Here is a 576716-nt window from a genome sequence, read left to right as displayed (position 1 = left end):
AATCAATGTTAAAGCTTACTCTGTAGCTACAGCAGTGAAGATAATACTGGTGGAAAGAGGTCAGTGGAACAGAATAGAGAAGCCAGAAATGGACTCATACAAATCTGACCAAATTATTATTATTATTATTTAAATGTTTATTTTTGAGAGAGCACAAGCAGAGGAGGGGCACATAGAAGGGGGACAGAGGATCCAAAGTGGGCTCTGCACTGACAGCAACAGGCCCGATGTGGGGCTCAAACTCAGGAACTTCAAGATCATGACCTGAGCCGAAGTCAGATGCTCAACCAGGTGAGTCACCCAGGCGCCCCCGACCAAATTGTTTTTGACAAAATTTCAAAAGTAGTTTAAAGGAGGAGAGACAGCCTTCTCAAAGAATGCTGCTGGAGTAAATGGACATCCATAAGCAAAAAAAAAAAAAAAAAAACCCTAAACCTCACATCATATACGAAAAGTAATTCAAAATCAAAACTGATTTAATAACAAAACAAACTACAAAACTTTTAGAAAAACATATGGAAGAAAATCCTCAAAACCTGGGCTGGGTGAAGAATTCTTAAACTTGACACCAAAAGGCATTATCTATAAAAGGAAAAATTGATACATTCAACTTTGTGAAATTACAAAACTTTTGCTCTATGAAAGCCTATGTAAAAGAGTATGAAAACACAAGCTACAGACTGGAAGAAAATACTTCCAAACCACAAATTTGGTAAAGGAATAGTATCTAGAATACATTAAGTGCTCTCAAAACTAGCATATGTAAAGAATACTCCAAACTCAACAGTAAAATTACAAATAATCCAATTAGAAAATAGACAAAAGACATGCACACACATTTCACTGGAAAGGATATTCAGGTGGCTAATAAGCATTATGAAACAATGTTCAACATCACTTAGCTATTAGGGAAAGGTAAATTCAAAATACAATGAGATACACACTCATATCAGAATGGCTAAAATAAAAAACAGTGACAACACCAGATGCTGACAAGGATGCAGAGAAACTAGATCACTCACATACTAATGGTGAGAATGTAAAATGATACAAGCACTGTGGCAAGGAATAGGGCAGTTTATTTTTTTTTAAACTTTTTTAGTGTTTATTTATTTTTGAGACAGAGAGAGAGCATGAACGGGGGAGGGGCAGAGAGAGAGGGAGACACAGAATCGGAAGCAGGCTCCAGGCTCTGAGCCATCAGCCCAGAGCCTGACGCGGGGCTCGAACTCACAGACCGCGAGATCGTGACCTGAGCTGAAGTCAGACGCTCAACCGACTGAGCCACTCAGGCGCCCCAGGGCAGTTTAAATCAAAGTAAACATGTACTTACCATACAACCCAGCAAGTGCAGTCTTGGGCATTTGCCTCAGAGAAATGAAAACTTAGGTTCACATAAAAACCTGTACACAAATGTTCCTAACAGCTTTATTCCTAAAAGTTCCAAACTGGAAACCACTGAGCAGTGCCTGGGTGGCTCAGTCGGTTAAGTGCCTCACTCTTGATTTCCTCAGGTCATGATCCCATAGTTCATTGAGTTTGAGCACTGAGTTGGGCTCTTGCGCTGACAATTAGGAGCCTGCTTGGAGATTCAGTCCCTCCTCTCTCTCCCCCCCAAAATAAATAAACATTAAAATAAAAGTGAAATTAAAGATACCCATGTCCTGTGACCCTGCAAACTGAACTCTGGATCCAAATGATCTGAATTCAAATCCTGACCCTCCCTGCTACTGACTAGATGTGTGACCTTTGAGAAGTTGTTCGACCTCTCTGTGCCTTGGTTTCCTCACTTGTAGAAGAAGGATGAAAACATGGGGCTGTTGTGAGGATTGAGTCTACATATGCAAAGCATTTAGCACATAATAAGAGTGCTTAGCACATAATAAGTGTTATATAGATATTTGTTGAATAAATTCCACTTCTCAGTATCTACCTAGGGAAACACATGTGCAGCAAAAGCGTATTTAGGGATATTCATCTACAGCATTGTTTAGAGAAGTAGAAAAATGATAGAAACCACCTAAATAGCCATCAATAAAACAAGGGTGAAACAAAGTAAGTTATAGTGGCACTAAGGGATACTATGAAGCAGGTAAAGAAAATGAAGTAGATCTCTATGTGCTAGCATGAAAAGATCTGTGAGAGGGCTGGTTATGTAAGAAAAAGCTAGATTCAGAATGATACATATAGGATGAGCCTATCTAAACAAAACAAAACATACAATATTGTGTGTGTGTGTGTGTGTGTGTGTGTGTGTGTGTGTGTGTGTGAGTGTATGTAGAAAAAGATCTAGAAAGATACACTTCAAATAGATGTTGTTAGAGTTATCGGTAGGGAGTGTTGGGGAAAGCATGATTGGATTAAAAGTGGTCAAAATGATTTTATATTTTACAAGGTGAATGTATTTATCTGTGACTTAAGTGATTAGAAAGAATGTGTTTTTTAAAGTGTATTTATTTATCTATCTATTTATTTATTTATTTATTGAGACAGAGCACGCACATGTGAGTGGGGGAGGGACAGAGAGGTAGAGAAAGAATTCCAAGCAGGCTCCACGCTCTGCACTGAGCCCTACACAGGGCTCTCTATCTCACAATAGTGATTTTTGACCTGAGCCAACAAGCCACCCTGGTGTCCCAAGAATTTTTTTTTTTTAAGTTTGGTGAGGAAGTAGCCAGAAGTGACCAAAGGGAATTATCTTTTCAACAAGTTCTGAAACAGTTGGATATCCATAAGCAATTAACAAAATGGATCATAAACTGAAATGTAAAACCTAAAAATATTAAATTTCTAGAAGAAATCATAGGAGAAAATCTGATTTTTGGTTAGACAAAGATTTCTTAGATACAATACCAAAGCACAATCTGTGCAAGAAAAAACAATTGATAGGGTGCCTGGGTGGCTCAGTTGGTCAGCATCTGACTCAGTTTCAGCTCAGGTCAGGATTTCACAGTTGGTGGGATCAAGCCCCTCTTTGGGATTCTCTCTCTCTCTCTCAAAATAAATAAACTGAGAAAAAAGAAAAGAAAAAACCATTGTTAAACTGGACTTCATTGTAATTAAGTTCTTGTGTTTTTTTAAAGACACTGTTTAAAAAATGAAAAGACAAATCAACCACAGACTTGAAGAAAATATTTGCAAATCACATATCTGATAAAGAATTTTTCATCCAGAATATATAAAGAACACTTAAATACGGTAAGAAAATAAACAACTCATGTGTGGAAAATAGGCAAGACATTTGACCAGATATTTCAGCAAAAAAGATAAATGGATGGCAAGATATTGAGCATCATTAGCTATCAGAGAAATGCAAAATAAAGCCACAATGATATACCAGTATACATATGTTAGGATGGAAAAATTAATAAGACTGACCTTGACAGGCAACAAAAGAAAAAACAGATAAATTGTACTTCATCAAAATTAAAAATATTTGTGTATCAAAGGACTCAGGACAATAAAAATACAACCCACAGAATGGGGGAATATATTTGCAAATCACAGGCCTCTAAGTATTCAGAATACATAAGGAACTTTTACAACTCAACAACAACAAAGCAAACAACCCAATTCAAAAATAGGCAAAGCACTTGCATGGATATTTCTCCAAAGAATGTATACAAATGGGCAATAAGCACATGAAAAGATGCTCAACACCACTAATCATTAAGGAAATGCAAATCAAAACCCCCATGAGATACCACTTCTCATCCATTATGATGGCTGGATTTTTTTTAATGGAAAATAATAGGTGTTGGTGAGGACATAGGGAGATTTGGAAACCCTTGCACATTGATGCTGGGAGTGTAAAATGGTGCAGCCACTGTGGAAAACAATTTGGCAATTCCCCAAAAGTCAAGCGGAGAATTACCATATGGTCCAGCAATTCCACTTCTAGGTATAGACCCAAAAGAAATGAAAGAGAGGATTTCAGCAGATACTTGCACACCAATGTTCAGTGCACCAGTATTCACAATAGCCAAAAGATGGAAAAAACACTAGTGTCCATCAACAGATGAATAGATAAACTAACTGTGGTATATGCATGCAATGGAATATTATTCAGAGTTCAAAAAGAATGAAAATATGAGACATACTACAACATGGATGAAACTTGAAAATACTATGCTAAGTAAAATAAGCCAGATAGAAAAGGACAAATGTCCTATGATGCCACTTACATAAGATACCTAGAGTAGGCAAACTCACAGAGAGAGAAAGTTGGATAGAGGTTACCAGGCACTGGGGGCAGAAGGGAAAGAGGAACAATTGTTTAATGTATGGAGTTTCTCTCAGAAAGATGAAAAAATTCTGAAAATGATTAGTGGTGATGGTTGCACAACACTGTGAATGTACTTAATGCCACTTCATTGTACACTTAAAAATGGCCAAAATGGGGACACCTGCGTGGTTCAGTCAGTTAAGAGTCTGCCTCTAGATTTCTGCTCAGGTCATGATCTCACATTTTGTGAGATTTAACCCCAATCGGGATTTGTGATTCTCTCTCTCTCTCTCTCTCTCTTTCTCTCTCCCTCTGCCTTTGACCCTCCCCCATTCATGCACGTGCACTCTCTCTCTCAAAATAAGTAAACTTTTAAAAAGTGACCAAAATGGTAAATTTTATGTTGTATATATTTTCCACAATAGGGAAATTAAATTAAAAAAAAAAAAAGAATGATCTTAATATGTGGAGCAACTAAAACTCTCAAACACTGCTAATGAGAATGTAAAATAATACAACCATCTGGCAATTTTTTTAAGTTTATTTATTTTGAGGGAGATGGGGGGAGGGACAGAGAGAGGGAGAGAGAGAATTCCAAGCAGGCCCCCCACTGTCAGCACAGAGCCCAATATGGGTCTCAAACCCACAAACTGTGAGATCATGAACCAAGCCTAAACCAAGAGCCAGATACTCAATCCACTGAGCCACCCATGCACACCTGGCAATTTTTTTTCAGTTAAATATACATCGGGGCTCCTGGGTGACTCAGTCAGTTGAGCATCTGACTTCGGTTCAGGTCATGATCTCACGGTTCATGAGTTCAAGCCCCACATGGGGCTTGCTGCTGTCAGTGTGGAACCTGCTTTGGATCCTCTATCCCCTGCTCTCTGCCCCTCCCCCACTTGTGCTATCTCTCTCAAAATAAACATTAAAAAATTAAGTTAAATATACATCTACCATATGACTTAGCCATTCCACTCACAGGTATTTGCCAAGAGAAATGAAAATATTTGTCCATAAAGACTTGTACAGAAATGCTTACAGCAGCTTTATTTGTAATCACCCCAAACTGGAAACAACCCAAAGGTCTATCCATAGGTGAATGGATGAGCTTATTGTGGTATATCACACAACAAAGTACTACTAAACAATAAAAAGAATAAACTATTAATACATGTAACAACATGGATGAATCTCAAAATAATTACGCTGAATGAAAGATGCTAGACAAAAAGAGTACATACTTTAAGATTTCTGCTTCTTGAAAATTCTATAAAATGCAAATTAATCAATAGTGACTGAAAGCAGATCAGTAACTGCCTGGGAATGCAGGGAGAGGGGTTGGAGCGAGGTATTAGAAAGGGACATGAGGGGGTGATGAACATGTTCCTTTATCTTAGTTGTGGTGATGGTTTCATTGGGTATACACATTGGTCAAAATTTGTCAAACTGTATACTTTAGAGATGTGTCCTTCATCATACGTCAATTATTCCTCAACAAAGATGCTTAAAAAATAAATTTAAGAAGGGAGTAGCCAGAAGTGGTCAGGAGAGAATTGAAGTACTAATTCACTGATTGAGTCACTACTGTGTTCTATGCACTTGATACACCATCTCTGACCCTTACAACAAACTGAAGAGTAAAAATTGTTATCCCTGTTTTCTGATAAGGAACCTGTGATTCAGAGAAGTGAAGCCACTTGCTCTAGGGCACACAGAGACAGATTCAAATTGTGCCCTTTTCACTCTGCCTCACTATGTCCCATCAATGTGAGAAATGGCGTAGGCCGGGCTGTTGGTTGATTGCTGCAATTAGTTGATCAGGGAATATGAAGCATGAGAGCTACTCTTTAAGACAGGGAGTGAGGGGTTTGGACTGCTCTACTCAGAATGACTTATGACCATGAACCACGCATATGCGTCCCTTCACTCTGGCATTCTGGGACAGGATACTGGGAATGCCTGTCTCTGTGCTCACCATAGACTCCATCTCCCATGCTCATACTTATAGAAATAGAACCACATACTATATATGACTTCATTTAATGCTAACACTGTTCTTACAACACAATAGAAAAGAGAAAGATCATTCAATATATTGTAGCGAGAAAATTGTCTAGCCATTTGTGGAAAAATAGAATTTTTTATTTATTCTATTTATCTTTGTAAACTCCAAGTCAATAATTAAATATATGCTATTAAATAGGATTGAGTATTTAGCAGATCTTTGAACTGCTAACCTTCTAAGCTTTGAACTGACAAGAAATTGCAAGAGAAAAGTTCAATAGATTTAGTTACATAAAATTATGAAAATGTGTACATAGAAAAATATAACCAAAAAGAAAATAACCATCTGGTAAAAATATCTGCCTCAAATATGACAAAAGATAAACTTCTGTGTTTTATAAAACACTCATGCAAACCCATCAGAAAAACATGCCCCCCAAAGATAAATGGGCAGATACTTCACATAAGAGGAAATGGAATGAGTAAGTAAGCATATGGCAAAACGTTCAACCTCACAAGTGATTTTTTTAAGTGCAAATTAAAACAATCACATCAGTAAATGTTAAAAATAAGTAATTACCAGGCTGGCACGAGTATAATTGCAAGGATCTTCTGAGAAATGTTTTTGGCAATACACATACACTACTGCAGTGTTCAGACTCTTAGCATAGTTGCTCCCCCCTCCAACACTTACTGCCAAACCATTCCCATGGACAGATGCACAGATTCTCCCAAATGTGAGTCTCCAGGCCAGATCATACACCTGAGCTCAGACCTGTGTCTATAAGACATCTCCAGTCTGATGTCCCCCCTCCTCACCATGCATCTCACACCAAAAATGCCTTCTCCTTTTTCCCAGCAAATGTACCACTGAGTCACCAAGCCAGAAACCTGGGAGTCATCCTAATTACCTCTTTGTCCCTCACTCCTGCACATTCATCTTTTTCATCAGATTCTGTCAATACTCCCATTTGCATGCACTGTCTTTTGAATCTATCCCCTTTTCCTCCGCCCCTCCCCCCAGTCACAGACATGGGTCTCACTCTTCTGTTTCTTGCTTATATCATTGAAAATAGCCCTAACCCATCTCCTCCAAGCCACTCACACTTCCTTCAAGCCATTCTGTAGGGGGCAGTCAGAGTTATCTTTCTGAAATACAAAGTTGACTCTGTCCTTCAAATCTTTCAACGGTCCCCCATTGTACACCTACAAGCTAAAGTCCAAGATTTAGCAGCCCTCTGTGTTCCAGACTGTCTCACTACGATCTTTTCTCTGATGAGCTTCTCCAGGTTTTCTGTCCCCTCCTCCCAGTTTGCCTCTCTCATTGTAGTGTGAATTCCTTGAGAGCTGGAACTAGATCTTAATCATCCCTGCATCCCAGGTTGGTAATACTGAGCTTGACACAGAGTAGGCACTCAGTAAATGTTGGGTGAAGAAATGGATTTATTCTGAGGATATCATTCGACTGAAGGAAAAAGCTTATGAAGGAAACAGTTCACTATACAGTGGTATTCACAATAAAGAAAAAGTGCAAGAAACGATGTTCAGCCATAGAGAACTTTTATTAATTATGGGACATCCATTTATTGGAATATGATGCAGCTGTTAAAATAATAATTATGAAGATTATGTAGCAACTCAGAAGGTATTTATTATATAATAAAAGCAGAATGCAAAGTGGTCTGTATGCTAGGACTAAAATTACGTAAAAGTATGCATGCACACAAACAGATCGGAATGAGAACAGGAAAAGGAGCAAATGAATACAGATGATGTGTTTAGGGGGTTTGGGGAGGTGCTATTTGTGATTTTCTTAAGCTCTTTCCAAATTCCCTTCATTGTTGTTAGAGTGTCTTTGTGCATAAATACAAATTGACAGAGGGAAAAATAACCTGTATACTGAAAAAGGCACTTTGATTCCCTCAAGTCCTTTGACAAGCTGTGGTACAAAAGCAAACAAACCTGCTGACCTGGGATGCAAGAGACCAGCTCCCCACCCCCACCCCCCACCCCTAACTGGCTGTGTGATATTGATTAAGTAAAATCTGCAGATCTAGGCCTCCCCTCCCCCCCCCCCCCCCCCCCCCCCCCCGTCTCTCCTATCCTCTCTGGCTGCAATTCCTATGGTTATTCTTCACTCCCAAATCAACTCCCATCATTTCTGTTGGCTGCACCCTATCCCCCCAGTATCCTCGGACAGAAAACCTTCCATTTACTGTCTCATCACTTTCCCTCTCTCTAATCCCTACCTCTAATCAACTGCCCCTTCTTTCCAATAATCCTTCATAGCATACTTTACTATGGGCCTAGTTTTAGACAAAGAAGAGTCCCTCCCTTCCTAGTTCACACTGTCTGGTTGAGAAGAGGCAACATTTTTTTTCCCCTCTCGCACCTCTGCAGACTGCTGAGGGGTAGAGTGGAGGGTAGAGCAGAGACATGTAAAATGGGACCTCCTGAGAGTCCAGGCACAGGCTGGAGACTCTCAGGGATAGTATAGTAAGACTTGGCAAGGGGTGCCTGGGTGGCGCAGTCAGTTAAGCGTCTGACTCTTGATTACAGCTTAGGACATGATCTCACAGTTCATGAGTTCGAGCCCCAAATTGGACTCCGCACTGACTGTGCAGAGCCAGCTTGGGATTCTCTCTCTCCCTCTCTGCCTCTCCACTGCTCAAGCATTCTCTCTCTCTCTTTCTCTCTATCTCTCAAAATAAACTAAAAAAAAAAAAAAGACTCAGTACAATGGGTGGTATGTTGACTCAATTTATTCATTCAACAAGTATTTACCAAGTGCTAGACACAGCGCCAAGCTCTCCCTCAGGTGGCAAAGGGCTTGCCCAGATGGATTAGGGCCATCTTTGTTATGGAGATTATGGAGATGCTCAGTCTAATGGAGGACAGACAAGGACACCAGTCATTGCAACCCATTGTGTTAAGTGCTGCCTTTGAGTTTGAACAAAGGGCTCTGGGGTGGAAGAATGTGGGATTGACCCTGCCTGAGGGGGCTCGCAGGCTCATGCAGCCAGAGAGACTTGAGCTGTATATATCCCCAAGGTTGAGGAGTGGGATTAGATTCCTAGAAAGGGGATTGGGCTGTTCCATGGCAGCTCCAAGCTGAGGAATCATCAGGTCCACAGGCAAGAGGCTTGAAAGAGGGAGCTTTCTTTTTTTTAAAATTTTTTTTAACGTTTATTTATTTTTGAGACAGAGAGAGACAGAGCATGAAGGGGGGAGGGGCAGAGAGAGAAGGAGACACAGAATCGGAAGCAGGCTCCAGGCTCTGAGCCATCAGCCCAGAGCCCGACGCGGGGCTCGAACTCAGGGACCGCAAGATCGTGACCTGAGCTGAAGTCGGACGCTCAACCGACTGCGCCACCCAGGCGCCCCAAGAGGGAGCTTTCTGAGAGGAGTATGTTGTTTGGAGTGGCTTAAACTTTGAGGTTTAGGATGGGGGAAGGGAGCAATGGGTGTCCAGGCGCAGTAGGTGGCAGGTAACAGGCAGAGGGACTTGAGAGACCAGGCAGGAGGGCCAAGGGCAGTTTCAAAGTAGGAAAGTAGTACGATAAAATCTAAGTTTTAGTTAGATAATCAGATGGTCTCCGATGTCTCCTCTCTTCCCTTGAGACTTTGTAAGTGCCAAACGTGTGGTACAGGAAGTTAGGAGCAAGGCGCCAAGGTTCAAGCAAGGATCCTACCCTCCTGTCCCCTTCACTCCACCCCTTTGGCCATCTGTGAGAAGCAAGAGGAAATAAAAATGTTGGTTCTTCCCAACTTACAGTATGGGCAGTTTGGCTGGCTCAAAGGTACTCGGGAAAGAGGACAGACAAAATATGCCTAAGAATTAATATTAGGGATGCCTGGGTGGCTCAGTCGGTTGAGAGTTGAACTTCTGCTCAGGTCATGATCTCACGGTTACTAAGTTAACTTAGTATGGGATGAGGCTGCTACAAAGTTAACTTTGTAACAACAGCCCTGGTTGTTACAAAGTTAACTTAATAACAGCCTTGCATGGGGCTCCCTGCTGTCAGCTCAGAGCCGGCTTTGGATCCTCTGTTCCCCCCTCCCTCGCCCCTCTCCCTCTCTCTCTCTCAAAAATAAATAAACATTTTAAAAAAGAATATTAAATCTCTATCAAAATATATTCTGATTATACAATTGTGTGTATGTGGGACTTCAAGTAGCCGTCCTCGAAGTCAAGGGAACACGTCGAGCGCATCTTGTGTTTCCAGCAGCTAACATGGAATCAGAAGAGGCGCTCAGCAAATACTGGTTGGGACCGCGGCAGGAAAAGAGAAAACTGCCCCAGCTTCGAGCTTCGGCCCTATGACCTCCCACCAGCAGGTGGCAAGATAGACTCCCCGGGCGCCCGGAAAGGACGGAACTGGGCGGAGCGTTTTGAGGCTCTGGCGCGCGCAGCCTCCAACCCTCTTTTCTCGCGTACCGGAAAGAGGCGGTCCTCTTTTCGTGCCTAGCGCAGCCATGGTAAGGTGGCTTCCTCGCGAGCTCTTGGGCCCATCAGCTTCCATCCTCCCGGGGCCTGGGCTACGTGGGACTCCAGGGTTCCCGCAGAGGGTGGCCGGATGGAGGGGAAGGGGCTGCAGCCAGCGGGTTGGCCCAGGCGAGCTCGAGGGCGAGGGCGAACGTCGGCCCGGAGGAAGTGGGGCGGGGGTGGGGGGGAGTCGGTGCCACTGGCGGGAAGGCCTCGGTCTCTGGCACGGCCAACGCCCGATCACGGATCCTACGGCCTCGGGAAGAACGGCTTTCTCAGGCCGGAGCCGCGGGTGGACAAGACGGGCACAGATGATGGGCCCGGGGCAGGGCGGGTGGGCGCCAGGAGGAGAAGCGTTTTCTTCGTCCTTGTTTTTTTTGGCATGGCTTGACTTGGCGTAGTGTGGCCGGGTAAGCATCTGTACACAGCGTTGAGAAGCTTCCTCATTCTAAAGTGAAAGCGGCTCTCTGCTTTTGGCCTTAGAGTACGAGGGAGCAGCTGTTGGCACGTGGTTCTGCAGAGGGCAGGTTAATCTCGCATCAGACACACACCAGGCGGTTATGATGGAAAAACTTTTCTATTTGATTAGCAAGTAGAAGCACAGATTGGGTTCTTGTCCATTTCTGTTGCTGGCTGGCTCTGTGCCACAAGATCCAACCCCTGACCATTTCGCCAGAAAGGTTTCTTAGAAGAAACAGCCTCAAGCAGCAGACACTTCTAAGCAGTAATATGAAAATACATAGAACAGTTCTCAAAGATAGTAATTAGTGTTCTCTATACAGTGAGAGGGGTGGGTGCGGTTTATGGAGCCTATAGTATTTGCTAGATAACTATGCATTTACTTCTCTGCCTTCTGGCACGGCCCTACGCTTAACACCACATTTTTCTGAAGGGGGAAACTTAGACTCCATTCTTCCAAGAAGTTATAACTGTTCTTGAAAAAACCTGTAACCATTTTAACAGCATTGAAATCTAAAACCCTGAAATTCTCCTTCAGGCTCGTGGTCCCAAGAAACATCTGAAGCGGGTAGCAGCTCCAAAGCATTGGATGCTGGATAAGCTGACCGGTGTGTTTGTAAGTATCTTAAGGGAGACTTTCTTTTGTCCAGTGTTAAGGGAGATATAGTTGACATGTCCAGAGGACCTATTTTATACTCCTTTATGTACCAGGCATTCCTGATTACTATATCCAGGAGTTATTTGGGGACAGGACTACGGGAAGAGTATTCTTGTCTCCCCGTTTTTGAAGACCTTGTGCTACCTTAATTGCACCCTGCCGCCTCTGTTCCACGTAATGACATAGTACACTCACATGGACTCCTAATTCAAATGTTCTTAATGGGCCTGGTCCTGTAAAGAGGAAACATGCAATAAAGGTTTAAGTTCTGGAATAGTTTTACAAGTTTGGGACACCTCTCGTTTGCCCACACTGGGCGGGGGGGGGGCGGTGATGGATAGTCTGGTGTCTAGTTGATGGTCTCGGGACATAGGAAGTGAGTTTGAGTGAATCCCAACAATAGTTGAAGATCATTTTTTTTGATCATTTTACAGGCCCCTCGTCCATCTACTGGTCCCCATAAGTTGAGAGAGTGTCTCCCTCTCATCATTTTCCTAAGGAACAGACTTAAGTATGCCCTAACAGGAGATGAAGTAAAGAAGATCTGTATGCAGCGTTTTATTAAGATTGATGGCAAGGTCCGAACCGATATAACCTACCCTGCTGGTTTTATGGGTAAGTGATTAAGTGGTGGGCACTTGGTGGTGGCTCCTTTTGCTTGATCTTCCTCTCCAAAGTGGCCGTTGTATTTAATATTGGTGGGCTTTTATCAGTCACAGAAATAAAGCATGCCCTTCCCCTTCAGTTTTTACTAACATAGTGTGGGGCTGCAAAGAATCAGGAATCCTTTCTCAAAACCAAATTTTAGTTAACCTTAAATTTTATATGTCCTAAAGACAGGGTTTTAAAAGATTAGCTAGCCATCATCATTAACCTTAGGAGTTCTTGTTAGTATTTGAAATGGGAAGCATATGGGGAGTTTTTTCTTAGAGTGTTGTGGTTGTTACTCAGCATGGCGTAGTAGGGCTGTATAGTAACCTTAAACTGTTCCAATATCAGATGTCATCAGCATTGACAAGACTGGGGAGAATTTCCGCCTGATCTATGACACCAAGGGTCGCTTTGCTGTTCATCGGATCACACCTGAGGAGGCCAAAGTGAGTGTTCTAAGCAGGCTGGGTCTTCAGTACGAAGTTAGAGCCTGAATTAAGTATATGGTCTGGTCCATTGCAGTGAGGTAGGTGGATTAAGATTGCTTGCGGTCGTATACCTGAAAACAGCCAGTTAACAGGTTGGTGGGGTTCTATTGTATGTGCAATTTTATGTCATGTTAGTAAAAGTCTTACTAATAGCTGTATCACAGTTCATTGCTGGGTACCTACTGATCCCTGTTTGAAGTTAACATTTTTAACAGATTGTCTTTTTTGTGGCAAAAATAAATTCCAGTTTAACTTTGGCTTTAGAGGCAAGGAAAGGGATTTCTAGGAACATTTATTAGTGCTTGAAGTATGGGTTCTTTAAGTATAAGGGACCAGAAAACCAATACTAGTCCAACCTGATTGGCCCTGTGTCATGTCTCCATTTGGTGGGTCTAGCTTTACCCTGCAGAGAGGAAAGGTGTTAATGGAGGAGACTGATAATCCTTGGGGCATTTGTTTGAGATCCAAAAAAAGATTACAGACATTGATTATTTAATCCAGTTTGTTGTAGTGGTTTTATGCAAAGTTTTAAGGCTCCTTAAATTATTGGCTATAAATGAAGGTTAATTCAATTGGGTGATTCAACCCCTAATTTGCTTAGCTGCCTTGTTATCAGCAGGCTGGAGGGCATGTCCAGTGGCATCAAGGTGATTTGATTTACTTTGAGGAGGCCCTGGAGTGAAAATTCAACGTTGAAACCCTTCATGTGAAATATTTGTTGATTAGGTGAACTGGTAATACAATTGCAGTTTGTGAGACAAAGCAATTGTGTTTTGGAAGGAGGCATTAAGAGGCACTTGTTAGGGAGCTGATGAGGGTGAGTTGCAAGAATTCAGGGGGCCTGTGAGGCTTAAGCAGCCTGGGGAAAGGCTGATCAGTCCACTCAGTAGGGAGTCACCCTTGTTGTGGGGCCTTCAGTGCCTTGGACTGTAACCTGGAGTGGTACAAGGAAAACATAACAGGAAAACTGCCCTAGAGAGGGACAGTAAGGAAAATTTATGGTGGGTACGAAGTCAAGATCACCATTCTGCAGTTTGGCAAATGGCCATTCCTATGTAAGGCTGTTGCCTTCCGCTGTCAATTGGCATTTGAAGTTACTGTTTCATGTGGCGCATGTGAACTAGGAAGTTAGAAGTTACTGTTTCATATGTTACTTTTTAATACATTCGCAGAACAAGGTTACTGTTTCATACTGTTTCATACCTTCTGGGCAAAATAGAGGTTACTGTTTCATGTTCTGGGTTGGGTTAGCAGCTATGAGTTTACTGTTTCATAGGTTCTAGAGCTTGGCGCATGTGAACTAAACTAAATGTGGCTAACTCCTGTGTGTTTCCAGTATAAGTTGTGCAAAGTGAGAAAGATCTTTGTGGGAACAAAAGGAATCCCTCATCTGGTGACCCATGATGCTCGCACCATTCGCTATCCTGATCCCCTCATCAAGGTGAATGACACCATTCAGATTGATTTGGAGACTGGAAAGATTACTGATTTCATCAAGTTTGATACTGGTAAGCAGCTTCTGTTATCTGGGCATTCTCTTTAAGCCCAGGTATAAGCACTGTTCTTTGCTTTTCTCTCCCTATAATGGAAGCTTAATAAAGCATTATGACTTGCACCGGGCCTGGGTACAGGGTTTTGTTTTGAACCCTCTTAGGTGATTCTGATAAGCAACCAAGGAGAAAGGTCATTTGATGTAGTAAGGGATTGGGAAGGGGGCAGGGGATGTGTAAAAAACCTTAACTGGAGAACTTCTCCAACACCCAGGTATATAGTATGTTTACTTCCAGAGGCCCAAATGCTCAGAATATTCTGGATGGCTGAGAGGGAGTCTGTTGTAAGGCACATTCTCAGATCTGTAGAGGTCTCAAAAAAGCTCCCCTATCTATGGAAATGGCTTGAGGGCTAGGCAGGAAGATGACTGAATAGCAGCCAGCCTAATTATGATACAGCCCTTAGTAATGCTGTCATCATCCTCAAAGTCTGTCTGTAACTCGCAGAGCATTGGGCTTTGGAGGAACAGTAGCAAGACATGGTGAGGACCTGGCGAGGTGGTTTTGGTGGGGCAAATCTTGGGAGAGCCCTGATAGTCCCTGCTTGGGTAACCTATCCATAGAATAGAAGTAAATTCAAATGGGAAAAAGGACTGATTTTGTTTAGGCCTATCTCTTGCCATCCATCACATTAGGTTATGAGTTTGCATGGTGCCTGGCTCTAAGCAGATTGTTTCTTCCACCTAGGTAATCTGTGTATGGTGACCGGAGGTGCTAATCTGGGAAGAATTGGTGTGATCACCAACAGAGAGAGACACCCTGGTTCTTTTGATGTGGTTCATGTGAAAGATGCCAATGGCAACAGCTTTGCCACCCGGCTTTCCAACATTTTTGTTATTGGCAAGGTAAGTTTGGGTCTCCCTTCCCTAGTCCAGGTAAACTAGTTAAATGCAGGTACTGCTGGGACTGTAGCGCCTGGCTCCTGGCTGGCTCTACTGATCCTGGTGTAAATCCTCTTCTGGGATGGGGATTATACCAAGCAGGGCTGGGGCAAGCCTATGCTTTTTCAGTGTCACAAAATCATCAGGGGACCTGATCACCTTGGTTGAAAACTGGCCAGTAAGGGAATGAATATGCCTTATACTTACATTCTTCAGTTTGTGCCTGTGGAGTTTTTTGGGGGGAAACAAGCAGTCAGCCTTGGTCACTACTTCAGTACTTCTAAGTCCTTAATTACGAAGGATATTATAGTTTACATCTACATGTATGAGCAGTGAGTTTAATAAAGTGGCCTCTGCAGCCCAAGCACTGGGTGTTTCTGATAAACCAGCATCTAAAAAGTGTCTGACTGTTGTTAAATGCTCTCAGGTTTCTGTTTTCTTTAAATGAGATGACAAAGGTAGTGGATGCCAAGCTGCTGATGGAGTTAGTGTGTGGTGGTTTCTGATTCTCCTTGTTTTCTCCTCCAGGGCAATAAACCATGGATTTCTCTTCCCCGTGGAAAGGGCATCCGCCTCACCATTGCTGAAGAGAGAGACAAGAGACTGGCAGCTAAACAGAGCAGTGGGTAAAATGGTCCCTAGGTGATGTGATTGGAAGTCTTTATACATAATTAAAGATTGATACAACATGATAAATTGTCTCTTCGGTGTATGTTGTGGTTTGGTTGTGGACTTTCGTTTTAATTTACAGCTTCCCTATTTTACTTATAAAAAGCAGATTGACTCAGTCAGCCTTAGGCATTCTGTGATGTAGATCTTCCTGTGTCTTTCCTTAGGCTGGGCTAGGGTGGTGGGAGGGAGAACATACCAGACTTGACAAAGAAGGAACAGTAGCTAGCCCAGGAGTGGAGAGAGCCAGGGGGGACGACCCCCACACACCGAGTGTTGGCCAGGAACTCATCTGTCCTATTGACTCTCCCCTTAAAAAAGGGGGGGTGGGCTAAATGGGTAAGGGGCTTAAAGAATCTGCTCCTGAAATCATTGTTGCACCATATGCTAACTTGGATGTAAATTATAAAAAATAAGTTACAGAAGAAAACATAACATGAGGCAGATGAGTAGCGGTTAAGCGGCTGACTTTAGCTCAGGTCATGATCTCATGCTCTTTGAGTTCTAGCCCCACATCTGTGGGCTCTGTGCTGACAGCCTGGAGCCTGCTTTGGATTCTGTGTCTCCCTCTCTGCTCCTCCCCCGCTCACACTCTGTCTCAAAAATAAAGATTTTTTTAAAAAAATTAAAAAATCTCTACCTCCTATTGCTGGGCTTCTCAATTTTAATACTACTAGACCAGGTAACTTGTAGGTGGCTGTCCTGTGTATTGTGGGATGTTGAACAGCATCCCTGGTGTCTGACCACAGCATGTTGGAGCCTGCCTCCCCCTTCTACCCGGTTGCGATTACAAAATGACTCCAGATACAGACAGTCCCTCTTACGGAGCAAAATTGCCTTGTGTTAAGAACCACCAACTACCCTACAGACAACTGCTGAATCTATCACTTTTAACCTCATGTCACATTCAAGCTTACCAAATCCCACTGTGACAGGTTTGGGGGAAAAAACAATTTGGACGTCATCTGAAACCTCATGAGCCTGTGTAAGATCACTGCATGTTTTACTGGGCATGTGTAATGGCCCTCCCTGGTGCCCAGGTCTGTGGTCTGACAAGGAGGCTCACTGAAGATCTGTGGCTTGCAGTACCTCCACCCCTGGCTAGGTCCTGGGCTTGGAGTCAGGAGCTGCAGAAAACTGATCTTGTTGAACTAAGCAAGGTCTGAATCAGCTAAAGGAGGGATGCCCCAGGAATCTACCACGCCAATTTGGCCCCACAGAGCTTGTCTACCGTTCACGTTGCAGACACCAAAGCCACTGGCGGGCTTGAGAGCAGTCCAACATGGGGCCTCAAGATACCTGCTTAAGCAGGAGAAGGAATTTCTGCAAGAATGGGGTCCAAGCAAATCAAGTCGTCCAGATAGGCAGTTCTGATGAGCCAGGCCAAGCCAGGCCAGAAGTAATCTTTTTTTTTTTTAATGTCTATTTGAGAGAGGGAGAGAGAGAGACCAAGCGAGCATGCACAAGTAGGGGAGGTGTGGAGAGAGGGGGGCAGAGGATCCAAAGCAGGCTCCATGCTGACAGCACAGAGCCCTATGTGGAGCTCGAACCCCACGAACCATGAGATCATGACCTGAGCCTAAGCCAATGCTTAACCGACAGCCACTCAGGTGCCCCAGGCCAGAAGTAATCTTAAGGTGCCCCTTGAGAAACAGGCCGGTGAGACAGTGAAAGGCCAGAGAGCAGGAGTCCCTGAATACTGGTGGATTTTCTTGCTGCCACCCTGCTTGCTGCACCCGTGGTTGTTCTTTGTAGGTTTGCTGTAAGCTTCAGCTCAGCAGATGATGGAAATTATTTGGATTTTAGCTAAGGAACCAAGGCAAATGTGGGGAATGAGAGGCCTCCCAGTTGGTTCTTTCCACACGTGCAGTGGTTTCCCAGATGCTAGTTGGGCAGCCATCTTGCACACTGGGGAATTAGTGTATTTGGCTGCAGTCTCCTCACACCACCAGAATTTTTTTTAACACTGTTTTTTAATGCTCCTTCACATAAGTTTATTTAAGTTTTTAATTCCAGTTAGTTAACATACAGAGTTTATTAATTTCAGGTGTACAATATAATGATTCAGCAATGTCATACAGCACATAATTGCAGTCCTTAACTCCCATCATCTATTGAACCCAGCCCCCCACCCACCTCCCTTCTGGTAACCCTCAGTTTGTTCTCTATAGTTAAGAGTCTGTTTCTTGGTTTGTCTCTCTTAGTTTTTCCCTTTGCTCATTTGTTTTGTTTCTTAAATTCCACATATAAGTGAAATCATGGTACTTGTCTTTCTCTTATTTTGCTTAGTATTATACTCTCTGGCTCCATCCGTGTCATTGCAAATGGCAAGATTTCAGTCTTTTTATGACCAGTTGATATTCCCTTTTATATATATGCCACATCTTTACCCATTCATCAATTGGTAGACACTTGGGCTGCTTCCATATCTTGGCCATTGTAAATAATCCTGCTGTAAACATTGGAATGCATGTATCCCTTTGAATCAGTGTTTTTGTATCCTTTGGGTAAATACTTAGTAGTGCAATTGCTGGATCATAGGGCAGTCCTATTTTATTTTATTTTAATTTTTCTTGTATGTTTATTTTTGAAGGAGAGGCAGAAACAGAACGTGAGCAGGGGAGGAGCAGAAAGGGAGACACAGTATCCAAAGTGGGCTCCAGGTTCCAAGCTGTCAGCACAGAGCCCGACATGGGGCTCAAACCCACAAACTGAGATCATGACCTGAGCCGAAGTCGGACGCTTAACCAACTGAGCCACCCAGCCACCCCATTGGCAGTTCTATTTTTAACTTCTTGAGGAACCTCCACACTGTTTTCCACAGTGGCTGCACCAGTTTGCATTCCCACCAACAGCGCACGAGTGTTCCTTTTTCTCCATATCCTCGCCAACACCTGCTGTTTCTCGTGTTGTTGATTTTAGACTTTCTGACAGGTGTGAGGTGATAGCTCATTGCAGTTTTTGATTTACATTTCCCTGACAGTAAGCAAGGATGAGCATCTTTTCAGGTGTCTGTTGGCCATCTGGAAAGATATGTCACTTGTAAATATCTTCCATTCCATAGGTTGCCTTTTAGTTTTGCTGGTTGTTTCCTTCACTGTGCATAAGTGAATATTTTAAATGTGTTTTCTTTTTGTATTTGTTAAACTATCACAGGAATTTTTTTTATTAGCAACTAGCCCTAATGTGGGGAATATTTCCATCCTAACAACCAAGTCATATGAGTGTACTTAGCCAAAGCAGCCTGTAGCCTCAGAATGAGCTATAGTTTTCCAAATAAAATGGCTTGTGTCTTCTTAGGGTTTTTGAAGCTTTCCAGTTTGATTCATAAAGTCTTATAGCTGGAGGGAACCTTAGAGATCATCCCAGCCAGGGAGGCAGACAAATGGTATAGAGATGAAACTGACTGAAGCAAGCTGAACTTTATTAGGTTTGGTTTACTTCCCTGTGCCTTCAGTGGGCTGGGCCTCATGCTCCAGTCAGAGAGCAACACAGCACAGTTTTGAGAACAAGAAGAGTACAAACAGCTAGGATTTATGTAGGAATTTATAGTTTACAAGAGCCTTCTTGATTTTTTAAATTTATTTACTTATTTTGAGAGAAAGAGAGAGCGGGCAAGGGACAGAGAGAGAGAGAATCCCAAGCAGGCTCCTTGATATCACTGCAGAGCCCGACATGGGGCTCAATCTCACAAACCGTGAGATTGTGACTTGAGCCAAAATCAAGAGTCAGATGTTTAACCGACTGAGCTATCCAGGCATCCCTAGCCATCTTGATTTGTTAATATCCAAATCCTGTGTTCTTGCTGCTAAACCAGATGTTACAGAAAGAATGATATCCTCCATACTGCCCCCTGACCCACACCAATCAGTTCTATACACAGTCTTCCCTATCTCAGGTCATGGCAAACTGTCTTACCAATTACACAAGCCAGACACTTTGGACATGTCCTTAATTCATCTCCTTTTCTCACACTCCACATGTAATTTTATGAGAAAACCCAGTTGCTTCTACCTTCAAAATATATCCAGATTGCATATATGGTGATATTTAGAAAGTATTGTTAATTTCTTGTGAGATAATTGTGAAGTTTTTCAGAGGTACACACTGAAGTGTTTGCAGAAGAAATGACAAGCAACCTGGAATTTGCTTTAAAATAATCTGGTGAACGAGGAAGATCAACAAAACAAGATTGACTATATGCTAATAATGTTGAAGCTGGGTGATGGTTACATGGAGTTCATTACACTGGTTGCTCTACTTATGTGTATGTTTGACATTTTTCATAATAAATGTATAAAGGAACAAATAAATAAATAAATAGTATGGTATCTGCCCTCTCCCCCTACCTCAAATAATATTAGACCGTTTCTTTCTTTCTGTTTTTTTGTTTTTTTTTTTTTTGAGAGAGAAAGAGGGTGCAAGTGAGTGAGTGGTAGAGAGAGGGACAGAATCCAACGAAGGGCAGAGAGAGAGAGACAGCGATAGAGAGAAGTGGGACTCATCTGAAGCAGGGCTCATGCTCATGAACCTTAAGATCATGACCTGAGCTGAAGTCATACGCTTAACCAACTGAGCCACCCAGGCACCCCAATGCTGGACCATTTCTTATCACCTGCATTGCTACCACCCTGGTCTGAGGCACCAACAACTCTTCTGTACATTACAGATTATAGCATTAGCCCCTGACTGGTCTCTCACTTCCATCTATCCCCCCTACAGTCTCAACCCAGCAGCCAGAGGGATTCTGTTTAAAGTGTGTAAGTCAGGAGGCACCTGGCTGTCTTACTGGAGCACTAGACTCTTGGTCTCGGGATTGTGAGTTTGAGTCCCACATTGGGTGTGGAAATTACTTAAAAATAAAATCTTTAGGGGCACCTGGATAGTTCAGTCAGTTAAGCGTCTGACTCTTGGTTTTGGCTCTGGTCATGATCTCATGATCTCATGGTTCCTGAGTTTGAGCCCCGCATCAGGCTCTGCACTGGCAGCATGGAGCCTGGAGCCTGCTTGGGATTCTCTGTCTCTCTTTCTCTCTGTCCCTCCCCAGCTCCTGCTCACTCTCTCTCTCAAAATAAATAAACATTAAAAAATAAAATCTTTAAATTTTTTTTTTCAACGTTTATTTATTTTTGGGACAGAGAGAGACAGAGCATGAACGGGGGAGGGGCAGAGAGAGAGGGAGACACAGAATTGGAAACAGGCTCCAGGCTCTGAGCCATCAGCCCAGAGCCTGACGCGGGGCTCGAACTCACGGACCGTGAGATCGTGACCTGGCTGAAGTCGGACGCTTAACCGACTGCGCCACCCAGGCGCCCCAAAGAATAAAATCTTTAAATAGTAATAATAATTGGGGTGCCTGGGTGGCTCAGTTGGTTAAGCGTCCAACTTCAGCTCAGGTTGTGATCTCATGGTTCATGAGTTCGAGCCCCATGTTGGGCTCTGTGGTGACAGCTCCAAGCCTGGGGCCTGCTTTGGATTCTGTGTCTCCCTTTTTCTCTGTTTCTTTCTCTCTCTCTCTCTCAAAAATAAATAAAGATTAAAAATAAATAAATAAATAAATAAATAAATAAATTTAAATAGTAATAATAATTTAAAAAAATAATAAAGTGTGTGAGTCAAGTCAGGTCACTCCTCCAAATGGCTCCCATTCACTCAGACTAAAAGCCACAGTTACGAGGCCCTATGAAGCACCCACAATCTGGCCTCTCACCTCACCTCCTACTACTCTCCTGCTGGCTCAATCTGTTCTACCCACACTGGCCTCTTGCTGTTTCTAGAACATGAAAGTTAATTCTCCTCTCTTAGCATCTCTCATTGACTTCATTTTTTTTTTTTTTTTTTGGTTACTTATTTTTGAGAGAGACAGTGAGCACAAGCCGGGTAGGGGCAGAGAGAGGGAGACACAGAATCTGAAGCAGGCTCCAGACTCTGAGCTGTCAACACAGAGCCTGACGCAGGGCTCGAACTCATGAATGGTGACATCATGACCTGAGCTGAAGTCGGACACTTAACTGACTGAGCCACCTAGGTGTCCCTCACTGACTCCATTTTTATGTATGTGGTTTATATTATGAACATTTTCGAATATACAGAAAAGCCGAAAGAGTAGTACAATGATCGTCCATATAGATACCAGCTAGATTGAATAATTAACATTTTGTCATATTTGCTTTATTTCTATATGTAGGCATACACACAGACACACACATTACTCTGAACCCTTTGAAGGTAAGTTGCAGACATCATGACCTCAGGTTCCTAGTGCCAAGAGATGGCAGGGGCTGGCTCTCAGAGGGCTCCACCAAAGCAGTTAATTTCCATGTTGCCTTGGGTATAAACTAGACACTAAAGAGAGATGTTGTCTTTTCAGATAGAACTTTCCCATGCCAAATCAAGAGAATCCACTTATCTGCCTAGATCGTTGGGCTCAGAAAAGTCCCCAAACCCAAAGATCTAAAGTTCAAAGAGAATGAAAATTAAAAGGTTTGATGTGCTCAGGCTGGAGTTTTTGGGTCGATTTTTTCTCTACCATTTTGGCTTTTGAAAATGTCATACTCTGTAAACAATAAATAATAACAAAGAATGTTCCCAAGAGGCAACAGACATCATTTAGTAATAACAGTAATAATAACAACAGAAAGAAGAAATTTTCCAAAAGCTAACAGCTTTTCAGTTTATCCCTGGGGCTTTCCTAGGGATATACTCGTATTTTTCTTAGCTTTTCTAGCAATGGTGAACACGTGTAATCAGTGGTGTGTTGGTAACTGTTTAATAACCAACTCTCTAAAAAAAATGTGTACCTACAGGCACCTGGATGTCTCAGTTAAGCGTCTGACTCTTGATCTTGACTAGGGTCTTGATCTCAGGGTTGTGGGTTCAGGCCCTGTGTTGGGTTCCACGCTGGGTGTGGAGCCTACTTTAAAAAAAAGTGTACCTATACATGTACATAGGTTTATTATGTTTTACTGATATAAAGGATGTATAACACAATTTACAAATAATAATGAAATAGGCAATACTCTTTATTGTGATTTCCATATATTGCTATAGCCAGTTGGATCTCTCAGGATGCTGTCATTGACTTTTGCCAAATTCTCATATCCATAGCAATCTGTGGTTATGGGGGTGCCTGGCTGACTCAGTCATGACAAAGAGTGTGTGACTATTGCTCTCAGGGTTGTGAGTTCAAGCCCCATTTTGGGTGTAGAGATTACTCAAATAAATAAAACTTTTAAAAAAATCTATGGTTCTGATTGCAGTCAACAAAGAAATGTAGTTCTGACCAAAGTGTTGTTGATATTTGTGTTTGCATTAACAAATAAGACAAAAGTGCAATAACAAATAAGACAAAAGTGAAACAACAAAGTCATACATAAGAACCTCACTCATGTGTCAATGACAGGAGCAGCTTCTTTGTTGAATCAGATAATAGTTTTCGAATACAGAAAGAATATCTCCTTAAATTTTTGTACTAGTCACAATGTATTGGGTATAAGACACAACATACTTCTAAGTTTAATCTGCATGTTAACAATTTCTCTGTTCTGTTCTTAACTCTAGACAATGAACAAGACAGTTAATCAAGTCTTGATTGTAGTGTTTACCAATTTCTGTAGCTGATTTCAGGCAACTACCATTATGTCACCACACAGGGACCTGGGAAGAGATGCATAGTAACACACCATTATATAACATTTCCACCACATCTCTACAATAGGCATAAATGACCTCAAGGACATATAGATAAGAGTAAAATGTGGGGTGCCTGAGTGGCTCAGTCGGTTAAGCACCCTACTCCTGATTTTGGCTCAGGTCACGATCTCACAATTCGTGAGATGGAGCCCCTTGTCGGGCTCTGCGCTGCCAGTGGGGAGCCTGCTTGGGATTCTCTCTCTCTGCCCCTCCCCTGAGCTCTCTAAATAAATAAATAAATAAATAAACAAACATTGAAAAAATAGTAAGGTGTAAAATGATTAGGAAGTAATGAGTGTTTAGTATTCATTATGTTTGCATTTTTTTAGTTTATTTCTTTATTTTAAGAGAGAGAGAAAGAGAGAGAATGCAAGCGTGCAAGGGGCAGAGAAAGGGAGAAACAGAATCCCAAGCAGGCTCTGCACTCTCAGCACAGAGCCCGATGCGGGGCTCGAACCCACAAACCATGAAATCATGACCTGAGCCAAGATCAAGAGTCAGACGCTTAACTGGCTAAGACACCTAGGTACTCCCATTACCTTTGCATTTAATATAATTTACTTCATTGTAAATATGTATATTAACATTTAAATATAATTTTAATATTTATATATTTTTGCATTTCTAATAATAATGGCTGTTTTTAACAAGTGGCTCAGAAAATTCCTAAAAATTTAACAATTGGCTCTTGTGAGCTGGTATGAGCCAGCTCCAGCACACTATGTGGGCTATGCTGTGAGACTCAGCTGCCTGCCCTGGTCCTGTGGAGTGTACCTCCTCACCGTCTTTACATGTGCCCTCCTTCTCCATCCTCTTGGCCACTTGTGCCATGGGTGACTTCCTCTGTTCCCACCCAAATCTCTCTACCATACACCCAATTCCTAGAGCCCAGTTTGAATTGTGTCCCTTTGTCTTCAAAACTTCTTGTTCAGGGACACCTAGGTGAATCAGTGGGTTAAGTGTCTGTGGCTCAGGTCATGGTCTCACAGTTCATGGGTTTAAGCCATGCGTTGGGCTCTATGCTGTCAACACAGAGCCTGGTCTGGATCCTCTGTCCCACTCTCTCTCTCTGCCTTTTCCTCACTCTCTCTCTTTCTCAAAAATAAATAAGCATTAAAAAAAAAAACAACCTCTTAGGGCACCTGGGTGGCTCAGTCAGTTAAGCATCAGACTTTGGCTCAGGTCATGATCTCACAGTTCTTTGGTTCAAGCCCTGGGGTCCGGCTCTGTGCTGACAGCTCAGAGCCTGGAGCCTGCTTCGAATTCTGTCTCCCTCTCTCCCTGCCCCTCCCCCACTCATGCTCTATCTCTCTCTGTCTTTCAAAAATAAATAAACATTAAAAAAAATAACTCTTGGTCAAACACACTGCTTGTAGAATCAGGTCCAAATTCCTTGGGCTTTTTGCAAGCCCTCCTCACTGTGGTCTTAAGCTATTTTCTCAATAGAAGGACAACACAGTAGTTCCCAACTCCCGGGTCTCTAGTCACAACTTCTTTCTTGGACATCAGACCCTCATAGTCACCTGCCACCCGGACATCTCTTAGGTGGTCCCCAAACATCTCAAAATCAGCATGTCCCAAATAGACTCCCACCCTCACAGTGTTTCTATTTCTGTAGTCCCTGCTTTTCTCTCTTAGACCTTCAAATTTACATTGTTCCCATCTCTCTTCCTATTATTTTGATGCTTTTTTCTTCCAGGAACATTTTTCCCCATACTCAGCCATTCTTCAGGTCTCAGCTGAGATATTGCTTCCTCTGGGAAACTTCTGGGAAGGTTAGGAGCCCACAGCACACCGTTTCCCTGTTCTTCCCATTCTAGAATCTACCATGGTGTATTAAAATGGTCTATTTAGGGGTGCCTGGCTGGCTCAGCCACTGGAGCATGCAACTCTTGATCTTGGGGTTGTGAGTTCAAGCCCCACATTGGGTGCATAGTTTACTTTTTTTTTAATTTAATTTTTTTTAATTTACATCCAAATTAGTATATAGTGCAACAATAATTTCAGGAGTAGATTCCTTAATGCCTTTTACCTATTTAGCCCATCCCCCCCAATACCCCCTAGTAACCCTCTGTTTGTTCTCCATATTTATGAGTCTCTTATGTTTTATCCCCCTACTTGTTTCTATATTATTTTTGCTTCCTTTCCCTTATGTTCATCTGTTTTGTCTCTTAAAGTCTTCATGTGACTGAAGTCACATATGTCTTTCTCTGACTAATTTCACTTAGCATAATACCCTCCAGTTCCATCTATGTAGTTGCAAATGGCAAGATTTCATTCTTTTTGATTGCTGAGTAATACTCCAGTGTGTATATATATATATATATACACACACACACACACACACACACACACCACATATTCTTTATCCATTCATCCTTCGATGGACATTTGGGCTCTTTCCATACATTGGCTATTGTTGATAGTGCTGCTATAAACATTGAGGTGGCATGTGTCCCTTCGAAACAGCATACCTGTATCCCTTGGATAAATGCCTAGTAGTGCAACTACTTGGCCATAGGGTAGTTCTATGTTTAGTTTTTTGAGGAACCTCCATACTGTTTTCCAGAGTGGCTGTACCAGCTTGCATTCCCAGGGTGTATAGTTTACTTTTAAAAAATTGTCTATTTAATTGTCTCTTTCCCTTGGGAGTCTGTGAGGTCCATAAGGTTAATCTTGTTCACCACCATAATCCCCACCATCTAGCCCATTCACCGGCATGCTGTGGGTGCTGGATGAATGAATGAATAAGAGGTATATCCTGCAGGACCCCTACAAACCTTTCCCTGTCTTGTTTCCTCACTGTTTCCCCAAGTACACCTTGTCCTTTTTCATTTCCAAAAAAAAAGGAAGCGAAAGTTTTTGCTTATGCTTAAGGGGACAAGGTCAGAAAATGTCACCTTCTGAAATTGGAACTAATAGAATCAACATTGAATAGATGAGAGCAGCCATCTGCAAAATAATCCACTTTAAGGGTTGGTTTGTAAATGTGGTACCAATGAGACAAGAGGGGTTCTCAGGTCTCTATGGTGACCAGCATGTTGCCACAGGCTGGAGATCTGCCAAATATAAAGAAAGCGATAATGTCAATCAGTCGTAACCTGATTGTTAAAGATAATGCTGTATAAGCAGGAGGGCCCTTGTCTACATGGGGTCTTGAAAAGACTTGAGCTAAAGAGCAACACATTTTCTGTGCTCAATCATCATTAAGTGCTACCTGTAGCCCTTTAGAGTTTACAAAGCACCTCCATGTGTTACCTCAGTGAATCTCCATGATGACCCCGTCAAGTGGACCTTATTCGTCATTTTATAGATGATAAAAATGAAATACAGGGAGGTGAATCTACTTGCCCTAAATCCACCCCCCCCACCACCACCACACACACTAACACTCACATCTTCACTAGACCCACAGAGCATGAGATGGTTATAAACCTAAGGAGAGAAATACCTCTCAGGCAGAGGTAGAAAGTTCTTGTAGTGACCAGGTATTCAACCCACTACCTTTGGTTCATTCTGATTCTGTGCTCAGGTTGCAGCTTTTAACTATGAAGAGGTTTGGCTCAGGGCCTTGGACACCCTGAAGGGAGTGTGGGGAGGTGCTGGAAGAGAATTTCTGTCAGGCTGGTTTCTTGTTCATTCAACAAACATTTATGGGACAACGACTATGTGTCCAGAAGTGTTAATAACATGGGATATATGGTGAATAAGACACAGAGCTCCTCACCAAACTGATGGCCTAATTACAAGAGTCTGACAAGTGAATACAATAGTCCCACCTTATTTGTGGGAGATATGTTCCAAGACCTCCCCCCCCCACCAGTGGATGTCTGAAACCGCAGATAGTACTGAACCTTATACATACTGTTTCTTCCTATATGTACCTAGGATAAAGGTAAATTCATAAATAGACACAGCAAGAGATTAACGACAATAATTAGTAAATAGAACAATCATAACAATATTCTGTAATAAATGTTATGCCAGTGTGTTCTCTGTCTCCCATAATATCTTATTGTACTGCACTCATTCTTATGATTATGTGAGATGATAAAATGCTTACGTGATGGGATGAAGAGAGGTGAATGATGCAAGCATTGTTACAGGTTACTTCTGACCTGTTGCTATGTCAGAAGGAGGGCCATCTGCTTTGGACCATGGTTGACCTTGGGTAATTGAAACCACAAAAAGCAAAACTGCACATATACTTAAAAATACAGTATGATAGAAAAAAGGAGCATGGGGTGCTCTGGGGGCCCATCAAAGAGCCATTTACAGTGGTCTCAGGGAGGGTCTGGAAAGGCTTCCTAGAAGAATCAGTGCCTGAGCTGATACTGGAAGGGATTTAGCAAAACAAAAAGAGGTTGGAGGAATCAAGATGGGGAGAGAAAAATTTAACAGGGAGACAGGGTGAGAACACTGGGGGGTGGGAGTGTGTGACAACAAAAGGCTAGGGAAGAGCTATGGGGGGAGGTTGTGAGAAGTGCGGCTGGAGAGATAATCAAAAAGTCAAATTAATACAAGAATGACCTCATAATAATAATGTATAGTACAATTTCCCCAGATCTATGATGTTATTAATCATGATTATTAATCATTCATTGATGAAATCAATGAAAATTTATATGGCTGGTACCAATGACTTTGTAATTCTAAGATCTGACTTGAAGTGAGTGATTAGAGCAACTCAGTGTGAGGCACAGAACTCAGCACACTACATGCACCCTCACAGCAATCCCGCTGTGTGGGATCTGTTATTGTCCTACCGTGCTAGTGAGAGAATTGTAGGTCAGAGAGGTTAAGAGTGCACCCAAAGTCACATTGGCTGTCAGGTGGCTGGTTTGGCATCAGTACTGAGGTTTAATATAGAGTCCAGAGCCCATCCTGGAAAATGGCTTGTTCAATAGCAATCAGATGTGGGGCGCCTGGGTGGCTCAGTCAGTTAAGCATCAGACTCTTGATTTCAGCTCAGGTCCTGATCTCACCGTTCATGAGATCAAGCCCCCATGTTGGGCTCTGTGCTGACAGTGTGGAGCCTACTTGGGATTCTCTCTCTCTCTCTCTCTCTCTCTCTTTCCCTCTCTTTCTGCCCCTCCCATGCTCTCTCTCTCTCTCTCTCAAAATGAATAAAATAAACTTAAAAAATTAGCAATCAGATGTGTATAGGAATCTCACCTTAACCCTAAGAAAAATAAAGTTATCAAAGGGCACCAAGAAGACACCCAGATTTTGTTTTAAAAAACTCACCCTAGTGGGGCACTTGGGTGGCTCAGTCGGTTAAGGGTCTGACTTCAGCTTAGGTCATGATCTCATGGTTCATGGGTTTGAGTCCCACATTGGGCTTTCTGCTGTCAGTGCAGAGCCTGCTTTGGATCCTCTGTCTCCCTCTCTCTCTGCCCCTCCCCTACTCACACTCGCGTGTGCTCTCTCTCTCCCAAAAATAAACGTCAAAAAAATCCTCATGCTGGCTGTGGGTTGAAGGATGGACTGGAAGGGGGAGAATAGAGGCATAAAGGGCAAGGGAAGCCTTTTGCTTTTTACTTCATCTCTCAGATGGTTGTGGCTTGGACTAGGGAGGTAGCGGTGGGGATGAAGAAAAGGGAGTAGATTCACGAGATATATAGGAGGTAACATTGACAGGCCTTTGTGCCTGATGGGATATGGTAAGTGAAGGCAAAGAAAACTTCAGGATGACTCCAAGGGTTCTGGCTTAAACAAATGGATAAATGGCAGAGCCATTCCTCAAGAAGAGGTACATGGAAGGAGGAGGAGAAGGTTCTGAGGAAGAAGACACCCACTGAATTCACACTGCAGGTGGAGTGCAAGGTCCATGAGAGACACAAAGCTGGAGAGATGGTTCTAGAGTTCAGAGAAGAGATCTGGACCAGTCATCAGAATAAAGAAGGTGATTCCAGTCATGGAGGGATGAGGTCTCCTGGGTGTGCGGAATGAGAAAGGCAAGGGGCAGATGCACACTACTGGTTGAGGGAGGATGAGTGAAAAGGCTCTGTGAGGCACTGCAAAGGGTCTGCTTGCTTTTTTTTAATGTTTATTTTATGTATTTATTTTATTTTATTTTTTATTTTAAAAAAATTTTTTAATGTTTATTTATTTTTGGAGAGACAGAGAATGAGCTGGGAAGAGGACAGAGAGAGAGGGGGAGTCACAGACTCTGAAGCAAGCTCCAGGCTCCAAGCTATCAGCACAGAGCCTGACCTGGGGCTCGAGCCCGTGAACCATGAGATCATGACCTGAGCCAAAGTCCTCTGCCTAGCCGACTGAACCTCCCAGGCACCCCTGTATTTATTTATTTTTAATGTTTTATTTATTTTTGACAGAGAGAGTGCACACAGGGGAGGGGCAGAGAGAGAGGGAGACACAGAATCTGAAGAAGGCTTCAGCAGATGATGTCTGAAGCAGGCTCTGAGGTGTCAGCACAGAGCCCACACAGGGTTTGAACCCGTGAACTACGAGATCATGACCTGAGCCAAAATCAGACACTTAACCAACTGAGCCACCCAGGAGCCCATATTTCATTTATTTTTGAGAGAGACAGAGAGAGCGTGAGTGAGGCAGAGAGAGAGAGGGAGACAGAGGATCCGAAGCGGGCTCTGTGTTGACAGCAGTGAGCCCAATATGGAGCTTGAACTCATGAACCACGAGGTCATGACCTGAGCCAAAGTCAGAGGCTCAACTGACTGAGCCACTCAGGTGCCCAGGTCTGCTTGCTCTTATGGGAGAAGAAAGCTGGCAGGCCTGAGACTGAGTTGAGACTTCAATTCTATGAGTAGAAAGGACCTTTGGACTTAAAGATGCCTCCCCAAAGAGGTGCACTGGGCAGCACAATTGTCAGTTTGAACACTCATGTAATTTTCAGTAAGGATGTGGGCTTGGGGTTGCCTCTCTACCCATGGAGAGGGCTGCTGAGAGCCAATCCCACTGTCTCAACCTATGCACATTCCCCTTGGGATACAAGGATCTCACAGGGTTTGATCCAACAGTTTGAAGAGACAGTATAACATAGTGACTAAGCATATGGCCTTGGCAACAAGACTGCCCACTTCCAAAGCCTCCACCGACATTTGGCAGCTGTTTGACATTGGGAAAGTCATTCATTCCCCTGATACTTACCTTTTCCATCTGTAAAAGGGGGGTAATAATTATACCAACCTCACAGAGCTTGTTTTGAGGATAAAATGAACTAGAACATTCCCTGGCAGGTAGTAAACTCTATTGAATGCTAGCTGATCCTGACCAACAAGAATGTTTCTGACCTATTACAGTTTCCAAACCCATATTCTCCAGGGCCCATTTGCTCAATAAAAATGCTTAGAGCATTCAAAAAGCAGGAACAACAACAAAAGTATTTGGGAGAAGAATATGATAGTTGATATTTCAAAGGATTCCATCAAAGTAGTCATCACAGGAAAAATCAGAACTTGGTTGGACTTTCTTCCCCTTTTTACAGTTTGGTATAATTTTTACTCTGAATCATTTAATGATAGTGGTAGAATTGAATATGGAGCCGGAGGTGGGGGTCAGTCCATGTCTTTTCAGTACTTGAAGACTCTGAGTCATAGTCTCAAATAATTCCATTTGAGCCTTTCATCAAGCCTGCAAAGGAGATGTCATTTATATCCTCCTTGGTAGAGGTATAAAATAAGGCTCAGAGATATCAAGAACAGACGTGGGACTGGATCAGAACCCAGGCAGATGATGTCAGAGCCTCCATGAAGTGGGGGATTGATTGGTTCATGGTTCTGGAGTGGGGGGTTCGTTGGCATGGGTCTATTTACCGCATGTAAGAGGAATTTGTGCTTTTGTGCAAGAAGTAAAGCAGTGAGGGGGCCCCACTGGCAGGCCCCAGGCTGGGGCGATTCGGGCCAGAAGGCAAAGATGGTTCTTGAGGACTTTTTGAAAGACCCCTCCTTGGGGGCCATATGTTTGTAATCACTGTATGGCCAGAATTGGGGGACGGGCTGTCTTGGCCGGTGGCCAAGCCAGATGTTTATTGTGTGACTCCACATAGCACAGAGCTCAGTAACCCCTCACCATGCTGGGAATTTGTATGCCATAGTTATGACCAACCTCATCCCATAACTGAGAAGGTTTCAAAGGTCCTCTGGGTCAAAGGCAGAACCAGGGAGGTGGGAGGTTAGCCTCCCATCCCCTCACCCCTTCCCGTTGGGGCCCCTTTCTTTGCACATGATTTTATTTCCTCTACCCTCTCTCCATGCCCAAGTGCTCCCTGTCCTCCTGCAGCCTTCCCCACCCTAGGACATCCACTAAGGCCTGCCTGGCCATTGGCTTCATTTCCCCCTGCTGTTGTGAAGGATGAGCCCTTTTGTCCCCCTACCCATTTTTTTTTTTAAAGTAACTCTACCCTTACGTGGGACTCAAACTCACGGGCCTGAGATCAAGAGTCTACTCTTGATCAAGAGCATGCTCTATTGACTGAGCCAGCCAGATGCCCCAACCCTTTTCCACCTAACAAAACCCCAGTCATCTTTACAATCCCTCATCTTGGCTCTGCTCTGAAGCTTCTCCAACTTCCTCAGAAATGGAAGGACAAGGAGGCAAGTGCTCAGGGAGCACCTACTCTGTGTCAGCGGTGGAACCAGGGGTTTTACATACCTCACCTCATTAAATCTTCACAACAGCCCTGTAAATTTCTACAGGTGAGGGAACCTGGGTCCAGAGATGGCAAACAACTTGTCTAGGGTCACACAGCTGATCAGGGCAGGAGTGTGGCTCAGTTTAACTCAAGTCCCTATGAACTTGAACTCTGTCCAGTTCACACCACAATGCTTGTCCCAAGACATGCTCCCTCTTGATCACCTTCAGCTCCTCTTTTTTCATCCCATCACATGTCCAATCCATCAGCAAATCCCACTGGCTCTACCTTCAAAGTATATCCAGAAGCCATCACTTCTCACCATCTCCACAGGTGCCACCCTGCTCTAAGTTCCCAGGTACTTACTGCAATAGTACCCTATCTGCTCCTTTGCCCCTAGCAGGGCACTTGCTTCACCCTTGCCCCTCACCACACTTCCCACACATGGTCTATTCATTACACAGAAGCCAGAGGGATCCTATTGAAACACATGTTAGGGGTGCCTGGGTGGCTCAGTTGGTTAAGCATTTGACTCTGGATTTCGGCTCAGGTTATGATCTCACAGTTTGTGAGTTCAAGCCCCATGTCCAGCTCCACCCAGACCCTGAACAGCCTGCTTGAGATTCTCTCCTTCTTTCTCTTCCCCCCTTCTGCTCTCTCTCTCTCTCTCTCTCTCTCAAAATAAATAAACTTAAAAAAAAATAAAAACATGTGTCAAATCATGCCATGTCTCCACCTCAAAATCCTGCAATGGCTCTCATTTAATTTGTAGTATCCATCCTTACTTTGGCCTACATGGCCTGTGTGCTCCGTCTGTCCCTCTTTTCTAGCCCTCTCTCCCTTCCTCACTCTGCTCCAGCTATACTGGACTCACTGCTGTTCCTTCAACACACCAAACATGTTCTTGCCTCAGTGCCTTTGTACCTCCTGTTTCTTTTGCCTGGAACATTCTTGGAAATCCATATGGCTTGCTGCCTCACTTCTTTCAAGTCTTCATTCAAATGATATCTTCTCAGCGAGACTTTCGCCATCACCCTGTTTAAATTTGCAACCCCTACCCCACCAACAAACACTTCATATTCCTATGCTCCTGTTTTATTTTTCTCCCTTGCTTGCACTTGTCAGCAACTATAGCCAGGCCTCTCACTTAGCTGTGATGGTCCATTTTATGTGTCAACCTGACCAGGCCACTGGGTGCCCAGGTATTTGGTTAAACATTATCTCCTGGTGTGTCTTCGAGGGTGTTTCTGGATGAGATTGACATTTGAATCTGTAGACGGAGAAAAGCAGATTGCCCTCCGCAGTGTGGGTGGGCTTCACCCAATGCACTGATAGCCTGAATACAATAAAAGATTGAGTAAGAAAGAATTCTTTCTACCTGACTGTCTTGGAGCTGGACATTAGTCTCCTCCTGCCTTCAGACTCAGACTGGAACTATACATACCATTGTCTCCCTCTGCCTCACCCACTGCATATTGTAGACTTCTCAGCCTCCAAAATTTTTTTTTTACAATTTTTTTCTTGTGATGACTAATTTTTTTAATGTTTATTTATTTTTGAGGGAGAGAGAGAGCACATGTGCAAGCGAGCAGGGGAGGGGCAGAGAGAGAGGGAGACTGAGGATCTGAAGCAGGCTCTGTCCTGACAGCAGAAAGCTGGGTGTGGGGCTCGAACTCATGAACCATGAGATCATGAGCTGAAGTGAGCTGAAGTTGCACACTTAACTGACTGAACGACTCAGGTGACCCCAGCCTCCAAAATTCTATTAATTAATTCCTTACAGTAAATGTCATTATGTATGTATACACATCCTATTGGTTCTGTTTCTCTGGAGAACCCAGACAAATACACCAAGTAACAGTATACATTTATTACATTTTTAAAAGTTGTTGTCTCTCTCCACTCCAACTTAAACTTCAGGAGGGCAGGAGTTTTTGTCTGTTTTGTTCACTGCTGTATCCTCTGCAAAATGCCCGGCATATAGTAGGTACTTAATAAACACGTGTTGAATGAATAATGGCCCTTATAATTGTATAATTGTACCTTGTTTGTGTGTCTTGCTTTTTTTCTTTTTCTTTTTCTTTTTCCTTTTTTTTTTTTTTTTTTTTGGTCTCCCAGGAGTCTGTGAGTCACTCCACCACAGGAACTGGCATTTGCATCCCCAATGCCAGGCAAAATGCCCACCACCAAAGTACCCAGTACATACTGAATGAAATGCCTTGATATGATGCATCCAGAAGACCACTGAAGTTACCAGGACCAAACAAGACAGAGCCGTTGCCAGTGCCAAATTCGCGAAGACCACCTCTCTTTTCCCCCACCCTTCCCTCAAACCCCAGCCTTGGCAAGGCGGCTTCCTTCTGCCTGGTGCACCCGCCCTTGTTCTTTCCTCCCTTCCCCCCACCAAACCCTCCTTGCCCGCCTGGGTACAGGCGATTATCTGGGAGTGGTAATTATTGCGAGTAAATTGGAACTTGTTTTGCACAGGGCTGTGTCTCACGCAGGTCGATTTGTATGCTTCCTGGGCACTTGTGACACTCCAGAGATGCCATAGCAACGGCCTCGGCGCCTCCGGGCTCACTAATGGCAAGAGATGAGGCGGGGGAGTGGTGCGCGCCACGGGCACCGAGATGGCGGGCACGGCCAGGGACACAGCGCCACAGGGAGCCGTCACCTCTCTGAGCCTTGGTTTCCCCGTTGGTATCAGGGCAATAACAACCAGCACGGAGGCTGTCGTCGGGCAGAAAAGAGATAATGGCTTGACCAGTTTGTAAAACTGTAAACCGAGGAGTGGCTATCCGTACAATGACTATTCTTTTTCGTGGCATTGTCTTCTTTCCTACTTGTCCCCCGCCTTTCTGCAGCTCCCCCCTGCCCGCTTCGCCCCTCCCTGAGCCAGTGCCTGCCAGATTCCCCCGCCGCAGGAGCGGGGTTCCTGCTGGCCCTCCTTTATTCGCTGCAAAAATCACTGCCTCTGGAACACCTTTTAGCGATGAGGCCCACAGAGACACCGCCAGCTCATCCTGCGGGGGCCGAGCCACTGATTAAATTGTATTCACTCTGCCTTTCGGTCATTCAGATTGGCTGGGGCGAGGCCAGCTGGAATTAGTGACACATTTGAAGCAGAGAATATTGACAAAAGAAGGCCGTTTTATTGCTTGCAATGACACGCGATAATTCAAAGAAGGCTCCCCAGTGTTTCCAAGGAGAGCTTTATTTAGACTTTTTTGCTAATTATTTGGATAGATGCAGACCACAAGTCCTTAAAATCCGTTTTGTTCCCTTCTAGGGGTTGAAAAACAACCCTTCTTTCTCCAATGGCCTCCTCTCTCTTTAAATCTGAGATCCTGACCAGGAGAAGGCTTTGAAAACAAGAAAGTACTACTGAACAATTCATTCCATACAAATATATATATATATATATATATATATATAGTTTGTTTATTTATTTTAAGAGAGAGAGCATGAGCAGTGGAGGGGCAGAGAGAGAGGGGGAGAGAGAGAATCCCAAGCAGGTGGGGAGCCCAACTTGGGGGTGGAACTCACAAACCCTGAGATCATGACCTGAGCTGAAATCAAGAGTCAGAGGCTTAACTGGCTGAGCCACCCAGTCACCCCCCCTTCCAAATATTTTTTAAGCACCTACTATGCATCAGAACTATTGTGGTTATTAAAGATACAGACATGGAACTAATGTTCCTAGAGGAGAAACAAATAATATGGAAGTATATAGAGAAAGGAGATACTTTTCAATAGTAGTAAGGGCTCTAGGGGCACCTGGGTGGCTCAGTCAGTTACGCTTCTGACTCTTGATTTCAGCTCAGGTCATGATCTCACAGTTCGTGAGATAGAGCCCCAAGTCAGGCTCCACGCTAATGGCATAGAACCTGCTTCGGATTCTCTCTCTCCCTATCTTCCCCTCCCCTGCTCATGCTTGTACCTTCTCTCTCTTTCTCTGTCTCTCTCAAAATATATAATAAACATTAAAAAATAGTAAGGGCACTAAAGGACATAAACAGGATGAGGGAGGTGAGGTAGTTACTTTAGAGAAGATGGGTCAGGAAATGTCTCACAAGAGAGATAGTGGAGATATCAATGATAAGAAGGAGCCAGCCATGCTAAGATTTTAGGGGAAAGTGTTCCTGGTAGAAGGAACAGAAAATGCAAAGACCCTGTGGTGGAAATGGGCTTGGTTGTTTGAAGAAGACAAAGAAAGCCAATGTGGTTGGGGTGAAATGAACACACAAAGTGAGATTTGGATGGGTCAGGTCACTAGGGACTTGAGGGCCATGATGAGGAGTTTGGATGGTATTTTCAGTGCATTGTGAACTAATGAAAGTTTCTAAGCAAAGGAGTGATGTGATCTGGTTTCTATTTTTAAAAAAGATTATTGGCTGCTGTTTGAAGAATAAATTAGATTACCTTAATAAGAAAAATGGATTGGGAGACAAGAATGGGAGTAGGGAGGCGAATTAGGTAAATGCCAGGTGGTTTACGCTTGGGTGCTTGCAATCTGGTGGGGTAAAGTGGAGAGATTCAGGATGTATTTTGGAGATAGAGCCTAGATAGGACTTGGTGATGGATTGGGTTTGGGACAGAGAAGAGACAATGTTTCTAGTTTATAGGTTTGGGGCTTGAGCAACTGGATGGATGGTGGTGCCATTTATAGAGATGGAAAAGACTGGAGCAGATCAGGTTTGAGAGTGGGTTGGGAACCCATACTTTTGGATGCTTTCAGTATGAGATGTCAGGGAGCCCTTGATATAGGAGTCTGGGGCTGAAGTGAGAGGTTTGGACCTAAGAAAGACATTTGGGAGTCCTTAATATTCGGTAAAGAGTTCTCAGGATTCTTGGTGACTTGTTCAAAGCCAACCCTACACTAGAACAGATAACTGCCCAGGGGGGCAGGGGGATACCTGCCTCCCTCTCTACCTCCAAAAGGACACCTCTGTTCTCAACTTGACTTGTCTCAGTGAAGACCTATTCTTCAAGGAAATGCAAAATAAAACTTTTTAATAATCAGAAGGGTGAGGATCAAAAGGTTGGAAAACACTGTTACCAAAGGTGTGGGGAAACAGGTATCCTCATATGTTGATAGGAATGTAAATTTGCTCATCCCTGATGAAAGGCAATTTAGCAGCTTCTATCAAAATGAGAGACACATATACTGAGACCCCAACAATTCCACCTTTAGGAAATTATCCTACAGATATACTCACACATTCACAAAAATGCATGTGCCAGGGTATTTACTGCCACAATGTTTGTAATAGCAAAAGACTGGAGGGGTGCCTGGGTGGCTCAGTCAGTTGAACATCTGACACTTGATTTTTGGCTCAGGTCATGATCCCAGGGTTATGGGATCAGGCCCCAAGTCAGGCTCTGTGCAGAGCATGGAGTCTGCTTGAGATTCTCTCTCTCTCTGTTTCTGTCTCTGTCTCTGTCTCTCTCTTCCTCTCCCCCACTTATGCTCTCTCTAAAATAAAAATATAAAATAAAATAAAAGATTTGAAAAATATCCACCAGCAGGAGACAAGCCAAATAAATTAAGGTACACTCTTACAATAGAATATATGCAGCCATTAAAACTAAGGAAGATCTTAATTTTTTTTTTATTTTTTAAATTGAGGTGAAATTCACATAACATTACATTCACTAGTTTAACCATTTTAAAGTGTAAAACTCAGTGTTTATATGTATTGATATGAAACATCCTCTGAGACCTATTGGTAAGTGCCTACCCCCACTCACCTGTCCCACCTGTCTACCTCTGCTGGTGATCCTAGTAGGGACTTTTTTCAATGGGCACCTTTGAAATGTCTCCATGACATAGAAGGCTGAGTCTGTTGCTAGGGAAAGGTGGTGGTAATATTAATCAATGGTTCTCAGAACAGCTGCACATTAGCACCACCAGGGGAGATTTAAAAAATGTCCTTGCCCAGGCCCCACCTCTAGAGATTATGATTTAATTAGAGGTGAGGCCTGGACATGATTTTTTAAATGGAGGCATAATTTACACAAGGTACAATGGCATAGGTCTTAAGCATGTAGTTCAATGAATTCTGGTACTTGTGGGCAGTGTGTAACCACTGCCCCAATAAAAACATAGACCATTTCCACTGTCCCAGTCAATGCCCACACCCTTGACAGAGGAAACCACCTTTCTTATTTCTATCATAGATCCATTTTTGATTGTTCTTGAATTGCGTATAAGTGGAATTGAGTAGAATGTAACATTTTGGGATTGGCTTCTTTCACTTAGCACAATGCCTTTGAGATTCATCCAAATTGTTGCACTGATCAGTAGTTCATCAGTAGTAGTCTCTTCCATTGCTGAATGGTATTCCTTTGTGTGGATACACCAAAGTTTGTTTAGTCATTCACACATCCAGGGACGTTTGGGTTGTCGCAATCTTTCTATAGGGACATGCATTCATTTCTCTTGGGCTGGAATTACTGGATTTATGTAGAACTTTTTTTGAAACCATCTCTTTTCTGAAGTTCTTATACCAATTTACACTCCTACCAACAAAATATGAGAGTTATAGCTGTTCCACATCTTTGACAACACTTTGGATTGTCTGTCTTTTTAATTATAGTGATTCTCACGGGTACATAGTATCTCATTGTGATTTTAAATTGCATTTCCCTAATGACTATGTTGGCCATCTTTTTATTTGCTCATTAATCATTCATATATCCTGTCCAATTCTGTGTCTGTTTGAGTGTTTTGCCCATATTGTAGGTCATTTTATTATTGATTTGTAGGGGCTGTCTATATATTCTGTATACTATATTTTTGCCAGATACATATATTGCAAATACAATTATTGTTTAAAACATCTCCAGTGATTCTAACATGAATCTAGGGTTGAGAGCCCTTGATACTCTAAACTTTTTTTTAATGTTTATTTATTTTTGACAGAGAGAGACAGAGCATGAGCAGGGGAGGGGCAGAGAGAGAGAATCCGAAGCAGGCTCCAGGTTCTGAGCTGTCAGCACAGAGCCTGACGTGGGGCTCGAACTCACAGGCCATGAGATCATGACCTGAGCTGAAGTCAGATGCTCAACTGACTGAGCCACCCAGGTGCCCCGAGAACCCCTGATACCATAATGATCAGCTCCAGAGGGTCCCTGCCTCTATGAGTTCCCAAATATGCCTCCTTGCAACTATGTCTGATGATTGGTTCTTCAATCCATGTGAACGTACATGGCTGTGGGGATTTGGGGAGTTAGGGGTGGCTTGTCAGTCTTCCTCCTATGGATCTGTATGGCTTCTTGGATTGTTCATTCATCTGAACGGTTCTCTTACCCTCTGATGTGAGACTGTAAGTCTTTTACTGTCACCATCCTAAAATTTTCCATGTATGAAACTTGGCCTTATTGCCTGACCCATTCTGACTACCTGGATATTGTGTATGTCAAAGGCCAAAGACATGTTTTCTTCTGGATGGAGCAAGCTATGTCCTTCCTAGGCATAGAAGGAGTGTGACTTTCTGAATCCCCTCACAGCCATTGTCCTCAGGCTGCCTACCTGCTCACTGAAAGGTTGAATCATTTTCTAATAGCCTTGGGAACAATTCACCAAGGGTCTGGAAGTTGATGGCCTGGTCCTGGTCTCTTTGAATCTGCTGTGTACTTGCTGCATGATTTTGTGTAAAGCAGTTAACCAATCTGAGCCTTTGTTCCTGTGACTGGTAGAGCAATTTCTTGCTTGTTGTGGGGAAAGTGCCTGGCATAAAGTAGGTATTCACGGGATGCCTGGGTGGCCCAGTCGGTTAGGTGTCCGACTTTGGCTCAGGTCATGATTTCACAGTTTGTGAATTCAAGCCTCACGTCAGGCTCTGTGCAGATGGCTCAGAGCCTGGAGCCTGCTTCAGATTCTGTGTCTCCCTCTCTTTCTGCCCCTCCCCTGCTCACGCTCTGTCTGTCTGTCTCTCTCTCTCTCAAAAATAAATAAATGTTAAAAAAATTTTTAAAAAGTAGGTGTTCACAAAGCCATCGGTTCCCTCAAAAGGGGAGCTGGGGAGCTTGGCTCTGGGAGCAGTGCAACTGGGCTGTGAGAGGAGCCCTCTGCTTGGGGACTTGCCATGCCCTCAGTGTGCCCTCGTGTCATGTATCTGCCCCTTCCCTCCACACATAGTCTAGGAGGCCTAGACTGGCCAAGTTCCCTCCTACTGTGTTGTCCTCACCCTGCCCTTCTTGGCTAATTTGAACAGAGCATCCAACGAAGGCCCCTAGGCTCTTTAAGCTCACAGCAGATGGCTGGGAAGCCAATTCTCTGGGACATACAGTTCCTGACTCAGATCTGGGCAGGGGGCCAAGGCCTTCCAAGGGCTGTAGAAAAATGTAACCCTTAGCCTCCCCTCAAGAGCTTGTAGTTTCTACTGTCTATCTCTTTTAGTGCCTAAAAGGAAGGGCAAAGGACCACAAAGGTTAAGATTAGGTGCCCACAGGAGTCCCTTCTTGGGCTGGCACCAAGGAGGAGCTTTGACTTTAGCTTTTAGGATAGGTGCTCATGCCATGTAGGAAGGTTTTCTCTGCTGCTGCAGGAAGTAGATTTGGAAGCTGAGGAGGAGGTCATGGGAGCTACCAGAAATGCTCTTGACTTGGGGAACACATATGTATAGGGCATCTGGAGAGTCCACCAACACTGGCAGGAACCCACTCATTTCACAGCAAAACAAGATTTGGAAGAGAATAGAAAGGGAGTATCCTATTCCTCGGTGTAACTCAGATTCTTTTGTGCTATTTCCAAGTCCATTCTGAGGCAGATTTAAGAGGGAGACAGGCACAGTGCTGGCAAGAAGTGTGGCTGGGATGGGTATGCTTGGACCTCCCCTTTTCCTTGGTTCCTGCTCCTCACTATTGTTTTGGATGTATCATTCTTACCCACAGCTTTACTTAGCTCTCCAACACGGTGTCTATTGCTCACCTTTAAGACTAGTAAATTGACAAATCCATCCATCCATCCATCCATCCAACAAATATTTGCTTATAAGCTACTATATGCAGGTACTGTGCTAAGCTCTGTGAAGCTGTAACTGTGAAAAAGCCAGATCTGTCCTTCACAGAGCCCACATGATCATGGGCTGGGTGAGCCAGAGGTAACTGGACAACCACATTCCATGGACTAAATCCAATGATAAAGGCAGGGCGTGTCACACTGTGTCACAGAGGATGAATGCTGGGAAGGATTATGGAAGGTCCCTGGAAGAAGGGAGACTTGAGCTGAGAGCCAAGGAGTGAGTAGGACATAGTGAGACAAAAAAGAAGGGAAGAAAGTCCACGCAGAGGAAATAGCATGTGAGACAAGATTTGAGTGAGTAGAAGTGTTTTAGCTTGAGAAGAGTGATGTGCGTATGTGTATGTATGTGCGTGAGAGTGTGTGCATGCTCATGTCATGGAGAAGTGAGTCATAAGGCAGGAGAAGCAGTCAGGGGCCAGATCAGGAAGGCCTTGAAAGCCATGCTGAGGAGGCAGACTTGATTTTGAGGGGAAGGGGGGGGCTTCAAAGGGTTTAGACAGGGCCATGACATGATCAGATTGGTGTTTTTGAAAGATCACTTTGGTTTCTGGGTGCAGAAACACTGGGGATCAGGCACAAATAAAAGCAGGAAGAAAGCCAGGAAGCTATTGAAGTAAGGCAGGTGAGAGATGACAGTGTGACAGACCAGAATGGTGGCAGAGGAGATGAAGAGAAGTGTTTGGGTTGGAGATATATTTTGGAGGTAGATCCAACAAGATGTATTGGTGAATTGGAAAGATGCCTCCCAGTTTCTGACTTGAACAATTGGGGGGGTTGGAAATGCTGTTCATGGAAGTGAGGAATATTGAGGGAACAGGTCTAGGGGAGGGTGGGACATGAGTTCAGTGCCATGTTGAGGTTGAGCTTCCAGGAAGATATGTCCTGTAGCCAGTTGGCCATCTAGGACTGAAACTCAGGAGAAAGGATGAGGCTAGAGACAAAATTGTGAGGTTTGGGGAGTGGACGAAGTAGCCCAAAGGGAGTGAAGGAGGCCATGTTTTTTGCAGCGGCACTGTCCTGTCAAATGATCCCTACCCTTTGGTGCCTGCCTGCTTCAGCTCAAACCCTAGGAGGCGGGTTTAAGAGGCACTTACCAAAGACTGAAATTTAGTGCAAAGACCCTGTGAATAATCCTAAATCTTGGCTCCCTCTTTCTCCTCAGCTCCTGTCATTTCCACAGTATCTTGGACTGACTTGACTAGCTTCCAGTAAGAATTTATCCTGCGGGTGGGCCAGGCCAGCTGCCATTCTTAGGAAACTGAGTTTCTGGCTCCCCCTGCTGGCAGAACTGGAGATGACTCACAGCTGGGCCGCTGAGCTGGAAAGCACCCTCCTCACCTCAAAAGAGAGGCTGAAGACATCTGCCCCAGTATTCTTCTCCAACTCCCCCCTCCACCCCACCAAATCCCACCCACTTTAGAACTCTTGCTGGAAATAGCTGGATAAAAGCCTAAATCGGTGTCTGGGAATCACAGATTAAATTCTCCCTGTTTCCAAATTACTTCTCTTCTGCCCCAAACTCACTCTTGGCCTCCTTGTCCACGAGGATTCCATTTGGTTATTTCTACCTATCTCCAAAAACACTCTCTTCCATTCTGAGTCCGCATGAGCAGCATTTTGCTGACACCCATTTGACCTCCCTCCTCCTCATATGCAGGAAAGCCATGGTCTGTGCTGGAAAGAGTACTGGGCTGGGAGTCAAGGAACCTAGGTTGAGTCCTGTTTCTGCCACCGGTTCAGGGTGTAGCCCTAGACCAGTCACTTCCTTCTTTCCCAGTGGCAGTTCTCTCACCTGCGACTTTGGACTGGACTCCAAAAAACCCTTCCAACTCTAGCGTCCTAGGCTTTGCTCCAACCACCTTACCCTTTTCAGTTCTTCATGTGCATCAATCTCTCTCCTGCTTCAGGACCTTTGATCGTGCTCTTCCCTCTGCCTGAAATGCTTTTCCCTTCCCTTTTAATTTCTCCTTACCCTTCAGCTCTCAGCTCAGATGTTACTTCCTCAGAAAAACCTCCCCAGCCCTTTCAGACTGGGTCAGGTACCCCATCATATGCTCTCAGATTCCCTGGAACTCTCTTTCTGTGCCCTCATCATGGTTTGTGATTTTCCACATGCTTGCATATTTATTATTTCAAGTCTCCCCCCAAATCCCCAAACTTCAAACTCTTTGATAGCAAGAACCAGTCTGTTATGCTCACCACTGTATCCCAGCACCCAGATGTTTGCCTGGCCATCTTGTAAAGGCTCAACACATATCTATTAAATACATGAAGAAGTAAATGGATGAATGAACATTTATCTTCACCTATCATCTGCTTTCTATATCTAACTAGCATAATGTCTAAGAGCAAAAAGTCAAAAGCCAGAATGCCTGGGTTTGGAGCCCAGCTTTACCACTCACAAGCTGTGTAAGCTGGTAGAAGTTATTCTTTCTGTGCCTCCGATTCCTTATCTATAAAGGGTGGATAATAATAGCATACTCTACCTAACAAGGTTGTTGTGAGGATGAAAAGACTTAATATATGTAAACTGTGTGGAACAAGGCTTGGCACTCAAGTACTATATTAGCAATAGCTATTGTTCTTAGCCTGCCTCATCCATCTCTCCATTTACCTATTCTGAGCTCCCCCACAAGGACTCATTATCTTATTTCCGGTCTTTGAGTACTGGTGACTCAGTGTTATTTGCAGATTAGATAGCAAAGGTTTTTTTTTAAATTTTTATTATGGAAAATTTCGAACAGGCAGAGCAGAGAGAAGAACGATAATGAACCTCTGTAACAAGTTTCAACAATAATCAATATTTTGCCAGTCTATGTTCATCTTTCCCCCTCCTCATCTTTCTGCCTTCTGGAGTATTTTAATACAAACCCCAGATGTCATATAATTTTATCTGAAAACACTCCATTATGCATCTCTAGCAGATAAGGACTTTAAAAAATACAACAATACCATTAGCACACTTTAAAAATTAACAATAATTAGGGAAGGCTTTTGAAACTCCATTCCCCTGGGGGAAGCTGGGGGAATGGGAGCCCTCACTCTGGGGGTAGACATGAAATGAGGAACAGTCAAGAGAATTAATATAAAGTACCGTGAACAGGCTCTGATACATAAATGGGATATAGTAATAACTGTTATTTTGATTCGTTTCCATTTTCTCTACTTATCCACCCTAAATCCTCCCCAACCCCTCTCTTATTTCTGGTCTATGAGCCTGTGTTACCCTTTAGAAAGGAGGACTAGGAGTCCAGGGTGATGAGTTTCCTGGGTCACTTGCACCCCTCGGTGAGAGCTGGGACTCTGGAAGGCACTGAGAAGGGCCCGAAGGTAGTGACTGTGGGACTGAGGGGGAGGGAAAGAGAGCTAGAGGATTTAGTGGGTTTTAAATAAGGGGGAGTCCTGGGGCGCCTGAGTGGCTCAGTCGCTTAAGTGTGAGACTCTTAATTTCAGCTCAGGTCATGATGTCACAGTTTGTGAGTCCCAGCCCCACTTTGGGCTCTGTGCTGATGGTGCGGAACCTGCTTGGGATTCTCTCTCTCTCTCCCTCTGTCTTTGCCCTATCTCTCTTTCAAAATAAATAAATAAACTTTAACAAAAAAGAAGGGGGAGTCCTGTGGCTGTGTGAGAATGGTACTGAAAACAATCCAATAACCTAAGGGCAAGCAAGCAGGAATCCTGGTCCTTTCTTCCCAATATTCAGAGCCTTTGGGGATCATTGAAAGCTGGGAAGCAGGGAGGCCAGAGTCTGGGTCCTGAGGGAATTCCTTCTAGCTTTTCTCCACAGCCCACAGAAAGGCAGCTGCCTGAGACAATAATCAGGGGTTTGCTTTGCTTCATTTTGAGTTCTCAACTGTTCCAAAGGTATGTAAGAGAGATGGTAGATGCTGAGCCAAAGCACAACTGGAGATGGCCTGCCCTAGACTGGCGATGAAGATTTTTGTGCTCCCATCTCTTTTCTCCTTTCTATGAAATTCTCCCCAACCAGCCTTTCTCATCACCCGCCTACTTTGGGTACCCAGAATGCCTGCGCACTCGATTCACCCCAATGCAAACTTGCCTCTAGGGAGAGAAGTGATTCAAACACTTCAACAGAGTAAGCAAGCTCTTTCAAAAACTGGCTTCCAACTACCTCATCTACCTCATTTCCCACTACTCTCCTTTCCGGCAATAGGCAGTGGACACAGTGAAGGAGCATGGATTTTCCATATAGACCTGGTATTAAATTCTGGCTCTGCTATTTCCCAGCTCTGGAACCTTAGGCAAAGTCACTTTATGTTCCCAGCCTCAGTTTTCGTATCTGAAAACGGGGATAGTAGTAGTATACTAAAAGCCCTCCTAACAGAAGGCTTAAAGCCATATGAAAATATGACCTAAAGTCATGTGAACTAGGAAAATATCCCATAGTTTCTTTTTAGAAGATCCCCTTTTAAACTAATGATCTATGGTATTTACAAAAAGCCTAAAATCCTCCGGACTTATGGTGGGCGTGACTGGGTCAATAGGTGAGTTTTCAAACACTGAATGTTAATCAGTGCCTTGAAGAATCACAATGTCCATGTTTTCATCGCTGTATGAACAAGGACAATTTTTGTTGGTCCACAACCTCTAACTGAGGATCATCCAAGCAACTGACTTAAACTCACTGGTTTCCTGCCCCAAGCTCTGAGCTCTGCCTTTGAAAATGATGGCATCCTAGTTGGAGCTTCAAAAGAAATGGTAACCATACGTTACAGCACTACTTTTTTTTTTTTTTTAGCACTACTTATTTAAATGAGAGCTTTGGCTTGGCTCTTGAAGACTCTTCCTCAATGTAAGTCTAAGTCACGGGGACCATGTCTCCCAGCGTGTTTGAATTCAAAGCATGCTCAATGCCAGGCAATGGCGAGCATGGAATGAAGGATATTTGGGGGGAACAGGCTATGGAGAAGGTCTCTAGCGGCCACTAAAGTGACCGAGATCATATCAGGCATTTTACTTCACTCACGAGGATAGCTAGCACACGCACACGCACGAAAGTGCTGAAGCACTGCTTGCACCGAACTGAAAATGGGAGAGATGAGAGGACACAACGCCCTCCCTCTCCGTTGGGCCTGGGACCGCCTCTTAGCTCCAGCGCGTGTAGGCGCAGGCGCGCGGGCGGGCTCCGGCGGTGGCGCGGAAGGGGGCGCTGCCGATTGGCCAGCAGCGAGGCCGACTGTAGGCCTTGCCCCGCCTTCCGGCGCACCACGCATGCGCCGGGCGGGAGCGAGCGAAATTTGATCGCCCGCTGAGATACCTGGAGCCCGAGTTGGGGGTCATGGAGGCGTCCAGAGGGTCTGCGGAAGCCGCGGCCTTAAACCCGGAGCAGGCTGCCCGTTACCTGAGGTATGTCTGGGCCGCTGGGGGGATCTAGCTCGCAGGCTCTGGCCAGCAGTGGGGGTGGGAAGCCCTCGGACCCTCCCGGGGGGCCAGACTGCTGAGGCCCTTGTGAGACGCGCCCTTGTGTTCTCGGAGTAGGGCGTGGGAATCTGCTCAGATTTCTAAAACCTGGGGAACCTCCCGATGCCTCCTTCTTTGGTCAGATAGCTCTCCAGTGCGAACTCCTTAAAAGTCAGAACTTCCACTGATCAAGCCTTTCTTGAGTCTTGCCAGTCTACCAAACACCAGGCCTAGGGGATACAGAGAGGAGTGAAACACTAACCTCGCCCCCTCAATACTGCTTATATTTTGGTAGTGGAAAGGGGTAAGTAAACCAATAATCGCTATAATGTTTGATGAGTGCTGAAAGAGGCATAGAGGATGAGATTGGTCAACTACAAGGGCCGGCCTCACAGAAGGAGATGCTTGTGTTCAATGAGTAAGCGTTCATCTTATGGCTAAGGGTGGGGGACATGGTGATGTGAGGATGAGATTTAAACTTTTTTAAAAAGTTGTGATAAAATAGAAACAATGTAACTTAACCATTCTTAAGTGTACAGTTCAGTGGTGTTAATAACATTAATAACATTAATACTGTTGTGAAAGCAGCACCACCTTCCACCTCCAGAACTCTTCAGCTTGCAAAGCCAAAATTTCCTATTAAAGAACTCCTTCCTCCCATCTCCCCCAACCCCTGGCAGCCATCATTCTACTTTCTGTCCTGGTGCATTTAGCTCCAGGAGCCTCATACAAGTGGCATCATACAGTATTTGTCTTTATGTGATGGGTTTATTTCACGGAGCATACTTTCATCAAAGTTCATCAGTATTGTGTCGTTACAGGATTTCCTTCCTTTTTAGGAGGGGATAATATTCCATCATGTACACATACCACATTTTGTTTATTCATGTATCTGTTGATGGACACTTGGGTTGCTTTCATCTCTTGACTATTGTGAACAGAGCTGGCTTTGAACATGGGTGTGCAAATCTCTCTTTGAGATCCTGCTTTCAATTCTTTTGGATATCTAGCCAGAGGTGGGATTGCTGGATCACAGGGTAATTCTATTATTAATTTTTTGAGGAACTGCCATACGGTCTTTTACTGCAGCTGCATCATTTTACCTTCCCTCCAGCGGTGTACAAGGGTTACATTGTCTCCATATTCTCACCACCACTTGTTATTTTCTGGTTTTGTTGTGATGGTTGTTACTAGCCATCCTAATGATAATGAAGTGGTTGGGATTTTGATCTGCATTTCTCTAATGATTAGTGGTGTTGAGCATCTTTTCATAGGCTTATTGGCCATTTGTATATCTTCTTTGGAGGAATGTCCATTCAACTCCTTTGCCCATTTTTTAGTCAGGTGGGTTGTTTTATCTTCACGTATTTTGGGTATTAACTCCTTATCAAATATGATTTGCAGATCTTTTCTCGCATTCTGTAGGTTGCCTTTTCACTCTGTTGGTAGAGTCCTTTGATGCACAGAAGTTTTAAATTTTGATGTTTTACAAACAAATAAATTGGGCCAGTGTAATAGTTCTGTCTTCCTTTCAAAAAAAGTGTTTTAAGGCTGTTAAAAGCTAAAAGGTCTTACTGAGGAGTAAAATCACATCTTTAGGCTAAGTTACATGATGTCTTTAAGGAAGATTTGGGAAAACAGGGAGCAGTGTGGTGTGGTAGAGTACTAGCTTTGGAGTTGGGCCGTTTGGGGTTCAAAATATGGCTCTGCCGTCTGCTAGCTGGGAAACCTTAAGTAAGTCATTTGACTGTTCTGAGCCTCAATGTTTTCATCTGAAAAATGGGGATAGGAAGGCTTAAGCTATTTAACCCCTTCCCCTCCTTTCCCTGAGCAAGCAAAAATGCCTGGATTTCCCCAACACTGCCTCTTACACAGGCACCTGTCTCTTCCTTGCTCTCGGGTGCTCTTTCCTGAACATTCCCAAACTCCCCTGCTCCCTTCAACGCTCAGCCCTTCTTTCACAGTCAGCATCTTCTGCCCTCACAGTCCCCTGCCTCTCATGACCCCTCAACTCACAATCTTTTTTATTTCTCCTAATCTTTCTCTGTCTCTCCCGTCCTCTTCCAAATCCAACCTACACCGAAGCCCCCTTGCACAAAGCATCACCTTCTCTGCCTTCTTCAGTGCTGCTAGTCCTCCTTGGCACACTCTGCTCACACATATCTGCCTTTCTTCCTCCCTCTCTCCTCTCTCTCCTCTTGCTGTCCCACCTTCTTCATCTCTCTGCCCCTCCTGCCTAACAGCTGAAAGAAAACTTTGAAACTTGCTGTCATACACTCTCTGCACCCATGTTTTCTTTTTTCACACACATCTTCTGTCAGATGAAGTAACTCTGTCGCACGCTTTTGGTACCTGTCATGCTTACCCCCCAGCTCTTCTCTTGCCCACTGTCCTCCTCTCCCTCTTTCTGTCCTGTCTCTTCCTGTTCCCCATTATCTCTTCCTCTGTCACCCACCTTTGTCACTCACTCTCCCTCTCTGGCACTCATATTTTCTTGCTCCTTCTCCCATTCTCTGTCACCCACCACATCCTTCTCTCTGCTGCCCCCATTCTCTCTCCTTCTGTCACCCATCCTGTCGACACTGTCCTCTTCCTGCTCACACTGTCATCCATTCTGTCTCATCCACTTACTCTTCCGTTCCACCCTCTTTCTGTGTCTGTCATCCTCCCCACTGTCGCCCTTCCCCCCTTTCTCTGTCACCCATAACCTCTGTCCCGCACTCTCTACCTCTGTTACTCATTCTCTGTTACCCACTTTGTCATTCACTTTCCTTCTCTGTCACCATTCTTTCATTCTGTCACCTACCCTCTTTTTCCTCTCTGTCACTGTATCTTGGGTCCAGTCAGGAGGTAGAAACCATATAGCATATTAAAACAAGAATTTCAATATAAAGAATTATTAAAATGATAAACGAGTGACTATAAGAAATACGAAAGGGGTGCCTGGGTGGCTCAGTCGGTTAAGCATCTGACTTGAGCTCAGGTCATGATCTCGTGGTTCGTGGGTTCACGCCCTGCGTCAGGCTCTGTGCTGACAGCCCAGAGCCTGGAGCATGCTTTGGATTCTGTGTCTCCCTCTCTTTCTTCTCCCCTGCTCATGCTCTGTCTCTCTCTCAAAAATAAATAAACATTAAAAAAAAAAAGACACGGAAACTCCATATGGTGTCCTTGGGCTAAGGGGGAGTATCCAAGGAAGGACAGACTTGGAAGGGGATCCTCTCCCCAAGGCTGAGGTTCAGGCTTCATTGGAGAAGGTGTAGTTCAGCCCACTGTGTAGCAGAGAAATGCTCTGGCTGGTCTGCATCCCCTGGGCCAACAGGAGGCAAACTTCTGGAGTGCAGGTGGCAAGCAGTCTATCAGCAACTCTTGTCATGTGCACACAGAAGAGGTAGGGGCCCAGGGCACAGGCGAGCTGTTGGGCGAGCTGGTTTCTATGTGAGGGGATGCAAGAAGGTTATTGCCATGCCAGGTGGAGGCTTCAAGGTCATTGAGGGACGGCATGTTCTGGGTTTGTGGTTGTGGGCTATTCTGTTGTCCCCGTGTACTGCAGCAGCCGGCAACTTCAGAAGAGCCCCTTCCTCCTGAAGTGTCCCTCAGGTGCCCTCTACTGAGAAAGAGTAACATCGTGTTCGCTGTAAAGGAGAGATGCTTAAAGGAATTCTGTCCATTATCACAGAACAGGTATTGAGGGGTGAATTTGGAACTGAGAGGCAACAAACGATGACTGGTAGAGTCAGCCACCCTCTGCTTACCTCTGTCACCCACCCTTTCTCTCATGTTGCCTACCTTTTGTCTCTCACTCACTGTCTATGTCACTTGCTCGCCCTGTGTCACCAGTTTGTATGTGTCTATGTTGTCCATACTGTCTTGCTATCACCTGTCTGCTGCTCTCTTTCTCTATTCTCTGTGTCACCCACTTTCTCCTGTCAAACTGCTTTTGTCAAGGTCACTAATGATTTCATAAATCTAAAGGTCACTTTGTAATCCTCATCTTCCTTGACTTACCAGCAGTATTTGACAGTGTTGATCACTTCTCCATGAAACTCTGCATTCATTTGGCTTCCAGGACTCCTCACTGTCCTGATTTTCTTTTTCTTTTTTTTTAAGTTTATTTATTTATTTTGAGAGAGACCAAGAGAATGTGAATGGGGGATGGCAGAGAAAGAGGGACAATCTCAAGCAGGCTCTGTGCTGTCAGCACAGAGCCCATGTGGGGCTCGAATTCATGAAACCATGATAGTCAGACGCCCAACCAATTGAGCCACCCAGGCTCCCCTCTCCTGATTTTTTTTCTAATATAATTTATTGTCAAATTGTCTTCCATGCAACACCTGGTGCTCATCCCAACAAGTGCCCTCCTCAATGCCCATCACACAATTTCCCCTCTCCCCCACTCCCCATCAACCCTCAGTTCTCTATATTTAAGAGTCTTTTATGGTTTGCCTCCTTCCCTCTCTGTTTGTAACTTTTTTTTCCCCTTCCCTTCCCCCATGGTCTTCTGTTAAGTTTCTCAAGATCCACATATGAGTGAAAACACATGGTATCTGTCTTTCTCTGCCTGGCTTATTTCACTTAGCATAATACCCTCCAGTTCCATCCATGTTGCTGCAAATGGCCAGATTTCATTCCTTCTTATTGCCAAGTAGTATTCCATTGTATATATAAACCACATCTTCTTTATCCATTCATCAGTTGATGGACATTTAGGCTCTTTCCATAATATGGCTATTGTTGAAAGTGCTGCTATAGGGGCACCTGGGTGGCTCAATTGGTTGAGTGTCCGACTTCGGCTCAGGTCATGATCTCATAGCTTATGAGTTCGAGCCCCGCACCGGGCTCTGTGGTGACAGCTCAGAGCCTGGAGCCTGCTTCTGCATCTGTGTCTCCCTCTCTCTCTGCCCCTAACCCAGTTGCATTCTGTCTCTGTCTCTCTCAAAATAAATAAATAAATAAATAAACATTAAAAAAAATTTAAAAAATAAAAAAATTAAAAAAAAGTTCTTAACTGGATCTGTTAATATCATTAAAAAAAAAAAAGAAAGTGCTGCTATAAACATTGGGGTACAAGTGCCCCTATGCATCAGCACTCCTGTATCCCTTGGGTAAATTCCTAGCAGGCTATTGCTGGATCATAGGGTAGTTCTATTTTTAATTTTTTGAGGAACCTCTACACTGTTTTCCAGAGCGGCTGCACCAGTTTGCATTCCTACCAACAGTGCAAGAGGGTTCCCGTTTCTCCACATCCTCTCCAGCATCTATGGTCTCCTAATTTGTTCATTTTAGCCACTCTGACTGACGTGAGGTGGTATCTCGCTGTGGCTTTGATTTGTATTTCCCTGATGATGAGTGACATTGAGCATCGTTTTTTGTGTCTGTTGGCCATCTGGGTGTCTTCTTTGGAAAAGTGTCTATTCATGACTTCTACCCATTTCTTCACTGGATTATTTGTTTTTCGGGTGTGGAGTTTGGTGAATTTTTATAGATTTTGGATACCTGCCCTTTATCCGATATGTCATTTGCAAATATCTTTTCCCGTTCCATTGGTTGCCTTTTAGTTTTGTTGATTGTTTCCTTTGCAGTGCAGAAGCTTTTTATCTTGATGAGGTCCCAATAGTTCATTTTTGCTTTTAATTCCCTTGTCTTTGGAGATGTGTCGAGTAAGAAATTGCTGTGGCTGAGGTCAAAGAGGTTTCTTTTTACCTTGCTGATGCTGCTTCTCAGATTCTGCTGATACCTCCTCATATCCTTACTTTTTTTCTTTTTTTCATCTAATGTACTTTAAATTCTCAGACATCATCTAATTTCATCCTTAAATACTTCAGTGCTTCATCTCTTTTTAAAAAGAACACATACTTACAAAACTATTATAATGTATCACCTAACAAAACAAGCTAATTCCTTGATATCAGCTAATACCCAGTCCACATTCACATTTTTCAAGTGGTCTTTAGTCTTTTTATAATTGCTTTGTTTGAATTAGGATCCAAAGAAGGTCCACACACTGCATTTGGTTATATTTCTTAAGTCTCTTAATCTAGGGGCACCTGGGTGGCTCAGTTAAACATCTAACTCTTGATTTTGGCTCAGGTTATGATCTTGGGGTTTGTGGGTTCAAGCCCCACATAGGGCTCCGTGGGATTCCCTCTCTCCTTCTCCCTCTGCCTCTCTCTCTCTCTCTCTCTCTCTCTCAAAAAAGTCTCTTAATATAAAGCAATCCCTCCCCACCCCTGACTTTTATTTCTATGCCAATGATTTGGATTAGTCTGATGGCTTCCTTGTAGTATTTATTAGCTTGTTCTTCTATCTCCTATAATTTAAATTTAAAGGCTTAGATTCAGGGGAAGATGGCAGCGTAGGAGGACGTTGGGCTCACCGCATACTGCTGACCACTTAGATTCCACCCACATCTACCTAAATAACCCAGAAAACCACCAGAAGACTAGCAGAACGGACTCTCCAGAGCTAAGCATAGACAAGAGGCCCACAGAAGAGGGTAGGAAGGGTGGAGAGGCGGTGTGCGCTACACGGACTGGCGGGAGGGAGCCAGGGCGGTGGAGGGGCAGCCAGCCCACCCGGCAAGGCAGAGCCCCCGAGTCTGGCTTGCAAAAGCAGGGGGGCCAGAGGGAGTGTGTTCTGACAGCCAGTGGGACTTAACATCTAGAATGTTACAAGTCAGCAGCTCTGCTTGGAGAGCAGGAGGGCTAAAGGACAATGGGAAGGACAGTTGTTGAGCTCCGGAGGACAGAGCTCAGCTTGGCAGGGAACAAAGGCACTGGGAAGCGCCATCTCCCTCACCCATCCCCCAGCCAAAATCCCAAAGGAACCAGTTCCCGTCATGAACTTGCTTGCACCATGCAAACACCCAATGCTGTGTTTCTGTGGATCCATCCCTTTGAAGGGTCAGCCTCCCTCCCGGTGCCTCCCAAAGCAGACCACTGAAGGCAAAGTGAGCTGAGCCTGCCCCTCCCGCCCCTGTGCACCTTGAGGATCCACCCCGGCTAATACGCCAGATCCCATTGAAGCAGTACCACAAGCCTGGCAGTGTGCAAGTAGCCCAGACAGAGGCCACACCACTCCACAGTGAGTCCTGACCCTGGGAGAGGGGAAGATAAGGTACACACCAGTCTGACTGTGGCCCCACATCAGGTGCGGGCCCGCACCATCTGACTGCGGCCCCGCCCACCAACGCAAGTTACTCCAGACAGCACAGGGTAAGAGTCCTGAAGTTCCCCGCCACTCCAGGGACTATCCAAAATGACGAAATGGAAAAATTTTCCTCAAAAGAAACTCCAGGAAGTAGTGACAGCTAATGAACTGATCAAAAACGATTTAAGCAATGTAACAAAATGAATTTAAAATAATAGTCATAAAATTAATTGCTGGGCTTGAAAAAAGTATAGAGGACAGCATAGAATCTATTACTACAGAGATCAAGGGACTAAGAAACAGAAGGAGCTAAAAAATGCTATAAATGGGCTGCAAAATAAAATGGAGGCGACCACAGCTTGGATTGAAGAGGCAGAGGAGAGAATAGGTGAATTAGAAGATAAAATTATGCAAAAAGAAGAAGCTGAGAAAAAGAGAGATAAAAAAATCCAGGAGTATGAGGGGAGACTTAGAAGTGACATAATTAAATGAAATAATATATGTATAATTGGGATTCCAGAGGAGGAAGAGAGAGAGGGGAAGCTGAGAACTTCCCTGAACTGGGGAAGGAAAAAGGCACTGAAGTCCAAGAGGCACAGAGAACTCCCTTCAGACGTAACTTGAATCGATCTTCTGCACGACATATCATAGTGAAACTGGCAAAATACAAGGATAAAGAGAGAATTCTGAAAGCAGCTAGGGATAAACATGCTCTAACATGTACAGGGAGACCCATAAGACTCGTGATGGCTCTGTCTACTGAAACTTGGCAGGCCAGAAAGAAATTGCAGGAAATCTTCAATGTGATGAACAGAAAAAAAAATGCAGCTGAGAATCCTTTATCCAGCAAGTCTGTCATTTAGAAGGAGAGATAAAGGTCTTCCCAAACAAACAAAAACTGAAGGAATTCATCACCACTAAACCAGCCCTACAAGAGATCCTAAGGGGGATCCTGTGAGACAAAGTACCAGAGACATCACTACAAGAATGAAACCTACAGACATCACAATGACTCTAAACCCATATCTTGCTATAATAACACTGAATGTAAATGGACTAAATGCTCCAACCAAAATACATAGGGTATCAGAATGGATTAAAAAACAAGACCCATCTATTTGCTGTCTACAAGAGACTCATTTTAGACCTGAGGACACCTTCAGATTGAAAGTGAGAGGATGGAGAACTATCTATCATGCTACTGGAAGTCAAAAGAAAGCAGGAGTAGCCACACTTATATCAGACAAACTAGACTTTAAATTAAAGGCTGTAACAAGAGATGAAGAAGGGCATTATATAATACTCACAGGGTCTATCCATCAGGAAGAGCTAACAATTAGAAATGTCTATGCGCCAAATACAGGAGCCCCCAAGTACACAAAACAATTACTCACAAACATAAGCAACCTTATTGATAAGAATGTGGTAATTGCAGGGGACTTTAACACCCCACTTACAACATTGGATAGATCATCTAGACACAGGATCAATAAAGAAACAAGGGCCCTGAATGATACACTGGATCAGATGGACTTGACAGATATATTTAGAACTCTGCATCCCCAAGCAACAGAATATACTTTCTTCTCGAGTGCACATGGAACCTTCTCCAAGATAGATCACATACTGGGTCACAAAACAGCCCTTCATAAGTATACAAGAATTGAGATCATACCATGCATACTTTCAGACCACAATGTGATGAAGCTTGAAATCAACCACAAGAAAAAGTCTGGAAAACCTCCAAAAGCATGGAGGTTAAAGAACACCCTACTAAAGAATGAATGGGTCAACCCAGCAATTAGAGAAGAAATTAAAAAATATATGGAAACAAGCAAAAATGAAAGTACAACAATCCAAACACTTTGGGATGCAGCGAAGGCAGTCCTGAGAAGAAAATACACTGCAATCCAGGCCTATCTCAAGAAACAAGAAAAATCCCAAATACAAAAGCTAACAGCACACCTAAAGGAACTAGAAGCAGAACAGCAAAGACACCCCAAACCCAGCAGAAGAAGAGAAATAATAAAGATCAGAGCAGAAATAAACAATATAGAATCTAAAAAAACTGTAGAGCAGATCAATGAAACCAAGAGTTGGTTTTTTTGAAAAAATAAACAAAATTAATAAACCTCTAGCCAGGCTTCTGAAAAAGAAAAGGGAACTGACCCAAATAGATAAAATCATGAATGAAAATGGAATGATTACAACCAATCCCTCAGAAATACAAGCAATTATCAGGGAATACTAGAAAAAAATATATGCCAACAAACTGGACAACCTGGAAGAAATGGACAAATTTCTAAACACCCACACACTTCAAAACTCAAACAAGAAGAAATATAAAGCTTGAACAGACCCATAACCAGCGAAGAAATTGAATCAGTTATCAAAAACCTCCCAACAAATAAGAGTCCAGGACCAGATGGCTTCCCAGGGGAATTCTACCAGACATTTAAAGCAGAGATAATATATATCCTTCTCAAGCTATTCCAAAAAATAGAAAGGGAAGGAAAACTTCCAGACTGATACTATGAAGGCAGTGTTACTTTGATTCCTAAAGCAGAAAGAGACCCAATAAAAAAAGAGAACTACAGGCCAATATCCCTGATGAACATGGATGCAAAATTTCTCAACAAGATACTAACAAATTGAATTCAACAGCATATAAAAAGAATGATTCACCATGATCAAGTGGGATTCATTCCTGGGCTGCAGGGCTGGTTCCACATTCGCAAATCAATCAACGTGATACGTCACATTAATAAAAGAATAGATAAGAACCATGTGATCTTGTCAATGGATGCAGAAAAAGCATTTGACAAAATTCAGCATCCTTTCTTAATAAAAACCCTCGAGAAAGTCGGGATAGAAAGAACATACTTAAACATCATCAAAGCCATTTATGAAAAGTCCACATCTAATATCATCCTCAATGGGGAAATACTGAAAGCTTTCCCCCTGAGATCAGGAACAAAACAGAGATGTGTACTTTCACCGCTGTTGTTTAACATTAGTGTTGGAAGTTCTAGCATCAGCAATCAGACAACAAAAGGAAATCAAAGGCATCAAAATTGGCAAAGATGAAGTCAAGCTTTTGCTTTTTGCAGATGACATGATATTACATGTAGAAAACCCGGTATACTGCACCAAAAGTCTGCTAGATCTGATAACATGAATTCAGCAAGTCGCAGGATACAAAATGTACAGAAATCAGTTGCATTCTTATACAGTAATAATGAAGCAACAGAAAGACAAATAAAGAAACTGATCCCATTCACAGTTGCACCAAAAAGCATTAAAATACCTAGGAATAAACCTAACCAAAGATGGAAAAGATCTGTATGCTGAAAACTATAGAAAGCTTATGAAGGAAATTGAAGAAGATATAAAGAAATGGAAAAACATTCTGTGCTCATGGATTGGAAGAATAAATATTGTTAAAATGTCAATACTACCCAAAGCTATCTACACATTCAATGCAATCCCAATCAAAATTGCACCAGCATTCTTCTCAAAGCTAGAACAAGCAGTCCTAAAATTTGTATGGAACCACAAAAGGCCCCGAATAGCCACAGTAATTTTGAAGAAGAAGACCAAAGTAGGAGGCATCACAATCCCAGACTTTAGCCTCTACTACAAAGCTGTAATCATCAAGACAGCATGGTATTGGCACAAAAACAGACACATAGACCAATGGAATAGAATAGAAACCCCAGAACTAGAACCACAAAAATATGGCCAACTAATCTTTGACAAAGCAGGAAAGAATATCCAATGGAAAAAAGACAGTCTCTTTAACAAATGGTGCTGCAAGAACTGGACAGCAACATGCAGAAGGATGAAACTAGATCTCTTTCTTACACCATTCACAAAAGCAAACTCAAAATGGGTAAATGACCTGAATGTGAGACAGGAAACCATCAAAACCCTAGAGGAGAAAGCAGGGAAAAACCTCTCTGACCTCAGCTGCAGCAATTTCTTACTTGACACATCCCCAAAGGCAAGGGAATTAAAAGCAAAAATGAAGTATTGGGACCTCATCAAGATAAAAAGCTTCTGCACAGCAAAAGAAACATTCAACAAAACTAAAAGGCTACCAATGGAATGGGAAAAGATATTTGCAAATGACATATCAGACAAAGGGCTAGTATCCAAAATCTATAAAGAACTCACCAAACTCCACACCCGAAAAACAAATAATCCAGTGAAGAAATGGGCAGCAAACATGAATAGACACTTCTCTAAAGAAGACATGCAGATGTCCAACAGGCACATGAAAAGATGCTCAACGTTGCTCCTCATCAGGGAAATACAAATCAAAACCACACTCAGATATCTCCTCACTCCAGTCAGAGTGGCTAAAATGAACAAAACAGGAGACTATAGATGCTGGAGAGGATGTGGAGAAACAGGAATCCTCTTGCACTGTTGGTGGGCATGCAAACTGGTGCAGCCGCTCTGGAAAACAGTGTGGAGGTTCCTCAAAAAATTAAAAATACAACTACCCTATGACCCAGCAATAGCACTGCTAGGAATTTACCCAAGGGATACAGGAGTACTGATACATAGGGGCACTTGTACCCCAATGTTTATAGCAGCATTTTCAACAATAGCCAAATTATGGAAAGAGCCTAAATGTCCATCAACTGATGAATGGGTAAAGAAATTGTGGTTTATATACACAATGGAATACTATGTGGCAATGAGAAAGAATGAAATATGGCTTTTTGTAGCAACATGGATGGCACTGGAGAGTGTTATGCTAAGTGAAATAAGTCATACAGAGAAGGACAGATTCCATGTTTTCACTCTTATGTGGATCCTGAGAAACTTAACAGAAGACCATGGGGGAGAGGAGGGAAAAAAATGGTTAATAGAGGGAGGGAGCCAAAACATAAGAGACTCCTAAAAACTGAGAACAAACTGAGGATTCATGGGGGGTGGGAGGGCGGGGTGGGTGGGTGATGGGTATTGAGGAGGGCACCTGTTGGGATGAGCACTGGGTGTTGTATGGAAACCAATTTGACAATAAATTTCATAATAAAAAAATAAATTTAAAGGCTTGATGGAATGGGTAAAGAAATGTGCTACATGTACACACAATAGAGTATTATTCAGCCATAAAAAAGAATAAAATTTTACCATTTGTGACCACATGGATGGACCTTGAGGGCATTATGCTAAGTGAAATAAGTCAGACAAAAAGACAAATATGTGGAATCTTTTAAATTTTTTTTTTCAATGTTTATTTATTTTTTTGGGACAGAGAGAGACAGAGCATGAACGGGGGAGGGGCAGAGAGAGAGGGAGACACAGAATCGGAAACAGGCTCCAGGCTCTGAGCCGTCAGCCCAGAGCCCGACGCGGGGCTCGAACTCACGGACCGCGAGATCGTGACCTGGCTGAAGTCGGACGCTTAACCGACTGCGCCACCCAGGCGCCCCACAAATATGTGGAATCTTAAAAAAACAAACCCTAAAAAACAAGCTTATAGATACAGAACTGATTGGTGGTTGCCAGAGGTGGGAGGGTGGACAAAATGGGTGAGGAAAGTCAAAAGGTACAAAACTTCCAGTTATAAGATAAATAAGTAATGGGGATGTAATGTACAGCATGGTCATATAGTTAACTATATGACTATAGTTAATAATACTGTATTGCATATTTGAAAGTTGCTAAGAGTAAATTTGAAAAAAGTTCTCATCACAAGTAAAAAAACTATCCATGGTGACAGATGTTAACTAGACCTACTGTGGTGATAACTTCATGATATATACAAATACTGAATCGTTATGTTGTATACCTGAAACTAATACAATGTTATATGTCAATTATACCTTAATAAAAAAATTAAACACTATTCTAGAGCAAAAAAAAACCACAAAGATTAAGGGTCAATATTTGTGGCATGAATATTTTAAAGGTGAGGTTGTGTACTTCTTATTGCATCACATCAGGAAGCATATAATGTCTGATATTCCTACTTGTAGTAATGTTAGGATTGGTCAGTGTGCTCAGGTGGTCACAGGCTGGTCACTCCTTTGCAGAGTTGCATTTCCCCCCTTATGATGAATAAATAATACCTTGGGGATACTTTAGCATCCTGCGAGTACTCCATTCCCCAATGACCTTGCATCCATTTATAATTATTGCCCAACTTAGTTATTTCATTAGGGATTACAAAGTGTTGATTTTCTAACTTTACTACTGTTTTTGTATTCGTTAGCTGGAATTCTGTAAATGTTCTTAATGTTGCACTGTTGGTTTTTGTAACATGGTTTTTGTTTTGTTTTAGTGTTTATTTTGAGAGAGCGCATGTGTGCATGGGCAGGGGAGGAGCAGAGAGAGGGAGAGAAAGAATCCCAAGCAAGCTCCATGCTGTCAGCATAGAGCCCGAGATGTGGGGCTCGATCTCACGAACCATGATATCATGACCTGAGCGAAAATCAAGAGTCAGATGCTTAATTGGCTGAGCTACCCAGGTGCCCCATTTTGTCTTTTTTTTTAATTATACTTCATCCTTTGACAATCTTTTCCAGGCTCTTGGCTTTATTTTTTTTTTAATTTTTTTAACCTTTATTTATTTTTGAGAGAGAGAGACAGAGTGTGAGTGGGGGAGGGATAAAGAGATAGGGAGACACAGAATCTGAAGCAGGCTCCAGGCTGTGAGCTGTCAGCACAGAGACCTATGCAGGGCTTGAACTCATGAACCACGAGAGCATGACCCGAGCTGAAGTCGGACACTTAACTGACTGAGCCACCCATGCACCCCATTGGCTTTATTTTTTTTTAAGTAGGCTCCATGCCCAGCGTGGAGCCCAACATGGGGCTTGAACTCATGACCATGAGATCAAGACCTGAGCTGATGAGATCGAGAGTCAGACACTTAACTGACTGAGCCACACAGGTGCCCTTAGGTTCTTGGCTTTAAGTCACATTTTTATGCTGAAAATTTTCACATTTTGTCTGTAGTCCTGACCTCTTCTGAACTCTAGGCTCATGTATCCAACTGCTTCCCTGACATCTCTACTTCAGAGTAGACCTATCAATCTTATCCAGAGCCAAAGGACAAAGCCATATGTTCTTCTCAATATGTGCAGAAAAAGCCTTTGAGAAATCTAGCACCCTTTAATTATACAAGCTCAACAAACTAGGAATCCAAGGTAACTTCCTCAGTCTAATCAAAGGTGTCTACAGAAACTCAAAGCTAACATTATACTTAATGGTGAAAGACTGAAAGCTTTCCATCATTTTATTAGGAACATGATAATGGTGTCTGCTGTCGCCACTTCTGTTCAATATTATAATTCAACATTATAATACAGGTTCTAGCCATGGCAAATAGGCAAGAAAAAGAACTAAAAGGCATGCAAATTGGAAAGAAGGAAATAAAACTATCTGTATTTGCAGATAAAATGGTGTTTTATGTAGAAAGTCCTAATGAATCCACAAAAAACTATAAGAGCTAATAAAAGAGTTCACCAAAGTTGCAAGATACAAGATCAGTATTCAAAATTGCTTCGTAGGGGCAGCTGGGAGGTTCAGTCGGTTAAGCATCTGACTTTGGCTCAGATCACGATCTTGAGGCTCACAAGTTCAAACCCCATGTTGGGCTCTGTGCTGACAGCTTGGAGGCTGGAACCTGCTTCGGATTCTGTGTCTCCCTCTCTCTGTCCCTCCCCCACCTAATAAACATTAAAAGAATTTTTTTAAATTCAAAATTGCATTGTATTTAGGCAAGTAACATTCTTTTACAACTTTTGTTCTGATATATACATATATATATATATGAAAATGTATAAAACAGGTATTCAGTTTAATGAATTATTATTGCAACCATCACCTAGGTAATGGTTTTTAGATTTTTTTAGAAAATTTTTTAAATGGTTTGTTTATTTATTTATTTAGAGACAGAACATGAGTGGGAGGGGGAAGAGAGAGATGGAGACACAGAATCCAAAGCAGGCTCCAGGCTCTGAGCTGTCAGCACAGAGCCTGACCCCGGGGCTTGAACCCATGAGCTGTGAGATCATGACCCGAGCGAAAGTCGGATGCTTAACCAACTGAGCCACCCAGGTGCCCCAGTGGTTTTTAGATTTTTATTTTCATGTTAATGGAAGGTCTTGTCCACTTCCCCACTAAGGTGGCCTGAAGGTGAATTGAAGGCAATCTTGAGGGTTCAGAACTTCTTTCCAAACAACCCCAGGTTTGTCCCAATCCTGGAATAAGTACTTGCTTGAAGCCCCAGAGTTTTGCACTACAGTGTAGTGGCTAACCAGATAACCTTGGGCTGGCAGATTAGGGGCTGGAAGTACTAAAGGTCTATACCTATTCTAAGAGAACTTAATATTATTCCTGGAGAATTTTTCATTTTTAGTTAGACTTCATTCCAAAGGGCTAGTCAGGATATTGGCCACCAAATACTCTCCCAAATGATGAAACTATTTCCTGCTGAGGCGCTTTGGCTGGTGTGACCCATCTGGGTGCCAACGCACATCTGCTATGCCAGAAAAAGGTAATTTTGGTTTTGACATAATTATTAATTAGCTGTCTTTTCCAGAGTAATTAGCCAGCAAGTTCAGCTGCTTTCTGAGGGCATGTTGTTAACATGTAAGAGGATGCTGTCTTCCTGTTTATTCTGGCAGAGGAACGTTTGCCCGGTTTAACCAAAATTTTCAGGTCGAAGTTACAAAGGAGGGGGACTAGATCCCTACCTGCCTTTACCCACTTTAAGCTAGGGCTTCATCTTCCTGCCTGCTTGAATCTCTTTGCGACAGGGTATAAAGGACCTGGAAGAGCACTAAGAACCTTGGATCTCTTTTGGGCCATATGGTTTGGTCCAGATAGTTCTTAGCTGTGGAGTCCAAAGCCAGTGACACAGATAATGAGTACTATAGAAAGCCTTACACTGTTGTAAGTGATTGGACTTACAGGTGAAACAGAGGACATAGAGGGACAGTGTTAAGCCCCATACCAAAGCTTGACTAGGTTCCTGTCCAGAGAACTACAGGCCTACCATTTTTTTAGGAGCAAACATTTGGAGAGGGGATTCAGCCAACCCAGTGGTGCTTTTTCTAGCTCAGATAAACCAGAGGTCACAGATTGGCAGCCATGAGCCATGTTCATAGGTAAGTTTTGTTTGTTCTTACTAGTATTTTAAAAACTTCTGCATTGGGGTGCCTGGGTGGCTCAGTCGGTTAAGCGTTCGACTTCAGCTCAGGTCATGATCTTGCAGTCCGTGAGTTCGAGCCCTGTGTCGGCCTCTGGGCTGATGGCTCAGAGCCTGGAGCCTGCTTCCGATTCTGTGTCTCCCTCTCTCTCTGCCCCTCTCCTGTTCATGCTCTGTCTGTCTCTGTCTCAAAAATAAATAAACATTAAAAAAAAAAACAAAAAACTTCTGCATTAGTTACCATTTAAATGTTTATTTCGAGAGAGAGAGAACGAGTAGGGGAAGGACAAAGAGAGAGAATCCCCAGCAAGCTCCGCACTGCCAGCTCAGAGCCCAAAGCGGGGGCTTGATCCCATGAACCGTGAGATCATGACCTGAGCTGAAACCAAGAGTTGGACGCTGAACTGACTGAGCCACCCAGATGCCCCATTAGTTACCATTTAAAAATCAGGAGAAATTCCCATAAAAATCAGAGTTTCCAACTGATCTTCAATAGTCAGAAGATCTTGGCAATCCTGGGCTTTTATTCCTGCAACTGTAACTACCATCTGGAGACCAATAGCAGCCTGCCCCCTTTAAATAGGGCACATGTGCCCCAGTGTTACTTTTTACACAGCATTTTCACTCATTGCAGTTACTTGCCTTGTCCCCACAGGTCTTTGCTTTGTGACCACTACACATTGGGTGTATTCAGCAAGGACCAAACCTCAAAAATTAAGATAGAATTCTGTGAGGTTTGAGACCCACTGCTGCTCATCCCCGGATTTCCCTGATGTATGCTTTAACAGCCTTCATGCCATTGTTACAGTTTGTAACTAGTTATGTGATTCGTTGATAAATGTCAGTCCCTGTTACAGGCTGCACAAAGGCAGAGACCTGGCTTGCTCTCCACTGTATCTCCAGTGTTTAGCACAGTGCTTGACACATAGTGAGTGCTTAATTCCTATGTGATGCACAACTGAAGATCTCTTAGCTTATTTCGTTAGTCAGATGTCTCCAAACATAGTGGTTATAATTTCACCAATGGAGGACCTGGAAACATTGGATGATTATTACAGGAGAATGTTCAGAGTGAGAGCTTCCATGGGCATCATGAGGATTGGTGCCTCCATGCTACTTCTGATTGGAGCTAATTCAGGAGCAGTTATTCTTAGGATCTAAGATTTGGCTGGGTTTTATAGCCAAGCTCAAGTTCTTCCATTGAGGTCTCTAGTAGCCCAATGTTTTGGATTTGTTTTTAATTTTTTAATCTTTATTTTTGGGAGAGCGAGAGAGACAACATGGGCAAGGGGAAGAGAGAGAGGGAGATAGAGGATCTGAAGCAGGCTCTGCACTGTCAGAGCTGTGCAGAGCCCAGTGCCAGGCTCGAACTCATGAACCGTGAGATCATAATCTGAGCTGAAGTCAGATGTTCAACCGACTGAGCCACCCAGGCACCCCTGGATTTGTTTTTAAACAGGGCTGCTTATAAAAGCATTTATTTGATTTATTTTAATTTTTTTAAATGTTCTATTTATTTTTGAGAGAGACAGAGTGCGAGAGGGGGGAAGGGCAGAGAGAGAGGGAGACACAGACTCTGAAGCAGGCTCCAGGCTCTGAGCTGTCAGCACAGAGCCTGATGCGGGGCTTGAACCCACAAACAGTGAGATCATGACCTGAGCTGAAGTCAGAAGCTTAACCAATTGAGCCACCCAGGCACCCCTAAATTGTATTAATGTTGAAGTGACTTTCTCAGAATTCTGCTTAATGTGCTGTCTTAAAGGGATTGTTTTTCTTTTTTCCCCCTCAAGAAAGTTTATTTTAGGGGCGCCTGGGTGGCTCAGTTGGTTAAGCAGCCGACTTCAGCTCAGGTCATGATCTCGTGGTCTGTGAGGGCTGTGAGTTCAAGCCCCGCGTCGGGCTCTGTGCTGACAGCTCAGAGCCTGGAGCCTGTTTCAGATTCTGTGTCTCCCTCTCTCTGACCCTCCCCCGTTCATGCTCTGTCTCTCTCTGTCTCAAAAATAAATAAATGTTATAAAAAAAATTTATAAAAAAAAAAGAAAGTTTATTTTAGTTGAAGGCATTGTTTTTCAAACCACACAGGCCAGGTCTTAAGTGACTGGGCAGGTTATAGTCTGCTAGTATGGTTAGTGGAAGAACTTTTAAGGTAGCTTTGATGGGGGATTGCAGACTCTGGAAAGACAAATGATCATATCTGAAAGATGCTTTCTCTAAGCTTTCTGAGTATTCTGATCTCGCCCTTCCATGCCTTCAGCAAACATTAACCAAGTGTCTCCAGTGGATCAACCCACTCTGCTGGTTGCTGAGGATGCAGTGGTGAAAAAGACACACGTATTTATAATCTAGTGGGGAAGAAAGAAAAATGAAGATTTCCATAATAGAAATACAGAGGATATGTCCTTAATCCACAATTCTGGGATAGTGTGTGTGTGTGTGTGTGTGTGTGTGTGTGAGAGAGAGAGAGAGAGGGAGAGGGAGAGGGAGAGGGAGGTTGTCAGAGAGTTGGAGAGGGATTACTGACTTTTAAAGGATGAGTGGGAATTAGCTCAGCAGTGGGAAAGAAGCTGATGCACATGGCATATTAGACAGTTTTGTGAGTAAAGGTTCAGAAGCAAGAGGAAGCATGGCTCCTTCAGAGTAGTGTGGGAGTTTAGTATTGCTGGAGCATGGTAGAAGTAGGAGGATTGAAAGCAGATCTCTGGATCTTGATAGTTGCCTGGGAAATACATGGAGGCAAGGTGAAATGGTGGATAGAACGGTGGCTTTGGATTAAAAAAATTAATGTTTATTCATTTTTGAGAGAGAGAGAGACACAGTGTGAGCGGGGGAGGGACAGAGAGAGAGGGAGACACAGAATCCAAAATGGGCTCTAGGTTCTGAGCTGTCAGCACAGAGCCCCATGTGGGGCTCGAACTAATGAACCGCAAGATCATGACCTGGGCCAAAGTCAGACGCTTAACTGACTGAGCCACTCAGGCACCCATTTCTTCTCTTAACCAAATTATTGTACTCTTCGAGATTGCTCTGCTTCCCACCTACCCACATCCATCCCCTCAGCCCCCTTAAACACATGGCACTTCCTCAGGGTTAAACATAGAATTACCATAGGACCCAGCCATTCCACTCCTAGGTGTATACTCCCAAAGAATTGAAAACAGGGACCCAGACAGATACTTGTACACCGTTGCTCACAGCAGCATTATTTATAAGAGCCAAAAAGTGGAAACAACCCTAGTGTCCACCAGTAAACACAGTGTGTTTTCATGTGGTGGAATATAATTCAGGCTTAGGAAAGAAATTGTGACACATGCTACAATATGGATGCACCTTGAAAACAGTATGCTAAGTGAGATAACCCAGACAGAAGGAAAAATATTGTATGGTTCCACTTGTATAAGATACCTAGATTAGGCAAATTCTCATATAGACAGAAAGTAGAATAGAGGTTACCTGGGGCTTAGCAGATGGGAATGGGGAGCTATTGTTTGATGGGTTTGAGGTGATGAAAATGTTTTAGAAATTGAGAGTGGTGATGGTTGTATGACATTATGAATGAAAATGCCGGTGAAGTCTAAAAATGACTAAAGTGGCAAATTTTCTCTTCTATGGATTTCACCACAGTCAAAAATCTCTCCGTTTTTGGAGGCCAGAAGTCTGAAATCAAGATGTTAGCTTCCTTAATTTCTTCTTGGGGGCTGTGACAGAGAATGTATTCCATGCCTCTCCTAGCTTCTGGTGGCATGGGCAATCCTTGGATTTCCTTGGCTTTGACCTACATTAACTACAGTCTCTGACTCTGTCTTCACATGGCCTTCTCCACTTTGTTTCTGTGTCTGTCTCTTTGTGTCCTAATGTACCCCTTAGAGGACATCAGCCACGTTGGATTAAGTCCCACCTGAATCCAGTACACCCTCACTTTAGCTTGATTATGTCTGCAACGACCCTCTTTCCAAATAAGGTCACATTTCCAGGTTCCAGGTCAACGTGAAATTTTGGAGGGTGCTGTTCAACCCAGTACAAAGCCACTGCCATGGAGAAAACCCTCTAGGGGAAAGTATGTAGAGTCAGAAGTGCAAGGACAACAGATCTTTGGAAATGCCAGCATTTATATGGGAACAGGCAGAGGGAGAGGAATTCAAGATACAGACTGAGAAGGAATGGTTAGAGAAGAAATCCAAAAGAATGTTGTATGCCACTGTACCCAAGGAGGGAAAACTTCATGTGGGAGAATAGTGGTCAGTAGGGTTTTTTTTTAAGTTTATTTATTTTGAGAGTGAGACAGAGTGTGATCAGGGGAGGGGCAGAGAGAGAGAGAGATTATGAATCCCAAGCAAGCTCCACACAGGCAGTGCATAGCCTGATTCGGGGTTTGAACTCACGAACCACAAGATGATGACCTGAGCTGAAACCAAGAATCGGATGCTTAACAGACTGAACCACCCAGGCACCCCAGTGGTCAGTGGTTTTAAATGCAACAGAAAGGTCAAGAAAGATAAAGACCAAGAAGTGGCCACTCGATTTGGTAATATGGAGGTTATTGGTGCTGTTGGTGAAACCAGTTGCATTTGAGTACTTGGTTAAGAACCTGACCGCAGTGTGTTATGACTCCGGGTTATGTGTGCCTTTGAACTGAGGTAATCTATGGGTAGTAATCTATGGGCAAAGCAGTTACTTCCTTTTTTTTTTTTTTTTGATCCACCACCCAGATTCAATTATTAATATTTTACTACACTTACTCCATCACATACCTATTCTACCAATCCATCTTACGTTTTGGATGCATTTCAAAGTAGATTGCAGAGATCAGGATACTTCCTCCTACCGCAGCATACATACCATTAACTAGGCTTTAATATTTTCACTTTTTTTTTCTTTTGAAGTAAAATTTACATACAAAGAAATCACAAATCTTACATGTCCATTTGGTGAGTTTTCATAAATGCATCCATTTGTGTAACCCAAACCCCTGTCAAGGTGTAGAATATTATTGTCACCCCAGAAAGTTCCCTTAGGCCCCTTCCGAGGCTGTCCCCAGTCTCACCTTCCACCTAAAGAGGCAACCACTGCTCTGATGTTTTCCACTACAGATTCGTTTTGCCTGTTCTAAAACTTTGTGTAAGCTGAATCTCACTGCTGCTTTTAGGCCTGGCTTCTGTAGCTCAGCATAATGTTGAGTTTCTTACATGTATGAATTCATACATATAGTAGTTCATTCTTTTCTGTTATTGAGTAGTATTCCATTGTATGAATATGCCACAGATTGTTAACCCAAGTTGGACACTTGAGTTGTTTCCAGTTTCTGGCTGTTAAGAGTAAAGCGATGTAGGGTTGGTTGGGTTTTTTTTTTCCCCTTAGCTGTCCATCTCATTAATGGGGCTAATCAGGGAAAAGCTAATTACCAAATAATCAGTAATACTTGCTGTGTGACTGAAATGCGAACCACATTCTTCTCTAATTTATCCCAGAGGTTGCTGTTTAATAACATTAAGTTAATATTTATAAGTGATTGTGATACATTGTTTTCTACTTTGGTTAACATGATCATCCCTGGAAGTCAGGCCAATAGGTGGCCATCTTTTCAGTCTAGTTTTTCCGTGACTCAGGCTTTAATGGATCGGTTTCCAGTACTGGCATTAAGGCCACCTGTAGTTTTTTTTTTTTTTTTTAAATCAGAATCACATGTTTTATTGATGCTGGTTGACAATCGAAAAGATTTACCAGTTGTGCCTGATGTATCCGCATGCACATTGACAAGGGGACTGGATATGTAGAGGTATGTCAGAGAGCTCCTTATCAGGGAGCTGGATCAGGATAGGGGAACTGAGATCTTTTGGGAAGGATAGTAGTAACTACTCACATGCAGTGAGGTTAGCAGAACCAGGCTCCGGCACCCCTCCCAGAAGCCCAGAGCCTGGTGACTAGGTTAGAAAACAAAGAGCAACTCTGGTTTCTTTGCGTGTGAAACAAAGTTTTATTGGGTCTGGGTCTTTGCATTTGGTTCCATATCCCATCACATTCCAGAAGAATATTATAGGGAATGTTCCAAAGGACCCCTCCAGAACCTAGTGTTTATCTCTATAATTTTTCTATAAGTCCTTTAAAATGATTCTTAAAGTGGGGGGCACCTGGGTGGCTCAGTTGGTTGAGTGTCTCACTTCGGTTCAGGTCATGATCTCATGTTCCTTGAGTTCCAGAGCTAAGCCCGCATCAGGCAGGGTCCCTGCTGTTAGCACAGAGCCTGCTTAGGATCCTCTGTCCCTCTCTCTCTGCCCCTTCCCCACCTGCACTCTCAAAAATAAAACATTTAAAAAATAAATAAAATGATCCTTATAGGGAATCATGTTCTACACATGAAATTTCAGGTACAATCATTAAAATACAAAAATTTTTGTTTTATAGTCCCTTGCTATGGAATTAAAATCTCTCTTCTGGGTTGACAGTTTTGCATCTGAATAGTTCTTTAACATCAGAGCCTCACACGTAAGTGCCTTTTTTTTTTTCTTTTAAATTTTTTTTTTTTAACATTTATTTATTTTTGAGACAGAGAGAGACAGAGCATGAACAGGGGAGGGGCAGAGAGAGAGGGAGACACAGAATCTGAAACAGGCTCCAGGCTCTGAGCTGTCAGCACAGAGCCTGACGCGGGGCTCGAACTCACGGACCGTGAGATCATGACCTGAGCCGAAGTCGGACGCCCAACCGACCAAGCCACCCAGGCGCCCCAGTGCCTTTTAAATAGTTACTAAATTGGTAAATGAGGGGTGCCTGGGTGGCTCAGTACGTTAAGCCTCCGACTCTTGACGTTGGCTCAGGTCATGATCTCACAGTTCTTGAGCCCAAGGTTCTTGAGCTCAAGCCCTGCATCAGGCTCCACTATGGCAGTGCTGAGCCTGCCTGGGATTCTGTGTCTCCTCTCTCTGCCCCTCCCTCCCACCCTCCCTCTCTCTCAAAATAAATAAATACACTGAAAAAAAATAAATTGGTAAATGAAAATAAATCTGACCTTCTCCCATACTTAGCACTGTTTTCCTTCTTGTTCTGCTTGGGAGGAGGTTCTTTCTCCTGAACTGGTTACTCTTCCCTTATCTTCTTGGCTGCCAAGCAGGCCTGGCTTTTCCCCCAGCCATGCCCAAGAAGAATAGGGTAGCAATTTTGGAAAAAACATTTGGACCCATGAAGTGTTACATTCTCTAGATCATTAGGGATCCTATGTGTTTCAGATGGACACATGATTGCATTAGTAGTAAAAATGACATTTTTTTTTCTTTTCCAGCCCTGGAAAATGGAAGTGATTAGAGGTTGAGTGGCTAAATCAAACTGTATTACAGAAAACATTGTGGTCTTGTAAGTAACCAGATATCCAGGATAGTGCTATAATAGGCAGATTTCATTTTTTTCTCTTAACTCCGTTATAAGGAAAGAAGGCCCAACTTCATTGGTGGAGCAGACTGGGTAGAGGGAAGGAGCTGAGATGCAGTATGAGATCTGCTGACTCAGGTGGAGCAGACTGCAAAGCAGCTTGCCTGATAGGGGTTCAACCCAATCAGAAAGTGGTGGTGAGCAAGGAATACTATAAATTCCAGTTGTGGTTCAGGCAGAAGGTTGACAAATGTGGGAGTTCCAGAGGATAGGTAGGACCCAGCAATATGAGTCTTAGACTGGTGGTAAGAAGTCTAAGCAGACAGGGGCACCTGGGTGGCTCAGTCGGTTGAGCGTCCGACTTTGGTTCAGGTCATGATCTCGCAGTTTGTGAGTTTGAGCCCCGCGTCGGGCTCTGTGCTGACAGTTCAGAGCCTGGGGCCTGCTTCAGATTCTGTGTCTCTCTCTCTGCCCCTCCCCCACTCACACTCTGTCTCTCTCTCTCACCTTGAAAAATAAGTAAACATTAAAAAAATTTTAAAAAGATTAAAAAAAAAGTCTAAGCAGACAGTTGCCATTTAAAAGGTTGGTGTATTACAATGCCTGGGTGGCTTGGTTGAGCATCCACCTTCAGTTCAGGTTATGATCTCATGGTTTGTGAGTTTGAGCCCCACATTGAGCTCACTGCTGTCAGTGCAGAGCCTGCTTAGGATCCTCTGTCCCCTTCTTTCTCTGCCCCTTCCCTGCTTGCACTCTCTCTCAAAAATAAACATTTTGTTAGGGAAAAAAGGTGTATGATTCTGGGGAGTGTAACCCAGAGCTAGGGTTCACAGGCAGCACTTTACTTCCTGGAGAGGAGGCCTGCCTGTAGTTAGAAGACCAGGCTTCACAGGGGTTTAGGATACTGGACAGGTTACCAGTTTAGGGATTTGGAAACGATCTAATAGTAATAGAAAATGATATATTTTCTCCTTCAAGCTCTGGGACATAGACCAAGCCAGAAGACCAGTTACCCAGGTGAAGGCACCCTGAGGGTGGGGAGGGTCATGAGGAAAGAGAAAGTGGAGAATGAGTTCAGGGGCTGGCACTAAGGTGGAGGGATCCAGTGGCCATCACTATGCCCTCACGTTCAAGACCAGAGTAAGAGGGAATATAACTTAATTCTACAGCTCAGCAGAGTTTGGGGAAGTGGGCAGCCACAGTAGAACTAGCAGAGTTTTGCAGCAAGCAAGCTCTTTTCTTCCTCCTTTCCTGCTCTTCATCTTTTTTTTTAAAGTTCATTTCTTTATTCTTGAAAGAGACTGAGAGAGAGCACAAGCAGAGGAGGGGCAGAGAGAGAGAAAGAATCCCAAGTAGGCTCCACACTGTCCATGCACAGCCCGACATGGGGATCCATCTCACAAACCATGAGCTCATGACCTGAGCCAAAATCAAGAGTTGGATACCTAACTGACTGAGCCACTCAGGCACCCCTAGTTTTCCTTCGTTTTTACATAAGGTCCTTTTTCTGTTCTTGCATCCTGTCTAGGACATCACATTACATTTTGTCATCTGTCTCTTTAGGTTACTCTTGCCTGTGACATTTTCTTATTTGTTTTTGATAACTTTGACAGTTTTGAGGAGTATTGCTTAGGTGTTTCGTAGAATGTTCTCTCAATTGGGATCTTTCATTGTTTCTGGTGTTTAGATTGGAGGTTTTGGTTTTGGGGGGAAGACTAGAGAGGTAAAGTGTCCTTATCATCAAATTGTATCAAGGGTACATATGTTAATGTGATATATCATTGTTAATGTTGACTGTAATCACCTGGCTGAGGTACTGTTTGCCAGGATTCTCCTCTTTAAAGTTACTTGCGCTTCTCCCCTCCCCCATACCTTTCCACACTGTACTTTTTGGGAGGATGTTAGTATATGCACTCCATATTTAGGTAGAGGGAGTTATGCTCCATTTCCTTGAGGGCAGAGTATCTACATAAATTATTTGATTTTCTCCTGCATGGGAGATTTGTCTCCTCTCCTATATTTGTTCACTCATTTATATCAGTATGGACTCATAGGTATTTATTTTATACATCTAATCCAATTTTACTTTGTTGCTCAAATTGTTCCAGCTGTGCCCATTGGGAGCTCTTTCATTTGGCTCCTGTGTCTTTTTGGCATACTCCCATCATTGTGGGGGGTTGTTTGAGCACTTCCTTATTTTCTGACACTATAGGTTCCTCCAGGCTCGTCTTACACAGTTCCTGCCACAGTCCTAGAATCAGCCATTTTTCCAAGGAGCCCAGGTTCCTTTTATTGGAGAATCGTATTAGAAACCAAGATCTGGGTGCTAGGTGAGCTTTTTGCTACTGGGATTTTCTTGCTTCTAGGCCCTCTCACCTGACCAAGCAAGGAAATATGGGTGTATAATACTCCATGTGTATACACACAACTGTAAATATTCTATGTATAACCACCTGTATCTATGTTAAAAATGGGTTTATATTGATGTCTCCAACTCTAATCCATTACCACATGCATTACCACCGTCTCCTCTTGCTTCGCCATTTGAACAGGTAAGAAACGTGGCTCCCACTATCCACCATTCATTTACTTAATTCTTCAAAAAAATTTTTTTAATGTTTATTTATTTTTGAGAGAGAGAGAGAGAAAAAGAATCTGAAGCAGGCTCCAGGCTCCAAGCTGTCAGCATAGATTCCGACACGGGGCTTGAACTCATGAACCATGAGATCATGACCTGAGCCAAAGTCAGATGCTTAACCGACTGAGCCACCCAGGCACCGCATTTACCTAACTCTTCAATTTTGTTATACATGCATTGTAGCGACAGAATTGTTAGCCCATATGCCAAAAACAACTTTATCCACTAGAGTACAATACTTATATTGTTTCTTTTGTTTTTAGTCGTACAGACTTCCCTCATTTCCTAGGTTATTAGGTCAGCACCTTTTCTCTCTACCCTTTCAGTGAGTTTGTTTCATACATTTGTAATACAGATAGATTGTTTTGTAATGATTTTAATACAATGTGTTAAGTGCACTGATAAGAGATGAACACATGGGGGAGTCCTGAGGTGGAACAGTTGATCCAGCTCTGGGATAGGGTAGGGATAGAAGGCAGCCTAGGGAAACCGCAGGTGAGGCCTGGTGTATACCTCAAAGCAGCTCCTGAAGTATGGTCTCTGGACCACAAGCATTAGTATCACCTGGGAACTTTATAGAAATACAAATTCTTGGGCCTGACTATAGAATCAGATAGTTTGGTGTTGGGGTCTAGCATTCTGTGTTTTAACAAGCCCTCCAGAAGATTATGCATAACATTGAGAGTTACTGTCTTAATGAGTTCTGTGAGTTTCGTTTGATGAAAGGAGAGTGCATTCCAGGAAGAGGAGGGTGGTGTAAGCTTAAATGACACCAAGTAGCATGATGGGCATAAGGGGTTAAAATAAGATGTTTGAGGCAAGAAGTGGTAGGAGTTAAGGCGGAGAGGTTCAGCAGTTCCCGGCTATATCAGGAGGGCTTGGAATGCCAGGCTAAGGAACTTAAACTCTATTATATAGGCCACAGGAAGCCACTGAAGAATTTTCTGTTATTGTTAATAGCTTTATTGAGGTATAGTTCACATACCATACATACATTTCAGCCATGTAAACTATACAGTTTAATAATTTTTAGTATATTCATAGAGTTGTACATTCATCACCTCCAAAAGAAATTCCTTGCCCTTTAGCTGTTACCACCACCAAGTCCCAGAATTCCCCAGCCCTCCCCCCCCCCCCCGGTCCCTGGCAACCACCAATCTACTTTTTCCTCTGTGAATTTGCCTATTCTGGACATTTCATATGAATGGAATAATAAAACGTGCTCTTTTGTGACTGGCTTACTCATGTAGCAAAACATTTTCAAGGTTCATTCATGTTGTAGCACGAATCAGTATTTTATTCCTTTTTATGGCTGCATAATATTCCATCATATGGCTATACCACATTAAAAAAATTTTTTTAATGTTTATTTTTTAGAGAATGAGAGAGAGAGGCAGAGTGTGAGCAGGGGAGGGGCAGAGAGAGAGTGAGACACAGAACCTGAAGCAGGCTCCAGGCTCTGAGCTGTCAGCACGGAGCCTGATGCGGGGCTCGAACTCACAAACTGAGAGATCATGACCTGAGCCAAAGTTGGGCCCTTAACTGACAGAGCCACCCGGGTGCCCCAATATACCGCATTTTTATCCATTTATCAGTTGGTGGATATCTGTGTTATTTCCCTTTTTGGCGTATGAATAATACTGCTATGCACATTCATGTACAAGATTTTCTCTGGACAGATGTTTTCATTTCTCTTGAGTCTGTACCTGATTGTAGAATTCTTGGATCACATAGTAATCCCATGTGTAACTTTTTTTTAATGTTTTTTTTTTTTGAGGGGGTGGGGAGGGGCAGAGAGAGAGGGGACAGAGGATCCAAAGATGCGGGCTCTGCACCGACAGAAGCAGCCCAGTGTGGGGCTTGAACTCACAAATTGTGAGATCATGACCTGAGCTGAGGTGGGATGCTCAACCGGCTGAGCCACCCAGCCACCCCCATGTGTAACTTTTTTGAGGCACTGACAAATTATTTCCAAAGCGGCTGCACCATTTTACATTCCCACCAACAGTGTTATGAGAGTTCCAATTTTTCCACATTGTTGCCAACACTTGGTATTTCCTTGCTTTTTGATTCTAGTCATCCTAATGGGCATAAAGTGGTATCTCATTGTGGTTTTGGTTTGCATTTCCCTGATGACTAATGATGTTGAGCATTATTTCCTGTGCTTACTAGCTATCTATAGATCTTCTTTGGAGAAATCTCTATTCAGATCCTTTTTCCATTTTTAAATTGTGTTGTCTTTTAATTATTGAGTTACAAGATTTCTTTATATATTCTAAGTACAAATCCTTTATCAGATACATGATTTACAAATATTTTCTCCCATTGCTTGGGTTGTCTTTTCACTTTCTTGGTAGTATCCTTGGAAACACAAAAGTTTTTCATTTGGTGAAGCCCAATTTCTTTTTCCTTTGGTTGCTTGTGTGTTTGGCATCATATCTAAGAAACCACTGCCAAATCCAAGGTTACGAAGATTTACGCCTATATTTTCTTCTAAGAGTTTTTAGTTCTTATATTTATGTCTGTGACCCATTTTTAATTAATTTTTGTGTATGGTGTGAGGTAGGGGATCAATTTTATTCTTTTGCATATGATATTCAGTTGAAAAGACTATTCTTTCCTCAGTGAATTGTTTTGGCCTCCTTTCTAAATCAATTGACCGTAAACCACTGGAGAATTTTAAGCAGAGGAATGACCTGATTTCTTTTACATTTTTTTTCTTTTATGTTTTAGGCAGTATCACTGGCTGCTCTGTAGAGAATGTATTGGAGGGGCCAAGAGTGGATGTAAGGAGACCAGTGAGTAGGAAGTTGCCATTACCTGGGCCAGAGGTGATGGTGACTTAAACCACAGTAGTGGTAGTGCAGATGGAGACACAGGTTATACTTGGGAAATAAAGTTAGTAGGGCTTGGGGATTGTCCAGATAGGGGAGAGGGTGATTAAAAGAGGGTAGAGGTCAAGGATGACTCATGTGAATTGGAGTTAAGGATGATCTTCAGATTTCTAGCTTGTATGGCTAAGTTGATAGTAGTGTCATGTACTATCATATGAATGGAGAAACATGTTTTTAGAGGGGGAAATAACGAGTTTAATTTGGGATTAGTTGAATTTGAGGTGCCTGTGAGATTTTTTTTCAAGTGGAGATGTGCAGAAGGCATTTGGAATATGAGTCTAGACTGGAGTTTGGGGGCAAGCCCTGGAATGGAGAGAGTGGTTTCATGAGCACATAGGTGGGGGTGGAAGCTCTGGGAAAGCCAGAGGAGAGAGTAAAAGGAATGAGAAGAGGGCCCAGGAATGAGCCCTATGGAAAGAAGAATAGGATCCCAAGAAAGACACAGAAGAAATGGCCAGTGATGGGTAAGGAAACCAGGAAGAATCTATAGAAATCCAGTGGAAGAAAGAAATTTTAAGGAGGGAGTGATCATTAGTGTCAAATGTATCAGAGGTCCAGAAAAATAAGGTCTGAGAAGTGCCCAGGTATCTTTCCTGTTTCCATGCTCCCACGATATAGGTTGGTTGGTTTGGTTGTTTTTGTTTTTTTTTTTTTAATTTTTTAATGTTTGTTTATTTTTGAGAGACACAGAGAGAGTGAGAGTGGGGGAGGGGCAGCAGAGAGAGATGGAGATGCAGAATCTGAAGCAGACTCCAGGCTCTGAGCTGTCTGCACAGAGCCCAATGCGGGGTTCAAACACACAGGCGGTGAGATCACGACCTGAGTAGAAGTCGGATGCTCAACTGACTGAGCCACCCAGGCATCCCTGGTTGGTTGGTTTTACAAGAAAATATCACTCCATACTTCTTATGGGTGACATTTTAAAAAAATACCGTGGAACCAATAACCTTTGCACATTTCTCACAAATAATGTCTGAAGGTGTTGCTGGCAGTGTCTGGTGGGTATGTGTCTTAAGTAATGCCAGCTTTCATTGGCATCTTCTGTGCTAATCTTTCCCATCCTGAATTGAGGATATTAAAAACCCAACTGCAGTTTAGTTTCCAAAATGGACTCTAACATGTTCTCAGATTGAATGTTCAATCTGTTTCCTTCTTTTCTAATCTTCTCTATCTATATCTATCTGTCTATCTATCTATCTATATATATATATTTTTTTTTTACAGATACGTGAAAGAGGCCAAAGAAGCAACTAAGAATGGAGATCTGGAAGAAGCATTTAAACTTTTTAATTTGGCAAAGGACATTTTTCCCAATGAAAAGGTGATGAGCAGAATCCAAAAATTACAGGAAGCCTTGGAGGAGTTGGCAGAACACGGAGATGATGAATTCACAGATGTGTGCAACTCTGGCCTGCTGCTCTATCAAGAGCTTCACAACCAACTATTTGAGCACCAGAAGGAAGGTGTAGCTTTCCTCTATAGCCTATATAGGGATGGAAGAAAAGGTGGCATCTTGGCAGACGATATGGGATTAGGGAAGACTGTGCAGATCATCGCTTTCCTTTCTGGTATGTTTGATGCCACACTCGTGAATCATGTGCTGCTGATCATGCCAACCAATCTCATTAGCACGTGGATAAAAGAATTTGTTAAGTGGACTCCAGGAATGAGAGTGAAAACCTTTCACGGTCCTAGTAAGAATGAACGTACCAGAAACCTCAATCGGATTCAGCAAAGGAATGGTGTCATTATCACTACATACCAAATGTTAATCAATAATTGGCAACAGCTTTCAAGCTTGAACGGCCAAGAGTTTGTGTGGGACTATGTCATCCTTGATGAAGCACATAAAATAAAAAGCTCATCTACTAAGTCAGCAATATGTGCTCGGGCTATCCCTACCCGTAATCGCATCCTCCTCACAGGAACCCCAATCCAGAATAATTTACAAGAACTATGGTCCCTGTTTGATTTTGCTTGTCAAGGGTCCCTGCTAGGAACATTAAAAACTTTCAAAATGGAGTATGAAAATCCTATTACTAGAGCAAGAGAGAAGGATGCTACCCAAGGGGAAAAAGCCTTGGGATTTAAAATATCTGAAAACTTAATGACAATCATAAAACCCTATTTCCTCAGGAGGACGAAAGAGGAGGTACAAAAGAAAAAGTCAAGCAACCCAGAGGTTAGACTTCGCGAAAAGAATCTAGATGTTGATGCCATTTGTGAAATGCCTTCCCTTTCCAGGAAAAATGATTTTATTATTTGGATACGTCTTGTGCCTTTACAAGAAGAAATATACAGGAAATTTGTGTCTCTAGATCATATCAAGGAGTTGTTGATGGAGACACGCTCACCTTTGGCTGAGCTAGGTGTCTTAAAGAAGCTGTGTGATCATCCTAGGCTGCTATCTGCACGGGCTTGTCTTTTGTTGAATTTAGGGTCTGTGAAATTCTCTGTTCCAGGTGAAAATGAAGGGGAAGATTCCTCAGATGTGGACCAGATTGATCAAATAACTGATGATACACTGATGGCAGAATCTGGAAAAATGCTATTTCTAATAGAGCTGCTTGAGAGATTGCGAGATGAAGGGCATCAGACTCTGGTGTTTTCTCAGTCAAGACAAATTCTAAACATCATCGAATGCCTCTTAAAGAATCGGCACTTTAAGATTTTGCGAATCGATGGAACAATTACTCATCTTGTGGAACGAGAAAAAAGAATTAACTTATTCCAGCAAAATAAAGATTACTCTGTTTTTCTGCTTACCACTCAAATAGGTGGTGTTGGCTTAACATTAACTGCAGCAACTAGAGTGGTCATTTTTGACCCTAGCTGGAATCCTGCAACTGATGCCCAAGCTGTGGATAGAGTTTACCGAATTGGACAAAAAGAAAATGTTGTAGTTTATAGGCTGATCACTTGTGGGACTGTAGAGGAAAAAATCTACAGAAGACAGGTTTTCAAGGACTCCTTAATAAGACAAACTACTGGCGATAAGAACCCTTTCCGTTATTTTACTAAACAAGAATTAAGAGAGCTCTTTACAATTGAGGATTTTCAGAACTCTGCAACCCAGCTGCAGCTTCAGTCTTTGCACGCTGCTCAGAGGAGATCTGATAAGAAACTAGATGAACACATTGCCTACCTGCACTCTTTGGGGATAGCTGGAATCTCAGACCATGATTTGATGTACACACGTGATCTGTCTGTTAAAGAAGAGCTTGATGTGATCGAAGAATCTCACTATATTCAGCAAAGGGTTCAGAAAGCTCAATTCCTTGTTGAATTAGAATCTCAAAATACAGAGCTTTTAGTGGAAAGACAAAGGACTGAAAATGAGGGGATCTGGCAGCGAGAACCTATATTTCCTTCTCAAACAAAGAAGAAATGCCCTGAATCAAGGAAACCGCAGCCTTGGCCTTCACCACTTCTAACCCAGGAAGAAGAAATCCGTTCCCAAATGGCAAGTATAACCATTGATGATCTGCCTGAAGAGCATGGGAATCAAGATCTCTCCAATGTAAAGATGAATGTTACCGTCTTACAAGATGGTAGTCACCCATGCGAAAGCACATTTGATGCTGACTCTGTGGCTACTTTGCCCAAGTGGTGTGGAAATGTGGACGAAATTTGTACTGACCCCATGGGAATGGCTATACAGAAAGAGACATTGCAAGAGGGGCCTACACAGGAGGCACCGCAAGAGGACCCTCTGGGAAATTTTAATTATTCACTTAGCAAATTGGTCAGAGCTGATCTTGGGCCACATCTAGATCAACTGAAGGACAATGAGATTTTACTTCACTGCAGTCCCTGGCCCATGAGTCTCATGACCAGCGCAAATCAAAATACAGAGTCAAGCACATCTGTAATTCAAATAGCTGATGATGACGTGTCAGCATCCCACGGTGCACTACAGGATGCTCAAGGCAGTGAGGCCAAGTTGGAAGAGGAACCTTCAGCATCCTCATCACAGTATGCATGTGATTTCAATCTTTTCTTGGAAGACTCTGCTGCAGACAATGGACAAGATCTTTCCAGGCAGTCTTTGCAGCATGTTGAGAATGAAAATAGCCTGTGCAGTGCTGCAGCTAATTCTGAAGCAGAGGTCGAGCATGGCAAAGCCCATCTCAGTATGGATCTTCCTGAGATAAACGATGGGCCAGAAGAAGTAATAGTTAATGTGAAAGTCAGAAGGAAAGCTAGAAGGATCGTTTCAGATGGTGAAGATGAAGATGATACTTTTAAAGATACTTCAAGCACAGATCCATTCAACACACCTCCCTTTCAGTTGTTATCTGTAAAACAGTTTGATGCTTCCACTCCCAAAAGTGACATCAGTCCGCCAGGAATGTTCTTTTCACTGAAAATGGCTGATAGTATAAATAAGTCTGTAACCTCTAGAAGATCCCTGGCTTCTAGGAGGTCTCTTGTTAATGTGGTTTTAGACCACGTGGAGGATATGGAGGAAAGACTTGACAACAGCAGTGAAGCAGAGGTTGCTGAAGATTACCTGGAGGAAGGAGCCGAGGAAAGCAGTGGTGAAGTCTCAGAGTGGACAGAAGACCCTCCTGGCAAAACGCTGCCTTCAGAAAATAAGTTAATGACACCTGAGCCTCATGCTTTGGCTCAAGAGACCTCTCCTGGCAACCCACGACAGACCTCTTTGTCTGGCAGACAGTTGGTTGATTCTCCCCAGGATGAGGCAGTGGAGGCTGTGAATGACTATGAGACCCTTGTAATTCGTGGAAAAGAACTGAAAGAGTGTGGGAAAATACAGGAGGCCTTAAACTGCTTCGTTAAAGCACTTGACATAAAAAGCGCCGATCCTGAAGTCATGCTCATGACTTTAAGTTTGTATAAGCAGCTTAATAAACCTTAAGACTATAACCTGTTTATTGTTAAAATGAGACACTGAGTATGAATTCGTTCCTGTAACTGGATTCTTTGGGAGCATGAAGCATTTAGGCTTAAGGTGAGAGATCTCAAAAAGCAAGGTTTTGGTTTTAACTATTTTGTAAATTCTGCATTTACTCCCTATTCCTTCCTGTCCCCCTCCCCTGTACATATATTCTGATATTCTGAACACTAGGTTAATACTTCTTTACTTGAATAGGCTTATATTTTTCTTTTAGGCATGCTCTATAAACTTTGTTTTTAGACAGCAAGTGAGGGCGTGAGTCCATGAGAGGGCAGAGGGAGAGAGAGAATCTTAAACAGGCTCCACGCTCAGTGTGGTGGCATGCTCTGTCAACTTAATAGAACTATGTGATTTCTAGAAATGTTTTTGTGAAATTATTCTTGCCACTCTTCATTTCATTCTGGAAATGACCACTTCTGTATATCACACTTCAGGTAAGAAAATAAAGTCACTTTTCTCAGTGTTTTCTTCTCCATTTGCTTTCTTTCACTGAGATGACACTGGCAAATGCATATGGAAGCACATTAGTTTAAGCAGGAGCTTATTGGAATTCTGAATCTGTGACCTGCTTATTAACATGCTATTTTGTGTCCTCAGCTCACTCCAGCAGAAGGCTGGGATAAGGTACCTGGTGCCAGGCTTCTTTATCACTGGCTCCTGACTCCGGAGTCACTTTGTCAACAACTTAGCCATTCTTCACTCACCTCCCACTGCATTCTGATACAGGTCAGCATAGCGGATCTTTGGGTGGTAGACTGAAAAGGAGTTCAGTTGCTTCTCAGAAACAAAGTACAATACAGAACTCTGCACTTGAGAAGTGGAACTAGCTTTTATGAAGTACCTGCTCTGTATTGGGTATTCTGCATAGGTTCCTTGTTTAATCCTTACCATAATCCTTTGAGGTTGAGGGTGGCATTTACTTTATTTTAGTTGAGGAAACTAAGGCTCAATGAGGCTGTGACCTGCCCAAGATCACACAGTAGGGAGTGAAATGGAGTTTTTTAAACCATGTGTTACTTGGTGAAAAGTTACCATAATAAACTGTCTTTGCTTCACTGAATATACTGAGATGTTTTTACTGACAACACTTCTGACCCCAAATGTGCAGAGGTTTTCCACACCAGTCCTCCAGTTTTTGGCAGATATCCATGGAGTGTCCTACAATTCAAGTCAGTTCTGATACTACCTGGAGTTCCAGTCAGACTCCACAGGTTCAAGTGCTCACTCCCATAAAACTGCCCTCACTTCGGTTGACAATTGCTAGTATTGGGCCCCCATGTTATCCACACTTCTGTCCAAATTGGCTACAAATTGAGGATTCCTATGACTGCACCTTCAGGTTCAATAATTAGAACAGCACACAGAACTCAAGAAAATATGAAATATGTATAATTTAAACCTACATATTGTATATAAAACAATTTAAAAAACTACAGGTAGGGGCGCCTAGGTGGCTTAGTTGGTTAAACGGTCCAGTCCGACTCTTTTTTTTTTTTTAATTTTTTTTTTCAACGTTTATTTATTTTTGGGACAGAGAGATACAGAGCATGAACGGGGGAGGGGCAGAGAGAGAGGGAGACACAGCATTGGAAACAGGCTCCAGGCTCTGAGCCATCAGCCCAGAGCCCGACGCGGGGCTCGAACTCACGGACCGCGAGATCATGACCTGGCTGAAGTCGGACGCTTAACCGACTGCGCCACCCAGGCGCCCCCTTGTCCGACTCTTGATCTTGGTTCGATTATGATCTCACAGTTTGTGAGATTGAGCCCTGTGTCAGGCTCTGTGCTGACAGCATGGAGCCTGCTTGGGATTCTCTCTCAAAATAAATAAACTTAAAAAAAATAAAAGCAACTTAGAAGGGATCCATAGACTTGGGCAAACTGCTAAAGGACTCCATGGCACAGAACAGATTAAGACCCCCTGATCTAAGGGTATGAAATAAAGTCTCTAACCTGCCCTGCCCCCAGTTCTGGATTACCATTCCCAAGGACAGTATATATGTACAAGCACAAGTATATGTTTGTATATCTATGTTCTTACCCAAATGATAGTATGTTATATATGCTGTTCTGCACCAGTTTTTAATTTTAACACAGCTGTATGATATTTTATTGAATGGATACACCATCATTTATTGATGGATAGTCTGTTTATTTCCAACTGACACTGTGATGAATAATATCCTTGTACCTTTTACACGTGTATTATATCTATGGGATAAATTCCTAGAAATGGAACTGCTGGGTGCAAGGGTATATTTGTAATTTTTCTTTTTTTTTTCTTTTGGGAGAGAATCTTAAGCAGCCTCTGCACGGTCAGTGTGGGGCCCAATGCGGCACTCAAACTCAAACTGTGAAATCATGACCTGAGCCGAAATCAAGAGTCAGACGCTCAACCGACAGCCACCCAGGCGCCCCTGTATCTATAATATTGATAGGTATTGCCAAATTTTCTCGATAGAGGCTATAATAATGTACATTTCTACCATTAATGGATACCTGTTTCTTCATACCCTTACCAACAACATGTTAAATGTTTTGAACTTTGCCAATCTGATAGGTAAAAAGCAAGATCTCATTTTGGTTTTAATTTGCAGTTATTTTACTCTGAATGAAGTTGGTTCATTAAGCATTGAACTTAATGAAAAAGATGTAATTTCAAAGCAGAATTGAAGGCATGTGCTATAATATGTATAAGTCGGTATAAATCCTTAGTTTTCTCATTTATCAACTCCTTTAGAACCTTAGTTGCCAGTTCAAAGTTAACTTCCCAAAGGGTCGCTTGGTGTCAGAGACCCATTCTTGCTCTGCTTTCTCACAAGGTAGCTACCACTGCTTTCTCTTTCCATGCCACAAGTTAGTTTGCTTTTTATTTTTTATTTTTTTAATGTTTATTTATTTTTGAGACAGCGTGAGCAGGCGGGGGAGGGGGGGCAGAGAGAGAGGGAGACACAGAATGCATAGCAGGCTCCAGGCTCTGAGCTGCCAGCACAGAGTCTGACGTGGGGCTGGAACTCCTAGATTGTGAGATCATGACCTGAGCCAAAGTTAGACGCCTAAACGACTGAGCTACCCAGGCATCTCTAAGTTTGCTTTTCCTACTCCACCTTTCCAGCACGTTTTACTTTGTGGGTGACACCCTGCAAAAGGCATTCAGTCAGTATCCTGGGTAAGCCAATGTCCTGAGCAAATGATGCTAACTAGGTAGTGTCTCATGCATATAAAGCTTTTCAGAATTTTCTTCAAGATTTTCCAAATTTATAGCCCTTATTTAGACACATTGTTTTGAGTGGGGTTTTTAGAAGTTTCATCTTAGGCCTACTATTTCGAACATCTCTCAATACATACTGGCATATCTATGTATCTGAGGGAATGGGGCATCCGTTAGTCTGCTCAGTGGGGAAAATCTGGAGGACTAACCTGCTGAGGATGCCCAGAAACTCCTCTAAAATAAGAAACTTCTATGTCAAATGCAGCTGAGCAAGAACACAGTGTGTTAAAAGAATCACTGTTAAGAATCATGTGGTTATGTTGGCAAAGTTTTATTTTTGAAGCAGTACAGTATTTATAATTCTTTATACATTTTTGTATGTTATAAATATGGGAATGTGAAATAAAAAATGCAGATACACAAAACATTGGCTGCTTAGTCTAGTACAAACAACTGGTAGAAGAACTGAGTGCCTTTTTGCCTGCAATAAATGTTTATTTAAAAAGAAGAGTTCACAAAAAAAAAGAGTTCATGTTGAATGGCCTTTATGTACAGCATATTATATTAAGACACTGGAGCTAATAACTGTCCTGGCAGATCAAAGTTGGCTAACTTACAAAACAAGTGTTGCCTATTGCTTATTTTAGGATTTTCATATGCTAATCCATCTATTTGATGTCCAACTCAATGTGTGAATAGTGTGAACTAGGTATTTGGCTCCCCTAGAAATGATTTTTAAATTAACTTACGGGGTATACTGAGAATCACAGACAGTAGTTCTCAGGGAAAAGAGACTTAAGGTTAAAAGGAGTCTGCTTGACTTCTCTCTTTTTTTTTAATTACGTAAACTTTACACCCAATGTGGGGCTCAAACTCACAATCCCAAGATCAAGAGTTGCATGCTCTACTGACTGAGCCAGCCGGGTGCCCTTGCTTGACTTATCTTTGAGAACAGCTGACTGAATACCCACTATAGTGTGCACACTAACTTTTCCCCACCTCATTTTGTGCCTACAAACCCACAATGACAGAGTTCATAAAATACAAGGATTACTCAACACCTTTTAAAGAAATAAACAGGGGCACCTGGGTGGCTCAGTCGGTTGGGCGTCCGACTTCAGCTCAGGTCAAGATCTCACAGCTCATGAGTTCGAGCCCCACGTCAGGCTCTGTGCCAACAACTCAGAGTCTGGAGCCCGCTTCAGATTCTGTGTCTCCCTCTCTCTCTGCCCCTCCCCTGCTCATGCTCTGTCTCTCTCTGTCTCAGAAATAAATAAAAACATCAACAATTTTTTTAAAAAAAGAAATAAACAGAATTGTATAAAACACTGTCAGTCTTCCATACAATTTTATTTTCTCCCTTCAACCATAATAATATGATATCCAAATTTTGTCTTAACCGGAGGGTCTGTAAACACAGGCTTATCCAGCCCACTTATGGGCAAGGCAAATGCTGCTTCTTGAAATGGTCCCACCATGGTACCTCTGGTCATCCAACCCAAGTCACCCTGAAAAACCCAAAAGATATGTGACGTCAGGTGGCCCTCCAGAGGAAACAGTTCTACAGTAGCTTGAGAATTTCCCAACACAAATGCTAAGGTTCCTAGTTTTATTTGCCTGGGCTGTAAAGAAGTGGGCTTGACAAGGACAAATGGGTGAAAGAGATCCAACCCTGGACTGAACACATAAGCACTCACAATGCTGCCAGGTGTCTCAGCTGTGCGAGTTTGGCCGTGCCTAGTCTTAGACAACAGGTGCCCTGTACGCAACTGTACATTTCTGCTTTTAAGATCTTTAAACCAAGATACGGCTAAAATTAAAGGCAGAACATAGAAATAACCCCTACCACTGTGTGTCCTCCATGGGGGATAAATGAAAACAACACCATACCCCTTGCCTGGCTTTATCTTCACTATACTGTATGGCCACTTCATTGAATCTCATTCCAGACTTCAACTTTTCCATGGCTTCCATGATTTTCCCATGTTTTTCACACAGAATGTGTCTGACCTACAAGGAAAAAGTATGGTCACATAATTTGAGAGACACAAACAATTCCTTTTCTCACAGTACAGCAGTCATGCTGTATTACCCCCAGTAGTGAAAAAATAGATCAGGTTACGGCAACAAAACCCTGAAGTCTGCTCAGTTGGCAATGGCCACAAGCTCGTTTCCCACGTCAAGACACTATCTCAGAACTCTGATTTTTTTTTAAATTAATTTAAAAATTTTTTTTACTAAAAAAATTTTTCAGTGTTTATATTTGAGAGAGAGCGAGTGAGTGCATGTAGGGGAGGGGCAGAGAGAGGGAGACACAGAATCTGAAGCAGGCTCCAGGCTCCGAGCTGTCAGCACAGAGCCCGACACGGGGCTTGAACTCACAAACTGTGAGATCATGACCTGAGGAGAAATCGGACGCTTAACTGACTGAGCTCAGGCACCCCTCAGAAATCTGATTTAGATGGAAAATGGGCACCTGGCTGTGGGAAGCTACCATCTTAACCATGTACTTCAATGATAACAGGAAGAGAAAACAGAATGGTTGAAAGCTTAGGCCCTTGAGTCAAATCCCACCTCTGCTGTACAATTGCAGGCATTTTTTCTTTTTAAAAAATTTTTAACATTTATTTATTTTTGAGAGACAGAGCACAAGTGGGGGAGGGGCAGAAAGAGAGGGAGACACAGAATCCAAAGCAGGTTCTAGGTTCTAGGCCATCAGCACAGAGCCTAATGTGGGGCTTGAACCCACAAACTGTGAGATCATGACCTGAGCGGAAGTTAGACACTTAACTGACTGAACCACCCAGGTGCCCCAATTGTAGGCATTTTCTTAAACCTCTAAGTGTTTCCCCCTTTGTGCACTGAGATAATAATAGTACTTATGTGTTCTCATAGGGTTGTGAAGACTGAGGTGATGCAGTCAGTATTCAATAAAGGTTAGCTGTTATTTCATCAGAGTGGGGATGATATTTAAAAACCCACTAGGAAATATTTTTTATGAGAAAAGGCCCAAGGTATAAAGCCTCCTCACAATTCAACACTTTGAAAAAGTATCGTATGTTGATTAAGAATACTCATTCCTATAGAAGTATTCAAGTTTGACCTATGTTTACATAAAGCCATGTGTTTTTATTAAAATCACTCCATCTTGAAAACTGGTTTTGTCAGGGTAGCCATTTTGCAGGATTTCCAATTTCTCAAACACAATCCATTGTTTCATATTGTAAGTGATACACTGGGATGGGGGCTAAAGGTGTCTCCCTTATAAATGGAGACAAGCAAATCAAGGTTGTCTTCAGGGTTCAACTATTGCAATTGGGGGCAAAGGGATTCTAGGCCCACAGGAATAACTTCCCAATGGAAGAGCTACACAGGAGATAGGAACATAGATAGCAAAGGAAAGAATGTGTCAAAAAGCAGGGCTCAGAGAGGCAAACTTATATAGAATGTACAGGATGTACAGAATGTACTGTCCTGGGCAGACAGGAACAATCTGGACACTAGAGATACATGTTGGGAAACAAGGACAGTTCATCAAGACCTCAAGTTGGCCTGGCCAAAACAGCTCCTAGAATGCCCCCCTCTTTATGCTTCTACACTCACAAAGCAACCTTCTGGTACAATTACTGGGAACTGAATTACAGCATTCATGATCACAGAAAGGGGAGACCACCCAGCACTTTATACATGAATAAACAAGTATTTTGGTCTGGACAGTCTGACACGTTACACATAATGAGTCTGTAGTACCTGTGGGGTTTGCAATGTGACCAAATGGCAACTGTGTAAGACTGGCATCTTAGAAGACAGCCAACCCTGGGGCGCCTGGGTAGCTCAGTTGGTTGAGTGTCCGACTCTTGATTTTGGCTCAGGTCATGATCTCGCTGTTTGTGGGTTTGAGCCCCGCTTCAGGCTCTGCACTGACAGTGCAGAGCCTGCTTGGGATTTTCTCTCTGCCTTTCCTGTGCATTCTCACTCTCTCTTTAAATAAATGAATAAACTTAAAACAAGATAGCCAACCCACAGAGAATTTGGGAGTGATTAGCACAGAGGTAGCAGTTGACACTATGGGAGGTGATGAGATTGCCCAGGGAGGTTACGTAGAATGAGAATAGGAGAAATGTAGGTTAAAGACATCCTTGGAGAACACTGATGTTTAAGCAATAAGCAAGGAAAAAGCTCAATAACCATAATACAAAAAGAAAGGCCAGAAAGGTAGGAAAGGTGTGTTAATAGAAACCAAGCCAAAAGAAAGTTTCAAGGAGGAAATGGTCAACAGGCTTAAATGCGGCAGTGATCAGGTAAAAAGTACAACCAATTTAGTAATGAGTGATTGATGACCTTAGCAAAAGCAGTTTCAGAAGAGTAGAAACTGCAGAAGCCAGATAGTGGAGGGCAGACAGAGGGAGGGATAGGAGGCAGGAAGGAAATCCGTGTGGGGTACTCCCCCAGCTGAGGTAGAAAAAGAGAAAGGGCTCTTATCAGAAGAAAATGGTCACAGACATGTATGTATGTTATTTTTATTTTTTATTGTTTTTTATATTTTATTTGCTTTTTAAAAATTTTTTTAAATGTTTAATTTTGAGAGAGAGAGAGAGGGAGAGAGACAGAGCACAACTGGGGGAGGGCAAAGAGAGAGGGAGACACAGAACCCAAAGCAGGCTCCAGCACAGAGCCCGACGCAGGGCTCGAACTCAAGGACTGTGAGATCATGACCTGAGCCGAAGTCGGACGCTTAACCGACTGAGCCACCCAGGCAGCCCAACATGTACGTATTTTAAAGGTCCCTGGGCAGAGGTCTCAGAATGAAGGGAAAGATGCAGTAAAGAGGGAAAGCTTGAAGACAGAGCAAAGAAACAGGGTGGACATAATGCAGGATAAGGCCTAGTACTCAGAGCCCTGCTTGAAAAACTTATTAGTCTTAAAGAAAGAAAGATGAGAAGACAGAGAAAGGAGATGTGGGTGAAGTGAACTTTGTTGGAGAGGGGGCCAGAAAGCCAATGAGTTCCTCACAATAGATCAGGTTTCCATTTTCTTCTGAAAATTTAACAATATTTAAAAGTTATTATTTGCTAGGCATGTGCTAAGCACTTCTCTCATGAAATCCTCACACCAACCCTGTGACACTGGGTCAGTGTTTGTCAACCCTGGCAGTATTTCAGAATCGTCCTCAGTGCTTTTGAGGGGCACCTGGGTGGCTCAGTAGGTTGAGCATCCGACTTTGGCTCAGGTCATGATCTCATGGCTTTTGAGTTCCAGCCCTGATCAGGCTCTACGCCGACAGCTCAGAGCCTGAAGCCTGCTTCAGATTCTGTGTCTCCCTCTCTCTATGCCCCTCCCTCACTCATGCTCTCTCTCTCTCACTCTCTCTCAAAAATAAATAAACATTAAAAATTTTTTTCAAAAGATAAACAAAAAATCCACCAAGGTCCAGGACATTGGTAGTTTGAGAAGCTATCTAGGCGAATCTGATGTAAAGCAGGATTGAGAAACAATGGACGAAGTTATCTACTGACGGACTGGAGCAGGGTGGTGGATGGCTTGAAGTGAGTGGCAGAGGACTGCTGAGTAGTACTGAGAGCCTAGCTAAGGTTAGAGACCAGGAATTAGTGGTCCCAATTCCCAAGGCTGTGTGACTCTCCAGCAGGGCCCAGCAGTTCTAGGTTTAAATGTAAAGGAAGTAGGGGCGCCTGGGTGGCTTAGTCAGTTAAGTTTCTGGCTTCGGCTCAGGTCATGATTTCACAGTTCATGAGTTCAAGCCCCTCATTGGGCATGCTGCTGTCAGCACAGAGCCTGCTTTGGATTCTCTGTCCGCACCCCCTCCATCCCTCTCCTTGTCTCTCTCTCTCAAAAATAAACAAACATTAAAATTTTAATGTAAAGGAAGTAGACTACTGGATGATCTGGAGTTGGTAGTCTGGCAGGTGGATGCAACAGCTGACCAAAAGGAAGAGTCGGGGCTCCGACATCCAGTGGTCAAGCTCTCTGATCTAATTTCCAGCCTACAGAACATACAGGGCTTGCAAAACAGACACGAAGCCGGGAGACGGTGGGAAGAACAGGCAGGCTCGAGGGCTAGAGGTACATGTGCACAGAAGAACAGAACAAGACTGGGGGAGGCAGTAAGCAAAGGGGAAGGAGGGAAGCTGTGGTTGGCAGGTGGATTTCAGAATCCGGACAGCTCTAGAGACACAGGGCAGGGTGTAGGCTCAGGAGTGGGGTTGAAAGCAGGATGGCAGGATGTGGAAGGAGCCTAGCCCCTAAAAGGCTGGAGGGTTCCAGGGTTCCCTTCCTACTGGGACCTTTCCAAACACCAGAAATAACTCAGATGTCCTCTAGTAGGTGAACAGTTAAACATACTACGGCACACCCATTCTATGGCACACTACTTAGCAATACAAAGGAATAGACTATTGATAGGTGAAATCTCTGGAGAATTATGCCAGTGAAAAAGCCAAAAGGTTACATATTGTGTCATTCCATTCGTGTAACATTCTTGAAATTATAAAATTACAGAAATAGAGAACAGATCAGTTGCTGCCAGGGGTTAAGGACAGAGGGAAGGTGGGGGAGGAAAGTGGGTGTGGCTATAAAACGGCAACAAGAGGGATTCTGGGGGTGATGGAAATGTTCTGTATGTTTACTGGATCAATGTCAACCTCCTGGTTGTGCTGTTGTACTAGAGTTTGATGTAACATGTTATCAGTGGGGGAAACGGGAAACAGCACATGTACCATTTCTTACAAGTGGAATGTGAGTCTCAAATTATCTCAAAAGATGGGGTGCCTGGGTTGATCAGTTGGTTAGGTGTCCAACTCTGGATTTTGGCTCAGGTCATGATCTCACGGTTTGTGGGACTGAGGCACATATCAGCCTCTGTGCTGACAGCTTGGAGCCTGCTTGGGATTCTCTGTCTCCCTCTCTCTCTGCCCTTCCCCTGCTCATGTGCTTGCTCTCTCTCCCAAAATAAAATAAAAATAAAATAAAATAATCTCAAAAGAAAAAGCTTAGCAAGAGAATTTAGTTCTAATCAAATTTCCTATGTGCCACTTCTTTCCACATACCTCATGCACAGCCACACTGAACTCATTTTTTTTCCAGAAAGAGCAAGAATCCTCTTTGAAGCCATGTGCAGCAGAGCAGTCTCTTGTGTTGGGTGCTTGTAAAAGTCAGCATATAAGGTGAAAATTGCATATGGCCAAAATTCCCTACAATATCCCTTATGAAGATACCATACTGGAGACCAACATGTCAGCCCTCATCAAACCCAACACAGCCTATCTCCCCAGACTGCGGCAACAATGACAACTTCTTCAGCTGAACACCAGATGAAGTACTTGGTTTATATTTAGGGACCACGTTTTATGAGAACTTCTCTTTGGATACCAGAATCCCACTTCACATAACTGGATGCTCATACGAGAACAGAGGTCTACTATGGAGAAGCTGATTAATGTCTCCTACCTCATTTTCTCTGGGGCATAGGGTCATTGAGTAGAAAAGTGGGTAGAAAAGCCCACACTATTTCTATGCTCCCTCTCTCTTTTTTTTGGCTGCGTGTGCATGGCTGGGTTTATATGATGCAATCCACTACTCCACTTATTATACAGCAGTGAAATTTATCTTTACCTAACTGCTCCAAGTATACTGTGATAATAGAAACCATCTCTTACCTGCTGGATTTTTTAAAGATTTTTTTAATGTTTACTTATTTATTTATTTATTTTTTATTAAAAAAAATTTTTTTTAAACGTTTTATTTATTTTTGAGACAGGGAGAGACAGAGCATGAACAGGGGAGGGTCAGAGAGAGGGAGACACAGAATCTGAAACATGCTCCAAGCTCTGAGCTGTCAGCACAGAGCCCGACGTGGGGCTCGAACTCACGGACTGCGAGATCATGACCTGAGCTGAAGTCGGCTGCTTAACCGACTGAGCCACCCAGGCGCCCCTAATGTTTATTTATTTTTGAGAGACAGATAGACAGAGTGTGAGCAGGAGAGGGGCAGAGAGAGAGAGACGGAGACAGAGAATCTGAAGCAGGTTTCAGGCTCTGAGCTGTCAGCACAGAGCTCAACGCAGGGCTCAAACTCATGAACCATGAGATTGTGACCTGAGCTGAAATTGAAAGCTCAATTGAATGAGCCACCCTGGTGCCAGTTTTTGTTTTTGTTTTTAAATACAGAAACCATCTCAGTACACTGCTTGGCACAGGGCAGATGTCACTAAATCCTTATTGAATGAATGAACCCAAGTATCGGATCCCATACTCTGAAACAATGAAACTGCCTTGTTACATAGCACTAAGTAGTAAGGTTCTGTTTTCCCAGGGCAGATAACACTCCTCTGTACTAGGTCAAGTATTTCAAATAGTTATTTGTGATTGCCTCCCATCCCAATGTTCATGGTCAGGTCCCTGGATTGTAGCTTACCAATTGGGGGAGCAACATAAAATATTAAATATTATTTCCTTCTGACAAACAGTTCATTCATTTACTGGGAAGATCTAACTTAATACATGTTAAGAAACAATACAAAGTATGAAGAAATTCTGGATGTTTGAGGGAACAGTTGAGAAAATAAATAAAATGGAATTACTTTGTGAGACTGGTCCCTATTTTCCAATTTTATGTTATCTTGATTTCCTATCAGTAGTAGGCTAGCCTCTTTTTTTAAGTTTATTTTGGTGGGGGGGAAGGGGAAGAGAGAGAAAAAGAAAGAGAATCCCAAGCAGGCTCCACACCGTTTCAGTGCAGAGTCCAATGAGGGGCTCGATCACGACTGGTCATCATGACCGTGAGATCGTGACTGGAGCTGAAATGAAGAGTGAGATGCTTAACTGACTGAGCCACCCAGGTGCCCCAGTAGTAAGTAGGCTAGCCTCTTAGAATGTGTTAAGCATACTGTCTTTTCCTTTTCTGGGTACCAAAATAACACATGTATATATATGTTATTTATATTTAACATGAAAGAAAAGGAACTAGTAACTCACCTTTACTGCATTGCCACCACCTTTGGGACCCTGAGCCTTCTTGTCAGAACTGTCACTCCCAGAGGCTGCTCCCCCTTTAGAGAAGAGATCATAGGTACTCATTTAAAATGCATCTTGACATTTACAGAAAGGTCCAATACAAGAGGAGTGGATACTTCTGTCATAGCACCATGCTTCAAAGGGGCACTCTGCCACTTTACTACATGAAGCTACAATTAATCTGTGACTCACCTCTCTTAAAACAAGAAATTCATGCCCACATAAGCCCTTCGTAGAAAACAGATATACAAGTGAGTGTGCTAATGGATGAATGAGAGTGCCAAAAGTCTGGTCCAGATTCTCTGGACCCAATTTGAAATCCTGCTTCTAAGGGCAAATCCCTGAGCTCCTGTAAGATTTTTTTTTTAACATTTATTTATTATTGAGAGACAGAGAGATACAGAGCATGAGCATGGGAGGCGCAGAGAGAGGGGGAGACACAGACTCTGAATCAGGCTCCAGGCTCTGAGCTGTTAGCACAGAACCCGACACAGGGCTCGAACTCACAAACCGTAAGATCCTCACTTGAGCCGAAGTTGGACGTTAACAGACTGAGCGACCCGGGCGCCCCACTCCTGTAAGATTTCTAATAAGCACTGCAACTATGTATTTGAGTACTCACAATTCCAATAAGTAAAATCTCTAAGAATCTATTTTAAATAAAGATCAAATTTTCCACCACCCATATTTGGCTAAAGAACGTATTCATTGTCCAAATTCCTGGAGTCTCCTGCATTGCCTATTGATACCTTACTAAGAAAAGTTGTCGGTATTCAGATTAACCACCACAGGGAGCATCTTACATTTTACTATTATGTCATCTCACCACTACACCAACTTTGGTGTTTGTGGCAGCATACTTACTGTTAGAGGCTGATGTTCCTAAGAACTACTGCTGGATTAAATGTTCAGTTCAATAAACATTTCCTAAATAACTATTAGATACTGGGCATACAAAGATGAACAAGCCATGGTATCTTCCTTCAGGAAATTCATATTCTACGGGGGAAGACAGATATGTAAACAGATCATTTCAGGAGAATGACCTGTGATCTATGGACAGAGGCTGTGGAAGCACTGAGAGCCATTTTAGCCAGTCGGGAAAGGTTTCCTGGATGAACGGAAGCTAAGTGAAGAAAGGACAAGGATGAGGAGACACCCCAGGGTGGTCAAACATCGTGGTGTGTATGAAACTATGGATGAATCCAAGTCTGAGGTGTGAGTGCTGTGAGATAAGTAAGCCCTGGGGAAATGGCTGAAGGTTAGGGCATGAGGGCCTGAGCCCCACTAAGGAACCTACAATAGGGAACCACTGAAAAGTTTTAATCAGGAGATTCCATCTTACTTGTCTTAGTATCTCCAATGCCTAGCACAGTACCTGGCACACAACAGTTGTTCAATAAATGTCCAACTAAACTGAAAACCCAAAATGCTGATCACCAAATGCCTAGGAAAATGTTACTGCCAAAGGAGTTTTATTACACCAAACTCTTAAATGGGTTTGCTGTACATTCACTCTTGAACGATGATGCATTCCTGTTATCCCAGCCTCTCCCCTGCTGGATGCTGCCATCTTCTGACTGCCACCACTTCACTCCCTTTGATTGACTGAGGACTCTGGCAGCAGTTTCAGGCTGCCTTTCCATTCTCACTCTTGCCATCATCTTGGATGACCTCACCACCTAGGCTGAGGAATCACCCAACAACCTAACTTCACACTTCTGGACCTCCCTCCTGCTCAATGTCCATGCCTTCTACTCCAGGCCACCTGCTCCCAAGGGCACAACACGATGGAACTGTGCCACCGAGAACTAACAGTTCAGTCTCTGGCTACAACTTCATGTTCTTCCAGCCTTCTCATGCCTCACTCCCACAACACAGGCTCTTTGACTTCACAGAAATCACTCCCAACTTCGGTACCTTTATCCTGATGTGTTTCCCTGGGCTACCCATTTCTCCTTCCCCTGCCAGTCTGGCCCCCATGCTCGATCATCTGTGTTCCCACTGTCACCCTTAATTCACTTGTTCTGCTATTCTATTCTCATTGTCCAACAAACCCTCAACCTTGGCTCAAGGCTACACCTAGCTCTTCTCAATCTTATATTGTGTCAGTTGCAAGTTACCAGGTAAATCAAGACTGTGCAGATTGTGTCCTCTACAAATTCATGGCCTTCAACCTTAGGCTCTCAGCCTTGAGGGCTGATCCTTTTATTAGTGTTTCCTTCCCTTTCCCATCACCCCCAATGACGACTCCAAACCTTTACCACTCTTAAGAACCTCACTCAGTCCTTGCCCCTCGGTCTTAAAAATTACCCTTGCCTTCCACTTTAACAAGAAATTGAGGCCATGAATCATGATATCCTATAAACACCTCCCCACTGTGGCCCCAATTTTTACAACCACACCCATCCTCGTCTCTTTCCCTATGGCCTCGAGCATAAAGTGTCCTTTCTCCTATTCAAAGGTCAACTTCTCCACCTCTGTCCTAGACCCCATTTTCTCCAACTTCACTCCTTCCGGCCCCTTACCTCTCTAACTCTACCGGATCCTTTACGTCAGCCTCACTCTCAAGTTTTCCCCATTTTGAAGAAACCATCAAAACTTCCTCTTAGTCCTTTGTCTTCCTCTATCTACCATCTAATTCCCCTACGTTTTCAATAAAGGCTTTCCAGAGAAGTCCGCACTGTCTCCAACTTCTCACTTCCGGGTCAATCCTTTAGTCACTGGCCACCCACTGCCCCGTCCCGGGCCCTGGGGGTCGCCGGTCGGCTTCCTCCCCTCGCTCCTCATCCGATCCCACTGTCTCTGGCTGCTTTGGCCGCTCTACCTTTCCCCCCTTTCCCGGAACGGCTTTTTCCCTTGGGCGGCATCTTCGAATCTTAGGGCTGTACTGTCAAAGGCTTCGGTTGCCTGACAAAGCCCCTTCAGGCCCCACGGGCATGTCCGAAACAAATGCCTGAAAACGGCATCGAACTTGACAGTTTTTGCTGTAGCCCTGGAAGCAGGCATAATTTGGGGCAGACCCGGTCCTTGGGCCCGCGGACCAATGGAGCTGAAGATGTCTGACCAATAAGAAGTTCGGTTCTGATAGAGGGGTGGAGCCAATGGCGAAGCAGGGGCGGGAAACCCCGCCTTTGCGTTTTTTTTGTTGTTGCTGTTCCTTCTATCGCACGCCATTATTTGCGCTAGCTCCCATGCTCCTTCACTCCCCTGCCCATCTCCTCCACGCATGCGTAGTGGAAGTGCGGGCCTCTGCAGTCCCTTGGCGCCGGCTCTAGCCAATCCCGCGGGGCCGCCAGACAAAGGGAAAGGAGGAAGAGCCGCGGTGGTTGCCCCCTCCTCCTGCTCTCTCCTACGGATAGGCCTTGCTCTCTCTTGAGGTTTTTCATTTTTAAATTTTATTCTGCAGTTGTAGCTGATTGGATTTAGAAGATAGTTAAAAAAAAAAAAAGCTATCACCCCTCTGCCTCTTGCGGAACTCTGTCATGGAGAAAAATTGGAAGCGGTCTAAATGTTCCTCAGTGGGGTATTGCTTAAATAAATAATGTTTTCAGTCACACAAAAGGATATGCGCCATTTAAAATAATGAGTGTAAAGCTGTCTGAAAAGCTGACACAGGAAATGGACTTAAGGAAGGTTACAGACCAAGCTATAGAATATGATTCATTTTTTAGAAAAAGTATATAGTGTGCTCTATTATATATGCATAAAAGACAGGAAGGCTACCACCTAGCAAAATGTGACCAGTGGTGCTAGTACAGGTTGTTGTATATGTTTCTGTGTATTTTCCAAATTTTCTGTAATGGTGCAGTATAAAATACTTAAAAGCATGGATTCTGGAGCCAGACTGTCTGGCTGCCAGACTGCTCCACCATCTGGCTACGAGCTCTGTGACCTTGAGGAAATTACCTCATCCTTCTTTGGCTCAGTTTTACTATCTGTAAAATGGAGTTGATGATAATAGTACCTACTCACAGGGTGTTAAGAGAATTAAACAAGTTTATATTTGTAAAGCACAGAAACCAACGACTAACTCATAGAATGTTAGAGTAAGATGAATGAGTTTTGAATTTGTGTCCCCACACTTTCTTCCCTTATCTGTAACCCCTCTTCTCCTGATTTGTATATAAGGTCAAACCTTTTTCTTAGGCTCCGTAAGATAGCTGTCCCAGCTTGCCACTACCAGCCAGAACTCCAGTTCAGAGTTTAGTGTTTGGATACAGCCTTGCTGGACTTCGGTGCTTCATGCCCAGACCAAAGGATCAAGCACTTTTGATACTGTGCCCACCCCCAACTCATACATAACAAGCAGCCCCCTCTTGTTGTACTGCTGTGACTTCTGGACATACCACATCTTGGGCACTCTTTGTTTCGGATTGGGAGTGGTAAACTGTAGGAAACACATCCAATGCTGAGGGGATCATTGGTTCTCCGCTTGTGAGGTGGATCCTGCCCATGTACTGACTTTCCAAGTCTGGCTGGGGGGATGGAATTTGACAATGTCAGTATGGCCTCATGTTCATCAGCTCATCCACAGCCAGGAGCCCAGGAGGCACTTTACTTCTGGTTTTTCATAGGGAACAGCCCTTCCTGTGACCACCGACCGTGGAATGAAGAGTGGGAATGAAGCAGAGTTCAGATCCCAGTGAAGAGCCAGTATTAAATGGCAGATGCACCTGACAAATGCTTAGTGCCTGAAATATTGTGAGAGCTCTGTGTGTTCCAGCAGATAACAGCAACAACTATAATAAACAAGTTTGTGTAAGCAGTATCTAGGGGCCAATAGCTCAAAGGAGAAGACATTGGTCTGCTGGGGGGTTTCAAGGTCAAAAGCACTGTAAGGCAGTCAGATTCAGAATCATATACAATCTCAACTATGCAGTATGCATCACAAAAAGGCAGGGAAGGAAATATAAAATCTTAAGTGTTCAGGGTGCCTGGCTGGCTCAGTCGGTGGAACGTGTGACTCTTGATCTCGGGGTTGTGGGTTCAAGGCCTAAGTTGGGTGAAGAGATCACTTAAAAAAAATCAAGTCTTAAAAAAAATCTGAAGTGTTCATTCTGGAATGTGAGTTTGTGACTACCTTTTATTTATTTCTGTTTATATTATATTGTGTTTATATCAATTGGCATGTATTTTTCTTTTATTCAAGAAAAAAGAGCAATAAACATTATTTGTGAAACAAACACCATAAAAGCCAGCTTCTCTACAGGGTTAAGTCGGCACCAGTCTATGGAGACCGACTGTGGAGGAGTCTGTGGAGCAGAGTGACAAATGAACGTAAGAGCAGGCAGGGGGGCAGAGAGGAGAAAACTTCAGCCTTGAAACCATGGTAACGACTGCGGGAGTGTGCACAGTGAGTCAGAGCCAGGAATGGATGCCAGTTGTATTTTCTATTAATTACCTCCTCAGACTGATTCTTTCATGTATTTCTTAAACAAGGAATACTTAGGAAGGGAAGCTGGCAGTCTTTTTCCCAGAAGTCCACAAACCTTGACCGAGACTCACTGTCCTGCCCTACCTGCTGTACAAATAAAAGGCTGCAATTTCTTTCCCATTTGAGACCCTAGCAGAGCTTATTCTGAAAGGGGAGCTTGAAGCAACAGAGCATAGAGATCTAATTGATCCCATTCAGAGGTGGTCAATCCATGGGGAGCTCTGGGCCCCAGCCTCTGCAGATAAGGGTAGGAAAAGGTCACCTTTGAAAATGGAAAGAAAGAAAAATCAGTACACGGTGGATGAGATCAGCCACCTGCAAAAGTAGCCACCCATTATGGCAAATGGATGCAGGTATATTGCCAATGGGATGGATGGGTCTCCTGAGCACAGTGGCCAAAGAACTTTCTAATCCTCTTCATGCCCTTGTAACATGTCTGGCATGAGAGAATGAAGCTTTGAACAACTGTAATTCTTTTTAAAGTGCTTCAGAGAAGAAGATTCCATCTATGTTTGTCTAGCATTGTCTAAGCAAGCAGTTTCTGGAGAACATTAATATTTCAGTATCTAGTGAGGTAGATTTTTTTCAGAGGCGGTGTTCATTTGAGACAGTGGAAAACAACCAACACAAGTGGCATATGTAGCATGAGTCAGATGCTTTCCCTTCAGTATCTCTTTGAGTTTTCACAACAGTTTTTTTAAATGATATTTATTTATTTATTTATTTATTTATTTATTTATTTATTTATACTAAATTTTTTTTGAGAGAGAGTGCACACATGGACACACACATGCATGTGTGAGGAGGGGAGGGGCAGAAGGAGAGGGACAGAGAGAGAGTCTCAAGCAGGCTCTATGCCCAACATGGAGCCCAATGTGGGGCTCTACCCCACAAACTGTGAGATCACAACCTGAACTGAAATCAAGAGTCAGATGCTTAACAGACTGAGCCACACAGACACCCATACGATTTTATTTTATTTATTTTTATTTTTTTTAAGTTTATTTATATTGGGAGGGAGGGGCAGGGAGATCAGGAGAGAGAGAATACCAAGCAGACTCCACAATGACACTGTGGAGCCCAATGGGGGGCTCAAGCTCATGAACTGTGACATCATGACCTGGCTGGAAATCAAGAGTTGGACGCTTAACTGACTGAACCACCCAGGCATCACCCTAAGATTTTACACCCAATGTGGGGCTCGAACTCACAACCCCAAGACCAAGGGCCACATTGCTCTACTGACTGAGCCAGCCAGGCACCCCTATTTTCACAACAGTCTTTGTTTTGCAGATTATCACCATTGCCATTTTAGACCTGAAGAAACAGGCTCAGAGGAATTAAGAAGCATGTTCACGTTTGCACATCTAGGGACTGTGGCAGGGTTGGCCTCTGAACTCAAATCTGACTTCCAAGCTGGTACGTTCTGCATGATGACACTGCCCTACGCTTTGCCATCCCCTATGTGAAATCCAAGAACACCCAGTTCCCTTTGTTTTGAGTGTATATTCAAGTCAGCTTCCCAGGCATCTGAGCCCTTACAAGGGGGCACTCTGCCCAAGAGGTGCCAGGGCCAAGTTATGCCCCCACCTTACAGAAATCAATTCGCCTCTGGTTTATGCATTAATGTGTTCATTCTGAGTAATCTGGAAGGTGATCACCTCTGCCTACTGGACCTCCCAAGCCCAGAAGCACAGAGGCAAGAAGGAACATGGTGTAGGGGGAGGGCAGTGGACAGAGTATTGTGGACAAGGCAGAGGGAGGACAGTGGGGAAGAGGTCTTCTTTGTCCTCATCCTCAGGAAGTGGTCTCCATTTCTAATGAATTCTGCCTTCTAAACAGCTCATCTCCTCTGCTCCTCATCATTGTACAGTGAACAATGAGCACTTTGCTGAGATTCACCAAGCATCTCTTGCCCTTGTCCCGTGCCCTCTTTGCCCCTGCCACAGGATTTTGAACATTCTCTGGACCATTGGAAAAGCCTCCACATGTGGTCTCTTAGCTGTCAGTCTCACGCTTCTCCAAGCTACCCTCCCCAGCGTCTCACAGAGAGCCCTCAGAAACCCAGGTATGACACTCATTCCTTCAGTGGCTCCCTGCAGTCTGAGAGGGTCCTTAGCCTGGAGACCCAAGGGCCTTTGTGCTGACATCTGCAACCTCATCTCTTGCTAGTCCTCACAGGGCTTTAATCACATCGAGTTACCATTTGCATGCCCTCAAATGTATGGTGCTCTCTTAAGACTCCATGCCTTTGAACATGCTGTTCTGTCTACCTGGAGTGCTCTTCTCCCATTTTTTATCTAGTTAACTTATATTTACCTTTCAAGACCAAGCTCCAGTGCTACTTCCTCCTGGAAGTCTTCCCTTACCCTCTTCTCTACTTCTTCCAGGGTGAGCAAGGCACTCCTCTGCACTCCCAAAGCATTCTCTGCTTATCTCTAATATTTGTATGATTTTCAGTAATAATCATAGATGCACCAGTTTGTTTACCCATTCACTCATTGAAAAACATTTGGGTTGTTTCCATTTGGGGGTTATTACCAATACAGTGGCTATATAAACGTTTGTGTACAGGTTTCTATGTGAATACAGGTTTTCATTTCTCTAGGATAATTTGCAAGAGTGTTATTGCTGAGATGTATGGTAAGCGTGTTTAGTTTTGCAAGAGACTGCCATACCCTTTTTCAGAGTGGCTGCACCATTGCACATTCCTACCAGCAATGTTTGGGCGATCCCATTTCTTTGCCTACTCACCAGCATTTTATGTTATCACATCTTTTTTTTTAATTTTAGCCATTTGGATAGGTGTGTACTGATACATCACTGTGGTTTAATATACATTACCTAATGGCTAATGATGTTAAGCATCTTTTCATGTGTTAATTTTCTGTCTGTATATTCTCTTCAGTTTCTCATTGGGTTTTTCTTAATGTTGAGTTTCAGGAGCTCTTTATGTATTCTAAATATGAGTCCTTTGTAAGATATGTGGCTTGCAAATATTTTCTCCCTGTCTCTGAGCTTGTCTTTTCCTCTTCTTAAGAGGTTTTTTTCTAGAGCAAAAGTCCTTAATATATTTTCTTTTATGGATTTATGTTATGACTAAGAACTATTTATCAAGCCCTAGGTCCCAAAGATTTTCTCCTATTTCATTTCTAAAAGTTTTATGGTTTTATGTTTTACACTTAAATCTATGATCCATTTGAGTTAATTTTTGTGCAAAGTGTGAGCTTTAGATCAAAGTCCTTTTTTTGGGGCCTATAGATGCCCAATTGCTCCAGCATCATTCATTGAGAAAGCTATCTTTCATTATTGCTTTTGCACTTCTGTTAAGATTCAGTTGTCTGTACTTGTATGAATTTGTTTTGGATTCTCTATTCCATCAATCTATGTGTCTATCCCTCCCCAATATCACACAATATCATACAGTCTTTTTTAAAGATTTTATTTGAGAGAGAAAGTACATGAGCGGGGGAGAGGGATGGGGAGGAGAGGGGCAGAGACAGAGACAGAGAGAAAATCCTAAGCAGGCTCCATGCCCAGCTCAATCCGATGTGGGGCTTGATCCCACCATCCTGGGATTGTGACCTGAGCTGAAATCAAGAGTCAGACGTTCAACCATCTGAGCCACCCAGGCACCCCTATCATGCAGTCTCAATTTGTGTAGCTACATACTATGTCTTAAAATTGTGTAGAGTAATTCCTCCCACTTTATTCTTTTTCAAAATTGTTTTAGCCTCTCTAGTTCTTTGTAGCTTCCATATACATTTTAGAATAGTCTTGTCTGTATCAAGAAAAAAATGTTGCTAAGATTTTGATAAGAATGGTGTAAAACCTGCAAAACGTTTTGGGGAGAACCGACACCCTTACTGTGTTGAGTCTTGCAATTCAGGAGCACAGTACATCTCTCCCTGTAGTTAAATCTTTGATTTCTTTCATCAGCATTTAGTAGTTTCAGCCTACCATTCTTATATATATTTTCTTAGATTTTTATCTATGTATTTTCTTTGAGTGATTGTGGATGATATTATAATTTTAATTTTGGTTTTCACATGTACATTTCTAGTATTTAGAAATGCAATTGGATTTTGTATGTTGATCTGGTATCCTACAGCCTTGCTGAACTCATTTATTAGTTCTAGGAGGTTGGGGTTTTTTTGTTTGTTTTGTTGTTATTGTTTGTCTTACAGATTTCTAGTGATTTTCTATATAGACCATCATACTGGGGTGCCTGGGTGGCTCAGTTGGTTGAGTGTCTGACTCTTGGTTTCGGCTCAGGTCATGATCCCAGGGTCATGGGATTGAGCCCTGCATTAGGCTCCATGCTGAGCATGGAGGCTGCTTGTGATTCTCTCTCTTTCTCCCTATGCCCCTCCACTGCTCGCACCTTCTCTCTCTAAAAAAAAATAAAATAAATTTTTTAAAAAGGCCGTCATGCCATCTCTCAATAGAGATCGTTTTATTTATTCCTTTCCAATCTATATGCCTTTTATTTCATTTTCTTGTTTTATCACACTGGCTAGGACTTCCAGTACTATGTTGACTAAGAGTGGTGACTGGACATGCTTGCCTTGTTCCTGATCTTATGGAGGAACACATCCAGTCTTTCACCATTTAGTATGTTAGTGTTAGGGTTTTTTACAGATGTTCTTTACTAACTGGAGGAAGTTCTCTTTCCCTTTCTTTCTCTTTCTTTCTTTCTTTCTTTCCTTTTATTTTCTTTTATTTTGAGGAAGTTATCCTCTATTCCTAGTTTTCTGAGGGTTTTAAAAAAATGAATAAGTTTCCACACAAAACATTTGAAGGACCCAAATTTGTAGCAAATTCCATGGCAGTTTTATTTTTTTTTAATTTTTTTTTTCAACGTTTATTTATTTTTGGGACAGAGAGAGACAGAGCATGAACAGGGGAGGGGCAGAGAGAGGGAGACACAGAATCGGAAACAGGCTGCAGGCTCTAAGCCATCAGCCCAGAGCCCGACACGGGGCTCAAACTCACGGACCGTGAGATCATGACCTGGCTGAAGTCGGACGCTTAACCGACTGCACCACCCAGGCGCCCCCCATGGCAGTTTTAAAGTTGAGCTGCTATAGTAAATACACTGGGGATTCTTTTTTTTTTTTTTTTAACGTTTTTTTTTTTTTTTATTTTTTATTTTTGGGACAGAGAGAGACAGAGCAGGAACGGGGGAGGGGCAGAGAGAGAGGGAGACACAGAATCGGAAGCAGGCTCCAGGCTCTGAGCCATCAGCCCAGAGCCCGACGCGGGGCTCGAACTCACGGACGGCGAGATCGTGACCTGGCTGAAGTCGGACACTTAACCGACTGCGCCACCCAGGCGCCCCTACACTGGGGATTCTTGATACTTGAATATGGAATATGTGCACAGGGAAAGGAAATACAACATTGCACTGTATAAGCACTGTATTTTTAACTAGAAAATGCAATGTCTTAAATAAAATAGTACTTAAAAATGGTACCAAAAAAACCCCCAAAAACAAAAAAAAATGAGTAAGTATTGAATTTTGTCAGATGCCTTTTTTGCATGCCTTGATATAATAGAGTGATTTTTATTCTTTTAGTCTGTTAACATGACGGATTACATTGGATTATTTTCAAACTGAACCAGATTTGAACTCTTGGAGTAAAACCTACTTGGTCATGGTGTGTAATTGTTTTTATATATTACTGAATTTTATTTGTTGATATTTTGCTGTGGATTTTACATTTATATTCATGGGGGATATTGATCTGTAGTTTTCTTTTTGTACTGTCTTTGTCTGGTTCTGGTATCAAGCCCACATAAAATGAGTTAGGAAGTTTTCCCTCTTCTATTTTCTGGAAGAGATTGTATAGAATTGGTATTCATTCTTCTTTGGACATTTGGTGGAACTCTCCAAGGAAATCACCAGATCTGAATATTTCTTTTGGAGGAATTTTAAATTACAAATTCAGCTTTCTTCAGAGGAATTGGTTCATTTCATCTAAGTGTCAAATTTATGTGTGTAGAGATGTCCACAAGGTCTGTCTCTGTTTCTTTCCTGATACTGGTTAGTTTTGTCTTCTCTTTTTTTTCTAGTCTTGCTAGAAGTTTGTTAATTTTATTCATCTTTTCAAGCAACAGTATTTTTGTTTCATTGATTATTGTTTTTTTTTTGTTTTCAAATTTTTTGTCTTCAAATTTGTTTTCAATTTTATTTCATTAATTTCTTATCTTTTATTATTTCTTTTTTTTCTGTTTGCTTTGGGTCTGTTTTGCTGGTGTGTTTTTGTTTTTGTTTTATTTTTATTTTGTTTTTTAGTTCTTGAGGGGAGAGTTTAGATTATGGAATGGATTTGAGACCTTGCCTCTTTTCTAATGAAAGCATTTAGTTACATAAATTTCCCTCTCAGAACTGCTATAGCTGTGACCTACATGTTTTGATTTTGTATATATTTTTTTCAATCAGTTCAATGTTCATTTTCTACTTCCTTGAGACTTCCTTTTTGAACCATGGATTATTTAGAGGTATGTTGCTTAGTATCTAAATGTTTGGCAATTTTCTTCCCATTTTTCTGTTATTGACTTCTAACTTGATATCATTGTGGTAAGAGAAGGCCTGCTATATTATTTTAGCGTTTTTAAATTTGTTGATTTTTTTTTAGTGGCCCAGGGTTATATGGTCTCTCTTGGTGAATGTTCTGTGGATAGTCGAAAAGAATATGATATATTCTGCCATTGTTAGGTGGAGTGATCTAGAAATGTAGATTAGGTCCTGTTGGTCATTGGTGTTGTTAATTACTTCTATACTCTTCCTGATTTTTCATCTATTTCTTCTATCAATTGTTGAGTGAAGGTTGTTGAAATCCTCAATATAATTGTGGCTTTGTCTATTACTCCCTCCAATTCTATCAATTCTTGCTTCATATATACTGCAGCTCTATTGTTTGGCATATACACACTTAGAAGTGCTATGTATTCTTGGTAATTTGATCCTTTTATTTTGTAGTATACTTTTTTGATTTCATTTCCTTTTGTTTACACATTTAGATATTTTCTTAGTGGTTACTGTAGTGATTATAATTAACATGCTAAGTTTATAATGATCTAGTATGAATTGATACCAATTTAGCTTTAATAGCATACAAAAAATCTCTTATACAGCTCAGCCCCTCCTTTTATGTTGTTGTTGTAACAAATTATGTTTTTTTTACATTGTGTGACCAATAACATAGATTTATAATTATTTTTTGTGCATTTGTATTTTAAATTATGTAGGAAATAAAAAAAAATTGGAGTTACCAGAAATACAACAATACTCGTTTCTATATTTACCTAGGTAGTTATCTTCATTGGGGACCTTTATTTCTTCATATAGCTTTATATTTGTGTTTAATGTCCTTTCATTTCGACAGATAATGAATTCTCCCAGATTTTGTTTATTTGGGAATGTTGTAATTTGTCCTTCATTTTGGAAGGACAGTTTTGTTAAATATAGAATTCTTGGTTGACAATTTCTTTCAGAACTTTAAATATGTCATCCCACTGTCTCTTGGCCTTCATGATTTCTGGTGAGAAATCAGCTGTAAGTCTTATTGAGGATCCCCTTGTACATGCTGAGTCATTTCTTTTTTGTTGCTTTCAAGATTCTTTATTTGTCAGGGTGCCTGGGTAGCTCAATCGGTTAAGTGTCTGACTTTGGCTCAGGTCATGATCTCATGGTTTGTGGGTTCAAGCCCCACTTGGGCTCTGTGCTGACAGCTCAAAGCCTGGAGCCTGCTTCAGATTCTGTGTCTCCCTCTCTCTCTGCCCCTCCCCCACCTGTGCTCTGTCTCTGTCTCTCAAAAATAAATAAATGTTTAAAAAACTTAAAAAAAAAGATGCTTTCTTTGTCTTTTGATAGTTTGTTTATAATGTGTTTTGGTGTGAATCTTCTAAAATGTATCCTATTTTTGTTGAACTTCTTGTAGATTCATGTCTTTCATCAAATTTGGGTAGTCTGGGGCCATTATGTCTTCATATATTCTTTCTGCACCTTTCTCTCTCTTTTCTCCTTCTGCAGCTACAGAAGGAGCTCCATTATAGGTGTATGTTGGCCTGCTTCCTTTATGCTCTGTTCATATTTCTTCATTCTTTTTTTTTTCTGGCTCCCTAAATTGAGTAATTTTAATTGCCTTATCTTCAAATTTGCTGATTCTTTTTTCTGCCTATTCAGATCTGCTGTTAATCCCCTTTAGTAAATTTTTCATTTCAGTTCCTGTACTTTTCAGCTCTAGAATTCTATTTGTTCCTTTTTATAATTTTTTGATTTCTGTATTGATATTCATATGTTGCTTATACGAAATTTTCCTGGCTTCCTTTAGTTCTTTGTTCATGGTTTCCTTAAGCTCTTTTTTTTTAATTTTTACTTAATTTATTTTTTTAATTTACATCTAAATTAGCATATAATGCAACAATGATTTCAGGAGTAGATTCCTTAATTTCCCTTACCCATTTAGCCCATCCCCCCTCCCACAACCCCTACAGTAACCTTCTGTTTGTTCTCCATATTTAAGAGTCTCATATTTTGTCCCCTTCCCTGTTTTTATATTATTTTTGCTTCCCTTCCCTTATGTTCATCTGTTCTGTGTCTTAAAATCCTCATATGAGTGAAGTCATATGATATTTATCTTTCTCTAATTTCGCTTAGCATAATACCCTCTAGTTCCAACCATGTAGTTGCAAATGGCAAGATTTCATTCTTTTTGATTGCGAGTAATATTCCATTGTATATATATATACCACATCTTCTTTATCCATTCATCCATCAATGGACATTTGGGCTCTTTCCGTACTTTGGCTATTGTTGATAGTGCTCCTTAAGCTCTTAAAATTTTTTTTAAACATCTTTTCATTTTTGAGAGACAGGGCATGAGTTGGGGGGTGCAGAGAGAGAGGGAGAAACAGAATCCAAAGTAGGCTCCAGGCTCTAAGCTGTCAGCACAGAGCCCGATGTGGGGCTTGAACTCACAGAGAGTGAGATCATGACTTGAGCTAAAGTTGGACACTTAACCGACTGAGCTACCCAGGTGCCCTGCTGTCCTTAAGCTCTTTGAACATATTTAAGAGAGTTGTTTCAAAGTCTTTGTCTATTAAGTCCCATGCTTGGATATCCTCAGGCACAATCTTTGCCAATTTATTCTTTTCATGTGAGTGGGCCATACTTTCCTATTTCTTTCTATACCTGTGTTTTTTGGGTTGAAATTGGACGTTCAAATATTATAGTGTGGCAACTCTGGAAATCAGATTCTTGTCCTTCCTCATGGTTTGCTGTTCTTGACTGTTGAAGGCTGCAGTCATACATTCATTTAGCCACTTTTCCAAACTGTTTTTGTAAAGACTGTATTCCTTCTAGTGGGGCCCTGAATTCTCTGTTCTTTCAGCTTGTGTACAGCTAGTATTTTAACATAGGTTTCCTTGACCATCAAGAATGAAAACATGCAATTAACAAACCACTCCTTTCCCAGTATTCGTGGATTGGCTCTGTGTGGGGTCACTCTTTCAATATTTAGCCAGACCATTTACAGCTCTGCTTTAGCCTTCACTTGCTGCTTGCACTGAGTTTTGAGATCACCCAGAGATGAAACATTAGAGTCTTTTCAGATCTTTTCTGAGCATGCATTCTGTTCTGGGCATGCATGTGGCTTTCTAAGTTCTCCAGTACATAGAAGTGCTTTTGAATGTCCTAATGTCCCAAAGAAACTCACCCAGGCTTTAGGTGATCTGTTGTATGTCTCAACTATAATCTTTTGCCCCAGAAAGCTTCAGGCTTTTCTTTTACCTTACAAATTTTCAGGCAATGCTTGCCACCCTTCTTCCCTGAGCAAGTTTTGAGGTAAGTAAAATAGAAACAAGCATTTTCAATCAGTCCTTTAGGTAGTCCCCAGAGAGCTTAGAACAAAATGATTTTCAAATGAAATCTTCTCTGCTCCCTCTGAAACCAGGGACCAGGGACACACAGGTTAGGTAGTCATCTTCAGCACCAACACCCAGCCAGGGAAGGAGTGGGGCAAGTACAAAGCCACAAAGTTTCCCTATTTCAAGTTTCCTCTTTCTTGATTCAGCATTTGCTTAGTTACTGTAAAACCTTGACCATTTTCCAGAGTTCTGACAAAGTTGGTTCTAACAGTTTATTCTTGCTTTTTGAGGTTTCTGTGGAAAGATGCGCATTTGGAATTGCCTAGGTGGCCAATTTGCTGACATCATTTCTGTAACCCTTTTATCGTTATGTAATTTCCCTCTTTGTACTTGCTAATATTGTTTTTGCTCTGAAGTTTACTTTATCTGCTTTCAAGTTCACCAATCTTGCCTTCTGCAGTATCACATCCTCTGTTAGTTTTACCTAGAATATTTTTCATCTCAGTTATTTATAGGACATTTAATCTGGGTATTTAAAATATTATTCATTTCTCTTCTTATTATGCTATTCTTTCCTCTATCTTCTTGAATATATGAAAGATATTTTAATATCAGTTTTAACATCCCTGTCTAGTAAATATATCATCTGATTCTGTTTATATTGATTGATTTTTCTTCTTTTAGGGGTTGTATTGTTTTACATCTTTACATGACTTTATTAGTTTTTTTTAACTACAAATTACTACAAACTTAGCACTTTCAAGCAACAACACTTATTTATAATCTCACAGTTGTGTAGGTCAGAAGTGTGGGTAGGCTTGGCTGGATTCTCTTCTTAGGGTCTCACAAGAATGAAAAACAGGAGTCAGCTGGTCTAGACTCTTATCTGGAGCCTTTGGAAAAGAGTCTGCTTCCAAACTCATTCAGGTGATTTCCTTGTACCTGTAGGATTGAGGTCCCTGTTTTCTTGTTGGCTGACAGCCTCAGGCCACTCTCAGTTTCTCAGGGCCACTTTTATCCCTTTACCCTTGGCTCTCTCCATTTTCAAGTTAGTAATGGTGTTGTTGAATCCTTCTCACATTTGGAATCTTTCTAACTTTATCCTCCACTACCATCCAGAGAAAACACTCCCCTTTTAAGATTTCAGTGATTAGATTAGACCCACCAGCATCTCTTTTGATTAATTCAAAGTCAACTGATTAGTATTCTTTTTTTATTATTTATTTTTACTTTTAAAAAAAATTTTAATGTTTTTTTTTTTTTGAGAAAGAGAGACACATAGCATGAATGGGGGAGGGGAAGAGCGAGAGGGAGACACAGAATCTGAAGCAGGCTCCAGGCTCTGAGCTGTCAGCACAGAGACCAACGCAGGGCTCAAACCCACAAACCACAGATCATGACCTGAGCCAAAGTCGGACGCTTAACCAACTGAGCCACCCAGGCGCCTCAACTGATTAGTATTCTTTTTTTTTTTAATTTTTTTTTAACGTTTATTTATTTTTGAGACAGAGAGAGACAGAGCATGAATGGCGGAGGGTCAGAGAGAGGGAGACACAGAATCCAAAACAGGCTCCAGGCTCTGAGCTGTCAGCACAGAGCCCGATGCGGGGCTCGAACTCACGGACTGTGAGATCATGACCTGAGCCGAAGTCGGCCGCCTAACCGACTGAGCCACCCAGGCGCCCCAGATTAGTATTCTTAATTACATCCCCCAAATAGCTTTTGTCATCAAACTTAACGTAATCATGGGTATACTATTAGACCATATTTCACAGTTCTTGGGATTAGGTCAGGAGGTCTTGGGGAGCCATTTTGTAATTCTGCCTTACACAATGTTTATTATTTGATTGGATAATAGACATTGTGAATTTATGTTTGTGTGTGCTAGATTTTTATATTCCTTTAAGGTTTCTTGAGGTTTTTTTTTCTGGGATGCAATTAAGTTACTTGGAAACAATTCCTTTGAGGCTCATTTTAAAAGCTTTGTTAAGCAAGGCTCAGAATAGCCTTCGGTCTAGATCTAATTTGGCCCCACTACTGAGGCAATAGCCTTCTGAAGATGCTAATCAATTCCCCATGAGTTAGGAGTTTTTCAGCTCTTATTTGGTAGGAACATGAGCTACTTATGGTCCTATGTAGCTCCAGCAATTGCCCCTGTTCCTTTCAGGCAGTTTCCTTCAAACTCATTAGTACTCATCTGAATACTTGAGGAATACTCTCTGCAGATCTCTGAGGGTCTCTCTGTGAAGTGCCCTCCTCTCTGGAATACTGTCCTGCTAAGCTAACTCCAGCTGCTTTGGTCTTCTTGGACTCTCAGCCCCATTTACTCAATTCAGAAAGTCCACTGGGCTCAAACTCGGTTCCCCCTCCCTGAACCATCGCCTGGAGACTCTCACACAGTAGTAAGCCAGTACAATTGTAGGGCTCACCTAGTTTGTTTCTGGTCTCTCAGGGATCACTGAAATTTGCTTTTTTCATTTACTGATGTCCAGTGTGTTGAAAATCATAATCCAAAGTTTCATATATTCTATTTTGTTGTTGTTGTTGTTATTTCAGACAGGAAAATAAATCTGGTCCTTGTTACTTCATCTTGGCCAGAAAGGAAAGTTCTGAACTTCATATAGATGGAGGCATATAGTAGACATTCCTCTGTATTTGACTCCTTTTGTGAGTAGCAGCAGTTTATTTTTAAGTTGCTGGTAGTATTACACTGTATGAATATTTTCTCTTATTTAATGGCTCCATCGAATTTCATTAGATGGAAGTACCATGATTTATCCAACTGGTTTCCAATTGATTTACACTTAGAGATTATTTCTGGTCTCTTGTGACAAACAGTGCTTCAGTACACATCTTAAAGGTATATTTTACACAGATGTGAGATATATGTAGGATAGATTCCCACATATGAAACAGCTGGGACAAAGAATTTTGAATTTTGCATAGTAATTGTCAAACTTTTTTCCAAAGAGAGATCAGCCAATGTTCCCACTGACCATGATTAAGGGTGCCTATTTCTCCACCAACTTGTTATTCTTAAAAGAGCTACTCTGATCATTCAGTTAGCTAACAGTATAGCAAGATCTTCCTATAAAACTTTTTCTCTGTATCCAGGCCATAAGACTGCCTCAGGAAGTGATGTTGCCATCTAGCAAGGGTATCTCATTACTTCAGAAATAAACCTCCTTTGGATTCCATCCAAGGCCTCTGGCCTAATACTAAATTGGCTCTATAGGGAACAGTGCCATGGCAAGGTTCCAATGTGGTAGTCTTTGCTCCACTGAAACGACATTTCTTAAGCAAAGTAAATTAATTACAGGCCTTTGGGGGGCTTATTTCCTTTGAGATTAGTATTACACCTAAAACGTTTCAAGATAGTAGCTGTTTTTAGCAATGTTAGACCTGTTACTCCTCTGTAACCTCAACAAAATGCTTTTTCTAGAAAGAATATTAAGTTCACATGGTCTAGTGGGTCATTTTAGTGTCTCAAAGTGTTTGCCTTTCTAACTTAATGATGTGAAAGTATGCTAGGTTTGCTTTAAGAGGTTAGTGTGAACCAGGTAGTAATCAATGTTAATTGACTTAAAACAACACAAAAAGTGATGTGTGATGTATCTGTATATGTAAGTTTGTAGCAAGTATAGTAAGGGTAGCTCTGGAGCCCAACTGTCTGGGTATGAATCCCAGTTTTATCACCTACCAGCTGTAATATCACAGGTAAGTTACTTAACATTTTTTGATCTCCTGTGTAGAACAGAGTGTTGGGAAGATTAACCAATTAATTTGAATAAAGCATTTAGAACAATGCTTGACACATAGTACCCTCTCAACAAACATAAGCAATTATGTTTGCATGAGCCAGTATTTTTTCTTTTTTTGCAAAATGTATCAATTAACATAATCAAAGCTCTATGAGATGACATCCTGGTGGACGGTGGGGTGTTTTACAGTGTAAGGTGCCTTCTCCTAGCAAAATCTATGAAAATCCTTAGGAGCTATTCCAAAAACAAAGAGAAGCAACAGTTATACACACAGAGACTTGTTTAACAACAAGGAACAGCGGTGCCTGGGTGGTTCAGTCAGTTAAGCATCTGACTCTTGATATTAGCTCAGGTCATAATCTCATGGTATGTGGGATTAAGCCCTCCGTTGAGCTCTGTGCTTGGGATTCTCTCTCTCCTCTCTCTGCCTCTACCCATGCTGGTGCTCTCTCTCTCTCTCTCAAAATAAATAAACATTTTAAACAAACAAACAAACAAACAAACAAAAACCAATAATGAACAAATGTCCGTAAAGACAGTTTATTCAGGAACTCAAAGAAATCACGTATGTGGTGGAAACTCCCCTGTAATCTTTTATTCCAAATATTTGCCATTGGGGCTTATTTATGTTAATTAGGTATGTTAATGGACTAGGTGTAGGGGCAGGGGTAGGGCCACAGCTGGAAGCTAGATGGAACTGATTTGGAAGCATGAAAGCATAAACAAAGTTCACAGATAGACTGAAGAAGACTAGAGGGGACTAGAGAAGAAGTGGATTTTGAGTAAGGTTTACAAATCCATCTCCCTTTAGATTGTGAGCAATGTGAAAGCAGGGCCTTATATATATCACCTCTGTAGGCTGAAGATGATTCTGTAAATATTTGTTGATACAACTGAATGGAATTAAAATTAAACAGTCCAGGAAAGGTGTCAGGGATTTCAAAACGAGCAAGAGCAAACAGGCAGAGTGGATTTCTACAGGGTGTCTGGGAATAGTATCCCTGAATGTAGCAGAGACAGATGGATGCACAGAATTGGCAAAACACCATTAGGAAAAAAATAGTCAACAAAACACTGCCAAAAAATTGGAAAAACTGTCTCCAGTCATATTTCAGTATTAACAACTACTCAACTACTGTCATTTTTGTTTACTCCCTGGTAGTGCTTGTGTTGTGGTTTTTGTCCATATGTGTATTACTTGTCATTCATTAATTTATTCAACATGTGCCAGGCATGTTCTGTACATGGCTGTGCACAGTTGCAATCATAATTGGTATACCATTTTCTATGCCCTTCCACTTGCTATAGCATAAGCCAGCATTTCCCTCAGTGTTTTGCTGAGCACAAGCTGCCCCATGACAAACAGGTTCCATGATCAAGAAAAGAAGGCTTGGGAATACCACACTTGAGAGCCCTTATCTTGGCAGTTTACAACTCAATTTTCTATCTTGGTTGTTCCTTCTCTACTGGATGCCTAAATATTGGACAGCCCCAGGGCTCATCCTAGGTCCTCTTCTCTTCTCTATTTACTTTTTCCCCTTAGGGAAATTCATCCAGTTTCAAGGCTTTAAACCATTAATGTTCCAAGGACTCCCAAATTTCTCTCCAGCCCTGACTACTGCCCTGGACTGCCAATCCACCTGGCATCACCACTTGTATGCCCAATAGGCAGCTCAAATTTAAAATATTTCAAGCATAACCACTCATTCATTTGGCCCTCCTAACCCCTCTCTTTCTCAAATTTTCACCATCCTAATAAATGACACCACCATCCACGCAACTGCTGAAGCCCAAAACCTAGGGATCATTCTGGATTCCTCCTTTCACTTGTCACCCAATTCCAATTCACCAGCCAGTCCAGTTGGCTCAATATTCATGATATAAACCCAAATCCTTCTGCTTCTCTCCATATCTGTGGTCACCACCCTAGCCCAAGCCACTGTCCTCTCTGCCTAGCTTGCTGCAGTAGTCTCCTCGTTGGTCTCCTACCTTCATTCTTACTTTAACCTATTTGCCACAGAACAGAAAGAATTTTTTTATTTTAATGTTTAAGCTTATTTATTTATTGAGAGGGAGGGAGGGAGGAGAGAGAGAGAGAGAACAAGGAAGGGACAGAAAGAGAGGGAGAGAGAGAATTCCAAGCAGGCTCTGTGCTGTCAGCACAAAGCCAGATGTGGGGCCTCATCTTAGGAACCATGAGATTATGTCCTGAACTGAAATCAAGAGTTGGATGTGTAACTGACTGAACCACTCAGGTGCCCTCCAGAATGATTTTTAAAAAATCAAAGCATGGTCACTGATCCTCCAGAAACCCTCCAATGGCTTTCCTTTGCTCTTACAATAGAATCCAAACTCCTTACCATGGTCACTATGCTTCACTCACTATCTCCCAGCCATGCTGTGGTTCTTTCTGTTTCTTGAAAACAGCAAACTCTCTCCCTCCTTGGGGTCTTTGAATTTGCTGTCCCCCTGGCCAGAAGACTCTCCCTTCAGGCCCATTGAGGTCTCAGTTCAAAAGTCATCTCAGAGGAACCTTCTGTAATCAACCCATCTAGGCTAGCCGCCCCCCCCCCCAACATCCCAGTTCCCTCTATCATGTTGCCCTGTTAATTCTGCTGCAGTCTGAGGTGATTTGGGGTATTTATTTGCATTTTGCCTCTGCTGACTGGAATATAAGGTTCATGAGGGCAGGGTTCTTGTCTCTCTGGTTCATTGCTGCATCCCCAACACCTAAGTGTCTGACATACCCAGTAAATACTTGTTGAATAGATGAAAGTGTAATTAAATGCCTGAGAAGTCTAGGGGTAAAGAAACCTTTTAGGGGCGTCTGGGTGGCTCATTCGGTTGAGTGTCCAACTCTTGGTTTCGGCTCAGGTCATGATCTCACAGTTCGTGAGTTCAAGACCCATGTCCGGCTCTGCACTGACAGCAAGGAGCCTGCTTAGGATCTGTCTGTCTGTCTCTCTCCTCCCTCCCCCCACCTCAAAATAAATAAACAAACTGAAAAAAATAAACTTTTAAATATGATATTAAAAAAAACCCTATTAGCCATAACCTGTGTGTTTGGGGGAAAATACTTCAGGAAATGCCAGGAGAAGTTTGTTTTTTTTTTTTCATATTGTAGTGTAATGGAGTAAAAATAACTGAGGTTTATTATTCAGATGGATGTTTACTCAAATCTTTGTTCTGCCACTCACAACTGTGTTAGCTTTGATGAGTTAACTTGCTTCTCTGAGCTTCTCTGAGCTACAGTTTCTCCATATGTAAATGGAAGTAACAATAAAAGACTTTGGAGGTGGTTGCATCAAACTAGATAAAGTAATACACTTATTATAATACAGGTCAAAAAAGTGTCACTCAATAAATGCTAGTTTCCTTCCTTCCCCATTATCATAATTATGATTTTTACTTAGTGGCACTTAAGGTTGCTATTCAATGGTTTACTTGTTGAGGGATACTTGAGTCACTTCCAGACTCATTCATATATCCTTTTCCTTCCTTTGCATAATTTTCCTAGCATAGATTCCCAGAAGCAAGAGTACTGAGTAAAATGGCATGATCGTGTAAAATTTCCTGATGCATATTGCCAGATTTTATTTTAAAGGAATGGTATTTATTCATAGTGTTAGCAGCCAGTAATCATGCATCAATTTGGTACTCTTTCAGCCTGACATATTGTAATTTTTTCCGCCTCCCCTCAATTTTAGCTACTATAATAGGCAAAAAATGGCCATTCAGTTTTTAAAATTTTGTATGTCTTCACTCATTAAGGAAGAGTAGACATTTCCCCATATGTTTGCCTTCTAATACTATTTATTCTCATCTGTTTATGCCTTCGCTCATTTTTCTCTTATGTGATCATATTCCTGTTAGGGCTGTGAGGACACAGGCTGGTGGCTCTGAGCCCCACTCTGATGTGTTCTGCAGAGCAGGGGTGGATAAGACTTGGTGCTTGTTGTTCACTCCGTTTTGGAAATCTGGGAGCTGTTTCTCTTCTCCTGGTTTGCTGCCTGCTGTCTTTTTCCTAGACTCCTTTTCTTTCAGCCCTTCCTGTAAATTTGGCATAACTCACAATTGTATCCTGGGTCTTAAAAAATGTTCTTACTGTAAAATACAACATACATACATTAAGAAAAGTATTTAAAACAAATATATACTTTGTACACTTGTAAAAATGTTTACAAGTGCACACCAGTATGACCATGCCCAGTTCCAGAAATAGAACTTTTCTCATACCCCAGAATCCTTCCCTGTGTCTTCATCAATTACAATGGACCCTTCTACTTTTTTTTTTTTCAATTTGAGGGGAACAAGCAGGGGAGGGGCAGAGGGAGAGAGAAAAAATCTTAAGCAGGGCTCCACGATCAGCACAGAGCCAGCCAGTTGTGTGGCTCCATCCCACGACTCTGGGATCATGACCTGAGTTGAAATCTAGAGTCAGATGCTCAACTGACTGAGACACCCAGGCACCCCTGACCCATTCAATTCTAAGGAGCCACTCTCCTAACATTTATGATAACAATTTCCTTGTTTTCTTTATAGTTTTATCATCTACCTATGCATCCCTAAGTAAGAGTTTAGTTTTGCTTGTTTTGCACTTTATATAAATGGAACCATCCTGTATGTGTTCCTATGCATCTTGCTTCTTTTGCTCAACTTATTTCTGTGCTCCATAATGTTGTTACATGTGCTGTAGTTTAATTGCCTTTGCTGTATAGAATCCTGCAGTCTGCTTGTTCTCCTCTTTTTTTTTTTTTTTTTTAAACCATCTCTTTGGAACTTGGTGTCTTTTTTTTTCAACTTTTTTTTTTTTTTTTTGGGACAGACAGAGACAGAGCATGAACGGGGGAGGGGCAGAGAGAGAGGGAGACACAGAATCGGAAACAGGCTCCAGGCTCCGAGCCATCAGCCCAGAGCCTGACGCGGGGCTCGAACTCACAGACCGTGAGATCGTGACCTGGCTGAAGTCGGACGCTTAACCGACTGCGCCACCCAGGCGCCCCTGCTTGTTCTCCTCTTGATGGACCGTTCGGTTGTTTTCAGTTTGGGCTGCTATGTGCAATGTACTATGAATCTTCTGTATTTCTTTTGGGAAAGATCTACACATTTCTCTGGGTTGTATTGCTAGGAGTGGAATTGCTGGGTCCTGGGGGATGTGTATCTTCAACTTTAATAGGGAAAGACAAACTGTTTTCCAAAGTGGTTGAACCAACCAACCAAAGTGATGCCCACCACAGTGTATCAGAGTTTCTGTTCCTTCACATCTTCCTCAACACTAGTTACTGCTACACTTAAAAATATTTTGCAAGTCTGGTGGATGTGAAATGGTATATCATTGTGTGTGTGCGTGTGTGTGTGTTACAGCTTTATTGAGGTATAACTGATGTACAACAGACTCCACATACTTAGAGTGACAATTTGATGAGTTAACGTCTGTGAAACCAGAACCATTGAGATAATGAACATGGCCATCATGCCCACAAGTTTCTCCCTACCCCGTTGTAATTCATCCTCCCTCATTTCTCATTTCTCTGCTGATAGATTAGACTAAGCACTTTGCTATGCTTATTGGATATTTGGATTTCTTCTATTATCATGAGTCCACATAAGTCTTTTCCCCATTTTTTTATTGAATTCTCTGTTTTTTATTACTACATTGTAGGAGTTCTTTGTGTATTCTGAATACTAGTTCTTTTGTTGGCTATATGTGTTGCAAGTATCTTTTCCTTTTTTGTGGCTTGCATTTTCACTCACTAAATGGTTTCCTAGATTTAAAGCAGTTGAATTTTATCACTTGTCCTTTATGGTTAGTGGTTTTGTGTTTTGTTTAAGAAATCCTTCTTGGGGTGCCTGGGTGGCTCAGTTGGTTAAGCATCCGGACTCTTGGTCTCTGCTCAGGTTATGATCTCACAGTTTGTGGGATCGAGCCCTACATTGGGCGCTGCACTGACAGTGTGGAGCCTGTTTGGGATTCTCTCTCTGTCCCTCCTTCATTTGCTCTCTCTCTCTCTCTCTCTCTCTCTCTCTCAAAAATAAATAAATAAATAAACATTAAAAAAAAGAAATCCTTCTGTACTGTGAGTTCATGAGGATATTCTCCTATATTATCTTCCAAAAGCTTCATATTTTTGCTGTTCATATTTAGGTTTTTATCCAACTGGAACTTCTTTCTTAGTGTGGTATGAGGCTCCCTTTTTATGTGAAATAGTGAAATAGGATGATAGGCTTCCTACAGCCTATTGGGCCCCTACAGCAACAAATCAAACAAGGAATAAAGTGATACAAGAGAAACCTATTTCCTTCTCTTCTCTCCTACAGACATTGCTCCCTAGGGCATTCCCTAATAAACATCTTGCTCACCAAACTCCACCCCAGAGTGCTTCCTGGGGGAACTCAACCCACAACTTCACCTTGATGCAGGGTTCACAGGCTCAAATGCCTTCAGGGGCATAGCAGGTAATATACATGAACGAAGCTGTTTGGGTTTAATATAACAGGGACAGATGAGGAACTAGTTAACTGCAGAGATTGTGCCTACCTAAATTTTTAAAAATTGAAAAACAACTCCAGACAGTGTTTGTACTCCACACAGTGTGTATGAGCTCAATTCAGCCTGCAGGCATCCTGTTTATGACCTATGCTTTGGTTTTTTGTATTTTTTCAAGATTGTATTTTATTTTTTAAGTAATCTCTACACTCAACCTGGGGCTTGAACTCAACAATCCCGAGATCAAGAGTTGCATGCTCCAGTGACTGAGCCAGCTGAGTGCCCCTATGACCTGTGTTTTAAAGGCATATTCTCTCTTTGGTTAATTAATATACCAGACCCTGCCTTTGACATGTCTTTTGTGGGTCTCATCAGTGTGGGTCAGTCCCTAAAAGCTTCTCCAACTTGTGGTATGGTAGAACAAGGAGGCTGTGACCCTGCCAGAGTGACCATTAAACTCTGCACCATAAGGTCCCACTGAGGTACTGCTTGCCATGAGGTCCATCTTGAGCCAGCCTTTATCTGACCTTTATCTTAAATCTTAACACCTGCTATTGTATGAGAGTCGCCTTGGCCCCTCTCCCTTCCCTTGTGAGTTTTCTAGGTTGTTTCCATTTCTGTTGTGTCTTTTTGGAAGAACAACCTGGTATTATCAGAGGACATGAGCTAATGTAAGGCCTGGGAAGACAAGGATGCTGGCTGCAAGGGCCTCAGTCTTACATGCTTGGGCCAGTTGGGAATAGAGAACGAAACTCCTTTTGGATGAGAGTTGACCCTTAAATATAGTTATCACTACCTGCATGGTGGGATCAGACCCTTTTTGAGGGATGGAAGTGATATGGGCCACATCTGGTCTGTTTTTTGTTTTGTTTTTTTTTTTTTTTTTTTTTTTGCGCCCAGCCCAGACTCACTCTGGTCTGCCCTGCTGGATGGCTTCATTGAGCCAGAGAACAAAGAGGGAGTGCATGCCCTGAGCACAGTTGCTACAGCAACCTCCTCCTCTCAGGAGCCTGGCAACTGCTGCCCACTTCACCAGAACCCCGCCTCCTCTGCGGCCCCTTGTTGCTTCCAATAAGCAGTCATACTCAAATCCCTGAGAGAAAGTCCTTGAACACGAATTACCTGACCATGTCCCTTAGGTTCACCATTCTGTGGGCCAGGTTTCTGCAAGACATTGTGTCCTGCATATAGGCTTTGGGCTCTCAGGGGTTTGTGAGAATCAAACCCCATGTGTGTGTGCCCCACACTTGCATGGCTGGTAACACATGCTCATGAACTGGGCTTAGTGTCTGAATAAAGGCATCACTGCTACAATGAAAACCAGAGGGTGAAACAGAAAATGATTTTAACAGAAACAGTTTATTTCGAGAAGACACAAACAGCTCTAGCTATATAAAGAATACAGTTCAATTGCTGGTAGCAAGCCAGTATGGAATGCTTGAATAAAAAAAGAAGAAAGAAAGAAAATAAAGAAAAGAAAAACCCTTTGTAATATCACCCCACAGAGGGCTTCCTTCCATTTTGTGTTGGAATTCTAAAAAGCCTGGGATTATGGTCTCTCCTAATTTCTGCTGCTTCTTGAAATTTTTATCCAGGGACACTTTCTTATCACTGGGGGAATTGCCTTATCTCTGCCTTCTAGTTTAGGATATTGGTCTGTAAATTCCTGTCTCCTTTATTTTTTCTTAAGTGCATTGTTGGCACTCAGTAAGCACCGATTGGTAAGTGCTAATGAAACAAATAAGTCTGTCTCCTGACTATGCATAGTAGGACTAGCCAGTCCTCCTTCCTCATTTTGCTTTTTGTGAGTGTAGGTCTTTTGTTGCCTTAGAGTCCAAGGCATAAACCTGGTTCCCTTCCTAAGTCTGGAAATTTTAAAGCAAAGGCAGAAAGAAACTGTTTCATAGATATTTTCAAATAGGAAAATCCTGAAAGTTACTCATGCCTCTGACTTTTTAAGATTTAGTTTTCAATACGTGGGTAGATCCCTGGGCTCAAATGACAGAAAGGAAGCTTAAAGGTCCTAAGAAGCAATTTGCTTAGATAGGAAAAACTGCAGCCTGGGAGGTATGTCTGAGTGACTGAGTTCATATCAAATTAAAGTCCTTGCTCTTTATATGTCAGCTTGTTTACAATTGTCGCAGTTTCTTCAAATGGCTTCCTGAGGGAAGCCAGCACAAACCAGTAGAAAGAAAGTTTCAAAAGACAAGAAGAGGGAAATTCCTCATGATGATGCCTCATCCCCTTCTTGACCAGCCCCATCAGACCTACATCTGGACCAGAGAACTGATGAAACACTAGATGGAGTGTGTGTGTGTGTGTGTGCGCGCGCGCATGTGTGTGTGCATATGTGTGTGAGAGAGAGAGAGGAGGGGAGAGGGAGAGAGAGAGAGAAGGAGAGAGGGAGAGAGGGAGAGAGAGAAAAGAGAGACAGATACAGTAGTCAATGGGGCCTTCACAGTTCCATTGGAGAAACCAGGCTCACACACACAGGCACACACCTTCTTCACTCATATCTCTCAATGCTTACATGAGAAAAATGTGAAATGTGAATCTGAGCTTTAGACTTCCAGGTAGCATGAGAGGTAGAGATGGCAGCAAGATGTAGGGTTTGAGGAATATTTAAGGAATTCTTTTTCTTTTTTCTTTTTTTTTTTTTTTTTAGGTGAGGTCTAGCCCAACATGGTGCTTGAACTCAAACCTTGAGATCAAGAGTTGTATGCTCTACTGACTGAGCCAGCCAGGTACCCCTAGGGATCCTTTTAAAGGTTCAGAAAACAGGAGGTGGTGGTATGCTGAATGCTTGCTGGTTGTGGTGCTGCACAGGGCATCTCAGGGAGTCCATCCTGGGGCCTGGGGGGCCAAGGAGGCAGGGGGTTTAGACAGGAAAACACTGTGGACACAGAATACCTTCTATACCTCATTGGTTTTCTTGCTGGGGTAAGTCTAGAACAGATCCAAATTACATTATAGAAAATGGACACATGGACATTCTGGGTTTCAAAACCAACTATGGGAATCAAGAGTGCTGGTGATTTCCCTAGGAAATTGCAGACCAAACTGGCATCTCATGGCCTGGGCCAACAGACTTTCCAGAGACAGCCCTAAACTTGTGATGGCAATATAGGGCAGGGCAGGCCAGATGGCCCAGGGCCAGGGTCCCCAGCCAAAGTTCGGGAGACCAATATAGGGACAAAAGAAATAAGAAAACTCAGAAATCCATTCTTCCCGCTCAGTTTACCTCAAACTCAAGGAATAAGAGGCACATTGGATAACCAGGACAGGAGGTCTGGAGAAAAGAATGAGGGTTTCTACACCAAGGTAGTGAGTGAGAGAGTCAATAATGAGTACCCTATCAAAGAATAATGGGTTGGCATATGCAGCCCCTCTGCACCCACTTCTGTGCAGACTGGTCTGACAGTGAAGTAGATAGGAGGGCAGTGAGCCACATCACCCAGTATACAACCCAGTTATCACATGGGGCCCGTCACAGAAATGCCTGTTACAGAACATTGTCTGGACCAGGGGTCAGTAAACTATGACAAGCAGGTCAAATCCAGCCTGGGGCTTTATATGGCCCAAGAGCTAGGAATGGTATCTACATTCTTAAAGTATTGTAAGACAAAGAAACAACAGCGAATAAGAATATGCTACAGAGACCACATGTGCCCCCCCCCCCAACCTAAAATAGTTACTATCTGGCCCTTTACAAAAAAAGTTTGTCAACCCCTGGTCTAGATCCCATCAATCTATGAGCATTCCTGAACATAGAAACCAGAGGAGGTCCAGTGGAAACAAGGGAACAATGGAAATAACTGGAACTACCACTCCATGTAACTAGCATAACCCTAAAGGGACACTGCCTTCAATTCCACAGAATAATAAGGTATGCACGGACCATGGAAGGAAGCCCAAGAATAGCTAAAGAGAAGAGTCACACTAGGCAAAGAATGTTCCAGAAAAGAGAATGCATGCAGAGCACAGTAGTGATTAGGGAATTTTGTTATTTTTTGATAAGATGGAGATAAAGTTTGAGCCCAGGGATTGACATAACATCAAGCTAGGTGAAGTTTCTAGAATACAACTAAATATCTCATGAGCATGTAACAGTCTGATATCTCATAAAGTTTAAGAAGGGAAAGATAAAGTAGATTCTAGGAAAGCCTATATTGGTTTGTCCTACTTTAAATAAACACCAATTACAAAAGTTGAGACTAAAAATAAAGTAGACATTGGGGGACATTGAGAAGAGGATTCTTTGTTTTTCAAAAGAAGTCACCAGATGATTCCCTTAGAAAAGAAGCTTCTCTACTAAAAGGTGGAATTTGATCTATAAAAATTCATTTTTCAAACTTTTTTTAGGGAAAATATATACAAAGTAGGGAACATATACTGAATTTTGAGGGGAAATGAATGTTTCTAAATTGAAAATCAGATTTGTCCTTGGATTCAACTTAAATCTTGAGCAGTTTCCCTTAAAGCAAATATATTAGTTTGTTGAAATACCTGGGAAATCCATGTGTCATAAATGTAGAAGCCAGCTGTGGGTCTTCTATAAATGCAGCCCTTTAAATGAAAAAAACACTGGCCCCAGAGGCAGGAGATCTGGAACTGAGGCCAGGCCCTGCTACTGTGTGTGTGACCTTGTGTAAGTTATTTGACCTTTCTGGGCCTCATGTGTAAAATGAGAGATTGGTCCCTTTCACTTCTAACATTCCATGGCTACAGATAAATATAGAAATAAGATAAATACAACAACCTAGAAATAAGAAATATTCCCCAAAGTAAGTTTTGGAGTCAGTAGAAAAGAGTAGCAATGAAATATCATAAAAAGAATAAAATTGTAACTACTAGCCAGAGTAAATATATCTCATTTAAAAATTAATGAAAAGATTTGTAATTTACAGATTTGATCAGCAGAGGTGAGAACATACATATTGATATTTCTTTACCACCACACATATGGAGGAGAAAATGAGTTTGGGGTGACTTATACAGTGAGCACAATGTTGCATTTGCATGCATAACATTTGGTAAAATTGGACATTAAAAAAAAGCGGAACACCACATAAGGAATAAGTTTCTATAAAGCTTGGCATTGAAAAGAAGCTGAGGGGGGTTAATTGGTTGTTCCAGTTCAGATTTTGTTGGTGTATTTGTTGATTTCAAATTCTACTATGTAGGCAAAATCTTAAAATCAGAGCCCTCCTAGAGAACAGCCACCTTGGTGAAGATAGGTATTTAAGGGTTGGCAATACCAAACATAACACTTTTTTCCTTTTTTCCTATTTGTGAATTAAAAAAATTAAATCCAAAACGGGCCAGACATGCTGGCTAAGTCAAATCAAGAGTTTTGCAGGTTAAGCGAGTAGTTGATTCAATCTGGTAATTTCTTAACACCAAACAAATGTATACCTGACCAACACGACAATATACATCACTTGGCCAGAGACCAATCACTGTGATGACAGCAGAAATGGTGGGAAAGTTTGAAATCATTTGAACAGTTGTGGCTATAGTGATTCAGGGGCTTGGAGAAGTAACATCACTGGAACACACACACACACACACACACACTCCAGGGCTGCTGCTGCTGCTGTTTCTGGGATGACACTTTGAGAACCACTGGCTTTGATTTTGGGCTTTTACTGAACAAATGTATATTCCTATTTCACACAATCCATTACTTATGCAAATTAATTTTTGCTAAACTTATGAAAAGCACCTCAAATATTTGGCTATAACTGTTTACTGCCATATTCCTATATAAATCTGTGTCAGAATATTCTAAAACTTTATTCCATGTCATTGTTTAAATTTTCATTTTTGCTGCTCTTTGACTAAGGCGGCTCTTCCCACTCTTGTTTTAAATCCCTAATACCTTGGTGACTTATAGCTAAAATACGAGCAAAGACTTTGGAGGGACTGGATGCTCTGGTATAGATCTGGTCTCTCTCACACCAAGCTGAAGTGATAGCACAAAACATAAATAAGGGCAGGGGAAGCAGAGGCTTGTGTTTAGTAAAGTTGTACCTCTAGCAAGTTTAATAATTACCACCACCACCAAGAGACCAATATGGATCAGACATTGATCAGACAGTTTCACCTTTCACAAACAGGACACATTTTCACAAATTCTAAGTCCTTGTGTTCTTTTACTAAAATGACTAGTATTAATTCCATTTGTGTAAAAATGTTAATGTACAATATGATCTTGGCCTTCTCAGTGGCTTTCAGTAGCCATTTCTGAGAGTCTCTTGGTAGATGTGGTCCCTTGGTCCCTTGTCCAATAGAACAGCATGGGGTATCAGGACTATTTAATCAACCACCAGCAATTTAATACAATAATTCCAGGAGATTAAGGTATTTTCTATGTTCTGGAGTTAGCTTTCAGGGAATTTGGCCTTTCTGTGGTGAAAAATACACTTTGCAGCTAATCGAGGCCTAGAATTCTACAGGCAGAACTTAAATTCCTTTGGCTTAAGGCTTTTCCCCTGTTATAATGCAAGCGACCTTCAAAAAAGGTAGCATTAAGCCTTATGATGTTAAAGTAAAGGACTTTATCCCTTTCCTGAGAGCAGGTTTTTCTTAGTAAAGAGAACTAGGAGGCACTCAGGAGAGTTGGGGCTGGGAAGCAAGGTCTGGGGAAAATGGAGCAGAAAGAGGAGAATGAAGATCCATCCCAATGGCAGACCTCCAGCCCATTCACTATTGTGCTGAAGGGCTGCCTCCGTCTGCATCCCTACTGAAAATGGGTGCTAACTTGCCACTTGGAGCAGGTTGCTTAGAAATCAACCATGTTTTCTGATAATATTGTCTATTCTTAGATGTATAGGCATACAAAGGCTTATAGCAATGGAAAAAAGAGATGGCAATAAAACATTTGGTGCAACAACAGGGATTTATCAGAGGAACCACACTTATTCACAGGAAGAAGATAAACTGATATTCATAGAGTGCAAAGTGCAGGGCTGAGACGAGGGTAAGGCACTTGTGCGGCCCTGAGAGTGGGCGCTTCGTTCACCTCACTCTCGTCCTGGCCCTGGAAAATCAGATTAAAGTGAAAGCCTACTATTGTGTTACAGACTTGGTGATGATGGAAGGCTGCACTGGTGAGGAACAAGAGCACTGGCCACAAACTCAATTTTTTAAGGAATAGTTTGTTTATCAGGAAGAGGGCAGGTGCATGGACACATCTGCTCAGACAGATAGGTACTGCAGGATCACAATCTGATCCGTGTTGTCTAGAGATTTAAAATGGATGTCCAGTGAAATGCTTGTTGTAAGCCTTTATAGAATCTTCTCTAGTCTTTGCACATTCAAGGTGATGCCTTCAGACCAATTGGTCTATTTGAAGTCATTAGGCTAACACGAACTATTTCGCTGTTTGTGGTCTTGCCTCCTTAAAGGGTAAGCTGTAGGTTAGGGATGCAGTTCACAGGAGTCAGGGCTGAGGGACAAGTTGGGGCCAGGTGGGAAGCTTAGGTGAGAGATGAGGCAAAGGAGAGGAGATACCAGCGAGGCTTCCTGCTCTACCAAGAATGGCTTGCTCTCTACTCTTGACATTTGAACCACAAATACGTAATGAATACCCACCAAGAGTAAATCACTCTTTGCTACCCATTGACCTCTCCTGGGGATGACTCCTTCTACTCATGACTACACTGAGGTTAGTCCAGCAGAGCTACCTGTGGCTATCGGTTGGAATCAGAGCAAACAAAAGGATAGAAACAACTTGAATTGGAAGCTGACCTCCTGTGGCAAACTTCATTTTACTTGAACCCCTTCTGTATTCCATGCTCAAAAATTGTGATCATTATTATTTGCACTAGTAACCGTGGCGGTACTAGGTCTCTGAAAGCCTACGTGGAGGGGCTGTCAGCCTCTCTTCTCTGGTCTTAACAGAGTCGGTACAGAGGGCAGCAAACATTGTGCTATGTGCCTCGGTGGGAGGGTTAGGAGTAGGAAAGATGTTTGGTGTTATAGTCATCAGTGACTAACAAATTCTACAGTTTGGTTGTTTGCCTGGGATTAGGTCCACCTGTTGCAAAATATTAAAGGAATATTTCTTGCCCTCAATGTTACCTCTGACCATAAAATCTCTGCCCCAAATCCTCTTGTGCTAATGGAAACACCACTGGGTATTTGAAGGCCATAGTAATGATGCAGAGGATGTTACAAAAATTCCAGGTATACAGACTATTGTAGAGGAAAGCAAGACTCAAGGTAACGGCAAAACATAAAAGTGTCTGGGCATTCAGCTTTAGAATCTTTTGGGAAAACCACCCAGGGACAGAAAGGTGAAACCCACTAGAAGTAGCAAACAAGAAGCTTCCAGAAAAACCAGTAGAAGTAACACATCCTGTACTATATGAGTCTCTTATTTGGCTTCAGAGCTCAGCTGTTCAAAGTGGTTCCCAATGAGAAGGCCCTGGCAGCCTTTCACTTTTGTTAGGCCAAAGCATGAACACCCCTTCATTTCCCTGCAGAGGAAAAATGTTTCTGTCTTTTGGAATTCTGAGTCTGGGGCAGACAAGTGTGGCATTCAGATATAAATTCAGGCCAGGAATTAATCTATTTTATTTCAGGCAAAACCCCTGAAATTTGATCTGGACCTTCAAACCAAATAGTTTGAATGCTTTCAAAAGCAACTGGGTTCTCACTGTTTATTATTTTAAGTGGCCTCTAAGTCAGGGGGCAGTGCTGATTGCAAAGAAGTTGATGAGCCTGGCCTGCCCTTAGAAGTCTAGAATTCAGACCTGTACCAACCAAGGGCCTAGGCTTAAGACCTCTGAATGAGAGGCCCAAGTCTTCTCAGCTCTCAGTGTAGTTTTTCAGCTGCTCTGTCTGCAGGAGTGTGGGTAGTGGAGCTAAGAGCTTGCTTCTCATTGGTGAGCGATGTGACCTATCAAAATCAAGATCTGCTTGTCTCTGGGGCAGTTTCTGCATCATCCAGGATGTTGGCCAATGAATCTGTTGGGTTGGGGGGGGGGTGTCAGTGAAGGAGGAAGGGGTCCAGGAATCAGGCTACAATTTCATTTGACTTTTCTTTTCCCTTCTCGGGAATGTGGACCATTAACCCTCCATTATTGGTCAGCCAGTTTTTGTTCAATGCGTTGACTGTTTTTCTCCCCCAACCTCCCCAAAACCAGACACATGAAAATCAAATGAATTACTTCTCTTGCTCTGCTTAGAAAATTGAACTGACAAGAATAGTTAGTGCCTATAAGCTTGTGTGGGGGGCAGTCACAATGATTGCTCTGGGGGCTCCGTCAGCATCTCATTTCCCCCGAGTTCCTACACTCTCCCCCAACATAGTTAATGTAAAGTCAGTCACACAGTGGAACATAAATGGCAAAAAGTAGCCCTTTTTGTGTGTGTGTTATGGGCCACAGCCACTTGCAAGGCTGCCTTTTAGGTTTTGGATATATTCTTTTTAGTCCATACATTCTTGGTTTGGGAACAGAGTAAGACTTCCTTTAAACAAAAACAAAAGGAACCACAAACCACAATCTAAACTGAATGGAGGTGGACAAGTTACACTTACTTTCTCTCCTCCTTGAGCCTTTGATGATGCTGTTCCTTCAGCTAATTACTTCCTGTAATGAAGGTTATATGCAAATGAAACGAGAGTTCTTAGAATGCAGCATGAGCTGGGCACTGATTCTAGCTATCATTGTTGACAGACACTTGAAGAATTTCAAGGCGCAATGTACAAGTTACCTTGGATAGATCTGAGTGAACAAATGGCTGCCTCATTTGTTGGCTGAACTTGATTCATCCAAAGCAACCCAGTCCTGACTTTTCCTAGTTGGTGGGGGCGGGGGGGGTCGTCTACATGATTATTGAATGTCATCACCCTGATCTCCGCATAGACAAACTGAAAAAGGTATGAATTTCAAGACAGACTCACATTCATATTTTGAATGACAAAAGCCATCCAATCAACCCCATGCTGAAATAAGTGCACAGCCACAAACCTCTCTGGTGGGGGGAATTTAAGTGTGGATGGAGAGGCACCAGAGTCTTTTTGTTTCTCCACACAGGGCCATCAAGGCCTTGCCAGGAAAGTGAATAATCAGCAATGGCACCCTATGATCCCCAGTTTTGGCAGTCCCCAATCCACTCTCACACTGTGCCCCTCAGTGACAGGAGTCAGGGATGGAGCAGTCTGGCCATTGATTGAAAAGATGGTACATGTGCCCTTGCATCTGAGAATTTCTTCTCAGGGCACAACAGTGGGGGAAGATAAGGAGAAAATCGGTAGTTGGGTAATGGCAAGATTATAAGAATGAAAATGTAAAAGGTCTGAAGATGATTAAAGTGCCTGATGATTTAGTTCTAGATAAAGTGACCTGTCTCCTGCTGTCCAGAGTGTGAGTTAATGTAAAAGAAATGTAGCCTCTTCTGTTATGTCCATGATTACTTTTTAAAACCCTTTCTCTTCCCCTTTGTCTACTCAAGTTTAGTAACTAAACCCTGTTAACTGAACTCGGGACTTAGGTACTGGGGTCATTGGTAGTTTCACAGTCTTTTGAAAATTGTGCAATAATTCTCCGAGCCAGTGGGTTAGTGGTCTTCAGCAGTTCGGCTGCTGAGGGGCGGGACCTTGGAGTTGTCTTGCTTCCCTTCTTCTGTAGCAAGGCCTTGAAATCATCGTTTCTGCCAGCATCTAGGTTGGCACTGCCACTTGACCCCGCAGAAGCAGCTGACTCACTGATTGGAGAATCAGCTGTGTTCTTTATTGGTGAATGGGAGCTTGGTCTGCTGCCGCCAGCAAAGGCCTCACCAGGCTCTTTCCAGCCAAGCAGCTTTCTTTTGGACCTATATAAGAAAAAGTTTGTTTTAAGTGAATTCACGTGGCAGATATTTCTTAAATGCTTCGTATAATTTCATGAATGCCAGTGGCACGATGTGGGGGCTACCATGCAGCAGCCTTGCAAGCAGTTGTACTTACCAGCTTTCTCTCTCTCTCTGCTAAGTCCTCAGAGTCCCTTGTCTGGCTTCCTCTCTCTATACCCCTTTCAATGCCTCCAGCTGGAGTCGCTTGGCCTGTGCCTGCAGGCTCAGTTCTGCCTAGGTTCTGGGACCAAGGAAGCATTTAAGGAGTCTAGGCCAGTAGCTCAGTGACTCTGAATCAAGACAGTCTGAGAGCTGATCCTGTTCTGAACTGGTGCTCCAGCTCTAATGACTGGGCTCTTTCTATTTTTTCTCATCACCAAGTCCTTGCTTTGAAACCCTGTCCAACAACTGGTGCCCGGTCCGGTCCCACTTTGCCTAAGTTCCTGCTTTGATGCTTGGCTTGTTGCCCCATTTCACTTCTTGATAAGATGTTTTTGGTACAAGGAATTCTGTGAAGGGTTAAATGTCTCCGTCTGTAGACAGAGCTGTGAGAGAGCAGATGGAGCCACAATAGGCCTGCGGTTGCTAGGAGACGAGGGGCCTCTCACTCGGCACCTGGTCTTCCCTTCCCTGCCCCTCCTCCACTTCACCCAAAGATGTCAGTGAATTGCATATGCAAGGCTGAGGGCTGCGTTCACATATGTGGGTATCTGAACTTAGGCTCCAGTTGCAATTCTAATGGCTGCTTAGAGGTAGCAGATTTTCTTTTGGTATAAGAAGGGTAGACAATTACAATAGGAATTAAGAAAATTGGTCTACACCTGTGTATCACAGTAAACAAATCTTCAGTTGTGCGTGAAGCCACAAACACGTCATCGTCCTCTTCAGCAATCCATTCGGCTGTTTTATCACTGATTACACTTTTTTCTTCAGTGCTTGCTTCTGTAGAACTCCCTAGGCATAAGAACCAGAAGGAATTAAATACTTCGACCACAATAGTTAGGACAAAGCACATTCTCCTGTGGTACTTCATTTGATGTTCAAAGCAACTCTGGGAGGGCTGCAGGGCAGAGACTCTTTTTTTTTTTTTTTTTTTAATTTTTTTTTTCAATGTTTATTTATTTTTGGGACAGAGAGAGACAGAGCATGAACGGGGGAGGGGCAGAGAGAGAGGGAGACACAGAATCGGAAACAGGCTCCAGGCTCTGAGCCATCAGCCCAGAGCCTGACGCGGGGCTCGAACTCCCGGACCGCGAGATCGTGACCTGGCTGAAGTCGGACGCTTAACCGACTGCGCCACCCAGGCGCCCCAGGGCAGAGACTCTTAATGTCTCTGTTTTGCAGAGGAACACAATGTTCAGAAGGTTAGTGTTTTGGCCAAGGTGGAGTGAGTGGTGAAGATCAGCATGGGTCCCTGTGTTCTCACACCTTTTCCATTACACAACAGGTTGCCTGAGCATTCTCTTGTTTTGAATGCAGTATTTTTAAAAATCAAAAAGCAGAGACTCATCTAAAGCAATGACTCAACCAGTAGGTGGGAGTGGGACCTATCTGAATCTCAGAGGGAGCCTATGGAGTTTGATGATGCATCTTCTAAAAATTACCTGTGGCTGTGATTTGTTTGCTTGTTTTAGCCACTATGATTTAACTTATGTTGGAAGTCCAAATTTGGCCTAAGGAAGGTCATAAGATTTTGATGTTTGGTGTTAAAGGTACAAAAAAAAAGGATGAAAAACATGGATGGATCTGGAGGACAATAGGTTAAGTGAAATAAGATAGTCACCAAAAGACCAATGCTGTATGATTCCACTTACATGAGGTCCCTGGAAGAGTCAAATTCATAGAGACAGAAAATGGAAGAGTGGTTGCCAGCATATGGGGGTGAGGGGACAACGGTGAGTTCTTGTTCAATGGATACAGACTTCAGTTTTGCAAGATGAAGAGAGCTCTGGAGGTGGATGGTGGGAGGTCATAGTTGTACTGCCTTGTGAATGTATTGAGCACTGCTGAACTGTACATTAAAAATGATTAGGATGATAAATTTTATGTTATGTGTATTTTTGCCACAATTAAAACAAAAAAAGAGACATGCAAAAAAGACCCGAAAAATTATGAGGAACATTATCTAGTTTAGTCTTATTGTTTCAGGCTAGCTTTGTTTTGGCTAGCCTCAAAGCATCCAAGAAAGTGAGTTCCCTTTCTTCCAGAAAGCACTAAGAAAGGCTGCTGCTAGAAACATATTCCATTGTTTCAGAAGCTTGCAAGTCTTCCATAGCATTTGAACTCAGCCTGGGAGGGTACTGAGTCCCATGCATGAAACTAAAATCCATGTGGCTAGCGAAGAGTGCTATACCGGGAGGTAGAGAGATAGTTCCTAGGGCAGGGGATGTGTGCCTGACTAGGTAGATGTGCTACTAAGGTCCTAGGGTGCTAAGAACTAGTTTGATTGTAGTATGTCAGTATCAGGGGTTCCAGGTGAGATTGGCCCAAGCTGGATCTTGGAGATCCACCCCTGGGTCATTCCTAATCCCAAGGGCAGTGAGGCCTGTTTAGAATAACCCAAACCCTCAAGAGATGCCTCCTACTGACCTGGTTATCCTGGACTCAGGATCATTATTTGGGGGCATTTGCTTCTGTCTCTGGCACTCCATCCTTACCCTCATCTTTCCTGGGATTCAAAAGAAAAGGCAGCAGAGAGTTTACTAACCTAGAGGACTTGCCTCCCTTTCACCTTCAGTCTCCGGTGTTGAAGTCATCCTTGTACCAGGTGACTGCAGTTGGTCACTGGTGGGAGGACAGCTGGCTTCTTCCTGAAGGGTGATGATGGGGCTGAGAGACAGCCTTGGTTCGGTTCCATACACCTCCATTTGAATTGTGGGTGATGTGAGAGGCAGGTACAGCACACTGGGCTTTTTTGGGACAGGGGGTGGTATCTTGCCTTTCTTTTTCTCTGCTTCTTCCTGGCTCTGGAGGCTAATTCTTTCAGGCAGGGCTCTCACTTTGGGGCCTCCATCCTCCATACTTCCCTGGGGAGGTTGCTGTGTTCCTGAGAAAAAAGCACCAGAGGAACTAGCAAAAGGTGTGAAAACAAGAGTTGAGGCTGCTGTTGACTCCCCTGGGCTTCTGCCCTCAGGGCTGGAGGACTTTGGTTTCCGCACCACTGTGTAGACGTCTGGAGCGAGTGGCCTCGTGTGTTGAATGGAGCTCTTGGGGGTCATAGCCAAGGTAAGCGAAGTTAGCGGGTACTCCTCGGGGACAGATGGTGGCTTGTGGACCAAGCTTGGAGGCCTTCGGGCCACGGGGGGCTTCTCAGCTATGGGAGGTTTTATCTTTCTCTCTGGCAAGGTGAAGACTTCTCCTGCTTCCTCAGTATAGTCAGGGCTCTCGATGTCATCTTCTGGCTCAGACTTGCTGACTGACCTCAGGCGAATGGAACGTAGGTCAGACTGAGTAACCATGGGCATAACTGGCTGGTTGGGGCTCGTTTTCTGGGCCAGCTTGGCCCCAAAATTTGTATCTGAGTGATGCCGGCTCACCTTGGTTTTGCTTCGGATGGAGATACTCATCCCAGACAGATCCAGGTTGGTTGACGAGGTCAGTGGTAGGTCAAACGACAGCCGTGACTTGGACGTTTTCTCCATTGGTGATGTCGGGGGTAGTGATGACTTCCTCTCAGGTACCACTGGACGCACCCGGACACTGCCACTTGGAGGGGGCAAGTGGCCCAGGGTCAAGGACATGGAGACGGTGGGTGTTGGTGTCTCTGACTGGCTGGAGTATCCACTGGAGGGTGACATCAGCCCAGCAGGCCTTCCTGGGGAGGATACTTCCCTGGCCTCCACCTCGATGGAGAGCTGGGAAGGTGTCGTGGCTCTGGACGTGGAAGGGGAGGCAAGAGACTCTGAGCTGCCCTGAACTTGGGTGCACTCAATGACTGTGGTGCCCGTGGCAGTGCTGGAGCTGGACAAGGATTGGTAGGTGTCACCAGACTTCCAGTCAGTAAGATACCAGTGGTGGGAGAATTGTGTGCCTTCTGGATCTTTGAAGGTCGGCACAGCTGGGTGACCCTGAGCATCCTGCTGGGATGAGTGATGTCCTTGGTGTTCCAAGGAGAGGCAAAGGCTCCTGGGCCTCTGGTCCTTGGGTAGGGCTGACCCACCTTCTGGCAAGAGGACTGGCTCATCTTTGACCAGTGAGACACTGCGCATTGGTGGGGAAGGCTTCTTTTTGGCCTTCCTGAGCGAGATACTCTTGGATCTCTGTCTTCTGTGCTGGGTCTCCTGTTGGGCACGAAGGGAGGCAATGTTGTCAGCACTGTGACTGCCCTCAGAACTTGTACTGGCATGAGGCAGGGCACAGGCTTCACCAGCCTTCTGTTCCTCATCATAGTCCACCTCTGCGGTGCCTGAGTCTGTGGGCACAGACAGTGACCGCTCCCGGAACCTGCTGGCCCCACCTGGGCCTGTCTCCATCCTTGAGGTAACACTAGTGAGAAGGCCAATCTTGGAGGGTCGTTCCACTGCCTGCCTTCGTTGAGCAGGGTGCTCAGAGTAGCCAACTGACCCACTGCATCCTGCTGGGTTATCACAAGTAACAAAGAGGGTAGCAGCCTCCTTAGGAACTAGAGGTGGCAGTGTGTGCAGAGACACCCAAACATTCCCAGAGGAAGGATTTTTTCCATTTTCACTGACTTGAGTACTCTGACTGGTGGCACTTGGAGTCATGTAGGTAAAAGTATCTCCCTTCCAGGAAGCAGAGAATGTCGATTCGGTTGGTCCATTGCAAGAACTGGGGATGCTATACACCATTCCTATGCTCTCCATGCTAGGAGGGTGTGCGCCACCACGCACCTGGAGAGTTTCTTCTGGATCACTCAAAGGACTCCTCAGTACCGGTGAGGGGAGATTTGGGAAATGAACTTCCTGACCAACTGCAACTCTTCCATGGACACCTTCTGGGACCGAATGACTGAGCCTGATGTCTGAGGTGGTGGAGCAGGCCACACTGCCTGCTGGGCTATTGCTGTGACCTGGAGAAGGTAAACACAGAAAGTTAGCGATGCAGCCAGGGATCCCCCAGCAGCTGTCTTGAGACAGGAGCACCAAGTTTTTTGCCAAGAAGCATTTGCCAACAGCTTGGTCAGGATGCCTTGGTTCTTCCTTTCCATAAACGAGGATGCTGGGGAAGTTGGGTCCTTGCCCATCACCACACGGTGAGTCACAGGGTGCCTGCCCTTGAATTGTCCAGGAGGCTGCCAAAGACTTGCCAGCTTTGATTATTCCTTTTAGAGCTGAAGCAGCAGGTGGGACTACCTTGGGTTTTTTCCTGAGCTTTCACTCCAGGCTCATGAACCATCACAGACCTCAGTGTTCACCTCTCCTGAGATTAGAGCACGGGCTTTTGAACTGATAAAGGACAGCATTGTGTGACTTTCAGCCCCAGCAATGAATCTGGAGTATGCCACAGCTGGAAAGTTCAGAGTCTGGTTACATTTTTGGCACCTGTCACTTTTTAGCTTTGCAACATGAGAGACTTCAGATGACCTACGCATGTGAGGAAACTATTCACATGTCCAAAATCCCCAAAGATTTTTCTCATATAGAACAATTATTACTACTACTAGTAGTATAATAATTTATAACAGCAGCCACCATTTGTTCAACACCTACTATGTACCAGGCACATGGTAGGTGAATATATGTAATAACTCTAATATGCATGACAATTCTCACAGGTTGGTATTATTAGCCCCAACTTCCAGATAAAGGTGCTGAAGCTCAGAGAGGTTATGTAAGTTGGCCAAGGCCTCATGGTTAATAAGTGGAGAGGCCAGGACTCACATCCATCTCTCTGGTCTGTGCTTTTTGGATGGCTTCCGTTTAGCAGCAGTAGTGGCTCTGTTAGAATGGTGCTTTTAGTGATGATTCCCTCTTTTATCTATTTGCCTAAATTTGACACATTTGGCTATATTCCATTTAGAATGGGAAACAATAACATAGTGAACTTATTAGCCTGGGAGACCTGCGCTCCATATTCAGTTGATGACCTTGACAAAAGGCCCTTGGTTGTCCTTAATTACCACATTGGCTTCTTTTAAGTCATCCAACCGTCCTCCCTCCCCACCCCCACCACCCCACACTCTGAATTATCCCTGGGTGGCAGGACTGGTGGCAATGAACAAGGGGAAGGTTCTGGGGCATCAGCTGTGGTGGGGTCACCTTGGTCTCGCTGGGAAAAGTTAGAGAATCCAATAATGGTCCGCCTCCGCCTCAGGGTGGATTTGGGGTTCACGGCTGTCTCTGTGTTAAACAACGAGTGTCGCAAACTTGCATGTTTATCAAACTGCTGCCCTGTAGGCAAAATAAAGACACTTGGGTGCATCCTGGTTTCTGTTTACAGTACAGTGGTCTGAGGTGGAGAGAAGGGATGATGGCAGGAGCAATGAGCATGGATAGAGTCCAGGCAGGTGGCCCTTCATCCTCCTCCCTCCCAATCTGGCTCTGCATACCCACATCCCCAAGGCGTACATGTTGGCTTTCGTAGGGTCATACTCAGGGTCACTGGTGAGTCTTAGGTGGCTGAGGGCCATGGTTTTCAGCCGTGACTATGTGTGAAAATCAACTGAGCAGCTTTTGAAACTCTAATACCTGAACCCCATCAAGAACACTTAAATCTCTGGCTGTAGGGCCCAAGTAGAAGCATTTTCTTGAACCCCCCAGGTGATTGATTATTCAGAGGTACAGCCTGGGGTAAGAATCACTGGTGTAGAGAGACAGGTTGAGACTAGATGTTGCTTGATTGTAATCTTTTCTCAAAGAAAGTCTTTGTATGGGCCAGTAAGGACAGTGCCTCCAAGAGGCTACCCTGCTGCCCCCCAGCATCCAGGAAGCAGCCTGATAGCCTGTCCTCCAGTCATCTGATCACATTTTATCAACATTCATCTCTGGGTAGTGATTGATATCTATTTCTCTTAAAACACTGGGACAGTCTTTGCTCCAGGGGAATTGCTAGGGCAGGGGTGGGGTGACACCCGCTGCTCCCCCCACTGCCTCTCCTTCAGCAGCTGGCTAACCAAACCCTCCCCTCTCAGCTCCATGGCTACATGTGTCCCCACTCCCCACTGCCCCGACCAAGTTGCTCTGCAGGCAAAATCAGGGCTGGCCTCATTGAGAGTAAGGTGGAAGTTTAAAAACAAAGTGCCCACCTTTACTCTGTGAGTTTCTCTTCTCAGCCCGCACTCCTCTTGGTACGTTTCCCTAGGCTCTAACCTCTATTTCCTGCCTCTAATTTCCTGAGAGGATGCCAGGGGCTCTGAATGGCCCCATATCTAGGGAACGTTGCCACATGTGGCCAGACCTGTCCTCATTGTCTTTATCAGATTTTCCCAGCATACCACTGGCTAGTGCTGGCTCACAGGGTGCCTCTGGTCCCTTTAAGTCAGGAGGTCTTCATTTCATCCAGTCACTGGCCCTACCTTCTTCTGAAATGACTGACCCTCCTCCTCTTCCACTTACAGCTGGTGGAGTGTGGAGCATGAATTAATGATTGGCATGGTATAGGGTGCCACATGTCCCCAAAGTCACAGCCAGCTGAGCCTCATTTGCCTTGGTCTCTTTCTATTACTTCCATTTTCAAACACTTGCCATGTGGGTTGAAGAGGCCCACCTCACTAGAAGACCGGATGTCTACTGAAAGTATCACAAGGCCCTTGCTCTGTGTTCCAGGTATGATCCTCCCTTTTACCACCAGCACTACTGACCTTGCACTTCCACTCTGGCTCCTATCTGTGCACTACAAATCTGGCTTCTGGCACAAGAAGTTTTCTTTCCCCAAACCAAACTGAACTCACAAACTTGAAATTTCCATAGATGTAACCAAAGAGCACACAAGTTCACAATGTTTTGGGGTTTTCTGTTAAGACAGATTTGTTTGCTACCAGATGGGCTCAGTTAGTATGGCAGTGCCAGTAGAGAGTGAAGAAAGAGCAGCCAGAGCCCCCTCTTTTGCATGCCTCCGTTCCTCGGCGAGAGCCATGACCTTGACAGTGCAGGGTGAGCCAGTAGCAAAGAAAGTCTCGCTCCCTCCCCTGGCACCCAGTGCATTTGGAGAGGATGGTCTGTAGTTGGCATGGAGGGAAGCAAATGGAAGCGATACTAAGCAACTCTACCAGAGATATTGATGGGCACAATGTCAGAGTGCGTGGAGCAAGGTTGAGGCCACCGTTTCTCCTCTAGGATGGGCAGAGGGAAGGGGCTATTCCAGGCAGCTTGCTTGTCGGTTGTGGTAGACAGGCTCAGGGAGGCCTCAGGGGCCCTCACACCCTGGGTGGTAGTCTCATCCTCGCTCAGCTGCCGTTTTGTAGGCTGTTGGGAAAGAAGGTGATGGGAAGGGTGTGCTCCCGACGAGATGAGCCATGCCATGGGATGGCTGTCTAGGTAGGGTGATCGGAGGCTTCATCTAGGAGGCAGGAAAGTGTGGACAGGCTACCAGGCCAGACACCTGCTGTGTACAGCCCATCTCAGCAGGGCCTCCGGATAGCTCTGCTGGTGGGCAGAGGTGAGTGGCAGCTCCTGATGGGTAACGTAAACTGCTTGAGGACCCCTGTCAATGAGTGCAGAGAGAGCTCTGTATGCTGGCTCTCACAGGTGGGGGAAGAGGCAACTCACCATCAATACAAACTCCAGACGCCTGCCAGCCTGGGGCCTTGGGCTAAGGGTGGGCTCAGGGGCCTCATCAGCAGAGCGGAAGGTCTGCCCCAGGAGTCTGGCCTCCGAGTACTGTTCCTCATATTCTTCTGAAAAATAGCACAGTGGATACACACTCTAGGGGGCCATGGCCAAGCACTGGGCTGGGAAGGGACCATGAGAGCTGGGGCTCCTGCTCTAGCTGCCAGGCCTGACTTGCATTGTTTCTCTAGGATATTTTCCGGCTTCTGAGCCTCTGGATTCAGAAATGGAAAAAATCCTACTTCCCAGGACTGTGAGCGCCAAGGAGAAAAGAGAGTCAATGAAATGGAGTTGTGCCAGTTCTGAGACCAAGCCTGTGTCTTGATGGCCCCCACCTTAGGTGCTCAACCTAGAGGAGAGGTCCGGAAAGCAGACACCTTTTGCCATTTTAGGCTGCAGGGTCCCCTCTCTGAAACCCTGCACCTCTTCAGGTTTTCTGCAGCCCGACCAGGGAAAGGACCTGCATGAATCACGAAGACATCTGCATTGGAAAGTCCAATGTGGAGTGCTCCCTTGGATGTCAAGAACTCTTATTTGAGCCTCCAAGGGCCTGGTTCCCTGCACCTTGGTCCCACTGTGGGTGGTGTCAGGTCAAGAGGGACTTAGTTGAAGCAGAGGGAAAGCAGAGGTAGTGACATAGAAGGCGGGAGAAGTCGAGGGGCATTGTCAGCGAGTAAGAAGGATGCACAGGATTTGGATGGGCTTCATTTAAGTGATGAATTCAATGAGTAAAGGAGGAACGTGAGAGCAAAGAACCAACAGGTGGGGCTCTATGCACATATGAACAGACTTTAAGACTCCCAGAAACTTGGACTCAGGAGGGGCCTCAAAAGTTCTCTGGTCCAACACCCCACTGTGGGCTCAGAGTTCTTCCTAAGCAGCCCTTCCAGTTGCTTCTTCAGCCTCCACATGCTCCTGCAGAGAAGGGAGGGCAGCCTTCCTCCCAAGGCAGCTCATTCCATCCAAGAACAGTTGGGGCTGTCAGGCGTGTCAGGAAAGCTCTTCCTTATCTTGAGGTGGAATATACCTCCCTCTATATTTCTACCCACCCATCCTAATTCTGCCCATGGTGGCAACATAAAGCACATGGACTCTTTTTCTGCATGATAGCTCCTCTCTTATCTGAACACAAGGCTCATGGTGTCCCTCAGAACCTTGCTTCTCTAAGGTCACTGCTGCCCTGGCAGGGAGGTGGGGGTTTGGGCTGTAGTCCAGTTGGGTGGCCCAGCTGCTGTTTTCTAGTCCCCTTACAAGTTAACCTTTGTTGGTGTGGATAAATGAGAGCCGATAAGGCTTCTTTACACATGTAACATTCACTCAACAAATGTCTACTGAGCCCCTCCTGGAGATCCAGCTCTGTGCCAGGTGCTTCTAGAAAGGCAAGGGTATGAAGAGATAACATTCTTTATGTTGAGACAGTCAGTCTGGTTATATGGACAAACTCTACACCCAGGACTAGTAGATGAATGAGTAAATGAAGGGACAAATGAGAGAAAAAGCAGCTCAGAACTATACAAGACCTCTTGAGCTGGATGGCGTAAGGCAGCTGGCACGAGTGCTTATGCAGGGAAGGATGCAAAGTGCAGAGCGTTAAAGGGGTTTTTGGGTGAGGCAAGAAGAGAGCTTTGAATAAAGTGTGAGGATTGGGGGTTGGGAGAGTGAGGAAGGGCTTCTAGGTTTGGAAAAAAGCCCAAGTGGGACAGCGAGTTCCTGGCATAGGCATGGAGCTTGCGACTACAACTGAGGTTTTATTTGTATTATTTCATGGAGATAGAACTTACCTACAGTAAGGAACGCAAATCTTAAGTGCGCAGCTCAGTGAATTTTGACATACGCATGTCCCTTGTAACCTCCATCCAGAGACTGTAATGCCCCAGTAGCCTCTCGCATAGCACTGAGGTTTAATCCTTTTGCCACTCACATTAGCTAAATCCCTCTGATAAACGAGTATGGTTTTCATATTGCAAAGTCTTATCACGGACTGTACAGTCTTTTCTTTTATGGTAACTTTAGTATCATTCCCAGCCATGCCCTGCGTTCCACAGGACACGTACTGGGAGTTGACGCATCCTATCAGGGTCTCTTCAGCTGCAAGATACTCTTGCCAAGCAGGTTACATACCATTTTTACTTCTCACAAAACTTTGTCATGTGGAATTGGAATCTGATTTGAAAGACGACGGATTGATCTGAAACTCAGGGAGGTTGGGTAATCTGCATAGTGTCTCACAGCTGGTTAGGCATGGGATTCAAATGTGATTCTAGGTCTGTCTGATTTCAAAGTCTGTGTTTTCTCACTCTACCTGGTGCATGCAATCTGACTGCTCTGGTACTACAACTGGGCTGTTTTTCTGGGTCATGTGGACCCAGCTTGGTGTACAGGGTACTCCTCTGTATACTCCAAAGATGCCAGGCTGGGATTTGGGGACGAGGAGAGATCTGGGTGCTGTGTACTGGGCTTCCTTTGATGAGGCAGTAGCTAGCTACCCAGGAACCACACGGACAAGGTTAAGACAAGAGCAGAGTGAGCGAAGTCCTGAGAGGGAGACCCTGCAGATGCCTCCATTGTCTTTGGGTGCGAGGATTCCAAAGACATGGGTGAGATGTGGCAAGAGAGGGTCTAGAAGGTTTGTAAGGCCACGCAGGGGGAGTCTCTCACCCAGCTCTCTTGGTAAATGGCTTGACCATTGCCCTGCTTCTGCCTCTGTCTCCCCCCCCCCCGCCCCCCCATGTACTCCTGAACTGCAAAATAAAGGGGCGAGGGGTGGGTGCGAGTAAACAGCCGTAGAAATCATTAGTCTGGAAGGTAAAGAGATGGGAAATTTATGTTTTGTTTTTCAGTGGGTTTTAAACTGTTCTTTTTCTCTAGCTGGTCCCTGTCCTCTTTCTTCTTCGCCTCCCTCCAGCCGCTGCGCATCTCGCCTGTGGGCTCCGGCCGCAGCCCCCCTCCCTCTCAGTACCTTGCAACAGGCTCTGGAGATTGAGCTGCGCCTCTCGAAGCAGCTCCTCTACACTCGGGGGCCTGCCCGAGGAGAGGAACACGTTCACTGGCTGTCGCCATGACGACCTCGAGTGGGCAGTCGCTGTCGCATTTTCCCGACCCGAGTTAGCTGCAGCTAGGGAAGGAGAGAGTCAGTGAGAGGCGCAGCTGAGGGCGGGGGGGGGGGGGGGGGCGGCGCGCGGTGGCCAGTGGGCGCCCGCGGTTCCCCAAGACCCGCCCTGTCGGGGGTGGGGGGGCGGAGCGAGGCTGCGCTTAAAATGCGGGGACTCGCCAGCCGCAAGATTTTTCCTCGACAGATCCTGCCGCAGGCAGCTCCCTCCCGCTCTACCGGCCTCTGCCCGTGCCGCCGCCGCCTGCCGCCTGCTGCCCGCGTCTTCCCGGCTACCGCCGCCGCCCGCCCTCTCCGATCCCTGGGACGAGGTAAAGCGCCCCGGGCCGAGCCACTGGGCACTCCGCCCGGAGCGCCCGTCCTCCGTGCTCGCCCCAGTGGGTGTGGCTCGGCCTCTCCCGCGCCCCGCCGCGGCACTTTGGTCCCCTCCCCCCGCACCCCACCGCCGCATTTCAGTCTCCCCTCGCGGCCTCCAGCTCCCCACCCCCACCCTCGCCCCCGCCCTCAGACTCAGGGCCCCGGAGCTAATCCTAATGTCCGAGGCCGCAGGAAATCTAAACAGCCTGCGCATGGCGAACGTGGCCCTGCGAGAAGAATTAAATGCCCTTCGCGGGGAGAATGCCAACTTAGGCCTTCAGCTCGGAAGAGCCCTAGCCGAGGTTAATTCCTTGCGGGGCAACGTCTCGAGCTACATCCGCTGGCCAGTGCCGGTGGTGCCCGTCCTGGCCGAGGAGAACTTTGAGTTCCCGCTCAGCGAGATCGACGCAGTTCCCGAGGGAGAGCTGCCTTTCTTGTGCTGGCCTCCCCCTCGCGCGGAGCCCGAGTATGCCTCGGACGAACTGCTGATTAGCGTGATCCAGGATTGCGGTACCTCCGACGCGCCCGTCGACCCTCCCCCGCTGCCCATCCCGCCCCCGCCGGCGCTGCCCCCGCCCCCATCGAAGGAGCAGCCGGCACAGCCTCCTCTGCCGCCGCTGGAGCGGCCTGAGTTAGAGCCCTTCTCAGGCGACCCGGTCTATCTGGCCGAATTCCTGATGCGGCTAGAGACCTTCATAGCTGACCATGAGGATCATTTCCCCGGGGGCGCCGAGCGGGTGGCCTTTCTGATCTCCTTTTTCACTGGTGAAGCCAAGGACTGGGCCATCTCAGTCACCAGGGAAGGAAGCCCCCTGCGTGCCAACTTCCCACGCTTCCTGGATGAGATCCGTAAGGAATTCTGCGGGCCCATCCCCCCAAGTGTGGCTAAAAAGGCCATCCGCAAGCTCAAGCAGGGGGATTGTACTCTAGGCAGCTATGCGGATGCTTTTCAGTTCCTGGCCCAATTCTTGTCTTGGGATGACTGCCGCCTTCAAAACCAATTCCTTAAAGGCCTGTCAGAATTCTTCCGCAAGGAGCTCTTATGGTCAACCGAAATGGCCGACCTGGATGAGCTGATTCTCGAATGTGTGGAGATAGAAAGAAAAGTGCGTGTCCCCAAGCCAATCCCTCTCCCTGGGGTTCGCAACATCTTCTTCCCTTTTGCTAAGGACCCTAATATCGACGACAGTGATGAAGAGTACTACAGTGACGAAGATGAAGAGGCACGCAGGCGCAAGCTTTACGACAGGGACCAGCGAAGGCACGTGAGAGGTATTCAGCAGGAGGCGAAGGAGGAGGAGGAGAAGAGGAAGAAGGAGGAAGAGATGAGGAAGAAGCAGCTGGAGGAGATGAAGCAGAAACAGGAAGTGGAGGAAGAGGACGATGAGGATGAGGAGGTGGATGTGGGTGTGGAGGTGAACATATTCAAGAGGAGCGAGGATGAAGATGAGAATAAGGGTGGGGAGGCAGGTGCAGATGGGGGCCAGGAGCCAGAGCAGGAGCCAGAGCAAGAGCCAGAACAGGAGCAAGAGTCAGAGGATGAGACCCAAGATGATGACCTCGACGAGCTGATGGAGATGGAGCCGACCGTTGCCCACGCTTCATCCCAGACTACTGGCTACTATCATGAAAATTTCCTGGATGCATCGCCTCCCATCATACAGCCCAGCAGGCGGAGGAACCAAAACCGAGTCCCACTTCTGGAGGGCCTGCCGGGTACTAATTCACCATTCTACAGTTCGCCGCCACTGATTCGCCGCGCAGGTCGCTTGGGGCAACGCCAGATTCGAAGACGTCCCCCGGTGCTATTCCGCCTCACTCCGAGACAGGGGGGCCACCGGGCGGCACGTGGCCGAATTCGCGTGTGAGTGCTGGGGCGAGCTGGCCAAGCAGAACACACCCTTCTACTGCGTCCCCTGCCCCTGCTATCGCTGCCACACCTGCCCCTTTTGCTGACCAGTACTTGAGGGAGTTCCAGACCTGCAGAGCCCGAAGAAGACTTCTAGAACGCCAGATCATCTTCCAGCCCTGACCAGCGAGTGCATCCAACCAAGGCCACCTGGGAAAGAAGGGATCAGCGATAGCTGTCCTCTTGGTGTGCACTCTGCTCAGGCTTGCCACAAGTTAGAGAGCAGGTTTCTGGGCCTGTTCCCATAAAAGAACTAACTGGTCACCCTCTTGTATTTCCCCTCTAGTTGTTCCTAACCCTCACCTCTCCTGCGTTTATTCACCCTGCGTTCTATGGTTTTATCCTCTGACTGGATCACCAGGACTTCACCCAATGCCTCACTGATCTGCCCCCACACCAATGAGCAAAAGGACAGGCTACACTGAACTCCTAAAGCCACCGAGGCCACTTACTAGATATAATCAACGGAGAGCAGGATGGTATCAAGAGATGTACCTAGAAACCGACACTTGCTTCAAGCCACACCTCCAGCAGAAGGGCCCCAAAGAGAACTCTACATCTAGCCCAGTGTGCACACACAAAGCCACACATCAGATGGACAACTTGGCTGAGATTTGTTCTTGACTGACTGAGCAAGCTCGTTCCTCCTCCACATAGACTACTGTGGCAGGGCCCTTGGACCAGCTCGCCAAATCTGGGACCCTCTCCTCTTACCACACTGCCTTCCCGGGCATCCCCAGCCATTAGAGTCCGATGTTACAGGCTCTAACCCTTTTCTTGACATTGCCTAAAAGGTAGAGGACGGGGAGGAGGAGAAGGAGGAAGGAGACGGGGAGGAGGAAAAGAAGGAAGCAGCAGCAAGTCAGTTTGACATTGTAAGGAATGACTCTTTCCTTAGGGACAGTGGTCTCTTTCCCTGACCAGGCCTTGGACTGCGGTCCCCAGCCAAAGGTCTTTGCAGGAGACTTGCCTTCCTTGAGATTCCAGAGGAGGCCTAATTGGCTTTTCTTTTCTGGACTGCTAAAAGAGAGAGGGCCCAAGGCCTGCTCTTTAATTTCGACCTAAAGGATTCCTTAGTTCTGAGAGGAGAGAGGAAGGTTCTGTTTACAGAGACTGCATGCACTGCAGCCTTAAGCTGGGATGTCCTCATGTTTCTTATATGGAGGGGGGCAGCCATGGCCTGGTGCTGGACCTCCATTAGACAATGAGGCTTAAGAGTGTGACTGCCTCCTAGTAATCCCTGGGACTTCTGGGTACCAACCTAGGTGCCCTCATAAAGGGTCTTGCTGCTTGTCTTGGGTCTAGAAGACACTGCTTCTGCAGTGAAAAAGTACATACTATGTCACTCTGGCCACAGAATGCCAGCCAGACCTGCTGCTGGCCTGAACTGCCCCCAACACTGAGCCTCCTGCCTAGTGTCTGGCAGCTGGGCACATGTAGCCACAGTGTCTGTGGCCAGAGGGAAGAAAACATAGTGAACTCTGCCTCTGTTCCTCACCGGAGTCTGACAGATAACCTCAGCCCAGCCTTAGGATTTTGAGCCTGGAGGCAAGAGGAAGGAGCTGGAGGAAGAGGAGTCACAGAGAAACCCAGTCCTCTGGCTGGTTTCTGGTGAGGTCTCTATTCATCACTGGGAGGTAAGAAGCCCTTTTGTTTATAACCCACTTCTTAGCCTGGGAATCAGTGGAGCCGGGTTCCTATAACCTGTTGCTACCTCTTAAAAAGGCTCCCTCCTTCTCCAAGGAGAAAAATAATAGATAATCATTATAGAAAAATATGGAAAATAGAGAAAACTATAAGGACAAACACCCCCAAACATTCAGGACCCGACCACACAGATGCAAGTACTATTAACACTTTGTTGCCTTTCTTTCTAGCGTGTTCTCACTCTGTCTCTTCAAAGCTGAGATCATCCTGTAAGCTCTTGATCAGCAGGATTTAAAATGGCTGCCACCGATGCAGTCATGCATACTGAATAATTTATTTAAGCATTCTCCTGATTCGTTGGACATTTCAGTTGCCTGGTTTTCTCCATTCCCACCAGTATGGGAGTCAACAACCTTGTAAAGAAAATTTTGTCTGTTTTTCAGCTATTTCCTCAGGAGAGAGTTCCAGAAGGGGAACTGCTATTCTTCTAGGCTGTGGACCCTGTTTGCTGACAGTCGACACGCTGGCCCTGCTGCCCATGTCCCTGAGTGAGAAGTGCAAAGGACAGGTGCCTTGCACCCCAACCTCCAGGGACCCCTCAGCACAGGCCCTGCCTGTTCCCATGGTGCTTCTCACCCTGAGCCTTGTAGTCTCCACCCGGAAAACAGTGGATGAGCAGTGAGCTGGTTTCTGGCCCTCTGGTGGCAGGGGGCTTGGGCTTCCCCTTGACCCTCTTTCCCTCCCCCTTTTCCCAGATCTTCAATATTTGTTGTGATGTAACAGCCACAAGAGCTGTAAGAGGAACTATGGGCTTTGGGTGCTTTCTTGGGTTGAAAGAGGGGTGGGGGTGGGGGTGGGGAAATGCATGTGAGGGGGGGGTATGAAGGCAGCCCAAGGATTCCCAGAGACTCGGGAGGAAACCCATTTGAGACAAATGTGTTATTGTTATTGTGTTATTGTTGCATTACTGTGTTGTGAAGATAAGAAATCATTCTGTATGCTAAAGCTTTCTCCTCAATAAAAATATAAAGGGTGTGTAAAGATTGTGTCTCTCTGCGTTATTGAGCAAACATAGATGAGTACTCAAGTAGGCATCATTTACCAGGCACCTTGCCTGAATCAACCCTAGCCTGAAGCCCTGTGACCCTTAGATGAGGAAACTAAGGCCCAGTGAGGCTCAAGGGACCTACCTAGAGTCCTATGCATTTGTGGATGGCACTTGTTGGGAGGGAGATAAAAGGATTAGCCATCTTGAAAAATAGCATTAGTTCTCCACTTACTGGGATATAAAGCTATGAGTGGCCCAGTCCTATCATCCTATAACGGCACCCCTCCTGGCCCCCAACACACACACACACAACTGAAGGGGGGGGGGAGGCCCAGGGGCTGGGTGGCGCTGGTGAGTTGGGAGGGCCCTTCCATTTTGTGGCACTAGGTGGTGCTATGGGACACCAGTGAGCTGGTGGCTGAATATTTTTAAATACACATGCCCAGGGCGGTTCACACAGAACCGCTTCCAGCAAGATTTCACTGCTCCTCACAGACTGTAGGGTCAGAAGAAACTGAATCCCATTCTTGGATTTGGTAATGTTTCCCAGCTATGAATTGGAATTTCTCCCCCTGGGACAGTGGGTGGGAATGTTTACTGAGCCCCCTACTAGGTACAAGTACTTTGCTGGGCACTTCACATCTTTATCTCATTTCATCTTATCCTCATCTTACAGATGATTGAACAAAGGCTTAGAGAGGAGAAGTCACTGGCCCAAGGTTTACAGCTGGCAAGTAGCTTTTCCACAGTTCCACGACTGCCCAAGAGTTAGCTCCCGGGACCCTTTGCCCCTTTCTGCCTCCACTCACTGCCCTTACTATCTCCTAGGCCTGCGCACCCACCCTGTCCTTCCCACCCTCCCCCAAGCTTACAGGAGCACAATGAGAAACAAAGCACATTTGCTTTGCCCCTTTAAGAGGTTGGGGGGAAGGAAGGAAGGAAGGAAGAGGGAAGTGGGGAGGGAGGGAGGAAAGGAGGAGAGAGGAAACCAGCATGTTTCTGACCAACTTTCACCAACACCTCATTTCATTCCCACAACAACTCAGTGCAGCAGGTAATGTGTTTCCTTTTAGAGCTGAAGGACCTGAATTTCAGAGACACTAGGTTCCATGGGGGACTTGGGTATTTGTGACTCCCAAACTCATACTCTCTCAACTCTAATACCCCATGCTGATCCCAAGAAAGTCCCTCAATGAGCTCAAGTCTCAACCTGACTGAATTCTGGGTCCTTGCCAAAGCAAGCAGATATGTGCATCAGGTGCACTGTCTCTGGAGGCTCTGGGAGAACCAGCCAGGTGGCCGCTCTGCCCTGCAGGGAAGGACCTGCAGAGTAAGGTGCTGAGTTTAAGGTGATGAGTAGGTGTGTGTGGCTGACTGCCCCTTCTGGGGGAGGGACAGAGCTGTGGTGCTGTGGGCCGCATCAGTGAGCACTGGGGCTTCCGTTTCTGCATCAGGGGGGTCAGACAAGGTCTCTAGCACCCCTAGAGTTTCTCATGCATCACAGGTAGGGATAGGTGAGCCCAGGTTGTGTCATGCCCCATCAGAGCAGGTGGAGGAAAATAAGAGGAAGGTGAGCCTTGCCCCAACCCTGCAGCCAAAGGCCTTGTGAGTATAGGGGAAAGAGCCCTGGATTCCAGTCCAGCCCTGACACTGACTTGATTTGGGACTGTACCTGAGTCCCATTCCTATTCAGACCACAGCTTCCACATCTGTCTAGTCACTGTTGGGTTCCTGGTACCCAGCACAAGGCTGGGTACACAGTAGGATCTCAAACCTAGTTTGGTACATGAATGAAGAAATGAGTGGAATAAATGGACTGCTGGATGGAAATGTCAAGGTGGCCTGCCAAGGGCATCTGCAGATGGCATGAAGTTTGGAGGACTAGAGGATCCCTTTCATAATGGAATCAGGAGCTCCCCCTCCAAATTTCCCTAACCTGGAAGGGTGTGCTGAAATGGCCTTTATAAGGTGCACATGTGAGACCTTGTAGTCGGGTTCAGAAAAACAACCACAGAAGCCTGAGTGGGAGAGATGTGGCTTAGGAGAAATTTGTGGGAAAAAATCAGAGAACTTGAGTTGATGGGGGCTCAGGATGACTCAGCAGATTTATGAGGGTGCCAGAAATGAGAATGCCTTCCTGGGCTGCTACAACAGAGTATGGGATCCAGGAGATGGGCAGACCCCCACCTGGGGTCCTGGCTGCCCAATGGAAGGTAGCTGGGTTGCACCTCACAGAAGCCCTTTTGCATACCAAGAGTAAGGAAATATTGGCATAAAAGAAAGGAAAAAGGAAGCAAAAAGTGGGGGCAATAGAAGGGCAGCAAAGATTGTAAGAGTCATAAAAACCCTGTCCCCAAGATATGGAGGAAGGCAGAGAGCATCTTGCTGCCTGTGAAGTGGGCCCCGCAGTTCCCATTATTCATTCTGTAGGGACCTAGCAGCTCAAGGTCACTTGCTTGAGTTCAACTATGAAATCCAGCAGTTGGCCATCTTTTTTTTTTTTTTTTTTAATTTTTTTTTTCAACGTTTTTATTTATTTTTGGGACAGAGAGAGACAGAGCATGAACGGGGGAGGGGCAGAGACAGAGGGAGACACAGAATCGGAAACAGGCTCCAGGCTCTGAGCCATCAGCCCAGAGCCTGACGCGGGGCTCGAACTTGCGGACCGCGAGATCGTGACCTGGCTGAAGCCGGACGCTTAACCGACTGCGCCACCCAGGCGCCCCTCAGCAGTTGGCCATCTTAACCTCCACCCTCTACTTGCCCATACTGGTAGAATCAGAATCTCCAGGAATTTCTATTTTTGAAAAGCTCCCTAGGCAATTCTAATGCCTAGCCTAATGCAGAATACAGCCTTGGGGACTAACTATCCTGGGTGACATTTAATGGCCAGTTAGGTTTTGAGCCTTCCCATAGAGCTCCCCTGGAGCAAAAACAAGGCTGGAAATCCTGTATTAGCACATAGTAAGTGATGAAGGAATATTTGTGCAACTGTCCCCCAGCATGTGCCAGGGTTGGTTGTGAGCTCACCCCTCCTGGATACCTGCTCAGATTGCACCCTCCTGAAAGAGATGTGCCAAAGGATGGATGCAGAAGTCTGGACCTGAGAAACCAGGTTCATTGGAGCCTAAGCCAGAACTGATTCAAATGGAACCTTGGCCTCTCCCTGGGGGTTAAGGACAGGCATTAACAAGGCAAGAGATTATCCACTAAATGGTGTTGGGAGGCTCCACCTCTGGCTAGCACTTCCTGCATCCTGACCAGCCTAGGGAAAGCTCTGAAGGCCCCTTCTCCCCAGGGACTCAACAGACACAGAAACACAAAGCCAGGGTTCTCAGTTGCTGTGGTAACAGTGGGACCTACTTGGAAGAAAACAGTCTCTTGAAATGCTTAGGAGGATGGATATTTCCTTTGACAGGGCAGGCTCTGGCCTGCTCCTTATGTCCCCTCTTCTCTTCCTGCTTGCCTCACATAGGAGTGTAGCTGGGGCCCCTCCCCCCAGCAACTCCCCTGGGAGAGGGGTGCCAGAAAGTAGGACCCTGGCTTTTGATTTTGCTCTTGCTGTGGGCTGTTAATAAATGGAAAGGGTTAGAATGTGAATTCATGGCAATTATTCTCTGGCCTGAGGAAGCCCTGCTTCATGAGACCCATGTACAAACATGAGGAGGGCAAGTGCCCCCAGCAATTGCGGTCCTACCTCTTCCCCACCACTTACATGGAGACAAAAAACAGAGAGAATTCCAGAAGCTCCAGACTTCTCCCCCACAGTCCAGCTTCTCCTCATCTCTCACCTGGACTACCAAATAGCCTTGCTGCTGGTCTAACCAGTTTCTTGTCTCTACCCCTTCTAATCAATCCACCTTCCTGAGAGCTTGGGGGTGGGCGTGGTCCTTTGAACACACAAATCTGGTCCCATTGCCCCTATTCAAAAACCTTCCAAGAGCTCTCCTTCCTCTATTGGAAGACCTGCAGATCTGATTCTGGCATTCTTCACTATCTGGTCATAAACTACCTGTGCCATCTCGTCTACCCATGCCATCATTCTTCCCTCTTCCATTCAGTCCAAACCCCAGACATCCCAAGTTACTCCCTTCTTTCCTTATCTACCAGGCCCTTTCATGCCTCTGGGCCTTTGCATACCCTCTACCCTCTGCCTTAAGAAGTCATAAGTCACTTCTGGCCCAACTGGCAATCTTATCAGCTCAAAGATCACTTCCTCCACGAAACTGCCTTCACCCCACAGACAAACTCTTGCCTTTCTGAGCCCTCATTTCCTTCCCTGCTTCCGACCCCACTGCTCTGTGAAGCTCAAGTTCCACCTGGGAGCAGAAGCTGGTTCATGACTCCAAACGAGTTTGTTGCTGCAAGGCTGCTTGCTGTTCAGTGTGAGAACATGCACTTGTCCCCTTTGCACGTGGTCTTTGGAAGGAGTACTAGCCTCCTAAGATCTGGCAGAGGGTTCACTGTATGCAAGCACTGCGCCCCCACACTTCCCAGTCAAGTTGGGGGTATGGACAGTAGGAAAAAGTTGGGCAAGAGAAAGCAAGAGTTTGCAGAGCTGGTTGTTCATTCCCAACTGAGCACCCTGTTGATGGCCTCCATCTCTTTGGGGAGCCATCGCTCCCTCTCAGTTGTGGGGCACAAGGTAACATCCAGTGGGCTTGAGAATCACACAGACCTGGCTTTGAACCCTGGCTCTGCCACTTCCTTGTTGGATACTCTTGGGTTGGTTATTTCACCTGTCTAAGCCCCATTTCCTTCTTCTAAAATTGGAGATAATAATAGTGTATATTAGCAAAATAATTGATATGAACCAACAACAATAAAAATATCTACTAGTTATTAGCACTTACTATTTGTTGGGCACTAAGTGCTTTACATTTATTAACTCATTGAATGATTACAACAACCATATGAGGTAGGTAGTGTTATTAGTCCCCATGTTGCAGGTTAAGAAATGGCATGGAAACTTTAACTTGCTCAGTGTCACAGCACTAGTATGCAAGTGCTTTCGAGCCCTCCAAGTAATATAAAGCAAGGTCTGTAGGTCAGAAGTGAGGCCAGTGGAGCAGGAGAGCACCAAGATCCAGGTCAGGGTCTTAATCTCTCTTAGGTCATAGATCCCTCTAGCAGTTTGGTGAAGCCACTGGACCCCCTCTCAGAATAATGTTTTCAGGTGCATAAAATAAAATCCATAGAATTACAGAGGAAAACAATCATATTGAAATAGTTTTAAAATATTTTAAAGAAATTATGATCTAGTTATATTACTACTTTAATAATGCATTAAATCACAAGATTTAGTGGTAAATCTGTAGGTAGAAGTTTTGAAGTGATGATGAACTTTTTTGAAATATAACTGTGATGTGATATGAAAATATTTGTGATTTCTATTAGGGATAAAGTAACAGATACTACTAATACTATTTTGGCTTGTTGCCTACATTATGAACTTGAGGAAATGCTAAATTTCTGTTAGAGATTAGTGGAAAAAAGATCAAATAATTTTCCCATTCCAAGTTCATAGATCCCCTAAATTCTCTCCACATACACCTTCAAAGGTTTATGGAGCTCAAGTTAAGGAGCCCTGCCCTTGGGTGTCAGAGAAAAGACAATGGCTGCACTGTCAGATGTGAGGAGAAGCTGGGGGCTGGCAGAAGGACAAGTGTGTGGTTTCTCTTTCAAGAACTGTTTACAGAAATCATGAAGTCCGGCAGCTCCCTCTTCCTCTTGGTCCTGAGTCAGCAGTCCAGGGTGGGGCTGAGGCTGTCACACTTGGTTTGAGTTTTAAACTCACCACACACCCATCTCTAAGAGTTGATTTCTTGCTACTTCCTTAACCAGTGAAATCTTGGTGGGTTTTACTCCATTTTAAAATTTGGACCTGCTTGCACACACAGATTTCTCATTAGTCTGGAAATAATCTTTAAGTGGATATTTTATTGGCTCTAAGACATTTTCTGAGCTAATGGATTCTTCTACCCTAGCATCCCAGCCAGGCTTTAGGGCTCACAGAGGGAAGGGGAAATATTACTAACTGTGCCATGAATCCCAGAACAATAGTCAGAATTGACACTTTCCCAAAATACCAAATGCTTTTTTCCTGACTTCCTGAATTTGCCACCTGTCAACTGATTCCCTGCCAACCAGGGCAGCACAGTCCTGGGCGCCATGGCCAAGGAGACAAATGGTCAAAACGGCAGTAGGCCTCTGCTTTTCTAACTTGCCTCTATTCCCATTCAAGACTCAAAGAGAGCACTGTTCACAAAATCCAGACCCCAAGCCTACTCACAATGCCTTGCTTGGAGGTCCCAGCTGGCCAGGGTCTGCTGCCTTCTGCTCTTCGCTGGGCCCTGATATTTACCCAGAAATGAGCAACACTTGGCTGATGTCCATGTGCTAAAAAGGCTGCATCTCATTTTCCAAAGTGAGAGGGTACAATTGCGATAGCTTTATGAACTATAGCTATTGGCTAATAAAGAAGCTATTTCAGAATGAATCTACCTCAGTTGGTCAAGGGAACAGAACAGTATGATTTGGGGGCAGGAGGCAGGGTGAGAGCTCCATATGCTGGAATGTGAAGAAGACTTAATTTTATTTACTATAAAAGAAATATATGTATGGGGCGCCTGGGTGGCGCAGTCGGTTAAGCGTCCGACTTCAGCCAGGTCATGATCTCGCGGTCCGGGAGTTCGAGCCCCGCGTCAGGCTCTGGGCTGATGGCTCGGAGCCTGGAGACTGTTTCCGATTCTGTGTCTCCCTCTCTCTCTGCCCCTCCGCCGTTCATGCTCTGTCTCTCTCTGTCCCCCCAAAAAAATAAATAAAATAAAAAACTAAATAAAAAAAAAAAAGAAATATATGTATGTTCTTAGATTGGCCAAGTCTCCCAAACATAGGCAGAAGGAGACTGAGGACCAAATGAAAATACAAAAGAACTTTGGTTAGCTAGATTGACCAAGAATAAAGAAGAGAAGATCCCAGTTACTAAAATGAGAAATGAGAGAGGGGACATTATAATCAAACTGGAAACAAAGGATTATAAAGAATAACTATGAACAATTGTACAAACACATTATGAACTTAGATGAAATGCATACATTTCTAGAAAGACACCAACTATTAAAAATGACTGAGGAAGAAATAGAAACTCCAAATAAACCTATAATAAGTAAAGAGACTGAGTTAGTAATCAAAACTACCCACAAAGAAAAGCCCAGACATATATGGCTTCTTTGGTGAATTATACCAAACATTTAAATTTTTTTAATTTTTAAAATCATTTTTAAAATAATTATTTAAAAACTTAAAAAATTTTTAAATAAGTATTTAAAAATTAATTAATTTTTAAATTAATTCTTAAGTTAATTTAAGAATTAATGTCAATTCTTCACAAACTCTTTCACAGTATAACACTTCTCAACTCATTCTATCAGGTGAGTATTACCCTGATACCAAAAACTAGACAAAAACACAGGAAATGAAAACTATAGACCCATATCTCTTATAAATACAGACACAAAATTCTTCAACAAAATACTAGCAAACCAAATCCAGCAATATATAAAGAGGATCATACACCATGGTCAAGTAGGATTCATCCCAGGAATGCAAACTTGTAACATGTGAAAATCAGTTGATGAAATACACATATCAATACAATAAAAAACAGAGACATAATTACCCTGATAGAGAAAAGGTATTTGACAAAATCCAACACCTCTTCATGATAAAAAACAAACAAACAAACAACAAACCCCCAAACGCTCAACAAACTGGTAATAGAAAGGAACTTCCTCAAACTGACAAAAGGCATCTATGAAAAACCCACAGTAACATCTCAATGGTGAAACACTAGAAGCTTTTCCCAAGATCAGGAACAAGGCAAGAGTATCCACCCTCACCACTTCTACTCAACATTGTACTGGAGGTTATAGCCAGAGCAATTTGATAAGAAAAAGTAAAAGGCATTGGAAAGATTAGAAAGGAAGAAGTAAACTAACTATATGTGAAGATGACATGATCTTGTATATAGAAATCCAAAAGAATCTGCTGAAAGACTATTAGAATTAATAACTAAGTTCAAGTGTTCAGGATATGAAGTCAATATAAAAATTTTTATTGCTATACACTTGCAATGAACAATCTGAAATAAATTAAAACCATTCAATTTATGGTATAATCAAAAGAATGAAACACAAATAAATTAAACAAAAGTGGTACAAGACTTGTACACTGAAAACTTACAAAACATGTTGAAAAAAATTAAAGAAGATTGAAACAAATGGAAAGACATCCTATGTTCATGGATCAAAATACTTAATACTGTTAAGATGGCAATACTCCTCCAAATGATCTATAGATTCAACGCAATCCCTATCAGAAGCCCAGCTCAATTCTTTGTAGAAATGGACAAGCTGATTCTAAAATTTATATGGAAATTCAAGGGGCCCAGAATGTCCAAAACAATCTTGAAAAAGAACCTGGAGAAACCTCACACTTCCTGATTTCAAAACTTTATACAAAGCTACAGTAATCAAAATAGTGTGCTGCTAGCATAAGGATGGACATATAGATCACTGAAATACAATTGAGGGTTCAGAAATAAACTCACACATCTGTGGCCAATTGGCTTTTGACAAAGGTTTCAAGTTCACTCAATGAAGAAAGAACAGTCTTTTCAAAAAGTGGTGCTGGGACAACTGGATTTCCACATGCAAAAGAATGAAGTTGAAATTTATTCTCACATTCATACAAAATTAAACTCAAAATGGATCAAAGACTTACATGTGATAGCTAAAACTATAAAACTTTTTTTTAACGTTTATTTTTGAGACAGAGAGAGACAGAGCATGAACGGGGGAGGGTCAGAGAGAGGGAGACACAGAATCCGAAATAGGCTCCAGGCTCCAAGCTGTCAGCACAGAGCCCGACGTGGGGCTCGAACTCACGGACCGCGAGATCATGACCTGAGCCGAAGTCGGACGCTTAACCGACTGAGCCACCCAGGCACCCCTAAAACTATAAAACTTAAAAGGAAATATAGGTGTAAATCTCTGAAACCCCAAAGTAGGCAATGATTTATTTTTTTTTCATGCTCTTCCTTTTTTAAAAATGAAATTTATTGTCAAATTGGTTTCCATGCAACACCCAGTGCTCACCCCAACAGGTGCCCTCCTCAATGCCCATCACCCAGTTTCCCCTCCCTCCCACCCCCCATCAACCCTCAGTGTTCTAAAATTGTGGTAATGGCTACACAATTCCTTACATATACCAAAACCCATGGAATTGTACATTTTAAGTGGATGGGTTGTATGGTATGTGCACGAATTATGTCTCAATAAAGCTCATTACAGAAAAGAAGCTTGGTAAGTGAGAAATGTACCACAATATCATACTTAAACCTCAAAACAAAGTCTACAATATGAGATCAGGGTAGCTGTGTGATATACTGCATAAATTCTAGTGCATCTTAGAATATTCCATAGTGAACATGTATCAATAGGGAATGCATTCATTGAAAAGTAAACTATTTCCTGGGGTGCATAGAAACACTCTGTAGAGAAAGGCACCATACGAGATCTCAGCAAACCCTTACTGACGTGTCTTTGTTCTAGGTGCCATAGTTTAAAAGAGGAAATTGGTCCTGAGAGCAGCACAAATGGATGGAGCTTCAAGCTTACCACACACCCACCCCAATAATCTGACCTGGATCTTGATCTTGAAGTCAGCTATCCTGGACCTATGCCAGGATTTTATAGCCCAATCAGAAGTCTTCTGGTACAGAGAGATATGTAGGTGGCAAGATGGAGGGAGATACAGACCCTGCTGGCTAGCTGTATTTCACTCCTTTACAGATGGAGATCTAGTTGAAGCTCCCAACAAATGTGGAGACTTGTCCACAGCAGTCAGCAAGGTCTCCCAGCTTCCAAGACCCTGCTGGTTCTCAGCTGGACACTTTCTCCTTTCCTGAGGATGAGTCCATTGCCCAGCCCTCATGCCCAATTCCCAGTGCCCTCTCTGGGGCCAACCATCCTTGGTTGAGATTCCTCAGTTGGACCAGACTCTGGCTCGCATCTCATCCTTTCTAACCCGGAGGCACTTTGTGCTTTGCTCTGATGTAACCTGATGAGCTCACAAGTGCCCTCCTGTCCCTGAGTGGAGATGGAGACCTGGTATGGCAGTCCTGTATCTTGAGTCCTCTAGAGTAGTGTTTACTTCAATTCTGCCCATGGTTATCTCTGATCCAGTACATTTCTTTTGTGCAATTGAATATATTTAACATTTTGATTCCAAAAATGTATCCTATTTAGCCACATTTCACAAGTTTGTGATTAGAGAAAGAAATCCATCCATAATTTTACCTTGTCCATCTACATACATATTTTTGTATACGAACAATCACAGGAAAGGTACAATTTTGCACCGTGTTTGTTTTTTTTTTTTTTTTTTTACTTATAACATCATAGGAACTTTATGATCCAGTATTTTACTTAGAATCACTGTCATTCTAAGGGAGAAGACAGAAGTCCTTGGCTCCATTATTTCCTATAATATATATGGCCCTTACCATGTCCTGGACATTGCTCTAAGCACGTTGCAAATTTAATCCTCACAGCAACTCTAAAAGGCCAGTGCTATTATTTCCCTCATCTAACATACCAAAAACTGACACACTGAGAGGTTAGGTGGTTTGTCCAAAGTCATACAGCTAGTAACCCAGGTGGCCTGGTACTGGAGTTTGTGCCTGTAACTCCTCCAGTGGGTCTCAAACTTTAGTGAAGCATCAGAATTCCCCAGAGGCCTTGTTACAACACAGAGCGCTGGGCCCTGCTCCCAGAGTTTCTTTCTAATCAAGTAGACGTGGGATAGAGTCCAAGATTCCACATTTCTCACAAATTCCCAAGTGATGCTGCCACCGCTGCTGGTGTGAGGATCACATCTGGGAACTGCTGCCCCTATACTGCACTGCCTCCCAACAGCAGCACACAGGTTAGAAATACCTGGACCCCCAAACCAGTCCTTAAAGTGACCAGGAAGGGGGCATCCACTTGCCATCTGCCTCCTCTTCTCCTTCCCTCACCCTTCCCGCTGCACTGGCAGGGCAGCCATGAAGAGGCAGCACATTACAGGAAGGGTGCCTGAGAAAGGTCTCATTCCTGCCAGTCTCAGACTCAATTAGCTAAATGCAATCCCATTCATTAAAAGGACTGATAAATCAGTACCTGTCAGGCTGCCTCGGCCACCGCTGAATTAATGCCTGTGTTGTCACTTGCCTGGTGTCTGCAGCCAATTGATCTCACAGGTTAATAAGAGTAACTCAGCCAAATGGCCTACAGCCTCACAGGTACCCCAAATGGGGGAGGCTCAGGCCTGTCCTTGGTGCAAGAACATTCTGCGTTCTACAAAGAGAGCAGCTTTCCAGTAGAGTCAGGGCCATTTAGTGTGGTATCAACTAAATCAAATTTCACTTCGTGATTTGCAGGATTGAGACTGGTTCATTTGAAAATTGATTGGTGGGCGTGGGGAACAAACTGGTCTAGCATTAATGAGGAGGAAGAGATTTGTCCACTTGACCATGAAACAAACCACTTGAAAGTATGAGCAGCTGTGGCACCAGGACAAAGCGACCTGGAGTTGAACAGAGCTTGCTCTGAGACTGCCTCATCTCAACCGAGCTATATCTCCTCTCTGAACCCAGGTTTCCTTACTAAAAAATTTTTTAAAGTTTATTTATTTTGAGAGAGAGAGACAGAGAGAGAGACAGAGAGAGAGACAGAGAGAGAGAGAGAGAGAGAGAGAGAGAGAGAGAATGAGCGGGGAGAGGCAGAGAGAAAGAGAGAAAATCCCAAGCAGACTCTGATGCAAAGCCTGACACAGAGCTCAATCTCATGAACCCTGAGCCCGTGACCTGAGCTGAAATCAGGAGTCAGATGCTTAACTGACTGAGCCACCCGGGCGCCCCCGCCCCAGGTTTCCTTATTGATAAAATGGGACAGATAATATTTCCACCCTCTCTGCATTCCAGAACAATAAAAGGATCCTAAGAGACAAAGCCTGGAGCAATGTTTTAGATCCTAGGAAACATCTAAACTAGAGGCTGGCCCATCTATGGCCCACAAAGGTCACTGCCTAAGGAGTCAACTCAGGAATGGAGATCAGAGCTCAGAATGATGGAGGGAGCCAGGCCTCTGAGTTCAGAAATGAGGTTTTCCTCTTGCAAAATCCCCCTAATATCTGCCTATAACCTTGTCCTTCATGGAAGTCACCCTTCCAGGCAGTTCCCTTATAGTGGATGCTGTGAGTGGCCACCCAGATAACACCTCATACCTCTGACAACTTACTCTCCTAAGTGTTGGCACAGCTGCCTTAAGACAGCGTTGTGCTGTTAGCCCTCTTTGGTGATTGCCTTGTCCAATGTCACACCTCCTCCCTGGGGTGCCTCCTTCATCCCAACTTAGGACAACTCTGAGGGAATGTCTCAGCACCAGAGCCTCTTGCTTAGACTGACTGAAGCCTTGGTCAGGACTGTGGTACAATTTACAGTATCCCCTCTGTACGATCTTGCTTCCTTACCCACTTTCCACAGTTGTTGATCACAAGAGCCTCCCTAATAACCTTCCTGCATACTAATGTCCGTCTCAGAGTCCACTTTCTGGGACACCCAACCTCCCTTGCCAGAGAGGGCGCTCTGCAGTTTAGAAGGTGCATTGCCTCACATTCCCATCATCTCGGGCACAGATGTGGTGGGCTTCTATCTTTCCCGTTCCTTTTTCTTGCTGATGACTTCCAGGCAACCTCTCTCTTTAAAAAAACAAAAGTCATCTTGGGGTGCATGGGTGACTCAGTCGGTTAGGTGTCCGGCTCTTGGTTTCACCTTGGGTCATGATCTCATGGTTTGTGGGTTCCAACCCTGTGTCGGGCTCTGCACTGACACCATGAAGCCCACCTGGGATCCTCTCCTGCTCCCTCTGTCCCTGCCCCACTTGTGCTGTTTCTGTCTCTCTCAAAATAAATAAATAAACTTTACACAGTCAACTTTAATTTCTTTCTCTTATGCTTTCTGTTTCTTATTACAAAAGCAAAATATGTGTATCACAGTGAAAAACCAGAACATACAGACAAACTGAAAGAAGAAAATAACACACAATCCTACACATCAGAGACAAGCAGTGCTGCTACCTTGGATGTATCTTTCCAAAAACTCTCCTATGCCAAACAAATGTGGGATCATATTGTAATATTGCTTTGTGGTTTGCTTAAACTCTTTCTCAGTCCCACAATAAATATTTTCTGCCAGGCACATTAAGTTACTCTCTGAGAATGGGGAAGTGAACACTCAGAAACCTGTAGGCAACCAAGGACACTAATCCAGCCCCCTCAAATAATAGAGCTGTGGAAACTGAGGCCTAGAAAGAGAAAGAGCTTTTCCTCAGGTCCCGCACTGAATAAGTGTGATAGGGACTCCTCCCCAGCCACCCAAGACCATCCAGATCACCTCCTGACCTGGCCCTGAGCCTGACTTTCCAGGTATCTGAGTTGCCTCACCAGGTTCAAACCAGGAGAAAAGCAGGAAGTGGGATTTTCATAAAAGAAAAGCAAGAAAACAAGGACAGCATGTCAGTGTTTGTGCCTGTGTCTGGGCTACTTTGCAGTTCAGAGGCCAGCCCTCAATCAGGAGGCTGAAGTTCTGCATTTGGTACTTGGTGGACTCAGCAAGCTGTGCACAGAGCACCCATTACTGCCACTGTCATTGCTTCCTCTGGCTCAGTACTTCGCAGCCCTGCCTCCCATCCGTTCCCAGAACATTGGCCAGAGGAATCATTCTCAAAAGTCAGGGATGAGGCAACAGATTCTCAGATATGACACCAGAGGCACAAGCAACAGAAGAAATAGATAAACTGGGCTTCATTTAATTAAAAACTTTTTTTTAAGTTTATTTACTTTGAGAGAGAGAGAGAGAGAGAGAGAGAGAGAGAGAGAGAGCGCTTAAGCAGGGGAGGAGCAGAGAGAGAAGGAGAGAGAGAATCCTAAGCAGGCTCTACACCATCAGCACAGAGCCTGATGCGGGGCTCAAACTCATGAACAGTAAGACCATGACCTGAGCTGAAACCAAGAGTCAGTTGCTTAACTGACTGAACCACCTAGGTGCCCCTAAATTGAAAACTTTTGTGCTCCAAATGACACCATAAACAAAGTGAAAAGAAAACCCACAGAATTGGAGAAAATATTTGCCCATCATACACCTGATAAGGAACTTGTATCTAGAATATGTAAAGAGGTTTTACAGCTCAATAATAAAAAGAAAACCCAATTTAAAAAATGGGTGAAAGATCTGAATAGACATTTCTTCAACGAACATATGCAAATCGCCAATGAACACATGAAAAGATGCTTGACATCTTTTTTTAATGTTTATTTATTTTGAGAAAGAGTAGGAGGGGAGGGGCAGAGAGAGAGAAACAGAGAATCTCAAGCAGGCTCTGCACTGTCAGTGTACAGCTCAAGGTGACAAGGTCCTCAATCTCATGAACCCATGAGACCTCCACCTGAACCGAAATCAAGAGTCGGATGCTTAACCAACTGAGCCACCCAGGCACCCCAAATGCTTAACATCTTTAGTTACCTGGGAAATGCAAGCCAAAACCACAATGAGATCCCACATTGCACCCAACTAGGATGGCTAGAATCAGATGTGGAGTAATTGCAACCCTCATACTCTGCTGGAGGGAATGTCAAATGATGTAGCCACTGTGAAAAACAGGCTGCATCTCCTCCACTAATGAAACATAGAGTTACTACATGACCCAAGAAAACTGAAAACTGAAAACCTTTGTCCACACAAAAACTCGTACATGAATGCTTACAGCAATATATTAGGCATAATAGCCAAAACATGGAAACAACCCAAGTGTCCATCAATGGATGAATGGATAAACAAAATGTGGTATATGTGCACAATGGAACATCATTTAGCAGCAAAAAAGAATGAAGCTCTGCTACATCTTGCAACATGGATGAACCTTGAAAACATTATACTCAGTGAAAAGAACCCAGACACAAAATATATAGTATCACACATTGTATGATTCTATTGATATGACATGTCCAGAATAAGCAAATCCATAGAGACAGAGAGTAGATTAGTGGTTACCAGTGGTTGTGGGTTGGGAAGGATAATGCAAATGTTCTGAAATTAGATAGTGGTGATGGTTGCACATATCTGGGAATATACTAAGAACCATTGAACTGTATGTTTTAAATAGGTGAATTGTACAGCAATTATATCTCAATAAAGCTGCTGTTAAAGAAAAAAGCATATCATATCCCATTGCTCCCCAGCATATCCCCCCATTGCTTCTCATCACACTACACTAAAATGCAAAGTCTTTACCATGATCTAGCCTCTGGCCCTCTCTTTAAAACCCTTTACTGAATCCATACTATATAGTCACGCATTAGGTAAGCCCTGTACATACATTATCTCTAACTCCTACAACAAACGTTCATCTTAAAAATGAGATTGAGTGCCCTGGAAACTGTCCAGGCCACACAGCTAATAAGCAATAGCCTTACTCTTAAATTCTGTTCTCTCTGACAGTTAATTTCTCAGCCCAGCCTGAAGAAGCAGATATGACTTTTGTCACTTCTTTTTTTAATTTTAATTTAATTTATTTTTTTAATTTACACCAAGTTAGTTAGCATATAGTGCAACAATGATTTCAGGAATAGATTCCTTAATTCCCCTTACCCATTTAGCCCATTCCCCCTCCCACAACCCCTCCAGTAGCCCTCTGTTTGTTCCGGATATGATTTTTAAATCACATAACCTCAGTGATTCCAGTGGGCAGTGGGATTGCTAACACTGGGCTCAATATAAATAGTGCTTGGACTGCCAAGGCAGTCGACAGAGTCATATGGCGGTTTTCTGGGTGCTACTTCTGGCCCAGAAAGCAGTGAGGGTTGAGAAAGTCTGTGGTTCTTTTCTTTTCTTTTCTTTTCTTTTCTTTTCTTTTCTTTTCTTTTCTTTTCTTTTCTTTTTTTTCTTTTCTTAAGTTTATTTATTTATTTTGAGAGAGAGAGAGAGAGAGAGAGAGAGAGAGAGAGAAAGCACGAGTTGCGTAGGGGCAGAGAGGGAGAAGAGAGAGAATCCCAAGCAAGTTCTGCACTGCCAGGGCAGAGCCGATGTAGCGTTCGAATTCACAAACCATGAAATCATGATCTGAGCCGAAATCAGAGTTACATGATTGACTGACCTCTGTGGCCACGGATGGGCATGTCACTAACCCGCTGAGAGCCTCTGTTTTTTTTTTTTTTAATCTTCCAGAAAGTGGAAAAAATAGCATCTACCTTACACTGTTGATTAAATGGGAATGGAGATGTTCAAGTGACAGCAAATTTTACTCCCTTACTCAAAACTGCACAAGACCTGATATGTGTATGAAGCGTGGAGAGTCCTCCCTGGGTCTCCTGAGTGCAGATGGACTGGATCCCATTTGTGCTCCTTGGTGAGTGTGCTGGGATGAGGGTGCACCCTGCTGGGTCCTGGGTTGGTGATCTTTCAGGTGGGTGAGTTCTCTTTATTAGGCCCTTCTTATTCAGCTAGGCCTCAGCCACGCTGACAGCTGCCTAACACAAGCAAACTGGCATACAACAGGGTGGCAATAATCTCACAACAGTAGCCTTTTCGGGTCTAGATTAAAAAGAGGGCAAAGGGCTTCAGCGCTATTTATTTTTTTATTTTTTTTTTTTAATATATGAAATTTATTGTCAACTTGGTTTCCATACAACACCCAGTGCTCATCCCAAAAGATGCCCTCTTCAATACCCATCACCCACCCCCCATCAGCCTTCAGTTTGTTCTCATTTTTTAAGAGTCTCTTATGCTTTGGCTCTCTCCCACTCTAACCTCTCTCTCTTTTTTTTCCTTCCCCTCCCCCATGGGTTCCTGTTAAGTTTCTCAGGATCCACGTAAGAGTGAAAACATATGATATCTGTCTTTCTCTGTATGGCTTATTTCACTTAGCATAACACTCTCCAGTTCCGTCCACGTCAGTGCTATTTATTTAATACTAACCGGCAATTTCAAAAGAAGCAACAGATTTTGCTATATATTAAGAAAAACCTAGGGGCCCCTGGGTAGCTCAGTTGGTTAAGCGTCCAACTTCGGCTCAGGTCATGACCTCACAGTTCGTGAGTTCCAGCCCCACATTGGGCTCACTGCTGTCAGCCTGTCAGTGCAGAGCCCCCTTCAGATCCTCTGTCCCCCTCTCTCTGCCCCTCCCCACTCATGCTCTCCCAATAAATAAATAAAAATTATAAAAAGAAAAGAAAAGAAAAAAAGAAAAGAAAAGCCAAGAACTTGGGGAACAATGGTCCAGCATCATGGGACATAGCCTGCTTTTTCCAGTAGGCCCAAGACACCTCACAGCAGCCTCCTAAACTCTGCAACTTCCAAGGTTCACGATGCATTTCCCAGATTTGTAGGGTAGGAAGCAGAAAACCTGACTGAGGCTGGTTTCTCTTCCTCCTCTCCCTTCCTTACTCTTAGAGTATCCACTGCTTTTGCCCCTTTTCTCTGTTGTTTTAAGCCCCTCAACCTCTCTGTCTCCCACTCCAAAGGCCAGCATTTCCTGAGTTTGAGTAGCCCTTCAGAATATCTGAAAGGAAGAGAGAAACTGGAAGGGAGAGCAGAGTCCCTCTGAGGAGTGGAAGATTTGTTGCTCATTCTATCTGGGGCACTTGGGCTCCCCCGCTGCCGGGAATCTTGCCTGGGTTGGTGTGCACCTTATTGCAAGGCTTCTCTTCCACTCCTGCTTGGACTCCTTGAAGGCAAAAAGCAAGTATGGAAGATCCTCAAAAAATTAAAAATAGAACTACCACATGATTCAGCAATTCCACTTCTGGGAATATATCCAAGGGAAACAAAAACATTAAGCAAAGAGATATCTGCACGCCCCCCCCCCCGTTCATAGCAGCATTATTTACAGCAGCTGAGACATGGAAACAACCTAAGTGTCCATCAGTGGATGCATGGGTAAGGAAGTTGTGAGATACATACATGATGGAATATTATCCAGCCGTAGGAAAAAAACCCCAATGAAATCCTACCATTTGTTACAAAACAGATGGACTTTGAGTGTATTATGCTAAGTGAAATATGTGAGACAGAGAAAGACCACTAATATGTAGAATCTAATAACAAAAACAAAAATAAACTCATAGAAACAGAGATGAGAGTTGTTACCAGAGGTGGGGATAGAGGGTGGAAATTGGAGGAAGGTGCTCAAAAGGCACAAACTTATTTACACAAAGTTAGTACTAGGGATGGAACGTACAACATGGTGACTATGGCTACCGCTGCTCTGTGATCTAGAGGACAGTTGTAAAGAGTAAATCCTAAGAGTTCACATCACAAGGAAGATATTTTTCCCCTTTCTTCTTTTCTTCTTTCTTTTCTTTTTATTGTATGTATATGAGAAGATGGATGTTAGCTCAACATACTGTGGTAATCATTTCACAATATATGTAACTCAAACCATCATGTTGTATGCCTTAAACTTATACAGTGAAGGGGGGGGGGGTCGGGGTGGCTCAGTTGATTGAGCATCTGACTCTTGATTTTGGCTCAGGTCATGATCCCAGGGTTGTGGGATCAAGCCCATATCGGGCTCCCTGCCATGTGGAGCCTGCTTGGGATTCTCTCTCTCTCTCTCTCTCTCTCTCTCTCTCTCTCTCTCTCTCCCTCTGTCCCTCTCCCCTACTCGTGCTCTCTCTCTCTCTAAAATAAAAACAAAACACCCACAAAACAAACAACTTACATAGTGTGGTATGTCAATTATTCCTCAATAAAACTAGAAAAAATGTTTCAGAAATGAATGATTTATACCATCGCTGGATAATCAGAATAGGGCATGGTCCTTGTACTCATAAAAAAAGAGGGGGATAAAAAGCAAAAAGCAAGTGTAATATGGCCATGCTTTCCTCAGGGCCTGGCACAGAGTAGGAACTCAGTAAAGGAATTTTAATTAAGTGAGTAAATAAGTGCATGAGTGAGGGCCTAGCTTTGTGTTGCAGCTTAATGGTCCCTTGACTTTGCAGCAGAGACCACAAGTAGAGCATAAGATTCCAATCCCAAGTCCTTACTTACTGTGTGACCTTGGACAAGTCACCCCACTGACCTAAGACTCAGTCTCCCTACTTATAAAATTGAGATAATGACATCCGGCTATTGCCAGTCAAGAGCAGCTATTGTTATTTTCCTTCAATGCTCCCACCTTCTCCTACTGCCAAGAAGTCGGGGCACTCCTCTTGTGGCTGAGTGGGAGGCTCACTTGCATACTCAGTGCTAGATCTCTGGTCAGGACGTCCTCTTCCTGGTTAGCTTCCTTTCCCACATATCAATCATGACCTTGGTCTGCATCACCACAGGCAGGTCCCCTGATGGCCACCCCTAGCCACTCTGCACAGGCCCACCCAGGTGGGATGGGCTGATCCTTAGCTGGCCCTCATCCCCCCTCTCCTTCTCCTTGGCAGAGCCAAGGGTGAGGAGTGAGCTTACAAATTGTTTTCCACTATTCTGAAAGCTCTCAGTCCCCAACATTGCACATAACCTCCTCGGCCAAGTTACTTTCCTAATCCTGGTTGCCATAACAACATGACTTAATGAAGGAGCAGTTTTTTTTTTCTTAAAATAATTCGACCCGTTTCCATATCAACATGGGTTTATTGTGGTTCCACACTCAGTAAGGGCTTGGTAGCCAGCACCTGGCAGCCCCTTCTGCACCTCGGAAGGGACTTAAGTTTCCAGGGGGCCATTTGAGAAGTGGCACAGGGATTGTGGTGGCCACACGTGCTGAAGAGTCCATGCCCTCAGTGAGGTGAACAACAAACAGAGCATGGGTATCTCAGAAGTTCCTCCTTGGGGGCGAGAGGATTGAGGGACAAAGGAAGGGATACGACTGTTCAACATCCTGTCCAAAGTCTAAGGCCTATATAAAGTCTGTTCCTGGGCCTCCCTCATGGGAACACAGGCCAGGAGGGAGTCCCAGGGCTGGACCTCTGAGTTGGGCAGCTTGCAGGAGTGGGTGACAGGAGGGGGCAGAGCTGTGCAACCTGCCTCATAAATGATTCTATCTGCACCTAAGCCAGCTGGATGTGACTAGATTCCTTAACAGATCTACTCATTCAACAGACATTACTGAGTACCCACTGGAAGTGCCTCAGGGAGTCTGGTGAGGAGCCGGAGCAGTCTCAGAGGCTGCCCTCCAAGCCAGTGCTTCTCAATCTTTTTGTGCCAACGAATCCCCTGGGGATCTTGTTAAAATGCAGGTTCAAATCAGTGGGTGAGGAGAGGGGCGTGTGCTGTGATATAGCTTCCAGGTGCTGCTGTTACTGCTGGTTCTCAGACCACACTCTCAATAGCGAGAAGCTGGCGGAGAAATACACTGGGGCCAGAGGGAGGCATTTTGCCTCTCTGTTCCCAGCATCCTCTAGGGGACACTCAATCCTGTGGGTTTCAGTTAAATGTCCCACTGGGGTGGAATGACTTTTTCACTGAGGTAAACTCTGCTTTGCTTTCTGAGGTACTTCTCTAAATCTGTGGGGTTTTAATTAATTAATTAATTTAATTTTTTTAATGTTTATTTTTGAGAGGGGGACAGAGAGAGAGGCAGACAGATTCTGAAGCAGGCTCCAGGCTCTGAGTCAGCACAGAGCCTGATACGGGGTCCGAACTCACAAGCCATGAGATCATGACCTGAGCCAAAGTCAGACGCCTAACCCACTGAACCACACGGGTACCCCTCTGTGGGGTTTTTAACAAATAAGAATGAAGAAGTGGGGCGACCTGGGTAGTTAACCCCAGCAGAGAGTCCACCTGAATGGCTTCAGTTCTTCCTGGGGAAGCCCAAGTCAGCCATCTGAAAGAGTACATGGAAGGATAGAGCCCTAGACATTCTCAATTAAGATCCTGTTTGGATGCACACTGTGGAGCAATGTATTGTAGGGGAGCCAGCATAAATCAGAAGTCAAATCCCGGTGTGACCCTGGGAAAGTCATGTTGCCTTGATGAGCCTCAGTGTCCTCATTTATAAAAAGGTGTAAGAGTGGTGTCTATTTCCCAAGACAATTTGACAATCCAGTGAGTGACTTTGTGGGAAAAGCCCTCTGCCTGGCACATAGTGAGTACTGCCTGAAGCCTTGCTGTACTTATAGCTAAATTCGGGATGGTTGTACTGTGCCAGGGTGTCAGGAGGGAAGCTAGGGAGCTTCTCAAGAAGCCAATTGCCTTAACCTACAGAATGGGAGAAGATAATTTGCAAATGACATATTGGATAAAGGGCTAGTATCCAAAATCTATAAAGAACTTATCAAACTCAACACCCCCAAAACAAACAATCCAGTTAAGAAATGGGCAGAAGACATGAAGACATTTCTCCAAAGAAGACATCCAGATGGCCAACAGACACATGAACAAATGCTCAACATCACTCATCATCAGGGAAATACAAATCAAAACCACAATGAGATACCACCTCACATCTATCAAGAATGGCTAAAAATAACAACTCAGGAAAAAAACAGATGTTGGCAAGGATGTGGAGAAAGGGGAACCCTCTTGCACTGTTGGTGGAGCAGCCACTCAGGAAAACAGTATGGAGGTTCCTCAAAAAGTTAAAAATAGAACTACCCTACAGCCCAGCAATTGCACTACTAGGTATTTACCCAAAGGATATAAAAATACTGATTTGAAAGGGCACATGCACCCCAATGTTGATAGCAGCATTATCAACAATAGCTAAAATATGGAAAGAGCCGAAATGTCCATTGATTGATGAATGGAGAAAGAAGATGTGGTATATGTATACAATGGAATATTATTCACCCATCATAAAGAATCTTGCCATTTGCAATGATGTGGATGGAACTAGGGTGTATTATGCTGAGTGAAGTAAGTCAGAGAACAACAAATAAATGATTTCACTTACATGTAGAATTTAAGAAGCAAAACAGATGAACATAGGGGAAGGGAAGAAAAAATAAAACAAGATTAAACAGAAAAGGAGGCAAACCATAAGAGAATCTTAACTATACAAAACAAACTGAGGGTTGCTGGAGGGGAGGTGGGTGGGGGGATGGGTTAAATGGGTGATGGATATTAAGGAGGGCACTTGTGATGAGCACTGGGGGTTGTATGTAAGTGATGAATCACTAAATTCTCCTGAAAACAATACTACACTATATGTTAACTTGAATTTAAATAAAATATTGGAATGGGGCTCTTGGGCGGCTCAGTTGGTTAAGTGTCTGACTCTTGATTTCAACTCAGGTCATGATCTCACAGTTCATGAGTTTGAGTTCGTGAGTTTGAGCCCCACGTAAGGCTCAGCACTGACAGCACAGAGCTTTCTTGGGATTCTCTCTCTCCCTCCCTCTCTCTCTCTCCCTCCTTCAAAATAAATACACTTTAAAAACAAATAAATTAATTAATTAAATTTTGGGAGAAAAAAATAATTATGAGAGCTCCCCCAACCCCCCAAAGTAGCCAGTTGCCTTGTGGACAGACAGTAGGTTGGCTGTCTTTGGGAGATTGGAGTGTGCTAATGGATGGGCAAGTGCAAATGTCACAGAACCCTGAACAAAGGGCAGCTACTTCTGTGACCAGGATCACAGAGCTCACCAGTGTGTCCTGGTGTGCAGCTGTTCCCACCCATTGTGAAGAATCACAGGACCTGTCAATATGACCTCCTGCATACCTCTTGAATCCATCCCTTCCTCCACTCACTGGCACCTCCCAAAATCAAAGCCCCATTATTTCTCACCTAAACAGTTTTGAGAACCTCCTGCCTGCCTTTCCTGCCTCAGATCTTGCTCTCCACAGGGCCACCAGAGTCATCATGTAGTCATACAAGTCAAATCAGCTCATGCCTCTGCCTCAAAACCTCTAGGATAAAATGCTACTTCCTCAGCTTGGCTGAAAAGTCCTCTTCAATCTGGCCTCCACCCCTCTCTGCTTCACATATGTCACTCATTTCCTTTAGAAGCACCATTCTTTGGCCCCTATTATTCCTTTGCCCCTGCCTTCCTCCACCCCTTGTCTCTTCCTCCACCCCTGCCTTCTTCCACCCAACAGAAGTCTCTCTGCCCTCCTAGAATCTCTGTACTTTTCCCAACTTCTCTTGACCATTATTTGTCGATCCTTCTCCCAAGGCCTCACAGCTCTGTCTTTTTTGTCTGTTGGTACACATGGGTCTGCAATGTCTTGCTTGGGGGGGGGGGGTCCAAGTCCCATACTTGATGGTGATTAGTGAAAGGCAGAGGAGGCAGCCCTGTAAGTAGAGCCATAACATCGTCCATCAACTCAGCCCCAGCATGCAGCGTCGCTGAGTCTTGCACTCATGAACCCTGACATGACAAGGCCCAGGCTAAGGAGAGAGGCAGGCTGAATGAAGCCTGAGGTGAACTGGGGAGCCGCATGCCCACCCACAAGGGGGCAGCACTCCTCAATATTAGCTGCCATGTCCATTGTGGTCAGACCTTCAGATTTTTTTAAAAAGTGAATTGGCAACTAACTTAAATTATTTTTAAAAACTATTTAGAACAATAACAACAACTGGCCTTCAGGCCACACTTGATCTTTTTGGCCTATCATTTTTGCAAACCCAGAGCTTGTTATTTTTTTGTGGAATAAACGAAGGAAGGAAGGAATTTTTCAAGGTTCAAGTTTCCTACAGCTTCACTCAATTTCACGGTTTGGGGAGGGTTTATGCCTGATCAGTTCAGTAGCTTTATTTTGTTTGCTTTTTTGGTATAAGGACATGAAAGTCAAAATAAAAAGTCAAGTTTTTACATTTCTCTCTCTCAGAATGAAGCCCAACCCCCTTTTACTTGGCAGCTCTATCAGTATCACTTCCTGGGGAGCCTGCAGGCCCTGTGAGCAGTGCTCCAAACTCAATTGTGGTGACATCCCTTCTTTGAGATGTGGGTCGCCCCCGAAGGAAGGAAGGGATGGAGAGGCCACAGAACCTATTTCTGTAGTGTTTGGTTTGCTTAGTTTGCTAACCTCTTAAAAACAAACTGCAGGGGCGCCTGGGTGGCGCAGTCGGCTAAGCCTCCGTCTTCAGCCAGGTCACGATCTCGCGGTCCGTGAGTTCGAGCCCCGCGTCGGGCTCTGGGCTGATGGCTCAGAGCCTGGAGCCTGTTTCCGATTCTGTGTCTCCCTCTCTCTGCCCCTCCCCCGTTCATGCTCTCTCTCTCTGTCCCAAAAATAAATAAACGTTGAAAAAACAAACTGCAGAGGATGGCAATGGCTCAGCTCCCTCCAACCCCCCACCCCCACCCTATCCCACCCAGCTTAGCCCCAAATGGAAAATCGTGGAGGAGATACTGAGAACTCTGAATTTCAGGCATCAAGGACTCAAATTCCTTTTAGGCCCTGACTCCCTGTCCCTGGGACTCCTATAACAGGCTGTGGGTTTTCTCAGAGGCCTGCAACAGGGGGCAGCCAGTTGTACTTTCTGCAGGGCTGGAACAACAGACCTTGAGCTGCCTGACACCTCTATTCAGGACCAAGGCACTCATTCCCCCAGCTGCCAGAGGTGTTGGCTAATGGCTCACAGTTGGGTCCCCTCCAAGGTAATACCCCTTCCCTGGAGGGCAGCTTGCATCCAAAGACTAGTCAATAGATGGGAAGGGTGGAGAAGGTTGGGAGGAGAAAGGCCCAGCTGCCTAGACTCAGATGGAGCCATCTGAAAGACCATCCCAACTCAGAGCTCCCCGTGGCATCTGTTGAAGTCTTCACTGCAAGTGTATTTCAGTTCAACTCTTGACTTTGACCAACCCTGCTTCCATTACTCCCTCATAGGTGCTCTTCTAGAAGGCAGTCCCCAACAAACCTGCATGCAAATCTCTGTCTCAGATTCTGTTTCCTGGAGAAGTCAGCCTATGGCAGCCCCTTGCCTTGGCCTCTCTTCTCTCACTGCCCTTTCTCCCTTGGTGACCGCAATCACTCCAAATGCTTCCATGATCATCTTGAAAGATAACCCCCACGTTTTTTCTGTTGCCATGGCCACTTTCCCAGTCTGCCCTCTTGCATTTCCAAGAGGCGGGTGGACAACTTCACCTGGATGTCCATCTTTTTTTAGTCTTAATTTTAATGTTTATTATTTTTTTTAAGTTTATTTATTTTGAGAGAGAAATGGAGTGTACAAGTGGGAGAGGGGCAGAGAGAGAGAGACACAGAATCCCAAGCAGGCTGCCAGGGCAGAGCCCAATACGGGGATTGAACCCATGAACGGTGAGATCATGACCTGAGCAGAAATCAAGAGTCAGATGCTCAACCGACTGAGCCACCCAGATGCCCCCTAATTTTAATATGTTTAAAGCAGAACCCTCTCCCACTACCCTAATCAGCCTTTCCTCCTGATTTCTCTATTTCTATTAATGCCACTTCCATCTCTAGAATCCCTGGCTGGAAACCTCAGCATCACTTGGGCAGCCTCCTGCTTAGAAACCTTTCGCATCCCCTTCATGCCTATGAGCACAAGTCCATGCTGCCTCTTTTTGCATTCCAGGCCTTCCCTGTTGACCCCAATCAGACTGATTTCGTGCCAACTCTAATCCAAGAGTTCTTAACATATTTATAGCTTGGAATCCTTTGGGAGTCTGAGGAGACCTATGGACCCCTTCTTGGAAAGTTTTTGTAAGCATAAAATAAGACACATACGGTTACAAAGGAAGTCAATTATACTTAAAGACAGTTATTAATATGTTTTAAAATTGATAATACTGTAATATATGTTTCATTATTAGCACATAAGTAACATGATCTAGTGGTGGGTCCACTAACTGCCATACTTTTGAAGTAGTCATGAGTGTAATGACACTTCAAGATATCTGCAGCAATGGTAATTAAATACAAAACTTTCTGTGATTCCAATTGGAAACAAAGTCACAGGTACTGGTAATACTACTGTGGTGTGCTGCCTGCATTCATAATGGAAGGAAAGGTGAAATTAATGAAGATATAGTTGTCATTTTTTTCCTATCCAAGTACACAGATTCCTAGTCAAGCATCTTTGTGCTATGGGGAGCCTACACTATAGCTCAATTTGGAGATTTGCCTTTCCCTGAACAACTTTCAGGCATCCTGGTTGACACTGGGAAACTGACACTTGGGCACTGGGCTGAGTTGGCCCCACTCTCCATGTGGACTCTCTGGTCCAGGCTGGCCAGGGCTTGGGGCCCTGAACAGAGTGGCTCACTGCCCACCAGGGGCAGAAACCCCATTTGGTCAGCTCCTGGGGGATGTCTTCCCTGGCTTTTCTTTTCTCAGGCCCCAGACCCTATCCATGTAACTATACATGAGTCTACTGGCCCATCCAGGATTACCCAGGCACCAGGCTCATGGGGTAGCTCATGGCTGTCAAGCCAACACATAGTTATGGAGCCTTAACAGCCAGGACTCATTCAGCTCTCAAGCTGACAGGATGCACCCTACCCTTACCTTGCTGCTAAACATCCTGCAATGTGTGGGACAGACTTGTACAATGAAGAATTGTCCCGCACAAAATGGCAATCATGCCCTCAGTAGGAAACACCGAGTAGGCACTCTATAAATGTTTACTTAGTGTTTCACCATTCTTTGTTGGCCTGGGATGCCACTATCCAAGGCATGACCCATCAATGACCATTTCTCTTGACTCCTCCCATCCCCCTCTGGCCTGCAGTCCCAGTGACCTGTGCAACTAGGGCTGGGATTGAGTAGCAGATATATAGGATGGTGAGAGGGGTCCCTCCTCCTCTGGGCCACTGTGGCTATCAGTTCCAAATTGGAGCTTTGTCAGATCTGAATCTTTTCTGGGTCAAGAGGAGTTGGGCTTAACAGCTGCCACTAGGAAGAAAAAAGGTGACAGGCAGCTGTTTTCAGTTTCTTCCAAGTGCCTGGTGGCTCTGTCTATGGGAAGGAAGACTTACCCCAGGCCATCTCTGCCTTAGAACTTGAGCTGGAGAGTGGGCACTCCCATGCAGGTCAGGAGAAGGTGCCAACTCCTACTGTGCTCTTGTGGGTAAATCATTTCCAGGTAGGAGCTGCCACAAGTCATCCTGCTCCTCACCTCCTTTGCTTTCCACGAACCAGTCTAGTCTTTTAAAAATACCTGGTCCCCATTCCCCAGGCCAAACTGCTCCAGGAAATGCCTGCAGCTGTGACTGGTGGAGAACCAGCTGCTTCTGTTAGTTTGACCTGTATTCTGATGAAAGGGATTAGTCACTTATTGCTAAAATAATATTCTGACTTTCAAATTATATATCTTAAAAATAATGAATACTTATATAGGACTACTTACTACAGTGCTTCATACTTTATAAAGCACTTTATGTATTAGGTTGAACCATATAAAATTGCTGATATTCAGTTGTTTCAGGGCAATTTCATAGTGTTTAACCTAATACATTTTTTTTTGCATTTATTCCTTACCACAATCCCAGATGACATTTTTAGCTGCAGTTTACAGAACAGAGTACTAAATCTTGGACAGGTGAAATGACATAGATAGAAAATAGCAGGACTCTGAGACTTGAACCCAACTGCCATGCTCTTGATCCATGGATTCAGCCCAGAAGACCCTAAAAGCCATAATGTGAGGAGAGGCAAGGTTGTGAGACCACTCTCCCAGCCTATGCTCAGGAATCCCCCAGCTGGTTATACTCATCACCTTTTCTTAGTTAGTGGAGATTAGTGGGAGTCTAAGAGCCTGGAATAAGAAGGCACTGAAGTTATGATATAACAAATTTGAGTTTTGGAGCACTGGGAGTACATGGTACAGCAAAGACAATATATAGAACATGCCAATCCATTCATCCACCCATCCTCTCATCTGCCTGCCCATCCATCCATCCATCCATCCATCCATCCATCCATCCAAGAGAACTCTTTTGGGTAGACCCCACATATGTGTCAGGCTCTGCACTGAGTGCTGAGCTAACAACATTCAAGGAACAGTCCTAATCAGAGTACTTTCACCTTTTGGCCAGCTGGGGGAAAGGGGTAGAGCAGTAGAAGCTGGGGTGAGGCCACCATATGCATATGGGATGTTGATTTGCTGTAAAGCTGCTCTGTCTTTCTAGTCCTTTGCCTCTGGCCCAGGCTCCACTCACTGGGAGGCTCCAGCTTACACAACCAGGCAGAAAGCAGCTGGGTTTTGCCTGGTGTTTCAGGAGTCTGATAACTGCTAAGGGTTTCCAGGCCACAGGCCTGGAGGAGGCAGTGGTAAGAATGAAAGAGAAATGTTGGTGCTCCACCCCTACACAACCAAAGGGAAACTGGGGGTGGGCTGGTAAAGAGGAGCTTCTTCCCAGTGGACCTGAGTCCACTCTGAGCCTTTGGTCCAGCCCACTGCCATGCGTTTGGTTCTTGGGTTCATGGGTGGGAGAATGGTAGGCTGGGGTAGGGCTAGTTTGGAAATCAGTCAGGTGGTGGGCATGGGGCCACCACCTTTGCCCAGGGACAGCATGTTGCCCTTCAGGGGATAATCACATTTCTCAGCTTCCTGCCAACCTATGGTGAGCCCTCAAGCCTGCTGTGGAGTCCAAATGCTTCCCAAACCTGCCCTGGCTCAGGCCAGGCCAGAGATGGCTTCCCTGTTCCTAGTGCTCTCCAGGCACCTGCCTCCTCCCACACTGCCAGCACCCATTCAGGTGCTAACCCCCAATCTCACTCAAACCCCGATGTGAACCCCCTCGTAGTATGCAAGTAGTGTGCCCATGCTCAGCATTCCATGCTCTAGGCTGCACTGCCATGCTGCCACCACTGCCACCAGAGACCATGGCAGCTCTGGGGCCACTGGTTAAGATCTCACAGTTGAGTAAGCCACGATGTGGGTTTCTCCCACCACACCCTCCCCAACCCCAGCACCAGGGCTTTCCTCAGAGTGTCATTGCCACACCACTGTGCTTTTGAAAAAAGGAAATGCGGCATTGGGTCTTGAGCACACTAAGAAGCTGTGAACAGAGGCACCACTGGAGGCAGAGAAAGGGGAACCTGCAACAGGCTCCAGATAATCACCTCCTAAGCACTCAGGGCCCTTTCCTTATCTCTGTGGCCAGCAGAGCTGAAGCCTATGAAGCCTATGATGGGTAGAGCAGTAGGGCATTTTGTACTTGTGTCGGCTATTCTGCCATGTACCAGGCCAGTGTGAAGTGAATTTACAGGGGTCCACACACCAAGGCCCTAAGAGGCCCTAGGAGTTGCCCTGAGTAATGAAGTTGAGGTTTTTGTCCCCAGCTTTTGTCCATCCCCAGCCACCACAGAGGTGGTGACACTTCTGGACTTCTGCCTGCTAGACCTCCACTGTCCAGTACAGTAGCCACCAGTCACGTGGAAATTGGCTAGTCTGAATTGAAATGTGCTCTAAACATAAAGCATATACTAGCAGCACCTGGGTGGTTCAGTCGGTTAATCGTCTGACTTCAGCTTAAGGTTAATGAGTTAAAGCCCCTGCATTGGGCTCTGTGTTGTCAGCGTGGAGCCTGCTTCAGATCATCTGTCTCCCTCTCTTTCTGGACCTCCCCTGCTCTCTCTCTCGCAACAAGAAACAAACATTTAAAAAAATGTGCACCAGATTTTCAATACTTAATATGAAACAAAGAAATGTAACATGTCTCATTGATAATTTTTAATATTGACTTCATGTCGAAACAGAATTTTTGGTATATTGGATTAAATGCAATATGTTATTAAAATTAATTTCATCTCTTTCTTTTGACTTTTTACATGTGACTACTGGCAGTGGAGGATACTGGTGTCAAAATTGGCAAATTGGGGAAAGAAATAAAATACTCCCAAATTCATGTATATATGGCCATTTCTAAATGTATAATGTAGGTGTCCTATACATGTGTAATGTATAATAAAGGTGGCATTTCAAAACCATATGGGCGAATGTGGCTACTGCTAGAAAATTCAATATCTCATTGGTGGCTCACATTTGTGGTTCACATTTTATTTCTATTTCTATTGGATAGTGTTGTGCTGGACTTTCTATTTCACTTAAAAGTCCACCAACAGGGGACGGGTTTCATACACCACAGGGCACCCATATAATGGGATGCCATGTAGCCATTACGAAGAATGAAGTAGATCTCTATGAGCAGAAGTGGGAAACTTCAGAGTGTTATTGTTAAGTTTAAGGAAAAAAAGGAACAAGGAATGGCCAGCATGTACAGTATGATCTCATTTGTGCATACAGAAAGCACACATGGGGTGCCTGGCTGGCTCAGTTAGTAGAGCATGTGACTCTTGATCTCAGGGTCGTGAGATCAAGCCCCACATTGGGTGTGGAGCCTACTTAAAATAAAATAAATAAATAAAATTTAAAAAGAAAGCACACATGTCTTTATATATGCACAGAGCAAGTCTGCAGACATACAAGTAACTATTACCATTGATGGCCTCTTAGGAGGAGGGCTTTGACAGGGAAAGGAAAGGACTCTGGCCTGTACTTTCCACTTTAAATCCTTCAGTACTATTTGAAGTTTTAACAACAAATGTGTTATTTTTACAAAAATAAAACTTTATTGTATTTATTTTAATATTTTACTTTTTAATGTTTTTTAAAGTTTATTTATTTATTTTGAGAGAGACAGAGGCAGCACAACTGGGGAAGGGGCAGAGAGAGGGAGACAGAAAATCTCAAGCAGCCTCCGTGCTGACAGCCCATGGGGCCCAAACTCACAAACTGTGAGATCATGACCTGAGATGAAACCAAGAGCTGGATGCTTAAACGACTAAGCCACCCAGGTGCCCCTAAAGATTTTACTTTTAAGTAATCTCTCTGCCCAGTGTGGGATTCGAAACCACAACCCTGAGATCAAGAGTTGCATGCTCCACCGACTGAGCCAGCCAGGCACTGTTTTGCTTATATTTTATATATTAGAATATAGTTTATTATAATGGTTTATATAATAGTATAAAAGTATGAATAGTTTCTATTCTTTTTTAAAGTTTATTTATTTATTTTGAGACATAAAAAATGAGCAGAGGAAGGGCAGAGAGCAGGAAGGAAAGAGGAGGACAGAGGAGACAGAGGGGGCAGAGGATCTAAAGCAGGCTCCGTGCCGACAGCAGAGAGCCCAATGTGGGGCTCAAACTCTCCAACTGTAAGATCATGACCTGAGCTGAAGTCAGACACTTAACTGACTAAGCCACCCAGGCACCCCTAAAAGTATGAATAGTTTTCCATAAAATATCAGAACTTCTATTATTCTTCTCATATTTTTACTTCTACTTGCAAACACCCCTCTCACCTTCTTCTTTCTCAGTCCCATCCTCACTTTCTCTCTTCTGTCATCTGCAAAGGCCACAAAAATCTGTGAATGGAGAGCCATTCTACTTCTGTACTTCTGTACTGCTGAGGCTTTGGCATCTCCTGCTACCTCTGTCTTCCCACAGAGGAAGAATGTGCCATGCTAGATGATACCCAACCACAGACACCATTATCCACTGCAGAGAGAAAAACCTACCAGGTGGAAATATGCCCTACCATTTCTCCCTAGCAATTCTGCTGCATTCGTGTTAAGGTAAGACTGCTGAGAAAGAGAAAAGTAGTCATTTAGGAAAATGTGCATGTGATTTTTTTCTTTCCTCGTTCAGGGATGGATGGAGGCAGGGTCATACAGTGGGTTTTGGAGAGAAGGTTAGATCCAAGTTTGAGAAACCAATTTAATTTGCCATCTGCAGTTAAAAATCACTAAGAGGGTCAAGTGTTTGAAAAGAGAACTATAGAGGTTGGAGAGAGGAAAAAAGCTCTCCAGCTTCTGGGAAACAGATATAACAAAAGATTTGTTTGCTCCAAGGCAGATGGGAACCTCAGTCCTTAGAGTTTAATTGAGAGAGGAAAAAAGACAAGCGATCTCACTTGATTGTCAATACCTTCTGAAGGGTGGGCCTGTTAGGTTGGAGAAATGAAAGCCCTGTTGATTTGTGTAGGGGACAAGTAGTGTGGGAAAGTACCAAATTTTCTTTTAACCATCGTTCTCAATGAAAATGGAATAAATCACTTCAATAAAGAAGGGCCTGGAATGTCTATTAGAACTTCTTTTCCATGGAGACACTCACTCCTACCCCCCTCAAAACGTGAAGGATCTGGCAATGCAGTAAGTAGCCGAAACACTGGAATGGGAGTCAGGACATGGCTCTGGTCCTGAATTTGCAAAATATGACAATGAATTCTTGGTGTGCAATTCCTTTGAAAACTATAAAGTGTGGTCAAAGATTGTTACAAAATCCAGCCTTGTCTTTGTCCCTTCCTGTCTCCCCATCTGCTTTCTGTGTCTTTTCTAGCCTCTCAGAACAAGAAATACTGAGCCAAAGGTTTGAAGTGAATACAGCTTAAAGAACATATACTGAGGAGATCACCTAGATTGAAGAATTTCAATGTTTGTGATTCTCAGTTGCACTGCTCAGTAAGGGCAGAGCCTCCACACAACATCCTTCAGCAGCCTTGGAACTGTCTTTATGGCTCCAGGGGCCTAAACCCTGGGCACACAATTAGCTAAGATACTTGCTTCCTCCTTGCTCCCAAACATCAGTCTGTCATCAAGTTCCATTGCTTCTGGCTCCAAAATAGATCCAGAATCTGACCATTTATCACCAGCACTGCCATCACTCTAGGCCAGGTTACCATCTCAGGCAGAAGCCCCCTAAAGGGCCTCCAGCTCCATCTGCCAGTCTCCCACTCTATACAACAGCCAGAGTCAACTTTATAAAAAGAGCAACTCTACCTCTTCTCTCCTCTGTGTGAATCTTGGATTGGTGATTCTTTGGCTAATGTTTGCTCAGCCCCCTGGGCTGAAAGCTACATGCTAGCAGGAACCTTGACTGTTTTGCTTACCTCTGAATCCCCAGGCCTGGCCTAATGCCTGGCATGTAGTGGACACCTATTTGTTGAATGAAGGGATGAATTTTATTTTATTTTATTTTATTTTATTTTATTTTATTTTATTTATTTTTTAAAATGTGTATTTACTTATTTTGAGAGAGAGAGGGAGAGAGAGAGAATCCAAACAGGCTCCACATTCAGCACAGAGCTCAAGGTGGGGCTCGATTCCATGACCTTGAGACCATGACCTGAGCCAATACCAAGAGTTGGACACTCAACCAACTGATCTACCCAGGTGCCCCAAAAGAATGAATTTTAACAACTAATATTTGTAGGAGCTTTAAAGATAAATCCTTCATTGGATGCTTGGAATAACCCTGTGTCATGAGTATTATTGTTCTCAATTTACACATGAGGAAATTGAGGCTCAGAGCATTGCCCAAGTTGACAGAGTTAATGCACAGCATGTTGAAACTCTGGTCAGTGAGGGTCAAAACCTATGGATATTTTGATACACCATCCCTGGAGAGCTACAGGGGTGTTGAGGGGCACAGAATCCAGAGGCACTTGGATGTTTCTTGGCTGTTTAATTAAGAGGCCAGTTTGCTTAAGCCTTTGGGACCTGGGGGGCAGGCCCTGTGGGGGTTCCCTGCCAACTAGCGAGGGCAGAGTGAATTCTAAGGCACCCTTTCCTGGATGACTTCTAGAGCTACCTACTATAACCACAGTGGCCTTATTTTCTGAATCTCAAAGCAGGAATCTTAGTCTAACAAACACAACCAAATACTTGAAACTAGGACTTTTCTGGAAAATCCAGGACAGAGTTACTGTACTTGTAACATATGGCAGCTACATAATGGGTACTTCTTAGCTAATTCTGACCCAGCCACCTCAGTCTATGACATCTCAAGAAGATTCTTTAAAAAAAAAACAAAACAAACCTGTTTTCTGGGCCTCCTGTTTGGTGGAAAGGGCACCAAATCCTTTCCACCCACACTTTTTGTTTCTTTAATGACTTCCCTAGTCTCTCTTATCTTTTCTGTTAACCACTTTCTTCCTGGTCTGCCTCAAAGAGTTCCTCCATCCTGCTTGCTAATGGCTGCCATAAATGATTGAAAGAAATAATAATAAGCAAAAGTGCTTGGGGACCATGGCAACAGGGGCCATGGCAACAGGCCCAAGCACTGAGAACAGCCCTTCCTACCCCTCCTAGTTTCTGTTTTAGACCAAGAGCTGCTGATAAGGCCTGATGGTCCCATTGTGTCACTTAATCAAGGCAATGCTGGCCAGAGACATCGTGGTTCCAGAAAAAGCTTTGCAATGCTGCTGCTTTGTGTTGCAATGGTGGGTTCATGATAAAGGCTGTTGCCAAATCAGAACTAGATCTGACATTTGCCCCATGCACTCATCAAACTTGGTTCAAGTACACCCAGAATCCCCAGACAGCCAGGCAGGCACTAGCATTAGGGTGACGGTAGCAAAAATTAAGCGGTCATCTTCTTGGGCCTGGAAGCCAAGAATCATAAATCCAAGGATTTGTACCAGAATCTGGGAAAGAAGGGGATTCTCAGTGAATTGGGATGCAAGGTCTCTTCCCACAGAGGTGATAGGTCTCTCCGATGTACTGGGTGCCCCTGGACAAAAGGGTGGGCTCCAAGAGGTGCTGGGCTGCAAACCCGTCTGAGCCTCAGTTTCCTCATCTGCAAAAAAAGAGCAGCAGGAACCTCTGCACTCCTTTTCTTTTCTTCTTCTTTTTTTTGATGGAGGACTATTTCAAGCATGCAGAAAAGTATTAGGCATGAAAACATTTCCCTACACTTGCTCCAGAATATTTTTCTTAAAGAAATAAAATATTACAGGTTCAGTTGGGGCCCCTTGTGTACTCCTCAGCCACATTCTCTTTCCCCAAAGAGATAGCCATCCTCCTGAATCAGGTATCTATGATTCTCATGCATGTTTTTTAAAAATTTTTAATGTTTATTTATTTTTGAGAGACAGAGAGATAGAGCATGAGCTAGAGAGGGGCAAAGAGAGAGGGAGACACAGAATCCGAAGCAGGTTCCAGGCTCTGAGCTGTCAGCATAGAGCCCGACGCAGGGCTCCAACTCACAAACTGAGAGATCATGACCTGAGCCAAAGTCAGATGCTCAACTGACTGAGCTATCCAGGTAACCCTCCTATGCACGTTTTAAATGCACTATGTATATGCTCATAAAAATATACAATATATAGAACTATTTTGCATATTCTTAAACTTTGTATAAATTCTATAGAACTGTACATATCCTTCTGTGGTGTGCTTTCTTTGCTCACCATTGGGTTTCTGAGAAATATTCACATAGATACAGGTAGCTCTGGTTCAGGCATTTTCATGCTGCGTAGTATTCCATTGTTCGGATGTACAATAATTTTGTTTATTTACTCTCCTGCTGTTTCTCACCTTTAGTGCTCTGAACATTCATGATATACGTGCCATTGTTCACCTGTATGAGAGTTTCTCTAGGATATGTACCTAGGAATATAGTCGTCGAGATAAAAGGTGGAAGTGTAAATTTTTAAGCCTTTTCAAGGGCCGTATTCTGGTATTTATCCAAAGTAACTGTTCATACACCATTTGCTCAGTGACTGCACTTTCATAAAGCTTTACTAGGGGAATAGTTATACATGTACACACAGACATATGAAACAAGAATACTCATTGCTACACTGTTAGTAATAGGGTAAAGCTGGAAACCTTGTCTTTTTTGCTCACCTCTGTATCCCTAGGCCTGGCCTCAGGCCTGGCTGGCAGTGGACACTTATTTGTTGAGTGAAGGAATGAATTTTGACAACTAAATTTCAACACCTATCAACAGAGAGATGAATAACCTGTGGAACACCCACCCTAGAGAATACCATAGACTCTGGAAGGAAGCAGTGTTAAGCAGACCCTTCCCCGGGAGGTGACTTGTAACCTGTGTGTTAGACAGAGATACCCTCACTACTGCCACGTGGGGTCCTGGCCAGCGTCCCACATCTGCAGGGAAGGTGCTTTTTCTAGCAATTGATTCCAATAAAAATAGGGAAATAGTCCAGGGAAGAAATTAGAACTCAGGTTGGGTAACTATCAGAGAGAGGCAGAATTTGTAAGTATTTGAAAGGAATGTTGGCAAACCGATGAGATGGCTTGCCTTGTCTCAAAGCTAAATGACCAGCAGAAAGAAAAGAAAGAAAAAGCTTTTTCCCCTTTGGTAATGAACATCAATAGCAGGAAGTGTTTGAGGTGACTGGTGGCATTTGACTTGAGAAATTCAGATTCATCTCTAGAAATGCAAGCATGCTCTCAATTACTGGGAGCTTAGTGGATAAAGCCAGAAGGTTTAACTTAAAGAAAAAATGACTTTAATAATCACAAGAGTTACTACCTCTCAAACACCTTTTTGTAACTAGGCACTGTAGTGGGCACTTTCCATTCTCTGTCTACACTAGTTTTCCCAACAATACCACAAGGTAGATATTAAAAAACCTGTTTTACTGGTAAGGACATAGAGAGGGCAAGAAACCTGTCCAAAGCTGCATAGTTAGTGACCATCAGCATTTGAACTTAGGTCTGTCTGTTGACAAGCCTGCACTCTTCTCCATATAACATGTTGCCCCTCTACATTTAGAGACAGAAGTATATCATAAACCCAGGGAATTAATTTGCTAAAATTGGTTTTAGCCCAATATATTAGAAAGGACTCCTACAGGGCTCTGTGTGTCTGCCTTACCCACAGCCCCCTTGCGAGCAAAGTGAACAGAAGTGACTCCTTGATTCTGGATTACTACTTACTCATTCAATAAATCTTATGTTGAGTGACTATTCTGTGCCAGGCACTGTGCTTTTGATCACAACTGAATGGACTAGGGGGCCTGTGCCTGAGTCAATGGTAACCATCTTCGGCTGGGTCTGAGAATGCCTAGTGGCCTATGAATGTTCTGTAGTGAGGGCCCAGACTTACAGGGATGTTCCAGACTTCAGAGTAACCAACTGACCCAATGAGAGTCCTTTCCTGGGGAACATGATGTGACATATTACATATGGAGGAGCACATGCAGTGTTGTGGCCCAGAAGCCAGGAGATATGTAGGGAGATAGCAGTAGGCAGAAGCCATGGTGAGTGGGCAAAGGAAGGCCACAGGGAGCATCAGGGGAGGTTGTGACAGAGAGAAGTTGAGTGGTAGAAGTGGCAGACATGGGGCGCCTGGGTGGTCAGTCGGTTAAGCATCTGACCTTGGCTCAGGTCATGATCTCACAGCTTGTGAGTTCAACCCCCACATCGGGCTCTCTGCTGTCAGCACAGAGCCCGCTTTGGATGGCTTTGGATCCTCTGTTTCCCTTTCTCTGCCCCTCCCCTGCTACCACGCATGCATGCACTCCCTCCCTCCCTCCTTTCTCTATCAAAAATAAATAAACCTTAAAAAAAAGAATTGGCAGACACTTTGCTTGTCTTGTACAGCACTCCTGAGGCATCAGTTGTGAAAGTTAGTGGCTTCCAGAGATGATTTCCTGTCTTTCACTTACTTATGAATCCTTACTCTCATGCCCTGCCACCCAAGGAAACTTAAGCACCAACTTGTTCTTGCAACTGGAAAAAGGCCAACTAACCTACAGTTTCTGGGAACCCAGACCACACAGGAGCTGCTCATCACAAGGCCTGGGCTTGCACTTCTGACCCTGGGTCCTTATTTCTATATTCGATCCTCTTGGTGTGTGCATGTGAATGTGGGGACAATGAGTGAAAATACATTTCATTGGAGGCCCAGTCTCCAGCAAAATACCATCCAGGCTTCCCAGTCCTGGCTGGTGATGCACATAAGGAGGTCCAGAAGAGGTTCTATGTGAAGCTGGAAGAGGATGGCAAGAAACAAAAGAAACTCCTTGGCAGTTGAGGACCTGCACTCGGTGGGTTTGTGGATCATGAGTAATTCCTGGGTGCCACTAGATACCTAAGGTCTTGGGGACAAAATGTTTGTGAAGTTACATCCACTATCGGGCTGTTATGAGAGTCTCAACCATACTTGTGGGGAACAACTGGGCAATCTCTGCCTTCCTTAACTACATTCCCATACAACCACCTCAAGTTTCCATCTTGTTCCCCAGTCGGATGAAAGGCTTTATTACATGCCATGATAGGGAGAGAGCGTATGGAGCAGCAGGCACTCTCATACATGGTTAGTAGGAGGGTCAAGTGGAACAACTTCCTTGGAGGGCAATTTGGCTTTATCTGTCAAAAGTTTAAATGCACATTCCTTTTTACCCATCAGTGCCACTTCTAAGAATTCACACGAGAGATAGAGTGCACAAGAAGATACATGAACAAAGATATGCACTGTAGTACTACCTGTAATGACTACCTACAGGAAATAACCCCTTTCAATAGAAGGTAGGTTAGATATATTGCATCTTGGCCACACACAATACTCTGCAGCCATTAAGAAGAATCATGTAGTGGGGCGCCTGGGTGGCGCAGTCGGTTAAGCGTCCGACTTCAGCCAGGTCACGATCTCGCGGTCCGTGAGTTCGAGCCCCGCGTCGGGCTCTGGGCTGATGGCTCGGAGCCTGGAGCCTGTTTCCGATTCTGTGTCTCCCTCTCTCTGTGCCCCTCCCCCGTTCATGCTCTGTCTCTCTCTGTCCCAAAAATAAATAAACTTAAAAAAAAAAAAGAATCATGTAGAGGGGCACCTGGATGTCTCAGTCAAGTGTCGACTCGATTTTGGCTCAGATCATGATCTCACGGTTAGTGGGATTGAGTCCCACATCAGGCTCTGTGCTGATGGCATGGAGCCTGCTTGGGAGTCTTTCTCTCTCTCTCTCTCTCTCTCTCTCTCCCTCTGTCTCTGGCCCTCCCCCACTTGTCCTCCCTCTCTCTCTCAAAAATAAATGAATAAACATAAAAAGGAAGAATCATGTAGATACAATATGTGCTTATATGAAATGTTCTCTCTTTCTCTGCCTCTCCCTCCATCTCCACATACATGCACATACTTTCACACACACACACACACTTGCATACGCATAGATAATTTATGGAAAGACACACAGGAAACTGGTAACTGTGGATGCCTCTTGAGAGGGGGGAGCTGTTAAAGTGGGGTGGGGAGTTAGGGACAGGCAGGAGAATTACTTTTTTCACTAAACACTCTCTTATACTGTTTCATGTCTCTTGCTACATGCATTTATTACTTTAAAGACATAAAAGTAAACAAGAAAAAGCAAAATTAATTGCAGAAGTCCTCATCAATAGGGGATTGATTAACTAAATCATGGTATATTCTTACTAAGGAATGCTATATAGCCTTTCAAAAGGAGATATCCTGCCATAGAAAGATGTCCATGGACAGATTAAGTTAAAAAGAAAAACCATCAAAGCTCTGTACAAAATGTATAATAGAATCTCATTTATGTAAAAAGATATGTATATATACACACACACAAAGTAGGCGTATTAATAGAAAAAGATCTGGAATGAGTCACAACATGCTGATAACAGGTGAAGTCCTTGAAGGACACCGGAATTGGCTGGGGATGGGGAGGGGCGAGTTAGAGGTGGACTTTCATTTTTGATTCTAAATACTCGTTGGCTTACATTTGATTTTTTTTGGGTATCATGAGTCTGTATTTTATTTTGCAAGACAAACATATAAATGATAAATAAATTATGAGGAAGACAAGAAGTGCGATCTTAGAAGAATCTGCCCTCTAAAGCTTGGTTTCCTCACATGCTCTTCCATTCAAGAGCCAGTGACTTCTCTCAGCCAGCCTGAGCCAAGCATTGGCGGCCTCCACCTTCTGGGTGTGCCTTGCATTTCCCCACTGCCATTTCACACTTCCCTCTGTGCAGCTCAGTTAGCCTCCTCACCAGCTCCAAGCAGGTACCCATCTTTCTTCCCTTATTCAGTTGGCTTCCCTCATGCTCCACATCTAGATAGGCCACCCCTCCTCACTCCCAGCCTTTACAGAACTTCCACTTATGCTTCATGACCCATCTCAAGCAAGCTTTCTGGAATCCTGCCACCCGTTAGTGAGTGCCACAGGGACAAATTTGGAGCTTGGGAAACTGCCTTGTGACATTCTTTATTTGGCCATCTTGTATTATTTAATATTCGTGGAATCATTTGGCTAAAATGTGGATATCATTTTCTTATTTAGAAAACACACAACTATCGTTTCTTTTTTTTTGAATTTTTTTAACGTTTATTTATTTTTGAGACAGAGAGAGACAGAGCATGAACGGGGGAGGGTCAGAGAGAGGAAGACACAGAATCTGAAACAGGCTCCAGGCTCTGAGCTGTCAGCACAGAGCCCGACAAGAAGCTTGAACTCACTGACCGCGAGATCATGACCTGAGCCGAAGTCGGCTGCTTAACCAACTGAGCCACCCAGGTGCCCCCACAACTATCGTTTCAATGGAGCCTCCTCTCTGTTTTATGAGGGAGGCAAAGCAGGTACTATCATTATTATTGTCATTTCATTGGTGAGGAAACTAAGGGGTAGGCAGGCTTCTTGTTCAAGGTAACATACGTAGAAAGTGGCCTAAAGGGAGTTAGGTTTGCCTGCCTCACCAAGAATACCTGCTTTTGTTCCCCCAACCAGAGTATAAGTCCCTGGAGGACTGGGAGTACATTTTCAATGTTTCTGTGCACACTAAAGGGACAAAAGGAAAGCCATCAGTGTTTTGATGAGCTTACCAAAGAAGATGGGACACTGAATCAAGCAAAGGGTATGTGGTGGGGACATGTCAACTGCTTAGGTCAGTGGTGCATGCCAGAGATGCCAAAGCCATGGTACCTGTCTTCAAGGAGCTTATAGTCTTCAATTAAGGCCAAACATACCAAACAATTAGGACACAATCAAGCAGGAAATAATTGTGATTTCAGGTGATACACAGATAAACTTTTTTTCTTTAATTTTTTTTAAAAAGTAGGCTTCATGTCCAGCACAGAGAACAACATGGGGCCTGAACTCATGACCTGGAGATTGAGACCTGAGCTGAGATCAAAAGTCAGATGCTTAGGGATGCCTGGCTCAGTTGATTGAGCGTCCGACTTTGGTTTTAGCTTAGGTCATGGTCTCACGTTTTGTGAGGTCGAGCCCCATGTCAGGCTGTGAAGCCTGCTTGGGATTCTCTTTGCCTCCTCTCTCTCTGCCCTTCCCCTGCTCAAGCTCTCTCTCTCTCAAAATAAATGAACTTGAAAACAAAGAGTCAGATGCTTAACTAACTGAGCCACTTAGGAGCCCAATAAAAGCTTTTCTTTAAATAGCACATCTGGGGCACCTGGGTGGCTAAGTCGGTTGGATGTCTGACTTTGGCTCAGGTTATGATCTCGCGGTCTGGTCCATGAGTTTGAGCCCTGTGTCGGGCTCTGTGCTGACAACTCGGAACCTGGAGCCTGCTTTGGATTCTGTGTCTCCCTCTCTCTCTGCATCAACTCCACTCATGCTCTGTCTCTGAAAAATGAATAAACATTAAAAAAAATTAAAAAAGGAGGCACCTGGGTGGCTCAGTCGGTTGAGTGTCCGACTTCAGCTCAGGTCATGATCTCACAGTCTGTGAGTTCAAGCTCCACATCGGGCTCTGTGCTGACAGCTCAGAGCCTGGAGCCTGCTTCAGATTCTGTGTCTCCCTCTCTCTCTGCCCCTCCCCTGCTCATGCTCTGTCTCTCTGTGTCTCAAAAATAAATAAAAACATTTAAAAAATTAAAAAAAATAAATAGCACATCAAACCTGCAGCTTTGGGCAAGTAAAACCTTTTTTGAAAGAGTAGAGTTTTTTAAATTAGTAAATAGTACAGACAGTAAACAGCATTTGTGACAGTGGTACATGGATGATTGAAATTTGGGAAACTGCCAATAGGCCCAATAGAATAAGAGATGGCCAGGTACAAAAAGATGGAGTATCTGCTTAAATAAAGGTCTGAGTCACAGCAAGGAGTTGGGAGAGAACAACCTGGTGGGGCTGAGTGTGATGAGAAGTCTCCTTTGCAAATCTCTATCCAGGCTAGATTCCAGAGGCTTCTGTGAGCCAGTCTGAGAAGTGTGGGCTAGATCAGGAGTCATTTCAATTCTGTGTGTGGGAGGAACACAATGAAAGTAGTGCTTTGAAGGATTGGTCTGGCGGTGATGTGCAATTACAGACTAATGTGGGACTGACAAGTGACCCAGGACTACACTTGCTTGCTGCCACACAGAAGATGCCACCAAGATGTAAATGCCACATGAGAGTCAGGCTTTGAAGTTAAAGTTAAGGTTCTTTCATGGAGACTCACATGGGAGTGTGGTTTGTCATGTATTATTTGAGGTGTTAAAAAATGATCTAAAACTTGACAGCAAGGCAAAATAGATTGCTGAGCACTCTTTCAAGAACATATGAGAGTATCGTCAGTGAGGTTGCTTGACTATTCACTATTTTTTAAAAAGTTTATTTATTTATTTATTTATTTACAGAGAGAGAGACAGACAGACAGAGACAGAGATGGAGACAGAGGGAGAGAGAACATAAACAGGGCGGGGGGACAGAGAGAGAGGGAGAGAGAATTTCAAGCAGGCTCCAAACTGTCAGCGCAGAGCCCAATGCAGGGCTCAATCAAGAGTTGGATGCTCAACTGACTGAGCCACCCAGATGCCCCGACTATTCATTATTGATTAAGGTTCACTCCATAAAATTAAAAGTTAACTTGTAGAACATTGGCAAGTTGTGAATGATTCTTGTCTGGTAGAAATGAAAGTTATTTCTGTCCAGTAGGAAAGATAGGACTAAAGGTTACAGTTGTATTATCCTCTAGACATACCCAGTTTTGTATCTAACTTTTTGATCTGATTCCATCATTCTTTCAAAGTCTCTCACCTCTTTTGGTCTCTCATGTCTTTTTTCAAACTATTTTTTATTGTGGTAAGATAGACATAACATAAAACTCACCATTTTAGCCATTTTAAGTGTACAATTCAGTGGTATTAACGATATCCACACTGTATCCATTTCCAAAATTTGTCATTACCCCAAATAGAAACATGAAGCACTAATTTTCCCTTCCTCCTGTCCTCCTAGCCCTTGGTAACTTCCAGTCTACTTTCTGTAGAATTTGTCTATTCTAGATATTTCACAGTAGTGGAATCATGCAGTATTTGTTCTTTTGTGTCTGGTTTATTTCACTTAGCATAATGTCTTCAAGGTTTATCCATAGTGTTGCATGGATTAGAACTTCACTCCCTTTCATGGCTGAATAATATTCTATTATATGGATATACCACATTTTGTTTATTCATTCATCCATTGATGGACATTTGGGTTGTTTTGGTCTTTTGGCTATCGTGAACAATGCTGCTATGAACATTCATGTACAAGTATCTGTTTGGGTCCTTGTTTTCAATTCTTTTGGATCTACACCTAGAAGTGGAATTGCTGGGTCATGTGACTATTCTATGTTTAACTTCTTGAGAAACTGCCAAACTCTTGTTATCTTTTTAAAAATCTGCTTTACCACAATGCTGGCTCCCTCAGCAGTGAGTTAAATGAATCTTTGATATGTGATCACTCTATATGTCAATTACAGTCATGGTTTTAACTCTTTGAACACTACACCTTAATAAAGGCAACTTATTTACCTTGCTAATCTTTAAAGCATAAAGCTGACCCCTGCACCCCACTTTGGCCCCCACTGCTTATTGCAAGCTCTCTACAGGGGAGTCAAGGAAATGAGTAGAAATGAGGATTCCCTTGTTTAATCCATGAGGGCAGCATGGTATTTGGGTAGTTATAAAGAGAGAGGAAATTTGAATTATAGTCTTGTGTTAGTGTTGGCAAATGAAGTCATGCTAAGCATGGACGAGGGTGTGTACATCTTTATTCTAGCAGGGAACATATGGAGACTTTTCTCCTCTGGAACACAGAGCAATTGTTGGTTTTCTACAGTGTGATAGTTTCTGCCAGGGAAACTCTAGAGAAAAGCTTTGCTCTGGGTGACCTCTGGGACCAGACAGACCGCAATGGAACTCATTGGGAGATTTAATAGAATTCTTTTTGTACAGCCTCAAAACATGCCAACACGGACATTTGACGGGAAATCTTTTAGGTGGGAATAAAGAGAAGGAAAAGACTGGGCCTGGAGTTTGAGGAGGAAGGTGGGCACAAAAGTGGGGAGAGGGTACAGGGTGGGGCAAGGAGCAGCTGCCCCACTCAAGACCCAGCTCCTCAAAGGAGATTTTTAGTTGCCTCTAAGTGGCCTGTTATTCAGCCTATATAACCCCGCCTCCCCAATCTCTCCTGGATTATTAATCACACATAAAATCAGAGATATTCTTGGCTTCATACATTTTAATGTTTCAAATCAATAAAGTTTTGCCTTTTTGAGTGAGGCTGAAATGAAAAGAGGAAAAAAAAAATTTCCCCTCTCACAGCTCAGAAGGAACTGGATTTTGATCACAATTTTCTCACTTTTGAGGCAAGATATGGAAGAACAGATGAGTGTAATGAGAGATTTTCACAGGTGGTTGAGAATGTGTAGGAAAAAAGAAAGTCAGGATAAAAAAGAATGTCACTGTTATAAATATGATCAGAATATATCTATTTCTGAAAGCATACCAGGTGGGTTAAGAAAATAAAGGTAAAAAGCTATTTTCTTCTGACACTCTAATTGTACTCCCTCACAGGGCTATGACAAGATGAAATAGATGTGGTAAGCACTTTGCAAAGTGCAAAGGGCTGCACATGGCTTTGAGAAGGGCTGGGCAGTGTAGGGGAGAGGGCATGAGCTATGAAGCCTGACTGTTCAGGGCACCAGCCTGGCTTGGGGGCTCGGACCGGCAATGACTTCTAAAGAAAAATCCCTGGATCTCAGTTTTCACATGTGCAGAGTGAGGACAGTAATTCTGGCCTTAGAGGGTTGCGAGAAGGTTCCCTACGGTAAGGCCTCCAAGAGAAGGAAGAACAAAGTGGCTTAGTACACATTGTAGCACTTACCGCCTTGTTTTGGAATAGTGCCTCTACGTATCTGTTATGCCAATTATACCAGAAGTTCCCTGTGACTTGTTCATCTCTGTGTCCTCCTCACCTCTAAACACAGTGCCTAGAACATCCTACTCAGCCATTTATTCTTTTGACAAATGTTTACTAGGCTCTTCCAGTCACTAACTCTTGACAGCCACACTCTGCCCTCCAAGTCACTGTTCTCTTCTCCATGCCTCCCCAGCACTGAAGCCTCAGGGCAGGGGTGCTGACGATGTTCCTGTGGTAGACACGGTGATGCCCCTCCAGGTACCCCCAGGACCAAGTGCTGCTGGCTGATAGTCCTTTTTGGGCCTTGCCCAGCCACCTCCCGAGAGGAAGGGGTTGCTTTGCTCAAGGCCACGCTCCCTCCCTGGAGGCAGCCTGTGTCTAATGACTGGTCCATGTGCCATGGTATTTATACCTGGTCCCCTCACCCTGACTCAGAACAACTCTGAAGGGCCAACCCAGTTCCAGAATTTCTTGTAGGGTCAGCTGAGGTTTTCATTAAGACAGTGTCACAGCCAACTTCCCCCTTGAATCAGTACTACCTCCTTCCTTTAGATCCTAGGTGTTGATCCCAAAGGCACCCCAATACATGTGACCTGCAACAGCCCCCCAGCAGCAGTCCCCAGATAGGCTTTGTGGCCTGTGTAAGCTCTGATTTGGCATCTGGAAAGCCTCAATTCCAAGTGATTCCAGGAGCTGTGACAGTCCCCAGGGCCCAATCACTGTGCATGGGCCTCACTCAGAGTTACATTTTTATTCCCTCTCCTACCCTTTCTCTTTCTCTTTCTGTAAGTTTTTCTTATAAAATGCATTTGGAATCAATATGGTAGAAGATATTGGCCTATAAGCAAATAATTATAGCCATGGGAGAGACATTATAATAGAGAAATAAATGAACCTAGTGCTTAGCTGAAGGACAGCTTCCTAAAGGAGGTACCATTTATTTTTTTTAAGTGTATTTATTTTTTTTTCAACGTTTATTTTTGGGACAGAGAGAGACAGAGCATGAACGGGCGAGGGGCAGTGAGAGAGGGAGACACAGAATCGGAAACAGGCTCCAGGCTCTGAGCCATCAGCCCAGAGCCCGACGCGGGGCTCAAACTCCCGGACCGAGAGATCGTGACCTGGCTGAAGTCGGACACTTAACCGACTGCGCCACCCAGGTGCCCCAAGTGTATTTATTTTTGAGAGAGAGAGTGTGCACATGAAAGTGGGGGTTTTGGGGGTGGGTAGAGAGAGGGAGAGAGAATCCCAAGCTGGCTGTGCACTGTCAGCCCAGAGCCTGATGCGGGGCTTAATCTCATGACCTGTGAGATCATGACCCGAGCTGAAATCAAGAGTCCGATGGTCAACCAACTAAGCCACCCAGGTGCCCTGAGGAGGTACCATTTAAACTGAGTCTTGAAGAATAAATTTGTGTGAGATGGGTAGACAAGACATGTGCGAGGGACATTGCAGAGGGCACAGCATGCTCAAAGGCTAGCAGGCATGGAAGAGTATAGTGTGGGGGAGGGAGGAGAGTAAAGGACAATGAAGTCTAGGGCACTAGTAGGAGTAGACCATGCAGGGCCTTATAGGCCATGCCGAGGAACTTGGTCCTGATCAAATGCCATGGCATTCCTGTGTCAACTCAATGCCGACAATTCCAATGTTGCCCAGGCTTCAGCCATTTAGGTATCACTTGGGTGAGCTTTGCCATATCTGGGCACCACTGGTTCTATTTCCTATTCATTTAATCTTTCTTCTCGAAATAATGTTTTTTGCTTAGATAAATTTATATTAAAAGAAATTTTATTTGGCAACCGAAAACCAAAACAAAACGAGTTTCACTTGCCACAAAGAGAAAGTAGCTGTAAAAATAAACACAATGAAAACAGAGTAATTAAATCTTATGTAGATATCATTGTTTCTCAGTGTCTTTGAGCCTGAGGCCCACTCTAGCTCTGTTCCAAAAGAAGATTAGCAAGCATTACAGAGGCTGAAGAATAGCACCACACTGAGACCTTCTCTTTGATGTAATCAGAAAGCCATAAAGAGAAGGGAGAAAGGATCATTTTCTCCCCATGTAATTCAATGTTCCATAAAGCTGTACTGTGTTCCATTAAGATCACCTTGGAGTTCCCTTCCCTACTACTCTGCTGACTGTGGAACCAGTTGGCAAACAATAAAGTGCCCTACAAATGTGGTTGTTATTACCACTCTATTGCTTTGTCCATTAGCTCTGGGGCAGTCATTTTGCTGTAGCTGCCCCTTTGTTGGCCCAGTGAAGGTTTCCAAACCAGTGCCTGTGGTGACTCTCATTCCCCACACTGTGGAGGACAAAGCGGTGAGGGTGGGGCTGAGACAGCGGCAGGAGCCTGGGTGTCCAGGTGAAGACACAGTGAAAAGGATAGTATGGCTCATTGTTTAAGGTGACTGTGTCCAGTAGCTGCTATCTGCAAGGCAGAAGAGAACAGTGTATGGAAGCAGAGGTGGGAAGAAGTCGGCCCATCAGGACAGAGCTCAGGGGAACCATCGAAAAACAACATCCGTGGGGCTGGGCTGCACAGCTAAGGGCAGAGCTTGAGGTGGGCCTGGGGGTCTGGGTGGTGGGCAATATGGAAAGAGCCTGCAGGGGTCTCAAGCATTTGTAAAAGACAGTCAAGGAAGTCATGGAGATTAGTACATTAGAATTGCTCCAAAAGGCAGGGCCAACTCAGCCAGGGAGATCTTGGGACTGTGTAAAGCAACTGGGCTTTGGAGTTTGACAGGCCTGGACTCAATCTTGGTTCTGTCGCTTTCTTTCTTTCTTTTTTTTTAAGTTTATTTATTTACTTTGAGAGAGAGAGCACGAGCAAGTATGAGTGGGGTGGGGCAGAGAGCGAGGGAGAGAGGGACTCTGAAGTAGGCTTTGCACTGTCAGCACAGAGTCCAATATGGGGCTCAAACCCACGAACTGTGAGATCATGACCTGAGCCCAAGTTGGACGCTTAACCGACTGAGCCACACAGGCGCCACCCCCCACCCCCCGCCGCCCCCCCGGCGCTCCAGTTCTGTTGCTTTCAAGTTGTGTATGATGTTGGGTGAGTCACTGAACTGATCTGACCCCCAGTCTCCTCAGTGAAGTACGATGTGGGCAATAATAGTACCTACCTCCTAGGTTTGGTGTGAGGATCACATGAGGCAAGACTTGCAAAGCTTTGCTTACAGGGACTGACACATTACTTAGCATACCTTCCTCTCCCTCTCCTACAACCACAACTAGAGCCCTGAAAGTACATTTGCTTCTCTCCTGGCTCTCTCCCCTAGCCTTGCTCACACCTCTTGGCCTTGTCCTCTGTCATATTCTTGTGCTCACCGGTTGTTCCACTTCTCCAGCTATGGGGTTCATAAGGAGTCTTTCAAATATTTGCAGATACGAAAGCTGAGGGGGCACCCTCCAGGGGTTGGGACGGGAACCTCCTTCACCTGGAGAGGGGGAGTGGTGGGTGTTCTGTGGCGGGTGGCTGGCCAAGCAGCCTGCATCACCCAGCTGAAGGCAGAGGCTGTCTTTGGCCTGCAGAGAACAAAGAAAAGGTTCTGGTCTCCTGTGGTGTTAGAAGGCAGTGCCTGAAGCAAGTCCCTCCATTAAAAGCTACAAGGCAGAAGGTTAAATATAGCCTTTTCCAGTTGTCTAGGGTATAAATTTATGAGATGTCAGATCTGTGTTGGGGAGTGAGAAACGATCTTATCTCTGCTCTGTTTTTAGAGAGTAGCAAGGAAGCAAAAAAGAAGAGAAATAAATCTATCTTGACTTTCACCAATGGACAGTGGGCAGCCATGGGAGGATTTTGAGCAGCCGGGTCTGTTCTGTAAAGTTGTGCTCTGATTGCAGAGTGGAGAATGGCTGGAGGGGGGCAAGAGTGGAAGCAGGGAGCCCAGTGGGAGGGAGAGAGTCAGGGTGCCAGGGAGGTAGCTGTAGAGGTGGGGGGAGGGGAGTCCACTGCAGGGTGGGGCCTGGCCTGCATCCCAGGGGAGGGCGGAGCTTCCCCCCCTCCTCCCCCCTCCCCCCCCTAACCCCCCCCCCTCTGCTGCAGAAGAGGAAAGCCAGTTCTCACTTGCCCTTGTCTTCCCAAGGGCTGGCCTGATGACTGTGAGAAAGGCAACCTTGCCTGGGTAGCTCAGTCGGTTAAGCATCCGACTCTTGATTTCAACTCAGGTTCGTGAGTTTGAGACCCCCACATTGGGCTCATGCTGATGGCTTGGGGACTGCTTGGGATTCTCTCTCTCCCTCTCTCTGCCCCTCCATCCCCCCAAATAAATAAACATTAAAAATAGAAAGGCAACCTGTCCAAAGACACCCAGACCCCTCACTCCTTTTCAAGACAGCCCATGGAGAATCTGTTTGAAAATCATTCTTTATCCCTAGGCTTCAGCTGTGCCACCTGAGCCCCCTTTGACCCATCTACTCTCTTCACCCTGTGACATCCCTTCAAAGGCCTGAAGACCAAAGACCACTGTCTTGTGATTCTTCTCCATGCCAAACAGCGTGTGGTTCTCACAGTATTTTGTTCTCAGTCCTATTGTTGTGCCTGTCAAACTACCTTAGCTCACAAACTCCTCTTGAGTATATTCCTGCCACAAAGGACCAACTAGAACCCCAGAGACACAACAGGGACTCACAGTGTGTCCTGCCAGCTACCTCTGCAGCCGTCTATAGCCTCCAGTACAATTTTCAAGGGCAGACAACTGCAGTGTCACCTCCCTTGTCCCGGCTCATTTTCTTCACCCAAGCCAGAGAGGAGAACTGGTGCGCCTCAGGACTCTGAACTGTATTCCACCCTACCTCCAGGAGATCTGGCTGGAACTGAAATTAGAAAGCACTCGGTCCTTTGCTAGTAGCATGTGTGAACAGATGACCAGTGAGAGGCATCCCTTTCCTGCTCCTCCCTGCCCCCATGCTTTGGTATTGAAAAAAAAAAAATCAGCGTTTCAGCAGGAGTCCAGGAGGTGGGTAAAGCCCCAAGATTGACTGAGACGGCATTTGCCACCATCCAAATGAGCAGAAAGTATGTTAGTCGATTTAGAAAATAAGGGATATAGTATTTCTTATATACACACTAATGACTTGTCGGTCACTTTTATTATTCCTTTATCAGGGTTGGGATGTGATCACATCCACCCTCTCCTCCTCCAGAGCCACCCAAATTTGAATTCATCCTGCCCCTCCTTGCATACTGGTAGTACTAAGGGAACCCACATTACTCCAAGATGGCCCAGCCTGCCTCAGGATAGCTCTGAGTGCACGAAGCCCCTCCTCCTCAACAACGGGCCCCAATTCCTTCCCTTCTCCCCTCGGCTGAGCATGCGACCCTCCTCCCCCAGAAGACTCACCTCCCCGGCTCCAGAAGAGGGTGACAGACTCGGCTCTCTCCATCCTAGTGGTATGGATGACCAAGATTCCACATCCAGCAAATTCTCATGCGAGGGAGAAGTGTGTTGTGGGTCCACGCTGGGGGCAGGGAGACAAAAGGCTCCACGCTGTTCAGAGCCGTGTCCCCAGGCTCCTCAGTGGGTACCCAGGGACTCTTTCTGAACTCCGTTTCCCTGCACCCTAGCTGGATCAGTTTGGCCCCATCAGTTACATGGTCTGTTGCCTGCGAAGTTGTTCCTGGGCTACACAGCCCAGGGAAAGAAATGCTGGATTCAACAAGCAAGGTTCCTTTCTCCACTTTCCCACTTCCTTCTGCCCCCAGTGCCTACCCACAGCCACACTGGTCCAGAGGGCCCCACCACAGCAGACAGGTGAGGGGAGCTGTCTGTGAGTTGGTTTTGTCTTTCTCTAGGGAAGGTTCCCAGCCAAAGGCCCGAGTCAGAGCCCCACAGAAGGCTGACCTCCTGTTCGGCCCAGCCGCTGTCCTGCAGTGAGGGGAAATGAGCAGGAACTGGCTGTCTGAGTCAGCGCCCCTGGTCTATTGTCACTGTGTGGGCCCCTTCCTTCCCAGAGGAGAGACTTGCACAGAGATAGGCCTTGTTTTTTGCAGGTCTCTCTTGCACACACACACTTTCTCTCTGGCCCAGAACAAGCTTGTGCACCACGGTTGAATGCAATTCAATTCAGTTTCCTCAACTTTTAGCAAGTGCCTACTCTGGCAGAGGATCATGCCTACAGCACATAGAGGTCATCTCCCAATATCCTCACTACTGGCACAGGAGCTAATGATGACAAATCCCAATAAGAGGGGAGAAAGCTAAGGCTCAGAGAGGGAAAGAGGCTTTGCCAAGGTCCAACAACCAGAGAATAGTGAGATTCAGAGTCCAACCTTGCTCTCTATGGCATCACGTGGAGAACCCTGCTGGCCTTCTTCACCACTTCTCCTACCTCCACACTGTTAGCATATTGAAGATTCTAACAAAGTCTATTTCCCAGGACAGAAAGCATGAGAGAATCATTGGTTTTAAAACATTTAAAACATATCTTGTTCAAAGTTGTTTCTGTGTGTTCAGAAGGACAAGAATCCAGGAAAAACTCACCTGTGCCAGAAGCTCATTACAAAGGGATTCCATGACCATACTGTCAAAATGAGCACAGGCAGACAAACCACACCTTGTCTCATAATCAACTGTCTTGGAAGGGAACCCATCCTGGGTTCTTGCTCACAGGGTAGAAAGAGAATTAGCAGGAGCTTTGTTCTCTTTCTCATTTTTGCCAGAGATGCAGAGAGACAGGGAAGTAGCTTGAGGAAAGGAGTTAGAGCTTCTCCTGGGGAACCACCTTGTTACCTTAAGGGTACTGAGTACCTCTGGTACTGACTAGACTCTCAACTCCCTAAAGGAAGGGACAGGGGCAGGGCTGAGGGTCTCTAGAGGCCCCATCTTCAGAATTTAAATGTGTATGGCTTGGTACAAAAAGCCATCTAAAAAGATTGGTGAGGGGTGCCTGGGTGGCTCAGTCAGTTAAGTGTCTAACTTCGGCTCAGGTCATGATCTCACAGTTCGTGGGTTCAAGCCCTGCATTGGGCTCTGTGCTGACAGCTTGGAGCCTGGAGCCTGCTTCAGATTCTGTGTCTCCCTCTCTCTCTGCCCTTCCCTCACCCTCTCTCTCTCAAAAATAAATATAAAAATTTTTTAAAAAATAAAATGATGGGTGAAATTCCCAGACAAGGAGAATGCATTGTGCCCCCAGAGTTGGGAGAAGGTTAGTTTCTAGAAGCAAGGACCGTTGATGTCATCAACTACATCCAAGGATTTAAGTAGGCTGAGGCCCAACCAGTGAATGGTCACTGTGTCAACACTAAAAGGGTAACCTTGCAAGGCTGGCTTCCTGGAAGCCTACCCACAGCAGGTTAAGGAGGGAAATGGGAGGGGAGTGGAGACACCTCTCAGGAAGTCTGGTTGTAGTTAGGAAAGAGATAGGGCCATAGCTAGAGGGTGAGGAAGAGCTGGGAGGTAGATGTTTGTCAGGATGGGAGAGATGCTGTGTGTTTTCAAGTCAAGGAGCTTCCCCCCAAACTGCTGCTCACCCTGACCTCCACATTCCCCACAGGCTGGACTTCATCTCAGACCAACTGAACCAGAATTTCTGTCATGGATCCCAGGCATTGATAGTGTTTACAGTCTCTCCAGGTTGCTAACCATCACACTAATTCTTAGCAGAAACTGAAGTCCAGTCTTAGCCCGGTGGAGGGCAAAGGTAGCCTGACTGTCTTAGCTCCCTCATGTTGACAGATTAGCATAGTGGCTAAGAAGACAGATCTGGAAGCCCTACTGCCTGGACTCAAATCCCACTCTCACCTGTGTGCCCTTGGACAAGTTACTTAACTCCTCTGAGCCTCAATGTCTAATCAATATGTTTGTTATATAATTTGCCCTTTCTAATCTATATATCTCCTTTATGAGGCTTAATAAAATTACCTATAATCTAAGGTTGTTGTGTGGATCAAATGTGTTAATATCTGTAAAGCACTTAGAATGCTGCTTGGCTCGGAAGAAGATATGCTGGGGCTGGCCCGTGTCTTCTACTATCCCTCCCAGACCTGCTGGACCTCTACCTGAGGCTCAGGAGGGCATCCCTTCAGAAATGTTATTGGTTTTATCCTCAGCTTGATCTCCCATCAGTTACCATCCCTGGCTCACCTCACATAGGGCTGAATGTGTCATCAACCTCAGCAGTCACTTCTCATCTGGGCCTCCCTGGTCAGGAGTTGCCTGCTGTTGCTGTGGTAGGAAGCCACCATCATGCATGACCAGAGCCATGGTGTTTGGGATGGGAAGAATCTACAAATTAGTCTTGTCTCCTTGGCTGATATTTGCCTTTTGTTCCCTCAACTCAGGTTTTTCAGTTCTTTGGGTGTGAGTCAGGGCAAACTATTGTCCCTGGGTGGGGAAATGGTTGGTGTGTGTCAGTTTCCATAACACAGATCTCACGTTTGGGTGGTTGGAGGCCTGGCGATGGTAGGGATGGAGGCTGTCTTCATCCTAAAAACCAGCGGTGTTGGTTGGGCTCTGTGGCCACCAAAAGAGAACTCAAGTTTTCCACTTTTGCTCTTTACTCTGAGAAGACAGCTCCTGTACCCCAAGCCAGGCCCTGCAGCAACCAGAGAGTAGGAGGGAGCTGGTGACAGAACCAAAGGCTGGGGCACATGTCCAGCAAGATAGTCATGGTGCAGGGATGAAGGTAGTCAAGAGATGGAAAGGCTGAGGGCGGAGGCATCAGTGTTCAGCAATGAAAGCCAGGGCAGAAGTGTGAGGAGCTAAGTCACAGAAGCCAGAAATTCCAGAAGTCAGGTCCCTGAAGCAGGAGCAAGACCCCAGGATGCTGGATGGGTCAGAATATTTCAAAGGAGCAGTATGCTAGAGATGGTATGTGTCTTTTATCTCCTATGTGGCACAGGAGAGGGGCACATCTTCTCTGAGGCAAGCCTAAGGGGCCTACACAGCACCTGCCCGACCCCCAGGTCTACAAACTTCACAAGAGGAATTCATAGCGGTGTCTCTGTGCCACCATTCCCAACGCCAGAAAGCAGACTCAAAGAACACACTCCACCCACATGACAAGGAGAAATTGAGAGCTTTATCCAGCTCCCAGGTCCCCACACCCCTCCATCTGTGCTCCTGGAGAATTTGACAGGAGATTGACTTTTTAAATAGAAAATCTGCTATTGAGAGAGATGAAGGTTTCATCAAAGACCATTTACTCCACAGGGATGCAGAGGGCACTTAGGAGGCCACATTAGCTCAGATTGTTTGGAAATACTGCCTGGAGGTAATGTGGAGCTGACCTGTCAGTGTACAGGACCTCCTACCAGGGACATCTTTCCTTGTTATCTCAAACATCGTTTTTGCCTATTCTCAATGTCAGAGCTTTGTCTGGTTACTCCCAGCTTGATAATGGTCATATGGATATGGCCATGTGGCACAGGGCATCTCCATGGTGATGAGGAAATCCCAGAGGGCATAGAGACAGTGTGGTGACTGGAGAGTGGTGGGCAGCGGTGACTGCAGTGCGGTAGGGGGAGAGCAGATGGACTGTGGCCAATGTTAATCTCTGTAGCTGGGTAACCTTGGGCACATCACCTTACTTCTGTGGGTCTATACAATGAAAGTTTTGTGGGAGACGGGTGGTTTCCAAACATGTATCTCACTTTTATTAAAATACCTGGGTTGTATTTTCTTACACCGTTCACAAAAATAAACTCAAAATGGATAAATGACCTGAATGTGAGACAGGAAACCATCAAAACCCTAGAGGAGACAGCAGGAAAAAACCTCACTGACCTCAGCCACAGCAATTTCTTACTTGACACATCTCCAAAGGCAAGGGAATTAAAAGCAAAGGTGAACTATTGGTACCTCATCAAGATAAGAAGCTTCTGCACTGCAAAGGAAAAAATCAACAAAACTAAAAGGCAACAAATGGAATGGGGAAAGATATTTGCAAATGACATATCGGACAAAGGGCTAGTATCCAAAATCTATAAAGAACTCACCAAACTCCACACCTGAAAAACAATCCAGTGGAGAAATGGGCAGAAAACATGAATAGACACTTCTCTAAAGAAGACATCCAGATGGCCAACAGGCACATGAAAAGATGCTGAATGTCACTCCTCATCAGGGAAATACAAATCAAAACCACACTGAGATACCACCTCACGCCGGTCAGAGTGGCTAAAATGAACAAATCAAGAAGACTATAGATGCTGGAGAGGATGTGGAGAAACAGGAACCCTCTTGCACTCTTGGTGGGAATGCAAACTGGTGCAGCCGCTCTGGAAAACAGTGTGGAAGTTCCTCAAAAAATTAAAAATAGACCTACCCTATGACCCAGCAATAGCACTGTTAGGAATTTACCCAAGGGATACAGGAGTGCTGATGCATAGGGACACTTGTACCCCAATGTTTATAGCAGCACTCTCAACAATAGCCAAATTATGGAAAGAGCCTAAATGTCCATCAACGGATGAATGGATAAAGAAATTGTGGTTTATATACACAATGGAATACTACATGGCAATGAGAAAGAATGAAATATGGCCCTTTGTAGCAACATGGATGGAACTGGAGAGTGTTATGTTAAGTGAAATAAGTCATACAGAGAAATACAGATACCATATGTTTTCACATCTGTACCATATGGTACAGATACCATATGTTTTCCATATGTGGATCCTGAGAAACTTAACAGAAGACCATGGGGGAGGGGAAGGGGAAAAAAAGTTAGAGAGGGAGTGAAGCAAACCATAAGAGACTCTTAAAAACTGAAAATAAACTGAGGGTTGATGGGTGATGGGAGGGAGGGGAGGGTGGGTGATGGGTATTGAGGAGGGCACCTGTTGGGATGAGCACTGGGTGTTGTATGGAAGCCAATTTGACAATAAATTTCATGTTAAAAAAAAAAGCACCTGGGTTGCACCATGCTAGACAAAAAGTCGGTTTTTCCCACAGATTATTTTTAAGTAGGCTCCGTGCCCAGCATGGAGCCCAATGTGAGGCTTGAACTCATAACCCTGAGATCAAGACCTAAGCTGAGATCAAGAGTCGGATGCTTAACGGGCTGAGAGCCATCCAGGCGCCCTGTCTCACAGAAGATTTTTCAATGCTGACATACAAAAATAATAATATATACACACTGTGCCCCCCAAGACTCCCTCCACACCCCTCTTGGCACTCGTTGAGAAGCCCTGGATTAGGTGATGCCTAGGGATCCTTCCTATTCTGACAGTTCTAAGCAGTAATAAAGGCAGCGCACTCATGCTCCTTACTCACTGCATGCCGGCACCTCATTTCATCCTCACCGCCACACTAAGGTAGGCACTACAAAGTCCTCCAGACCAAGGAAGTACTGGACACTCTGAGAGCTTAGGTCACTTGCCTGAAGGCGTACGGCTAGGACATGGCCAAGTGTGGCTAAGAATCCGAGCAGCTGAAGGGGTCTTGACCATGTTCTTTATCAATTATTCTAATCTTCTCTCCATGAAGTTTAAGCATTTTAGAGGAGGACACAAGCCCACGATATTTCCCAATTATTCCCCAACCATGGCTAAAACTGGAAAGCTTTACTTGCTTAATCAAATGCCAGCGGCACCCAGCACTCAGAAGACAAAGTGGATGCCACCTGAGAAGCCACCTAGCAGCACAGGCCAACCTAGCTTTGTTGCCAACAGAGGTGGGACAGTGGCAAACAGTATCTAGTGCTTTTGTCTCAAAATATTTATATATATATACCATGATAAGGCTTTACACTGTGCAGCATTTCCCACCTCACAAAGCCCTGTGAGACATCCTATATCATTTGTTCTGTACTACAGCTTTGTGAGGTGGTGGCAGCTGTTATTAGTATCCTCACATTCCAGATGAAGAAACCACAAATACATTAAGGGGTGAAATAACTTCCCCCGAAGACTCAAAGTAAGGCTCAGGGCTTGGATTCAAACCTGGGGCTTTTCACACTAAATCACACATTTCCCTATTCTCCGTGGCTGCTTCCCATAAAAAGAGGCATTTCCTCTTGCACTGATGTCTTTCAAGTGTGTTTGCTGGCTCAGAGAAATGATATGCTTTGGTTTCTCAGCTTGACAGAATGATTTGCCAGTGCAATTATTCTATATGTTAATGGTTTTTATTTTTTCTTTGCATAAATGACATTATAACAACATTAATGGAAATCTAAGGGAAAGAATAATTCACCAACAAGCCTGCCACTCACAATAAATCAAGTTTTGCTTTTTCCACAATTCCCCTCTAGTCCTTGCTCCTGTGCAGACATACTTTTTACAGGGTATGTAAAGCTCAGCATAGATACAATTTTGTATTGTGCCTTTTATATGGCATACTCATTATCAACATTGACAAAGTTTCCAAGCCGACCCAGTAATTAGCTCTTTACGGCTCTATCATACTTCAGTGAGATGGTATGCATTGGATTTACTTAGCCATTTCCCTGTTATTTGACATTAGGTGGGCCATTGTAACTTTTTTATACCCACTTTTTGCTTCCTTCCATTTCTAGACCAGGAAATGTGTGACTATCATGATTGACCTCCAGCTCCAGGGCCCGTGCCTCTACCTCCAACATTCCTATCAGTTGTGGGAGGTGAGGAAAACCAGGAAATACTTTGGTGGCCTAGAGTTTCAACTTCTTCCATACCACCATCCAATGGGCTCATTAAGTCAGGTTAGGAAATATGTCTTTGGGAAGAAGGCCCCCAAGGGGGATAGGGGCCACCTGAATCCCTCATAAGCCTCTCCCACTTTAGCATCCATCATGCTGAAATCAAAGATTGTGGGAATTAAAAAAAATTTTTTTACATTTATTTATTTTTGAGAAACAGAGTGAGACAAAGTGTGAGCAGGGGAGGGGCAGAGAGAGAAGGAGACAGAATCTGAAGCAGGCTCCAGGCTCTGAGCAAGCAGTTAGCACAGAGCCTGATGCGGGGCTTGAACCCACAAACTATGAGATCATGACCTGAGCCGAAGTCGGACGCTCAACCAACTGAGCCACCCAGGTGCCCCAATTGTGGGAATTTTTTAAAAGTTATTTATTTTTGAGAGAGAGAGAGAGAGAGAGCAAGTGGAGGAGGGGCAGAGAGAGAGGAGACACAGAATCCGAAGCAAATGCCAGGCTCTGAGCTATCAGCACAGAGCCCAACATAGGGCTTGAACCTATGAACTGTAAGATCATGACCTGAGCCAAAGTTGGATGCTTAACTGACTGAGCCACCTAGACTCTCCAAAGATTGTGGGAATTCAATAAGCTTATGAATATGAAAGGGCCAGGTCAACTACAAAAACGCCTCACAAATGCAATGAGATTATTTCCTCATTTTGTTCAGGTACAGAGAACAGTGGATTCATTTTCATCTTTAAGCACAGGTCACCTTGCTCACAGCACAGGGATGGCTGCTTGGGTTGGGGGTGGTCAGAAAGCAGCACAGTACCAGTTCTTTCTGCATCTAAAGCCCCTCTCAACACCTGGTTTAGGCTTAAATTGAAGTATGCCCCCACTTTCTTGCTAGCTCAGGAATCCTCAGCTCCAGTTTCTGGACACAACACAGAGCCTCCAATGAGTTCAATTATTCCAACAACACAAACGTGCCATCACACAGACATATGGTGGGGCTTCTACTGGGCTGGGAATTGCAGTCCTTGTTACTATAGAGATTTGCTAGCCCTACCAGAACAAAGCCACAGAACCCCTCCTTTCACTGCACCCAGTCTCCGAGGTTAGTAACTCCTGCCATGGTTGCAAAGATGCTGAGAAGCACATCACATGGTGCGATAGGAACAAGCCTGACAGTCAGACAGACTTGGACTCCAATCCTGGCTCTGCAACTTCCTTGTCATCAGACCCTTGGGCAGCGCTCTTCTTGAGACTCAGTTTTCTCATCTGTCAAATGGCATCAACAATTCCTGCCTGGAGGCTGTTCTGAGGGTTAAGTAAAGTTGTGGATGAAAAGTGCTAGCATACATTTTCCCTTCTATGTTCAAACAGGTCGTTCATGTATGCACAGCTATGCACATGCTGTGTACTTCAGGTGGCACTAGCACACATTGCCACCCACCCCATCCAGATTCATAGGGCAACAGGGCTACAATTTACTCAAGAGGTGGAAGGGGGTATGAAAGGTAGTGGCAAATTAATTCCAACTCATGAGCCTGGCAGGCAAGGTTTCCCAGTGTCAAAGCAGCCTATGGCTTCTACATGCTGTGAACATCCATCCTAGTGCTACCCCCACCTGCACTCTTACCTGCTTTGCAGCTGCATTGGTTGCTGGAAGTGGCTCAGCCTGGCTCCTCCCCATGGTCCCCTGAACATACCAGACTCACTACTGGTTCCATTCTTAGAGCAAGACTCACGGTGTTTCCCCATCTGCAATCATAATCACTCTTCTTTCATTTGAAAAGCAAGTTCAACTTCCTAAAAGCTTTCCTAGCTATCTCATACCACATCTTCCCAACCACCCTTGGGGGGGGGGTGGTGTGTGTGTGTGTGTGTGTGTGTGTGTGTGTGTGTGTGTGCTAAGGATGTCTTTTAAGAATTCATGGCTTTTTATACTGAAGGATGAAGGTAGCAGGGGCGAATGAGTTGCCTAAGATCACCCTGCTGGTTCACAGGCAAGAGATATCAGAATTCAAGCCTTCTGATACAGGAGTGCTGATGTATAGGGGCACTTGTACCCCAATGTTTATAGCAGCACTCTCAACAATAGCCAAATTATGGAAAGAGCCTAAATGTCCATCAACTGATGAATGGATAAAGTAATTGTGGTTTATATACACAATGGAGTACTACGTGGCAATGAGAAAGAATGAAGTATGGCCCTTTGTAGCAACATGGATGGAACTGGAGAGTGTTTATGGTAAGTGAAATAAGCCATACAGAGAAAGACAGATACCGTATGTTTTCACTCTTATGTGGATCCTGAGAAACTTAACAGAAACCCATGGGGGAGGGGAAGGAAAAAAAAAAGAGGTTAGAGTGGGAGAGAGCCAAAGCATAAGAGACTCTTAAAAACTGAGAACAAACTGAGGGTTGATGGGGGTGGGAGGGAGGGGAGGATAGGTGATGGGCATCGAAGAGGGCATCTTTTGGGATGAGCACTGGGTGTTGTATGGAAACTAATTTGACAATAAATTTCATATAATAAAAAATAAAAAATAAAAAAGAATTCAAGCCTTCCAAGGTCTGCTCAATGGCTCTTTCCCACCTTTTGGTAAACAAGTGTTAGCCTTTTTCATCGAAAAGCTCACATTTTACTAGAGGAGATAAGCATGTAACAACAACCTTGAGGCAATGCTTGAGGGGTGCCTGGGTGTCTCAGGTTAAGTGGTTAAGTGTCTGATTCTTGATTTTGGCTCAGGTCATGAGCTCATGGTTGTGAGATTGAGCCCCACATTGGGCTCCACACTGGGCATAGAACCTGCTTGAGATTCTCTCTCTTCCCCTGCCCCTCCCCCCTCAAAATGGCAATGCTTGAAAGAAGCCAATCTGAAAAGGCTACATACTGTATGATTCCAACTCTATATGACATTGTGGAAAAAGCAAAACCATGGAAGACAGTAAAAAGAGCAGTGGCTGCTGGGGTTTGGGGATGGGTAAAGGAGGAAGGAGTACGTGGAACACAGAAGATGTTTAGAGCAGTAAAAATACTCTGTACGATACTATAATGATGGGTACATGCCATCATACATTTGTCCACACCCATAGAATATGCAACACCAAGAATGAACTGTAATGTAAACTATGAACTTTGGGCGATAACGATGTGTCAGTATAGGTTTTATCAATTGCAACAAATGTCCCACTTTGGTGGGGGGTGTTGATCATGGGGGAGGTTGTGCATGTGTGGGGCTGGGGGGTATATAGGAAATCTCTATACCTTATCCTCAATTTTGCAAACCTAAAACCGCTCTTAAAACAATAATATCTTGGGGCACCTGGGTGGCTCAATCAGTTAAGCGTCTGACTCGATCTCGGCTCAGGTCATGATCTCATGGTTCATGGGTTCAAGCACCATATTGGGCTATGCACTGATAGCACGAGGCCTGCTTGGGATTCTGTCTCTCCTTCTCTCTGCCCCCTCCCCTGCTTGTGTTCTCTCTCTCTCTCAAAGTAAATAAACTTAAAAATAAATAAAATCTTAATTAAAAAAAGATAGATGAAAAGTACATTGAAAAGACCATGCCAGCATATGTACACAGTACCAAATTAGTACAGAGGAGGGAAGGATGAATTCTGTTAATTAATTTTGTATGGAGGAAGGAGATCTGTCGGGGAAGCCTTCAGAGAAGAGGAGACAGCCAGTCAGGCTTTTGAAGGATGAATAGGAAATTGCCAACAGAAGATGGGAGGGGATGGTTAGAGGGGGCAGTGGGAGTGTTCCAGGCAAAAGAAAGTGCATTTGTGAGAGCATGGAAGTGTTGAATGGGCATGGTGTATTTGGAAAACCACAAATTATTCAAGATGGCTAGATCATCAAATTCGAAAGGAAGTGACAGGAGGTAAGGCTGGAGAGGTAGGTGGGTCTAATCATGGAAAGTGTCCACGAAATGCTACGGAACATATACTTTACCCTTAGAAACTGGTGCTTCCCAAACCTCAGGCAATTGTGTCTCACATTTTCAACTTTTTTTCCATTTCCATGCACCACCTGTACTACTATTTACTTTGTTATTTTATTTAATAAGACTCCTCCCTTTAAAACACTTAATCTTGCCCTAATAAAAAATATATGAGAAACCATGGTTTAGATTTGCTAGTTATATTTTTTCTGATACACATTAAAATATATACAGAACTCTGAAAGGTAAAAACAAAAAAAAAGTTTTGTCTATATCACATGCAAGTGATCCCCTGGGCCTCCTGGGACAACCAGGGCACACACTGGGGGCAAACCTGATCTCTCTGCCCCAAATGAGCAAGCCTTGGGTTCATAGCAAGAGAGTGCAGGGGCAGATCACTCTGGTGGCTGGCTTGCTAGGCATGGCCAAGAGAAGGGCAAAGGTGGAGGCAGGGAGCCCAGTTCTGGAACAGATCAGAGGTAACAAAGGTCTGGACTCACAGTGACAGTGGGCTAAGAGGAGGGACTACTAGGTCTCAGAGGAAGACTCAACAATAAATACTTTTGGAATGAATGGATGGATGGATGGATGAAAATTTTAAGTGTGAGGGAGAGAAAAAAAAGAGCAAAGGGTGACTACTTTCTAGTTTGGGTTACTGGAGAGATGGTGGTATCACCAAGAGAAAATGGATGAGAGAAAGGGGAGCCTCTTTGCACCGGTGAAGGGTAGTGCAAGATGTGCTTAGCTGACTGCGAGGTCCTTGTGGGACATTTGGGTGGAGATGGAGCAGTTGACTGTTAGTTTGAGCTGGGAATAGAGATGTGGAGGCTAAGCCCATGGAAGTGGTCTCCAAGTGTGGCCTTGACTTCCAGGGGAGAGGGTGTAGAGTAAGAGCAGTTGCAGGCCCGAGTCAGAGCTCTGAAGAAAGGACATTTGCATGTAAGGGTGGGCAATGGAAGAGGTGCTTTCTTCCTCTATGAGCTTTTCCTGGTGATCTTAGGACAGACCTACCTCCTGTGATCAGGCCTCACCTCCTCCCTGAGACCACTAGCTGACTGTTTCCTGTGCTTATCTCTTCTCCTTGACCAGTCAGCGGGCAGCCTGGGGCTGCGAGGCTAACCAGTTCCTTCTCTAGTTAGCTCAGTGGGACTGAGTGTTCAACCAAGGCTTCTGAGACTGCCTAGGGATGGTGAGTGAGCTGGTGCAGTGCTGGGGAATGGCGAGGGCCAGGAGGTAAAATGAGAGAGGGAGGGAGAAGTGCTCATGAGGCTACCTCCTCATGCTGCCAGAAGCTGGTGCAGCAGCTACTGCTTCCAGGATGACCCTGGATTGGAGCTGGCACTGAAGACACAGAGCAATTTCTAAGAAATGAAATAGCAGCCAGTAACTGTCCCAAGCTGTAGCACCAGCAGTTATGTGGAAAGTTATCCTCAAGCTCCTGTACTGGGCTGCACAGTATCTCCATTTAACACCAGTGGGCCGTGAGCCTCCAGTTCCGTGGCAGAGAAGCAGGATGCTATGAGGTGGTGGCTGGGCCATTCACTTAATAGTGGCCTTAGAAGAGTATGTCCCCAGAAGATTCCAAAGAAAACTCAATGCCCAGAACCTTTGCTGCTGGCTCAGTGCCCCACAGGTGCTCAAATTAAGCCCCCTTAGGAGGCCAAGTCAGGCCCAGCTCTGACAGGTGGACCCCAGTGGCAGTTACCCTGCCTGTCAGCACATCCCAAGTTGCTTTTCTATAGTTTCCCTTGCCCCTACACCCTGTGAGACCCCCATTCTAGAGCCACCTCTAGGACTGGCTGGCCCTGAATGACTCCCCTTAACCACTCGGCCAGCTGAGTTCCCAGGAAAAGGCAGAGGCAACTCTCTGGTCCTGAACAAGGTAGGCTTTCGGCAAGACACCAATCTGTGTGCTGCTTTCTTACTGTAAACTTGAGTTACACTTGGTAAAAACTTTCCTTTCCTTCCCACTGGCCCGAACAGTGGATGTGGGCCTCTTGAATGGGTCCAGAGAAAACCATGGACTTCTTCTGTGAGGAGGAGCACTGAGAAGGGAGAGAGGGGGCACCGTCAAGATGGAAGGAGGAGGGCAGGGAAGGTATCCCTGGTCCTACTGCATGTGGCCTGATCTGAGATAGCAGTGGAAGGTGCTTCCCAAGTGGCCAAGGATTAGGCAGGAGGGAAAACAGTTGGTGGGGGGAGGGGGGTGAATGGGCAAGAGAAGTTTCATCCACATTACTCTTGCACTGCTTGGGAAGGCGAGCTAGGAAAAGTTGTCTCCAGATTCTGTCTCCCTGATTTCCATACTGTTGGCACCCGGGAAGAGGCCGTTGGGAGGAAGTATGCCAGCACCCTCAAGTCTATGTCTGGAGAGTGCCCAGGGATGAAGCGGGGCACGCCCAGGGTGGGAAGGCCACAAGCTCAAGACTGACACATGCTCCTCTCACCCATGCAATGAGGAAAGCTCTCCTCCTCTGGGGCTGGGGCAGGAGGTGGGGGCAGGGCATTACACAGCAAGAAACAGATTCATCTGGATCATTCCGTGCATGCAGCATATGAGGTAAAGCCAGGAGAGGTGTAGGTGTACAGTGCTAGGTGGGGGTGGGGGGGTGGGGGGAGATGAAGGTTTGAATAACAAAGGAGTCTCATAAAGGATAAGCCATGCATGGTTGCAGGTCTTTGCCTATTGGATCCAGACAGAAAGCACAATCCTAGCAATAAACTTCAGTCCAAGGCACGTTGCTCACTTCCCTGACGCTCCAGCCACCCTCCAGAGGCTACATGGGGTTGTTGGCAAAGAGGCTGGCCCTTGTGAGCTCAGGGAGCTCTGACTTATGCAATTCGGGCTGGCGCGGGAGCAGCGGAGCTGGGAGTACACCCACATCTCCCTCGGGCTCTCTCCCCGCCCCCTGCCAGCCCCTGCAAGTCACGCCAAGGGTCAGGGGCCCCGCTTGGCTGCAGCTGGGGAGGCCCTTGCTGTAGAAGCCCCAGAAAAAGGAGGGAAGGGAAGAGAGTACCTGTTGCTGAATGCATCCTGCTTTGGCTCTTACTCCTCGGTTGCTTGTGTTGAGAGTTGCCCATCATTCTGTTCTGGACTGGCAGCCGCCCCGTGGCTGCCGCCGCCGCCTCCTCCTCCTCCTCCTCCTCCTCCCCCTCCTCCTCCTCCCCCTCCTCCTCCTCCTCTTCCTCCTCTGCCTGTGCTCCTCCCCAGGTGCTTACATCACCTCAGCTTTGCTTCTCACACACATGGCTCATCCAAATCCCACTTGTGCTCCTGGCACGCAATTGTCCAGACCTGACCCTCTCACTTGGACTAGAGCCTGCTAGGAGCTTCTCTCAGCCTCTCTCTCACCCTCCCTCCTCCCCCACTTCCTCTGTCTCTGTCTCTGTCTCTGTCTCTCTCCCTCCCCCTCCCCCTTGCTTAGTGCTCTACTCAGCTTGAGCAGCCCAGGTTCCAGGAGAACCCTAGCGAGCCCTGAGCGCAGTCCCCACCTCATCTGCCTCTGCAGACGGGACCAGCACAGGCACCCTCGAGTACCTGACTCGCCCGCCCTCACCGTCCCTGGCTGCCTCTGCTCTCAGCGCTGTCATTTCTGCTGCCGATCCTCGCTCAGTCTGCAGAAGCTTGCAGGAGCGAGGGGCCAATAACAATCCGGGAGTGTGACAGGGACCAGTGGAGGAATGTGCTACCCAGGAATTCTAAGTGACAAAGCTCCCTGCTCCACTGGGGGATGGATCCAGTTCTGTAAGTGACAACTGCCAATGGACCCTGGGCTCCAGTCCTGACGGAGACCTTGGAGAAATTTTGGCAAACCACGAGGCTGCCAGGCTGCAGGCTTGGAGCTAGCAGAGCGAGATGCCTCTCATATACCCAATGTGGCCAACAGGCGTACCTGCCTCCTTGCAGACACACCTGAAGCCTCGCTCCACCCTCCCCTCCCTTGCCTGCTTTGCCTTCCCAGGGGGAGGGCTGAGCTGGCAGCCCAGAGATTCACCACCTGGAACTGGGACCCTCAGCAGCCAATAAGAGGGCTCCTTCCATGAATCCCACTGTAAATCCCTCACACTCTCACTCTCCCTTCTCCCTCCCACCCCCTCCTCACAAGCAGGCAGCTGCTCACTGCAAGTGCTGCAGCCCTGTGGGATAAGTGACACGGGGCAGGTTGTGCTGGCTCAGCAGCTCATTCCAGCCTTAACAGCCTGGCAGTGAGGAAGGGCCACGGCTCCTGGAATCAACTGTGTCACAGCTAGACAGCCTTGACTGACTTTACTTAGTGGAGTTGTGGTACTGTCCAACCTGATGTCATCAGACTCAGGCTCACAGACCGGGGGACCCATCTGTCATAGTCATGGCTACAAAGCACAGTGGGTGCAGGCCTGGCTAGAGCCTCAGTCTGGCAGACTTGGAGCACTGTCCCATCCAGAAAGCAGAGCTTCCTGACTTTGGGACAAGAGGTCTAAAATGGGATCCATCCATCCATTCATCCACCCACTCACCTACCCAATCACCTTGTACTAGGTGCTGGGGACACGGATGTAGTAAGTCACCATCTAGGAGGGGTGACCAACACATCCACAGACCATAACAGTACAAGGGGATCACTGCTACACCAGGGAAAGGGTCCACATGTTGTGGGAACACCAAAGAGAAACTTCTTCAGTGGAAAAGTTGGAGATACCCTCCCAGAGGAGGGGACACTTGGACTGGGTCATGGAAAATGAAGACGAGTTGGCCAGACCCACAAAGAGAAAGGGCATACTGTTAAAGATTTGGAATACTACCCCTGCTAGGATAGGAGCCTCTCCTACCAGGCCCCCAACCATCAAGGGTCTCCTCAGTTTTCTTCAACAATTCCACATACATCACCTAAGGCTCACCTCTGCACCAGACTGAGGCTACAGAGGGAGGCAGACACTGACTTAGAGGCTCCCCTAGCTTATTTGGGAGACAGATAATTATACAGAAAAGTCACAGGATGGTATGATCCTTGCTTGTGCTTTGCAGCTCACTGAAGAATGTGGCAGGAGGCCTCCAAGGAGACCACCCAGAGACCAGAAAAGAGGGTTGGGGAAACAGAGGTCTCAGAGCAAGTGTAAAAGACTGAGAGGGAGGCATCTTGGGAAAATGGATGTAAGAATATGGTAAAAATCTTGAAGATTTATGAACATGGAAAAACCCCTGAAGGTGAGGTTTGGGGAACATTTGGTCCCTGCCCTCTTACCTACCTGTGGTGGGTCCTAGATACGAGTCTTGGTAGGTTCAAGGTTGAAAAAATGGACAGAAGAGAGGCTGGAAGAGACAGAACCATGAGATCCTGAGATGGTTCTAAAATGCATGGGACACACTGGAAGTCAAGCCAGAATTAAATTTGATTGGGTTGTGCACTTGGGACCCCAGATTATATTCCCAGGGACCAGCAGAGGAAGCTCAAATAGGAAAAGGCATGTTTGGGAGTGTTTAGAGAGTAAGGGGATGGAGGGTGGGGCTGAGGAATGAGTGAATCATCATAAATGGAACACACCCATGTACCTGCTCCCCAGGCCGAGATGTTGAGCCTGAGCAGGACTACAGAAGCTCTCCTTGAAGCAATTTTTAGCCATCATTGCAGATCTTCCCACACAACCCTGTCAGGTAGATAATCTTAGTTCTATCCACTTTATAGGTACCTAAATGGAGGCTATGACAGGGGAGGCAGTGTGGCCAAGGTCCCCACTGGCTCCTTCCACTGGGCCTGACGTGTCCTAAAGTTGCTCCCAGAGAAAAACCAACAGAAGAGAACAGTGGACAGAGAACACCTTCTTTCTCTCCGCATCCCCTCTGCCCCATCATTTCTCTCTCCTCTTCTCATCTGAACTTCTCATAAAGAGACTCTACACCCTGGGTCCCAGGTTCTCACCTCCTCTTCTCTGTTAGCCCCAGTGAAGACCCCGCCCCTTCTCATTCCCCACCCCCCAGAGCTTCCCTCACCCAGTCACCAGTGTCCCTGGGGCCACAACCAGTAAGAGATGATTTCACATCTTTTCTCACTGGGCCTTTCTGCTCTTTTTGCCGCTGGGGGTCACACACTCCTTCCTGGCTAAATGAACCCAACTAGTACATAAGGTAGACAGGATTTGGGACCCTGTCTATCTATCTCCAAATTCGGTACTTTCTCCACCTTATCCCTCTTTATCATCTCAAGCGGATGGGAAATATTTTTAGGCATCTTTAACACTTTCATCTTCCTTCCCATTCATTTACTGAGTCCTGTAAGTTGTTCCTCAGAACTGTTTCATATACAAGCACTTTTTTAAAAATTTATTTGAGAGAGAGAGAGACGGCAAGTGCAAGCAGGGGACGGGCAGAGAGAGAGGGAGAGAGAGAGTCCCAAGCAGGCTCCACACTGTCAGCACAGAGCCTGATGCAGGGCTCGATCCCATGAACCATGAGATCATGACCTGAGCTGAAATCAAGAGTTGGACACTTAACTGACTGAGCCACTCAGGGGCCCCTTCATATCCAAGCACTTTTCAGTGTCACCTCTACTTCCCTCAGCTTGGTCCCAGCCACCATTATCTCTCCCCCTGGAGCACTGCAGTGAACATCCTCTTCGCTGGGCTCCCTGTTTGCATCCCTGTGTCCTATAATTTATTCTTCACACAGCAGCCAGAGTGAGCCTTTATAAATGTAAACCAAATCCTATCATTCCATTGTTTGGAACTTCTCAATGATCTGCTGTCTCAAGTGTCAAAGTCATGCTCTCTAGCCTATACCCAGAACTGGCCCCATGTGACCTCTTCACCTTTTCTCTTTATGTCCTGAAATAAACCCACCCCTCTGCTCATTCGATCTATGGGATTGCTCATTCTATTCTTTACCTTGTCCTTGTGATTTATCACTTAATGGCAAAGCAGCCCAAGAAAGGCTTTGGAGTCAGAGAAATCTGAATTTAAATCCTCACTCTGCCATTTCTACCTCTGTGTGGTCTTGCAAAGTCTCTTAACCTCCCCAGCTTCAGTTTTCCTCATCTGTATAACAGGGGATGGAAACATCTAACTAGAGACTTCTGTTAGCTGAGGGGCACCAGGCATATAGTAGGCGCTTGCTAAAAAGTGTTTCTCATCCCTTTCTCACTGTCTCTCCTCTGTGCTGCTCCCAAACCATACAGCTCTTCAAGCTTCAGCTCAAACTCCACCACCTCATTAAAGCCTTCTCCCCATCCACTTCCAGTCTGCAGGGCTCACTCTTTCCTCTGAGTACCTTTAGTCTTGGCTGTCTGAGCCACTCAATTTGTCCCTAAACATAGCTGCCCTGGGATTGTTAGAAATCTTCCATGGGCTCATGAACCTTCTCTGCTCTTGGCAGCTTGTGAGTTCCTTGAGGGATGTGTCAGATTTTGGACCCTTGAGTCTGCCCTGTGCAGGGCCTGGCACAGAGGATGCCTCAGTGTTTGCTTACAAATCAGTATGGGCTAAGCTACCCTGTCCACACAGACTTTCCCTCCTCTCCTTCCTCCTACCTCTCCTTTGCTCCCTGACAACTACTCTAAAACTTGGTCCTCCTGCTCCCAGCAACTCGAGAGACTTTTCAAAATATTCTCATCCCTTCTTACTTACCAGGGTGGACAACCAGGTTGTGTGTGGTGCGGGTGGCACCTGTTCTAATGGGTATACTGATGCAAGATCACTGCCCATGGAAAGGGGCTAGGAACTCAGCTCCTTTGTGCTGAGCACTGTGCAGGTTGCAGGGCAGGTGGGGGGTGGTTGCAGTGGCTTTAGGAGGGGGCTAGACTCCCTGTGGTGTCTTCATGTGGACTTTAGGGGCTGGGGAAAGGGCTTCTTTCTGGCACATGTGCAGGCTGAGCCAGGCCAGAAGCAGCCATGTCTATCAAGGAGAGAGGACCAGGCTCCTCACCTGACTTGGTGTCTTTTAGACACACCAGAGGAGGGGACAGAGAAGTCTGAGGCCAGAAATCAGCAACTATGGGCTCCATTTCCCCAAAGTGAAAGAGTTTAAGGCTCATTGTTGTCACCTCATCAGCCACGTCCAGCTGTACTCAGGGCTGGAGGAGGGGGTGGAAAGGGAACGAGGCAGGTGGTACCATCTCCAGACTTTCCCCCGGATGGAGCCCAAGAACTGGGAAGAGAGCCAGTTGGTCACTTTAGTCATGCTTTCTCTTCTCACAACCACCTGTGAGGGGAAGGTTATTGGTCCTCATTCCCTAGATGAGAAAATTGAGATTAGGGAAGAAGGTGGTGTCGGTGAGTGACATGGTCAGGACTATAGCCCAAGTTAGGCTGACTCCAAGTCTGGCTCTTCTTTACTCTGCTGGCCCTGTCTTCCATGATCTGCACACACTCTATCCTGGTATGGGGAAGCTCCAGGTACAAGTTCCATAAGGAGAAGTGAATTCGAATACACAGCCCTGACTCTGACTCCAGAGGGCCCTAGCCTACCAGAAGCCAGTCCTTGGCAGTTCACTCAGTGCCCTGTCCTGGGGACACTTTCCACCTTCGCATCAGTCACAGCTCCCTCAGGCTTGGAACATCAACTTCTCATCCAAGTCCTCCAAAGTGCTGTCTTCTATTCCATCTGCTTGGAATTTTCTTTCTATAAAAATTTTTAATGTTTTTGTTTATTTTTGAGAGAGAGAGAGACGGAGCATGAGCAGGGCAGGGGCAGAGACAGAGGGAGACACAGAATCCAAAGCAGGCTCCAGACTCTGAGCTGTCAGCACAGAGCCTGACGCGGGGCCTGAACCCACGAACTGTGAGATCATGACCTGAGCCAAATAATAATAATTATTATTAGTCAGACACTCAACTGACTGAGCCACCCAGGTGACCCTGCTTGGAATACTTTTCTTCCCACCTCCATCTCTGCTTGTTAAAAGTCATACTCATCTCTCAAGACCCAGCCTCCTTCTCCATGAAGCTTTCTCTTAGCTTTGCAGCCAGGGGCACACTTACATCCCCATGGCCACATCCTTTTCATGACTTCCAGGACCATTGCCTATTCCTCCTGTCCTGTTTCAAGCATTTTATGGTCTTCCCAAATGTCAACCAACTTCTCCTTGTGTTTATTCCCACAGTACAATACAACGTTCCCCAAAGTATGGTACACATTTTGCTAATGGTACATGAAGTAGTGGTAAGACAGGGAATTTCAGATATACACAGATGATCTTTTTAAGTTTAAAAGTCATATATTTCACTTAGCATCACACTCTCCAGTTCCATCCACGTTGCTACAAAAGGCCATATTTCATTTTTTCTCATTGCCACGTAGTATTCCATTGTGTATATAAACCACAATTTCTTTATCCATTCATCAGTTGATGGACATTTAGGCTCTTTCCATAATTTGGCTATTGTTGAGAGTGCTGCTATGAACATTGGGGTACAAGTGCCCCTATGCATCAGTACTCCTGTATCCCTTGGGTACCATATGGTTTCACTCTTATGTGGATCCTGAGAAACTTAACAGGAACCCATGGGGGAGGGGAAGGAAAAAAAAAAAAAAAAAAAAGGACGTTAGAGTGGGAGAGAGCCAAAGCATAAGAGACTGTTAAAAACGGAGAACAAACTGAGGGTTGATGGGGGGTGGGAGGGAGGGGAGGGTGGGTGATGGGTATTGAGGAGGGCACCTTTTGGGATGAGCACTGGGTGTTGAATGGAAACCAATTTGTCAATAAATTTCATATATAAAAAAAAATAAAAAAAAAATAAAAGTCATATATTTATTCTAATTAATACTAGACTCTCCTTATAATAACTAGTGTACTTCCTTATGTATTCAAAGCTGAATTAAATGAATTTAAGAAAAATAATTTGCTATCTGTAAAGTGGATTGAATTACTTATCCTTTCCTCATGGGCTATTGTGAGGAGATCTGCAACAATGACAAAAAATTGCCTTGAGGAAGGAGGGCTTTGGTAGTTCTGGCCGGGCTCAACTTCTTCACATGGGTAATGGGTACATGGGTGTGTTCACTTTGTGATCATTCACTAATGTGTGCACTTTTTGATTTGTGCTTTTTTTGGGGGTGTGTGTGTGTGTTAATTTCCCATAAAAAGTTTATTTAAAAAATAAAGCCTGAGCTTCACTCAAGGTGAGTTGCACATTTTGTACTTTGGTCCCAAGGACCCATGAGAAGGGTGGTGATGCCACTGACATCCAAGGGAAGGGGGTGCAGGTGTACAGAAAGTAGGTTTAGGGAAGGCAGTAGGTTACAGAATTGTGATTTGAGGCATGTTTTCTTCTTTGGCCCCTGTCCCAGTAAGATAGCCAGAGCGCCTTCTGAGAGCCTGTGCTGATGGTAGCCAGCCAAGGCCAAGAGGGTAGAACCAGTGAAGACTTGGATCATAAACAAGCATACATCCCAGAAGATAAGCAGAGAGGCCAGCACAGGGGACAGAGTGCTTGCTGGATGCTTCATGACCTTGGGCAGGCTCTGGGCCTTTCTGAACCCCATTTAGATTCCACCCGGGCAGTAAAATATACGGACCTAATTGCTCCTTGAGGGTCCTCTCAGCTCAGACACTCAAAGAGTTGTTCTATGCACTATTAGTCAACAAGGCTATTCTCAAGTAATTTGAACACCCATTCTGTTCTAGGTGTTGTTCTGGTCACAGAGGACACAAGAATGAGAGACCCCAGCTGCTGCCTTCAGGGGGCTCCCAGGCCTCGGTTTTTCTTATATAGTTGCCCCTGGGGATAGACTAACACCAAATTTCAAAGTGGAAGTGTCTCTAAGAGACTTTCAAAGGAAACCCTAGCCATGGTTGGAAATGAACATGCCTCCAAAGGTAGGGAAGGGTGGGGAACTTTGGGAGGTAGGCTGGGCGGAGGAAAGCCATAGGGAGTGTCAGAGAACTGGAGTATGTGTGCTACATCCCCCCAGGCCCCCAAGGTATTCATCCTTCAATCTGGGAAACTTCTATACTGGTCCAGCCTAACCCATCTGTAGTCCATAGACTGCCAAGAGCTTGCCACTGTGCTTCCTGTTGGTTGTGGTCTCCAAGTATTTTTTAAATAAAGTTTATTTATTTATTTTGAGGGGAAGTGGAGGGACAGAGAGAGAGGGAGAGAGAAAATCCCAAGCAGGCTCCATGCTGAGAACGTGGAGCCTGATGTGGGGCTTGATCCCATGAACGATGAGATCATGACCTGAGACGTAATGAAGAGTCAGACACTTAATCAACTGAACCACCCAGGTGTCCCTCCAAGTACTTTTGACCCTATACTTCAATATGTGCATGTTTATGTATAAACAAACGATATGCATGTAATACTGTGCTAATTGATTTTATAAATTATAAAACATAAACAAATATGTGATAAAATAAATGTTATTAGGAATTCTAACACTATCACCCTGTACCCCAATAGATTAGGCATTCATTTTGGAGGCCATAGATCTTACAGCTAGCTGATGGAATAAGGACAAAAGAAGGGGATAAACATGTGTTGTGCTCTACTGCTTCTCAGGCCTGGCTCCCAGGGCTCTGTATGCCTTAGTAATTTACTCACTCAATAGATTTCACTGAGTCTGTTGTATCTAGGCCTTATGCTGGGCACCGGGAGATAGAGAGATGGACAAGACAGACACAAGCAGTTTACAAGCCAGTCAGAGGAGATACACAATAACTAAAGACATAAAAATAACCAATGTAGGGCTAGCTTGGTAGCAGTGCTATGAAGGAAATCAACATGGTGCTATGACAGTGAGTGACAGGGATGAGTGTGGGGAGCAGGTTTGGATAAGTGGTCAGAGAAGGTCACTCTGAGCTACGAACTGAAGATGACAAGGAGCCAGCAGAGGAAACAGGAAGTGCCAAGTCCACGAGATGAGAAGAGATGATTTTGAGAAATGGAAAGGTCAGTATGTCTACGGTGGAGGAGGTAAGGGGGAAAGTGGTAAATTTTATTTGAAGTGCAATGGAAAACCACTAGAGAGTTTAAAAAAAATTAGTTTAGAAAAAGAGAGAGAGAGAAAGAGCGAGCAGGAGAGAGGGGCAGAGGGATATATAGAGAGAGAATCCCAAGCAGGCTCCACATAGCACAGAGCCCGATGCAGGGCTTAATCCCACGACACTGGGACCATGACCTGAGCCGAAATCAAGAGTCAGATGCTCAACCGACTGAGCCACTCAGGTGCCCCAACCACTAAAGAGTTTTAAGCAACACAGTGATAGGATATCATTTAAAAATTTTAAAGATCACCACGTCTACTACGTGAACAATGTACTGGAGGGGATTTGAGAAGAAATGAGGAGGTCAGGAGGCTATTGTATTTGTCCAGGCAAGAGATGACAGATCAGGATCAGGGCAATGGAAACAGCAAGAGCAGGCAAGGAAAATATATATTTAAACCTTGTAATAGCCCTACAATAATGCCCTTGTAAGGCCACTGTTATCATCCCCATTACACATGTGAGGAAACTGAGGCCAACTGAGGTTAAAGAACTTGTCTAAGATCACACAGCTTGTAAGTGACGAAAGCAGGATTCACCCAGGTCTGCCTGGCTTCCTTCCCATTCTACTTTAAATTCTAATTATGTTTCCTGCTCCAGGGACTCATTCACTAGGACCATACAGGTCTTCCTATTCCAATCCTGAAAATTACTGGGCATCGTGAGCAAAGAAAAGGGGATTGAAGAGTATTTGACCCAGCAATCAGCCAAGGGTATGTAAGTGATTAAAACAGTTCATTCATCCCGTTTTCCTAAACATGCTGAGTTCACCAGAGCTCTAAGTAAGGGAAAAACCATTCTTTCCTTTGGAGGGGGAGTGGACAGGAGGAGGTGGTGATGGTATATTTGGAAATAGAAAAATAAAAGCTGCCAACTTGTGCCTTCAAGGAAAGCCCAGGGGCACAGGCCAAGACAGGGGAAGTGACTTGCCAAATCCCTCACAACCCCCAAAGTTATTCGTGTGAAAAAGAAGGCAGAATTGTGCCTGCCAAAGACATGAAGTCCTTTACAGAGCACTTTGTTAGCAAAGCCTCGCATCCCTGTCATATGCAAAGCACGCTGGAACGTTGCCATGGCAACAGGCAGTTGGGCGCCTGAATCAGCTCAAGGCCTGCCTCAGCAGAGAGGTCCAAGCCTATGGGGGCAACTCTCAGAAAGGGGGGGCTGTGGAGGGGAAGCTGGGTTTGTGTATGTTGATGAGGAGCCCTGAGCTCCCTTCCAGGTTACCAGGGCCCAAAGCCTGTGTCTTCAGGAAATAATTCCTGTTGCCAGAAACAGCTAACTTCCACAAAACATAGCACCCCAGCTTGGCATGACCTCACCCTTTCCCCTGGCTCTTTTCTGGTGTTTTGTTCCCCTCTTTCTTGAGTGTCTGGGAAAATAAAAGAAAATGGAGACATCCACCTGCTGTAAAACAAAACTCCCTTGTGTTACAAATACAACAAGAAACTATAGCCCAGAGAGGGAAAGGGACAGGCTGAAGGCTGCACAGCCTTGGTGGTGCCAGAGTCAGAGCACAGTTCCCCTGACTCCAAATGTAATGTGAGTTTTGCCACAGTATACTTCTTTCCCTGGGCACTGGGGAGGGAGTAAAGTGAATCAATATTGATGGACCCCTCTGTGAACCTAATGCTGTGCTAGGTTCTTTTGTATTCCCCATAGCTCATCTGTACCACAAACTTGCAAGGGAGCTTTTATTATCCCCATTTCACATGTTAGGAAACTGAAGCTCAGAGAAGTTAACGATCAGGCTTCAGGTCACACAGCTAGACGGAGTGGTGTTAGACTTCACACTGGTCTTTGCACTTCACCACATGGCCTCACACTTCTGATGTCAAACGCGCTCCATTCCCTCCTGTATAAACAAGACACACAATTGTAAGTGATTCTACATGCTGCCCCTACTCTGACACTTTGACAAGAAAATGGTCTCCGGTAGATCAACAAGCTGCCACTCAGTAAAGACCAGCCACTGATGTGTTTCTACAGGCATCAGTTTCTTCATCATTAAAGTGAGGGTAACTCTAATTTGGGGTTGCTGGAGGGGTGAAATGGGAATGTGTATAAAGTGCATAGGGCGAGGGCTGGTGCATAGTAAGTGCTTAATAAATGTTAGCTACTGTTAAGATTATTTCCTTCAAGGACCAGTTCCAATTCTGTCACCTCAACACAGCCCTCATTTGATGCAATTTCAGTTTTATTCTCCAGTCACCCACTAATTACCAGTTGCCAGCAACTGGAGTTGAATTCCTTCTGCCGGAGGAAGAGAAGGGCATCAAGAAAGGGCACTACTGAGCCAGTCCTTAAAGAAGGAAGCAATATTTGCCAGTAAAATGAGGGTTGGAGAGAGGACATTCTAGGCAGAGGACATTTAAAACAAGAGCATAAAGGTATGAGGGTACCTGGTGTTTGGGGGAAAAGAATGATCTAGTATGGTGAGGTAGGAAATGAGGTAGTCAAAAGCAGACTGTGAAGGACCTGAGTGTCAGGAGAAGGGGCATAAGGGTGCCTGGGTGGCTCAGTTGGTTAAGTATCCGACTTCGGCTCAGGTCATGATCTCGTGGTCCGTGGGTTTGAGCCCTGCATTGGGCTCTGTGCTGACAGCTTGGAGCCTGGAGCTTGCTTCAGATTCTGTGTCTCCCTCTCTCTCTGCCCCTCACCTGCTCGTGCTCTCTCTCTCTCTCTCTCTCTCTCTGTCTCTCTCTCAAAAATAAATAAACATTAAAAGAGAAAAAAATTTTTAAAAATGAAATTCAGATTTTCACTTGAAAGTTCAAATTTTATCTTTGGCAACAAACACTGTGAGCTATTTTCCTTGAAGCTATGGGATCACTCTGTTCACTTTTGAGAAAATGTCTGCCAACTTCTCAAGTCTGAATAACCATAGTTCGTCAGTCATTCCTTCAAATACAACGGATGTTCCACGGAAAAGGAGGTCTCCAGCAATCACGCAAGTGCCTTTCCTCCAGAAAACCCTCAGTCTTCAGCACACAGCACAAGTGCTCTAGGTGTTCTCGTTCCATTGCACAGATTATTAAATAAAATTTTCATTCAAAGGTAAAGATTTTTAAAAATTAACACTTTAAAATTTTTTTTAATGTTTTCATTTTTATTTGAGACAAAGAGAGACAGAGCATGAGCAGGGGAGGGGAAGAGACAGAGGAAGACAAAGAGAGAGGAAGACATTTCTAAAGGTAGAATGGCCAGAGGAAGACACAGAATCCGAAGCAGGCTCCAGGTTCTGAGCTGTCAGCACAGAGCCCGATGTGGAGCTCGAACTCATGGACTGTGAGATCATGACCTGAGCTGAAGTCGGATGCTTAACCGACTGAGCCACCCAGGTGCCCCCAAAATTAACACTTTTTTTTAACTGAGTTATCAAGGCCATTCTTAAGGTAAGACTGGTCTTTCCCCCTGGGAGTGTGTGGTGGTGGAGTATACAATGACCAGCAATATAGGATGGTGCCACCACTTTTATTCACAAAGGTGTCGGCCGTTTTGCTCTGGGTGCAAACATCAACCTCGTGACAAAGGCAAATGATGTTTCAGTGTTACCCTGAAAATGGCTCTGACCTTGCGCACCCCCTGAAAGGGTCTCAGTAACTCCTAGAGGTCTGTGGACCATACTTGAAGAACTGCTGGTTTAGAGAAATTCTTGCCCAAGTTTGTAGGGGCAAGTTAGAGAAGGTTTACTGCAACATTATTTGTGGTCATGGGGAGTAGATGGGACCAAGATGCCCGGTCTTTGAGGAACAGAGAGGTAAAATGTGGTAGGCGTGTGCAGTTGTCAGGAGTGATAAACTAGATGTGCACATAGCAGCACAAATAGACCTCAAAAACAGAGTGTTGAGGGGAAAGAAGAAATAGAATATCATCTATGAATCAACAGCATTTATGTAAATTAAAAGCATACATAAATATATTTTCAAAGATACCTGTATTTCCAAGACACATTCCAGCCCACCAGAGAAAGGATGGGAGTGGGGATTAAAGATGAAAAGGAAAAATAAAGTAAGACAAAAAAAAATAATTTAAAGGACCTCACATGGATAGATAATAGTGTGCAGAGCAGTACATTTAACTGTGACTTTGAGTGCAAATAAGGACAGCGTTATTGTGAAGCAGAAAATAGTTTACTCTTTCAAGAGCCCTACTGGCGAAAAGAAGGGGGGATTGCTGGAGAGAGTTCTAGAGAAAGAAGTGGGTGGGATACCTGCTCTTTGCCTCCTATCAGTCTATCCAAACATGTGCTAGCCTGGGTTACCACTGGCCTCCCGGTTTCTGAAGTTCACAGAATAAGTCTCCAAAAGATAGGGAGGGAATGGGAGGAGGTCCCACTTGCTGGCTCCTATTTTTTCTGGGAGGTAGAAGATGAGATCATTGCCTAGAAGTAGGAAATGATATGCAGTTGGGGCATGAGGATCCAGGGAACACGTGAAGCAGCTGCCATAGAGACTAGAGAAAAGTAAAAGCATTTCCAGGTAGCACTGACAGCCCATCTGAAGACTGAGGGATGTTTGAGATGGATGGCAGGAAAATTGCCTTGATGTTTCATTTATTTATTCACTCAATAAATTAGTCAAAAAGTATTTATTGAATATCTATTATGTGCCAAGAACCTTGCAAGGTACTTGGGATACCATAAGGAGTAGAGAAGGCATAGTTTTTATCGTTATGGACATGCCAGAGTCTAGTGTGTGTGGGGTGCTGGGTGGAAGATGTTAATTCTAAGTAAGCACACACAAGCAAATATAATTAAACCATAATAACTGCAAGGAAAGAAGGTACAAGGTGCTGAAAGAGTATATTGGTGAGGTTTCATGCAGTCTGGGAGTCCTGTTGGTAAATAGAGATCTTCATTTCCAGGGGCTGCGCACTGCTCCACTATAGGGACGCTCCATGATTCACCTAACCAGTCCCTTACTGTAGGGCAGTTAGAATGTTTTTCCCGTTCTTTCCACATCATAACCAACATTTTGTTGTACATCTTCATACATGCATTGTTGGGCACTTCTTTGATTATCTCCTCAGCATGCATTTCTAAAAGTAGAATTGCCAGGTTAAAGAGTATGCATATTCTCAAGGCTTTTGAAACAGACTTCCAAAGTGCCCTGCAGAAAGGTTGTACCAATTTACACAGGGGAAAGTCTGCTTTAAAAAAAAAAAAAAAGATTAACAGTAGTAAGATCCGGGTTGTAAAAATTCTGCAAAGGTTTTTTTCTTTTCTATATTTTGTACAGTTAAATTCCCCATTTCCCCACCTGTTAACCACTCTTGTGTGTATGTGTATTACTCATTTAAAAATATTTGAGTAGTTAATGCACTTACACACAACATAAATATTCAGTGACTACAAAGAGAATTCAGAGAGAAGTGAGTCTCCTTGATCCCTAGCCAGCTTCTTGGGCATCCTGCCAGAAGTTCTGTGCATATACAAGAAATTAGATGGTGGCATCCTATTAGACACATTCTTTTTTTTTTTTTGCACTGTACACTTTCTATTTAACACAAAGAGCCACCACATTTCTTTCGTCCTGCATAGTATTATTCCACAGTTATTTAGGCTATTTCCACTGTTTATCCAGTGACTACAAAAAAATGTGTATTATTCCTTTAACAATGATAATAGCAAAGGTGGAAAAAGAAGAAAAAAGACCATCTACTGAGGTTAGAATATGTCTCCATTTGTTCAAGTGATATGCTGGGTGATAGGAATGAAAAGATAAGAAATTTAGAGCCCCCAAGAAAAGAGAAAAGCAGATTTTTTAGTCTCAAGGTTAGGAACACCTGTGCTTTTAATAAACAACCGATTTGCTTTTATCTGTGAATGTCATAATTGATCATGCTTCCCCTTTCTGTTATCTGCCATGAAAGCTTAAAGCCAAATTTTGGGACTGCTGTTTATCAAGAAAAGACATCCTGACATTCACTTTCTGTCACGACTTCATCACCAGTTCCCCTTGCTTGCCCCTTGCCTCATATTTCTCTCATAAATGTAATTTAGGCTCTCTTCAAGGACCGGGTGTAACTTCATGAGGTACCTTAAATCCTTTTCAGAATAAATCAAAGGATGAATAATATTTTACAAAAATTGAGCTAAATGCAAGGCTCTCTCCAATGCCATCCTCAGAAGGGATGGATGGGCAAGACGCAAGGAGAAGATGCCTCCAGAAAACAACAAAAACCTAATTGGAGGTCAATCAATTGCTGGGCTACATGCGTCAAAGCTGAGGTCTTCAGCTTCTGAACACGCAAAGCAATTTAGCGCTCGAGTTCCCATGGCAACTGTGCCCGGCTTTCTCCAGCAAAGACGCTGGAGCCTGGCCTGCGGGTTGCTGGGGGGCTCTAGTTGCTGGCCGCGTGACTTCGCTCAGGCCTGGGTGTTTAGATACTCAGGGACTTTCCATTAACGGGAGTTCTGGATTTGGGCCTAATTGAAAATGCAGTTGCTGAGGAGAGGTAAAAAGTATACACTGGAGGTGGAGTGACACAGCAAGGTAGCCCTCCAGGACCTGAAGTTACTTTTCACTTCTCTTTTCCTTCCTCTCCCCGCTGCTAGGAAGGAGCTCCGGAAGCAGGAGATAGAACCTCGGTGGGAGGAATCCACACCGAGCTGCGCTTTCTCAAAGGGGCTGAAAGAGTGACGGGTACAGACAGGGGAAGGGCTGCCCTCATTAGCATTTTTAAAGCCTCAGCCTAATTGATTGCTTTGGCCTCCACTGAAGAAAGGTTGTGTTACCCGAAGGAGGATGCTGAAGAGGGAAGCCCGGAAGTAGAATGGGGCAAGGTCTGTAAATGTCCCCCTCACCACTGGGGGAGAATATAGATGAGTATTCAACTGATCTGGAAGGAGGGAGGACTTTCTCAGCATGAAAAAACACAAAGGAAAATGGCAACATATTTGACAGCATCATTAAAAAAAAATGTTAGCACATCCCAGAGCACAAATAAACCAGAAATCAAAGACAAAATAGAAAGCCAGGAAATTAAAAAGATATTTGCAGCACAGGGCAAAAAAAGGTTAATAACTTTATTACATAAAGAGCTGTAAGTAATAAGCTCTTTACCAATAAGCAAAAAGACACATGTTTTACTTGTATAATCAGAAAAACCAATTCTGCTTAAAAAAAGAGGAGTGCAGAAGAACATGTCATTCTCTGAGAGGGAAGCTATTAGGAATCACAGAATGTAGATCACCTCAGACAACTGCAAAAGTGGCTCAGGTAAGAAAGAGTTTGAAACGTGCTGTTTATTGCAGTGGGGAGATGGGGTGGAGGTCTTCTAAAGCTTATTTAAAAGCAATCAATTTAGAACAACCTATCAAAATGGTACTGGAACTTGTCACTGGCATACGCAGGCAGGAGGGCTTGGCTGGCTTTCCGTAGAGAGAGGACTATGGCAGAGAATGTGTTGCAGCATTTTCTTGGAAAGAGGGCTATGGTGATATATCCTAGGCACCTAGAGCAGACCTGGCCCAGCATAAGAAGGTACTCAGTGACGCCTTGCTGAAGAGTCTGTGAGGCTCTCTTCATGACGACCAAGTCCTCAGGTGGAGTCCCCGGTCCCAAGCAGCCTTCAAGGGACTTACCTGGGAGCATACCTATACTGTGTTTCTGTAGGTGGTGGGACTATTCATTTCTCCCACAAACATTCCTTGAGACCTATTATCTGCTGGGCATGAGATGGGAGTAGAGGAGTGGACCCCCAAATGAGGAGCTTATAACAAAGAGTTCTCAGTCCACTGGGGGAGATAATATGTAACTTGTGAAAGAAGCAGCTTTTGAGATGGGCTTTAAAGGTTGAGTAAAAGTTCAATAGGCAGAGATGTAGTCCAGGCAGGTATAAGAATTGGAAATGAAGGCAAAGAGACGTGAGTGAGTGAGATAATCTCTAAGGCCCTTTTCAGCTCTGCCAATCTATGATTCTGAACTTCAGCTTCATCCTAAGCAACAATACCTCTGTGAAATCATGGATTGTATATGCTGGTTATACTGTCCTCTACTATGTAGAAAAAATAAATACATATGCACTTGAATAAAACAAAACTTTCATTTCACTTAATGCCAGCAGCAGGTGTTCCACGTTTTGGGAAATTGTGCCAATGCTAATAAAGAGCCACTGAGGACTCTATCTCCAGAATTGAGAAGATTGGAAGGGGGAGAGAATGGAGACAGGAAAACTGGTCAGAGGTTCTCATAAAAATCCAGTGATGAAAGGGGATGGGTCCTGGGGTTCCTGGGTGGCTCAGTCGTTTAAGCATTTGACTTCCGCTCAGGTCATGATCTCACAGTTCGTGAGTTCTAGCCTTGCATCAGGCTCCATGCTGTCGGGCTTCACACTGGCCAGTGGAGCCTGCTTGGGATTCTCTGTCCCTCTCCATCTCGCTCTGTCCCTCCCCCACTCCTGCTTTCTCTCTCTCTCAAAATAAATAAATAAACTTTAAAAATAAAAAACTAAGGGCACCTGGGTGGCTCAGTTGGTCAAGTTTCTGACTTTAGCTCAGGTCATGATCTCGCAGTTCGTGGGTTCGAGCCCTCTGTCAGGCTCTGTGCTGACAGCTCAAGCCTAGAGCCTGCTTCAGATTCTGTGTCTCCATCTCTCTCTGCCTCTCTCCTGCTCGTGCTCTGTCTCTCTGTCTCTGTCTCTCAAAAATAAATAAACATGTAAAAAGAAAAAAGAAAAAAAAAGAAAGGGGATGGATCCTCAACTCAGAAGAAATGGGGTGTATAGGGAGAAGTGACTGATTAGACTAAGGAACGGGTTCCTAATTCCCAGTTTGCTGAACACAAATCCAAATGAGGCAGAGCTTACATTCAATCCTGGCCATTATATTCTTTTCAACATGGAGGGGTATTGTTTTACATTTCCCTTCCCCAATTTGGGACATATTGTTATGGTTGTTTAAATAAGGTGCCAATCCGACTGGGCAATGGCAGGAAATGTTTCCTCACAGGAAAGGCTCACATCAGATCCCTGCTGCCTTTTACAAATAGAAATCAAGCTTCCTCCTACAGAGAACAGGAGGGCCAGACCACAGTGGCACCTTCAACAGGTGTTAATAAGAAATAAAATTCTCCTTTTTGGTTAGCAGCCCAGGAATGAAGTGTTTGCAGAGGGCCTGGGAGGAGTGAACAGGCGACATGTTCTCAGCTCTGTCATCTGAGCAGTGTGAAATGAAAGCCCAGAGAGATGGGTGGCTATGGGGAGACCACCACATACCTGCCTTTTCCATTTGCAACCTGGAAGGGGCCTTCCCTTTTCACACACTGGAAAGTGACAAGTTTGGAAACCACCAGGGCCATCAGCCCAAGTTGCAGAAGCAGGTGAGAATGTCCTGTGCTCCTGGAGGAAGGGAAGAGTGACATAGGGGAAGGTAGACTATGAGGGGAAGGGTTAGGGAGGATCAGAGAGTAGCTAGATACCTGTCCCATCCCTTCTCACACCCCCAAGCCCACCTTCTTCAGTTGAGACCCCTAGCCTTGTTCCAGAAGTCTTATGGCCACCCAAGCAACTCCTAGCACAGTTGGCTTGGAGGCCTCCCAGCATCTCTGTGGCCTAACTGAAACATGCTTCTCTCCCCACAATTGTCCAAGCCTTTCAGTGCTTGACTTTTCACACAAGAAATCTCGCTGTCATCCTTACCCCGTGCCAGGCACTGGGGACAAAAACTGGAAATTGGGCCTTCAGTCAGGCATGCCTTAGAATCCCAAGGGGCCAACTTTCTCAGAGGTTAACACGCTTTCATGTTGTTCCTTGTCCCATCACACTGAGAGTGCCACCAAGCCAGAGTGGGCATGCAGTACATATTTCTTTAATTTGTTGAAGGAATTTTAAGCAACAAGAGAAAACAAGATCTATGTTGGCCAAACTTACTTTCCAAAATAGACAGTAAAGAAGCTTTATGTCTGATTTTTTCCCAAGCTGCTGAGATAAATACTGTATCAAGTTCAGTAGAAACCAAGAGGGGGCTTTGCCTGGAGGTATCTGGGAAGGCTTCCAGAGAGGATGTCATTGAGGCAAGTTTTGAGGAGTAAATGAGGTTTTCCAAGGGGGAAACAAACACTCTAGCTAAGTGTATGGGATGGAAGTACGACCAAAGGTGTGCAGGTAACAGATTGGGATGTGTGGTTGGAGGCCTGAAAGTAGAAAATTTTGCTAGAATCAGGTGGTAGGAGGTGATGCTGGAAAGGTTTCTTGGACCCATGCTGTGGAGGGCCTTCAATTCCAGCTGGAGGAATAGATCAGGAACATGTTATGGAGAAGAAAATCTTAACTAAGATTGACGTGGCAGTGATGCAGGAGAAGCAAGCAAGGGGGAAGGTAAGGTAGGAGATGACCACGTGGCATAACAGTGTCTGGGACTTGTGGTCACTGCAAGGACAGAGAGGGAGGGCAAGGTGTGAAACGTTGATGATGATGTAGGGAAATAGGGTCTCTTCTATATTACTGGTGGAAGTGTAATTTGGCACAGCCATCTTAAGGAGCAGTTTTGTGACATCTACACATACCCCTCATTCCAGCCATCTGACTTCTAGGTACATACAAGATTTCTACATGTACATGGGGAAATATGCACAAGAATGTTCACTGCAGCATAGTTGGTAATGGTGAAAGAAAGAAACAAGAAAGAAAGAAAGAAAGAAAGAAAGAAAGAAAGAAAGAAAGAAAGAAACCTAAGTTTCTATCAGCAGAGGATTTAGAAAAAGAGATTTTATTATTCATGTGATGGTTTACTAAGTAGCCATTACAATGAACAGCTTACACCTGTATGTATGAAAGGAATAGAGACCAAAAATATAGTGCTGAATGAAAAAAGCAAATTTCAAACAGCTACCTCACATAGACTATTTAAAATCCCACTTAGGACAGATTTTAAATGTCCAAAACCAATATTGTATACCTTGTACAGACACATAAACATGGTCTGGCTATGCCTCACAGTCAAGATAATGAAGGACGGGACTGGGGAGGACAGCATATTGAGGGATTTCAATGGTATTCTATCTAATGTGTTATTTTGTGAGAAAAAGAATCGGGCAAATATGAGGCAGATGTTAACATTTGTTCATTTTGGGTGGAGGTTACATGAGCATTTGCTGCATATCCTCTGACTTTTTTAAAAAAATTTTTTTTTCTACGAAAAAGAGGAAAAAGGGAAAGAGAGGAGGGATGAAAGAGAGAGCTGGCTATTACCACATCTAGCAACTAGAAGCCCACAGACTCACACTGAAGGACATCACAGCCACAATCAAGAAAAATAACAGGAAAAATGACCCTACAGTTCCTACTAAATGCCACATCACAGAGCCTGGGCTCAGTGCCACTCTTGCCCGTATCCAGCTTCACTGGCTTTCAGTCAAGAAAACAATAAATAAACAGTGCACGAAAGTGACCCAAGGTGGAGAACAATGATTTGGAGATTTTTCCAGGCCCGGATGCAAAGGCACTTGGAGAGTGAAACTTACACATATGTTCCCCACATGACAAACAGCTCATCCTTGCAGGGTGTCCAAGTGCCACAGCCAAAGTGGCAGGTCTAGCCTTCGCCACAGGGCCAAAAGTGGAGGTGGAGGAGGAGGGCTTTCAGGACATCAGAACAATAGAGAAGGACCTGAAATTGAAGGGAATGTAATCTCACTAGAACTAGAATGTAAGCTCCAGGGGGATTTATTTGGGTCTGTTTTGTTCACTGCTGTTGTCGCTAGCCCCTAGAACAGTGTCTGGCATATAGTAGATACTCACTAACTCTGTGTTGAGCGAGTGAAAGGGAGAGGTGAATGGCTTGGGGTGGAAGGGAGGAGCCCTGAGTGTGCCCAGCTCTCCTTCATCTTGATTGTTCAAGTGACCAGCTTTCAGATGTGCTAAAGCAGACACTCACAGTGTTTCTAGTGACTTCATACTGCTGCCTATGGTAGGAACTGGGGACTGGGACTGAGGCATTCACAGAAGAAAGGGTGATGCAGCTATAAAGAAGTGAAGCTACAGGAGGAGTAAATAGTCAGGAGGCTTGGATAGGAAACATCCCTAAGTAACTGAAAATCTGCATGAGTAGGGACAGGTATGAGGAGGGTGTTTTTGAAAGCCAAATGGACACAAGAGAGACTAAGGAAGAGAGGAGGAATCTCACTGCTAGCTCATGAGGCGCCTTTGCACAAATTTGAGAAAGGCTCCTCCTCCTCCTGGATGGACACTTTGGAGAGCTGCAATGCCTTTGGAAGAGGTAGGAAAAGGTGGCCCAAGGATGTAGGGCTTGGCTATTGGAGCTGGGGCTGGATTTTAGTCCCCACTCACAGGGCACTCTGGTACAGTGCACAACTTGCAGAACCAAAAGCAAGTGGCCCCAACCCCCAGGTCAGCATTCCGGACAACTGGGTTCTTCATAGTCTCCCATCATTCTGCAGCCTGCTGAGGGAACTGCCACCATCTTGGCTGCCATCCCTGCTTTGCAGCCCCTGCCAGACCTCCTTGCCCTGGACCACAGGCAGGAAGGTCCATTGAGCCAATGGACAAAAATTAGTTCTAGGGTGGATTTTGAATATTACTCTATGTGCAAGGACGCCATCCTATTATCAGGAACATCTCAACTGCCCCAGATGGTACACGGTTTTCTATTCTCCTGACAAAGGTCAAGTAAATTCCAGGAAGCTAGAGGCCAGAAACAAGCTGCTGCACCCCCTGGTGTTGCCTAAAGGAAATGCTGATGACATTTCTCCTGTCGTCCTGAAGGAGAAATGAAAGGCTGCCCTATCACCATCCCCAGTGAGTTTTTTGTCTCTGTCAGAATATCTGCATTGTAAACAGTAGGGATAGAACATTAGCAATCTCCCCAAGGCCCCGGTGGGATCACGTCACTCCTTCGCAAGCAAGAGAATACAGCCTCCTAATTCTGAGAATGTAGTGGCCATCAGATGAGAACTCTGTCACTCTGCCCCTCTCAGCAACAGACTTACCTGCATCTGCTTCTCATGTGCACTTTTCTCCCCAGGTGGACAGATCCTTTGTTTCTTTCTCAGGGCAACCCCTGACTACTCCTACTCTGGATCGCATCCCACTCTATGAACTACCTTTCCTTGAACCCGAGTGAGGGAAAGTCACTTAATCTCTTTGTGCCTCCACTTCCTCAGCTGTACTATGTGGGGAGAAAACAGTATCTGCCTTATCGAGTTGTGAGGATTGAGTGAGTTAATTCACATACAGTGTTTAGCTTAGTGTTTGCCATATAGTAGGCACTCGATAAATGTTGCCTATCATCATCATCATCATCATCATCATCATCATCATCATCATGTGTGAAAAGCACAGTTAAGGGCAATGAAGTATTAATGGCACTGACCCAGTCTGGACAACCAGGTCTTAGATGGACAGCTCTGAAACTAGAGTTTGTTTCAGGATGGAGGCCCTACAAAGAAGGCTCTGGCTGCTGCCAGACTGGATCCTGGAGCTGTCAGGGTGCGTTCTTTTGCATAGCAGAATCAACAGCCCTTTCCTCTTAAAACTCTTGGCTTCCCTTCTTGCCCCCTTTGTCCTATTTAGACATGTTTTCCTCGTCTGAACTAACTGGGCAACCCAAGGGCTGTTAGCACTAGGAACTGGCCTCAGGTGCCATGTTGCATGAAGACTTGAGGCACACCTTCTCCATACCCAGCCCAGCACCCTGAGCCTCACAGTGGTTGGGAGAAATCTAATAATGGTTGTCATACTCAGACACTTGGAACTCCATGGAACCCAATTTAGGGAAACAATTACTGAGTTAAAAAAAAATAAAAACAAAACCTTGCAGTCAGGACTAAGCTCAATATAGGCAAAGAGGATTTGGAGAGCAAGAGAAAGACCCCAAAGTGTCTCCTCTGTCATTCAGTGGCTGTTGCCTAAAATTCCACCATTAGAACACTTTGTTTCATAGCCATTGCCATTGTCTCCAGTGAAAATGCAGAGGTCCCAAGAATGGGAAAACAGTGAACCATCTCCAATGTTGATGGCTTCAGTGGAACAGTTTACTTGAGCAATGTCTCTGCAAAACTCAGAAACACAAATGCCAGCTCCCTTCTCTCCCTGCTCGGCCTGCCAACACCTACTGAGAAGTAAAGACTCAAACACAAGTAAGGGAAGCACAATTGTGGAGACCCCTTGAGGGAAGCATGAGGACAACTAGGCTTCTAGATATGGTTTCAGGTTGATGGGAGAAAAGTTGATTAAGTGAGGTGTGTGTGTGTGTGTGTGTGTGTGTGTGTGTATGTGTGTGTGTGTGTAAGGGGGAGGGAACTAAAGGTGCAACCACATTCCAACTTCACCCACCTTCAAGGTGAACAATAGCTACTACAGTGTGTGCACATCACACTGCATTTTGATTTCAACAAACCTGGAGTTTTAATTCCCACGCTGCCTCTTATTAGCTGTGTGACTTTGGAGAAGTCACTTAACCTCTCTGAACCTCAATCTTCCCATCTGTACAATCCTGATGATAATAATAATAACAATACCAAATTGGTAACATTGTTTTGGGGCTTAAATGAAAAATAAAAAAAGATGTGCAACGGAAACTAACTCAGTGCCTGGCACAGGGGAACTCATTTATTTGTTACATCTGAATTGTGCTCTGAGTGACAATAGGGGCTTTGCCAGCAATGTAAAGACACTGAGAAGCAGAAACACAGGACAAAGGTGACTCCTGAACATCCTCTGCAGTGCCCATCCTTGAAATGTCCCCAGAGAAGAGAGCGTAATCTTCAGACCAGGATTCGGGAGCCAGAATCCAGATGGCATGGCCAATTTATCAGTGCCACCAGACTCTCAACTTTAATAAGCTTTCTGCATTTGTAACCACAGGAAGAAGAGGAAATGGTCCAGATTCCCTAGGGATAACGAGCACTACCAGCTCACTTTTATATTGGCCAAGTGCATCATGATCATTCTGATTAGTTTGTTCTAACTTCAGCCTTCAGGAGGCACAGGAGTATTTTTCTCTTTGTTTAACGATGTAGCAGTTGGGAAGCACAAGCTTTTGGCCATTTCCAACACTTGGCCTGGTCAAATCCCTCTTCTAGGGATGTGGAGTTGCCTTATTGCTGTTAGAATGTCAGGGATGGCTTTTTAGGGTCTAGTGCCATTGAATACTTTTCCAGGAAGATAGGCTACCTGGTGTTGTCTAAAAGGCTCTGTCTTTTACCTATCAGATGGGGCTGCGGGCGGCCTAGGAGCAAAGAAACTCCAAACCTTAAAAGGTTAGGAATGCAGGGACCAGGGAGTTAGGGAAAACGGACCAATGAAAGTGCTTAGCAACATCCAAGGACCAATGGGGGTGAGCCCCTCTGTTTCCATGAGGCAGCCTTGATTTTCACTGGCTGTGAAGGTGAAACTGTCTCCCTAAACTGGGGAGGGGGGATCTGCAGCTCTGTTTAGGTGCTTATACCTGCCAATGGAGGGGACTTAAGAAAACTGGGGGAGCTCCCACTCAGGCCTTTAACATTAGTAAGTTCTGAGCCGTATCAAAAAAACTAAAGCAGTTTTTAGCAGACTTTCATTTTTGCCAGGTCTGCACAAGTGCAAATTGTGGTCTGTACACAATATAAACAGACACACATGGTCATCTTAAACCCCTGAGTGAAGAGAGAGCTATTTATATGTTGGTACCTATCCCAGGACTGTCTCAGTCAGCAAGGATGATCAAAAATATTCTGCCCACTCAACCTGGCCTAGCTCTAGAATCCACATGAACTCAGCCTGATAGGGCACTAGGGGTTCCCTCCTCAGCAAGTGGTATGAGAGGACACTGCAGATAGTGTGTGCTGCCCTGGGCATTGCATCTGAGGCTGGGAGTGAGCTGGGCCCCAGAGGCCATGGGGGCTTTCCACCCTTCATTGCCCCTGCACCTCACCATGAGGGGCTGGTTTTCCTGACCATCCATTGTGCATGGGGCCACTGTCTTTGGTGTCTCCAACAGCTCCACTGCACAAGAGACCTAGTACCCAGTTCTGAGCCTCAGCTGGCTGCTGGGGTGACAGTTGGCAGTTCTGGCTCCTGCCAGCCCCTCCCTCCCCTTAATGTTGGATCTCTGCATAGATTCCCTGGCTTTCGTAGGCCTGTGAGATGGGCAGCTAGAGTCCCACTGAATGCCAAGGACTACTATTGTACCCTGCTCCCTGCATTTCCCAGGTAAGTGTCATCTGTACAAGATTTGCCTTGAGTTTTCCCCATGCCCCTTAGACAGTGTACTCAGACTGCTTCTCATGCTCTAGCTGAACTGTTCTTCATTTTTTTTCTTTTTTTTTTTTTGAGTGGGGAGGGGCAGAGAGAGAGAGAGAGAGAGAGAGAGAGAGAATCCCAAGCAAGCTCCACACCCAGCACAAAGCCTGACATGGGGCTTGATCTCATGATGGTGAGATCATGACCTGAGCTGAAATCCAGAGTCAGACTCTCAACTGACTGAGCCACCCAGGCGCCCCACTGTTCTTCGGTTTTAGCACCTAATATGTGCTAGAAACTGGGAAGGTTGCTGGGTCTTAGTTGTCCCTGGCCCTTCTGCCCAGTGGCAGCTTGGACCCTGATGGCCCCATACCCCACGTGGGAGCTTTCAGAATGCTCTACAGCCAAGGTCACATCATTTAGGAAATTTCCAAGAGCCACTCTCCTTGTGCAATCTCTAAAGTTCTTGGGGGCCCAAACAATGTCAAGGGGTGAATGGGAGAGACACCCTGACAGAGATACTGGTTGATGCTCATGCTTACAGGAGCTTGAGTTCTTGTTTAGGGAGGAGCACCTTCTCTTCCACTCAACTGGGGAAGAGTTCCAAAACTAGGAGGAATCTGAATTCACTCTGCCATTCTAAAGTCTGGTCTCTGGTTGTGTCAGATGAGCCCCAATCATGTGAGAATCCAAAAAGGCACAATGTCCTCCATTGCTACCATGTTTGCCCTGAACACCTGCTTCCATTTCTTTGGATTCCTGATTTACACTAGTTTCCCTCACTGTTCCAGAAGCCCTGCTTGGAGTTCCAGTCTGTTGAGACTAAGATTGACTTGTGTCCCCTCGGCTCCACCATTTCTCTTCCATGACCACAGTATCGGCCATACGTCTCTGGAACTGACTCCCTGCATTCCTCCCAATTAACCTGGTAGCTCCTTAAGGACAGGTGCTCAGCCTCATTCATTGCTGTATCCCGTCACCACACAAAGAGCGTGTGACACAAAGGAGGGCCCAATAAGTGTTTTCAGAACAAATACATGCACTCAACTTCAAGTGTAAGACTAACCTGGTTTCTTCACAGTTTGCTCAGTTTATTTTGTACTTGCAGAATCTCTACTCCTTTCTAGGAAAGATCTTACCCAAAACTTGGAGTTCCATTTGCCTGGAGTGGGAAAGGACAAGGGCTGATACAGGCCCCAGGTGAGATGGAGAGCAAATCAAAATAATGAACTGTGTGTGGCCCAAGAGGGACAGAGACCACACTGGTAAAGAGGGCGCCTCAAGGAGTCTGATGCATGCCAGCCTCTGAGAAAAGGAACAAGCAGAGTAAAGTGTGCACAGGGGCATTTAAGAAGTCATTTCTAAGGGAGCAAAGTCTAACGGAAAGAGTATAGGCCTGAGGCCAGAGTGTGTAGGTCAAACCCCAGCTTTGCCATTTACTGGGTGACCTTGGGCAATTTCATAAGGAAACTTTTCATTGCCCAGTTTCCTCAGATGTAAAATGAGGCAGTAATATTGTCTGCTTCACTGAGTTAGCACAAAGATTACAAATAATACATAGCCAACTACCTTATAGCATAGGTCATTCTTAATAAATGGCATATGTTAATACCATTAGCAACATTTGGTACATGATTGATATTCACACACAAAATGTGATCTGGTTGGATTTACAGAGGCCTCAAGTGATGTCTTCAGGGGTCTTCGTGTGTGTAGGAGGGTTACAGTTTCTGGAAAATTCATTTTAGGATAGTAAATGACGTGACAGTAAACTGGCCATTTAGAAAGGGGTATTTAGGTTTGCTGGGGTTGAGAAGTACTGGAAACATGTGTTTCTGTTGCGTGTGCATGCCCATCTCCTCCAAGTCAACTGTGGGCACCCCAGTGGTAACACTGATCCCAACTCTCCTCTCTCCTCTGCCCCATCACTCTGCATACCTATCCCATGCCTGGCACAGAACAGATGTATGAGTGGAGAGGGTAACCAAAGAGTTCTGAACAGGAGCTATCTGGCCTGGGTCTGTGAGAGCCCTGAAGTACATGTCTGCAGCTGCTTTGTCCATTCATCCGTTCGCTTACTCAATGAAGCACCTAGAGTGCACCAGGTCCACAATAGGTCCATACCTTCAAGCTAGGCCCAAGACTCCCTGTTCACTCTTCATGTTCTCGCAGCTCCTTCTGTTAGCTCAGGGATCGTCTTCTGGGTCGGACACTCTGCTCAGCTTTGAATTTCAGCCTCTTCCCAAGATTCTGCCACTTAGGTCCTCCCCACTGACTCCTACCATTACTGCTTACAAATAGGTGTGGTCCAGTTCCTAACCCCCTTCCCCAGTCCAGGACACCCCACCCCAGGCTGGCCCTAACACTTCAGGCCCTTACTGGTCTGAAAAGGGAGTGAGGACCAACACACACACACAAAGAAAACAGAGCAGTTGAGTCCAGCTCTCAGGAAGTTGATGAGGGGCAAAGTGAGGGCATGGAGAAACAGTGAGGCCGGGAAGTCAGCCGGTGGCAGTCCTCTCCTAGACCTCTCTTGGGGGGGTGACCTGCAACCACCAACTTCCCACAGAAGCAGCAGTGAGGGCTGCCTGCCACTGCATCACCACACAAGCTTGGAGCCCTGGAAACAAAGCTTCAGGCTTTTGTTTCAGAGACTAGCTTGCTCTGCCAGATGGTGTGATTTGAACACACTCTAGCTGTTTTTCTACTGAAATCACAGAGATTAGGAATCACAGAAGGGTGAGTAGAATGCACGTGACAGGGGCCGAGGGCGTGGCTTCATCCATGATGCCTCCAAGGCCTTTGTCTCCAGCAGGGCCTCCAGAGTCTTCCAGTCACCACCCCGGGCCAGTCTACTCCCTCTTACCTGAAAGAAAGCACTTGGGATCTGTGGCAGCTGTTTCTGTCAGAGCTGGCAGGCCTTGTAGGGAAGCCCAGAACTGAAGGGAGAGGGGGAAAGAGAAGGCAAGCAGCATCCTGCGTGGGCAGCTTCTGAGAGACCATCCTCACCTTGTTCTTCTTGTACTCCTGTTTTTCATCCCATCCCCACCCCTAGCCTGCTGAGTATCAATAGCTGTGGGCCAGAATCAGATGAGTAAATAAGCCAGACACTAAATATTTCAACCCAGAAAGGAAAAAAGGGAGGGGATATGAAATCCAGCCCCGATTTTCTTCTTCTCCAACTTCTTGGATCTTATTTGTGCTGTCTTCTGTTTTAAAGATGGTTTTGAAAGTCCAGTGGATATATTTCTGCATCACCCAGGAGTCGGGCTATTTGTGGAAGGGCAGGGCATCTGACCTTGGCTTTTCTTTCCTGCTCCCTTCACATTATAGTCATACCAGAGGCCACTAAAGAGTAGGCATGTTTTGATGGTGTAGCTTACAAATGCAAAATAATCATCAATGTTGAAAAGTGACACTATTTAATATTAAAACAAAATCTGAATTTCTGGAATCTCAAAAAACTGGAAAATGTGGCAACCTGGGTCAGGAATTCCAGATGAGAATGAACACAAAAGCTTAGAAGCAGCTGTCCCCTTAGACAAGGTGCAAACTGTCCAATTTTCCACAGTCCCCACTTCTCCTTGTGGTGCTTCAGGCATGGGGGATCACTTATCATGCCCGTGCTTGTCTTTGTTTGTACATGACCTGCTTCACTCATGTATATTCACTTCTTGGGCCTTGTCAGCATTTTTCAGTTTAAATCCCTGATTTACATCCAGCTACTTATTATTTCCAAAACACTCCTCCACATTTGCCTTTATTCCACCCTCTGTGTGGAACACTACCCACAGCCTACCTAGAAAATGGTTACCCATCCTTTAAGATCCAGCCAAAACTTCATATCCCCATGAAGCTTCATGCAAGCAGAGTTGGGGATTTCCTCCTCTAGATTCTCGCGGCATCTAGTCCAAGGTTCCATCATTATTGTTTACCCATTGGATTATAATGATATGTTTATATGTCTGTCTCTGCTGCTATGCTGTGTGTTCCCCAAGGGCAGGGAATGGGTCTACCTTATCCTTGAATCACCAGCTCCTAGTGCGGGTGTGACACATAGGAAACACTCAAATGCTTGTTAAATAAATGATGACTGGCTAGTGAGATAAAAAGGGGGTTATGAAGCATCCACCCAGTATAGATAATGACTGTCCCTTTATGGGTCTAGAGGCAAGTTGGGTGGCACCTGAGTAGTTCTAGTTTCCCTGAAGTGGTAGCTATGTGAAGTCAGTCTCATTTGGCACTGAGTGCTTGGTGTAGAGTCTGACACACTCCAGGTGCTCAGGGACTAAAAGAATTGAGTCCATCTGACTAAGGAGAATGACACTTGAACTTCAGTTTGGGTTTGGAGTGCTCCAGGGGCCAGTCTACCTCACTCTGGTTTAGAATACTGCCTTCAGCACAACTTAGCTCTGGGTCCCTGGGCAAGTGACTTAACCTCCCTGAGGTTCAATATCCAAACCACAAAAAAATGGAAATAAAAATACTTCATTACAGAGTAGATATGAGGAGGTAAACAAGGTATCTCTAGACCAACTGACATGCTGCAGTCAGTTAATATGTGTTTGGGCCCTTTGTTAGTCTGGATTAGTAAAAGAGTATGAGTGTGTGAGAATTAGTGGGTATGTTCAATAAAATGTGGAACTGCATAGATATGATCTGTGTCTTGGGATACCTTCTCAAGGAAAGATTAGGGCACATCCCTTAAAAGGAAGAATCTTGTTTGAGGATGGTCAACAAAAGCTCCAAAGAGTACTAAGCTTAATTCTTCCATCAGAGGCTGCCCATGGGCACAGCAGAGCTCTGCCCTGCCCCCACTCCCTTCCTATAGTGCCCACAATGCCCCTAGGTATGAACGCTACACTTTCTTAACCCATTTTGGGTTGCAGTTTCCTCATCTATGTAACGGGAATGGTAACAACTGCTTGAAAGGTTGGGTAGGTAATCTAAAAGCACTTAACTTGGTGTTAGTGTACAGAGCAGAAGCTCAATAAACATTAGGGTTCTTTCTCTTCCCTGGAACCATAGGACTGCAGGCTAACACATGAAAACTGGCAGAGGGAGGGACACTGAGTGTGTATTGTACTCTGAAGGGGATGGGCATGAAAGTGACAGGTACAGGAGGAATTTTAATAGGGCCATGATGAGATGAGACTGAAGAATTGAGAATGGATGCAGAAGATGCATGGGTGAGTCCAAAATGTGAGGGTGGGTGGGTTTCTTACTGAGTCCTAAATACCCACAACAACTTCACATGGCACCCAGCTGACCTGATGCAACCGGCAACCATCTAACCTAAAAGGCCCAGACTGTGGTTAACCAATGTTTCTGAGATTTCCCACAGACACCACATGGGGATTATTGATTGGAAGTGTACCTGCCACTGAACTTGACTGAACTCGAAGTAGTAGGCTTTTGTGAATGGTTCAAAAGATATTTCATAGTGGCATTGTTTATAAACAGTGAAAAATGAGAAGAAATGTAAATGTCTAACAACTGGAGAATGGATAACTAAATTGTGGTACAGCCATTATGTGGAATAGTATACAGCAATAAAAATGAATTAATTATAAATCATGTATCAGCATGGATAAATATTTAAAAAAGAAAGCTACAGAAGAATATGTATGCACAGTATGATGCCAATTATATAAAGTTTTAAAACATGCAAAAATAATATGTATTGTTTATGGATGCATACATATGTGGTGAAAGTATAAATACATGCATGGGAATTAGAAACAGATACTGGCTTTTTATAGGCTAGGATGGGGTAGAACTCACAGCTAGATCATGATAAGTTATTTCTTAGCAAAGATCTGAAGCAAAGGTGGCAAAATGTTAAGATTTGACATTTTTCTCTCTACTTTGCTAAATGTTTGAAAGAATTTATAATTTTGAAAATTCATGGCAACAAAGGGTCTCAGGCTGCCCCTGCCTCATCCTTTTATACACACTCCTTTGTTGAGAATCTGCTGCAACAGGCATGAGACTGGTGGTATATCATGTTTCTCATGACCATAAATCATTTATGACATTCATACAACCCTGGGGAAGGAAGTACCACTTTCACCTCATTTTATAGAGGAGGCACTTGAGACTCAGGTGAAGTGACTTGTCCAAGGACAAAAAGTACAATTAGATACCAGGCTCCCAGGCCCCACTCTCATACCCTGCACCTAGAAATATGAGTCCTATGCTGCCAAAGAAAACTGGGATTCTTTGAGCTTCCTGGTGCTTTGGATTCTGCTTTGGATTGATCAGCCTTTCTCAATCTTTCACCCAGTGGCAGAGGCAACCCAGGTCTGGCATCTCCCAGCCCTCCACCCAGTGACAGAAAGTGGCCTAGGCAGACCTTTCCTTCACTGGTGGCACTAGCAGAGGTTGAGTGGGAGCCCTGTTGACACTGGGTTTCCAAGAGAGTTGGCTGGGTGAGCCACTCTCTGCTTTGTAGCCTTGTATCTCTCACTGTTTACTAAGAGCAAGAAGCCTGGGGACTCACCATCTGCCACCACTGGACCACTAGGAATCAAGTAGGAGCTCCACAGGCATCTGTCCTGGAAAAGTTTTCCTTCTTCACAGGTCTGGTGTCTCCCACTGCCACCTAGTAGTATCAGTCCTACAGAAGTGCACTCTGTTCCTGTGGAAAGCACCAGTAGGATGAGAAAAGTAGGCCAGAATAGCACTGCATGGGCTCTGAAAACGAAATTGTCACTGGAACCACAGCCCACAGAAGTGGGCTGGACCTACCTATGAAATCTATACAGAATGATTCTCTGCTAAAATAGAAGATTAAAATATGATCCAGATTCTCCTAACATAATATCTAAAAGGTCCATTATACACACAAAAAATCACTCATCATATCAAGAACCAGGAAAATCACAACATGAATGATAAAAGACATATGCCGATGTCTTTTGGCATATGTCAGATGTTGGCATTAATGAATAAGAATTTTAAAGTAGCCATCATAAAAAGCTTTAACAAATACTTTTGAAAAATAAAAATAGAAAATCTCAACCAAAGTAATAGAAGATAAAAAAGAACCCAATAGGGGCGCCTGGGTGGCTCAGTCGGTTAAGCGTCCGACTTCAGCCAGGTCACGATCTCACGGTCCGTGAGTTCGAGCCCCGCGTCAGGCTCTGGGCTGATGGCTCAGAGCCTGGAGCCTGTTTCCGATTCTGTGTCTCCCTCTCTCTCTGCCCCTCCCCCGTTCATGCTCTGTCTCTCTCTGTCCCAAAAATAAATAAACGTTGAAAAAAAAAAAAAAAAAGAACCCAATAGAAATTATAGAACTGAGGGGCGCCTGGGTGGCGCAGTCGGTTAAGCGTCCGACTTCAGCCAGGTCACGATCTCGCGGTCTGTGAGTTCGAGCCCCGCATCAGGCTCTGGGCTGATGGCTCAGAGCCTGGAGCCTGTTTCCGATTCTGTGTCTCCCTCTCTCTCTGCCCCTCCCCTGTTCATGCTCTGTCTCTCTCTGTCCCAAAAATAAATAAACGTTGAAAAAAAAAAAGAAATTATAGAACTGAAAATACAATAACAAAAACTCACTAAACAGGCTCAACAGAAGAAAGAATATGACAGAGGAAAGGATCAGTGAACTTGAATGTGGAACATAGAAATTATAGATCCTGAATAGCAGAGAGAAAATAGACTGAAAACACATGAACAGAGCATCAGAGAACTGTGGGACAATAACAAAAGATCTAAGATTTATATCATCAGAGCCCCAGAAGGAGACAAGAAATAAAGTGAGACTAGAAATAAAAGTGAAAGCTCCCTAAATTTGGTAAAAGACATAAGCCTACAGATTCAAGAAGGTAAGCAAACCCAAATAGCATACACCCAAAGAAATTCACACCAAGAAAAGTTATTTAAAAAACTTCTGAAAATTTAAAGACAAAGACAAAAGTAATCAGAGAAAACAATCCATTATCCACAGTGGACAAACATTTCAACTGAGCAAATTTTTCATCAGAAATCATGGAATCCAGAAAAAAAAGTAGCACATTTTTTAAGTACTGAAAGAAAAGTGCTGTCAACTTTGAATCCTACATCCAATGAAAATATCTTTCAGGAATGAAGGGGAAATCAAGACATTCTCAGAGGAAGGAAAGCTAAGAGAATTTGTCATCAGGAGACCTACTCTGGGAGAATAGCTAACGGAAGCTCTCTAAACATAGGAAATGATTAAAGAAGGAATTTTGGAACATCAGGAAGGAAGAAAGCACATGGTATGCAGGAATATGAATAAATACAGTAGGGTTTTCTTCTCTTAAATTTTCTAGATTATGTTTCATGGTTGAAGAAAAAAACTATAATACTGTCTAATGTAGTTCTAAATATATGTAGAAGAAATATTTAAGACAATTATAAATGAAGGTAGGTTAAAAAGTCATAAAGGGAAGTAATATTTCTATACTTCACTTGAACTGGTGAAGTGACAACACCAGCAACTGTTAATAATATAATATAATATAATATAATATAATATAATATAATTCCCTACAGCAAAGTTATACAAAGAGACCTACTCAAAGACACTACAGATACATCAGAATAGAATTCTAAAAAGTGTTCAAGTAACCCACATGAAGACAGGAAAAGGAAAACAGAAAACAAAAAATAAAGTGGCAAACTTAAGCACTAACATATCAATAATTACAGTAAATGCAAATGGTCTATATATTAAAACTGAAAGATACAGATTAGCAGAGTGGACTAAAAAACATAACCCAACTACATCTTGTCCACAAGAGACTCACATCAAATATAACAATATACGTAGGCTGAAAGGAAGATGATAAAAGATATGTCATGCAAACATCAATTTTAGAAAGCAACAGAGACTGTATTGATATCAGATAAAGGAGACTTTAGAATTAAGAAAATTACAAAGAAAAAAAGACATTACCTATGATGAAAGGATACATCCACCAGGAAGTCAGCAATCCTAAATGTGTATATAAAAAATAATAGAGCTGCAAAATACAAGAAGCAAAAGCTACCAGAGCTGAAAGCAGATATAGGTGGATCCACAATTATAACTGGGGACTTACAAATTCCACTTGCAATAATTGATAGACCTACTACACAGAAGAACTCAACAACACAATCAACTCATAGGATCTAACTTACATACATAAAACACTCCACCCAACAAGAACAGAGTACACATTTTTCTCAAGCATTCATGGAACACCCATTAAGATGAAGTGTATCCTAGAATATAAACAAACCTCAATACATTAAAAATATCTGAGGGGAACCTGGGTGGCTCAGTCAGTTAAGTGTCTGACTCTTGATTTCGGCTCAGGTCATGATCTCACAGTCGTGAAATTGAGCCCCGTGTCGGGCTCTGTGCTGGATGTGGAGCCTGCTTAAGATTCTATCTCTCCCTCTCCTTTTGCCCGTCCTCTGCTTGTGCTCTCTGTCTCTCTTTCAAAACTTAATGAATGATTTTGGTTTGAATGCTCCTGGTTTGCAAACTGGCTTTCTGGTGTGTGCACAATAAACTTCTACTAATTGCTACTTCAAAACAAAAACAAAAACAAAACAAAACAGAATGAATGAATTAATGAATAAATAAATAAAAATATTTGAAGTCATATTGAGTGTGTTCTCTGACTATAATGAAATCAAAATTAAAATCAATTTTAAAAAGACAACAGGAACATCTCCAAGCATGTAGAAATTAAACAACACACTTCTAAATAATCATGGGTCAAAGAGGACGCCTCAAAGAAAAAATTTAAATACACTGAACTTGGTAAAAATTAAAATACAACATACCAAATTTGTGGGATCTAAAACAGTACTTAGAGGGAAATTTATGGCACTAAATGCTTATATCAGTAAAGGGGAAAGGCCTTAGATCCATAATTTGGAAGTTCCTTCTCCAAGAAAGTAGAAAAGAAAAATAGACCCAAAGCAAGAAGATTTAAGGAAAGAATAAAGATAAGAGCCGAAATCAATGAAATTGAAAATGAAAAAGCAACTGAGCAAAAACAATGAAAAAAAAGCTGGCTCAAAAAAAATCAACAAAATTAATAAACCTCTAGCAAGACAAACAAAGGTGAAAAAGAGAGAAGACACAGATCATCAATATAAGGAATACTCAAATTCAACAGCTTAGAAGAAATGGACCAATACTTCAAAACCACAAATTACCAAAGCTCAATCAAGAAATGGATTGTCTGAATAGTTCTATGATTTAAAAAATTGAATTCAAAATTTGAAAAGCTTCCAAAAAAGAAATCTCCAGGCTAAGGTGGTTTCATTGGAGAATTCTACCAAACATTTAAAGAAAAATTAACACCAATTTTACACAGTTTTTTACAGAAAATAGAAAAGGAGGGAACACTCCCCCAATTCATTTATGAGGTCAGTATACAGACCAATGGCACAAAATAAAGAACCCAGAAACAGACCCACAAAATACACCCAACTGATTTTGACAAAGGTGCAAAAGTAATTCAATACAGGAAGGATAGCCCTTTCAACAAATGGTACTGAAAGAATTGAGACCCACAGGCAAACAAACGAACAAACAAGCACCCAAAATCAAATCAAAATGAAACAAAACAAAACAAAAACACCTCCAAACAAAACAAAACAAACAAACAACTTCAGCCTAAACCTCACACCTTACAAAAGAATGAATTAACTCAAAATGGGTTAGAGAAAATCTAAGGTGAGACAAAGAGTTCTTGGACTTGATGCTGAAAGGACAAGGCATAAAAGGAAAAAATTGAAAAATTTTATATAGTCAACCTCATTAAAGTTAAAACTTTTTGCTCTGTAAAAGCCCATGAAAACACAAGTTGCAGAGTAGTGGAAAGTATTTGCAAACCACATAGTTAACAAAGGACTAGTATCTAGAATACATAAAGCACTTTCAAAACTCAAAAGTAAAAAAAAAATGAACAATTCAATTAGAAAATGGACAAAAGCCATGAACAGACATTTCACTGAAGAGGATATACAGATGGCAAATAAACTCATGCAAAGATGTTCAACATCATTAGCCATTAGGGAAATGTAAGTTGAGGCCACAGTGCAGTATCACCACACCTATCAGAATGGCTAAACTTATGGGAATGCAAGCTGGTGCAGCCACTCTGGAAAACAGTATGGCGGTTCCTCAAAGAACTAAAAATAGGGGCACCTGGGTGGCTCAGTCTGTTAAGTGTTGGACTTCAGCTCAGGTCATGATCTCGCACTCTGTGACTTTGAGCCCCACATCAGGCTCTGTGCTGACGGCTCAGATCCTGGAGCCTGCTTCGGATTCTGTGTCTCCCTCTCTCTCTCCCCTCCCCCACTCATGCTATGTTTCTCTCTCTCAAAAATCAATAAATGTTAAAAAACTTTTTTTAAAAACCTAAAAATAGAACTACCCTACGACCCAGAAATTGCACCACTAGGTATCTATCCAAGGGATACAGGTGTGCTGTTTCGAAGGGACACATGCACCCCAATGTTTATAGCAGCACTATCAACAATAGCCAAAGTATGGAAAGAGCCCAAATGTCCATCAATGGATGAATGGATAAAGAAGATGTGGTATACATAAATACACACACACACACACACACACACACACACACACACAATGGAGTATTACTCAGCAATCAAAAAGAATGAAATCTTGCCATTAGCAACTACATGGATGGAACTGGAGGCTATTACGCTAAGTGAAATTAGTCAGTCAGAGAAAGACAAATATCATATGACTTCACTCATATGAGGACTTCCACATGTCTGCCTCTCCCTCCAAGTGTTAAATTACCTGAACTCCTTTAGAGATAGAACCGTGGTTTACTCATGTTTTTGACTCTAGAGCTTGCCATGAGGTAGGGGCACAACTGATGTCTGGTGCATGGACAAAAGAAATTAGAGATCACTTTAAATCCTGTGAACAATTCTCTCCTCACTAAGGGGGCTGGACCTGGGAATATTTGAGAGCACGCCCTTACCGGCACCCCACAAGGCTGGGCTGGGTAGACCAGTGGACCTGGCTCTCTGATACTCCATCACAACCACTGGTGTGCTAGAGCCAGTTTGTCCTTCCTCACCGGAGCCAATTGTTAAATTTTTAGAATTTTGCAAGCCAGTTATTAAACTGTAGCTTGAAATCAGCCATGGTGGGAATATTTATGCCACAAAAATTGGCAGACACTACAAAGCCCAGCACCCCCACTACACACACCAGAACTGGCTGTTAAACATTTACCAGTACACCACTGAACACAAACATTTGGTTGTAGCACTTTGGGACATGTAAATAAAGAACACAAAGGGGAAGGGGCAAAAGTGAGCCTTCTGTGGTGCTTTAGATGTTCTATACTTTGATCTGGGTGGTGGTTACACACGTGTATACGTATGTAAAAATTCATTGAGCTGTGCATTGACAACTAGTGTACTTTATGCAATTTACTGCATGTATGTTTTCCTGAATGAAAATAAACTCCCAAGGTACCCAAAGAGCTGTGGATTGATCCTGGATGCCCCCTGCAGGGATCCCACTTACAAAGATGCACGATGAACCCCGGACATATTGATCTGCGTCACAGATGATGCAGCTCTGTTCAGCGCATTATCTATTGCACAGGAGGGGGCAAAGGTGGTACAAGTAGCTGCTGGCATCAGGAATCCGAATCCCTTAGCATCTTTTCTTCGTCACTGTTGCTGTCATCTCTCACCTACGTTATTCCTGGCCCTGTGGCTAGAGATGGTGCTGTTTGCTGACGGGCAGCATGACTCACTACTCAGCAGATCATTTTTCTAATTAAGTGGAGAGATGGATGGATATTTTCCCATACTTGGGCAGAAGCCTCACTCGCTTGGATCTTTTTACTGGAGTCACTCAGCTTTACATTTCAGGGGAAATTTTCTCCACTTAAAAGAAAATAGTACACAAAAGCTGCTGCTCCCCTCAGATGATGAGACTTGTAGAGAAAATGGAGAGGAAACATTTCTCAAAAATACACACTCACCAGGGAGAGGAAGCAACCTTTACTGAGTTTCTTCCATGAAGTTGTTCTAGATGGGAAGGCCCAGCTCCCTATTTTATCTCTAGAATGCTGGCTGGCATTTAACCTTTCCAACACAATCCCCCTGCTCTCCCTTCCCCCTTCCCTTCAGCAACCCAGCTGAACAACTTGCTTCAGGCAGCTGCTTTATTCTGGGAAGGAATGACAGGAACTTGCAGGCAGAGCCTGTGATCCAGGAAGTGGGCATCACACGTGAGAGGGCAGAGGGTCCTACCTGCAAGAACAGGAGGTCTGGCTCTGTGACAGCCCTTCATGGGAGTCAGGAGCAGCCATGGTGGGATTTGAAGGGTGAACAAGGGATAATAAGTTTGCAGAGTGTCGACATCATAGCCTCGAGAAATCACACAGTCCATTCCCCATCTCCGTTCCAGGCTCAGAAATAACCCCTCAGATAAGCCTAGCTCAAGCCCAAATGGCCAGAGTGCAGTGTAGACAGATATTGCTAGGCAGGTTTGTTTTTTAAGTAGGGTGGTGGTAGTTCCTGGCAGTCCCACTCAGCCCCTCTTAGCCAGCGTCATGAAACTCACACATCCACTCACCCTACTCCCATTTCTGCCCAAGCAGGGTGAGCAGGCCTTAGCATTGGTCTCATTGCCCCTTCACTGTATTCATTGGGCCCTTATGCAACCTGCCAGTTATGAGACCAAGCCTGAATCCCAATCCTACTAGGATAGGGTTATACTTCTCACCCAGCTTTTGCCAGACTTTTTTCATAGGAGCTACTTCCTATAACACACACACACACACACACACACACACACACACACACATGCACAGGCACGCGCACCTGTCTGTGCCATGCCTAAGCCTTCCACATCCAACGGACCACCTAAGAACCGGTATTCACAACCCCACCCCTTCCTCAACAGCCTAGGTGGCTGAGATCCCAGAATGCCTCCTGCCCAAGTTATGACAACTCACTAAGTCAAGAAGAACAGTCCTCAGATGTTTTTGGCAAATCCAACCAATGCTTGGCCCACATTTGATGCTGAAGGCCCAACCAGGGGCCCAGCTCTACCCCTAATGTCTAAAGATGCGCTTGACTACCCCTTCTGCCTGGGAGGGGTTAGGCTAAACTTCTGCATCCCTGCTGATTCCTGATCTTCAAAGTCCTCCCCAGTGGTTGAGGTCATGTTTGGGGCTCAGGCCCAAGTCTCTTTCAAGAGAAAACAATTGTCAAGTGAGACTTACCTACTCTAGTGCCAACAACATCAGCACTTATCATGCCCTCATCAGGTCACCTGAGTGCACTAGAAGCTGGTGCCTCTTCCACTCTCAAATGGGCTGGGATGTGGGTGAGGGAAGGGAGGAATAGAGACTTGGCAAAGGAGGTCAGGTGGGAGGACCAGCTGCCATATTGGGCTGTCAGTTTTTCCACATAGGCAACGGGCACCAATAGGCATTTAACAGATGTTTGTTGAATACATATACAAATAAATGCATGGATGAATCCTAAAATATATAGGGAAAACATTCTTGAGCTTACAGAAATCTCTATCACCAGCCCAGTTTGCCTTCTCTACCTCTTTCTTTGTGTTCCCATCTTTCAGGTAAGTATCATTAAGTCCTTTTCTCTGAAGTGTAAACTGAGTCCTTAAAAATTAAGAACCTTGCTTGTCATCATCCCAGAAAGGTGAAAACAAGCCCAAGAAGACCTTACAATGGCTCCTGAGCCTCGGCAAATGCAACTCGAGCAGACTGAATCCCATTTACCTCATCTGAGAGGTTACATGCCACCAGAGTATCATGGACAGACAGATGGCTGGGGCTGGATGTATTCCCATCTGCCTTTCTCATGGGGTTCCCAGCACCTCTCTGGCTTCAGTTCCTCCAGCAGCAAACTCAACACTCCACAGTCCCAAACTCCCACCCAGCAGGGGTTGAGTAGGCAACTCACAAGTGGGGCAGGGGGACAGGCTGCATGGACCAAGCCTCTCTGAGCCTACAGACACCCGAACACAGAGCCCCTGGCGGAATCACTGAGAGGATTGTGGCCAAAGCCTATCCATCTTCTTCCTGACTCAGTTACCAAGGTTCTTGGAGGTCCTGAGGGCCCCCTCCCATTTCCCACCAGGTCCGTATTGGACTCCCCAGACCTCACTGAAAGGGCGAAGGTTAAAACGTCCCAGCCACGTACCTAGTCATTCCAGCAACTTGCCCAGCAGTCCTCCAGATCGTGTGCTCGGGAGCTGGAGGAGGGACAAGGTGAGAGGACAAGGCTGCTGGGGAAAGCCCTGGGCTCCGTAACCTCCTGGCCAAGTTAACAGACTTTCCAAACTAAGGCCGGAGGAGGGACGAGCAAAGGAGAGAAAGGAAAGGAGGCAGGACCAAAGCTAACCCTTTCTTTTTTCTTCCTAAACTCAATCCAGATTCGCCTTCTGAGGGTTGCTTGAAACTGATCCCCGCTGCTCTGACTCGTCCTTTCTTAAAGACATAGTCTCCACTTTGGGGCGGGTGGGGGGGAGGGGAGAGAGGAAAATCTCACCTAGCCAAAATATGTCCCAGAACAAAAGATGGGGGGAAGGCAACACGATCACAGAACCCCAAATGTCCCACACCTGCACTCTTGATTCAGACTCAGAGCTAGAGGGTTCTTTGATATTCTCTCAGAGCAGCCCACTCAAGACCTCTTCTGGGTGACTCAGGAGACCCTGTTAGAGACACAGGGCCATGGTGGGGAGTTGGTCAGTTTCCAGGAACTGGAAGATTAGGAGCCAAAGCTGAGTGTGGGAAAAGGAGCACAGGATGAGGAGTCCTGCCTCTACCACTGCTCCCTATGTCACTGAGAACAAGTCACCTTCCTCCTCTCTGCCCCTGTTTCCTTTCTTGACATGTGAAAACATAATAATCACAGCCCTGCTGAGCTCTCAGCTTGCTGCAGTCTCCTGTTACAGCAGAAGGCAGCACCCTTGGGGACCTGGTATCTGATCCCGGTTCTGCTCTGGCTGCCAGATATTTACATGGACTGGAGTTGGGACCTTCTGCTGTGTTGGGTGAAGGTGGAATCTGGGTGTGAGCTTATGAGTGGGTAGATGGGGAGCCATTTTGTTTGTGTCTGGGAGAAGGAGGAGGAACAGACCGTCTCCCAGGTTCCTTGCAAGGTGTTAGCAACCCATCAGAAGCTACCATTCGAGGGCACAGAAAGAGGCTGCGAGCACATCCTCATCTTGCCTTCACCCCCATATTTCCCATTTCTTTCTGTGGGAAAACCACCTAGGACATCATCCTGGTGGGGCCTGGAGCCAGGCTATGGCCCTGGTGGCTCCACTGTAGCTCTTTCTTACTGTGGGCTCCAGCTCCTCTTCCTCCCTATAGCTGCCCACTTCCTCTCCATGCCTGGGCTTCTGTTCCTTTTCATCCTGTCTGCAGAGCAGGGCATGGTCTCCAAGCTTCTGCCTCCTTCCTCATTGTCCCCAAAGAGCAGCACACAGCCCCATTTCCTTTTGAGGGCATAGCTCTTAGCTGTCTCTGCATTAGAATCTCCTGAAGAGCTTTGGAAAACAGCTCCTAGTGGAGCCTCATCCCTGGAGTCAGGTCCTGTTAGTCTGGGGGTGGGGGTGGGGACTGGGCACTGCCATCATGAAAGCTCTGCAGGTGATTTCAATGTGCAGTCAGAGGTGTGAACCACAGATTTGAGGGTTTCTGCTGCTTACTACATCTGGGAATCAGGGCAAGGGTGACCAGATAACAGGTATGGGGAAGGACAAAGGGTCAGCATCTCCCAAAGTTCTTCCAGAAGCCCCAGGCTCCCTCCATGCATCCCTCTCAGGAGAAGATAATAGCAATGGCTCACACCACAGTGTCAGGCACAGTGCCAAAGGCTTTTTGTGTTACTTCACTGAATCCTTACCACCACTATCATCTTAGGAGGTACCATTATCATCCTCATTTTATAGTTGAGGAAATTGAGGCATCAAATTGGTCTGTGAGTGTACAAGGGGCAGACCTGGGATTTGAACTCAGGCATGCAGCTGTCAGCCATTATTTTGCATCCCTCTGGGTGCAGTAGCATCAAGCCTGGTAATGTTCTCAGATGCTCCCCTTCTCCCTGGAAGTGCCCTCAATCTATACCTCACGTCTGAGGATGCTCTGGGGCTGAAAAAGTAGTGTCACCTAGTGTGCATTCAGGTGTCCTTTGACTTTGGGGGTCATTTGTATTTGAGGGAGCTGCATTTGAGGGCTGACATTAACCTTTCAAGGAAGACAGAGAGCTGCAGTGGTTACAAAGTGGACTCTGGTCAGACACACCTGGATGCATGTCCCAGCTTGGCCACTTACTTGATGGTGACTGTAGAGATAAGGCTCCTTCCTTGCTAGTCTTGGTTTCCTCATTTGTCAAGTGGAATAATCATACCCAGCTCATGGGGCTGCTGTGAAAGCATATAGGTGAAGTGCCTGGCACAGAGGGGTGCTCAGTGCACATGCTTCCCAAGTCTTCAGCCTACCCAATATCAGAAGAACCTTCTAGAGCATGCTGTGGACCCCTTTGGCGACCTGATGCTGCCTTTGTACCCTTTCTTGGAAAAAAATGCTTTTTAAAAAATGTTTTTAATGTTTATTTATTTTTGAGGTGGGGGGGAGGGCAGAGAAGAGGGAGACACAGAATCTGATGCAGGCTCCAGGATCCACGCTGTCAGCACAGGGCCTGACACGGGGCTCGAACTCACGAGCCACGAGATCATGACCTGAGCCAAAGTCAGATGCTTAGCCAACTGAGCCACCCAGGGACCCCAATGGATAAAATGTTTTTAAATGCATCCAATAAATTATGAAGGATTACAAAGGAAACTGATTACCATATGCTGAAACACAGTTTATAATCTAGTCATATGTGTATCTTGATTAACACATTCAATATAACAAGATCTAGTAGTGGGTCTAATGACTACCATAATTTAAAAAAATTTAAATGTTTATTTATTTTTGAGAGAGAGAGAGAACACAAGTGCAGGAGGGGCATAGAGAGAAGGGGACACAGAATCTGAGGTAGGCTCCTGGCTGTCAGCACAGAGCCCAACGTGGGGTTCCAACACATGAACCATGAGATCATGACCTGAGCCAAAGTCAGAAGCTTAACCAACTGAGCCACCCAGGTGTCCCTATGACTATCATAATTTTGAGGTAGTGATGAGCATTCATGGTTTTTTGAGCTACCTGAAACAGGTGTAATGTGATATTAAAAGAGCTGTAATTCCACTGATGTCAGTCAACAGAGGCCACTAATAGCATTGCAGTTTATTGCTCTGGAGACGGATCAGCCTGCTCCTCTGCTCCTTAGGCTCATTAGCTGTGTGATCTAGTCCAATGTATTTAGCCTCTCTGTGCCTGTCTTCTTAGATGTAAAACAGGGGTTGCTAGGAGGATGTGCAGAGTTAATGAGCATATGTAAAGTGCTTAGATCCTCAACTAGGAGGGAGCAGATGCTCTTTAAGTGTTAGATCCTACTGGTTTTTTTACAAATGGGCTTCTATAGATTAGGGTGCAGATCCAACCCCCAGGGCAAAGCGCTACCTCCAGCTAAATTCCCCTACTATGCAAAATAACTCCCAACACCTCAGGTAATACCATGCCATTTGTATTCTTTGGAGACCTGGGATCTTTAAATGTTTCCTTTAAAACTCATGCCAAGGCCAGGTCTTCTGAGGCCAAGAAGAGAGCTCCTTTTCAGGGACTGCCTGCCCTTGGGCTTTACCTCAGGAGAGTCCCCCAAGGCCTCTCCCTGTAGCCTCCCTCATGACTTCACTTGCTGTCCCCCCTCCCCCAGATGTCCAGGGCACTGCAGTCACTGGCTCTGCCATGCCCTGGGCCTCCCATTTAAGAGTCTGGGGGTTGCCTACAAACTTCTAACAAGCTAAAGGGCAATTTGGAAAACTGCAGCCTCTCTAACTTATTGCAGTTGTCATGGGTCAGGGAGGGGGTTGATCCCCCCTTTCACTGTGCAGATGTGGCAACTTAGTCGGGCCCTCTCTCCTTCCACTCTTCACCCACCTCCCCGACTTGAGTCCAGTCTGCTGCTTGAGCCTTCCTAATCCATGCTTCTGTTCCCGTTGCATGCCAAGAATGTCAACAGCCTGGAGGAAGCTTACTGTTCATGAATCCAAGCTCCTTGAACACCACCCCACTCCACATCCTGCCAAGTCAGAGAGGAAGAAGCAGGGCTGTGGTAGGGGAATGGAGCTAGCCAAGGTCTGATAGCCAGCAAGAGGGAGAACTGGCACTGAGACCCAGGTCAAGGGGTCACAGAATCTGAGTTCTAGAAAGAAGTTTAGTTTAGTGCCATTCCCATTACATCACCCACCTCTCAGAACCACACCCCCCTCCAAATCCTATTGTTTCAGGTAACAACTGGAAATGTTGTTTTTGTCAGAACCAGAATCACTACTTCCCCTTCTAGGCAGTCATTTTGGAAAAAGCAGACAATACTCCATCTCCTTCTCCCACTTCTCCCCCAGGCTTCTAAAGGTAGCCTTCCAGCATCTGTTGGCCCAACTTTCTTCCTTATCTGTTCTAGGCATGGACAGTCCCTGCCTGTTCATCAACCATGTTCCCAAATATTTCTACCATTCTGGGCCTCAAATCAGTTTGCCAATCTCATGTTATTAGACCTCCCTGTTGCCTTGAATCTCCTAGGATATACTAGACTGTGTCTGCCTGCCCTCTGTTGCCCTAACACCTGGTATCAGGCCTGGCATAGAATGGACATTCAGTCTTTAAGAGATGAGTGAATGAATGAAAGAAGATGCTTGTGTTGCAAGGGATAAAGAGAGGAATAAGACACAGATATCCCTGCCTTACAAGAGCTTAGAATGTACTTATGAAGACGATATATAAAATAATAGAAATATGTGAATAGAGAACGAGGCCGCCATATTTGACTTTCCCTGTAGACCAACCAGAGTTCTGGGGCACTGTAAATAGGTTGGAATACAAAAGCTGTTGGGTGCAAGGGCACGACAGTTCAGGTCAAGTCATAGAGCAGCGTCTAGGATGAAAGTGGGCATGAAGCTAAACATCAGGCTGTAATAGAGCTGGGGACATTGGGAAAAGCAGATATGGTTTCCAAGAACCAGAGACACCAAGGTAGCAAAAGCAGGTTTGGAGTGGAAAAGAAAGATTCTGGAAATATGTCTTTGAGGTCTAGTGTGTAGCTGTAGAGTTTTGTTAGTAAACTAGAGGGGAAAGGGACCAGAGGCAGGAAGGTAGAGGATAGATGAGAATTATCTGAATGAGAATAGAAGCAGAGAGAAAGGAAAGACAGAGCCAGGGCAAAAATGGCTCCAAAAATGGAACCAATTCCATCTGGTGAGTCAGAAGCTGATGATATTGCCACTGAAATGGGCAAGTATTGGAAGGATGCGAGTGTAGCTTTAGGTCTTCTTACTCCTCAACTTCATGTATTCACTCATCAAACATTTATTCGACACCCACGACATAGCCCTCAACTCTGTGTGTGTGTGTGTGTGTGTGTACACATTCTAACCTCTAGGGAGAGAGCCTCTAGGGCTCTCCTGCCCCTTCGCCTTCAGGAAGCATAAGGGAGGGCAAAAGAGGCTCCTATATGTTTGCTACTCAGAGTGTGCTGTGTAAACAAGCTGTATCTCTATTACTTGGGAGCATGTTAGAAAATGAAGAATTTCAGATTCCACCTAAGACCTTCTTAAATAGAGTTTGCACCTTGCTTCTTAAACTTTAACATGCAAACCATCATCTAGGGGCGCCTGGTTGGCTCAGTTGGTTGAATATCTGACTCTAGATTTTGGCTCAGGTCATGGTCTCATGGTTCGTGGGTCCAAGCCTCAAATAAAGCTCCATGCTGGTGGTGTGGAGACTGCTTGGGATTTTCTCTCTCTCTCTCTCTCTAAGTAAATAAATAAAAACTTAAAAAAAACCCATCATCTAGAGATCTTGTTTTCTATGTTGCTGGCCAATGGATCACACACTGAATAGCAAGGAACCAGGCCACAAAAAGGGACCAGTGTTCTGGGGATAGAGCTTTTCATTAGAGGGGCAAGGGGAAACTGAGCAAGCTAGGGTTATGGGTTTATTTGGGGGGGCCCTTCAGGCAGGTGGGGAAGTACGTTTCTAAGCAGCCTCTGGCCAGGTCCCCCAGAAAGCTGCTCAGTGCTGTCTCTGGTCTGGAGCAAGGCCTGGTGCTTCCCACATAATGTAGCCCAACTCTAGACAGGGTGAGCAAGCCACATAGGGCTTTGGGTCCAGAGCCACGCTTCCAAATGAAAAGTCCTCTGAGTCCTTTGAGGTCTTAGCATGATGATCTACAGCTGGCTAAAGAATTGGAGTTTTGGGGTCCCAGACAACATGTCTTCCGATCAGAGACACAACTAATGGAGGATAAGAGAGGACTGCCCCCAGTTCATGCTTTGTTGGGAGCCTAAGACTCACAGGGCAGCCATCTGGGACAGTGTGTTTTATGAGGTCACATGTAAGTAGATTTTAATGAAGGCATAACAAATCTACAAGGAAAATATATCAGGTAGTGAAAGTACAGGTGATTTTTATTTTCTTCTGTGATACTTTTCTGGTTTGACCACAATTAACCTGTGTTAGTTAAAAAACCTGTAATTAACAAAGGCTTTATTGCAAAAATAAAATTAATACAAAGAAAAATCATGGCAATATACAAATAAGTGCTGACTTTCATGGTGCAATTGATTGTATGGGGATGCGAGAGGGACTTCCAAAGTGAAAGGCAGAGTGACAGGGTGGAAAAGAGGTGTCTAAGATTGCCGAGCCTTTATTCTGAAGTTGGGATGAGCCAAACTCAAAACCCAGATCTCCCAGAATGCAAAGCTGCTCAGCACTGGTCAGGCCCTAACCTGGGTAACTGTATTCACTTCTAGGATCAGAGAGTTTAGAACTAGAAGAATCTGAGTGACTACAGGGCCAACCCTATCCTTTTTTTTCTTACCGGATGGAATCGAGATGCAGGTGGGTGAGGAAACTGAGGGCTCTGTACTTTGTTTTGTGTGTGTGTGTGTGTGTGTGTGTGTGTGTGCTGTTTTTAGCCTCAGGCCTTTTTTATTCTCTCATTTATGGTACAGCAGCAGCTAAGTGGTATAGAGTCTACTAGGAGTGGGGCAGAAAACACCCCAAGCCAACTCAAAATCCGTAAGATGAAACAAACTTTCCCACCCTGGGGATCATACTCATTGACTGAGTGTCTACCAAACAGCAGGCCTCAGAAAGGTCACTGTTACCCTGGTTTCATAGACAAGAAAACAGACTTGGAGAAGTTAAGTGATTTGTTTAAGGCCATACAGCTATTAGATAGTGAGGCTGAATTCACTTTGAACCCAGGTCTGTCTGGATATGAACTTCAGCTCTCTACACTGCATCCTCTTCTTTGAAGTGTGTTAGGGGAAAGAGTGTGGGCTGATGAGGAAGAGGCTAGCTCAACGTGGGATGAAAACAAGGGTTTTGGCACAGGCAGTATTTTATTATTTGTGCTCCAACACACCAGCACTTCAGAAAACAAAGTAAGATGGGGTAAAGGCAGGACTTCTGGACTTGCTGAGTCCAGATCATAGTGTGGCCACATGTTTGCCAAGTGCCTTCAGTTCCCTGCCATCAGTCCCTGGTTTCCTTCCGGAGGGGCTTAAAACAACTGATCCCTAACATCCCTACGAACATTCTGGAACTTGGTAAAGAGTTACAAGTCTCTTCCTCAATAGGGTATGCTTTTCCCAGTTGGAAGAAACCTATCCTTTACTGGGAGCCAAATGAAAGCCACCTGAGTCTTCCCTTTCACAAAGACAGGGTCTTGTTATTAAGGGTCTCCCAGAAGAAAGGTTTCAGAACCCCTGTAAACAGAAGGCTCTTCTTCTAACTTCTTCTATTCCTTCCTCCTGTTTAAGCCTTCAGTACACTGACCTTTCATTAATGTACCTTTGTGTCCTATGAAAATATGGCCTCTCCTTCTCATGGTATAAAATGCTGATGTCCAGGAGACTATAGATGCTGGAGAGGATGTGGAGAAACGGGAACCCTCTTGCACTGTTGGTGGGAATGCAAATTGGTGCAGCCGCTCTGGAAAGCAGTGTGGAGGTTCCTCAGAAAATTAAAAATAGACCTACCCTATGACCCAGCAATAGCACTGCTAGGAATTTACCCAAGGGATACAGGAGTACTGATGCATAGGGGCACTTGTACCCCAATGTTCATAGCAGCACTCTCAACAATAGCCAAATTATGGAAAGAGCCTAAATGTCCATCAACTGATGAATGGATAAAGAAATTGTGGTATATATACACAATGGAATACTACGTGGCAATGAGAAAAAATGAAATATGGCCTTTTGTAGCAACGTGGATGGAACTGGAGAGTGTAATGCTAAGTGAAATAAGCCATACAGAGAAAGACAGATACCATATGGTTTCACTCTTATGTGGATCCTGAGAAACTTAACAGGAACCCATGGGGGAGGGGAAGGAAAAAAAAAAAGAGGTTAGAGTGGGAGAGAGCCAAAGCATAAGAGACTGTTAAAAACTGAGAACAAACTGAGGGTTGATGGGGGGTGGGAGGGAGGGGAGGGTGGGTGATGGGTATTGAGGAGGGCACCTTTTGGGATGAGCACTGGGTGTTGTATGGAAACCAATTTGTCAATAAATTTCATATATATAAAAAAATAAAATAAAATAAAATAAAATGCTGATGTCAGTATTCTCGCACCAGGGTCTGCCCTTCACTGTGAAGTTGTCCTCAAGTGTACTCTCTAGATCCACCCACACTTTTCAACAGGTTAGAGCTAGTAGAGACCAATGAAGATCTTACATCTATATTCTAAAAACCATAATCCACTTTCATGTGCTGCCCATTGAAGAAGAACACAGTAGATAGAATATAACTGATGTCAAAATAGTGCGTGTAAACGGGAGTTCAGTCCACATCTACCAGATACATAGCAGCCATTTTACTCAGGTCAGAAGACGTCTTAGAAAGAATATCATCTAGCTGCAGACAGACAGGATCCTCATCTCTCCCAAATCGGAGAACCAATACCTTCTCTGCAGTACTTTTTATTGCTTGGTCTACTTCTTTTTTGCTAGTTAGCTTGGGCAACAGGAAGCTCATCTGGCCATAATCCAAATATTTATCCTTACTGTCAGTCTTTCTTTGTACAAGTCACCTCCTTCTCTTCCACTTGACTGTTCACAACTCTGACCACTTCTCCAAAATGTCGGCACACAGGCGGTTCCCGTCTTCTACACCAAAAGCAGCGACCCTAACTCAAAGTAACCCAGGGGCTGCTGCCTCCCAACTCTGGCAGACCACTTAAAAAACCGGAAACGGAAAAAGCGAGGGCTCTGTACTTTGGCACAGGCTCATCTCTCTGTCTCTATCATCCTCCCCTCTGGCCCTGTGTGCCTGCCCACTGTGTGTCTGGCACTGTTGTAGGCACCTGAGACACATCAGTGACAAAAAGTCCCCGCCCTAGTGTGCTGTGATTAAGTCATATCATTTATTTCTTCAGCAAAAATTCATGGAACACTTATGTGTGGGGCCCCGTGTGAGGCGTAGCTGTTTTAAGTTTGGGGTAACTGTCTGTTCATAGCTTTGGTCTCATCCATCCCCCCTCCTGTCAATGCTTTGTGGACAGTGAATAAATCAATGAATAATGACATGGCCAAGGTCACACAGCAACCTTGAGATGGTGCTGGCACTGAAACCCTGGTACCCTGATAGCTAGAGCACTTGCTCCTGCCCTTCATTACAGTAGGCCCAGATCTTTGTAAGTTCCCTCACCTTGGGTGGGAAAGGTCAGAGAGGAGAAGGTCAAGGGCTGGCTCAGACTCACCTCAGCAGAACTATTTGGAAAGAGGAGACCCACCCTATCAGGGACCCTCTCCAGGAAGACTGGGTAAGTCGCCTGCTTCCAACAATTCTGCTCAAAAGCTTGGGGGAAGCAAGAAGAGTCACTCTCCAGTAGGACCCTGTCGGCTCCATCACTCTGCAGAGGAACTGATCATGTTTTTAAATACTTTTTTTCTTTAACGTTTATTTATTTAGAGAGAGAGAGAGTGGGGGAGAGGCAGACAGAGAGGGGGGGATAGAGGGAGAGAGAGAATCCCAAGTAAGCTCTGTGCTATTATCGCAAAGCCAGATGCAGGGCTCAGACTCGTGAACCATGAGATCATGACCTGAGCTGAAGTCGGACATTTAACCGACAGAGCCACCCCGGTACCCCAGGGGAATGATCATTTTTAGGTACATTTCATTTCTGTGTTAAAACAAAGCCACCACTGGGGCTGCAGGCTCAGAGACATTCCCCATCCACCCCCACTCCTGGGCCCCAGATTCTTTTCCTCTGAGCCAGAAGTAGCACCTGCCCATCGCAGCTGGAGCGGCTGCACTGCAGCGCCCTCTGCTGGGCGCTGGGCGGCCTTGGCTGTTCCTTGGGGCGGAGGAGGAACGCGGGCCACTTCCAAGGAGCTTCTTGTTCCGGAGGTACTGAGGGACCATGATTCATTGTGCCGGCTGCGCCCGCTCCAGTCGCCCCCGCAGCCTCGCCGCCTCTGCACCCGCTTGGTGACGTACCAAGATGCCCGGAGCTGCTCTGCGCACGACAAGGAGCCCCGGGGAAGCCCCCCTATGGCAGCTGTGTGCCAGCACCTGCTCCGCCAGCCCGTGCTTAGCCCTGCTCCAACCCACCGCGTTGTGGAAGCTTCCGGAGCTGGAAGACCCACTCACCACCACAGTGATTGAATCTTTACCAGTAACCTCAAATAGGGGTTGTTTTGTTACATGGCCTTCACGGAATGGGAAAGTGAGGATGAGAGAAAGGTGAAGTGACGGCCAGGGTCAAGAAGCTAAGAAGCGGGGGAAGCACTAGATTAACCAGTTATCCCTGACTCCAAAGTTCAAGGTGCGGTTTCCACAACATCAACCTGCAGTGTCCTCCTAAGCAGCCCGCCTCCCCACAACACACACATACACAGAAAGGGAAGGTTGGACCACATCATAGAGGACCTTCAAAGTCAACCACTATAATAAACATCGACTATTTGGGAAATTAAAGAAAAGCTATAAATGGTATTTTAACACCCAAAGTCAGGTGGGTGTTCAGCTTGACTCCGTAATCATGTTTTATTATGGAGTAGAGGATATGATCAGAGCTTTGAGTTAGGAAGATGCACCCAAAGGAAAAACAGATCAGAGAAATGGACCTACGGTAGTTCAGTAGCACTCAGTAGGGTCTAAGTAAGAATCATGAGAATGGGGGAAAAAAGAAACAGATCCAAGAGTGGGAAAAGAGTTAATGATAGATTGGATTTTAAAAGTGAGGTAAGTACAATCCATATAGCACTTTGTACCTCCTAGGGTATTTACTGCAATCGATTTTGCCTTCTTTACTAGAGTGATGTTTTGTTGGTCTTGTTAGATGCTAAGATCCACAGAGTAGTGCTGGTGGCTCAAGCCCCACTCCTGCCTTGGAGACCATGACCCTGTGGGGGGAAGGGGAGAGTACACATGTCTGGGGGCAGTGTCCATCCTGTCAGCCAGATAGAACATGGGAGGGCAGAGCTCCTTGTCCAGACAGCATCTGCACATGCCAAAGAACCCCTAAACCAGCCCCTATGTCCTCCTTGGGAAAAGTTTGGAGGGTTTTAGTTAAACTGCAAGGCTGCCTTATGCTACCAAATATCCTCCTTCAGTTTGCCACAGCCACTGAGTGGGCAGCTCTATCCCAAGGCCAAGGATCAAGACCTTGAAACTGGCTGTGAGTGCCTGCTGCCAGCTAGTGACACTGAATGAACATACCCCTGGGCAGGCAGCATGGTGCTATTGTGGTAGAATGGGCCATTTTTATTCGAGGGTAAATTATCCAGGCACCAGCACCCCCACCAAGACAGAAATTCCATAGAACTGGGGAATGTTATGTCAGCAGTGGACCCACAGGTAGCCAGATCCACCTCCATACCCACACTGTTAGTCTATCCAGAACATCAGGCCCAATAAGCCCAGCTACTAACCCAGCTCATCTTCCCCTATATACCCTATATGGATGGACACATCAATGAGAGCACCCTGCTGGGAATGGGTGGTTTCATAGTTCTCCAGGACCTCACCCTACAGAAAGCAGCATGTAATAGGGGGCTGCTCCTAATTCCTGGTACTTCCCAACCTCCACCGTTCATACTTGCAGTCATCCTGGGCTCTCCCAGACAGAAAATCAGGACTCCACTGTCTCCTCATGTTACTATGTGCTGCTTGTCTACCTCATCCACTCCTCAGTCCCTTCCTTGAAGTCCAACGAAGTACATTATCAAGCCAGAATTTGGGGAGTTTTTTTTCTTTCTAATCAGGAAAAGGATTTGCCCCCACCTTGGGGTACCACTGAACAACAGACCTAGTGCCCAGAGTCCATGTTTCTAATAAATATTTACCCATAGAGTTTGAAGTACAGGCTTTTACAAAACATAGGAACAAACGTGTGGGGGGTGGAGTGGGAGGGTATTGTGTGGGTTATTTAGCCCCTAAGCATCTTTCATGTGAGCCCTGGTGTTCTTTGTGAAGGAGAAAAAGTTGTATGGAAAAGAGGAGAAAAGATGTCAATTCTCCTTAAATTAATCTGTAAACTCATTACCATCCCAATCAAATCTGCACAGGAATTGTTCATAGAACCTGACAAACTGATTTGAACATCCATAATGAAGAGAATATTTATACGAAGAGCTAAAACAATTGTGGGGGGGAGGACAATGAGGAATAATTTATTATACAAGGTATAAAATCTATAATAATTAATAAGATGTGATATTGGCACAGAAATAAACAAATGAATGAAAGAGAATAGAAAGCCCTCAAATCAACACATTTAAAGATACTAAATAAATAATCTAAGTGGCCTTTACAAGCCAATGGTGAAAGGATTGACTGTTCAATACATAGTATGGGAACAACTGGCTTTTCATTTGGAAAAAACTAAAATTAGATCCCTACTGCATTCTAAACACACACACACACACACACACACACACACACACACACACAATTCCAGATAGCTCAAACAACTAACATAAGAAATAAAACATAGGGGTGCCTGGGTGGTTCAGTTGGTTAAGCATCTAACTCTTCGATTTTGGCTCAGGTCATGATCCCATGGTTCGTGAAATCGAGCCCTACATTGGGATCTGCGCTGAAATGACAGTGCAGAGCCTGCTTGTGATTCTCTTTCTCTGCCCCTCCCCCACTCAAGCTCTGTCTCTCAAAATAAATAAATATTAAAAAATAAAACATACCTATAACTACAATGGAAAATATATAGATGTAATTGTTTGTGACTTTGGTGTACAGAAATCCTTTTAAAACAACACACACACAACACACAAGGCATAAAGGAATGGCTGATAAATCTGAATCTACATCAAAAACACTTCTTAGATGAAAGACACCATCAATAAAGGTAAAAGACAACTGATAAACTGGGAGAAATATATTACTTGCAACATATGTATTAGGTAAAAAATTAATCTCTCTCTCTCTCTTTGTGTGTGTGTGTGTGTGTGTGTGTAAGAGAGAGAGAGAGAGAGAGAGAGAGAGAGAGAGAGAGAGAGATTTCTGTAAATCAATAAAAAGGGAAACAACCCAAAGGAAATATGGCAAAGTATATGGTCAACCTATTCAGGAGAGTTGCAATTAGCCAATAGACATTTGAAGAAATGCTCAACCTCTAGTAATCAACTAAATGAAATGAAATAAAAACAACCATCAGATACCATCTTTCACCTGTCACCCTGGTAATTAAAAGTTTGATTTTATCAAGTGTTGGCATGGAGGTGAGCAAAACGGCTACTCTCATACACTCCTGGGTGGAGTACAGCATTACTGGCAGGAATTTGGAAGCACCTAGTAGTATGTAAAATACACATCTTCTATAACCCAGAGTGTGTAAGATGATTTACTTATTATTTAATTTATTGTATACATATATAATATAATGTATAATATATATTTACTAAATTATTGAAATAAAATGATTTAATAATTTAATATTTAATTGTTTAATATTTATTGAATGGATGTTTATTGAAATATCAGCCATCAAAATGTAGAAACAATCTAAGTTCATAAAATAGGTAAATAGTTAAATAAACTGATAAAATTCATACTCTGCAAAATTAGTTAACATTTTAAAAGATTAAGTTAGGACTTCTGCTTCTGGGAAGACAGAGTAGATATACATTTCCTTATTCCTCCTAAGTAAAACTACAAACTACAAACTAAGTACAACCAAAACCTCTCAACAATATAAATAAAACAACACAAAAGACTCGGAAAGATCGAGGGAGGAAGGAACACCAGCGAGAGGCCTCAGAACTCAAGGAATGACATGTCGGTATGTTCCCTGGATCTCTGTTTTGCTTCATATATTCCAGAGTTGAAGCTCAAAAAGCTTGCAATCTGGAAACACCAATGGGTGCAGACAAAAGCAAAACCAAAAAGTCTGTGCCTCTAACCAAAGGACCAGAAAAGGAGATAGACTAGCAAGGTAGAAAATTCTAGACAATAACTCCTTTGCTTCAGCAAATACCACAGGAAGAAAAAAATGTGTCTCCATCCCCAACCCCACCTGCAATGGAAAGGTTGAAAAAAGACTTCTACCCTTGCTAAGCCATAGCTAGGTACCCCAGGTACCCCAAACCTCCCTACTAGGATGATAGCAGAGAAGGCTGAGTGGGGAGCTGGGATAGACCCAGTAAATGAAAAATCAGCAAGGATATAGAAGAACTCAGCGACACCCTCACCCAACAGGATCTAATTTGACATTTATAGAACACTCCATCCAACAACAGAATAATACCCATTCTTTTCAAATGCCCGTGGAACACAGACTATGTTAGAGCACATCCTGTGCCATAAAACAAACCTTGACAAATTAAAAAACAATGAAAAGAAAATGGAATGTATTCTTTACCCACGATGGAATCGAAGCAGAAGTCAACAATAACAGAGAGATAACAGGAAAACATCTAAACACTTGAAAACTAAACAGCACAGTTTTAAATAACCTATGGGTCAGAGATGAAATCTCAAGAGAGATTTTAAAAATACATTGAACTGAATGAAAATGAAAATACAACATAGCAAAATTTGTGGGATGCAACTAAATCAATGTTCATTAAAGGGAAATCTATAGCACAAAATACTTACACTAGAGAAGAGAAAAGGTCTCAAATCAATAATCTAATTTCTTACCTTAAGAACTAGGGGGTGGGGATCAAAAATAGAGCCAAAGCAAACAGAAAACAGGAAATTAAAATAAGAGGAAAAATCAATAAAATTGAAAACAGGAAAACAATTAGAGAAAATCAATGAAGCAAAGAGCTGGTTCTGTGAAAAGATCAGTGAAATTGACAAACTCTGGTAAGACTGACAAAGAAAAAAAGAGAAAACACAAATTACTAATATCAGGAACAAAATGAATATCACTTCAGACCCCTCAGAAGTCAAAAGGATAATAAAGAAATACTAACAACAACTTTGCACACTTGGAGAATTTTGACAAAATTAACCAAGTCCTTGAAAAACACAAACTCCTAAAACTCACTCAATAGGAAATAGATGACTTGACTAACCCTGTAACTATTAAGAAAATTGAATTCATGATTTAAACCCCCCAAAAAGAAATTTTCAGTTTCACTGGAGAATTCTACTAAATGTTAATACCAATTCTACACAATCTCTTCCAGAAAATAGGAGAGAAGAAAATGCTTCCTAACTTATTTTATGAAACCATTACTATCTTGATGCCAAAACCAGATGACAGTCATACACAAAAAAGAAAACTACAGACCAATGTCCCTCATGAATATAGAAGCAAAACTTCTCAACACAACATTAGCAAATAGATTTCAGTAATATGTAAGAAGAATTATATACCATTATCAAGTGGGGTACATTCCAGGGATGCAAGACACTTTCAGTACCTCAAAATAAATCAATGTAATCCACCATATTAACAGACTAAAGAAGAGCAATCACATAATTATATCAATGCAGAAAAAGCACTTAACAAAATCCAGCACCCATTATGATTTTAAAAAAAAGCCTTTCAGAAATAGGAAATCAGGGGCGCCTGGGTGGCGCAGTCGGTTAAGTGTCCGACTTCAGCCAGGTCACGATCTCGCGGTCCGTGAGTTCGAGCCCCGCGTCAGGCTCTGGGCTGATGGCTCAGAGCCTGGAGCCTGTTTCCGATTCTGTGTCTCCCTCTCTCTCTGCCCCTCCCCCGTTCATGCTCTGCCTCTCTCTGTCCCAAAAATAAATAAACGTTGAAAAAAAAATTTAAAAAAAAATAGGAAAAGAAAGGAATTTCCTCAACTTGAAAAATGGCATCTATAAGAAACTTATAACTAACACTAAACTTAATGGTGAAAGACTGAATGCTTTCCTCCTCAGATTAGTAACAAGGCAAGGATGTGTTAAAAAGAAAACCACAGGCCCCACAGGCACCTAGGCCAAGTCACCAAACCAGGGCTTAATCCATAACCTAACTGTACTTTCAACCTCCCTAGAAATGTAGTCTTAACTGGTGAGTCAGAAATTTTCTGATCAGCACCAATGAGGTAATCTGTCACATGGGTTCTCCATTCCCCAAAAGAAGATGAGGTAATCCACCTAATAAGACCTCCTGCCCTTCTCCTTCTAAGTTACAGTGAACTTGCCTTAAACAATCTTTTCCTTTGATAACTTCTTATCCCACCCTCCTTCCTATATACCTACCATTTTGTACAACTCCTCAGAGCTCCCCTCTGTTTGCTAGATGGGATGCTGCCCAATTCATGAATCACCTAATAAAGCCAATTAGGCCTTCAAATTTACACATTTGAATTTCTGTTGTTTAACAGATGTCTGCCTTCACTACTCTAATTCAACATAATGCTGGAAGTTCTAGCCAGTATAATGAGGAAAGAAAAGGAAATGAAAGGCATACAAATTGTAAAGGAAGAAATAAAACTGTCCCTATTTGGGGGCACCTGGGTGGCTCAGTTGGTTAAGTGTCCAACTCTTGATTTCGGCTCAGGTCATGACCTCACAGTTTGTGAGATCGAGGCCTACATCAGGCTCACCGCTGACAGTGGAGAGCCTGCTTGATATTCTGTCTCTGCCTCTCTCTCTCTAAAAATAAATAAATAAACATTAAAAAAAACCACTGTCCCTATTTGGAGAGGACATGATGGTACATGTAGGAAGTCCCAAAGCTACAAATCCCTAGAACTAATAAGTGAGTTAAGCAAAGTTGCAGGATACAAGCATATACAAATAAATGGTATCTCTATATACTAGCAATGAAGAAATGGATGCCAAAATTAAAAATACAATACCATTTACAATTTCTCAAAATGAAATATTCAAAACTTATTATGTGGCTACAATAATAAAGACCTGGTGGTCTTTATGGTCCTGGTGGAGGGATAGATACATAGATCAATGGAGCAGAGTAGAGAACCCAGAAATCAGACCTACACAAATACTCCCAACTGATTTTCAGTGAAGGTGCAAAAACAATTCAATGGAAGAAAGATAGCTTTTTCAAATAGTGCTGGGGCACCTGCACGTAGGCAAAGCGGTGAACTTTGACCTGTGTAGTGGGTTGAATGGTAGCCTTCAAAAAGATATTGCTGCATCCTTATCCCCAGAACTTGTGACTGTTACCTTCCTTGAGAAAAATGGGTCTTTGCAGATGTCATTAAGTCAAGGATCTTCACATGAGAAGATTATTTTGGATAATCCAAGTGGGCCTTAAATCCAATGACAAATATCCTTATGAAATAGACACACAGAGAAAGTGATGTGGAGATCAAGGCAGAAATTGGAGTGATATGGTCACAAGATAAGGAAGCCAAGGATTGTTGGCAGCCAGCAGAAGCTGGAAGAAGCAAGGAAGGATTTTCTCCTAGAGCTTCACAAAGGGAGCACGGCCCTGCTGACACCTTGCTTTTAGACTTCTAGGCTCTACCACCATGAAAGAGTAAATTTCTCTTGTTTCAAGCTACCAAGTTTATGGGAATTTGTTATGCCAGTCTCAGGAAATGAATGCAACCTGTTTCATACCTTAAAAAATCAACTTAAATGCACCACAAGCTAACCTTATTGTGGTAATCATTTTGCAATATATATGTGTATCAAATCATCACACTGTATATCTTAAACGTACACAATACCGTATGTCAAATATATCTCAACAGAGCTGGTAAATGCCTCACAAACTTAAATGTTAAATGGAAAACTAAAATTTTTAGACAAATAAAAATGGACTCTAGAGCTAGATCTTATACTTAATGATCAAAACATGACATGAAAAGTCAATTCACTGAAAAGGATATATAGATAGCAAGTAAACACATGAAAAGATGTTCACTTGCCATCAGGGACATGCAAATTAAAACCACAATAAGATATCGCCACATACCTATCAGAATGCCTAAAAAAAAAAAAAAGTGACCACACCAAATTCTGGTGAAGATGCCAAGAAACTGGATCCCTCATACATTGCTGAGAGGAATGTAAAATGATATGGCCATTTTGCAAAAGAGTTTGGCAGGTTACTTTAAAAGCTATATTTGCAACTACTAGATGACCCAGCACATGCATTGTTGGGTATTTACCCCAGAGAAATGAAAACTGCCCACATAAAAACCCGTTTTATGATTGTTCGTGGCAGCTTTATTTATAATAGCCAAAAAATTAGAAACAATCCAGATGTCCTTCAATGAGTGAATGGATAAGCTATGTGTGGTATATCCAAGCCATGGAAAGCTACTCAGTAATAGAAAGGAACAGAATGTTGACACACACAACAATCTGGACGAATCTCCAGATAATTCAGCTGACTAAAGAAATCAAACCATCCCTAATATACTAGATGATGCTATTTACATGACATTATTGAGATGACCTAATTTTAGGAATGGGGAACAGATTAGTGGTTGCCAGTGATTAAGCAGCAGGTAGGACTGGGAGGAAAGTAAGTGTAGCTGTCAGAAAAGGGAACTTGAAAGATCCTTGTGATGATGGAAATCTTCTATATCTTGACTGTATCCATGTCATTGTCCTGCTTGAGATATTGTACTATAGTTTTGCAAGAGGGGCACCTGGGTGGCTCAGTCAGTTAAGCGTCCAACGCTCGGTTTCAGCTCAGGTCATGATCTCGCTTTGTGAGATAGAGCCCTGAGTCAGGCTCTGCACTGACAGCGCAGAGCCTGCTTGGGATTCTATCTCTCCCTCTTTCTCTGCCCCTTACCCATTCTCTCTCTCTCTTTCTGTCTCTGTCTCTCTTGCTCTCCCTCTCTCTCTCTCTCAAAATGAATAAATAAACACTTATAGTTTTACAAGAGGTCACCACTGAGGAAAACTGGGTGGAGGGTATGTGGAGTTTCTCTGTATTCTTTCTTTTTTTTTTAAGTTTGTTTGTTTATTTATTTATTTCAAGAGAGAGAGGCAGAGAGAGAGGGAGAGAGAGAGAATCCCAAGCAGGCTCCATACCATCAGCACAGAGCCTGACGTGGGGCTTGGACTCATGACCCTGAGATCATGACCTGAGCTGAAAGCAGGAGCACTTAACCGACTGAGTCACCAAGGCTCCCCCTCTGATTATTTCTTAAACTGCATGTGAATCTACAGTTATCTCACTATTTAGTTAAAAAAAGAATGAGTTAGATCCATGTGTCCTAACATGGCAAGTTTTCCAAGGTATATTGTTAAATGAAAAAAGTAAGTTACAAATCAATATATATGGTTTAATAGCATTTATTTTGAATACCCACACACAACCAAACTATGTATATATAGAAAAAGACTTGGTAGAGGGTACTCTACACTGATGACAGTGGTTACCTCTGGGGAGCAGAGTTGGGAGGGGGAGAGGATTTTAATCATATCTGGGTTTTTTTTTCACTATGAGAATATATTCATATGCAACTTGTATAGTGAAAACATTATCCTGGACATAGTTACAGTGTTCTAGGAATCCAAACCTGTTTTGCTTGCCCTGAACTGACCTATCCCTGCTTCACCACCAGAGGACCCAGCTCATGACCCCCTGCCCTTGAACCTCAAGGAAGTGGCTCTAGAGCCTACCTAATTTGGAAAGAGCCCCACCCATACTACCTTTGAAGTATGCAAGTAGTACCTGGAAGGGCTGATATACCCATGACCATGAATCTACCCACTGCTGATCAATGCAACAGTAGTTTTCATAAGGCAAGTTGACAAACAGATATGCAAGTTTCAATCCTGGGGGCAGCAAAGAGCTCCCTACCCTCTGACCCAAAAACATGGCAGTAGTTGAGCCTCTTTGGAAGAAACAGAGAGCAGCAGGCATGAGTAACAATTGGATATGTATACTCAGCTGTGCCTGGAGGAGAGCAGACTCATAGTAGGGTGGCCCCTGAGAGTGCATTCATTCATTCACCGTATATTTATTGAGCACCTACTATATGCCAGGTATTATTCTAGACACTAATAACCACAGTGAATAAAATGAAGTCCCTGCCCTCATGGGGCTCTCATTCTAGTGGGGGAGCAGACGATAAGCAAGATAAATAAATTATATGTTAGGTGGTATTAGGTGCCATGAAAGAAAACACAGCATGGAAAGAGGATATAAAGTGTCGGGAGTTGGGGGTTGAAATTTTAGAAAAGGTGGTCAGAGAGGGCCTCACTGAGAGGGAAACATTTAGGTGGAGATCTGAAGGACGAGAGAGAGCCAGCTACAAAAATATCCAGTGGTTCTGGATATCTTCTGTTTCCCCCACTAGATCTTCTCCACCCTTCTCCACCCAGCTTTGTGCCCTGGTAGGCTGACCTGTATGGACTGCATCAACAGGTTCCCTTGCCCTCTGGCTTCGGGTTAGGTTTGACCAATGGGAAGCACCTGCAAGGAGATCAGAAAGAAAAAGAAAGTGAGATTTTTTTTTTTCACTAGCTCTCTCTTTGCAGGTTCACCATGGGTTGGCCACATCCCTCCACCAAAGATCACAGCCCTGAAAGGTGGCCCTCTCCATACAGCAACTTTTCCCTAGTTCCCATAACCACTCTCTTCCAGGATCCTGACTGATACCCTGGGGATAAAAGCATTCTAGGCAGAAGTAAAAACAAGTACAAAGCACAAACCTGCCTGGAAAGCTTAAAGAATGATCAGGAGACAAGCGTGGCTGTAATGGAGGAGGTGACAGATGAATTTGTAGGAGATATTGTCAAGGACATAAGGGAGCTCCAGATTATGAGGTTCTTGCAGGCTACCATAAAGGCTTTAGCTTTTTTAAGAAAAAAATTTATGTTTATGTATTTTTGAAAGAGAGAGAGAGAGAGCATGCATTAACTGGGAGGGGCAGAGACAGAGGGAAACACAGAATCCGAAGCAGGTTCCAAACTGTCAGTACAGAGCCTGACATAGGACTCGAACTTATGAACCATGAAATCATGACCTGAGCCAAAGTTGGACGCTAACTGACTGGGCTACCCAGGCACCCAAGGCTTTATCTTTTACTATGAGTGAGATGGGGAGCAGTTGGAGGATGCTGAGCAAAAGATTGACATATTCAAACTATGCTTTTTTAAATGTTTATTTATTTTTGAGAGAGAGAGAGTGCACACAACTGGGGGAGGGGGAGAGAGAGCCAGGGAGAGAGAGAGAATCCCAAGTAGGCTCTGCATGATTAGCACAGAGCCCAATGCATGGCTCAAACTCACAAACCATGAGATCATGATCTGGGTTGAAATCAAGAGTCGGCTGCTTACCCGACTGAGGCACCCAGGAGTCCCTATTCAAACTATGCTTTAACAGCATTACTTTACGAGACTGGTGATGGGCAAGAGAGGGTGATGGCTTGTAGTAGGGTAGTAGCAATGATAGCAATGGAGGTAGTGAGAAGTGGTTGGATTCCAAATAGATTTTGAAGGTTGTACAGAAGCATCCTCTTCAGTAGAATGACCAGAGCAAAGGCCCAAACCCAAGCACAGAGACTTGTTACCCTGCTTATCATTGCATGTCACTGAAAATTCTGTTATTCAACAAGATTTCAGAAGGCCTTGCATGCAGCATGATTATTACCTACGACTTATGTGAGACACACAATTCTAGGCCAAAGGCCAAACCCAAAAGGTCCCCGGACTATACCTGACTCCAGAACAACTCCAGAAAACTATCATCATGGATTTTCTAACCAACCTGCTTCCCCCTGCCTAAAGCCACAATTCTACAGGGGTCATACTGGGTGCCATTTTGCCTCCTGATTGGCTCCAGTCACTCTACCTCCATCAGCCCCTCCATGAGCTGGCCTAGCCAAGTCACATCAGAATTCTGGGAAACACTGTCCATACCCGACCTGTCCATACCTCCTGTCTCTGCTCACCATCACTCACAGGCTGGCAGCAGACAGATCGCATCCATCATCAACTGAGCAGACAGGGATTGGTTCCAGGGGCAGTCAGAACACAGTGTGGCCAACATCTCAAAGGTACCATGATTTTGATAAGGAATTTTACATTTGCCTGGGAAAGCAGGCAATCCTCAACCACAGGAAGATCATTGGGAGGGAAGAGAAAATAGAAAACTTGGCCCCATAGGCTGAAAGCCCCCCGCCTGAAGCATCTTCTGGGAACAAAAGCACCCTGGCATCTTTGGGTGCATACTGTTCATTCTCGGGATAAGGCCTGTTGCTTCATATTTGTGAACCCCCAGCAAAGGCACCCAGATGGAAACTAGAGAACAGCACATGATTCTGAAAGCTCGCTCCAGAGCCAGGAAAAACTGATGGTATTTTGTTTATGTTCAAAGAAATCAATCCAAAGAGATCAGTCCCACAGCCAAAGTCAGCAAGGCTGGGGAGCAAGCTGCTGCCAACTAGGGAGGGGACGACCTGCACTGGAATCCTAGATCCAAGATTTTCAGGTTGTGCTCCCTTGGGTCAAATTTTTAACTCTCCCAAGACCTCAATTTTCTAACCTGTAAAATAGGGACAATACCTACCTCAGAGTTGCATTAGGAATAAAAATTAGCTCATGTGTCTGGCATCGCATATGGGATACTAGCTGCTCACAACATGTTCATTTTCTTCTTGTGCCCAGTTTTGTTGGGCAAGTTCTAGGCCAGTGGTATGGAGCAACTACATGGCCCCAGTGGCCCCTGGTGCCCTTAAGAAGAACTCTCTGAGGCATTCTCCAGATCTTTTGTGTCAATGCTGCTTTCTGCTTTTTACTAAATGGGCGTCCTAGGCAGCTGGCATTTGATCCCAGCAGGACATGGTTGCACGCACAGCTTGACCAAAGGGCACTAATGCCTATTAATTAACTGTACGTTTAGCTGACCTGCCTAAGCAGTTGCTTTCATTTCTAGGATTCCAAATCTTTCTTATTCCATTCCAGGTTATTTGAATCCCTTATCTTTGCTCCCCTCTCTCCTCTTTCATTCTCTCAGTCCCTCCTGTCTTCTCCACACTGCTCCTTCTACCTGTCCTTTACCTGCTCTCCATCTTTTTCCTTTCCTTCCCTAGCTCTTTCATGAACCCTCATCCAAAAACAGTGCTTATGGGGAGAGAGCAGTTAAAAGTGGCTTAAGTGGAGCCATGGTTAGGCCTGGAGGAGACCATTCCACTTCCACTTTGCCCTGTTGTACCAGCCCATCCCAAAATCCACTTTCCCACTCATTCACACTGAGCTTAGTAAGGGGATTACAAAGCCAAACAAGACATGACTGCTTCCCTCACAGAGCTTCTAGTCTAGTGGGAAAGGCAGACAGCCCCATAGTGTATATGAAGAGCTGGAGAGGGGATGCAGAGGTAGGAAATCTGCTTGCCAGGAAAGGGTCCAGGAAAGTTTCACAAAAGATAGGAGCCTCGAACTGGTCTTGAAGCCTGAGTGTATTTTTCCAAATGGAGAAAGAGGTCAAAAGGCATCCCAGGGGAGGAGGTGGTGCAGAGGTGAGAAGGGCAGTATGTGTTTGGGGGCATTGTACGGCCAGATGGTAAGGTCTAGAAGATGAGCAACAATGAGCCCAGGAAGGAGAATCTAGAGCCAGCTTGCCAAGACAGTGTCAGGTTGATGTGAAGCTGGACCTGCAGGTGGTTAGGATGCAAGTCTGAAGAGGTGGGACCTCATGAATGTTGGGAAGGCACATGATGAATGCTGTGTTTTATTTTTTTTCAACGTTTTTTTTTTTTTTTTTTTTTTTTTTGGGACAGAGAGAGACAGAGCATGAACAGGGGAGGGGCAGAGAGAGAGGGAGACACAGAATCAGAAACAGGCTCCAGGCTCCGAGCCATCAGCCCAGAGCCTGACGCGGGGCTCGAACTCACGGACCGCGAGATCATGACCTGGCTGAAGTCGGACGCTTAACCGACTGCGCCACCCAGGCGCCCCATGAATGCTGTGTTTTAAGAAAATAATTCTGGAAGGCAGAGACCAGAAGAATGGAGGCCAGTTAGGAGGCTGCTGCAATGGTCCTGGCACAAACTGAGATCCCGAACTAAGGTGTTGACTGTGGGAATGGAAATGAAGGGGCAGAAAAGAGATACCACTGGGGCCTACTTCTCTAGCTCTGGCCTTTATCCTGGATTCATTCTTCACCTTTCCCCCATTCCCCAGTTCCTTCTCCTTTGACAATCTTTTTTTTTTTTTTTTTTTTGAGAGAGAGAGAGAGAGAGAGAGAACAAGTGGTGGGGAGGGCGGGGCAGAAGGAGGGGGAGAGTGAGAATCTTAAGCAGGTTCCTCGCTCAGTGCAGAGCCCAATGACACATGGCTCGATCCCATGACTGTGAGATCATGACTTGCACAGAGATCAAGAGTTGGACGCTTAACTGACTGAGGCACCCAGGCGCCCCTCCTTTGACAATCTTAATGGATCCTGGGTCTCAGCTCTAACTCCCACCTCAACGTGGATTTATCCTAAATCCATACATTGAGATCTGACCTGTCATCTGGCCCTGGGACCAGATTCTTGCTGCTGTCTAGACAGTCTCAAGTAACCAATTCATCAGCATGTTCAAAACTGTCATCATGGTGCCTGCACACTAGTCCTAACCCAGCTTGGGAGAACCATGCACCTCATTACATTATGGGCTTCGGGGGCCTAACTTACCAACTGAAGGATCATTTTACTTCTTTGTAGGGCAAACATAATTTCCAAGTTCTAAGCCACCAATTTATATGTTGACTTAGAGAACTCAAGCACACTCACACCTTGGGGAATGCCTTCCTTCAGTCACTCACTGTCAAGTTCCCCAGCAGTGGTCCTCAGCCAGGGGTGGTCCTTCTAGCCCCTGGAAGTATTTGGCAATGCATAGAGACATTTATGGTAGTCACAGTGACTTCAGGGTACTAGTGACATTTAGGGCCCAGGAATCAGGATGTTAAATATCCTGCAATGCACAGGAACACCCCACACTGCAAAGAATGGTCTTACTCTAAGTGTTAAGATTAATCTAATTGAGAAACACTGTGACCATGAGCTCAATGAGAGCAAGGACTCTATTTTGTTCTTTACTGTGTTCCCAGCATGTAGCAGAGTACACAGCACATGAGGGTGTGCAGTAACTATTTGTTAAATTAATAAATCAACTCACCCCTTTGTATAACCAACACCTACTGTTGGTGCTGGGGATAGAAAAATGAACGAGAATTGGGCAGTACCTTTGCACCTTGGCTAGCCTTAGCAGGGTAGGGTATAGACAATCTTGAGATGGGAGGCCAAACGTCAAGAATGCCTCACCTTCTATAACTACCACCAGGCCCCTTCCTAATAAGGGCAATGCATTGCCAGTTATATGCTGAATTGAAAATTCATTCATTCATTCAACCAACACTTGAATGCACGTGAAACATTTTGCAGCACTTGCAAGACATCTTGCTGGAGCTGGGCTGGGAGGAGTGGAGGGTTGGGATGGGGGCTGGAAGTGGAGTTGGGGCCTGAGGGGTTCCTGCCAAGCTCAGGGCAAGAGCAGACAGGCCCAATCAGACAGTCTCTTGGGACTGGGGGGGGGGGTGGGTCTGGTGTGAATGGAAATATGTGCCACATGGCCTGAATTGCAGGGGCCGGCCTCAGGCTCCCACAGTCCCAAACACTTCCAGATGGATTTATTTATAACTCCCAAACCAGAGGCAGCTCTCAGCTTCTTTTCTTCACTCTCATCCCCACTACTGGAGCAAGTCTTGGCCGCCCCTTTCCACTCCGGAAACCAGCAGGAGACGGGGAATGTGCCCTACTGCTCCACCACAGCCGCAGCCTGGGCTTCTGGTCACCGCCTGTCCCCTAGGTGGCAACAGCAGCTCACTGTGTGGGTGTGCCAACAGAGTGGCCATACCCACTCCCACCCACTTGGTCATCTGGGCTTTCTCAGGCCAGTCACTAAATGGATAGTATGAGCTGGGCACATTCACTCTGGTAAGTTTCTGTTCCAGACCTGCCTCTGCTTCATAAAAACCACAGTCACACCCATGTCTTCTCATCCTTGGTCTTCAGGAGATTCTGAGCTCCCTCCCCTCCTCCACCTTCTCCCACATGATACTGCTTCTCACCATATAGGCTGCCAGAGGCTTTGGACTCTTTTTCAAAATGGAAAACTGAAGCTCAGAGAGGTTAAGTAACTTGCCCAAGGTCACACAGCATGTTAAACAGCAGAGCCAGAAGCCTAAAGCTCTGAGCTCTGTCCCTGACACTAGTGCCTCTTAAACCTCAAGTTTCCCAGTGTATGAAATGGGGCTAGTGTTTGGCAGGTGGTCTGGTTAGAAGTGTCAGTTCTGGAACTGCTCTGCATGGAGTGTGTGATAGTTCTGTCATTTACCATCTGAAGGACCTTTGATGAGTTCCTCCTCGTCTCCTCACCATAACTCAATTTCTTTATTTTCCCTTTGAGGATTAAAGAGATAATGGGCATAAATGGTTAGGATAGTGTCTGGCCCACAGTAAACCCACAACAAATAATAACCAATTTAATACTTTATTACTCAATTGCATCTTTGTAGAGCTCATGGTTCCCATCTTTTGAAATATGGGCCAGGCCCCATACAAACCTTGCCTCCTGACTCCTCACATGCAGGGAGAAGTAAACTTGGGCCTGGAGAGATTGAGTGACTTGCCTAAGGCCACACTGGAACCCAGCTCTAGGTGATTCCAAGGTTACAGATTCCATGCTTCCTACAGAGTCTGCAGGATAAAAGCCCCCTATATGTGTGTCCTTAGATAATTCTCTGCCCTGATTCCCCCTCCCTTCCCTATCTTGCCTCCTTGAGGACTGGCCCAAAAGCTTCTTCCTTCCCAGAGGTTCAGCCCACCCAGCTGAACCTGAGGATTTTGGTGGACCCAAGCAAGGCCTGTGAGTATTTCAGGCCCAGAGGAGCCTGGTGGCATTGGGGCTGAGGCATTCCCACTTCCCTCCTCTCCTAACCATGGTTGGAATTGGTGGTGGCTGGAGAGGACAGGGTGGCAAAGCAGGCAAACTCTCCAGAGTCAAGCTTCTAGATGCCCTGTATCTGTTTTCTGCACATCCTCTTTTCTCTCCAAGTTACTTGGAACCAAGGTCTGGCAAACCCACCTCTGCATCCAAAGGTCTAGACAAATTCTCCTGCAGCTGTTCAGCAACACATGACACCAGATTTCTGCCCCAGTGGGAGTTTTCGGTATTCTCACATCCTTTCTGTTTGTTGCTGTGCAATTAAACATGCATAATTTCTCTATGTTCTCCCATCCCTCACCACACATCAATACTGCCAGTGACAGCATGAGGGAATAGTACAATCTCTGAGCACATATGGGCAAGGGAATCAGTAAACACTTCTCTCAATTGAACATGACTCACCAAATGGGCTCCAAATCCCATCAACAATTAGGCTCAATCTATCTATAGTCCCCTCGTCTTTTCAGTGGGTTTCCCAACATGCTCCAAATTCCTGATAGTCCAAGAATAAATGCAGAGTTATTTAATAAATGCTCAAAGGGGCACCTGGGTGGCTCAGTCGGTTAAACATCCCACTTCAGCTCAGGTCATGATCTCGCAGTTCGTGAGTTCAAACCCCATGTCGGGCTCTGTGCTGACAGTTCAGAGCCTGGAGTCTCCTTTGGATTCTGTGTCTCCCTCTCTCTCTGCCCCTCCCCCACTTGCACTCGGCCTCTCTCTCTCTCTCCAAAACAAACATTTTTTTAAAAAATTTAATAAATGCCAAGAATGGAAAGGGTATTTAACAAACAAACAAAGCAACTCTCTACTCAAACAAAGTAACTCTCAGAGTTTGTGGACAAACTCTGCCATGGCAGCTCCTCTCTGCTTCCAGCACTGACACTTAGGAAAGCTTCCTCATCAGACAACGGTATTGGCCTTTACCTCTGAAGCTACCAGATCTACAGCCCCAGCCCTACTGTACGGGCTCTCTGAGTCTTGATTTCCTTCTCTGTTTTTCTGAGGCATCTCACAGTCAGGTACATAGTACTTCCTCAACAAATGTATTTTATAGAAACAGCAAATTCTTACGAATTCTAGAATCATTTAGAAGATGACCACTATTTCAGGAAATTATTTATTCTTTCAATATTTAGCAAGCATCTACTATGTACAGAGCAGCATGAGAGAAACAAAGTAAATTAAAAAATTCATAATAAAGATTAGAGCAGAAATAAAGTATACAGAAACTAAAAAAACAATAGAACAGATCAATGAAACCAAGAGCTGCTTCTTTGAAAACATCAACAAAATTGATAAGCATCTAGCAAGATTTATCAAGGAGAGAGGACCCAAATAAACAAAAACACTAATGAAAGAGGAGAAATAACAACCAACACCACAAAATACAAACAATTGCAATAGACTATTATGAAAACCCATATGGCAACATATTGGAAAACTTAGAAGAAACGTATAAATTCCTAGAAACACATAACCTACCAAAACTAAAGGAGATAGATGATAGAAAATTTGAACAGACCAATTACCAGCAATGAAATTGAATCAGTAAACAAAAAACTCCAAACAAACAAAAGTCCAGGACTAGACTGCTTCACAGGTGAATTCTACCAAACATTTAAAGAGGAGTAATTACCCATCCTTTTCAAACTATTCCAAAAAAGGACAGAAGAAGGAAAACATCAAAAATCATTCTATGAAACCAGTATCACCTTGATAGGTGACCAGATAGACACCACAAAAAAGACACCTATAGGCCAATATCTGTCATAAACACGAATGCAAAAATCCTCAACAAAATACCAGCAAACTGAATTGAAGAATACATTAAAAAAAATCATTCACCATAATCAAGTGGGATTTATTCCTGGGATGCAAGGGTGGTTCAATATTCACAAAGCAAGCAACATGAAACACCACATCAATCAGAGGAAGGATAAAAACCATATGATCATTTCAATAGACACAGAAAAAGCATCTGACAAAGTACAACATCCATTCATAATAAAAATCCTCTACAAAGTAGCTTCAGAAGGAACATACCTCAACACAATAAAGGCTATATATGGAAAACCCACAGCCAACATCATACTGAATGGTAAGACACTTAGATCAGAAACAAGGCAATGATGTCCTGTCTCACCACTTTTATTAAACACTGTACTGGAAGTCCTAGCCACAGCAATTAGACAACATAAAGAAATAAAAGGCATCCAAATTGGTAAGGGAAAAGTAAAACTTACTATTTGCAGATGACATGATACTATATATAGAAAACCCTAAAGACTCCACCAAAAAACTACTAGAACAGGTAAATGAATTTAGTAATAGTCGCAGGATACACGTAAAAGAATGAAACTGGAACACTTTCTTTCATTATACATAAAAATAAACTCAAAATGGATTAAAGACCTAAAACCATAAAAATCCTTGAAGAGAGCACAGGCAGTAATCTCTCTGACACTGACCATAGCAACATTTTTCTAGATATGTCTCCCGAGGCAAGGGCAGTAAAAGCAAAAATAAACTATTGGGACTAAATTAAAAGAAAAAGTTTCTGCACAGTGAGGGAAACAATCAACAAAACTTAAAGGCAACCTACAGAATAGGAGAAGATACTTGTAAATGACATATCTGATAAAGGGTTAGTATCCAAAATATATATACAACTGACGCAGCTCAGTACCCTCCAAAACGAATAATCCAATAAAAAATGGGCAGAAGACATGAACAGACATTTCTCCAAATAAGATGTACTGATGGCTAACAGACGCATGAAAATATGCTCAACATCACTCATCATCAGGGAAATACAAATCAAAACTACAAGGAGATATCACCTCACACCTGTCAGAATGGCTAAAATCAACAACATAAGAAACAAGTGTGGGCGAAGATGTGGAGAAAAAAGGAAGTTGTGCACTGTTGGTGGGTATTTAAACTGGTACAGCCACTGTGGAAACTAGTGTGGAGGCTCCTCAAAAAGTTAAAAATAGAACTACCCTACAATCTAATAATCACACCATTGGGTATTTACCCAAAAAATACAAAAAAACTTAATCCAAAGGGATACAGGCATCCGTAAATTTATTGCAGCACTATTTATAATTGCCGAACTATGGACACAGCCCAAATGTCCATTGATAGATAAATGGATAAAGAAGAAGTGGTATATATACAATGGAATATTATTCAGCCATAAAAAGAATGAAATCTTGCCATTTGCAACAACACAGGTAGAGCTAGAGAGTATTATGCTAAATGAAATCAGCCAGTCAGAGAAAGACAAATACCATGTAACCTCACTCAAGTGTTGAATTTAAGAAGCAAAACAAAGGAGCAAGGAAAAGAAAAAGAGCCAAACTAAGAAACAAACTCTTAACCATAGAGAAGAAACTGATGTTTACCAGAGGGGAGGTGGGTGGGGGGAATGCGGGAAAGAAGTGATGGGAATTAAAGAGTATACTTATCACGATGAAAAATAAAATAAAATGATTTAAAAAAGAAATGCAAAATAAAGTTTCTTTCCTCCAAGAGACTGTGATATACCTGGACATTTGCACAAGCATGGAATATTTCAGAATGCCTTTAGGAGCCAGGCAAGTACTATAAAGGAGTGAAGGAGGCTGGAGTAATATACTAATAAGGAGTGGTGGGGACTGTGGTGCGCTGGAGGGTGCACGTTCCATCTAAAGGGGAAGCCAAGGGGTACCTGGGTGGCTCAGTCCATTAAGCAGTTAAGCGTCTGATGCTTGGTTTCGGCTCAGGTCATGATCTCACAGATTTCATGAGTTTGAGCCCCGCATCAAGCTCTGTGCTGATGGTGTGGAGACTGCTTGGGATTCTCTCTCTCTCTCTCTCTCTCTCTCTCTCTCTCTCTCTGCCCCTCCCCTGCTCACACTGTCTCTGTCTCTCTCAAAATAAATAAATAAACTTAAAAATTAAAAAAAATAAAATAAAGGGGAAGCCACTACCCCAATCCAGCTAATTACCATCCAGTGGGAATGCAGAGCCAATATTACCAGACTTCTCTATTTTTCAAAGAAGCCAGAAATCCACATTATATGGGAATATTACTGATTGCCACATGTTACCTAATAATTTTGAAAAGTCACAAACCATGTGCAGATCAAACAAAACATACCAGTGGGTATTATTTGGCCCACCAGCCACCAGTTTGAGACCTCTCCATAATGGTAGATGATAAAGTGTCAAAATAAGTGTTACTGACAATAAGTTCTGTAGGTACTCAGAGGAGGACAAGAGTCCCTGGGGATGGTATAATCTGGAAAGTTTCCTTCAAGGTGGCAGGATTCAGACAGGTCCCCAAGTGTGGGTGTGAATCCGATAGGCAGAAAGGAGAGGGACAAAGCTTTTGGCAAGGATAGAGGGGGAGAAAAGAAGGTTGTGGTCAGAACTCAGAAGCAATGTGGAAGTGCTTCTGGCTGTTGTGAAGGCTTCCTGGGGGAAGGGGCAGCTCCTAGCCATTGGCTGGTGTCAGTGGAGGTTTCTCACCTGGGATCTCAGGGTGGAGAAAACAAGGGAAAGTGGGTGACTACTACTTAGAAGGTCTGAATCTGAAAAGCCAGAGAGTAATATTAAACACAGACAGACAGATGCTTCATCAGCAGGCATGGGAAAAGAACAATTTAGTTAAGTCCAGGGGCTTTTCTAGAATACAGCAATGTAAATATCTAGGAGAAGAGCAAATAAATAAGGTGTGATCCTGGGTGGTGGCTAGAAACAGGTCCAGAAAGTGAGACCTCAGTAAGGGCACAGGTAAAATATATGTCCAGGATTAAAAGCCCCAAGGATTAGAAACCATTCTCCCACAGTGCTCTCCGGCAGGCTGGGAGAGTAAATGAAGGAAAGAGGGTATCTTAACCCCAAAGTGGAGAGCGAAGGACATGCGGCATGCATGTGTCAGGGAGAATAATGTCAGTCTCGCATGGGATTATGCAACTACTAAAACAAGAGGCAAAGTAGGTAAGGGTCAATGGAAAAAGCACAAGTGTGGTAGGCAGAATTCTGGCTCCCCGAAGTCATCCATGCCCTAAATCCCCAGAACCCATGAATATGTTAGGTTAAATGGCAAATTGTATGTGTGTGCGCAGGGAAGGTTTGGAGATGGAATTAAAGTAGCTAATCAGTTGACCTTGAGATGGGGAGAGTATCCTGCACCTTCCAGGTGAGCTCAATGTGGTCACAATCAACGTATAAGGGCCCTTGCAAAGTGAAAAAGGAAGGCAAGAGAGGCAGAGTTAGTTAAAGAGATGGGATATCAGAAGGAGGGTCGGGGGACTGGGAAAGACTCAAGCAGCCATTGCTGGTTTTGAAGATGGAAGAAGGGAACAAAAGCCAAGCAATGCAGGCAGGGTCTAAAAGCTGGAAAAGGCAAGGAGGCATATTCTTCCCCTGAACCTCCAGAAGGAATGCAGGCCCTGCCAACACCTTGATTTTAGTCCAACCACACCTGTTTCAAGACTTCCCCCCCCCCCCCCCCCAGAACTGGAAGATAATAAATTTTGTGTTGTTTGAAGCCACTAAACTTGTGTTAACTTGTGACAGCAGCAACAGGAAACTAATACAACCAGCTTTAGATCCAGACAGATATAGGGTTTAATCCTGGCTCCACTATATACCAAGGACGTGACCTTAGTCCAGTCACTTAACCTCTCTGAACCACAGTATCTTCATCTCATCCTCATAAGAGGTGTCCATAATACTTACACTTCACAGAGTTGAAATGAAAAGCAACTGAGGTGATGAACACAAGGAGATAGCACAGCCTGGCACAGGGAAGGTGCTGGCAACGTTCTTTTCTTTCCATCAATGCATTTGATGAAACACTAATTAATATTTGGGACCAGTGGTGTTTTGGTAAATGTTTAGCAACCAGGTCTCAAAAAAAGACTGCATATATATATATATATATATATATATATGCATACATATATATGCATATATATATGCATATATATGCATATATATGCAATTGCATTTGCATATGCAATATATATCACTTAATATATAAGAATGTGAAGCATAGAATTATGAATAATAATGCAATACATAATACTCTATTGCAAATTCCATGTCGCCACTTGATTTTTGTATAATGGTTTCATTGATTTTGCTGAATCCTTATATCCATTGCCAACCTACAGTTGTAATATAAGAGCAAATGTAGTTCCTATATGAATGGTGGTTGATATCTTCGTTTATGTTAATGAGTAAGAAGAAGGGGAAACAATGAAGAAATGTTGGAACTTGACAAATTCAATGATTCGAACAACTTGTTTGCTGAATCAGATAATAGTTTCCATACACTGGAAGCATACTTCCTCACTTTGTGTGTGCTATTCACAAAGTAACAGCCATAGACACAACGTACTTTTTTTTTAAATGTTATATTTATTTTGAGAGAGAGCACGAGCAGGGAGGGGGCAGAGAGAGAGGGAGATGCAGAATCCGAAGCAGGCTCTAGGCTCCAAGCTGTCAGCACAGAGCCTGACGTGGGGCTTGAACTCACAAACTGTGAAATCATGACCTGAGCTGAAGTCAGATGCTTAACCAGCTTAACCAACCCAGGCACCCCGACACAACACACTTTTAGGTTTAATGTTTTTTTGTTTTTTTTTTTAAGTAGGCTTCACACCCAGGGCAGAGCCCAACGCGGGGCTTGAACTCACAACCCTGAGATCAAGACCTGAGCTGAGATGAAGAGTCAGATGTTTCACCGACTGAGCCACCCAGGCTCCCCAATGTACATTATTAACATTTTCTCCATCGCTTTCTTAAGTCTAGAGTGCAGTGAACAAAACAAGAATCCAAACCCTGATTTGTAGCATTTTCAGATTTCCATGATATAAATACTTTCACTACGGCCTATTTAAAACTACCTATGTGACATCACCAAACACAGAGTGGGCAAGGGCGTACATCATTTAGATGCAACCGATGTGAATCAGCCAAAGGACAAAGATCATGGTAAACTAATTACGAAGTAAACTAATTAGATCAAAGTAAACTAATTATCTGAGTCCAACAATAAATATTTATTATTTTTAAATATATTTTTAATTGAGGTTAATAGAATTCAATGTTTTTCTTTAATAATTAATTTTTTACTATTATGTTTGAGATAATTTGAGACTTACAGAAGAGTTGCAAAAGCAGTTCAGAGAGGTCCCCATACCCTTCACCCAGTTTCCCCTTATGTTGACATCTTACATAATTATAAAACATTCATCAAACTGAGAAATTTACCTTGATACGTTATTAACTAAAGTACAAAATTTATTTGAATTTCACCAGTTTTTCCACTAAAGCCTTTCTTCTGTTCTAGGATCCAAACCAGGATCCTATATTGCATTTAGTTGGTCATGTATTTGAAAAAATGTCCCTCAATTTCGGTTTGTTTTCTGTTGTCTCATGCAATTTAATTTTTAATGATGGCTGTGTTTAACAATTGGCTCACAAATTTACTAAATATTTAACAACTGGGTCTCAGGAGCCACAACAAGCCAGCTCCAGCTCCACACCACCACCTACGACGCTCTAAGCAAAATCGACAAACCATTCATTTTGGGTTCCCCCCCCCCCCATTAATTCCACAAATATTTATTGAGCGCCCTCTAGGGGCTAATGCTGGGGATGTGGAGACGACCAAAACACAGTCCTTGCCACTGAGAAAATTACAGGTTGGGGATATGACAGAGCAGTAGCAGACAATACCTATAGAGCGATCAAGGCTATGATGGGGGAATAGAATGTGCTGGAGCACTCAGGTGGGAGGGACCAACCCTGACTAGGGAAGTCAAGGTAGGCTTCAAAGAGGAAGTAAAGGATGAGAAAGAGCTCCTCAGCTTTACACAGTTTAGCCTTTTTTCGTTTAATAGTTAATTAAAGCGAGTTAAGCAAGGAGATAAGATGATGTGTGAGATGTGAGCTGCATCTTGATGCATAAGGGGGAATGAGACAGTGGAAGAAGCAGAAGGAAAAATAGTCACCCATTTATTCTTTCATTTGATAAGTATTTATTAGGTATCAATCCTGTACTGGGCTCTGGAGATGCCCAAACATGTAATGAATAAGGACACTCACGTGTGACTAGGGTTATGATGGCACGAGAGAGTGCCTGAGCTGTCTTTAAGATAGAGTGGTGTTTGTGTGGGTGAAGGTGGCACCATGAACGAGCATGAGGCATGAGAACACTAGACAGAAACCTCCTCCCTGGGAGCATGGAAGGACCTCAGGGAAGCTTCCAGGCTGCTACCATCATTTTAGCCAGTATAACTAACAGCTTTTGCCAGAGGACAATTGATGCCAGACACTTCCTCTGCAGGTAGTACATGTACACAGCCCCCTTCTCTCCAGCCCCTCACACCCAGACCCCTATGTACAGACCCCTAGGAACTACACTTAGCAACTGACACCTGCCTTGAGCAGACAGCATATAAATGCTCGCAGGATGAAGTAATGTATTCCAATGTATTCCAGGATACTAAAGACAAACTCAAGCAAGGCAAGGACCCTTGATCTGTGACCAAGACCCCCCCCAGAAGAGCTCCTATGTCACTTCCTCAGCCCCACTACATATACACCCCAGCCATCCTCTGTCCCATTATACTTTATTTTCTTCATAAAATTTATGACCATTTGAAATTATCTAAGTGTTTACTTGCTTTTGCCTGTCTCCTTTCACTAGGATCTCAGCTCCTCAAACACAGAATCTTTGTCTCATCATCTATATACCCCCAGCTCCCAGCTCAGGCCCTGGCCCATAGGGGCATTGGTGCACTATTTGTAGAATGGACAAGTGAATGAATGGATGGAAGTATGGATGCTACTGCTCAGATTTGAGGGCTGCATTCCTGACCCTCTGTGGCCCAAACTGTCTTGTTGCCTATCCTCAAGTGCCTTGATTCAGAACCTGAACCTTATGTGGAAGAAGATAATGGACATGGGTGAAATTCAGAATGCTCCTCTTGGAACTGTTGTAAGAGTGTGAAAGACAACAACTAATATTGTTGCACTTGCCAAGTACCAGTTCCCATTCTAAGCACTCCATATATATTCAATAAGTGTTTGCTGAGTCTCTGCTAGGTGCCAGGCACTGTTCAGGCATTAGGGATACGGCAGTAATAGGAAGCAAAAATCTCTGCTTTGGAGGAATTTAAATATTAGTTCATTTAATTTAAAAACAACCTTCTGGGCACCTGAGTGGCTCAGTCACTTAAGCGTCTGACTTTGGCTTAGGTCATGATCTCACAGTTTGTGAGTTTGAGTCCTGCACCCGGTGAGCACAAGCCCCTCTTTGGGTGAGCTCCGCTTCTCTCTGTCTCCACCCTCGCTCACTTGTGCCCTCTGTCTCTCAATGAAAATAAAAAAAAAAAAAAACAAAAAAAAACCTTTGGGCTCTGTGCTGACAGCACGGAGCCTGCTTGGGATTCTCTCTGTCCCTCTCTCTCTGCCCCTCCCCTACTTGTGCACACTTGTGCATGTATTCTCTTTCTCTCTCTCTCAAAATAAATAAATAAACATTTAAAAACAACCTTAAGATGTAGCTCTTGTGATTATTCCCATTTTAAAGATGAGAAAACTGAGGCACAGAGGCTAAGTAGCTTTCCCAAGATCATACAGCTGTGGAATAGCAGAGCCAGGTAGTTTGGGCCCTGAGCCTATGTTTTAACCAATAAGCTACTCTGTTTCCTGAAACGCTATTACATGGGGAAGTCCTTGACAAACTAATGATTTTGACAAATTTGAGTTCCTATTATTCTTGGTGGGAACATGATGTGTTGTAGGGGCACAAAAGAGACTGGGCTGGGGGCTCAGAGGATGAATGGAAAGTAGTGGTCCCGGAGGTACCTTTGGCTGTGTCTCTGGGGTCCTGTGGCCCCTTGCTGGAGACTGCCAGACTTAGCAGACACATGTAGAGTAAGGCTGCGTGAAGGGGACTGCAAGGCCTTCCCATCAGCACGTACTTAGCTCTTTGTCTTTTTTTTTTTTTTCCTAGAATCCATCCTGGTCTCCCTTCTACTGATTTGTTGCCCTTATAGGGGCCCTGCCCCACCCCTCCCCGCCTTGCTACAGTCCTCCCATTTAGCCTTCCAGCCTGAGAGCACAAAGGAAAGTTTGGCCAACCCCCACTGGGCTTTTCTAGTTTTCTGTTTCCATTGGAACAAAGCACAGCTCACCAAGTGCTCTCTGATCTTTGGAATGAGAAAGGAAAATAGTTTATTGCATGGAGTACCTTGCACACACCACCCGCATTGCTCACTGGTCTCAGCCTCTCAGGACACCCAGATTCCTGGCAGGGCTAGGCAGGGAAGGCGCCTCCCTTCTGCTAAGCCCTCAGGGAGCTGGCGGGAGAATGATGACTTCCATCTGGGCTGGCTTGTTTTCTATCCCTTGGGCTCCACCTGTGGCCTAGATGGAGCAGAAGGAAGAATCAAGCATCCTCCTTTCTGATTCTCTCACAGCTCCAATCACACAAATGAGACTCCCAGACTTTGGTCAGCATATTTCCAAGTGATTCCTGCAGAAAGAGAGGTTGTGTGGGACTTTGTCAAATTCCTTAACCCCTCCAAGACCCAGTGTTGTCCTCTGAAAAAAAAATGGGTCTAAAAATGTCTGCTTCATATTGTTATTGTAAGAACTAAAATTTTAAGTGAGAAATTATTGAAAAATGCTGGGCCTCAACTAGACTAGGTAGAAGAGTTTGGTCTGGGAGAGAAGATGGGATTGCTCCCGAGATGGACCCACCTGAGTAGTAGCTGTGGTAGAAGTTTTCACCCTGGAAAGTGGGGTGGGACATCATCCCACTCCTGGTCTCTGACAGACTTCTGCCCTGCATCAGGCCTTTAAACCAGAGCCAGGCACACTTCAGAGAGTACAGCTGGCTTGGTTGAATGCAACCGATGGGTGGCCATCTCCCTCCCCCATCATTGTCTGAACAGCTATAACGTGGTGTTTTCATAGATGTGGGTTGAGAATAAGATGGCATGTTGGAAGAGGTCAAGAAAGAAAAAGAGAATGGCAGGGGTGAGGACCTCTGACCTCATGCCCATGGGGCCTGAGTGGTAAGCCCAGTTGGCCAGGCCCTCACCTTGCTCCTTACAGATCATCACATCAGATCTCTCACCTTATAAATGAGAAAACTGAGGATCACATGAGTGGCATGGACTTGCCCAAGGTCACCCTGGCTAGACCTGCTAACTCCTATGGTCCAGTGGGCTCTCTGCTTCCCATATACAATATACTGCTGAGAATCCTAGGTCATACAGCCCAGAAATTACCCAGGGCAATCCCACTGATCCCCACCCTCTACCTGTTTATTCAGTAAGTCTTTATTGAGTACCTACTATGTGCTAGGCACTCTTCCAAGCACTAGGAATACAGCAGGAGCAAAACAGACACAAATTCCTGTTCTTGTGAAGTTTACATTCTGGTGGAGGGAGACAGACAATAAGTCAAATAAATTAGTAAAGCTGTCATAAGTTAAAAGGCAATGTCTGGTTTGGAGAAAAATTAAACAAGAGAGGGTCTCAGGGGACCAGAAGAGCTAGGGTGCTATTTTAGAATAGGATGGGGGCACCTGGGTGGCTCAGTTGGTTGAGTGTCTGACTCACTGAGTTTCAGCTCAGGTCATGATCTCACAGTTCGTGGGTTCGAGCCCTGTGTCAGGTTCAGTGCAGAGCCTGCTTGGGATTCTCTCTCCCTCACTCTCTGCTCCTCCCCTGCTCACTCTCTTTCTCTTTCTCTCTCTCAAAATAAATAAGCTTTAAAAAAAAGAATAGGATGCTCAAAGAAGGCTTCGTTGAGAAGGTGACATTTAAGCAGAGATCTGAATGAAGTGAGGGAGTGAACCACAGAGATACCTGGAGGAAAAGAATCTTAGGCAGAGAGAACAGTAAATGCAAAGACCCTGAAGCTGTTTGGGGAACAGTGAGGAGGCCAGTATGGCTGGAGCAGAGTGCATGAGGGAGACAGTGACCTGATATAAGGTCAGACAGGTCACGGAGGGGTGGTTTGCAGATCATGCAAAGCTTTGTGGGCCACTGTAAGGACTTTGGCTTTTGGTCTGAAATAGTCATCAGAGGGTTTTGAGCAGGGGCAGGACATAATCTGACTCAGTTTTCATCAGGATCATGCTGGCTGCTGTGCTGAGAGTAGACTGTAGAAGATCCAAGGTGTAATAATTTGATAGAACAGGGAGATCTGGTAGGAGGCTGTTGCACATATCCAGGGGGGAGTGATGACGGTGGCACAGACCATGAAGGTGGTAACACATGACTTGATTGTGGATATTGTGACGGTGAAATAACATGATATGCTAATGGAGTAGACATGAACTACGAGAAAAAGAAAGGAGTCAAGAATGACTTTGTGGTTTGGGTCCTGAGCTATTAGAAAGTTAGGGATGCCAGTAGCTGAGATGGGGAGAAACTGCAGAAGCAGCAGGTTTGGGTGGGGGCAGTTAGGAGTCTGGCTTTCAACATGGCACATCTGAGATGCCTATGAGATCCCCAAGTGGATGTCTGTGAAAGTGGAATTCCCTAGGAACAGCAGAAGCAGCAGCTCTACACATCCCATCCTACCCCAATCACTCACTGGTTCAGGAGGTACAGGGCGAGCAAGCCCAGGCACTGGGGACAGGGCTCCCTGCTAGCCTCCCTGATATCAGTCTCTTGCCCCTCCTGTCCACCTAACACACACAGGTTCCAGTGTGGGCCTTCCAAAACCAAAGTCAGATGCATCACTCCCCTGCTCCAAGCCTCAGCTGGCTCCCCACTGCCTCCTGGGTAAAGGCTAACATCCCTAGCAGGGCCCCAGAGGCCCTAAATGATCCGCCTTGTTTCCTGACACTCCCAGCCGCACCCCCCCTCCACCGCCCACCCACCTTGCCATTCCTTAGGCACCAGTTCCAGAGCCACTCACCAGGGCCAGAGCAGGCCAAAGATAGCCATAACTCCAAGGGTCTGCTTAGGGACTTCCAAGGGATAGGAAGAGCCTGGCTCAGCTTGGTTTACTTGTTTTCTTCCTCCATTACCTGTCCAAGCCACTCCCTCTTCCCAGAAGCCTGCCTTCCTCAGCTTTTACACACTTATACAGAGGGAGCCTCCCTCAGGAAGCTCTGAGCCTTTATACATTTTAAAAGTCACTATCTGTTCTCCCATCTCTCCCTGCACTGGACTAGTTGCTGTTTGAGGGCAGAAACTGTTTCTTCCTTATTCATCTCTGTAACACCAGTATAGTCCTTGCCAAAGTATTCAATAAAGTTTTATTGAATGAATGAATGAATGAATGAACGAATGGTCTATTATGCTACAAAAGAGATACTGAAGGATCACAGAAGTATTCATTTGGCCTAAGGAGGGGGTCAGAGAGTATCACACAGATGCCATTTAAACTGGGTTTGGAAGGTCAGCAAATACTTTAGCAGGCAAAATTCATTGTCAGTGATGTGCAGCTAAATTTTGCTTCTCACATTGGTCACGAACTAACAGCCAGGAGGCTGAAATATGGTTTGCAGATGCTTTTGGTCGGCCTTTTTTTTTTTTTTTTTTGGCCTGCAAAGTGTTTTCAAAAGTAATGTGAGGAGACAGGCGCTGTGTTTGGTCACACCATGAGTTGTCTTTCACTTAGCTAAGTCTTATCCTTGTGTTATCTGCCAAGGGTAGGGTGTGGCCTTGCATGCATATGAGTTTGCTTCCTCTGGTCAGGGAACCCCAGTGCCTGTTCACTGGCCAAAATTCCTACTGCTAAGGGGAGAACGAACTTGGCTCATTCAGACAGAGCCCCCATGCCATGTAAGCCACATGGCCATGCCAGGCCAGGCCAGCTGGTTAGTAGCCATGGGGATGAAGGCCCAAATGCCTGCCAATCACAGGACCATCATCTCTACCTCAAATCCTCCTAGGTGTTAAAGAGCACAATCGTATGGTAGGAGTGGATGCAAGAATTGGGCAGCATGAGGGAAGCAGCTGCAGAGCCCAGGCCAGGGCACCCTGCCCCCCAATTACTCAAAACACAGAGAACAACCCCAGAATCTCCTCAGTGGCTTCTGTCTCAGCAGGAGATTGCATTTCAGCAGGAAGCCTCACTGTGTGATGATGACGAGGCCTTTGGCTGAACATGAGACACAGGTATGGGTCCGCAAGCAAAGGCCTGGCCTTATCTCCTTGACCTGATATGCAGAGGGAGCTGAGCTTCTGGGACACTGGGGGGTAGCTGAGTGTGCCAGAAATGGCACAACTGAGTGTGTGGACTTCCATGGCTTCCAGCTGAAATACGCAAGCCTGTTAGAGAAGGTATGGAACCCCTCTAACAGTGTTGAGCACTGCCAGACACAGGCTCAGCTGGCTGTGGGGGAATGAAAGTGAGAGCAGTCAGTCCACTGTACGCCTATCTAGTCGACACTGGGATTCTCTAGCCTCATCTCCTATGCTTGCTCCTGTCACTACCAAAACATCCTGGTTTCAACCTGCACACCACAAATCCACACACGACAGCTACAGCCAAGGCTCCCAGTCATGTCACAAACATTTATGATAACAGACAACATACCCACACTCACACCACCCATCACATCACGTTCCCCTGTGTGTATGGCCTTTGGTCCTGACTACAGCTGAGACCCACATGGCCAGCTTCTCCCAGCCTTCAACAGCTGCACACACTTCCACTCCCACTTCTGTAGGCAGGTGCACCCACTTCCCCCTGCAGCCGCAACAGGCTTGAGGGTCTCACCCAATGCTCTGCTTACATGAGTGGGTTGCAGTCCTGCAAAGGAAACCAACAACACACACACACACACACACACACACACACACACACACACACACATGCACGCACGCACACATACGCACTCACACACAAAACCTGTGAAACTGTGTTTCTAGGGCTTTGAAATGTGTCGTATAAAGTTTCTTTGGAAAGTTTACCTTCTCCATTCTATTTGACTTCAACAAACAGTACTAGGGATTTGTCTCCCTGAGTTCATAAGCTGCCGAGCAGGAAAGGGTAGAAGCAGGGAAGCAAAACCACACAGAATCAATCCCTTTCACCCCAGGAAGCTCCATAGAGTTGTTCCAGACACATGAAATGGCTTAGTCAGAAACAGTATCTGTCTTCTCCCCTCTGCCTCCTTCATCCTCCCCATCCCCATCCCAAATGCCTACAACAGCTACATACAGGATAGGTTTATCATGTGTGTCCCTCTACACCCTCCACATTAAACTTCAGCGCAGCCATTTGGCACCACAGGCCATCAGCAGTTTTACCCGGTGACTGTGCCCAGTGATGGGCAGATAACTCAACCCAGCCCTCTGCCCAGCTTTCAGTACCTTTTACCTAGATGCTGCCCAAACGTGTGTGGTTCAAGTGCTGTCCGGGCTGGGCCAGTGCCTTCAAGCAGCAGCTGTGTTTGTCTACCATCCCCTAGTGAGATGGGCCTTGCCAGCCTGTGGCCAGGCAGATCCGCAACTCATGTGGCCTCTGGAACCAGCTAATGCAAAGGATCCCTGTGGTGAGAATGCCATTCTTGACCTTCCCTGCCCACCCCATGCTTCTCTGTGGAGTGTCAATGCAGACCGGGCCACTGAGAGCCAGGCAGAGGGTGAGAGCAGTGCTTGCTAGCACACACTCTGCATTCAGCACTTTGTCCTGGAAAGGTCCCTGCCAGGCAACTTGGGCTAAATTCCTACTTTGTGCCTGCAACCAATGCCCCCTGTGTATGCCCAGCTGACTGCCAATGGGCACTGCTTGGTCCTTTCTAGGCTATAAATGGGCCACACTTGGACTGGGCTATGTGAAGACAATCACTTTCAATGGAAGAACATCTCCCTCTGCAGCTGACTACCAAAGCCAGAAACACTAAGGGCACACACCACTGTTCTTTGCAGGCCTGTTTGAGGAGGGCAGAGTCAGTCAGGCCTGACTGCTGTACATTAGATGACATTGGAAACCACTTAACCAAAGCACTTGGAATTTTCATTTCAAAGCAGGTCAAACAGAGAATCACTCCCTCACCAGTGTTGAAAGGTGCATAAACACCACCTAATCCAAGGGTCACAAATGTAAATGCCTTTAGGCACCAAGCAGCTAATGAAAATGAAAGAGAAGGGGAGGTGTAAGAAAACTGGGGGAGGGACCGGGGAACTAGAGCACACACACCTTACAAAAAGGCATTTAAAATCATTTAATGTGCCAACCAACAAAGCATGTCTGCAGGCCCTTAGGGCTTATAGGGCCTAAGAGCCATAAATTTGGATTGCTGTTGTAATCCCATGCCATCCAAAGGAAAGGACTTATCCAAGGTCACCCACCTGGTCAGTGACAGAGGCCCCTGAATGAGTCCCATGATATCATCATCTTCTTCATTCCTTCACTCGTTCATCAAACAAGTCCTGCCCCCCGCCCAATGTCCTAGGCATCCTCCTGTGCTGTCAGTGCCCCAGCAGTAAACCAGACATGTTCTCTATCTTCAACAAAGTCTCAATTCAGTAGGGGAGTGGCAGGAACTAAGTCTGGAAATCGAGGTTGCAAGCAGGCAGTGTGGGGCCTTGAATGCCAGGGTGAGGCATTTGGATTTCATACTGTAAACAGCAGAGAAGCCTTGAGAAAGTATGAGCAGGTATAAGAAAGCTGTTCTCTCAGAAGACTCTTCTGGCAATCATGATTCAAACTCATCTGGCAGTTGTGACTCGATGGATTAGGGCCAGGCCAGTGGGGTGCGGGGTGCAACTGGAGGCACAAAGAGTGGCTAATCCAATTGTCTAGACCTGAAGCAATGAGGTTGGGGGTCACTAAGAAGAGAGGGGGAAAGTATGAATGCGTGAGACACTGCAAATCAATAGAGTGGGGTTTCAGGGGTATATGCCTGTGTGTGTGTGTGTGTGTGTGTGTGTGTGTGTGTGTGTACGTAAATGGACCTAGAATTAAGGAGATGGGTTGGCAAGAGGATAGAAGAATCAAGATGACTCCAAAACTGGGTGGATAGCTGGAATCCCAACAGAAAGGAAGAAACCAGGGTACCTGGGTTGAGGGAGAGCAGGTGGGTAAAGATGTCCAAATGTTTCTCTATGACAGCAGCCTTAAGACCAATAAAAAGAATCTGGGATTGTCTCTTTTATGTTTTTATAGTCTCTCCTTCCTCAGTATGGAAAATTGAGCCAGGACCTCTTGACCTCTCAACTCTTCCATATACCCGGAAGTGACCTCTGGGGAACTCCCACTTGGTGCCTCTAGTTGAACTGGTCCAACGATTTAACAAATACTAATCAAATAAATAACGAAAATACATTCTCCACCCCCGGCCTCTTTCTGTCCCCCACTCCAAAACAGCTCTGTGGGAAAGTCAATTTGGGAATTTCCCACATGTGTCTATGACCGCAATGCCAGAGCAATGGTCTGAGTCAGCTACAACCTTCAAAATTCTGTATTTGCTTCTCATATCAAAGGCAGCATGCTGGCTGGAAGAAGCACTGATGATGCTGTAAAATAACTCCCTGTGTCAGCTCCTGGGCTACCTGGCACTTCTTCGCCAGCTTCCAAAGGCCTGGGCTGCCAGGTAGAAAGGGCCTGGCAAGCACATTACTGAACCATGAAGCCCATCCGGATAATCCCCCAGCCTCACACACCCCATAGGGATATTCCGTTTGCCTTCCATTCCCTCTCAAGTCGCCATTCTCCCTGATCTGGGAAGAAGGTGTAGTGTCTGTGAACAAGCCAGAACTATGGTGGGGTTCCAAAAACAAAAGAGGACTTTCAATCCAAGCATTGGCCACAGAGAGTAGACTTGAAAAGCTGCAGATGAAACTGAAGCTGAAGGGTACATGGGGCTCTGGAAAAGGAATAGGGACTTCCAACCTTGGTTCAAATCTCAGCTTGGCCTCCTATCAGATGCATGGTCTGGTCACAGATTTCTCATGTGTAAAACTGCAATTATGATGCTTCCCTTCTAGGGTTACCATGAGGATTAAATGTGATGATGCATGCATACAGTTCCTGGCACATAGTAAATGTTCAATAAAAATTAGTTGCATCTTGGGACACCCGGGTGGCTCAGTCGGTTAAGTGTCTGACTTTGACTCAGGTCATGATCTCAGGGTTCATGAGTTTGAGCCCCATGTCAGCCGGCACAGAGCCTGCTTGGGATCCTTGCTCTCTCCTCTCTCTCTGCCCCTCCATCACTCATGCTTTCTCTCTCTCTCAAAATACATAAACAAACTTAAAAAAAATAGTTGCATTTTTCATAACTTCTGCTTTGAAGATTAGGTCTTTTTCAATAAGGACCCGGTGCTGTACCAGAATACCACCTGGTAAGAGGGGTGAGTGGGAAGGAGAGCCAAGGGGAAAGGAAAGAGTGCCAATATCTCATCTTAGCAAGTGGGGATTCAAAACATGCAGCCAATAATTTGTGAAACAAAAACATAAAACATTGCAAAAATTACTAGAATAATTAATAAAGGGTGACAAATGGGGATATAGCTATGTAATTATGATAAACCCTCAACTAGCTTAGCAGGAAGTCAACAGATAACTTCCAAACATTGGTGAACAAAGGCAGAAAAGCAGAAGTGCTTTATCTAGAGAAATGAGGGTACATACAGGAAGAAAAGAACTAAAATTGGTTGCTCCCCAGAAATGGGACCGGGAGTGGGGATTCCTGCAGTGTACTGCTATTTCCTTCCCTGGGCATGCTCCACTGTGATTGCAAAAACACAGCCAGGAATAATATGAAAAGTCTGAGGTAGCATGCATGTCCACCACCTTAAGGAGTGGACTACAACATCACAGCTGCCACATGCACCAGTTTTAGCCCCCTTTCCTGTGTGCAGTGCACATCCCTCCATTGAGGCAGACTGAAGTTTTAAAAAGGGGGAGAAACTTGGGGCGCCTGGGTGGCTCAGTCGGTTGAACCTCTGACTCTTGATTTCCACTCAGGTCATGATCTCACAGTTTGTGGGTCCAAGCCCAGCATCAGGCTCTCTGCAGAGAGATTTGGATTTTCTGTCTCCCTCTCTCTCAGCCCCTCCCCTTCTCACTCTCTCAAAAATAAATAAATATTTTTTAAAAGGGGGAGTGGGGAGAAATATGACTAGGCCAGTTGCTCAAAGAAGCCCCTTACAAGGGAGCAGAGACAGCATTCTGGGCAGCATGGGGTACAGGCCAACTTGAGAAACCCTTTACAGAACACATTCTCCACTGGGAATGGTCCTCTGTATGATGAGAAGTTCACACTAGCTGGCCATAGATAGCATCCTGATATGCCAGGATATGGCACATATGGCTACACAACTCCACCATTCTCGCAAGAAATTTAAGGTGGTAAGATCTATGCCAACTTCCAGCTCCGAAGGAGCCCACCACTCTCCATTCCATAGTTTGATACTGCTGCCTGGTGGCTCTTCTCTCCAATATTCATTCATCTGGAAAGAATCCAGCTGTAGTGCCCAACAGGAATGTAAAGCCCATTTCAAGGGAGAGTAAGTTAAAGCTTTTTCACCTTTTGGTAGAGGGAAAATTGGAAAAGTGCTGAGGGAAGAGTTTGTTTATGTGACAGCTATGCCTGGGGCCAGGCCAGGACCAGAATACTCTGAAACACACATGTGAGCACATGCACACACATACACATATATATTCACACACATGTACACACACAGCCAGGAATACACACCCACACAGACACACCTTCTGAGGATCTCTGATAACCTCTTTTCCCTTTGTCACGTCTGCCATGATGGCTCCAGGTAGGGTTTTTCACCCCTAGTTTTATTGAGAAATAATTGGCATACATCACCGTATAAGTGTAAGGCATACAGCATGATGGTTTGATGTAGATATACTGTGAAATGATTACCACAGTACGTTGAGCTAGCATCCATCTTCTCATATACACACAATAAAAAGAAAAGAAAGAACAAAAGAAGGGGAAAAATGTCTTCCCTGTGATGAGAACTCTTAGGATTTACTTTTTTAATGTTTGTTCATTTTTGAGAGACAGAGGGAGACAGAGTACGAGTGGGGAAGGGGCAGAGAGAGAAGGAGACACAGAATCAGAAGCAGGATCCAGGCTCTGAGCTGTCAGCACAGAGCCCGATGCAGGGTTCAAGGCCATGAGCTGTGAGATCATAACCTGAGCTGAAGTTGGATGCTTAACTGACCAAGCCACCCAGGTGCCCTAGGATTTACTCTTAACAACTGTCCTCTAGATCACAGAGCAGCGGTGGCCATAGTCATCATGTTGTATGTTCCATTCCTAGTACTTACTTGTCTTGTACCTGGAAGTTCATGCCTTTTGGCCACCTTCCTCCAATTTTCACCCTCTATCCCCGCCTCTAGTAACCACAAGTCCCCTCTCTGTTTCTATGGGTTTGTTTTTGTTTTTAGATTCCACATATAAGTGAGATCATACGGTATATGTCTTTCTCTGACTCACATATTTCACTTAGCACAATACCCTCAAGGTCCATCCATGTTGTCACAAATGGTAGGATTTCCAGGGCACCTGGGTGACTCTTGGTTTCTGCTCAGGTCATGATCTCACGGTTACTGGGTTTGAGCCCCACATCAGGCTCTGCACTGACAACATGGGGCCTGCTTGGCATTCTCTGCCTCTCTCTCTCTCTCTTAAAAATAAATAAATAAACATTTATTTTTTTTAATTTTTTTTAACCTTTATTTATATTTTTGAGACAGAGAGAGACAGAGCATGAATGGGGGAGGGTCAGAGAGAGGGAGACACAGAATCTGAAACAGGCTCCAGGCTCTGAGCTGTCAGCACAGAGCCTGACACAGGGCTCGAACTCACGGACTGCAAGATCACGACCTGAGCTGAAGTCGGACGCTTAACCGACTGAGCCACCCAGGCGCCCCTAAATAAATAAACATTTAAAAACAAAACAAAATAGTAAATGGTATGGTAGGATTTCCTCATTTTTTTATGGTTGAATAATATTCCATTGTGTATATGCCTCACAATTTCCTTACCCATGCATCCACTGATGGACACTTAGGTTGTTTTCATGTCTTGGCCACTGTAAATAATGCTGCTATGAACATGGGGGTGCAGATATCTTTTTGAGTTAGTGTTTTTGTTTCCTTTAGATATATTCCCAGAAGTGGAGTTGTTGAATACTATCATAGTTCTATTTTTATTTATTTTTTTAATGTTTTTTTTAATGTTTATTTTTGAGAGAGAGAGAGAGTGGGGGATGGGCAGAGAGAGAGGGAGACACAGAATCCAATGCAGGCTCCAGGCTCCAAGCTGTCAGCACAGAGCCCCACGTGGGGCCCCAACTCACGGACCATGAGATCATGACCCGAGCTGAATTTGGACGCTTAACCAACTGAGCCACCCAGGCGCCCCATCATAGTTCTATTTTTAAGTTTTTGAAGATCCTCCACACTGTTTTCCAGAGTGGCAGCACCAATTTACATTGCCACCAACAGTGCACAAGGATTCCCTTTGCTCCACAGCCTCACCAGAATTTTGTTATCTCTTGTCATTTTGATGAGGTTCTTCTAAGAGGCCTGAGGTGATATCTCATTGTAGTTTTAATTTGCATCTCTCTTATGTTGAGTGATGTTAAAGATCTTTTCATTAGCCTGTTGGCCTTTCATATTTCTTCTTTGGAGAAATGTCTAGTCAGGCCTTTTTCCCACTTTTTAATTAGGTTATTTGGCTTTTTTACTATTAAGTTGTATGGGTTTTTAAAATGTGTTTTGAATATTCACTCCTTATCAGATATGTTGTTTGCAAATATATTTTTTCCCATTTAGTAGATTTTCTTTTCACTTTGTGGATGGTTGTGTGGTTCTTTTCTCCTTCCATTGTTTTTCTTTAATGGTTTTATTGAGATATAATTCATATACCATACAATACAACCAATCAGACAATTCAGTGGCTTTTAGTATATTCAGAGTTGTGTATCCATCCCTACAGTCAACTTTAGAACAGTTCATCACCCTCCAAAAGAAACCCCATACCCATTAGCTCCCTATTCTACCTCCCCCACAGCCCCTGGAACACATTAATTTATTTTCTGCCTCTGTGAATTTGCCTATGGAACCATACAATATGTAGGATTTTGTATCTGGCTTATTTCACTTAGCACACTGTTTCCAAGGCTCATCCATGTTGTAGCATGTATCAGTATTTTGTTCTTTTTTATATCTGAGTAATATTCCACCATATGGCTCTGGATACACCACATTTGTTTATTCTGCTCACACTGAAGGACATTTGGGTTGTTTCCATCTGTTGGTTATTATGAATAATGCTCCTATGAACATTGTACAAGCTTTTGTGTGGACATATAGTTCCATTTCTCTTGTATATAAACCCTGAAGCAGAATTGCTGGGTTATATGGTAGCCTAGATCAGATATTTAATCTTTTGAAAAACTGCCAGACTATTTTCCAAAGTGGCTACATCATTTTACATTCCCACTAGTAGTGTATGAGGGTTCCAATTGCTCCACATCCCAGCAAACACTTGTTATTTTCCATATTTTTTATTATAGACATCCTATTAAGCAGGAAGTGGCATCTTTTGGTTTTGATTTGCACCTCCCTCATGGCTAATGACGTTGAGCACCTTTTCAAATGCTTATTGGCCATTTGAACATCTTCTTTGGAGAACTGTCTATTCAGATCCTTTGTCCATTTTAAAATTGTGTTATTTGTCTTTTTGTTATTGAGTTGTAAATGTTATTTCTGTATTCTGGATACAAGTCTCTTATCAGATACACGATGTATAAAAATTTTCTCCCATTCTATGTGTTGTTTATTCACTTACTTGATGGTGTCCTTTGAAAGGCAAAAGATTTTACACTTTTGATAAAGTTCAATTTATCTACTTTTTCTTTTGCCACTTGTACCTTTGGTGTCATAGCTATGAAACCATTGCCTAATCCAAGGTCATGAAGATTTACACCTATGCTTTCTTCTAAGAGTTACACAGTTTTAGCTTTTATATTTAGGCCTTTGATACATTTTGAGTTAATTTTTGTGTGTGGTGTATGGCTGGGGTCCAACTTCCGTTTTTTTGCATTAGGATTCTCCTTTTTTATTTTCAAGAGCAACATTTTAGTGGAAAATTTGTGACTTATAATAATTACAGATATCATTGATTACTTCTCTACAAGGTGCTAGCATATGCTACCTCTTATTTTTACAGCAACACTCCAAAGTAGACCCTCATACTATTCCCATTTCACAGTTGATAAAAGTGAGATCGATTAACTTGTCCTACATTGCACAATTGGCAAGAAGCGGAGTGAGGATTTGTATCAGACCCACCTGTCTACAAAGTCTAGATTCACAGTGCTGCACCAGGTTGCAGGAGGAAGTGTCATTCTGGTTACTGCCCTCTTCCTCTCAACTTGTCCTTACACACACACACACACACACACACACACACACACACACACAATCAGGAATATAATAAATGCTTGAGATATGTTGGTTACATGACTAGATGAACACAAGTTGTTGACAACAACTCATGCTACACAGGATGTGATCTCAGGGCAGGTTAAAAAATGCCAGCCCAGGAGAAGCCTAGCAGAAAAATGAGCAGTAACCTCAGCATGGAGTACTGAATGCACCAACAGCTTCAGGTGTGATGTAGGGGCACCATTCCATTCCTCTATGACTGAGTAAAAAGTCTCTTTCCTCTACCCCACACAGAGTGAAGTTAAAGACCTATAGTGGTTTGTTGAGCCTTGCAATCCACGGGGATTACCTGAGAAGCTCTTCTGAACAGTGTCCTGGCACCAAATGAGGGCTCCATAGGTGGGGCTGGGTATAAAGCACTGAAGGTCAGCAGCTGGCAGAGCCAAGGGAGGATCTGATACCAGTCCAAGATTCCCTTATAAAGGACAGCTCTCTGATCAGGGTCTGAGAATGCATGGGCACTTGACAATTGGCTAGTCAAGGAAAACTTAAAAAGAAAAATTTAAGAGATGCCTGATGATTTCTTAGTTTACTTGCTAATAGTAATAATAATAGCTACTTATGTGTTGGGTACTGTGCTAACCACTTCACATGTGTTAACTCATTTAATCTTTACAAGAACCCCACAGTATAGATGCTGTCATGATCTCTATTTTACACACGAGAAAACTGAGGCAAAAAGGGGTTAGGTAACATGCCCACGGTCACATAGAGAGTGAATGGCAAAGCCAGAATCTGAATATAGGCCACCTGGCTCCAGGCTCTATGCATTTATTCTATTAGGCTGTACAAATACAAGTAGTATATAAATAAGAGAAGAGGGAGGAGAAAGAAGCACCAGTCATCTCCTTCTAGAAAGTTACAGTGAGATTTCAGAAACTTTCCACCATCCTCCTAGTGAGATGTCTGGAACACTCTGAAAAGGTTTTAAAGATTTATCAATAAAAGGTGGTCCCACTATTAGGAGTATGGTTTTAGCTACTGGAACAAATCAAGAAAGAGAGATCAGTTAACCCAAAATGTTCCAATGCCACCTGGTATGGGCACACATATTCTGAAAGGGCAAATACTAGCTAAGGCTTACAAAAGAGCTTATTGTGTACAAGGCAATATTCTGAGAGCTTTCATGGACTTTTTATTTTAATAATCACGAGACAGGCACTTGCGTAGTTCAGTCAGTTAAGCGTCGGACTCCTGGTTTCGGCTCAGGTCATGATCTCGAGGTTTTGCGAGTTTGAGCCCCACATCAGGTGCTGCGCAGATAGCCAGGAGCCTGCTTTGGATTCGCTCTCTCCCCCTATCTCTCTGCCTCTCCCCCATTTGCACTGTCTCTGTCTCTCTCAGGATAAAAAACTTAAAAAAATAATCAGGACAATCCTTTGAGGTAGGTATTATATTATCCCCCATTTTACAGGAGAGAAGATGAGAAAGGGTTACACAGATTATAAGGGACAAAACTGAGTATTTGAAACTGGGCAGTCCATCTCTACATCTGGGGCACCTAACAGCTGTGCAAAACTGATCTTGCCAAGGCCTGTAAGAAAGGACTTAACCATACTTGCTACAAAAGGGGTCAGACTATAATATTATCTTGTTGTCCTCAAGCAGCCAGCCAATCCCTTTCTTGTCTGGAAGCTTGTTTTAAACCTACTTTTAGGGGCGCCTGGGTGGCGCAGTCGGTTAAGCGTCTGACTTCAGCCAGGTCACGATCTCGCGGTCCGTGAGTTCGAGCCCCGCGTCAGGCTCTGGGCTGATGGCTCAGAGCCTGGAGCCTGCTTCCGATTCTGTGTCTCCCTCTCTCTCTGCCCCTCCCCCGTTCATGCTCTGTCTCTCTCTGTCCCAAAAATAAATAAAAAACGTTGAAAAAAAATTAAAAAAAAAAACTACTTTTAAAAGTCCCTTATGTTGACTTTAGCAGTTTTCACAAGCACCAACATATTCTGGCCCTGACCTGCGCCGATACCAATGTCATACAGCTATACCACCCTTTTCTATTGGTTTATCATAGAGAAAAAGCAATGTTCTATGCTTTCCCAGAGGGAAAAGTGAATCTCAAGTCTTTTCCTTATCTCCCTGCCCCTGTGTGTCTTTCCTTCTCTATGATATAGTGGAAAGACAACAAACAGGCTTTAGGGTAGACAGATCCAAATTCAAATCCTGTTTCTTCCACTTCTAGACTGGCAGGTTTGGGGCAAGTTACTTGGCCTCACTTTGCTCTTCTGTGAAGTAAAGATAATCATAACAGCTGCTTTATTCCCCAGCCCCGCTTCCTCCTTCTCCAAAGTCATGCACACACTGAGTCCCTGCCCTGTCCCAGGGACTTTAGGGGAGAGAGGAAAATGAATAAGACAGAAAAACATATTTGGTGAATGACAGGAAGTCCAGTCTGGCTGAAGTAATGTAGAGGAGGAGGTAAGGAGGGCTCAGACCAGAGCAAAAGGGTCTTGACTGCCTTATACAAAGGGACTAAACTATATTTGAGAAGCAATGGAGCGTTTGAAGGTCTTCACACAGGAGATGATACAATCATGATTAACATTTATTGAGTGCTTATTCCAGGTTAAGAATGGTTCTTTACTAAACCCTCACTACTACTATTTTTCCTATTTTTCAGATGTGGAAACTGAGACTCAAAAAAGATGAACTTGACCCAAGACCACACAGTTATATATGTCAGACCTGGGACTAACCTCCGTACAGCTGGATCCCAAAGCCCACTCCTTCAACCAAAAAGCTTATTTTGAGGTAACTAAATCAAGCAATGTTGTACCTAGTAGACTTGAGGGAAGAATAAAAAGCAGAGACCATTTAGGAGGCCATTATAGTCATCCAGGAGAGGAAGTCAGCAGTGCAGACTGGGAGCAGATAGTCTTCTAGAACTGGGCAACTGAGTTAATTACAGGAGGTAGGGGGGTGGAGCCTAGCCCAGAAATATGGAGGGTGGGGTTTGTCCCCCCATGTTGTTGCAGAGGCAGGGAAGAATAGTTGTCAACATTTATAAAGGGGCCTATTTGCATTAATATCTGGATTTCTATCTTGTCTCAACAAACCAGAGGATCTAGCAGCACTGGGCTCACATTCCAATAGGGCACCGGTGGGATGGGGCCCAGCAGTACCTTCCCTCTTGAGATAGAAGCATATGCCCCAAGACCCTCTGGAGTCTACTTCTCTCCTTCACCTTACCTGGCTGGCCAACAGGGGACCTAGAGCCAATAAACCCCGATTTTTTTGGCTGCAAACCCAAATGCTGGGAAGAATAATGATGGGGTGGGGGTTGCAGAGGAAGGAACTGGTTTGGAAGAGGAGAAACATGCTCTCTCTGTATATAAAGAAAGCTCAGGGCCAAGAAAAGGAGAGAAAGCAGCTAGTGGAAGGGGGCAGGGAGTAGGCCTTGAGATGACAATTGGCATGACAAGAAAGGACAAAGGTCAAAGGAGGTGAGGGCATCATGGGGTGCAGGCTTTTGAGAGAAGTAGTTGAAGGCATTTACTGATGGAGAAAGGCAGAGAGGGAGGGGGGGTGCGGAGAGAGAGAGAGAAAGGCTGGGAGTTGCAGAGGCAATGTTTATTTATTTTTTATTTATTATTATTATTTTTTTTTTTTTTTGCAGAGGCAATGTTTAAAATCCAAAGGTTCTGGCAAAAGCTAAGAGGCCATGCTGCAGATGTGCTGGAAAGCTGTGGGAGGAGAGAGGTTGTGCTCTGCACAGAGAGTTAAAGAGTGAGATATTGTGATAAAGCTGCATCCATGAATAATGGTGAATGCAAATCAGAGGAGTTCAGAAGGATAGGAAACTGAGAGGCCAGGGCACTGCAGTAGCCCCAGTGTCAAAGTAGTCATTCCTAATTGTGCTTGAACTTCCTTTGCAAAAGCAAATGACGGAGTGTCGCCTGGGAACAGATAGGTTGGTATCTGCCCCTCCAGCCCTGTAGTCCTGCAGCCAGGGTATGAGGTTGCCAGATGTGGGCACAAAGAGCAGTGGTTTCCCAGAATCAAGATACACACAGGCTGAACAAGGAGAAAGAGAAATAAGAGCTCTTAAGGCTGCCTTTTCTTTAAAACTGCACTTCTTTAAAACTCACCATTCCCCTGATAAAGTGGTCAGGATGAGTAGGCCAAGAAGAGACACAATTAAAGAGAGGGGGCCAATTTAGAAGAAGACATCTCTCCTAGTGGCACAGCCTTACCACACTTTCCACTGAGGGAAGAGTTTCCCAGCCTGGGTAGTGTTCAGAATTCTACGCCACAGAGGGAGGAAGCAGGGCAGAGAGAGAAGAGAAATGATCTTTCCCTGCAAGTCAGCATGGAAGGGGTCACTACAGCAGTTAAAAGTCACAGCAATGTCACAATCTGCTTTTCTGCATTTGGGGGCCCAGTTTGTATGTTTCTAGAGACCAAATGAGGGCCTATTCTGTGCTCCTGCCAATATTTAATGAAGATAAACTTTCTTATAAAAAATTAAAATAAAATCTCAAAATCATAGCTGTATCAGCAGCAGAGCAGGCCCTACATAACCACAAGTAGTTCCCAGGGATGAGATTATTTCTGCTGCTCCAGGGATCAGAACATTTTACACATAATTACTGCTGTTTCCCCTTCTGATTAATGCCTGATTCTGGAGAACAACTACTCTGCAAAGCATCAGCACCTAGGTGATAAACCTCAAGCTATTTATTGGATTTATGTTTGAAATGTCTTACATTATAACCCCTTTTCACTTTTTTGTATGCTTTCTCCCCCCCACCCCCTGAATAAAATCTGGGGTTTAGGCTTAATTGAGTTCTAGTAGAGATAATATGTAGAGAGGGAGCCCCCACCAAAAATAAATTTTTCCACTGGAAACATTTTAAGTAAGAGTGTGGGACTTCCAGAATGGCTGTATGGGAAGCTGGTGTTACTCCCAAGTGAATAAAACAACCATTTTGCTGGTGAAAATGATTTAAAAAAAAAACACTTAAAGCCTCTAGAGATTGTCCTCAGGGCACACAGCAAGTATAGAACATTTACTCAGGGAAATTTACTAAATCTTGGTAAAAACAGTGATAGTCTGTGGCATTTGAGCCAAGACCTGCTCTAATTCTGCTGCCTACCCTACCTCTATGTTACAGAAGCACTGTTCTGGACAAGTGTGGCCAAGAAAATAGGACTCCCTTTCCCCCTAGCTCCCAGTATAGTGGCTATAGTTTCATCCCAAGAGCATCTCTAGTCTCCCCTAGCTCAGTACTGAAAAGCTCTGTCCTGGGTGGGAGTGACCAAGAGGACTGGGCTGCCCTCTCCCACCTAGCCCCAACTCAGAGGGTGGAAAGAGCTCTACCTCAGGCTCAGCAGGCCAAGAATACTGGCCCCTCAATCACCCCACCATGCTCACTCAGTCACTCCCATGCTAGGAAAGGCAAGCTGAAAAGACCTAGGGCTATCATCTCCTCCCCAGTGCCCACTCATAGAGCAGAGAGCACCACTCCAGGAAAAGCAGGCACTATCCCCACTCCCAGCTTCAGTGCAGTGGCCCAGAGTGTCTACCCAAGGATGAAGCAGACCATAAAGATGGAGAGCTCCACATCTGACTATTTAGAACAGCATGGAGGAGTCTATACCTAAGGCACTGTCAGTAGCAAGAAGTTAAGAGGTAGCTGGTAGCTTCATGAAACTAGTACCAAAAAAAGTGGCAGACAAGCCAGAAGAGAAAGAGAAAGGGAAAGAGACAGCCAAGAAGACCCCCCTCTGGGATCACACTCATCCTTATGGATCTGGAAGCCTATGCACATTGCACCCACTTCAAGAGCAATCACAGAAGAACGTGGGACAGACTTGAAAACATTCCCCAAACCACACACAGATCAAAAAGCAAAGGGCAGAAGTCTTGTTGGCTCAAGGGACTTAAGCACAAACTTTGACCAAGCACTGGCTAAGGACTAAGCTACTTTGACCCAGGGGACACTCCTAGAAAGCCAGGCTTAAGATTAAATCACACCTATCCCTAGTGGACTATACCCTCTCAGGAATGACTGGAGAGTCTACGGCCATACCACCCTGAACGCGCCCAATCTCGTCTGATCTCGGAAGCTAAGCAGGGTCGGGCCTGGTTAGTACTTGGATGGGAGGAATGACTGGAGAGAGAATTTCTTTTTTTTAAGTTTATTTATTTATTTTGAGGGAGACAGAGAACGCAAGCGGGATAGGAGCAAAGAGAGAGGGAGAATTCCAAGCACGTGGTCAGTGTAGAGCCCAATGTGGGACTCGAACTCGAGGAACTGTGAGATCATGACCTACGCTGAAATCAAGAGTTGGACGCTTAACCAACTGAGCCACCCAGGAGCCCCTGGAGAGAGAACTTCTAAGCTACTATTTTCTAGTTGAATGCGGGGCAAAATTGTAAACTCTCTTAACTGTGAAAGTCTCCAACCTATACACATACATTCAACTGAAAGACAGATCAATAGAGATTTTTCTACCTGAAGAACGACAAATAGAAGAAGAAAGAGGAGGAGGAAGAGATGGAAGATGAGGAGAAGAAAAATGAACAGAGCCTCAGAGAAATGTGACACTGTTAAGTGCACCAACACATACATAATGGGAGTACCAGATGGAGATGTGACAGACGAGATATTCAAGGACATACTGGCTGAAAACAATCCAAATTTGATGAAAAACATTTATATACACATTCAAGGAGTTTGTTGAACTCCAAGTGGGATAAACACAGAGATCCACAACCAGACACATTATAGTTGTTGAAGTACAGAAATGTTGAAAGGGAAGACAGAAAATCTTGAATTCAGGAAGAGAAAAACAACTCATCACATAAAAGGAAACCCCAACAACATTAAGAGCTAACTTCTCATCACAAACAATTGAAGCCAGAAGGGAGTGGGATGCCATATTCAAAGTACTGGAAGAGGAAAAACGGTCAACCCTTAAACCTAACATAACTATCTCAAAAATGAAGGCAAAACAAAGACTAAGAGAATCCATGGATACCACACCTGCCTTAGAGAAATATCAAAGGAAGTTTTTCAGGCTGAAAGGAAGTGACACCAACTAGCAGCACAAACTCACACAAACAACCAAAGAGCTCCAGTAAAGGTAACTATGTAGGTAATGATAAAAGACAATATAATTACATATTTCTTTTTCTTTCTTATTTTTACTGATTAAAAAAAATTATTTTGGGGTACCTGGGTGGCTCAGTCAGTTAAAGCATCTGACTCTTGATCTCAGCTCAGGTCTTTATCTCAGGGTTGTGAGTTCAAGCCCTGTGTTGGACTCGATGCTGGGCATGGAGCCTATTTTTAAAAAATCATTGGGGCACCTGGGTGGCTCAGTAGGTTAAGCAACTGACTTTGGCTCAGGTCATGATCTCATGGTTCATGAGTTTGAGCCCTGCATCAGGTTCTGTGCTGACAGCTGGGAGCCTGGAGCCTGCTTCAGATTCTCTGTCTCCCTTTCTCTACCCCTCCCCTGCTCTCTCTCTCTCTCTCTCTCTTTCTTTCTTTCTCAAAAATAAGTAAACATCAAGAAAATTTTTTAAAAAATAGGGGCTCCTGGGTGGGTCAGTCGGTTAAGCGTCCGACTTCGGCTCAGGTCATGATTTCATGGTTTGTGGGCCTGAGCCCCACATCAGGCTCTGTGCTGACAGCTTGGAGCTTGGAGCCTGCTTCGGATTCTTTGTCTCCCTCTCTCTGCCCCTACCCTGCTTGCTCTCTCTCTCCCTCTCAAAAATAAATAAAAACATTAAATAAATAAATAAATAAATAAATAAATAAATAAAAATAAATAAATGATTTCGTAAGTGCCCATAAAATGATATTGTTTGTCTTATGACATATAGAAATGTAATATATTTGACAATAACAGCACAGAGGAGGTAGTTGGGAATGAAGCTGTATTGGTAAAGGAATGACACCAGATGTTAACAAATCCACAGGAAAAATTAAGAGACGCACCAATAGCAACTAAAAACATATTTTTAAAACACTATATAAATGTATTTCTGCTCTCTCTTCTTCATATGAGCTGCTTTAAAAGAAATAAGATTATGGGTATTGAGGAGGGCACCTTTTGGGATGAGCACTGGGTGTTGTATGGAAACCAATTTGACAATAAATTCCATATATTGAAAAAAAAGTCATAAAACTACATCAGAAGGAAAAAAAGTCAAAAATAAATAAATAAATAAATAAATAAATAAATAAACCATACAGAAAAAAAAAAGAAAAGAAAAGAAATAAGATTGAATAAAGTAATGATTACAACCAGGTGTTGTATTTGTGACATATATGACATGCATGACAATAATAACAGAAAATGGGAAAGGGAAAGGAGCTACATAAAAAGGAAGTTTCTGTATCTCAATGAAATTAACTTAATGTAAATCTGACATAGATTCTGACAAGTTAAGATATATATTACAAGCCTTATACAACCACTAAGAAAACAACTCAAAATATTGTTTAAAAATCATGAAAGGAGTTAAACTCTTACCCCGTAAGATATTTACTTAATGCAAAAGAAGGCAGTAAAAGAGGAACAAAGAAACAAAGCAAAAATGGTTTAGGAAACCCCTTAGAGAAAGCAAAGTAAAGCAAACTGACAGCAAAGAGAAGGAAGAAAATAATATAATAAAGACTGGAGAGGGAACAACTGAAGTAGTGGATGGAAAAACAGTACAGAAAATACAGGAATTCAAATTTAGCTAGACTGACTAAGAGAAAAAGAAGTAAGAGTGATTATCACTACTGCTCTTATAGAAACAAAAGGGGAAATAAGAGAATACTATGAACAACTGTGTGGAAAAAACTCAGATAAATTAAATAGGCAAATTCCTAGGAAGAACAAGTTCTAAAATTGACCGAAGAAAATCTGAAAAGACTTATAACATGAGATTGAATTCATTATTTTATTTTATTTTTTAATTTTTTAGTAATCTCTACACCACATGTGGGTCTTGAACTCATGATCCTGAGATCAAGAGCTGCAGGCTCCACTGACTGAGCCAGCCAAGTATCCCAAGTGATTGAATTAATAATTCAAAAATTTCCCACCAAAAAATTCAAGCCCAGATGGCTTCACTCATAAATTCTACCAAAAATTTAAAGAAAAATTAACACCAACCCCTCATATACTCCTTCAGAAAATAAAGGAGGAACGAACACTTCCAAACTCATTCTGTGAGGCCATCATGATCCTGACATTAGACAGAAAAGGACAGAAAAGGCTATTACAAAAGAAAACTACAGACCAGTATCTCTATGACTATAAATGCAGAAGTCAACAAAATATTGACAGCCCCAATCCAGTTACATAAAATGAATGATACATCATGAACATCTGGGATTTATCCCTGGAATTTAAGGTTGGTTTAATATCTAAAAATCAATTAGAAATCATTAAAGGACAAAACCATACGATCATTTCAATAGATTCAGAAGAAACATTTGACAAAATCTAACACCTTATAATAATAATATAAAAAACCACTCGATATACTAGGAATAGAAGAAAACTTTCTGAACCAGGAAAAGGATTTCTATGGGAAAAAAAGAATGACAGCTAAAATCATACTTAATGGGGAAAAAAATGAAATCTTTTCCCTTAGGATAAGGAAGAGATCTGCTTTCACCACTTCTAGTCAACATTATAAGAGGGGTTCTAGCCAGGGCAATTAGGCAAAAAAAAAAAAAAAAAAAAGAAAGAAAGGAAAGGAAGGAGGGAAACATGGAGAAAGGGAAAGAGGGAGTGAGAGGAGGAGAGAATATTTTTTAAAAAGAAATAAAAGGCATCCAGATTGAAAGGAAGTAAAACTATCTCTATTTGCAGATGACATGATTTGGTATGTAGAAAACCCTAAGGAAATCACTAAAAATCTATTAGAACTAATAAGCAAATTCAACAGGTTCATAGGTTACAAGATCAAAATACATTGTCTTCTTTCTTCAGATGTTTACTCTCACATCAGGAGCAGCCACCTTTTCTTGAGTATCTCCAAAATTTTCTAGGCATAGATAAAGAGACATATCATACTGATATTTCCATATCAGCACATAGAGAAATACCTTATTCTTTTTTTTTTGTCCCATGGAGAATATTCTACGATAAGTACATACAATACTTTATATATGGTACTGAATGAGAGACATTTAGATAGTTTCCTAGTGTTTTACTATCACAAACAATATTCCAACAAGTATTTTTAGGCATATGTGTGTTTCTAAACTGTGCATTCCTATAAATGGAATTGTAAGCTCAAAGGTTATGTGCATTTGTAATTTTGAGAGCTATTGCCAAATGGTCCTCTGAAGAAAGGAGTTGTACCAATTTACCTGTCTACTGACAGCACATTTGAGCACTGCTTCCCCCATCCAATCAACACTGAATTATCAAAACTCTTGATGGTGGCTAATCTGATAACATTTGATACTTCATTGTTTAAGTTTGCATTTCCCTATGAGAAAGGTTAAACACCTTTTCAGAAGTTTAATTTCCTCTCTTTTCCTTTGAATTTTGCTCCTCTTTTCCTTTCTTGGCTTGTTGATCTTAGATTTATGACAGTTCATTTTTGTTTTCTTCTTGTTTTTTAGATGTTTATTATTTTGAAAGAGAGAGAAAGAGAAAACAGAGCATGGGCGCATGGGGGAGGGGCAGAGAGAGGGAGAGAGAGAATCTTAAGCAGGCTCCATGCCCAGCTCAGAGCCACATGCGGGGCTGGATCCCAGGACCCTGGGATCATGACCTGAGATGAAATCAAGAGTCAGATGCTTAACGACTGAGCCACCCAGGCCAGGAGGTCTACCCTCTCCTCTGACAAATGGTCTCATTTCCAGAGAAGCTATCACTTCTCTGAGTTCCCACACTGCTACAGTGACCCTCAGATCATGGGAGTACAGGCACAAGTCTTGGCTCAGGTCATGATCTAGCAGTTCGTGAGTTTGAGCCCCACATCAGGCTTGCTGTAAGCAGGGTGCAGTGGTAGAGATAGCACCGACTCAGTTGAAGCAAAATCAATATACAAAAATATATTGTATTTCTATACATCAGCATGAACAATCTGAAAATGAAATTAAGAAAATAATTACTTTGGGGGCACCTGGATGGCTTAGTCAGTTGAGCATCCAATTCAGCTCAGGTCATGATCCCAGGGTCGTGGAATCAAGCTCCAGGTCTGGCTTTGTGTTGAGCGTGGAGACTACCTAAGATTCCCTCTCTCTCTCTTTCTCCCTCCCTCTCTCTCTCTCTCCCTCTGCCCCTCTCCCCTCCATAAAAATTAAAAATAAAAAAGCAATTCCATTTACATAAGCATCAAAAAAAATAAAATACAGTAAAACCTTGGTCTGTGAGCATAATTCGTTCCAGAAACATGCGTATAATCCAAAGCACTCATATATCAAAGTGAATTTCAAGAATTGTTGGCTCAGTTGTGATCATGTGATGTTTGGTGACACATACTACTCATATTGTAAGACATCACTCGTTTATCAAGCTAAAATTTATTAGAAATGTTTCCTCCTCTTGTGGAACACTCGCAGAACAGGTTACTCACAATCCAAGCTTTTACTGTACTTGGGAATAAAATTAACAAAATGAAATTTAAAAACTCATTCTGAAAACTACAAAACATTGAAAAAAATCAACAAAAATGTTAATAAGTGGGAAAACATCCCATGTTCACATGTGAGAAGGCTTAATATTGTTAAAATGGTAATACACCCCAAACTAATCTACAGATTCAGTGCAATTCCTATAAAAATCCCAGCTTTTTTTGCAGAAATTTATAAACTGATCCTACAGTCTATATAGGAATGAAAAGGACTGAGAATTACCAAAAAAAATTTCAAGAATAGCAAAGTTGAAGGAGTCATGCTTTCTAATGTCAAAACTTACTACAAAACTACAATAATCAAACGGGAACCCTCTTGCACTGTTGGTGGGAATGCAAACTGGTGCAGCCGCTCTGGAGAACAGTGTGGAGGTTCCTCATGAAATTAAAAATCGATCTACCCTATGACTCAGTAATAGCACTGCTAGGAATTTACCCAGGGGATACAGGAGTGCTGATGCATAGAGGCACTTGTATCCCAATGTTTATAGCAGCACGTTCAACAATAGCCAAATTATGAAAATAGCCTAAATGTCCATCAACTGACTAATGGATAAAGAAGATGTGGTTTATATATACAATGGAATACTACTTGGCAATGAGGAAGAATGAAATCTGTCCATTTGTAGCAACATGGATGGAACTGGAGGGTATTATGCTAAGTAAATAAGTCAGGCAGAGAAAGACAGATACCATATGTTTTCACTCATATGTGGATCTTGAGAAACTTAACAGAAAACCATGGGGGAGATGAAGGGGGGGGGAGTTACAGAGAGGGAGGGAGGCAAACCATAAGAGACTCTTGGATGCTGAAAACAAACTGAGGGTTGATGGGGGGTAGGGGAGAGGGGAAGGTGGGTAATGGGCATCAAGGAGGGCACCTGTTGAGATGAGCACTGGGTGTTGTATGGAAACCAATTTGACAATAAATTATGTTTAATATAAAAAAACTACAATAATCGAGACAGTATGGTACTAGTACAAGAATAAACACATACATTTGCAATGATGTGGATGGAGCTAGAGAGTATAATGTTAAGTGAACTAAGTCAGTCAGACAAAGACAAATACAAATGATTTCACTCATATGTGGAAGTTAAGAAACAAACAAGCAAAGGGGAAAAATAAGAGACAGAGACAAATCAAGAAACAGACTCTTAACTATAGAGAACAAACTGATGGGGAAGTGGGAGATGAGTGAAATATGTGATGTGGATTAAGGAATGCACTTGTGATGAGCACTGGGTGATGTATGAAAGTGTTGAATCACTATATCATATATCTGAAACTAATACAGCACTGTATGTTAATTAACTGGAATGAAAATAAAAACTTAAAATAATAAAAAAGAATAAACATATAGCTCAATTAAATAGGAATAAAAAATCATAAATAAGCCCCCAATTTATGGTCAATTGAGTTTTTAAGTTTATTTATTTATTTTGAAAGGGAGAGAAAGCACACAAGTGGGGAAGGGACAGAGAGAGAGAGGGGGAGGGAGAAAATCCCAAGGAGGCTCCACACTGCAAGTGCAGAGCCCAATGCAGGGCTTGAACTCACGAACTGTGAGATCATGACCTGAGCTGAAGTCAGATGCTTGATCGACTGAGTCACCCAGGCTTTCCATGGTCAACTGATTTTTTAATGCCAAGATAATCCAATGGGGAAAGAGAGTTTTTTTAACAACTGGTGCTGGCACAACTGGATAGCCACCAGCGAAGAAGAAGAAGAAGAAGAAGAAGAAGAAGAAGAAGAAGAAGAAAGAAGAAGGAGGAGGAGGAGGAGAAGGAGAAGAAGTTGGACACCTATTTGATACGATACACAAAAAATAAACTCTGGCACAAAAACAGACAATCAGATCAATGGAACAGAATAGAGAACCCAGAAATAGACCCACAAACATATGGCCAACTAATCTTTTTTTTAAAAAAATGTTTTAATGTTTATTTTTTTGAGAGAGGCAGAGAGAGCATGAACAGGGGAGGGGCAGAGAGAGAAGGAGACACAGAATCCGAAGCAGGCTCCAGGCTCGGAGCTGTCAGCACAGAGCCTGACACAGGGCTCGAACCCACAAACCGTGAGATCATGACCTGAGCTGAAGTTGGAGGCGCAACCGACTGAGCCACCCAGGCACCCAGGCCAACTAATCTTCGACAAAGCAGGAAAGAATATCCAATGGAATAAAGACAGTCTGTTCAGCAAGTGGTGCTGGGAAAACTGGACAGCGACATGCAGAAGAATGAACCTGGACCACTTTCTTACACCATACACAAAAATAAACTCAAAATGGATGAAAGACCTCAATGTAAGACAGGAAGCCATCAAAATCCTCGAGGAGAAAGCAGGCAAAAACCTCTTTGATCTTGGCTGCAGCAACTTCTTACTCAATACGTCTCCAGAGGCAAGGGAAACAAAAGCAAAAATGAACTATTGGGACCTCATCAAAATAAAAAGCTTCTGCACAGCGAAGGAAATAATCAGCAAAACTAAAAGGCAACTGACAGAATGGGAGAAGATATTTGCAAACGACATATCAGATAAAGGGTTAGTATCCAAAATCTATAAAGAACTGATCAAACTCAGCACCCAAAAAACAAATAATCCAGTGAAGAAATGGGCAAAAGACATGAATAGACACTTCTCCAAAGAAGATATCCAGATGGCCAACCAACACATGAAACAATGCTCCACATCACTCATCATCAGGGAAATACAAATCAAAACCACAATGAGATACCACCTTACACCTGTCAGAATGGCTAACATTAACAACTCAGACAACAACAGATGTTGGCGAGGATGCAGACAAAGAGGATCTCTTTTGCATTGCTGGTGGAAACGCAAGCTGGTGCAGCCACTCTGGAAAACAGTATGGAGGTTCCTCAAAAAATTAAAAATAGAACTACCCTATGACCCAGTAATTACACTACTAGGTATTTATCCAAGGGATACAGGTATGCTGTTTTGAAGGGACACATGCACCCCAATGTTTATAGCAGCACTATCAATGATAGCCAAAGTATGGAAAGAGCCCAAATGTCCATCGATGGATGAATGGATAAAGATGATGTGGTATGTGTGTATATATATATATATATATATATATATATATATATATATATATACATACACACACACACACACACAATGGAGTACTACTTGGCAATCAAAAAGAATGAGATCTTGCCATTTGCAACTACATGGATGAAACTAGAGGGTATTATGCTAAGCAAAATTAGTCAGTCAGAGAAAGACAAATATCATATGACTTCACTTGTATGATGACTTTAAGACACAGAACAGATGAACATAAGGGAAGGGAAGCAAAAATAATATAAAAACAGGTCGGGGGACAAAACAGAAGAGACTCTTAAATATGGAGAACAAACAGAGGGTTACTGGAGGGGTTGTGGGAGGGGGGATGGGCTAAATGGGTAAGGGGCATTAAGGAATCTACTCCTGAAATCATTGTTGCACTATATGTTAATTCGGATGTAAATTTTTTTTAAAATTAAAAGATAATAAATAAATAATTAATTAACTCAAAGATTATAGACTAAATGTAAAGACTAAAATTGTAAAACTCTTAGAATAAAACACAAAAGTAAATCTTCAGGATACCGGGTTAAGCTATTTTTTCTTATATACAACACTAAACACCATAAACAAAAGAAGATTGACAAATTAGACTTCATCAAAATTGAAAACTTCTGTACTTCAAGGGACAGCATCAAGAAAAGGCAGAATAGCCCACATTACATAAATACTCATAGCAGCATTATTTATAATATCCAAAAATCAGAAACAACCCAACTGTCCATCAACTGGTAAATAGATTTAAAAATGTGATATATCTATATAATGAAACATCATTTGGCAATAAAACAAGATATGGGGCGCCTGGGTGGCGCAGTCGGTTAAGCGTCCGACTTCAGCCAGGTCACGATCTCACGGTCCGTGAGTTCGAGCCCCGCGTCAGGCTCTGGGCTGATGGCTCAGAGCCTGGAGCCTGTTTCCGATTCTGTGTCTCCCTCTCTCTCTGCCCCTCCCCCGTTCATGCTCTCTCTCTGTCCCAAAAATAAATAAATGTTGAAAAAAAAATTTTAAAAAATTAAAAAAAAACAAGATGAAGTGGTAGGCTCAACTTCCAGAATGACCATATGAGGAGCTCTGTGAACATACTTCCCAGCAAACTCATGAAAAAGATGTTAAAGAAATTTTATCCAATCATTTATTGATGGACACTTGGGCTGCTTCCATAACTTGGCTATTGTAAATAATGTTGCTATTAACATAGGGGTGCATGTATCCCTTTGAATTAGTGCTTTTGTAATTTTTTTTTATAAATACCCAGTAGTGTAATTGCAGGATTTACAGTAGTTTTATTTTTAAGTTTTGGAGGAACTTCCCAACTGGGTGAAATAAGTGATGGGGATTAAGGAGTAAGCTTGTCATGATGAGCACCAGGTGTTGTATGGAATAGTTGAATCACTATATTATACACCTGAAACTAATATAACACTGTATGTCAACTATACTAGAAATAAAATAAAATAAAACAGGAAAAAACACACTGATTTCTGGTTTCTAGTCTACCATGGAAGGGGCTTATAAGTCACCACTCTTTTCTAACAACAAGTAAAAAGATGAACAAATTAACTCTTCTTAGATTCATCAAAGAAGTGAGGTCCCAGGGTTAACTTCTGCCCCCCAAATTAGGGAGAGGGACAAACAGATACAGAAAATTGCCACTTATGGAAGCAGATACCAGTACTAGGGTAGGAAAATATGAACTGATATCGATGAATTGTTTGGTGGCTCAGTGTGGACAAATCTGAGAATCAAAAATTCCAGGAGAACTCAGTCATAGCGAGGGCCTCATACTGTTGTTAATTTTACTTCTAGGAGCTCTACCATGTTCTCACAGTAATGATCAGAGAAAAACCCTTTAGTGCTTCCAGTAGGAGGTGGGATAAATTGAATCATTTTGAAATATGCTAGACCATTCTGTTCTTCTTAACAAGGTCTGTCCTCAGGAGAAACTATTTTACCATAGTCTAACCTGCTGGGGTTTTATCAGAGCCTAACCAACCTAGGGGAAAGGACATAATTAATTCTAGCCTGCTCTAGCCATCCATATGGGGCTATACCATAGCCCCAAGGGGAATACCCAATTACAGCTCCATAACGATGAAGTGGTCAGTTCTCCAAGAAGTTCACAGTCCAAGGGCACAAGCTTACTAAAAGACTGAGACATAATAGGATTATAGGAAACTTCCCTTCCACCCATGCCTTACCACTATTTTACTAGAGGCCTATTTACCCATACATCATGTTCCTTTTACCCATACATCATGTTCACCTTCCAACAAAAAACTGCAGGGCATACTAAACAGTCAAAAACAGATTGAAGAGAAAGAGCAAGCATCTGAACCAGACCCAGATATGGCAGGCCTGTTGGAATTATCAGACTGAATTTAAAACAACTAGGATTAGTATGCTAAGAGTTCTAATGGAAAAAGTGGACAACATGCAAGAACAACGGATAATGTAAGCAAAGAGTTGGGAATCCCAAGAAAGAACCAAAGAGCAATGCTAGAGACCAGAAACACCATGACAAAAATGAAGACTGCTTTTGATGGGCTCATTAGTAGACTGGACAGGGCTGAGGAGAAAATCTCTGAGCTTGAGGATACATCAATAGAAACTTCCAAAACTGAAAAGCAAAGAGAGAAAAGACTGAAGGAAAAAAAAAAAACAGAACAGAATATCAAAGGATTGTGGAACAACTACAAAACGTGTAACATACACGTAATGGAAATGCCAGGAGAAGAAACAGAGAAAGGAACAGAAGCAATATTTGAGGCAATAATGACTGACAATTTCCCCCAAATAAATGTCAGACACCAAACCACAGATCCTGGAAGCTAAGAAAACACCAGGCAAGGCAAATGGCCCTAAATATCTACACCTGGGCATATTATATTCAAACTGCAAAAAACCAAAGATAAAGAAAAAAATCTTGAGAAAAGCCAGTGGACAAAAACACCTTACCTTTAGAGCAAAAATAAGAACTATATCAGACTTCTCCTCAGAAAGCATGCAAGGAAGAAGAGAGTGGAATGAAGTATTTAAAGTGTTGACAGAAGAAAACAGCTAAGCTATGATTATTTACCCTACAAAATTATTATTTTTTATTTTAGATAGAGCAAGGGAGAGGGACAGAAAGAAAGAAAGAAAGCTAAGCATGAACCCTGATGCAGGGCTCAATCCCATGACCCTGGGATCAGGACCTGTGTTGCAATCAAGAGTCAGATGTTCAACCTACTGAGCCACCCAGGTGCCCTACCCTGCAAAGTTATTATTCAAATATGGAAAAAGACTTTTTCAAAAAAAAAAAGCCAAAACTTGAGCGAATTTGTTGCCAGTAGACCTGTCTTGCAAGAAATGTTAAAAGAAGTTCTTCAGGCAGAAGGAAAATGATATAGGTCAGACACTTAGATCTACATAAAGGTAAAGTAAAAACTTTTATTTTTCTTATTCTTATTTGCTCTGACTTAGCAGTTTGTTCAAAAGAACAATACAGCTGTATATTCAATTATCTATGCTCAGGAATATATATACCCATGCTCATGTATAAGTGATATGAATTGCAGCAATGATACAGGAACAGAAGGGGGAAATTAGGATTATTTTGTTACAATAAAGTACCTGTATTACCCATTAGGCGGTATAGTGTTATTTGAAAGTGAACTTGGATAGTTGTAAATATCTATGGCAAACTCTAGGGCAACCACCTAAAAAAAAATTGATATGCTAAGAAAGGAGAAAAAATGGAATCATATAAAATGATCAATTAAAACCACAAAAGGTAAGAAAAGAGTGGAAGACAAAACTAAGAACAGGAACAAGGACAACAAATAGAAAATGGTAACAAATATGGTAGTTATTACTCCAACTGTATCAATATCACTTTTAACATCAATGGTCTAAATACATCAATTAAAAAATATACGTTGTCATAACGGATTAAAAACAAGCCCCACGGGGCGCCTGGGTGGCGCAGTCGGTTAAGCGTCCGACTTCAGCCAGGTCACGATCTCGCGGTCCGGGAGTTTGAGCCCCGCGTCAGGCTCTGGGCTGATGGCTCGGAGCCTGGAGCCTGTTTCCGATTCTGTGTCTCCCTCTCTCTCTGCCCTTCCCCCGTTCATGCTCTGTCTCTCTCTGTCCCAAAAATAAATAAACGTTGAAAAAAAAAAAAAAACAAGCCCCACTATATGTTGTCTACAAGAAACCCACTTGAAATATAAAGACACCTATAGATTAAAAGTAAAGAGGAGGGGCACCTGGGTGGCTCAGTCAGTTAAGGGTCCAACTTCAGCTCAAGTCATGATCTCACAATTTGTGGGTTCCAGCCCCATGTCTGGCTCTGTGTTGACAACTTGGAGCCCAGAACCTGCTTCAGATTCTGTGTCTCCTTCTCTCTTTGCCCCTCCCCTGCTCATGCTCTGTCTCTCTTTCTCTCAAAAATAAAATACACATAAAAAATTGTTAATGAAAAAAAATTTTTAAGAGGAGTAAGACATACCATGGTAACAATAATTAATTTTTTTAACGTTAAATCATTTTTGAGAGACAGAACATGAGCGGGGAAGGGGCAGAGAGAGAGGGAGACACAGAATCCAAAGCAGGCTCCAGGCTCTGAGCTGTCAGCACAGAGCCCAATGTGGGGCTCAAACTCATGAACTGCAAGATCATGACCTGAGCCGAAGTCAGATGCTCAACTGACTGAGCCACCCAGGCGCCCCTAACAATAATTAAAAGAAAGTAGGAGTAGTTCAAACACAGCTCAAACAGAGCAGACTTCAAAGCACGGAAGGTTATTAAGAATAAAGAGGGGCAGTACATAATGATAAAGGGGTCAACTGTCCAAGAAATCATAATCCTTAATGTGTATGCACTTAACAACAGAGCATCAAAAATGTGCAAAGCAATAAATGACAGACCTCCAAGGAAAAATTAATGAATCCACTATTACAGAGACTTCAACATTCCTCTTTCAGATATGGGCATATCCAGCAGGCAGAAAATAAATAAGAACATAGTAGAAATCAATAGCACTGTCGTTCAACTGGATATAATTGGCATCTTCAGACTATAGACTATTCATCAAAAACAGCAAATTACACATTCTTCCCAAGTTAACATAGGACATTCACCATGATAGAACAGATTCTGGGCCATAAAACACACTTGATTTAAAAAAAAAATGAAAATCATTTAATGTCTGATTTTAGACCACAGTGAAATTAACCTAGAAATCAATAACAGAAATGTTCCTGGAAAATCCCCCAAATACCCAGAGATTAAAAAATGCACTTCTAAATAATACATGGGTCAAAGAAGAAATCTCAAGAGAAATTTTAAAAATATATTTTAAAATAAGTGAAAATGAGGGGCGCCTGGGTGGCGCAGTCGGTTAAGCGTCCGACCTCAGCCAGGTCACGATCTCGCGGTCCGTGAGTTCGAGCCCCGCGTCGGGCTCTGGGCTGATAGCTCAGAGCCTGGAGCCTGTTTCCGATTCTGTGTCTCCCTCTCTCTCTGCCCCTCCCCCGTTCATGCTCTGTCTCTCTCTGTCCCAAAAAAAATAAAATAAAAAATGTTGAAAAAAAAAAAAAAACATAAAATAAGTGAAAATGAAAACACAACTCATCAAAATTTGTGGAATGCAGCAAAAGCAGTACTTAAAGGGAAGCTTATAGCATTGAATGCTTATATTAGAAAAGAAGAAAGATCTAAAATCAATAATCTAAGCTTCCACCTTAGAAAACTAGAAAAAGAAGAGCAAATGAAATCCAAAGTAAGTAGAAGAAAAAGAATAAAAATTAGAGCAAGAAACTGAAAACAAGCAATCTATAGAGAAAACTAGCAAAACCAAAATCTGATCCCTTGATGAGATCAATAAAATTGATAAGCCCCATCCAAGCAAACCAAGATAAAAAGAATGAAGACACAAATTATTAGTATCAGGAAAAAAAAGAAAGGAAAGGTGACATCATTATAGATCCCATGAGCATCAAAACGATAATAAAGGAATGCTATCGACAACTCTATGCCCACAAATTTGATACCCTAGAATGGAATAGACCAATTCCTGGAAAGACATATTCTGCCAAAACTCACACAAAAAGAAACAGATGATCTGAATAGGCCTATATCTATTACAGAAATTGAATCAATAATTAATAGCCTCCCCAAACAAAAAGAACCAGTCCCAGATAGGTTTCCTGGTGCATTTTATCAAAAATTTAGAAGAAATTATACCAATTCTCTACAATCTCTTCCAGAAGCTAGATGGACAAGAATATTTCCTAACTCATTTTATGAAGTCAGCATTACCCTAATAGAAAAACCAGATAAATACATTATAAGAAAATAATTATATACCACAACCAAGGGGATTTATCTGAGGTATGCAAGGCTAGTTTAACATTTAAAAATCAATTAATGTAACCCATCACATGAATAGGTCAATGAAGAAAAATTACATGGTCATATCTATAAATTCAGAAAAGCATTTGACAAAATCCAACACCTATACATGATAAATACTCTCAAGAAAGTAAGTATAGAGGGGAACATCCTCAACTTGATAAAGAACATCTACAAAAAGCTAACATCAGAGTTAATGGTGAGAAACTCAAACCTTTCCCAATAAGATCAGGAACAAAGCAAAGATGTACCTTATCTCCATTCCTTTTCAACATCTTATGGGAAATTTCAGCTAAAACAATAAGAAAATAATAAAAGGTATATAAATAATATGAATGATTTAAATCAATAATTAAATCTGTGTTCACAGTTACATAATTGTTTACATAGAAAATCTCAAACACTTGACTAAAAAAATCCTCCTTAAATTAATAAATAATAACAGCAAGTTTGCAGAATACAAGGTTAATATACAAGTCAATTGCTTTCCTATATACTACCAATGAAATTGGAACTTAAAAACAAACTACTCTTTACATTAGCACCCCCCAAATGAAATACTTACGTATAAATCTAACATATGTACAAGATCTTTATGAAGAAAACTATAAAACTTTAATGAAAAAAATCAAAGAACTAAATAAATGGAGAGATTCCATGTTCATAGATAGGAAGATTCAATATTGTCAAGATGTTAATTCTTCCCAATTTGATGTACAGATTCAATGCAATCCCAATAAAAATCCCAGAAAGTTAATTTGTGGATATCAACAAACTGATTCTTAAGTTTATATGGAGAGGCAAAAGACAGAATAGCCAACACAATATTGAAGGGGAAGAACAAAACTGAACATCAATGGAATGGATTAGAAGGCCCAGATATAGATCCATAAAGTCAACTGAGTTGGCAAAGGAACAAACACAATACAATGGCACAAAGATAGTCTTTTCAGCAAATGGTGCTGGACAAATTGGACATCCACGTGCAAAAATTGAATCTAGACACAGACCTTACACACTTCACAAAAAGTAATTCAAAATGTATCATAGCCTAAATTTAAGACACAAAAATATAAAACTCCTAGAAGGTAGCATCTAGGAGAATATCTAGATGACCTTGGGTAGAGCAATGAATTTAAGATAAAGCACCAAAGGTAAGATCCATGAAAGAAATAACTGATAAGCTGGATTTCATTAAAATAAAAAAATTTGATCCACAAAAGACAATGTAAAGTGAATGAGAAGACAAGCCATAGACAGGGAGAAAATATTTGCAAAATGATTACTATCCAAGATATATAAAGAATTCTTAAAACTCAACAATAAGAAAACAACTGATTAAAAAATGGGCCAAAGATCTATTGGTAAGGCTCATTTCCAGGTGAGTGTGGCTGAGGGGTGAGGACTCCCTTCTTTCTCCCAGCACCCACTTGTGGGATGGAGGCTTTAACTAGGGAGTGGCACCACTGAGAATACTAGGACTGTGACTGCCCTTTGACCTGGCTCATGGGTCAGGGATACCACTCCAAGAGAGGCAAGCCAAAGAGATCTGGAACCGCTGCCTTTCCCTCCACTGAGCATTCAGTTCCTAAAGTGGGGGTATCACTCAGAAGTATGCCATTGTCTCTGACCATAGTACCAGAACTGTGGCTTGGAGGTTTTGCCCTTTGGGAAAAGTGGGCCATAGAATGGAGACCTCAGACTCCTTTCCTAAAGGAATGGACTCCATTTGTAACAGAAAGTTGGAGAAGTTCAAGCCTAAGTTTACTCTCAAAAAAAAGTGGAGGTTGTGATAAGTGCAACTGGTAGGAGAATGATAGACTCATTGGAGATGTAGACTAATTTGTAGACAGAATAGTTTACTGGAAAGAAATAAAGAGAGACAACTGGGAAGAGTCTTCCTGGATTAGAACAAATTTCATGTTTCAGATTCTGTGTCTCCCTCTCTCTGACCCTCCCCTGTTCATGCTTTGTCTCTCTCTGTCTCAAAAATAAATATACGTTAAAAAAAAGAACAAATTTCAAACTCTAATCTGGGAAACTATCCCTCCAAAGGAGCCCCGATTTGATTGGATCAGTTTGTGGAACAATTTATGCCCTAGGGAATTGGTGAAAACAATAGAACAATCTGCTGACAATTAGAAGAATTTAGCAACTGGGTGTGGTCAGAGAGAGCCCTGCCCAAACCCAGGATGTTTGTGGATACCCTATGGCTGTGCCCCCAAGGAACATCACTGGCTTCACACTGGGACAGTAGGGAGAATAGATTTCAGTGAAACAATTCAGTCAGGGACTAAACAAGTAAACAAGCAACTACCATAAACAAGCCCTAGGGTAGGTAGGCCAGTACCCAGAGTTATGACAATATATTATCTAAAATGTACAGTTTACAACCAAAAAATATGAGACATACAAAGAAACAAGAAAGAATGATCCATACACCCACCCCCTCCAATCAAGCAACAGAAACTACCTGTGACAATGACCAGATATCTGATTTAATAGGCAAAGACTTTAAAGGAGCCACTTTAAATTTGTCCAAAGAAGTGGACAAAATTATGAAAAAAAGTAAAAAAAGATCTATGACACTGTCACATCAACAAAGAACATCAATAGAGAGAACTTATTAAAAAGAACCAAATGGAAATTTTGGAGTTGAAAAGTATAATAACTGAAATGGAAAAAAAAAAAAGATAAGAGACATAGTGTATCAGTTTCCTGGGGCTGCTGTAACAAAGTACCACAAACTAGGTGGCTTAAAAAAAACAGAAATTTATTGTCTCACATTTTTGTAGGCTAGAAGTCTGTACTGAAGGTATTGGTAGAGCTATGCTTCCTCTGAAGCCTCTAGGGGAGGATCCTTCTTTGCTTCTTCTAATATCTGTTCATTTCAGGCATTCCTTGCCTTGTGGCAGCATTACTCCAATCTTTGCCTCCATTTTCACATGACTGTCTTCCTTCTTTGTATTTGTGTCCTTTTCTTATTAGGATACCAGTCATATTGACCATTGGGCCCACCTTTCTCCAATATGACCACATCTTAACTAATTATATCTGCAATGACTCCATCCCAAAATAAGTCATATTCTGACGTACTGGTAATTAGGACTATATCTTTTTAGGGGACATAATTCAACACATGACAACTGGTAACTGTAATTAGGTAATTATAAAAGATAGTAAGAGTGTTAATTTCTTCTCCTTTCTTATATTAGCTGATTTAAAAATCAACTACATAAAACAATATATGTGCATAATGTATTGTTGGGATTGGAACATATAGACATGTAATATATTTGTCAATAAGCCCACAGAGGAAATGGGTGGATACAGAGCTATATTGAACTAAGGAAAAGACTCACGATGGAAACTCAAATCCCTTGGGGCAAATGAAGAAAAGCATAAAAGTATTGATTCTAGGATTACAAAAAATTTTAGGAAGTAAGCAAATTTGTAAATATGAAATCCATAAATAATAAAAATCAATTGTGTATATGAATACCATTTATACATGTCACTGGAATTAAATTAGTATAAATATGAGGCTTTCTGATAAGGTAATCTATATATGGTAAGCCCTAGAACAACTAATAACTCAAAAATACGGTGTAAAATCATTTAAAAATTAAAGTGCTACATTAGAATATATTCACTTAATATGCAAGAAAGGAGTAAAGGAGAAGTAGAGGTTAAGAAGACATGAAACAGAAAATAAAAAGTAAAATGGCAAGTGTAAACCCAACTATATCAATAACAATATTAAATTTAGATTAATTAAATAATCTAATCAAAAGTAGAGATTATCACACCAAATAAAAACAGTATAAAACTATAACTATATGCTATCAAGAAGAGACACATTTTAAATTCAAAGTTACCAATAGATGGAAAGTAAAAGGATAGAAAAAAGATGTATCATGTAAACAGCAACCTCAAGAAAGCTGGAGTGGCTATATTACTATCAGATGAAATAGACTTTAAACAAAAAATGTTACTAAGAATAAGGAGGGACATTTTATAATGATGAAAGGGTCAATCTATTAGGAACATATAGCAACTATAAACATATATGGAACTAACAACAGAATAACAAAATACATGAGGTTGAAACTGACAAAACTGAAGGGAGAATATACAATTCAAAAATAATTATTGGAGACTTCAATTCTCCACTTTCAATAATGGATAAAACTAGGCATAAGATCAACTTTACACTGCAAGGAATAGAAAAAAGAAGAAAATAAACTGAAAACTAGCAGCAGGGAGGAAAAGTAAAAGAGCAGAAATAAATGAAGTCGAGAATAGAAAAACAATAAAGAGAATCAATGGCAAAGCTGGTTCTTTAAGATCAACAAAATTGACAAACCTTTATCTAGACTGACCAAGAAAAAGAGAGAAGATTCAAATTACTAAAATCAGAAATGAAAGTGGGAACATTAGTAGCAACCTTATAGAAATAAGGAGGATTATAAGAGAATACTATGAACAGTTGCACATTAACAAATTATATAACCTACATGTAATGGACAAATTCCTAGAAACACAAAACTACCAAAACTGACTCAAAAAGAAGTAGAAGATCTGAATAGACTTATAACAAGTAAAGCCATTGAATCAGTAATCAAAAACCTCCCAATAAAGAAAAATCCAGGACCAGATGGTTACACTGTGAATTCCACTAAATAACCTAAGGAATGATTAAGACCAATCCTTCTCAAACTCTTCAAAAAAGTAAAAAGGAAAGACTACTTCTTAATTCATTCTGCAAGGCCAGCATTAGCCTGATTCCAAAGCCAAACACATCACAAGAAAACTGCAGACCAATATATTTTATACAGATGCAAAAATCCTCAAAAAAATACTAGCAAACCAACCACATATTGAAAGGATTATATACCATGACCAAGTAGGATTTATCCCAGGAATGTGAGGGTGGTTCCACATGTGAAAATCCTAATCATTATAAAACACCACATTAATAGAATGAAGAAAAAGACCACATGATCATCTCAAATAAAGCAGGGGAAAAAAAGTGACAAAATTCAACACCTTTTCATGATAAAAACACTCAACAAATGAGGAATGAAAGGGAACTTTCAAAACGTGATAAGGTGCATATATGAAAAACCTGCAGCTAACATCACACTCAGTGGTGAAAGGTTGAATGAAAGATTTCTCCTTTAGACCAGGAACTAAACAATGATGTCCTCTCCTGAGACTTCTATTCCAAGTTGTACTGAAAGTTCTAGCCAGAGCATTCAGGCAAAAAAAAAAAAAAAAAAAAAAAAAAATCACTGAAATAGGAAAGGGAGAAGTAAAGCTATTTCTATTTACAGATGACATGATCTTATTTACATTAAATCCTTAAAAACCCACCAAAAAAGCTAACAAATGAATTCAACAAAGTTTCAGGGTACAAGGTCATACCAAAATCACATGTATGTCTATACATTAGCAATGAATAACACCAAAATAAAATTAATACAGCTTTATTTATGAAAATGAACAACATCAAAAAGAATAAAATACTTAGGAATAAATTTAACCAAGGAGGCACAAGATTTATACACTGAAAATTTCAAAACACTGATTAAAGAAATTAAAGCCTAAATAAATGGAAATACATTCTGTGTTCATGGACTGAAAGACTTAATATTAAGATGTCAATACATCTTTGATTTGATGTACAAACTCAGTTCAATCCCCATCAAAACCCCAAAGACCCTTTTTTGCATAAATGGAAGAGCTAATTCTAAAACTCATATGGACTTCCAGGGAACTTCAAATAGCCACATCACACTTGGCAAAGAACAGCAAAGTTAGAGGACTCCCACTTCTTGATTTCTAATCAGACTAGGAAGCTGCAGTAATCAAAAGCACATAGTACTGGCATAAACACAGACATATAGGCAAGCGGGATAGAACTGAGAGTCCAGTAATAAACCCATTCATCTGTGGACAACTGATTTTTGACAAGAATGCCAACACCATTCAGTGGGAGAATAGTCATTTCAACAAATGGTGCTGAACAACTAGATAGCCACATGCAAAAGAATCAAGTTGGACTATCACCTCACACCTCACACATATACAAAAATTAACTCAAAATGGATCCAAAGAACAAAACATTAAAGCTAAAATTATAAAGTTCTTATATCATAGCGATAAAATCTTCATGACCATAAATTTGACAATGAATTATTAGATATGACACCAAAGCATATGAAAAAAAGATATAATAGATAAATTGGACCTCCTAAAAATTAAACACTTTTGTGCATCAAAAGATATCATTAAGAGAGTAAAAGGACAACTCACAGAAAACATCTGCAAATCATATATCTTATAATAGTCTAGTATCCAGAATATATAAAGAACAATTACAAGTCAACAATAAAAAAACACATCACCCAATTATAAATGAGCAAATGTGGGGTGCCTGGGTGGCTCAGTCACTTAAGGATCCAATTCTTGACTTTGGCTCAGGTCATGATCTCATAGTTGTGAAATCGAGCCTTGCATGGGGCTCCACGCTGGGTGTGGAGCCTGCTTGAGATTCTCTCTCCGTCTCCCTCTGCCCCTTGCCTGCTTGCTCACACCCTCTCTCTCTCCCCTCAATATATAAATAAATAAATAAATAAATAAATACATACATACATACATACATACATACATACATACATACACAAATAAGCAAATGGATATTTCTTCAAAGAAAGCATATAAATGGCCAACAAACACATGAAAAGATGGTTAACATCATGATCATTAAGGACATTCAAATCAAAAGTACAATGAAATATCACTTCATGCCCACTGGTATGGTTATAATCAAAACGACACTCAATGACAAGTGTTGATAAGGATGTGGAGAAATGGGACAGCCACTTTAGAAAAGTTTCAAAGTTCCTCAAAAGAGTTACCATATGACCCAGCAATTCCATTCCTATGCACCAAGAGAATTAACAACATATAGCCACATAAAATTTTGCCAGTTTTTTCGATGGTCTATAAGTGGATAAACAAAATGTGGTATATCCATGCAATCGAATATATTTCAGCAAGAATAAAGGAATGAGGGGTGTCTGGGTATTTAAGCAAGAATAAAGGAATGAGGGGTGTCTGGGTGACTCAGTCAGTTGAGCTTAGGTCATGATCCCAGGGTCATGGGACTGAGCCTTGCATTGGGCTCTGCACTGAGTGTGGAGCCTGCTTAAGATTCTCTCTCTCTCTCTTTCTCTCTCTCTCTCTCTTTGCTCCCCCTCCCTGCCCCTTTCCCCAGCTCACTCGATCTCTCTCTAAAACAAAAAAAAAATTAAAAAGAATAAAGGAATGAAATACTGATACATCCTTCAACATGGTGAATCTCAAAAACATTACCCTTAGTGAAAGAAGCAATTGACAAGACATATTATATAATTTGAAATATCCAGAATAGGCAGAGCCATAGAGGCAGAAAGTACACTAGTTGTTGCCTAGTACTGGGGTACAGGGGAGCAGGGAGGGAGAAGGATTGGGAGGGTTGGCTAAAAGGGTACAATACTTATTTTGGGGGTGATGAAAATGTTCTACAATTGTTTTTGGTGATGATCGTATAACTCTTTAAATATAGTAAAAACATTTGAATTGTATACTTCAAATAAGACAACTTCATGGTATATAAATTATATCTCATTAAAGCTATTAAACATAATTAAAACCAGTCTACATTTTCTGTGTAAATATATTTCAAAAATATACAAGCCCTGACCCTCATACTTGTACAGGCAACAAATATTTGTAGATTAAATCTGCTTTTTGGGATGAGCACTGGGTGTCATATGTAAGAGATGAATCACTGGGTTCTACTCCTGAAGCCAAGACTACGCTGTATGTTAACTAACTTGAATTTAAGTTTCAAAAGAAATTCACCTTCCTAGCTGTGTGCCCTTGGCAGGTCATTTAACTGTTTCCTTATCTGCAAATTGCAAATAACAATCTCTACTTATAAGGTTGTTTTGAAGATTCAAGGAGATACTATATTTGAAAGTGTCTGCTGAATTGAATCTAACATCCTGTCCCATGTGAAGTGAAACCATTCAATTTACTGGTTAATAGCAACTAACTTCCTTTAGACAAGAAACAGAAAGAGGCAAGAGCAGAGAAAGGGCTGGATTATATTCCCAGGCCCATGCCTATGGATAGCACAATCAGGAATGTTGCTATCCAACTCCTCACTATGTTTAATGAACCATCTCATACAAGATAATGGCCCCTCCCCTTGCCCGCACTCAGCCCCATTTCTGCCCAGTAATGGCCCATCTCTGCTACATGAATGATTGATGAAGTCAACAACTGTTGTTCTCTGTGAGGCCTTCTCCCACACTCAAGGACTTTTTTTTTTTTTTCAATGTTTATGTATTTTTGGGACAGAGAGAGACAGAGCATGAACGGGGGAGGGGCAGAGAGAGGGAGACACAGAATCGGAAACAGGCTCCAGGCCCTGAGCCATCAGCCCAGAGCCTGACGCGGGGCTCGAACTCACGGACCGCGAGATCGTGACCTGGCTGAAGTCGGACGCTTAACCGACTGCGCCACCCAGGCGCCCCTCAAGGACTTTTGTTGTTTCTAGCAACACGATGAACTGGGAAGGAATACTTGCATGAGGAATCTACTACCGTGCTACCAGGATTGGCCACCACTTCTGGTTTGGGCTAGTCAGCCTATGAGGCACCAAGGGCCCTGGCTAAGACCATTTAGCTAGTCAGGGACTCAGATCAAGGCACGATGGGAAGAAGTTGAAAACTCTAAGCTACTCTGAGGCTCTGGGATTATCAGTGATTTGCAGTTCTCTGTGCTCTCTGGGGACATCCTCAGGGAACTTTCTGGCCCTAAGCCTGCTGCTAGGGCCTGGAATGCAGCCTATCCTCACTCCCCACCCCCACCACATAAACATTCATGATCCACCATAGAAACCCTAGTCCCTATTCAAGATCAGCTCAAATGTCATCTCAAGCAGGGTTTTCTCTGGAGCCCCTCCCCCCTACTACTGCCAGATGTAGCTTCCCTCTTCCCTTGATGTCTTTCTTTGTCATTCTTCTCCTAAGGCACTTATCACATTCTGTCATGTGTAATGGTTATTTATATGTTGGTCGTGCCTGACATGGAGTAAGAGTTTAGTCATTCAGTCAACAAATATTTATTGACCACCTAGTGTGGGTACTTGTTGAATATTCAGAAAGTAGACACCCTGGGCCTGCTCAGAACCCTGCTACCACCTCAAATTCCCCTAGCTCAGACTTGTCTCCAAGGCACTGCTTTCCCACCTTACCTTGGGGCACAGCCAGCAGTCAGGGGAGTCTCTAAAAAGAGGGGAAGTAACTAGCCCTCCTACCTTCCCCCCAGGAAGCTACAAAAAATGCAGCTGTTGGGAGCATGTGCTTGCTCCAAAATGACTATGTGCAGCTCAGCCCAGTGCTGCCTCAACCCCAGCCCATACCAGGTTCCCGTGGTATCCCTAGGGCAACTCATGAGGAAATCCCAAGATTACCACCCTTTTCCACTGACCCTGTGCTCCCACATTATTAAACATTTGCCCGCAAATGGTCCCAGGAGACTATATACAATGAATTACATGGCCAGAGAGTTTCTGCTTTCTGGAAACTTCCAGTCTAAGAAAATGTAAGGCTGCAGAATAGGCCTGATTTGGTGGTTTTGAAGGGTTTTGAAGGGCGGGGGCACATTTTTCCCCCTCAGCCTGACCACAGGCTTGCAAAGGTGAGTTACAGCTACCAGACTGAGCCAGATGGAAAACAGAACTATCTGTTGGATGCAAAGACCGTTACTCATCCTAGCAACCCAGAGAGAACTAAGCCTGCATCCTTGGGAATATTATCTTTGAATAGAGTGTGGGGTGGTGCCCAGAGCACTGGATTAGGAGATGGGGCTGGATTTGTATCCCAGCTCAGCTACTTATTAACTGTGGGCAGATAATCTCTCCTTTTCAAGCCTCAGTTTCCTCATCTGTAAAATGGGGTAATAATCCACTCAGAACTCTCAGAACCCCACAGCATGTAATTTAGGGCACGAGGAAACAAGGAAGATTATACTTCTTTTATGCTTTTTAAAAACTGCCATTTAGCAAAAGTTGTCATAGAAATATCCTTTCAATTCAGGCTGACAGAACCTTAGAGATCTTTTATCCAACTGTCACATTTTATTGATGGGAAAAATGAGGCCCAGAGAGGATAAGGCATGCCTCAGGTCACCCAAACAATACAGTTCCAGAGGAATGTTCCTATAACAAGCACCACAAAAGCTGGCTTTCATGAAGTACTGACTCCTGAGGCTCCTTTGGCCCCAGCATCCAAAATCCAAGGCCACTGCTCCTGAGCATCTTCTAATCTAAGAAGGGCCTATCACCATTTTTTTTTCCCTCAACTTATGCTGTGAAGAAAGATTAAAGGTGCCAAACAGGAAGAACTTTGGGGGGATGATGGAAATGTTCATTATCTCGATTGTGGTGATGATTTTATGGGTATGCGCATATATCAACCTGTACACTATTTTTTTAAATTTTTTAAAAACGTTTATTCATTTTTTGAGAGACAGAGAGAGACAGAGCGTGAGCAGAGGAGGCGCAGAGAGAGAGGGAGTCACAGAATCCAAAGCAGGCTCCAGGCTCTGAGCTGTCAGCACAGAGCCCGATGCAGGACTCGAACTGGCGAACTGTGAGATCATGACCTGAGCTAAAGTCGGATGCTTAACCAACTGAGCCACCCAGGCGCCCCCAACCTGTACACTTTAAATGTGTGTAATTTATTGAAAGTCAAATGTACCTCAATAACATTGTGAAACAAGAGCAGAAGGACCCAAATGTTGAACTGGAAGAGCTTAGCAAGGCCTGAGTGTAGCCAATGTGGCCATGAAGTAGCTTAGTTGTTCACCCTCATCCATGGAGGCACCACAGGCAGCTTTTTTTAAAGTTGTCGTATCAGGCCTCCTGAAGCCCTGAGGCTGCTCTCTGCTGTTCAGCTGTTGCAGAACATGGGGCCCACCGAGCAAGGTGTTCAGGTTTTGTCCTGCTCTTTGCCTCACCGGTGGTACTCTAGGGCAAGGCAGGGGGTAGGTGCAGGACTGAGTTGACTTCTTTCTTCTTGAGGACTCACGAGGTGCCCTGCAGCCTGAATCGAAAGAAAGCTCAAAAAGTTTAGGAGTCTTTGAAATGGGTTAATGTGAGCCATGAAAAGGTTTCCATCCCCTCCCTCTATAGGCACCCCCCACGCCCATTATTTTCCCTCTCCTCACAGCTCCCAAAGGGGGCACAGATGTGGTGCCTAAGATTAGCTTCCAAGCCACAGAGCTGGCCTTTTCTTTTCCAGCTTCCCAGTTCACTACACGCTTTTTGTGAATTTACTGTGTGCAACGTTTGGCCCTCTGGAGGAAAAAATGCCTGAGCCTCTTCTCTGCCCACCACATATACTCTCAGCCTTGGGCACAAGTAGCTCTCATGACGGGCAAAAAGGGGTGCATGCCAGGAAGAATCTCCAAGTACTGTAGCACCACCCAAAGAGGGCCCCTTCTGGGCCCTACAGGATGGGTCATTGTCCTTTAGTAATAAGAAAATAGCATTTGGATGGTGCTCTACATTTCACAAAGGGTTTTTTATATCATTCTGTCTGGTCATCAAAACCATTTTTAAAGGTAGGTGGGTTGCATCATTAGTCCCATTTTATTTTATTTTATTTTACTTTATTTTATTTTTAAAGTTTATTTATTTATTTTAAGGGAGAAAGAGAAAGAGCAAGAGAGCAGAGGAAGAGGCAGAGAGCAAGGACAGAGAATCCCAGGCAGGCTCTGCATTCTCAGCAAGCCGGACGCAGGACTCCATCTCATCAACCGTGAGATCATGACCTAAACCGAAATCAAGAGTCAGACGCTTAACTGACTGAGCCACCCAGACACCCCTTCAGCCCCATTTTAGAGAGAAGTAAACCAAAGCTCCCAGAGGATGAGGCTAAGAGGTATAATATTCAACTCAGGTCTTTTGACTCTAACCCCTCTTACTACTCCATGAAGCTGCTTAATAGGCAGAGGCAGTAGGAGCAAGGAGGCCAAAAATCAGGAATCATTAGGCCACGGTGGGTATTTTGGTCAGCAGGAAAATGAGAATTGTATAAGGAAGCAGTGGATCACAAGATCTGACAGGCTACTTGGAACCCATTTGTTGGTATATTTAAATGCCAAGATAAAGTTCTATGTATTTATCAACTCTGTTTTATAAGAATATGGATAGCTGTTAACTAGACTTATTGCGGTAATCATTTTGCAGTATATACAAATATCGAATCATTATGTGGCACACCTAAAACTAATATAATGTTACATGTCAATTATACCTAAATAATAATTTAAAAAACACTAATAGTTTTGGAGCGCCTGGGTGGCTTAGTCAGTTAAGCATCCGACTTCGGTTCAGGTCATGATCTTGTGGTCCGTGGATTACAGCCCTGCGTTGGGCTCTGTGCTGACAGCTCAGAGCCTGGAGCCTGCTTCGGATTCTGTGTCTCCCTCTCTCTCTGCCCCTCCCCTGCTCACACTCTGTCTTTCTCTCAAAAATAAATAAACATTAAAAAAAAGAATAGGTTTAGAATTAGTGACTGGAAGGGTGGTGGAGACAAAACCAGTGATGAATGTAAGGAACTGCCTTTACTTTGTTTTTAAGCTCCCAACAAAACAAACAATATTAGAGTGACCCCGGTCCCCCTCCTTCATCCATGAGTAGATTTCCAGAGAAGGCACATAGAGACACTTATCCAGGTTAAATAACAAAAGCCATTTCCTTCTGAGCAGCTTGCTCTTCAGCTCCCATGGAGGGGGCAGTGGGGTCAGGGAGCAGAAGGCAATGAAAGAGGGTAGGAAGATAAAGGGAGGGCCAGGAAGGGAAGTCAGGCTCCAAGCCACATCCTGACAGCCAGCCAGGCCCAGCCTGAGGCTCTCCAGAGATGCTCTGGCCAGTTTCCCACTAGGACAAATTCAACTTTAATGAATCTGTTTTCCCTTCCAGCTCATTGTTGCAGGCAAAGAGAAAGCCCTTGTGTTGGAGACCTTTTGCTAGCCATCTAAGCAGTAACAGGAGCGTGCACCTAGTGGGAAAGGGCAGGCCCCTGTACAGGCAATGGAAAGTGCACTGGAGGCAGAGAACCTGGGGCAAGTTACTAAACCTCTCTGAGCCTCAGTTTCCTCAAGTGTCACATGATACTTAAAGGGCCGGTAGCAGAATTTGAAGAGCCCAGTCAGATACAGGCCTAGTGTGGTGCCTGTATTCTGGAGTAGGGACTCCAGAAATGCTAGCCTCCTCAGTTCCTTCCCACTGAACCAAGGATGGCCACCAGGTAATGCCCACAACTCAACGGAGCAAGGAGTCCTCCCACAAGCAGAAGTAGATGAGCCTAGGGGTGCATGAGTGGCTCAGTTTGTTAAGCGTCCAACTTTGCCTCAGGTCATGATCTCACAGTCCATGAGTTTGAGCCCCACATCGGGCTGTGTGCTGACAGACAGCTCAGAGCCTGAAGCTTGCTTTAGATTCCGTGTCTTCCTCTCTGTCTGCCTTTCTCCCTCTCTCTCTCTCTCTCTCTCTCCCTCTCTCCCTTTCCCTCTCTCTCTCTCCCCCTCTCAAAAATAAATAAACATTTAATAAAAGTAGATGAGCCTAGCGTGGATTTCTTCAGGCCAAAAAATATGAATGCGTCCGATGTGATGTTTCAGGAGGATATGGGCCGGGTTAGTGTGGAGTAAAAGGAGAAAATACTTGAAAAATCCTCTTTCTGGAGGGTGTAGGCTGGGGTTGAGCGGTAACTATTGAGCTGAAGAGATTCTGTCAAAGTAGAGAAATCTGAGTTTTAGTTACTACCATTTCTGCCTCAACTTTCAGCAAGGAAAGCATTAGAGAAAGCTAACAAGGAAATAAAACATAGTGTCTGTCGATAGATGAGTGGATAAAGAAGATGTGGTATATAAGGGCGCCTGGGTGGCTCAGTCAGTTGGACGTTCGACTTCGGCTCAGGTCATGATCTCTCAGTTTGTGAGTTTGAGCCCCGTGTCAGGCTCTGTGCTGAGAGCTTGGAGCCCGGAGCCTGCTTTGGATTCTGTGTCTCCCTCTCTCTCTGCCCCTCCCCTGTTCATGCTCTGTCTCTCTCTGTCTCAAAAATAAATAAAAACATTAAAAAATTAAAAAAAAGAAGATGTGGTATATATACATATACAATGGAATACTACTCAGCCATAAAAAATGAAATCTTGCCATTCATGAGGACATGGATGGATCTAGAGGGTATCATAAGTGAAATGAGTCAATCAGAGAAAGATAAATACCATATGATTTCACTTATATCTGGAATCTAAAAACAACAATAATAAACCATAACAAAAAAAGAGAGAAATAGACTCATAGACACAGAGAACAAACTGATGGTTGCCAAAAGGGAGACTGGAGGGGAGATGGGTGACATGGGTGAAGGGAATTAAAAGATACAGACTTCCATTTGTGAAATAAATAAGTCATAGGGATGAAAAGTATAGCATATGGTATATAGTCAATAATATTGTAATACATTTATCACAACGAGCAATTTGTAATGTACATAGCTGTTGAGTCACTATGGTGTATGTAGTGTACATATGTACACTAATAGTATGGTTAATAGTACGGTGTACACCTGAAACCAATTTAATATTATATATCAACTATGCTTCAATTAAAAATGAAAAACAAATAAATAAAACAAGTTGATGGGCCAGTTATCTGTGCTTGCAGAGGAGACTATTAGCAGATCTAGCAGATCAAATAGATTAGGGAATCTATTCTAGGCTTTCCTTGCTCTCACCAAAGCATCAGAGATCCAGAAGTGAGAAGGCCCCCAGAACTTAAATGCTGGTAATTCCTGTCACACAGCCCTCCTGACAACTGTCTGCTTATAGGGCTCTTAGAGATGCAGGTCCACTCTAAGGCAGTGTTTCCCAATTTCCAGTCACCTGCAGGTCACCTTCCCGAATTTTATCATATCCACATACCCCCTGAAGTATTATTTAAATAATATTTCTCTTTAAATTTCTCACTCTTCTGGGGCGCCTGGGTGGCTCAGTCGGTTAAGCATCTGACTTCAGCTCAGGTCACAATCTCATGGTTCGTGGGTTCAAGCCCTGCATCGGGCTCTGGGCTGACAGCTCAGAGCCCAGAGTCTGCTTTGGATTCTGTGTCTCCCTCTCTCTCTGCCCCTCCCCCTTTCATGCTGTCTCTCTCCCTCTCTCAAAAATAAACATTTAAAAAATTTTTTTAAAAAGTCTTACTCTTCCACTTAAAGAAACTTTTGCATCACTCATGTAAATGGAAAATCACTATCATACGACCTAATTCAAAGAACACCATAGGGGCAACCTGGTAGCTCAGTCACTTAAATGTCCGACTTAGGCTCAGGTCACGATCTTACAGTTTATGAGTTCAAGCCACGCATTGGGCTCTCTGCTGTCAGCACAGCTCTCTCTCTCGAAATAAATAAAAACATTAAAAAAAAAAGAACATCATAAAAACAAATGCTTTGCTATGAAGATTTAAAAAAACATTCATTGATGTCCCTTCTAAAAGCATGAGATGTACTCTCACTCCCAGGGGAACATGAGCCCACTTTGGGAAGCCCATTCTACAGAAAAAGATCACTGCCTTGAGGATGAAGCCTGCATTGAAACAGACCTGGTGGCCAAGCTCCTGTCCAGACAAGAAATCAGGTTGGCGTGGGAGGGTTCCCATGAACAGCTGGTTTGGAGTATGGTCTCTTCGAGTCTTGTCTTGGAATCTCCTCCCAGATTATGGAAAGTAAGATGGCACCCACCCTCTAGGGATACGCAGGGAGCTGGGCTGGAAGGCAAGCAGGTGAGGGAGCAGCCATGACGCCTTGGCTCTTGGTTCAGACAGCTTTCACTGTTGGATCCAAAACCTGCACTCAGGAAACTTGTCTATTTAACACACTGCTAATTGTATTTTTTTGCAATAATTTCCTCCCTGATCTCCTGTATTTGATAAATTTCCTGTTGAGAATGCCAGATGTCTCAGGAGCCCAAAAAGAAGGCTGTGGGTCTGGTCCCCAGGTGGGTTAACAAACAATATGCCCCAGGCTGCCTGGGAGTAGTAGGGACACTGGGGTCAGTGAGAGGACTCCAAGAAGAAGGTGACACTGAATAAATGCATCCCTTCTCCACAAACCCTCCTACTATAATTTGTCCGCTAAGAATTTGGGAGGTCTTCTTTTTGTTCTTGCTTTTGTTTTCCATGAGAGTCACCAGCTCATTACACTCACTCAGAGATCAAATACCAATGGAAATTCCTGGATGGCATTTTTAGTGCCAAACTCAGGCAGTTTGATAGTTCTCCTTTCAGAGATCCATTTTCTATTCCTCTTCCTATACAAATGGAGAACAGGCAGGTTTCTAACATGGAATTGCTTGATAGACAAACAAAAACAGGCTTTTTGTGAGGAAGGAGGGGCAGATATACCTACTCTTTTTTTAACTAGAAAATTTGTTCAAAAAATCTGCCACCTTCTGCCTTTTCCCTTCTTTTTCAATCCCTGAGCATTTTTCTCTTTAGGATGGCTGGCTGGCTGTCATAGTAGGTTGGGATTATATGGCAGAAAACAGAGAATCAAAGAGATCTTAGGGGTTAAGGAAGGCCAGACCTACAAGCATGGGCAGAGAGTATCGAAAAGCTGCAGGACTGGCTGGCTGTGGGTTTGCAGCCTCCAAAGAGTGTGGAGAGTCTAGAGGTAACTAGCTGTATAACAAAGACTTCTTATTTTTTTTAATTTTTTTGTTTTTATTTATTTGAGAGAGAGGGAGAGCACAAGTGGGGGAGGAGCAGAGAGAGAGAAAGAGAAAGAGGGAGGCACAGAATCAGAAGCAGGCTCCAGGCTTTGAGCTGTCAGCACAGAGCCCAATGCAGGGCTCGAATGCACGAACCTGACCTGAGCCTAAGTTGGATGCTTAACCAAGTGAGCCATTCAGGCGCCCCAACAAAGACTTCTTTAAGTCAAGGTAATCCGAATCTACAAAACAATGGGAATTTCCAACTTCCAAGACTGCCTGGAAAACAAGGCTAAATGCACAGCTTTATAGGTAGGCCCCAACTTACCTGACCAGCACACGAAAAGATGCTCAATATTGTTACTCACTAGTGAAACGCAATTCAAAACCATAATGAGGTATCACTTTGCACCCATTAGGGTGGCTATCATTTGTTTTTGAAAGGCAAAAAATAACAAGTGTTTGGTGAAGGTTTGGAGAACTTGGAACCCTCATACACTGCTGGTGGGAATGTAAAATGGTACACCCACTATGGAAAACAGTATGGTGGTTCCTCAGAAGTACCTACAAGAATTGAAAGCAGGACTCAAACAGATGTTTTGTACACCTTGTGTTCAAAGCAGCATTATTCACAATGGCCAAGAGGTAGAAGCAACCTAAATGTCCACTGATGGGTAGAAAAATTGTGGTACACACATTCAATGGAATATTATGTAGCTTTTAAAAGGAAACAAATTCTGACACACATGACAACATGGATGAACCTTGAGGATATCATGCCAAATGAAAGAAGTCAGACACAAAAGGACAACATTCTATGATTCCACTTATATGAGATACCGAGAATAGTCAAACCCAGAGTCAGAAAGTAGAAGAGTGGTTTATAAGTGGCTGGGGGAGTGGGAAATGAGGGAGTTACTGTTTAAGGGGTAAGTTTCAGTTCTGGAAGATGAAAATGTTCTGGAGAACGGATGCACAGCAATATACTTAATGCCACTGAAATGTAAACTTAAAAATGGTTAAAATGGTGATGAAGTCAAACTTGCACTTTTCACAGATGACAAGATACTCTACATGGAAAACCTGACAGACTCCACCAAAAGTCTGCTAGAACTTATACATGAATTCAGCAAAGTCACAGGGTACAAAATTAATGTACAGAAATCGGTTGCATTTTTTTTAATTTTTAACGTTTATTTATTTTTGAGACCGAGAGACAGAGCATGAATGGGGGAGGATAAGAGAGAGAGGGAGACACAGAATCTGAAACAGGCTCCAGGCTCTGAGCTGTCAGCACAGAGCCCGACACGGGGCTCAAACTCACGGACCACAAGATCATGACCTGAGCCAAAGTCAGACGCCCAACTGACTGAGCCACCCAGGCGCCCCTTGGTTGCATTTTTATACACCAATAATGAAGCAACAGAATGAGAAATAAAGAAACTGATCCCATTCACAATTGCACCAAGAACCATAAAATACCTAGGAATAAACCGAACAAAAGATGTAAAAGATCTGTATGCTGAAAACTATAGAAAGCTTATGAAGGAAATTGAAGAAGATACAAAGAAATGGAAAAACATTCCATGCTCATGGATTGGAAGAATAAATATTGTTAAAATGTCAATACTACCCAAAGCAATCTACACATTCAATGCAATCCCAATCAAAATTGCACCAGAATTCTTCTCAAAGCTCGAACAAACAATCCTAAAATTTGCATGGAACCACAAAAGACCCCGAATAGCCAAAGTAATATTGAAGAAGAAAACCAAAACAGGAGGCATCACAATCCCAGGCTTTAGCCTCTACTACAAAGCTGTAATTATAAAGACAGTATGGTATTGGCACAAAAACAGACACATAGGCCAATGGAATAGAATTGAGACCTCAGAATTGGACCCACAAATGTATGGCCAACTAATCTTTGACAAAGCAGGAAAGAGTATCCAATGGAAAAAAGACAGTCTCTTTAACAATTGGTGCTGGGAGAACTGGACAGCGACATGCAGAAGGTTGAAACTAGACCACTTTCTCACACCATTCACAAAAATAAACTCAAAATGGATGAAGGACCTGAATGTGAGACAGGAAACCATCAAAACCCTAGAGAAGCAGGAAAAAACCTCTTTGACCTCAGCCGCAGCAATTTCTTACTCAACCCATCTCCAAAGACAAGAGAATTAAAAGCAAAAATGAACTATTTGGACCTCATCAAGATAAAAAAGCTTCTGCACTGCAAAGGAAATAATCAAAACTAAAACGCAACTGACTGAATGGGAAAAGATATGTGCAAATGACATATCGGATAAAGGGCTAGTATCCAAAATCTAAAAAGAACTCACCAAATTCCACACCCGAAAAACAAATAATCCATTGAAGAAATGGGCAGAAGACGTGAATAGACACTTCACTAAAGAAGACATCCAGACGGCCAACAGACACATGAAAAGATGCTCAACGTCACTCCTCATCAAGGAAATACAAATCACTGAGATAAAACCTCACACCAGTCAGAGTGGCTAAAATGAACAAATCAGGAGACTATAGATGCTGGTGAGGATGTGGAGAAATGGGAATGCACTGTTGCACTGTTGGGAATGCAAAGTGGTGCGGCCGCTCTGGAAAACAGTGTGGAAGTTCCTCAAAAAATTAAAAATAGATCTACCCTATGACCCAGCAATAGCACTGCTAGGAATTTACCCAAGGGATACAGGAGTGCTGATGCATAGGGGCACTTGTACTCCAACGTTTATAGCAGCACTTTCAACAATAGCAATTATGGAAAGAGCCTAAACGTCCATCAACTGATGAATGGATAAAGAAGATGTGGTTTATATATACAATGGAATACTACTTGGCAATGAGAAAGGATGAAATCTGGCCATTTGCAGCAACGTGGATGGAACTGGAGGGTATTATACTAAGTAAATAAGTCAGGCAAAGAAAGATACCATAGGTTTTCACTCGTATGTGGATCCTGAGAAACTTAACAGAAGACTATGGGGGGAGGGGAAGGGGAAAAAAAAGTTACAGAGAGGGAGGGAGGCAAACCATAAGAGACTCTTATTAAATACTGAGAACAAACTTAGGGTTGATAGGGAGGTCGGGGGGAGAGGGGAAAGTGGGTGATGGGCATTGAGGAGGGCACTTGTTGGGATGAGCACTGGGTGTTGTATGGAAACCAATTTGACAATAAATTATATTTAATTTAAAAAAAGAAAAAAATTTTAGTTAACATACAAAAAAAATGGTGGGGTGCCTTTGTGGCTCAGTCGGTTGAGCATCTGACTCTTGGTTTTGGCTCACGTCATAATCTCGGGGTTCGTGGGTTTGAGCCCACACCAGGCTATGCGCTGGCAGTGTAGAGCCTGCTTGGGATTCTCTCTCTCTCCCTCTCTCTGCCCCTCCCCCACTCACACTGTCTCTATCTGTCTCAAAATAAATAAATAAAAACAAAAAAAAATGGTTAAAATCATAAATTATATGTTGACTGTTTTAGAGCACACACACACACACACACACACACACACACACTCACAAAATGTACCTGCCCTGTACTAAAGGCAAATGAAGAGAAAGGACATGGAATGATCCCAGTGCCCTAAGGCTCTTGTCTCTGCTCATAACCCAAAGTGACATTTGAGTGGGCAGAATACACCACTCCAGATGCTCACTGGAAAGGAAGCCTGAAGCAAGAAAGACAGCGAGGACCCCCCTTGGTGCTGCACTCTGCAGGAGGCAGGCAGTGTTGCATTAGGCAAGGAAGAGGTTAAGGAAAGGAGAAACAAGGAAATAGTTGGGGAAAGGAGAAGGGTCGCTAGGCAGCAAGGAGACAGGTTGGTTCTGCTTGCAGGCAAGTATTTGTTCTCCCCAGTGAGAAGCTCTGGGGCTTCCACCAGCCCCCCTCAATCCAAGCAAATCCCAACAAGGAGAGAAGCCATCCATTCCCATCAGTTATTCCGTGAGTAGCTATTTAAGTTTCGGCTCTGTGCTAAAGGCTGGTGGCGTCAAGAGGGATTCAGAGATAAGAAGTGCTTTTATGGAACTCACAGATGTGTAAGGAAAACACCCCCAAATACACCACTAGCTATAATCCAAGGGAGACAGCACCAGAGGCCCTAGAACAAATCTGAGTAAACACTGTGGAACAGATAGGAGGGAGAAATGCTGTGCCTCTGGAACAGACTAAGGGGGTCTTGTGGAGGAGGTGGCCTTTAAATTGGGCATTGAGAGGGGCGCCTGGGTGGCGCAGTCGGTTGAGCGTCCGACTTCAGCCAGGTCACGATCTCGCCGTCCGGGAGTTCGAGCCCCGCATCAGGCTCTGGGCTGATGGCTCAGAGCCTGGAGCCTGCTTCCGATTCTGTGTCTCCCTCTCTCTCTGCCCCTCCCCCGTTCATGCTCTGTCTCTCTCTGTCCCAAAAATAAACTTTGAAAAAAAAAAATTTAAAAAATAAATAAATAAATAAATAAATAAATTGGGCATTGAGAGATGGGCAGATTGGGGTCTGTGATCTTGGTTTTGTCTGTTTGTTTTTCTTGAGAAAGAAGCTCCTCTTAGGCTCATAATTTACAATAGCTCAGACTGATTTTCCTCAACCTATTTTTTTATTTAAAAAATTTGTTTAATTTTAATGTTGTTTATTATTTATTTATTTTTGAGAGAGACAGAGACAGAGACAGAGAACAAGGAGGGGCAGAGAGAGAGAGGGAGACACTGAATCCAAAGCAGGCTCCAGGCTCCGAGCTGTCAGCACAGAGCCTGACACGGGGTGAGATCATGACCTGAGGTGAAGTCCGGCACTTAACCAACTGAGCCACCCAGGCGCCCCCTCCTCAACCTATTTTTTACAGCAGATCTTTCTGTGATTTTTATGTCTAAAATCTTAGAGCAAATTAGTTCTAGCCTTTCAGTGTGGGTAAGACTTGGGCATGTGACCAAAAAGACACCAAAGACTGTATCAAATATTGGTCATTCAAATTATATTTAGACACACAGAGTTGGAAATTGTCAGCCTGTAAATGAAATGTGACACCATACCAGTGTCTGTGAGATGCCAATATGCAAATGAAGACTGAAAACAATGTGTCCACTATCCACATGTTTTTTCAACCTGATGCCAGGTGTACAGGTATTTGGGGTTTGGGGCCCAAATATATGGCATTGAAATGTTGAACATTGTCAAAAACTGATTGTCAAAGTGTCTGAATACCAAGCTCAGGATGTGGACTCATCTCGAATACCGCCATCAAAATCTGAGCATCAACCCTTCTCCCCACCACAGCTACAGACTGCTGATTGATGTCAGGATACACCAGACATCAGTAGGTGTGACTGATGCCCACCCCCAGAAATGGCTGCCCGGCTAAGTGTAGGAATGATACACAGGGCCGTGCAAATCAGGCCACAGAGATGGGGAGAGCTTACAAGCCACCAGAAAGACCCACCAGGTCACCAGTGAGAATAGAACTATGGCATGGATGCTCAGCCAGGCCTTTAGGAAGCCTGTCGGGCATATGCCACTGCTGGGCATTTACAGTGGCAGGAAACCCTGGGGACCTAAGGGCACAAAGACTTCTCCCTGTAGCAGCCACCCCGCTGTAACTCAAACTCCAGCTGGAACCAGAGCGAAAAGTCCAGCTCTCCTCATTTTTCAGCTCCTCCCCCTAAATCTCCGCCATCAGGCTAACTCCTCTGCTTTTTTTTCCAGTCCCGCTGCACCAGCAGGCAAAATACCATGGCAACCTGCCCTGAACATGGAGCTAGGAATGCTTAGTACTGCTGGCCAGGTTGGGTCTGCCGAGCAATGGGACTGGCTGATGCTGCATCAACTTAGCCTCGCCTTATTGCCTGCCCCCACGGACTTCCTCTTCCTCTGAAAGTTATCCTTTGCCTCTTGTCTGAGCCAGCTGGGCAGCTGGCAGGCACCTGGCACATGCTCCTGACTGGATAAACTAGTGGTTGCACCTACTGGCCAAAGATTTCCAGGTGGAAAAAAAGTGCTCTGATGGATGGAGCAGAGGTCTGGAGAAATCCAAGAAATGGATAATCCAGACCCACCACGTGGAGTGCAAAAGCGCATGTTCAGGTGGCCACACTCTGCCCCTTCAGACTGGTCTGGCCTTCCCAGCCACCTGGGGCCTCCTGCTGCCTGCCTGTAGTCAGCTGTGTGATCTACAAATGCCAGAGGTCACACAGCAGGCCTTGGGGAAGTGGCCTGCCCCATCCCCCTCTCCAGGCCTGCATGGCGTCCTGTCCCGGGGAAAAGAACCAGCCCCCTACCCTCTGTCCCCACTCCCGGTGCGGTGCACCACTAGGTGTATGGAAGGAGGAGGGAGGAGTTTGAGTTTCCAATGAGCCTGTGTGTGGAGATGTGGGATCTTGGCCTTCCAGCTGCAAAGGAGAGGGACTTCTGCTTTACTGATGCTGCTGCTGTGGCAGAGGGGATAGAGAGTAAGCCAGATCATAAGGAGAGTTGGGGATTTGGTACAGAGTGTGACAGATTGCCTGGGCCAACTGCAAGAAGCAGCCACCTTTGGGGTGGGGTGGGGAAGCTCAGTTACTGCCTAATATAGCGGCCTGGAGTTTTTCATCCTTATCTGTGAGCCAGGTGGGTCTGGGACAAAGCAACTCACTCCCGCACTCCAACACCTTGTGCCAGGGAAGCTCACAGGTGCTAATCTGCTGGGTGGCACCAAGACAGCAGGTTCCTATGCTGACCCAGGTCTCCAGAGTGTGCCTTTTCCCACCCTTCATGGTCAAACATACTCCTATTCATCTTTCCTAGCTTTTCTCACATCTCCCCTTCTCCAGGAAGCCTACAACAAAGCCCTAGTGGGCCAAGCCTGGCCCAGGCTCCTCTCTCTTGACACCCTGTGCTACCTCTGTCACAGGGGGCCCTGACAGATTAGTGCTAGCATTTTATTTGATCAAGTACAGGCATTTTTACTGTTTACTTATTTTTTAATTGTTTTTAAGTTTATTTATTTATTTTGAGAGAGAGAGAGAGAGTACAAGTAGGGGAGGGCCAGAGAGAGAGAGGGAGAAGAGAGAGAATCCCAAACAGGCTAGGCACTAACAGCACAGAGCCTAATGCAGGGCTTGAACTCATGAACTGTGAGATCATGACCTGAGCTGAAATCAAGAATTGGATGCTTAACCAGCTGAGCCACCCAGGTGCCCTGAGTACAGGCATTTTTAAAAAGCTCCCATTTACTCTAACCAAGATTTAATGAACAAGAGGATGTTTTAATATCAAAAAGTTGGAATGACAATTTCAGAATTTACAAAACTGACCACTTTATGAAAAATGATTTCATTGTTTTTGTCATTTTTGACTCAGAAGAGTGAAAATTTTGTGAAGGATGAGCACCAATTTGCATTTGAGAACTATAGGTTTAGACATCAATTAGACAAATAAAAGCCTGTCTTGGAGTATACATGAGCACCACCCCCACATTGGCACTGAATTTTGAAGTTCCCCAAGCCAACTGTACATGCTCACAATCCCCTGCCTTGGAGTTATCAATACTCCCATTTTACACATGAGGACACTGAGGCCCAGAAAAAATGAAATCACTTGCACAAAGCCACACAGGTAGGGAAGACTCCAACTCCTTATTCTCTTAAGCCACGCTGCCTCAACACGGTGGTGTCTGCAATTCAATCTAACAGACATTTATTGAGTATAGACCCATACTCTTTCAGATGCAAAATTAAAGATGACTTCTCCCATATCCTCACAGAGCTCACAGGGAAGCAGAGACACTACAGATAACTTGAATAATATCACCACCTCTCAAGGGTGTTGTGAGAAGGAATGATATAAATTTATGAAGGCTGCTAGCCTGAGGTCAGGCATCCAGTAGGCATTCAATAAATATTAGTTTCCTAACATCCTTCCTTTCCTTCTTCATTTTTTGTTTCTTCCTTTCCTTCTTCAAATCATCAGGGAGTGATATGGCAAATAGCCCTGCTGCCTCCCAGCACCGATGCCTCCCAGACTCAGTCCAATCTGCTGTAGAGCACATGAAAAGTGCTAGGGACTGGGGCGCCTGGGTGGCTCAGCCAGTTGAGTGTCCGACTCTTGATCTCAGCTCAGGTCATAATCTTGCGATTCATGAGTTTGAGCCCCACATCAGGCTCACTGCTGTCAGCGTGGAGCCCACTTCAGATCCTCTGTCCCCCTCTCTCTCTGCCCCTCCCCTGTTTGTGCTCTCTCTCTCAAAAACAAATAAACCTTAAAAAAAAAGAAAGAAAGAAAAGTGCTGGGGACTTCTTGAACTGTGTTCCTTAACATTTGATGCAGTTTATTCCAGGCCTTTTGGTTCATTTCTGAAACCTAAGGGTAAGTGCACCTGAAAGAGAAGGTTAGGAAGGTAGGCCCTTGGCCCAAGAAAGTTTCTTGGAGGAGCCAAAAGTCAAGGACCAGCTCGAGTGAGGAGATGGACAGTTCTGGAGGGCTGGTGAGGGACAAGAATTCTTCACTCTTGCTGTGTGAAAAGGCTGAGCATGGGGCAGAAGAGAGGAAATGAAGGAGCTATTGTTCAATTTTGCCAGAATGGAAGAGAGGGAGGGGTGAAAGCAGGAAACAAGGGGAGTAAGGGAGGCAGGGTGTTTGGGTGAAGGGTCTGAAGCTGAGGATGGAGGTTTACCAAGTCCTTGAGTCTCCAGTGAGCTTTTCTGTCATGATCAGCTACCACATGGGAAAAATCCTTGGCAACCTCTCCACTGACAATGCAAATGGAAAAGAAAGGCCAATGGTGAGTCAGTCCCTGTGCTGGGCCCTTTATCATATGTGCAGTTTCTGTGGAGTCTCAAAAATCTGGAGCAGGAGGTAGTATTAGCACTGTTTTACAGGAGACAAAACTGAGGTTCAAAGAGACCAGGCAACTTGCCCAAGGTTCACACAGTTAACAAGTGACAGAATGGGAGTGAACGCTTGAAAATCCACACTCTTCCACATAAACTCTATGCTTCAGTCAGATTATTTGACTTACCCAGTTCTCTCCACTTAGCAGAAAAGCTGTGTGACTCTTGAGAAAGACTTAGGACATGGAGAGAAGTGGCAAAGATTATTTGAATAGGCCAGATGTAAAACAATATGGGCTTTAAGCAAGGCAGTGGTAATAGGACTGGAAAGCACAAGATAGGGGTGAATGTGAAGCCAGATGACTGCTCCTTTTCAGTCTCCTTTGTGAGCCCATCGTTTCTACTTAACTCTTGAGACTCACTGAGGCATAGCTCTAGGCCCCACACTCTGTACAGCATCCCTTGGTGATCTCACACACAACTACAGCTGAGCATCCCAAATGGGCTCTTCAGCTACTGCTGTTCTCATAAACCAGCTGGGGTGGGGACAGAAGAGAAGACGTCATTTTGCCAACTTCCTTCCTTGGTATAAACACTTCCATCGTGAACAATTTGAAGTAACCAATAGTTTGATAACCAGCTTGCAAAATTCCTCAGTATTTAAACAATAGTCTTTCAGGAGCCAGTGAGAGCTATCTTCAGAATACCACTGAATCACCCAGCCCTCTCCTCTAAACTCTGGGTCCACATATCTGAACAGCCTGCTGCTGTACCCCTACTCTTACATGTTTCAATAGCATCTCAAAATTAACATGTCCAAAATTGCATGATCTTTCCCCACAAAACTCAGTGCTCTTCTGGATTCTCTAGAATATAACCACCATCTATCTACCTGAATGTGCAAGACAGAACTCCAGAAGCCTTCCTTTTTTTTTTAAGTGTATTTATTTATTTTGAGAGAGAGACAGAGAGAGATGGAGAGAAAGAATCCCAAGCAGGTTGCATGCTGTCAGCACAGAGCCTGATGTGGTGCTTGATCCCATGAACCGTGAGATCATAATCTTAGCCGAAATCAAGAGTCAGACACTTAACTGACTGAGCCACCCACACACCCCTCTGTCACCTGATTTTATTGTTTTTCCTTCCTCAGTAGCTCGTCAATCCTTCCACAGCCCCAAAGTTAGCACCCAAGTCTAAGCCACCACTCTAAACTTCTCCCCTGAACCATGGCAGTGGTCCCCTGACTGGCCTCCTCCAAACAAACCTCCACACTGCAGCCAGACTGACCAGAGGGATGAGTTCAAGATGCAGGCATGAACCTAACATCCCCTGCTTTGAAAACATTCAAGGGCAAAGCTGGAAGTGGCCTGCAGGCCTTGCCTGTGTGAGGGCTCCAGACCCACCCCACACATGCTCCTCTCATCCCTCCAACCACACTGCCATTCTTCTAGCCCCTTAAATACACCATTTCCCCTCCCACCATAGGGTCTTTGCATATGCTATTTCTTCTTCTGGAATGCTGTTCCTTCCCTTCTTTGTTTAATTAACTCCTGTTCATCTTTCACATTTTATCTCAACTATCACTGCCTCAGAGAAGCTTTCTCTGACCTCCCTGACCAGGTCCTTCCCAGCCATGCTCTCTTATGGGCTCCCCTAGCATGTGTACATTTGTCTGGGTGATTATTTGGCTAATATCTGCCTCCTGGACTGTGAACTCCATGAGGGCAGAGACTGGGTCTGGTTTTGTGGATCATTCTATTCTAGGGCCTACCACATATTATAACCTCAGCAATCACATACTGAATGCATGAATGAATGAATGAGCAAATGAATGAGTGAGTCCATAGACAAGGCAGCATAGAACTCTGGAGTGAGACTACCTGAGTTTGAATCCCAGCTCTGGCACTTACTAGCTGTGTGGCCTTGATCAAGTACCTTATCTCTCTGTGCCTCAGTTTCTGCCTCTGGAAAATTGACATAGTAAAAGCAGTTCTTATAAGAATTAGAGAAGTAAATATTTGTAAAGCACTTAAACAGTGCTGGGCATATGGTAAGGTGCATATACGGTGTTCATTTGAATAAATCAATAAACAGATTCTCCTGTCCCAGTGGCTCAATGGCAACAAGAATGCATTCATATTCTAGTGGGTTCTGATGCTCCAGATCTTAAGTCCGGCTGCAGGAAGCCCTCAACTTCAGCCTCCTTTGGTAGAGAAAGAAAGCCAAGGTTTTGGAGCCCAATTGACCTGACTTGACTCCTTCCTCCTTTTCTTCCCCTACTTTGAATCCATCAGGAAGTGCTGTCAGCTCTACCTGAAAAACAAACCCTGAATCTGTCTCCCTTGGTTCTACCATCCTGAGCTAAGGCAACATTGTGATATCCCCATTTCCACTCTTGTTCCCTTACACCCCATTCTCCACACAGTAGCCAGATTGATCCAAAGAGAGCGCCAATCAGATCTTGTCACCTCCCTGCCCAAAGCCCTTCTGCGGATGCTCATCACACCCAGAGTGAAATCCAAACTCCTTCCCATTGTTCCCAGGGCACTTCAGCACACAGCCCCTGTCTACTGCCCCAGTCTCATCTCTCAGCCTGCTCTAGCCATACTCAACCATGCTCAGTAGTTTCTCAAAGCACTATGCTCTCTCTTAATTCTGGACCTTTGTGATACTATGCCTTCTATGTGGATCACTTTTTTCCTACCATGGGCTTCTCTCAGCTGACTCCTCTTTCTCCTTCAGATTCAGCCTAGACATCCCTTTCTCTGGAAAGCCTTTGCCAATTCCCCACCTCCTGCTCCTGGCTGTGATGGGTGTCCCTTTTCTGTGTTCCACAGCATCAATTTCTTTGCCATCACAGCATGAGCCACCCTGTACTATTCCTGCCTGCTTATTCGTTTGTAACACACACCCCCATGGCTGCAAATTGCTGAAGGCAATGACCAGGTCTTGTGCACTGTGCATGTCCAGCACCCAGCACAAGGCTTATCGCAGAGTATGCATTTCAATACATTTTTGTTGGGTGAATCCTGACCTCGCCATTTCCTAGTTAAGTTCCAGGATAATACTCTGCCAAGCTATGGCAAGGATTAAATGAGATAACATGTGTAAAGCACACATCACAGAGTCAGCACTCAATACACGGCAACTATAGTTGTGTAGCAACCGGTCAGGAAAAGAGAGAAAAACAAGTCTCTCCTCCCTGCTATCCCATATACACACCCATCCTGCTTCCCTCCTGTCTTCAGCCTCTTGAATAAAGCTGGAAAACCTGACCTAGCAAAAATAATCCCCTTCAGTAAACTCTGGGGAGAGAACTATCTTCTGTATCAACAACACACCCTTGGCCCAGCCTCCAGCGGACCAGCCCCAGGTTGGAGGTCTGGCTTTTCTTTTCACCCCCGTCCAGATATTTACAGTGTAAACCTTGGATGACGGGGAGGGGCACACAGCCTGTGCCAAGAAACCTCAGGAAAGAACTCACACTGGGTCTCCACACAGTAACGCACACTGTTCTGGAATGGGAGTCGAGTCTTGCATCAAAATGCTTTGCTGGCTGTATGAGAGAAGAAAGTGGTCTTCTCTGCATTGAGGTGGACAGGCAGAAGCTGAGTATCTCTCTCCAAATTCTGACTATAGTCTGCTCTATCTAGCAGAAAAAAGACCCAAGTTCTAGCTCAAGTTCCATATTAACCTTTCTGTCTTCATAGTAAAAGAAAGGAACAGTGTTGGATGCCCCATCTTCCACTTCTTTTTTTTTTTATTTTTTTTAACGTTTATTTATTTTTGAGACAGAGAAAGACAGAACAGGAGAGGGTCAGAGAGAGAGGGAGACACAGAATCTGAAACAGGCTCCAGGCTCCGAGCTGTCAGCACAGAGCCCAAGGCGGGGCTCAAACTCAAGGACTGTGAGATCATGACCTGAGCCGAAGTCGGACACTTAACCGACTGAGCCACCCAGGCGCCGCCCCCCCCCACCCCGCCATCTTCCACTTCTAAACTTCAGCTGAGCTAGAACCTCTGGTTGATGATCCTCAACTGCCTCAGAGTTGGCATTCAATTTCAATAAATATATACTAATTGCCTAATACCTCTTTGACTTCAAATTGGAAAATTGTCTTCTGATACATGTCACGTGTACATTTTTTTAATTAAAAAAAATTTTAACATTTATTCATTTCTGAGAGACAGAGAGAGATAGAGCATGAGTTGGAGAGGGGCAGACAGAGAGAGGGAGACACAGAATCCAAAGCAGGCTCCAGGCTCTGAGCTGTCAGTACGGAGCCCGAGGCAGGGCTTGAACTCACGCACCATGAGATCATGACCTGAGCTGGACACTTAACCAACTGAGCCACCCAGGAGCCCCTGTCACATGTATGTTTTACACAGTCAGTATATACCTACTATTTTGCTCTTTTTCACTTAACATCATTCCATACAAATATTTTCTTGTACCAGCAGAATTCATGAAGTTGTCAAAATTGGTGACCATATTATAGCCAAATATACTAAAACTCAGTCTGCTTAGCCAAATCCTAATAATTGGCTGTTTAGTTTGTTTCTTTTTGTTGCTGTAATAAATAGCACTTAGTACAATTTGCCTTAGGAAATTTCCTCTTCTGGATTCTTCCTCTCGATGCAAATTCAATTTCATAACCACTTCAGAAAACACACACGAAAATAAAGATCCAAAGGCAGGAATAATTTCTTCCATGGGGAATCAGGCCTATCCATTCACTCCCTCTCAGTCCTTAAAGTACGAGCCAGGGAGAAACTACTCACCTAGCAGTAACTAAGTGGAAGAGCACCACACTCTGCCCAGACTCTTCTTTGAAGCTGAGGTAAGCAGAGCTGAGAGCCCACATAATCTGTCTGACCTTCTAACTCAGAATCTGTCAGGTGCAGTTCTGTGGGCACAGAGAAGATGGCCTTTTCTGGAAGGCACAGAGAAGATGGCCTTTTCTGGAAACCTCCTGGTCTCAGGCCCACCATGTCTCAGAACCTGACTCAAAACCAGAGCAGGCTACTTGCTCTCTAAACCAGTCTTTATTTGAGTTCTTTGGTACACACTACTAGTTGCCTACCTAATAGCCAACACCCCCCTCCCCCATCGCTTGCTAATAGAACTTCAATTTGTTCAGGTAGTTGGCAAAGATCCCTCCCCTGATATGAAAGGATCTTTGTTAGCTCCAGTCCTGGGCTTGAATTATAATTGGTCTAAACCAGTTATTGGTCTAAGAGTGAGTACATGACACAATTCTGGCTAGTGAGATGAAAGATTCGGTCTCCTGGGAAAGTGCTCCCTTCCTTCCCAAATAAGAGGACAAAGTTCCCTGAGGAGAAAGCCTTTGCTCCTTCTTCCTTCTTCCTGCTGGAATTCAGATGTGATAGCTGAAGATGCAGCAGTCACCTTGTGACCATGAGGCAACAAGTATGAGGGTAAAAGCCAATTCACTATGGATGGTAGAGCAAGCAACCACTTGCCTCTAAACTTTTTCTTATGTGAAAAAAATAAACCTCTATTTGTTTAAGCTGCTAATAGGTAGGGTTTTCTGATACGTGCAACACAAAGCATACCAAACTGTATCTACCATGTGCTTAACACTTTGCTAACCACCAGTGAGGTTACAAAAGAAATGAAAAACACACTCCTTTACCTCGGAAGCTGAGTCTACTTAGGGAGACACACATACACAAAAACCCACAAATAGTACGATATGAAATATATGTAAGTGATCAAATGGGAAGGACTGAGGAACCTATTTTTTTCATAAATTTTATTTATTTTCTGAGGAAACTATTTTAATCAAGGTTTATAGGAAAGAGCTAGTGATGGAAGTGAGCATAGTGTATCTGACAAACAGTAAAGACCTAGATGGGTCCTAGAAAAGGACTAGAAGATATGGGCAGATCTTAGGCTGAGGCCATATTCCAAGGACTTAGGAACTGTTCATTCAGGAGTTTTGCCATGATCAGATACTCAGTAGAGAACCAATTCAGGAGAAATTCATGGTGAAAATTATGCTGGACAAAGACTAATTGGATAATGAGGTGTAGACTGAGGCTGTGGCACCTAAATGGGTGATGACAATTGAAAGGGACACAGTGCAAGAGGTATTATAAAGGAAGAATTAACAGGATTTGGTCAGTGATTGAGCATGAAAAAGGGAGAGGGATGATTCAGAAATATATCCAGCCACTAGCTAGGAGAGGGAGGGAGGGAGAGGGAAAGAAGAAGAAGGAGAAAGAGAGGGAGACCGGGGGAGGGAGATAAAGGAAGGGAAGGGGTTGGTGAGAGAGAAATGAGAGCCCTCAACAGAGACCAGGAAGTCAAGAAAAGGAGATGAAGCTTTTGGCTTTGGTCTGGTGAGAAGACAGTTAACCAGGCAGAGTAATGTGTCTACTAGACAATTCCCAAATCAGAAGCCCCCAATTTGGGAGGTGGGGGCAGAAGAGGCAGCAGAAAAATTAATATGATTTGTTTAAGACCAGTCATCTGTATATTACCTTCAACTTTTGCCACCTGCTTAAAACCTACACTACTATCTACTTAATAATTTTTCTTTAAACAAACTTCTTTTTTCAAAAAACTTCAGCATGGTTCTAATCAATGATACCCTTGAAGCCACCAATTTTCATGTGCTAATTACATTTTTTCTAAAACACATTAAAAGAAATCCATAACTATTGAAGTTAAAAATGTCCAGCCATCTACCACCTGAAATTATTTCATGTGCCACCAGTGGTCTGCCCACCATCCTTGGAAAAATGCCAACTAAGACACAAGCCATCTGGGACCTATTTCATGAGGATGGGGTGTTTCTAGGAGCTTAATCTCTGAGCAATGGATCTCTCAAATCTATTTCTTTCCCTATGTCAGCGATTTGCACACTTTTCTGGGAAAAGAAGTCTTTATCCATCTGGGCCAAGCTGTAGGGGAGAGAGAAATGGAGAGGGGTATGTCCTGAGTGTCAAGGTGCCTGGGGAGGTGTCACTCATACACCAGACACCTTGGGCTTCACAAACTAGGTGAAGGGTCCCTTCCATTGCAGTCTGGTCACAGGGGGGCCTAAAATCCCCTCACTACAGCTCTAAGGAAAGATTCCTATAATTTGAGCTAACTAACAAACTCAGACAGAAGCTAAGTTGCTGCCCTCGTCCTGCCTTTCCTCCCCTCACCCCACCCCTACCCCCCTAGCCCCCTTCCAAATCCGAGCTGGGCTTAGCATAAGAGAAGCATGACTCATAGAAACCAAGGACTGCACTAGAGAGATCAGGCTGCCAGGATTCCTTCCCAGCTGAAAATGAGCAGACACGGCAGCTCAGTCCTCAGCCCACAGCAGACTCACTAGTCTGAAAGCTTTGGGTCCTTAGAGACCAAAGGGTGACAAACATTCCCTGAGGGAAGGTCAGAAGACCTGAAAATGGCAAAAAGCTGGTGTGAAGGAAAGAAGATTGTGTTCATTCAATTGCAGTGGCGTTCAAATCCTGCCTCTCTTAATGTCTTCTCCAAAAGTCTATTAGGCCCTAAGTGCCTGCCTTTATAGTAAAATGATCATAATAGTAATAATAATAATAATAATAATAATAATAGGTAATGTTTACAGGGAAATAACAATGTGCCAGGTACTGTACTAAGTGCTTTTCATGTATTATCTTATTTAATTCTCACAAAGACCTTATGAGGCAAGTACTATTACTGAATCCAGTAAAGAAATGAGGAAACTATGGATCAGAGAGGTGAAGCAAATTGCCCAAGGTCACATAGTAAGTGGGACAGCCTGGATTTGAGCCTAGGCATCTGGTTCCAGAGCCCCCATTCTTAACCATTCTGTTTGTCTTACTCACAGAATCTTCTGAAGAATATTGATGTTAAATACAGGTGGATGGACCAGACATAGGTTCCTGGCTCAGGGCAGAAAACCCATAGGCTGGCCAGCAGCCTGAGCTATCTGCCAAACATGGGAGAAAATGAATAATGGAATCACTCAGATAGGCCCTCCTATCATGAGACATAGAGAGGGTCCTCACTCAACAAAGGAGGGCAGAAGCAGACACACACACACACACACACACACACACACACACACACGGCAAAAGCCATGAGGCAGTATAAGAGCCTTGAGTGAAGCAGAAGCCTACAAAGCAGGCACTCAATAACCATTATGTTCCCGGGGCACCTGGGTGACTCAGTAGGTTAAGTGTCTGACTCTTGGTTTCAGCTCAGGGCATGATCTCACTGTTTGTGAGTTTAAGCCCTGTGTTGGGCTCTGCACTGACAGCATGGAGCCTGCTTGGGATTCTCTCTCTCCCCCTCCCTCTCTGCACCTCCTGTGCTTACTCTCTCTCTCTCAAAATAAATACACTTAAGAAAATATTCCTTAGTAACAAAAAATAACCATTATGTCCCTGACACTTCTCTAGTTTCTCCTTTTCTCAAAATAGCAACTAACTAGAACTAAAAAGCTATTCTTGTTTTTTTCTCTTGTTTTTGTTTTCCTCTTATTCCTTCCAGTCCAGACATCCGCCCCCATTCCTATCCCCCAGCACACACACATACCACAATCACACCATCACCACTATCACTGCCAGTGGATGCCTTCATTCAAACTTGTCTCTCATTCACTGTCTAGTTCAGGGACTGTGAGATGTTTTATTTTATTTACTTTTGCTTATTTGTTTTTAGAAATGGTACCTTTTTGCAAACAAAATCACCTATAGATCTCCAGTATATGACAGGATCAGAACTGTTTACCGCAGCCCCTGAAACATCTCTGAGATTCCCTAAGGCTCAATGGATCACACACTGAAAACTACTGAGCTCTTTGCCCCGTCCAAGTCTATATAGAATGTCAGGGCTGTAAGGCCCCTTAGAGGTCACCTGCTAATCCACTGCCTATGTCTCTGGATGGGAAACAGGTCCAGGGATTCAGAGAGCTATTGATTCCCAGGGCTGGAAAGAACCATGAAGGTCACGTAGGCCCCAGGTTGACTGACAGGTGGTAGGTGCAGAACAGGGAGGGAGGCCTCCTATTCCCATCTCTGGCCTTTGGGAGCACAGCCTGCCTCTCACCATGCCCAGGAAGAAGCATCATGTTATCAAGTGCCAACAGCTTGAGAACCTGGAGTCAAAGCCCATTTCAACCACTTGGTAGCTGCATGGCCTCAGGCAAATCACTTTCTCTCTCTGTATTTTGCTTCCTGTCTCTCCATTTTTCCCTCTGTAAAACAGGATAATGATGCCTACCTCATAAAAGCTATATGTAACTACAATACCTTTATCTCTGTAAAACACTCATAGTGACACCAGGCTTTCAGAATCTCTAGGAGGGACACAGACAATGGGAAGAAAGGAAGGCACTTCACACATTTGTCCTTTTCCAAGGCAAGAGTGAGACTCACTTTCCCCCACAGATGCTTAGTTCCTACTTATGAGAAGCCTCTGGCCTCTTAACAAATCCCCTAGGCTCTTCCTAGCAAAGAGACAGCTTCCCAGTCTGGGCTGTAAGGCTCAGGCTCACCCCTCCCTGCCTCAGGCCCTCCTTTTGTTCACTTCCCCTCAAGCACACAGCCTGAAAGATTGCCTTATTGACCTTTTCAGAGAAGAAGTTTGGCAACCAGCATCTGAATTGAGCCCCCTAGTACGCGTTTGCACCATTAATACAAACTCCCACCCCAAGGCCCTGGAAACACTGAGCTGTGAAGCTTACCTCAGTCAGAACTGACTCTGCCTGGAAAGGACCCATCAGTGGCCAAGCCTCATTCATTTTATTTCGTTTTCTACTCCCTCTCCCTCTAATGAGCTGCCCAGGCAACAGGCTTCACATTTAGTTAACAATTATACTTAGCCACAGATGGCAACTTTGGACTGTGTACATTTAGTTTAATATGTGTGCCACTGCTATGGTTTTCACATTTCTCAAAACTGGAAACCATTTGACAGGGTAAAGGGTTCTTTGGACCACCTAGGTCACTCGTTGCTGCGGACCTCCTCCCAGAAGCAAAAAAGCTGCTACCTAGAGGGAGGCCCGGAAAGGGTGCAGCTACTGTTGTTTTCCAACTAAAAACTATTAGTAAAGTGTTCATTCCTATCAGAAACAAAAATATTGACAGGGGCATGTTGGAGAGTTTGAAGGACCCCCAGGACCACTGCTGTGTGACGTCTAGAAAGAACTACCACAGTAGTGTGTGCAGTGTGTGATGTGTGTGTGTGTGTGTGTGTGTGTGTGTTCATGTGGGCATGTATGTGTACAGGCACGTGTGTCCATTATCAAAGAGCTCTCCTGGGGTGCCTGGGTGGTTCAGTCGGTTAAGCGTCTGACTTCAGCTCAGGTCATGATCTCATGGTTCCCAAGTTCGAGCCCCACATTGGGCTCTGTGCTGACAGCTCAGAGCCTGGAGCCTGCTTCAGATTCTGTGTCTCCCTCTCTCTCTGCCCCTTCCCCGCTCACGCTCTCTCAAGAAAAAAAAAAAAACGTTAAAAATTTTTAATAAAAAAAAAAGAGCTCTCCTGAAAAAACAAAAGAGGCCCTGCCACTTAAATCTTTATAAAACAGCTGGAGGGGCATCCTTAAGCACTGCAAGCTGAGGTTCCTTTCAGTTGTCACTGAGATAAGACTTGGAAGACCCAAGGATTCTGTGGTTTCAATGTCAGTTAAGAATGGACACTATCCACCCACATGTTCAAGCCAAAAACCTAGCAGTCATCCTTGACTTATTCTCCTTACTATCCATATCCAACCCATCAGAAAATATTGTCTGCTTCAGTCCAAAAGATATCCCAGGGGCACCTGGGTGGCTTAGTCGGTTAAGCATCTGACTCTTGGCTTCAGCTCAGGTCATGATCTCATGGTTTTGTGGGTTCAAGCCTTGCATCAGGCTCTGCAATGGCAGCACAAAGCCTGCTTGGGATTCTCTCCCTCTCTCTCCCACTCTCCCTGCCCCTCCCCCACTTACACAGTCTCTGCCTCTCTCAAAATATATATATATATATATATATATATATATATATATATATATATATCCCCGATCCCTCCATTTCTCCCCACCTTCAGTGCTATCAGTGAGGTTCAAGTCACCATCACTTCTAACCCAAACCGAGCCTCCTCAATGGTCTCCTTTCTTCCACTCTTGTTTCCCCAGTCCATTCTCTACACAGCAGTCGGGGATTTAAAAAAAAAAAAACACAAATCAGATGATGTCCTTTTTCCTGTCCTAGCAATTATGGAAGCTTGTGTTCAAAGGGAACTTCCACCAGCCTAGATGACCAGAACCCTCTCCCTTACATCCACCGTGGACAGTTCCCATGAGTGAGAATTTAATACTGTCTGTTACTGCAGCATAACTTAGCCTATTCTGACTGATACATTGAATTCATGCATATTTCTGAGGCAGGCATTATGGCTTCAGGTGATTCCTACAGAAATCTGGGACCTCAAATGATTCCCTTAACCACTGTCCTAGAAGCAGAGGGGAGCCAGCTGAGTAAGGCACAGTGCTCAGAGGGTACCATGAACAGACCGGGTTCTGCATGCCTCAGGCAGGGGCATCACAGTGATGAAGTTAAGTCAAACAGACAGACTGCTCAGCAGTCAAGCATTCTGTACCTTGACCAGGACAGGACAGGATTTCAGTCCTGACAGGGAGGGAAGGGGGATTGGAGCACAAAGTAGGGTGACTGCATACAATTTGGGAGTAGGAATCAACATGGTAGAGGTTGCAGGGGAAGGGGAAGGAGAGCAAGGGAAGAGGAACCAACTTAGAGGTAACATATGGATCTTTAAGTGTTGCTCTTGGAGGTGCCTAATCTCATATCAAATTGGCAGCAAGAAGACCCAGGGACCAGTGCAGGACCTCAGCTGCTATCACGGGTTCTCTAGTTCCTGGGTCTCCTGAAGCTGATGGGATATTCCCTGCCTCAGGCAGGATTGGTTCAGTGGCTTGTATGGTGAACCAAGCTAGCCTGGGAGCAGCTGGGGGAAGGGGAGGTGGGAGAAGTGAGGAGGGGGAGGGGCTTGTGCGATCATAATAACAGCTGACAGTTATCTAGTACTTGTCACATGCCAGGCACCATGGCAAGTACATTACACGCACACTCTCTCCATAATCCTTACACAAACCCCATAAAGTTAGTACTGTTTTATCTCGACTTAGAGACATTAAGTAACTTACCTAAGATCACACAGCTAGTAAATGTCAGAGCCCTGTTTTAAAACTGGGATGTATCCTCCCTAACATATGCCTTTAACCACTTTATTTTCTCTTCCTTCTACTCCTTGGGTTTATGTATTTGTTTTCCTTTCTCCTTCCACCCCATTTCCTGCCACCTGTTCAATTCCTTCTCACACTCCTCTACTTGACATGAAAAAAATTTGAGTACACCTTGACTTGTTATTCATTGTTAATTTTTCTGTCATCCACTTTATGGCTCAATGCCTCAGCATTTCAACTTTCTATACATTGACCACTAGTGGATGACCCTTGTCTATAACCACAGAGTACACCAGACATCTGTGGGACCAGTATATTACAGCAGAGAAGCAGGAAGCCTTTTGGACAGGGTGACCGTCTCCGAGAAAAGAGACAGTGCAGCTCTCTGTGCACAGACAGAAAATCTGGGTCAAGGAATCAGACCCTTGAGAACTGTAAACACTCGTGGAGGGAACTTGGTAGCAGTGCTGTGGAGATGAAAGTTTGTAGAAAGGAGGCTAAGGCTTCTCTGGGAGCATAGGCTTTGAGGTTTGGGAAACACTTGTTGTGTTGGGGAGAAGTCCTAGCATAGGTTCCCTCTGATTATTTGAAACTATTTGGGATGGACCTTCCTGGAGAGTCAGCTCTGGTGTCATAGAAAACAAAGAGCATGGGGCTGATCTTAGAATAACTGGATTTTGATCTGGCTTTGCCACTTACTGACTGCCCAGCATTGGGCAAGCCATGATTACTTCTATGATACTCAGTTTATTCATCTGCAAAATGAAGACAAGAGCTGTATACCTTCCTCATAGAAATTATTTGGTGAGAATCAAATAACTTAATGATGTCTGCAAGGCACCTCAAACTCAATACCACTAACCTCCTCCCCAAAACTGCCCACACTTCCGTGTTCTTTATCTTGGTGAAGACCATCGCTTCCAACACTATCACCGAGGTCAGAAACCCTGTCACTTCCCTAACTGAAGACTGTTTCCAAAACTTCAATTTCTTTGGCATCTGTGAATCCATCCACTTCCTCTCTAGAGTCACCATTGCCACCCTCATCAAAACCATGATTCCTCAGGGTGCCTGGGTGGCTTAGTTGGTTGAGCATCTGACTCTTGATTTCAACTCAGGTCATGATCCCAGGGTCATGGGATTGAGCCCCACATCAGGCTCCATGCTGAGTGTGGAGCCTGCTTAAGATTCTCTCTCTCTTTTTCTCTCTCTCTTTTCCTCTTCCCCTCCTCCCCACCTCTCAAATTAAAAAAAAAAACATGATTTTTCTCTCAGACTACAGTAAATGGCTCTGCTCTTGCCCATCCCCCTCCAGTTCACTCTGCACAGCAGTCAGAGTGCGCATTTTGAAATCAAAATGAGATCATGTTACTTCTCTGTTTCAGTGGCTTCCTGTTGTTCTTAGGATAAAATCTTGGGACTTCATCCACATCCCACAAGACCCCATGGGATTGGTCACCCTCATAGGGCTCTCTTGTTCCCTTGCGCTTCACCATACTTGTCTCCTTGCAGTTCATTGAATGTACCATGTTCCCTCCTGCCATAAGCCTTTGCACATGGTGTTCTCCCTGCCTGGAATACTCTTCCCAAGCCCCTTCCAGCCCCAGACACCTGCCTAATTGTCAATTTCTCCATGAGAGATTTCTTTGATCTCCTGAGACTAGGTCAACTCTTTCTGTTATTCATGATAAATTTGTTTTGGTGATTATTTAATTAATGTTTGCCTCTCCCACTAGATTCTTAGCTCCCTCCAAGCAAGAGTTATGGCTATTTTTGCACATCATGGTGCCCCCAAGCACCTGAAACAGTGCCTGGCACATGGTATGTGCTTAATCAGTATTTGTTGAATGAATAAATGAATGTAGATATCCTTGATAAATAGTAAAAAGCTATGCAAAAATAAATCAGTGTTGCAGAAATGTACAAACTGATCTTAAAATTCATGTGAAAATCCAAGGGACCCAGAATAGCCAAAACAATCTTGAAATTGAAAAATACAGCTGGAGGAATAATACTTCCTAATTTCAAAAATTACCACAAAGGTATAGGAATCAAAAAGTATGGTACTGGCATAAGAACACACACATAGATCAATGGAATAGAATTAAGAGTCTACAAATAAACCCACACACCTGTGGTGAATTGATTTTTGACAAGGGTGGCAATACCATTCAATGGTGAAAAAATAATCTCTTCCACAAAAGACTGATCATGTCAGGATTGGATATCCACATGCAGAAGAATGATATTCGACAATTATCTCATACCATAGACAAAAAAAATAACTAAAAATGGATCAAAAACCTAAATGTAAGAGCTCAACTATAATACTCTTAGCAGATAATATAAATATAAATGGGTATCTTTGGATTAGAAACAGTGGTTTCCTAGATATGACACCAAAAGGATGCACAACCAAAAAAAATAGGTAAATTTGGAAATCATTAAAATTAAAAACTTTTATACATCAAAGGACATTATCAAGAAAATGAAAAGGCAACTCACAGAATGAGAGAAAATATTTATAAATCATATGTCTAACAAGGGATTCATATCAATAGTACCAAAGAATAATAACTCCACAGCATGGGGTGCCTGGTGGCTCAGTCGGTTAAGCGTCCAACCTCAGCTCAGGTCATGATCTCGTGGTTCGTGAGTTTGAGCCCCATGTCAAGCTCTGTGCTGGCAGCCTGGAGCCTGGTTTCAGATTCCGTGTCTCCCTCTCTCTGTCTCCACTCATGCCCTATCTCTCTCTCTCTCAAAAATAAATAAAACCATTAAAAAATGTAAAAAAAAAAATAATAACTCCACAGCAAAATAACAATCCAATTCAAAAATGGGCAAAAAAAAACCTTGAATGGACATTTCTACAAAAAGATGTACAATGGCTACTAGGCACATGAAAAGATGCTCAATATCATTAGTCATTAAGAAAATGCAAGTCAAAACCATAATCAGATATCACTTTATACCCACAAGGATGGCTACAAAAAAAAATAAAGGAAATAACAAGGAAGTAGAAAAATTGTATGTAGGGAAAGAGTGAGAATGTAGAGAAATTGGTACCTTCACATATTGCTGGTGGGAATGTAAAATGGTGCATCCTCTGTGAAAAAGAGGCTGGCAGTTCTTCAGAAGGCTAAACATAGTCACCATATGACCCAACAACTCCATTCCTAGATTTATAACCAAGAGAAATGAAAGCACATGTTTATGCAAAGTTGTGACCATGAGTGTTCATGGCAGCATTATTCATAATAGCCAAAAGATAGAAACAACCCAAATGTCCTTCATGTACCAGTGGATAAGGCAATTATGATGTAGCCATATGATGGAATGAAGCACTGGCAAATACAAAATATGGGTGAGCCTTGAAAACATAATGCCAAGTGAAAGGAGCAAGACACTTAAAGGCCACACATCATGTGATTCCATTTACATGACATTAGGGCTCACCAGAAGCTGGTGGGGGGATGGGGAATCAGGAGGTAATGGCCAAGGGGTAATGAAAGTGTCCTAAAATTGATCATTCTGGTGGCTGCATAACTCAGTGAATATATTAAAACCCACCAAATTGTACACTTTAAGTAGAGGAATTGTATGGTGTGTGAATTATATCTCAAGAAATCTTTTGTTTTTAAAAAGGCATTAACATGGAAAGTAAGTTCTAAAGGTCAAGACTAAGCTGCTCATACTAAGATTTGGGCGATGAGTGTTCCAGCCAGAAGGATCTTGAGGCATGAATAAGCTTGGTTAGGAACAGAAATGAGGCTAGTGCAGCTGAAGTGAGCCAGGGTGAAATTGGTGAGAGCCAACATGTGAGAGGTTGGCAGGACATACAGCCTTGCAGATCATGATAAGGAACATGGAATCCACTCTGAGTATAATGAAGAGCCACAAGAGGCTTTGGAGCAAGAAAGGACATATTTTGCTGGCCCAAGCAAGTTACATGGACATACCCAACTGCAAGGGAGTGAGAAGGTGCAGTTCTGTCAGATACCTGGAAGAAGGGGAGCCAGAACTATCTGAATGGAAGTACTAATGACAGCCACCCACTCATGTGTCCACACACACATACAGTCTTAAATGTAGTTTCTGTTCCTAGAGTAGGATGAAAATCCCACACTGGTTTGGTTCTCCCATGTCTGCTTTGCCTTAGGGCAGGGATTCTTAACCTGGGGCCCACAGATCTCCAAGAGTTACATGAAGAGAGTTCCTGGAGGCCTATGAAAAAATTACCTCTTTATTTCCATTAACCTCTAATTGAAATGGTGAATGTAGGCAACAAACCATGAAAGCATTAGCAGTACTTGTGACTTTATCAGTAATAGAAATCACAGAGATTTGTGTATCATTTGACAATTGTTGCAGGGATCTTGAAATTTCACTGTCAGTCATTCAAAATTACAGTAATTATTAGAATTGCTGTTTGATCTTATAATTTAAAATGTGTTAGCAAAAGGGCGCCTGGGTGGTTCAGTTGGTTAAGCATCCAACTTCAGCTCAGGTCATGATCTCACAGTTCATGGGTTCAAACCCCGCATTGGCTTTGTGCTGACAGGGCAGAGCCTGGAGCCTGCTTTGGATTCTGTGTCTCCCTCTCTCTCTGTCCCTCCCCTGCTGGTGCTCTCTCTCTCTCTCTCTCTCAAAAATAATAAACATTAAAAAAAATAAATAAGTAAAATGTGTTAGTGAAAAAGCACACATATTACCATATCTGTTTTAAAAAATGTTTTGGGGGGTGCCTGGATGGCTCAGTTGGTTAATCATCTGGCTTCAGCTCAGGTCATGATCTCGCGGTCTGTGAGTTCGAGCCCTGTGTCAGGCTCTGTGCTAACAGCTCAGATCCTGGAGCCTGTTTCAGATTCTGTGTCTCCCCCCTTTCTCTCTCTCTGCCCCTCCCTGCTCATGCTCTGTCTCTCTTGCTCTCAAAAATAAATAAAACATAAAAAATTTTTTTTTAATATTTTGGTAACTGTATTTCAGTACAATTGTTTTCCCTTGTAAGTCTACCTATTTTATCTAGAGCATGTAAAAATAATATTCTGGGGACACCTGGGTTAAACATCCGACTTCAACTTTGGCTCAGGTCATGATCTCACAGTTCAGTTCATAGGATCAAGCCCCTTGTCAGTCTCTGTATGCTGACAACATGGAGCCTGCTTCAGAATATCTATCTCCCTCTCTCTCTGCCCCTCTCCCAGCTTGTGCTTTGTCTCTGTCTCTCAAAAATAAACATTAAAAAATTTTTTAAATAATATTCTGGAAAAGATCAGGAACTCCAACATCCTAGGGGGTCACTCTTATTAGGTCCCTGCCCTATCTTCCCCTCAATGGACTCTGTGTCGCCTCCATGGCAGGTCTGCCAAGCCTCATGTTCAACTCTGTATATGACAGTATGGGGAGTTAAATAAAGCAGAAAACTTGGAAGCAAGTTCTAAAGACTACTGGGTACTAGAGTAGTCTTGGGTGCTACTGAATGACATTGCCAGTAAATGGCTCAGGCTTTCTTATGCATCACTGCATGGCTGAAATATTGGCTCGACAAAGCCTGACCCAGTTTACTGCTGGCTTGCTGGGGCTGATCCTTTCACCTCTCTGGACCTCAGTTTCCCCATCTGTGCTATGAAGAGTTTGGACTAGATGGTCTTCTTATGGCCTGTCCAGCTATGACAGCATGAGTTTATGCTTCTGCACTATCTTCTTCTATGACATCCCTAGGAAGGGGCCCAGTAGCACTAGGCACCCCTTGACCTCAACACTATGTTTGAGAAGCCTCCCAATGATTCCCTACAATGTGCAAGAGGAAGAAAGGTGCTTTTTCCAACCCCCAAAATGCCACCCACAGCCTTACTTCCTTGCCTTTGTTCATACAGCAACCTCTGTCCAGAACACCCTCCCTGTGTCTGTCAAGGACACAGCCCTAAGCCAGGAATCATGACAAAGCTGTCACTGGTTACTCTCTGAACTCCCTTGGCACCAGGCATGATGCACCTTCTATTGCAATCTTCTTGTACATATGTCTGGTGTCCTAACTACATTGTGAACTCCTCTAGGCCAGACCCAGGTTTCATTCTTTTCAGCATCCCCAGGGCTCAACTCAGTTCCTCTATCAGTAGGCATCAAGACAGATAATGGCTGGTGTCACTACTGGGTACAGTCTTGTGATTGAACAGGCACTAAGGAATCAATCCCCCTAGAGTCAAATCCTGACTCTGAGACTTACTAGGTTATTTTTTCCAGGTGACAACATCTCTATGCTTTGATGTCTTCATCTGTAAAAGTGGGAAATAATGCCTCCATGTAAAGATTAGGGAGCAAATACAAGTAGAGTGCTGGACACTTAGAACCATTAGTTATAATTTTTGTGTAAAAACATTTCAGTGTGCCAAGCTTGTAATCTTCATGACATACCTATGAAGTAAGTATTATTATGCTGATTCCCAATTATAGATAGAGAAACTGATGCCAAAAGATGTCAGGCTACTTGTCCAAGGTCATAAAGAAAGCAGATGGCAAAGTGAGGATTCAAACCCAGGGTGAGTGGCCCCAGGGTCCATGCACTTAACCACTATGCTAACTATGCTGCCTCTCGACAGCTGCCATTATCAACTTTCTTCTACCAATGCAGACCAACCATAGGTGCAGAGAACTAGGTCAAATGGCAGTCTACATTCCTCTAGTTCACTTTATGCTGCTCCCAGGTGCTTTTGATCCGCAAGGCACACATTTTTGTTTCCTCTTCCCTATGGTTGACTTTCACAGTCTGACCCTGCTAAGTCCCTGCTCCCCGCCCTTCTTGCCCTTGTTTGCCCATCTGTGTTGCCCACCCAGCAGTCAGCAAGACAGTGAAGGAAGGAAAGTCCATCTGCTCCTCATGGACAGACTGCTCAATGTGAGAAAAAGACTTGCCCACACATTTTTGGATTCTCATTAATTTCTGTCTCTCAGCTATAACATACACTGCTGTCAAGAGGACAAATAATACAACCTAGGTCTCCAAGAGTGAGTCCTCTGAGCCATTAACATTCCTAGCCCAATCTCTCTGGTAGAATTATAAAGTGTTTGAGTTTCAATAAGCCATAGGGATATCCAAGTCTATCATTATACAGAGAGAGGAATCAGGACTCAGGAAAAGGAAGGGACTCATCAGGGGTGTATTGTAGGTATTAAACAAATATTTGTTGCAAGAGGGTGCCTGGGTGGCTCAGTTGGTTTAGCATCTGACTTTGGCTCAGGTCCTGATCTCATGGTTCGTGGGTTCGAGCCCCGCGTCGGGCTCTGTGCTGACAGCTCAGAGCCTGGAGCCTGCTTCCAATTCTGTGTCTCCCTGTCTCTCTGCCTCTCCCCCACTTGTGCTCTGCCTCTCTCTCTCAAAAATGAATAAACACTGAAAAATGTTAAAAAAAATATTTGTTGCAAGAATGAAAGACTAATGATCTGTATGCTTGAGAGGCGAGGGGAATAATCTGAGATCACAGGACCAAGTTGTTTGTACTTCATGCAAACCCGACACTCTGAACTCAGTAGCACTTTTTGAGGGGGCACATTTTAAAGTACAGAAGAACTGGGGCACCTGGGTGATTCAGTCAGTTAAGTGTCAGACTCTTGATCTCAGCTCAGGTCATGATCTCACGGTTCATGAGATCAAGACTTGCGTCGGGCTTCGTACTCACAGTGAGGAACCTGCTTGGGATTCTCTCTCTCACCCTCTCTCTGTCCCTCCCCTGCATGCCTGCTCTCTCTCTCAAAATAAATAAACATTTTTTTAAAAATTTAACGTTTATTTATTATTGAGAGACAGAGAGAGACAGAGCATGAGCATGGGAGGGGCAGAGAGAGGAGGAGACAGAATTTGAATGAGGCTCCAGGCTCTGAGCTGTCAGCACAGAGCCTGACACAGGGCTCGAACTCACAAACCATGAGATCATGACCTAAGCCGAAGTCAGATGCTTAACCAACTAAGCCACCCAGGCGCCCCATAAATAAACATTTTTTAAAATAAAATAAAATACAAAAGATCTGAACACAACAGCAGAGATTCTAATTTAATTTGTCTCAGAGGTGAAGCCCAGACATTGATATATATTTTTTTAAGTTCCCAAGGTGATTCTAAAGAGCAGCCAAGGTTGAGAACCACTGTTCTCCACCAATGCTTCTCAAGCTTGACTGCACACTAAAATCCTCGGTAGCAGGTTTCTCACACACACATGTGCACATGTGCATGTGCACACACACCACACACACACACACACACACACACACACACACACACACACACACACCAGTGCCTGGGCTTAATCTCCAGAGATTCTGATTAATTGATCCGAAGTGGGACCCAGGCATCAGTGTTTTTTCCAAAATGTGCCAGATGATTCTAAAACACAGTCAAAGTTGAAAACCCAAACCAATTATCCTGACAGAGGATAACTGAAAAGAAATACATCATAGTTTACCTACCTTGTAAGCTCCATAAGGACAATGAGTTTTGTCTGTCTTGTTCACTGCTGTATCCCTAGCACCTAAAACAGTGCATGGTGCATAGTAGGCACTTAGAAAATATTTAATGAGGGGCGCCTGGGTGGCGCAGTCGGTTGAGCGTCCGACTTCAGCCAGGTCACGATCTCGCGGTCCGTGAGTTCGAGCCCCACGTCGGGCTCTGGGCTGATGGCTCAGGGCCTGGAGCCTGTTTCCGATTCTGTGTCTCCCTCTCTCTCTGCCCCTCGCCCGTTCATGCTCTGTCTCTCTCTCTGTCCCAAAAATAAATAAACGTTGAAAAAAAAAATTTTTAAAAAAAAATTAAAAAAAAAAATAAAAAAAGAAAATATTTAATGAATGAACAAATGTTTTTGTAGTCTTCATAACCTTCCCACTTGCCACCACAGGCAAGTCAGTTATAATCTCTCTGAGTCTATTTTGTTCATTTCTCAAATAGGAGTAATAACTCACAGGGCTGTCATAAGGACCATGTGAGATAACATATGTAAAGTGCCTCAAAAATTAGAAGGAAATGCAAAAATGCTAGTTAATTTCACAGAGAAAATTTCAATTTCCTGCTCTCTCTCCCTAGCTCCCCCAAGAAATTTTAATTCTCTTTTTAGTCCCACTAGATATAGTCGTGCTGAATCTCCTGAGTCCCACTAGGAAGCCTTTCATCTGATCCTACCCCAACCCAGGCTCCTCCCTGATGGTGGTAAAAACACATTCCTCCTGCTCCTCACTTTCAGTACAACCTACTCCCCATTCATCGTGATTAGGAACATGCATAGAGATTCAAACTCTAGGTCTTCAACTTACTCTATAACTCTTAACCAAATTATTTACTCTTCCCTGAACTGTTTCCCCATTGAGAAAATGGGAATAATAATGATAACTATATCACAGGATTGTTGTGGGCAATAAATGAGTTAATGATTCACATATTGCCTGGTACAGAGTGAACTCTTAAACATAATATTAAAAGCCATGGCTTTTTGTCCAAACACTCTTTAATTTTAAGAAAGGGAGGTCATCTCAGTGCTAAAATGAAGCATCCTATCTGTGACATTTGTCACACATTCTGATATCTGGAGTTGATTTGGCTGGTCAAATAGAAGTGCAAAAACATGCTATTCCCTCTCCCTGTTAGCAAATACATACTGAGCACTTACTGCATAGCAGAGTACCAAGGGAACACAAACATAGATAGGATACACCCCCCACCCTTGAGGAGTTTCATGGGGGACCTGAGCTCTTAAGAAAAGGTCATAGCCCAGGCACCACTGTCAATTTGTCAACAGTATATCCTGATTGCAAGCAAAACTAGCTGGGAGCAAATAAACCATGAGCTTCAGAGTGTTGGTAATATCAGCAATTACAAAACAGCTAAGGGTATTAACTACTATAATAGATTTATTACATACTATGGAAATTTTAAAATACAAACAAACACCTGTCTCCTACAAGGCCACCCCATCATTCAACAAACATTTGCAGCGTGCCTACTTCTAAACTAGATGCTAGGGAAAGAGGGATGAGTCAGCCACTCTCCCTGTTCTCAAAGATGATAATACATTAACATTTTGGGGGTGACTTTTTGTTTAGAAAGCCTTTCATATACAGGATCCCATTTGTTCCTCCTGATGAATAGAAAACAGAGGCTCAGCACTGAAATTGCCCCCATTAGCAAATACTGGAATTGGGCTTATACTTAGGGCAAAATAAGCAAAGTAAGACAAGCCCAGTACTTCTTTCTATCTCTAAACGCCTTTAGAGATAGACCTTGGGGTCTAATGCAACTCCGATTTCCCTTAGGGTGAAGGAAACCCTCCAACCTCATCTAGGTTTATCAGGATCTAAAGACCACCATAGTTTTATCCTGTTTCCAAATTTCCACAACCTTTAAGACAGGCTTTCACTCTTCTAGAGACAATGCTAATTTCTAGCTTCCAGTTCATTTTAAGCCCGGGAAGGGCCAGGCTGTCCTTGCAAGTGCCAAAGAAGAGGATGTTACTTCCAAAAGGTGGTAAAAGAAAGGAAATAAATATGAATTCAAGAAGGGCCAATACATATTTGGCAGTCTCTGCCTCAACTATCTCCTACCAAGCTGGGCCACCTGAAGGAACCGAGGGTTGCAAAAGAGAACAAAGCACAGAAGAAACATAGCAGAGGGAATCAGACAGGTCTCTAAAGAGGAAGGATTGTCCAAGTGGGAGTCTTGACAGATAAATAGGAGTTTTCTGGAAGACAAGACAGAAAAAGGCTACGGAAGCCTCCCCTGCCTCTGTACTCTATGCTTTTGACATAGGACCCAGCAGTCTGCAGCAAGGTTGTCTATTTCCATACTGGCTTCCTAACAAAATGTTAAGATCGAGAAAAAAGGTAAGTCTCCTCAACTCAATGTTATTGTTTTTTTTTTAATAAAACTATTTATGAAAGATGGCAGGGGAGGGGCAGAGAGAGAATCCCAAGCAGGTTCTGCACTGCCAGCACAGTTCCCGACGTGGGGCTCAATCCCACGAACTGTGAGATATGTGCCAAAATCGAAAGTCGGACACTTAACCAACTAAGCCACCCAGGCGCCCCACCAACTCAGTGTTATTAATACCTGGCACAGGGCCTGGCACAGTCTTAGTACAATGAGCTAGGTAGGAATTAGCCCCTGAAGCGAGCTCTAAATTACCAGATTAAACTGCTTTCCATTATGAAAGAACATGAAAATTAAAGGGAAAATATTTCAGCTATGCCTGAACTCACCATTTAAAAGCACATTTAAACAGAAAACAAACGTTTTTAAACAGATCCTGGAGTGTGAAGTGATGTCCACATTTTCCCATCTAGAACCCAGAAGCAACGAGGCCTCACAACAAACAATTATGCCTAGTTGTTCATCGTAGAAAGGAGACATTTAGCCTGGAGCCGCAGACAGGAGAAGCACAGCCCCCTCCACCAGCAGACAGCAGCCTGTGCATCTGGAGGGTAGACGTTTTGTCACCACAGAGAGAAGCTCTGCCAGGAGGGATGCAGCATGGGTGGAGCTGGCAGCAGATGGGGCGAGTTAAAGAGGGTGGGGGTTAGGATGAGGGATTCTATAAATTCCTCAAGAACAAGGTCTAGCTCTTACATGTATCTGTGTGCCTGGTGCCCGGCCCAACCCTGGGCACAATAGGGCAGCCTGTACCGTTGTGCAAGTTCTATTCCTACAAGGGCACCCTGCCCAAGTTAGGGACAAAACCCAGCCAAGCCCAGTGCCCTGTCTGAATGCACATGGACGAAGGGCACCTTCATGTAATTATTATGCCCAGAGAGGGTGAGTTTTAAAAATTGTTCCAACTGGAGGACGCTCTATTTTTCAACAGTTATAACCAGAACAAATGACTTTTTCTAACTGCTATTCTCAGAGAATGTGCCTTTGTTCAAAAAAAAAAAAAAAAGGAGGGGGAAGTTCCCTTAGGTTCTACCAAAATGAGTGGGTTTTTCTCATGGGTCTGTCCAGAAAAGGCACCCTTTTTGCCATCCCTTTACCTGGAAGGGACACCTATTTGCCATGTATGCCACCATCTCCCACTGGCATCCACCGTAAGTGTTCACTGGAATGGAAAGAGTCCTCACTTTTATGGCCTCGCCCTCCCTCCCTCACCACCTCCTCCCCACATGCATCAGATAGTTTTGAAACTATAGGCACAAAATGGAAAACCTCAGTGTAAGTCAGTAACACGTGTTTCCTACATCTACCATTTTCATTAACTCCAAATTATGGGGAAAAAAATATTTCACTGTGCTATTTCTCAATGGGGAGCAATTGAATATGGTGAGACTTAGCTCTCCAGAGTCCTCAAGATATGATTCCCTCTTAACAGCAAAGTTTCTGGGAGCTGGATCTTCCCCACTTTTTAGTACTGAATTGTTTCTTCAATTTTCACCATTTTGAGTGGAACTCTTCCTGAAAATACACTTCTCAGCCTTCTTAAACAGATGCCTCTGAAGATGGTGCCACCTCTTCTTTAATGTTTATTTATTTTTGAGAGAGAGAGAGAAGGGAAGGGCACAGAGAGAGGGAGACACAGAATCTGAAGCCAGCTCCAGGCTCTGAGCTGTCAGCACAGAGCCCGATTCAGGGCTCGATCTCACAAACCGTGAGATCATGACCTAAGCCAAAGGCAGACACTTAACTGACTGAGCCACTGCCGCCTCTTCTTAATGCCTTGTCATCCTCAGCATCAGTTTTTGCTTGGGAGGTAAACTATAGGGGTTGTCCTTTAGCATCTTTCCCCTCTGGTCACAGCAGGGAGGGGGATACTAGAAGTGCCCCCATTATTCTCCCCTCTCCCTTGTCCCTCTTGTCCCAGCCATTTCCCAGGAGCTGCTAATATCAGCCTAAGTGATCACCTCAGGACCCAAAAATAGTCACAGAAGAGATTCTGCACTGGGAGTAATTATAGCCACCAACCCCGGAGATGCCTCTCGACTAGTCCTCTTCCTTTCTCTGTGCAGTTGTTGGCCTAAATGCACTTTCTAAAACTCTAAATCATGAAGGGGAAAGGCTCAAAGATAAATAATTTTTCTTCTGAATTGCATTTGTTGGGACACCTGGGTGGCTCAGTCTGTTAAGCATTCAACTTTTGATCTCAGCTCAGGTCATGATCTCGCAGTTCATGGGATCGAGCTCCATGTTGGGCTTTGTGCTGACAGCATAGAGCCTGCTTGGGATTCTCTCTCTCTCTCTCTCTCTCTCTCTCTCTCTCTCTCAAAATACATAAGTAAACTTTAAAATAAATAAATAAATAAATTGCATTTGTTGAAGTAGATATGGGTTTAAAAATACTAAACACATCCATACAGCTGCTTTTACTATTATGCACTATTTTTTAACGTTAATTTATTTATTTTGAGAGAAAGGGAGGGAGAGGGCATGCACACGTGCGTGAGTGGGGGAAGGGCAGAGAGAGAGGGAGACAGAGAATCCCAAGTAGGGTTCACACTGTCAGCACAGAGCCCCACGCGGGGCTTGATCTCATGAACTGTGAGATCATAACTTGAGCCAAGATCAAGTCAGACACTTAACCGACTGAAACACCCAGGCACTCCTATGCACTATTATTAATGCAATAATCCACCTACACAAAAGGGTGTGCCACGTCAGACAATGTGGAAAAGCACATTTTAAAAGCACATATCTAGACATTGATTCAGAAGCAACTATTTCAATTATTTGTGATTTCTGGCATAGTCTAATTTGGAATACTAAATATAAAAAAAAGTTGAAGTTTCTTTCTTCTTCCCTGCACTCCAACAACTCTGTGCATAGTAGACTCTTTATATTCTCACACAAAGAGAAGCAAGTTCAGGTTGATCTGACATAGGGATCCAACCCAGTAACATCATGTGTGGTATAAAGTAGCTACAACATAAGAAAACAAAAGTACCAGTCCCGTTTAAAATGCTAGTGGCTTTTGAGGGGCCTGGGCGGCTCAGTCGGTTAAGCATCTGACTTCGGCTCAGGTCATGATCTCATGGTTCGTGACTTCGAGCCCTTCATCGGGCTCTGTGCTAACAGCTCAGGGCCTGGAGCCTGTTTTGGATTCTGTGTCTCCCTCTCTCTCTGCCCATCCCCTGCTTGTACTCTCTCTCTCTCGCTCTCAAAAAATAAATAAACATTAAAAAAATAATTAATTAATCAATAAAATGTTAGTGGCTTCTGATGACGTTATAACCAAAAAATGTACAATAAAATATGATTTATTTTACTTTAACATATATTTATTCTTTTTATTAATAACATAAAATGGCTTCATTTTTCTAATTTCTTTTGTTCTCTTATAAAGTTAAAAAATACATTATCTACCTTAGCATTATTACTGCTTACCACTAATTCATCAGTGAGACCATTTTTGGTCACTTAATCTAATCTAAACCTGCATTATAATTCATGTTCGATATCCATAAATATATTGTAATTTTTCAAGGACTATGTGGTCAAGTAAATTTGGGAAACTCTGGCCTGGTCTCTTCCAGTTTTAACCATCTATACCATAACAGTGTTTCTCAACCCTGGCTATACATCACCTTGGGACCTTTTAAAAATCCTAGCTCCTGGGCTTCATCCCCTTTGCAATTCTGGTTTAATTGGTATGGGTTGGGGCCATGCATTAGTAATTTTTTAAGCTCCCCAAGTAAATTGGATTTGCAGCCAGGGTCTATTTTAGGTCTATTTGTTTTTAGCTATAACTAAAAAATGAAAAAAAATGTAATCAGACAAGTGGTGTGAAGGATTCTACCCAGAGAGTAGGACTGACTGAAGTTCCAGGTGGTTCCAGCACATTGTAGACACTTCCAAGGTGTGTCCATGACCTTGAGGCTGCCTAGTCATGAGATCAGATGCTCACTCACTCCATATCCATGCTGGTAGGAATTAGGCCTATTGGACCCTCAGGCAAACTGCCAAATGTGTCACTGAAACAACCCTAGGCCCCATAAGTGTTGTGAGAAGGTGTTTTTTCTTCACCCATAAACCAAGCTGGTTCTGTAAAACTGGTGAGTGAAGCCAGGAGCCATGCAGACATCCCAAGGGAAGAGGTGAACAGAGCCAGCAGGACACTTGGATAAAAGCTCTGCCTAAGGCAGGGGATGCTGCCTCGCTGTGCAGCCTGCATCCGTCCTCTGCCACTTCATTAGAATCCCCCCTTGGCATCCCACCCTGGCGGGTCCTGTGGTCAGCCAGCACCACATATTCTCGGTGACAATAAACATCTCATAGCTGCCAGGATTCTCGGTGGTGCCTCGGCTTCAGTTCCAAAGAATGTTTTCTCCCTTGGTTGGCAAGGCAGTGAACAGATGTCAGTGGGGGAGAATGAAGGGAGGGGTCAAAGGAAAAGAAAACCCTCGGGTTGGGAGAGATGAGCCGACAGCCTCAAAAGCTAGATGCTGCTCCTCCCTGGGCACACAATCATTCTTTACATATTCTGGAAAAGGGAAAAATGGCTGCAATTCAGAGCTGTCTAGGAACCATTCTTATTATAACTTCATCTTGACAGTACCTCCCTTCATGGATTTCAAACAGCTTCGTGGAACAGAAGCTTCTTAAGTTAGTATTTAGTGATCATGTGTGTGATCACAGTGTATGCACCAGGCAATTTATCTACATCACTTTGGATCCTCACAGCAACCCTCTGAACTGGGTAGCATTACAGATGAGGGATGGTGGCTCAGAGACACCAGAGTCAGCTAATAAGTGCTAGGGCAAGGGGGACTTAAATGCACAGCTGCTGCTTCCAAATCCCAAGATCCTCTTCCTTAATATGTCACTCATCGTTTTTTTTTTTTCCTGTTTATTAAAACTAATACAAATTCATTTAGGAAATTTTGAAAAATTCAGAAAGGCATAAGAAAAAAATAACACCCACTCCCATAATCTCACAAAGCTAACCATCATTCTCTGTGTTATCATTGTCATCACCCTGAGATACCATTGTTACCATTATGGCATTTGCCCCTCCACTTTCTTTTCCATATATATGTGCTTTATTTTGGATAATCTTGTGCATGCAATTTTATACCCAGACTCTCCACTTAGCATTATTTTGTGCATTTCCATGTATTGCTATGTATTTGTTTCAAACATAATTTTTCTTAGCTGTATAATACTCTAGCATATAGACCTGTCAAAATAAAGGGGCGCCTGGGTGGCGCAGTCGGTTAAGCGTCCGACTTCAGCCAGGTCACGATCTCGCGGTCCGTGAGTTCGAGCCCCGCGTCGGGCTCTGGGCTGATGGCTCAGAGCCTGGAGCCTGTTTCCGATTCTGTGTCTCCCTCTCTCTCTGCCCCTTCCCCGTTCATGCTCTGTCTCTCTCTGTCCCAAAAATAAAAATAAAAAAACGTTGAAAAAAAAATTTTAAAAAAAATAATAAAAAAAATATATAAATATGCCCCGACTGTTGACTATTTAGGTTATTTTCATTTTTTTGGCAGTTACTATAAAGAACCAACATATGCAGTGAACATCCTCAAACATTTTTCCCAGAATATCTGATAGCATAAGGTCCTGGAAGTAGAATTACTGCATCAAAAGGGATAAGAGTTCATAATACCAGCACAGGAATTGCTGATAACTGTGATACATGGCTTGTTGATAGAGAGCCCGAGGCCTGCTGATAAAGGAGACCTCACTCCCCTCAGGGCCTGCTAGTTGGGGAGGATAATATGTTTGGCTATTTTGAAGATACTTGGAATCAGACTACAAATTGCCAGGCAGTTAATTACACTCTTCTCAGAAGCAACTTTGAATCAAAATAAAAACAGCTGAATCATTTTTCCACCTCATCTTCTCTTTGAGTCCATTTTCCAAAGAAAAAAATTTCTTTTCTGATTTTCCCCTAGATGAATGACAAGCCATTCTTAAGAATCTATGCTATTTAAGGGCACCCTGAGCGGCTCAGTCAGTTAAGCATCCGATTTCGGCTCAGGTCATGATCTCACAGCTCGTGGGTTCGAGCCCTGCATCAGGCTCTAGCCTGAAGCCTGCTTCAGATTCTGCATCTCCCTCTCTCATCCCTTCTCTTGCTTGTGCTCTAGTCTCTCTCTCTCTCTCTCTCTCTCAAAAATAAATATTTAAAAAAAAATTTTAAGAATCTATGCTATTTAGAAAGAAAAAATAAGATACAGTCAAACCTCCAATGTCCCTACTCACAAAAAAATAAGGGGCATGAATAATATATTCAGCTTTGGAGTACAACTGGATACACACACCAGGGCCATACAGGCAGGTAGACTCTTGCTTTCTCTCCCTTTTTCTTTCTCACTGTGGCTTGGAGCCCCTCCTGGCCTGGACTTCTCAAGGGGGACCCAGGACCTGGCTCTGTGAAGTAGGTCTCATCTGCCCAAGGATGGTGAAAACTTGAGTGTAGATCAAGAAAATCCACAATTACCATTACAACTTCACTTTACCCTTCCCAAGACTCTCCGGGTATCCAGCTCCTTGGCCAGCAAACATGATGTGAGGGCTTCCCCACCCCACCTCCCCACTGAGGGCTCATTCTGAGTCAAGAGGAGCCTTGTACCCTCTCCTCCTGAATCGCTTCAGTGAGTTCCTCCCCCTCACTGGCCCTCTCACTATCCAGGGCCTTGCCCCAGCTACTTCCTGAGCCAGGAATTCCCTCCTCCTCCTTTTCAGCTGGAATGCTCCAGATCACCCTTCGAACCTCAGACTTCACATCCTCCTGGAAGCTTTTACCAGCCTCCAGGCTGAGTCAGGGGCACCTCGTCTGCATTCCCTTGACCCCCAGGCTTGCCTCCCCAGCAGTACAATGATTTGATGTTCTCTGCACTGGACTGTAGGGCTGCATTCCAGTTAGGCTCTATATCCCCAGAAACCAGCACAGGGCCGGGCCCAGAATCAGGTGCTCAATAAATAAATGATGACTAGAAAAAAGGGATGAATTGAACTTAACAGGCATTTATCAGGTGCCTGTTAGACGCCAAGCACTATTTTAGGGGCTGGAGAAACAGCCGTAAAAACAGATGAAGATCTCTGCCCTTGAGGAGCTCACTTTCTATTGAGGAGCTCACAGTTAGGCTAGTGGTTTCCAACTGAGAGGAGAAGACTCTAGAGGGCCGTGCAGTTACCACAAGTCTGTGAGTTTACAGATCCACCAAGCATTGTCCACCTACTGAATAAGCACTACCCTGCCTATGTGTAAACATAAAGTCATCAATTTCAAATCTGTGGATTTGTGTAAAAGCATTGCTAAATTCACAGGAGCAGCCTGTCACTATGTGGTTTTTATTTTTGTTTTTACCACAGCAGATTCTAAAGGTCCAAATTCCATTCTTGGACCCAGACTGAATGGAAAATCCTCTGGGGTGTGAACTAGGGTCCTGATGCTGGTTATCAGTTCTCCCTCACCCAGGGAAGGAGAGGACTTGATGCCCTGGCATCATGTGCTGATGTGGCAGGAAATGAGATGGTACCCACCTCTGCAGGGGGAGCTCTTTGAAGGGAGAGACTGGGTCTTATTTACCTCTGAGTCTTTAGCACTCAGCACAAGGGTGAGAGGGGGAAAGGAGATGGATTCAGACAAAGTTGTGTCCTCTTTTCAAGTCTAGAAAGTAATGAGGATAAGGTGATTTGAGGTCCTCAGAAATGGTATAGAGAGTAGCAAACCTAGTAATCCTGTTAAGCTTCTTTAGCTCTGAAGGATAATAAATCCATACTTTGGGAACGTGTACGCTAAATACATTTTTGGTAATAGTTTTACTTTCCCGTTCCTTGTTTTTTTGTTTTTTGTTTTTTTTTTTAATAAAAGTGCCTTTGGAAATGCCAACCAGTGTCTGCTATAACAGAAAATAGTCATGATGTGGGTGTGTGACAAGGACTGTCCACAATTGGATTAAAAGCTATCAGGGAAAATAGCAAGTATAAAGATGGCAGAAGGATTACGAGTAAAAGACCCCATTGGAAAGGTGACCTTCAGAAGACAGTGTCAGAGTCACTGACCCAGCCATCCCTTCCCACCTGAAGATTCTTTTTTCTAAGCTATTTTCCACTCAAAACTTAAAGGAGACTATGTTTTAACAAGGGAGCCCATTGCCTCACATCTATTCTGTACATGAAGCAAGGTTGACCTTCTTGCCTCTTCTCCACCTCCCGCTCACCCACCAAGCCCCAACTGCAGAAACCAGAGGGAGCTGGTTCTTCAGAGCATCCCTCACTTTGCAAAGGTAGCCAGAGTCATTCCTCATCTTGGACAAGTTCCAGCTAGAAAAAGTGACAGGGCAGTGACTCTCAGTGAACAACTGATTTTGAACTTGGCATCACAGAGCACTGGCTTCAATGTCAGAAGGCCCGGCTTTTAGATCAAGGCTTCCTGCCATTTATCTGCTGTCTGACCTAGCCAGTGCCACATTCCCCAAGGGGCAGAGTAAGTATACACTCAGATCACCAACAACAGGAGTACAAAATAGAGAGAGAATGAAAAAATCTTTAAGAAGCCATTTTAATTTCAACATACATGTGGAACTCTTAGTAATTTCAAAACATACCATCTTATTTGAAGGTTTAACATTGCTTTTACTTGGAATTACACATCAGGAGACATTCTAATCTTTTCAACCCTTAGGGGTTCTAATTGTCTTGATCCAGCTGGGTGCCTCTGGACAAGTCCCTTCCTTCTTCTGGGCCTCAGTAGTCAAGTGTTATGACACCCATATGGTTAATGACCAAGTTTTGTTTTTTAATTTTAAAAGTTTGTAATGTTTGTAATGTTTATTTATTTTTGAGAGAGACAGAGACAGAGTGTGAACAGGGGAGGTGCAGAGAGAGAGAGAGAGAGAGAGAGAGAGAGAGAGAGAGAGAGACAGAATCCGAAGTAGGCTCCAAGCTCCGAGCTGTCAGCACAGAGCCCAATGCGGGGTTTGAACTCACAAACCATGAGATCATGACCTGAGCTGAAGTCTGACGCTTAACCAACTGAGCCACCCAGGCACCCCTTAATGACCAAATTTTTGTGCCACATGGCATAAACCAACTCCACCTAAACCAGAGAAGTATAGGGACAAATGATGCAAAGTCACCACTCTCCTCCTGACACCTAATCAACCTCACAAAGGTCAAGGTTGAGCCCAAGAGCCATAACTTGAATATTCTCCTATTACTCTACTCTTCCGTCATCCCGATGCTTTTTGTCACCTTAGCTGTTCATGTGTCTCTAAAAAGGAAAAGATTAAATTTCTTGTTTCTAAAGTAGAGAAAATTCTAGCGGACATTTTGGTGTCAAAATTTCCAGGGAAGATGTTTTCAACACAAGGAAATACCACGAAGCAGACCAGGAATTTCATGGTATTTAAGAGAAGATGGGCTTCCTTACCCTCCCCACTCGGTCAAGCCACTGTCCCAAGGGTCTCTGGGCATGACAGGTAGGACTGAGACAAAGTGAGCTCTGGCAAAGTGCCTGTTGCAAGTCCCCAAAGTTCCCCCTGCTCCATTCAACTCAAGCAGGCCATATTCCCTCCTCAGTAGCAATGATGGTCCAATTCAGGGTCCATGACACCTCATCTAATGGTAAATAGGCTGCGGTCTAAAGATGCGGTTCTCATTTTTTCATCTCCATATAGATTTACAACAGTCTCCCCTTGCACTGTAATTATGATTTAAACATAAACAAACCAGCTGTCCTTTCTGATTTGGAGCCAAAGTTGCCACAAAGCTGGAAAATCAGAAGGCAGGAATTTTATATAAAGATGAAGAGGGAGTTTCCACCATCGACTCAACGGGCTGTATTCAGGCCAAAACAACTGCAAGAAGGAACAGAGCATCTTCCCCACAGCAAGTTCATCAGCTAATGTAACACGATAGGGCCCAGTGTTATTAAACATACCTAGATTTATCTAGTGCTTCAGTGGCTTCTTTGCTCACTTCAGAGATATTATACCCCTAGGCCAATAGCCTGATTGCTTTTGTAATTATCATCTAAGCACCTACAAACATTAAATGGATCTCTGAGGAAGAAATTGGAAAGCTTGGATTGACTCAGCATATTGCAGCAGGCATGGAGCTGTTTCCCTCTGGCTTTGGCCATGCCATTCTTGAGACGAAGAGTACAGAACACGAATGCAATAAAACAGGTCACATTCAAAGCCAGATGTGAGGAAAAAACCCTCTAGTTACAGGCAGGGCCATGCCAAGGGTGTGGCAACAGTCACAAATCCATAACCAGAGGAGCCTGGTGCATTCCCGTAGCACGCCTTCTCCTCTTTCCAACCCCCATCCCCCACCTCACCCCAGTTACAAGAGCTTCTAGGGCAGTCTCAAAGGGGTTCAAATTACCAAAGAACAGCCTTCAGTGGAGGAGGAGGTGTTGCCAGGCAACCAACCCAGCCCAGTCCCACCCTTGTAACCTTGAAGATGGTGGGGGTGTGACCCCCCGTTGTAGAGAGGAGCACTTTGGACTCCCTTAGCATCAACTTTCTCCTCCTCTATCTCTCTCTCCTCCCCCTGCCCTCCCCCTGCTGCCTCTCAGGGCCCCCGGAAGAAGGCTGCAGTCTGGTCTCTGCAAGCCTGAAGGCTAAGGGCCAGTCTGACTTGCCATGGCTCCCATAGATGACAGCCAAGCTGTCCCTGCAGGAAGGCTACAAGCTGCTGACCTGTCAGGTGTCATTCACTCCCGTTATGTTGCTTCCAAACCTTCCTCCCTCTTTCCCAGGTCTTTCCTGCCCCCCATGGTCAAAGAAATAGCCAAAGGAAGAATTTGGGGGAAATCCAGCCAGTGGAGGATATATAGGGTAAAATGCTGAGTGGGAGCGCTGACCACCAGCAAAATGGTCAGTAAAAAAGTAGGAGTACTAGAAGAAAAGGCACAGGGAAGAAAAAAAAAAACAAGACCTGATAATGGTAAAAAAAAAAAAAGGGAGGGGGATATTTACTTGGGGTCAAAATATAATACATAGCCTGCTGAACACCTTGTTCAAGCTTATACCTGAGCGACAAGAGGGTGGCCAGATGGTGCACTGATTATGCTCCCCAAGACTCTTTGCGTTTGGTACCTATGCTCAGATCATTGCTGAGAAGGCCTAATTTAAGTGATACGCAATCAAAGCACCTGAAGAGAAAAGTGTGCAGTGGGAACCTCAAGAGGAATCTAGGGTAGGGCATTAGACCAGAAAATGGAAAACCAGAACTTCTTGCCAAATTAGGGCAGCCGCATTCCATTTATGCAGCAGACCCCTTAGTGGCTCTCAGCTGAGAAACATGTTCATTCCCAGAGAGGCCAGTGGACACACCAAAAATGGCCACTCTCAAAGAAACCAAAACAATGCGATTTATTCTAAGAGTTGCCCCCCTTCCTTTAAAACATATCCATTGCACAAAGCCATCTTTTTCTAAACCATCAGATCACAGGAAAGGGTTAGGTCCCAAGGTGACTTGGTGAAGCCATGCCTTCCCTCACGTGGAAAAGGCTGTGATTCAGTGGACAGAAAGGTATAGGCTGGAAAAGCAGAGCCTCCCTTCTGTCCTTAACTTACCCAGCTAAACTCAGTAGGTGGCTCTCTGTAAACTGTGTGGGGATTTTGAAAACTACTCCCCCAGCTGACTGATCAAATTTCTCCTAGGCTAATCCTGGTAGTCAGTAGTCAATGGGACCTCAGGAAAAAAAAAATCAACACTGACCTTCTTACCCTCTTTGTTAACTGAGAACTAACCAGACTTAGGGCCCCAGCTTTCTTGGTCCCCTGCCACGCAGAGGTTTCTGGTCCCATGTCTACATTCCATCTGGCAGTCATCTGCGTCTTCCACCTTCCTTTTCACACATGACCCAGTTCATTTTTCTCCACTAGTGACCTCCACCATCTACCTCAGAAGTCAGAGACCTTTTCCAAAGAGGAGGTCCCAGGGCCTCTGAGTCCTGTCCTACTGAAAAGAGTGGGGGCAAGGTGGTGTCTGCAAGGGAGAGGGGCTGGCCCAGGTAATCCTTCCCCAAGGCAGCGGGAGTCGCACTCAGAAGTCAGCAAGTAGCCATCTTCTGCCTCCATCTGAAACTTTCTGGTCACACTGCTCCTTCTCTCCCCTTTCTGGTGTGCCAATTTGCCTTGGTACCTGGCATGCCCCAGCTGTGGTCAGCATTTCCAGCACGTTCAGTCCCCTTGCTTTCAGCAAAAGTTCCACACTCTAAGGAATCACTGCATTGCCACGGAGCAAGGATTCCCCATTCAAAGTGCTGGAGTCCAAAGTAGTCAGGGTCAAAGGCTCGCATCGCCCTCCTACCCTCTCACGGGTCCTGAGTCCTCAGCCAGGGCACCACTGGGTTTCTCAGGCACGGCTAATTCCTTAAGGAATCATGAAACTGATGACAGTCACTTTAAGCGGTTCTCTCAAGCAAATCCGTGCAGCCAGACCCTAAGGGTAGGGGTCAGCGAAGCTGGAGGCAGTCTCTCCTTTCCCCCACACCCCTCGGGCCACTCCTGGCGCAGTGACCCCGAAATCGCGGGCAGAAGCAGGCGGGAGGGCGCTCTGACACTCCTCCGCGAGCGAGCCGCGAACACGCTCCGGCGCGAAGTTGCACAGGTTTAAATCCGGAAGGCACCGCCGCTAGGCTCCTGCGGCCGCGTAGTTGGCCTGCGGCTCCCGCGCGCTTTCCGAAGCGGCCGAGCAAAGACGCCAGCGGCGCGGCCATTTGGTTCCCAACGCCGCGAAGACGTGGACGCCTCGGGCCTTGGGGACGGCGCTGAAGCCGTCCCGGACCCAGTGGCTCCCAGGAACCCCGCAGGTCCCCCCGCCTTGCCCCCCAACCAGATCCCCAGAAGGTGGCCGCGCACCCCAGGGCCGAGAGCCCCGAGGGCACAGGGCCACTCAGGACGGCGCCGCAGGGTCAAGGAGCAGGAAGTTCCAGAGGGAGAGCGGCGGGTCGGGAGTCCAGGAAAAGGGATCCCCTCACTCGCTGAGAAGGGAGGGAAGGGTCGGGAAGGGAGGAGGAGGGGCCGGGAGGGGACGCAGAGACGGAGATCACTGGCGCCCCCAGAGGCGGGGTAGACTAGGGGCCGTGAGGCTCCCAGGCGCGGTTTACCTAGCTCTTCCTCGTCGTTCTCTGGGCCGAGCAGGCGGCAGGGAAGGCGGCGGCGGAGGCGCACCGTTCGCCGGAACAGGCTGTCGGTGCGGCGCCCCAGGGCCAGCAGGTGCCCCTCGAGGTCCTCAAGCAGAGCCAGCGAGTGGCCACAGAGGTCGGCGAGCTGCCGGAGCAGGCTGAGCGCGGCCAGGTGGCTCACGTCGCGGAGCTCGGTGAGCGGCTGCGGCGGGTTGCGCGGACACAGGCGCTGGGGCACCACCGTGCGCCTGTAGAACGGCATCCCGGGCGCGAGCGCGGGGAACCAGCCTGGCGGCGCCGCCGACACACCCGGAGCGGCGCCCCTGGCCCAAGCGCCCCTGAGTGGCGGCCCCAGCTCCGGGTGTAACAGGCCCCGGGCGCGGGCCCGCGAGCTGGCGGGCGCCGAAGAAGCCAGGCGGGTGGGCGGGCTGACGGGTTCCCAGCCTGGAGCGCTGTTCCCCCCGGGGCTGCACACTCGCCGAAGCCACCAGTCCCTCTGACTCCGGTTCGCTGGGCTCCTCCTCCTCCTCCCCGCCTTTCTCCACCTCCTCCTCCCTACTTCGGGATCCCCCCACCCACCTTTTTTTTTTTTTTTTTTTTTTTTTTTTTTTTTTTTTGCGGTCAGAGATTCGCGGATTAACGTTTGATCCGGGAGAGGAGGGAAAGGGAAGTTCGAGTAAAAACAGCGAGCTACAGCGTGAAAGGGAATGTCTGCGTGAGGTGGGGTGGGGGATTGTGATGTTCGGTACAGTATGTGTGCCCGTGTCCTCCTGCAGAGCTCGAGTCCCAGTACTGATGGTTAAAGTTGTGTTCTGCTTTGTTTCTTTAACTTAAACTTTCTCTTCATAAATAATAAAAATTCAAGCGCACCCGCTCCCACCGAATGGGCTGATTTCATTCATCTAGCTTTCCTTTCCCAAACATGTACTTGGTGTCACACACGGGCTAGACTAAGCTGTGAGTACAGCCTTCTAGCGCCCAGGAGCTTGGGAATGAGGAGAAAAGAACCAATTATCTTACTGGACTGCTCAGAAGGGCAGTGTCTTTGGGTACTCTCACAGTGCCTGGACTGCTCTAAACACCCTGGAATGAATGAATCCTTGAATGAATGAATACAAACCTATTCTCTGGAACAATAGATGCAGTTCAGATGGAGGGATGCAGCTCCATACATTATGCAAAAAGAGAGTCCAGAGCTACCTCCAGCTCTGGCAGCACTGGGCTCCTGAGATGCCCGTGGAACAGCCTGGCATATGCTTTCAGTGCGGGAAACCCTGTAGTCACGCCTCAATTCCTCTCCATTGTAGAAGTTAGAAGAGAGGGAGACACTGACATCCTCAAAACCAGAGTGCCTGAGTTATGTGTGTGTCCCTGTGCACTTGGGGAGTTTCCCCTCTCAACACTTATTTTCAACACACTGAGCTACCATCTGATTCTCCCCTAAGCCACTTTGACATTGCTGTGGTTCCATTTCTTCCTTCTGGTAATTCTTATATCTTTCCTGCTAAAAATGCTCCGATCCGTATAATCCCTTCCTCATAATCTATTAATAAAACACCTTGAACAGACTATGTGTGTCTGTGCTAATGATCCTGAGTGTGGCCTGTTCATTCATTCCTTTACAGAATTGTCCCTAAGGCAGTTCAAAAGGCCTTACAACTAGTTAAAAGTAATCTGATTACCCATGTTCCTTGTTCAGTAAAGTGGAACATGGATACTAAAAAAGTCCTTTCTGTTAAAATAAGAAACAAATGGGCAAAAGACAACCCCTTTTCTGAACTGTTAAATCCAATTGCAGAATGAGGACTCAAAATCCTGTATTTGGCGAACTCAAACCTGAGCCAAAAGAGTGACTGGCAGGAAGTAGGGACTTGGCTGGACTCTCCAGGGATACTTTTCCTTGACCTATGGGCTGTTTAGACTGATCTTCGTTGGGGAGAAAAAGAAATGAGGTACGAGCAGATTGAAAGAGACTGTGTGGGCAAAGCTTCACTGCTTGAGGGTGGCAGGCCTAGGCTGGGCCTGGTGTCTGAGCCGACCTCACTTTGATTCCTGAAGCTGATGAGTCTTTCAAGGCTCTATAATAACAAGCTCCAAGCAAATCAGCATTGGCCCCACACCCTTCCCCCCCAGCCAAGTCTGTTCACTCCAGCCTCTTCAGTGTGCAGGCCCTGGCTTTCATCAAAGAAACATCAAGGACTTGCAATGGGGCCACCTCAGAACAGAGCCCCTCCTCCCTTCCCAGGACCAGAACCGGCAGACTGCATGTACTGTTGGAAGAAGTCAAGAGACTATAAGTTTTCACCTTCCTTCTTACTGCCAGGCTCTTCCCAATAGGAAAACTAAGACCTTGAGCAAGAGGCAGGCTTTTATGTAGAGAGCCTCTGGGGAAGGAGCAAGGGGCCTGGCTCTGGTCTGTGGAGGGAGAGTCAGGGTTCTAGAAGTGCCACATTCCAGCCACACCGTCCAGGGTGGGTCAGCAAGCTAAGACGAAGGGTCCTGTCCCATACTCCCATATCACCCTCCAGCACAGCATTGGCACAATCATCCTTGTTTAACAGTAACAATATCGTGGAGACAACTGGGTGGCTCAGTCAGTTAAGTGTCTGACTTGATTTCAGGTCTTGGTCTTACAGTTTGTGGGTTTGAGCCCTGAGTCGGGCTCCACACTGATGGCACAGAGCCTGCTTGGGATTCTCTCTCTCTCTCTCTCTCTCTCTGTCTGCCCCCAAATAAATAAACTTAAATTTTTTCTTAAAAAATAATAATACTGTCTTCTCCCATTAAACTGTTAGCTCCATGAGGGCAGGAACCTTGTCGGTCTCACTCACTTCTGTACGCCCAGTGCCAAGCCCAGCGACCGGCACACAGTAGTACTCAGAAAATGTATACTGATGAATGAATAAATGAAGCTGGATTATAAAAGAACCCAATATGAAGAGCTTTACTAAAGGTCTTAACTTGGCCTAAGGGTTAGTAGAGAGTCATTGTGGATTCTGTAGCAGAACACTGCCTGATGTGGGGAAGGAGATGCTTGAGAACTTTTCATCTGGAGGCAATGGGAAGAGGCAAATGAGGAGGGCAAGACTTCTATGTCCCATCTGCACACACAGCCCCAGGGCCAAGTAGCCAGAAAGTGCTCTGTGAATTCAACATTTGCTTTAATATGCTTATAAACCGAGGCACTGTGCATTCAGAGGGAGAGAGAGGGAAGGTGCAAAGGGGAGAAAGGAGAAGCCCCTAACAACCAAGCCAGACCTGAAAATGCTGGATGCTTCCTACCCATCCACCAACTCCCAGACTCCAGACCTAGAGCAACTCATCTGTCGCTGTGCTCGGAGTTCCAGACTAAGCCTAAATTGGGCCCACCTGTGGAACTGGAGGTGGGTTTGGTCTAGAAGCAGTGACTGGGAAAGAGTGGCCAGAGAGGTAGGAGGGAAATGGGAGAGTTGGCCACCGCAACCAGCAAGGCCTCTGCTCTTCTTCCCACCTTCTGTCCTGCCTAACTAGCTGCTGCTAAGAACCTAGAACTTCAATAAAAACTGGATTTGAAGGCATAAATAAGTAACATAGGATATGACACTTCTCTTCCTTCAAGCTGGCAGCTGCCATAGCTGCGAAATGAAAAGTCATGAGCAAACATGCAACCTACCCAGTTTGCCAGTACAGCCCTGTCTTATTTCAGGATGAGAAACAAGAAAGGTGCCCCCATGTTGCTACCCCTCAAATTTCCACAAATGGTAGCACTTGAAAGCCAAGCAGCAATGCCAGTTTTCTCCATGACATTCCTCTATAGTCAAGCAATTGTTGTGGTTTTTTTTAAATGTTAATTTATTTTGAGAGAGAGAGAGAGAGAGAGAGCGCACATGAGCAGGGGAGGGGCAGAGAGAGATAGGGAGAGATAGGGGCCCCTCACCCCACAGAGGTCGATGCGGGGCTCGATCCCACGAACCATGAGATGATGACCTGGGCCAAAATCAAGAGTCAGACACTTAATGGACTGAGTCACCCAGGCACCACAGTCAAGCAATTGTTTTATCTAAGTTGCAAGAATATACATTCCACTCCCAGTACCCTCTTGCCACGAGACTCTGTGCAGATGCTTTCCTTATGAATGCATATACATATGTATGTATATGTATATGTATATGTATATGTATATGTGTATACACACAGCCAGTAGGGGGATATAAAGGCTGTTCCTCAGTCCCAACTTTAACATCGTCTTGTTCCCTGGTGCTAAGTGTCCGTACCAAGAGAAACTAACCAGAATTGGCAAATACCAGATTGACTTTTTTTTTTTAATGTCGTTTACCCTTTTTGGTATCAATGCTTGGCTCTGTAGTTAAGAACACAAGCAAACTATCTCCTCAGACAGGCCCTAATAAAGTAGCCCGAGGAAAACAAACTAGCAGCTTTTAGCTTTTCAATCAGAAGAGATCCCACGATGCAATCAACAATGCAGACAAAACCCGTGCTAATCAATGCCATACTCTGAAAAGAGTGGGAGCAGGATGGGGATCAATGCCTCAAGATTTGAGAAGCCGGAGCAGGCTTCTGCCCTTGAGGCAGCCTTCAGAGTGGGGAGGGCTGTGCACCAGAGCTGGGCCTCCAGGGGCGGACTGGGAACTTACACAGCCATCAATCACCTCCTAGGCAATAGGCGTGTAAGCTGAAGACGGCTCAAGGACCTAAAATAAATTCCTTCCAGCCCAGACTCAGTGTTTCACACACACACAGGGCAAACCCTTCAAGAATTCCATGAGGAAATAAACCTTTATTTCAAAAATAAACTTTGATGTTGTTTGAACTTTGGCCCTGACTCTGAGCCCAGGCTGAAACTGCGAGAAAAGATTTGTGGTATTTTGAAAGAAACTATAGGAGATTTCAGCAGAACATGAACACATTCTTGTTCAGACTCTCATCCTCATGTTGTATGTGGGTTCCCCCCTCACCACCAGTCCACCACCCCTCACCCCACAATCCTGTTTTCCCTCACTCCCTCCCTATCTTGTCTGGAAGAGACTATAATTAGGAACATTCAGATGTTGCTGCATTCAATGGGTAATTTTATTCTAACAGGCTTGCTTTACTCACAAGAAATCATATTGGGACACTCCCTGACTATCCTACTCCTGACCTAACAACCAGCACCCCTCCCCTGCAAATTCCTGTCTCCCCACAAAATCCTGAAGCAGTAAGGAAGAGTCCTTAATCTCTCCAGGATGTGCTGTGTCCATCACATGATGACATGCCTTCTCTGTGTATGCTATTAAGGCTGCATTAGGTAATAGCCATGTCCATCTCTACAACTTTAAATTGGGAGTTGTTACACAGATCAGGGCTTTGGATTAATTAGGGAACCTGAATAAGTAACATGTCAGCATTATCAGGCATCCAAATATGGTTAGACATGTGGTTCTCTTTCCTTCTCTAGTACGAAGCTGTGCAGCACAGCATAGTGGTCACAGCCAAATGTAGGCTTTAGAGACCCACTGATCTGAGTTCAAATCCCCAGCTCCCCAGCTCTGTGTCTTGGCAAGTTACTTAACACCCACTGTGCCTCAATTTACTCATCCATAAAATAGACAAGACTAATATTCAATTGATGTGCATGAGTATGGCCCTACTGATTGTCTAAAGGCATCAATTCTTTTTTTTTAACATTTATTTTTGGAGAAACAGAGAGAGACAGAGCACGAGCAGGAGAGGGGCAGAGAGAGAGGGAGTCGCAGATTCTGAAGCAGGCTCCAGGCTCTGAACTGTCAGCACAGAGCCCAACGCGGGGCTGGAACTCACAAAGCTCGAGATCAGAGATCATGAGCTGAGCCAAAGTCAGATGCTTAACCAACTGAGCCACCCAAGCACCCCTAAAGGCATCCATTCTGATTGATCAGGGCCTATGCCTTTGTGGTTATTAAATATTTACCTTGTAGGATTGTTCTGAGGATTACATGAGATAGTGTACGTAAAGTGTTTGGCACAGAAGAGCAGTATAAATAGTGGTTTCCTGACTATAAAAAAGGAAGGTACATTTTTTTTCTCCCTTCTCCATTCTGAGGGGACGTAGCCTCCTGTCCTTGCATCAAAGTTTCTGTACTTACAAAGAATATAATCAGGAATAGTCTAAATCTTGTCTCTTACTCAATTGCCTTCTAATTTATCAAATGCTTCCTGACATTCAGATGTCTCAACTTCTTTATCAAGTCTTTTCTCAGCCAATACATGAGGAAGGGATTTATTGGATTAAACTGGATTACAAACTTGTGGCAATAACCAGTGGCAGCCCTCATCTACTTCTTTTGTATGGGTTGCTCCACTTTCCAACCATCTCAGCTATATCTTTTTTTAAAAACATTTTTTTTAACGTTTATTTATTTTTGAGACAGAGAGAGAGAGACAGAGCATGAACGGGGGAGGAGCAGAGAGAGAGGGAGACACAGAATCGGAAGCAGGCTCCAGGCTCTGAGCCATCAGCCCAGAGCCAGACGTGGGGCTTGAACTCATGGACCGTGAGATCGCGAGATTGTGAGATCGTGACCTGAGCTGAAGTCGGACGCTTAACCGACTGAGCCACCCAGGCGCCCCAGCTATATCTTAAATAAGTACAAGTCTACTACTGCTAACGATCTAGCCCAGAATCATCACTTTGAGGAATCAAAATGGACATTTGCTCAACTTCTTAGTAAGTCCAGTTCCTGGAGTTACCTAGAGAACAGTCTCCAAACATCCCAGGTGAGTTTCCATATTTACATTAAAAATGGCTATCCAATCACTATATGCAATTGTAAGATCATACATTCCAGACAAAGTACAGTTAACCCTTAAACAATGCAGGGGTTAGGGGCTCTGACACTTCCCCCATGCAGTTGAAAATCCATGTATGGGTGCCTGGGTGGCTCACTGGCTAAGCATCAGACTTCAGCTCAGGTCATGATCTCATGGTTTGTGAGTTTGAGCCCCTCATTGGGCTCTGTGATGAGAAAGCAGAGCCTGCCTCAGATCCTCTGTCTCCCTCTCTCTGCCTCTCTCTCTCTCTCTCTCTCTCAAAAAAAAAATTTTTTTAAAGAAAATCTGTGTATAACTCTTGACTCCCCAAAAACTTAACTACTGTTTACCAGAAGCCTTAACAATAATATAAACAGTTGGTTAACACACACTTTGTATGTTATATGTATTATATATTGTCTTCATATAATAAAGGAAGCTAGAGAAAAGAAAATGCTATTAAGAAAATCATAAGGAGGGGCGCCTGGGTGGCTCCTTGGTTAAGCATCCAACTTTGCCTCAGGTCATGATCTCACGGTTCATGAATTAGAGCCCTGCATCAGGTTCTGTGCTGACAGCTCAGAGCCTGGAGCCTGCTTGGGATTCTGTGTCTCCCTCTCTCTCTGTTCCTCCCCCTCGCATGCTCTCTCTCTCTCTCTCTCTCTCTCTCTCTCTCTCCCTCTCTCTGTCTCTCTCCCTCTCTCTCTCTCAAAAATAATAAACATTTAAAAATAAAATCATAAGAAAAAGAAACTATATTTACAGTACTGTGCTGTATTTATCAAAAATATATTTGTGTATAAGTAGACCCATGCAGTTGGAACATGTATTCAAGTTTCAACTGTACATATCACAATCACATAAACCATATTTATATATTTATATATATATATATCTCCTATTGGTTCTGTTTCTCTGACTGAACCATGACTGATACAGACCACCACCTCTCACTCCCAGGGCCTGACCATTACTATTCATCTTGAAACCATCATAAATAACCTCAACATGGCTTTTATCTATTTATGTCAGTCACTCTAAGACTCCCAAGACCCATTCCTCTCTTTGAGTGTAGTCTGACAGCTCTGTGTATCACTTTTATGACTCCATATCCCTCCTCCCCAACTTCTGAAACCCTTTCCTACTATGCTTTGTAGAATGCATGGACAGCTATCACCAATTCCCCTATCTCTACAACTGCGTCTCTACATATTCCCTTCATCTTCTCCCTCAACTGAAATTAAACTCCACGGTCCTTAGTGTCCCTGAAGCCCTCTTTAAATGGTGCTGTCTTCTCTCTCACACCTCTAGCACCACTAGGCCTGGAAGTGTCAAAGGTATCCTCCTTGTTTTCACTTCCAGGATATTCTCCTCCCTCCCTCCTCAAGAACAATCCCCAGCTTTGAGGGTCCTCAGATTAAATCACTCACTGTCTGTCCTCAGAGCAACCACTGACCCCTGGATGACTCACACTGCTTCCTTGAAGATTTTAGCACCCAGTTCACTGTTACTCCCTGCAACATTATTCCTGTCATAATTCTGGGTCATTGCAGTATGCACATAGATGATCTTAATGATAGTCTGGACTCTCAGTTCCTTAACCTCTTCTCCCCTAAATATCTTGCCCTCCACCCTACTTGACCCACTAACCCACTAACCCACATGGCTATACCACTGACCTTATAATTACTACCACAAAACAAAACAAAAAACCCTATTCCTCCCTTTTCTCAACTTCAAGCATCCCACTTTTCAACTAACACTGCCTCCTTTCTAACCCATGTTATTGTTTCTCCACCTTAACAGTACTTTGTCCCCATTCATTAAACCTGCCACTCCCACTTCCCTTCATGTGTTCACTTCCCTCCCTATCCAGCTTAAATTTCATGGTCAATCATTATATTAATTCCTCTACATGTGCTCTCAATTAGTGATTTGAGATTTTCTTTTCTAATAAATATTTAATGCTATAAATTTCCTGGTGAGCACCACTTTTGCTACATCCCACAAATTTCAATATGTTTTCTTTTCATTTTTATTTAATTAAAAAGATTATTAAATTTGCCTTGAGAATTTCCTCTGACCCCTGACTTATTTAGAAGAATACTTTTCAAGCTCCAAAAATTTGGGGATTTCCCAGATATCTTCCCAATGATAATTTCTAGTTTAATTCCAATATGGTCTGATTTTCATGATTTCTATTTCAAATTTGCCAAATGTTTCTTATGGCCCCGAATATGGTCTAACTTCGTGATTGTTCCACGTGCACTTAAGGTCTGTATCATGTTGGGTGGAGTATTTCATAAGTGTCAGTGGGTTCAAGTTGGTTGATAATGTTCTTCATATTATCTATATCTTCACTGGTTTTCTGTCTACTTATTCTATCAATTATTGATAGAGGAATGTTGGAATCTTCAACTATAATTGTGGATTCGTCTATTTCTCCTTTAAGTTCTGTTTTTGCCTCATGAATTTTGAAACTCTCTTGTTAAGTACATACATATTTAGGATGGTTATGTCTTCTTGAAAATTGATACCTTTATCATTATGCAATGTCCCTTTCTATCCCTGAAAATATTCATTGCTCTGAACTTGGCTTTGTCTGAAATTAACATAGCTAGGTCAACTTTAGATAATATCTGTATGGTATATCTTTCTCCCATTTTACTTTTAATTTATTTCTTTACATTTAAAGTGGGTTTCTTGTAGAGAGCATGTAGATGGGTTGTGTTTTTTTTAATGTTTTATTTATTTCCAAGAGAGAGAGAGACAGAGTGCAAGTGGGGGAAAGGCAAAAAGAGAGGGAGACACAGAATCCGAAGCAGGCTCCAGGCTCTGAGCTGTCAGCACAGAGCCTAATGCGGGACTTGAACCCACGAACTGTGAGATCATGACCTGAGCCAAAGTCGGACTTAACCAACTGAGTCACCCAGGTGTCCCCGGTTGTGCTTTTTAATCCAGACCGACAATCTCTGTCTTTTAACTGGTATGTATAGATCTTTCACATTTACAGAATTATTGATATCATTTAAATAAAATCTATCATCTTGCTAGCTGATTTCAGTTTGCTATGTCTTTTCTTTGTTTTTTCCAGCCTCTGCTTCTTTTTTCTCTTGGGTTAATTGACCACTTTTTGGAATTATTTTTTGTAGTAAGAGATGTATGGCATAATTAGGATTTTAACAATTTTAGGTGTACAATTCACTGGCATTATTATCCACAATATTGTGCAACCATTACCACTATCTGTTTCCAAAACTTTTTCATCACCTAAAACAAAAACCCTGTAACCATTAAGCAGTAACTCCCTATTTCCACCATGCCCAAGCCCCAGGTAACCTCTAATTTACTTTTTTGTCCATATGACTTTGCCAATTCTAGATATTTCAGATAAGTGGAATCATACAGTATTTGTCCTCTTGTCTCTGGCTTCTTTCACTTAGCAGAATGTTTTCAAGGTTCATCCATGTTGCAACATGTATCAAAACTCCATTTCTTTATTGGCTAAGTAATAATCCATTGCATTATGTATCACATTGTGCTTATCCATTCATCTGTTGATGGACACTGAGTTGTTTCCACCTTTTGTCTATTGTGAATAATCCTGCAATGAACATTGGTGTAAGAGTACCTGTTTGATACTATTCTTTTCGGTTCTTTGGGGTATATGCCAAAAAGTGGAATTGCTATGAAACTCTATGATTCACCTTTTAAGGAACTAACTAGACTGCTTTCCACATCTGTTACACCATTTTACATTCCCACCAACAATGTATGAGAGTCTAATTTCTTCTATCCTTGCCAACACTTATTTTCTGTTTGTTTTTTCTATGATAGCCATCCTGGTAGGTGTGAAGTGGGATCTCACTGTGATTTTTATTTGTATTTCCCTAATGACTAACAATGTTGAGCATCTTTTCGTGTATTTACTGGCCATTTGTATATATCCTTTGGATAAATGTCTTTTCAAATGCTTTGCCCATTTTTAATAGGATTGTCTTTTCATTGCTAAGTTATAAAAGTTTTTTTTATATACTCTGGATAGTAAACCTTACCAGATATAAGATTTGCAAATATTTTCTCCCAACCTATAGATTTTCTTTTCACTTTTTAAAATAATGTTCTTTGATGCTCAAGAATTTTAATTTTGGTCAAGTCCAGTTTATTTTTCCTTTTGTTGTCCAAGTTTTTGATGCCATATCTAAGAATACATTGCCAAATCTAAGACCATGAAAGTTGATTGTTAGCTTTTCCTCTAAGAGTTTTACAGTTTAGCACTTACTTTAGGTCTTTGATCCATCTGGAGTTAATTTTTGTAAATGGTATGAGGTCAATCTTCATTATTTTGCATCTAAATATCTAGTTTTCCCATTGCCATCTGTTAAAGAGTCTTCTTTCTCCCATTGAACAGTCTTTACCCCCTTGTTGAAAATCAATTGATCATAGGTATTTCAGTTTATATCTGTACTCTCAATTCTATTTGTCTATATGTCTATCTTTTTTTTTTTAGGGGAAAGTGCAAACGCAGTCACCCACTACCACAAATTATGTAGTCCAGTTTCCCACATTTGGGGAAATCGCTGGGGTCAGCACATCCAGAGTACAATGGATAAGCCTCGCCCTGGGAAAACCCCTTTCGTGATATTGGTATCTCCCCTGCCAGGTAAGTATCTATATATCTATCTTTATGCCAGGATTACATTGCTTTAATTACTATAGCTTTGTAATAAACTTTGGAATGAGAAGCTGAGTCGTCCAACTTTATTTCCTTTTAAAGATTGTTTTGGTTATTTGGAGTCCTTTGCAATTCCATATGAATTTGAGGATTGGCTTTTCCATTTCTACATTTCTACAAAAGTCATTTTTTATAGCATTTTTTAAAATCCATTTTGATAAAGATTGCATTCAATCTGCAGATGCTTTAGGTCATACTGGCATCTTAACAATATTAAGTCTGCTAATCCATGAACATGGGATGTGTTTCCATTTCTTTGGGTCATAATTTATTTCAGGAATATTTTATAGTTTTCAGTGTATAAGTATTTAACCTCCCTTGTTAAGTTGTTCCTAGATATTTTATTCTATTGCATGCTATTATAAATGGAATTGTTTTCTTAATTTCTCTTTTGGATTTTTCATTGCTGGTATAGAAACACAACTTTGTTTGTTTGTTTGTTTGTTTGTTTGTTTTATAAATCAATTAATTTTTAAATTTACATCCAAGTTAGTTAGCATATAGTGCAACAATGATTTCAGGAGTAGATTCCTTAATGCCCCTTACCCATTTAGCCCATCTCCCCCCTCCCACAACCCCTCCAGCAACCTTCTGTTTGTTCTCTATATTTAAGAGTCTCTTCTGTTTTGTCCCCCGACCTGTTTTTATATTATTTTTGCTTCCCTTCCTTTATGTTCATATGTTTTGTATCTTAAATTCCTCATATGAATGAAGTCACATGATATGACTGACTGACTTTCTCTGACTGACTAATTTCGCTTAGCATAATTCCCTCTAGTTCCATCCATGTAATTGCAAATGGCAAGATTTTATTCTTTTTGATTGCCAAGTAATACTCCATTGTGTGTGTGTGTGTGTGTGTGTGTGTGTGTGTGTGTGTGTGTCTTCTTTATCCATTCACCCATCGATTAACATCTGGGCTCTTTCCATACTTTGGCTAGTGTCAATAGTGCTGCTATAAACATTGGGGTGCATGTGCCCCTTCAAAGCAGCACATCTGTATCCCCTGGATAAATACCTAGTAGTGCAATTACTGGGTCATAGGGTAGTTCTATTTTTAATATTTTGAGGAACCTCCATACTGTTTTCTAGAGTGACTACACCAGTTTGCATTCCCACCAGCAGTGCAAAAGAGATCCTCTTTCTCCACATCCTTGCCAATATCTGTTGTTGCCTGAGTTGTTAATGTTAGCCATTCTGACAGGTGTGGGGTGGTATCTCATTGTGGTTTTGATTTGTCTTTCCCTGATGATGAGTGATGTTGAGCATTGTTTTATGTGTCAGTTGGCCATCTGGATGTCTTCTTTGGAGAAGTGTCTATTCATGTCTTTTGCCCATTTTTTCACTGGATTATTTGTTTTTTGGGTGTTGAGTTTCATAGGTTCTTTATAGATTTTGGAAACTAACCCTTTATCTGATATGTCATTTGTAAATATCTTCTCCCATTCTGTTGGTTGCCTTTTAGTTTTGCTGATTGTTTCCTTCGCTGTGCAGAAGCTTTTTATTTTGATGAGGTCCCAATAGTTCATTTTTGCTTTTTTTCCCTTGCCTCTGGAGACGTGTTGAGTAAGAAGTTGCTGTGGCTGAGTTCAAAGAGGTTTTTGCCTACTTTCTTCTCTAGGATTTTGAAGTCTTCTTGTCTTATGTTTAGGTGTTTCATCCACTTTGAGTTTATTTTTGTGTATGGTGTAAGAAAGTGGACTAGGTTCATTTTTATGCATGTCATTGTCCAGGTTTCCCAGCACCATTTGCTGAACAGACTGTCTTTATTCCATTGGATATTCTTTCCTTATTTCTCAAAGATTAGTTGGACATATGTTTTTTGGTCCATTTCTGGGTTTTCTGTTCTGTTCCATTGATCTAAGTGTCTGTTTTTGTGCCAGTACCATACTTTCTTGATGATTACAGCTTTGTAATATATCTTGCTGTCTGAGATTGGAATGCCTCCAGCTTTGGTTTTCTTTTTCAAGATTGCTTTGGCTATTTGGGGTCTTTTCTGGTTCCATACAACGTTTAGCATTGTTTGTTCTAGCTCTGTGAAGAATGCTGGTGTCATTTTGATAGGGATTGCATCGAATATGTAGATTGCTTTTGTTAGTATGACATTTTAACAATATTTGTTCTTCCACTCCAAGAGCATGGAATATTTTTCCATTTTTTTGTGTCTTCTTCAATTTCTTTCATAAGCTTTCTATAGTTTTCAGTGAGAAACACAACTGGTTTTTGATTGTTTATTTTATGTCTTGTATCTTTCCTGAATTTATTAGCTCTAGCAGCTTTAAATAGATTCTTTGTGATTTTCTTTATATAGCATCATGTCATCTGGGAATAGAGAAAATTGTACTTCTTCTTTTCCAATTTGTATATTTTTTATTTTTTCTTCCACCTAATTATTCTGGCTAGAATTTACAATATGAAGTTAAATAGCAGTGGTTAAAGTGGGCATTCTTATCTTGTTCTTGATCTTAGGGGGAAAGCTTCTAGTGTTTCACCATGAATATGATGTTAGCAGTGTGTTATAAGGTTTTTTAATCTCTAAAAAAAAGGTTTTGTAAAGCACATTTTTTAATTCAACACCGTATCATAAACATGTTTCCAAAAAGCAAAAATATTTTTGTATGATTAATACATCCAAGAAATAAATGACAAGTTTGAGAATCTTATACAGCATTGGAAAGAATCATTAAACTCAAAGATAGAAAAATATCCAGAATGAAACTCAAAGGGACATAAATATGGAAGACACAGAAGAAATTGTAAAAGACAAAGGGATACAGTGAGAAAGTCTAACATATGTGTAATTGGATTCCCAAAAGGAGAAATGATGGGGTAGAAGCAGTGTTTATAGAAATAAATTTCTAAAATTGAGAAAAGATATCCAACATAAGTTCAAAAATCCCTAGAGTTCAAGCAATATAAATCAAAAGAAAAACAAATCTAGGCACTTTATAATGAAACTGCTAGAAATAAAAAAGATGAAAAAGAGAAATTCCTAAAAACATACAGAGAAACAGTATGGTAGTTTTTCAAAACATTAAAAATAGAAGTACCATATGATCCAACAATTCCACTTCTGGGTATAACCCCAACACAATTGAAAGCAGGGTCTCAAAGAGATATTTATTTATTTATTTATTTATTTATTTTATACTTTATTTATTTTTTGAGAGAGAGAGAGACAGAACGTGAGGGGGGAGGGGCAGAGAGAGAGGGAGACACAGAATTTGAGCAGGCTCCAGGTTCCGAGCTGTCAGCACAAAGCCCGACGTGTGGCTCAAACCCAGGAAGTATGAGATTATGACCTAGTTGAAGTCAGACACTCAACCAACTGAGCCACCCAGGTGCCACTCAAAGAGATATTTATAAAACTATGTTTGTAGCAGCATTAATCACAATTGCCAAAAGTTAGAAGCAACACAAGTATTCATTGATGGATAAATGTATTAAAAAATACTGTATTTCCATACAATGGAATATTATTCAGCCCTAAAAAGGAAGAGAATTCTGACACATGTGACACCATGGTTAAACCTTGAGGACATTATGTTGAGTGAAATAAGCCAGTCAAAACAAGACAACTACTGCATGATTACACTATGGGGTACTGAGAATAGCCAAATTCATAGACACAGAAAATAGAAGGTTGCTTGCCAGGGAATGAGGGGAAATGTTTAATACATACAGACATTCAGTTTTCAAAATAAAAACAGTTCTGGATATTGATTGCACAATGTGAATGTGCTTAACACTACTTAACTGTATACTTAAAAATTGTTCAGATAGTAAATTTTATGATTTGTATATTTTAACAGATGTTAAATTTTTTAGTTTAAAAAAAATCCAGAGAAAAAGAGTATAACTTCAAAGCAGAAATAATTAAAGTAATATCTGAATTCTCAGAAAAAAATACAATCCAGAAGAGAGTGGAATAATACTGTCAAAGTGCTGAAAGACAATAAATGCCAACCTATAATTCTATACCCAGAAAGAACACCCTTAAACAATTAAGTTGAATGTCAACATATTCAGACAGGCAAAACCTGAGAGAATTCACCATAAGTAGACCAGCACTAAAGGAAATGCTAAAGGTTTTTCTTTAGGCATAAGGAAAATGATCCTAGATAAGAGGTCAGATTCAGGAATGAAGAAAATGAAAAAGAGTAAATAAGAAGAGGAGGAGAGAAATAAAATAGACTACTACTACTACTAATGTCTTAGGCAGTGTAAATATATGAATAAAGTTGAAATACATAACACTAGCATGCAAGTCAGGAGGGGTGGTACACAGAATCAAAGTGTTCTAGGTCCTGGCATGGAAATCATCAATATATGAAAAAGCGTTCAGCCTCATTAGGAACCATAAAATGCAAATGTAAACCCCAACATGATACAGCTCTATATCTATATCCACCAGAATAGCAAAAAAAAAAAAAAAAAAAAAAGCCGACTGACACTGCCTAGTTGGTGAGGATGTAGAAGTAGTGGAATTCTCACATGCTATTCCAGTTACATCAGAGTGTCATATGCACAAAAAGTCACAGATATGGGGAAACAAAGATATGGGCAAGAAGAGTTATAAGAGTCTCATTTACGATACTTACAAACTGGAAACAACCCAATTGCCCATCAACAGTAAAATGGGCAAATTAAATTATGGCATGTTCATACAATAGAACATTTCAGAGCTGCAGTGTCTGATATAGTAGCCACTAGCCACATGTAGCTCCTTAAATTTAAATTAATGAAAATAGAATTTAAAATTCACCAGTTCCTCAGTAACATTAGCTACATTTCAAGTGTTCAATAGCCTCACGTGGTTATTGGCTATCAAGTTGTACCATATAGACACAGAACACTTCCATCATCACAAAAAGTATTAGCAGACAGGGGCACCTGGGTGGCTTGGTTAAGCGTCCGACTTCAGCTCAGGTCATAATCTCATGGTTGGTGAGTTTGAGTCCCACATTGGGCTCCATGCTGACTGCATGGAGCCTGCTTGGGATTCTCTCTCTCTCCCTCTCTCTCTGCCCCTCCCCCACTTGTGCTCTCTCTCCCTCTCTCTCTCTCTCTCCCCCTCTCAAAAGATGAATAAACATTAAAAAAAATTACAAAAAGTATTAGCAGACAGCATGGCTACAGAGCAAGGGCTAGATACTTTTTTTATGTAAAGGGCCCAGTAGTAAATAATTTAGACTTTGCAGGCCATGTGTAGTTTCAACTACTCCGTTCTGTGATTGTGGCATGAACACATCCATAGACAATATATTAATGAACGAGGGTGGCTTTAATAACACTTTATTTATGGACACTAAGACAGTTATTTCACAAAATACTATTCTTCTTGTAATTTTTTCCAACCATATAAAAATGTAAACACCATCCTTAATAGAAAGACCATACAAAAACTGACACCAGGCCATATTTAGACTGCGGGCTATAGTTTGCCTACCCCTCCAGCCACTCCTTTCTGGCCTGCCAGGTTTCTGTGGATAGGTCTGCTGCAAACCTGATCTGTCTTCCCTTGTAGGTTAGGGACTTTTTTTCCCTTACTGCTTTCATGGTTCTCTCTTTGCCTGAGTATTTTGTGAATTTGACTATGATATGCCTTGTTGATGGTCGGGTTTTGTTGAATGTAATGGGGGTCCTCTGTGCTTCCTGGATTTTGATGTCTGTGTCTTTCCCCAAGTTAGGAAAGTTTTCCTCTATGATTTGCTCACATAACCCTTCTACCTATTTCTCTCTCTTCCCCTTCTGGGACCCCTATGATTCTGATGTTATTCCTTTTTAATGAGTCACTGATTTCTCTAATTCTTAAATTGTGCTCTTTTGCCTTAATCTCCCTCTTTTTTTCTGCTTCATTATTCTCTATAAGTTTGTCCTCTATATCGCTGATTCTCTGTTCTGCCTCATCCATCCTTGCTGCTGCTGCATCCATCCGTGATTGCAGCTCAGTTATAGCATTTTTCAGTTATAGCAGAATTTCATTCTGGCTAGTTTTTACTTCTTTTATCTCTGCAGAAAGGGATTCTAATCTATTTTTGACTCCAGCTAGTATTCTTATTATCGTGATTCTAAATTCTGGTTCAGACATCTTGCTTGTATCTGTGTTGGTTAAATCCCTGGCTGTCGTTTCTTTGTGCTCTTTCTTTTGGGGTGAATTCCTTTGTTTTGTCATTTTGAAGGGAGAAAAGGAATTAATGAGGTAGAAAAATTAAAATTAAAATTAAAAATATTAAAATTAAAAAATATTAAAATTAAACACACACACACAAATAGAATAAATGATGCTAGATACTAGGTGTGTTTTGGTCTGGGTGTTGAAAGTGGTTTGACAGATTAGAGGAAAAAAAGGGGGGGGAAGAAAAAAAAAGGAAATCATTTGAGAATTTGAAAAAATGAATACACTGAAGTAGACTAAAATGAGATGATGGAGATAGAATTTGAAAAAATGTACACAGAAGTAAAGAATATAGTAGAAAAAATTAAAGAAAAATATTTTTATGAAAAATTAAAAATAAAAATGAATTTTTTCTTTTTCTATATTCAATAAAAAGAAAAGAAATGAAAAAGAGAAAAAACAAAAAACAAAAAAAGGAAATCATTTGAAAATTTGAAAAAGTGAACACACTGTAGTAGACAAAAATAAAATGATGGAAGTGAAATAGAATTGGAAAAAACTTACATAAAAGCAAAAAATATAGTAAAAAATTAAAGAAAAATATTTTTAATAGAATTTGAAGGTAAAAATGAAGTTTTTCTCTTTCTGCATTCAAGAAAAAGAAAAAAGAAAAAGAGGAAAAAAAGAAAAAGAAAAAAGAAAAAAAATCGTTTGAAAATTTGAAAAGGTGAATACACTGAAGTAGACTAAAATAAAATGATGGAAGTAAAATATAATTTGAAAAAATTTACACAAAAGTAAAACATATAGTAATAAAAATTAAAGAAAAATATTTTTAATAAAAATTGAAAATAAAAATGAATTTTTTCTCTTTCTGTATTCAAGAAAAAGAAGTGTAAAAGAGAAAAGAAAAAGAAAGAAAGAAAATTGAATAGACCTGCTAACAGACTGAAGTAAGACTGAAATTACTTCATTTTCCCCTAGAAGTCAGTCTATGTAGAGCTTTATAGTCCATAAAGTAAGCCAGCGGTGAGACTTGTGTTCTTGAAGAGTGAGGTTGGCCCAGTTGGGCAGGGCTCAGTGTAATGGCTCCGCTCTCCACTAGATGTCGCTGCTAGCCTACTGAGGTGGAGTGTTGTGGTGCTCGTAGGTGCATATGCACATGCGCAGGAGTGGTGAAAATAGTGCCACCCAGCTACCCCATCTGTTCTCTCAGATCAGCAATTGTGCACCCGTCCTCTGTCTTCAGCTCTCGTCCACTTCCTGCTTTTTCACTCTCTGTGACCAGGCCCCTGGCAGTACCTCTCTCCTGAGTTTTGTCTCAGATGCGGCTGTTTTCCCTGACCCCTTACTTCTGAAGGACTGTGGCTTTGACCCGTTCCACCCTTCTACGGGAGGGTCTCACAGAGCAATGGCCGAATGAGCAATGGCCAAATGCCGGCTGCACCCAGGAACGCTTGCTGGACCTTGCTGCTGCTAGTGCCCCGAGACTACGGCCAGGTGCCAGCCTGCCCCAGAAAAAGTTCGCGAGATAGTGTAGCAGCAGCGTTTCAGGGATTACGGAAGATCACAACACACATCTGGCACCAGGCTTCACCCTTAACAACCTTGTTCCAGCACCAGCAAATGTGGCCATTTTCTGAGGTCTGCTGGGACTAGGTGGCTTCAACAGTCTCTACCAAATGTCCTTCCAGCAGTGGCCCGAGATCCTCCCCAACCCCACTCTTTTCCTGGGGATTTGCCCTTCCCACCAGAGCACCGCCAGGTATTGAGCTGCAGAGTTGCAGACTGCACTCCCCTTGTTTACAGTCTTAATGGAATTTAAACCCTCTCCTTTCTCCTTTCTCTCTATTTAGTTTAGTCCCTGCAGCTGTTTCCAATTGTCCACTTTCTCTCCAGCGGCTTTTGGGGAGGGGTGCTTTTCCTGTATTCTCCTCCCCGCCCCCCCCCGTCTCCATCCTCCCTCCACTTGCAAAAGCACCTCCCTTCCTGCGCCTTCTCGCTCCCCAAGTTCACTTCTCCATGCCGCATACCTGCTGAATTCTGTGGTTCAGGTTGTGCAGATTGTTGTGTTATTCCTCCAGTCAGTTTTCTAGGTGTGTAGGATGGTTTAGTGTTGGTCTGGCTGTATTTCATGGACGTGAGACACACAAAAATCTTCCATGCTCTTCCGCCATCTTGGTTCCTCCTCAGAAGACTTTAACTGTGAAACAGGAAATGGGCCCTTACTAGTTACCAAAAATGCTGGTACCTTGATCTTGGACATTCCAGCCTCCAGAACTGTGAGAAATACATTTCTGCCATTAATAAGCCACCCAGTCTATGGTATTCTGTTATAGCAGCTCAGATTGACTAAGTAGAAAAGTTCTGGAATTGAAGGACACACATCTTCAGGCTGAAAAGGTATACTGAATATACAACAAAATGCACCTCATAAAAAAAATCACCAAATCAAATATTTCCAAACTTCAGGAATACAGAAAATATATTGATATTGGTCAAATAGGAAAAAAATGATACTATGGCTGGATAAGCCAATGCACGTAAATTAAACAACTTAGAGGAATGAGACCAATATCTCGAAAACCTCAAATTACCAAAATTATCCACTATCAAATAGTAATTTGGATACTCCTATAAATAAATTGCATTCATAGTGAAATTCCTTCCAAAAAAGAAAACCACAGGCCCAGATGGTTTCACTGGTGAATTCTGCCATACATTTAAAGAATTAACATCAATTTTACAAAACCTCTTTCCAAAAATAGAGCAGGAGAGAACAGTTTCCAACACCTTTCTTGAGGCCAGCATTAATTACCCTAATCAAAACCAAAGACAAAGAAAAAAGAAAAGAAAGCAAGCAAGAAACTTCAGGTGAACAGTTTCATGAACATAGACACAATAATCCTCAACAAAATATTAGCAAATTGATTCCACCAATATATACAAAGAAAAATATATCTCAAACAAGTGGTGTTTATTCCAGGAATACAAGGCTGGCTCAATGTTTGTAAAAACAACTGATTAAAGCCATTATATTAATTGCTTATAAAGGAAAAGCCACATTATCATGAAAATTCATTAAGAAAAAGCTTTTGACATCTATTCAAGATGAAAACTCAACAAAGTATGAATAGAAAGGGAGTTCCTCAACCTAATAAAGGGCATCTACATAAAACCTACAGCTAACATACTTGATACTAAAAAAAGTGAATGGCTTCCCCTTAAGATCTGAAACAAGGCAAGGATGTCCATACTTACCATTCCTATTCCACATCATACTGAAAATCCTAGCTAGTATAATAATTCCAGAAAAATAAATAAAAGACATTCCAGTGGGAAAGGAAGAAATAAAACTGCCCATATTCATGGACAACATGATTATCCACTATAGAAAATCCCATGAAATCTAGAAAAAGATTCCTATAACTAACAAATGAGGTTAGTAGGATCACAGGCTACAACATGAATACACAAAAATCCATTGTATTTCTGTCTACAATAAATGTACAAATGGAAACCAAAAGTTTAAAAACCAATAAAATTTGCAATATTTCCAAAGCATGAAATATTTAGTAATGAACCTAACAAAGTATACACAAGATCTACATGCTGAAAGCCACAAAGTGCCAGTGAAAGAAACCCAAGAAATAATTAAATGAAGAGACAAACCATACTAATGGATGGGAATACCCAACATAGTAAAGATACCAGTTTTATTAAAACTAATCTATTTAAGTTTCATGTAATATAATAAAAATACCAGCAAGAGGTTTTTTGTATATATGGACAAAGTGATTCCAAAATTTATATATAAAAGCAAAGTATCTATAATCACTAAAAACAATTTTTAAAAGAATAGAGTTGGAGGAATGACTCTACCTGCCTTTAAAATTTAATATGATGTGGGTGCCTGGGTGGCTCAGTCGGCTAAGCATCCGACTTCAACTCAGGTCATGATCTCGCCATTCCCAAAATCAAGCCCCACGTCGGGCTCTGTGCTAACAGCTGGGAGCTTTGAGACTGTTTCTGATTCTGGGTCTCTTCTCTCTCTGCCCCTCCCCTGCTTGTGCTATGTCTCTCTCTCCCAAAAATAAATAAACATTTAAAAATTTTTAAAAATTAATACAATTCTACACGGCAGAAAAAGAAATCAAAGAATCAACCCCACTTACAATTGCACTAAAAACAATAAGATACCTAGAAATAAACCTAAGTAAAGAGGCAAACGATCTGTGCTCTGAAAACGATAGAAGATTTATGAAAGAAATTAAAGAAGACACAAAGAAATGGAAAAGCATTCCGTGCTCATGGATTGGAATGACATTGATAAAATGTGTATACTACCCAAAGCAATCCACCCATTTAATGCAATCCTTATCAAAATCAAACAATCCTAAAATTTGTATGGAACCAGAAAAGACCCCGAATAGCCAAAGCAATCCTGAAAAGGAAAAGCAAAACTGGAGGCACCACGATTCTGGATTTCAAGCTATATTACACAGCTGTAGTCATCAAGACAGTATGGTACTGGCACAAAAACAGACACATAGATCAACAGAACAGAATAGGAAACTCAGAAATGTACCCTCAACTACATGGTCAACTCATCTTCGACAAAGCAGGAAAGAATATCCAATGGAAAAAAAGAGGGTCTCTTCAACAAATGGTGTTGGGAAAACTAGATGTCGACATGCAGAAGAATGAACCTGGACCGCTTTATTACTTGATACACAAAAATAAATTCAAAATGAATGAAAGACCTAAATGTAAGACAGGAAACCATCATAATCCTAGGGGAGAACACAGGCAGCAACCCCTTTGACCTCAGCCGGAGCAACTTCTTATTAGACACATCACTGAGGGCAAGGGAAATGAAAGCAAACATGAACTATCAGGACTTTTTTAAGATAAAAAGTTTCTGCACAGCAAAGGAAACAATCAACAAAACTAAAAGGCAGCCTGAAGAATGGGAGAAGATATTTGCCAAAGACATATCTAATCAGGGGTTAGTAACCAAAATCTATAAAGAACTTACCAAACTCAACACAATAGACACTCTTCCGAAGAAGACATCCAGATGGCTAACAGACACATGAAGAGATGCTCAGCATCACTCATCATCAGGGAAATACATATCAAAACTGCGATGAGATACCACCACATGCCTGTCAGAACTGCTAAAATTAACAAGTGTTGGAGGGGATGCAGAGAAAGGGAAACCCTCTTACACTGCTGGTGGGAATGCAAACTGGTGTAGCCACTCTGGACAACAGTGTGGAGGTTCCTCAAAAAACTAAAAATAGAACTATACACTATGATCCAGCGATTGCACTATTGGGTATTCATCCAAGGTTACAAAAACACAGAATTGAAGGAGTACATGCACCCCAATGTTTATAGCAGCATTATCAATAGCCAAACAATGGAGAGCACCCAAATGTCCATCAACTGATGATTGCATAAAGAAGATGTGGTATATATATGAAATGGAATATTACTCAGCCATCAAAAAGAATGAAATCTTGCCATTTGCAATGACGTAGATGGAGCTAGAATGTATTATGCTCAGCAAAATAAGTCAATCAGAGAAACACAAATATCATACGATTTCACTCATATATGGAATTTAGAAAACAAAACAGATGAACATAGGGGAAGAGGGGGGAAGAGAAGAAAAGGAAACAAACCATAAGAGACTCTTAATGATAGAGAACAAACTGAGGGTTGATGGAGGGAGGTGGGTAGGAGATGGGCAAGGTGGGTGATGGGTATGAAAGAGGGCACTTGCTGTGATGAGCAGTGGGTGTTGTATGTAAGTAATGATTCACTGAATTCTACTTCTGAAACCAATATTGCATTGTATGTTAACTAATAAAAAATAAATAATAAATAAAATTTTTAAAAACTCAATATAATGCTACAATACTTAAGACAATGTGATATTAGTGAGGAGATAGACATATAAATCAATAGAACAGAATAGAGGCTCCAGAAATGCACCCGCACAAATACTACCAACTGATTTGGACAAATGTACAAAACAGATTCACTGGATAAGGCACAGTCTTTTCAAAAGTGGCATTGCACTCTTTAGGTATCCATGTGCAAAGAAAAAAGAATATGTGCCTCTAACTCACATCTTATACAAAACTTATCTCAAAATAGATCATATATGTAAATATAAAAGATAAAGCTATAATACCTATGAAAGAAAACATAAGAAAGTTTCTTCATGACCTGGGATACATGTAGAATTCTGAGACATAACATCAAAAACATGTCAGAAATATTAAGGAACGAGTGTTAAAATGACTCCATCAGAATTAAAAACTTTTATTCTGAGAAAGACCCTGTAAAGAGAGTAAAAAAAAAAAAGAGTACTTAGAAATATTTGTCAATTACATATCCAACTACGATCCAGATACACAAAGAACTCGTAAAACGCAACAATAAGAAAATGAACAGCTTAATTAAGAAATGGGCAAAACACTTGACAGACACTTCAAAAGAGGATATAAGAATAGCAGATGAGCACATGAAAACATGTTATTAGCCATTAGGAAAATGCTAATTAAAACCACAATGAGATGCCACTGCATACCTATCAGAATAGCTGGATTAAAACATACTGACAAAACCAAGTGCTGGTGAGGAGTTGAAGTTAATGAAAAGCTCAGCTATTGATGCAGGGAATGCAAAATGGTACAGCCACTCAGTGAAGCAGTTTGCCAGTTTGTTATAAAGGTAAACATGGAGTGACCATAACACCCAGCAATCCCACTCATGGATGTTTTCCCTAGAAAGTGAAATTTTACATTTACCAAAAAAAAATTGGCAACAATGGACATAGCAATCTTATACATAATCACCCCAAACTTAAATAAATCAAGATGTTCTTCAAGAGATGAATGGAGGGGCGCCTGGGTGGCGCAGTCGGTTAAGCGTCCGACTTCAGCCAGGTCACGATCTCGCGGTCCGTGAGTTCGAGCCCCGCGTCGGGCTCTGGGCTGATGGCTCAGAGCCTGGAGCCTGTTTCCCATTCTGTGTCTCCCTCTCTCTCTGCCCCTCCCCCGTTCATGCTCTGTCTCTCTCTGTCCCAAAAATAAATAAACGTTGAAAAAAAAAATTTTTTTTTAAAAAAGAGATGAATGGAAAAACAACCTCTGCTTCATCCATGCACTGGAACACTACGTAGCCAATATAAAGGAAAGTAAAATCAATATATGCACAATTTGGGTGAATCACAGATGCATGATGCTGAAGGAAAGAAGCCAGACTCAAACAATTACATATTGTATCATTATGTTTGTATACAATTCTGGAAAGGTAAAAATATATGAATGGGAAACACATCCCTGGTTATCAAAGGTCTGGGATGGGGGAGACAGTGTGAATACAAAGAGCATAATGAGGGAGACTTTATGTATAATGAAGCTATTTTATATCCTGTGGTGGTGAAGAATACACAAATTTATCCCTGAAAAGGCTTGGGACAAATAAAGCATTCAAAATAATGGCAGGCTTCTCCAAATTGACATTGGAAGTTAAAAAAAAAACAGTGGATCAATGCCTGAAAAATCCTTGGTGGGAAATTTCAGCCTCAGATTTACACATCGAGGTATCAGTTAAGTCTGACATAAAAGCAAACTTTGCTCACGCAAAGTCTCAAAAGAAATCATGTGCCTATCTGATGTGTCCTATCAGAATTATTGATAGGACACTAAAAAAAAAAAAAAGTGGGTCCCAATAGGCAGCAGATCCCAACTGGGGGCCTAGCAAGGGAATGTTCTAGGTCAATATAGCACCCTAGCACCCTGAGTAACCAATAAAGACTGGAACATGGTTAGGGAACGTGCACTTGAAGAACAAAGGAATGAAGACATTTGAAGATTTAGAAAATACTGGTGATAGGTCTATGACAGAAATCTATGTTCCTTTAGTCGCATTCACTGTAGTGTATGTAGTGTTCCAGGGCTTGGAATGGTGCCTCGCACGTGATAAGCATTCAATAACACTTTGTGAAATGTGAAAAAGAGAGGAAGTGTGAATGGGAGGACAGGAATTTGATACAGTGAGTACACACAACTTTTTAGAAAGAGTTTTTCTATAAGGCTGAGCAGAGAGATGTGGGGTAACTCGAATGGAAGGTGGGATTAGAAGAGAGTTTTTTAAGGAGGGAGAAAGGACAGGACTGTACATTGATATGAGTGATGCCAACTGGAGAAAAACACTTATGAGAAAGGAGGGAAGTTTTTGCTGGTTGCCCTATATTCTCAGGGAAATGGGAAGCAAAGTCATCAGGTGAGAGTGAAGACAGGTGAGTGATGAGAAAGAATCCCAATATCCTCAACATCTCCAGATGTTCCCCCCTAATTGTCTTGCTCACCTGAGAGCTGGCTGTTTCCTAAGAACATTACTTTCCTTGAAGGGTTTTTCAGGTGGTATCGTGGTCTCTCACACACCTATAATATAATAATAATAATACCACCAGAGGGCTAAATCCTTGCACAATCTAGACCCCTTCCAAGTTGTCGAGATGAGTTTCATGGCACTCAGTATGTTCTATCTTTGAAAATGATTATGTGTACTTGAAAAGAATGTGTATTCAAATGTTGAACAGAGTGTTTCATAGATGTCAGTTCAGGGTAACAGAGGCTGCTGTTCAGGGTAACAGAGGCTGCTGTTCAGGTCTTCTGTATCCTTGTGAATTTTCTGTCCAGTCCTTCTATCAGTGGATGAGACAGAGTATTAAAACCTCCAGATATTAACGTTACATGGTCTAATTCTTCCATCAACTTTGTCAAGTTCTGTCGTAGGTATTTTGAGGCTCCGTACCTATGTGCGTAGAAGTTTGAAATCGTTATGTCTCCCACATCAGCGGATCCTTCTGTCGTTACGAAATGTCCACTTTTGTCTCTAGGAACACTGTCTTAAAAGTCAACTTTGTCTCTTGTTATTATGGCCACAATGGCACACTATCATCCACTGTGCTCTCACTCTCAGCGGGTTTATGCCATTATTGGAAGGATATCCCCTGTCAAAAGCAGGTAGTTGAATCCATCCGTTTCTTCTACTGGATTGACACTCTCTACCTTGTGATTAAAGGGATTCATGCGTTCATAATATGGGTAGGTTTGCAGATGTTATTTTGCTACGAGTGTTATACATTTCTCATGTCTTTTTGTGCCTCCATTTCTCTGTGGCTACCGTCTTCTGTGTTGGATAGATGTGTTCTTTCTTTTTTTTTACTAATTTTTTTAACGTTTATTTATTTTTGAGACAGAGAGAGACAGAGCATGAACAGGGGAGGGTCAGAGAGAGAGGGAGACACAGAATCCGAAACAGGCTCCAGGCTCTGAGCTGTCAGCACAGAGCCCGACATGGGGCTCGAACCCACGAACCTTGAGATCATGACCCGAGCCAAAGTCGGACGCTCAACCGACTGAGCCACCCAGGCGCCCCTAGATAGATGTGTTCTAATATACCATTTGATTCCTTTGTTCCAGGGCCCCGCCCCCTGAGGTCTCAGGGCTTTCAGGGTGGCCCTTCCTTCCCTAGCAAGACCCAGCATGTGCCCTGTGCTGATAGATGCTGCAGAGTCTGCTCCCTGCCAAAGCCACAGGTGCCCGTCCCAGTGGAAGCCCTGATCTTTTCTCCATAAAGAAACTATACACCAAGGGAGTTGCAAGAAATAGACAGTCTGTACTGGCAGGAGCAGGGGGATATCCCTAGGATTGGATTTTGAGGGTGCTGGATCAAGAGGACAGGAATAGAAGACTGGATAATCAGGTTTTGCTGAGTAGGGGCACTTTCTCATACCACGGGGTTTAACCCACTGGCAGGGACTCCAGGAGATGGAGTAGATAGATTCACCACCAGAGTGGCCCTCAAAAGCTCCAAGAAGGTGGTGGCCCGCACTGAGAAGTGGAAGTGCCTGCCTTGGACTAGCAGAGGGTAGAGGAAGGAACAACAAGGCTGAATGATGCAGGTGAGCTGGAACGGATAGAAAAGGTGAGGCCAGTCACATGGCCTAACCATTAAGTTCCATGAGAGGGCCCAGTGGACCCACCATTCACCAAAGTTCAGCGGTTGCTGCCCTCTGCAGGCCGATGCAGGTGATGGCAGCAAGTGGTCCTGGCCCGAGCTCATTACCATCCATGAGAGTGATGGAATTCTGATGTAATAGAGAGCAGAGAGTAACTCTCAATCAAGAGACCTCAGGAGACTACCTTTCCTGTAACAACCGGCAAGGTCAGGGGGGCAGTCAAGAGTGCTTTGACTGGCAGGGAGCTGAGAGGATGGTTCAGACAGCCTGGCTCCCTCGGGGCAGCTACAGCCAGACAAAGGCAAGGGTGCAAGAGAAAGGGGGTGGTCGTCCCAGTAAAAAGTTACAATTTCTTGCTCAGTTCCTGGTCCTGAGCCAATTTTGAGACCAGCCCCACTGACTCAAGAGGTGGAGGAGTCCTGAGGAGGAAGGGTCAAGAAACAAGGTGATGAGTATATACATACTATGATGATACCACCGGCCTTCCCTACAGAGAATGACTGCCATTTCTCAAGTGACAGTGCACTGGGGAAAGAGAAATACCCAGACATTTCTAGGACTATTGGACCCAGGGTCCGAGGTGACATTGATACTGGAGCCCCAAAGTGTCACCATGAGGCTTGGCTAGAGTGGGACTTAGGAGACCCTGGTAATAAAAGGAGTTGGGATAGAGATCCAGTCATGGAAAGCCGACTGGATCCCTGGGCCAACGCAGTGGTCACTTCTCTAGTCCACAAGTTGACGATTGATACATTCAGCAGTTGGAGCAAAAACCCCCACGTTGGGGCATTGGTCTGTCTGTGGGGCAAGAAACTATCATGGTCAGGAAGGCCAGGTGGATCCTCTGACACTGGTCCCCAGCCCAGGCCAGAACAGTAAGTCAAAACCAATATGGGACCCTAGTGAGGTTGAAGGAAGGGAGTTAGCAGCAATTATAGACACCACTGGAGACCTTTAGGATGCAACAGAAGAGGAGGTAGGAGAACCCCAGTGATGAAAAGAGTGGTGAAGGTGTGGAAAGGCGCTAGGATTCTGTCTATGGGGGAGAGGGAGAAGGATGAAGGGAACGGAAATGGCAAGAGGGCCAACGGAGTCTTCGACTGAATCCATTGGTAACATTTCCGAAGAGGGTGGTGGGTAGAGGAGATTCTGCTGTCTCCTTCGTGATCCATTTTGCACAGCATCCAGATTGCACAGCATGACTTTAAGAGCCACTGGGAGAAGTGGGAGAGGGCGTTTTCCACACACACACGTAGGGATATTGGGGGCATGCTTGAGGAGGCTGACTGCAGATTTAGAGTATGCCCAATCCCCCCTGCTCTGTAACCTTTCCCAGCATGGTAGGCTTCTCAGGTGCAGACCCAGCAAAACCTGGCCTTTGCGATTACGCAGGCAAGAGGTGTTGAGGTACCTCAGGCCTCTCCTGAGGATCAGCCAGAGTAGGATGTAGGCAGGAGAGGCGAGGGCCAGACAGAGCATTAAGAGTGGGAAAGAGAGGAAGGAAAGTATGGAAGGAATCCAGGGCTCCTGGAGTAGGGGTTGGGTGGCAAGCAAGGGAAATTCTAACACTGGAGCACCTCACAGAAATCAAGGGAGGGACCACTCCCCAGATATTGGGACTGCTCAGCTCAGAGAAGCTGGGAACCGGTAGCTGTAGAGCAATTGGAGAGACAACTGGCGCCCCACCCCAACCACCACCACCACTGTTAGGTGTTAGTTGTGCATGCTCCAGAACTTTCACCATACTTGTACTGACACCTATGTGCACTCTCAACATAGGACTGGTTCCGTTTTAAATTTTCATTTGACTACTTACAAATGTGTGTCCAGCTCCAGTGATCTCCAAATTACTGTGTTCAGTCACGAGGATGCTTTGAAATGTGTGAACACAGCCTCATGTGTTCCTTTTGACTAGCGTGGTTCAGTCTACCAGATGCGCTGAACATCAGTTGCTTGCATCCACTTCCCCCTTACTGAGGGGAATTCAGAGTGTTCCCAGTTTTCCCCATCACCAACATTCCTGTGTACGTATCCTTCCTTGTCCATTACACGAACGAGAGCGTCCCCAGAAGATGTAGGTGGCAGTGGACTTGCTGGGTCACAGGGGGAATGGGCGTCTCTTCTAAGATTCTCCACTCAGAGCTCAGAGCAAGGACTCCGGGGCCAAACTACAAGTTTCGATCCTGCCGCGGATCCCGACAAAACAAATGACCTTGCGCCAGTGGCTGAGCCTTTCAGTGCCCCTTTGCTCACCCATAATAGGGCGGTACTAGTGGGTACCTCAACCCTAGGATTGTCTCGACAATGTGTCACTAGTTAACTACAGTGCTTACAACAGAGCCAGGCATGTGGTACCTGTTGTATAAGTTGGTTGGCACTGATTCTGCCAATTTACCCTCCCAAAGGGCTCTTCTGCGCCGCTGCCCCCTCCTCCACCCGACCCCCCACCCAGCAGTGGGCAAAAGCAAGGGCTCTGCTCAGAACCTCTCCCACCCTCGGAATGGTTCAGCTCTTTGACTCTTTCAAGTCTGGTCTGTGAACACTGATTCGCGGTTTTAGTTCGCATCTCCAGGATTTGTGATGGTGAGCGTCTTTTGGCGTGTGCACTGGCCATTGAGATTTCTTCTTTGAATTGCCTCGGAGTGGAGAAGGGTCGGGGTCGGGGGGGGGGCCAAGTCCAGCCTTTGCGCCAAACCCGCCTGACAAGAAAGTTCCCTGAGCACACATCCAGGGACCAATGTCATCGCCCACCGAGGTCAAGCGGATGCAATAGAGACGCTGCGGCCCGTAAACAGGACCACATTTGCTCTCCGGCCCTTCGCGGGGAAATATGCCACAGGTCCCATGATCACTGACTGCGGGCTTCCCGTGCCCATTGTCCTATCAGGTTCTGAGCGTGGCCGTGGGACAGAGGCCGGCAAATCCTTTCTCGGCAGGTGCTTTACCTCCGTCCCGACGGGTCATCCCCAACCCCGGAGACAGGTGCCATCACAACCCACTCTGTGCACGGGCGGACAGAGGCTAGAAGCCGTGACTCCCAACTGGAAAGTAGGAGGCGGGCCCAGAAGAGCCCGGACAACAGGGCCTACCAACCGGCCGCCACACCCGAGAGACCCAACACCCCGACCTGCTTGCGGGGGGAGGGGGGGGGAGGGCGGAGACCAAAGGCGCTCCACCCCATTGGCCAGGGCCTCGAGGGGCGGGCAAACGAGGGGCGCGCGCTGGTTGGCGGGGGACAGACCAATGAGGAGGCCGTGGCGCGGGCGTCGAATGCGTGTGCAAGCCGCGCGGCGTTTGAGGTCTCGTGCGGCCTGGTGCGGCGTCTGTGGTGATTGCCTGCGTCGCCCGAAGGACTCGTCGCTCGCCTCGTGCCTCTGCCATCTTGCCTGTGGCGCCGGGGCCAGGGCGACCGTCTTCCCCGAACCTGGGCTGCCGGGCCTCGCAGCATGAGCGCCCCCGATGAGGTGTCCATCTGTGGAGCGGGTTTCGGGGAGGAGGGTGGGGAGCAGACCGGCGTCCGCCCTGCCAGCCCCGGAGCCCCGCGGGGCCCACAGGGACTAGGTGTGGATCTGGGGCCGCCACCCAGCAGTGAGGGCGAGGGCGGGGTCCCAGACCCCGAGGGCTTCGAGTCCGAGCGGGAAGTGACGGAAACGGGAGGGCCGGTGTTCTGGGACCTAGAAGGCCGCCCCGGCTCCCCGACCGACCACACGGGGGACGCCCTGGACTGCGCGTCCCACCTTGCGGACGAGGCCGTGGCAGCCATCGTGCAGTAGCTGACCAACCAGGATGGCCTGGGCGTGCGGAGAAACCCGTACCCGGAGGGCTGCGTCGTGGAGGCGGGCCTGGAGGCAGGGCCCCAAGGGAGAGGCGCGCTTGCCCTTAGCCGCAGAGAGTCGCAGCCGCCTGCCGCCGCCCTTCTCCGCCTCGGTGGGCCCGAGGGAGGCCCGGCCTGGGCGAACCCGAAAAGAAGCACGAAGAGCAGGTCGAACGTCGCCGTGGTGGATCGCCAGCGGCCCTCCGCCGAAAGCGAGCTGCTTTCCCACAGCGAGTCAGCAGATGAGTTTAGTGAGATACAGCTGATGAGGGTGAGCATTTACGCCAAAGGAGGAGGCCAACTCAAGCCCAAAAGCCCCGAGGATCCCTGGGACACACCCAGACACTCGAAATTCCATGTCAGGGAGAATTTCCTCCACATGCTTGGCTCTTTCCCGTCCTCCGCTCCCCGAGGAGTCACTTCGGTTGTGGAGAGTCAGGTCGTTGGAGAGCTGGACATCTCCTCCTCTAGGAAAATGCAGAGCGTGGTCAGGGGGAAGCGGGGGGGGGGGGGGGGGGGGGGAACAGGCCCAGCTACCCAAGATCTGCTGCTGCTGGCGGCCTGCCCCGGGCCACCCCTAAGAAAAAGGTGGCCCAGGAGAAGAAATCCCCAGGGGAACCTCAAATGTTGCCCTGGGGAGAATGTTCCCTTCCTGGGGGCAGAGAGTCTCCGCGGCACCCCTGGAACCAGCTGCCTTCCCCCCAGTAACTGGTGTTCCGCTGCTTGGGAGGTCCAAGAGGTATTCCTTGGTCCCTCCGGGAACCAAACAGTCCAAGCACACCCCTGCCGGGAAGAAATCTGTCGCCAGGAGGACTCAGAAGGCGGAGCCGGTGGTGGCCGGAGAAGACAATGACTCAAACAGACGCTGTCCCAAAGGTGAGTAAGCTGTGCTCCTCCTCTGGCCCTCGCCCTTCCCCTCCTTGACCAGCACTTCTTGACCCACGCTCCCTCTGGCCATCCCTCAGGGGCTGCCATTGGGCGCCCCCCCCCCCCAGGTCACCGGGATGCTGGACCCGGTCATTTACACAAGGGCAGACATGAAGGTAGCGCTCCATGTGTGCTGGGCACCATTCTGGACCTGGGCACGTTTCCTGCCTCCCCCCAGCCCAGAGAGGGTGTGGAATGGAAGGGAGGGCTGTAGTTGATTTGGATCAGGGAGCCCCTGCCCCTTGAAAGTTTGGACTGCAAAGCTTCAGTCTTGAGACTCCTGGGCTTCCTGATTCCTACTTTGTAGCTGGTCCCCAAGCCTTCCATGCAGGAAGCCTGGGCCCTGTCAGTAGCCCCCTCTTCTCCCTAGTTCAGCGCTGCCTCCTGACCTGGGGCTGACTGAGGGAGAAAGCACTAACTAGCCAGATCAGCTTCTGAATTCCCTTCCCTACGCCCTGCCTCACCCCAGCCTGTAAACACGCGTGCGCGCGCACACACACACACCCGTGTACACCTACTACACCCCCACAAAACACAAAACATCCCAAGTCCAAATGAGTGAGAAATTTTTCTTTTAGCAGCTTTCAGCACACAGGCCAGAGCCGTCTTGTCCGTTCATGCATCGTGAGGCAAGCAGTCGTGGTGACCTCAACCCCAGAGCCCCCCAGTTTCAGGGAAGCTCACAGCCCTTGGCTCCGAGCCAGGGAGACGTCATGCCCAGAGAGCCCGCACCCTCGGGTGAGTGTTGCAGGTTGCACAGGAGTGCAGGGGAGACGGGATTAGGAGGGCCGCCTCTGCCTCTGCCTGTGGCTCTGCGGAGGGTGGAGGCTTAGCTTTGTTCCCTGCCTCCTCTCTGACCCAGGCAGCTTCTCCCATGGGAAACAGGGTGTCGACAGGACCGGCCTTAAGCCACATCATCCTCTGCGTGGGGTTTGTGTGGCAGGGGTGGTTCGTGGACACCCCCAAACCCCAACCCCGGACATAGACTTTCAGCAGAACAGAGCCTTGTTCCACGAAGTCGTATTTGGCCGTGCTGCTCTTCCTAGTGGCTGGCTGTGGCTGCAGCCCTGGGAGAGTCCAGCTCAGAGCCACCGGCCTTGGGGACCACCATCAAGGACGGGCTGGCCCTGGGAGACAGGAGAGGCGCGCCCAGGGAGAAGAGTGGAGCTGCTGGCAGAGCAGGGGCAACTTGTTGCCAGCAGAGGGTGGTGTTGCCTCACGTTAGACCCCACGAAGCCCTTTCCACCTCACTGGGAGCCTTGGAAGCTGGATTTTGTGTTCTTTCCCTCTCAGATGACCAGGAAGCGCTTGTCCACCCCCCAAGACCGGAAAGGCAGCAGCAACCACCTGGAGCACAGGGCTGTCCTCGGGTAATGCTTGCTCTGGCTCCTAGAAACGCAGGCCCCAACTACCTGGTGAGATCCATGTCCAGGTTAAACTGACATATGTACCCCCCTCCCATTCTGCTCCCCACAGAGGGAAGGCACCTCCTTTCCACTGAGGGTCCTGTGCCAGTCTAGCCACTGGGCCTTGGTGTGTGGTGCTCGCAGGAGAGGGGGAGGATGAGGAGAGGCCAGGGTATACTAATATGCTTTTCTCTCTCTCCCATGTTTGTGGGCCTAGCATCTCCTGCTGCAGAGAGAAGTTGACAACCTGAAAGAGCAACTTGGTATGAGGAACCTCTGGCTGGGGCTGGGTCAGGGCAGAGGCAGAGGGGGGCGTGGGGGGTGTGTCTCAGTGCAGGACCCTCGATGGGCTGCAGGTGCAGGCAGCCCCACAGGGACCAAGATTCCCATTGGAAGGGGAACCTAGCAGGCTTGACCCTGGAGCCTGCTTTGCGTGTACAGCTAGGTATGTGCACCAATGGGAAAGTCGCCTACCTGGGTGCACAGTTTTCCGACCACCATGAGTCCCAGAGAATCTCTCTTTGGACGTTTAGAGATGCCTGATTGATTTTCCCTTTAACTGCTCTTTGGTGTGGCTTGGACAGTGTGTATTTGTCCGACAAGCTCTGAATGGTTCCAAGTTGACCCAGAACTTGAGAACTACTGGCACGTTTTGTTCCCCTATACGACACATCCATATTTAATTCAGCTCGTGGGTGAGTGGGTCAGTCGCAGGGCTCTTTGGATAGGGGCTGGGAGGGGGGGCGTGGGTTTCAGGTTGCAGGACTAGGCAGTTCTCCAAGGGGACAGGAGCACAGGGTTCTCTGTCCCCGGGTCCGGAGCACCTGCTAATGCCTGTCTCTGTTTCAGCGGCCCTGCAGTCCCTGACTGACCAGTTCCAGACCCTTTGAAGTGAGTGTTACACACACCATACCCCTTCCCACGGTCGTGGCTGCTGAGGAGGGCCGTGGACTGGCCCTGGCCTGATGCTCTTCTTCCCTGACTCTGCTCTGTTGGACAGGCTGAGTCAGCATCTCTGTAAAAGAGGGGCGGCTGGTACCTTTGGAGCCAGGAAGCTGTGCCCAAGCTGCTTCCCTCCCGTTCGACGTTCGACCTCGGCCTGGGCTTCCTCTCCCTGTTTTTTGCCGCCTCCCCACCCAAGTTCACAGCACCTTCAAATTAAAGTACCTCTCATGTTCTCAAGTCTGTCCTCTCTGGGGGGGTGGGGAGGTGGCTGGGGATGGGAAGGAGGGTCAGGGCAGGGAGCTGCTCCATTTTGCAGCCTTTTCCAGAACAGGTGTCGTGTGGTGGGCCTTGTCCTTGAGAGAAGTCTGGGCCACCTCCGCTGGGAACCCTGCAGTCACGCCGGCAGAGTGTCCCCGTCTGGGTGGGGTGTGGGCTCCACCTGGCCGCGCGAGCACCTGCCCCCCTTTCCCCTGCAGGCTCCCTTCAGGCTCTCTCCTAATCTCCTCCTCTTTTTGGGTCTCTAGGTTCCCATTCATCTCCGTCCTTCCCCCTCCCCCTCCTGCAGGGACTCATGACCCCTTCCAGAAGTCCAGTCCCTGTTCCCTTCCCTCCTTGGGACCACTGTCTGCTCTGACTTCTGAGGTTCCCAGATCACTCCCGTGGCTTTCCGTCATCAGTGGCCTCGCCTGCACCTGTGCTTCCACAGATGTTATAGGGCGCAATTGAGCTGCTCCAACCCCCTCCTGGGCCCAGCCCCCTCTAGGCATCCTTACCTCCCTCTGGTGCTGCCACCTCACAGGCACAAGGGCAGCTGGTCCAGGAACTGGCGCCTCCTCCTCCTCTCCCATTTAGTGCTTGGCCTTGGCCCTCAGTTTCCAATCCTGTCAGTGCTCCCTCCCTGGGTTCAGAAGCGGGGTAGAGGCAGAAGTCACAGCCCAGTGGGGTGCAGAGCCAGAGAGCAGGTACAGGGCCCAGGGGAGAAAAGCACAGCTTGGTGTCTGGGCTGGAGGGGGGGTGATGGGGCCCACAGTGGCTCTGGGCCAACCTGGGGCAAACTGCCTGCCAGCACCTGGAAATGTACGGCACAGCCGTGGGAGCTCTCGTGTCCTTCACGTCCAAGCCTCCTCACTGCCCCTCCTCCAGCCTGGTGGTCGCACTGCCCTTGGCTGGAACGTGGCCAGCTTCCATGGCAAGTGTGCGTGATGGGTCTCCATGTGTCTGCACGGGCCCCTTTCCAGTGCCGTTTCACCTGCACCGTGAAATGCTAGTTCTGTGTCCCAGGTCAGGCTCCCTGGCTGCCTCTTGAGGTCATGCAAGACTTAGTCTGAACTCCATGTTCATTTGCCGCTCACTGGGGGTTGGGCATTGCTTCCTTCCCTCAGCCAGGAGCCAGGTCTCAGTGAGGTACGGGCAGCTTCTGCCACACCAGACCCTCTTCCCAAGAGACTGGGTGTTTTATGCACAGAAATTTGGGGCGGAGGGGTAGGTCGGTGCCGACAGAACAGTCAAGACTGGGGTTGTGTGTGTGTGTGTGTCCATCTGTGTGCATGTGTGAATAACATTAATCGGGGATAATCAGCTTTGAGGCAGAGATCTGGGGTTCAAGGAGTAAAAGGAGTGGAGACCATGGTCAAGAACGTGTAAGGGACGGGGCACCTCAGTGGCTCAGTCGGTTAAGCATCCGACTGGATTTCAGCTCAGGTCATGATCTCAAGGTTGGTGAGTTGGAGCCACATGTCCGGCTCAGTGCTGACAATGCAGAGCCTGCTTGGGATTCTTTCTCTCCCCCTCTCTCTTCCCCTCCCTGGCTCAAGCTAGCACTCTCTCTCTCAAGATGAATAAATAAATATTAAAACAACAACAACAACAACCACCACCTGCAAGGGATTGCATGAGCACAAGCAAGGGTCGCATCTACTTTTCAGGGGGTGTGTTAAATTCCTAAAACAGGAGGGGAATGACACAGAAGTCCCCAGACCCCAGGACCGGGTTTGGAGACGCTCAAAATGTTGGGAGTTGCCAGAGGAGGCTGCAGATCCTACTGTGCGATGCTGTGAGGTCTGACACCTCCGGGCTGTTCTGAAGGAACGAGAATAGGAGAGAAGGCTATCTCGGAGTTGCTGGGATGTACCTCATCTTAGCAGTAGAGAGGTGGATCGCCAAGGAGGCTGCTGTGCCCGGTGCTAAGAGAGACACGGGCAGGATGTGTCAGTGAGGATGGCAAGTAGAGAGTGGCTTCTCGGTTCCCCCCGCCCATTCTCACACTGCCTTCCGGAAGGGCCTGTGGCGTGAGCTCAGGTGGACATGCCATCACACGTGGGGTGGGACAAGCACAGACCTCAGCCTGGAAAAGAACATTCGTGGGACTAAATTCTTCCCTTTCAAGCCCCTCACTTGAGAAGGTGGACTTGGTTGCTCAGGCTCTGGCCTTGACCCTGACCCAACGGTTACTTCTTGGCGGGGTAACACAGCACACCGGCTGAGCAAAAGCTTTTGGCAGAGACCTTCCAGCTGGGATGTCCGCCCACGGAGACACGGGCAGGTTGTGAGTGGGGAGGAGTCCAGCACCAGCTCTGCCCCACTGGAGGAAGGAGGGCCAGTGAGCCCAGAGCCCTGGGCTGAAGAAGGCCAGCGTGAAGAAGGGGAGAAGGGGACGTGGGAGGACAGGGTCACAATCCTCCCTGACTAGGTTTGCCAGCCTCCTTTCCCTTCTCTGAGCACACGGCCTGTGTCCCATACTCAGACCAAGTGCCACACAGCAGTGTTGCTGTAACCCATGTACATCACAGGCTGTGGCCTGGCCCCTTCAGGTTCCAGGTGGAAGGAAGTGGCAGATGGTGAGGCATAGGTTAAGGGAATACATGTCGGCCCCAGGAGAAAGGAGAAGGTGGGACCCCTGCCCTAATTTAGTGTGCCCCTTTTGCCTTCCCCCTCAAGCCTCCTCTCCAGCCAGGGAGGCAGTGGTGGTTGGCCTGGAGAGCCTTGGACCCCATGCTGCCTCCTCCTGCTACCTACCCAGCACCTGGGCGGATGCCTCCCTCTCCACCTCCTCCAGCACCAGCACCAGTGCCACCACGACCAGCCGGCAACCTTTCTCTGAACAATGGGTAGGAGGAGATGAACGCTGGAGACGGAGCCTGGTGTGGTGGCCAGAGTAATGGTCCTCAAGTTAGATAGGAATTAGAGGTCCATGTCCTAACTCCTGGAATTGGCTAATATGTTACCTTGACAAGGCAATGGGAATTAAGGTTTTAGGTGTAATTATGGTTGCTACTTAACTGACCTTGAGATGGGGAGACCTTCGCCTGTGTTTGCTAGTTTGCTAGGTTTGGCCAGCCAGCACCTTGGGGTTGCCAGGGTGGCCACATGAGCTGTTCTTGCATGATCCCAGCACACACCATTCGTGTGAGTACAGAGTTTTCGGTGCCCCCGTGCTCCCTCAAGGTTGTAGTCCTGGTAACTACCACTCAGGTTTGGAGAACACGGATAGGAATTTGGCCCCATGCCAGCCACTTCTCCTCCTTAGTTCTCTCAAGGTGACCTCTGTCTGACTTTTCCAATCTTTCTTTGAAAGGATAACAATTGCTATTTAATAAGTAACCAATACAAAGGTAGAATGGATAAATTACATGAGAGCAAGTATTAACCATATATGTATAAACCCCGTATACACACAATTGTAGATAGTCTACAATTTGACAAGCCATGTGACTACTACCCAGGTGAGGAAATGGTACATTGACCCCGAGAAATGCCACATGTGTACATCCCTTTCTGTGAAGGATGCAAAATGCAACGGTCTACATACCGCATGATTCCATTTCTATGACATTCTTGTGAAGTCCAAACCATAGGGACAGAGAAGAGATCGGTGGCTGCCAGTGTGTGGGTGTGAGAGAAGGGATTTATCAGTGCATGATGGAATTTGGGGATGAACATTTTTTGTAGTTTGCTTGTGGTGGTGGTTCCATAACAGTATGTGTTTATAAGGACTCCTAGACCTTGATGTAAATGGTACCTCGATAATCTTGAATTAAAAAAAAAATGTGGGGGCACCTGGGTGTCTCGGTTAAGCATCCGACTTCATCTCAGGTCATGATCTCATGGTTTGTGAGTTCGAGCCCCGCATCGGGCTCTGTGCTGACAGCTCGGAGCCTGGAGCCTGCTTCGGATTCTTCGTCTCCCTCTCTTTCTGCCCCTCCCCTGTTTGCACTTTGTCTCTCCCTCAAAAATAAACATTAAAAATATTTTTAATGTGAAAATTATATTACAAATAGATATTGTTTCTTACGATTTATTTTTCTGAATACTAGGACCATAATCATCTCCTGTCATGGGTGAATCTGGAATATTATAGTACCTTATTTTCTGAAATTAAATCAAGTTTGTATTTTTGTGATGGATGCAATTTAGTCATAGTACATTATGTATTTTCTGTCTTCTACCCTGTAAGATTCGGTTTGATAATATTCTGTTTCTGATCCTTGCCTCTTTGTCATGAGTGTGTGATTTACCCATGATTTTGCTTTTTCAACTTCCCCTTGTCAGGATTTAGTATCAAGGTTATTGTATCCTCACAAAATGTGTTGGGGAGTGTTCCTCTGTTTCTAGTTTTTCTGTGAATTTGTCACATTGAAAATATTTTTGCTTAAGATGTTTGTCAGAAGTCAGGGGAGGAGCCTGGATTTTTTTTTTGTTTGTTTTTGACTATTGATATATATCTTTCTGGTTATGGAACCATTCTGGTTGGCTATTCCTTCATGAGTCAGTTTTGGCAATTTATTTTTTTCTAGAAATTGGTCACCTTTTTCTAAGTTTTCAAGTTGATTGGCACAAAACGGTATATCTTTTCCTTCAACTTTTATATTTGAAAATATCTGTCCTACAGAGAGTTGCACAAAAATTGCAAGGAACACTCATACATCCTTCACCTGGATACACCCATTATTATTTGTCACATTTGTCATCTTCTGTCCCTCCTTTTGTGTGTGTGTGTGTGTGTGTGTGTGTGTGTTTAATGTTTTATTGAGTAATTTGAGATACCTGGAGAAATTATAGCATACCATCCCTAAGGACATCAGCATATATGTCTTAAGAAAAATAATTGTCGGGCGCCTGGGTGGCTCAGTCAGTTGAGCATCCGACTTCGGCCCAGGTCATGATCTCACAGTTCGTGAGTTTGAGCCCCATGTTGGGCTCTGTGCTGATAGCTCAGAGCCTGGAGCTTGCTTCAGATTCTGTGTCTCCCTCGCTCTCTGCCCCTCCCCCACTCACACTGTCTCTCCTTCAAAAATAAACATTAAAAAATTGTTTTTAATTTTTTTAAGTGTTTATTTATTTTTGGGAGAGAGACAGAGTGCGAGCAGGAGGGGGGCAGAGAGAGAGGGAGACACAGAATCCGAAGCAGGCTCCAGGCTCTGAGCTGTCAGCACAGAGCCTGACACGGGGCTTGAACCCACAAACAGTGAGATTGTGACCTGAGCCAAAGTTGGACGCTTAACCGACTGAGCCACCCAGGTGCCCCTAACAAAATTGTTTTAAAAAAGAAAAGAAAAATAATTGTCCACTACAGAATCTTAATGCAATTATCACCCTGAAAATCCAACTTTGAGATAATACAATACCTGGTACATGAACCTCACTCTGAATTTCCAATTGTCCTAATATTGTTCTTTGTGCCTGATTCTAAATCAAAAACAAAAACATCATCTTTCCAGTTAAAGATCATGCACTGCATTTCAGTTGTCAAATCTCTTTAGTGTCATTTAAACTATTTACCCTGACTTTTTTTTTTTGGTCTTGCATGACATTGACATTTGAAGATCCAGTCCAGGTGTTCAGAAAGCATCTCAAGATGGATTTCTCTGATTGCTTTCTACTGTTTAGATTCAGGTTAAACATGTTGGGCTGGAATACTATATAGGTGATGTTCTGTCCTTCTCAGTGCATGACATCAGGACATTCTTGATGTCACTTTGTCCAAACTTGATCTTAATTTTGATCATTTGGTTTTGTGGTTATTTCTACCCTCTCTTTTCCAATATTGGTGTTTTGCTCCCTTGTTTCCTTGACCAATCTCATTAGAGTTTCACCAATTTTATTCTTTTTCCAAAGAACCAACTTCAGATTTTGTGATCCTGTCTATTATATACTTGTTTCCTCATTCACTAATTTCTTTTACCTTTATTACTTCCTTTATCTTTTCCTGACCTTGTGTTGCTTATTTTCTAACTATTCTCATTAACTTTCAACTATCCTCTTTTAAATATATGCATTAAAGGTACTCTTTTTATTACACCACAGATAGGTTTATGAGTAGTATTTTTGTTATCATTCTGTTAGAAATAGGGGACAATGCAAATTTCCACTTTTGTGGGCAGGATCAATGAAATAGTGGCATATTTCTATGAGGGAATATTATTTTATCAGCAAAAGTATATAAAGTCTCACTACACAGAATAATGAGAATGAATCTTACAAATGTAACAATGAATAAAAGTAAAAAATAATACTGACATATTTAATAAATCCATTCATATAACTGTAAATAATAGGCAACACTAATGTATCATTTAAAGACATATATAGGGTGGACAGCTCTTCCTGTCCCCAGGTCCTATCCCTGTGCTTTAATAAAATCACCTTTTTGCACCAAAGACGGCTTCAAGAATTCTTTCTTGGCCATCAGCTCCAAGCCCCGCGAACCTCCCATCACCCCAAAACTTCATCATATGGTATCCAACGTGGGGCTGTGAGTCTTTTCATCTGGACTCTGAGCTTCAGTGCAAATTCGGGGAGTACTTCTCTTTTCTTCCTTTACTCTCATTTCAGGGGCTTCTCGAGGAGTATGGTCTTATTGGAACACTTTCCTGTCGACTGGTCAGGCTGAATTCTCTAGCCCGTGGCTACTCGATGAGGAGAAGAAAGCCTGCCTATTGGCTGGAAGTTAGTACCCTGGCTGGAATGGTAATAAGACCCAGACACTTGATGCCCTCTCTTTACTCCTGTCCTTATACAAAGTTGTCTGTCTTGGGCACAGTACAGCCACCCGAGGCATTCCTCAAACAAAATCACTATGACCACCGAGCAGCCAATGAAGGGCTCCTGAAGGAGGATGCTAGCATCCCCCCACCCCACTTCCCCATTGCATTCTAGACTACAGATGGGTGCCTGGCACGTGGACCTGAGTCTGCCTTGTTGAGAAGGCTGAGAAGAAACCACTGTTTTTGACCCATGGAAAACACTAGAGAGTCTGCCTTGCTGAGAAGGCTGAGAAGAAACAGAAACCACTGTTTTTGACCCATGGAGTAGTAGTTCGTAGAGGACATTGATGGAAAACAGTAAGGTCAGAAATCCATCATCATCTAAGTGACATTCCAACACATATAGTCCTTACAGCCAACTTCCCTAGGAAACGGTCCCTGGTTGGGTTTTAATTCAATTGAGTACTGGTGTCAGCCAGCTCCCAGTGGAGGTCCTGTGGCCCAAAGTGGCTAGACCAGAGATGTGGAGGGGATCACATTAGACCAATGAGGAGGAAACCTCATGTGGGAGTCTTAAGATTGGCAGTCGTCCTGGTGACTTAGGTTACTGTCCCATGCCCAAGACAGACAACTTTGTATAAGAACAGGAATAAAGAGAGGGCATCAAGTGTCTGGGTCTTATTACCATTCCAGCCAGGGTACTAACTTCCAGCCAATAGGCAGGCTTGCTCCTCCCCATCGAGTAGCCATAGGCTAGAGGATTCAGCCTGACCAATCGACAGGAAAGTGTTCCAATAAGACCATACTCCTCGAGAAGCCCCTGAAATGAGAGTAAAGGAAGAAAAGAGAAGTACTCCCCGAATTTGCACTGAAGCTCAGAATCCAGATGAAAAGACTCACAGCCCCACATTGGGTGCCATATGATGAAGTTTTGGGGTGATGGGGGGTTCATGGAGTTTGGAGCTAACAGCCAAGAAAGAATATTTGAAGCCATCTTTGGTGAAAAAAGGTGATTTAATTATGTTGGAGAAATGAATAAAGTACTCTGCCAAAGATGGCTGACGGGACTAAAACAAGCTCTGGTCTCTAGCTCAGAGACCCCTCTTCCGTGTTCTTCTTGCCCTGTTTGCCTTGCAAGCAAAAACCCGCCACAGATATGGAAGCTGACAACTATAAATTACCCTTCCCACTTGCATTCGGCACTCAGAACTTTGGAGAAACGGTCTCCTCTGAGCCCACCAGTGTTAAATAAATCTCCAATCCACCAAGATCTCCAAGTGCCGCTTGGTTTTTCTGCCAGCGTTCCAGCCTGGTTCCATAACATATTTGGTTCCCTGACCAGGAAACCCAACCATGCTGTCCCATTGTTGCCACCGGTTTGGAAGAATGGTGAGGCGGTGACAGAGCGAGAGATAGCAAGGGAGAAGGTGCACCCTGCCTGAATTTTGGCAGTCTCCTGCTCAGTCGCCTTGGGATGGCCCCGCTCTGCCATTCCCGCCAGACTAAAGAGACCTTGTAGGTGAGGACATGGACCTGACGTCAGAACCGGTAAGGCTGAGGCCCCAAAGTAGTCAGTCCCACCCAAAAGGGTGGAAGGGGGACCTGATCAATCCCCAGAGACCTTAGTGGTCTCACAGGTAGAAAATTTTGCGGGAGGGAATGTAATAGCCTCTGGCGTGTGTGTGTGTGTGTGTGTGTGTGAATGTGCAGCTCAGCCAGGCTTGCCAGTCAAGTTCGAGTTTGTGGCTCCATGGACAGGCACCCTTAAGGTCCCCAAAAGTCTACAGAGTCTGAGTGGGCTCTCCTGCGTCACGGTGAAAGCATACAGTCCAGGGCAGCATTAGATTAGACTCCAATCGCAAGTCACAAAGCTGCTTCCGCTACAGCCAAGCCTCACCTAAAGTTTCCCTCAGGAACGCGACCAGTAGAGTAGCCAATTAGTGCTCTTATCAGAGGGGATACCCTCCCTTTGTCTGTCTCTGCAACACCGAACATGAGAAAGGAGTTAATAATGGGATCAAAACAGACTAAGCCTACAATTTTAGAGTTCATGCTCAAAAATTTTAAAAAGGGATTTTCAGGGGATTACGGGGTGAAAATGACACCCGGGAAGTTAAGGACCTTTTGTGAACTAGAATGGCCCATATTCAATGTAGGATGGCTCCTGGAAGGGACGTTAGATGCTCAAATAGTGCAGCGGGTTTGGCTGATAGTCACTGGAAACCCAGGTCACCCTGATCAATTTCCATACATCGATTGCTGGCTTGAAATTGCCCCAAATCCTCCACTTTGGGTGCGATTCATCCATAGCAAGCAGAACCAGGCAAAGGTTTTAGCCATTTTATCTGGAGACACACCCAGCCAAAGAAGCAACCCACTACTCCCCTAGTGTTTGCAGGAGACCCGGAGGAAGATCCCATATTTCCACCACTTTATGACTCACCAGGCTCCCTCCCCACCACCCCTGAGCTTGAAACTCCTCCCCCGTCTGTCTCTCCTCCTCCTCCTCCTCCTCCTCCTCCTCCTCCAACACCACCACAGCCACCACCGCCCATCTATCCTCCCCTCCCAGATCCGGAGCACCCTCCCCCACAAGGGCCAGCAGCCAGACTGCGCCCCAGACCCAGACCTAACGCTCTCCAAACGCCTGTAAGGGAGAGGAGAGAGCCTGAAAGAACGAAGACAGAACAGTCCAGCCCAGCCGTTCCATGTTGTATTATCAACCTTACTCTACAACTGACCTCCTCAATTGGAAACACAACACTCCATCATACTCTGAAAAGCCATAAGCAATGGTCGACTTGATTGAGTCCCTCTTCCAGACCCACCGATCGTCTTTGGAAGATTGTCAACAGTTACTCCGTACTCTGTTTAATACGGAAGAAAGAAGAAGAATGAAAGAAACATGATAGTACCTAGAAGATCACTCACCTCCAGGGATCAATGACCCTGCTGTCTGGGCTCAATCTGCCACGCCTCAATCTGCCACACCTCAATCTGTCACCTCAAGAAGTTGGAGAGCTTTGCCAGGATGAATATCACTCAGCTGATAGAGGTCGCCAATAAAGTTTTCATGAACAGAGAAGTTGCAACCAAAAGAGAAGCAGAGAGAAGACTAAAAAAGAAGGCCACCCTTCTTGCAGCAGCACTAAAAGAAACAGACACTGCAAAGACAGGAAGACCCCAACCACCAAAAGGGGGGAACCCCAGAGCCCCCTTAGCAAAGGACAAATGTGCATACTGCAAAGAGAAAGGACACTGGAAGAATGAATGTCTGAATCGGAAGGGGCCCTCAAAACCCAGCTGATATTCAGAGGAACCTTGAGGTGAGAACCTCGTTGGTCTGGCTGGGATAGAAGTGGATTAAAGGGGACTGGGCTCTTTCTCTCTTGGCCCCCATGAGCCCATGGTCGAAATGAAAGTAGGGGGCCGAACAATAACTTTCATGGTTGACATTGGGGCTAAACACTTGGTTGTTACTTCCCTGGTAGCCCCTTTCAGCCAAAAGACAGCAACCATAGTTGGGGCTGTCAAGCTCGACAGTGTAAACTTGGGGGTCACAAGGTCTGGCATGAGTTCCTCTACTTACCTGACTGCCCAATTCTTCTCCTGGGCCGAGATCTGCTCTCCAAACTTGGGGCCCAGATAACTTTTGAACCCACTGGACACACAAGCTTCCAATTAAACCCAAGACAAAAGGAAACCCTGGTCTTTGCAATTACCCTGCCAAGGGAAGAAGAATGGAGACTATTCTGCACCCAGGCCCAACCTTGTAGCCCCTCAGAATTCAGGCTTACATTCCCCTCTGTCTGGGCTGAAGATAACCCACCTGGACTAGCTTGGAGTCAGGCCCCCATCATTGTTGACCTGATCCCTGGAGCCCAACCTCAGAGACAAAGGCAGTATCCACTCAAGGCTAGAATGGGTATACAAGAGCACCCAGTGGTTCTGAACCTGTATACTCTCCTCAGCCAAATTCCGGGGTCAGCCAGATGGTTACATGCCTCGACCTAAAGGATGCTTTCTTCTGCCTCCACCTGGCTCCTCAAAGTCACCATTGTTTGCCTTTGAATGGACTGAGCCCATTACAGGGTGCCAGATGCAGCTGACCTAGACACGACTTCCCCAAGGCTTCAAGAACTCACCCACTCTTTTGGAGGAAGCACTAGCTGTAGATCTCGCCAACTTTCCAAAGGAAACCACAGAGTGTGTCCTCCTCCAATATGTAGACGACCTCCTCCTTGCAAGCGACACCCAAGAAGACTGTATGAAAGGTACCAAGGCCCTTCTGTAGCTCCTATCCTACTCAGGGTACTGGGCCTCCTGGAAAAAGGCACAGATTTATCAGCAGCAGGTCCGATACTTAGGCTTTCTCCTCACAAAAGGAAAAAGAGAACTAGGACCGGAAAGGAAGAAGGTTATCACCACACTGCCACAGTCCCAAAACAAAACGAGGCTTGTGTGAATTTTTAGGGGGCGCAGGGTTCTGTTGCATTTGGATTTCTAGATTCTCAGCCATAACGAGGCCCCTCTATGACCTGTTGGGAGTGCCAGACCGGGAGCCCCTCGCATGGACTGAGGAGGCAAGGGCTGCTTTCACAGAAATAAAGTTGGATCTAGGACGAGCCCCAGCCCTGGGTTTGCCTGACATAGAAAGGTCCTTTAGCCTCTTTGTACATGAAAAGGAGAAAATAGACCTTGGAGTGCTCAGTCAGAGCATGGGACCTTGGCAATTGCCAGTGGCCTACCTGTCAAAAAAACTTGATCCTGTGGCTGCAGGATGGCCACCGTGCCTCAGAGCTCTGGCAACCACAGTCCTGCTCATCAAGGAGGCAGACAAACTCACACTGGGACAAACGCTTGATGTTAAGGTACCACATGCCGTCATGTCCCTCATGAGCACCCAAGGATATCGTTTCCTCTCCAATTCTCGGCTGACACAATACTGAGGCCTTCTCTATGAAAACCTAAGGGTCGCTCTTGAAACAGTAAGAACACTAAACCCGGCCACCTTCCTTCCCACGGAGGAAGGAAAACCCGACCATGACTGTTCCAAAGTAGTGGATGAAGTTTACAGCAGCTGCCCGGACCTCCAAGACCAGACTATAACAAGCCCAGAGATCACCCTGCTCAGCAATGGGAGCAGCTGTTTATAAGAGGACAGCTGAAGAGCAGAATATGTGGTAACCACAACCACTGAAGTTCTGGAAGCCAAGGCCTTGCCAAAAGGATGGTCAGCACAGCAAGCTGAACTGTACACCTTAACCCCAGCCCTCATCCTTAGCAAAGGTAAATGAGTTAACTCTACACTGATTCCCATATGCCTTTGCTACTGTGCATGTACACGGGGCCATCTATAGAGACAGAGGCCTCCTTACTGCTGCAGGGAAAACCATCAAAAACAAGGAAGAAATACTAAAGCTTCTTGAGGCTGTATGGCTGCCAGACAAGGTAGCTATCCCACAACTGTAAGGGACATCAGAAAGGAGATGACCCCATAACTCAAGGAAATCACCTGGCCAACAAAACAGCCAGAACGGCTGCCTGTGGTGACCTAGGCAAAGCTCCTACCTACACTATGATTCTTGAGCCCTAGAGGGAAGCCTCCCCGCCCCTGTACACAAATGAAGAAAGAAGTTGGGCCGTGACAGAAGGCGGCACACTAAGCAAAGAGGGATGGTGGGTCATGCCAAATGGACACATCTTTGTCATGTCGTCTATGGGAAAACACCTAGTGAAGGAATATCACTAACTCACACACCTAGGGAAAACTGCACTAGAGGCCCTCCTCAAAAAGAACTACTATATCAGCCAGCTGCCAGCATTATGCCGGGCTGTCAGTGAACAATGTGTAACGTGTGCCAAAAACAATGCTTGGTCTGCCCCACAGCCCCCGCCCGGCACGCAAAGGATGGGGGCCTCCCCTTTTGAAGACTTAGAGGTGGACTTTACTGACATACAACCAAATAAAGGGTTCAGGTACCTTCTTGTAATGATCTGCACATATTCAGGATGGGTCGAAGCATTCCCGACCAGAACGGAACGAAGTCGCGAGGTGGCCAAAGTTCTTCTACGGGAGATTGTGCCTCGGTTTGGTCTACCCTTAACCATACACAGTGATAATGGACCTGCATTTGTGGCAGACATTATACAAACCCTGACAAAGTCCCTCAACATTACCTGGAAACTGCACACTGCTTACTGACCCTGGAGCTCAGGGAAAGTAGAGGGGATGAATCACACCCTCAAGGAAACCCTGGCTAAATTCCACCAAGAGACTAATCTCCCATGGCAAGATTTACTACTGCTGGCCCTCCTGCGTGCCTGATGCATGCCTGGGGCACTAGGACTCTCCCTTTTTGAATTATTATATGGGCGAACCCCCCCCCCCCATGTTTAGGAAAACCCCCAGGAGACCTACACCAGATTGGAGACAAGGGAATAAGAAAACAGCTCCAGACCTTGGGGGAAGTCCCAAACAAGTTACAGAGATACACCACAGAGAGGGCCCCAATCACCCCTTTCTGCCAGGAGACTCTGTGTGGGTCAAAGATTGGAAGAGGGAACCTCTTAGGCCGCAGTGGACTCATATTGTTATTGACAATAACTCATATTGTTATTCTAACTCCTACAGCACTTAATGTTTCAGGTATCACCCCATGGGTCCATCACTCCAGAGTTAAGAAGACCAGCTCAGAAGAACCCACAACCTGGCAAAGTGATCCAGATCCAGTCAACCCGCTTAAACTGACCCTCAAAGGGGCACTGGCCTCTGAGACCTCCAGCCCTGCTCCAGCCACACTCCGGAAGCTGGCTGGCCTGCAAATGGCAGAAGCTTGAGGAATCAACGCATGAACCAAGCCCAGTGGTTTGGATGCAACTCTGCCAGCCTTTGCCCCTTACTGGTGTCATAGCCCTGATCTTACTTCTTACTGTTGGGCTGATAGAGACTGCACCAACAAGCTGGACATGAGACAAAAGATGCATGCTGGGTCTCACATACCTCCTCTGGATGGGAGGATTATTAAGTATTGCCTGCATATTATGATAACCTCTCTCACCCTCACAACTGTCACTTACCCACTTTGCCCCCAGGATTGTTATATGACAATAAGGGGGTCAAGGGTGTTCAGTGTCTTCACTTCCCTCCACAAAGATTGCTACAAGGGAAAAACACCGACTGTCAGTCACCTGGTGCCCCAAGTGTATTGGACCATAGAGATAACCCAAAATATCAGGAACCCATGTCTCAACAAGGGCCTCCAGAAAGGGAAGCAAGCTTGCTACACTTACTTTCCTCAATGGGGGATCTCGGACGGGGGAGGGGTGCAAGACAGGGCCCTTCAAAAAGTTATGAAGGATACCCAGGATAGGGTAATACAAGCTGTAAAGGCAACCACTCCCCCGGCAGTCTACCAGGTGTGAACCTTTCAGCCCTCAATCAGATGCTTACCAATTCCCCACTCCAGCATTGGGCCAACACTACTCTACAAGTCCTTCATAAAATAGATAATCACACCCAAACCTGCTGGATGTGCTTGCCCCTCAGCTGGAGGGCTTGCTTAGCCACTCCCATCCCTTTGACCTGGGAGGCTCCTGAAAATCTCAAAAGCAACACCTCTGTCTTGATTGGACCCCTGGCCACTGGGGTCTGCCTCACAAGTGCTGACAAACTAATCTGTACAGTCCCTGAAGGTATGAACAGTACCTCTCTATGTGGAAGAAATATAACCTTAAAGAGGAATACAACCCTATGTTCAACCCCTGGGGTGTTCTGTGTTCTAATTTGGCCTACCGATGCTTAGAGGCCAACTGGACTCAGATATGTTATTCTGTCTTCCTAACCCCAGAGATATCCGTATACGCTGAAAATCAGCTCCTAACAGATTTAGCCCCAAGTCCTGGGCTAAACAGGCAGTCCTGCTACCCGTTCTGATAGGAACAGGAATAGGAACTGCAATAGGGGGCATAGGTTCATCCCTAGGACTATACCATAGACTATCTCAAGAGATAAATGAAGACATGGAACAGGTGGCAGATGCTCTGGTAATCTTACAAAGCCAAATAAACTCTCTGGTGGCAGTGACCCTCCAAAATAGGCGAGCCCTTGACCTCCTCACTTCAGAAAAAGGAGGGACTTGCATCTTTCTGGGGAATGTTTCTATTTCATAAACCAGTCAGGAATAGTTACAACTAAGGTTAAGGAACTCAAGGAAAGAATTCAACGTAGACAACAGGAAAGTATCAATCAATGGAAAGGATGGGATCTCACAGATTGGGCATCCTGGCTTCCTGCCCTGGCGAGACCCCTCCCCTCCATAATTTTACTTGTACCCATTGGCCCCTGTATACTGAATGCCGTGGCACATTTTATTGAAAACACTGTGTAAGGGTTGAATTGTAGGGCTAACCTGTAGCCTTGAGAAATAACAGCTTTGTTTTGACACTGTAGGTTAAGAGATAACAACAACCTTGTCCTATCAATCAAGGGAACAAAAGTTCAAGGAAAATCAACTGGATTAAGTGTTTGATTGGATTGGAGCAAGGGCATGTTGAGAACTTTGAAAAAGTGGTGCAGGAGGCAGGGTCAAGGAGGTCAACTGGTTGCAGCTTAACCGCAGAAGGTCTGAATTGTTTCCACCCCCATCTTGGAACTATTTCTTTGTTCTGTTCCCAGGTGATGATAAGACGATGTGGTCGGCTATAAAAACTCTGTACCTTGGCTGTTTGAGGCTGCACTCTGATCAAGAGTGTGGTCACGATCGGTTGGCCTTGCCTCTCATTGCAATAAACTTTGCTGTGACTGTCACTGGTGCCCGTAGCATTCTGTTTCAGGAGTCGTGTGGCTGCAACAACTGCTGCTTGCCAAACTACTGCACGTATCTTAGCCTTCTGAGAGTACCAGCCTGTAAAACTGAAAGGTGATGCCTACTAAAAGTTTTTTATGAAAGGCATCAAAGGGGGGAATGTTGGAGAAATGGATGAAGTACTGCACCAAAGATGGCTGACGGGACTAAAACAAGCTCTGGTCTCTAGCTTAGAGACCCCTCCTCTGGGTTCTTCTTCCCCTGTTTGCTGCGGGCTCGAAAACTCGCCACAGATATGGAAGCTGACAACTATAAATTACCCACCCCACTTGCATTTGGCGCTCAGATCTTTGGAGAAATGGTTTCCTCTGAGCCCACCGGTGTTAAATAAATCTCCAATCCAAGATCTCGGAGTGACGCTTGGTTTTACTGCCAGAGGTCCAGCCTTGTTCCATAACACTTAAAGCACAGGGACAGGGCCTGTGGGCAGAAAAAGCTGCATTGCAATTGTGTGTGGGTGTGTGTGTGTGACTGTTTTATGGAGTTTTATGGAGTCGGAATAGAAAAAGTCAAAAGGGAGTTTCCAAAGAGACTTTCACATGCTAAAGACTTGCTGGAGTCCTAGCTATTTTCAAGTTAAGGTGTTTTTCCCTCTAGCAAAGCACTAACATTAAGACGGTAGGAAGTTCCTGGACTTTGGACCATTGGTGGGATTGCCTTTTTCTGGTAAACTGGTAGAGACTCTTATCAGTTTAACCATTTGTTTTTTGCCCTTTCTTATTTTGGGGTAGCCGGGAGTGTCCAAGGAATATCATACCTGTCCCACCTTGGGGGGGGGCTGCTGTTAACCTGCCCTTTGTCCTCAACTTGCCCCACACTCCCTCATCAGCTGTACCTTTCTTCTTCATTCTCTTTTCCCCAATCTATACTGACCATTCTTCTTACAATGGGGCATTCAAAAGGATCATCATGGTCATTTGAGTCACAAACCAGAAAAAAAAAAAAACAAACATCTGATTCCTGCTGCCTGTTTCCACTCCATCTGACGATGCTTCAAGCCTGGCATTGAAAAAAATCTCACTGGAAGACACTGGGTTTGTAATTTGCTCTAACCATTGACCTATATTTTTCTTGTTTCTATAAAAGTAACTCTTACTAATTACCTAACTGCTTACTAAGCAGAACAGAGTCTATATGATGGCTAACCACCACCACCTGTTACACAGTTAAGGCCTTCAGTGACTCTCAAAATAACATTATATTATGAAATACTAAAATAACTCAAATGCATTAAACAATTCTACAAAATAGAATGGCATTAAATGTTTTAACTGCTGCACAAGGTGAAACGTGCTCTCATAACAACAATGGTGTGTGTGCATTCCAGGTTACCACAGAAATATTTCTGGATTTCAAACTGACATGAATACTCGAATTGGTGCTTTTACTAGTTTTTAAAAAAAAATTTTAACATTTATTTATTTTTGAGAGAGACAGGGTGCGAGCAGGGGAGAGGCAGGGAGAGAGAGACACACACAGAATCTGAAGCAGGTTCCAGGCTCGGAGCTGTCAGCACAGAGCCCGACACAGGGGCTCAAACCCACAAACTGTGAGATTATGACTTAGGCCAAAGTCAGACGCTTAACCAACTGAGCCACCCAGTGTTGCATCCACACAATTCCTGAAACAGAATGCTATGGGCACCAGTGACAGTCACAATAAAGTTTATTACAATGAAAGCCAAGGCCGACCGATCGGGACCAACACTCTTGATAGGAGTGTGGCCCCGAACAGCCGGGGTACAGAGTTTTTAAAGCCGATCACATCGTTTTATCATTACCTGGGAACAGAACAGAGCAACAGTTCCCAGATGAGTTAGAAACAGTTGCCAGATGAGTCAGAAACAGTTATCAAATGAGGTGATTATTTTAGATTTCTGCTGCTAAGTTGCATCCAGTGGATCTCCTTGACCTTGTCTCTGATGCTCTTTTTTTGAGCTTTTGTTTCCTTCATTGGTAAAGCCTGATTCACAAGAGTATGAAGTATGATTTACAAGAGTAAAAGCAAGGCTGTTATCTTTTGACCTTCAGTGTCAGAACAAAGTTGTTATCTTTCAAGCTAAGCATTAGCCCTGCACTACAATTTAACCCTTACACCAGGACCCACTCAAATTGGTGCTTTTAAACAATCCTTCTCCTTCCTTTAATGATTGGTTAAACTGGAGAATTTTTGTCAACTACCAAAGGACTTTTATTTGGGCTTCTCTTTCCTGTTATTCTAATTATGTTTTGCTGTTTTCTCCTATCTCTCTGCTTGGTACCAAAACTGCATCACTACAATAACTTCAAGCCAACAGATGATCCTTTCTACTCAAAGAGGCTCATACATATTGTCTGATGAGGTTTTGGGGGTGAGGATGGGGTCTGGAGCTGATGGTCAAGAAAGAATTCTTGAGAGGTCTTTGGTGTAAAAATGGTGATTTTATTAAAGAACAGGACAGACCCCTGGGGCAGGAAGAGCTGCCCAGGACCCTGTGGAGACTGGTTATATATTTGGGAGTTGGGGGAAGTAAAGTCCAGGGGAAGTTTCCAGTGAGATTTTCACATGCTAAAAAAGAATCACTAGATACTGAGGCCTAGTTATTGTTAAGCCAAGGTTGTTTTTCCCTCTAGCAAAACATTAGCATTAAGACAGTAGGGAGTTCCTTGAGAAACTTTTACTCTGGCAGCCGTAAGTATTTGTCAATGGGCTGCAGGTTATAAGGAAATTTAATTTTACCTGCCATTTCCTTCTTGCCTTTATGGAGAGGAAGGTGATGTTGGGGCTCCAGGAAACTGAATGTATAGGTTTCTGGAGATTAGGCTAATTGATAAGACTGCCTTTTTCTTGTAATTTACTAAGATATTTGTAAACTGATGGAGACTCAGGTCCCGCACGACTGTGATCTCTATCAGTTAATCATTTGTTTTTTGTCCTTTCCTTTGTCCTTGGGCAGCCAGGAGTACCTGAGGAATATTACACACATCCTACCTGGGGGGGGGGGGGACGGGGACTTGTGGTGTGTCAGTTTGCCTTATGCTCCCTCATCATTGTGCACATTGGATTCAGCCGCCTCTGTGTTTTTGTAACTCCCCTGTATGTTTCCCAGCTGATCAATATTGACCCATATATGATGAGGGAGCATGAGGCAAGTTGATACGCTGAAACCCAGCCCCTCTCCCCAGGAGGTTATGTGTGATATTCCTCAGGCACTCCAGACTGCCCACGGACAAAGGAAAGGGTAAAAAACAAATGGTTTAAACTGATAGAGTCCCCATCAGTTTACAAATATCTTACTAATATTACAAGAAAAGAGCAATCTTATCAATAGCCTAATCTCCAGAAACTCCCTACAATCCTAAGGATAATCTTGGCTAGAGGGAAAAAAAACAACCTTTGATTGACAATAGCTAGGCCTCCAGTAATCTGTGAATCTTCTTTAGCATATGGAAATCCCTTTAAGCAACTTCCTCTTGACTTTACCTCCCCCAATTCCACAGTATATAACCAGTCACTCTTCACAACCCCAGTGCAGCTCTTTCTGCCCATGGGTCCTGTCTCCATGCTTTAATAAAATCACTTTTTTGCACCAAAAAAATAAGTAAATAAAAATTTTAAAACGCATATATAAGGCATAAAACCATGAGGAAAAGCGAGAAAAGAGTGGTCACAGATGTAAGGTTGTGGATTTCCTCTTTAGAGGAGAAATGGGGCTGATACCAGACAGGGAAACTTCCAGAGCCTTGGAGGATATGGACAGTGTTCTCTTCTGTGATCCCAGGGTGTTTACATAAACATTCACTTGATAATCATTGATTACAATATGCATACAATTGTGACGTTTTCTCTATGTTACCTTTCACCATAAATGGAGAAAAAAATAATGCCAAGGGAAATAGCATACCAGTATAAACATATTGCAATTATGTTATAACCAGAAGTAGAACTAAAATTATTTCCTTTGTTTGGAAAATAAGTCAACTTATGCACTATAAGATGGCTGATGGGACTAACATAAGCTCTAGTTCCTAGCTTAGAGACTCTTCTTCTTTTTTTTTTTTTTTAATTTTTTTTTTCGTTTATTTATTTTTGAGACAGGGAGAGACAGAGCATGAACGGGGGAGGGTCAGAGAGAGGGAGACACAGAATCTGAAACAGGCTCCAGGCTCTGAGCTGTCAGCACAGAGCCCGACGCGGGGCTCGAACTCACAGAGTGCAAGATCGTGACCTGAGCCGAAGTCGGCCGCTCAACCGACTGAGCCACCCAGGCGCCCCACTTAGAGACTCTTCTTACAGGTTCTTCTTCCAGTCCTTGCTTGCCATGAGTGCCAAATTACTACTAAAGCGGAATGCAGAAGTAACAGACAATAAATTGTCCCCCATGCTTGTGCTCAGGACTCAGATCTCTGGAGAGGGATCTCCTCTAAGCCTGCCGGTGTAAAATACAACTCCGATCCACCAACATCTCTGAGTGTCACTTGGTTTTTCTGGCAGTGATCTAGCCTGGTTCTGTAACACCTTTATTTATAACAAACCTTATTAAGATTAGTAATCTCATTTCATTTATATTAGTAGACTTATCTTCAAAACCTCAGATTTTACTAAAAATAATGGGAATGATGTTTACGTAATTACATCAATCTCAAATTTTTACAAATATTCCATATTTGGGAGGTATGTTTTCATTCAGAATTTAATTGTGAATTTGTGCTGAAAACTCACAGAGGTGTTGCACTATGGCTACAGGTTTTCAGAGATTTCTGCCTTCCCCATCCACTTCCTGAAGGTGGAGGACCAAGAACCTAAGAAAAAGAGAAGGCCAAAAATCCAAAACTAAGGGCAAATACACTTATTTGACCAGCTGAGGGCAGTGCCGTTTAAGGCTGTTTGTTTGGAAGTAAGGGGTGGTTGGCACACCTTTGGAGTTCCTCCTCTTCTTTTCCATTAGCTGATTAGCCACTGGGACTGAAGGGGTTATTTGTGCCAATAAAGGTGGTGGTGGTGATGATGGTGGTGGTGGTTTTGACGGCCTGCATGTCCCTTGCCTGTTTGACACTTCCCTCTTAACACCAACCTTCACCCCAGCTCCCCCATCAACAACCGTTTTCTTCCTCTTTCTTTTCCCTAGACAGAAACTGAGATCAGTGATGTGTTAGACTAGGCATTGGGCACTGAGAGGCAGCAAGTGGGTGTGTGCAGCCCTTCAAGTCCTTATTGTTTGTAGGGAGCAAAGCTGAAAGAGTTTTCTTGAAAAGTTAGACTTCACCCCATGAGTTTCCCCTGCTTTTGTTTCTAGTCTTGTGTTTCCCCCACAGCAGCCTAAGCTTAGGCTCCACACTGCTTTGTGGTATTGATAGGCTCAGTAGGAAGAATGTCATGGTTATTTGGTTCTTTATTTCGTTGACCGATGAAATGAAACAAAATGAGCCTCTGGGGCCACCGCCTCTGCCTAAAGGTTAATAGCATTTCCCATTATAAATACTGCTCCTTTGACACCATTATTTAGATGTCCAGCTACCATAATTCACCTCTCTTAAGGATGGGTCTGAAGCAGAAAATAAAGGAAACATTTATGTCAAAACTTTACTTTAAACAACTAAGTATTTAAAAGGTCTTTTCAGACTCTTAGGGATTTTTCATCTATTTAAATGACATTTTCTTTATTGCTAATTCTATTATACCATTAGAAGACATTTGGGAAAAAAATTATTTTTCCCATAATTCTAGAACCCAAATACTTCAACTCATTTTTCCCCATTGTTCCTGCCCCAGAATCATAGAAGTGCAGAATAGGAGAGCTAGAAGACTCCTGAGGAAATCGAATCCTCTGACTCCTGGGCAGTGTACAAGTTAGGGATCAGAGTTAGAGGGACAATGCCATGTCAAGGCCACCACCAGATATTTCAAGTCTGTGCCTCTTCAGTCTCCACTTTGTCTTTCAGGAGGACAGAAGCCCCTCCATCTCCTCACCTTCAGGTCTCCTGTGAGTGGGCATTGAAGCTGGTGTGGCTTCTTTGCAACCTCCTGACTGGTTTGAAGCACTGAAATCCACACCACTTTCTGTCAGTTACAGCTAAAGCCTGGCTAACCCATGTGAGCATCCCAGGTGAAGAAGCAGTTGTACCCTTCACCCTGTCCAGAAGGCCCATGGTGTGCTGGGGTAACCCTGGATGGTTGACCTTACAGGCCCAAAAAAAGGCAAAGTTGGGCAAGCCCTTGATGAGGAATCATGAGACCTGGCTCTCTCCTCATCTGTGGAAAATCACATCCCTTTTCTGAACCACCATTTCCCCATCTGTGAAAAGAGGAAGTTGGCCCAGAACAGTGGTTTTCAACCTGGGGTTCATGAACTTCCTGAAATCGTGTGCAGAATTTTGGAAGGCAATGTACACAGTGTCCTTGGGAGGGTGTGCAAACTCTCATCTGATTCTCAAAGGGGTCCTGTTATGGACTGAATCGTGTGGCCTCAAAAATTCCTGTGCAGAAGCCCTAACCTCATTGTATTTGGAGGTAGGAACTTTAGAATGTTAAATGAGGTTATAAGGGTAGGGCCCCCGTCTGATGGGACCTGTATCCCATAAGAAGAGGAAGAGGGGTGCCTGGGTGGCTCAGTCGGTTAAGCGTCCGACTTCGGCCCAGGTCATGATCTCACAGCTCGTGAGTTGGAGGCCCACGTCAGGCTCTGTGCTGACAGCTTAGAGCCTGGAGCCTGCTTCGGATACTGTGTCTCCCTCTCTCTCTGCCCCTAACCCACTCACATTCTGTCTCTCTCTCTCAAAAATAAACATTAAAAAAATTTTTTTTTTAAAGAAGAGGAAGAGATACCAGAGATCTCTCTCTCTCTGTGCACATACAGAGAAATGCCATGTGAGGACACAGGCAAGAAGGTGGCCATCTACAAGCCAAGAAGAGAACCCTCACCAGGAACTGGACTTGCTGGTACCTTGATCTTGGACTTCTAGTATCCAGAACTATGAGAAAATCAATTATTGAAGCCACCCAGCCCATGGTATCTTGTTTTGGTGGCCTGAATAGACCAATACAGCAACCCAAAAAAGATGTAGAGCCAATAGCCCCACTGGTCCTCAGAAACCCATCCTGCACATTCATGTTTTACGGCAACATGTTTCTAGATATTTAGCAGGCTTTTTGAGTTTTTAACCTTTTTTTTTTGAGAGACAGAGCATGTGCAAGCTGGGGTCAGAGGGAGAGAGGGAGTCTTAAGCAGGCTCCATGTTCAGCACAGAGCCTGACACGAGGTTCAATCCCACAACCCTGGGATCATGACCTGAACTGAAATCAAGAGTCAGACACTCAACTGATGGAGGTCCCTCACCTTTCGTATACATATTTTATGTAGTTGTGATTACAGTGTATATACAAATTTGTTTTCCTTTTTACTGCTCTGAACTGTGCAGCATATTTATTATTACAACATACTTCTTTTTCTAATAGTTACATAGCACAGGTCTGGATCTATATAAACCCAGAGGCCAGAGTTTAAATCCTGATTCCACCATCTACTAGCTGTTTGACCTTGGACAAGTTATCACACGTCGTGCCTCATCTATAAAATGGGGAAAAGATTGGAATCTACTTCATATGGCTGTTACAAGACCCAGATGAAATAATGTATGTAGAGGGCCTGGCATGTAGTAGTTTCAACTGGTATTAGTAGCTCTTATTGTTATCATTGTTGACCATTTAAGTTGTTATCAGTTGTTTTTTTTTTTTTTTTTGCCTTCATAAATCACACTGCTGTGAGCAAACTTCCTTGTGCATAAAGAATTTTTTTCTCTTAAATGGTTTTCTCAGGCTAAATTCCCAAGAATGGTGTCACTGGATCAACGGTTAGGCTATTTTTTTTTTCTTATCATTTAGAATTTTTATTTTGTTTAGGTGTCGATCTCTTTGAATACATTAAAAAGCAAAATAAATCCATTAACGTGTTTCTAGAAGTTCTTTATATTTAGTGTAGAACTCTTAGGAATCCCTTTTCAACTCAGAGTTGTCTGTGTTGTCAATTTTGTAGCCTAGGGGACTCTTTGGTGGGACAGCATTTAAAAAGAGCACTTCAGGGTCACCTGGGTGGCTCATTTGGTTGAACTTCCAACTTCGGCTCAGGTCATGATCTCACAGCTCCATGAGTTTGAGCCCCGCGTCAGGCTCTGTGCTGCCAGCTCAGAGCCTGGAGCCTGCTTTGGATTCTGTCTCCGTCTCTCTCTCTGCCCCTCCCCCGCTAGCACGCTGTCTCTTAAAAATAAATAAAAACGTTTAGAAAACATTTAAGAAGAGCACTTCACTTTTGGGTCCAGGATTTCTTTCCAAGCTACCGAGACGCCATTTGTACACTTTCGATGGCGATACTTCCTCGATCTCATAAGGGGGTTTCATGCACCTACAAGCAATGACAATCCCATCACAAAACTGCCAGACGGCCAACAGCCATCAGAGACAAAAGTATGCTAATTTCAGAAACATAAAAATGGGGGGGGGGGGAGGAGAATGCGTATCTTAGCGTCAGTGAAAAATACGCTTACCACTGCTGTGAGTGCCACCTCTTCAGATAGAATGCTCTTAAACTACATTCCCCAACATTCCCTGCAGGCCTGTGATGTAGTTTTGACCAATAAGATGCACTCCTGGAGGGCTTTGATTCGGAACTGAGGTGGGGAAACAGCTGGGCAGACTTTCTGCTGGCATGGATGACAGCAGAGGTTGTGTCTCTGAGGTTAATCAGACTAAACAATGTTTCTGAGAGCTTTTGCCTAGAACTGCTTCTCTAGCTCTTCTAACATTTCTACAGAGGATGAATTTCTTCCTGCCCCCAACTAGTTAGAGTCCACCTGAGACCTTTTCTTTCCTCCTTCCTTGTTAGCAAACCCTGATTTTGTCTGGGGCAGCAATATGTGCCAGCTAGAAAGCTACATTTCCCAAGATCCCTCAGAGAGGGATAACCACATGACTACATCCTGACCAGTGAGATGTAAGTAGAAGTTGGTGCATAAAACTTTTGGGAAAATTCCTCAGGAAGGAAGGTGACCCCAGTGTTTCCCACAAGGTCATGTCCTGCAGCTGGGGTTGTGTGTGTCAGTTCCTCAAAGTGGAGTTCTATTTTATTCTTGTTGTTAAGTGTAACCATAGGGCCCATATTCAAGGCACATACTCATTCAAGGCACATACTTTCATTTTGGCAAAATGAAAATCACACCCTGAATTGCATTAGAATTACGATGAGGCAACAAAGATTTGAAACCTTAGATCCCCTGCTGTATATTGATCATTCCCCCTCACCCCAGGAAATGGAAAACGTCCTTTTGGCTCTGTACACAGGTTTGTACATGGTGTCATTTTACCTGAATCCCATTCAGCAAGCATAAGGAGTCACTAGGCATAAATTGGCCAGTTGTTTCTGTAGGTAATGTTAGTGCAAGAAACACTTGGCAAGCTAGAACCCAAATCTATAACCTTGCTCTTATTGTAGACAGAATTTTGATTACATGACCACTTATTTGGATTTTATTTTGTATTTGCAAGGTTTGCCATTGAATACTAATTAATATTCATCTTATGGAAAGCTCATATTGATAACTCAACAAATGCTCATTTTCTTCTTGTTTGCCCGACGTCCTTTTTATGGAAAACTCAGAAGTTGATTTTGTTTCTCATGATGGTCCTATTAGTGTTTAAAAAAATTTTTTTATTTTTGAGAGAGAAAGAGAGAGAGACAGAGACACAGACTCCAAAGCAGGCTCCAGTCTCTGTGCTGACAGCCCAGGCTTGAACTCACAAGCTGTGAGATTATTACCTGAGCCAAAGTTGGATGCTCAACTGATTGAGCCACCCAGGCACCCCTCTTAGTGTTTTATTGGGATAATCCTAATTTATGAAGCTTTAAGTTATTTTTTTAAGCAGGCTCCACCCCCAATGCAGAGCCCAATGTGGGGACTGAACTCACGACCCTGGGATCAAGACCTGAGCTGAGATCAAGAGTTGGCCGTTCAACCAACTGAGCCACCCAGGCGCCCCTGGAGCTTTAAATTATTATTATAAATTTCTTTGACGATTAAGTGCTCTTTGCTTAATGTTCGTTTCAATGTGTCACAGTGGATATCAAATCTGAGTATCACCTTTCCTTACCCAAAAGTGACTACATGCTTATACAAATGTATTTTGTAGCAAAGAAACATAAGTGGGAGGGCTGAATCAGTTGACCCATCTCCTTTTGCCAGTCACTTCTCTTCTCTGCTGCTCTGAAGGCAGATGTGAAGGCTGGAGGTCAGGCAGCCATCCTGTGAAGGCTAAATGGCCATTCTAACACTGAGCAGAAATACAAAGGGAGTCTGAATTCCTGAAATCATCATGAAGATGCCATTTCAGCTCTTGATCACTCATCTTTGGACTTTTCCTTAGATGGGAAAAATTTTTTTTTTGTCTAATTTGCTTAAGCACGGTTTTTGGAGTCCAAATTTCTGCAGCTAAATTCAGATTCGCATTGATTTAGAACTTAGTACCTCAGGGGTGCCTGGGTAGCTCAGTCGGTTGAGCGTCCGACTTCAGCTCAGGTCATGCATGATCTTGCAGTTCATGAGTTCAAGCCCTGCCTCGGGCTCTCTGCTGTCAGCATGGAGCCTGCTTCGGATCCTCTGTCTCCCTCTCTTTCTCTGCCCCTCCCCTGCTCATGCGCACGTGCTCTCTCCCAAAAATAAACATTAAAAAAATTTAGTACTTCAAAGCAGTAGCTGCCAGTTACAAAATCTACAGTTTTCGAATTGACTCGATAAAGAGGGTTGGGCTTGGGGCCATAATAGTAAAACTATGGCAGACTAGAAAGTTGTCAGCCTTAGTTATTTGGTGGTGAAACATTTGGTGAAACTGTTGCCCCTGGTACTTTACAAAGTGGGCTCTGTATGAACCAAAACTGTAGGATAGGGCCGTTAGGTTATTTTTAAAGTTATAGGTGCTTTTAACCTCTCTATGTAGAAGGATCTATCATCCAAGCAGATACAGGGGGAGACAGAGAGAGCGATGGAAGGAAGCTACCCCCGCCCCTGCAGTGGCCGTTAACTGCCCTTGCACGGCCGTCTCGGGCTGGAAGAAGACTTTCCCAGATAAGCAAAAGCTGAGGGAGTTTATCACCACTGGAACTGACCTGCAAGATGTGCTAAAAGGGAGCCCTTCAAGGTGAAACAAAGTGATGGTAAACAGCTACATGAAGCCATGTCAAAATATAAGATTCTCTGGTAAAGGTAAATACATGGGCAAATATAATAACCTGTACTACAGGAATTTGGGTGCAGGCAAGGTGATACCTGCAGTGGAAGACTGAGAAGGTAATTCTAGAATGGGGGAGATCTGTATTTGCTAGATGCTGAAGGAGAGGACATGTAGAAAGAACAACTGAAGAGGCAAATGATAGAGGGACTCGCCATTGGATCGAGGCCTGGAGGAGGTGCTATGGGGTGGGAACCACGGCACCTGTCAGAGGAGACCGTCGGCGAGGAAGTGGACCGTTCCTCCCCGGCCATGGCAAGAGGAGGTCAGAGAAAGGCAAGCTGACTTTCTGCTGATGAGGGTGCTCCTGTAGCATAGGAGGAAAGAACTTTTTCTCCTGCAAACTTGAATATTTGGAAGCTAAAACAGTAAGCGGCAAGTTACCCAGGCCTGGAGGTCATCCAGAGAAAGGGAGCAACGAAATGTGAGGTAGCAGTGAGGGCAGGGTGACATGGCTAGCCATAAGGTCCTGGCTTGGCAGAGACATGACTGAGGCAACACCAAGTTTGGCTGGGAAAATGGGGTTGGCTTGAGGGGCTCCTGGAAGCCAAGCTGAAGACAGAATGACTTTGGCAGAAGGAGGAGAACTGAAAAAAACAAAGGCTGTACTCAGAAAAGAGGATTTCCAAGTTTAAATACTTGAGAATGAAAACTGAAACTTTGGTTGAGTGAAGAAGGCATTCTGGGTGTGATCAAACATGTGGGAGGCTGAATAAGAGTAGAGGTGGAAATTACTGAAATTGAAAGGAACAGTCTCATTTATTCCCCATCACATGCGTAGGAAACAGAACATGGCAAAAGTAAGGTACTAAGAGGTTAAGTAACAAGGCCAAAGTCATGCAGCAAGGAAATGGCAGAGTTGGGGCATCTAAGTGGCTCAGTCAAGTATCTCTGACTCTTGATCTCAGCTCAGGTCTTGATCTCACAGTCGTGAGTTCAAGCCCCGCATTGGGCTCCACGCTGGGTGTGGAGTGAACTTAAAAAAAAAAAAAATAGATAGCATGGGAGAAAATACAGTGTCTCACAGGTGAGGGCAGGTTAAGGCAGAATTGTGCACAAAGTTAGTTTGAACAATGGAAAAGGAGTAAGGAAGGTTTCACCTGCATGAACCAGGTTCCTACATTTGGGATTTAATTTTTCTGTATCTCTTTTTCTGGGCCACTTTTAACAAAAGTGATTCTGTGGGGGTTATCAGTGTGTAGCACATGACAGCTTGCAGAGCACTTTCACTTCGTCTCTCAGCGCCTTCACGACAGTCTCTGAGGGTAGCTACCATGATCATGCTCACTTTACTGAGAAGAAACAGAAGCTCAAAAACTGATTTGGCAATGATCACACAGGAAGTGACAGATAAAGGCATGCAGTCCAGATGTTGTGTTGAAAGTAGGATTTCCTGCCCCCATCATCCCTCCAGTGTCAAAGAAATCTCTAGCTCCAGCGCCTTTCCGCCTGAATTGTCTGGGGCCAGAAGAAGTTCTGGGAAAATGAGGGGCCCTGCACGCCTGAAACCATATCTTTGGAGAGAACTATGGAGAATCTTATAAAATGGCAGAAATAACATAAGAGGCATAGCCTGGACTTTCAAAGAACTTATCAATGGAGGAGAAAGAATTGTTTTTAAAATTACAATCCAGGGGCGACTGGGTGGCTCAGTTGGTTAAGCTTCCGACTTCAACCCAGGTCATGATTTTGTGGTCCGTGAGGTCCAGCCCCGTGTCAGGCTCTGTACTGACAGCTCAGAACCTGGAGCCTGCTTCCGATTCTGTGTCTCCCTCTCTCTCTCTGCTCCTCCCCCACTCACACTCTGTCTCTGTCTCTCAAAAATGAATAAATGTTAAAAAATATGTCTTTCAATTACAATCCAATATGCTAAATTCTATCCCATCCTGGCATGCACTGTACTGTGGGACCCCAAGGGAGAAGCAATTTCTGAAAGAGCCTCCTGATAGATCAGAAGGCAACTGAGTTAGGGCATAGCAGATGGGAACAGTGTGCCCAAAGGCACAGAAAGGAGCCTGTAGCCCCATTTTGTGGGAAAATTGGGTGACTGTTAAAAAGCCGGGGGCGCCTGGGTGGCTCAGTCGGTTAAGCAGCCGACTTCGGCTCAGGTCATGATCTCGCGGTCCGTGAGTTCGAGCCCCACGTCAGGCTCTGTGCTGACGGCTCAGAGCCTGGAGTCTGTTTCAGATTCTGTGTCTCCCTCTCTCTGATCCTCCCCCGTTCATGCTCTGTCTCTCTCTGTCTCAAAAATAAATAAACGTTAAAAAAAAAAAAAGCCAGGTCACAGGGCCTTGTGTAGCAAGCTCAGAGCATCGGCCTAGTTACAGAGGGTGGTGGAGAATGGTATTGCAGAGTTTTGAAAAGGGAAGTGATATGACTGGGTTTGTGTTCTAAACAATCTTTCCAAAGAGAGGCAAGACTGGACACAGAGGGGCGCCTGGGTGGCTCAGTCAAGCATCCGACTCTTAATTTCAGCTCAGGTCATTTCCTATTGTTGCTATAACAAATGATGAGACACTCAATGACTTAAAACAACACAAATATTTTACACTTAAAAAATTTTTAATGGTTATTTCTGAGAGAGAGAGAGAGAGAGAGAGCACAAGCAGGTGAGGGGCAGAGATATAGGGAAACACAGAATCCAAAGCAGGCTCCAGGCTTTGAGCTGTCAGCACAGAGCCTGACATGGGGCGCGAACCCACAAACCTGTGAGATCATGACCTGAGCCGAAGTCGGACGCTTGACTGACTGAGCAGCCCAGGCGCTCCAAGAAATAAACTTTAAAAAAAAAAAAAAGACTGGATACAGAAAAATCAAATAGAAGGCTGTTCACAGTGGTCCAGGTGAGAGGTGCTGGCTTGAGCCATGCAAAGAAAGCTAGAGAGGAGGAAGCCTATTTAAGAACATCCTTGTACATATATTTTTGAGCATGTATGCTGTTGGGTTACTGAATCATAGAAGATGCACCTGTTCAGTAGATGCCACCCAGCTGCTCTCCAAAAAGGCTGGCCAATTTATGCAGGCGAATTCTTTAGAGCACCCCAACATTTTCCATTCTCCCTCAGTCTTCCTATAATGCCATTTCATATACGTTGCTCCATGAAGTAGATCTGTAGATAGAGAAATGAATAATCTTCATTTTAAGCGTAATTTCCCATGTAACTATGTGCCCTCTCTCCCGCTGTGCCCAAGCTCTTTAGCAGATTGAAAGGTATGTTTCTTGCTTGTTATTAGTCCCAGACCATAAATCTAGGGATGCAACTAATATTATCTCTCTCTACTGTTTTTCTGAATCAACTCACTTTCGATTCCTCACCTCATCTCGGCAGAGTTGGGAAATTCTACCTGAGTCATTCTTGCAGTTCCTGCCTCCTTGAGACCAAGTGTAGGTCTTGGAAGCTTCCACAGTGTCAGACATCTAAGGGAGCCCCATGTGGTCATCAATTATCTGCAGTCTGTAAGTTGCTACTAAGCCTTTCTTCTGTGGGAAGCTGAGGAAACCTGCCAGACAGTTGGGACGCTTTGGGGAATTACCAGCTACTCAGAGCACTGCTAGGAAGGAAGGCCAGGGACCCACGGTGCTCTTCCTCCTCCCCTGCCAGGCTAAATACCTCCCCTGAAGTACTGAAGTAGTGAGGGCGTGAAGTACAGAGCTGGCCTCACTTTGGTGGGGTGTAGGGAGAAAGGGGAAAATACAAGAAGGAAAAATACAGCCTTGAGCCTATGGTGCCTAGAGAGATGAGCTGATGAGCTGCTGGGTGGGTTTATTAAAACTGATAGAATATCAGAGTAAAGTGATATTGGAGCTTATGATTTAAAAAATAATTTGAGGGGCACCTGGATGGTTCAGTCAGTTGAGCGTCTGACTCTTGGTTTCAGCTTAGTCATCATCTCCCATGGTTTCATGAGTTCAAGCTGCGTGTCAAGCTCTGTGCTGGAAGCTCAGAGCCTGCTTGGGATTCTGTCTCCCTCTCTTTCTGCACCTCCCCTGCTTCTCTCTCTCTCTCTCTCTCTCTCAAAAACAAACAAAAAATAGATGTCCCATATTGGTGGGGCACCTGGGTGACTAGGTTGGTTAAGCATCCAGTTCTTGATCTTAGCTCAGGTGTTGATCTCAGGGTGGTCCTTTCAAGTCCCGCATGGGGCTCCACATGGGGCATGGCGCCTACTTAAAAAACATAGTAAATAATTATTAAAAAGAATAAATGTGCCCTGTTGGAGACCAAGGTCTCCTTAAGGAAGCCTTAGGACACAGACTAGGAAAAGAGACCCCAATATCTTCCTTTTGGTTCGAAAGAGGCACAAATGTCACCCACAGAGAAACCCAGCCATCTGGCCCCTGGGGCTTATGCAAGATGAACAGAAGGATTTGTCCATGAGAGTCTTACTGAGTGGGCCCTTTCCAACCTCCCGGGGGTATAAAGGGCCATCTTGAAGGATTGCTAGGGCTGTGGGTGTGGAAGGGTAGAGAGCAGGACAACTGTTTCTCTGGAGTCCACCTAGCCCAGCCAATGAATAGGCTTTGTAGCAGGCCAGCATTTGAATCCTGGCCCTGTCATTTATCTGACATGTGATCATTCTGAACCTCACTTTACTCTCCTGAAAAATAGTCCCTGTTCATAGCAGCACTATTCACAATAACCAAAAGGTGAAAACAACTCAAATGTCCATCGATGGACCAATGGATAAATAAAATGTGATCTATCCACACAAGGGATTATTATTCAGCCTTAAAAAGGAAGGAAATCCTGGGTGCCTGGGTGGCTCAGTCAGTTAAGTGCCTGACTCTTGATTTCAGCTCAGGTCATGATTTCACAGTCATGAGACTGAGCCCCGTGACGGGCTCTGGGCTGACAGCATAGAGCCTGCTTGGGATTCTTTCTTTCCCTTTCTCTCTCTCTGCCCCTCCCCCACATGGATGTACACACGCACTCTCTCTCTCCCTCTCTCTCTCTCTCCCTGTGTCTCAAAATAAATAAATGTTAAAAAAAAAGGAAGGAAATCCTTTCACATGCTACAACATGAATGAGCCTTGAAGACACTATGCTAAGTGAAATAAACCAGTCACAAAAGGACAAATGATTCTATTTATTTATATAAGGTATTTAGAGGAGTCAAATTCATAGAGGCAGAAAAATAGAATGGTGGTTGCCAGGGGCTGGGGGGAGAGGGTAATGTGACTTTGTGTTTAATGGGTGCAGAGTCTCAGTTGAGGAAGATGAAAAGAATTCTAAAGATGATGGGGGTGATGGTTGCACAAAATTGTGACTATACTTAATGCCCCTGAACTGTGCTCTTTAAAATGGTAAAGATGGTTGGGGCGCCTGGGTGGCGCAGTCGGTTAAGCGTCCGACTTCAGCCAGGTCACGATCTCGCGGTCCGTGAGTTCGAGCCCCGCGTCAGGCTCTGGGCTGATGGCTCAGAGCCTGGAGCCTGCTTCCGATTCTGTGTCTCCCTCTCTCTCTGCCCCTCCCCCGTTCATGCTCTGTCTCTCTCTGTCCCAAAAAATAAATAAATGTTGAAAAAAAAATTTTTTAAAAATAAAAAATAAAAAAAAAATAAAATGGTAAAGATGGTCAACTTTAAGTTATGTGTATTTTGCCACAATTTAAAAAAATTGCATTCCAGCTACTGAAGTAAAAGTACTCTCATTAAAATAATAAGCGTCTAAGGGCACCCAGGTTGCTCAGTTGGTTAGGCAGAATCTTGATTTCAGCTCAAGTCATGATCTCACAGTGGTGAGATCTCACAGTGCTGGACAGCACAGAGCCTGCTTGGGATTCTCTCTCTCCCTTTCTCTCTGCCCCTCTCGTGCTCACTCTTGCACTCTCTCTTGCTCTCTCAAAATAAATAAATAAACATTAAAAAAATAATAAGCATCTAACTTCAATGACTCAAAACAGAATCTGATTCCACAGTGACATACAGTTCTTACTCCATCCCATAATTGTGGGGTGAGAAGGCTGAGAGACATCACATGTAATAATTCGTATATCCTTTTTGGTATTTAAAAGTATGCAAAATATTCTGGAACTTTAAAGTTTACAGAAAATTAACTTCAAGCCTACCATCTCATTTTATCCTTTCAGCATACTGAAATCATTTGAGATGTTGAGGTAAATGTAATATTCTATATAAGAAGAATACATTGCCTGTCATAAAATGGTATCTGTGATTCTTTGTCCCCAGAAATGGTTAAAATGGTAAGTTTTATGTAATTTTTTAATGAGACAAAAATAACAATAGCCTGCCTGGTTTATCTCTCCAGGAAGCTGGGGATGTTAGGGAGAGAATAGATAGGAAAGCCCTGGAGAAGACCCTGTAAGAGAAAAAAAAGTGTATTCCATTCTGGTAGCCCCAACTTCAAAAAGGGTTAGTGTATCCTTTGTGGGGCCTCATATCTGTTGCCTTGACCCTCACATTTAAAAAAATTTTTTATTTACTTATTTATTTATTGTTTGAGAGAGAGGGCACACACACTCAAGCGGGGGAGGGGCAGAGAGAAGGGGACAGAGGATCCGAAGCAGGCTCTGGGCTGACAGCAGAGAGCCCGATGTGGGGCTCAAACTCCCAAACCCATGAGATCATAACCGGAGCTGAAGTCCGACGTTCAACCGACTGAGCCACCCAGGTGCCTCTCCCCCTTTTTTTAAATTAAATAAACAACACCTCCTCTTTCTTCCTGGCAAGTTCTGGAAGGTCTCTGCTGCTTCCCTGTGTCCCACCATCCCCCAGCTTTGGCCCTGTAGTCTCCATCTAGTGGCTGAGGCTTTTGCACATAGGTGGCCCCAGCGACGGTTTCTGCTTTCTCTCTGCACCTCACACTTGCTGAGCATCCCCCCCCCCATCCCACCCGACATCTCCTACTTCCCCAGGCAGCTAGTGTTCCCTGGCACTCTCACATTCCTTATTGTTATTCTCTCACTGAGAAGGTCAAGAGGGTTAATTGATGTCAACATTGTGAACTTTGTTCCTACTCTTAAAGATAACATTCATTAGCAGCTGTGTTTTGAAATTCGCATTGCCTCAACACCATTGTCTAGTGGTTTTCCACTCTTTCTGTGCATTACAATTACCTTGAGAGCTCTCAAAAACCACCCATACCCGGACACCCTCCCCAGCCTAATTAAATGAGGAGCACAGTGCAGTCATTATTCTCCAGCAGGCATAATTACATCTCCATGTCTCTGTACACAGTGGGTCCCAGTCCTTGACACGCAAAAAGAATCAGCAGGAGAGCTTCGTCAATAACCAGCCCCATCCCTCCCACGCTGAGGAGGGCTTAACAATCATAGTATCTTTTTAAATTTTCAAGAAGTCATTTCTTCCTGTACTCTACTCCAATCTCCACCCCCATTCTTTCTAAAAGCCCATTTTTCTCCAGTCACCATTTCTCAAAATATACTCCACAGTGATACCGGGGGAGTTGCAGAGAATAGGGGAGTTAGTGACTGTGGTTGGCTGATAATGGCTCCCAAAGCTCCGTCCAGTCCCAAACCCTGGAACCTGTGACTGTTACCTTATTTGCTTATTTGGAAATGGGGTCTCTACGATGTAATTAAGTGAAAAATCTGGAGATGAGGAGACTATCCTAGATTATCAGACTGGGCACCAAATGCCATCACAAGTGTTGTTGTAAGAGACAGGGGAAGATTGGACACACAGAAGAGGGGGCCATATGAAGATGGAGACAGAGATTGGAGTGATATGGTCACAAGCCAAGGCCTGCTGGCCAACAGCCACCAGAAGCTGGAAGAGGCAAAGAATGGATTCTCCCCTAGGGCCTCTGGAGGGAGTGTAGCCCTGCCAACACCTTGACTTTGGACTTCTGGCCTTCAAAATGTGGGAGCATAAATTACTGTTGCTTTAAGACCCCCAGTGTGTGGTCATTCCTTATGGTGGCCCTAGGAAGCTGAGACAGTGACCAGATAAGTTTGTTCACTCATGGTTTATAGCTGAACTTCACAAAACATTTCCCATGCTAACAGGCATTGTTTCCCAAACACAGGCCCTGGACGAGTACTCCCCACAGAACACACCTCGTGCTAGGTCACACACTAGACAGCAGCTATGACCGAAAGTCACAGCATTGCAGTCTGTGCATGTGCAAGACATTTATGCAAGAGAGAGTTATAGCCATACACATATACATCATGTATCTACCTTTTTAGAACCTACTGTGCATTCATTTAATAAACTCATTCAATAAATGCTTTTGAGCACCTACTGACACATATGTCAGAAATTCTTCAAGCCATTAAGGATATAGTGATTTAAAAAGCAAAAATCAGGGGCACCTGGGTGGCTCAGTCGGTTAAGCATCCAACTTCAGCTCAGGTCATGATCTCGCGGTTCGTGAGTTAGAGCCCCGCATTGGGCTCTGTGCTGACAGCTCAGACATCTGGAGCCTGCTTCACATTCTATATCTCCCTCTCTCTCTGCCCCTCTCCTGTTCGTGCTCTGTCTCTGTCTCTCAAAGAGAAATAAACCTTTAAAAAAAAGAGTGAAAATCAAACAAATAAATGAAAAGTGAAAATCATGTCTCTTGTGAAAAACATATTCTAATGGAACAATCAGTCAATAAACAAACAGCAGGTAGCAATTAATGCTATGAAGAACACAAAATGAGCTGAAAAGGTATAGAGGGTACGGCAGGTATCAGAGAAGGCCAAGCGTTTCGTTAGGTGATTACCTAAATTAATCACATTGTAATCCTCTCAACAACCATTTCATCTTTCTAATGTGTGGAAGGTATTACCTCCATTTTGCACAGGAGGCAACTGAGGCTCAGAGAAGTGAAGTGATTTGCCCAGATCATCCAGCTATGAAGGGGGTTATATGGGGTTCCTGGGTGGCTCAGTCGGTTAAACATCTGACTCGTGATCTCAGCTCATGTCGTGATCTCACAGTTTGTGAGTTCAAGCCCTGCACTGGGCTACATGCTGACAGTGTGGAGCCTCCTTAGGATTACCTCTCTCTCTCTCAAAATAAAAAAATAAATAAATAAAAAGGGGTGTTTGTATGGGATTGAAACCCAGGCCCACAGACACCACTAACTACATTTAAAGTCCATTTACTATTACCATGCTACATAGTTTCTGTGCTCAGTTGGACTCCCACTGAGATCTTCCAGAGCCAGCCTTGGCTTTTCTATACCAGCGGAATGAATGGCCCCTGGGGTGAGAAGGCTGGAGATCAGATAGGCAAAGGGTACTTCTAGTCAGAGACTTGCCCTGCAGAAATTACGTCAGTTTATTTCTGTGTTTAGAAGGTAGACATAGGGTACTGAAATTTCTTGCTTCCTACCCTGAGTCTTCTCACCTCTCCTTTCTGTCTCACCTGGGGCCCTCAGGGAAGAGCCATAGGATCCAGAAAAAAGGAGTTTCTGCAGTTTTTATTTAAGTGTATTTATTTTGGGAGAGAAAGAGCAGGGAGGGACACAGAGAGAGGGAGAGAGAGAGAATCCCAAGCAGGCTGTGCATTCACAACGAGTAGCCTGACACGGGGCTCAAACTCACAAACCCTGAGATTGTGACCTGAGTCAAGCTCAAGAGTCGAATGCTTAACAGACTGAGCAGCCCAAGTTCCCTGGATAAAAGGAGTTTTTATGGCTTCGTGGCTCTGGGCTGCACTTCTGGGTCCTGGAGAGTGGGTAGGACTCAGGCAGAGACGAGCTAAATGTTGGAAAGTTGGGTTATGCTTGCAACAGCATGTGGTCCCATTTGGCTAGGATATAGGATGCCCAAAGCAGAGTGAAGAATCAGGTTGGGCAGGACGCTGAGGTCAGATCATGGAACAGCCCTCTTTCTCTGGGCTGGTGTTTGCCAAAGCATGTCAGGCAGACGACTTGTATTTTGAGATAGTAATAGCAATGACGGAAAGTAAAAGCAATGTGAGAAAGTAAAGACTGCTTGTCAGTAAGTTGGAGCTCAAAGAGACTAAACAGATCCGTTTTTTTAATGTTTATTTATTTATTTATTTTTGAGAGAGAGAGAGAGAGAGAGCGCGCATGGGAGAGGCAGAGAGAGAGAGGGAGAGAGAGAATTCCAAGCAGGCTTCATGCTGCCAGCATAGAGCCTGACATGGGGCTCAATCTCATGAACCGTGAGACCATGATCTGAGCCAAAACCAAGAGTCAGACACTTAACCAACGGAGCCACCCAGACGCCCCTAAACAGATCTCTTTTATGCCAGACTTCCCAGATCCGACATGAGGGCAGAGGGCAAGCTGAGGCACCACCGTGGATACCATCCTCATGGTGAAGGCAGACCAGAGACCTACCAGGGGCAGACTGGACTGGGGGTGATCAATCAGTGCTGTGGATTCTGGCTCTGGATCACCTTCTCACCCCTCTGTGCCCCCCCGCCACCCCCACTTCAGCTAATACGCTCCCTCCACTTCATTTCCCTGCAACCACCTACCCCCCGAACTTTCTCCCTTCTTCCGCCTCACCCCTCCCTCCTCTTCACCCCATCCTGGGCCTCCTCATATGCAAGTGCTTCTCCAGCTATACTATAAGCTACAGTAATTTATAGATAATCTTGGTGGTTATGTAAAAGACCTCTATTCACTAGCAAATATGCGAAAATCCATCTGAATCCCACAAAAGGTTTGTCTTAAGCCACCTTCCAAAAATATCCAGAATTTTTTAAAATATCATTTGCCTTCTTTTTTTTTTTTTTTTTTTTTTTAGACCCAGACAGGCTCAGCTTAGAGCTTTACCACACTGTTAGTTTCCATAGTAACAACCCCCTGTTGCAGACTCTGGTCCTTCATCTTCTGTCCTGGCCCCCAACTGTGGAATGCTGGAGGTGCACCCTTGTTCCAGGAAGGGGCCCTGCCTTGGTTTCTCCCCCGGTCTGCACACTGACTCAGCCACTCTGGAACCTTGGCTGGGGATTTGGGTAATAAGCAGCACACCCCAACGCCAGGCCCCTGCCAGGGGTGAGCTTCAGGCTCCCGTTCTTCTCTTAAATTCACATAATGACCTCTTCAAACCTGAAACAGTATAGAAGGGTGCTTAAAAGTGTGTACTTTGAAGCCAGACTGCTTGGTTTGAAATCCAGGCTCTGTCACCTATTAGTTGTTTAGCCATGGGCAACTTATTTGAGTCTATTTGCTCATTAAAAAAATTTTTTTTTAATTTTTTTAACATTTATTTTTGAGAGACAGAGAGAGAGACAGAATGTGAGCAGGGGAGGGGCAGAGAGAGAGGAAGGCACAGAATCTGAAGCAGGCTCCAGGCTGTGAGCTGTCAGCACAGAGCCTGACATGGGGTTTGAACTCACTGGCCGAGAGATCATGACCTGAGGTGAAGTGGGACGCTTAACCGACTGAGCCACCTGGGCGCCCCCCAAAATTTTTTTAACATTTATGTATTTTTGAGACAGAAAGAAAGAGAGAAAGCGCTCATGCCCGAGTGGAGGAGGGGCAGAGAGAGAGGCGGACAGAGAGGATCCACGCTATGAGCACAGAGCCCAATGAGGGGCTCAAACCCAGGAACTGTGAGATAATGACCTGAGCCCAAATCAATGGTCTGCTGCCCAACTGACTGAGCCACCCAGGCTCCCCATTATCATTTTTAAAATAGGAATATATGGGGTTCCTGAACGGCTCTGTTGGTTAAGCATCCAACTTCAGCTTAGGTGATGATCTCACGGTGTGTGAGTTCAAGCCCCGCGTTGGGCTCTGTGCTGACAGCTTGGAGCCTGGAGCCTACTTCAGATTCTGTCTCCCTCTCTCTCTGCCTCTCCCCTACTTGTGCTCTGTCTCTCTCTGTCTCTCAAAAAATGAATAAACATAATAAAATAAAATAAAATAGCAATATAAATAAGGGTGCCTGGGTGGCTCAGTCGGTTAAGCATCCCAGTCTCAATCTCAGAATCGCAAGTTCAAGCCCCACATTGGGCTCTGCACTGGGCATGAAGCCTACTTAAAAAAAAAAAAAGGAATATAAATAAAACCTATGTCAAAGACTTGTTATGAGGATATGTATGCATAAAGGTGCTTCAAATAGCACCTGGCACATAGTGCTACCTAAGCTTTACTGGTTAATACTGTTGTTGCTGCTGGCCGTCTGTCTCATCGTCGACAGGTATTTTGGCTAACTCAGGACTTAATGTGGTATTCTGTGACGAGAAACTTATGGGTAACACAGCCAGTTTGGTGTCCCCTCAAGCTCCTTTAAAGTCCCTCCCCCCAGAAGCAAGGACGAACTTCTAGGCCAGTGCATTCTGCACCCACAGCTCAGAGTACACAGCCCCTACTCTCAGCCAGGCTCTTCATCTAGAAGGGACCTCCCACTCCACTGCCCATGAAGATTTGGGCACTGCATTCAAACGGGCACCCACGCCCCACAGTCAAAGGCATCAGCACTCTGACCAATTCTGCAAGTAAGGCAGGGGCAAGGCTTCAGCCTTCCAGGCTGAGGTGTGAGGGACCTCAATGCAAATGAAGCTTCCCCCATGGGTGTGCCCAGTCCTGGGAGCATGTCAGCAGCCACAGGGAGGAGGGTAGCTAACAACTCATACATGGCACTAACCATGTGCCAGGCATTGTTCTCAGGACCTTTACACATACAGCAGGTCGCCTTTTCTCATCCAGAGAGGAAGCCAGAGCACAGAGAAGTGAAATAAACAACCTGTGTAAGCTCATACAGCTAGGAATGGCAGAGCCAGGAATCTGAGCCAGTGTGGTCCACAGCCCACACGCTCACCAGCACTGCCACACAGCCCCACGTGGGGCCAGCTCAGCTTTGAACATCGAGCACCAATGCCTGTGCCTTTGTGCATGACTTAGTGCCCGGTTGGAGAGATATGGGGTCAACACTAACAGGAGGCAGGTTCTGGACCTGCATAGGACCTGTGGACAAAGCCCCCAAGACCAACGCCACACCTTGTTGGGATTTCAGGAAATTTATTTGGCTAGTTGAGGAATTTCCCAGAAGGCTCAAGAGTCCAGGCAGGTAAAGTCTAGACGGGATCAGGCCCATCATCAAGGGGCTTTGTGCAGGGTCCCAGGAGGGCAGCATAAAGCACACCTAGGGACACTCCAAGGTAAAGACCCAGGGAGGGACACTAGTCAGCAGGGTTTGCTCAGTGGACTACCTTTGGGGAAGGCACCATGGTTTCCAGGGTGTACCTTTTCCTACTCCTGAGAGCCCAGCAGCAGCCAAAAGCTCTAGCCCAGACTGTTCTTCAGGGAGAGAAGCCTTCCTGGCAGTGGCCTCACCCGCTTTTTTTTTTTTAAGCTTATTTATTTATTTATTTTTGAGACAGGGAGAGAGAGTGTGAGTGGGGAAGGGGCCAGTGAGAGAGGGAGACACAGAATCCGAAGCAGGCTCCAGGCTCTGAGCTGTCAGCACAGAGCCCCGACGCGGGGCTCGAACTCAAAAACCACGAGATCATGACCTGAGCCAAAGTCGGAAGCTTAACCTACTGAGCCACCCAGGTGCTGCTGCCCCCCCCCCATCCCCGCAACCCCGTTTTGCGGGCCTACTTCTATTTAGGAAAAAGAACTCTAGGCTCTCCTCTGGTGACACCCAGATGCATGGCCCTATCCCTTCTCTTCAACCAGCCTGAGCCCAGCATGGGGTCGCCCTGAGAGTCTCAGGCACAGCCTACATTCTTTGAGGGGCGCTGAGTGGCTTGGAGAGCAGGCAGCTCTTCCTGGCTCAAAAGGCCACAGGGGAAGTTGGGAGGAACTCAAGGCTGAGAGGTTTGAGGTAGCCAGAGGGAAAAGGGAAGAAACCCAGGAATCAGGAATTAAGGTGAGCCTGGCTGGGAGATTAAGTGGGTACTGAACTGCGGGAGGAGGTGGTGCTTCTGGGGACAAAGCCAGAGGCCACAGCCAGGGAGCCTTTGTTCCCAGGCAGCCTTGGCCCCCGCTTTCTTGGCACAAGGCTTCTAAGCTGGTCCGGGGAATAATAGCATGTGATGCCAAACCCATCCTGCGTGAGAGAGGTTCTTCAAGTAACTTTTATTTTGATACAATATCAAACTTACAGAAAAGTTGCAAGAATAGTACAAAGGACTCCCTTACACCCATATCACCAATTATTTGCATGTTGCCGTGTTTGCTTTATTCTTTGTGCATCTTCTCTCGCTTGGTGTATTTGTTTTACAAGTCATATGTAAGTAAGTTGCAGATGTGATCTCCTTTCACCCTTAAATATCTTTATGTGTATTTCCTACAAACAAAGACTGTTTTTACATTGTCAAAATTAGCAAAATAGTATGAATATAAGGGATTTTTTTTAAATCTCATCTCTGGGCCATATTGAAATTCCACCAACTGTCCCAGATTTTTAGCTGACTTTTATTTTCCGTTTGGATGGCTTTAAAAATTTTTTTTAAGATTTTTTTTGTTTTTTTTTTTTTACATTTATTCATTTTTGAGAGACAGAGTGAGACAGTGCACGAGTGGGGGAGGGGCAGAGAGAGAGGGAGACACAGAATCCGAAGCAGGCTCCAGGCTTCGAGATGTCAGCACAGAGCCCAACACGGGGCTCGAACTCATGAGCCATGAGATCATGACCTGAGCCGAAGTCAGACACTCAACTGACTGAGCCACCCAGGCATCCCTAAAAAAATTTTTTAAGTTTATTTACTCTGAGAGAGAGAGAGAGCGAACGAGGGAGGGGCAGGGAGAGAGGGAGAGAGAGAATCCCAAGCAGGATCTGCACTGTCAGTGCAGAGCCCAATGCGGGGCTTGAACTCAGGAGCCACAAGATCATGAGCTGAGCTGAAATCAAGAGTCAGACACTTAACCAACTGAGCCACCCAAGCACCCCCTCCTCTTTTTTAAAAGGAATTTTAAACATTTTTTTTTTTTTAATTTTTTTTTTTCAACGTTTATTTATTTTTGGGACAGAGAGAGACGGAGCATGAACGGGGGAGGGGCAGAGAGAGAGGGAGACACAGAATCGGAAACAGGTTCCAGGCTCTGAGCCATCAGCCTGACGCGGGGCTCGAACTCACGGACCGCGAGATCGTGACCTGGCTGAAGTCGGACGCTTAACCGACTGCGCCACCCAGGCGCCCCCATTTATTTATTTTTGAGAGACAAAGAAAGACAGAGCATGAGCAGGAGAGGGACAGAGAGAGAGGGAGACACAGAATACAAAGCAGACTTCAGGCTCGGAGCTGTCAGCACAGAGCCCAACGTGGGGCTCGAACCCATGAGCCATGAGATCACGACCTGAGCCGAAGTCAGACGCTTAACTGACAGAGCCACCCAGGCGCCCTGCCCCTCCCCTTTTTTTAAAGTTCATTTATTTATTTTGAGAGAGAGAGAGCACAAACAGGAGAGGAACAGAGAGAGAGAGGGAAAGAGAGAGAATCTTTTGGATGGCTTTTTAATCACTTAGCTAATACATCAATATGGTCTCTGTGTAAAACATTACAGAATAAAGCCAACATAGTCCTCTTTGAACATCACCCTTGATCCCTGTCCCTCTAACCTTAAAAGGTATAATAGATTATAGTGTAATGGATAAGAGCATGTCTCTGCCATTTGCTGGCTGTGTGGCTTTGAGCAAGTTTCTTAAACTTTGTGTTTCTGTCGTCTGTAAAGTGGGGTTGATAGGAGTAATAATGCCGTAATTACTGCATCACTATGACCATCAAAGAAATTCATCCCAATAAAGCTCTTAGAACAGAGCCTGGCACATAGTTAAGTAATCAATAAATGTCAGCTGTTTTTTTTTAATGTTTATTTATTTTTGAAGGAGAGAGAGGGAGACAGAGCATGAGTGGGCAAGGGGAAGAGACAAGAAGGTTCCAGGCTCTGAGCTGTCAGCACAGAGCCCGATGCAGAGCTCAAAATCACAGACGCAAGAACATGATCTGAGATAAAGTCGGATGCTTAACTGACTGAGCCACCCAAGTGCCCCTGCATGCTATTCTTATTATCCTGTTTGACCTTGGAATGTTTGACCATTCCAACCCAAGGGAATGAGATGGCCAGATGTTGGGCCTGCCGATGACTTTGTTCCAAGGGGTAACCCAGCTCACCAGTGCAGAGGGACATCCCCCAAGTGTTCACTATGGGAGCAACTGGCACTCAAGAATCTATCAAGAACAGGCTTCCATAATTGGATGTGTGTGCATTAGCAATGTTGCCACCTGTCCGTCTGGAGAATGTGGACAGTCCTGAGCTGTGATGGAGGCCCAGGTACAGGGCAGGATGGAAACAGATGCACACTGACCCCATGTGTGACCCCAGGGCTGGTCTGCAAATGGGATGGGACTTCTGGGAGCAAAACAGACTCTTCTGGGGGCCATCACAAAAGGTGTTCTGCACTTAGCAGATTTTTGTCTGGTCATCTAGGTCTCTCATCTTGGAGGTTCTGACATTTCTTCTCCCTGGTCAGTGAGGAGGAACAGGGCGAGAATTGGGAGGTAGTGAGCTTTACCCAAATCTCACTCTAGGTCACAAGCACCACTGGGTGAGCACCTGCCCTCACACAAGACACCTGGTTGGGACTGTGTGGTGACTAAAGTGTGGCTCTTAGAAGAACTAGCCCTAGGGGCACGTGGGTTGCTCAGTTGGTTAAGTGTCTGATTTCGACTCAGGTCATGATCTCATGGTTCATGGGTTCTAGACCCGCGTCGGGCTCTGTGCTGACAGCTCCGAGCCTGGAGCCTGCTTTGGATTCTGTGTCTCCCTCTCTCTCTGCCCTTCCCCTGCTCATACTCTGTTTCTGTCTCTCTCAAAAATAAGTAAACAAAAAAATTTTTTGAAGCGATCATGTGTATGAAAGTAAAGGCTTGCTGAATGGAAGCTATTTTCAAGGGACAGGATGATAGGAAGATCAGTGAACTACCACTCTCCAGCCCTCTCTACCCTCCTCTCTCACACATAACTACTTTTTCAGCCAAACTGCCCCTGGACTGACCGTCCTTTCCTTATGTCCTTGCCTTGGCACCTTCTGTTCCCACCACCTGAGTTGCCTTGACAGATGGCAGCAATGTCCTCTTGCCCTGGTCCCAAAAAGAATGAGTGCCCCACAGCTTGGGAAATCACCTGCACGGGCCTGGACTGCCTGAGCCGCAGTCTATGGCCCCAACACTTAGAATGGCCTTGCCTTCCAGTAGGGCTTAGAGCTGCAGGAAGCAGCTGGGGAAGAGGGGCAGAGAGGGGGGCAGTCCCCAGTGCCTGGGCCTTACTATGACCTAAGCTCTTCTTCTCTGGGGAGAAGGGCCAGCAGAAGGAATCCCAAAGTCTCAGCACTGTCTGGGGCAGACCCAGACCCCTTCCTGGGGCTAGGACTCTTGTTGATTTCGTGTAACAAAGCCCCTGTCACAGCCTAGGCCACTGCCTGAGCCTCACAGGAAGCTTGGGCCTCCCTGAGCCTGTTCCCCTGACAGCCAGGGGCTTTTGGAACAGGGACCCCAGGGGACATTCTGAGGATCTACGAAAGAGGCTGTGAGGCAGCAGATGCTGAGAGGAAAGGGGAGGAAATGGCCCCCTTCCCTGGTCAGCCCAACAGAGAGCTGTATAGAGGCCTCCTTCCTGTGAGGGACTGGGCCCAGAGCACACACTTCTGAGCCTCCCATCTCCCCAAACCACAGCCCAGAGGTGTGAAAAAAAAGAAAAAAAACAGGGGGATGGGTGGCAGAGAAGAGACAGGTGCACATTTCACACCTTGACCACAGGTGGGGCCCGGAGCAGCTTCACTCTGACTAACTTCCTCCTCAAGCTTCCCCAACTGGCTGCTTGGGAGGGCAGAAGCAGGGGGCACATGTACCAGAACTCTGAGGGCAGACCGCTGGCTAGGTGGCTCTCCCCAAGGGCCGGGCCTGCCTCTGACGTGGTCTGGGGCTGCTTGGGACCCAGATTAGAGTGTCAGACAAGGGTTTGGCTAGGCACCTCGACAAAGGCAGTTCCAAGGCATCTGAGCTGAGAAAGACAGCGGGAGCCTGCCCTGAACCTGCCATTCTGAGACCCCGGAAGGGCCGACCTAGAAAGTAACCAAAATGAGGAGGAAACCACTGTTCCCCAGGCACCTACCCTGGGCCATGCACCTACACGTATTGTATGCAGTCCACACAGCAACCCCAGCCCACGTGTACTATGTTTCTCCCTACTTTTCAGATGAGGAAACTGAGGCAGAGGAGTGAAGTGATTTACCTGAGATTACACAGCACAGAAGCCAGAGGACTAGGCAAGGGGCAGGCTTTCTGGAGGCCAAGACCACACCTGCATGCCCCAAAAGGCAGGCACGCTCTATCCCGGGGCTCACCTGACAGGAAAGTCTCCCAGTCGCTATGTTTGTAGTGAATATCCCTCTCATTCTGCATTCTCCTACTATGTGCTGGGTCCTGGAAGGGACCTTCCCACCATATCTGGGCCACACGGGAGCAGTGACAGCAGCCGGCCCCACAGCCCAGAATGGCTTATGAGGATACGGCCCAGCTCAGAAAATCTCCCTGCACCCTTTCAAAACTCCTGCCCAACCCTCTCTCATTTCTCCTCACCAGCAACCTGGGAAGGTGGGGAGCATTGTCCCCATGTGACCAGTGGGGACTAGGGCACAGGAGGCGGACCAGGGATCCCTAGACTTTGACATTTCACATGGCCCAGTGGCACTCCAACATCTATTTGGAGGCCCCACATTTGGATTGTCCACTTCGGCCAACACAAGATCCTTCTAAATCTATCAGCTTATATTCACCATCATTTCATAAAGAAAAGATCCTTTTAATACCAAAAGGGGGATGAAGGACATAATTGCAGAATACAAGACCCTCCTTGAAATTGAATAGACAGAAGGGCACCTGGGTGTCTCAGTCGGTTAAGCGTCCAACTCTTGATTTCGGCTCAGGTCATGATCTCATGGTTTGTGAGTTCAAGCCCCATGTGGGGCTTTGTGCTGACAGCACAGAGCCTGCTTGAAATTCTCTCTCCCCTTCTCTCTGTTCCTCCCCCACTTAAGCGCACGTGCTCTCTCTCTCTCAAAATAAACATTAAAAAAAAAAAACCCAAATTGAACAGAGGATTTTATTATCCTCACTTCTTCCACGTGCAGAAACCCAGGGAATGGAAACTCTTCTTGACCAGCAGCCAGAAACCGTGGTGCCAGCTCGTACCCTTCTTCCCCACCCTGCCAACTCCTACCCATCCTAACTGCCAAGGCTCCTGGAGTCACCAGTCTTGTCCACTTGCACTGCTCCTGATGTCCTGCAGGCCCTCACCTCCCTCTGGCCCGCACCTTGCAGTTTGACAAGCTGTTTAGAGCAAGGATAGTTGCAGCTCCTGTGCACAGAAGGTGGAGAAGGGGCTCACTGCCTTGCCAGTGTGTGTCTTGTCAAGAAGTTTGAAGCGAATTCCAAGCCTGAGCCTGGAGGCTCTGGTGAAGCACTCTGACTGAAAACCAGACCCCAGAGGACTGGTTCTGCCTCTCTCCGTCTCTGTCTCTGTGCCTCTCCTTCTCATCTGGGTGGGAGAGAGGGAGAGAAGAGACTACCTAGCAGAGGCAAGGAGAGTTAGGGGCTGCCTTTCCCAGCTAAGGAGAACAGGGTAATAGGGAAAGGAGGAGAGGGCAGAGGGCAGAGGGCAGAGGGCCGGGAGGGGGGAGAAACTGTTGTAGCACACCACCATAAAGGGCCTGATTTGCTCTACAAATGCTTTTTACAGCTTTTCCTTGAAATTGAGAGGGTCCACATACTCTTCCCCAACCCTCTTCTTCCTGTCGCCCCAGGAGCAACTGCTCTCATGAATTTGTAGTGTCTCCAATCCCTAATTTTTTGTTTTGTTTTGTTTTGTTTTTTAATTTTTACTTTTTGTTAAGATTTTATTTTGGGGCGCCTGGGTGGCGCAGTCGGTTAAGCGTCCGACTTCAACCAGGTCACGATCTCGCGGTCCGTGAGTTCGAGCCCCGCGTCAGGCTCAGGGCTGACGGCTCGGAGCCTGGAGCCTGTTTCCGATTCTGTGTCTCCCTCTCTCTCTGCCCCTCCCCCGTTCATGCTCTGTCTCTCTCTGTCCCAAAAATAAATAAACGTTGAAAAAAAAAAAATTTAAAAAAAAAAAAAAGATTTTATTTTGGGGCGGGGGCGCCTGGGAGGCTCAGTTGTTTGAGCGTCCGACTCTTGTTTTTGGCTCAGGTCACGATCTCATAAGTTGTGGGTTTGAGCCCCGTGTCGGGGTCTATGCTAGCAGCATGGGGCCTGCTTGGGATTCTCTGTCTCCCTCTCTGTCTGCCCCTCTCCCACTCATGCTCTCTCTCTCTCTCTCTCTCAAAAGTAAATAAGTGAACATTTAAAACAAAGATTTTTTTTTTAAGTAATCTCTACACCCAACGTGGAGCTTAAACTCACAACCCTGAGATCAAGAGTTGCATGCTCCACCGACTGAGGCAGCCAGGTGCCCCTCCAGTCCCTGTTTTAAACTTCTAGAACAAATAGCTGTATCCAAAACAATATGGTCTTGCTTTGTGTGTGTGGTTTTCAGAATTTACATAAATGGCGTGAAACTCCACATGATAATTCTGTAACTTGCCTCTTCCGCCATGTGGTCATTGGATTTTCTAGCTCCAGCCATGTCAAAATATATAGCTTAAGTTCATTTGTTTTTATCTGCATGAATAGATTATAGTTTATCATAGTTTATCAGAGATCATCCACTTAAAAAAGCAGAAGGCAGTGGGATGAGCAGTAAAAAGAGAGTCAGACAGCCGTGGGTTCAATCCCAGCTCCCACCCTCACTTGCAGTGTCTGGTGAAGCCCTTTCCCCTTTCTGGATTAGCCATGGGGAATCACTCCCCACCGCCACCTCACAAGGGATTTGTGTGGTTTGAATGAGGCAGTGTCAGAGAAAGTACCTAAAGCACTGTCTAGCACATACCAAGTTCATTACTAGTAGTTCCCTTTCCTCATCCCCTGTTGAGTATCGGGAGGGGCAATAGTGGAGGACTTGATGTAGTGTGAAGGCTTTCTTCAAAATATTTTAGTTTGGGGAGCCTGGGTGGCTCAGTCGGTTAAGTGTCCGACTTCGGCTCAGGTCATGATCTCACGGTCATGATCTCATGGCTCATGAGTTCGAGCCCCACGTCGGGGTCTTTGCTGTCAGCACAGAGTCCACTTCAGATCCTCTGTCCCCTCTTCTCTCTCTGCCCCTCCCCCACTAGGGCTCACTCTCTCTCTCAAAAATAAACATTTTAAATAAATATTTTAGTTTTTAAAGAAGGTTAATCTCTTTGACAGACCTAAGACGTTTAGCAATGCAATCTACAATTATGCAAAGATCCACTCCAGCCCAGGACAGGTGAGCACGGGTGCCAGGGTATTGAGCACTGACTCCACCCGTGCAGAAGTTCTTGCCCCTGACAGCAGGGCTGCCCTCCACCTCGTAGACACTCTGCTTCTCCAGATGCCCCACCTCAAAGGACCTGTTTTTCCCTAAGCCCCAGCCTTTCTGGTCCCCAGTTTGTGGCCGGGTCCCCCCACAGCAGCGTTCCCAGGGGAACGGGCCAGGAGTTCCTGTGGCCTCGGTTCTAGGGAGGTCTGGCATAGACAAGCCCATGGAAGAGGCTGCCACCAACAATCATGTGAAACCCTCACTTCCTCCGTGTAGTGCAGGTTCCCGACCACAATCACCAAAGCAGAGGGGCAGGCAGCACACAGCCCTGCAGGCAGAGCATCAGCCCAGCAATGGTCCTTGAGGTAAGTGCTGCTGCCCAGCCGGTGGGCACAGGAGCTCGGAGTGGAGGGCCTGGGAGACCGGGGGAAACGTCAGGGCTGGCTCATGAGCCAGGGCCACCAGAGGGCTGGGTGAGTAGTAGGTAGATGATGCAGGGATTGCAGTAGAAGGAGCCCTGGGACGGGGAATTGGGAATCCACCTCAGCCAGGGACTTGTGTATGACCACAGGTGCGACCCCTCCCCTGTCTGGCTTCCGGGCCTCATCTGCAAAATGATCCCTGCCACCATTGGCTTCCAAGGCGCCCTTTGGCTCTGACTTGGAACTTACCCTTCCATGTGGGACTGAACTGGCACTGAGAAGGCTGGCAGCTCTGGGGTCATGTGTAGGGTAATGGGGTATGGAATATTTCTACCCGAGCTTGGTGGGAGAGCCCCCAGGGGGTGGCAGGTGGCATCCCTGAAGAGGAAGGGAAGAACAGGAACAGAAAGCAAGTGACAGGGTCAAGGGGAGGACTTCAGTGATTTGTGGAGGGGCCCCACGGGAGGCAGGAAGTTGGGATCCCTAGACAAGGGCTAAGGAGGGAAGTGGGGGGCCAGTGACTGACCCGGAGAGGGGACTGCGGGGAGGTGCGGGGGGAGGCAGGTAGTAGCACCAGGCGTGGCAGGGAAACAGAAGGGCAGGGCAAGCCAAGCCGTGAAGGCAGAGCGAGGAAAGGGGGCAGGGAGGGCTCCTGGCACAAGGGTGGGAGGGAAGCCTTCCTCTGGCCCACAATCCCTGGTCTAATGGGATGGCCCACACAGGTGAGAGAGAAGCGGTGGTTGATGTGGGAAATTACCACCCCAGCTCCCGGGCTGGGCACAGAGTTCAATAGGCGGGGGTTTGGACAAAAGACAGGAACTGGGGCCTGCCGGACAGAGGAGCTACTCCAGGAAACGCTCAAAGGAGTCCCTTGCCTCCCTTGCCACAGTCCCTTGCCTCCTTCCCTCCCTCTGCAGATGAGTGAACACCAGGTGTTCGACGCCTCTGAGCTTGCCTTCCTCCTGGAAAACTGTAGCTCTTCCTATGATTACGCAGAAAACGAGAGTGACTCCTGCTGTGCCTCCCCGCCCTGCCCGCAGGACTTCAGCCTGAACTTCGACCGGGCCTTCCTGCCGGCCCTGTACAGCCTCCTCTTCGTGTTGGGGCTGCTGGGCAATGGCGCGGTGGCGGCTGTGCTGTTGAGCCAGCGGGCGGCCCTGAGCAGCACCGACACCTTCCTGCTCCACCTGGCTGTGGCCGACGCACTGCTGGTGCTGACCCTGCCCCTCTGGGCAGTAGACGCAGCTGTCCAGTGGGTCTTCGGATCTGGCCTCTGTAAAGTGGCGGGCGCCCTCTTCAACATCAACTTCTACGCAGGGGCCCTCCTGCTGGCCTGCATCAGCTTTGACCGCTACCTGAGCATAGTGCATGCCACCCAGCTGTACCGCCGGGGGCCCACCGCCCGCGTGGCCCTCACCTGTGTGGTTGTCTGGGGACTCTGTCTGTTCTTTGCCATCCCAGACTTCGTCTTCCTGTCGGCCCGCCGTGACGAGCGCCTCAATGCCACCCACTGTCAGTACAACTTCCCGCAGGTGGGCCGCACAGCTCTGCGGGTGCTGCAGCTGGTTGCTGGTTTCCTGCTGCCCTTGCTGGTCATGGCCTATTGCTATGCCCGCATCCTGGCTGTGCTGCTGGTCTCCAGGGGCCAGCGGCGGCTGCGGGCCATGCGGCTGGTTGTGGTGGTGGTGGTGGCCTTCGCCCTCTGCTGGACCCCCTACCACCTGGTGGTGATGGTGGACACCCTCATGGACCTGGAGGCCTTGTCCCGCAACTGTGGCCGAGAAAGCCGTGTGGACGTGGCCAAGTCAGTCACCTCGGGCCTGGGCTATATGCACTGCTGCCTCAACCCACTGCTCTATGCCTTCGTGGGGGTCAAGTTCCGAGAGCGCATGTGGATGTTACTTACGCGCCTGGGCCGCCCTGACCTAAGAGGGCACCAGCGGCAGCCGGCATCTTTCTGCCGGGATTCATCCTGGTCTGAGACCACAGAGGCCTCCTACTCGGGCTTGTGAGGCTGGATGGGGGGGGTGCTCCTTTTGCCACGCAGCCTGACTGCCCCCACGTTCCAGGCTCCTCCGGGTTCCTCCCTCCCTCTCCCTGTAGCCTCATTCCCCATGCACGCACACTCCTGAGATTCCCTGGTGGCCCCGGCATCACTGGGTCTCCCAGGGAGGCACCCCCCTGGCTCTGGGGGCTACACCACTGCTGCTCCTTAGCTGCCAAGCCCTGTTGCCACTTCAGAGGTGGCTGCCTTGGGGCCCTTATTGCCTTGGCTGCTAGGAGCCTCACTGCCCTCCTTATTCAGTAACTAGACTTTGGCCTTCCCCATGTACACAGAGCAGGAAGCCAGCAGCATAGAAGCTGTCCCTATAGGGTCTTGACCCGGGCCTCCAACTCAGCAGCGACTGTAGCTGTGGTCCCCAAGGCCTCTGTATTTGCTCATGTTTATGTCTAAAATTCTGCTTAAAACTTTTCAATAAATGAGATCATCAGGACCAGGGTGTATTAGTAATGCATCATTTATATCCAGCCTTGCCCAGGCTCTGGGGATGCATTTCCTATTCTCTTTGCCTGGCCCCGGATCTACACCAACCGATGTTGCTTGTGTTAACGTCTATGTCGAGCCCCGTCTCTGCCCTCTTGGGTACTCCTGTCACTCACAGGGAAGCACTGGGGTAGATGGGTGCGGGCTAACAGTTCACTGGACTGGCTGGACACCACTTAGGCATAATTTGGGGAAGGGCCTTCGGACATGAATAAGACATGATCCCTGTGTTCCAGAAGTTTAGGCCAGCAGGGAAGACATGGGGAAGAGTAACAATACGAAACAGTCTATGCCACAAGGTAAATGAGTTGTCCCTAGACCGTGAACCCGGGTCTCAGAGCCCTGTGGCTGGAGCCATTTGGGAAGGCTTCTGGAAGACAGAAATGAGAAGACCCCAAAAGGCAAGTGGGGTCTCCAAGGACAGAGAGAAGCAAAGACAGCATTTCTGGGTAGAAGGGAAGGCAATAGCAAAACTGCAATGCTTCCTAGTACCGCAAGTGGCCCCAGAGTTAAGGGTTCGGGTGAGGGAAGGGTTGAAAATACTCAAGGTTGGTTTGGGATCAAGTGATGGTATCAGAGAGCCCAGCCAAAGGCTGTATGTAGCTTTATACAGGGAAGAGGAGATGCGGGCTTTTTCTTGGATAGTGACATGGGGCTGGACGAAAAGCACCAACGTTGGAGGACTTGAGGACAGTCATTTGCACATAAGCCACCCGGAGGCACAGGTGGGCAATCGCTGAGGTGGATGTGAGTAGAAGAAATGACCAGGGCTCCCCAGAAGGGTAGGTGGCAAGCCTACAGAGTTAGGACCCTCCCTTTGCAGGGGTGGAACCGCTGCACTGTCAATTCCCCCTAATTAAGCCACCAATGTGCCACGATCCAGTTTCACTCATCAGCTGGGCCTTTGCTGAGACTGCAGACCTGGATGGAAGCGGGATGGGCAGGGAGGGACCTGGGGATTTAGCCAGGGAAGCTCATGTCACCCTGCACACGCACCCAGTCCCTTAGATGTGTGGTTAGCCTTGAGTGTGTGGCCACTAAAAGACTCAAAGCATCCGCAAAATGAAGGAAGGATGGAAGGAAGGAAAAGGACAGAACACATCGTGCCCATAAAAAATATCAGTGATGCTAGACTAATAAAGATGTTTGTGGGGGTCTGAGGGATGGGTCCCAGAGGTATCCACCCTCAAATCCCCAGAACTTGTATGTTACCTTACATGGCAAAAAGGTTGCTAATAAGCTGACCTTATAAGTAGTAGATTCTCTTGGACCATCTATGTGGGCCCCATGTCATCACAAGGGTCCTTCAAAGTGAAAAAAAGGGAGGAAGAAGGGGAGGGAGGGAGAGGGAGACAGAGAGAGACAAATGTTGTTGGCCTGGAGGACAGAAGGGGAGGCACAAACCAAACAACACAGGTGCCCTCTAGAAGTTGGAAAAGACAAGGAAATGGATCCCCAAACCCCAGTTCCTCCAGAGAGAAACCAAGCCCTGCCCACACCTGGATTTCAGTCCAGTGAGGTTGGCACCAGATTTTTTTAATGTTTATTTTTGAGAGAGACAGAGCATGAGCAAGGTGGGGTGGGGGCAGAGAGAGAGGAGACATAGAATCCGAAGCAGGCTCCAGGCTCTGAGCTGTCAGCACAGAGCCCAACACGGGACTCGAACTCACAGACCACGAGATCATGACCTGAGCCAAAGTTGGATGCTTAACTGACTGAGCCTGGGGTACCTAAGTACCCCAAGCACCAGATTTATGACCTCCAGAGCTGTAAGAGAATACATTTGTGTTGTCTGAAGTCACTAAGCTTGTGGTCATTTGCCATGGCAGCAATAGGAAATGAATGCAATCTTGGCCCCAGTCTGTACCCTGGATGCCTCCCAGGAGTGGGGGGGCTGCTGAAGTGCTTACGGGCAGTCACAAAAGTCATAGAGAAAAACCAGAATGGAGAGTGCTCTTCCAGACACACTGTGGAGAGCTTCATATGTCCAGGGTCTTGGACAAAAGACCTGACAGTTTGTTCTGTGCTGTCAGGCTGTCAATGAATAGACTCGGTTAACAAGTGAATTGCAGAAAACAGTTTATTTATTTTTCTAATCTTATGAACAGCTACACTGGCTTACATGGCTTTATTCAACATCAAGAACAACTCAATTCATGAGACATGTCTGTTTCTTATTTCTAAGTAGGTATAACAGGTTCCACCTGCCAGCAGCCCGGGTTTTGGAGAGCCACCTTTGAATCTGGTTCACTTCCCAGCGCCATTCTCCTTTTCTCAACCTGCCACTCTTGAACAAGCATTTCTCTTATTGCATTTTGTTCTACATCTTAAAACTATGTTTTTCTTACTGTATGTGTTCTACGTCTTAATCTTAAAACTATGGCCTTAACACTATGGGTTTCTCTTAGTGTATCTTATTCTACATCTCAATCTTTTTTAAAATATTTTTTAATGTATTTATTTTTGAGAAAGAGACAGAGCACGCAAGCAGGTGAGGGATAGAGAGAGAGGGAGACACAGAATCCGAAGCAGGCTCCAGGCTTTGAGCTGTCAGCACAGAGCCTGACACGGGGCTCAAACTCACAAACCATGAGATCATGACCTGAGCCGAAGTCGGATGCTCAACTGACTGAGTCACCCAGGCACCCCTCTACATCTTAATCTTAAAACTATGGTCTTAACACTATGGGTTTTTCTTACTATATCTTATTCTACGTCTTAACACTATGGGTTTCTCTTATTGTATCTTGTTCTATGTCTTAATCTTAAAACTATGTGCTTCTCTTACTGTATTTTGTTCTATGTCTTAAAACTATGGAGTCTAAGTAACACCCAAGGTGGACCCAAAGGGCTTCTGAGTACTGTCAAAGGCACAGAATGGTTACCAACAGAATCCTTAGTTAAGAACAATCATCACTACAGTATGAAGCTATAAAAACGCACTTAAATCCTAGTATTCATTGCAGGAAACAAATGTTTTCTAAAACTTCTTAGCAGTGGAGGACTCAGCTCGCACAAGTATAGTCTCAGATAACCTTAAGGATTTCGCTTGTGCTTAAGGGCATAATCCTTGCTGAGCTGTCTCATCACATCGCCATGGCTTAGCCCTTCCGCTGACTGTTTAACCAATCTATAATTCTCCTGCACATACTTGGCAAATGGTCTCACATGGGGCGCAATGGGGGTCCCATCCTTACGAGTTAGCGGCAGCATGACCAGAGTCCCCTTGCACTTGGCACAGATAAAGCGGTCGGTGTTCAATGATTTGGTGTAGCGGCCGACTCTAAGGAGGAAAAGAGACATCATGCAGTAAGGGAATCAGTCACTGTACCTCAGCATCTTCTCCGACCTGCTGGCGCTGGCCCAAAGCAAGACTTTTTGCCTGGCTTCTCAGAGAGTGGGGCACCAAGCAGCAGCAGCAGTCTGAGGTCAGCTCAAAGTAGAAGAGAATGAAGGAGGAAGACACGGAAAGGAGTAGAGATGTTTCACTCGTCCAGCCAGCTGGCCACATACTTACCAACAAAATCACAGAGAGCCAGCTGGAAGTCATAGCAGAAACAGAACAGAGGAAAGTCTGAGAGGCAAAGGGTCTCACCTGGCTTTGCACTGAGTGCATTCATAATGAATCTTGTAGTTAATCTTGTAGTTATGGCAACGGGTGACCAGGGGCAGCTCTGGGTGCACCAGGTTCGATTTTTTGGCATAAAACTTCCAAGAGTCGCCATGAGAATCACGAACACCATCAATCAGCCAGGAGGCCGCGTGGCAGATTTCATGGATCAAAGTATCCCGAAGGCGGTCTTGGAAGAGAGGGAGGCAAAGGAAACATGAGCACTTAAACCCATTCCCTCCGGCCTGCTACCCACTAGACTCTCAACCCCACCACATGCAAAGCCATCTGCTACAAGTCTACATGGGCAGTCGTGAGTGTTAGCTTCCCAGGATTCTGAAAGGGACATCTGTCCCCTATGTAACCGATTTTGTTGATGTCAGAGACAACAATCCTTTCAGGACAGCTCCAGCATGCTCTTCTTTTTGGGGGATGCTGCTGCTACAAATACACTCAGTCAAGACCTGGGTTACGTTAAGTGGACGGGGTGGGGAGCAGTGGCTATGGCCTTGGGATTTGGTCAGGAGAAGCTCCACGGAAAAAGGGGGATTCTGAGCTGGGCCCCTAACAACTGACTGGCTTTGCAAATTTGAAAGGCCATTCTAGGTGTGGTGAGAAATGTAAACAAAGGACAAGGCCAGGAAGCTGTGTGGTGCATTCTGAGAGGCAGTGTGAAGAAAGTTTCGCTGAAGCACAGGACACGCTAGAGGCGGCATGCTTAGAGATAAGCCTGGCTGAGCAGAGTGGGGGGCAGGCTGCGACAGCCTGGAAAGCCAGGTGTTTTGTGGAAAAGCGACACGGTGGTATGTAGGAGACTGAGTGGAGCAGGGAGAAGGGTGAGGTGACAAGGCCTTACACCTGGGTGGGGGCAAAGGAATGATGACAGGAGGGTCATTATGAAAATCTGGTTGATTGGTTAGCTACGGGGGACCCTGAACCTCAGTTAGCAGGGAGCCAGCTGCAGTGAGAAAGTTACCCTAATGGAAAGATGGCCAAGTTGGATTCTCAGGAATGAGGAGACATCGTTAGGAATGTCTTCTGAGCAAGACATTCGTAGTAGGCCTATCTACCCAGGAATGGCAGGAGAAGCTGTGACACAGGCTGCCAGAAAACACCAGGACTTAAGAGTAACTTCATGGGCCTGTGTCAGAAGGCTGCCATTACCTGCGGAGTCGCAGACTTTCAGAGAAATCTGGATCTTCGCGTAACGCTCCTTCTTCGGGTACCGTGTCTCGCCAGTGGTGCACAAGCCAGCAGTTCTCAGCATCTTCTTATTCCAGCCGATATCGATTTTCTCTGGCAGCTGAGAACAAAAAGCAAAGCAGGCAAGTCAGAGAGCAGCTTCGAGCAGACCAAAGGATCTTGGCTCGGGAGTTTTGCAAGCCTAAACATTCTGGGGAGAATCAAAGCCAGGCTGAAGCCCAGGTGAGAACAACTGACAGGCAATCAGGACCTAAGGGAGACTGCTGAGTGTGTACAAAAGCAAGATGTGCGCTGCCCGGCACGGGGACAAGCGTCAGGGAGAGAAGTGCAAACCCACCGAGGTAGAAATGGAACCCTGTGGGTACTAGAAGTGGTGAGGTGAGATTGTACATGCACCTTGGTCTACTCCTCGGTCCCGTGAGGTAACACCCCAGTCATCAGGAGTGATTTACCCACAGGCTGGGGAGCCTTAGAAAGATCTGAAAACCCTACCGGCAGGAAATTTCATCAGCAGCAATAATAAGAGTCTGAAAAACCTAATGACCACTGAGTCTCTCCGCCTCCAGGTTCTCTCCAATCCAGTATAGGCCCCACACTACAGACAGGTTAGTTTCCCTCAGTAGACGCTTTGTGTCCTATCCTGTCCCTGTGAGGTGGTGCCTGCTGATTTCAATTTCAGCGCCCCCCTCCAATCTGATTCCAAAGGCCCTCCGTTATCTAGTGCTACGCTACCAAAAACAAGTGATGGCCGACGTGTATCACTTACTAGGTCATAGGCCCTGTTCTAGGTACTCCAGGTATATTACCTTCCCTAGGCCCAACCATAATTCTATGAAGTAGCAGGTACTATTATCACTCCCATTTTGCAGATGAGAAAACCAAGAAAACCGAGGCAAGGGAGGGGGGAGGTAACTTGCCCAAGGTCACACAGCTCTTCCCCATTATTCCTCAGCATAAACCCTCTCTTCCAGATAGTCAAGCCTCAACACATGCCTCACACGTGCCCTCTTCCCCCATCACTGCCACTCTCTCCACATTCTTCAGTCTCCCCCCACTCCACAGCCAATCTTATTTCCTCACCACTGAGGCACTCAGTGATTTTTCTGCCTCTGCTGATGTCCTGTGCTGGTAACAAGTCTGTACCATATATTATTACCCACAAACATTGTCTGTTTCTTTCACGTGTGCATGTATCATCTCCCCATCTAAACTGACACCTCTCAAGGGCAGGAAATATACAGCTAGCATATCTGCACACCTCACAGCACCCAAGAGCACTGGGCATATGACAGGTGCTCATTAAGTGTCTATTCACCGACTTTACCTTTTTGTCAAAGACAGATCTGTTAAACAGACTGTACATTTCCTGAACCAGGCTGTCCTTATTTTTCTTGAACTTCCTTCCAGAATACTGCTTTGCCTTTTCCACGTCATGCAAGAAACATCCAGGTATTTCACAAACGGAATGCCTGCAAAGGTAAATTCAACTAAGTTTTGTATAGCTAAAGAAGTAAATAGCAGAAATGCATACGTACAGGTCATATCCGGAGAGACTCAGAAAACCTGTCGGTCCCTCTTCCTTCTAACTACCTTATAGGAGAGCATTTCCCAAAGTTCCATTTGTAGACTTTTCCTACTCACTGCTTGCATCCTCAGAGATGTGAAGTCCGTGGTTACAACCTCCACTGGAGTGATCTCACACCTGTATCTGCAGTCTTGATCTCTCTCCTGGGATCCAGTTCCGAATTTACAATCGCCTGACGCAAATTTCCACCTGATTAACAGGAGTATGTCCCCCCCCCCCCAGCTCAATGTGTTTAACTATCTGACTTCTGTTATAGCAGGCTGAAGACCTCAGAGACATTTTAAAATTCATTTCCTCCCCTGCCCCATATATTCAACAGGCACAAAGACTGCTATCTCCTTCACATCATCTCTTCTATCCAGCCTTTCTTTCCACCCCACGGTCACGAGCCTAGTTCAAGTTCCCCTCTTCCCCTTGATGCCTTGCCACTACAGCATTCCTCTGTGCTCCTAACCTCCAGGCTCTTTTCCTTCTAGTCCAACCACACACACACACTTCAGGTTCATTTTTTCTAGGCCGTGTTCCAATTATGTCCCTCCCTGGCTTTTCACTGACTGTTGGGCCTAGCATTCAAGGCCCAGGTCAATCCAGTCCCAACATCTGTGTTCCAGCTACCATTTCTACTCTGGCCAAAGTGGGCAAGTTAAACATTCTCTGCACAGGAACTGTGATTTCCCACAGTTCGTTCATGCCTTGGCACAGCGTATGTGCCCATGACCGCTAGAACGAGTACATCTCTACCTCTCCTGAGAACAACCATGTGTGTAGTGCTTTACCATTTGTGGAGAACTTCTTTTTTGCATGACCTTATTTGATCCTCACCACCACCCCCCAAAGAAGCTATTGCTCTTCTTCCTATCTCCACTTGACGGATGAGGAAACTGAAGGTCAGAGGTTAGGTGACTTGCCCAAAGTTCCCAGACGCTGAATCTTCTGGCCCAAATCTCATGGTTTTCCCATTAGACCACTATTGCTGCCCCATCTTTCGAGGCCTAATTCAAATGCACAAAGAACAGTGCTAATCACATAAAGGACTCACAGTTGTAACAGCTATTTAAACTAAAGTGTTTTTCTCTTCGCCAACAATAATCCACAAGACCAAAGAGATGAGCCCACAGAGCTGGACACATAAAACCAGAGCAGACACAGGTTAAGTGAGCTTCTAACTCAACAGAACTCCTGAGACTGAGATTTTGTAGCACACTCATTAACCCCTTATGTCACAGTGGGGTGGCTGGGGCATGGAGAGGAAAGAAATACCAAATGAGGCAAAGACAGCTAAAAGTAAGCGTCTTCACCCCAAAGCCTGCCCCTGGTGACTAACACTTCTGCCTCCAATGACTTAGCTCTGAAAGCAAATCTGCACCCAGAAAGGTAGCAGATGAAAACCTAAACCACCTGCAGGCCTCGGCAGAGAACGTGACCCCCATGTGCATCAGCGCTCACATCAAGCAGGCCCTGTGGCTTAGCATACCTTTCCCCACAATGCCTGTGCCACTTTGCTGCAGGTGGAACAATCTCCACATCAGAGCAACCAACGAGACCCCAAATGGGTACATCAGACACCATGACCAGCTACACAGGAACAAACGCTAAGCACAACAGGAAGCCTCCTGACTGAAACAGGAAGCACCGAGGCAACAGTGAGGACTCCAAACAGACCAGCCTCCTTTGGATGATGCAGAGGACAGTGACACAAAGGGGCAGCTTACATGCCTTCTTCTGTCACGTCACACCACAGCAAAGCAACTTGGGAGCCACCCAACACACGTGGCCCTACAGGCAAAGCAGCTGAAATATATATCAAAAGAAACTCTGCTGAAAGGGGATCCACCTAAGAGAGAACACGCCAAACTCCATTTGCTACCTCACCGGGCAGGAAGTGCAGAAACAAGGAGAGCCTCTGTTCAGGGCCAAGGTGCTCTGTTGCCCAGTGCCCAACACACCGTTCCTCTTCTCATAAGATGCATTTATTGGCAGGGTGCCTGGGTGGCTCAGTCGGGTAAGCGTCCAACTTCAGCTCAGGTCATGATCTCACGGTTCGTGAGTTCGAGCCCTGCATTGTGCTCTGTGCTGACAGCTCAGAGCCTGGAGCCTGCTTCAGATTCTGTGTCTCCCCCCTCTCTCTCTACCCCTCCCCCACTTGTGCTTGCTCTCTTGAGATAAATAAGTAAATTTTAGAAAAAGAATTTTTTAAAGATGCATTTATTGGCCCAAAATACAGTTAAAACAAAATAAACACACAAGCTTCAGACATATCCTTGGTCTTGTTAAGAGAAGTCAGATATAAATATATATTACTCCTGAATGCAAGTAAGAATGAAGAAAATTAGGCTTACAACATCCTATTTTTAAGGGAAAAGGTAAGAAGTTGGGGGAATCTGAATGAAAAAAACCTGTTAGCTTTTTGCTTCAAGTATTAATATGTTCTTGGTCCAAATGACCTGTTGTTTTTAGGCTCAATTACCTATAACTTCATAAAAAGAAAGGAACTACAAGCAGTTTCACCCTAATGTTGACGCCTTAAAAATTTGCAAGAATAAAAACAGTAGTGGGAGCAACTGGGCACATCCCAAGCCCTAGAAAAACCTGGAAGACAACTGCCCTCCAACACCAATGGATTGGAACATGTCAGTTCTGCCTTCTCACCATCTCCACTGCGTTTGCTTTGGTTTAGTGTAAACTGGTGGCCATGAAGCAGTATTTAGCCTGAAAAAAGGCTCTGGTTTGGCCACACATCATTTTTTGATCGGAGTTTAAGGACCAAGGAAACCTCAAGAGGCCAGAAGTGATGTGGGGGCAAAAGGGAGGTGTGGAACAGTGGGCTGCTCCTCCCTTTCCTCCTCCCCCCTCTTATGCTCTTCCAATTCAGGGATGGACACACTGTCCCCCCCCCCACCAGACTCTTTCATCCCCTTGAAGACCCTCTCTCATGCCCAGTGGACTGCTTAACATATGACAATTATACAATCAATTCCCGTTCAGTCCGATACGGACAGTACGTACCCAGTGTGGCTTTTGTCACATTTTGCTGCATGGGGCTTCCTCTTAGAAGCAAACCTCTTTGAAGGCCCACGTGTTTTTGGTGCTGTAACAGCTGAAAAGAGAATAGCTCATTTGCACCCTGAAAATTGATCCCAGCAAGCAGCTGGCAGAAAGGTAAACCCAGGAGGAGGCCCCACAGCCACACCCAGAGCACTATCTAGAAACGAAAACGGTCTAAAGCCTGTATACTGTCCATTGGCCAGCGTGACAGATTTTTATCTATGGGAATCACAGAGCTGCCAGCAGAGAGTAGGCTGGGTAGGGTTCTGTCATAGGTACCAGGGACTATAATGAGACCACATGAGCACGCCGCTATAGGTCAGATTGTGTGGGCACCTGAGGCACACGCAGTGTAAGGAATGCTGTCCACACTTGCTCCAAGGGCAAGACTGGATCATAGGCAGTGCCAACACTCGATACGCAAGCCAGATGGAAAGATTTCTAGCACCCATATACTGCTAACTGCTCTAGCCAGAGACTTCCCCATCAGGAGTATCATTTATTTGGTTATTAAAAAAAAAGTATTAAACATCTATTATGTGCAAAATACCAGGCTAGACCCTGGGAGAGACTTCAAAATGAGTTAGGGTCTTCCCTAGAGGTCTTCACAAGAGGCTCACCATCTACTGGGGGAACAGTTTCAGAAACATAAGACAGCTGGGGAGGGTGGGGCGCCTGGGTGGCTCAGGTCAAGATCTCACAATTCGTGAGTTCAAGCCCTGTATCGGGTGAACTCATGCCCCGTTTCTGGTGAGCCTTGCTTCTCTCTCTGTCCCCTCCAGCTCACCTGCACCCCCCTTTCTCAAAAAACAACAACAAAAGACAGCTGGGTAAGTGCTCTAGTAGAGATGGGGGTCTGAGAACTTTGGGAATCCAGGAGGGTGGAACATCTCTGACCTACAGTTCCCTACAGGAACTGAACATTGGGCTGGGTCCCAAGAAAAAAGGGATTATATCCTCAGGCCAGAAAGCACAAAGAGAAAGCATGGAGGGAATGGTAAAATACTAAGACGTGGGCATTCCTCCCCCATTTCCAGAAAGATCCTTTTCACCGGGATGGCTGTCTCCCCTGGCCGCTAGGGACCTGCTGAGATGGCTTAAGGTTGGCGATCAGGACAGGCAGACCTCACAAGACAGACATATCCAGGGGAAAGGGCATGGCAGGCATGGCTGGCACACTGCAGGCAGGTGGTGGGGGGGGCAGTGCTGGGCTTGTTCAGTGGGACAGGCCTACTTGATTCAACTGGCTTACCGGGCACCACACATATATTTTTGGTTTTGCTCTTCCTTTTCCTTGGTTGCTCCACCACAGGTGCTGGCTCTTCATTTGGAATCTCCACCTCAGTCTCAGCAACACCTGGCGGTGGGCAGAGATTTTCACCACCGCCCAGCTCAGCAACACCAGCAGATGAATTGTGCTGGCAGACATCAAAGGCCTCCATCTCTTTTTCATTTGAGGAGCTTTGGCCCTGACCACACAAATTGCCATCTATGATCATCACGGGGCCCTCGAAATCACTATCATCATCAGAAATAACTATTGGAGGCTCATCGATGGCAGGCTTCTCGATGTTAGAAGACACATATAGAACCTCATCTGAAATTCAAAAGACATAATCATGTAGAAATATACTCCCTCTGCCCCCCTTTAGATTATTGAGCACAAATTTAACAAACTGGAAGCTGTGACATTATGACTCACAGTTAAGCATGGATTATTTTAGAGGCACCTGGGTGGCTCAGTCGGATAAGGATCCGACTCTTCATTTCGGCTCAGGTCCTGATCTCAGGGTTCATGGATTCAAGTCCCATGTTGGGCTCTGTGCTTAAGGGCCTGCTTGGGACTCCCTCGCCTTCTCTCTACCTCTCCCCGGTTCTCTCTCTCCCCCCAAAATAAATAAACTTAAAGTAAAAAAAAAATTAAAGAAAGAATCCATTATTTTAGATTGTTTTCCCTCTATCCCTTCTTTACTTGACTGAGCGCAGAGACAGATAAAATAGCAACCCAAGTCTAGTGGCAATTTTCCAAATCACACTATGTAGCACATTGCAGGTGCTCAGTGGTTCCCAAACACAGCTCTGCAGACTTGTGTGCTGTCACTGCTCCACAGAAAAACAAGAGAAATCAGAATAAAGTGGACTTTTTCCCTACCAAGTTTGAGCTCTATAATTTAAAGGATTGTCCTTGAGATTACATCCTCCCTGAACTTTTGCTTTCTATACTTTATGCAATTACACTGATACTAGATGGTACTGGAATTTGCTCCCATTTTTAGACAAAATTTAATGTTCTAACTAGTCCATAAATGCAAAGGTCTCAGAGCCACTGATGTAAGTGTGAAGGGTTCAGTCCTAACACCAGCACTGAGAGACCTTGGGAACATTTGGAATGTCCCCACCCTCCCCGAGCATCCCTTCATCTGGAAATGAGGCATGGCATGTCTAATACCACATGCTCTCTGGAGTCTGTTCAGAGCCCAACTTCCAGGTTTCTAGGATTCCAGATGTTACACACACACACTACAGCATAGACAAGATGCAAAAATATATTTGTGGTGCAAAAGCTCTTTATCCTACAATTGCAGATTTGGGATCATGTAATTTGAGAGTCTCCTCTATCATTTAATTACCAAAGAATTTCAGATATGCAATAAAGAGGAAGGAGTGGGTGTTGCTATGGTAAAAAGTCATCCTTCTTAGAAATTTTAAAGAATTCCCAATTACAGTTGAAAGTAAAAAACAAAGCAACAATAGCAACAACAAAAAAGAGAGTAGGGACACACTGCTGACAATCTATGAAAAAAATGACTGTACACTGACAAAGGTTAGAAGTGATCTTAGAAATATGTGGTCAAGCTCCTTTTTCTGTAAAAGTACCTAAATTCATTACAGTAACAGAAGAAAGGGCACGTGAAGAACAGTAAAGAGACACACAAAGACAGTCCTATCGGGGCCCTCCTCATCTCTCCATTACTGGGATGAATGCCCACAGTGAAGGGTCCACCCAACAGAAAGGTCAGAAAAACCTTAGTTCAAAGGTCATCCTCAAAAACATAGGGATCTTCTGACTAAACGGGTCAGCAAGTGGCAGCCTGTGGTGACGAATTGGTTTCTGGCTCTGTCACTCATGTCCTACCTCTAAAGCTACTTCCCCTGGGGCTCCCATTGGCCCTTGATAGTGGTTTGTCATGTCATAGCCTCTACTCTGCTGCACCTGGACCCCCATCTCACTCAGTCACATCCACTCAGAGCTAGAGAGGAAGGGGAAAAATAAATCAGAGGGGACAGGTAGTAAAATAGGAGTGTAGAGTTCCAAGCCCCCTCTTGTCTCCCTGCTCTGACATCCCAGGTTAGCCAGGGAACTTTGGCCAATGGTAGCTCTTGGGTGGTTACCAAAGAAATAGCCAGTAACTTAAGGAGAGGCCTATGTATCATGCCGTATACCTCGAAGTAAGCAAAGATGGATCAAGTACCATACCGTTCCTGATGCTTAAGAAGCTCCTGGCCTTCCTACATTTCACACCCGCTGAACAGGTTCTAAACTGTGAGTGTAGCTCCATGCCTCTCGCAAGGTTAAAAGGGCCTCTGGGGGCGCCTGGGTGGCTCAGTCAGTTAAGTTTCTGACTCTTGGTTTTGGCTCAGGGCATGATCTCACAGTTCGTGAGTTCGAGCCCTGCATCAGGCGCTGAGCTGGCAGCACGAAGCCTGCTTGCGATTCTCTCTCTCTGTCCCTCCCCTGCTCGCAGTCTCTCTCAAAAATAAACACACATTTAAACAATAGTAAATAAATACATAAATAAATAGGCCTCTGAATCCAAAGGGGCAAAGATCTCCTGTGGGAAACAGGCTCCAAGAAAAACAGAAATCTCTAGAAAACAAAGAGAACAGTGAAAGGCAAAGATGAACAGCTAGCTGGAGAAAGCAAAGGTTCCTCCCTGAGAAGTCCCTGTAGGCGGACTCAGAACCATCACCCACCTAAGTCTCCATCAGGCCGGAAAGAATGAGCCCACGCCCCTCACTCATCGCTTGCCCTCTCTGCCATTCCCACACACGGAAGAGTTCAGAAAAGAGCAGAAGGTGGAGGAGCGGAGCGGCCTTCACACCTCCCTAGTGTCAGTTCCTGACTTCCTGGCCCCTGATTCCCTGATGCTTGGCAGGCCAAGAACTCTACGGAGGAGGGTGCCCAAGGTCTGAAGCAGAGAGAACAGTTGCTGCTGTGTTTGGAAATCCACCAGGGTGGGGAGCGAGGGGAATTCTGGCCGTGGCCACATCCAGCACACACAGGGAAGAAATGGAGGCACTCGCTAAGTGATTCAGAATAGAACGGCTGCTGACGCGCATCCTGAAATCACTACACCGTGAGGGCTGCGGAGCTCAGCTCCTACTCAGTTACTAGTACACTTGCCTTCACTGCTTATTTCATATGCCTGAGCTCTGACGTTCTCACGGAAGTACTCATCCTCAGAGTCTGAGTCAATCACCACACAGCTGAGTGAGGAGACAGGGAAACACAAAAGAGAAACGTTAAGTGCCCTGGTCTTCTTCCCATGGCGTCTTCCAACTCCTGTATGATGCACAGGATCACTTGGAAACATTTTCTTGCTTTGGTCCCTGTAGTAACTCAGTTGTTCCCCTTCTTTGGAACCTCTTTTCAAAAGGAGGCATCTGTCAAATACTGAGTGAAATGGGCTGGCGGGAGTCAAACATGGCAGAACCCCTGTGCTACCCAGGGTGTGGGTGGTGAGCACCCCTGTGAGGCCCTCGTTCTCGGCTGCCTTTGGTGTTTCAGTCAGAAGTCCCAAAAGGTTGAAATTCACCATCTTTCTGTACTTTCCAAACAGTGTACGAGAAGTCTTACACACCTTTAGGGTGAGAAAATTACTCAAAACACCTGTCAGAGGATTTGCCTGCACGTGTCGCAGACATAAATCCGCTAATCCACTTTCACCATGGTCACCGATTTTAAGCTGCCAGGTTGATGGGCCATTGCCATCTCGTTTATTCCCTCCTTGAAAGTCTTTTCTGGATTTCTTGGGGCACCTGGGTGGCTCAGTCAGTTAAGCATCCGACTCCTGATTTCAGCTCAGGTCATGATCCCAGGGTCGTGAGATCAAGCCCTGTGTGGGGCTCCACACTGGGCATGGAGCCTGCTTAAGATTCTCTCTCTCCCTCTGAGCCTCTCCCCCACTCGAGCTCCCTCACTGTCAAGGAAATAAATAAAAATATTGGAAAATTATGAGAATTTACAAATTAAAGAATAAAATTTTAAAAATGTAAATAACAGTGACAAAAATATCCTGAACCTCTGATTGTGGTAATGTTTATACTACCATACACGTTATCAAATTTCATCACACTATACACCTAAACGTGTGATTTTTGCTGTATGAAAATCATACTTCAGTAAATCCACTACAGTTCATTCAAGTGGTCAATGTGGAAACCTCTGTTGTCTAAGCATCCTATTTTGGATTTATTCCAGTAATATTCTTCTATCACCTCCTATAGTCTGGCACCTGGGCAACACCCCTTCACCAGGTAAGGGCCTGTGTAGTGGCAACTGAAAGTGAGGGGGCAGATCACATAGACATGCTGAGGGAGAAACTAACCAATTAGATAATGGGCCTGGCATGAAGAATCTAAGATTCAACCGGGTGGTGAGATCAAAGACGCACTGTGACCCTGAACACAGTATTGAGAGGACATGTGAAGTTTATTCTTAAATCTTCTTACCCACAGCATCATTCCTCAAAAAAATGTTAAATTTCACTCCTTTTCCTACTCACCTAATGTTCTGTTTCTGCTGCTTCTTTTTGGTCACAACTAAATCAAAGAAAGAAAGAGGGTGTCAGGAAGCATCTGAAGCATGATAAAAATGTGGTCACCCCATATCTTTAACTCCCTAAAACCAAACTCCAGGAGTTAGGGCTGGTTAAAATGGATGGGAGACTCATATCTCCTCATGGGAGATAGAGAGGAAATAAAAGTAAGGACACCTAAAGAAAAAAGGTCAAGGAAGCAAACTGGAAAAGCAGCACAGAGAACTGTCCCTGCTCCTAACAGCAGGGAAATAATCTTCATTTGACCCATCTGGAGCGAGCCCTGGTGGGGACAAGTCCAAGACCAGCTCACCCCAAATGTCCCAAATCAGTTCAGTCATCTCTACAAAGGCATGTCTAAGTTACACCTGGAAACAGAAATTACTGCTTCAAGTGGACTCTACTTACAGGGCTCCAATTCTTCGTCGCTGTCTGAGTCCACAATAATGATGCAGCTGCAAAAAAGAAAATACACGCGGTTATAAAGGCAGGCTACTCCTCATCATACATAACCACATGGCCAAAACCTCAAATGGAGAGAACCACAAATCAGAGCTTCTAGTTCCTGAGAGGCAAAAAGGTTTTAAGGGCTTATGAAATCAGGATCACAGCGGGGGGGGGGGGGTGAAGAAAAATGAGAAGCAACAGGCTGCTTAGCCTTTAACCACAGAATCAAAGATAGGGGAAGAATGTTAGCTGAGCACCATTAGCTGCCTACGAGAAGCCCATTTTCTGCCAAGTGATTTCTATTTAAAGATGTGAAAAAAAATAAAAAAAATAAGGATACAAAAGTGAATTCTGAGAAAGGGGGCCATGGGTGAAAGGACTCGAGGATGAAGAGATTACAAATAAACATCAGAAGGAAAAAAGAGCAAGGAGGACATCTTTTGGGGCTTTAGTGCTTGAAGAGGGCCTACTTATTGGGATTGCTATCTAGGTAAGTGGATAAGGCTGATGGCCACCTTTTTTTTTTTTTTAATATATGAAATTTATTGTCAAATTGGTTTCCATACAACACCCAGTGCTCAACCCAAAAGATGCCCTCTTCAATACTCATCACCCACCCTCCCCTCCCTCGCACTCCCCATCAACCCTCAGTTTGTTCTCAGTTTTTTAAGAGTCTCTTATGCTTTGGCTCTTGGGGAGCAAACAAAGGGTGATTTCAAGGCTGCAACTGCTCTCTGCAGGGAACCATGATGTTGGGGCCTCTCGCTTCTCTACCCCCCAATAATGTGCCAGAGGCCCCAACACTCATCCCACCTACCCACACCTCCCCTCTCACCCCTCCCGTGGCAGGCTGCCTGGCACATTACAGCTGCACAGTAATGCCTGAGTCGACGCCAAAGTATGTTCTGGCTTGAGATCCTTCAGTTCTCCAGACAGCAGCTGACCGGACATCCCTCCATGACATTCATCCACAATCCACCTGCAATAAAACATCACTTTGGTGCTGGAGCCAGGCTACATTCTAGGACCTGATCACAGGTAATCTTATTAGTTGTTGTGACACAGAGAAAACCAAAAGGGCCATGATAGTTATAAGGGTTTCCACAGAAAAAGTTAAGCTTAACCATTTCTTTTTTTTTTTAATTCTTTTAAATATATTATCACATTGGCTAACACACAGTGTGTAATGTGTGCCCTTGGTTTGGGGGGTAGATTCCTGTGGTTCATCGCTTCCATACAACACCCAGTGCTCGTCCCCACAAGTGCCCTCCTCAGTCCCCATCACCCGTTTTCCCTTCTCCCCCATCCCCCCATCAACCCTCAGTTTGTTCTTTGCATTTAAGAGTCTCTTATGGTTTGTCTCCCTCACTCTCTGTAACTATTTTTTTTCCCAAGCTTAACCACCACTTCTTGAGGGCTTTTGTTTTAGCCTTGAGGTTGACTGTTGGGACTGATTACATAAGTTTTTCAGTCTTCCAAGACACATGCTGGCTCAACACCCTTGGTTCAATTTCCTATTCATTTATCAATCACTAGGCCTCAAAAAAATTTTTTTTATATTAGTAAAGAAAACTCTTGCTGAGTAAAAGGTTTCCCAGGTATGGGCCAAAACGTGACCTTGTTTCTCTTGAAACCTATTATCGACAAACAGCACTACATATAAACTCAAACGTGATTCGTGCTTCAACTCTGTTCTTACATACTTTTGTGTTACACACAACACACAATTAGGGGTCAGACAAAAGAAAGAAGGGATCGAAAACATGCCACAAGTTACATGACAGAGAACCCCACTCTAATCCCTGAAGACAAATCATCGAATTCCACGGGGGATGGTAACCGACAGGAAAAGCAGTCTGAAGAAAGTGCTAAGAAGAAAACAGGTGGTCAAAAAGGAGACAAATTTTGTTAGATACCTTTTCCAAGTATAATCTGCCACCAGGAGTACAAGTTCCTAGACAGTGTTTCAAAGCAGAATAGATGCACCTTGGAAAAGCCAGTTGGCTTAACCAGAACCCTGTCATGAAAGGGCTAAGAAATCACATTAGAAGCTTTGAAGATGCATTAAACAAAAACCTTCAAAAACTTCAAAGGATCCAGGGCACCTGGGTGGCTCAGTTGGTTAAGCATCTGACCTCAGCTCAGATCTCAGTTTGTGAGTTTGAGCACCGCTTTGGGCTCCACACTGACAGTGCAGAGCCTGCTTAGGATTCTCTCTCTCTCTGCTCCTCCCTGCTCCCTCTCTCTCAAAATAAACTTCAAAAAAAAATTTAATAAAATATGGTATTTCTCCCCGTCTATCTTGTTGTAGTATTAAAAAAAAATTTTTTTTAACGTCTACTTATTTTTTGAGAGAGAGACAGACAGACAGAATCTGAAGCAGACTCCAGGCTCTAAGTTGTCAGAGCCCAACGCGGGGCTTGAACTCATGAACTGTGAGATCGTGACCTGAGCCAAAGTCAGACGCGTAACCAACGGAGCCACCCAGGTGCCCCTGTTGTTGTAGTATTAACAAAGAATCCTGGGCTAAAAAGCAACAGTCAGTGGCCATCAGAGATTACGAATTGGGCTTTGAGTGATCAATGAAAACCGGTCCCTCACCCCTTGCATTATGGATTTCTGTAGCACTTCTGCCTTCAAACTGCCAGAACCTCCTCCACTCTATTAATGACCTTCTCTCATAAGTCACTGGGAAAATAGAAGCAATCAGACAGGAATTGCCTTGTCCTCCCACCAATGAGTCTATCGTCCTATCTGTAATTACACCCGATTCTCTATTGTTAACGATGAACTCAATGTTCCTACCACTATCACTATCTCTGGCCAAACCCTCCCTTGTACTTTGGATGCATCCCAATTTCAAAACTGTAGAAAAAACTCTCAGAATTGATAAACTACCACATACCCTATGTTCATTCCAATCTCTCCAACTCTACTATTACCACCCCACCCTGAGCCACCATCACTTCTTACCCAGACTTCTGTAAATAAAGCTCTTGGGCCTCAGCTGTCAAACAACCCCTTGCCTCATAGGGCTACTGCGAAAATTCAACAAGATAATGTCTGCCCTCCTGCAGGATCATGAACTTGTCCCCCATCACAGCATTTATCACGCTATACTGGAATTGCCTGTTTACATGTTTCTATCTCCCATTCCAGAGAGTAAACCATTGCAAGGATTTGGACACATACCTGTTACACACTGTTCAGTATAGTCAGGACTCAACTATTTGGCTGAATAAAAGAATGAATGAATCTCAAAAAGTGGTTGCAAGGATCCCTTTCACTGTTGTACATCCCCCCACCCACACCCCTATGGAACCTCGTTTTTAAAAGACTTTGCCTAGGAGATCTCACGAAGGAATAATCTTCTCTATTTAAAAAACTATGTACACACACCCATTTATGTGAACCTTATGTTGAAGGTTATGCAAGGTACAGAGTCAGCCCAAAGTAGGAGCAAACACACAAAAAACTAACAATGTTGTCTGCATTAAAGAAAATACAGTGCCCAGATAGTGAAATGTAATAGTCTCGACACACAGCGAGGGTGGGTGGAGAGACTGGTCAGTCATTGTCCAGCCTCAAAAGCAATCTCCAACCAGAAGTCCAGGATCCAGCCTTCACATCTGTAGGTTCAAGAACTCAGGTCTGTCAATTCTTCATCAAAAGCTAGAGCAATGACCCTGTTAACCGAATTTGCAAGGGGCTGACTAATAAACCAGACTGCCTGTTTATTTCTCAGGAGAACTAATGCCAACCATCTGCCCTTGGGCACTATTTGGGTCAAGTGACTGAGGGTCCTACAAAGAGCTAGAATTTTACCTGGTGTATTCTTGATAACACACATCTTTTCTTTAATTGAATGCTTCTACAAGGATCTTTGTGTATTTAATTCCTTTTATAAATTGCATCTTCCTAAAGTTGATTTCCCAAAGTCAAATTAATCAAAAGTACAACCAATTTTATAGTTTTATAATCCTTTCCAAAGGTTTAGATCAGCACATAGTTCAGCAACATTACAGTAACAGGATTAAATATTTCTCATTTGCTACTTAATAGGAAAATAACATTGAATTCACAGTTCTTTTCATTACTTTTTAAGATGTGTATTTTCCAATGTGTATTTGCTGCATTGTTTTCTAATCCCCCCTTCCATTTTAATGACAATCACGTTATAATGCTTACCAAATACTTTTGTGAGTGATAAAGAACACTGAAACAGGAGTGAGGAAGAGGAACACTTTGTCCCAGATTCCTCCAAGAGTCCCACTCCCCAGGAACAAACAGTGTGTCTTATTTATTCTTCTGGAAAGTTCTTAAACATAAACACCAGCACAAGGCAAGTGCACACATCTTTTAAAATAAATATTATTCTTGGGGCGCCTGGGTGGCGCAGTCGGTTAAGCGTCCAACTTCAGCCAGGTCACGATCTCGCGGTCCGTGAGTTCCAGCCCCGCGTCGGGCTCTGGGCTGATGGCTCAGAGCCTGGAGCCTGTTTCCGATTCTGTGTCTCCCTCTCTCTCTGCCCCTCCCCTGTTCATGCTCTGTCTCTCTCTGTCCCAAAAATAAATAAACATTGAAAAAAAATTAAAAAAAATAAAATAAATATTATTCTATATGGATTGTTCTATGGCTTACAGTTTTTCACATTATGTATCTTAGAAATCTCTCCATTAGGAGTACATGTAGTTCTTTTGCACATTTTTTGGAGGAACCATAATTTATTCAACTACACCCTTAGGTCATTTAAACTCTTTCCAATTTGTGTTAATACAAACAGTGCTGCGAACATCCTTGTACTTCTCTGTATGCTAAGATTAAGTCATACATCCTTCTTCCACAGAACTCAACAAAGACCAAACCAGCCTTTGTATGTCTGTGTACAATTAAATAAACGTGAGTTATAGGGAGAAGGGACATGGGAGAAGGGGAAAAGGAGTCAAGAAACAGTAAGAGTGAACTACACAAAAAGAATGTAGGATATAACCACGTTTATGCACTTAAGTATATGGGTGTGTGTATGTGTACAATTTTATTTAATATGTTAAATTAGTTAATATATAATTTAATATATTAAATAAGATAAAATTGTACTAACGTGGAAAGAAAATGTCCTAGTAGTGGAATTACTAGGTCAAAGAACATGGGCAGTTAAAAGTTGCACCAATTTATATTCTCACAATGGCTATATGAAATTGCCCGTTCACCGACAAATTTGCCAACTCCAGTTATTATCACTTTTTTTAAATCTCTGCCAATCTGGTATATGAAAAATGGTATCTCATTAAAATTTTCATTTCTTTAAATATAAGCAATATAATGAAAAGTGGAATAAATTTTAACATCTACGTTCAAATGTTTATTTGAAAATCATTAGAATGAAGAACTTTCTAGGAATTATGCATATTCAACAACGCGCTGTGTTGCTTCATGGAGGAGTATGCTCCTAGCCACTAACAGAGGTGTTATATAGAGGATTCATACATCGAGTAAGAGGCTGGACTCATATGATTCGAAGGCCCCTTTTCACAATTCTCCTTTTATGACTAACCAAATTATACACCCTGCAGACTCTAAATGAAAGAAACATATACTTTTTGAGAAAATCATTTTGCCAACACAGCAGGACTAAAAAGAAAATTTTTCCAGTCTCACCAATCATCTTCTTCAATCTTAGATTGGCCAGGTACTTCTTCCAACATGTCCATGTCTACAGTCAAGACAAAAACATACTTTTTAAAGAAAACGAAAACCCAGAACAAACATTTCTACATTCTGCATTTATCTTCGAGCAGCTTATTCACCCTACTTTAAAGCCAAAACTTTGCTCTGTGAAATGAGATGTATTTAAATTTGTTGCAGACTTTTCCTGGATGGAGAAAACTAGAGACAAGGTATACCACCCCACCCCCCATCAGAGAAGAACCCTGTCCCACCAAGGTTCTTTTGCAGATCACTCAGAAAGCCCAAAGCACATGCCAGCCTCTGATGTTAAGTTACCTCAACCCCCACATTATAAAGGACAATCATTCATTCATTAGCCCCAGGATACATTTTCTCCCTCATGCACTAACTCCTATTCAGTCCCTGGCCCAGTGAGATCTTCCCTCAAAGGGATTCCCACTCCCCACATCCCAACTGGCCAGCCACTCTCCCCATACCTGCACTCTCCCTACTCCTGCCTCATGCCCCAAGAAGAACCTATCAGGCTTCAACCCCTCCATGCTCTTCCATCCCTCCGCCTCTCTACTCCTATTCCCAGCCAGTCGTACACAGACCAGGCCATCACACCCCACACAAACCTCTATCCAACCTCTACCCTCTCTACCCCCTTACTGTACCCCACCTTCCACTGGTCTTACACGGATCAGGTCACCCTCACCCTCAAATGCTCTACACCTTCCCCCAATGCCCTTATCCCCCTATTCTCACTTTCTGCCTCAACCTGTCTTGTGCCAATATGGCCCTCAAACCTCCCAAAACCTCCACTCACCACTACCTCCACCTCCTACTCCCCCCTTCTCATCCCCAGGTGGTCTAGGCTCCTCCCCCCTCCCACCCCCAGCCAGCCTCACACCAGAGTTCGGTATCTCCACTCCCGTCTTCCATCCCCACTCCCCCTCTCAACCCCAAGAGGTCTTACACCAACAGGCCCAGACCCCTCCCGCAACACTTCCGCCCCCCCCACCAGTCTTACACCAATCAGATCCGGACACCTCCACTAGCCCCCACCCCCACATTCCGCCCAACCTCAAGTCTTACACCAACAAGCCCAGACTCCTCCAACACTTCCACCTCCCCGCCAGTCTTATACCAATCAGATCAACATCTCCACCAGCCCCCAACCCGCCTCCACCTCCCCACCCCCAGCTCTTACACCAAGCCCAGACCCCTCCCCCAACACTTCTGCCCCCAGCCGGTCTTGCACCAATCAGACCTTGACACCTCCACTCGTTCCCCCCACTCCACCATGCCTTACCCGCTCTCAATCCCAGGACGTCTTGCAGCAACCCGCCAAGACCCCTCCCCCCTCCCGCCAATCTTGCAGCAATAAGGCATCAATGCCTCCACTCACTCGTCCAGCCTCCCCCCTCAGCCCCAGGAGGTCTTGCAGCAACAGGTCCAGACTCCTCCCCCCTCCCGCCAATCTTGCACCAATCAGGCATCAAGGCCTCCACTCCCCCACTCATCCCCCCCCACACTCAATCCCAGGAGGTCTTGCAACAGGCCCAGACTCCTCCCCCCTCCCGCCAATCTTGCACCAATCAGGCATCAAGGCCTCCACTCCCCCACTCACCTCCCCCACACTCAATCCCAGGAGGTCTTGCAACAGGCCCAGACTCCTCCCCCCTCCCGCCAATCTTGCAGCAATGAGGCATCAATGCCTCTACTCACCCGCCCAGCCTGCCCCCTCAGCCCCAAGAGGTCTTGCAGCAACAGGCCCAGACTCCTCCCCCCTCCCGCCAATCTTGCACCAATCAGGCATCAAGGCCTCCACTCACCACCCCCTCAATCCCAGGAGGTCTTGCAACAGGCCCAGACTCCTCCCCCCTCCCGCCAATCTTGCAGCAATGAGGCATCAATGCCTCCACTCACCTGCCCAGCCTGCCCCCTCAGCCACAGGAGGTCTTGCAGCAACAGGCCCAGACTCCTCCCCCCTCCCGCCAATCTTGCACCAATCAGGCATCAAGGCCTCCACTCCCCCACTCACCCCCCCACTCAATCCCAGGAGGTCTTGCAACAGGCCCAGACTCCTTCCCCCTCCCGCCAATCTTGCACCAATCAGGCATCAAGGCCTCCACTCACCCACTCACCCCCCCTCAACCCCAAGAGGTTTTGCAACCCGCCAAGACCCCTCCCCGCTCCCGCCAATCTCGCACCAATCAGGCATCAAGACCTCCACTCACCCACTCACCCCCCCCCTCAATCCCAGGAGGTCTTGCAACAGGCCCAGACTCCTCCCCCCTCCCGCCAATCTTGCAGCAATGAGGCATCAAGCCTCCACTCACCCGCCCAGCCTGCCCCCTCAGCCCCAAGAGGTCTTGCAGCAACAGGCCCAGACTCCTCCCCCCTCCCGCCAATTTTGCACCAATCAGGCATCAAGGCCTCCACTCACCCACTCACCCCCCCCCACTCAATCCCAGGAGGTCTTGCAGCATCAAGCCCATACCCCTCCCCCCCTCCTCGGCAATCTTGCACCAATGAGGCATGGACGCCTCCACTCACCCGCCCAGCCCCCTCAACCCCAAGGTCTTGCAGCAACCTGCCAAGACCCCTCCCCCCTCCCGCCAATCTTGCAGCAATGAGGCATCAATGCCTCCATTCACCCGCCCAGCCTCCCCCCTCAGCCCCAGGAGGTTTTGCAGCAACAGGCCCAGACTCTGCCACCACCACCCCCCCCTGCCCCCCCCCCCCGCCAATCTTGCACCAATTAGGCATCAAGGCCTCCACTCATCCGCCCTCCCCCCAGCCCCAGGTCTTGCAGCAAAAAGCCCGGACCCCTCCCCGCTACTGCCAGTCTTGCACCAACCAGTCCTCGACACCTTACTCCCAGGTCTTACAGGCTCAGACCCCTTCCCCCTTCCACACCCAGCCAGGCTTGCACCATTCAAGCCTCAAAACCTCCACTCACCCGCGCCTCCAGCCCCTCCTGTCCCCAGGTCTTACACCAACTGGGCCTCAAAATCTCCCTTACACCCCACTCGCCGCCGCTAGCAGATCAGGCATTGACCCTCCCCACACACACACTCCTACCCACCCTCCATTTGCCCCCATTTCTACCCCCTGCTCTGACCTCAGCCTGCCTTCCCTGATGAGGCATCGAATGCCCCGATGCCCTAGCCAGCACGCCACCTCCCCCACCTCCACACCCCAGTCTCACCCAGCCAACCATTCTCAGGCCTAGGCGCTCCTCCGCAACAATTGTTCCCCTGTACAATCGCAGGCCACCTCCCCCAAGCCACTTCTCCCTCGGGCCCCCACTGGGATCCCTCAGGCCCCCCGTTCCTCATCTTCGCTTTAGCACAGTATAACAAGGCTTAAAATCGCTTCTTCCAAAAGCCTTTTTTAAAAGTGGAAACAGACAACATATTTTGCCCTAATCTCAGTCCCAAGGTTCATGGACAGTATCCAGGGCATATGGCGGTCCTGGTTTTAATTAAGCTCTCCTCAGCTAGGATGAGCTGCAAGATCGTTCCCGCTTCAGTACCCACCTCAGCCCCACCAAGCCACCTACCTGCTACAGCCGCCTCTGGTGAAGCTGATTGTTGCTCACCTCCAACTAGTAGTGGATGGCGTGGGAACTCCGGAGCAACTGAGAAGCCAGGCGCAAGACTTTTTATAGGCTCAGGCACGCTCCGCGGGAAGTGGGAAACTGACGTGTTGAGCTCCTCCCTGTACCCACCTATCACAGTGCGGTCACGCGGCAAATTTGAACTTCGTGGCTATGAACTCAAATTTGGCGCCCAGAGGCAGTGCTTCCGGAGTCAGGTCTATCACTTCCACGGGTGCCACTTGTTTTGTCATGAAAGTGCCATTTCGTGCAGAGTTCAGGTCCCGGAGCCCGTTTCTGTAGTTTGCCGATCCCTAAAATGAGCTTTTTGGGTGACCCGGGAGAACTGGGCTGAATATTCCCACAGAAGTTTCATCTGTGAGAACTTGGATAAGCAAGCCCCAGCTCCTTGCTTGCATCGCCCAAACCTCTAAGCCTGTTTGCCCACCCTCCAAACTACTCTGAGCTAGGAGGAAAACGGGGGAAGGCCACCTAGACCCCTAGATAAGAGCAAGGCATTAATCCAACAGTGCCTGGCAACACCGAACGGTGACGTTTGTTTCCAGAACCCTCCAAACCCTGAAGATAGAGGGATTGGTTACTTCAGGCTTTTTGGCACTTGCTCCAAACACACCGAGAAAAACATAAACTGGGCAAGTAAACGCTTTCTGGATGGTGCCCATTTCTCTGGCGGACACCCATACATTTCAGAATTTAAGCATTTAACCAACAGAATACAAATAAAACCTCCTTGCGTTTAAAGATATATTAATATTGATTTCATGCTGGGCACTGTTCCAAGTGTTCTATATGGGTTTAATGCTTAAGACACCTTAAAAATAGGCAGTGTCAGCACTCCTTTTACAGGGATCCCCTGGCTAGAGAGTGGCAGACCTGGGATTCAAACTCCAGCAGCCCTGGTTCCAAAATCCAAACTCTTAAGCACTAAACTGCCTACATGTATAAAGGTATTCTGAATGGATGGGGAACAAGTGACAAGGGGTTTATCATTAGAACCCTAACTCTACAACAAACTTGCAAGTTTACCTCTACAAGCCTCGTCTATAAAAAAAAAAATGGGGGTTACATAAATGTGTCCCTTAGAAGTTTGGGCAAAGAACCAGAATGTTAGCTGTAGTTACTATGAAGAGGCATGTGCTTCAAGTAAAAAGTGGGTTAGGACTGGAATCAAATCATGTTACACAAGCTCATTCAGGACACACAACTCCTTTAGACTGAAGGCAGGAGAAACTAAAGTAGACTGAAAATAACCCAGGCAGATTCAAAACACACAGAAGAAGGTAGGGGTAAGAATGTTTATGAGTAGGCTACTGGACACCTTTCTGCCCCCACCACCTCTTAGGAAACACACACCAGACCATTTAGGGCTTTGAGAGTCACAACCCACAGAAAAGGGGGGGGGGTGGCATAAATCAGCTGAAATTTATTCATTTTTAATGTAAACACTATGCCCAACCTGAGGCTTGAATGCACGACCCCAAGATCAAGAGTCACATGCTCTACCAACTGAGCCAGCCAGGTGCCCCTGAAATTTTATTGAAAAAAATTTCCCCATTTATTATCTCTGAGAAAATGGGCAGCTAAACAGCCTGCTTTGGTCCCTGATGCACCGATATCCTCCCTCATACCTGTGGCTAAGTTCAAATACCGAGCATGAATGAATGGCCCACACAAAGAGTAAGACTACAGAAGCCAGAGCAGTCGTAAGCAAAACAACAACAAAAAAAACATGAATGGGTGTGCTGGGAGTTACAGGCTCTGTCCTCATTGTAACGGGTCATAAACCAACCCCACCCCCTCTACCACACCTGAGAAAACTAACTCTTAATATTGCAGCTACACTAGGGAAATCTGGTCCTTTTGTTGTTTGCAGCTGTTCACATGTAAGCTTCATCACTGGATGACCCAATTATTCTGTCCAATGCTCAATTTAACAGAACACAAAATACATCAGCCACAGTAAGGGCAAATCATTCATTTATTGTTTAAGGATCGCAAGACAACATCTGGATTTCTGTAGCACAATTTAAATGTTTACTTTTTTGATAAAGCGGAGTATAATAGAAAAAACAATTAGTTTCCAATAATATCTATATCTCTATTCAGAATTAGGTCTTCCACAGACATGTTACCTGGAAACAAAAGCCTATTACAATAAGCAAAGCTTCAACCAGAGCGGCTACTTTTCGTGCCAGGAAAAAGTTCATCCCTATAGGAGGAATGATGTGCTATGTAAAATGGCTGTAAGGCCACAGCCTTGAGGGCACTGGAAGTATATTATCCTATTCCACATGAAGTAGTTTGGTGAATTTCAAACATCAGTTTATCCTGCAACCATGCTGGCAACCTTTAACTGACAGTTCAATCGGGTAAAAAATAAATTAAATCCCTAAACTGATGTTTCTTGATTTACATTGTTAGAAGGTACACACAGTTCATTACCATGTAATTCTGGCAAGAATTACATCGGAGACTCCTTGCTCAGATTTTGGTTAACAGTAAGAATCTTTCAGAAATTCAAGTTCTTATTAATCAATAATTTGTCAACTAGGATACATTCAGGCATCAGCTGCAACTACAGAATAGGTGCACTGCCTCAGCGCTTTGGAAAGACATTATAATCTAGAACACTACTAGCAGACAAAAATTATCTGTTACTGGATAGCATAAGTACAGTACAGCAACACAAAACATATATTCATATGTTGGCTTGTTTAAGCCTCAAGCCCTCGATCCTTTGCTGAAATTCAATAATTTTATTCCTATGGTTTTTAATACCAAGAACTCAAGCTCCAGGAGGGCTAAAGTCTAATTTGTACTCCAAACCAAGTAGCAGTGCAGTTTGCTACCACTGAGGCTGATCCGTACAGACTTCAAGTCCAGAAGACAGTTATTATATAATACCCTAGAAGGTCTGAAAAATAATTACTCATTTACACAGCTGGTCCTTCAGCTTTTTACCTATGTTTTCTGATGAACATTATTCAATGTACTGAAGATAACTGTGACTTACTGATCAAATATGCGAATACTTATACTTACCTGGGATTTCATTTCTGCTGAAAGAAATAGGAAGAACAGGACTCACTTAAAAAAACAAACTTGAGAAAGGAAGGTAAAAATCTTATCACACACTATCACTTTTGGAAGCAGCATAGAGGGGCAGTCAAAGGTAAAACACTGGTGAAATAGGTCAAAACTAGGCCCAAAAAATCTATATCATCATCAATGGCAGTACCACAACTACGCCCTGCATAATTATCACTCCTAAGAATTTTCATTTGGCACCAGATGACGTGTTTAAGAGAAACACTCTGGGATGTTTAAAATCAGACTTCGTTTCGTCAGCTGAGTTACAGGAGAAATTTTAAAGTGGGGGAAGGGAAGAGAAGGAAATGGGAAACGGACCAGAAAAACAAAATGTTTAAGTCATCATCTAAACCAACAAAGCACTGATAGTTCCAAACATTAGGTCAGACACTAAAATGACTGATATAGGCTCAAGTGGTTTATAAAACCTATAAAAAGACTACACCAGCAAAGTCCCCGTTAATCTGTAGAGTTCAGAAACTAAAACAAGGGGCAACATTTTAGCTTAAAACCTTATCTCAAGAGAATCATATACACTTCACGTGAATAAAAATACCTGAAACCAAACATTTTTAAAAGCTCCAATACCCAAAATATAAAGAAAAAATTAATTCAGAAGACTTGATCAATCCATGGAATCACAAAACGGCTGGACAATCTCCATCTCCCCTCCACACTAACCATCCCATGGAAGACCAAAGGAGAGCAGACCTTCCAGACCTACGCACCACCTGATTGCTGCAAAATTCTGTGGAGATTCCTTGTGGGACAGCAGTTTCCCATCTCGTGTCTCTCCCTATCATGCAGGAAGCAAGTCTGGCTGTGCTATTCTATGATCATTTGTCACCCATCTGCAACATGATACTGTACAGTAAGTAAAAAGTACGTTCTCTAGTTCCCTTTCCCTGGAAAGTTGAGGCTCAGGTACAGGGGTAATCTCCTGTTCACACAGTCTTTATTTAGGCCGACTCAGTGACTTCAACAGGCTTAATCATGTGATCAGGTTTGTTGCCAGCTGCATAATGCTCCCACATCTGTAGATAGAGCCGCTCTAGTTCCATTGTGTATTGTTTGGTGTTGAACAGAGGGCTAGATATTCTCTGCTTCCAGACTTTGCCACGGATTTTCTTCAGGCTAGGTAAGAAAACAAAAAGAACCAAGTTTTAAAATCAGAGCAGAAACTCAGAACTAGCTCTCATAAATACCTAGTTACCTCTGTGGTAAAATACATGACTGAACTTCACACAATTTTCTCTCCTGATTGGCCACCCTGACCTCAAGGTTGAAAAATTAAAGGGTCACAACTAACATAATGCTAACACTTACAATCAAGTTTACCTCCATGTCCTCTGAAAATACTCAGCTCATTCCTAAAGAAGTATATGCAAGAGACACCATGCTTTCCCCCGTCATCTCATTTCTATCTTTAAAATAGGGGCGCCGGGGTAGCTCAGTTGGTTAAGTGGCTGACTTCGGCTCAGGTCATGATCTCGCGGTCCGTGAGTTCAAGCCCCGCGTTGGGCTCTGTGCTGACAGCTCAGAGCCTGGAGCCTGTTTCAGATTCTGTGTCTCCCTCTCTCTGACCCTCCCCCGTTCATGCTCTGTCTCAAAAATAAATAAACGTCAAAAAATAAAATAAAATAAAGAATTGGCAAGGACACGTGCCTACTCCTATGTATTACTGGTTAGAATGTACACTGCTTACCCTTTTGGTAAGCGATTTACCAATGTGTGTGTTAAGAAACTTAAATGGCCATAACCCTCTGACATATCATGAACACTTTTAAATCTATTCACAAGAAATAATCAGAGATACAGGCAAACCTGGCCATGCAAAGATGTTCACTGAAGCATCATTTACAATAGCCAATGCACAAACATATGAAGTATTCAATTTATGAATATCTTAATAAGAAAAATACCCTAAGGGATAAGAAATGTACTACATTTACTGCCATCATTTCCCCCTTGTATATGAACTGCTTATTTCGATATTAAAAAAAAAAAAAGTGTTCCAGGGCTTCTGAGTGGCTCAGTCGGTTAAGCACCCAACTCTTAACTTCAGCTCAGGTCATGATCTCACGGTTCATGAGTTTGAGCCGCACACTAGGCTCTGCACCGATAGTGTGGAATCTGCTTAGGATTCTCTCTCCCTCTCTCTCTCTCTGTCCCTTCCCCACTTGCACATTCTGTCTCTAAATAAATAAATAAATAAATAAATAAATAAATAAATAAAATGCATATATAAATAAAAACATTTAAAAAAGTGTTACGAATATCACCAAGACCATGGTTCTGCTCAGAGACGGGGAAAAAAAAAAAGCAATTAATTCTTCTGGGAAAAAGGGAAAAGAATTCTCTACTCCTCTTCTAAAAATGTAATGTGTCACAAGATTCTTCTTCTGTGGAGACAATTACTACTAGAGCAAGAAGCTGGACCACTCCTATACGTTTTTAAAAGCAATAAAAAAATTTCAATGTCTGTTGTGACAGAACTAGTACAATGCCTACACATTATCTGTTGGCCTCAACCCAACCATAATCATATTAATGCTACCTTCCAGATAAAAGTACGTCAGTGCTCTAGCTTATGTTTCTAAGTTCTGTATGTCACCAGGAGAATGATATGGTACATCCATACAATGAAATACTATTCGGCAATAAAAAAGAATGAAGTACTGATATAAGCCAGCATCATGGATAAACCTCACAATTGTTATCCGTAAGTGAAAACATTCAGAGTACAAACTGTACGGTTTCATTTATATAAGGCAAAACAAAGTTTTGATGGGGGAAAAAATCAGAACAGGAATAGTCTCTGAGGGTTGGTGTGGAGGATGAACTAACAAGGAACACGAGGGAACTTGCTGCAGTGAGGATAATGTTCTATATACTGTCATGGGTTTGGGTTATAAAGGAATGTCTCAAAACTCAAATTTAAAATTTGTATATTCCACTGTATATAAATTCTGCCTCAAAAAAAACTAAACTCTAGTTAACGATATCCATTCTGAAGTACGGATGTCTGCAATTCACTTCAAAATCAATCAAATAATATGGACTGCTAGATGGATAGAGGAATAAATAGATGGGAAGATACATGATTAAGTATACAAAGATGTTAGTGGTAAAATCTAGGCAGTAGGTAGAGAAGTGTTTACTATAAAATTGAAAAATTTTATAACAGAATGTTGGGAAAAAGTATTGTATGAAATCAACTAAGCTCTAAATTTTTTTTTTTTTAAATACACTACAAGATTTACTATAGTTATCTCTGGACTGAAGAACACCTATCTTACTTTTTTTAATGGCTGGATTCAAAATTTTCAACCATTTTTCTTAGATGTATATGATGTTCAATAGAGAAAATTTTTGAAAATAAATGCTTCATATCTTTTGAATGCTTACCAAGAACTTTTGTAAGTGCGTTACATGGAACGCCTTTTTTTAATCCTCAAGTCTCTGCAAGGTAGGTACTATCCTTCATCCCCATTTTGCAGATGGAAAAACCAAGGCACAGAGACTAAATTGCCCAAAGTCACAAAGCTCGTAAGTGGGAGAGCATGGATTCAAACCCAGGCAGTCTAATTCAAAGACGGTGCTTTTTTAAACTTCTCTAGAATATGCTACTTCTCGGAAAAACACAAAGAAAAAAATTACCCATAACACCCAAAGAAAAGCCTCATTTAAGAGAGAAACACTACTTCATTGTATGGCTAAAGCATCACTTATCTAAGCACCACCCCTCTAATTCCCACCCACTTGGGGCACTGAAGTTATGCTTCCCCCCACCCCCTTTATGCTACAGTGAAGATTTGGCCCTATTAGCGTCAAAGGTCTGGTTTTTGTTTTGTTTTTTTAAAACGCTCTTAAAATCTTCGAGGAAGGGTTATACCAACTTACTCACTGTATGAAATGTATGAAAAAGCCAGCACCTCAGTGCTCCCTCAATGGTATCATATTAAAAATATTTTATCTTGTAGGCAAATACTGGGTATAACACAGTGTTATATCTATACTTCTACAGAGGCTGAAACGTTTTTCCTGTTAACCATTTGTATTTCCACTTCAGTGACTTGTCTGCTCATTTCCTTATTTACTTTCCTATTAAAGAATTTAAGATATAAATGTTCTTCAGTCTTTCTATAGCCAGGCTACTATTACTTGACATCAGAAACGAAAGATTTTTTCCCCCTGTTGCCTGCCTTTTAATTTTCTTGACTCACTTTTATTCAGCCATTTACCCTTTACATAGTAAAACCTATTGGCCACTGTGTTTACGAAAGTTTAGAAAGTTCTCTCATCTAAAGATCGTACAACTAATCCACCTATTTCATATTAGCCTTCTTTAGTGATTTCATTTCCTAACGCCTATATTCCCTCTAAATTTTCTGCATCTATCTCCTTTACCATGCAATTTGTTCATAGAAGTTTACTTACTATTCTAGATCCGTTCCTAGTTTCACAGCTATGTCTTCATATTCTTGTCTATTTTTAGCAATAAGCTCAAGACAACCTAAACAAGTGAGCTGGGAAGCTGCAACTCGAGAAGCAAGTGTCTCTCCTGTAATAAAAAAGGGAACAAACTGCATGTCTGAGAATGTAAACGGCAGTTATTGTTATTTATGTTAAGTACCCACACAATACAGAGGAGGAGAATGAAGCAAAGTGCTTAGATGTGAACAAAGCTCATTTATCATCTTGCCCTAAACGCTGTTTCTAGTACACAAATTTTCACCTAAAATTGTCTCCCCAGGGAGATTTTAAAAACAACAAGGAAAAGGGGCACCTGGGTGGCTCAGTCAGTTAAGTGTCTGGCTCTTAGTTTCGGCTCAGGTCATGATCTCACGGTTTTGTGAGATCGAGCCCTGCATCAGGCTCTACACTGACAGCACAAACCTGCTTGGGATTCTCCGTCTCCCTCTCTCTCTGCCCACTGGCCCCCACTCGCGCTCTCTCTCAAAAGAAATAAACTTCTAAAGATATGTTAAAAGGAAATAAAAAATAAATAAAAAGAACAAGGAAAGGGCGCGCCTGGGTGGCTCAGTTGGTTAAGTGTCTGACTCTTGATTTCAGCTCAGGTCATGATCCCACAGTCCATGAGTTCGAGCCTTGCATCAGGCTCATGTTGACAGCATGGAGCCTGCTTGGGATTCTCTCTCCCTCATCCTCTCTCTCTCAAAATAAACTTTAAAAAAATAAAATAAAAAGGACAAAGAAGATTCCTATGATTTATCAGCAACTCACCTGGCATAGTTACCATGGGTGTTCCTGCCCAGAGGACATCCATCCCCGTGGTGTGCCCATTACAGAGCGGAGTGTCCAGGCAGACATCAGCCAGCTGGCCTCTCCTGACATGCTCCTCTTTAGGAGCAACAGGTGAAAAAATGATACGGTTCTGGGGAAGGCCCATGTTTTGCGCATATTGTTGGATATTAGGTTCTCCTACTGCTGGAAAACGCAACAGCCACAGCACACTATTGGGAACCCGCTTCAGAATCTGAAAGGGGGAAATAAGAATAATTTTTAGTAGCAGCTCCACCCTTCTCAAGAAAGGCTCCCATAGAGCTCTAATAATTCTAGCAGTCTACTCTTGTCACCCACAGAGCAGCCTACTGTGAACTTTGTCTTTCCTTCATAGATGAATGAGATCAACTGAATCATACATTCCTGTTCTGCTTAGCTGTCCCCAGAGTTCAAAGAAAGAGAAGACTGATGTAAGACACAAAACAAGTTACTAATTGGCAAAATCTGAGGCAGCTGCGTCCTGTGGGAATTGTTACTGGCAGTGATTTTTGTCGATGAGATAGAAATTTTCCATCTCAAATTTTAAATCCCCCACCATTACACAACAAGTAAAGTCAGCTCACACTTGCCCAACTTTATGTGCTTAATCAAGATTAGGTGTCAGCAGACTTTCTGTAAAGGACCGGAGAGCAAATACTTTCGGCTTTGCAGCCACATGGACTCTGTTATAACTGCTTGATTCTGCCCTTGTCACTGGAAAACAGCCATAGACAATATGCAAACAAGCTTGTGTGTCAATAAAATTTTATTTACAAAAACAGGCAGTGTGCTGGATTTGGTCCACAGGCCATAGTCTTGCCAACCCCTGATTTAGATCTACACCTATTCAATGTTACCACACAAGTTTACCATCCCTTCCCTAAAAGATAAGAGAACAGATGGATTTCAGATTTCAAAAAAGCAGTATAGTACATATATATAATACCTTCAGCAGCAACTCCCTATAAACAAACACACTATTACCTCTGCACTGAGATGTAGGAATACTCATATTAATTGGAATATATAAAAGACCAAAAAGCAGCCTAACATCAGTTTAGGGCAGGTGTGCTGTCAAATAAATTTGCCATAAACTTTTGAAAAAGCTGTTAGTTTTTGGATTTTTTTGAACACTTGCAACTAAAGATTAAGGGATAGTAAGCCTGTACTCATCGGCTTCCTCTTCCACCCACACCTTTCCTTTTAAACACACACACACACACATTATCTCATATTTTAGCTCTATATAAGAGCCAGTTATATTAAAGTTTAAAACTTTCAGGGGTCCTGTTTGTGCAAACTGGTCTGATGAATGGACAGGTAATGGCATAAATCAATTCCTTCCTGGTTATACCTCTACAGTATCGCAAGTATGTTAAGTATGGGCAGATGTACACCTTTGCTATCAGTTTAGACAATGGGCTGGCAAACTAGAACCTGGAAGCTAAATCTGGCATGTTGCCAGTTTTGGTAAATAAAACTTTATTGGAACACACCTACACTCACTCATACATTTACACAATGTTTAATGGTGTTTTCCTGCTCCAATGGCAGAGTTCAGCAAATGTTAACAGGGTATGGACTGCAAAACCAAAAATATATACAAGATGGCTCTTTAAGAAAAAGTGTGATCCCTGGTGTTGAATACATAAATTAAAAAGGCTCATGCTGTAATATTTAGACGCTGGAAAGAGAAATCAAAAACGTCTGAAAAACCTACTCTTTTCAACATTTTAGAAATGAGCACAACAGCTCCTGAATAGGGACAGAGGGCAGCCTCAGCGAAACGGCCTACATAATAATCTTTAGTAGTCTCTAGACATGAATAATGAATCTACGCATACTCACGTTTGCCCACATCTGCAGAGTAGAAGGGTCAATTTTGTATAACTGATTAAAATTACAGTACACGATGGCATCTTCTGGTAACCCATACTGGGAACGGGTGGTTACAATAATGGTACGAGGAACCTCCTCTCCAGTGGCAGCTTTATTGTTGATCTAGAACAAGAAAAACAACATGATTACATTTACAGTCAGCACAGTCTCAAATGACATAATACTCTACGTGGAAAACCTGAAAGACTCCACCAAAAAACTGTTAGAACTGATACATGTATTCAGCAAAGTCGCAGGATAAAAAAAATCAACGTACAGAAATCTGTGGCATTTCTATACACCAATAATGAAGCACAAGAGAAATCAAGGAATCAATCCCATTTACAATAATAGTAAAAACCATAAAATACCTAAGAATAAACCTAAGCAAAGAGGTAAAAGATCTGTATGCTGGGGGCGCCTGGGTGGCTCTGTTGGTTGAGCATCCGACTTCGGCTCAGGTCATGATTTCATGGTTCTTGGTTTCTAGCCTGGTATCGGGCTCTGTGCTGACAGCTCAAAGATTGGAGTCTGCTTCAGATTCTGTGTGTCTCCCTCTCTGCCCCTCTCCCACTCATGCACTATTAAAAATGAATGAACGTTAAAAAAAAAAATCTGTATGTTGAAAACTATAAAAAGCTTATGAAAGAGACTTATGAAGACGACACAAAAAATAGAAAAACATGCCATGTTTACGGATTGGAAGAATATTCTTAAAATGTCAATACTACCCAAAGCAATCTACACATTCAATGCAATCCTTGCCAAAATAATACCAGCATTCTTCACAGAGGTAGAACAAACAATTCTAAAATGTGTATGGAACCAGAAAAGACCCTGAATAGCCAAAGCAATGTTGAAAAAGAAAACCAAAGTTGGAGGCATCACAATTCTGGACTTCAAGCTGTATTACAAAGCTGTAATCATCAAGACAGTATGGTGCTGTCACAAAAACAGACACATAGATCAATGGAACAGAATAGGGAACCCAGAAATGGACCCACAAAAGTGTGGTCAGCTAATCTTCAACAAAGCAGGAAAGAGTACCCAATGGAATAAAGACAGTCTCTTCAGCAAATGGTGCTGGGAAAACTGGATGGCGACATGCAGAAGAATGAACCTAAACCACTTTCATACACCATACACAAAAAATAAACTCAAAATGGATGAAAGACCTAAATGTGAGACAGGAAACCATCAAAATCCTATGGAGAAAACAGGCAAAAAACCTCTTTGACCTTGGCTGCAGCAACTTCTCATTTGACATGTCTCTGGAGGCAAGGGAAACGAAAGCAAACATGAACTACTGGGACCTCAAGATAAAAAGCTTCTGCACAGTGAAGGAAACAATCAGCAAAACTAAAAGGCAACTGACTGAATGGGAGAAGATATTTGCAAATAACATATCTGATAAAGGGTTAGTGTCCAAAAAGCTATAAAGAACTTGCCAACCTCAACACCCAAAAAACAAATAATCCTGTGAAGAAATGTGCACAAGACATGAACACTTCTCCAAAGACATCCAGGTGGCTAACAGACACATGAAAAGATGCTCAACCTCACTCATCATCAGGGAAATACAAATCAAATCCACAAGAAAATACCACCTCACACCTGTCAGAGTGACTAACATTAACGACTCAAGAAACAAAAGATGTTGGCAAGGATCTGGAGAAAACACTTTTGCACTTCTGGTGGGAATACAAACTGGTAGAGCCACTTGGAAAACAGTATGGAGGTTCCTCAAAAAAACTAAAAATAGAGCCACCCTATGACTCAATAATAGTACTACTAGGTATTTATCCAAAGGATACAAAAATGCTGAATTGAAGGGCCACATGCACCCCAATGTTTACAGCAGCGCTATCAACAATATCCAAATTATGAAAAGAGCCCAAATGTCCATCAACTGATGAATGGATAAAGACGATATGGCATATGTATACATACCAAGGAATATTATTCAGCGATCAAAAGGAATGAAATCTTGCCATTTGCCACAACATGGATAGAACTAGGATGCATTTATTATGCTAAATGAAGTCAGAAGGTAAATATCATTATGATTTCACTCATACATGGAATTTAAGAAACCAAACAGATGAACATAGGGGAAAGGAAGGAAAATAAGATAAAAACAGAGAGGGAGGCAAACCATAAGAGACTCTTTTTTTGTTTTAAGTTTATTTATTTTGAGAGAGAGGTGAAGAAAAAATCCCAAGCAGGCTCTGTGCCATCAGCAGAGCTCGATATGGGGCTCAATCCCACGAACCATGAGATCATGACCTGATCTGACATCAAGAGTCAGATGCGTAAATGACTGAGCCACCCAGGTACCCCAAGAAAGTCTTACATACAGAGAACAGGGTTGCTGGAGGGGTGCTGTGTGTGTGGGAGGGGGAATGAGCACTGGGTGTTATATGTAAGTGATGAAACACTAAATTCTACTCCTGAAACCATTATTACATTATATGTTAATTTGGGTTTAAATTAAAAAATAAAAATTTTTAGAAAGTCAGCATAGTCTGGCATTTTTTAATTAATAAAGATTCCTTAAGATGCCAAAAAGTATAATCCTTGAAAGTCATGTCATTTCAAGTATGAGAAAATATCCATGACATATTAAAAAAAAAAAAAAAAAAAAAGAAAAACGTTACAGAATTATCTTAATTGGGAGCAGTGAGGACTACACCTTGAAACTTACCACTCAAGCCAAAAAGTTCTTTTCAAAACCCTATTAATTCACAAGCAAGTTTTTGCTCACTTTAATAAATGAAATGTCCTTTTCTAAATCACACCCACCCTTGAAGGCTAAATTTAAATCATTCCTCCAAATGATCTCTACTGTGTCTCCTCACATTGATCGCCACTATTTCTAAGTATGTACACATTTATAATCTTATAATTCCCACACATCTGGGTACTATCTTCCATTATGTAACTACTCCAGGTGTGTATGGACATTTCATACATTTGGGCATTGTGCTCTACACTCAAAATTCTTTGTCCCTGTGAATGTCAAGAACTATATGTATATATATATATATATATACACATACATATATGTGTATGTATATACATACATACATATGTATATACATATGTATATATACACATATGTATGTATGCATATATACGTATATGTATATATACGTATATATGTATATACACACATACATACATACATACACATGTTTTTCTTGAGTCAAACAGGTCTGTCCTATTGCTCCAAAGGACAGGTAACCAGAGAGTAAGAAAAAACACACCCCTGTCGGTTTAGCCCAATATTAATTCCTTTATCTTAACAGGAGCTGGCCTGAGAGTAAAGAGCTCATTTTGAGCACCCTTGGTATGAAATGTTACACCAGTAAAACTGTTAACTCCTTGCCTTCTAATATCTTGACAGCGCTACCTATTCACTTATTCAAACATGCAATATATATTTATTGAACAAATACTACATTACTGTGGCTAAGACATGGGCCCTAAAGTAATTAAACTCAGTGGAGAATAAATACAAACACAGGGAATAATAACATGTTGTGCTGCATGTAAAAATATAACCCAAACATTAAAGAAACAGAACAGACAGGTACCAATGGAACGGGAAAGGTGAGATTAATGATAAGGACAGGAATGGATTCCTGGAGAAGCTGCCTGAACTGAAAGTCTTAAAAAGTAGAGAGATTTAACTAGGGAAAGATTGAGTTACAGAAGAAATTGTATGAAGTCTACAGATAGTTCACCATTTTTAAGAGGAAAGCCACAGATAGGAAACAGTAAGATACTGTTAATACAGTAGACCCTCATTAAGTGACCAGCTGGCTGAATCCAACAGACGTTTAAAATAAGACAAAGCTATAGAAGATACCAATTTCCACTGAACTTTTATTTCCTCTCCTATAAAACAGGGATAATAATGCTTATACCTCCTGGAGTTATGAGATTTAAAGGAGACAAATGAATAGTTGGTGGTACACGTTACATTCTATTTGTCTCTTCTCACCTGGGTAGTTGCTAGTCCATTGCTAATACTGAATCCATTAATTGTTATCTGGATTTGCCCTCTGTTAATCATTTCAATAACTGCTTCTGCAATAGTATTCATAGGAATAACAGGCATATTAAGAGCTGTATTACTGCTGTCCCCATTGTCTCCTCCATCAGGACATTTCATCTTTAAGAAAAACAACAAAACGTATCATTAGGGAAAAGATCCCAAATGCAGATAACTTTGTTTCAATGACAATATTGACCAGGTTCTGACCTTGACAATTTTCACATCTGGCAGACTATCAAGAAATGCTTTGAGGTCGATGCCATTCAGAACAATCCGATTGTCATAAATGTGCCCATTGGACTTAAAATCGATGACTGCTTTTTTCTAATCAAAAAAAAAAGTTTGAGACACATATCTTTTAGGATGCATAGAGACAATAGCAAGGAAATAAATGACTACAGTTCTTTGCAATTCCCACATAGCACTGTTTTTCTACCTACCTTCAAGTGAGGGAACATATTGGCATGATCACCAATAAAGAATGTATGTGGCATATAAGCCAGTTTCTCGGAATACTGCTCAGCAACTTCAGCTGGAGAAGTTTCCTGATCAGTGATGATATAATCCATGAAAAGCGCACCACTAGTCCCAGGGTATCCCAGCCACATTGCCTAAAAGAAAGAAAAAATTAGGCCAAAAACTAAAAACCTTCCATAGGAGTCCTAAATTAAATAGGTAAAGAAACAAACAAGGAGGGATGACTTCTTTAGCCAAGAGGAATCAAGTAATATTTTAGTTTAACCTTGTAAGTGCTAAAATGTTTTTTCCGATTTACAAGACAGAACCGTTTGTACCCAAGTATGAATTGCAGGCTTCCATACACATGTACCTGTGGGCATTGTATTCTACACTTAGAATTCTTTGTCCCTGTGCATTTCAAGAACTATTCTTTGTTCATTTTATTTTAGAGAAAGTGCAAGCAGGGTAAAGGGGCACAGGAAGAGGGGAAATAGGGGGAGAAGGGAGGGGGAGGGAGGAGGAGAGGGGAGGGGGAGGGAGGAGGAGGGGGGAGAAGGGAGGGGGAGGGGGGAGGGAGGGAGGGAGGGGGAGAGAGGGAGAGAGAGGGAGGGAGAGAGAGAGAGAGAGAGAGAGAGAGAGAGAGAGAGAGAGAGAGAGAGAGAGAATGAATGAGAATATATGAAAATCTCAAGCAGGCTCCATGCTCAGCATGGAGCCTGACACATGGCTTGATCCCATGACCCTAGGATCACAACCTGAGCCAAAATTAAGAGTCGGACACTCAAGCCCCTACACTTTTATTCTTATGTCAAGCATGTTTCAAATGTTTCAAATGCCAGAAAAACAGGGGCAGAGGACGACCCACATCACTGTCTTTTTAGTTCAATAAACATTGTGAGCAATTATCATGAACTTCTTTACCTGAATAGGAGCAGGCCTGAGAGCAAAGAGTTCATTTCGAGCACCCTTGGTATAACCATTCATATTTACGAGGATGTGTATACCATCCTGATGGATGCGATCAGCAGCTTTTCCATTGCAGGGAATCTACGGAATAAAAAAAGAACTCACTATGTATAATCTCAAACTAATTCAATTAGTTTTATTTTTCTTTGAGAGCAAGCACAGGAGCATGAGCGGGAAAGCAGGAGTGGGGGGGGAGGGAGGGAGGGAGGGAGAGAGAGAGAGAGAGAGAGAGAAAATGAACCTTAAGCAGGCTCCACACCTAGCAGAGCTTGATGCAGGGCTTGATCTCAAGACAGATCTCACAACTGTGAGATCATGACCTGAGTCGAAATCAAGAGTCAAATGCTTGGGACGCCTGGGTGGCTCAGTCGGTTAAGCGTCTGACTTCAGCTCAGGTCATGATCTACCGGCTCGTGGGTTTGAGCCCTGCGTCGGGCTCTGTGCTGACAGCTCAGAGCCTGGAGCCTGCTTCAGAGTCTGTGGCTCCCTCTCTCTCTGCCCCTCCCCCACTCATGCTCTCTCTCTCAAAAATAAACGTTAAAAAAATAAAAAATAAAGAGTCAAATGCTTAACTGAACCACCCAGGAGCCCCTCAAACTAATTCAATTCGTCTTAATGGCATCAAATAAAATTCAGAGTCATAGATGCAAAACAGAACAACACAAGTTATATTAATGCAGGGTAAAAATGTGGTTAAGTGCCCTTAAAATGGGCCCAAAACATTACAGAAACAGAATACAGGAAGGAATACAGAATACAGGAAGGAGAGTTTACTTCTAGACTGAACGTATGAATAACAAGGCTTCATAGAGGAGCTGGCATTTGAAATGGGTCTTCAAAGATGGGAAGGAGTTTGAGGCAGTTGGACAGAATAGAATCTCGACACGAGAAAAGTATGAATTAATCAGAGTCAAGTGCATGGTAGATTAAGAAAAATAGTGTGTAGATCACTGCTATTTGGTGCTATTTGCTATTGCTATTTGGTACAGGGTATACATGAGGGGAAATGGTGGGTGAAAAGTATTGGCCAACAAGGTTGTGCTCAGACTCAGAAAGACTGTGAAGGCCATGCTGAAGAGTTTAGACTTCAGTCAATAAGCAGTGAGCTCCTGAACATCTCAGAAGTGGAAGGCAGTATGCTTCTTGGTCCCATAGCAACAGCTACACTGCCAAAGATGTTAGTACATATTATTTAAATGACAAGAATCTCAAAACCCTTCTGCTGGGTATCAATGACTCATACGTGAATTACTAGATATATTCTACAATGCATATCTCTATTAGTCACCAAAGTGGCCAACAGAGTCTGAATAAAAAACTCAAGACTCGGGGCGCCTGAGTGGCGCAGTCGGTTAAGCGTCCGACTTCAGCCAGGTCACGATCTCGCGGTCCGTGAGTTCGAGCCCCGCGTCAGGCTCTGGGCTGACGGCTCAGAGCCTGGAGCCTGTTTCCGATTCTGTGTCTCCCTCTCTCTCTCTGCCCCTCCCCCGTTCATGCTCTGTCTCTCTCTGTCCCAAAAATAAATAATAATAAAAAAAAAAACGTTGAAAAAAAAAAAACTCAAGACTCAGCAAATTAATTCCTCCACAGGTTTCAATCTTTTTTTAAGTATTTATTTGAGACCCTGTGTGCACAAGCAGGGGAGGGGCAGGGAGAGAGAGGAAGAGAGAATCTCAAGCGGGCTCCTGGTTGTCAGCACAGAGCCGGACATGGGGCTCAATGTCACAAACTCACATGACCAGAGCCAACATCGAGAGTCAAACATTTTACCAACTCAGCCACCCAGGCACTCCTCATTCTTAATTTAACATAAAATTTATGCTCCTAGAAATAGCAATAAAGTATGGAAATAAAGATAACCAAAGGCAAAGGCCCACAAAGATAGATGAACCATAGTTCATCTATTTTCCTTAAATAACCTATGTATTCCTCTTCCAAGCCACCATTTTGGTCAATTTATTCAGTTAATATTAAGTATCTACTGTCATAAGACCTGGCTTAATCCCTAGAAGAGTTTTATGTCCAAGCACAGATAGACCACATTTCTATTTCATTTGCAACATCAGCAAAATCCATGCTGATTATAAATGTAAATGACTAAGCAAATAAGAGCAAAGCAATTGCCCATTTGTAGTAGCTGATGTTAAAAATATCTGTCACAAAAAATACAAGCTATATGCCAATAGTTTTATTCACTATTTGTTCAAAATTAAGTTTGAAGTGTAGGAGTTTCACCTACCTGAGAAAGATCGATGAAATGATTGGCTTCTGCCATAACTTTCACTCTGAAGTTTGTGCCATCATCTGGGCTTAGGGCGTAACAGAATACCTGAAAGGCAGCATACAGTATATTTAAAAACCTTGGCTCAATGAGATATGGAAGTGTCCATCAACAGATGAATAAAGAGTATGTGGAGAGTGTATGTGTAAACACATGCATACATACAATGGGACATTACCATAAAAAAATGAAATCTTGCTATTCATAACATAAATGGACCTAGAGAATATTATGCTGAGTGAAATAAGTCAGACAGGAAAACACAAATACCATATGATTTCACTTATATATGGAATCTAAAAAACAAGTGAGCAAACAAAAACCAGAGATTCATAAATACAGAGAACTAGTGGTTGCCAGAAGGGAGGGTGATGAAGAGGATGGGTAAAATAGGTGAGGGGGATTAAAAGGTGCAACTTCCAGCTATAAAATGAGTCACAGAGATGAAAAGTACAGAGGGAACAGTCAATAATATTTAATAACTCTGCATGGTAACAGACAGCAACTATGCTTATTGTGGTGAGCATTTCAGAACATATAATTGTGAAACTGCTATGTCATACACCTGAAACTTATGCACTATGTTGTATGCCATCTGTATTTCAATTAAAACATTAAAAGTGAGTAAAAACTTCGGCTCAAATCTTTCAAAAAGACACTAGTCTTGGGCGCCTGGGTGGCTCAGTTGTTAAGCCTGGGACTTCGGCTCAGGTCATGATCTCACGGTGAGTTCGAGCCCCGCGTCAGGCTCTGTGCTGACAGCTCAGAGCCTGGAACCTGCTTAGGATTCTGTGTCTCCCTCTCTCTCTAGCCCTCCCCTGCTCATGCACTGTCTCTGTCTCAAAAATAAATAAAACATTAAAAAAAAAAAAAAGACACTAGGCTTAACACCTAATGGTGATGGTAAAGCCACAAATGAGGTTTTGTTTAATGAAACAAATGGTGTCTCTAGACAAACACTAGTCTTACCTCAAATTTGTCCGGATTGTGCATGCCTGGAATAGACTGCATAAGATGAGAAGTAGGATGATTCCCAAAGTCAGAACTCACATAGCCTACACGCAGTCGACCATCACTGAGCTTCAAGTCTTTTGGATGTTCATATGGTGGTTTATGAAGGACATTAATCTACCAATGGAAACCAATGCTTGTTAGTCAAGTTGAATCTATACATAAACCTAGGAAAATTGATTAAAAGCAAAACAAACCTATACTTCACACCTACTGGGAATGGTTTCCCCAGAATACTTCATTTAATTCATATAGCCAGTTCAATACAATCTTAGCAGTTTGTGTAATATGCTTCATACTCTATCATGTTCCTGAGGCCTATGAAAGAGCATGAGCAAAATCTAAAACTTGGAGAAAGGAGGCAGTGTGGACAGAGCATGACAAACCCTGCGTTTTAGAAAATTCTGTAGGGAAGCACTTTTTTAAAAAATTATTTTTAATGTTTTATTTATTCTTGAGAGAGAGTGAGCAAGCACAAGAGAGGGAGATACAGAATCTGAAGTAGGCTCCAGGCTCTGAGCTGCTTACACAGAGCCTGACGCAGGGCTAGAACCCACAAATCATGGAATCATGACCCGAGCCAAAGTCGCACGCCTAACTGACTGAGCCACCCAGACACCCCGGGAAGTACCTTTAAAATACAGAATTACATCTAGCACTCCAATCTATTCTGTTGAGTAAACTCCCACCTTTGACAAACTAGTGCTCTAATTCTCAAAATGGAATATCAAATACTAAACACTGTATTAAACATTATGATTTTCGAACTGTAAGAAGACGTTATTCATCTATTGTTAGGATTCTGCCTTATGGGATGGAAGGGGTTATGATCAAGACAGACACAATGGAAAGGGCTTCTGCGGTGGCTGCCAAAGTCTCACTTCTCAACTTGGGTGGTGTTCACCTTATGGTAACTCATTAAACCATATACATTTGATCCACATCATTTTCTCTATCTGTATTTTACTTTGCAACAAAAAAACTTAAAACATTTGCACCTTATCCAAGCAGAGGTTTCCATGCCTCTCAGCAATAGCCTTCCTGAAGCCATGAGAAAGAGGATATAGCATACTATGATGAGGATGCACAGAAGGCAACCTATTCTTCTCTAGCTGGTCAGCCACAATACTGACCAACTTCTTCATTCGCTCATCATAGTCTGTCCAATCACAGACAATCTAGAGGAGGCAAAAAGACATTATTACCCAGAAAACCCTATTCAAGACTTAACAGTTTATGTGTCTTTGGACTAATTTCAGAAAACCCTTTAAAGAACAGGGTCTCCAGCCAGGCTTGGACTAATATGGCACATAACAATTAAAAAGTGACTGCAACATGAAAGCCAATTACTGGCCTGTTATTCTTTACCTGCAGGCAATGAGCCAAGTTACAATAAGCATCAGGAAAATCAGGCTTAAGTTTCAGAGCAGTTCGGTAAGAAGCTATTGCTTCTGGAATATTTCCTGAATCCTGGAAATAAATACAGAGGGATGGTTAAAAATTGTCCTAAAATTAAACATTAGGTGCTTAGATGCACACATAACAAACAGTAGTACCTTATGAATGGAAGCCAAATTGCTGTGCGCATCTGCAAATGCAGGGTTAATCTGAATGGCACGAGTGTAACACTGCAGGGCGCCCTGAACATCCTGCATCTCCTTCAGAGTGTTTCCCATGTTAGAGTAGGCATCAGCAAAGGTGGGACTAATTCTAAAGAAGAAAACAAACATTTTATTGATCTAGCACAAAAACTTTTAACCCCCCCTGAATGTAGTCTGTTATTAAAAGTCATCTTAACACAAGCCAAATGTGCCAAATGCCAAACATTTTAAAACATGAGAGGAAATGATAACAACATGACGGTGAGCGTCTTACCGAATAGCCTCCTTATAGTGCATCAGAGCTTCCTGAAGCTTTCCCTGCTGCTGCAGTACACTTGCTAAATTCGAGTGGGCAGCAGCAAACTCTGGGAAGACCTATAGTCAAGATGATACCCGAGGTTTAAAAACTTCTACAACAGCAGTAGTAACTTACCACAATAAGAACTTTGCCCAAATACCTTTATATCCCTAAAGTTCTGTCTACCTTTCTCTAAATCTGTTCATTCTTCAAAGCCAAGTAGCTCAAATTCTACCTCTTCATTTTAGATCTCTCCTTGTTTCAAACCACGATGAGATAGACCTCTCCTCATCCTAGTTTATGCTGATTACTCCAGCATCTCTCTCTTCTGAAATCTCTTTTAAACTCCTACCACACCCACCAACCATCACTACAGCTATCAGGCACTAAAATTATACTTATTGGCAACCTCTCTTGAACTGTAACTTACTGTTTAACTTTTTTGTGATCTTATCTATTCATAAAATCATGAACTCAATGTAGAGTCTTTCTTGAATGTTACACAAGACTTCACTCAAACCGTAGCTACTCAATTACTAGCTTCATGAATGGTTCAACCACAATTTTTACAAAAGAGGTGGATGAAATGGCTAACTTTAACTGCTTTTCCTCTATTATCAGACAAACTATCCATCCACACCACCCTGAACATACTTCCAATGCTTTACGATATAAGCGAACTGCCTCTTCAATGTTTCCCTGTTCTCGTTTGATATTGGCTAGGTTATTCAGAGAGTCTGCATGGGTAGGACATAACCGGAGAGCTGTATTATAACAATCTTCTGCTTCAGCAACCTAGAAAACAAAACAAATTATTCAAAACGTCCACAAAGGAATCACAGAGCCACCACTGATGTTATTCTAACAACTGCTTGGTTAAGCTGAGGGGCTGATAATATTCTAGAAAATAGGTCATTTTTGCTATTCTCTCAACCAAAACTCCAAAGTGAAACTACTGACCACCTCAATACTTAATAACAATACGCACAAAAACAACTTTTTAATCCTATCAAGTAACAAAGAAATAGACTGAATAAATGTCCTTACACTGCCCTTCTCTTTGAGAGCATTGGCTAAGTTGCAGTAAGCGTCAGGGAAATGTGGTTGCAGTTCAATAGCTCGCCTGTAGGTGTCTATCGCCAGATCTATCAGGCCTTGCTCATAGTATACACAAGCCAGGTTGCCGTGCACCACTGCGTGATTTGGACTCAAGCTGAGGGCTCGAAGGTAAGCTGCCACAGCTCTGAAAATAAAAAATGAAAAATAAAAAAAAACCACACACACATAATGCAACTAACTTTCAATGGCTGCTTTGCTACAATTAACTCATGTTATAATACTGTACCAAAGCATATCAATTATAATTCACACTATACTTAACCTCAACTCAAAATTCACCCTAATAAAATATATTTTTACACTGAAAAATTTTCTATCTCCACATAAGAAATAAGCTCTCTCCTGACAACAAAAACAAGTCAAAAGTCAGGATTTACTTAGCTTTGTGAATCAAAGAAATAATTTAGTCTAAAAGCTAACCATTTTGGGGTGGCTCAGTCAGTAAAGCATCCAACTCTTGATTTCGGCTCAGGTCATGATCACGTGAACTAAGAGATCGAGCTCTGCACAGACAGCGCAGGAGCCTGCTTGGGATTTTCTCTCTCCCCCTTTCTCTGCCCCTCCTCTGCTCATGCACATACACTCTCTCTCTCTCTCTCTTCCCCCCCAAAATAAAAAATAATAAATAAATAATGACCATTTCAACAGTTTACAATAAGAGAAAGGTCAACTAAATTCTTAGAAGGATAATGGCTTTGAGAAAAGCCAACAATGAAAAGTCAGGCAACAATGCCTATAAATAAGAGGTAATACATCAGACATGATGAGGGAAGAGCAATATGCTAGAAAAGGAAAATGTGTTTGAATGGACCGCGGCCATAATTTTAGTCCCAAGTCTCAGGTGTCAATGCAACAAAGACTCAAGAAAATTTATCAGATAGAACATTCTCTCACCGGTCAAAAATCCGTGCCTCTTTCAAGACATTTCCTAAGTTGATATAAGCATCCAGAAAATTGGGGTCAAGAGTGACAGCCTAAAAATTACAAGGCAGCTATTAGATCAAGTTAGGATTTCAGATAAACTTTCCAATTACAAGTTTTTATTCTGAGATAATTTTAGGCCTCCAATTACATTTTCTAATATAATTAAATCTTATTTCTTTCACTGAAAATAAAACCCAGTCATTTCAGTACCCTCTCATTATTCACAAATCTCAAGGTTATCAAAGTAACTGCTCATGTAATGTGACAGCAAAATGGGTCCTGAAGGGAAACATTTTTAATTGGGTCCATTCCAATTTTAATGAGCTAAATACTTCTAACGGTTGGCCCTATTTTATTCAAAATTAATAAGGCTAACTCTTCTAGGGGCGCCTGGCTGGCTCAGTCGGCAGAACACGTGACTTTTGATCTCGGGGTCATGGGTTCGAGCCCCACATTATGTGTGGAAATCACTTAGAAATAAAATCTTCAAAAAAAAAAAGTACATACTGTCTGGTTGTGTCTTTTTTGCCATTAATAAATGCCTAAATCTATTAATGGTGATACTCTGATTCTATCATTCCTTTTTCATTTACTAGCTGGAACACTTCTATAAATAAGAAACTTCCCCCTATCCAACTACTGGGTTACCCTGAGGTCCAGTTCATACAGGAGGAAGATAAATGCTTTATTCTTCCCTCTTTAACCAGTTTTCAAAATGAATTGCTCCTGATCTTCCAAAGGTGACCACTGAATTTCTTCTTAGTATATTTATAAACTCATGGATTGAAACACATGAGAAGTTTCAATATATTTCCGTTATAATATTCCTAATGTTCAAGTCCCATCTTTATCCAGTGTGAGCCTCTTCCAGTTGCCTCCTGAGTCCTTTAGACATAATCAAAGTAATACCAAAGCTTCCATGCTTTCTGGTACAAGAGGGCATTCCAGATGAATTCTGTACATTTCCTACCCCCAGCTAGAATCAGCCTTTTGACCAAGAAACCCTGCTTTTTTAAAGTTGCCCATTTAAAAAATGGATTTTTAATTACTACATTTTCAATGCAAAACTGGAAACTGCCATATCATATACCATCCAGCAAATGCCTTAAATACGGTCAGAGAAACAAGGATATTATGTGACTGATCATGTAAAGGCCTATTATTTAGCTCTAAATAAAAACAGCCCGCACACATAAGCACTTCCTAAGTACCAATTATTAATTTAATAACTAACCTTTTCAAAGTGATGAATTGCAAGCCAAATCTCCCCTTGTGCATTGAAAACACAGCCAAGATTACTCCAAGCTACTGCAAAGTTCGGTTGCGTCTCAATTGCTTTCAAATAACATGCCTTGGGGGGGGGGGGGTTAATGAAAGAAGATGGGAGGGGAAGGAGGTAAAGGGAAAAGGGAAAATTTGTAAAGGGGAAAAAAAAAAGATTGGGGTGGGGGGAAGAAGGTGATATCATTATTCCTTCTCTGACCAGCCAAAAGTGACCCTGCAGCATAGGCTCGCTTGCGCCAAAACTAATGCGCTGCCACAGCTGGCTGCTCCTGCGCCTGCGCCACCAGAACCCAAGTGCAAACCACCATGTTCAGTTCTGCCAACCAACGACCGACCCTCATACTGGGACTCATCTGGGAAGTCAGTTGCCTTAAGACTCTATGTTGGACTCCTCTTATCTGAACACCTAAGGGCTTTTGCTAGGTTTTCAAGTACGATCTAGAGAGTGCCACTTAAAGCCAAGTTTTCCCACCCCACCCCACCTCCTTCACCAGTTTCCCAAAGTGTGTTCTACAAAATGTTAACGGGTATCACTGAAAAAAAGGATTCCATGATCAAGTAAATTAGGAGAAAAGAAACCCAGTTTCTTTGCTACAGAACTTCCTAAATCCGTTTGTTTATACAGGATTCCCTCAACTTAGTTGACCATGGAACTCTTTCATTAGACATTTTTAGAATACCACAAAATACATTTTGGGAAATGCTGCTCTAAACAACAACGCTCCTCGCTAACGTCAAAACTATATTACTGAGGAGAAAAGGGTTTTTCTGCCATGTCAGGTATGAGAAGGTCAGGCTCTAAGTTACATTCTCGCAATGCCCCTGTCTCCCAAGGGGGACTGAAGCTGAAACCTCATATGACAGGATTGCACCTAGGTTGAGGTCCCTGTAATGCGAGCGCAAACATCGCTTGCGCGACCTAACAGCATCGCATTGCGCAATCGCTGCGAACTGCTGCGCTACAGAGAACACCCCTAGACGCAGCAAACGGCCAACCAGATCCATTAATCTACTAGACAGGCCCATAGAGAATATTTGTTTAATGAGATTAGTTGGACTGGAGGTATGTTAAAACCCAATTTTATCCAAAAAGGCTACACAATAGGACTGAGGGAGCCAGTCAATCAGATTACTCATCTAGTCAACCGTTCACAGGGGCTCATTTGCACGCATTGCGCGTTAACGCTGCGCAGCCTTTGCGCTACTGCAGGGTCACAGCGCATCATCAGAAGAGCAGAATGCTGCAATCCAAACAAAGAAGAAAAAAGGAAAAAAATGAACAACAAGAAGAGTTAGAAGCTTTTACTAGTAAATTATCTCTAATAATTTTTAATATCAATTAACTTTTACTTATCTTTGACAGAATTGTGGCTATAGTATAAAACATTCTCTTACATAACTTGCTTGTAAATAAAATTATTTTAAGCTGTTTCTGAAGCCACAAGACAGAAGATTCAGGCATGGAGGCAAATTGTTTTGCTGTGGCAGTTACAAACCCGTTACCATATTTCTCATCATGTGACTTTTCGGTGCGTTCCTTGCTGGAAGAGGAGGAGGTGTGTGTCTGCCCTAGATCCAGGCCTCGAGCTCCCTTCAGCGAGGCACCTTACGCATGGAATAGGAGGTTTCACCCACCTGAAACCTTCTAAATACAATATCAATGGTGAAAAACCAAAAACAAGAGAGAAAATAAAAACAAGATCATTAGTAAAAGTTCAACAAAGCAATTGAAATTCTTTGGATGTCTATTACATATGGGAATGAGGACAGTCTCAAGTCTGTAATATGGGAAACATGCAGAAGGGAGAGGGTTAATCAGGGCTATTGCATACAGCAGGGATTTTTGCTGGAAGAAAGGCTCTTCATTTTCTACAAAGACAACTTAATTTTGCTTCCATCTAGTAGGAATATGCTGGCTTGAATTTTCAAATGCACTGATTACAAAAGAAATACATTGCATTTCACTCAAGAGTATGTTCTTGTTCACTAAGTTCTCACAAAAACAGAATAAACATTTTTCAAACTAGGTGTCTCCAGAGCTCTGAAATAAAGAAGTCAGCAACCTAAGGCAGGCGCAATGTCTCAGCCTAAACCGATCTCTAAAGCTGCAGTGAAGTGCAATTCATGTTAGCTGTCCGCTTGGTGGGGTGACAATTAATAGGAGCTTATTCAATATTTGTTCTATAAATTACCAATTAGATTTATCAACTAAGATTGAAATCCATTACAATTCATTAGCTGGAAACCTACATAAAGGTTAATCCAAAGTGTCAGCAGAATTTATGAGCTATGCACTTAAAACTAGTGCCTTTTAACATTAGATGGTGCTGAAAAGCCTTCTCCCTCCCTGATGAAGCAAACAGACAGCTACGCTGCGCATACACTCCACGCATTAGCATGCGCGTGGGGCTCAGAGCAACAGGTGGGAGTTTCAGAAGCATTCTGGTTTCTCCCCACTCCTCACCCCTGCAGCGCGGTTGCGTAAGGTGGCTTGTAACAAGACAATTTCATTTGGAAATTTAATTTACAATTATACCAAAAGCTTTAATAACCCAACCTGATGTTCAAATTCATTATTTGGAAACACAGAATGCTAAAAGCCACCTTTCCACTTTGGCAAGTTTTCTTTCGATCAGTCCATTTCCCAAACAAACCAGCTTTGTCCTTCTGCTTTTTTTAAAGGAGGTAGGGTGGGGAGGAATAAAAGAAGGAAGTAAGGAAGAAAAGAAGGTAGACAACTAGGGTTGGAAAAGAGGAAAAAGGAACTTAGGGAGGGAGTGGGGACAAGAGGGGGCAGGACGTTCCAATTATTAATTTGCAATCATTTTAACAGCCTTTCTTCCACTGTAAAAAGGGTAAGGAAGATGAAGGGAGGAAGGTTAAATAAGAATTTTAAATGCCAGTATTACAGGGTAACATTTGGATGAAATTCTTCTCCACTTACAAGCCACAAAGGACTTAGAAGAGCAGCATTTTCAATGGCACCTGCATCATATAGGAGTCTTGAGCCAAATCACAGGCGCTCTGCTTGCCACCAGCAGGCAAGCCTCAGATTTGAAGGAATGTTACTTATTCCCACATAAGATCATGACGGAGCCCATTGTTATAAAGATGATCTAGCTCAGCAGAAAGGCTCCAAAATGTTCAGGTTCTTGCTTTACCCCCAGATTTAGAACAGAAACGCCAAAGCCTGGCCCTGCTCTAGTCTGAGGTGATTCATGCCGACAGTTTTCCTCAGTTTCATAGGACTGTTTTTTGGAGATAGCTCAATGAAGAGTTGAAGACTTGGCAAAAAGTACAAGTTTTCATAACACTGATGTTTAAATGTGTTCTATCAAACACCTACCTTGGCTTCTTCCAAGCGACCCAGGGCTTTGAGCAGGTTCCCCAGGTCACTGCGAACACAGTACAAATCCTAGAAACCAAGAGATATTCATTAATTATACTGTCGATCAAAAATACCTTGAAATTACTTTTATGCATCTAACTCCCTGCCATTTTCTTCTGTAAACTGAAGACTCTGCTTGACAAATGAAAGTAGAGAACCACAATCCCTCATTCTCAATTCCAAATTCCAAAAAGTTCCCAAAAAACTTATTTGATGATTAAACCTAACCAGAACTGGTGCGAAGCTATGTATAAAATTTACCGATCTCACTTAGTGTGACTATTCACACCTTTTGCTGCAGAAATATAAATGTGTCTTACTAGAAGGTGCTGCTCCAGACCTACCTGGGAGTTTTATACAGATATCACCATCTTTCTAAAATCCTAAAAATCCCGAATTTGGAAATACATTTGATCCCACCAGTTTAAGATAAAAGACCATGGGCCTTACTATAGCTTCTCCTCTCCCTAAATATCAGTCACCTTAAAAAGAAAGGAAAAAAAAGCATTAAATATTTGTTCAACTATTTTGTTCAAAGGTTATGATGAATCACTCCACTATCAAGGGCCAAAAATTTTCCATGGTGAAAAAAAGTATTTAGCTGTGACTGGCTATCAGCAAACCTACCCTTAGGCTGTCAGGCATATTTAGAAGCCTTGACTTCATTTCAGTATTAGACAGAAGGATTACCATCCAACCAAAGCTTCAATCCTGGCACCTGCCACTAGATTACTCATTAGTATTAAGTGCCATTAGAGTTGAGTGGGTGAATAATGAAAAGCAGTTGACTCTGCTTTTTATTAGCAGCGCAACTGTGTTGCTAGTCATCTGACTCACCAGTCCCTTCATCAGTAAAAAGACTCATCAGAACAGTGAGCTTAAATTTTTGTCCTTGTTTGCCTTTGTTATTCAAATCTATCAGTCAACAAGCACAGACAATGGCAATAGGGAGTAAGCTTATCATTCCAAACTGTTGCATGGGTAAAAGAGCCTTAAATTAAGTCCCAGTAAGTGAATTTTTGCCAATTGTGCCAAAGTATCATCATATATATTACTCTATGAACAACTGTATATGGTTTCCAGAATCCGGTGATCAATTTTACTGATAAACAGCCTTTGTGAATGTATGTTATCATCCATCAAGTGAACCAAAAGTCAGCCAGCAAAGAACAGGCTGCCAGGGAACACCTTTATGGTTGACCATACTGGGTCAGTTCCATGATCTACCTGATGTGTCCAGTCCATCAAGCAATGACTGGCGTTTTGGGAGAGAGTGACAGTCTCCCACGACCTCAAGTACAAAAGGCTAATACTAATCTTCAAAAAAGAAAAAAAAATCACAGGTATCATCAATCTTATTACAAATTTATCCTCCTCTAATGAGTCTAAGCATTTTTAACCCTATTTATACTCTCAGAAGTAATGAATTCTATAACGTTATCTACTTGTATAATTTTTTTCCTAAACTTTAAGGCTACCCTTCTGTTTTGGCCAACCATAACTGAACAATCCAATCTGTTCATACTAGCTACTGCTACACCTGATTATTGTAGTTCTAGATCTTTGGACATTTACCAATTCCTATAACTTTTCTGCCATAAGAATCAAAAATCTTGCAATAAATCTCCAACAGTGACTGGAATGAGCAATTCATTTTAGCCAACGATATTGGGCAACTTTTACCCTCTAGGGTTTTTTTTAATGTTTATTTTTGAGAAAGGGAGCAAGCAGGGGAAGGGCAGAGAGAGAGAGGGAAACAGAGGATTCGAAGCAGGCTCTGTGCTGTCAGTGCTCAGCCTAATGCGGGGCTTGAACTCTCAAACAATGAGATCAGGACCTGAGCCTAAGATAGACACTTAACCAACTGAGCCACCCAGGCACCCCTACCCTCTAGTTTCTATAAACTCTTGGATGGATGCCATCCAAGTCCTGACAGTATCTACTTATATTTAGTGATATCATCTTGATCCACTACAGCATACTAAATCAAGTTAACACAATGCCCACAGTTAAAAATAGACTATCTTCAAGATAATAATAAGATAATCAACAAGGCAATTTTAGAAAAAGGTTAAAATATTTCATATTAAATATAGTATAATACTGAAATCCAATTCTCCCATTTGGAAATCCAAACCTTTACACACAACAGATTTCTAGGAAATTCAAGGGTACCATTATTCCCCCAAAAGTTCAAAACCTAAAACTACTTTAAAATGAGTAAGAATTTCCTGTATAACCAGCCCTCCTAAAATAGTATTTCCTGCCTTTCCTCCTACAGCCCCCACCCCTACCCACAACATCTATATATACACATACACACGGAGTAAAATCAGGTTGATAAAAACCTACAGTAGTTCTCAATCGCCTCTCAAATTAAATTTAAACTCCTCAGCCTCTCTATTCTTTCTAAATCTTCAAATTGACTCTCCTCTACTACACTCACTTCTTGTTACTACTTGACTCACCACTTCAGCCAAGGAAGTCTTCTTGCTATTTACCTTCCTACAGAATGCTTAGGTTATAAGCACCCACTCAAGAAAATCTTCTGATTAATACTCTCTAACAGTAATCATCCAAGGAACTTACGCCCTTTTTCCCTTTATGGGTCAGGTTCTATCTCATGTTATAATCCTCAACTTTTTCTCCCCAGCACATATCACCCCCAATTGCTAATAAAGCACTGCACACACAATAAGCACTCAAATATTTAAATGTAACATTTGCACAGCAAACACAATAAAAAGCAGAGAGAGATAGAAAGATATGGTTTTATACAGTTTATCTGCGTTAAGTGAAGCTCATAACAGTAACAACGTGACAGTAACATGTGATGGTCAGGATGCCAGGAGCTCTCAGTGTTCTGCATCCACAATCAAAGCCAAAGCAGCATTTCAACAACTAACAAACCCAGAAACAACACTCCTTAGAGCAACTCAAGGTTATAGCCATTTTACAAAGGACAGTTTTATACGTAATTCATAAAAGGGACTGCTGGAACTCTGGTGAGCCATCATGTAGAAGATTACCAGCTGCAGAGGACCTTCAAATACAATGGACTAAAATTTCAGTTAACTTATTAAACCGACATCACAGAAGACAATTCAAAATGTCAAAATATGAAACAGCTCTAGATCTTAAAATTTCTATAATCAAGTCACAGAATAACTTCTATCACTAACTGAAAAAGATAAACACTGCCAAAAACAGGTTCCCAAGAATACCATCATAACATTTTACCTTTTCACTGCTGCAAAACCAAAATAACCTGATTTTAACTATTTTTCATAGAATGCCAACTACATCTATGATTCAGGACAACAATGCACTGCCAACAAGGACACAACTTAGGAACAGACTCAAGATTCTCTGTCAGTACTGAATTGACAAAGGCATTTAAGAGTAAGCTGAAATCTAGCTAAGATTAGATATCCTGAAATAAGGTAAAGCATGACTGCTATAGTCTATTTAGGTGAAAAGAAGCAGTTTGCACAATCCTCTTTCCATTCTTACTGGTAAAGGAATAAAAATAAAGCAGCACCTTCCACAAGTAGAAACACAGAACCAGATGGGAATGAATAGCTGTTCAAAGCCTTCAAGCAGTAGTCCCATGATGTATTCTATATTCTAGGACTTTTTTCTTTCTTTGGTAGGGCACAACAACCAGCTTTATGTGGACAGGTTAGATACTAAAAAACATGGTTCTGTCTCTCACTGTAGTTTTCCCTTCTCATCATACTCCTACAATTTGGTATATAGTCAGCAGCAATAGACTGCTCTGCTACATATGTAAACAATTTGAAACCTGAGCCAAGGGGAATCAGAGTTCAAGATGTTTGGGGCCACAGCTATGTAAGTAAGAGGGTACAAGTGAGCTTATACTCAATCAACAAAAGAAGGGTAGAACCAACCCTGATTAATAAAGGGAAAGAGGGGCGCCTGGGTGGCTCAGTCGGTTGAGCATCCGGCTTCGGCTCAGGTCACGATCTCGCGGTCCGTGGGTTCGAGCCCCGCGTCGGGCTCTGGGCTGATGGCTCAGAGCCTGGAGCCTGCTTCCAATTCTGTGTCTCCCTCTCTCTCTGCCCCTCCCCCGTTCATGCTCTCTCTCTGTCTCAAAAATAAATAAAAAAACGTTAAAAATTTAAAAAAAAAATAAAGGGAAAGAACTGACTGTGACATCTAGGTGCACAAGTGAACTCTGAGTCCTGGCAAGAACAGGGGCCAATTATGGGGGTTTCCCCATAATTTTTTGTAACTAGCTAAAGAGTACTGCAATTTATAAAAAGTACTTTGTACTTTTTAAAGAAAAAATTATAAACAGCCACTCAGATTTACATATGTGTGCACTGAGTATCTCTGAAAAGATACTTAAGAAATTAATTTCATTGGCTACCTCCAAGAAGGGTAGCTGGAAGACTTCCTGTATCCACACAAAAAGCAATTAACATACATACATAACTAATATTAAACTCAAAATTAACTGGAAAAATAATCATTAAAAGATGTCTTGATAAAAAGCGATTTCAGATCTTTGCACAAGCTACGAAATTAAGCTGCAGTTTCCTAACCTGTAAAATAGGGATAGAGAGACAGCAGGACATGATCAATGGTTTTCAAATGGTATTTAAGGGCTGTGTGCCCGTTGGGCACATCATTCCCTTTTTAATCTTTTATTTCTTCTCTCTTCTATGTTTCCTTTCAAGATATTCAAGCTCAATTAAAAGAAACAAAAAAGAGACAAAAAAACAGACTCTTAAATATAGAGAACAAAGTGATGATTGCCAGAGAGGAGGAGGAATAGGTGAAAGGGATTAAGCGTATACTTATTGTGGGGCACCTGGGTGGCTCAGTCAGTTGGGTGACCAACTCTTGATTTCAGCTCAGGTCTCGCATGATCTCATGGTTCTTGGGACTACTGTTAGTGGGAGGACTGCTTGGGACTCTCTCTCTCTCCGCCCCTTCCCCAGCTTCCACATGCATGCCCTCTCTCTCAAACATTAAAAAAAAAAAACAAAAAAAAAAAACTTAGGGGCGCTGCCTGGGTGGCTCAATCGGTTAAGCATCCGCCTTCGACTTAGGTCGTGATCTCACAGTTCCAGAGTTCAAGCCCTGCATCGGACTCTGTGCTGACAGCTCAGAGTCTGGAGCCTACTTTGGATTCTGTATCTCCTTCTCTCTCTCTCTCTCTGCCTCTCCCCTGCTCGCTCTCTGTCTCTGTCTCTCTCCCTCTCCAAAATAAATAAGCATTACAAAAAAGTACTTATTGTGATGAGCACTGAGTACAGAATTGTTGAATCATTACACTTTACAGCTGAAACTAATAACTGTATGTTAATTATACTTGAATTTTTTAAAAAATGTTACCAGGAGAAAAAGAATGACATTTAGGCTCAGGTTTTAATACCTTACTTCACCATTACTAGCTGTGTGATCCCAAGAAAGTTACATTACCCCTATTTTTTTTTAATTCGTAAAATTTGCAATAATACCATCTACCTCAAAGGACCATTGTAAACATTAAGATCAACATCTGAAACAACTGGCACAGTGTCTGAGGACATAGTAGCCCTTCAACAAATGGCACGTAACATAATTACTTATTAAGTACTTCCAGAGTTGCTGCAATGCTAAATGTTGACTACTTAGCTTGGTTACACATTCTTGATTTTTTCTGGATTCCTACACTCCCTCTATCATTACCTCTTAAGTTTGCATCTATCTTCTTTCCCCAACTACATTAAAAGTTCTGAGGGTAAGTCTTACTTTTTTTTTTTATGACTCTTTCAGAGACCCTAATACAGTGTGAACGTAACATCTGCCAGCTGGGCCTCACCTGTTCGCCAGAAAACATCTGCAGTTTAGACAAAACAATTTAAGAACTAATCAAAGACCTGCTTTCGATACTACCACCTCCATTCTACCACTTTTAATTATGTTGAAAGAAGAAAAAGAATTAAGACACTAAGAAATTTTGCAACCTAGTTTCCATGTCACTGATCCGCACAGTGGCATCTTAACTATTTTATATTCAAGATTAAGGCCCTTTATCCACTACTCCTTGAAAATCAATTAACTGTTACAAATACCTATCAGAATGTATCCAAATTTATTCAAAACAACCCAAAGAAACAATGTCAAATGTTCTGTACTTTTACAGGCATAAAAATAGATGTAGAGTTCCTTTCAAGAAGGATAATTTTTACATTTCAATGTAACTTGCTAGATAAAATGAATTTTTTAAAACATAATGCAGACTGGGTCAAAGCAATTTCACCATTTTAAGTAAACTAACATTTCTAAACTCTTTATTCCATGCAAAAGAAAAGGCCTACTTAATGTCTGAAGTAGCAGGCTATGTTTCTTTCTGGGCTTCTGTAAAGGGAAAATAATAACCATTAAAATTTTACTCACAGGATTGTACTGAAGAGCAGAGACATAAGCTTGCACTGCCCCTTCCATGTCACCTGCTGCTACCAATGCAGCTGCCAGGTTAATATAACCATCGATGAAATCTGGTTTGAGACGCAATGCATGCCGGTAATGCTCAATCGCTTCCTGCAACTGCCCTCTTTCCTTGTACACGTTCCCCAAATTCGAATAGGCTTCTGCCAGAAGGGGGTTCTGTTTAATCGCCAGAGTGCTAAAGTGAGCAGATCTGGAAAAAGCGAAAAGTGTTGGCACATGGGTATGCATGTTACACAAGAGGGTACGGCCCATAAGCAACTCAGTTTCTGAAGATCCTGTGCTATTATTGCTAATTATGTAACAATACATCGTCTTTTAACTAGTGTATAGTAAGAAAACTTTTGGAAATCAAAGTTCCAAATTTCAAATCAGAATCCTTTTTTCTTAGGAGATAAAATTCCTACTAAAGTCTTATTACCGAACTGCCACATAGGAAGCCATGAACACTAAGAATGAAAATGCTATGTGCAGGACTTTCATCTCATCTTCCATTTCTTAACATATAATGACACACATCTTTAAATGTCTAAATAAGCCAGAATGGCAATCTATTAAAAGGATAAGAACACAGATTCCTCCCTTTTGATTAATTCAGCTGATTAGCTAAAAGTAGCATTTCAACCACATATGCATCTCCTAACACAGCAATATACACCCTCATTTCTGAGCATTTCCATTCCTCAAGCTGACACATCTTACAAAGGTGAGACTGGATGCTCAGATGCACACTAAGAATAATTTATTTTCTGAACAAAGAAAGCAGGTGTAGGTGGGGGGGAAAAGCCAGAAAAGGTCCCTAGCCATACTGACAATATAACCAGCACCACAAAAGGGAGAAAAACTGGCAGCTGGGCATGTCACAAGTGGGCAAAAGAGCAGATGTGCGTTGGTGGCTCAGTTGAAACCCAGTACTGGAAAAATTTCCAGTTCAAATATTTAAGTATCATTTTTTAGGCTCAACACCCAGAGGCAGCAATCACCAGCAGGTACCCCCCCCCCCCATCTCCTACCTGTCCAGCCTTCGACACTGGAAGTGTATAGATGAAAGTAATAAAAGCACACCAGTATTGTCTGGCTCTTGTCTCCAGAGCTGCATGCAGTGTCTCTCAGCTGCCTCAAAATCTCCTGCCTGATATTCTCGATGTGCCAACTCAGCTAACCCTTGGAAGGAAAGCATACGTTTCGTTGGTTCTGGAGAATCATCAAAACATTTGAGGGAAGGAGGGGGGAAAACAAAAAGTTAGAAATGCAAACAAAAAAATGTAAAAATATGGTATATTAAACTCAAAGATGAAAACGCTTGAAACTATGTAAAGCACTAGAGTGTTCTGCACTTTATTTATACCCCCAAGTTAACATCAGGTGCAGAAGTGGTATTTTTAGAATTCAGCATTAACTTTTCTTTCCCAGACTAGAAACATTTACTTCCAAATAAGATTACATTTTATGAACAAATATACTTTGTACTTTTAAATTATAAATCAGAGGTAGCATCTAAAGATTCACTACACATTATTCCTTACACCTTAGTTAACATACAGAAACAAAACACAAAACGTGATTTGCAAAGTCACAAAGATTTAATGATGTCAGAATAACCTACTGGAAACAGAATACTCTGTCCCATGCTTTAGGTTGGATTTGCGGGAGGTGGGGGGTGGAGTACTGGTAACTCTCAACCTGAGTAGCAACACCAGATGTGTTTTTAACTCTTAAAATTACATTGATGTTTTTGTAGATTTCACAACTTAACTGCTTGATTCAATTAAGGGATACACTAGAAACCAGAAGAGGGGGAAAAACCCTGAAAGTAAAGGTGCTATTTTTAAAACAGCTGATAAACAAGATGAATTAGTCTCTCAAGAGCCCAAATATTTAAAAGGGTCATCAGACATTTTAAATAAAGACCCACGATTATATCGCTCCTCTATTACCCCAAATTCACAATGGAAACCAAATTAGCTAAATCCCACCCACACTGGTTTAAGACTAGTATTTTCCAAAAAGCTCTGACACCAACTAAAGGATCAAGACATTGCAAACAACCCTACATAAACCAAGCAGTCGCCTACAACTGCAACAGTTTTTTAAAAGAATGGGGAAATGCTAAAGTATATAACCACTGGATAAAATGCCACAGAATGAATAACAAATGAAAAGCATTTTGCTGCATCTGACTTAAATCAGATACATAAAGACTAAGGGTGCAGCTAAAGCCCAGAGAGGGGAGAAAAACAAGAAACTGCCTAAGTCTCGATTGTAAACACTTAAACAATGACACATTACTAGGAATTTGACCATAGCACTTTCATTAGGAGGTTGGAATGGGAAACGATGTACAAATTACTTAAATTCTACCAAGCTCATAGGGACAAGCTCAAACTTCAGCCTAGCTCCCCAACCATCAGAGCTGGCAAGTTATCTGTATACTCAGGAAAGCAAAGTAAATTTCCTGACAGAATGTAAAGCTGACCACTACACCAGAGCAGCGACTTGCATCCAAACCTGGGTGAGGTTCTACCCCAAACAGAAGCTAGAGAATCAATTACACTTTAGACCAGTCTCTAGAACTTCCTAGCTCCTTAACACATCACTTTATCAACTTTTCAAAGCCCCTTATCTGCTAATATTAACACCTGAAATGACAACTTCCTCAAATAAAATAACACACACAGAAAAGGCCAAGCTACTACAGAATCTTAAATCTTCCAGAATCCCTGGAAGGGGAACACCCACTAATTATTAACCCCACTACCTACAATCTCATGGATAAGATACAACTGAAGATTCGCCTACTACTTGCTGCAGAATGTCCAAAAATAATAAAACCCTTGACATATCTCAACTGAGAAAAAAACAAAATAACTTCGTGGGAAACCTTAGAACCACAGCCCAGTTCCCCCCCTTCCGCCCCAAATAGCCTCAAGAAGGAAAGGCAGCTGAAGGACACTCCTATAATTTGGTTCTCTTATTTTTAGTACCGAATGCTCTCGACTGAATGGTCTAAAAGGGCAACCGCCTTGCACTTGTGCAGCTACACTCCAGTTGCTTTACAAACTCTTCAAGCAGGGATGAAAACTTAAAAAAAAATAACATACCCTATGAATAGAGATACCAAGCTAAAGAATGGGGATGGAAGACCCAGAGGAGGCGGCGGAAGAATACAGGGAGAAAGTAACACAAAGCAGGAATTCGGCGGGCAGGGTAGTCAACGCCAAAGCACCAGCGCCGGGCCGGTTTATCCCCAAGGATAGGAAGTGGCCCGCAGGGCTGGCAACCTCGCGAAGGAAAGGGTGTGGTTCCCCGCGGGAGGGGAGGGAAGACGGGGTGGGAGATCCAGGCTGGGGGCAGCGGGTGGAATCGGGCGGTGGCCAAAGGAACCCCTGGAAATTTCCAATCGAGGCCGGGGCCGCTCGACCGAAGGAACACCAAAAAGGCGCTGCCCAGCGGGGCGCCGCTCAGTATCCCCTCTTCCGAGGTTACTTACAGCACACCCAAGGAGCTTTTGCTCGTCCTCGGGTGATGCAAAGTGAGGCTATGACTACATCGGAATGGCACCCCCGCCCTAGACTGACAGAAAAGAACCAAATCCGGCTAGGGGGAAAGGGCTGGGGTGGGGGGCGGTTCTGGAGGGGGGGCGGTAGGCCGAACTTGGGGGGAAACGGGCTGCGAAGGAGAGGGAAAGGGCAGGGATTCCAACGCTGTCCATTCCGAGACATTCTAAGCGCGCACGTGTGGTAGAAGCGTCCCGAGAGAGTAGGAAGCTAAAAAATTGATGGGATTAAAAAAGCAAAAAATGGAAGCAAAAAGCGAACAAGAAAGAGGAAATGTTTGAGGAGCGAACAGCGGAAAACCCGAACAGATGCCGGTAGACGACGAAAAGCTCAGCAATGCCGCCGATGTGATGGGGATGGCTAGGGGAAAGGAAGGGAGTGACGAGAGGTAGACGACGGCGCGAGACCCCAAAGGGGCTTCTGCCAAGGTAGAACGGACACCGGTACCTGTGCTGTCGGCCACGTTGCCCACGGAAGACGCCATCTGGAGCTTCTTGAAGGAGAACGAGAAGGGGGTAGTTGACCTACTGCCGCCACTACTGGCAAGAATGTTTCTGGAGGTAGTAAGTAAGAGGGCAGCAGACACACCAGTATTTTGGCAGGCTTAAGCGGCGGCAGCAGTTACAGGCTTCGAACCTTAGAACTCTGGTTGGCCATCTACCTCTCACGGTCTTGAAATGGCGGCGACGGCTCCTCGGCTGAAACAACACGGGCCGGAACTACTTTCTGTTACAATCAAGTACCAGCGCGGAGGTAGCGCGGTAACCAGCGCAACCGACAAAATGACTATAATCAATGTCGCTAGCTCTTGTGTAACCTTCCGCCCGGGCCCATTGCGACAAACACGATTGTGGCGAGAGCGCATGCGAGCAACCCTGTCAACCTTACTCGTGGTTAGGGCACCGTCTGGGGCAGGAGCGGCCAAGTTTTTCAATAGCGAAGCGGAGGCTTAAAAAGAAACCCGTCTATAAAACGAAAATATTTTTGCCGGAGTTATACAGTCTATTACCTACCCAAGAGAGTAGATTTTAAGGTAAATGCCAGAGGCGTCTAAAAAAATCTCGTCAACTTTATTCGTGTAAAAATCGATAGTTACAAGGTTGATGGATCAACCTGAGCAAGTGAATTTAAATGTTTATATTTCACAGACTGAACTGTTGTTCGAAACGATGGCGGAGAAGGTTATGATTTGAACAAGTCTTAATTCTGACTCCAGCCACTGATTTAAGCACTTCGATGAAAAACACTGATAACTTTCATAGGGCCAAATGAACCCAAACATCTCAGATGTTAGCCATATAGCCGGAAATTTCAAAATCGTTTTGGTGTTCAGCGTAGTTCTGCCCACGGTATTGAGGCAAATGCTTCAAATGCCTTGGCATTCCAAAGGCAACCATAAAAATGTTAAAGATGATTCATATTCGTCAAAATCCTTCACTCCCTTCGGACTTGTGACTTCATTTCCATCATACAGCTTTGCAAATCCTAACAATCGATGATTCCATTTAGCTCAAGGCAGCTCGACAATGACAGATGAATTCACTTGCCATCTACCTAAAACCACACATCTACATTGAGTCTGAACTGCCTCCACTTCCTTGGACAAATCACCTCTTATGATCCCCCGTAGTTTCAAGTCCATTGTTCAGATATTTTGTAAGATAGGTATTAATCTGTATCTCCTTGCACAAAGGATTTAAGGTACCTTGCCATATCAGCAAGAAATTATTATAAGCTCGTGGAGGCAACAAGGTGGATCTCTCAGAGCCTTTTATTTCAGTTACCCTTGATCTAAGAAAACAGGTCAGTAAATTTCTTTTAAACCTTTCTACTACCTAGTCATTTGACTACATTAAAATAAAAAAAAAAAACTAAGCCCTCCAGTTCTGCTTCAGTTTCTTCAAGACAGCTCACAAACTGTTAATTATGCATATGAGCACAGATAAAATTCATATGAGAATTTCTTCCATCACATCCAATAATTAAGAGTCACATACAATGAAAAAGACAAAGTTCACTCCACAAACTCTTGCTGAAAATTGGGTACCACTTTCTTCTCTCAAATTGATTTAACCTGGAAAGCCTTTTCTCCCCCTCTCATTACAAGTGCCCCACCTGTGGTGAATAAACTCAGCTTTTCAACTTTTAGAACAGACTTCTCAGATGCCACTGGCAGATGTTTAGGCCTTACTGATCAGTGGGTGCTAGCTGATTAAGTAAAATTCTTTTTGTCGTTCAATGCCAGGTCCTGTTCCCTGTCAGGTAGGTTATTTGGCCTATCCATACTTGTGATCTGAGTTTCCTTACCCTGAGAGAAGAGTCAGAGAATGTTATGATACATTTCCTTGCTGTGGAAAGCTGGATGGTGGGGCTCACAGTGGTTCCATAGGGAAAAAACCCAGCTGAACTCTCAAGAACCCCCTCCAGGTACCTTCCAGGCATAGCACCTGGAAGGTTTAGTTTGAAGGATTTACTCAATAGATAAACATGCCGTCTTTGGCCAGTCCAGTAAATTTACTAGAGTCTCTGTGCCAGGCACCGCGGGGAACACAAAAAATCAACAAGACCAGATCTTGCCCCCAAGGAACTTGAAGCCCAGTTAGGTAGACACTAAAAAGCCACTAGAGCATAAAACAGAAGAGTATTATTTAGGTGATAAATTACATTCAGGTCTATAAATATCTGGGGGAGGGAATAGACACTTCAGGCTGGAGGAGGGTGACCAAGAAGGCCTGACGTGGGCAGTGAAGAGGGTGCTTTTGTGTATTCTCTTTCACACAGATTTCTGTGGATTTTATTTCTCCCTTTTATGTGCCGCAATTCTAAATTCAGAATCATCTGAAATAAACCAGCAGCTTCTTCCACCCCAATGCAAAACTTTGTTTTCCCACTAACATCGCGAGTGGCGCATTAGGTTTTTGTTACCGTGTAGCAAACGACCACAAATGTAGCGGCTCCAAAGAGCACCCGTTTCTCCGCGCTCGCGCCAGCTCCGGGCGAGGGAGCGGGAGTCACGCTCTGTCCGCGGCCGCCGCCTCCCGCCGCGCCGCTGCCGCCGGAAAAATGGCTCCAGAGGTTCAACGAAGCTGCAGAAACACACGGATGTCGACCCGCGGGCTCTCCAGATGTTCGGGGATAACATTCCAGAGAGAGAGATTGATCCCTCGGGGTCCGCAAACTAGCCACCACGAAGAAAATCCGTCTTAAACCCTTCCAGAAATATTTGAACCTGAATAAAAGTCCACGAGAAAACGGACCTCACGGTAGTACAAGAACCATCAGTAGCCAGGGAGTTTGGAAAACACGATGCCTTATTTGGTAGCCGCTAAGATGGAGATGTGAACAGCTGTGATTATCAACGGTCCAGATGAAAAAGTTGGGGGAAAAATAGATCAAAGAGTGAAACCTTAATGGGTACATTTAAAAGGCTGCTTTCTGCAGAACAAAAGCAGGAAGGCTAGGGGAGCACACACTCTAGGAGCTCTGCCAATTGAGGATACCTTTTCCTCTCCTCAGCACTGATACTCTTTAAAGATGTGCGCGCGCTCAGGGGCGCCAGGGTGGCTCAGTCGTTAAGTGTCCGGCTTCGGCTCAGGTCATGATCTCACCGCTCGTGGGTTCAAGCCCTGCACCCGGCTCTCTGCTGTCAGCACAGAGCCCGCTTTGGATCCTCTGTCTCTATCCTTCTCCTCTATCCTTCTCCCTTTCTCACTCAGACACACTCTCTCTCAAAATAAACATAAAAAAAAAAAAACAAGATTCAAAGACCAATAAAGTCTGCTTCTCTTGATGGCAACCATCACTACAGTCTCACCGGTGGCCTCTTGACCCACAAACTCTGAAGAGAGGTGTTTCAAAATGCAGGAGGCAAGAGTCAAAGCTTTGGTTCATCCAGCATGGAATGAATGATCTTTGAAAAGATTTTCACAACCTAAGGAACTGCGTGCCAAGAACAAAAGAATTCACCAAAGAGTTCAGAATCTCAGAAGGGAGATTTGCATCGTCACCTCAATGAACACGTGTCTGTACTTAATGGACCTACACCTCAGTACTGCATTCGGTGTTCTGTGCCTGTAGGTGAAGGGATGTGTTCTTTGGAAGGATCATCCAGCTGTTGCCTGATCAGTTCTTCTCCCATGGAAGTTTCTGCAGTTCCTTCTCAAGTGGGAGGGAACTCTTTCTCTGAAAATGGAAGTCAGGTAGACCAGGGCCTACAGTCATTGCCCCAGAGATCTTTGTGGATCAGTCTGTGAATGGCTTGCTGACACTAAAGGCATCACATTGCAGAGCCCAAGAGTAAGTCATGACGATGTCCCTCCACGCTCACCATTACTACCTCCAATGTGGAATAATCAAATCCAAAGCAACTTTAGTGGACTCACTGGCACAGATGTCCTTGTGTCTAACAGTATGTGCTATCATTTCAATGTTGGTCCTGACTCTGCTCCTGGGGTTGCAAGAGTTTATGAGTCAATGAAAAGTAGTGGTCTTATGGTTGTGACAAGAATGACAGAGGTGCTGAAAAAACTTGTGAACTAAAGAGGGTCCTGGGAACTGGTCACATGCTGGGAGGCAGAAGGGAATCTAGTAAATGTGCCAGATGGTGCTTTTCTTGTTCTGGATAGTTCTGATGACTGTTATCTTTTAAGCTCAAGCTTTCACTCCCATGGTGAAACATATCACGCTAGAATTGAGCACTCAAACAGTCGGTTTCGCTTTTGTGAACAACCAGATGTGGATGGACAATTCCTGATCTAAATAAATATTCAACCAGGGACTCTGAAAATAGAGCTTTTCGTTATTCAGGGCCTCCGTTGCCTGAATCTGCCATTTACCCTTTTCAAACTGACCAGTTGGGTGTTGTGATTCATGCAGGTGCGTTCTTTGCAATACCTGCCTCATTTTGTTATGTTTCTGTATACCAAAATAGACTTAATTCAAAAACCGCCTTTGCCAACAAAATGAAGGATTATGGACAGGAACAGCATTAATGAACATTAGCAGAACCCTACATCTTGCACTTTTTGAGTTCAAGAAAAAGATTGAAATATAGTTTGCAAACTTTCATTGCTATTAAAAACTTTTGCTGCTACAACTGTTACAGTTTTCAGTGCAAAGAGTAATCAATTTGTTTAGGGGCGGGGAAGTGTCAGCAAGTTATCATGTGTTTATTTTGGGTTCTTTAAAAAGAAAAGTCTTGGGGACGCCTCGGTGGCTCAGTCGGTTGGGCGACTTCGGCTCAGGTCATGATCTCACAGCTTGTGAGTTTGCGTCCGGCTCTGTGCTGACAGCTCAGAGCCTGGAGCCTGCTTCTGATTCTGTGTCTCCCCCTCTCTCTGCCCCTCCCCAACTCGTGCTATGTCTCTCTCTGTCTCAGAAATAAATAAACATTAAAAAAAAATAAAAAAAAGAAAAAGAAAAGTCTTGAAGTTTTAAAAGTGTGAAGTATGAGGGCGCCTGAGTGGCTCACTCTGTTGAGCATCTGACTCTTGATTTAGGCTCAGGTCATGATCCGAAGATCTTGGATGGAGTCCTGCATCAGGCTCCGTGCTGGGTGTGGAGACTGCTTAAGACTCTCTCCCTCTGTCCCCCGCTCTCTGTCCCTCTCCCCCCACTCCTCTCCCCCACTCACATGCACTTGCTATCTCTCTCTAAAATGAAAAAAGAGTGAATTCTCTTCCACCATGAGGAAAAAAAATCACAATGTGAATTATCAGATTCTCCTTAATCCACCACCCCCCACCATCCTTTGCTGCTATCTGCTGTGATTTCTATGCATTGACAGCACACTGCATGTGTATTCAACCCAAAGTAGAGTTGAATAAAACTTCTAGAATAAAAATCGTTGTCTCCTTTAACGGCTTATTTTCAAAAGATAGTGTTAAAGAAACGTATCCATGTGATAAAATGTAGAATTTACATATACACTGAAAATGATATTTTTAATTTTTTAATGTTTATTTCTGAGAGAGAGAGAGCACACGAGCAAGGGAGGGAGAGCAGAGAGAAAGAGAGACACAGAATCTGAAACTGGCTCCAGGCTCTGCGCCATCAGCCCAGAGCCCAATGGGGGCTCGAACTCACAAACCGTGAGATCATGACCTGACCCAACCGACTGAGCCACCCAGGCACCCCTGAAAGTGATTTTTAGTCTCATACTTTAGAAAGATTTAGAATTATGAATTGACAACACTCTCTTCTCAATTATTTTTTAAATTAAATTTTTTTTAACATTTATTTATTTTTGAGAGAGACAGAGCTCAAATAGGGGAGGAACAGAGAGAGGGGGAGACAGAATCCAAAACAGGCTCCATGTGTCAGCACAGAGCCTGACATGTGACTCTAACTCAGGAACCATGAGATCATGACCTGAGCCAAAGCCAGACACTCAACCGACTGAGCCACCCAAGTGCCCCTACTCTCAATTAGTTTTAAGATTGTGCTAATTTGGGGGGCGCCTGGGTGGCTCAGTCGGTTGAGCGTCCGACTTCAGCTCAGGTCATGATCTCACAGTTCCTGAGTTCAAGCCCCACATTGGGCACTGTGCTGACAGCTTGGAGCCTGGAGCCTGCTTCAGATTCTGTGTCTCCCTCTCTCTCCACCCCTCCCCCACTCATGCTCTGTCTCTCTCTGTCTCAAAAATAAATAAACATTAAAAAATTTTTTTAAAAGATTGTGCTAATTTTTTAGTTGTGAAAAGTTGAATTTTTCTGTTGCCTTTATTTTCATCTAGTGGTTTATATTTTTAAATAACCTTACATTAAAAACTCTTAAAGAAATGCGGGGCGCCTGGGAGGCTCAGTCAGTTAAGTGTCCGACTTTGGCTCAGGTCATGATCTCACAGCTTGTGAGTTTGCGTCCGGCTCTGTGCTGACAGCTCAGAGCCTGGAGCCTGCTTCTGATTCTGTGTCTCCCCCTCTCTCTGCCCCTCCCCAACTCGTGCTATGTCTCTCTCTGTCTCAGAAATAAATAAACATTAAAAAAAAATAAAAAAAAGAAAAAGAAAAGTCTTGAAGTTTTAAAAGTGTGAAGTATGAGGGCGCCTGAGTGGCTCACTCTGTTGAGCATCTGACTCTTGATTTAGGCTCAGGTCATGATCCGAAGATCTTGGATGGAGTCCTGCATCAGGCTCCGTGCTGGGTGTGGAGACTGCTTAAGACTCTCTCCCTCTGTCCCCCGCTCTCTGTCCCTCTCCCCCCACTCCTCTCCCCCACTCACATGCACTTGCTATCTCTCTCTAAAATGAAAAAAGAGTGAATTCTCTTCCACCATGAGGAAAAAAAATCACAATGTGAATTATCAGATTCTCCTTAATCCACCACCCCCCACCATCCTTTGCTGCTATCTGCTGTGATTTCTATGCATTGACAGCACACTGCATGTGTATTCAACCCAAAGTAGAGTTGAATAAAACTTCTAGAATAAAAATCGTTGTCTCCTTTAACGGCTTATTTTCAAAAGATAGTGTTAAAGAAACGTATCCATGTGATAAAATGTAGAATTTACATATACACTGAAAATGATATTTTTAATTTTTTAATGTTTATTTCTGAGAGAGAGAGAGCACACGAGCAAGGGAGGGAGAGCAGAGAGAAAGAGAGACACAGAATCTGAAACTGGCTCCAGGCTCTGCGCCATCAGCCCAGAGCCCAATGGGGGCTCGAACTCACAAACCGTGAGATCATGACCTGACCCAACCGACTGAGCCACCCAGGCACCCCTGAAAGTGATTTTTAGTCTCATACTTTAGAAAGATTTAGAATTATGAATTGACAACACTCTCTTCTCAATTATTTTTTAAATTAAATTTTTTTTAACATTTATTTATTTTTGAGAGAGACAGAGCTCAAATAGGGGAGGAACAGAGAGAGGGGGAGACAGAATCCAAAACAGGCTCCATGTGTCAGCACAGAGCCTGACATGTGACTCTAACTCAGGAACCATGAGATCATGACCTGAGCCAAAGCCAGACACTCAACCGACTGAGCCACCCAAGTGCCCCTACTCTCAATTAGTTTTAAGATTGTGCTAATTTGGGGGGCGCCTGGGTGGCTCAGTCGGTTGAGCGTCCGACTTCAGCTCAGGTCATGATCTCACAGTTCCTGAGTTCAAGCCCCACATTGGGCACTGTGCTGACAGCTTGGAGCCTGGAGCCTGCTTCAGATTCTGTGTCTCCCTCTCTCTCCACCCCTCCCCCACTCATGCTCTGTCTCTCTCTGTCTCAAAAATAAATAAACATTAAAAAATTTTTTTAAAAGATTGTGCTAATTTTTTAGTTGTGAAAAGTTGAATTTTTCTGTTGCCTTTATTTTCATCTAGTGGTTTATATTTTTAAATAACCTTACATTAAAAACTCTTAAAGAAATGCGGGGCGCCTGGGAGGCTCAGTCAGTTAAGTGTCCGACTTTGGCTCAGGTCATGATCTCACATTTTATGAGTTTGAGCCCCACGTCCAGCTCTGTGCTGACAACTCAGAGCCTGGAGCCTGCTTCAGATTCTGTGTCTCCACCTCTCTCTGCCCTTCCCCCACTCATTATATCTCTTCTCTCTCTCTCTCTCAAAAATAAATAAACATTTATTTTTTAACTTGTTTTATTTTTTTATTTTTTTTAAATTTACATCCCAATTAGTTAGCATATAGTGAAACAATGATTTCAGGAGTAGATTCCTTAGTGCCCCTTACCCATTTAGCCCATCCCCCCTCCCACAACCCCTCCAGTAACCCTCAGTTTGTTCTCCATATTTATGAGTCTCTTCTGTTTTGTCCCCCTCCCTGTTTCTATATTATTTTTGTTTCCCTTCCCTTATGTTCATCTGTTTTGTCTCTTAAAGTCCTCATATGAGTGAAGTCATATGATTTTTGTCTTTCTCTGACTAATTTCACTTAGCGTAATACCCTCCAGTTCCATCCACGTAGTTGCAAATGGCAAGATTTCATTCTTTTTGATTGCCAAGTAATACTCCATTGTATATATATACCACATCTTCCTTATCCATTCACCCATCGATGGACATTTGGGCTCTTTCCATACTTTGGCTATTGTTGATAGTACTGCTATAAAGATGGGGGTGCATATGTCCCTTCGAAACAGCACACCTGTATCCCTTGGATAAATGCCTAGTAGTGCAATTGCTGGGTCATAGGGTACTTCTATTTTTAGTTTTTTGAGGAATCTCCATACTGTTTTCCAGAGTGGCTGCACCAGCTTGCATTCTCAAAAAATAAATAAACATTTTTTTTAAAGTTTCTAAAAATCTTTAAGAAATGTATGCCACCAATTTAGAAATTGTTGCCTTTTCAGTCATTAAACTCTGATACAAATGGGCATAACATATACAGATCCACGGAACTAGAACTGTTGTGTTTTTTTTTTAATTTTTTATGTTTATTTATTTTTGAGAGAGAGTTCGTAAGCGGGGGAGGGACAGAGAGAGAGGGAGACACAGAATCCGAAGCAGGCTCCAGGCTCTGACCTGTCAGCATGGAGCCCAATGCAGGGCTTGAACCCAAGAACCAGGATCATGGCCTGAGCCAAAGTCACATGCTTAACCAACTGAGCCACACAGGCACCCCTAGAACTGTTATTAAAGAAATATTACATGATGTTTGATTCCAATCATAGCAATTTTTGTGTTACTTTCCTTTGGCAAACATTTTCTCCTAATTTCTTCAGCTTAGTCAACATTTTCTTGGGTAGAACTTGATTGCACAACTAAATTTCATAAATAGATTGGATTCTCTTACAACATTAAACTTTTTATCAAGTTTTTAATGGATTTAGATACAAAGAAAACATTGTTTTGCAAATGGATTCATAGGTTTCATTAATGTAGTCACTAGGAATATGTGCTAGATTTGACCCCTGCCCCCACCAAATACTCTAGTTCAAAAAGTGTGAAAAATGTGAAGCATTATGTAAAAAAAATGTTAAGACCATATCAGATATGTGGAAGTCTTATTGCCTACCATATACATGCCATTTTTCAAAAGTTTTTTCTGGGGTGCCTGGGTGGCTCAACAGGTTAAGCGTCCGACTTTGGCTCAAGTCATGATCTCACAGTTCGTGGGTTCGGGCCCTGTGTCGGGTTGCATTCTGACAGTGTAGAGTCTGGAGACTGCTTTGGATTCTGTGTCTCCCTCTCTCTCTGCACCTCCTCTGCTTGCCCTCTGTCTCTGTCTCTCTCTCTCAAAAATAAATTTAAACATTTAAAAAAGTAAAAGTTTTTTGTTAGTTTCTTTTTAATTTAGCTAAGTCTTGATTAATTTGGAATTATTAATCATTCTACCTCTGATTCAGTAGTCATGGGGTGGTTATTCCTAATATTTATTAGTTATTTTGAAATGCGGACTGTTTATTCGTTGTGCAATGATATAATATAGTGTTTTGAGATTACCTTGTGCAGAAAATGTTTCCAGTTACACAGCCTTAAAGGGAAATGTTTCTAAGACGAAAGATACAATTCAAGATGTTTCTTTCTTTGTCACTTCATTTTCTCTATCCTCATTTGAACACAAGGGTAAAAGTCTTAAGTCAAACTCATGACTTTGTCATTCAAACATATCTGTATCCCCACTTTTTTCTCCATTTGTGTTCTAAGGCCGGAATCGAGATATTACCAAGGAAAGGCACAAAGCCATGGTACTATGTATTTTGACTTAAAGGGGAAAAGGCAATTAATTAACTTTGGTAGAGCATTGATTGTACCTTGTTATGGAGGCTTCTCTTTCACTTTCTGATATATTTTCATGTAGTAAAATGGAATATGGAATATTGTAGTAATATAATTTAAGGTTTCAGTAAAAACTGCTTGGAATAAGAATTATTATGGGGCACCTGGATGGCTCAGTCAGTTAAGCATCTGACTTCGGCTCAGGTCATGATCTCACGGTTTGTGAGTTCGAGCCCCTCATGGGGCTCTATGCTGACAGCTCAGAGCCTGGAGCCTGCTTCAAATTCTGTGTCACCCTTTCTCTCTGCCCCTTCCCCACTCATGCTGTCTCTTTCTCTCTCTCTCAAAAAAAATATTTAAAAAATAAAAAAAAGAATTATTATGAAGCTGTGAAGTTGCTATAAAATTAATGTAAGACATTTAAACTACTCTTTTGCAAAACTATTTATTTTTAAACAATTTTTTGAAGTGTAGTTGACAATGTTACATTAATTTCAGATGTACAACACAGGGATTCAACACTATACATGATGCTATGCTCACCACAGGTGTAGCTACCACTTGTCACTATACAATGCTATTACAATACCACTGACTATATACCCTGTGCTGTACTTTTCATCCTTATGATTTATTCATTCCCTAGCTGGAAACCTGTATCTCCCACTCCCCTTCACCCTTTTTACTCCTTCTCCCATCCCCTCTCCCTTCTGGCAACCACCAGTTTGTTCTCTGTATTTATGGGTCTGTTTCTGCTTTTTTTTTTTTAATTTTTTAACGTTTATTTATTTTTGAGACAGAGAGAGACAGAGCATGAACAGGGGGGTGGGGGGGGAAGGTCAGAGAGAGACGGAGACACAGAATCTGAAACAGGCTCCAGGCTCCGAGCTGTCAGCACAGAGCCCGACATGGGGCTTGAACTCACAGACCGTGAGATCATGACCTGAGCTGAAGTCGGACGCTTAACCAACTGAGCCACCCAGGCGCCCCTGTTTCTGCTTTTTTTGTTTGTTTATTTATTTTGTTTTTGTTATTTATTTATTTACTTATTATTTTAGAGAGAGAGAAAGAGAGAGTGCACGCACAAGTAGGGGAGGGGCAGAAGGAGAGGGAGAGAGAATCTTAAGCAGGTTCCATGCCCAGAGTAGAGCCCAACATAGGGCTTAATCTCACAACTGTGAGATCATGACCTGAGCCAAAATCAAGAGTCAGATGTTTAACTGACTGATCCACCCAGGCATCCCATGGTTTGTTCGTTTTTTTCTTTTTAAATTCCACATATAAGTGAAATCATGTAGTATTTTTCTCTGACTTACTTCATTTAGCATAATCCCTCTAGATCCATCCATGTTGTAGCAAATGGCAAGACCTCCTTTTTTATGGCTGAGTAACATTTATATATTATATATATATATATATGTATATATATATATATATCATATCGTCTTCATGCATTCATCTATCAATGGACACTTGGTATAGAGAACAAACTGATGGTTACCAGAGGGGAAATGGGGGAAATGGGTGAAATAGGTGATGGGGATTAAGAAGGGCAGTTTTGATGAGCACTAGCTAATGTGTGAAATTGATGAATCATTATACTGTACACCTGAAATTAACATAACACTGTATGTTAACAGTATATTAACCATACTGGAATTAATTTTTTAATTTTAAAAAAAATGGACCTAAAAAAAAATGGACCTGTGGGTTGCTTCCATATCTTGGCTATTGTAAATAATGTTGCAATAAGTTACATAGGGGTGCATACATCTTTTCAAATTAGTGTTTTTGTTTTCTTTGAGTAAATACCGAGTAGTGGAATTACTGGATCATATGGTGTTTCAATTTTAACTTTTGAGGAACCTCCACGCTGTTTTCCAGAATGGCTGCACCAATTTACATTCCCACCAACAATGGAAAAGAGATCCTCTTTCTCCGCATCCTCACCAACATCTGTTGTTGCCCGAGTTGTTAATATTAGCTATTCTGACAGGTATAAGCTGATATCTCATTGTGGTTTTGATTTGTATTTCCCTGATGATGAGTGATGTTGAGCATCTTTTCATTTGTCTGTTAGCCATCTGTATGCCTTCTTTGGAAAAGAACTTATTCAGGTCCTTAAACAACTTAAAATACATCTAGGATGAGGTAAAAGTCCATGTGCATCTATAATAGATGGCAGGTATGGTCAGAGAGCCACTGTATATTAATAATGACTATTGAAATAACTTCTCCATGTTTCTAGAGGCAAATACATGCATTATTTGTGAAATCATAATACATAAACTTTTGGGACTTGTCCTGAACCCCATTTTATCATGTGTACATAGCCTGTTCCTCAGGTTTTCCTCATGTGATAACCATGTACACAAAATCTAGCTATTTAGTATCAGATTACAATTATTCTTCTGATTTTCACCTGAATGTTTTATTTTTTATCTAAATGTTTCAAAATTTTTTATTTTGTGTTGTTTTGGAGGGCAAATGTTAATACTGTTCTATTCAGGAAGCCATTTTTTTTTTATTTTAGTAAGTTAACATACAGTACAATATTGGTTTCAGGAGTAGAATTCAGTGATTCATCACTTACATACATCACTCAGTGCACATCACAAGTGCCCTCCTTAATAGCCATGACCCATCTAGCCCATTTCCCACCCCCTTCCTCCATTAATCCTCACTTTGTTCTCTATCATTAAGAGTCTCTTGTGGTGTGTTTCCCTATCTTCTCTTTCTACCCCTTCCCATATGTTCATGTTTTTTCTTAAATTCCACATATGAGTGAAATCATATGGTATTTGTCTTTCCTCGATTGACATATTTTGCTTAGCATAGTACACTCTAGCTCCATCCACATCATTGCAAATGACAAGATTTCATTCTTTTTGATGGATGAGTAATATTCTATTGTGTATATATACCACATCTTTTTTATTTTTATTTTAGAGAGAGATAGTGTGTGTGCATGAGTGGGGGAGAGGGGCAGAGGTGGGGAGAGAGAGAGAATGTCAAGCTGGCTCCATGCTCAGAGCACAGCTTGATGTAGGGCTCAATCCCATGACCCTAGGATCATGACCTGAGCCAAAATCAAGAGTCAGACACTCAACCGACTGAGCCACCCAGGCACCCCTATATACCATATCTTCTTTTTTTTTTTTTTAATTTTTTTTTTAATGTTTATTTATTTTTGAGACAGAGAGAGACAGAGCATGAACGGGGGAGGGGCAGAGAGAGAGGGAGACACAGAATCTGAAGCAGGCTCCAGGCTCTGAGCCATCAGCCCAGAGCCTGATGCGGGGCTCGAACTCACGGACCGTGAGACCGTGACCTGAGCTGAAGTCGGACGCTTAACCAACTGAGCCACCCAGGCGCCCCTATACCATATCTTCTTTATACATTCATCAGTCGATGGACATTTGGGCTCTCTCCATAGTTTGGCTATTGTTGATAATACTGCTATAAACATTGGGGTGGATGTACCCTTTCAAATCTGTATTTTTGTATTTTGGGTAAATAACTAATAGTGCATTTGCTGGATCATAGGGTAGTTCTATTTTTAGTTTTTTGAGGAACCTCCATACTGTTGTCCAGAGTGGCTGCACTAGTTTGCATTTCCACTAACAGTGTAAGAGGGTTCCCCTTTCTCTGCATCCTCGCTAACACCTGTTATTTCTTGTGTTGTTAATTTTAGCCATTCGGACAGGTGTGCAGTGATATCTCCTTGTAGATTTGATTTGTATTTCCCTGATGATGCGCGATGTTGAGCATCTCTTCATGTGTCTGTTAGTTATCTGGGTGTCTTCTTTGGAAAACTGTTCATGTCTTCTGCTTGTTTCTTTTTTTTTTTTTAATGTTTATTCATTTTTGAAAGACAGAGAGAGACAGAGCACAAGCAGGGGTGGGGCAGAGAGATAGGAAGACACAGAATCTGAAGCAGACTCCAGGCTCTGAGCTGTCAGCACAGAGTCCGATGCGGGGCTCGAACTCACGAACCACAAGATCATGACCTAAGCCGATGTCAGACGCTCAACTGACTGAGCCACCCAGGGGCCCTCTTCCGCCCATTTCTTAACTGGATTGTGTCTTTTGAGGGTGTTGAGTTTGATAAGTTCTTTATAGATTTTGGTTACTAAAGCCCTTTATCTGATATGTCATTTGCAAATATCTTCTCTCATTTGGTCCGTTGCCTTTTAGTTTTGCTGATTGTTTTCTTTGTTGTGCAGAAGCTTTTTATCTTGATGAGGTCCCAATAGTTCAAGTTTGCTTTTGCTTCCCTTGCCTTTGGTGACGTGTCTAATAAGAAACTGCTCTAGCCGAGGTCAAAGAGGTTGCTGCCTGTTTTCTCCTCTAGGATTTTGGTTTCCTGTCTCACCTTTAGGTCTTTCATCCATTTTGAATTTATTTTTGTGCATCGTGTAAGAAAGTGGTTCAAGTTCATTCTTCTGCATGTCGCCGTCCAGTTTTCCCAGTACCATTTGTTGAAGAGATGATCTCCATTGGATATTCTTTCCTGCTTTGTCGAAGATTGGTTGACCATATAGTTGTGGGAGGAAACCAATTTTTTATGTGCCTTTGTATATGTAAAATATAAAATACTGTTAAGAAAGATGCTGTTATAATGCTAGCTGAAATTGTTAGGTTGTCGACACATGAAAAAATGCTCAACATCACTCATCATCAGGGAAATACAAATCAAAACCACAATGAGATACCACCTTACACCTGTCAGAATGGCTAACATTAACAACTCAGGCAACAACAGATGTTGGCAAGGATGTGGGGAAAGAGGATCTCTTTTGCATTATTGGTGGGAATGCAAGCTGGTGCAGCCACTCTTGAAAACAGTATGGAGGTTCCTCAAAAAATCAAAAATAGAACTACCCTATGACCCAGCAATTGCACTACTAGGTATTTATCCAAGGGTACAGGTGTACTGTTTTGAAGGGACATATGCACCCCCATGTTTATAGCAGCACTATCAACAATAGCCAAAATATAGAAAGAGCCCAAATGTCCATCCATGGATGAATGGATAAAGAAGATGTGGTATATATATATACATATACAATGGAGTAATACTCAGCAATCAAAAAGAATGAAATCTTGCCATTTGCAACTATGTGGATGGAACCAGAAGGTATTATGCTAAACAAAATTAGAGTAAGACAAAAATCATATGACTTCACTCATATGAGGACTTTAAGAAACAAAACAGTTGAACATAAGGCCTTTAAGAGAAAAAACAGATGAACATAAGGGAAGGGAAACAAAAATCATATAAAAACAGGGAGGGGGACAAAACATAAGAGACTTTTTATTTATTTTTTTATTTATTTTTAACGTTTATTTATTTTTGAGACAGAGAGAGACAGAGCATGAACGGGGGAGGGTCAGAGAGAGGGAGACACAGAATCTGAAACAGGCTCCAGGCTCTGAGCTGTCAGCACAGAGCCTGACTCGGGGCTCAAACTCACGGACTGCGAGATCATGACCTGAGCCAAAGTTGGCCGCTTAACCGACTGAGCCACCCAGGCGCCCCCATAAGAGACTTTTAAATATGGAGAACAAACAGAGGGTTACTGGAGGGGTTGTGGGAGGGGAGATGGGCTAAATGGGTAAGGGGTATTAAGGAATCTATTCCTGAAATCATTGTTGCACTATATGCTAATTTGGATATAAATTTAAAAAAATGAAATTAATTAAAAAAAAGAAATTGTTAGGTTGTGAGAGTGTGTTGATACAAATGAAAGTATTTGCCAAGAAATTCATTAAGTGTATAAACAGAAAGGGGCATTGTGATATTTTCTGCTTTCGTATATAAAGAGTCATTTGATGTAGCTAGCACAACATAATGCAAAAGGTTAACTTTACATGGTACTGAAACAGTCTAGTTAAAAATGGAAGAGAAAAAAAGAGAGATAAAATTTCACCCTGTCTAAGTACATTTGGAATATATTTTTGGATTCTATTGAATGGTAACTTAAATGACATATGTAAAAACCCGTACCTGACTGTTAAATATGTGCTTCTAAAAACCTGAGATCAAGGCCAAAAAAAAAGGAAAGGAAACAAAAAATGTGTCCCTTCACCATAATAAATGGATCAAATTGGTTTTTGTCTAATGTTTCATCAGAAAATATGATGAAGGCCCAAGCTATTGTCAGGCTTATTTGGAAACTATTGTGCATTTTTACAAATAATAGGAAGGCTACAGAAAGAATTTAGAAAATTTATCTGTCTCTGTCTCTCAGTCTGTCTAAGAAACACTGTTCTCTTTTTACCTGGTGCATAATCTGAGAATTTAGAAGGTCAGAGTATCACAGGAAATGATTATAGAACTCCAAATAGTATTTAAGGAAACCGGCAACCATCTTGCTCTCTTTTTTTAAAATTTTTTAAAAGTTTATTCATTTTTGAGAGAGACAGAGTGTGAATGGGGGAGGGGCAGAGAGAGAGGGAGACACAGAATCCAAAGGAGGATCCAGGCTCTGAGCTGTCAGCACAGAGCCCGATGCGGGGCTCAAACTCATGAACCACAAGATCACGACCTGAGCTGAAGTCAGACGCTCAACCAACTGAGCCACTCAGGCGCATCCATCTTAACTACTTCAAGTGTACAGCTCAGTAGTGGTAAACATATTCACATTGTTGTGCAATGGGTCTCCAGAATTTTTTCACCTTGCAATACTGAAACCCTATGTTCCTTTCCCCACTTCCTCAGCCCCTGGCAACCACCATTCTACTTTCTGTTTCTAGAAATTTGACTGCTTTAGATACCTCACACCATGGGAATTACACCATATTTGTCTTTGTGTGACCAAAGAGCCCAATCCTCCCCCCCCTTTTTTTTTTTGCATTTCTGATTAATGCCTTTATTTTCTGATTGCTTTCAAGAAATAGTTTAACCAAGGGGCGCCTGGGTGGCTCAGTCAGTTGGGCGTCTGACTTTGGCTCAGGTCATGATCTCGTGGTTTGTGAGTTCGAGCCCCACATCGGGCTCTGTGCTGACCGCTCAGAGCCTGGAGCCTGTTTCAGATTCTGTGTCTCCCTCTCTCTCTGACCCTCCCCTGTTCATGCTCTCTCTCTGTCTCAAAAATAAATAAACGTAAAAAAAAATTTTTTTTTAAAGAAATAGTTTAACCAAGGATGGGATTCTGGATAAAACATCATTTTCTCTTAGAACTCTGAAGATATATCTCCTTCAAGAATGCCATGTTGCCCACTAAAAAATAAAAAAGTAAAAAGCCCGATACCAATTCCATTCTCACTCCTTGCATGGTAACCTGTTTGTCTCCAAGGAAAACTGTAGGAACTCTTCATCCCTGGGGTTCACGAGTGTCACCGGGAACCAGTGACCTGGAGCACTTCCACTCACCACTCAGTTTTCAGAAGGCTCCTTACATGGCAGCGGATATGAAAAAGACATGAAGGAAACTGAAATGCATATTACCAAGTGAGAGGCACCAGTATGGAAAGGCTATGTACTGCAGGATTCCAACTGAGTCACATTCTGAAAACGGCAAAACCATAGAGTCAATAAAAAAATCAGTGGTTCCCAAGGATTGGGGGAAGGGAGGGATGAATAAGTGGAGCACAGAGGCCTTTTAGAGCAGTGAAACTACTCTGTGTGATACTATAAGGGTGGATAAGTGGTGGATAAATTATACCCAAAATATGCATAAGTAAGATGTTTAGAGCTGAACTGTGTTGAACAGAAAGAAACAACTGTAAAGAACCCCAATCTGAAATATTCACTGACAGGGAATAGATAGATAATATATGCTATCGTCCCAAAATGGAAAACACGTAAGTGAAAAGCAGCTTACAGAAGATGGCATACAAAACAAGTCTATTTTTCTAAAGCACCAAAACAAACAAACTAAATGATATATTTTCTGAGGAATCCTTTTTTTTAGATTTTTTTATATATTTATTTTGAGACAGAGAGAAAGCATGCTCATATGCGTGCGTGAGTGAGAGAAGGGTAGAGAGAGAGAGAATCCCAAGCAGGCTCTGCATGAGCAGAGCCCAACACAGGGCTCGAACTCATGAACCGCCAGATCATGACCTGAGCAAAAACTAAGAATTGGATGCTTAACTGACTAAGCCACCCCAGCGCCCCTAATATTTTATTTTTAATTAATCTCTATACCCATTGTGTGGCTCAAACTCACAACCCCAAGATCAAGAGTCACATGAGCTACCAATTGAGCCAGCCGGGTGCCCCAGCCCAATCCTTTGTTTTTTAACTATTAAAAAAGATTTAATATTTTTTAAATTAAAAGCAGGTTCCAGACTCTGAGCTGTCAATTAAAAGCAAGTTCCAGGCTCTGAGCAGTCAGCACACAGCCTGACACGGGACACAGGACTTGAGCCCACGAACTGTGAGACCATGACCTGAACTGCAGTCAGACGCTTAACCGACTGAGCCACCCAGGTACCTCCTGCCCCAACCCAATTCTTTTTAACAGCTTGCCTGATTAGGTCAGCTTACTTAGGATAATATCTATTTCTTGAAGTTAGCTGATTTGGGATCTTAATTACATCTGCACAATCCCTTAACAGCAGCACCTAGATTAGTTTTCAACTGAATAACTAGGAGGCAGTGTGCATTCACCAGGGGGCCAGGATTGGAGGCCATGATAGAATTCTGCCCATTGCAAATGGCAGAGTAACCCTGGAAAAAGAGGGAGTGCTGACTGGGGACTGTCAGACATATTGAGTTCAGTTCTCATATATAGCATTTCATAAATTTCATATGTAGCCCTTCAGTTTGTCACATGTGTACATTAAGGCAATAGAACAATTAAAAAGAGTAAAACAGCCTAATCCCTTAATGTTCAAGATATCAGATTCTTGCCTCAGATTACTTGAAGGATTTGGTAGAGGGAAGCAAAAGCAAGTAAAGAAAAATAAAGTAGCTGAGACCAAAATCCTTTGATAATTGTATCCCTTGACCTATATGATGGGCAAGGTGGGGACATTAACGAAAAATCCCATTCTCAGGGCATCTAGGTGGCTCAGTCGGTAGAGGGTCTGACTTCAGCTCAGGTCATGATCTTGTGGTTCATGAATTCCAGCCCCACATTGCCTCGTGGATCCTATGTCTCCCTCTCTCTCTGCCCCTACCCTGCTCACACTCTCTCCCCCTCTCTCAAAAATAAATAAACATTTAAAAAAACACCCCATTCTCAAAGGTCCTGACAGCTGCTTCTGGGGTGGAGAGCTGGGCCATAAAAGCCCAAACGGAAAGGATAAACCTACCAGGCTTCATATGACACACTGAAAATAGGTGGAAGGATATAGGGCTGCAAGAACACATGTGTGATATCAAAATAGCTCTGGAATTTACCTTCTATCTCCGTTGCCAGTGCCACTCCCCTACTGCCCTAGACAGTTCCAACAGCCCTCTAACTGGTCTCTAACTCCCCCCCACCTGATTCTAATTTTCCCTGCTTCACCTTAATTTGTTTTAAGTTTATGTATTTATTTTGAGAGAGAGAGAGAGAGAGAACAAGTGGGGAGGGGTAGAGAGAGAGGCAGAAAGAGAATCCCGAGCACGATGTAGGGCTCGAACTCAAGAACTGTGAGATCATGACCTGAGCCGAAATCAGACGCTTAACTGATTGAGCCACCCAGGAGCCCCTGCATGCTTCACCTTAGACAATCTAAAACATAAATTGGGATTAAGTCGACATTCTGCCTAAAATGCCTCAAGGGCTGTCCATCATATGTCAGCTTGGCCTGCAAATCCAGCCTCATCTGTTGCCATCTCCATGTACTCACATTCATACCGGCTTCAGTTGCCTGAAAACATCAGGCGGTTCCACATTTCCAGCCACACCTTTTCCCAATCTTTTCCCTCTATCTAGATTGGCCTTCCCCTCCATTCAAGTCTGCTAGGCAATTCTTTTTTTTTTTATGTTTATTTTTGAGAGGGTGGCGGGGAACAGAGGATCTGAAGCAAGCTCCGTACTTGACAGCAGCGAGCCCAATGCGGGGCTTGAAATCACGAACCAACCATAAGATTATGACCTGAGCTGAAGTTGGACACTCAACTGACTCAGCCACCCAGGCACCCCTAGACAATCCTTACATATCCTTCACTCTCCCTTCCTTAAGTAAAGATATTGGCCCCTGACCCATGATCTCCCTCTGCACCCTAATTCCTGGTGCTCATACTAGGGGATCTCATTGTCCCTGGAGATGACACGACCAACAGCTTCTTTCTTGGTCCCTAGACTCAATTACCTTCCCCATGCCACTTCAGCCACCCCTACCCAAACACCACATCTTGAATTCTATTGTGGCCCATAGTTATTCACCTCTAACATTTATCCCTACACTATTCCATTTTGATCACAATCCCCACAAACTTCTCACCTTGGGTCAGTACTAAAAACCACCCTCTGGGAATGCAAGCTGGTGCAGTCACTCTGCACCAGTATGGAGTATGGAGGTTCCTCAAAAAACTAAAAATAGAACTACCCTACAACTCAGCAATTGCACTACTAGGCATTTATCCAAGGGATACAGGTGTGCTGTTTCAAAGGGACACATGCACCCCATGTCTATAGCAGTACTATCAACAATAGCCAAAGTATGGAAAGAGCCCAAATGTCCATCGATGGGTGAATGGATAAGGAAGATGTGGTATATATATATGGAGTATTACTTGGAGTAATGGAGTATTACTTGGCAACCAAAAAGAATGAAATCTTGCCATTTGCAACTACATGGATGGAACTGGAGGGTATTATGCTAAGTGAAATTAGTCAATCAGAGAAAGACAAAAATCATATGACTTCACTCATATGAGGACTTTAAGAGATAAAACAGATGAACATAAGGGAAGGGAAACAAAAATAATATAAAAACAGGGAGGGGGGGCGCCTGGGTGGCGCAGTCGGTTGAGCGTCCGACTTCAGCCAGGTCACGATCTCGCGGTCCGTGAGTTCGAGCCCCGCGTCGGGCTCTGGGCTGATAGCTCAGAGCCTGGAGCCTGCTTCCGATTCTGTGTCTCCCTCTCTCTCTGCCCCTCCCCCGTTCATGCTCTGTCTCTCTCTGTCCCAAAAATAAATAAATGTTAAAAAAAAATAAATAAAAATAAATAAATAAAAACAGGGAGGGGGACAAAACAGAAGAGACTCATAAATGTGGAGAACAAACTGAGGGTTGCTGGAGGGATTGTGGGAGGGGGGATGGGCTAAGTAAGTGAGGGGCATTAAGGAATCTACTCCTGAAATCATTGTTTCACTATACGCTAACTAATTTGGATGTAAATTTAAAAAAATAAAAAATAAAACAAGTTAAAAATAAAAAAAATTAAAAATAGAATTATCATATGATCCAGTAATCGTATTACTGGATACAAAGAAAACAAAGAAAACAAAAGAAAGAAAACAGAAACACTAGAAAACAAAAGAAACAAAACAAAAACACTAATTTAGGGGATATATGCACCCCTATGGTTACTGGAGCAATATTTACTGTAGCCAAATTATGGAAACAGCCCAAGTGTCTATTTGATAGATGAATGGATAAAAAATAGGTGATACACACACACACACACACACACACACACACACAGGAATATTACCCAGCTATAAAAAAGAATAAAATCTTGCCATTTGCAACAACATGGATGGATATAGAGGATATAATGCTAAGTGAAATAAGTCAGAAAAAGACAAATATCATACGATCTCACTCTGGGTGGAATTTAAGAAACAAAACAAACGAACAAAGGGAAAAAAGTTAACAAACTAAGAAACAGACTCTTAACTACAGAGAATGAACAGATGGTTACCAGAGGGGAGTGGGGTGGGGGGATGGGTAAAATAGGGGATGGGATAGGGATTAAAAATACATATCTTGATGAGCACTGAGTAATTTATGGAACTGTTGAATCACTTTATTGTTCGCCTGAAACTAATGTAACACTGCAATTAAAATAAAATTTTTAAAAAATTTAAAAATTAAAAAAAAAACCCCACCCTTCTCCCGCTCCTTTACCTGCATGTTTTCACCTTGCTGGAGAAAATGCGCCAACCCGTACAAATTAGTGCGACTGTAAATCCGTGGTCTTCAGCCTCAGCTGAATCTCACGCAAACAATACTACATTCACACCCAACTTGTCTCTATCTCACCTCCCTGTTCCGGGTCCACCCATCTCCCTGTGCCCTAAGTGCCATCTTTTTTCAATCTCCTTCAGAATCCTCCTCCATCAATTATCCCTTCTTTCTCTGATTTCAATCTGTGCTTCCTTTCCCTCGGCTGTAAACATGTGTGGGTGTCTCTCATTAAACACCAAAGCAAACGAAATGAAACAGAACAAAACCATCCCTTGACCTGAAACTTCATGGGGTGCCAATTTCTCTCACTCTCTCAGCTTAAGCTTCTCTGAATACTAGTAGTCTACATTTGCTGTCTCTGCTTCCTCAAATCCATTCATGCCTCGACCTGCTGAAAAATGTTTCCATTGAAATTTCTTTTGGCAGGGCGCCTGGGTGGCTCAGTCGGTTAAGCATCCAACTTTAGCTCAGGTCGTGATCTCATGGTTCATGAGCTTGAGCCCTGCATTGGGCTCTGTCTGACAGTGCAGAGCCTGCTTGGGATTCTCTCTCTCTCTCTCTCTCTCTCTGCCTCTCTCTCTGTCCCTCCCCCACTCACATTCTCTCTATCTCAAAATAAACAAAACTTTAAAAAAAAGATTTGATAAAAAAAAGGAATTTCTTTTTGCAAAATTCACCAATGACCCCCAAACTGTGAAAGGCAATAGCTACTTTTCAGTCTTCATGTTATTGGATTTCTCTGTGCATTTGACATTGCTGCTAATTGCCTCCTCCCTGAAATGTTCTTGTTCTTATGTTTCCATCACACTGAATTCATTCACAGTACTGGTTATTCTTTACTTCTCTAACCATTCCTGGTTATTCTTTTTCTTTTATTTTTATCTCTTCCTCCTTCCACCACTTAAATGTTAATGTTCCCCAATGTTTTGTTAAGAGCTGTGCAAGGTCTGAGATGTTACCCTACATGCATACCTATGTACTTGTAGTATGAATGCTAAAGAATCCTGAGGAGCCTGGATCAGGAAAAAGAGTTTTTTGGTTTTTGTTTTTTAGATAGAGAGAGTGAGCGTGAGTGGGAGAGGGAGAGATTCTTAAACAGGCTCACACCCAGCATGGAGCCCAATGCGGGGCTCAATCCCATGATCCTGAGATCCTGACCTGAGCCGAAATCAAGAGTCAGACACTTAACTTACTGAGCCACCCAGGCACCCCAGGAGTACACTTATATATATATTTTTAAAAAGTTATTTTTTTTTATTTTTTTAAAAATTTTTTTTTTCAACGTTTATTTATTTTTGGGACAGAGAGAGACAGAGCATGAACGGGGGAGGGGCAGAGAGAGAGGGAGACAAAGAATCGGAAACAGGCTCCAGGCTCCGAGCCATCAGCCCAGAGCCCGACGCGGGGCTCGAACTCACGGACCGCAAGATCGTGACCTGGCTGAAGTCGGACGCCCAACCGACTGCGCCACCCAGGCGCCCCAAAAGTTATTTTTGAGAGAGAGAGAGAGAAAGCAGCGGATGGGCAGAGAGAGGAGGACAGAGAATCAGAAGTGGGCTCTGGGCTGACAGCAGAGAGCCTGATGTGGGGCTCGAACCCATGGACTGTGAGATCATGACTCTAGCCAAAGCCGGACGCTCAACTGACTGAGCCACCCAGGCTCCCCAGGAGTACACTTCTCTTGAGGAGCACTGAGTAATCTATGGAACTGCTGAGTCACTATATTGTACACCTGAAACGAATATAATGCTGCATGTGAACTGCCATGGAATTAAAGTAAAATTTAAAAACAATGGAAAACATATATACACTATATAGGAGAGAGACAGCCATCCTGCTCCCTTCTGAGAGAGAAAACTTGGCTTCTCAGAGAGGGGAAGTAAAGGATCCTGGATCTTACACTAGCGTTTTACAATGTTGATGTCTTTCCAAGGGCCCGATAAGCCTTGTTATCTCCAGTTTTTACAGACTAGAGATGGCTCCACAGTCTAGGCTTCATCCCTTTTGAAGTGTTAATACCTAGGGAAAAACTGCTCCCATCTTCCTGGCACCTTGGGAGCTTCAGCAGGGGACTTAATCCTGGTTGTAGCCATTTGAATCTCTTGGGGAGATAAGAGAAGTTTTATTATCCATTTGGCTCAGAGCAGTTAGCTAGACAAATGGCTAAAGATATCATCCTCATGACGTGTGAAAAGTGAAATGTGTCTAAGAGAAGTGAGAGCAAATATTTTCTTTAAATTTTTTAAAAAATGTTTATTTAGGGGTGCCTGGGTGGCGCAGTCGGTTAAGCGTCCGACTTCAGCCAGGTCACGATCTCGCGGTCCGTGGGTTCGAGCCCCGCGTCAGGCTCTGGGCTGATGGCTCGGAGCCTGGAGCCTGTTTCCGATTCTGTGTCTCCCTCTCTCTCTGCCCCTCCCCCGTTCATGCTCTGTCTCTCTCTGTCCCAAAAATAAATAAACGTTGAAAAAAAAAATTTTTTTTTAAAATGTTTATTTATTTTTGAGACAGAGAGAGAGAGAGAGAGCACGCACGAGGGGGGAGGAGCAGAGAGAGAGGGAGACACAGAATCCAAAGCAGGCTCCAGGCCCTGAGCTGTATGTGAGGCTTGAACTCACAAACTGAGATCACGACCAGAGCCGAAGTTGGACACTTAACCGAGTGAGCCACCCAGGTGCCCTTGAAAGCAAATACTTTCTGTCTGTATATTGTATACAACCCTGTGTCTCGGGTGGCTAAGGCTTTTTACAGGAGCACTTAGAAACCCAGGGAAGTTATATTTCCCACACCAGGACCCTCTCTTCAGTCTTAACTTACTCTACAGGCTCTCTGTACCATCCTATTTTATTTTGTTTCAGCGGCTACCTGTATGCTAAGAACTTCAAATATCTCACCCCCTGCCGGACATCTATATCTGAGTGTTCTACAGACGCCTCACATTCCACGTGTTCACAGTGGAAACTCCTCATCCCCACTGAGACACTCTTGTACGCTCTACATTAGTTGATAGCAGTACCATCTGGGTCATACTTGTGACTGTCCTCATTATTTGAATCGCCTTTCTATACATGGAAGAATTTCCACCTCATGAGCTCTGCCTCCCTCCTGTGAGAGTCGGAACTCTTCTGCCAGCCTCCCTTGTAGATAGGACAGTCTGTGAACTTAGGCTCCTCCCATCAGAAACACCTGCCAGAGACCCCGATCCGGAAGTGAGCAACGGAAGGAAACCGGCTCTAGGTGGAGCTTCCATTTTGTTTGCTATCAGGAAATTTCCAGTGTTTTTAAGGTTGACCTTCTAGAATGCAGCAGCAGGGGTAGCAATTCCCTCCTGTGCTCTGGGTCGGGTGGTTCCTGTCTCATCTGGCCACTTGTGCAATGGTTTGGGGCATTATTCCTGAAAGTTTAGCTCCAACCTTGTTCTTCAGCCTTTCCAACAATTGTGGGGTTCCTCAACAGCCTTTTAAAATTCTTTTTGAGGGGCGCCTGGGTGGCGCAGTCGGTTAAGCGTCCGACTTCAGCCAGGTCACGATCTCGCGGTCCGGGAGTTCGAGCCCCGCGTCGGGCTCTGGGCTGATGGCTCGGAGCCTGGAGCCTGTTTCCGATTCTTTGTCTCCCTCTCTCTCTGCCCCTCCCCCGTTCATGCTCTGTCTCTCTCTGTCCCAAAAATAAATAAACGTTGAAAAAAAAAATAAAATTCTTTTTGAATTTAATTTATTCCACAGTCTGTTCATTCAATTTAGTTTAAAATTTAGTAAGACATAGGGGTGCTGGGATGGCTCCCTCCGTTAAGTGTCGACTCTTGATTTTGGCTCAGGACATGATCTCACAGTTGGCAAGTTCGAGGCCCACATCGGGCTTTGTGCTGACAGCGCAGAGCCCGCTTGGGATTGTATGTCTCCCTCTCTCCCTGCTCCCCCACTCGTGATCTCTCTCTCTCTCTCTCTCAAAAAATAAACAATAAAAAAAGTAAAATTTATTAAGACATAGTGTAGACTTACAAGCTGAGTAATTATTGTGATGTAGATGATCATTATAATTTTCTATTGCAAATACTTAGCATTTTGTGGATTGCTGGCTTGATTTATTGTTTCAAGTTGCTTTTTTTTTTAATCTTTATTTATTTTTGAGAGAGAGAGACAGAGTGTGAGCAGGGGAGGAGCAGAGAGGGAGACACAGAATCCGAAGCAGGCTCCAGGCCCTGAGCTGTCAGCACAGAGCCCGACACATGGCTCGAACTCACCAACTGTGAGATCATGACCTGAGCAAAGTCAGATGCTCAACCGACTGAGCCACCTGGGCACCCCGGTTTTGTTTTGTTTTGTTTTTTTTGACAAACAGTTTGCATTTTGTTTATGCAAACAGCCAATCAGGGTCTTACCCATTTAGCTCAGGGATAGCATTTTAAGGGTTGATTGGTCTTTTTTTTTTTTGAGTACTTAATTAATTTATTTAAATTCAAATGAGTTAACATACAGTGTAATATTGGTTTCAGGACTAGAGCCCAGTGATTCATCACTTACATATGACAGCCAGTGCTCATCCCAACAAGTGCCCTCCTTAATGCCCATCACCCATTTAGTCCATCCCTCACCCACCTCCCCTCCAGCAACCTTCAGTTGTTCTCTGCATTTAAGAGTCTCTTATGGTTTGCCTCCCTCTCTCTTTTTATCTAATTTTTCCTTCCCTTCCCCTATGTTCATCTGGTGTATTTTTTAAATTCCATGTGTGAGTGAAATCATACATTTGTCTTTTTCTAATTTATTTTGCTTACTGTTATATACTCTAGTTCCATCCACATCATTGCAAATAGCAAGATTCAAATTTTTATTTAAATTCTAGTTAGTTAACATACAGTTTCAGGAGAATTTAGTGATTCATCACTTAAATATAATACCCAGTGCTCAACATGACAAGTGCGCTCCTTAATCCCCATCACCTAATTAACCCATCCCCCCACCCGTTTACCCTCTATTTAAAAAAATTTTTGTAAACCACAATTTATTTATCCATTCATCAGTTTTCACTCTTATGTGGATCCTGAGAAACTTAACAGAGACCCATGGGGAAGGGGAAGAAAAAAAAAAAAAAAAGAGGTTAGAGTGGAAGACAGCCAAAGCATAAGAGACTCTTAAAAACTGAGAACAAACTGAGGGTTGATGGGGGGTGGGAGGGAGGGGAGGGTGGGTGATGGGTATTGAGGAGGGCACCTTTTGGGATGAGCACTGGGTGTTGTATGGAAACCAATTTGACAATAAATTTCATATATTGAAAAAAAAATTTTTAATGTTTATTTTTGAGAGAGAGTGCGCGCGAGTGGGGGAGGGGCAGAGAGAGAGGGAGACACAGAATCAGAAGCAGGCTCCAGGCTCTGAGCTGTTAGCACAGAGCCCGAGGAAGGGCTCGAATCCATGACCCTGGCATCATGACTTGAGTCAAAATCAAGAGCCAGATGCTCAACCAAATGAGCCACCCAGGCACCCGGATGTAATATATCTTATTCCACTCATCCATTTATGGACATTTGAATTGTTTCCACTTTTGGCAATTGTGAATAGTGCTGCTATGAACACGTGTGTTCAAGTTTTGGTTTGAATACCTGTTTTCAATTCTTTGGGGTATATACCTAGGAGTGGAATTGCTGAATCATGCAGTAAATCTATTTTCTTTTAACTTTTTGAGGAACCATCAAACTGTTTTCTACGGTGCCTGCACCATTTTACATTCCTACCAGCAACACACAAGGGTTCCAATTTCCCCACAGCCTCGCCAACACTTGTTATTTTTCTTACTATATATATATATATATATATATATATATAGCCTTTCTGGTGGGTATAAAGTTGTATCTCATTGTGGGCTTGATTTGCATTTCCTTAATGACTAGTGATGTTGAACATCTTTCAAGTATCTGTTGGTCATTTGTATATCTTCTTTGTAGAAATGTCTATTCAAGCCCTTTGTCCATTTATTTTAGCAGACTTAGTTCTTTTAATGCAGTTTTACATTTACAGAATAATCAAGCAGATATTATATAGAGTTCCATGTATCCAACCTACTCTCTCCACCTCTACTCATTCCCACTCACACATGCACAGCTTTCCCAATTAGGAACATCTTGCAATAGTGTGGTACATTTGTTAAAATTAATGAACCAAAACTGATTCATTGTTACAGTCTACTGACTACTGTTTACATTAGAGCTCACTCTTTATATTGCACGTTCTATGGGCCCTGACAAATGTGTAATGACATTTATCCACGATTACACTATTGTACAGTATATTTTCATTGCTCAAAAAATCCCCTGTGCTCTATTTATTCAACCTCTCTTCCTTTCTCTCCCTGAACCTCTGGAAACCACTGATCTTTTTATTATCTCCACAGATAAACTTTATTTTTTTGAGAAGTTTTATATTTGCAGAAAAACTGACAAGATGGTACAGAGTTCCTGTGAACCCAACATCCAGTTTCCCCTATTGTTAACATCTTACATTAGTATGGTATATTTGTTATAATTAATGAACCAATATTGATACATCATTATAAGCCAAAGTGTATACTTTATTAAGGCTTCCAAAGTTTTTACCTAATGTCCTTTTTTTGGTCCATAATCTCATCTAAGACACCATATTACATTTAGTTATCATGTCTCCTTAGGCTCTGTAATGGTTTCTTTCTTTCTTGATTTCTTTCTTTCTTTCTTTCTTGTAATGGTTTCTCAGACTTTCCTTGCTTTTGATGACCTTTATAGTCCTTTTTTAAATTTTAGAGACAGCGTGTGTGTGAGCTGGGGGAAAGGAGCAGAGGGAGAGAGAGAGAAAGAGAGAGACAGAAAAAGAATCTGAAGCAGGCTCCACACTCAGTGTGCAGCCCAACACCAGGCTCAATCCCACGACCTTGGGATTATGACCTGAGCTGAAATCAAGAGTCAGATATTCAAACCGACTGAGCTACCCAGGAGCCCTAGACCTTCATAGTTCTAGGCAGTGCTAGTCAGGAGTTTTGTAGAATTTCCCTCAACTTGGATTTTTCTGATATTTTTCTCATGATTAGACTGAGATTATGAGTTTTCAGAAAGAGGAGCCCAGATGTAAAGTGCCATTTTCAATGTATCATAGCCTACAATACATAATATTAATGTGACTTTTCACTGTTGGTGTTGATCACCTGACTGAGGTAGTGTTTTCCAGATTTCTCCACTATAAAGTTACTCTTCCCCCCCTTTCTATACTGTACTCTTTGGAAGGAAGTCACTATGCGCACCCAATCATAACAACTAGAATGTAATGAATGTTCCACCTCTTTGAGGGCACAGCATATAAATTATTTCTAATTCTTCTGCATGGGAATTTGTCTCTTCTGTTCATGTGTCTATTTATTCAATCGATCACTAATTTACATCAGTATGGATTCATGGATTTTTTTCTTAGAGAGAGAGAGGGTATCAGCAGGGAAGAAGGGCAGAGGGAGAGAGAGAGAGAGAGAGAGAGAGAGAGAGAGAGAGAGAATCTCAACCAGGCTCCATGCACAGTGCAGAGCCTGACTCTTAATGGGCTTAATCCCGTGACCATGAGACCCTGACCTAAGCCAAAATCAAGAGTCAGACGCTCAACCAACTGAGGCACCCAGGCACCCCATCATGGATCTTTATTTTATACTTTGCCCCACTCCCATTTTAGTGCTCAATAATTTTTATTTTCTTTTTCATGCAATTAACAGCACTCTGGCATCAACCAAGCAATAATAGGTTGCTTCACTTGATATCTCTAGCACATTGTTCCTGACACTAGGAAACCTTTCCTGGGACCTGCAGAATGTTTTCTTTCCCATCAGAGGCAATGATGGCTCTCTAAGTATTTACTGAAGTTGATCTTTCCCCTTGAGGTACAGATGAAAAAGGGTGTCTTTGGGGAGTGCCTCTCTGTGCTTATCCATGAAATGAAGACTTCCCAGACTGGATGGAGAAAATATTTGAAAAGATGTATTAGTCAGAGTTCAACCAGAGAAACAGAACCAGTAGAAGATATATGTTAAGAAATTTACTGTTGGAGCATCTGGGGGGCTCAGTCAGTTAAACATCTGACTTCGGTTCAGGTCATGATCTCACGGTTTGTGGGTTCGAGCCCCACATCGGGGTCTGTGCTGACAGCTCAGAGCCTGGGGCCTGCTTCAGATCCTGTGTGTTTTTCTCTCTCTGCCTCTCCCCCACTCCCCCTCTGTCTCCGTCAAAAAGGAATAAATGGTAAAAAAAAAAAAAAATTTTTTTTTAAGAAATTTACTGCAAGAAATAGGCTTATATAGGTGCGAGGTCTGGCTAGGCAAGTCCAAAATCCATAGGGCAGGCCATCAGGAAGGGCAGACTGGAACACTTGGGCACAAGCTGAAGCTCCTGTTCACAGGAGGAATTTCTTCTTCATCAGGGATGCCTCAGCTCTGTTCTTAAGGCCTTTCAATTGATAGAATCAGGCCCACCCAGATTATCTAGCATAATCTCCCTCTTTTTTTTGATAATCTTGTTTACTAAAGTCAACTGGTTATGGGACGCCTGGGTGGCTCAGTCGGTTAAGTGTCTGACTTCAGCTCAGGTCATGATCTCCTGGTTCTTGGTTTTGAGCCCTGCGTTGGGCTCTGTGCTGACAGCTCAGAGCCTGGAGACTGCTTCAGATTGTTTCCCTCTCTCTCCCCCTCTCCCCCTCGTACTCTGTCTCTCTGTCTCTTTCTTTCTCTCAAAAATAAATAAACATTAAAAAAAATTTTAAGTCCTCTGGTCATGGATTTTAATTGTATCTACAAAGTACCTTCACAGTAACACCAGATTAGTTTGACTCAATACCTGGGGACTGTCCTAGCCAAATTGACACATCAATAGACCATCACAAAGGAGAAGGAGGAAGAGGGGAGAGGAGGGACAGAAAAGTCAAAGGGAAAAGGGAATAAGAAAGAAAAGAAGGAGGGGAGAAGAAAGAAGTATAGGAAAAAGAGAAAAAGGGGAAGGAAGATGCCAGGAGGTCAGCAGAGGGTTTCCATAATGAAGGTTATAATGGTAAGTAGAAGAATATTAAAAGGGAGCACCTGGTGGGGGAGGGGGGGGCGTTGCTCAGTCAGTTGAGCTTCCGACTTCAGCTCAGGTCATGATCTCATGGTTTGTGAGTTCAAGCCCCAAGTCAGGCTTGCTGCTGTCACCGAAGAACCAGCTTCGGATCCTCTGTCTCCCTCTCTCTCTCTGTCCTCCCCCACCCCCACACTCTCGCGTGCTCTCTCTCTCTCTCCTCTCTCTCTCTCAAAAATAAATAAACATTAAAAAAAGAATATGAAAAGAAAAACAAATTGAAACAGCCACCTTACACCATAGATATGAAGCTTTCAACGTGAAGGATTTGTACATATCCACTAGACAAGATGTTTTATCACATACTCCACAGAAGAAGAGGGAGGATTCTGTAAGTGGAAACAAAAGGAAGTGGAAACAGTTACCCTTGGAAGGAGTAGCAGAGACTCTGTGGAAGTGGATGGCTTGCTGCCATGGTGTTGAAGAGATCACTGAATAGAGCCTCTTCTCAACCAATCAAAAGGGATAGTGCTATAGTCTTCGGTCTAGAAATTCCACTTTGAGGGATTTTTTTTATGTTTATTTATTCTATATGTAGTGTATACATTTGTTCTATATATATTCTATAAATATATTCTATAAATATTCTATAGATACAGAAATATCTGTATATATTCTATAAATATATGTTTGAAATGACGCATGTACAAAAATAGTCACTGAAACATGGTTTTCAAGAGCAAAAAGTTGGAAGTAACCCAAAAGTCCACCAGTGGGAAATTGGTTAAATACACTATGGTATAACTAGCCATGTAATATTATGCAATCACAGAAACAATGAGTAATTCTATATGGACTGACTTGGAAAGGACTCCAGGATGTACTATTTAAGTGAAAAGAAGCAAGGTGCAAAATAGTGAACACATAATGCTACAATTTGTGGGGATTTCTCAAAGTTTTTTTTTTAAATAAATGTTTATTTATTTTGAGGTGGGGGAGAGGAGCAGAGAGAGGGGGAAAGAGAAAATCTCAAGCAGGCTCCATGCTGTCAGTGCAGAGCCCAACATGGGGCTCAATCTCACAGACCATGAGATCGTGACAGCCGAAATCAAGAGTCAGACGGTCAACCTACTGAGCCACCCAGGCACCTCGGGGGATTTCTTAAATGCATAGATATGTGTTGATAAATGTAAGGAATATTTGCAAGAATATACAAGACACTGATTCCTGTGGTTGCCTCTAGTGAAGGTAAGTGAATTGGGGGAAAGAAAGACAAGGGCAACTTACTCTTTCCACATATCTTGTTTGTAGATTTTAATGTTGTACCATACATTATGTATACAAAAATTACATACTATATATAAAGTGATGCTGAAAGGGGATGAGATGCTGTTTTCTGAAATTGTTAATCTGGAGTATGTCATTCATTCTCTCAAACTTTCTGGCTCTATCTGCTCCTGGTACTTCACACAGGGTTGAACAGCAATTCTTCTACTGAATGGTGCCTGGGTAAAAGTCGAAACTCTTGGGACCATAAGGAAGTGTTTCCATTTCTTCATCCAATGAACGCAAGGGGTTTGGAAGAGCAGGGAGGATATGAGCAGTGGTGAATGCATAGCTATTTGATAGTGTTGGAAAAATCAATTTGGCTTTTGGGGTCATGACATGAGATATTGAAATGACAGGGTTTTAGCTATAGAATGAGGACATTTCACAAAAGCTAGAAAGAGTATTTACTTGGAGACATGCCAATCTGATGTTATGGATTTTGAACAGAAAGGAAAGTAAGAGTTTGCAACATGTTCAAGTGAAACTAAAATTGGTTGCAGTGAGGCACGTTAAGAATGGCATTAGAGAGGGGCGCCTGGGTGGCTCAGTCAGTTAAGCGGCCGACTTCGGCTCAGGTCATGATCTCCCAGTCCGTGAGTTCGAGCCCCGCGTCGGGCTCTGTGCTGACAGCTCAGAGCCTGGAGCCTGTTTCGGATTTGGTGTCTCCCTCTCTCTGACCCTCCCCTGTTCATGCTCTGTCTCTCCCTGTCTCAAAAATAAATAAAACGTTAAAAAAAATTAAAAAAAAAAAAGAATGGCATTAGAGAGGGGCGCCTGGGTGGCTCAGTCGGTTAAGTGTCCATCTTCGCTCAGGTCATGAGTTTGAGCCCCGTGTCCAGCTCTCTGCTCTCAGCACGGACCCCGCTTCAGATCCCCTGTCACCCCACCTCTCTCTGCCCCTCTCACACTCTCTCTCTCAAAAATAAATAAACGTTATATATATAAAAAAAAAGAATGGCATTAAAGAAAAAAGTGGCAATGGAGGAGGTGTTGCCACTTTCACGAGGCTGGGAAGGAGGTAACATATTAGAGCCCCAGATGCTCTGTTTAGTCCACATACACCCCAACCTGTTTTCCGCACTGTTTGCTTTTCTCAGAGCCTTTTCCACTATGCCCTCTGGAGCCCCTGTTTCATGAGAAAGAAATTACACTACACCCTGGCTTTCTTAACTATACTTCCCTTCCATCCCTTGCCTTAACTGAACTGAGGCCCTCTTCCGAGGCTCCTGCTTTCTTACAGTCTTCTCCAGAAGGAGATGGCTTCTCCTCCATACTCTGAACACCAAAGATGGTGATGAGGGGATGAGCTTTGTCCTTGCACGCCATTGTGAAGTCTACCAGTCATGAATAAATAATTTCTGTTCCTTTAATGCTCATGGCATCTGGCTTTAAAATTCTCTACACAACCTTAAAACTGTCATTCCAGGAGCAAGGAAAGGAAGATGGCAGCAGAGAAGGAGGACCCCAGGTTCCCCTCCTCCCAGGAATACAGCTAGATAACTATGAAATCATCCTAAATACATCAGAAATTGGCCTTAAGACTGGAAGAACACACTCCACAACTAAAGGTAGAGAAGAGCCCACATTGAAGAAGGTAGGAAGTGCAGAGACATGGCTTGGGAGAGAAATGGATCATGTCCATTGCAGTGGGGAGGGAATGGGGTCATGGAGAAGGGCAACAGACAGACGAGCACACACGGGACAGCAGGGGAAAACAAATCCCTGTAGCAATTGCCTTGAAAAGTAAGAGGGGCCAGAGGCCCTTGGGTGGCTCAGTTGGTTGAGCTTCTGACTCTTGATTTTGCCTCAAATCATTATTGCAGAGTTGTGGGATCAAACCGTGTGTCAGGCTCTGAGCTGAGCATGGAGTCTGCTTACAATTCTCTCTCCCTTTCCCTCTGTCCCTCTCCTCAGACCACAAAAAGAAATAAAAGGCATCCATATCAGTAAGGAAGAAGTAAAATTTTCACTATGTGCAGATGCCATGATACTATATATAGAAAAACCCAAAGACTCCACCAAAAAACTGCCAGAACTGGTAAATGCATTCAGTAAAGTCATAGGGTACAAAATCAATGTACAGAAATTGGTTGCATTTCTATACACCAATAATAAAGCAGCAGAAAGAGAAATTAAGGAATCAATCCCACTTACAATTGCATCAAAAATAATAAGATACCTAGGAATAAAATTAACCAAAGGGGTGACAGACCTATACTCTGAAAACTATAAAACACTGATGAAAGGCATTGAAGATGACACATACAAATGGAAAGACATTCCATGCCCATGTATTGGAAGAACAAATATTGTTAACATGTCTGTACTACCCAAAGTAATTTACACATTTAATGCAATCCCCATCAAAATACCACCAGCATTTTTTCACAGAACTAGAAAAATTATAATATTTATATAGAACCACAAAAAAACCTGAATAGCCAAAGCAGTCTTGAAAAAGAAAAGCAACACTGAAGCACCTGGGTGGCTCAGGCAGTTGAGTGTCCAACTTCAGCTCAGGTGGTGATCTCCCAGTTCGTGGGTTTGAGCCTTGTGTCGGTTTCTGTGCTGACAGCTCAGAGCCTGGAGTCTGCTTCGGAATCTGTATCTCCCTCTCTCTCTTCCCCTCCCCTGCTCATGCTCTGTCTCGCTCTCTCAAAAATAAAATAAACATTAAAAAAATTTTTTAAAGAAAAAGACAGTCTCTTCAACAAATAGTGTTAGGAAATCTGGACAGCTACCTACAAAACAATGAAACTTGACCACTTTCTTATACCACGCACAAAAATAAACTCAAAATGTATTAAAGACTTAAATGTGAAACCTGAAACCATAAAAATCCTAGAAGAGAGCACGGGCAGTAACTTCTCTGACATTGGCTGTAGGAACTTTTTCTAGATGGGTCCCTTGAGGCAAGGGGAAAACAGTAAAAATAAACTATTGGGACTACATCAAAATGAAAGCTTCTGCACAGTGAAGGAAACAACAAAAACTAAAAGACAACCTATAGATTGGGAGAAGACACTAGCAAAAGAAATATCCGATAAAGGGTTGTATCGAAAATATATAAAGAACTTACCCAACCCAACACCCCAAAAACAAATAATCCAGGGATAATTATCTCATTGTGCCTATGGGTCAGGAAACTGAGCACTGCTTGCCTAACTCCTACAGCTCAGGTGCTCTCAGGAGGTGGAAAGTGTCATCAGCCAGGACCGCATTCACCTTAAGGTTCAACTGGAGTAAGATCCGCTTTCACATTCACTCTGTGGGTGTTAGCAGAATTCAGTTCCTTGTGGACTGTTAGACTGAGGGTCTCATTGAGTTGGTATTTTGGCCTCTCCCCAGGACAACTCACAACATGACAGCTAGTTTCCTCAGAGTAAGCAAGAGAGAGCAAGACAGTACCATCAAGATGGAAGCCATAATCTTTTGTAACTTGGAAACAACATTCTTGGAATGATCTTGGAAGCAACATCCCATTACCTTTGCTGTATTCTATTTGTTAGGTCACTAGGTCCTGCCCACACTCTAGAGGAGGGGATTATACAAAGGTGTGAATACCAGGAGGTGGGGATCGTTGGAGGCCATATGTCTACCACAGTAGCCAGTAGCCAAAGAAAATACTTTAAAGGTAGATAATATGGTCATTTGACCCACCAGATATAATTAAATACATAGTAGTTAAAACATTTTTATACTGGCCCAGAATTCACCAGGGCCTTTGTGGAATTCACCACAAAGACAAGTTAATAGACAAGGACAACAAAATAGTTATTTTAACTATATTCAAGTTATATGTATGTAAAATAAACATTAAAAAATGTCAAGATGACAGAGGAAAAAATTGAGTATGTTAAGTAGAGACATAAAGACACCGAAAAAGTACAAATCAAACTTCTAGAGATGAAAACATAATGTCTAAAATTAAAAAAATACACTAGACAGGATTAACAGCATATAGATGCTGCAGAAGAAAACTCTCTGTGAACTCAAAGGCATAATAATAGAAACTGGGTAAAACTCAGAGAAAAAAAGACTGGAAAAATGAACGGAGCATCAGTGAGCTGTGGGGCAACTCCAAGCAGCCTTCTATACATGTAATTGGAGTCCCTGAAGGAAAGAAGTGACAGAAAAAATATGTGATAAAACAATGGGTGAAAGTTTTCCAAATTTCATGAAAACTATAAACTTACTAATCTAAGAATCCCAAGGACCTCCACTCCAAGCACAAGGTAAATGAGAAAATTACATCATGAAGAAAAGCAAACTAAACCCAAAGCTAGCAGAAGGGAGTAAATAAAGATTAGAGAAGAGACAAACAAAATAGAGAGTAAAAGAAAAACAACACAGGGGCACCTGGGTGTCCCAATTGGTTAACCGTCCAACTCTTGGTTTCTGCACTTGATTTCAGCCAAAAGGCCGAGAAGCGATCCAGCTTTCTGGTCAGGTCATGATCTCAAGGTCCGTGAGTTTGAGCCCTACGTCCGGCTCTGTGCTGTGTGAAGCCTGTTTGGAATTCTCTCTCTCTCTCTCTCTCTCTCTCTCTCTCTCTCTCTCTCTCTCTGCCCCTACCTTACTTTCTCTCTCTCTTAAAATAAATAAACTTAAAAAAAGTAATGAGACAAACTGGAGAAATCTGAATAAAATTGGTGGAGCCTATCAACGTCAATATCCTGGTTATATTATGCTACAGTTTTGCAAGCAAATGAAAAAGCAGAAAGGGACCCATAAACACAGAGAACAGACTGTGATAGGAATTTGGAGGTCATACTATAGATATTATTCTGCAATTTTTTTAAAACCCGGAAGTGACTTGTTCCTTCTGATTTTCTTTCCATGTCTCCATGTGTCGCCCTTTTGCTTTTTATTTGTGTATTTATGTATTTATAGTTGACACTATGTTACATTAGTTTCAAGTAGACAATATAGTGATTCTACAACTCTGTGTTATGCTGTGCTCACCACAAGTGTAGCTAACACCTGTCACCATACGGTGCCATTACAATACCATTGACTATATTCCCTGTGCCGTAACTTTCATCCCCATAACTTATTCATTCCATAACTGGAAGCTTGTACTTCCTACTCCCTGTCACCTCTTTTGCCCATCCCCCCACCTCCTTCCCCTCTGGCAACCACCAGTTCATTCTCTGTATTTATGGATCTGTTTCTGCTTTGTTTTTTGTTTCTCTCTCCACACATGCATCCCTCATTCTTTTTTAACTGAAATTTTCATTGAGATAATTGTAAGAAATAATAGAGATCCTTTGCCTAGTTTTTCTAATTGGTAACATTTCGCAAAATCATTGCCCTCTAGTATGTACCACAAAGCCTAAGTAATCTTTTTTAAAACATGAAATTGTGTCACTCAATGCTTAAAACCTTCTAGTGGCTTCCCATGCCACAAGGAATTACACAATCTGTCCCCTGGAAACCTCTATGACCTCATCTCCACCAGACATGATGGCCTCCTTCCTATTCTTCTAACACACCAAGCACCTCTACCGTCTCAGTGCCCTTGTTCTCTCTACCTGGAAGGATCTTCCCCCAGCTATACACACCTTCTTTTTTTTGTTGTTAAAAAAGATTTTATTTTGTGTGTGTGGGGGGCGCCTGGGTGGCTCAGTCAGTTGAGGGTGACTCTTGATTTTGGGTCAGGTCATGATCCCAAGGGTTGTGGGATGGAGCCTCGCATTGAGCTCTGCGCTGAGTGCGGAGCCTGCTTAAGATTCTTTATCTGTGCCCCTCTCCCCTACTCACGTGCTCTCTCTCTCTAAAAAAAACAAATATATTTTATTTTTAAGTAATCTCCACACCCAACGTGGTGCTCGGACTCACGACCTCAAGACCAAGAGTCGCAAGCTCCACCAACTGAGCCAGCCAGGCACCCCTCCACACCTTCCAATCACTACGTTTTTAGCTTAAACATTTTTAGAAAATGTATCACAAATACAAAAGAGTATATAATATATACTCTTAGAAGATTTAATGCTTTAAACCATATATATGTAAAGAATAACAAAATCATAAATGTGTGTGTGAATTAAAGAATAATAAAATGAACAACCACGTACCCACCACTCAGCTTCAGAAACAGAACCTTACCAGAGCCTCTGAAACCCTCTACATGCCCTTCTGAATTGCAATCTTTTCCTTCCCCACAAGATATAACTGCCATCATGAATTTTGCTTTTCTTCATTGCTTTCTTACCTGCGTTTTTAAGCTTTACATCATAGAATCATAACATAGCATTTTTTCCTGAATTTGCTCTCTCTACATTATGTTTGCGGGGTTCATCATGTTGATATTTGTAACCATAGGTATCTATTTTCACCAGTGTGTAGTTTTCCATTTGATGATTATACCACAATTTATTAAGCCCAATGTCCTGCTGAAGGACATTTGGGCTATTTCTAGCTTTTTGCTATTAACATCAGTGCTGTTATGAACACACTTGAATTCCTGTACACCTTTTCTAGTACATTTATGCAATAATTTTTCTAGTGTATGTTTTAGGGGTAGAATTGCTGAGTCATAGAGTATATCCATGTTTAGATTTATTAAGTGTCAAAATGTATTCAAAGTGATTGTACCAATTTACATTTCTGCTAGCAGGATTTCCATTGCACGACCTCTGGTATTATCAGACTTGTTAATATTTATCAGTCTGGGGCCCCTGGGTGGTTCAATCAGTTGAGCGTCCAACTTCAGCTCAGGTCATGATCTCGCTGTTCAGGAGTTCAAGCCCCACATCGGGTTCTAGGTCTCCCTCTCTCCCTGCCCCTCCCCCACTCGTGCTCTGTCTTCCTGTCACTCAAAAATAAACATTAAAAATTTTTAAAAACTATTTATCAGTCTGATGAGTATAAAATTAATCTCATTGTGGTCATACTTTGCATTTCCCTGATTACCAGTGAGGTAGTTCATCTTTTCAAAGTTTGTTGGTAATTTCTGTTTTCTGTGAAATACGTATTCATGCCTTTTGGTCAATTTTCTGCTGGGTGGCTTATCTTTATATATATGTACATATTGTACATATGTACAATATGTATATATGTACACATGTACAATATGTACATATTATATAATATGTATATAAACATATATATAGTTATAGTTATCCCTTATTAGTCATGTAGATTGCAAATATCTTTTGCCAGACCCTGTAGCCTTTTTAAATAATGTCTTTTGATAAACACAAGTTTGTTTAACATAGTCAACCATATCAAACTTTTATGGTTTGTGCTTTATTTTCTTTTTCCTTTTTTTATTATTTCTTTTTTCCCAAGTTTTAGTGTAAATTCCAGTTAGTTACTGTGCTTTATATTTTGGCCAAGAAATCCTTCCTATACCAAGGCTATAGAAATAGCCTCCTATATTTCCATCTAAAAATTTAAGAATTTTGTCTTGCACATCTGAGGCCTTGATCCATGCAGAATTGATATTTGTGTGAGGTATGAGGTAGTGATCTCATTTCCTCTTCTTCCTGTATGGATAACCAGCAGTCCCAGCACTGTTCACTGAATAGCCCATCCTTTCCCCACTGCTTCACAATGCTACTCCTATCTTCTAGTGTCCCTATTCTCTTCCATTGTTACATTTTCCTATGCCTGTAACAATTCCAAACTCCTTTAATTACTGCTTTGTGATAACTTGATATCTGAAAGGGGAAGTTCCAGTTTCCTCATCTTGTTTGTCTTCTTGGATGTTTTTTTGGTCCATTCCTCTTCCACGTACAGTTTAGAATTGTTTTGTCAAGTTCTATGAAGAACCCTATTGGAATTTTGATGGAAACACATTGGGTTCCATAGACCAAGTGAAGCCATCTTTACATGTTTACAATATTGAATCTTCCCATTGATGAATCTGGAATGTCTCTCCATTTACTTACGTCTTTAATATCTTTCAGCAAAAGTTCATTATTTTCTTCATAAAGGTCTTAAAAATCTTTAAGTAAATTTATTACTAGGTATCTTTGTTTTGTTAATTTAAGTGGCATATGTATTTTTATATGGCATTTATGTTTGTCCAATAATTATTCAAGTCAGTGCAGATCTATTTCTTACTCCGACCACTCCACTGATCTCCCAATTAATTGCCAAATTCAATGGATACCTTTCACCTCTTGCTTAACTTCTCTGTTGCATTTTAAATACTGATTATTCCTTCATTACTCACATTCTCTTGCCCTTCTAGCTTCTGGATTACACATTTTCTGACTGTTCTTTTGCAATCACCTTGCTGATTCCCCTACCTTTGCCCATCCATCAAGCATTGGGTCTTTCCCCCAGAGTTCTGCCCTTGGCCCTGATCTCGTATCCATAACTTTATCTACTCTTCACGGGCTAAAAACACAACCTCTCTCCTAAGCTCCACTGTTTCCAAATACTGAATATCTCTCCTTGGATGTGTCATAGACATCTCACCAAATATGACACTTAACACATTACCTTCCCCAATTCGGAGCCTACTCCTTATTTGAAATTATTCCTCTGTTATTCCCCACCCCCTTCCCTAGTTCCCCAAGACAAAAACTTGGAAGAATTCTGCTCTCCCCTTTGATCATTACACTCCAAGCTACTCTAGCAATGCTTCAGTTCCTCCAGGACACCAATTTCTTTTCTGCCTCAGAGCCTTTGTTCTTGCTGTTCCCTCTACCTGGAATGATCTTCCTCTGGCTCAGTGCAAGGCTGGGTCTCTCTCATCTTCGAGTCTTAAAATGCCATTACCTCATTAGAGACCTCCCCTGTCTATCCTATCTAAAGTAGGACCAACCCATCAAGCCAAAATTACTAATATATTTTCTTCTTTTATTTCAAACATAGGTTTATTTGTGTTGGCTTGTTTATTGTCCACCTCTTTTCCACTAAGATATAAACTCCATGAGAACAAAGATTTATATCCATGTTTTTCACTTCTATACCCCTAGAGCCTAGAACAGTGCCTGGCACATCTATAGGCACACTACAAATATTTATTGACTGCATTATTGAATCTTATATGCCTCCTTATTTTTTGCCTCATATAATAATGAATCACAAGGCATGGTTGAGCCTACCTTCTAAGCATCTCCCAAATCTATCCCATCTTCTCCAACCAAAATACCATTGCTTTTTGTCTTGTTCTTTTATTTTTTTTTAGAGACAGAGAGTGTGTGTGTGTGAGCAGGGGAGAGGGGCAGAGGGAGAGAGAGGGAGAAAATCTTAAGCAGGCTCCACAAACACAGGGTTTGATCTCATGACCCTGAGATCATGACCTGAGCCAAAATCAAGAGTCGGATGCTCAAATGACTGAGCCACTCAAGAACTCCTCATTGTTTTTTTTTTTTAATTTTATTAAGTAATCTCTATGCCCAACATGGGGTTCAAACTCATGACCCCAAGATCAAGAGTCACATGCTCCACTGACTGAGCCAGCCAGGTACCCCTTATTCTTTATTTTTAAAATTTTTTAAAAAGTAAGTTCTCCACCCAACATGGGGCTTGAACTCATGGCCTGAGATCGAGAGTTGCATGCTGTAGCAACTGAGCCAGCCAGGTGCCCCCAAGTATCATTGCTTTAATTGACGTCCTCATCACTTCTCACCTGAACTAATGCAATCCCCTTGTAACAGGTGCCCTTTCCTCAAGCCTGGATTTATCTCTAATACATTCACTACTTTGAAGCCAGAGTTAATCTAAAACCCAACCCAAGCTAATAACCTCTTTCACCTGTTTAAAATTCTTCATTATCTATAAAGAGAAAGTCCAAATTCCTCACCATAGTCTCTAAACCCTTTTGAGATCTGTTTTGTGCTCTGCTCTACCTTTCCTGATTTTCCCCCTACCCTCACTATCCCTCCACACATATCCAATGCTCCAATTACACTGGACTATTCGCAGTTCTTCAAATATTCCATGCTGATTCATGGCTCTGGCTTTTGGATATGTA

General features: G+C 43.9%; 9 protein-coding genes, 2 non-coding genes and 1 pseudogene across 15 annotated transcripts; 6 read left to right on the top strand and 6 right to left on the bottom strand.

The window, feature by feature from the left end:
- Positions 1–10641: 10641 nt before the first annotated feature.
- RPS4X (ribosomal protein S4 X-linked) lies at positions 10642–16101 on the top strand. Its single transcript, XM_030305598.1, has 7 exons — positions 10642–10711; positions 11716–11793; positions 12270–12450; positions 12835–12932; positions 14311–14482; positions 15212–15369; positions 15934–16101. The coding sequence occupies exons 1-7, from the start codon at positions 10709–10711 to the stop codon at positions 16033–16035; spliced, it is 792 nt and encodes a 263-aa protein (XP_030161458.1). The 5' UTR covers positions 10642–10708; the 3' UTR covers positions 16036–16101.
- Positions 16102–46671: 30570 nt separating this feature from the next.
- ERCC6L (ERCC excision repair 6 like, spindle assembly checkpoint helicase) lies at positions 46672–82017 on the top strand. The gene is made up of 2 exons (XM_030305453.2): positions 46672–46775; positions 77263–82017. Exons 1-2 carry the CDS (start codon positions 46708–46710, stop codon positions 80918–80920), a joined length of 3726 nt encoding a protein of 1241 aa, XP_030161313.2. The 5' UTR covers positions 46672–46707; the 3' UTR covers positions 80921–82017.
- Positions 82018–85499: 3482 nt separating this feature from the next.
- On the bottom strand, positions 85500–96126 carry PIN4 (peptidylprolyl cis/trans isomerase, NIMA-interacting 4). Its single transcript, XM_030305454.1, has 4 exons — positions 96028–96126; positions 93162–93235; positions 86061–86180; positions 85500–85678 (listed from the first exon to the last, which is right to left on the bottom strand). The coding sequence occupies exons 1-4, from the start codon at positions 96068–96070 to the stop codon at positions 85520–85522; spliced, it is 396 nt and encodes a 131-aa protein (XP_030161314.1). The 5' UTR covers positions 96071–96126; the 3' UTR covers positions 85500–85519.
- A 23972-nt stretch (positions 96127–120098) lies between these two features.
- On the bottom strand, positions 120099–384033 carry NHSL2 (NHS like 2). Its single transcript, XM_030304810.2, has 12 exons — positions 383877–384033; positions 261335–261565; positions 260807–260904; positions 211295–211426; positions 210820–210997; positions 141286–141441; positions 138267–138394; positions 137768–137963; positions 135819–135950; positions 132308–134629; positions 130422–130554; positions 120099–129582 (listed from the first exon to the last, which is right to left on the bottom strand). Exons 1-12 carry the CDS (start codon positions 384031–384033, stop codon positions 129258–129260), a joined length of 4188 nt encoding a protein of 1395 aa, XP_030160670.2. The 3' UTR covers positions 120099–129257.
- On the top strand, positions 141753–146389 carry RTL5 (retrotransposon Gag like 5). Its single transcript, XM_030304636.1, has 2 exons — positions 141753–145338; positions 145792–146389. Exon 1 carries the CDS (start codon positions 141969–141971, stop codon positions 143658–143660), a length of 1692 nt encoding a protein of 563 aa, XP_030160496.1. The 5' UTR covers positions 141753–141968; the 3' UTR covers positions 143661–145338; positions 145792–146389.
- Positions 384034–396136: 12103 nt separating the features above from the next.
- LOC115507988 lies at positions 396137–396300 on the bottom strand. Its single transcript, XR_003966896.1, has one exon. It is a non-coding gene; the product is annotated as a U1 spliceosomal RNA (small nuclear RNA).
- A 15557-nt stretch (positions 396301–411857) lies between these two features.
- TRNAQ-UUG lies at positions 411858–411942 on the bottom strand. The gene has a single exon. It is a non-coding gene; the product is annotated as a tRNA-Gln (tRNA).
- Positions 411943–415976: 4034 nt separating this feature from the next.
- On the top strand, positions 415977–419567 carry LOC115506794 (uncharacterized protein CXorf49 homolog). The gene is given in 7 exon segments (XM_030304809.2): positions 415977–416858; positions 416861–416951; positions 416954–417220; positions 417932–418009; positions 418565–418641; positions 418895–418940; positions 419527–419567. Coding segments are annotated over 7 exon segments (1482 nt in total).
- Positions 419568–450121: 30554 nt separating this feature from the next.
- Positions 450122–470940, top strand: CXCR3 (C-X-C motif chemokine receptor 3). Of its 2 annotated transcripts, XM_030306282.1 has the most exons (3): positions 450122–450182; positions 468300–468388; positions 469363–470940. In XM_030306282.1, the coding sequence occupies exons 2-3, from the start codon at positions 468377–468379 to the stop codon at positions 470455–470457; spliced, it is 1107 nt and encodes a 368-aa protein (XP_030162142.1). In that variant the 5' UTR covers positions 450122–450182; positions 468300–468376; the 3' UTR covers positions 470458–470940. The 2 variants fall into 2 exon arrangements, with proteins under 2 accessions (XP_030162142.1, XP_030162143.1); XM_030306283.1 differs by lacking the exons at positions 450122–450182; positions 468300–468388 and adding an exon at positions 468406–468762.
- Positions 470941–473598: 2658 nt separating this feature from the next.
- GCNA (germ cell nuclear acidic peptidase) lies at positions 473599–482174 on the bottom strand. 2 transcript variants are annotated; one of them, XM_032592213.1, is made up of 6 exons: positions 481686–482174; positions 480395–480485; positions 477128–477272; positions 475765–475903; positions 474586–474790; positions 473599–474273 (listed from the first exon to the last, which is right to left on the bottom strand). In XM_032592213.1, the coding sequence occupies exons 1-6, from the start codon at positions 481930–481932 to the stop codon at positions 474027–474029; spliced, it is 1074 nt and encodes a 357-aa protein (XP_032448104.1). In that variant the 5' UTR covers positions 481933–482174; the 3' UTR covers positions 473599–474026. The 2 variants fall into 2 exon arrangements, with proteins under 2 accessions (XP_032448104.1, XP_032448105.1); XM_032592214.1 differs by lacking the exons at positions 480395–480485; positions 481686–482174 and adding an exon at positions 478863–479431.
- Positions 482175–497954: 15780 nt separating this feature from the next.
- OGT (O-linked N-acetylglucosamine (GlcNAc) transferase) lies at positions 497955–534368 on the bottom strand. 3 transcript variants are annotated; one of them, XM_030306277.2, is made up of 22 exons: positions 534106–534368; positions 531115–531295; positions 530051–530294; positions 523598–523666; positions 520202–520318; positions 518938–519017; positions 517972–518167; positions 517579–517719; positions 516901–517001; positions 516582–516735; positions 516394–516495; positions 516024–516203; positions 514984–515142; positions 513973–514062; positions 511689–511814; positions 510749–510919; positions 510516–510632; positions 510255–510425; positions 506219–506371; positions 504332–504584; positions 503525–503648; positions 497955–500218 (listed from the first exon to the last, which is right to left on the bottom strand). In XM_030306277.2, exons 1-22 carry the CDS (start codon positions 534140–534142, stop codon positions 500044–500046), a joined length of 3141 nt encoding a protein of 1046 aa, XP_030162137.1. In that variant the 5' UTR covers positions 534143–534368; the 3' UTR covers positions 497955–500043. The 3 variants fall into 3 exon arrangements, with proteins under 3 accessions (XP_030162137.1, XP_030162138.1, XP_032448103.1); XM_030306278.1 differs by having other exon boundaries at positions 531115–531265; positions 534106–534360; XM_032592212.1 differs by having other exon boundaries at positions 520202–523666; positions 534106–534358.
- A 459-nt stretch (positions 534369–534827) lies between these two features.
- Positions 534828–538649, top strand: LOC115506793 (annotated as a pseudogene).
- The last annotated feature ends 38067 nt before the right edge of the window (positions 538650–576716 follow it).

Source organism: Lynx canadensis, chromosome X, assembly GCF_007474595.2.
Source record: "Lynx canadensis isolate LIC74 chromosome X, mLynCan4.pri.v2, whole genome shotgun sequence".
NCBI lineage: Eukaryota > Metazoa > Chordata > Mammalia > Carnivora > Felidae > Lynx > Lynx canadensis.
Note: the sequence above shows the minus strand (reverse complement) of the source record. Positions and strands in the feature narration are given on the sequence as shown.

What these genes read in the sequence shown, in the direction of transcription:
- RPS4X (XM_030305598.1), top strand. An exon ending in ATAAGCTGACCGGTGTGTTT is followed by an intron (nt 11,794 to 12,269) that starts GTAAGTATCTTA and finishes ATCATTTTACAG; the next exon opens with GCCCCTCGTCCATCTACTGG. An exon ending in TTTCATCAAGTTTGATACTG is followed by an intron (nt 14,483 to 15,211) that starts GTAAGCAGCTTC and finishes TCTTCCACCTAG; the next exon opens with GTAATCTGTGTATGGTGACC.
- ERCC6L (XM_030305453.2), top strand. Translation starts at nt 46,708, where the DNA reads ATGGAGGCGTCCAGAGGGTCTGCGGAAGCCGCGGCCTTAAACCCGGAG. An exon ending in CAGGCTGCCCGTTACCTGAG is followed by an intron (nt 46,776 to 77,262) that starts GTATGTCTGGGC and finishes TTTTTTTTACAG; the next exon opens with ATACGTGAAAGAGGCCAAAG.
- PIN4 (XM_030305454.1), bottom strand. Translation starts at nt 96,070, where the DNA reads ATGCCGCCCAAGGGAAAAAGCCGTTCCGGGAAAGGGGGGAAAG. An exon ending in TTCCGGGAAAGGGGGGAAAG is followed by an intron (nt 93,236 to 96,027) that starts GTAGAGCGGCCA and finishes TCTTCTCTAAAG; the next exon opens with GGGGAGCAGCCTCTGGGAGT. An exon ending in AAGATAAAGCCAGGCAAGGG is followed by an intron (nt 85,679 to 86,060) that starts GTATGGTGTTGT and finishes TGGGTTTTTCAG; the next exon opens with GGTGACTTGGGTTGGATGAC.
- RTL5 (XM_030304636.1), top strand. Translation starts at nt 141,969, where the DNA reads ATGTCCGAGGCCGCAGGAAATCTAAACAGCCTGCGCATGGCGAACGTG.
- NHSL2 (XM_030304810.2), bottom strand. Translation starts at nt 384,033, where the DNA reads ATGCGAGCCTTTGACCCTGACTACTTTGGACTCCAGCACTTTGAATGG. An exon ending in TTCCAAATAGTTCTGCTGAG is followed by an intron (nt 211,427 to 260,806) that starts GTGAGTCTGAGC and finishes CGCTCCTGCAAG; the next exon opens with CTTCTGCAGACTGAGCGAGG. An exon ending in CAGGATGCATTCAGCAACAG is followed by an intron (nt 141,442 to 210,819) that starts GTACTCTCTTCC and finishes CTCCTTCCCTAG; the next exon opens with CTGCAGCTAACTCGGGTCGG.
- GCNA (XM_032592213.1), bottom strand. Translation starts at nt 481,932, where the DNA reads ATGATCATAGATGGCAATTTGTGTGGTCAGGGCCAAAGCTCCTCAAAT. An exon ending in TGTGACAAAAGCCACACTGG is followed by an intron (nt 477,273 to 480,394) that starts GTACGTACTGTC and finishes TTACCTTTGCAG; the next exon opens with GCATTCCGTTTGTGAAATAC. An exon ending in TGCACTCAGTGCAAAGCCAG is followed by an intron (nt 474,274 to 474,585) that starts GTGAGACCCTTT and finishes TTTCCTCCTTAG; the next exon opens with AGTCGGCCGCTACACCAAAT.
- OGT (XM_030306277.2), bottom strand. Translation starts at nt 534,142, where the DNA reads ATGGCGTCTTCCGTGGGCAACGTGGCCGACAGCACAG. An exon ending in ATTTGGCTTCCATTCATAAG is followed by an intron (nt 516,496 to 516,581) that starts GTACTACTGTTT and finishes ATTTATTTCCAG; the next exon opens with GATTCAGGAAATATTCCAGA. An exon ending in ACTTGGCTCATTGCCTGCAG is followed by an intron (nt 516,204 to 516,393) that starts GTAAAGAATAAC and finishes TGCCTCCTCTAG; the next exon opens with ATTGTCTGTGATTGGACAGA.